Source organism: Muntiacus reevesi, chromosome 19 (assembly GCF_963930625.1).
Source record: "Muntiacus reevesi chromosome 19, mMunRee1.1, whole genome shotgun sequence".
In the NCBI taxonomy this organism is placed as follows: Eukaryota; Metazoa; Chordata; class Mammalia; order Artiodactyla; family Cervidae; genus Muntiacus; species Muntiacus reevesi.
In genome coordinates, this window is record NC_089267.1 from 26,152,852 (window position 1) to 26,718,057 (window position 565,206).

Consider the following 565,206-nt stretch of genomic DNA (forward strand, 5'->3'; position numbering starts at 1 on the left):
CTGAGCTCTGCTTTAGGTGGGGTCAGTATTGGAAGAAAGAGGATGTGTTCAAAGAAATATCACCGAATTCCACATCAGGTGCTGATGGTCAGCAGAGAGCTGGATAAATGGATGTGGAGATTAGAAGAGAGACCTAGAGCAGAGACAGAAATTTGATAATCACTAGTAGTATTAGAATTTATTGATATAAATAAAGTTGCCCACAGAATGCAAAGTCAGAGAATCAAGAAGGAAACCGATAGAGAATGGCCAAGAAAAGAAAAATGAATGTCAGTGAACTGCCATGAAAGAGCAGAAAGTAAAGAGTTTAATCATGGAGTGGTCAGTAGTGTCAGTCACTGGTGAAGTAAAGGGTGGACCTGAAGTGACTCAGTGGATTTCCTAAACCCAGACAAGAGAGGCCACGGAGAACAAAGCCCCAGAAGGCATGTTAGATGCTGTGCTGTCCACACTCACTCAGTCATGTCTGACTGTCTGCAACCCCATGGACTGGAGCCTGCCAGGCTCACCTGTCCATGGAATTCTCCAGGCAGGAATACTGGAGTGGGTTCCCGTGCCTCCTCCAAGGGATCGTCCCCACCCAGGGATCAAATCCAGGCCTCCCACATTGCGGGTGGATTCTTTACCATCTAAACCACCAGGGAAGCCCACTAGACACATGAAGGAATTCAAAACAAATACTTTTCGCATGAACACTTGGCCTGCTCCTCCCATATAGTTGACACCTGAAGCAAAAATGTTATGCCTGAAAGAATAAAAGTCATATGTGGTAATGGTATGTTTCTTCATTTTTTATTTTCTTTTCCTACATTTTTAGTATGATGATTTTTACAAAGTCACCAAACTATAACTTATATATCACAATTTATTCAGCTGTTTGATGCATTATCAAATTTTGTGTTTTATTACATTTCATTCTGTTACAAATACTCTCTTTCCAAAATGTCAGACTGTGAATATGGGGCTGCAGGATGGTGAGGAACAGAAAAATAACAGCTTTTAATAGATGGCAAAGGGGTGAGTGTCTGTGTGTCTGTGTGACTGTGTTTGCACACACTACTGTTTCACTGCATTAAAGAGTGTAATTAATTTAGAATTAAAAGTTCTATTCTAGGAGAGTCATCTCAAATTGACTTGTTCAGAAGAGTTGATTTTTCAGAATTGCAGAGTCAATATTTGTCTTCAGTGTCCTCTGTTATGAGCAGATTTAAAATTAGTCGTCTTGCCTTCCTGCATAAAGCAAAATAATTTGGTTTTTCTGGATTCATGGGTTTTCCTAATTGCATTTTTTTCCCAAGAATGAGATCTGCTTGTCTGTTTTTTTTTGAATTTCAGACAATATGTGTCCTTTCTCCATTTTTCATACTTAATAACGTTCACCAATTTAGAAATATCTTTATTGTTGAAACAAAGGATATTTGCGTAGTGTCCTTTCTTCATGTCCTTCCAAAACAGTACTCTCTAATCTCCCAGTACCTTGGCAATGCAGACCTTTCTCTTCATTTTCTCCTTTTGTTTTGTTTCTGATTATGTTTAATGTAAACCTTCTATGACCTTTTCTAGAGGCCTCTCAGGCTTAATACTGTTGGCAGTGATTTTTCTTACCCTTAATTGTGCTCCTGACTTTGGTTTAGTTTGTCCCTCTCTGCTCCAAGCCTCAAGGTTTATTATTGCAAAATATTTGTCCACCTGCCAATCACTTGCCTCCACTCTTTGCATAGGCATTCATAAAAACATCTCTAGTTACGCTCTGACTTTTGCTCTTAGTCTCTTCTTTCTTGGTCTTAGTCTGGAAGGAGAAATAGACTTTAATCTTCCCATTATTTTTGGAGTGGGAAGCAATAAATGTTCCTTTTACCTCTTCTGTAAGCCATCTAAAATACTTATCCTCAATTGCACTTTAACTCTCCTTATTTTTTAGCAAGTACTAAGGAAAGACTGCTCATTTTCATTGATTTATTTTGCTCTTTGCCCTGACAATCCTTCTTTCTCTCTCCTTTCCCTTCCATCAGTTATATATAATTATCACTTTCTCTTCCTTCTTTTCATTAAAGTGTCTTTCTCCCTCTATTGTTTTTCAGTCTCGAAGGTATATCCTTCCTTGTCATTACCTTTGCATAGGCTTCCTCTGAGCTTAATTTGGAAGTTCTCAACTCTTCTTGCATACTGGAATTACCTAGGAATTTAAAAGGCCACACCAATGGTACCATACCCAACCAAATAAGTCTGAATCTCTGAGGCCACACCAATGGTACCATACCCAACCAAATAAAAGCTTCTCCAATGATTTTAATGTGCAACTAGAAATGAGAGCCTTTGATCCTACTATTCTTAGTCAGTTTGTTCTCACTTGCTTTCCTGTTTCAAGTAAGGGAAATCATTGAGGATATCCTTGTATTGCTTTTTATTTTGCTGGTGATAAAACCATACAGCCTGTGCAAACCGTACTGATAATCTGCATCCAAAGAGATATGATGCTTAGGAATTACATCATAGTTCCTGTCACTTATTTAGAACTAAACAAGGCAGGAAAAGCAGAGGAGAAAACAAGGTGAAAAAATAAGTGGTAGGAGGAGTAGGCTGGGAGAGACAGAGAAAGTAAGAGGAGGCTGTAAAGTGTACCTGAAAGTGATAACATCACCTAAGGTTGCTTGTTGCCTATAGGGATTCCTGTTGTCCTTTCCTGACAGACTGGATTGGAGTCTTTCTGAGGGTGTGGGCATCTCTACTTTAATCACTTTGAGATGATTCTATGCCTCCTGAAGTTTGAGAACAGTGATACTTATCAACAAAAGAATTGCCAAGTCCCACTAGAAGTTAACACTCCTACTTTTTAAACACTTTATATCATTAATAAACTGCAGACTTGAAAAAATTCATTGAAGAACAGTTTCTATAAAGCAGAAATGCTGTGTATAGGTATGTGAGGGCAGGTGAATGGGTTTGTTTGTGGTTGTATGTAGTACCAAACTTTGCGATATTTCCCAAATTTGTAAGATCACAGGATTACCTGGGTCACTTATTTAAAATTTAGATTTTTGAACCCCTCAATGGGCTCAAAATGAAGATTTTTGACTTAGTAAGTTGGGAATGGGCTCTAGGATTGTGTGTGTGTTTGTGTTCCTACAAGTTCCATAGGTGATTACTATGATAAGGGAAATCTAGAAAACATTGATCTTGGGCAGTTTTAGAAGAATTAGCAAGATCCCTCTGAACATTAAATTTAAACCTGTTTTTTAATGCCAGAAATCCTATAAAAAGTCATTCATTCAGTAGTTAGATATAAAGTATAGATAGTTGGTATCATTATTTTTGGAATGATTTACTTATTGTTAAGATGTTATATTTTTAAAGATTTGTTTATTTTTCTGTTTCTTTTTGGCCATGGTGTGTCTTCATTGCAGCACACAGGCTTTCTTTAGTTGCAGCAAGTGCAGGCTACTCTTTGTTGCAGCATGTGGGCCTCTCAGTGCAGTAGGTTCTCTTGTTGCAGAGCACAGGCTCTAGGTGCAGGGACTTCTGTAGTTGCAGCACTTCAGTAGTTGCTGTAGTGTGACTCATGCCTTAGTAGTTTGCAGTCCATGTGGTTAATTGCTCCTCAGCATGTGGGATCTTCCCAGACCAGGGATCAAACCCATGTCCCTTGCATTGCAAGCTGGATTCTTAACCACTGGACCACGAGGGAAGCCCTTGGAATGATGTAGTTTAAGGCAAATGATGGAGTAAAACATACAGACACTACAGAGACATATTATGCTTTCTTTGGTCTTGAGCTTTGGCAGAATGGATTAGCTTAAACAGCCAGATGGATGTTCTGGGTGAGATGAAGAACTGACTATAGGCTTTGGGTACTGGATGGAGAATATGACAGTCCAGTTTCACTTTCAAAGGACTGCGTGGAGGAAGTGGGAACGCTATCTCTCTGCCATGCTTTCAACCTGAGTATGTGAAGTATTTCCCTCTGTGGAGCCCAACATTCTGCCAGCCTCTCCTCTGCTCCTCTCCCAGCTCCCAGTGCCTAAGAAGCCCCTCCAGACAGGGAGTCCCCTTTCTTTAAACTGTGAGTCTGATTGTTCAGAGTGGGGATGAATGCAACCCTTAACAGCTAGTGTCTCAAATATGAGAAAGGAGAGAGAATTCTGCTTGGCCTACCAGTTTTTACTGTGGGTAATGCAGCTATTAATTGCTCAAGTGTTTATACTCAGAAAGCAGTTCTCTTTCCAGTTATACTGTCAGCTATGAACATCTTTGAATTTGCTCTAACTGTGAATGTTTCTAATGGTTTCTTCCTTTTAAGCTTTTGGGTTCTTTAAGCTTATGTGTTCTTCTATTTGTATCAACCAATGCCATTTATTTTTCTCTCTTCTAAGCATATATCCGAATTTATTTGATGTTAGTTATATCCTTTATTGATTGTGAATACTTTCTGTAATTTTAAGGGATTAGGATGAGAGAAAGAGTGGAAAAAAATAAAACCAAAATTGATCAGCTGTTGTGTTAGTCAATAAGAAAAAGGAAACAAAACCACAAACCTCTGATTAATTTAAGCTGAAGTGAAGCTTACCGAGAAGATACCAGGAAACCTACAGAATTACCCTAAATCCTGCAGAACCAGTTTCAGAAATCTCATTTCATCTTGTACTCTAGAATCCAAAGAGGCTTAGAAAATGAAAATAGGATCTTTTGACCTTTGATGGTGGGAGGATGGCAGTCAAACTTCTTCAAACTCTATCATCACCTTGTAGATTTACCTTCCTCTATGCAAACATAGACTAACTTTCCAGGGATGCACTCATTCCCACCTTAAAAAAAAAAAAAAAAAACCTTGTGTATTTAACCTTGGTTTGTGGCAACTTGCTGATCGTCAGCAGTGAATGACTTCATTATCTGTTTTTCAGATTTTATTCCCAGGTTGCCAGACTTTGCTGGATAAACTCTCAAAATTATGCTGACTGAAAATTCATGCTGACTTAATTCTGAATCATGAATTTGTCCATTTTTTCCTCCTTGACCTTCCTTTCTTTTTCTGCATTCTTTGTCCCCATCAACTGTAGTATAAATGAAGGAGCAGGAAACTGGAATGGGAAAGCCTGATTTCAACTCTAGGTGCTACTAGTTATTAGTTGTGTGATTTAAGGAAGAACTCTTCCTTTTACTTTGTCCCAGTTTTGTCTGTGACATGGGGCTAAGACTTAAATTATGGGCTCCTGATGATTAAAAGAGGTATTGGCATTAGCTACCCTGTGCTCACATATGGTAGCTCTGATATGCTTAATATGCAAAGCAATCAAAAAATCTATTAAAACTATTTGCTTGCTGATTTTGTCCTGTGGATGTTCCTTTCCAACTCTTTCTGGACAAACAGGTTGCAATCTCCACTGATACCTCAAAACTAAAATTATCTATAATAAACCACCTCATTACTTCTTTCCTTCTCAGCTTAGGGCAATACTGGTTAGTTAAAAGAGATTCTTCGGTATTACATCACCTTACTGTTTCATTCCCAATAAAATTGTATCATGGCATTTTTAAACATCTTTCCTTCTACTTCACTTTGATTAAGGGCATAATGTTCTGTCCTATCTGAATGGTGCTATCAAGCAGAAGCTTGTTCTGTACACTAATTCATCACTCAGGATATGATACATTCCCTGGAATAAGTAGGCAAATCTAAGTAATCCAGGCTATCTAACCACTTTATTCATTTATTTTTAATTTCCATAAATCCTACAATTTAACTCATGAGTCCATTAGATTGTATCTGCAGAACAAATATTACAATTATACTTCAAAGCATATGATAAGTCATTTTACTTGCATTTTCTTCATATCATTATTGGACTCCATCTTCTATTGCTTTAGTCTAATAAATGTTTCTAAAATTCTGGGATCTTTATTACTGAAGGCACTTTGCCCTCTGGTGCTGACATTATTGTATACTTTCAGAAGACCCCATCCACCCTTTGAGATCCTTGCTTCAGTAGGCTAAATTGTATTAAATGTCTGATTCTTCCTTCCTCAAACCCTCTCATTAAAATCAGAAAGAATGATTCTTACAAACCAACTGCAGAAGCAGGATTTGCTTTTCTTGTGCTCATAATTGAGAAGTAAAAAAATCTGCTGGAATGTAGTGTTTAGAGTTTTCTCTTGTGAGAGTGCAGATGGAAGATGCATCTGCTTTACTTCAAATCAATTTCCTCCCATCGGTCCTCTGTTATCCTTTTTCCCAGAGAAATTTCTTGTTTTCCAAAAGTGTATTTTCCCACACAATGTAAATTATTTTTGTACAATTGATTCTTGAGATTTAATGTTAACACATAATTGTCATACCTTTGACACAAACCTGTAGCCAAGAATGGAGACCCCTTGTCAGGCAAGGGACACAGGATCATTGAGGTCCATCCAGTTTGTGTTACAGACTTCTGAGTAACACTTAAGAGGATGTACAGTATTTTCACTTCTCTTACTAAAAGAGACATCACATACATTTTTAAAGTAATCATGGTTTAAAAAGTAAGTGTAAGATCAGAAGAGGTGTTAAAGAGCAGAAGGATCCCAGGTTTAAGTGATATAATAGCACCAGTAGTGAGGGGCAACCAGTCTTAGGCTTTTGGTACCTGGAGTAGACCAGTTAGTCCACAAATATGTATTTTTTCTAGGTTTTGGAGATACAGAAATAGAACAGACTGAGGTCTCTGTCCAAGTTGCTTCACTAATTGAAGGAAACAGATAGTGAACCTGAAAATAAAGAAGCTGATTTCAGTACCCAAAAGTGTTACAAAAAAGAGAAATCATAATAGGGAATGACACTTTAGGTAAGATGATTAGGAATAGTTAGTTAGTTAGTTCATTTGCTCAGTTGTGTCTGACTGTTTGCGACCCCATGGACTGCAGCATGCCAGGCCTCCCTGTCCGTCACCAACTCCCGGAGCCTACTCAAACTCATGTCCATCACATAGGTAATGCCATCCAATCATCTCATCCTCTGTCATCCCCTTCTCCATCCACCTTCAATCTTTCCCAGGATTATGGTCTTTTCCATGAGTCAGTTCTTCATGTCAGGTGACCAAACTGTTGGAGCTTCAGCTTCAGCATCAGTCCTTCTAGTGAATATTCAGGACAGATTTCTTTAAGATTGAATACTTGGATCTCCTTGCAGTCCAAGGGACTCTCAAGAGTCTTCCCCAACACCACAGTTCAAAAGCATCAATTCTTCAGCACTCAGCCTTCTTTATAGTCCAACTCTCACATCCATACATGACTACTGGAAAAACCAAAGCTTTGACTAGATGGACCTTTGTTGGCAAAGTAATGTCTCTGCTTTTTAATATGCTCCAGGTTGGTCATAACTTTTCTTCCAAGGAGCAAGCATCTTTTAATTACGTGGCTGCAGTCACCATCTGCCTGCTCACAGAACAAAGAACAACAAAGCTAGCCGTCTGCGAACTGGCCCATCCCTTGCCAGAGAGAGGCAGGCAAGGGCAGCCAGCGCCAGAAGGTGCAGTCATGACCCCAGAGAGGCATCTTCTACCAAACTGCAAGCAGGCTCTGTTGTTAACAAATACTTCTTGGAATTCTGGATAGTTGACATCTGCTGGGAGGGTCGCAGCCAGAGATCAGCTCCCCAGAAGAGACACACGGCACACCTGAGAAGGTGTGCCCATTGTACACCCAGAAAACCGAGTGACTGGGATGGGGGAGGCGTTAAGACACACCCTCCACCTGGGGGTGACCGTGCTTATCCAGTCCCAAATGGAATAAACCCAAGGCGAAACACCCTAGACACATGTTAATCAAATTTACATCGATTAAACACAAAGAACAAATATTAAAAGCAGCAAGGGAAAAACAGCAAATAACACAGAAGGAGGTTCCCATAAGGATAACAGCTGATCTTTCAGTAGAAACTCTTCAGGCCAGAAGGGAATGGCAGGGCATACTTAAATTGATGAAAGAGAAAAACCTACAGCCCAGATTACTGTACCCAGCAAGGATCCCATTCAAATATGAAGGAGAAATCAAAAGCTTTACAGACAAGCAAAAGCTGAGAGAATTCAACACCACCAAACCAGCTCTCCAACAAATGCTAAAGGATCTTCTCTAGACAGGAAACACAGAAAGGGTGTATAAACTCGAACCCAAAACAACAAAGTAAATGGCAATGGGATCATACTTATCAATAATTACCTTAAATGTAAATGGGTTGAATGCCCCAACCAAAAGACAAAGACTGGCTGAATGGATACAAAAACAAGACCCCTATGTATGTTGTCTACAAGAGACCCACCTCAAAACAAGGGATACATACAGACTGAAGGTGAAGGGCTGGAAAAAGATATTCCACACAAATAGAGACCAAAAGAAAGCAGGAGTAGCAGTACTCATATCAGATAAAATAGACTTTAAAATAAAGACTATGAAAAGAGAAAGAAGGACATGACATAATGATCAAAGAATTAATCCAAGAAGAAGATACAACAATTATAAGTATATATGCACTCAATATAGGAGCACTGCAATATATCAGGTTAATGCTAACAAGCATGAAAGGAGAAATTAACAATAACACAATAATAGTGGGAGACTTTAATACCCCATTCACACCTATGGATAGATCAACTAAACAGAAAATTAACAAGGAAACACAAACTTTAAATGAAAAACCTCGAAGAGCCAAATCATCTTGAGAAAGAAGAATGGAACTAGAGGAATCAACTTGCCTGACTTCAGGCTCTACTACAAAGCCACATTCATCAAGACAGTATGGTACTGGCACAAAGAAATAAATATAGATCAATGGAACAAAATAGAAAGCCCAAAGATAAATCCACGAACCTACAGACACCTTATCTTTGACAAAGGAGGCAAGACTATATACAATGGAAAAAAGACAACCTCTTTAACAAGTGGTGCTGGGAAAACTGGTCAACCACTTGTAAAAGAATGAAACTAGAACACTTTCTAACACCATATACAAAAATAAACTCAAAATGGATTAAAGATCTAAATGTAACACCAGAAACTATAAAACTCCTAGAGGAGAACATAGGCAAAACACTCTCCGACATCAATCACAGCAAGATCCTCTATGACCCACCTCCCAGAATATTGGAAATAAAAGCAAAAATAAACAAATGGGACCTAATGAAACTTAAAAGCTTTTGCACAACAAAGGAAACTATAAGCAAGGTGAAAAGACAGCCTTCAGAATGGGAGAAAATAATAGCAAATGAAGAAGCAGACAAAGGATTAATCTAAAAAATATACAACCAACTCCTGCAGCTCAATACCAGAAAAATAAATGACCCAATCAAAAAATGGGTCAAAGATCTAAACAGACATTTCTCCAAAGAAGACATATAGATGGCTAACAAACACATGAAAAGATGCTCAACATCACTCATTATCAGAGAAATGCAAATCAAAACCACAATGAGGTACCATTACACGCCAGTCAGGATGGCTCCTATCCAAAAGTCTACAAGCAATAAATGCTGGAGAGGGTGTGGAGAAAAGGGAACCCTCTTACACTGTTGGTGGGAATGCAAATTAGTATAGCCACTATGGAGAACAGTGTGGAGATTCCTTAAAAAACTGGAAATAGAACTGCCATATGACCCAGCAATCCCACTCCTGGGCATACACACCAAGGAAACCGGATCTGAAAGAGCCACGTGTACCCCCGTGTTCATTGCAGCACTGTTTATAATAGCCAGGACATGGAAGCAACCTAGATGCCCATCAGCAGATGAATGGATAAGGAAGCTGTGGTACATATACACCATGGAATATTACTCAGCCATTAAAAAGAATTCATTTGAATCAGTTCTAATGAGATGGATGAAACTGGAGCCCATTAAACAGAGTGAAGTAAGCCAGAAAGATAAAGACCAATGCAGTATACTAATGCATATATATGGAATTTGAAAAGATGGTAACAATAACCCTATATGCAAAACAGCAAAAGAGACACAGATGTACAGAACAGACTTTTAGACTCTGTGGGAGAAGGCGAGGGTGGGATGTTCTGAAAGAACAGCATTGAAGCAAGTATATTATCAAGGGTGAAACAGATCACCAACCCAGGTTGGATGCATGAGACAAGTGCTCAGGACTGGTGCACTGGGAAGACCCAGAGGGATGGGATGGAGAGGGAGGTGGGAGGGGAGATCAGGACAGGGAACACATGTAAATCCATGGCTGATTCATGTCAATGTATGGCAAAAACCACTACAATATTGTAAAGTAATGAGCCTCCAACTAATAAAAATAAATAGAAAAAAATAAATAAATGATACAATAGACCAGTCAGACCTAATTGATATCTATAGGACATTTCATCCCAGAACAATGAATTTCAACTTTTTCTCAAGTGCACATGGAACCTTCTCCAGGATAGATCACATCCCGGGCCATAAATCTAGCCTTGGCAAATTAAAAAACATTGACATCATTTCAAGCATCTTTTCTGACCGCAATGCAGTAAGGTTAGATCTCAATTACAGGAGAAAAGCTACTAAAAATTCCAGTATATGGAGGCTGAACAACACACTGCTGAATAACCAACAAATCACAAAAGAAATCAGAAAAGAAATAAAAATATGCATAGAAATGAATGAAAATGAAAACAACCCAAAACTTATGGGACACTGTAAAAGAAGTGCTAAGGGGAAGAGTCAGAGCAATACAGGCTTACCTCAAGAAATAAGAAAAAAGTCAAATAAATAACCTAACTCTACACCTAAAGCAACTCGAAAATGAAGAAATGAAGAACCCCAGGGTTAGTAGAAGGAAAGAAATCTTAAAAATTAGGGCAAAAATAAATGCAAAAGAAGCAAAAGAGACCATAGCAAAAATCAGCAAAGCCAAAAGCTAGTTCTTTGAGAAAATAAATAAAATAGACAAACCATTTGCCAGACTCATCATGACAAAGGGAGAAGAATCAAATCAATAAAATTAGAAATGAAAATGGAGTGATCACAACAGACAACACAGAAATACAAAGGATCATAAGAGACTACTATCAGCAACTATATGCCAATAAAGTGGACAACTTGGAAGAAATGGACAAATTCTTAGAAAAGTACAACTTTGCAAAACTGAACCAGGAAGAAATAGAAAATCTTAACAGATCCATCACAAGCACAGAAATTGAAACTGTAATCAGAAATCTTCCAGCAAACAAAAGCCCAGGACCAGACGGCTTCACAGCTGGGTTCTACCAAAAATTTAGAGAAGAGCTAACACCTATCCTACTCAAACTCTTCCAGAAAATTGCAGAGGAAGGTAAACTTCCAAATTCATTCTATGAGGCCACCATCACCCTAATACCAAAACCAAAAAAGATGCCACAAAAAAAGAAAACTACAGGCCAATATCACTGATGAACATAGATGCAAAATTCCTTAACAAAATTCTAGCAAACAGAATCCAACGGCATATTAAGAAGATCATACATCATGACCAAGTGGGCTTTATTCCAGGGATGCAAGGATTCTTCAATATCCACAAATCAATCAATGTGATACACCACATTAACAAATTGAAAGATAAAAACCATATGATTATCTCAATAGATGCAGAGAAAGCCTTTGACAAAATTCATTATCCATTTATGATGAAAAACCCTCCAGAAAGCAGGAATAGAAGGGACATATCTCAACCTAATAAAAGCTATATGTGACAAACCCACAGCAAGCATTACCCTCAATGGTGAAAAATTGAAAGCATTTCCCCTAAAGTCAGGAACAAGACAAGGGTGCCCACTCTCACAACTACTATTCAACATAGTTTTGGAAGTTTTGGCCACAGCAATCAGAGCAGAAAAAGAAATAAAAGGAATCCAGGTTGGAAAAGAAGAAGTAAAACTCTCACTCTTTGCAGATGACATGATCCTCTACATAGAAAACCCTAAAGACACCACCAGAAAATTACTAGAGCTAATCAGTGAATATAGTAAAGTTGCATGTTATAAAATTAACACACAGAAATCCCTTGCATTCCTATACACTAACAATGAGAACACAGAAAGAGAAATTAAGGAAACAATTCCATTCGCCATTGCAACAAAAAGAATCAAATACTTAGGAATATATCTACTTAAAGAAACGAAAGACCTGTATATAGAAAACTATAAAACACTGGTGAAAGAAATCAAAGAGGACACAAATAGATAGAGACATAGAGCATGTTCATGGAAAGAATCAATATAGTAAAAATGAGTATACTACCCAAAGCAATCTATAGATTCAATGCAATCCCTATCTAGCTACCAATGGTATTTTTCATAGAACTAGAACAAATAATTTCACAATTTGTATGGAAATACAAAAAAATCTTGAATAGCCAAAGCAATCTTGAGAAAGAAGAATGGAACTGGAGGAATCAACCTGCATGACTTCAGACTATCCTACAAAGCTACAATCATCAATCATCAAGTATGGTATTGGCACAAAGACAGAAGTATAGATCAGTGGAACAAAATAGAAAGCCCAGAGAAAAATCCACACACCTATGGACACCTTATCTTCGACAAAGGAGGCAAGAATATTCAGTGGAGAAAAGACAATCTCTTTAACAAGTGGTGTTGGGAAAACTGGTCAGCCACTTGTAAAAGAATGAAACTAGAACACTTTCTAACACCATATACAAAAATAAACTCAAAATGGATTAAAGATCTAAATGTAAGACCAGAAACTATAAAACTCCTAGATGAGAACATAGGCAAAACACTCTCTGACATCAATCACAGCAGGATCCTCTATGACCCACCCCCAGAATATTGGAAATAAAAGCAAAAATACACAAATGGGACCTAATTAAACATAAAATCTTTACACCATGAAGGAAACTATAAGCAAGGTGAAAAGACAGCCTTCAGAATGGGAGAAAATAATAGTAATTGAAGCAACTGATAAAGAATTAATCTGAAAATTATACAAACAGTTCCTGCAGCTCAATTCCAGAAAAATAAATGACCCAATCAAAAAATGGGCCAAGGAACTAAACAGACATTTCTCCAAAGAAGACATATAGATGGCTAAGAAACACATGAAAAGATGCTCAACATCACTCTATCAGAGAAATGCAAATCAAAACCACAATGAGGTACCATTTCACACCAGTCAGAATGGCTGCTATCCAGAAGTCTACAAACAATAAATGCTGGAGAGGGTGTGGAGAAAATTGAACCCTCTTACACTGTTGGTGGGAATGCAAACTAGTATAGCCACTATGGAGAACAGTGTGGAGATTCCTTAAAAACCTGGAAATAGAACTGCTATATGACACATCAATCCCACTGCTCAGCATACACACCAAGGAAACCAGAATTGAAAGAGACACATGTACTCCAATGTTTATCATAGCACTGTTTATAATAGCCAGGACATGGAAGCAACCTAGATGTGCATCTGCAGATGAATGGATACGAAAGCTGTGGTACATATACACAATGAAATATTACTCAGCCATTAAAAAGAATGCATTTGAATCAGTTCTAATGAGGTGGATGAAACTGGAGCCTGTTTTACAGAATGAAGTAAGCCAGAAAGAAAAACACCAATACAGTATACTAATGCATATATATGGAATTTAGAAAGATGGTAATGATAACTCTATATCCAAGACAGCAAAAGAGACACAGATGTATAGAACAGTCTTTTGGACTCTGTGGGAGAGAGTGAGGGTGGGAAGATTTGGGAGAATGGCATTGAAACATATGTATTTTCTTATGTGAAATCAATCACCAGTCCAGGTTCGATGCATGAGACAGGGTGCTCGAGGCTGGTGTCCTGGGATGACCCAGAGGAAAGGGATGGGGAGAGAGGTGGGATGGGGGTTCAGGAAGGGGAACACATGTACACCTGTGGAAGATTCATGTCAATGTATGGCAAAACCACTTTAGTAATGTAAAGCAATTAGGCTCCAATTAAAATAAATAAATTTATATTAAAGAAAAAAGGAATTCATGATCTGAGCCACAGTCAACTCTGTTCTTGTTTTTGCTGACTGTATAGAGCTTCTCCATCTCTGCCTGCAAAAAATATAATCAATATGATTTTGGTATTGATCATCTGGTGATGTCCACATGTAGAGTTTTCTCTTATGTTGTTGTAAGAGGGTGTTTGCCATGACTGTGTGTTCTCTTTGCAAAACTCTGTTAGCCTTTGACTTGCTTCATTTTGTACTCCAAGGTCAAATTTGCCTATTACTCCAGGTATCTCTTGACTTCATGATTTTACATTCCAGTCCCCTATAATGAAAAGGACATCTTTTTTGGGTGTTAATTCTAGAAGGTCTTGTAGGTCTTTATAGAACAGTTCGACTTCAGCTTCTTCAGCATTGTTGGTCGGGGCATAGTTTTGGATTACTGTGATATTGAGTGGTTTGCGTTGGAAATGAACAGAGATCATTTTGTTGTTTTTGAGATTGCATCCAAGTACTGATTAGGTGTTGCCTGTCCAAAAATGTACATTTCAACTAAGAGTTGAATAATGGGAAATAGGCAGCCATATGAAGATCTGGGGGAGAGAATTTCAGTTAGGAAGTACAGCAAATGTGAAAACCTTGATCCAAGGAACAGCCTTATGTGTTACAAAGATGAGGAAAAGGGCCAATGGCTGGAGAGAAGTGGATGAGAAATAGTGTGGAAGGGCATGAAACCAGAAAAATGGCAACGAGAAGATCATAGAGGGCCTGGTAGGACATGACACAGGGTTCAGATTTTTATTTAATAGTAACCCATAGCCACTGCAGTTTTTAAAAAGGTAGTGAAATGATTTGATTTCCCCTTCAGAAAATCATCCAGACCACTGTGTGGCAGATATACCCTGGAGGCAAGGATAGTCAGGTAGATCAGATAAGTGGTGCTGCTGAAATCTAGGGAGAAAGGATGAAAGCTAGGAGCAAAGAAACAGTAACTAAGATAGTGGGAAACTGCATGTGTGGAATTTATTCAGAGGAAGGGCTGACAGTACCTACTGATGGGTAGAAAATAGAGTGTATAAGAAAAGAATCACGACTATTCACCTTATTCTTTCCTCTTTTTTTTTCTTTCCCAGAAATATTACATTATTATAAGTACAGAAAAGTAGCTTTTCCTTCCTTCCTCCCCACTTTTCAGTTCTTCTCTAACTGGTTCCGTGACCTGTTTTCTTAGCTTTGTTTTTGGACATCATAGTACAATTCAAATTAAAAACAAAACAAAGCAAATTAAAAACTATGCTTTTTCTCCTGTAATAGCAAAGAGAACCATTTGTGTTGTATCAACATGTTTTCTCTTTGAAAGCTTATTTTGGCTCTATTCTTCCACAATGAATGAATAATGAAACTTGAGGACAGAACAGTTGCATGCTTAGCATCTCCTATCTGCATTGACATTTCTAATATCAAGATTGGAGATGGGATATTACATTCCTTTTTCAAGTGAAAGCTAATTGTTGGCTTAAGGCAAAGAAAACTACAAGAGAAACAATAACAGCGATTATAGTTTGTGTGCTTGCTTTGTGCCAGGCATGGCTCTTCATACTTTATTGTATGTTAACCAATTTAACCCCACACAACCCCATGATGTATTTTAGAGATGAGAAACTAAGGCACTGAGGTGGAGAAACTTGCCCAAGGTCATGGAGTTAACATGTAATAGAACTGGTAATCAGTTCCAGGCAGCCAGCTCTAGAGGCTGTGCACTTTACCACTCTGTACCAATATTCCTTCTCATCTTGGTGCAGTTTTAGAAATCATGGAAGGATGACTGCTATTTCTGCACCCTCTCTAATGTTAAGACAAGCGAACACAGCCTATTAATCTCTGAGAAGATAAAGAAAGCTCAAATTGCTCATGAACTTCTCGTGATGGATAACATAGGTAACTGGACATGCTGGCCCTCCTAGGGTCTCCAAAATGAGTTTATGCTAATTCTCTAGCATGGAAAACTCCTCAATAAATATTCTAAAAGCATAAATGTGAGGTCTGAGTGTAGGAAGTGACACTGGTAGGCTTTGGGCATGTTATCACCTTGAAATTTTACAACAAATCTCATAATAATCTAAGTATTATATTATCATGGGATCATGAATGGGATTCAAAAATTATGAACTTGCCTTGAGTCATCATACAATGAACTTCAGAGTCAGTGTCAGTACTTTGTATACATCTAAATCCCCACGCACTTTCCAAAACAATGTGCTATATTAGTAGTTAATTATGAGCCAAAACACTTTCATCCAGTTTCAAATATTGTACTTAAATGATACTCTATTTAACAGCTGTAAAATAATACTTCAGTAATACTTTGAAACCAATGACTTCGATGTAAAAGCATCTATGAGAATAGAGTTATTACTTTGTTTTCCCATTTATATTAACTCATAATAAGAAACATGAATGGTTCTTTAAAAATAAAACCATAGTCACATAAAATAATATAAAAGCATGAAATCTTTGTTCTAAAGAGGGAAAACCACAGAAACAATACATGTTCTACCTTCTTTCATGATTCATTAGTCAAGAGTTCTTTCATTTTTACCTTTCCATCCACTCTGATGTGTGTGTTTTCTTTCCACATGGCTGATTTTTCTGTTTTTCGTTCCATAATTTTGTTCTATGGAATTTTCTTTGAGTAGCTTTTGTTTTGTGTATGTGTGTTTTCATTACAAAGATAGAACCTTGCAGTAATAGTAAACTTATCAATCTAGTTTCATCCTGCTGAAAATGGAGTTTTCCAAAGACTTGGAAAATAACTTTCACTCAAAAGAGTGAGTGCCCTGTAGCTGAAAATGAAGAAAAATCATTTAGCGGTGAAATATGAAGCTGAAACAGAACTGGACAAGAGGAAGTCAGCCTCAGATAGGACTCTGTAAGGTGTACTGCTTATCTGATCTCACTGTTTTGACCATTAGGTTCTTAATTTCAGTTGGGTTAAGTCTATCATATCCAGTCATCAACATATGTCAGCATTTTATAAAATAAAATAGCAATTAGAAATAAAATAACACTTTAGATAGAAAAACTATATATATTCTATATATAATTTGTTTTAAACATTAATTTTATGTAAGACCCCTTGTTTCAAGTTTGGAATGCTCTAGCTTATCCCAGTTTGGTCCTAATATAGAGATTATTTCAACTTTTCTCTGCCACCATTCTGGTAAGTGCTGGTGAATGGTAAACACATTCTCACAGTATTTCTAGGCATCCTAGCATGTCATTAAAAGATAATAACATCCTAGACCCAGAGAACCAAGCAGAAGATTATCTACTCGCATTGTAGCCGGATGAAGTTTCTAGGCTGGAGTAGCTCCCTGGTTCCTCTGGTGACAGGCAGCTGTATCAGACCTGTGTTTCATGTTTTGGGACTTAAGTGGTTTCTCTATGTGCACATAGCTCCTGGGAACTTGAACACCGACTCCTCATAGGATTCTCCTGGTCTATGATCTCTGATACTTTTCTGGCCACAGACTGAATTTAGGATGACTTTCAGAAAGTGGGCCAAACTATCAAAATTCTACAGTTTTTCCTGTCCCCTTTAACCAGATCTCTTCTGGATTACTTCTCTGCCAGGTCTTCAGACAGAAAATGTGTCCCAACCTCCCATGTGGAAATGTAGTTCTAACGTTTTCTCAAAAGAGCCATTTTAAATCACATTACTCTCTCAATTTTGCTCCAACCTTTCAACCTCTAAACAGCTTTTCCAGAAACCCTTTTTATGCCTTCAAGAAGTAAGCAAAAAATTTCTATAAGGTTTTCTATTTCAGATACATGAACTATATATTTTAGTAGATTTAGTCTTAATTTTTAATTCATCATTAGAAGGAGATAATAAAGCATGGGCCAGGTTTTCCTAAAAACATTTTTTTTGGTACATTTACCTGGTAGCTCTTGTGGAATTGTCAAACAATTGTCATATACCATGAATTTTATTGTATAATTGTCATATAATAATTGACAGGACTGGAAAAGGTCAGTTTTCATTCCAATCCCAAAGAAAGGCAATGCCAAAAATGCTCAAACTACCAAACAATTGCACTCATCTCAAAGACTAGTAAAGTAATGCTCAAAATTCTCCAAGCCAGGCTTCAGCAATAAGTGAACCATGAACTTCCAGATGTTCAAGCTGGTTTTAGCAAAGGCAGAGGAACCAGAGATCAAATTGCCAGCATCCGCTGGATCATCACAAAACCTAGAGAGTTCCAGAAAAACATCTATTTCTGCTTTATTGACTATGCCAAAGCCTTTGACTGTGTGGATCACAATAATCTGTGGAAAATTCGGAAAGAGATGGGCACACCAGACCAGCTGACCTGCCTCTTGAGAAACCTATATGCAGGCCAGGAAGCAACAGTTAGAACTGGACATGGAACAACAGACTGGTTCCAAATAGGAAAAGGAGTATGTCAAGGCTGCGTATTGTCACCCTGCTTATTTAACTTATATGCAGAGTACATCATGAGAATCCCTGGGCTGGAGGGAGCACAAGCTGGAATCAAGATTGCTGGAAGAAATACCAATAACCTCAGATATGCAGATGACACCACCCTTATGGCAGAAAGTGAAGAAGAACTAAAGAGCCTCTTGATGAAAATGAAAGAGGAGAGTGAAAAAGTTAGCTTAAAGCTCAATATTCAGAAAACTAAGATCATGGCATCTGGTCCCATCACTTCATGGCAAATAGATGGGGAAACAGTGGAAACAGTGAGAGACTTTTTTTTTTCTTTTTTTTGGCTCCAAAATCACTGCAGATGGTGACTGCAACCATGAAATTAAAAGACGCTTATTCCTTGGAAGGGAAGTTCTGACCAACCTAGACAGCATATTAAAAAGCAGAGACATTACTTTGCCAACAAAGGTCCGTCTAGTCAAGGCTATGGTTTTTCCAGTAGTCATGTATGGATGTGAGAGTTGGACTATAAAGAAAGCTGAGCACTGAAGAATTGAGGCTTTTGAACTGTGGTGTTGGAGAAGACCCTTGAGAGTCCCTTGGCCTGCAACAGGATCCAACAAGTTCATCCTAAAGGAGATCAGTCCTAGGTGTTCATTGGAAGGGCTGATGCTGAAGCTGAAACTCCAGTACTTTGGCCATGTGATGCAAAGAGCTGACTCATTTGAAAAGACCCTGATGCTGGGAAAGATTGAGGGCAGGAGCAGAAGGGGACAACAGAGGATGAAATGGTTGGATGGTATCACCGCCTCAATGGACATGAATTTGGGTAGGCTCCGGGAGTTGGTGTTGGACAAGGAGGCCTGGTGTGCTGTGGTTCATGGTGTTGCAAAGAGTCGGACACGACTGAGCGACTGAACTGAACTGAACTGTCATATAATAAAGTGCACATATTTAAGTTATATAATTGCATGAGTTTTGACAAATAGAGTCACCATAGAATTCATTACCACAATCAAATGAACATTTTTGTCACCCTCTCCAATCTTTGCTCTACTTCTTCCCCAGGAAACTGCTGATCTAATTTGTCACTATACGTAGTTTACATTTTCTAGTATCTTATGAAATTTAGTTGTGCAGTATATGCTGTTTCATTCAGCATGACTTTGAGATTCATTGTTGCATGTATCAATATAGTTATTTCTTTCATTTCTAAGTAGTATTCCATTGAATGAATAGATCACAATTTGTTTATCCACTTACCTATTGATAAATATCTGGGTCATTTCCAGTTTGGTACTATTTCAAAGAAAGCTTCTATGAACATCGATGCCTAAGTCTTAGTATAAACCTATATTTATACAGTAGGTTTATTTTTAACTCCTCAAGAAACTGACAAATTTGTTTCCAAAGTGCCTGTAACAGTTTTCATTCTAACCACAAGTGTGTAAGAGTTTCAGTCTTCATGTGCTTGTCAGTACTTGGTATATCAGTTCTTTCAATTTCTGTCATTCTAAAGGTAGGTTAGTAGTATTTTGTTGTGGTTTTAACTTGAATTTCTGACTAAGAATCTTGAAGTTGTTTTATATCCTTATTGTATATCTTCTGTTGTAAAAATCTATTCTCAAATCTTTTGCCCATTTTCTAATGTATTTTTGTTATTCATTGATCTATAAGTTCTTTGTATATTTTGCATGTAAGTAATTTGTGTGATATGTGTTTTGTGAATATTTTCTTGCAGTGTACATTACTGTTGTTTTCTTGATGGTTTCTTTTGAAGAACAGAAGCTTTTAATGTTGATAAAATCAAATATATGTATTAACATTTTTCTTGCATGGCTCAAGTCTCCTTTGTTCTATCCAAAGCATTTTTCCTATCCCCTACTGCTGTGCTCACTTGCTTCAGTCATGTCCAACTCTGTGAGACGCCGTGGATTGTAGTCCACCAGGTCCCTCTGTCCATGGGATTCTCTAGGCAAAAATACTGGAGTGGGTTGTCATTTCCCTTTCCAGTTTCCATTCCTATGTCACAACAATTTTCTTTTATATTTTCTTTGAGAAGATTTTTTTAGGTCTGAATATTATTTGAAGTTGGATTGATGTTCCTTTTTTTTTTTCCTTTCTGTACAGACGTCCAGTTGAGCAAACACTGTTCATTGAAAAGACTTTCCTTTCCCCCCATTAAATTGCCCTGACACTTATTGCCATGATCTAATTGATTACTGTGTGTGGCTCTATTTATGCATTCTCTCTTCTGTTCAATTGATTAACACATCTATCTTTTTGCCAATGGAAAATTGCCTTGATTATGGTGGCTTTATACTGTCTCAGAATCAAGAATGATAAGTCCTCCAACTTTTTTCTTCTTTGGGCATATATTTTGTATTAATCCTTTTTATGCTTTAAGGTTTGTGTTCTATGTTCTCATTACTAGGAGGTAGTGTGTTTTAGAGTGGCCATTATTCATAATCACAGAGCTCAAAATATTTGAACTGTAGATCTAAGGAGATTTTCCTTTCTTACAACGTGATCTGCACTTGGGAAAGGAACATTTTTTTTTTTCTCTTTTTCAGATACCTTTAAATTGAGCTTTTCTAGTAAGAGACCTTCATAGTTCTTGGACTTTTCCCAATGAGAGGCACATTAAAGTTCTCCTGGTTAGAGAATGCGAGTTCAGTTGATGGACAGAGACTTGATAAGAGTTAGGAAATCTTGGATATTATCTTGTGGTCTGTGCCCAGAATTCCTTTTAAAAAAAAAAAAAAAAAAAAAAAACCTTCTGAGAAAACCAGGATTGGACAAAAGTTACAACTAGAGTAGTTGGAAGCCAAGAATAGGAGGTAAATATTTCATCAGAGAAGATGGAAGTGGGATATAGGCCTTGGGAACCAAGAAGCAAGATTAGTAAGACATCACAGAGAGAGAATAAGCCGAGAAGCATCTAAAGCAAGTACCTGATCATGGAACTGCTTCTTGTTTTTAGGGTAGTACATGGAAGGAACAGTACATTTAAAGTAACAAGATAAACATTATAACTTACAGTTACTGGGTGCTTGCTACAGATCTAGACACTGCCCTAAGCTCGTAGATTTCAAGATAAGCTTCAAGCTGTCTGTTACAAGTATCACAAACTGTGTGAAACCACCCATGCTTTGTGAATCTCACTGTTTTCTTTCTAAGAGGTCTCAAATTTTATAAGCACATGTTTACCTTTGGCTGTTTTGACAATATTGAAGCTTGGGAAAGCCAAATTGTATATTGGATTTGACCTGGGTAAGATGTCTCTTGTTACACAACAGCCACCATATATATTCTTACACTTTCTCTGCATTGCTCCTGAGCTGGAGACGTCTTAAAGTTTTACTGTTTTAAAAATATTTTATGCTAGCTTTCTAAGAAAGCTTATTTAGAACTGAAGTGATCTTTCTTAATGGAAAAATGATGGGAAAGAAGTACCCTGGACCTCACTGAAATTTATGAATAAATAGACCTTCAAGAAAACCTCTTCAGTAGCAGTGCAGTATCTGAATTTTCACTTAGCATGTCTACAGTCATATTTTCTCAGTATTTACAGTTGCTTTGGTTCATGAATTTGGAATGCAGATTGGCAATATCTTCTCTAGGGTTTAGTTCTTTGAAACTGTTTACAAAGCAGAGTGCTAAAAGGCCATGCTTTTTTGGTTCTTCTGTGAAGTTTTAGGAATTTTCAGAAGATCTACTTCCACTCTGAGTTCCAAAGAGAATATCGTATTATGGATAAGAGCATGGAATTTGCAGTCAAATTTAGGAGTGCATCTGCTTTTACTTTTTTTTTAGCTTTGCAATTATTTTAATTGCAATACATTTCTAAAATTTGTAAACTAAATTATCAAATTTCCTGCTTATAAGTAAAATGATAAAAACTATTAATAATAACAGTCATAATGAGTAAGCTTACTTATTGATTACTATATATGTTACTGTATATATATGTTTTATATATATACACACACACACACACGCACACACATATATATATATATATAAATTTATTTTTAACTTCACTACAACACAGTTACCTGGGCATCACTGTGAAAGAAAGAAATTAGGCTCAAGAGGAAAAGAAAAGAAAGAAACTTCCCCAGATTGATAGTACTCATGGATGGAACCAGGATATGGACTGAGGCTGTTTGTTTTCACGTGCTGTGCTGTGTTTAGTCACTCAGTTATGTACAACTCTTTGCAACCCCATGGACTATAGCCTGCCAGGCTCCTACATCTATGGGGATTCTCCAGGCAAGAATACTGGAGTGGGTTTCCATGCCCTTCTCCAGGGTATTTTCCTAATCCAGAGATCAAACCCAGGTCTCCCGCATTGCAGGTGGATCCTTTACTTTCTGAGCCAACAGATTTCATATCATTTGTTATAGGATCTTCATTGAGTTGGGCATATAGTAAGCAGGCAGAAGTGGGTTTTCCAAGAAACGAAGAAAGCTAAGCTTCAAGACCCCTTAATCGCATGGACTCCTTTCAAAGCTCTGTTCCTAAACCTATATTTACATTTTTTCATTTATATTCTTACAAATCACCCCATAAACCATGCAAGTTTTTGGCCCCACTAACCCTGGATCCTCAGTGATCAATGCAAATAAATAGAGGAAAACAATAGAATGGGAAAGACTAGAGATCTCCTGGAAATTAGAGATACCAAGGGAACATTTCATGCAAAGATAGGCACAATAAAGGACAGAAACAGTGTGGACCTAACAGGGGCAGAAGATATTAAGAAGAGGTGGCAAGAATACACAGAAGAACTATGCAAAACAGATCTTAATGACCCAGTTAATCACAATGTTGTGATTACTCACCTAGAGCCAGATATCCTGGAGTGTGAAGTCAAGTGGGCCTTATGAAGCATCTCTGCGAACAAAGCTAGTGGAGGTGATGGAATCCCAGTTGAGCTATTTCAGATCCTGAAAGATGATGCTGTGAAAGTGCTGCATTCAGTATACCAGCAAATTTGGAAAACTCAGCAGTGGACGCAGGACTGGAAAAGGTGTTTTCATTCCAATCCCAAAGTAAGGCAATGCCAAAGAATGTGCAAACTACTGCACAGTTGCACTCATGTCACACGCTAGCAAAGTAATGCTTCAAATTCTTCAAGCTAGGCTTCAATAGTACATTAACCAGGAGCTTCCAGATGTTCAAGCTGGAATTAGAAAACGCAGAGAAACCAGCGATCAAATTGCCAACATCCATTGGATCACAGGAAAAGCAAGATAATTCCAGAAAAGCATCTACTGCTGCTTAATTGACTACTTCAAAGCCTTTGACTATGTGGATTACAACAAACTGTGGAAAATTCTTCAAGAGCTGGGAATACCAGACCACCTTATCTGCCTCCTGCAAAATCTGTATGCAGGTCAAGAAGCAACAGTTAGAACCAGATATGGAACAATAGACTGGTTCCAAATTGGGAAAGGAGTACATCAAGGCTGTATATTGTCACCTTGCTTATTTAACTTATATTCAGAGCATATCATGCAAAATGCTGGGCTGGATGAAGCACAAACTGGAATCAAGTTTGCTGGGAGAAATAGCACTAACCTCAGATATGCAGATGACACCATCCTTATGGTAGAAAGTTAAGAGGAACTAAAGAGCCTCTTGATAAAGGGGTAAGAAGATAGTGAAAAAGCTGGCTTAAAACTCAACATTCAAAAAACTAAGATCATGGCATCTGCTCCCATCACTTCATGGCAAATAGATGGGGAAACAATGGAAACAGTGACAGACTCCATTTTCTTGGGCTTCAAAATCATTACAGATAGTGACTGCTGCCATGAAATTAAAAGACACTTGCTCCTTGGAAGAAAAGCTGTGACCAATGTAGACAGCATGTTAAGAAGCAGAGGCATTACTTTGCCGACAAAGGTCCATCTAGTCAAAGCTATGGTTTTTCCAGTAGTCATGTATGGATGTGAGAGTTGGACCATAAAGAAGGCTGAGTGCCAAAGAATTGATGCTTTTAAACTGTGGTGTTGGAAAAGACTCTTGAGAGTGTCTTGGACTGCAAGGAGATCAAACCAGTCAATCTTAAAGGAAATCTGTCCTGAATATTCACTAGAAGGACTGATGCTGAAGCTGAAGCTCCAATACTTTTGTCACCTGATGCTTAGAGCTGATTAGTTAGCAAAGTTCCTGATTCTGGGTAAGATTGAAGGCAGCAGGAGAAGGGGATGACAGAGGATGAGATGGTTGGATGGTATCACCAATTCGATGGATATGAGTTTGAGCAAGCTCTGGGAGATTATGAAGGACAGGGCTGCCTGGAGTGCTGCAGTCCATGGCGTCACAGAGTCACACATGACTTAGTGACTCAACCACAACAGCAAACTTCGATCTACCTCAGGTAGAAGTTCACTAAATGTTAGTTCTTATAAACACTTACTATTATAATAATCTCACTTGCTACTTATTATAATATTCATGGAGCTTTTTGTGCTGACATTGCAACTTCCCAGTTACTCATCTCTTTTCTGTTTCTTGTTTGCTGGTTCCATGTAGCTTTTTTTTACCCAGTATCTCTGTAAGCCTCTGGTGGATGTATGCTAATTTAAAACATAAAAGCTTTTGTCAAAAGTGAATTGCAAAACATGTATGAATTTTTACCCCTGCTCTCAGTATGCACATGCTTTTGAGAAGCGAGCAGAGATTCTGGAGAAATGTGTCCTCTAGTTGCCTTTCTTATTCACTCCTCACTGCTTCAGTCTACCATTTGTGAATCTGAATAAAATACTTAGTGTTCTATGAGTTTTTTAGCACAGCCTTGAAATTTATATAGTTTCCATGATAAAACATTGGACATCATTATCATGATAATAATTATACCAGAGACAAATTATTGCTGCAGTCATAGGCTAAGTGTATAACCTACATTAATTATGTCATTTGATAATTATAAAAACCTTCTGAGTTTGGAATTTCATTACTAGTTTATAGGTAAGGAAACAATGTCTTGAAAGATTAAGTGACTTGTCCAAAGTCACAAAGCACGTAGTAGAATCAAGATTGGGACTCAGATCTGTGACCCCAAAACCCTTAATCTAACCTCTATTCTTTCTGGGTTCCCTCTACCCAGCATTGCTTAGACCACTAGCACCTTGGTTCAGCTACATTAAGTATGGGTATAAATAGTAAATTGATTCATGGCGGGGGGAAAAAAACCTCGAAAAGCTGAACTCTTTATGTCTGAAGTATTCAGACAAATCATGGAGTTAATTATATATTCTAAAATTATGCAAATGATCTTTAAAGTTGTGAATTAATCAATGTTAATCACTTGAAAAATAGCTTTTAAGTTGTTTTTTTTTTTCTTCTTAGAAATATGTCAGAGTAGTTGAAATTCTCTTAGTAAGCTTCCTTTTAAAAAATTCCTCTTTTTTTTCCTGGTAGATGAAGACTACTTGAGTTATTTTGGTGTTGAGCAACAGTCACAGTAGGTGATTAAATTAGAGGCAGGTGTAAAACCCCCAAGAGTTCCTAGGGTTCTGTTTCTGTTCACTGGGGTTATGAATCAGGAATACATTTCTGACACTCAAATGCCTTCCTTTTGTGTAAGGTCAAAAGATACTAATGTAAGCTGCTATTTTGAAAGAGGAGTCAATAAAGGAATAGAATGAATATTGGCTGAGGAAGATATGGTTCATCCTCTTATTTGAATCCAAAAGCAACACCTTCTCAGCTGTGGATATTTCAAGTGCACCAGTTAAGAAAAATGCAAATAGAGCAAATGGCAATCCTCTTTTTCTTATCGGCAAACAGGAAACCTGCAACTCTCTGTTCTTTTTCAAAAGACATTAATCTACTGATATTAAGTAAGGTTTTTGAAGGTCCTCTAGTGAATTAACATTCCAATTTGTTATTTACATTTGTAATTTTCTGAAAGCAACAGAACTACAGGAATTCCATTATAACATGGGAGAAATGCTTGCAGCCCATCATGAAAGGGATATTTGAACTAAGAACCATCTCACGTTGTTTTTTGTTTATTTTCAGGTGTGGTTAGAGATGTATTTTCAATCTGTATTTTGTGCCATGGATATATATTTTTCTTCCTAAATAGTATATCAAAGTACTAGTTTTAATCTAAGATTTCTTAAAATGTATTGCTCTTAGGCATCTGGGTTTTGGCATGTCTTGATTTTTTTCTTCTCCACTTCCAAATACTGCATTTTTTTTTTTTTTTTTTTGTAAAAAATGTCTTTAAATGTAAATCTTTGGTTTTGCATTCTGTGATTCTTAATCTCAGCAGTTTTATATGGTTTAAAAGGCAGATTAATTTTTCATCAGATATGGTTTCATTTCTCCACTGAGAAAAGGCTATGTGATGGCTTACTTAAGTCGCCTGGTTTCACCGTACTTTCTTAACCTCCTGTAGGGAGAGAGCAAATCAGCCAAGATGGCGTGATCAGGCTCTCTCACCCCATGTCCTCGCACTCTTGCCCACGTTTTGTAAATAACTTATGTAACAGCTGAGATCACTTATAGCACTGCACGCACAATACGAGCACCACCTGAAAGACTCTTGCCGTTGAGTTGCGTTACGGCTGTGTCCACTGGGTCAACCATGAGAGAATATGGCATGTCTACTGCTGTTGCCTTGCCATTCAAGAGAGAATAAGCATGTTTGTAGCTCCTACAGCTCCTCACAGCTTCTTCCTACTTGTGTCTTATCTAACCTGGGTTCTGCAAACAGCGAGACACCTCCCAAGTATCTCCATCCCTGAGTTCAAATAGGCTGACTAGACCTGCCTCCTGCTGAACTTAGCAGAAGATGTCTCAAGCGCATTGTGATTTTTGAGGTTTCATAGAATATTTGCAAGAAATGATAGCAAGTAGATCTTGTGGACTGAAAATTTTAAAATATGTATGATTTTGGCTAATGAATATGTGTAGTCAAGTATACATCTTGGTAGAAAGATACTGCCAGTCACACGGACAGGTGTATTGGTTTATGATTTTAGTACTTTTCTATGTGTGAGAAGATACATGAAATCTGGGTTCATTAATTTTTTTTTCCTGAAATATATTTAACTATCTTAGGAGTCTTTTCTGCCTGTTTTCCTAAAGCACAGAGTACCTCATCCTGTTCTTTGTCCTGAATTTCTTTCAGGGTGAACTTCTTTCAGGGTTTCTTTCAGGGTCAGAGGCTACAGTGGATAATGACCTAATCGTTGTAGGACCAACCAGATGATAGGAAATATTCTTTGTTTTATAGCATTTTACAAGCTGTGTTGATTCCTTTTTCCCATTGACTTTAACTTTGCTCCCTCTATCTGTTGTGGTAGGTCTCCTCTTCATGGTTTAAATAGTTTCATAACCATTCAGAAGCCCCACTTATAATAAGGAACACTCCTTGGTAGGTAAATAACTCCAGAATTTGTAGCCAGGCTATGCACTGCAGTTGATTTCACCTAGAGACAGCTTGGCAGCCAGAAGGATTTTTCAAATGTCCACATTTTTCACTCATCCCCAGGGAATTCTAGTGAGTAAACTTTTCTCCTTCTCTTCACAAAATACATAACCATCAACCATATCATCTTAGAAAAGTCAAAATGACTTCCAGTATTTTGAATAGGCCTTATACATTGTAGATACCCAATGATAAGGAAACAGTGAACTGGAGGCCCATGATGTGGTGTGATTTAAAATTTTAGTGTATTTTTTTTTAAATTACATCAAAATACATTGCGTGTCAAAAGACCAGTTTCTGGATTGTGTTACTTTTATCATGATAAAAAATGCCATTAGACGTGTCATTGAAAATTAAGTAATGAAATGATTTGACATATTAAAGAAAATCTTAAAACAGTAGTTTTTCTTCTAGCTGTCATAACTCATTTAGATACCAATTGTCTGCAATTGCAAATCTCTGAGTTGAAATGTCAGCGAATGGCTGCCTGTGGTGGGGAAAATGTCTCTTAAGCTGAATATGAATATTAATTGCCAAAGCTGTATCAAGAAAGACTTAGGATTTTTTTTTTTTAATTAGGATTAAAACTATGCACAGACATTGGAGGATTCGGAAGAAATAAAGTCCCAAATCACCAAGAATATTTTAAATGTGATACTACGCTGAAAAATTTTTCCATTTACAGGAATTACATCATGTATGCTCCATGAAGTTTCCCACTACATTCCTTAAGACATCAGTATAACAGGAAGAAGGGGGAAATGCTAGAAGAGAAATCCTCAGTTTTTCAAATTGTCCTGCCTTTGTCAGTATGTCAGAAAACTAAGATCATGGCATCCGGTCCTATCACTTCATGTCAAATAGATGGGGAAACAGGGGAAACAGTAACTGACTTTATTTTTGGGTAGCCCCAAAATCACTGCAGATGGTGACTGCAACCATGGAATTAAAAGACGCTTACTCCTTGGAAGGAAAGTTATGACCAACCTAGACAGCATATTAAAAAGCAGAGACATTACTTTGCCAACATAGGTCCGTCTAGTCAAGGCTATGGTTTTTCCAGTAGTCATGTATGGATGTGAAAGTTGGACTATAAAGAAAGCTGAACGCTGAAGAACTGATGCTTTTGAACTGTGGTGTTGGAGAAGACTCTTGAGAGTCCCTTGGACTGCAAGGAGATCCAACCAGTCCATCCTAAAGGAGATCAGTCCTGGGTGTCCATTGGAAGGACTGATGCTGAAGCTGAAACTCCAATACTTTGGTCACCTGATGTGAAGAGCTGATTCATTTGAAAAGACCCTGATGCTGGGACAGATTGAGCGCAGGAGGAGAAGGGGGTGACAGAGGATGAGATGGATGGATGGCATCACCAACTCAATGGACATGAGTTTGAGTAAACTCCGGGAGTTGGTGATGGACAGGGAGGCCTGGCATGCTGCGGTTCATGGGGTCGCAAAGAGTCAGACACGACTGAGTGACTGAACTGAACTGTCATTATGTCATGATCTTATTACCTCAGACACATGCAATTATGTGTTTCAAACAGCATTTTGAGGGCATAGTTCTGTAGAAGAAAACTACTGTAGTGTTTGAGAATGTGGTCTTGATGTATTTTGACAAGCTCCTTTGTAACTGTTGTTTTTATGGGCTACTGAGATACTCAAAGGATAGGCCTTTGGGACAGAGATATTTGAATCTCTTATAATAAAAAAGCATTACAGCTCTGTGAGTTAAATAAAGATATGGAAATGTACTATACATATGTGCAAAAAAGGATAAATGTTCCTTCATAAACTTTTTAAAAATAATAAAGAAAATATGAGATTATAGAAATGGAGCCTGAACTAGTTTTAGAAGTTTACATATTTTATGACATAAAGTAATTGAATACCCAAATGGACGTAGTTTGCTTTTATTTCAAGCATAGGAAAGCATTTTGAGATAATCATACTAATTTTTTATTTGGAAATGAATGATTAATGTGTGTAAACTACATAATGTTGGATTTTTCCAGTATTCATTTAAATCTTTTGTCAGATGATTACAATTCCAAGCCTGCTGTTGAGGGCATTATTTCACATCGGAAGAAATTTTCTCTTTTCAGAAACAAACATTTCACATTTACATGGGAAATATAATATTCTATAGTGCTAATATTTCCTCCTCCCTATGTTATCCTAACTCTAGAAAGCAGTGAATTTATCAGGTACCAGTAGTTCAAGAAAAAAGAAAACTGTCTTTGCTCCTTTGTCACTTTTTCTGTGTAGCACGCAGGGCTCTAACACTAGACCTACGTGCCAAAACACAAGACCCTTAGAAAGCATCTCCTAAATCTTTTCTTCCTTAACACACGATGATTGGAGATTTGAAACTAGTGAAAAGCTGGTTGGGATATGGTTGAACTGGGTTGAAAGTTGGCCCCCCTATAGGTATCAGATTCTAATCCCTGGAACCTGTGACTGTTTTCCTTCTATGGTAACAGGCTTTTGCCAGAATGAATAAGGATTTTGAGATAAGTAATTATGGATTATCCAGGTGGGCCCTAAATGCAATCACACGTTTTGTAAAAGGAGATTGATACATACATGGAAGGAAAAGGTGATATGAAAATGGAGGCAGTGAATGGAGTGATGCAACTATAAGTGAAAGATTGTGGGCTTCCACCAGTGGCTGGAAGAGCCTCCAGAAGAAGCCTGCCCTCCCAACATTTGTTTTAATCTAGTGGAACTGGTCTGGGACTTGTATTCTCCAGGACGGTGAAAGAAGAAATTTTCATTGTTTCAAGTCATCGAATTTGTGGCAATTTGTTATTACAGTTTCAGGAAACTTAATATACTTGTCTATCAAAATATGGTGTAATAAATATACCATAATCTCATTTTTACTAATAAAATTTCTTTTTTTTAAAATTTTATTTTATTAGTTGGAGGCTAATTACTTCACAACATTTCAGTGGGTTTTGTCATACATTGACATGAATCAACCATAGAGTTACACGTATTCCCCATCCCGATCCCCCCTTCCACCTCCCTCTCCACCCGACTCCTCTGGGTCCTCCCAGTGCACCAGGCCTGAGCACTTGTCTCATGCATCTTACCTGGGCTAGTGATCTGTTTCACCATAGATAATATACATGCTATTCTTTCGAAACATCCCACCCTCACCTTCTCCCACAGAGTCCAGAAGTCTGTTCTGTACTTCTGTGTCTCTTTTTCTGTTTTGCATATAGGGTTATCATTACCATCTTTCTAAATTCCATATATATGTGTTAGTATGCTGTAATGTACCAGATCTGAAAGAGACATGTGCACCCCCATGTTCATTGCAGCACTGTTTATAATAGCCAGGACATGGAAGCAACCTAGATGCCCATCAGCAGATGAATGGATAAGGAAGCTGTGGTACATATACACCATGGAATATTACTCAGCCGTTAAAAAGAATTCATTTGAATCAGTTCTAATGAGATGGATGAAACTGGAGCCCATTATACAGAGTGAAGTAAACTAATCAAATTTCTAAAAGCAATCTGTTATTTAGAATTTTTTTGAAATTCTCTTTGCCAGTGTAAAGCGGAGCAGGACCTTGTGGTCTGTACCACCCACCCCCACCCCATCTTCAGCCTTCCCTTTGTCTGAGAATAAGTTCAATCAGAGAAATGAGAAAAATGCAAAAACAAAGGAAACCAAAAGAAAACAGTCAGTGGAAACCAAATAATAATGATGTACTCATTCAGCACAGTCAGAAGGACCTTTAGTTCCTTCACAAGGGCTATAGGTAAAATTCTAAGCCATATCCTATGAGCTGTCTGAGAGATACTGAAACATCACGTGGAGAAGTTAACCACGTGGTGACGAGACTGCAGCCGTGACATAAGCTGCCACGATTCTGCGAATTGACCTCAAAGAAATGGAAACACGCCGACCTTGGCACTGAAGGTTAACTGTACCTAAAACAATCAGGATGATGCTGGTCAGACCGCCAATGACCAATTTGAAGCTGACTGTCAGAGCTGACTGTGCTGTTTCTGCACATTGCCTCCTGTTTCAGCCTATGAAAGCTCTTGCCCCTCTGGTTGTCAGTGGTGGGGAAGTCAGCCTTTGGACAGACATCTGCCCTCCCTGCCAGTTGCCAGCATCTGAAGTAAAAGAAACTCCTTTTCAGCAAGGTGGCCTGTTTATTGGTTTTTGAGCAGCAAGCAGCTGGACCCCACCTTTCAGTAACAAGTAGATAGAGAAATGAACAAGAAAATAGAATATCACGTGATTAAAATGTAACAAACTGTGATTCCTTTAGAATATTACATTAGCAATATAGAAATAGCCATCTCAAAATTGTCAGGATGCTACTATAAAATTATATAAATATCATATCAGCCAGATTAATTATTTAACTTATTAATGAGTTCTTAGATTACTTAGGAAAAATGTTTATCCTTTTATAACATAAAGTATATATATTCAAGGTTGTAATTTTAGACATAATCTTCAAAACAAAAATAGTATAGTTTATCTCTTTCAATATAAATTCTCAAAAATTATCAGAAATCAGGTTTCCAAATAATTTTAAAATATAACTTTATAGTTTCTTTAGAAGAGATTAGGCAGAAAGAAAATAAAAATTTTATTTATAAATGTACAAAATTTAAAAACTTTTATAGAGAATATATCACTTTTTGAAAGATGTGAAAGATGTTACACAAAATAATATTTGTGGAGTAAGGTGGTAATAATTATTAAGCAATTTAAATAAAAGTTATCAATTAGAGTAAAATCGTGAAGCTGAGTAAATCAGTTCAGTTCAGTTGCTCAGTCGTATCCTACTCTTTGTGACCCCATGGACTGCAACAGGCCAGGCAGCCCTGTCCATCACCAACTCCCAGAGCTTGCTCAAACTCATGTCCATTGAGTTGGGGATACCATCCAACTATCTCATCCTCTGTCATCCCCTTCTCCTCCTGCCTTCAGTCTTTCCCAGCATCAGGTTCTTTTTCAGTGAGTCAGTTCTTCACACCAGATGACCAAAGTATTGGGTTTCAGCTTCAGTATCAGTCCTTCCAATGAATATTCAGGACTGATTTCCTTGCGGATTGACTGGTTTGATCTCCTTGGAGTCCAAGGGACTAACAAGAGTCTTCTCCAACACCACAATTCAAAAGCATCAATTCTTCAATACTCAGTTTTCTTTATGATCCAACTCTCACATCCATAAAAAACCATAGCTTTGACTAGACAGACCTTTGCTGCCAAAGTAATGTCTCTGCTTTTTGGTATGCCATCTAGGTTGGTCATAGCTTTTCTTCCAAGGAGCAAGCATCTTTTAATTGCATGGCTGCAGTCACTATCTGCAGTGACTGCAGATAGTGGAGCCCAAGAAAATGGAGTCTGTCACTGTTTCCATTGTTTCCCCATCTATTTACCATGAAGCGATGGGACCAGATGCCATGATCTTAGTTTTTTGAATGTTGAGTTTTAAGCCAACTTTTTCACTATCTTCTTTCACTTTCATCAAGAGGCTCTTTAGTTCCTCTTTGCTTTCTGCCATAGGGTGGTGTCATCTGCATATCTGAGGGTTATTGATATTTCTCCCGGCAATCTTGATTCCAGCTTGTGCTTCATCCAGCCTGGCATTTTGCATGATGTGCTCTGAATATAAGTTAAATAAGCAGGTGACAACATACAGCCTTGACAGGCTCCTTTCCCAACTTGAAACAAGTCTGTTGTGTTTCCATGTCTGGTTCTAACTGTTGCTTCCTGACCTACATACAGGTTTCTCAGAAGGCAGGTCAGGTGCTCTGGTATTCCCAGGTCTGGAAGAATTTTCCAGTTTGTTGTGATCCACACAATCAAAGGCTTTGGTGTAATCACTAAAGCATAAGTAGATGCTTTTCTGGAACTCTCTTGCTTTTTTGATGATCCGATGGATGTTAGCAATTTGATCTCTGGTTCCTCTGCCTTTTCTAAATCCAGCTTGAACATCTGGAAGTTCACGGTTCACATACTATTGAAGCCTGGCTTGGAGAATTTTGAGCTGAATAAATAACACTAGAATAAAATTCTATTCAACTTTTATCAAACCTAACCTTCCATAGTCTTAAGAATTTTGGATATAAATGTTTGTTTTGCTTTGACTCAGGCCATGTTTTAATATGGTCTGATTATGAAATGAATGGAATGAGAAAAGAAACACAAAAATTCAATGTCATATCAGAATATTTCCTGCATTCACAAACATAGAAACTTCAATGTAAAGTACTACTAAATAGGGTTAATTGGTTTATTATAAGAATAATTATGCTAGAACAGAGTATTTTTCTTGGAATTCTCAGATGATATTATTCTAAATGAGAAAAAAATGTTAGGAAATCAATAATAGTTAAAACACCATAAATATATAACTTGAGGAAATAAAACAGTTAAAAATGAAAGGAATAATCACCATTATTATTCTTCATGAAAATATCAACTCAAGAAACATCTCTTCTAATTTATCCTAGCATGTTAGCTATAATTTTTGCCTTTTAATTACAAAGACTCAGTGACAGCAAGTGTGTCATGAGATAAGCTCTCTTTTACTCTACTTATGGGAATATCATTTAGAACAACATATTTGGAAAGTTATTTGGCAATAGTTCTTAAGAGTAGTAAAATATTTATATCCTTTGACCCAATAATTCTACTTCTAGAAATCTCTCCTAAGAGAATAATTTAAAATGCAGATGCTTTTTGCTCAAAGACATTCATCACTGCAGTCATCGCAAGTAATAATTTGGATTATTTGAACTCTGGAAATACCTTCATGTGTTCCAAAACAGAGAGATATAGTTAGGTATGGTGTAAGACATTTTTCTTTTCTTTTTTTGGTAGTTATTGGGCGTGGTGTACAAATTAAATTTTTTGTTTGGCAGAACAAAATGAATAACTGTGGTAAAGATATAGATGTTACTAAAAAAGAAATCAATCTACTCATATCAGAAAGAGTCCATAAATGTACCCTAGGGATTAGCTAAGAGAATAAGTCACTAAACATGTGTGATTGGTTAAATAAAGGTCCCCTCTCTAGTAGGTTCACTTTCTAATTTCCAAAATCTGTGAAAGTTACCTTTATGGCACAATGTGCCTTGCAGATGTGATTAAGGATCTTGAGATGGGGGATTATCTTTGATTATGCAGTAGGCCCAATCTAATCACAGAGGTGGTTATAAGAGGGATGTGAAAGGAGTCAGTCAGATAAGAAGATATGGGATAACAGAAACAATGATTAGAAAGATGTGCTTTGGAGATGGAATACAGTCCAAGAATACAGGCAGCCACTAAAAACTGAAAAAGGCAAGGAAACAAATTCTTTCCAAATTTCTGGAAGGAATCAGACCTACTGTCTTCTTTAACTTCTGAGAACTGATTTTGGAATTCTCTTCCCCAGAACTGTAGAAAAATAGTTTTTGTTGTTTTAAGCCTCCAAGTTTATAGTAATTTGTTATAGTAATTATAGGAAACTATTGCAACATATACAAAGCATGTCAGTGAAGTCTTGAATGTAAAGATTTCTACTTTTCTAATCAACTCTCCTCTCACACAGGAATATCCTGGGATTACTGAGTATGTGTAAAGTTAATTTTTGTGTAGGAATTCATTGGAGGCAATAATCAGTGTTCTATTTATAAAATATGTATAGTAATGTCTTAGAAAGTCAGAAAGCAGTAGGAAAGGTGAGAGATATTTTGTACAGAAACCCTTGGGAAGCTCTGAGAATGTCAGTAAACTGAATCTGGTAGCATAAAGCACTCTTATAGGTTCTCTGGATTAGGTATTGACTAAAGAACTATTTTAAATGTATAGTTATCTTCATTACTTTCATGAACACTCAAACAGCCTAGAAAGTACCTAGATATTAAACAATTCATAGATTGGACTATTTACAAATCTATGGAATATATGATTATAAAGTAATTACGTAAATAATTATTTTATTAAGTCATTATTAATATTAAATGAAAATGCAAGTGATAACATTATATGTATAAATGATCTCAACTAAATTATAAATATGTATCATTGAAAAACTAAACAGAAAATGTAACAATAATTCTTTCTGATGATTGAGATTATCAGTGACCTACTTTGCTTCCTAATTACTGTTTCTCAAATTATTCAAAATTAATGAGTTTGAGAGTCAGAAATTATTAGTCAGTAAAGCTTTTAACTAAAAATTTATATTTCTGTTGTAAATTTCTATAAATGTACTTGCTTTATGGTTAATTTTTATTTTGAGACTGACAAAAATTACATAATTTATTTTATTAAACAGTTTCCACGCAATCAACTTTATAGCCACAAACAATGGATATTCTACTAGTCCGTGTCTAAAAATGTTGAAATCTCAGGCATCTGAAAAGAAAGTGTTAGGTTGTTAGAATAGGAAAATGGTGTCCAAAATGGCGGTGGCTAAAAGACAAAGAAAGGAAAAAGCCTGTGAAAATGGAACAGAAGAAAATCTGAGGACTGGAGTGAGAACCTCAGGTGAAACAAACAGGCCTCCTGACTAGCCCAGTTTACATAGGGCAGGCTCCGGGAGAGGAGACAAAACATATAAAGTGAGGAGCCAAGATTGAGTCCTCTTCTTTTTTTGGGTCAGCCTGCCCTCACGCCTCCAGGATCCTTTGCTTAATAAAACTGAGGTGTAACCTGCTGGTCCACCATTTCAAATCTTTACTGTGGGGAGAAAGAACCGAGGAAATTACACACTCCCCCAACAGAAGTATACAAGAAAATTTGAATCATTAAAATGCACTAAATTTCTATGTGCCAGATGGGAGAGTCTTAAGTATTTAATACAGTCACTTTTTTAATCTTTAGTACAATCCTATGATTATCATTACCCTCATTTAGTGATGAGGAAATTGAAGGGAAGAGAGATTAAGTAATTTATTGAAAGTTTATATACCACATTAATGGTAAAGTCAGAATTCAAAGTCTGGTAGTGTGAGTCTAGAGAAGCATTTTAACTGTCTGTCCTTCTTAACTCTAAAATCTTTGCAAGTACAATTTTAGAGTAAAAATTTAGAAAACTAATTTTTTTCAATTGTGAAATTTTAAGATGTGTATTAATTTTTGGTGCTTTTGCTTGCATGTAAGGTATAGAAGAATTATACACGAGCTGGTTTTGTTCTTCTCAATAATAAATTATATATATATATATATATATTTTATATGTACATACATGCAAGCATACATGATACATTTATTATATCTGCTTTTGCCTATTGGTTATCATTGCATAGCAAATGTCATAAAATATTCTGCAGAGATAGAAATATCCTGCAAGGTCCACCAGTTTTGTGAAGAACTAATTTTGCACATGAGTGTGTCCTCAGCTCAGTGTTACCCATGCAGTGCAAATCAGTTTCAAGCCCCAAGAATTTGAGAGTGGAACTCAGTATACATGAGAATTTAAAATCTAAGAACACATTGGACACTTTGAGACTGCTGTACTTAGAATACCAGATACCACCAATCTGCTGATAGAGGAAGAATCAAAAGGTAAATGTGCAGAGAGAACTGGAGATTAAAGGCTTTCAGGAAGCAAATGGGCTGAGTCCTATACTCCCAACACCTCCCAACTTGCCCTCTCCACTCACCTTAAACAGAGCTCTACTTTCTACTCTAGATTCTCAGAAAGTGGCTTAAAATCTTTCAAATAAAAACTGCTCTTTCAAGCTGTTGTGGGATACTTACTACTTTCATCTAAATGATCCCAGATTGAAATAATTATATTTTGGAGAAGAAATATTTATTTTAAGGAACTATAAAAAGAATTTGATATAATTCTTTCTTGCCAGCAATATTGAGAATTCTACATTCTGTTTTAAAATCTTAACAAAAAATTAAATAATATGCTTAAAGATACCTTTGGAGAAGGAAATGGCGATCCACTCCAAGAAATCCCATGGAAAGAGGAGTATGGTAGGCTACAGTCCACGGGGTCACAGAAGAGTCAGACATGACTTGTGGCTCAGCTGGTAAAGAATCCACCTGCAATGTGGGAGACCTGGGTTTGATTCCTGGGTTGGGAAGATCCCCTGAAGAAGGGAAAGGCTACCTACTCCAGTATTCTGGCCTGGAGAATTTCATGGACTGTATAAGCCATGGGGTCGCAAAGAGTCGGACAGGACTGAGCGACTTTCACTTTCATTAAATAATATGCTTAAAGATACCTTTGGAGAAGGAAATGACAATCCATTCCAGGAAATCCCATGGAAGGAGAAGCCTGGTAGGCTACAGTCTAGGGTGTCACAGAAGAGTTGGACACGACTTAGCAACCAAACAACTAAGATATCTTAGAGGACTTTTCTGTTGGCTCGGTCTTATTAAGGAAAGTCATAGGTATAGGTTTTGTTTTTTAGTACATTTTAACATATGTAAAGCAGATAATGAGTGTATTCTCCCCCAATTTCTTGAGAGAGGGTAGATTTAGAAGCTCTTACATTGATGGCTATTTTTGAGTGTAATGAAAGGTTTTGTGACATAAAACTGATTAAAATAGATGTTTTTTTAAACCCAAGTTTATTTGAAAAGTAATTCTAATACACTTCATTGTACTATGTGTAAACCTTACTATCCAGTGGCTATCTCCCTTCTTTCAGGAGCCACATCTCCATATAATTTTGGGAACTTTATTGTGAGCAGTCTGTTTCCTATTCTTTTTGAGCATTGTGGACAACTAACCAAAACCTGGACAATTGGTACTTGTGTTCTATGACTTCAGCTATTGATTGGAGAGACAGAAGCATATGTAAAAGTCAGATCACATTCATTCTAACCATACTCAGCGTTCAGGAAGCTGACTTTCAATAGCACTGGCATAAAAATGTTAGGAATTTACTGTCAGAATTATAGATTTTATATCACTCTAATACTAAGCATGTATTCAGTGCTTGACCATTAATTAGATGGCCTTCAGGAAAATGAACTGCTCAAAGAAGAAAATAGTAACAACACAGAAAAATGGAGACATAATTAACACATCCCTAGTTTCAAGGCATTTAAAAATGTTAAATGTTTCCTGCCAATTGACATTTTAGTTCAAGAACACTGGAAAGACCCATTATGCAAACAGATGTTCTGAGGTAGTAACTTTGTAAAAAGTTAATAGGTAAGAAGAGGAAGTTTTATTCACTCAAATTACTTGTTAACATTAATGGACAGATTCAAATAATTTCAGTATGATTCTTATGACTTTAAGTGCCCCTTTTCTCTTCTAAAATAATTCCCCATCTTATCTATCATGTTAGCTAGCTATTTGTGGTGTCTTTAATATTTTGAAAACAATTTTATGCCTGTTGTGAACTGTAAACAACAAAATGGAGGCATTTAGGTCAAAGGGAGCAAAACTGAAGCCAGGGCACCCTTCAGTTCAGTTCAGTCACTCAGTCGTGTCCGACTCTTTGCGACCCCGTGAATCTCAGCACGCCAGGCCTCCCTGTCCATCACCAACTCCCGGAGTTCACTCAAACTCATGTCCATCGAGTGAGTCGGTGATGCCCTCCAGCCATCTCATCCTCTGTCATCCCCTCTCCTCCTGCCCCCAATCCCTCCCAGCATCAGGGTCTTTTCCAATGAGTCAACTCTTTGCATGAGGTGGCCAAAGTATTGGAGTACCATTAGAGAGATGGAATTTGCACATGTCTGTGAATGGATGCAATATAAACTTTTGGCCTGGTCATCTTCAGGCTAATCTAGAGCTCATTTTCTTTAAGAAATCACAGCTTAGCAACCAATCTGCTACTAATAAGTGACAGTAGGCCTGCCAGCACTAATTGTAGTTCTGTAAATGTACCCTCCTATCTAGTTTCTTTGAAATGTTTTTGTCTGTTGTCCTTTTAAACCTCTGCCATTTTCTACTCCCCTCAGAGGAAATTTGAGTTGCTTTTTAAATGGTCCCTTCCAAATTGCAATTCTTAAGAACCCAAATAAATCCTTTATTCTTATTAGCAGTTTTCTATATTTTTTTTTAGTTGACAGTACATGGTGTCAGAAGTGGGATACAAGGCAACCTATATAGTCTCTGCTTGCTCACCACTGACCCCCCAACCTCTGGCACCTCCATGGATTCCAGTAAGGTATTTGCAATAATCCATTGTTCTTTATCATTTCCTGGTGATCCCAGGACATGGAATGAACCCTTTTTCTTGGTAGAGAGTCTGATTTATTTGGGTATCGTCTGTACTGGCTTCTGTTTTAGGAACTTTGTTTCCCATTTTGGTCTGGTGATTAATTGCTCTTAGAAAAAGGGAAGTTCACTCTCTAAGGATAAGGCTATGGAGCAGCCTTCTTCTGGAACTCCTAATTGTTTTATGTATAAAAAATTCGGGCCCTTCTCCTATGAGTATCAGCCTCACTGGACTATGGTTAGCCAGAATGATTTACAATTAAATTGGCTAGATTCGGCCTCCTTGAAATCCTTAATTAGTTTATCTATACAGATGATTAGAAAAAACATGTAAGATGAAGTGGCCTGAATGGGAAGCTTATTTAAATCGGCATTTTGAGCCCTCAAAACAACTAGCAATTCCAAAATTGCTTCGCTCTAGGATATTGATTCCAAATTATCTAAGGCTAATTCTGAATTGTCTCAGTGATTGACTGAACTAAAAGAAACTTCTAAATGTTCTCCCACTGCTCCCCTGCTGCTACTTTCTACTCCTGCCAGTGCTGCACCTGCCTCGCTCCTTTCAGCCTCTCCCCCATAACCTTTTCTTGCCAAACTTCCCTTTTGTATTACTCCTATCCAGATGATTCTGAAGCTACTGTAGACCCTCCTGTTCTAACCAAGCCAGCCCTAACCAGAATCACCAACTTCTATCTTACATTGCCTGTACTAAAGCTGAGCTCCATGCAATTGCTGAGGACTTCCCAAACCCCAGTGCTTTTGATTCAGATGTTTTTCTCCTATAGGCACAATCATATTCTAATTTTTAAAAATGAATCTAAGTTAAATTGTGGACAGTTGTTCTTGTTCAGTACTTTAAAAACTATAACTATAACTTTGGAACTTACATGAATGGCCCATCAACCAAACCTTAAATGACTCTGTGCATCAGTATTTATTTTCTCTTAAGGTTACTAAGGTCCAACCTCAGGAAGCAACTAAACCAGAATTGGAAAATATCACGTTTTATATTTTAAGGATATCATTCCCCAATATAAGGCAAATTTCTATGGTTAACCCTGGGTTATGGACATCTGAATACCAAAGCCATACAAAATTTTGAGAACAGTTTAGCCATTCAAAAATTAACTTATCAACTTACACTTGACATCATGGATGGGCACCACTTATTTCTTAGTATATGTTGCTGGAAAGACCAATATTATATGATGATCATTTGGATATTAGACCTGAGAAAAAGAGAGTATTCAAAGATAACATGCTAAGTTTTTAGCGTGAGCAGCTTATTAATTGATGTGTCATTTATTAAATCAGAAAAACTGAAGGAGGAATGGGTTTTGAGGTTAGGATTGAGAATTTCTTTTACATAGCTTAAGTCTGAGATTCTTTTTGAACATCTCAGTAGGTTCAAGTGTTGGGAGAGTGAGAACAAAATAAATTGGTGCTAACGATGTAATTTTGGGAGCTATCAGAAAATAGGTAGTATCTAAAGGCTTAAGATTTGATGACATCACTTAAGGAGTAGGAAAAGATAAAGCTTAATGATTTAGCTCTGGATGCTTCCAGAAATTCTCATTCAAATAAAGGTGATAGATGGGAAATTGGTATGAGGAGTAACTGATAAGGCAGGAGCAGATCTAAAGATGTGTGCAGTTCTGGAATGCAAGTAAAAAGAGAATTTTCAGAAAGAGAATGATCAACGTGTCAAATGCTTCTGAGAAATCAAGGGAAGTGAGGACTGAGAATTATTCATTGATACTTGGCAAGATGTAAATCATGAGTGCTTTCACAGGGAAAATTATTTTATGGAGTGGTAAGGATGAAACTTTATTGGAAGGAATTAAAAACAGAATGAGAAGTAAGATAAGTCAGAATATTCAGCTTTTTGGAATTTTGCCAGCCTGTTAACTGCCTTATACTTTACATTAACATTTATTTTATTCCTTACTTTACTTTCAGTCCATCATATGATCACAGTCTCTAACCAGTTTTAATTAGCTTGCTATCTTGCCTTTTCATCTGAATATCCAAAACCCCCCAAATCTTGTCCAATTTAACTACCATCTTTTTATTTCTGTATTTCAGACAGATGAGTCCCACTGAAGGGAAATCACAGACTTACATAGGCTGGTGCTTTGAAAAATTTATATCATCAATACCATCTGTCATTTTCCCTGTGTTCTTCTAGTTATTTGTCTCTGCTATTCCACACATGTATAATTTACTTGGTGTACACATATTCTTTCCTTTTATAACCCTCTCATAAGAAAGAAGTGTCCCTTCTTACAATTTAATCTATTTCAGTCTTTCATAGCCATTCCTTCCACCTCCTCAGTAATCTTACCCAGTTAATTATCTTTTTCCTATATCTTCAAAACCACTCTCCTCACTGGCTCTTTTCCATCATCATTTAAATATTCTAAGTTACTTTCCATCATAAACATGATATTTCACCATCTCTCTTTCCACTCCAGTTTTTCATTTGGCTCGCAACAATGACCAAATTTCTCTAAAGTATTTTCTCTACTCATTATGGCCATATTTTGTTCCCATTTCCTAGTCAGGTTTCTGGAGCCATTTCCTGGAACCCACTTTCATGTTCAACACACCATTAAAACTTTCTCGTGATTGTAATCAGCAACTTCACTAAATCCCATGAACACTTTGGAAACCTAATCCAATTTGAGATTTTCCCTATCACTTGACATCATTGAATAGTTATTGAAATGTTCTCCTTCACTGGCTTTTATGACTTACACAGTTTGTTTTCTACCAGTCTTTCTGGTTGCTCTAAGTAAACATCGTAGCCAGCTCTTTTACCTTTTTTTTTAAAGAAAAAAATGTTACATGCCCGTGTTTTATAGGGTTCCACATTTGTTTGCATTCCTTTATCCCTTTGTAAACTATTGATCTATGATCTCATTAGCTCCCTGACTTTAATTATCATTTCTAGGCTAACTCACAAATCATCTTTCCAGACATGTACATCAAGTAGCTTCCTAGATATCTCCACTTGACTATTTCTCTGACAAATTAAGCTCAGCAAGAACACTGTCTTGTCCACCGAAACCCATCTCCCCTTCAAGGTCCTCTACATCAGTTATTACAGGCAGGATGCTTCCAGTTCTGCTTACTAAGGTAAATTGGATAAAAGTATATATATATATATTCCCTTTGTTCATTCTCACACCAAATCAACCAAGTCCTATTGAATTTATTAATACAGCACCTTTAAATCTCTTGGTTTATCCAGTTCTACCCACACCCTGTGAATCTACCCCAGCTGAAGAATGCTATTCTCTCTCCCCTGGGTTTCTTCAACAGCTCTCTAACATGCTTCCCTGCTTTCAGTATCAACCTTTCCATTTATTTGTCATGCCAGTATGATGCCATTACTCTCTGTTTCCCTGTCTTTCACTTTTTCCTTGGTAAATGTCAAACCTATTTGGGCTTTATATATGCATTTGGGGGAGTGGGGGTGGAGGGTGGAGGTGGAGGGTAGGAATTGGCCTCTCCCCTTCATCTCTTATTCTTCCAGAATCTGTCCATATCTTACTTATCTTTGAAATTTGAGCTGAGATGTTATTATTCCCTGGGTATTTCTCACCTCTCAAAATCTGAGTTTATTCCCTTCTTAGCACATATCATTTTGAACTGCATATAACTCATATATGATGAGTTTCTTCAGTCTGCTTGCAGTGACGTTATAGTGACATTAGTATACATTTCTTGTTTCTGCCAAATGCTGGTACCCATAGAAACTCTCCTGCTCATTCTTCTATCATAAAGGAGTCAGTGCATCAATCAGCATAAATTTTTTGGAAGGACCACTTAGAGGACAGGCAATACATGAAGCCCTAGAAAGAGAAGTGAAGACGATGGAATGACTACAGGATTATGAGACACTCAATAAACACACAAACATATACATAATTTCAGGTACAGCTGAATGCTAAAAGCAAACAAAGAAAGTCAAACAAGAAAATGTGGCAGATTAACTGGATTCTAAGGAGAAGAGAGGGTGTTATTTTAGTTTAGAAAATTGTGAATTGAGACCTGAATGGTGAGGAAAATGCAGCCATGCAATGACCTGGAGGAAGAGAATTCCAAGCCAAAAATAACACACTAGTATCTTGACGTGGGAACAGGTAGACATATTCAAAGGTTGAAATGAGGCTCTCATGACAGCAGCATTAGTCAGAGGGAAGAGGAGGGCAGAGAGGTGTTCGGGCCGAGTCATGCAGAACCATGTAGGCAGGGAAGCCTTATTCCAGTTGTGGTGAGAAACCATCGAGTTTGGGCTGGACAATAATCTAATTTGATCTAGTTCATTAGCTCCTGGGGGGTAAGGGGACTCCCATGTTCTCCCACACTAATCTCTCCCGTATAGTCAATGTGTGGGTAAAGCGCTAAGTCTTTCCCAGACTTCAAAATGAAACAGCTGAAAGACTAAACTTCTTGGAATTTCTGATTGCTTCTCAAAAACAGGTTCTTTTTTTTGTTATGTGTTAATAGGCTCCTGACTTCCCAGGTGGTGCTAGTGGTAAAGAACCCCCCTGCCAGTACAGGAGACATTAGAGATGTGGGTTCCATCCCTGGGTTGGTAACATCCCCTGGAGGAGGAAATGGCAACCCACTCCAGTATCTTGCCTGGAGAATCCCATGGACAGAGCCCTTTGGGAGTGAATGCAGGGTAATGGCCCAGAGAGCTGCACGGTTTTCACCAGTGTTAGTCTAATGCTTCTTCAGAGGCCTTCATCTCTCTGTAGCTAAAACTGTAACTTGTTCACCATTTTATCCCCAGGCCTATTCAGCATCTGAATAGGCCTCAACTACTGTTTGTTGAAGGAAGGAGAATCTATGGAGACAGAATGGAAAATTTTAACATCAGTCCAGAGGATGGGTGGATCATCATGGTGGCTCATATTTGTATACCCCAGTGACCATCACCCGTTTCCTGGAAAGAGTGGTCCACAGCTCAGCACAGTTTCCCAGCATTCAGCACAAATTATCTCCTTGAAAGAGCTGAGCTTTCATTTTGTGAAACACAGCTAGGTGAGTACTCCCTTTTGCTTGTATGTATTTAGATCTCAGTGCTGGGAGGAAAGAAAAAGAAACCACAAACCCAGAACTAATTAAAATGAACTTGAAGATTGGATTGAAATGACATATGTTTTTTCATTTGCATTTGGAAAAGCAAGTGACAGGATCTAGCATTCTAGGATAGGAAGGTGATTGACAGTAATGAGTAACAATTTGGAAAAGAGAAACATATTGCTAGAGTCACAAAACCTCTTATGCCCCAAACATTTTCCCTCTTTTAAAAATTGGCCCTCTTTGTATTATCTTTTTTTTCATCAGAAGAGTTGTAGCTGCCATTCTTAGCTCAGTTTCTTTTGCATTCATGCTCATGAAAAAACAAAACTGCAAAGCACAAAAGCTCTACATTTATATGTTCAGATGGATGAAGGGCTGAAATCCCAAACACAGAAAGATATTGACAGCTCTGACAGATCCATCTCTGGCTTTAACAGTCAAAGATGGTTGCATGGAAACACTCAGAGTCAAAAATAACTCCTTTTGTTACAAAAAAAAATAATGAGGAGGAGATGAATTGAAAGGCTTTGGGGCCCAACTGAGTATCACAAAGATTTTTCTAAAGTCTTGGACCTGACATTTTGTCTATTAATTTTCATTCTAAAATAATTCAAAATGAGCCTGAGAGAAATTTGCTTCTCAGGTTTCTAATTTTAAGTTTAGAATAGAAAACTGTGACTTCCTTACACTTTAAAGCATTTATTTCTGATTTTTCTTACTGTGATTGATACCCTGGGTCTTGCCTTAACTCTATCACCACCTCTTTATATGGAGGGCTGAGTGTTTCATCTCCACTTTTCAGTGCCACTTTCTCAACTCCACGCTCATCATTGTCATGTAGGGAGTATTTCTGCAGTAGAACTCTCATTTTTTTTTTTACAGTGATTATTTATGCCACAGTTAGATTAAAACAGAAAGCAGAATGACTAAAGACTTGATGGTAATTCTTAAAATTCTGAATGTAGGCTCAGGGTTATAGTTCTGTGAAGCCATCAAACCGACTATTTAGAAAAGATATTTTAAAAGTAGTTGTTTAATGGAATTTTTTATGTTCTAGGGAGATATATTGGCAGCCTATAGCAAACTTTATTTCTCAAAAAGTTTGATGTGTTTGAAAAAATGGACATTGTCATAGCTTAAGAAGGATTGAAATTCAGCAGAACTCATTTCCCCATATCTATAAATAACTGTTTATTGAAACTTACTCTCTTACAAATTCTATTTCCTTTCTACATACGAAGCTTTGCCTGAAATGTACCCATCTTTCATTAATATTCATTGGAATTACTTAGTTCCCTAATTTTTTTTCTGTTCTTTCTTTCTTTTTTTTTTTTTTGTTTTTCCAAAGCATACTATTGCACCTTGAGGGAACCAGGACTCATTAATTTTTTAGCTACCTTTGAAATTTAAGCTGTTTTGTGCACTTTTCCCAAAATGATACTGTGAATTCTTTTTGTCTGGCTTAAACTGAACTTACTTCAACAGAAGACAACTGTCTAAATGATGACATTTGGTTAAAAATAAGTTAGCACTGCAGAAGGTAAATAAAACCTGAGACCATATACATCTCACCCTAGCCCTCATCCTTACACACAAGAAAAGAGATGAAAAGTTATATAGTTCTAAGTTGCTTTTAAAGTGTAGCAATGTGCTGTGGTATAATTTTCAAATTAATTAATATAAATCTGTCTTTTTTTAATTCAACGATGTTTAGCAGATACTACATTTACTCTAACCCTCACAGGAGTCCTAGAGCAGTGTGAATTACAGTCGTCAAACAGAATCATTTGATAGGGAGAATTCTAGGAGAGTTTATTGGCTGACTGACATGCCCCACACCACAGGAATCATGCTTAAGGAAAGAGCGGTTTCGTGACAATTTTGTAAGGTCCCAGTTAAATTGATTTCCCTAATCTTCCTTTTAATTACATCTGTCCTCTGAACACAGTAATCCCAAACATATGATGTGGAGGGCATGTGCTCAGTAGGAGTCAGAACCAGTATCACCCAGGAAAGACAGACGGCTGTCGGATTCTGACTGCCTTCACTACTATTGCGAAAGGGCAGGTGGAGTGTAGTTCTGTCTCTAAGAGTTTGGCTTCTTTGTCTGAACTGGGTTTGAACTCAGGCCCTGCCATGGATTGGCTGGATGACCTTGGGAAAATAAATACTTTCCTCTGTGCCAGAGGTTCCTTCTTAGTGAAATAAGGGATAATTATAGAGTCTACCTCATAGAGTTCTATATGGATTAAATCAGTTATAAGTAAAAGCTCAAAACAGTGCCTGGTCTGTATTGATCCTGTCTTTATTTGTTCTTTGTTATCGATCCTTTTGATATTTTCATTCATCTTGAATTTTCGCATTAAGTTTTTAATACATTAAAGGGAATTCCCTTGTGGCTAAGTGGAAAGGAATCTGCCAGCAATGCAGGAGACATGGGCTTGATCCTGGGTCAGGAAGATCTCCTGCAGAAGGAAATGGAAACCCACTTCAGTGTTCTTGCCTAGGAAATCCCACTGACCGAGGAGCCTGGTGGACTACAGTCCATGGGGTCGCAAAAGAGTCAGAAAGGAATGAGTGACTGAACAACAATAGCCATACATTAAAAGAGTAGTTATTTATGGTTAGTGAGTTTTAAAGTTTGCACCCAAAGTGAGTGCCTTGCTCATCTCATCCTATTCCTGGCCCTGTCCTTAAATCATTACCATTGCTATCTTTCCAGTTTTGAAATTTATTTTTAATTGGAGGACAATTGTTTTGCCTTGTTGTGTTGGTTTCTGCCATACGGCAACATGAACCAGCCATAAGTATACACATGTCCCCTCCCTCGTGAACCTCCTTCCTCCCTCCCACACCATCCCGCCCTGCTGAGTTGTCACAGAGCACCAGGCTGAGCTCCCTGCCTCATGCAGCAAATTTCCACTGGTTATCTCTGTTACACATGGTAATAGATACATTTCAGTGCTACTGTCTCGATTCCTCTCCTCCCCCCACTCCATGTCCGCCAGTTCATTCTCTACATCTGCATCTCTACTGCCCTGCAGATAGGTTCATCAGTACCATTTTCCTAGAGTCCACATATATGCATTAATATACTATATATGTTTTTCTCTTTCTGACTTAACTTTACTCTGTATAGCAAGCTCTAGGTTCGTCCACCTCAGTTCAACTGACTCAGATTCCTTCCTTTTCATGACTAATATTCCACTGTATACATGTACCACACCTTCTTTGTTCATTCATCCCTCAGTAGACATCTAGGCAGCTTCCATGTACTGGCTATTGTAAACAGTGCTGCAATGAACACTGGGGTACATGTGTCTTTTTCAAGTATGGTTTTCTCAGGGTATATGCCCAGTAGTGGTATTCCTGGGTCATATGGTGGTTTTATTCCTGGGTTTTAAAGACATCTCCTTATAGTTCTCCATAGTGGCTATATTAGTTTACATTCCAGCAACAGTGCAAGACCATTGCTATCTTTCTTGTTGCCCCTGGTTTAACTTGAAAACTTCTCCTTTATTTTATTTTAAATATTGCAATTATGAAATCTATAGTACATGTAGAAAAATATTTTTAAAATATGCATGTGATTCAACACAAAGCAAATAAATACTCATGCAGTGATCACGCAGGTCAAAAAATAGAACATTGCCAGCATCTCATACCCCGGCCCTCCACTGTCCATAGCTGCACTTTTCTCTTTCTATAAGATTGACTCTTCTAAATGGTAATTGCTGCCTTACTTTATTTGACAGATGTCTATCTAAACATGCATTCTCAAGTGTTACAATTTATACTTGTCTATTTTTTAAAAAAAAATTATACAAACAGAATGATGTCCATAGGCTGTATCGTCTTTTCTGTCTGGCTTGTTTTACTCGACATAAGCCTGTGAAATTCATCTATGATGTCACACTCAGTTGTAGTTCAGTTTCCTTATTGAATTGTAATGCATTGTATAAATATACCATAATGTTTCCATTCTACGGTTCATGAGTATTCGGTTTGTTTTCAGTATTTGGCTGTTATTAACAATACCGTAAGACCACTTTTATAGAAATCTCTTGTGGCACATATGGTATATGTGCTTGTATTTATATTGGATATGTGCTTCAGATTAGAATTAGTTACTTTCCAAAAGTTACTTTACCAATTTTTACCTATTAAACTAACTTATTATTTCTTATTATTTTTGGAGGTTATTTTGTGTTTTCTATGTGCACAATCATGTCAACGATGATTAATGATATCTGTATTTCTCCTTTCAAATCTTTTAACAGTTTACTTTTTGTTCCTTATTATTTATTATAAGCTCCAATACAATACTAAATAGAAATATCTGTGTTTTATTCCCACTTTTACAAGGAAAAGTTTCAACATTTCACAATTAGATAAGTTGGTTGTGCTAGGTTTTGTGTAATGGCCATTTATTCGATTAGAGAAGATTCCTTTATGATTGCTGAGGGGGGAGGATGGAAGGGAAGGGATAGTTAGGGAGTTTGGGGTTGACATGTACACACTGCTATATTTAAAATGGAAAATCAACAATATCCTACTGTATAGGACAGGGAACTTTGCTCAATGTTGTATGTCAACCTGGATGATAGGGGAGTTGGGGGGAGAAGGGATACTTGTACATATATGACTGAGTCCCTTTGCTGTCCATCTGAAACTATTACAACATTGTTAATTGGTTATGTTCCAATATAAAATTAAAACTCTAAAAAAGTTAAAAACAATAAAGAAGATCTTTAATACTGTAAACACCCATACATACACCAAAGAATATTGTATTATATAAAATATTTTTTCTATATTTATGTATATGGTCATATACTTTTTCTCCTTTATTATTGATTTTTTAATGTTAAGTCAAATTTATATTCCTGGAACCAATCTAAATTGGATATGGATGGATGTATTATCCTTTTATATGTTGCTGGGATGGTTTACTAATTTTTGTTTAGAATTTTCACATCTGTATTTATAAAGAAATTGGCTAACTTTTAATTTCTTTTTCCTGTTATGTTCATGTCTGGTTTGATATCATGGTTATCGTGAACTTTTTCTGTGTAAAAGTCACCTGTTAGTTTCTGCTGATGCATTTTTTAAGGTGAAATTCCTAGTTTTCTATTGCTATATGTAAAACATTTTCCCCTTTTTATCTCTGGCTTTACTGATGTGCCTGAGAGTGGTTTATTTATTTTTTCAGGAAATAACTTTTTGTTTTATATTGAACTATAATTGACTAACAATGTGTTAGTTTCAGGTGTAAAGCAAAGGGATACAGGTACACATATATCAATTCTTTTTCAAATTCTTTCCCCTTTTGGGTTGTTACATAATAATAAGCAGAGATCCCTGTGTTATGCAGTGGGTTCTGTTACTCAGTCATTAAAGAGAGTGGTTTATTTGCATTCATTCTGCCTGAGGTTCTCCAGGCTTCTTGACTTTATGTCTTGATGACTTTCTTCTTAAAATCTGAGAAGTTATCAATTAGTCTCTCATAATATTACCTGTCTTTTGAGAACTCTAATTATACACGTAATAGACATTCTCTCAATCATCTTTGTCTTGTACACCATCATTTCTGTTTTCTCCAGACTTCAGTCTGCTTGATCTGCTCTAAAACCTGTTAAGCGAGTCTTTAATTTCAGTTGTTGTATTTTTTCAGTTCTACGATTTCCATTTTTCTACAGTTATTTGTTCTTCAGATTTCTCCCTCTTGTCTTTTGTGACCAGGAACATAGTAAGAACAATTATCTTAAAGTCACTATCTGATATTTCTAATATCAGAGGATTTTGGAATCTTTTACAAATGCCTGTTGTTTCTGCTTTTGCTGGTTCATGTTGTCTTCTGTCTTTTTGCCTGGGTATTTTTAACTGTGTCTTTAAACCATCTTTGCAAACAATTGGTAGAAATAATCTCTGCCCTAGGATATTACTTTCCTCCACAGAGATTTTATTATTATTATTATTACTATTATTACTTTGGTCAAATGTCTTGGGGAAATAGCTTTTCAGAATTACCTTAATATAATTTTAGATTCAATATTGTATGAGGCTGAGCTATAGTTCCTTTGGAAGCCTATTTTGGATTCAGTCTTTGCTAAGTTTTGGATTCACAGGTAGCGCCTGTCAGTGAGGGGTGTTCATCAAGTCTGCCTTCTTTTGTGAGAGCTCATGCTCCAAACCTCTGTTCTCCTAGTGTGTGAAGACTGTCAAAAGTAGAGCTCAGCCTAACCTTCAGTTGCCCCTTCTGAAATAACAAATAATCCCAAGGAAAGAGAAGCTCATCAGCTGAGCCTCTGTCCTCAATGGATCATATCAATCTTCATTGTTTTATTAATTCTAAAATATAAGTTTTTAAAAATATTTTGTCCAGCTTTTCTTGTTGTCTTGGTGGGAGAATTGGTACAAATTATCCCATTTGACATTTCTAGAAGTGGAATTGCTTTTCATATAAAAACCCATTATACCAAATAAGGGAAAAAAAGACACTGAAACTGAATCCAATTTCACGAGGCATGTTTGTTTAACAGTAATATTCCAATTCAATTAGGAAAGCCTTTTGACAAACACAAAGCCATTCAAAATAATCCAGTCTTAAAAGGTTCAAGTAAATATTGGGAAAGAGATGTTATTTTATATTTTTAACCCAAGCTCATTTTCAGTTCTATCTCCATATTTATATTATTTTCATTATGACTCATCAATGCCCTGATACTATGCTAGGTGTTAGAGATACAGTATTACTATGTGAGCAGGATAGACAGAGTCCTTGCTCGAATGAACCTTAGAGAAAAGTGGAGAAGACAGCTAGGATTATATGAGGTAATCTGTGAAGCATGGTTCTTGCTATGTAATACACATTTAAATACTATTGCTACTAATACACACAATCATTTCCCAACAGCCTGCAGTTCCTAGGCCTCTTGGGCCTGCATCTCCTAGTGGGTCGATTTATGAGGGTAGGCAGTATGTGCAAATAGATAAAGCAGCAGGAGCTTTGTAGGTAGCTGTGTTTTTCGAGGAAACTTATTGGGACATACAATGATGGTGCTGACAAGGAGAGGGACAGTAAAAGGATGCATTTTGGAGAAGAGGAAGAGAAACCTTTTCAGAAAAAAGTAATGAGAAGCAAGAACAACACCTAGAACTCCTCCAGGCATTGAGGTCCAAGACAAAATACTATCCCTACTTGACAAACTGAGGGAGAAAATGTCTTTTCAAAAGAAAATCAGACCTCAGGAAAACACAAAGTTAAATAGAATACAGACAAGAGGCTGAGGATTTTGCTGAGGAGAGACTGCAGTTTTAAGATGGCATGATGCAACCTTTGGTGTGTTATTTTTTGAGGCAAATGGAAACAATTAATTAGTCCTTGTTCCCTTCCAAACTGTGCAAGACATTCTGGACCAGGGACAAACTATATGTTATTTCTTTTTTCATTTTAAGGAGGTTATCCTCTTCTCATCATTGTATGTTGAGTATGGATCATCTACATTTATTTTTAACTTTAGATTCATAATTACTGAAATACATATGTCAACCAAGTCAAGAGTATTTCTCATCACTCGGAGATAAATCAAGTGACATGATTTTTGTTTAGAGGAAGAGGTTGGTGTGTTTTTAATTGTACGTGGGATAGTTGTATTGGTATACATATCTGGGAAGAGGTATGTATGACTCTGTGTGTGTGTGTGTGTGTGTGTGTGTGTGTAGTGAGACTCATGATCAAGGAGACATCTGTTTTGGTCAGCTTAATATTCCTCACTGTCTTCCGACAATAGCATCATCCTCCCTGGGCAACTGCGCCTCTCTGCCCTCCCCTCTCCCTTATCCTGGAGCTTTCTGATGAGGCTGCCAATTACTGTACTGAGCCACTCCCCAGCCACGAAAGATTGGCTTGCAGCAATCAAAGTGTCCCACTATCCTGGTCACAGAGATTAACTGAGGATGTGATTAGGCCAAACCAGTAAGAGTTTTTCCCAGCAATATTTGTATATACATATTGGGAAAAGGCAGCTGTCTCTTTCTTCTGGAGTCATAACCTTAATTGACCTGAGTGAAGCAGGGGCTATTTATATAGCCATGCCCGCATGGAAAATGCCCATTTGATCACACAGAAAATGTCTTTACAAAGTGAGAGATAATTAAGTAAATATATAGCAAATAACAGAACTGAAAAATAAAGTACCAGTCATACTGTCACATCCCTGGATTCAAAGATATTTAAAACCATCTACCTCTTTTTAGGATTCAGGGGCTGTGCTGTGCTTAGCCACTCAGTCGTGTCTGGCCCTTTGCAACCCCATGAATTGTAGCCCGCCAGGCTATAAGTTAGTCTTTCCAACACTCAGTTCTTTCCTCTGTAAAATAACCAAATTAGCTTCATCTGTTTCTAAGATCCTTAAAACTATAAACTTACATGTCCCAGACACCACTAAACTAATCACCACGAAACTAATAAGTGCCCCACCAGTGAATAAGTGCTTAATAATTTTTTTTCTTGTAATAACATTTTTCTTTTCCATTCCTTTGCTTTTAAGCTTTCTGTTAAAAATAAAAAGTATGATGCTACCAGATTAATCTAGTGGAATGTAAATGCAATCAGTGACTAAATCAAATGTGTCTGTAGTCCACGACGTTTCCAAAGCAAAAACAAAATTATATATCCTTCTAATTCGAACCAGCTGAAGTAGCTGCTGATTTTTATAGTTCCAATGAGATAGTGAATTGTCAGAATTGATTGTCTCTGCAGATTATAATTCTGAGCACTTATGTACAGCAGCCCCTAAATTTAGAGGTCCTTGAGGTTTGGCATTGGAAATGCCCCTATTAGTCTTTCCAGTGGGGTCTCAACCCTCTGAACCCATCCTTCTGAATCCCTTCCCAGACTCATGGCATGGCTATTAAGTTCATACTTCTTGCTTGTGCTCAGTTGCATCCGACTCTTTTGCTGCCCCATGAACTGTAGCCCACCAGGCTCCTCTGTCCATGGGATTTCTCAGGCAAGAATACACAGTGGATTTCCCAACCCAGGAAGTGAATCCACATCTCTTGCATCTCCTGCATTGGCAGGTAGATTCTTTACCACTGCGCCCCCTGCCACCTGGGAAGACATCTAAGTTCATAGTCAGAGCCAACTAGGATAAACTGTAGTGGCTGCATGGAACACTTCATTGGAGAAGGTTGCTTGTAGAAAAAGATGCTCTGATAAATAAGTAAAGTGTACAAAATGGCACAGTTGTCGAAAAGTGTGGCTTTTCTGACTCTGATGGGTATGTGCCTTCCAATTTCTAACTTAATTTTGTATTCCAAATGTTATTTTCCTTTTAATAGAAAAGTTTCAAATTCAATTTTAAATGATAGGACGGAACCTTTGATTTGTATATAACAGGCTTTCCTACTGGGTGATACATTTTGGGACCAGGATACTCTCTACATTATTCTTCATATCCAACCATATATTCAAGGCAGCATGAATTTATATACCTAGTGTCTTTCACAACTCCAATTTGTGCCCAGCATGAAATACCACTTATATTGGTTTGAAATTCTGTTCTAAACTTAGAGCCCACGATTTCTGTGTGGGATGTAAAGTTGACAAAACACGTACTTTTTTCCTAATGCAAATCCTATACGCGATGGCTTTCAGGTAGTCAGGCTGACACTGTTGGGGGCGTGTAAGACAGAAAATAACTCCTGTTAAATGAAAGGGTACGGAGTAAAGAAGGAGGAATGGATCTATTTTGTTAAATGGAATTTTTAGAGACCCAGAGCAAATGGTTCTGTTTTGGTTTGAAGGAGATTAGGAATAAAAATAAACTATTTAAAATGAGAACAAATGCATACACGTTAGGAGGTCAAGGAAAGCTGACAATCTGCTATTTGTGACAACATTTAATAATATTCAAATTAATTATAATATTGAAAATGGGAAACTCTGACTTCAAATGAATAATGAATAGCAAAACCAGACACGGCTCTGAGGTGAAATGTGATTTTCATGAGGATGGGAACATTTAACATTTATATAGCAGTTCATATTCTCAAAGTCATATATCACTGACAACTGTAAAATACATCTTTAATTTGAATTGATGAAATAGTCTGCAGGGGCACATTTGGATGGTAGTACTCTCCCTTGGTCAAGTAGAGAGAGAGAGAAAGAGAAGAGATTTGGATAAACAAATCTAAAAGAAAACCAAAAACCTGCTTATAAAAATGGAAGTCAAATGTCCTGATATCAAGTCATTTGAAATGATTTAATTCTTGGTAGGTATGTCTTTGTAATTCATCCACATGCATATTCATGGTGTGTTACAACTCTCCCTGTGTTTAGCAGTTAAGGGTAATCCACATCCTGAATGCAAAAAGATTGATTTATAAGTATGTATGGTAATCCGTACACACTACTTAAAATAAAGGCCTTTTCAATCATATATTTTCTCCCAAACTGTCATCTCTGTATTGCTCTCTCCTTGGCTTAACTTTAGCCCAAATTTTTCTTGAAGGCTACACTTGCCCAGAGATTTCAGACCAGCTACCTATGTCTTCGCTCCAGTGCTCAGTCTATTAACATGTCTGTGGAGGCCTCAAGAATAGGCCTGTGGCAGAGATCCAGTCCTTGTAAAAGGACTGGAGGCCTAGTCGAGGCCAGCCCCATCCTCTCCCCCTGGCAGATAGGTAGGACCAAGAATTACACCCTCGCCGTGGGGTCGAAGCAGCAGAGCGCCTTGCTGCTCGCGGGCCTGACCCATGTGGCCTTGTGAAGCTCCCTGTCTTTGCCCACTGGAGGCGTGTAAGTCACTCAGTCGTGTCTGACTCTCTGTGACCCCACAGACTGTAGCCCACCAGGCTCCTCCGTCATGGAATTCTCCGAGCAAGAATACTGCAGTGTGTTGTCATTCCCTTCTCCAGCCAGCTGGAGGGAAGCCACATAAAGATGATAGAGCTGCCGTCACCCTGAATCTGTAAATGACCCCATGGGAATGAATAACTGCCCACTCACCTGTTAACCTGAGAGGGATGTGTTTTTATTTGTATGTTGGGGGAGGTGTATTTGGAGTTCTTTTGTTTTTGCCCTTTGGTTATACTAAGTAGTGTAAGTGGGTCTGATACTGCAGACTCATGGTCTCTGGCCTCACTGGCCTCTCAGGGGAACTCTGCACTTGCTTAAGAAGCTGCCTCTGTCTTTACTTCTGCTGGTTTGTGAAACCTTCAGAACTTTCTTCAAGATGTCATTCTAACCTCTAACCCTTCATTTCTCAGCAGATGACACTGGCTCACAGAAAATGATGTCATCAGGCATGAATTCCTTTCCTTTTCCCCTTTCACAAGTCAAAATTATCCACATTCGTCCCATCTTAGTTCTTTTTCCTAAGAATTTTTTATTTCTCTTCAGAAATTCTCTCCACATGAACTCTATCTTTACCCTTTCATTTGCTTGATGCTTTCTCTAAATTCCTTCCCTTTCCTCTCTCCTAGGTCATTAATCTCTCCCTCATTCCTATATTCCTTCTTATAAAGGAAAACATGGTCAAGGTTTTCTTAATCTTAAAAAATCTGCTGTACCCAATGTGTGCTAAAGTCGCTTCAGTTATGTCCAAATTTTTGCCACCCTATGGGCAGTAGCCTAATTCTTAATCCATCTCACTCCTTAGCTTTTCACATAAGCTTCCTTGAAGTATATTCCAAGTTCTCTCTTCCATTTTATGATCTCTCATTTGCCTCATATTCTTTAATCCGGCTTCTATTTCTAAGGCTCTCTTGAAATTGTCTTAAGGAAACTGCAGTCATCACTGTTGTTGAATCCAGTATTTCTAGAAGATAAATTTGATTATTTCCTGTTTTTGCATGAAATACTTCAGTGTCATCCTAAATTGGAGTTAAATCCAAAAATCTTAGTATGACTTATAAGGCACTTAAGTTTCGGGTTCTTTTTTTTCTATTGTTTCTTCTTATGGAGCTCTCTTCCAAGTACCCTGTGACCAAATCTTACTGAACTATTTAAAGTTCATTATGTTTAAACCTTTATAATTCTTTGATAGTCATTTCCTCTATTTGGCAAGTGTGTCCTCAATCGATCATTTATTAAGTAATTTCTTACACTTTAAGACCCTATTCTAGTATTTCTTACCCTTAAAGCCTTTCCTGTTGCATTAAAACTCCTTTCCTGTCATTCAATGCCTAGTGTTTCTGTACTTAGGACTAACCAGGCTGCATTATAACTTTTGGTATAACTTTTTTTACTTTCCTACTAGACTATGAGTTCCTTGAAAACAAAATCTTGTACTATTTATCTTGATATCACTAAAACCTAACCTAGTGCTGAGGGCAGAGTAAAGAGTGTGTATGTGAGAGAGACAGAGAGAGAGACACGCACACAGAAAACATAATGGAATGAATATGTTATTTCCTTACTTACAGGCAGGCTTCCAAAGTTAGTCCTCTAGTTGGTATTCATTTGTGATAAACAGGTATAACAGATTATATCATTGATAAAGCAAAGCATCAAAATGTAAAACACAAAATGATTATATTGTGAGTTTTTTGAAAATTAGCAAATAGAAATATCCATTTATATTAATCTTAGAGAAAAATTTGTGTCTAAGAACTAGGCAGCAAATAATTTATCTTTTATAAGAAAACTATTTATGCCTTTATAAGAAAACCGAAAAGCACAAGCCATAAATTCCCGTTGAGTAGTAACCAGAACCATAGAGTGAAGATCGTGTGTGATAGACTTCAGAGCAGTGAGCAAAAATCCAAATTATGGACTCCACAGGGGCACCTACTACTGGATATTGCCAATCTTCATGAAGAGGACAGTGGCAGTAGACAGAAGTTGGCTCTTCAGATAAAGGGATCTTTAAGAAGAAAGGGCATCCGCTGCCTTTCTTAATTGAAGGCTAGATTGACGTGGGCAGGCTTCTGAGGGAAATGTTTGACAATGTCAAATGTGTGTGAAGCCTGATACTGGAGACTCAGCTACTCATGAGTCAGAGTTAAACGGAGGAAAGTTTTTAATTGCACTGGAATGCTTTCTGTCATTTGAAACGAGCTGGATTGCACCATTTCTAAATAATCAGTTGGTAAGCCAAACCTATGGAGTGACTTTCAACCTTTGGTTAAAGAAATGAGCACAGGCCATTTAGAGAAAGTAAGGAGGACAGAATGAGATTTTTCCATGACACAAATAGAACACAAACAATTTAAAATAAAGTGAACAGCAGTGCTGAGATGAAGTAAGATTAATGAACTATAATAGTTCAATTGAGGCTTTTCCTGTGATTCTGAAGACTAAGTTTATCAAGTGAGCTTCATTTCTAGGTTATGTGATGGGATTACAAAGTCAGATGAAAGCAAATGCAATCAAATAGTCCCCAAGTTCACTTTCAGTGTTCCTCGTTCCTTCTGTATTTTTTCATTCTAAAGTTTAATAAGCCAATTCTTTACACACCTAGTTTGTTTTGCCATATTTCTTCACCCGTGAAGCTAAAAGTAAAGGATTTCTATTTACCCCCTAAGCTACTTCAACCAAGGCAGAGTTTGCAGTTTGTTAGCTAATATATAAAGCTGTCTTATATTATGACATTCTGTCCCCCACCTTCCCTACTTTTTTCCCCCAAACAATCTAGTTGGTTATTTTTGCCTTCTATTAAAATTAATCTGAAAACTTATAAAAGTTACACCTATCATTATTTTAAGGTCAAGTAATGAGTACTTTCTATCCTAATTAAATACCTATAAATTTACTCCCACTCTGTATGAACATATAATATCATTTTAATTATTTTTCTTCTGTTTAACACCAATTTAGGTATCGACTTTTCAAGTGTAAGCTGTTCACATATCTGTAAATTAAGAAACAGAAGATGTGATTCTAACTTTACTTTCTCTCAAATATCCCTAGTCCTTAAGAAATAGGTGACGGATGATAACTGGCTACTTACTTCCATTTATATCTCTATTCACTACTCTATAAAAAGTGGCACTGAGCAAGGCAATGTAGTATGATCTTTAAGTAAGTAATTTTTTAAAATGAAATTGTTTTTTTGATTTTTTTTTTTTTTGGTGGAAACCAAAAGTCATAAAAAAGCTCTCCTTGCCTTCTGAATCTTTTTTATATTATAAAATTCAGCGTAGATGACAATATCTTGCTCAGAGTCAACTACAGAGTATGTCTTAACGATTGTTAGTTTATGATAACAGCTGGATTTTTTTTTAATGCTCTAAGAATGAATATTTTTGGCTGCTAACTTGAATATTTAGAATATCTAGTGAAAGTCACAAGGGGTAATGATCAGTATAATCAGGTTGGAGATGCAGCTTGTACTAAATGAAGCATTTTCTAGAGGAAAAAACTTGTCATGGTTTTTCATCAACTTATTTTAGACCAAATCAGTTAATAATGCATATAGGAACAAGTGTCTTTGTATGAAAAACCAAAATAAGTTTATTTGTGCTGATCCTACAGTAATGAAAAGTATGAAAGTACATCAGAAGCTGTCACTGAAAGAAGCGAGAATCATCACTTTTAGGTCATCTCGAAAGATCCCAATAAATTGGTGAGATCCTGTTAAAGCGAATACATGTTAAAATGAGAAAACCAAAAAAAAAAAAAAAAAAGAAGAAGAAGAAAAGCAAATGTATTGTTTGTAATATTTTGTCCTTTGTGTACCTTTAGAAGAATGTCAGTTGCTTTGTTTTGGAAAGCTTCTCTGAGTTCCACTTGAAACTCAAAGACGTATTTTATGAATTGGGTTTCAAATAAGTCGAAAAAGTTCTAGTAACTTTTCAAAATGAGAAATATACTGAGTTCTTAATGTCTAAGAAAATTCATCAACTCTTCCAATAAATGGATTAAAAAACTTATTGCCCCGTAAACATGTTTAGCTAGAGTATTTTTACTCTTCTTTTTGTTTCTAGTATGACATGAAATTAGTGATGGGGAATTTAAGAGTAACATCAATCACTAATCTTGCACTGTAGTCTTGTTTGAACATTTTAATGTGAGTTCTTAATGAGTTACACAAGGTATTACTATTTTATCAGTTAACTGCAGTGAAAGACTACAAAATTGATTGACAAAAGGAAATTCAAAGCACAATGCTTTCTTCAAGTTAGAAGCAGTATGGCGATACTGAATGGAGATGGCTTTGGGGGCAAAGTGAGGAGGGCTCTGCTTTTAGGCTACCTCCTCCCCGCTGTAAAAAATAGACACCAACCCAGTGTTCTAGGGAAGTGCTGGGAGGAGCTCACAACTTCTCATCAATTTTTGTTGTTGTTGTTTAGTAGCTAAGTCTTGTCCAACTTTTTTGTGACCCCTTGGACTGTAGCCTGCCAGACTCCTCTGTCCATGGGATTTCCCAGGCAAAAATACTGGAGTGGGTTGCCATTTCCTCCTCCAGGATATCTTCCCAACCCAGGGATCAAACCCATGTCTCCTGCAACATCAGGTGGATGCATCACTGAGCCACCAGCAAAGCCTTTCCATCTACTGGTGGACCTAATTTGTTGTGGTTCCCTTTACCTGCAAATGGCACTGGAAGCCGTAAGTCTTGCCTCTTCAGAAAGATCAGACTTGAAGTCAAAAGCCTCAACCCTAACCCTCGGTGTAGAATTTTGTATAAATCATGAGTGTTACCTAGAATTATTTCCTCTTTTGTGGATTAAGATTGCTTACTTCCTAACCCATCTATTCGGCTGGTACATGAACACTTTCTTTTGTAGGAATTGGGCAGCAAATACAGAACTGCCAACATGCAAAGAATACAGCTATTGTAGACTCTTCTGATGTTAAAGCAACATGTGTGACTCTGCTTTCTGATCTCTGAAGTACCATGCAAATTCAAGAGGTTCTGGCAACCAAAGGCAGCAAGTTAAGGCTAAAAGTTTAAACCGCAAGCACCCGTTAGGTTGAATGTGAGAATAAAATAAAAGATAAGTGTAGCCAATCTCTGATTATTCACAGATTGGCTAGAGTGTGTGATTATCAATGCCCTTTGATTCTCCTTCTCCTTCTAACTGCCAACTATTGAATATTTCTCTGCTCATTAACACCTGTCTAGTAGTGGGAAGGTGAAATGCTAATCAGCCAATTTGGCTAATTGTTGGCTGCTATGATCCTTTTTATTTTATTTTTTTGAAGTTGAGGTAGAGAAAAGTTGAAATCTTATATTAAAATATGAGCTATGGACTTCTAAACTTTATACCACCTTTCCTTTCTTTTATTGCATAGATAAATTCAGGTATTTTGTTTTCATGAAAGTATTGAAAAGAATGAAAAATCTAGTAATTCATCAGTTCTCAAGTGTCAATACAACTTTTCATTACATATTTCTTATTGGCCAGTGTTTGGAAAATCTTAATCTCCTATAAGAAAGCTTCAGAATTTAATAGTTGCAACTTCAAGTGTAGCCCTATATAAATAACTGCTTTTGCTAAGTGAATTTAGACCAATAGGGAAACAACTTGGAGAAAATGACAAGACTACCCTCCCCTTTGCTCTTGGTAGACATTACAGGACCCTCCCCACACCAAATAAGGGGATGAGGAATGTTCTGAGCATTAAGGGCACTAAGAATAAATCTGAACTATTATGGATAAGATTACTTCCAACTCTTTATTTTATGTTTTCTGACACAGATCCCCAAATCTGTAATTATCTAGGGAAACTGCGGGGGCTTAGGCAGTACTTTTGGTTTCTTTGCTTTTTTTTTTTTTGGCCTGTCTCTCTTTGGGACTAGTGAACTGGTGTGTGTGTGTGTGTATGTGTGTGTGTGTGTGTGTGTTCCTCTAGAGTGCCAAAAAAAAAAAAAGTGCTGAAGAGTCCTAGGGAGATGAAGCTATTTTTATTCGAAGCTGATACTTCTGCCTGAGCCACAAGTGCTGCCTGGAAAGGGCTCAGGTTGTTTCCAGGGGGAGAACTCCGCAGAGAAGAGAACAAGTTCAACAGGACAACAAAAGAGCAGCAGGAACAGCCAGGAAAAGGAAGCGACCTCCCGCTTGCACACAGAGCCCCCATCAGAGTTCTCCAGTCCTAAAGTATCCTTCAGAGTGCCACTTGACCGGAATTCTTGCCTGCCTTTGCCTTTCTCCAACCACCATGACTGAGATCACGGCTGAAGGTATTGCTAGCATTTTCCAATAGTATCGACTAGGGGGTAAAAAGAGGTAGAAATTGACAGTCCCATTGATGGTCAATGTGTCCCCTTAGAATGTTGCTTTCAGAGAGTTATCTTGATCATTGATTCTACATGGGATCAGAGAAGTAGGTTTGAGAGCTGAGAAGTCTCCCAAACTGGCAGGTCTCTGTGTTGGGGAGTGAGAAGAGGTTCCTCTGAAATTTTGCATGTGGAAACTGTTCTTTGTGATGCCAAAGTTCCCACTAGTTAACAGTTATCACCCACAGCTCTATAAATAGCTATGGTCATACAATGTTAGGGCCAATATCTTACCTAGCAAAAATGACAAGGTTTGGGTACAAGGCTAGAGACCACAATGAACTTAAAATGTTGCACTTAATGTTTAAACTTAGAGAATTGATTCTGACCATTTTCACTTTATGATATGTCATCTTGGAGATCTTAAATTTGTTTATACTTTTTAACTCAAGTATATAAATATGCACACACACATATATAAAATTTATATACCTAAAAAATGTGTATATGTGTAGGTGGGTATTCAGAGAAAAGGTTTGGAATTGCACAAAATCACTGTAGATCAGTATGATTCTAAAAATAAAGTAATTAAGCTTTTGCTTTTGATTCTTTTCACACACTCATGTCTTTTACCTCTACATGATAAATTCTATATGAAAGTCAATATTTTCTGTTTCAATGCTTATTCTGAAAAGGTATAAGTCACAGCTTAATTTTTACCTCTTTATTTTTAGACCATGATAGCAATCATTTCATTCAAATAGAATGTATGCAAAATATATGTACATATGTATATGTGTGTGTGTATATATGTGTGTGTGTGTGTGTGTGTGTGTGTGTAGATTCTTTAAAACAACCTGAAACAGTTTGAATACAGACACAATCCAGTTCTAGTTGGGGTAAAAATTTGGGAGGTGGATCTAAAATTTGCTTCTGACAGCTGTAAGTAAATCAGACAGGTGGTGCTCTTCACAGCTTCCACGTCTAATGCTGAGTTGATTTGTTTTCAATCAGACAACTGAAAAAGAGAATGTGTGGTTTTGGATCTTTGGTCAGACATTAGAATGGGCACACAGTGATTTCAGAGTTTAAGACTTCCAGTCAATGTTTATAAGGAGAATTGTCTTACTTTCACCTTCCACTAACAAATTTAGTCTAGCACCCAAATTAATAGAAATAACTACTGAGAGATTGCTATGTATCAGGCATTTTGTTCCAGACTTTATGTACTTATTTATACCTCACACAACTCAATTAAGTTGGCATTATTATCTCCATTTTTCAGACAGAGAAACTGTAACTCAAATGTTTGGAGACTTGCTGAAAACCACAGCATTGCTAAGATTAGAAGTCAGCTCCCTTAAATCTAGTTTGTGTTTTTTCATTTCTCTACGAAGATATCAAATTTACTCTTTACCAATTTTAGTTCAGAATTTGCTAGCTCAATATAAATAGCATTTTTCCGTATTCCTTAGATATTCTGCATCATGTGGCCTTTAGATTGTCTTCAAGAAGTCCATCTATAGAAGTCTCTCACTTCGTCTTGCACAAGTGTTAAATACCTGTGAATATGTTTCCCTTCCTCTGTGTGGGTTGTGAACTGCCAACTGATTCAGGGTCACTTGGCTGAAACGTTTCTTTGCTGCCTGTGGATTATGCTCCGTAGGCCTTTTGCTCTTGATTAATAAACATTTTTATAGGAAAATTCCTGATTATAAAATAGAACTTATGTTTCTGTTTTCCCCCTGTGGAGAATTTAAGGGATTCTTAGAAGACCTCTTGTCACCTGTAAAAATCATTGAATTAATAATAAATTAAAAATATAAAAATACCATCTAGATCCTAGATGATGAGCATTTCCTGTAGTCTGGCTTTAACTGTTCATAGGATCTTTGTCATTTGAGTTTCACGGATTAGTTATACCCTTTTTTCCTTTTCTGGGATGCCTTATTAATCATATTTCTCAAATGATTATTAGACTGACAACTCAGATGAGCTTACCTTTTAGGGTTAGTAGCAGAGTCATTCTCTGTGGCCATCCAAGGCGTCTTGCCTGCTGCTCTGCTACACTCCTTTCATTTTGTCTTCACGATTCTCACTTTTTGTGCCCCAGCTACAACAGCCTTCCTTCAGTCTTCTATAAAAGGTGTACTTTTGTGCCGGGACCTTGGCACAAGGAACAAGCTGTTCCGTCAACCTGGAATATTCTTTCCTCTCATCTGTTACAGTTCTTATGCCACCACTTTGGACGCATTATTGAAATGTAAGCACTGCATTGGTAGTCTTGGACATCTACTGATTGATTATTGTTCTCATCCACTGATCACAAAGGAAACAAACAGCTTGTGGCACTTAAGACAGAGCTGGATCAGCTCCTCAGGAAGCTTAAGGCCACTGTCCTCACCTGTTTTTGTAAAACTGAAGGTCACGGATATTATATGGCTCTCTTGTGGTCATCGATGATTGGGGGAGGTCTGAGAATAGTGTTCATGGTTTTTGTGGTACTTACTCAGCTATGATGCATGACTTACCTGTTTACCTTACTGAGTTCCTCACATAAATCATCACTACATGTCCTAAGCTGGATTATTTCATCTGACAGAAGAAAGGAAGTAATGGAATTGTATTTCAGGTACAGAGCAATAGATTAGAACTAAAATTAGAACATATTTGAACCCCAAAGGGCATTAGGGAAACAGTATATTTGATTCTAGCTATGATAAATTAATACAAATAATGATAATGATAATAACATCTCACTTATTCAGAAGACATTATATGTCAGATGTTAAGCTTCTAATAATGACCATTTAAACCTCAGGACAGCAAAATGAGATAGATACTTTTATCACTGCTATTTATAGAATAGGAAGCTGAGACTTAGGTTAGAAATTTGGCTAAATTCACACAGCTATATACAGTGTAGCTAGGATTCACACCCCAATCTCTGACTCCAGAGTCATGTTGAATACTTCCTTTTGTTATGTGAGACTAATACTTAGCCTGATGTTAATTCAGAGGTTAAGAGGGACCTGTACTAGACCCCTGTTCTGATTTGGACCCTGCTACATTGGTTAGGTTAGGTATAGCTCCAGACTCCAAACAGCCCTAAAACTTAGAATTATAAATAGCCTTGTACCTTCTTTCCAGAGGCCCAGTTATTCCTAGACCAGTGCCAGAGTTAGCTCTGCCTCCTGAGGTTCATATGAACTTTCAACTAGTAATTTCAGCATCTCTATGACAGTATGTATCACTCAAAAGGTAAAAAGAATTTTTGAGTAGTTTTGATAACAAAGTAAATTTAATTAATTCTTAATGACTTTGTTGAAATGATGAAGACTTTTTAAAAAGTAAAGTATGTAATGTTTTCAATTTGCCAGTTAACTAATACACGTCATATTGTGTTTTATGATAATATTCATATAATTGAATCTCTGGGTCCAAGAACCCTCAGAATATAGGAAAATATAAATTTTGTGCAATAGATTCAACTTGGTAGACATCCTATATGCAATTAAATTAGCATTTGCTAGAAGAGTTAGGAAATTCTTTTTTTTCCAAGATTTTTTCAGACTTTCAACTTCTGAACTATTATACAACTTCAGGGTTCAGAAGGGTTTTTGTACTATGTATGGAATTCTTCTCTTACTATTAGTTGAACCACATTTTACTGTTCTGTAACAGACATTTGAGACGATTTGATGATCCAAATTTAGAGCAAAAATGGCCATTTATTTTATGTGCTGCACTGATTTAACACAAAAGTACCCATTGATGAGCTCAAGAGAAAAGAATTAAAAATTCACAGCCAGAATGTTCAACAACTACGCACCCAAGTTATATTATCCAGAGTAACAGATGGTGGAATTAAGAGGAGAAGATGCAACCTACATCATGTCTATGTTTATCTCACCAAACCCAGGAGTGGAGATGACTCCTGGGCGGGAAAGGAGACCTAAGTGGAGATGACTTGGGTGTGGGAAAGGAGGAAGAGGAAGCACTAGGTTCACAGCTTAATCTGTTCTGGGTTATGTTCTCCTGATCAAGAAAAGCAATGTGCCACCTACAGAATATCATTTTTAGCTCCAGGAACACATTTTAAAATTGTCATTGACAAGCCAGTACACTCAGAAGAGGAGGACTGTGATGGTAAGAGGTACAGTGAAATAAAAAGAACTGTTCTCAGTCAGATCCTTTAATTGAAGGTTAGATTTTTTTTTTTTTTTTTTTTTTTTTTCATTTTGTAGCACTAGAGGGCACTGCAAAGACCCATGGATAAAGAAGTCTGGAAGCCACAAAAAGGGAAATTGTTGGTGAAATATAAGGCAAAGCATAACCAACCATTAAAACAATATCTAGAACTGGCTCTTCTGACTAAAAACAGGGGAAAAAAGCAAAAGCAAAAGCAAACCAATGAGAGAAAAATAATACAACCTTGAATTTTCAAGAAATAGAAGAATGCTGCTGCTAAGTCACTTCAGTCGTGTCCGACTCTGTGCGACCCCATAGACGGCAGCCCACCAGGCTCCCCCGTCCCTCGGATTCTCCAGGCAAGAACACTGGAGTGGGTTGCCATTTCCCTCTCCAATGCATGAAAGTGAAAAGTGAAAGTGAAGTCGCTCAGTCGTGTCCGACTCTTAGCGACCCCATGGACTGCAGCCCACCAGGCTCCTCCGTCCATGGGATTTTCCAGGCAGAAGTACTGGAGTGGGGTGCCGTTGCCTTCTCCGATAGAAGAGTGAGGAATACGTTACAAACAGCATCATATTATGCAGTCAGCACAACCCAGGCTATGGTAACCTCTACACCACAAATAACCTTCAAGTTAAGTTGCTAGGAACGTAAAGAGATACCAAGGAAGCCTATAGATTGAAAAAAATACAAAAACAGCAACACACTACAATGTGTAAAATTATTAGATCATGATTCAAACAAACTTAAAAATATCTATGAAATAATTGGAAATTTGATAGATGCTGGATTTTAGATGATACGAATAAAGCATCACATTTATGGTGGAATAATAATATTGTGGTTATGCTTTGAAACTACATATTATTTGGAGATTGTTGTTGTTGTTATTCAGTCGCCAAGTCATGTTTGACTCCCTGCAAGATACATGTACTCAAATATGGATGAGACGACATAATATTTCAAATTTGTTTCTACATAATATGCCAGAGAAGAAAATAGATGAGTTGTTAGTGTGGTTGGGATTGGCCATGAATTAATTACATTGGGACTGATGAAAGAGTACATAAGGTTTCATTAGAATATTCTGTCTACTTTTGTAAATATTCGAGCTTCTCCATAACAAAGAGTTAGAAACAAAAGAGCAGAGCTGATGTTTTTAGTAAATAAATTTAAGAAAACAAATGTTTGTAGTAAATACAAGGTCAGTGACTCTCTTGGTCACCAAGTTTATTCATACGTGCACATCACTCTCTAATTGAACAGTCTGTAGGTATTGAAATGGAAACCAAAACTGCTTATATTAGAGGGAAGTGTCCAGAGATCTCCTTTATATTTGTAACAACATACCAGGAAATAATGATTTTCAGATATGTTTATTATAATATGGAAATCTGTTGCTTAGTTTCATAACATTTTTTGGTATTATTAGTGACATTAATGAGAGGCTTTAATTAGCAACAGATCAATCTTGAGATGGTCCATGTGAAAACCTGAGAAGAGATTAAAAACCGGATCAATATGATGCAAGAAAAAATAGCCCTAAAAATGCTACGGTCAGGAACATCATATTTACTGTCAGGGAATGTCAAAGCCTTGTGTGACTATGTCTTTTAAATATTACAGAAATTCTGAAAGGCAGATATCACAAAGACCTCATTAGTCTGACTAAATATCTCTATCTACTCTTTAAATTGAATTTAGAAAAGAGAAGAAACACAGAGTGTGAAAAACAGTGGCCTATATATTAAGAGTTCACTAAAAAATCAGAGAGAAAAGCAGTACAGAGCTGAGGGAGGGCATCATCAAACATTAAAGGCAGTGTGATACAGTAGGAAGTGTGTGGAGTTTCAAGTCAGAAATCCTATTTAAGCCCTAGGTCCACTACTTAACCTTAGGTGGTCTGGGAGGATGGGGGAGGGGCCATACCCTGGTTAGTTAACCTTGGTTAGTAGTGACTAGTATGACCAGAGGAAATTTTCCAACTTTTTACAAGATTGTGCTCATTGGAGAATTATACTTTTTTTAGTTGTTCAAACCATCCGTGATACAAGAATCTGTGAAATTGGTAGTGAAAGTAGACAGAAAATACATCTTTGTAATGTCAGCCCTAGTTGGGTTTCATTAAGAAGCTTTTCCTTGTGGCTTGTGTTATTATTTACGGTACTGACTCTTCTCCCCTGCCCCAAGCACACAGTACTCATAGAAAAATGTTCTCTTTTTCAGTTTAAATGCTTCTTAATTTTTCCTATTTATTTTTGCTCATCATTGTGACTATAATTTAAAAAGCATGCTACTTTTACAATGCAAAAGTGAATTGAGGCTATTCTAGCTATTATTCTAAAAGCTTAGGAATCCTTAGAGAGTTAAAGTCTCCAATGCTGTTTACATTAATTTTTAATCAGTTAACAATATTTAATATGAAAGAAACTTAAAGCAGTGCAACTAAGCAATTTTAAAATCATCTGCATTGACTTTTGGGTTGAATATATCAATATGAAAGAGAATGCATAGATGGTTTAGACATACCAGCCAAGCTTTTAGTTTTATAGTTACAGAGTTTAAAGTTTTATTATTTTCTTTTCTCCCTTCAGATAAAAAAAAAAAACCTTTGGGGACATGCTTAATATATTTTTTAAAATGCATATTATTTAAAGTAACATTTAGAAAGAGCAAATTAGGGGGGAAAGCTTCATCTGGTAACTATGCATTAACATTATACGATATAAGTTTATGGAGTGTGGGTTCTGTTCAACTTAAAGTTCTTAGAAGATCTGTCAAAGTTTTTGCTCTCCTTATTTCCCATTTTCTTTCGATAATATGAGTACCATGCATAATGTCTGATAGGAAGTGCTTACTTGAATGTCACATAAACATTTATTGCCCCAAGTGAGGGTTATGCAGAGATAGATGAACTTCCTGGTCCAAAAAGATAGTATTTTCTATCTTCAAAGGAAGTTAAAAAGAATTATCCTTGGCAAATGTGTAATGAATGAAGTCCTGCTTCTCTCTGTACAAGTTATGCTCTCTAAACATCAAACATCTCCACATCTCCATGCCCCAAGTCAAGCTGTCAAAGGCGCAAGGAATTTACGATTTTGAGAGTTCCTTTGGTATGTAAATGAGCTGTTTCCTCGTAAACCTCAGAGTGTGTCTCACAAAGTATTTAAATATTGCATTTAAATATATATCATTCAAATATTTTCTAAGTTAGTTTCTGTGGCAGGGGCTGGGGCACATGGTTTTTCCTTAAACAAGTTAAGGATACAGTCTTGTAACCTAGGAGAAGGCAATGGCACCCCACTCCAGTGCTCTTGCCTGGAAAATCCCACGGATGGAGGAGCCTGGTAGGCTGCAGTCCATGGGGTCGCTAAGAGTCGGACACGACTGAGCGACTTCACTTTCACTTTTCACTTTCATGCATTGGAGAAGGAAATGGCAGCCCACTCCAGTGTTCTTGCCTGGAGAATCCCAGGGACGGGGGAGCCTGGTGGGCTGCCGTCTATGGGGTCGCACAGAGTCGGACACGACTGAAGCGATTTAGCAGCAGCAGCGGTAGCAGCTTGTAACCTAAAGGGGAAATTTTTTTTAGATGGCATGAGGCTCAACTGTCTATGGTAGACTCACTGTGGTAGACCGGTTTTATCCTTGCTACTCATTTATTACATCATTCTCCTCTCCGTGACACAGGTTCCTGAAATGTTGAGGAAAACTAAACAAGGAAGAGCTCTTAATATTTAAAACTTTGTTCAAGGTCATTGGTGAGCTAGTGGATGGGAATGAATCAGTTTCCACTTATTTATATAACTTTCAAAGTACATTTTTAGCTAGCTTTCCCTGGAAAATTTATTTTTGCTTTTTAAAATAAAATCATCATGTGATTAAAAGAATTTTCTGTTTGTGGTAGACATTTGATACAAATGTCAAGACAAAAATGGCAAATATTATATGATACTCTTTGACATTCAGTGCTGGAGTATTATTTTTTTCTGTGGTTATTCTTTTCTTTTTTCCCCCCTGTGGTTATTCTTATTTAACTTAGTGTAATTGCCTGGGGAAAAGCAGTGTACTATAAAATCTGTAAGTTACCATTAAGATGGTAAAACATCAAGCTTGTGAATTTAAATCTGCAGAAGTATTAGGTGTTGCATTTAGAGAAAAACAAAGTACATTTATTAAAAATATAGTAAAAATCTACAATCTATGGTATTATCAGCCTACAAGTTTATTTATAAAGCAGCAGGTCAAGTCAAAAGTTCAGTTGTAGTTGATATTTTAGCACATATTACACGTCAGGCTGAATGCCAGACAATGGGGATGTGAAGAAGAATAACACAGGGTCCCTGGCTCTAATGTAGTAGATTTAAAAACAAGCAGGAAAGAGAAAAACTAATTTGGACAGATTTAAAAACATATGACTTCAGTTGGAATTTATGAATGATGAGTGTTTAGTTTGCTTGAACCAAGTCATGCTGCTGTTCATGTATCTTATGATTAGTGAGCACAGATCGAAATTTGCTGAAAATAACTTCAGAATGAGTCTTCTGTTCTTGACTGATCAGTTGCATTGCATGCACTGTTGTGAAGGTGGCAGCCTTGTGGCTGGCCAAGGGGCAAGGGGATCAAGAGTGGGTTTGATCAATGCAGAGATGAAGAAAAAAGAAATGGCTGGTAGGTGAGACTTAGTGGTCTGTGGGAAGAAACCCTAGGATAAGGTACAGAGTTACCTGGCTTAGAAAGTTGGTAAAACCCTGTATTTTTGTTAAGGTATCCTATAATATTGAAAAGGTTGGATGTCTCATGTGCCTGATTTATTTTAAACTGTTTTGATCCCTGGTTTTTCCCTCCTATTTAAGTGTTCTCACACCATATCTCCACTCCTGCTTTTGATCCTAAAGCACTCTACTTTGAGCTAGTTTGTATTTATGGAGCACTATTTCCAGTTCATGAAGAAATAATGAGATAATACTAACTGTCAAACAGGTACTCACTGAATAGGTTTCTTCAGACTAATAGTGAAAAATAAGCTATAAAAATTAATTATATGGTCAGTGTTGTGCTAAGTACCGTGAGAACTATTGTTGTATGCCAGTGGTCTTCTCAAGGTGTCCTTTGAAGGTAATAAATTAAACAGTGAAGCAAGGCAAGAAAGTTTTCAAGGTGCTAGGGAAAGACCTTTTTCAAGAAAAAGATAAAGGGACATGATCTTTAGTCTAAGGTTCAGAATATGTGAACAGGAATCTTTAATCTAGCTATGACTAGATTAAAGCAATAAGTTAACAGAACCCTCTGGAGACTTTGTTCATAGTAATTGGAAGAGTTATATTACAAAAAAATAGTTTTTGAAAGTTGCCAGATCATTTCAGTTATCTCTTGAATTAAGTAGATAGATTTAACTATTGAGTTTCTGTCCAGACTCTCTAGATTTGAAATGTCTTGTAGGCCTTGCTTAGAATGAGTCTAGAATGGGTCCCTATCTTTGAGTGACACAGGCTGGCAGTACCCAGGTGTTTTGGAACAGAACATTTTATCTTTGTTCCATCGGTCTGTAATTCACCTGTGGATACAGAGGGGCAATACTTCTGACATACCAAAGATATTCATTTTCTTAGTAAGTACTTACTTGTTTATATTTTGAGTATTTGCTTTTTCCAGTAACTATTCAGCTTGAGGATGAGATGTGAAATATTTATTAATCTAGCATTCAAGGAAAGATGAGATAGTTGTATAGTTAACCATATGATACAAGTTTAGAAATTCTAAGGTACCTAAAGTAAAAGTACAGCTAAAATAGAAATTAAAAAAAAATTGTGAGATAGATGTTTTGGTTTCTTGTCACTCAAATTTAAGACAAAGTTTACATATATGAAAGAACTAGAGAATAAATTAATATATAACAAATAAACAAATTAGGGTTATAAGATATGATTATCAGGGAAAACTGAGACACAGGGGAATAGATGGACTTGGTTGACCAGGGACTTTTCAAAAGGAGTAGAATTTAACTTAAAACTTGAAATGTCTTTCTAATAAAAAGATAGCAACATAAAAGAAAAGCAAGTAACTAAGTTTTTCACCAACATCACTTGATGCTAAAAGTTTCAAGTTAATTTATTTAACAAACAATTATTCAATATATTTTCTTTAAGTTAATATCTTGTCTTCATGTTCTGAGTTGGGGAATCAAAGCTGGAAAAGACATACTCTACTGACATTGGGGGCAGAAGAGTCGTTCCCAGACATTGCAGAACAATTAGCATATTTGTCCTTACTGTGATTTTGACTGCACATACAATCCCAAACATTTTCCAATGGCGGTGCTAAATCACAACTCAGTTAACAACCAAGAATCTAAGACAAAAATGCACGAAGGTCCAAATAATTGTGAAGGAGCTAGCTTCAAAGTACTCAATTATGAGAAATCCCTGGCTTAGTTATCTTCCAATTTTATACAGAGGATTCTTTAGGTCAACATAGAGGATTTGGATTGGTAGGAAGGTTTTGTCAATAGTCTTTAGTTAGTTACCAACTAAGACTTATTATAGCCATCTAGTTCAATGATTAGAAAGTTATTTGGAAAAGACCCTGATGCTAGCAAAGATTGAAGGCAGGAGGAGAAGGGGACAACAGAGGTTGAGATGGTTGGACGACATCACTGACTCAATGGACATGAGTTTGAGGAAGCTCCAGGAGTTGGTAATGGACAGGGAAGCCTGGAGTGCTGCAGACCGTGGGGTTGCAAGGAGTCGGACACAGCTGAGCAACTGAACTGGACTGGGTTGAACTGGGATAGAATGAAATTCTTACTGAAAAAAATCTATGTCTGGTTGTCTTGATTTGCTATTTTTAATTCTATAGTAGAAAGAGAAAAAGCACAATAATTTTTAGGAAGTGTTAATTCCTTAAAACATGGTAATTTTAAGGGTCAAAGAGATTCACAAGCTAAATGTGAGAACACAATTCCCCCTTGAGAAAAATCAGTGAAAGGTGAAGGCTTGTTTTCTGTGTCCTTGAGCTAATGAATTGAGAAGTGACAGCATAATTTGAGGAAAGGCACAGGTGGAAGCAGCTCTGATGGGTAAACTGAAAGTCAGTACTTTGCAAAATTGCCTCATATAGTTTTACAAGTTAAATTATAAACTTGAGGGTGGATTAAATTTCTTTACCTGATAGTCACCCTACATTATGGCATATTAAATTCTGAGTCGACTTAGAGACTTCCAGTGTGTGTGTGTGTGTTTTTAACTCATTTGCTACACTACCAAAAGGTCAAGTGTGTTTTCTAATCATGTAGAGACTCACTTAAAATTATGTTGTTATATAAGACTTATCTGGAAGCCAAAATGCACAAGAACAGTATCTACAGGTGACCTGCTAATTAGATAGCGGTGGCAGTTTTTGAATGATACTGTCCAATTGATTTTCAAAAGATCAGCCATCGCATCATTTCAGTGTTAAAAGAAATAACATGAAACATTATAGATTTTAAAAAGTTTTAAATTTTTTCTTTAAAATGCTTTTAAAAAATATAGACACAGAAAACTGCATACATCATGTATACATTTACATAACATTTACTAAACATTAGTGGAGTTGAGCCACAAAACATACATCCAGATCAGAAAACAACACTTCCATGACCTCTGAAACATATTCCTATCTGCCCAAGAATAGACTGTTTCTCACTGACTTTGCTTCCCAATCAAGACTTCTGTTCTCCATCTCTTCCCCCATAAGGAACAACTATCCTTAACGGTTCTTGCTACATCTTTCAGCATCATATAGTTTACTTCTGCCATGTTTGTTCTTTGCATAAATGAAACCACACAGCATATATTTTCCTATTTCCTGCTGAGTTAGTTAGCACTGTTTTTATTACTCTTCTGTTTGGTTGTATGTAGATGTGCATGCGTGTGTGCTAAGTCACTTCAGTTATGTTCGAGTCTTTGCGACCCTATGGACGATAGCCCACCAGGCTCCTCTGTCCATGGGGATTCTTCAGGCAAGAATATTGGAGTGGGTTGCTGTGCCCTCCTCTTGGGGAATCTTCCTGACCCAGGGATCGAACCCGTATCTTTTGAAGTTCCCTGCACTGGCAGGCTGTTCTTTACCATTAGTGCTACCTGGGAAGCCTGTATGTAGCTGCACTTTATGTTATTCTACTTGCTACCCAGTATTTCATTGTATGAATGTTATAATTTGTTTATCATGTGGACTTTCTAAAAATTGAGGGCTATTATGTGCCATATTGCTGTAATCATTTATCTTTTTTTAGTTTTATTATTCTGTGGTTTTACTCTCAATACATATCATTCCATGGCATTATACTATGTGATAAAAAGGTGTATTAGGCATGAAGGAGACACCTTTTTCACTCAGACTGAATACTGTATAGATTATCATTTAGCTTATTAAATTCAGTTATTAGCTACTTGAAAAATATGGAGAAAGATGACCTCAATGGACTTCTACTAGAAGTGTCCCAGCTTGCTTTTCAGAAGAGATCAACCTAGCCTAAGATGGGTATATAGAGGAGCAGGGAGAGAATAAATAGAATATAAGGACTTCTCAGATATATAGAAGTAATCTCCCAAAGATGTGGTATACCTATATACTGGAATACTACTCAGTCATGAAAAATAATGAAATAGTGCCATTTGCAGCAACATGGATGCCACTACAAATGATCATACTCAGTAAAGTAAATCAGAAAGAGAAAGATAAATATCATATCCTATCACTTATATGTAGAATCAAAAAGATGACACAAAGGAATCTATCTTTGAAATAGAAACAGAATCATGTACGTAGAGAATAGACTGGTGGTTGCCAGTGGGGCAGTGCTGGGAGAGAGTTGAGAATTGGGAGTTTGGGATTAGCAGATGCAAACTGGTATATGTAGAATGGATAAAGAGCAAGATCCTACTGTTTAGCATAGGAAACTATATTTAATATGCTGTGATAAGCCATAAAGGAATATGAAAAATAATACATACATATTTGTATAACTGAGTCACTTTGCTGCACAGTGGTAATTAACCCAACATTATAACTCAACTATTCTTCAATAAAATTAAAAAAAAGAAAATCACCAATGTATCTGAGACTATATAAGCAGCATCTCAAGAACTGACATTTAGACCTGACATAAAAATATATTATGTAATAAATATTTATTAAATATCATGACTCCTTATTGCCAATCACTGTGCTTGGAGTTGGGCTAGTAACAACAAAAAAGAGTTCCCGTTTTCTTTTATGCTGGTGTAGAAAACATCTATTTAATGACCACTCACCCTCACCAAGTTCTACATGTTGATCTCTCTGGCACTGCCAAGTATGACTAAATTCTTGGTGGTCAGGCTCCTTTTTTTCTAGGATACCTAGTACATTTCTATTCAATGGACATGAGGTTTAATCAGTCTTCAGTGACATTTATTCAGATATTGCTGTTGTTCACATTCAGGTGTAACTTAAGTTTCTAGTCTGCTCTCCCTGCTTTTAGATTAAGACCTCATGTCTTTAAAAGAAATCCACTTCAGAAATTTAGTATTATCCATTTCGTGTTCATTTTGTCAACTGAAACCCTAAAAAAAAGATCCTATTCCATGGAAGTAAATTTTGTTGGTGTAGAAAGTCAAACTCTGCCTCAGTGAGTGAGAAAAGAAGAATTAGGAGACACCCTCATTTTATACCCTCATAACTAATATTTTGTTGTTGTTCAGCCATCCAGTCATGTCCAACTCTTTACGACCCCATGGACTGCAGCATGCCAGGCTTCCCTGTCCTTCACTATCTTCCGAAGTTTGCTCAAACTCATGTCCATTGAGTCGGTGATGCCATCCAACCATCTCATCCTCTTTCACTCCCTTCTCCTCCTTCCCTCAGTCTTTTCTAGCATCAGAATCTTTTCCAATGAGCCAGCTCTTCGCATCAGATGGCCAAAGTATTGGAGCTTCAGCATCAGTCCTTCCAATGAGCATTCAGGGTTGATTTCCTATAGAATTGACTTGTTTGATCTCCTTGCTGTCCAAGGGACTCTCAAGAGTCTTCTTCAGCACCACAGTTTGAAAGCATCATTTCTTCAGAGCTCAGCCTTCTTTATGGTCCAGCTTTCACATCTGTACATGACTACTGGAAAACTAACATTTTACTACCTCTAAAAATGAATGTGAAAAATTTCTATTTGTGAAAATTATGAAAGTCATGATTATGATGGGCAATTCTTTATTGTTTTTCAACTCAATTTTTAATTTAAGTTTATTTTGAATCAAAATGTAAGAATGCATATAAGCTTTGTGGATATAACTGGAAAAATTCCAAATAGGTTGCAGTATCTTAAATCAATGTCTTTCAAAGTGTGGTCACCAGACCAACAGCCAGAGGCATCAGCATCATCAAAGAACTCATTAGAAAGATCTACCTTTCTAATTAAGTTAGTAATAGGTATATACCCCATATTTTCTGAATCATAAACTTGAGAGCAGAGAATTGCAATCTATGTTTTAATAAACCTTTCAGATGATTCTGACACATGCTAAAGCTTGAGAACTACCTTCCTAGTTAATTAAATACAGACTTCTAAGCAAGTTCCTCTCTATTTCCGGTTATGTTAGAAATAAATATATAAATCATAAATCATGCATATAGTGTAGAGGCTTAAAATTAATACTCTAGAGTTGAGGATTCTTATGATCAATTTGTGTTCATGTGCCATGTATGTGAGCTCAGTTGTGTCCACTCTTTGAGACTCCACGGACTGTAGCCCGCCAGGCTCCTCTGTCCATGGAATTTTCCAGGCAAGAATACTGGATCCAGTATTCCTGGATCTACCTGACCCAGAGGTCGAACCCACATCTCCTTCGTCTCCCACATTGGCAGGCGAATTCTTTACCATTGTGTCACTTGGGAAGCCCTTTATGCGCAATGTCTATTGTCACTCAGTCGTGTCTGACTCTTTGTGACCCTGTGGACTGTAGCCCATCAGGCTCCTTTGTCCATTTGCATTTTCCAGCTAGAATACTGGAGCGGGTTGCCACTTCCTCCTCCAGGGGATCTTCCTGACCCCGGGATGGAACCAGTGTCTCCTGCTCCTCTTGCATTGCAGTCAGATTCTTCACCTCTGAGCCACTGGGGAAGCCTTATGTGCAATAATAAGGTTCTTCTCATTGATTATGAAATCTAAAGAATAGAGATGGGGAAAAAAAGAAAGTGAGAGCTATTTGTCTGGATAACAGTGAAGGTGTATGGAGCTCAATAGTCCAATATATGCCTACTGAAACTTACTTTTGGTCAATCAGCTTTTCCTCTGACCATATAGAATTTTGTTTTTTTTCCCCCCCATATGCTCAGTCTCTAACCTTTGCATTCTTCATTTCTTTATTCCATCTTTTCCTCTTTATCCCCATTTTTCTTGCTTTAAGCTCCCATCATTTCATACTTGGAACCCTATATGTGTCCCATTTTATTTTTCACAAGTGGCAGGAGCAGTATGTGTGGTATACCACCACATATACGTTTTTTATAATGAAATTTTGATATCTTGATTCTTCTTCCACTGAAAAGTTAGATCTACTTTCCCTCCTCTTGAACCTAAACAAACCTTTGTGACGGCCTCAGCAAGTAAAATACAAGGAAATTGATGCTATATGATTTTCGAGGATAGATCCTAAAAGTGCCAGGCATATCCATCTTGCTTTCTTGGGATATTTACTTTTGAAGTCATGTTATAAAAAAATTCAAGCATTCAGGGTGAGTCACATAATGAGAGGAACAAGGCCTTTGGCCAATAAACCCAGCTGAGCTTCCAGACAAACAGCCTGCACTAATTTTTCCAGCCATGTAAGTGTGGTATCTTCAAAATGGATCCTCCAGTGTCAAGATGAGCCAACCTCATCTGAACACTTGTGGAACAGAGGCATTATTTTGCAGATTTCAGAGCAAATTAAATAAATTATAATTGTTTTAGGCCACTTGGGATATTTTGTTATGCAGGAACAGATAACAGATATACTGTATAATCTTCTGTGTAATCTGATCTCTAATGCATCTCTGATACATGACTACAAAATTAAATCCATACTGTATTATCTTTTGAATAAAGGTAACACATTCAGTGTATAGTTGTTTCATCCAGGTTCAACATGATATTCAGCAATTGTACAATTGTTATACCTCAGGTTTATTATTCATTTATCCACATATTCATTCATTTTTTCAAAAATATTAAAGAAATGTTAACTATTATAACATGTTTTAGTCACTGGAGGTATGCTTATGGAAAAAAGGAAGAAGAAGAATGCAAAGGAGGAGAAGAAGTTCCTGCTGTTAATGTATTCTGAACAAGTTCTCAATTATGACCCTATTTGGAGATTTTGCAAATGGGAATGAACATTTTTTTTGTTTTGGTTATAGTGCTTAAAGGATGTCCTGGTTGTGGGGAAGGGAATTTAAGCAAATTTCCATGTTTAAGATCCTCAACAATACTTTGTTCTACTGAGCAGTCCTAAGCACTTTATGTTGAGAAGTGCTCACAAAATGTCTGTGGATGCAGAGAGAATATTAGTTATGGTATGCAAAGTAACTGTCCTCAAAAATATCCATTCCCTTATCCCCAGAACCTGTGAACATGTTATTCTACCTGGCAAAAGAATTTGCAGATGTGAGTAAATTACACCTAGAGATGAAGAGATTATCCTATACGAACTGGGTGGGTCTAATCTAATCACATGAGTCCTTAAAAGTGGAGAGTCTTTCCAGGTTGTGGTTAGAGGAATATGTGACATCAGGACTTGACCAGCCACCATTGGCTTTCAAGATGGAGGAAGAGGCCATGAGCCAAGGGGTGTGGTAACCTGCAGAAGTCAGAAAATTTGCGGAGATGAATTCTTTCCCCTAGAGTCTCCAGAAAGGAGCATAGCCCTGGAAATGCCTAGATTTTAGTCCCTGGAGACTCACTGTGGGCTTTTATACCACAGAACCCTAACATAATAAATTTGTATTATTTTAAGCCACTGAGTTTGTGGTAATTTGTTATGGCAGCAGTAGAAACTTAATATCGGAGAAGGCAATGGCAGCCCGCTCCAGTACTCTTGCCTGGAAAATCCCATGGACAGAGGAGCCTGGTAGGCTGCAGTCCTTGGGGTCGCTAAGAGTCAGACACGACTGAGCGACTTCACTTTCACTTTTCACCTTCATGCATTGGAGAGGGAAATGGCAACCCACTCCAGTGTTCTTGCCTGCAGAATCCGAGGGATGAGGGAGCCTGATGGGCTGCAGTCTATGGGGTTGCACAGAGTCGGACACGAGTGAAACAACTTGGCAGCAGCAGAAACTTAGTATGCCAATGCTTGTCTGATACCTGCAACTCTTTCTTGGGCACTAAAAGACAAATTTCCAGAATCCTCATAAAAACTTGACATAGAATAACTGCAAAATTTTTCCACCAAAATTTTTTGCAAAGGCACATTTTTAAATAAATAGATCTCCCCTTTGTATAAGAAACATTAGACTAAAAAGAAATCATCCTCTCAAGGTGACAATTGGTACAATTAACATAGATTAATGACTAACTAGGTTGGTCTTTCTGTAGAAATGTTTGCTGACTTTTCTTCTAATAAATGGAGTTTCCTAGTCAATAATAACTTTCTCTCTAATAATCAGCAAATTTAGAGAGGCACTTCATTTTGGTTCATGTTTTTCAGAAATAGATAATTGAAAATCATAGGAAAGAGGAGCAATATTTATTTCTTCTTGAAAGCTCTACAGTTGGTCTGCTTCCGTTCAATTCTATGCTATTTCTGACACACAAACTGATTTTTTTCTATAATCAATAGCATTTGCATATATGTGTTTAGTTGCCTACACAGAAAATATAATACATATTGTCCACAGTGCCTTGAAAATTATAAAGTAAACTTCTTTAAAATGTTTCCTTAGCTCTTAAGTCAGGACACTTTGCCCTTCTTTGGAATGGGTATCCTTCACCTTTCCAGGTTTGCACACACCAGGAAGCTATGTACATTTTCCACTGGATAAAAGCCTATTAATAGAAAGCTGACACTGCTGCAGTTAAAAAAAAAAATTCAGGTCAGAGATTAATTTCATGGAACCTACAGTCGTGTCAGCTAAACATGATCTGTTTGCGGTAGGTAAAAGATGTGAGGTTACTCTGCTAACTGTTCAAAGTAAAATAAATATGTCTTTCTTTTATACTCAGATTTTGAAACTTTCCTTCTTTTGTTTGAGACTTTTAACATACTCTTGCATAAAGTTTCTGCCGATTTTAAACTGCTGACACAATCTTTGTGCTGAAACATCTTCCAAATAAAACCCATCAAAGAAAAGAGGTGGTGATCACATCATGGGATTCAAGATGTGAAAAAAGAGGAAATTAAAATTCTTGAAATAATAAAAGTTAGAAAAGTAAAACGTGGAACTATGTAAACAAAATTAGATTTGCAGGAAAGCAAAGTTTCCTTAGTTTGACCTGAAGAAATTGGATGTCCATTAAAGGGCAGAATGCTGGTGGTTATATCTTTGTTGATAAATATTAAAGGACAATTTTTAGAAAGGAAAGGAAGCAACTTCAAAGTCAAATTGTAAGCGATAAGAAACCATAAATGTGTAATATTTATACAGAATTTATGCAGTATAAATTCATGTGAAAAAATATTAACTATACATGTATTTGGGCTTCCCTAGTGGCTCAGCGGTAAAGAAATCTGTCTGCTATGTAGGAGGTGCAGGAGGTGTGGGTTCAATCTCTAGGTCGGGAAGATCCCCTGGAGTGAGGATGGGAACCCACTCCAGTATTCTTGCCTGGAAAATTCCATGAACAGAGGAATCTGGCAGGCTACAGCCCATAGAGTCTCAAAGAGTTGTATGTGATTGAAGCAATTTAGCACGTGAGCATGCGCCCATGCATACATGTATGTATCTTGTGATACAGAGAATGAAATGTGAATTTAAAGTTTTAATTAATATGGAGTTCCTAGACCATACGACACTATGAATAAAGCACTAAGAGAAAGTATTTGGTAACTGTATCATAAAAAGTTATGATTTCATGATTGATATTCTTTGATAAATGTATTTTAAACATGTATTTAAAATATAATAGTAGCTTAAGGTCAGCAGAAAATAATATTTTTATTTTAGAATAATTTTGTAAGTACACCTTATTTTCTAAATTTTTCATTCATCTTTGCATTCATATTAAAAGGATCAACCTGAGGTTATTTTAAAAGATAACTAAGTATTGTTCCATGGTAATATTAGTATGTTCTTTGAATTGTGGAGAGTTTGAAGTGATTTATACACACCTAAGCCATTGCTTCCCAAACTTTGATATGTGTATGAGTCACTTGAGGCGCTCATTAAAAGGCTGATTCTGATTCTGATTCTGTAAGGATGAGATGAGGCCTGAGGAGCTGCGTTTCTAACATGCTCCAGTTGACGGGGATTCTGCTTGTACCTGGATCTCATTTTGCATAAAAAGATCTAGAGCATTTCAAGGGATGATTGGGGAAAAACTCTGCTTTTGGTCTTAATAACTAAGATGAAGTGAGTAAACCAATGGGTATCCTGGGAGAGAGGACTAGAATGAGGAAGAACATTTTTTAAAACTTGTTTTTCATTTGATTGTTTAAAGGATATGTAGGAGTCTTTATAACAAGAAATGTTCGTAATTCTACCTTACTTGTATGCCATCCAACTCATGTTTATTATCTGTTTGTAATGGTAAGTAGTTTAATTTCTGACAAACCTTAAGAAGAGTTTTTTTACCCTTAAATGATATTTCTCTGTTGCTTATGATGACTTAGATTTTGCAAAGGGATGCAAATTGCATGAACTTTTATTTAAATGCTTTTGAACACTTAAAAATTAATAATTATTATCAATTTATAGTCATTGAATATCATTCGGTATTTGGTTTTAGGCTTCACACTTTCAAAATGATCGAACACATATCTCTATATAATGCACTGTAGACTATCTCTATGCTTACTTTTTTAAAGTTTCAATCTGAATAAATGAGGTGTTAAGCAGATAACATAGCTGATTAATAATGTTGATGACATTAATTGATTAATGCTGAAGGAGATTATGTTTTCTCTTTAAGATGATAGGTTTTGAATTCCTTATAATAATTAAGAAACATCAAACTTGCAGAAATATATTTAAATACATTTACTCATTAAACTGCTAGGAATCTCTAAGTTTATTTCAATTGGAATTAAAAATGATTCCTGGTATAAATATAGATTGAGACTTTCTTCATGTTAGTTCTGGCATCACTTGACCATCCCTAAATCATGAGTGTTTTTTCTAGCACACATGTGTTTGAACTGTGTGAGTCTTAGATTTGTTCACTGTCTAACATTTTCTAATATCTCCTGAAGTGAAGGATGATGCAGTTGCCTTTCATACTTATTTTAGGTCACTATTCACCAAATGTATCACTTTTCCTTGTTATTTAGTGCATCTAATTTTATCCTTATGCTGAATTCAGTTATTGATTGTGTTTCTGTGACGAGAAAGTATATTATAATGATAAAATAGTGAGAATTGTGAGAAAGTAGAGTTGAAACAGTTTTCAGGGTCATTTCAAACAATTTCATGTTGAACTACAAGAGTTATTCATGTTATAAAATTATGTGCCTGGAAACTACTTCTAGTCTTTCTCCTGTCCCTAAACAGAAATATACTTATACTATAAGAAATGTCAAAGAAAATGAATATCCATCTTATGGTTAAATATTTCCATTCAAGTGTACTCAACATTTTTCCTTAGAAAGCTATTTTTATAATATACTCATGTCAAGATGTCCTCACCTAAATCTCCTCTGTTAAGATTTAACACAATTTCCTCTTCTATTTTTGAACTTGAAAATAGCAGGTCACCATTCTCTTTATAGTGACCCTTTGTCTTTTAGAACACTAATTTTACATTGTTCTAGGCTTTTTACTTAACAATTTGAAAGTGCCAAGAAGAAAAGATATTTCTCCATATGCTGTACATTGTTTTTCAGTCATTTAGTCATATTAATTTCTAACCTATAAATTTCATATAATGCTATTTTTTGAGAATGTATAGATGTGATATTTCAAACATTTATTTATAGATAAAGCAAAGATGCTGACATAAAAAAAGAACCCCCCCCAAACCAATCAAAAAGAATGTCAGCCTTGATGCTGTTTGTGCTTACTAGCTACCAACTTTGTGAATTGAGAATGTTTGATGAAAAAATTGTGTGAGATCAAACAGTCATAGATTTTAAACTCTTGCCTTCCCTTGTACTCACAATGTGATTCATGTTAGCTTTCTGAAATGCAGTTTTCTTATCTACATTAGAAAGGTTATAATGACACTTCATAGGGCATATATAAGCATACCTCATTTTATTGAGCTTCACTTTATTGCTCTTTCTATCTAATTTTTTTTTTTTCACAAATTGAAGGTTTCTGGCAACTTTGCATCAAATAAGTCTACCAGCATCAGATTAGTCTACCAGCACTTGCTTATGTTTTGTCCCTGTGTCACATTTTGGTAATTCTCACAATATTTCAGATTTTTTTTACTATTATTCTATTTGTGATGGTGATTTGTCATCAGTGATCATTGATGTTGCTATTGTAATTATTTGGGGGCAACACAAAGAGCACCCATTTAAGACAGCAAACTTAATTGATAAATATCTGTGCTCTGACTGTTCCACTGATCAGCTGTTCCCCAGTCTCTTTCCTTCACCTCAGCCTTCCCTATTCCCTGAGACTTAACAATATTGAAATTAGGTCAATTAATAACACAGTGGCCTCTAAGTGTTCAAGTGTAAGGAAGAGTTGCATTTCTCTCACTTTAAATCAAAAGCTAGGAATGATTAAACTTGATGAGAAGCACACATTAAAGACCAAGATAGGTGGAAAGCTAGGATTCTTGTACCAGTTACCCAAGTTGTGAATGCAATAGAAAAGTTCTGAAAAGAAATTAAAAGTGCTACTCTAATGAGTATATGAATGGTTGGAAAGCAAAACAGCCTTATTGCTGATATGAAAAAAGTTGGTGTGCATAGGATATCAAACTAGCCACAACATTCCTTTAAGCCAAAGCTAGTCCATAGCAAGGATCCAACTTTTTCAATCCTATGAAGGCTAAGAGAGGTAAGGAAGCTGCAAAAGTCTGAAACTAGCAGAGATTATTCATCAGGTTAAGGGAAGAAGCCATCTCCATAAGACAAAAGTGCAAGGTGGAGCAGCGGTGCTGCTTAGAAGCTGCAGGAAGTTATAATATCAAGATCTGGCTAAGATAAATTCATGAAGGTGGCTACACTAAACAACAGATTTTCAGTGTAGACTAAATAGCCTTCTGTTGGAAAAAGATGCCATCTAGCACTTTCCTAGCTAGAGAGGGTAAATTAATGCCTGGCTTCAAATCTTCAGCGGACTGGCTGACTCCCTTATTCGGGGCTACTGCAGCTCTGGTGTGTGCTTAATGCTGTCCTTAGTCACTCAGTCTTGTCTGGCATTTTGCAGCCCTGTGGACTATAGCTTGCCAGGCTTATCTGTCCATGGGGATTCTCCAGGTAAGAATACTGGAGTGGGTTGTCATGCCCTCCTCCAGGGCATCTTCCCAACCTAGGGATCAAACCCAGGTTTCCCACATTGAAGGTGGATTCTGTACCCTCTGAACCACCAGAGAAACCCATAAATACTGGAGTGGGTAGCCTATCCCTTCTCCAGGGGATCCTGGAGTTCAAATCCTGACCCAGGAATTGAACCAGGGTCATCTGCATTGCAGGTAGATTCTTTGCCAGCTGAGCTACAGAGAAGAATAATAATGCAGTTGGTAACTTTAAATTGAAGTCAATGGTTATTTACTACTTTGAAAACCCTAGGTCCCTTAATAATTATGTTAAACCTAATCTACCTGTGCTCTATAAATTGAACAATAAAAACTGGATGATAGCACATCTGTTACAACATGGTTTATTGGATATTTTAAGCCCACTGTTAAAACCTACTGCTCAGAAGAAAAAAAATTCCTTTCAAATATTACTGTTCATTGACAATGCACCTGGGCACTCAAGAGCACTGATAGAGACATAGAAGGAGATTATGTTGTTTTCATCCCTGCTGAGAAAACATCCATCCTGAAGCCTATGGATCAAGGAGTCATTTTGAATTTCAAATCTTATGATTTAAGAAATATATTTTGTAAGGCTAGAGTTACCAAAGATAGTTATTCCTCTGATGGATCTGCTGCTGCTGCTAAGTCAGCGTCAGTCGTGTCCAACCTTGTGCGACCCCATAGAGACCCCATAGGAGCCCACCAGGCTCTTCCATCCCTGCGATTCTCCAGGCAAGAACACTGGAGTGGGTTGCCGTTTCCTTCTCCAATGCATGAAAGTGAAAAGTGAAAGTGAAGCCGCTCAGTCGTGTCCGACTCCTAGCGACCCCATGGACTGCAGCCTACCAGGCTCCTCCGTCCATGGGATTTTCCAGGCAAGAGTACTGGAGTGGGTCGCCAGTGCCTTCTCTGTCTGATGGATCTGGGCAAACTAAATTGAAAACATTTTGGAAAGGATTCACCATTCTAAATGCCATTGAGAATATTTGTGATTCATGGAAAGAAGTCAAAATATCGACATTAACAGGAGTTTGGAAGACTTGAGTCTAGCCTCAGTTTGGATGGCTTTGAGGGCTTCAAGAATGAGTGTAGAAAGTAACTACAGTTGCAGTGGAGGTAGCAAAAGAACTGGGATTAGAAGCAGAGCCTGGAGATGGGACTGAGTTGCAATCTCATGATAAAACTTGAATGAAATAAGTTTCTTCTTATAGATGAGCAAAGAAGGTGGTCTTTTGGGATAGAATCTGTTCCTGGTGAAAAAGATGGGAAGATAGATTCTTGAAATGACAACACAGGATTTAGAATATTACATACACTTAGTTTATAATGCAGTGCAGGGTTTGAGAAAATTAACTCCACTTTTGAAAGGAGTTCTACTCTGGGTAAATTTATCAAATAGTATTGCAAGTTATAGAGCAATCATTTGTGAAAGATAGTGCTAATAGATTGGGTAAATTTCAGTGTTGTGTATTTTACAAAATTGTCACAGTGACTCCAATCTTTATCAACTACCACTCTGATCAATGAACAGCCATCAACACTGAGTCAAAACCCTCCACCATTAAAAAGACGATGACTCGCTGAAGGCTCAGGTGATGATTAACATTTTTTAGCAGTAAAGTATTTCTAAATTAAGGTGTGTATATGGTTTTCTGGACATGATGTGTGTTCAATCACTCAGTTGTGTCCTACTCTCTGTGACCCTATGGACTGTAGCCCACCAGACTTCTCTGTCTATGGGATTTTCCAGGCAAGAATACTGGAATGGGTTGCCATTTCTTTCTCCAGGGAACCTTCCTGACCCAGGGATTGAACTCACGCCTCCTGCATCTGCTGCATTGCAGATGGATTCTTAAAGCCACCACACATGTAATAGACTTAGTGTAAACATAACCTTTATGTACACTGGGAAAGCAAAAAAAAAAAAAAAAAATCACATGGCTAGCTTTATTACAGTGAACTGGAACCGAACCTGCAATATCTCTGACATATGCCTGTATATGAAAGTGCCCAGTACTGCATGACACATACTAGGACAATATAAACATTAGTTTATTTATTTTCTCTTATATTGATCAAACATCTTTATGGGAGCTTTGAAGAATCATGCATCTGTGTTGGTGTATGTATAAATCATACACACATGCAATCAATAATACGTAAACATTATTTTACCTCTGTCTACTCAGATAATAAAGATTATGATATTCCTCTAATTTACAAAAGTTACAAAAGGGTCAGTTATTTCATTGTTCTTTTTTTAATTCCTCCTCACATCTTGTGAATATAGTGTAACTTTTGTTCTTCTCAGTCTGATTTTCTTGACTATTCTAAAATTATTAGCATTTTTTTCAGATTTAAAATTTATAGTAAAACCTCTAATTATGTATAAAGTTTTTGCATTTGAATTTTCTTCCACATACTAATCTCATTTTACTATTTCACAAGAATTATGAAATTCCTGAAACAATTTAATTCTTCCAGTTCTAAGAACTTGTACAAATAACTAACATAAATTGCTTGTTTCCAGGCATAATTCAGCTTGGCAGGCCCTTGTATAACTTTTCTATTGCTGTGTAACAGTATTACCACAATCGAAGTGACTTAAATCACCATATATTTATTTTCTCACAGTCTCTGTGTTAGGAATCTAATCTGGGTATAACATAGTCGGATCTTCTACTTCAAGGTCTCTCAAACATGCAGTAAAAGTATCAACAAAACTTGAAGTCTCATTTGAGGGTTAAATGGGGGAAGGATCTACTTCCAAACTCACAAGGTTATTGGCAGAATTCATTTTTATGACCACAGGACTGGGCTAAATTTCTCGCTGGTTCCTGGAAGACCCTGTTGGCTAGATGTTGCTATCAATCCCTAGGGGCTGTTTTTAATTTCTTGCCACATAGGACTCCCAACATGACCACCAGAAAAAAAAAAAAAAAGCAAAGTCTTCTAGGAAAATCAGGTGTTACGGTATTTTGTAAGGTAACACTTGATCTTGGAAGAAAAGCTATGGCAAAGCTAGACAGCATATTCAAAAGCAGAGACATAACTTCACTGCCAAAGTCCATATAATCAAAACTATGACTTTTCCAGTAGACATGTATGGATGTGAGAGTTGGACCATAAGGAAGGCTGAGTACTGAAAAATTGATGCTTTGAAACTATGGTGCTGGAGAAGACTCTTGAGAGTCCCTTGGACAGCAAGATCAAACCAGTCAATCCTAAAGGAAATCAACCTGAATATTCATTAGAAGGACTGATGCTGAAGCTCCAGTAGCTTAGCCACCTGATGTGAAAAGCCAACTCATTGGAAAAGACCCTGATGCTGGGAAAGATTGAAGGCCAGAAGAGAAGGATGTGTCAGAGGATGAGATGGTTGGATGACATCATCAACTCAATGGACATGAGTTTGAGCAAACTCTTGGAGATAGTGAAGGACAGGAAAACCTGGCGTGCTGCAATTCATGGGGTCACAAAGAGTTGGTCACAACTGAGCAACTGAACAACAACAACAATAGTGTACACATTCCTTCATTTTGTTGCATCCTATTGGTTAGAAGTTAGTCCCCGGTCATGTCTACAATCCATAGGAGATTATGTAAGGACATAACTATCTGAAGATGGATGTTACAGAGGCCATCTTAGAACTTGTCTGCTACAGCCTCTAGAATTTGGGATCTGATCTTCAGTTGAAAAAGTCAGAAAGCTGTTTATTAATCAGACTTAGTTGAAAAATTAAATCTTATGAGACTGAGTTAAGACATGAAATATGCTTTTATTTAATTATTTATAAATGGTTTTGCTTTCCCAGGGACCATAATATTTGGGTTCAGTTTATTTTAGTCTCTTCCTGCATTTGGGCACATGGATAATTTAATTAAAAGAAACTTTACTGCTAGAAATAGGACAAAGGAATTTTCACAGTCCTGAGGGATGTGTCTGAAAATGGGAGATTCTCATGGATTAGGGCTTGTACCACTAGAATACAGCTTCTACAGTGACCTAATTGTGACGACTGGCCAGTTTGGTACTGTTAGGTGGGGTTGAATGAAATAGAAAAATTTTTTTCTTGCTCTAGTTTTTTCTGGTTATCACATCAGATCTTTCATGGATCATTTCATCAAAAGTTTTGCTTCAGCATATCTTCAAGATAAAATCTGATGTCCTAGGTGTATTTGAATCTAAGAATCCCACTTGGGTGCTCAGGGGAACTTAATAGTGTTTACCTTTCGTTAAGCACTATGAAAAGTCTTAGGGACTAGACTTTTAACCTTGTTCCCGGAAAGGCCCTACACTTGTATAAAAAGAAAAAGTAGGGTTTTGTGTTCTTGTTATGAATTAACTTCTACTCATTCCTCAAATTTTATCTTGGTTGTCGGTGCCTGTGTTTAAGTCTCCATTATAGGATCTTATCATGCTTCCCTGTTAGCTCAGATAGTAAAGGATCCGCCTGAAGTGAGGAGACCTGAGTTTGATCCCTCGATCGGGAAGATCTGCTGGAGGAGGGAATAGCAACCCTTTCAAGTATTCTTGGCTGGAGAATTCTGTGGAGAGAGGAGCCTGGCGGGCTCCAGTCCATAGGATATTATAGCACTCATGTCTTCTCTGTAGCTTTTATTATGATGCAAATGTCCATTTGAATGATTATTTCATAGATGCCTATGTTACTTACTAGTCTTGGCCCAGTGAAGGCAGAGACCATAAGGAAATTTGCTCACCTTTTGATCCCAAGTACCTAGCAAAATGCCTGGTGCATGCGTGTGTGTGTGTGTGTGTGTGTGTGTGTGTGTGTGTGTGTGTGTGTGTGTGAGCACATGCTCAGTTCGGTCTGACTCTTTGCAGCCCCATGGACTGTAGCCTGCCAGGCTCTTCTGTCCATGGAATTTTCCAGGTAGTCATCTGGAGTGGGTTGCCATTTTTTTTTTTTTCCAGGTGATCCTTCCTAGCCAGGGATTGAACCTGAGTCTCTTGGGCTTACTGCTTTGGCAGGCAGTTCTTTACCAACTGAGCCACCAGAGAAGGGCTTTGACACATAGTTGCTGAGTGAATGCATATGTGAGCATCTGGAACGAGAGTTTTCAGGCTCAAACCTCTCCCTTTGCCATATAAGTGATGTTATCAAACCACAGGAAGCAACAGAATAGCCCTGGTTTGATGCTGAAACCTGTGTTAAGGAGTAAAAGAATTCATATTGAGAATGGCTCTTGACTAGGGCTTAGCTATGGTGCTTTTTGATGTAATCATTTTCAACTTTTTCTTATTTAATATTTTTAATACCTGGCCATTTACCAAGATGCTATTAAAAATAGCACTTGTTAAACTTCAGTATATTTTTGGATACCTTTAATAATTATTACATAGTCTGTTAGACAAAATCAACTAGACAAATAAAAATTAAAGCTGTATGTAAAACATTTAAATTTATCACTTAACACTTTCTTCTCTGGATTGCAACATTAATTAAATTGACTAAAATTGATCTTTCAATTTTAATTTATTGAAGTAAGTTATTTTCATAATTTCTAGTTTGAACTTTGTTCTTTTCTTGAAACTTTATATTTCGTCCATCCTTTGAACAATCATGTACTGAGCACTTCTTTTAAAGCCAGATATTGTAGAATATGATAATGATAGAGATTAATGGGGAGAACAAGCAGGAATTTTAATGTAGCATAATGAGAACTATAAACTTTATATGAGAACAGTTAAGATTTATGTATATAATACCATGATAGCGTATACATGAAATGCCAGCCCATGGCAGTAGTGAGACCAAAGTAACAACATTCCCAGGAAAGGATTCCATTAGAAGAGATACTTTGAGGAGAATCTTGAACCAGTTACAATCAGCTAGGAGAATACCAAAAGGAGGACTGATTGATTTCCCAGTTTTGCTTCATCTATGTCTTAACAGTTTTTAAGTCCTCTAATGTATTTAATAATTTAAATCATTCAAACAATTACTTTGAAATTGACAGGATAAATTTATTCTTTTTTAAATATCAATTAATATAATTTTAGGTATAAAAGTAAGAAAATACAGATAATATCTTGAGTAATGTCTATAATTTGATTTCTTTCATAAAAATTTACTGAGCATCTGTTTATTTCAGTAAATATAAATTTTCATTAGTATTTGGTTGGCTGTATTGTGTTTCATTATATTGTTTATTTAGTCAGTTCTTCTATTTTGGGCATTTAAATTGCTCAAATTGTTTGTTATTATCAACAATATGGAAATAGTCATGTCTTTGCTTAGCATAATTCATGATTAATTACTTTGTAAGAATTTAAAGTATGATTTGAAGGTGTGTGATTTTTTTTAAGCTTTTGGTAATATGTTAGCATTTTCCTCAAAAAATCTAACATCATTTTACTTTAATTTTTTTAGATAAAATATTGTTTTATAGATTTATTTTCTTATCCCATTTTATCAGTTCTAATGTTTTTCCAGGTTTTTTAATTGAAGTACAGTTGATTTATAATATTCTATTAGATTCAGGTGTATAACACAATGATTCTGTATTTTTACTGATCATACTCTGTTAGGAATTATTACAAGAAAGTGGCTATAATTCCCTGTGGTGTAAAATATACCTTTGTTGCTTATCTATCTTAAACATAGTAATTTGTATCTCTTAATTCCATACCCCTAAGTTGCATCCCCTTCCCTCTCTTCTTTGGTAACTACTAGTTTATTTTCTGTATATGTGAATCCATTTCTGGTTTTTTATAATCTTTTTTTTTTTTTTTTTTAGATTTCACATATGAATGAAATAACACACTAACCCTGAAATAACACCTGATAACACACAGTATCTGTCTTTCTCTGTCTGACTTTTGTCACTAAGCATAATACTCTTCAGATCCATCCTTATTGATGGACATGGCAGAATTTCATTTTCATGGCTGAGTAATATTCCACATGTGTAAATATATGTGTGTATATGTGTGTGTGTATATATATGCACTTGGGTTGTTTCCATGTGTCAGCAATTCTAAATGGTGCTGCTATGAACATTAGGGTTGTGTATCTTTTTGAATTAATGTTTTCATTTTTCTCCAGGTATATACCTGGGAGTAGAATTGCTGGATCATGTGGTAGTGTTATTTTTTGTTTATTGAAGAACTTCCATATTTTTTTTCTGTAGTGATTGTACCAGTTTGCATTCCCACATCCTCTCCAAAGTTTGTTATTTGAGACTTTTTGATAATATCCATTCTGACAAGTGTGAGGAGATATATCATTGTTGTTTTGATTTGCATCTTATCATATATATGTTAGCTATCTGTACATCTTCTTTGAAAAAATGTCTATTCTAGTCTTTTGCCCATTCTTTGATTTGAGTTGCATGGTTTTTGATATTGAGTTATATGAGCTGTTTATATATTTTGGATATTAATTCCTTGTTGGTCATATCACTTGCAAATATTGTCTTCCATTTTGTAGGTTGTCTTTTTGTTTTGTCAGTGTTTTCTTCTGGCATGCAAGATTTTAAGTTTGATTAGGTCCCATTTGTTTATTTTTGCTTATATGTCTTTTGCCTTAGGAGACAAATCCAAGAAAATATTGCTACAATTTATGTCAGAGTGTTCTATGTTCTCTTCTAGGCATTTTATGGTTTTGGTTCTTATATTTATGTCTTTAAAAGAACACTTTTTAAGACATATTTTTTCCTCTAAGCTTGCTGCCTTGGAGCTTTTTCTGAGAATTTTTCTAAAGCTGTTGAAATTTTCATGTTTTACAATCATACTCTGATTCTTCATTATTCTGTGACTATCAAGTACACTAAATATAAGTTGTGTTAAGGAGGCAGAATATAAGAAATAACTCTTCACATATTTTTGAACACCAGTCCATAGATAATGTGTGCACTTAGAATTGGGAAAATACAAGTATAGGGAAGTGACTATTCACTATCAATGCTTGAAACACGAAGGCAATGAAGACTTGAAGGCCTGATCAAGTGGCCCACCACTGGGCGATGCTCTCCAGTGAATTCATTGGTATTGAGTGATGATAATCTAATAGTGAATGTATTTATATGTCACTATTGGGCTTTCCCTGACATTTTCATATAAGGCTCTTTTTGGTAGTACTTGCAATGAACAAGTAAGATAGAATGGGTATTTTTATCTTGCCATTTTTTACAGACAAGAAAACTGAAGCTCAGATTAGTTCCTGACTCAGTGAATAATGATGATAATGATAACACTTATATTTTGAACATTTATAATGTACCTAATGCTGTGCTAACAACTTGCTAGATATTGTCTCATTTAATCCTTATGACAACTCCATAAGACTATTATTATCATCATTTACACATAAGAAGCATGAACACTGCAGAGCTATAATGACTTGCTTAAGAGGTAAAAGCATTTAAATACTGCATTTATCTCAGGCTTCTAAGTTCAACCTCGTGTTTTCACTTGCAGTCAGTAAATTTGGGGGTATATTTTGGCATCTTATTGACACTTCCCTCTTTTTAGTAAAAGTTATTTTGAAACCGTGAACCCAATATATGTGCCTGATGGGTTAGGTGTTTAGAATAGAACAGGCTATTAAGTTGTGGAGCAACTTATCAGTAAACAAGAAAGAAGGTTCCATATTTTCTTAAAAAATAAAAATATTTTCAGGATACAAGCCAGAACTTATAATATTGGCAAGTAAACATTTTTTATTGTAATAAAATTTTAGTAAAATATAAGATGTGGATCGAGTTTGGTCAGAAAGACAAAATCAAGTTTTATATTTTTGCTAATGGCCTCACAGATAAGATTAAGTCAGAATGTTCATTCCTAGTTTCAATTGTGTGTCTCTGATCTTAGTTTAGAGTATGTTCACGATTCATGAAAAAAATCAAACTTTGACAGAAATGCAAGCATGTGTTTTTCTATAATGTCTTTCAAATTTCTTTTGTGCTGATTATATTTAAAAACCACTATGCAGGAAAAAAAAGTCACAATGAATAGGATTATGGTTGTAATTAGATTTCAATAGACCCATGATCTAACCATTTTGTTATACATTAGCCTCTGGAATAAAAAAGATCTGAGTTCTAGATACTTGAAATTTAAATAAGAGCTGATATTAAATTGAATAATACATCATAAAGTCAAAATTTAATTTTGTATTAAAATTTTATAAATCTAAATTGCATGCTTATTTTAAATATTATCACTGTCCTTTGGCTAAAGTAATAGTATGAAGTCATTATTATGGAAGAAATAACATAATGGCTAAATTGTGCCTTTGTTGTTGTTTTTGAGGTTTTATCCTGGACTGGACTGTTGTTACCAGTCCATAGGGCATAAGGAAATTATGAGAGTCTTATTGTGAAAACAGCAGTTTCCAAAGTCTGTCTTCATAAGTGCGGGGTGAGGGAAGTTTATGGTAAGTATTATGAATTTATGGAGCTCAGTTCCTCTTTGTGCCAGCAGCATCTTCATTCTTTTCCCTTCATTTGGCGATAGATTGAGATAGGGTAACTCCTGGAGTTAGCTGAGTTGGGGGAGGCAATAGATTTAGTTAAACTTGAACCTTTTCTTTTTATTCAAACTCACCTTGAAAACACATTAGAATGTACATTTATTTCATTAGAATATAGACAGCTTTAGAATAGGGACTATATTTCTAGATCTTAGAACCAGTGTCTGACATATAGTTGCCTCACTATTATTCTTAATGTTCTAGTTCAAGCTGATATAACTAAGTCTTAACTATCTGGGTTCTGGTCTTGACACCACTGTTTTCCAGTTGTTGTTGTCGTTTAGTCACTAAGGCAAGTCCGACTCTTTGCAACCCCTGAACTGCAACACATCAGGCTTTCCTGTCCTTCACTATCTTCTGAAGTTTGCTCAACTCATGTCCATTGAGTCAGTGATGCCATCCAACCATCTCATCCTCTTTTGCCCCCTTTTCCTCCTGGTCTCAATCTTTCCCAGTGTCAGGGTTGCTCCCAATGAGTTGGCTCTTTGCATCAGGTGGCCAAAGTACTGGAGCTTCAGCATCAGTCTTTGCAATGAATATTCAGGGTTGAGTTCCTTTCAGATTGACTCGTTTGATCTTGCTGTCCAAGGGACTCTCAAGAGTCTTCTCCAACACCAAGTTCAAAAGTATCAATTCTTTGGCACTCAGCCTTCTTTATGGTCCAACTCTCACATCCATACATAACTTCTGGAAAAACCATAGTTTTGACTGTATAGACCTTTATCGACAAAGCAATGTCTGCTTTTTAATATGCTGTCTAGGTTTGTCATAGCTTTTCTTCCAAGGAGCAAGAGTCTTTTAAGTTCATGGCTGCAGTCATCATCAGCAGTGATTTGGGAGCTCCAGAAAATAAAATCTGTCATTGTTGCCATTGTTTCCCCATCTATTTGCCGTGAAGTGATAGAACCGGATGCCGTGATCTTCATTTTTTGAATGTTGAGTTTTAAACCAGCTTTTTCAATCTCCTCTTTCACCCTCTTTAGTTCCTCTTTGTTTTTACCATGAGAGTGGTATCATCTGCATATATGAGGTTGTTGATATTTCTCCCCGCAATCTTGATTCCAGCTTGTGAGTCATCCAGCCTGTCATTTCACATGATGTACTCTGTGTCTAAGTTAAATAAGCAGGGTAACAATATACGGCCTTAAAGTACTCCTTTCCCAATTTTGAACCAGTCCATTGTTTCATGTACAGTTCTAGCTGTTGCCTCTTGGCCTGCATACAGCTTTCTTAGGAGTCATGTAAGGTGGTCTGGTAGTCGCATCTCTTTAAGAATTTTCCAAAGTTTGTGGTGATCCACACAGTCAAAGGCTTTAGCAGATGTGTTTTTGGAATTCCCTTGCTTTTTCTATGATTCAATGAATGTTGATAATTTAATCTCTGGTTCCTCTGCCTTTTCTCAATTCAGCTTATACATCTGGAAGTTCTCCAGTAATTTTCTCAAAATCTCTCTGAGCATCAGTTTCTCTTCTCTCAAGTGAGAGTGGGATTAGCTTCCCAGTCTTCCTCAGGAAGATCAGTTGATATGATTCATATGAATTTGGCTTTATAAATTCTGAAATGTTGCACAAAATATGATATTGCTAGCCCAACAAACAAATTAAAACTTTCTTAATGGTTATTTATTACCTACTGACCTACAGTTTCTCTGTCCATATTGGCCAAGATGGGGACTGCCACAGGTTGTGGCCTGCAGAAGAATACCTGGTCAAAGAAGCAAGAAAGAGTATTGTCAACTAAGAAACACAGAAGGCTGCACAGAAGAAAAGATTTATTTGGGGGTCTTAGGAATCGCAATTTGGAAGACATAGATCAGATAAAACGAAGAGTATTCTGGAGAAGAGAAAGAGTCAAAGGTTTATAAAGACAAAAATTACAAGGTTGTTAAAATTGTCTTATAAGAATTATGACTGACTCTGATGCAAGAAGGGAAATATTTGTCCTTAAGGGACAGATTGTCATGAGTGGTTTAGGGTAAATGTCCATGAGCATCTGGAACACTGGGCAGATGTTCTAGGTGCCTACTTTAAGACTGTAAGTGGACAATGTTTAGATTCCATCTAGGCTGAGATGTACGTAAGTCACACCCTTTCTCAACAGCCTCCTGGCTCATTTCTAGGGAGCTCTCTTACCAGTACCAACTCCATTTTGATTTTCCTTTCACAGTATAAATCTAGCATGTTCTCTCTTCAGCATGTCCTGAGCTCTGAAGTTGTGAAGGCTTAGAAAGGACGGTTCTTTTGTTTAGTATAAATGAGTCATTTAGAGTATCTGGAGCCCTGACCAAGACCACCATTGGATTCTCTTACACTTGATTTAGTGTTGAAGAGACATAGTGCCTACCATGATGAAACCTGCTTTCTAAGGTACAGAAAGGACTGCAACCTTACTCTTAAATCCCGGTGGTATGTATCACGCTTGGGTGAGCAAAAGGTGTCAATGGTGATATAACAAAGCATTATGTCGTTCTTAAAGAGCTAATCAGTTTTGGTCCTTAGAAGTCAGAGTTGCCAATGGCATTTTTTCTTATTTATAAAATGAGAATTCTGTCTCCACTATACATCTAGGAAATATATAATTTTTGCACTAAGATCTTTATTAAAAATCTATATGCAAGTACTTAATATGCATCACCTCAAATTTGGTTATGCTATACTTCAAATAGTCTTTCTTGGCCTGTCTTGTATCCTAATGCAAATAAACTTGTCAAGTATGGTTAGTAAGAGAGACTAAAGAAAGGGTAAGGAATCAAGTGGATATAGCACAGTTTTTAAAAAAATATTTTCACATTTGGAAAGTTTCAGCTGTGTTGAGTTATTCGACTGGTAAGTTGAATTTCAGTAAGTAGTATCCAATAGATACCACTAAAAAGTCTGCTCTCCAGAGTTTATGTTTAGAAAGCAAAAAAAGAGGGGGGAGCAGTAGAGTTAGTTCTGTACTTAGGAACACTTCCCAACAACACTTGTAATTATCTGTGAATGTGATGGTAGTTGCTGTCTTTTCCTCAGCCATCTTCTTCACTGTGAGTTGGTAATATTTTTAACACAAAGCTCTGAATTTTCTTCCCATCTCTGCGTGTATATCTCCACCTAACCAAAAGTAGACAGATGAGGGTGAGAAGCTTCAGGGAGCTTACGTTCTAGCTGGAGACCCACAGGCACCTGCAGGATAACATGGCGCATATGTGCTCTGTCGTGTCCAGCTCTTTGTGACCCAAGGTAGCCTGCCAGGCTCCTCTGTCCTTGGAATTTTTCAGGCAGGAATGCTAGAGCAGGTTGCCATTTCATGCTCCAGGGGATCTTCTCAACCCAGGGGTTGAACCCACATCTCCTGAGTCTCCCGCATTGGCATGCAGATTCTTTTCCACAGAGCCACCTGGATAATCCTCTAGGTCTTAGATAAATGTATGGAGAAGGTGGTCTGAAAGCATCAAAGAGAGACATTTTTAAGTCACCCTGGAGGTTTATATATAAGACTTTAGAAAGATCTGAGGCTTAAGCTGACTAAGACTTGCGCCCATTCCTCATGTAGATAATATACAAACATATTAAAAAGCATGAGGATGTCTACGGTTTTATTTGTATAACAATTCAGCTGCATAATATTAGAAAGGTTTTGATGGGCATATTGAGACCATAACCAAACTTCATAACATGCTTTAATTAAAATGGGGAAATACATTTGTGCTCCAAATAACCACCTTATGAAAAAATCCTTTGGGACCTAATGCCTGTTTAGAATAAAGAATAGCACCAAATTGTGGCAGAGATTATCAAAAACTGCAGTACTGTGCTTTTTGTAATTGGCAGCGAATGCATTAAAAACATTATGAGTTTTTCATATGAATGAAAATGCATGATTTTACCCATTATGCATTCTGAACACTGGTTGGAGAAATACATTCTGAGTTGTTTACATCTGTTGGCCTTATTTTAATGGTAGTTATGAATGAGTTGAACATCAGTTGTATACTTTGCAATGTAAAGTCTCTTTAAAGAGATGAACCTCTGAGCCTCCAGGGCTTACATTCTCAGTTATATAACCCCAATTATTATATACATGAAAAAGCAGTTTAATCTTTGTACTTCAGAATACCATGTACAGAGCTAAAAGAATGAATGGATGGAGCTAAAGTAATTTTCCTCCTAAGATGTTTTAAGAAGCCATATTTTTATGGAAGCATGTTTATCACTATTATCAGCAATACATTAAGGTAGGGGAGGTTAGTAATAGAGGGAAAGGAGAAAGCTATTGTGCCTGACACTGTGCTAAAAAATTTATTCTTCTTGATAGTCTTCTGAGGATTTTGATGATCTCGGTTTTATACGTGGACACTAGGGTACAGTTAGTAGTAAAGAGAAAAGCCACGATTCAAACTTCAAACCCAGTACTAAACCCAGTTTTTATGTCACTGTGTCCTACGCCTCCCCTATACCTAATTAGTCTTTTTAAATGTTAGCTTAAAGTATTTCCTGATTTTAAAACAACTTAATATATATGCACACACAAATATTTTAAATTTTATTTATTTATTTTTGGCTCTGCCGGTTCTTTGTTGCTGCATGCAGTCTTTCTTTAATTTTGGCAAGTGGAGACTACTCTCGAGGTACGGTGCAGTGCCTTCTCTTGTTGCGGAGCATAGACCCAAGAGTCTGCCACTTCAGTAGTTGTAGTACATGGACTTGGTTGCCCTGAGGCATGTGGCATCTCCCCAGATCAGGGATCGAACCTGTGTCCCCCGCATTGGCAGGTGGATTCTTAACCATTGGACCACCAGGGAAGTAACCACTTAGCATATATTTTTAAGTTCTTACTTTATCTGTTACTCTCCTCCAAGAGCAGGGATTGGCAAACTTTTTCTATAAAGGGCCAAACGGTAAGAATTTTAGATGCGGTGGGACAAATGATCTAGGTTGCAACTACTCCATTCTGCTACCTTAGCAGGAAATCATAGAAATAGACAAAAGACAGGTCATAAACAAATGAGTGTGTGTGTTTTCCAGTAAAACTGAGTCGTGAAGAGAGAGTAAGAGGTAAGACGGACAACTGGATGAGGTCATTTCGGTCTTAGGCTGCAGACGACTTATGCACAGAAAAGAAGGAGGACACAGTGTATCCCAGGAATCACAGAAATTTGGAGTTGGCCAGAGTATATAAAGGGCTTCCCAGGTGGCGCTAGTGGTAAAAAGCCCACCTGCCAATGCAGGAGACATAAGAGACACAGGTTCAATCCCTGGATTGGAAAGATCCCCTGGAGGAGAGCATGACAACCCACTCCAGTATTCTTGCCTGGAGAATCCCATGGACAGAGGAGCCTGGCGGGCTACAGTCCACGACTGAAGTGACTTAGCACGCACACACAGAGCATATAGACGGAAGGGCTGGCTGAGTGATGGGAGCCAGGGTTGCCTGAGACTCGGTGTGTGCAATTCTTTGTACTCATGCCTTTTGTCAATGTTAGGGTTAGGTCTTGGTAGATAACAGAGCCTCAAGGGTAGAGATAACAGTAATATGACCTGTTGGTTTTCTGTCATTTGCTTGAAAACCCTTTTAATGCACTTAGGACTTTGCTGTTGGTCACATTCCTTCCATGGCACTTGCTGAGCACTATGGTTTTCCATAGTATCCCTTTTTCACCCTCAGCTGGTCTTGATCATTGTAGGGGTGGGACTTGACTTACATTTTCAGAGACTGGTAGCCTTGTAGGTAGGTGCAGTGACGCCCACGAGGTCCCTTAGTCACTGCTCCATCCCAGTCTTCTGCTATTGACCTATGGCATGTTCTTTGTCTTTTTAAAAAATATGACCCGACTAGTCCTTTCTAATTTCTCTCTCCTGTCAGAAGAACCAAAGCCATCTTTAAAAGAAGACTAAAAGAATATCTGAGTGCTTTTTAGTTTCTCATTTAGGTTTGTAAATCTATTTATGGAAAATCCACTTAACAGCTATTCAGGCTTTCATGTGGATCCATTGAAGAACCTATTGATTTTGTCCCATTCACCAGTGGCTTGCTTTATAGATCATAGAATCTGAGGCATGCATGACTATAGAAAGGGCCATATGAGAAATAATAAAATTCTGTTTCTTAAGTGTCACCTGAATAATGAGTATTTTTAAAGAAAAAAAGTCTATTCATAAGGTCTGTGAGAAGTACAAATGAACAGTAGAATAAATTAATAAATGATTTCATTAAAATGTTCTGCATTACATAATCAAGACAAATTTTATAGATTATTTTCAATTTCAATTTCATGAGAATCAATTTGTAGGACACCAGGGAATGTTTCTATTCTGCTCTAAACATTTTTGTAGTACTGTGGAGGCAATGGATTAAAAAATTGTCTTTTTTATGAATGAGGAATTACGGTTCTCACAGACTGTGTACCTTAACATTGTTTCTATATTACAGAGGCATATTTTGGGCTGGTATCATATTCTAGACTTATTTTTCTAGCTTGTTTGTTTTAGGCTTCGCAATTATTAGTCCGTCTTGTTAGAGAATGAAATTTGATCATTTGGCAACTGAGAATTCCTTAGGATTGACGGATAAATTGAAAAACTTGTTTCTTTTTTAAATATGAAAGATATGTTATCTAAATAACTAAAAAAAGTTCAGATTGACTTTTTGACATTTCACATTATGAATTTTAAGTTGTTTCTTAACCTAAAAGGATTTTCTGTAGTATAAGTATTGAGGCTAGTATTGAGTTGGCCAAAAAGTTAGTTTGTTATTTTTCTTTTCAATCTTATGAAAACCTCAAATAAACTTTTTGGCCAATCCAATGGATTTTGCTGAGTAAATTTTCTTAGGATCAATCAGCAAATATTATAGTCAGGATTTTACTCTGCATAATTGTGTTTATGCTTTAGGCATTTTTTAATTATTAAAATTTTTTTCTTTTTCTTGGATTAGTGAAAGAAGCATTCTTTGAAGAAACATTTTTACTGTTATTATTTTAGCTTAGCTACAATTAAGCTTTTTATGACATGTTATAATTAAATTAAACAAAGGCTATAATCTATAATAAATTTTTATCTGAAACACCCATAAATGTTGATTCCTTTGGCAAAAAGTAAAATGTGTTATCGTTATTTGCATTAAAGTTTGTGGATAAAGGAAAAAGAATAGAATTATTTAACTGCTAAATATCTAGTTAAAGTGATTCACTCAAAATGCCTGCAAATTTGGAAAGCTCAGCAGTGGCCATATCACTGGAAAAGGTCAATTTTCACTCCAATCTAAAAGAAAGGCAATGCCAAAGAATGTTCAAACTACCATACAATTGTACTCATTTCACATGTTAGCAAAGTAGTGCTCAAAATCCTTCAAGCTAGGCTTCAACTTAAAGTAGGCTTAAAACTCAACATTCAAAAACTAAGATCATGGCATCTGGTCCCATCATTTCATGGCAATTAGATGGGGAAAGTGGCAGATTTTATTTTCATTTTCTTGGACTCCAAAATCACTGTAGTTGGTGACGGCAGTCACAAAATTAAAAGATGCTCCTTGGAAGAAAAGATATCACAAACCTAGACAGCATGTTTAAAAGCAGAGACATCACTTTGCCAACAAAGTTCTGCATAGTCAGGGCTATGGTCTTTCCAGTAATTATGTACAGATTTGAGATTGGACCATAAAGAAGGCTGAGTGCTGAAGAAATGATGATTTTGAACTGTGGTGCCTGGAGAAGACTCTTGAGAATCCATTGGACAGCAAGGAGATCAAACCAGTCATTCCTAAGGGAAATCATCCCTGAGTATTTACTGGAAGGACTGATGCTGAAGCTGAAGCTCCAATACTTTGGCTACTTGATGTGAAGAGCCGACTCACTGAAAAAGACTCTGATGCTGGGAAGGATTTAAGGCAGGAGGAGAAGGGGGCAACAGAGGATGAGATGGTTGGATGGCATCACTGACTCCATGGACCTGTTTGAGCAAACTCTGGGAGACAGTGATGGACAGAGAAACCTTGCTTACTGTGGTTCATGGGATCACAAAGAGTCGGATATGACTTGGCAACTGAATGGCAAAGACATTTGGTTCAAAGGATCTAGTATTTCAATTTAGTGAAAAATGAATAATTTGGACAAGTAGTGGCCTTATTGTAATTACCTTGGGTTTTGATAGTCTATCATTTCATTAAAATATGTTGATGGCATATGTCTGCCTAACCTACTATGTTTGTGTTTAGCTGTGCATACAAATGTTTAAATACACACACATACATATATATATTTTTTTTTTAATTTAACATTTCTCTAACAGAGAGAAAGTAATCAAGAGCATTATTTCCAGAAGGCATTACTTGAATAATTTCAGTTACCTTTGGAAGCCAAATGCTCTTTATGAGTCTTTATGTGGCTTCTGAAATTACTGAGTTTTATTTCAGGAAATAACACACACACACACACACACGCACACACACCACCACCCCCCCACCCCCCCCCCCCCAGAAAAATCTGGCTTGTGTGGTTGTCTTTCACTTCCCTGGAGCAGAGATGCTTTATAAGCCTAAAGCAACATAATTATGATCAGTTTTAGAACTAGAGTGTTAACAGTTACGATTTTCTTATGAAAATTGCCTTAGCAAAATTTTTTTTATGATCTGATTCTTTTTACAATCTCTGGAGTCTTTTATAGGAGGCACATTTCTGCAGAACTAAGATGCAGAAAAGATTTGATGCCATCTTTGAAGAACCTCCTCTAATACTGAATCAAAGGGCTTAATATTCATATTTGAATATTTAATGCATTTCCCCTTTTGTTAAAACATTACAAGGGAAAGTGATTTTTATGCAAGAAAAATGATCCCTAAATTGTTTCTCATTTCTCTTCTCCTCTAAGATGGAGAGAGACATTGGATGGCAAGAATCTTGTAGAGCACAACGGTGGAGCTGCGTTCCTCCAGCTACAGCTGCTTAGTAGTTTCTAAAAACACATGCTATGGGGCAACCACAATTTTACAAAGCTTATTTTACCGAATTTGCTATGCCTTGGTAATACTAATGCAGCTGCAATGGCTGGATAAGCTTAGTCAAATAAAGCCTATAAAAATGCTCAATCCATAGAAAGAACTGCTCTGAGAGATCTAATGTCAGAAATATGGGTCTGTCAATAGTAAAATCCTATTCAGATAAGCTTTTCAAATGATAGGTTAGGGAATTTCACCGTTCTGTATAATACTGACAGACCCAACACATTGTGGTAACCCTGGATTAACTCTGAGGAAAGTGGCCCTTCTCTCCCAGTCCTTAACATGAATACCAAAGTCAAGTCTGTGTGTGCATGCTAAGCTGCTTCAGTCGTGTCCAAGTCTTTGTTACCCTATGGACTGTAGCCTTCCAGGCTCCTCTGTCCATGGGATTCTCTAATCAAGAGTACTGGAGTGTGTTACCATGGCCTCCTCCAGGGGATCTTCCTGACCCAGGGATCAAACCTGCATCTCTTAATCCCCTACAATGGCAGGCAGATTCTTTACCACTAGTACCACCTGGGAAGCCCACCCAACAGTAAATACCAAGTAGATTCTTAGAGAATAATGGCCTAGTTCTCCATTTATTTCTTACTCCTTGAGGTGCTGAGGATATAATTTTATCTTCAGAATGCACAGTAAAATGACTGCTCTTCTGCTCGATAAAAACTGAAATGTTGATAGGTGTGAAGGGGCTAAAAGGAAAAAGTTAAACCATTGATCATTTTGTTTATCTCTTTGCTTTCTCACATTTTTTGTATCAGAATTTTAATTGCCGAGAGAAAAAGCCTTTTTATTAGTTGCCAATGAGTGGCATCCTCCTTACATACAATTAAAGATCAATTTTAAGTCTATTTGGACAAATGATTCAGACAGTGAAATGTTAGCGACTAAGCGATACATAATACCCGAAAGCTCTGATAATGAGTAGTCTTCAGAAAAGACTCTAAAGAGTCTTTAACTCTTCAACTGGTTCTCTTTAACGCCTCTGCTTCCGTTTCCTTTCATATCATATGTGCAGCTTAATCAGCTGTTTCTAAAACCCTATAAGTTCCTTAGAAGATCTGTATAAAGTATTGTTTGTGTTTACCTAATTGCTTGCATTTTTCAAATATGGGCATGGATACCTTAATGTTTCTTTCAGAAATACATAAAAGAGCTTCAGGCTCATTTGAAAGTCCTTTGAAAAGCACAGGAAGCTGATTTTTTCCATATAGAGTGGATGACTTTTTTAAAAATCCACAGCAAATCTTCACTCTCTAAGAAATTTTTCAGACTGTATTTTATTCATGCAATATGTGTTTTTCTTCATGGGGTCTATGGACTCAGCTCAGAAAGATGACGGTTTGGGCTAGGTTATTCTGATTGGTTCTAAACCTATCAAATAACTTAATGAAGATTTGGGTTCAAGTTAAACAAAATACAATATCGTATTATAATGTGCCCAATTCTAAGCATACATTTTTTTCTCACAAAATTTAAGTATTTTACTTCACTCAATATTAAAAAATTCTAAACAGAGGAAATGAATAAAGAAAATGGTACATGTATACAGTGGGCTATTAGTCAACCATAAAGAAGGAAATAAGATAATTTGTAGCAATGTGAATGGACCTAGAGATTGTCATGCTGAATAAAGTAAGTCAAACGTGATATCACTTATATATAGAATCTAAAGAAATGGTACAAGTGAACTTATTTACTTGGTTTCCATAGTGTAGTGGTTATGACATTCCCCTAACATGAAAGTTTCCCCCATTTGAAACCATGCAGATACAGAAGGGTATTTTTGGGATTCTCTAGTGGTTCAAATGGTAAAGAACCTGCCTGCAATGCAGGAGACCCAGGTTCGATCCCTGGGTTGGGAAGATCCCCTGGAGAAGGAAATGGCAACCTACTCCAGTATTCTTGCCTGGAGAATTCTGTGAATAGAGGAACCTGGTGAGGAACTTATTTACAAAACAGAAATAGAGTCACAGGTGTAAAAGACACACTTATGGTTACCAGGGGGGAAAGAACAAGGAGGAGGGAGAGATAAATTGGGAGATTGGGATTGATCAACATACACTACAATATATAAAATCAATTGCTAAGAATGACCTATTGTACAGCATAGGAAACGCTTCTCAGTACTTAGTAATGACTGGTATGGAAAAAGAATCTAAAAAAGAATGGATATATGTATAGGTATAACTGATTCAGTTCACTGTAAAGCAGAAACTAATGCATTTTAAATCAATTGTACTCCAATAAAAACTTTAAAAAAAATCTGTGTCTGCTTTTAATCCAAATATGGCAATAGCATTAATTCTGGAGTGACCATAGACAGTGTCAGTTTATATTACCAATAATTACAGATGCATGAAAACAATGGTACATCATTGTAGTTTTTATTTATTTTAAAAGCTCCTGAGGTACTCAATAAAATCAGTTATGTCCCTACTTAATGATTATATACTCTAAAATGTCCTTATCCATGTACATGCACATATGAAAATTTTATGCTATTGAATTATCACTACTTTTCCAACCAGTGGATACAAATTTCCTTATAAATAGAAAACACAGGTTTACTTTTATTTATATTTGTGTGGTGTGTGCCTAGTTGCTTCAGCTGTGTCTGACTCTTTGTGATCCTATGGTCTGTAGCCTACCAGGCTCTTCTGTCTGGGGGATTCTCCAGGCAAAAATACTGGAGTGAGTTGCCATGTCCTCCTCCAGGGGATCTTCCCCACCCAGGGATGGAACCTGTGTCTTTTATATGTCCTGCATTAGCAGGCAGGTTCTTTACTGCTAGTGCCACCTGGGAAGCCCTTATTTATATATAAGTATGTCAAAAATGTGGACTTCCCTTGTAGCTCAGTCAGTAAAGAACCTGCCTGCAATGCAGGAGACCTGGGTTCAATCCCTGGGTCGGGAAGATCCTTTGGAGAAGGAAATGGCAACCCACTCCAGTATTCTTGCCTGGAGAATCCCATGGACAGAGAAGCCTGGCGGGCTACAGTCCATGGAGTCAAAAGAGTTAGTCACAACTTAGAGACTAAAGCAACACCATGTCAAAAATACGGCTTCCCTGGTGGCTCAGATGATAAAGAATTCACCCACAATGCAGGAGACCTGAGTTTGATCTCTGGGTCAAGACAATCCTCTGGAGAAGGGAATGGCTACCTACTTCAGTGTTCTTCCCTGGAGGAATCCATGGATAGAGGAGCCAGACGACAGGTCACAAAGAGTCGGACATGACTGTGGCTAACATTAACTATGTCAAAAATAAACCAGCTTGATTCATGAAATAATTGCCTAAAAATTCACTCAGAGAAGTAAACTTGAAAGAAGTATTGCATTTCTTGAAAGAACTTGAAAGTTCTTGCATTTCCTTAAGTTTCCTGAAAGTAGATGATGCAGTGTGAGAAACCAATCATTTTTTTTTTTTTAGAATAACAAAAAATATTTTACTAAAACATAAGATTTACAGAAGTTTCCAGACAAGCCAGACAAAATGGTCACAAGCTTTTTCTTGAAGGGAGAATTCTACACTTGACAGCAAGGTCACAATGTTATTAGTGAGGGCTGTGATGTCTGTTTAATGTTCCCATTTTGGCTCAAACAATCAAGCTTGTCCATCTACAGCATCTAAATAAAGTTAGACTTGGCTAGAGAGCATATTCTAAAGAACTGGTTAGCTGCTTTTAACCAATGCAATTAGATCACCATAAAAAGGGGGGAAGGAGCCCATAAAATTAAAATAAAACTACCTTCCCCCCACCAGAAAAAAAAAATAATAATAAAATAAAGAAAAACACCCACACCCCTGCAACTAACCCTGACAACTACCTTCATTCACAGTGCTTTATACTTAAACCATGATGGGGGAAATGAATAAAAGCAGAGAGGCGCCACTGCTTTTAAACGTTTCGCAACAATCCAGATGGTACTTCTAGCCTCTGCTCATGCTTTACAACAGTGAATCAGGACAAGACATAGATTTGCTAATGTGCATTTAATCACCAAAGGGTTGAAGATGTCTGGGTTTTTCTTCTGTAATGTTTCAAAGACTGTGTCCATTAAATGCAAACAAAAAAGGAAGAAGTCTTGGCAGAAGAGGAGAAGTGATGCACACTTGAGGGTCGAAGCGATTTAAATATTATTCATGGCATGTAGCCTAGTCCATGCTCTAGCTGTTTCTGTGGCTTGGGCTTCGTTGGTCTTCCACTGGTCCGCTACGTCATTTGCTAACGGATCATCTGGATTGGGAGCACTTAAAGCCTGGATCGATAGCAGAACTGTGCGGATCTGCAGTGCTGGGGACCACTTATCTTTCAAAATATCTGAACATATTCTTCCCAACTTGTCTACATTAGGATGATAAATTTTGGTCATGAAACGTACTTTAGGGGCTGCCATTGGGTATTCCTCTGGAAGGAATAGTTCAAGTCTAAAAGTCCCTCCCTCAAATGGGGAATCCTGAGGGCCGGCAATGACCACATGAAAAGAACGGGCGTTGCTCTCATCTGGGTCTGCTTTAATGCCAGGAACTGGTTCTGCCAGCAAACGCTGGGTTTCCTTGATAATCCTGCGGGGCAGCCGGCCATCTTGTCAGATCCCGAGCTCGGCCTCTGGTCTCCTCTCCGGCTCCGCTCTCCTCACGCCGAGAAACCAATCATTTTTATATGACTATAGTTTTAAGCAGTAGCATTCCTTGAAGTCATTATTATTATTACAGAGTACCTTCAAATGAAAAAAGTCTAAATATGCTGTGTGCTCTTTCGGGGCAGGGAGGACCGTTACACTCTCTTAATGGAAAGAAAGTTAAAGCTATTGTGACACCACATTGCTAGGATTCGGACTCCTCTGAGGTAAAAGCAGCTGGAGATAATTAATTCTTATAGAAGAGTTGATTTCCATGAAAATTTAATAAAAATAAAGTAAAAAACACACATTTGAGCAAAAAAGTTGTGGAAAGTTAGTGATGTTGAAGCATTGAATTTAGGATTTTTTCCCAAATCGAAATAGCAGATTCATTACTCAGTCCTTTTCTCTTTCAAGGGGTTTGTAATTCAATGACAGTGGGGCTCTTTAGCAGGAAAATTTCCAGAGCTAGGTAAAGCATTTCAATTATATATATTTGGCACAGGAAGAAAACATGTCAACCCAAACATAAAATACTAGAAGATTAATTTCTAAAAAGAACTAAATATAGCTCATGGATCTTATATCTATTCTATTTAAATCATATTTGCTAGGAACCAGGGTCTAACATTTCTTTGCCTAAAATTGAATCCACAGAATTTGGGAGATTTTCTGTCAATCTCGTATTCAAACTTCAAACTGAGAAAATCAGACACCAAAATGACTTATCTTCTTGCATGAGAATTTCTGGGCTCATGAAGTCAGGATGAGTTATTTTCCTGAAATGAATCTGATTGACTCTCTCAAAATCATTGCCATGAAAAAGTCACATCATGGCTCTTGTTGATTAATTTCCATCACTAAGCTTTTCCACTGACATTTTGATTTGGGTTACTTGGGCATGTACTGGTAGTATGGGGCCATGGCCATGATTTCCTTTAATTTAGTATGAAAGATATAGCTCTATTAAAATAGCTTTGTCTATTAAGCTTAATTATATTAACATTTGTTTCAGTAATTTTTAAATAATCAAACAGAAACTTGCAGGCTATGGACTGAATTTTGTCCCCCACGTTCACATGTTGAAGCCCTGTTTATTCCTCCGTGTGATGATACTTGGAGATAAGGTGTTTGGAGGTAATTAGGTTTAGGTTAAGTCATAGAGGTAGAGCCCTTATAATGAAATTAGTTCCCTTATATAGTGAGACAGTGTAGAGCTTGCAGAGCTCTCTCTGCCATGTGAGCACCCAGTGAGAAGGCCGTAATCTGCAAGCCAGCAAGAGAGTCCTCCCCAGAAACGAACCAGGCTGGCATCCTGATCTAAGACTCCCAGCCTTCAAAACTGTGAGAAAATCAATTTCTGTTGTTTAAGGCACCCCGCCTGTGGTATTGTGTGATGATCCCTAACTGACTAGGAAAATGCACCGGCACATATTTGTAACTTGATCTTCAGCACTTTTAGTCATCTGCACACTTATTCTGCCTAATCTGCTTGTAGAAACCTCTCCCAGATGTTTTACCTTTTGGAGATTTAACAACCTTAATAATGTTTTAATTGCCTCATTGGAAAGGAGTGTCTCTTCTTAATTATTGTCATTATTTAGTAAATAAATGCTTTTTTAGTCAAGGAAATTGAACATCTTTTTCTCTGCACCACTCACGTGTCCTCCTCTGTGGAAGGCTTAATTAATTATTTTGACCAACTAAACCTTCCACTTCTTTTGAAATGCACCCTGAAAAATTTTTTTAACTTTAATTTTTTTTTGTTCTATACAATTTTACTTTCCATTTACAACCCTCACAAAATATTGGCTATTTTCCTTGCATTGTACAAAACAACTTGGAGCCTATCTTACACCCAGTAGAGTGCTTCCCACCCTTTTATTTCCTCTCCCCCTCTCCCCACTAGTAACCACTAGTTTGTTATCTATATCTTTAAATCTTCTTTTATGTTATATTCACTAGTTTGTTGTATTTTTAGATTTTGTGTATCAGTTACATCATACAGTATTTATCTTTCTCTGTATGAATTATTTCACTTAGAATAATACTCTTCAAGCCCACCTATGTTGCTGCATATGGCAAAATTTCTGAATAGACATGCTTTTACTTCTATCAGTAAACATATATCTTAATTCAACATTGTCTCATGTCATAAAAATATATTTTGGTTTATATTTATTTCTGGATCAAAATTGTCAGAAATAAAACCCACTGGCCCAAACCCAGAGAATGGACTTGAAGACACTAGGTGCAGTAGGAAGCAAGGCTTTAATGATGGTCTTGCGAGATCGGGTGTCTGGTGAGCAGGCACAACCAGTGTCATTACAACAAGCACTTTTGTCTCCTAGAGTGCAATTGCCTCCCCCAGTTCCTCATTGGCTGAGTACAGTGGAGTGAACAGTCTTCCAGGATGTTGCCTAGGTTTATTCCCTCCCTCCTCCTGGGAGGGCCCTTCCCTGACATCATGTTTCCTCCTTTCCTGTGCACCTATCCATTCTTAGGTTTTGCATTCATCCATAGAATGAGTTTGCGTGAAACCCTATACCTGTTCTTCTGTTTTGAACTCACCAATAGAATGAGCCCGCATGAAAATCCTAGGCATCCCACCGTCCCTTTGTTTGCCCAGACTTTACAGTTTTCTAATCCTTACAAACACTACATACATCAGTAAGCTGTTAGGCAAGTTTAGCTGGTAGTAATTTTTCCACTCAAAGCCAAAAACCCTTGAAAATGGACCACTTTAAGTTTTTTTTATTTCTTATAAATTCATTGCATCCTGCAGATCGTTCTAGCTGTAGAAATAGATACTATTTATCATGACATTTTCTTTAGTTGATTTTCTTTAGCAAAATTTATGAATTTTTTCATACTAAATAAGTATTTATTGCAGCCACACTGTGTAAAATAAGTGCTGTGCTAAGGTCTATGAAAGGGTAAATGACTTGCTTCCAACCTGGAACTTTGCTGAAAACAGAAGAAAAACTATAGAAGAGTTGGGATAATTTCATCCATGTATTGTGTTAATAAAAAATGTCATAGAATTGTAAATAAGAACAGTAGTGTTCACTTAATAAGATCAGGGGAATATCATTATGGAGTTGAGATTTGAGGCAATTTTTGAAAGAGAATTTGGCTTTGAAGAGTGGAATTTCACCAGAATTGAAAGAGACACATGTACCCCAATGTCCATTGCAGCATTGGTTACAATAACTAGGATGTGGGAGCAATCTAGATGTCCATCAGCAGACGAATGGATAAGAAAGCTGTGGTACATATACACAATGGAATATTAGTCAGTTATTAAAAAGAATGAATTTGAATCAGTTCTAATGAGGTGGATGAAACTGGAGCCTATTAGACAGAGTGAAGTAAGTCAGAAAGAGAAACACCAATACAGTATACTAATGCATATATATTGAATTTAGAAAGACGGTAACAAAGACCCTATATGCAAGACAGCAAAAGAGACACAAATGTAAAGAACAGACTCAGACTCTGTGGGATAAGGCAAAGGTAGGATGATTTGAGAGAATAGCAGTGAAACATGTATATTACCATATGTAAAATAGATGGCCACTGCAAGTTGGATGCATGAAGCAGAGCACTCAAAGCTGGTGCCTCTCAGACAACCCAGTGGGATGGGGTGGGGAGGGAGGTGGGAGGGCTTTCAGAATAGGGGGGACACATGTGCACCCATAGACAATTCGTGTCGATTTATGGCAAAAACTGCCTCAATATTATAAAGTAATTAGCTTCCAATTAAAATAAATGAATTTGAAAGAAAAAGAGTGGAGTTTCTATTTTTTTTAAAAAAAATAGAAATAAAAAAGGAATTCATCAGAAACCCTTACCCACTCTAGATCGGTAAAACAATGTATTTTAAGTTCAATACATTTTCAGAAAGTGAATTCTAGTTATGGACTTATCATTGCTTTTCACCTTTAAATTCAACTGAATGGAGAGGAACTGCTGTGTCGAAAAAGAAAAGTTCAAAACGTAGGGAAAAAATAGGCTTACTGGTGCCAATACAAGAAGAGACATCTATTACCTGGCAGTAAAGAGTATGGGGAGGTGAGCTAGCAGGTCACAGTGAGAGGTCACTTCTCAGGGAGGGAGATCCTGCCTCTCACCCAGAACACAAGGGAGTTCTTCCTAGAAAGAGCACTTTAATATGAAAATTTGACCTTGACCAGAACACCTCATTTCTTTAGGACAGTAATAGCACAACCACTTAAAAAATAAGAGTGAGATTTGAGGTTTTCTTTCAGAAATGATTTAAGAAAAAAAGAAAAGCTACATATTTAGATCATTCTGACTGATCATCACTCCTTATGACACAAACAAATGAAGGAAAATAATTATTTACATTCCTAGCAGAAGCAAAACCATCAATCAGAATTCCTGATGACTGGTAATGTGGACTCAACCAAATTAAAAAAGAGTTTATATATTCTCATATAACTGGAAAGTCCAGTGATCAATCTGGCTCTAAACATAGCTGGCACCATGAACCCACATGGCGGTGTCTGGACTCTGCCTGTTTCCATCTAGCAGCAGATTTCAACTGGTGGGCTAGAGAGCGACTGGCAGATCCTACCAACTTGGCAACCCCAGCAGAGAGTGTCCTCCATCAGTTCCATGAAAACTGAGGTTTTTGATTGCCTCATCCCTTCACAGTCCTGGGCAAGATGAAATACCCTGATGGCCAGGCTTGTCTTAAAGGCCCATTGCTATGGCTGAGGGAGGGTTCATTTTCTAATCTCAGCCCTGGAAAAATAAATTCACTTGCAGGAAGAGTGGAGGCAGTGGGTAGGTAGGAAGGGGTGGTAGATAATATAAAATAGAGGTGTGTATCTCTCCATCTCCCAGGTGGTGTAGGTAGCCAAATCATCCTCTGAAATATTATAATAATCACGTGCCCAGATCTGGGGGAAAAGATGGCAATTTAGGACTTCCATTGAAATTGGCAGGGGGTCAGTTTCTGGTTTAAGACAAAAGCAGTTTTTACCTTGAAAGAATATATAGTTTCTTTTAAAGTGCTTAGAATATACATTCTTCTAAAAATTATGTTAAATTACTACTCATGGCTTACTGATATTACACACACACACATATATATATATATATATCAATGAGAATATCTAGAATTATTTTGATAAAGATTGTTTTTGTGAATTGTCATGATTTTTCTTGCCCTCAAAAATCCATTTTCATTCAGTTTATATATACAAGAAGAAGCATGATTTAGTTGTTACAGATCTCTATGCATATGATACATAGACATTTTCATTGTAGTATAGTTGATTTATTAATACAATGTTGTGTTAATTTCAGGTGTACAACAAAGTGATTCAGTTATACATATAAATATATAATTTCTTTTTTAGATTATTTTCTCATATAGGTCATCACAGAATATTGAGTGGAGTACCCAGTGCTATATAATAGGCTCTTATTCATTATCTATTTTATATATATAGTGTGTGTTCATCCCAGGCTTCTGATTTATCACTCCCTGCCACATTTCCCCTTTGATAACCATGTTTGTTATCAAGATTGGATTTATACATATAGACATTCTTCAAACACTAGGATTAATAAAATATAAAAGTTAAAAAATGTATAAATCTTCACTCTTCAACTTTATTTGCTTAAGGATCTTTTCAATAGAGTTTCTCCAAAATTGTTACTTACGTGCATGTTTTCTGGAACACTCAAAAATATAGTAAAGGTCATTCTTGTAATTGGGAATTACATTCTTAATATAATTTTGAAATAACATTTTTTTTTCTTGGATAGTATATACTCCCCCTCTCTTCTTTGCTCTCTAATTTTTGAAGAAAAAATTTAGTGTTAGAATTTTCCATAAACCGCATCTCACAATTAAATGTGAATTCATAATTAATGCTTTTATGAAGTGGATATGCAATATTTTATTTACACCATTCTAGAGTATGGGTGTCTTTCTCGAGCATCCTGGAAGACTGCATTGCTACTGTCCCAGAGGAATAATAATGGTCAAATGTGCATGGCGGTTTCCTCATCTGATTAACAAGGCATGAGGAGGTTAAGCGAGTTCTTTCAGAAGGCTTGTGATTTATTCTTCAATGCATAACCTGTCTGCGAAGCTGGTCTTTGGAACCACTACATAGACAGCCCCTAATTTTATTTTATAGAGCAGAGCCTCTTGGCCCTCCAGTCAGAGCCCCACTTCCTTTGAAGCTGATTCTGGCTATCTGGCAATCAAAGTAATTTGTATGAAATAAAAAGGAAAGCAATGAAAAAGTAGTCATGGAAAATAGTCATATACCCTTACTGCTCTGCTTCAGTTGTGAGACACCAACTTTCAAGAAGCATCACCCATGTCAAATTACTCAGTAATATTTACCTCTCATTTTTTTCTGCCATATCAATAACTAGCTCTTGTCATCTTCAAAGTGCTTCTCAAACATTAAATAATCTCAGATTACACACTCTGTTCTTTTCATTTATCTTGACCAGCTGTCAGAGAAGGCAATTTATTTCCCCTCAATTTTATTCCTCTTGGCTGTACATGTGTGTGACTTCTGTAAATAAATGTGAATGGAAATTGAAAGGTACAAGCTAGTGTGTTTCCATAACAAAGGCAACACATAATTTTCCTTAAACAAAATAACCTTCAGATTACTTTCAAATTGCTTATGGTTTTGTTGTTGGATACTCAGAATATATTTTCATCACTTTTTAATCTTAATTCTTAAGTAGAACTTATGAAGATGTGAAGATAAAAGAAATCAAAAAGATTTTAAAAATTGCTTAGTGTTAACTTTATTTTTTATTTTTTTAAAGTATCGTACCATAATTGTTTAGGCAGTACTGTAAGGTGAAATAAAATTTAGAATATATATTAAAAGCAGTTCTTAAAGCATTTAAAAGTCCTATTTTAACTCTAAACTTGCATTACTTCCTGAATTTATAGTTTCTCATTTTTTTCTGATAAAAAGGAGAAAATGTATAAATTCTTACTATATTAAAATATTCTGTCTTTTAAAACTGTGACCAGGGTTCAACTAATTTTGTATCAAATTTCAGTAAGTTTATTCATTCAGTTTCAAGATACCAAGCAGCTGTGTACTACAATGTCTGCAGAAATACTCTCTAATACACAGTTCACTGAAGTGAATCTGAAGAGCAAAAGCAATTCTTCCCATGTTCTCTATGTAGTTGTAGTAGAAAGCCTTCTGAGGTTAGAAATCGGGAGATTAGCAACATATCAGCTTTCAGGTGGGCCTCTCCTAAACACTTACAATTCACTTATTCTGCTGAAAATCATTATTCCAAAGATTTGATTCACTTGTAGCCCCACTTGAGTCTTAAATTGCATTTCAAAGCACTTCTACCATTCATCCATTTTCAGAACTGCCATTTAAAAGTGATGGGAATTTGGCACCAAAATCAATGAGAGGATATGATATGAGCTCTTTCTAATTTTTTCTTCTTTGAACACCATCTCAAGTACAGTCTGTGAAATCTGTTTTTTAAAGTTATTTTTCCATCTTGGTATCATTTCAACTAAATTGAGTTCTGGAGTTTGAGATTTGTATTCACATAGTTTTTCAGAGAAGGCGATTCATTGTTACTATTGTTAATTTATACCTAAAGTTGTTTTAAATTTTTAATTAAATGTTTTTACTGCTGATGTTTCTCATCAGCTTTTTACTCTTAAAAATGTATACCTAGATTTACCAGTGTCATCTCTAAATAGTTGCGCTAGTTATGTCTGTTTATTATTTTTATTTAGTCACTAAGTCATGTCCTACTATTTGTAACCCCATGAACTGGAGCCCACCAGGCTCCTCTGTCCATGGGATTTCCCAGGCAAGAATCCTGGATTGCCCTTTCTTTCTCCAAGTGTTTGCTATTAATGCCTACTAATATATGTATGGGCTTCCCTGGTGGCTCAGAGGTTAAAGCATCTGACTGCAATGCAGGAGACCTGGGGTCGATCCCTGGGTTGGGAAGATCCCCTGGAGAAAGAAATGGCAACCCACTCCAGTATTCTTAAGCCTGGTGGGCTACAGTCCACTGGGTCACAAAGAGTCGGACATGACTGAGCGACTTCACTTTCACTTTGAATGTGTTTGATTTTCTTTCCCCTAGTCACTCTAGATTTTATGTCATTTATTTTATTTTTTTTTAATATATAGGGGAGGTAATTACCATTTTATGGGTAAAGAAACAAAAGGGTAAAACTTTATTAACTAGAATACTTAATTTTGCATGTGGTTTTTTCATTTCTTCTATCAACTAATTGTCTTATGAACTGGATTTATACTTTAAGTATCTGGTGTACACATCTGTTTGAGGGTTCAAACTTTATTTTTGTACTTTTATTAAAGAATTCAGTTACACTGATAATTTTTGTACTATAACAAAAGTGACTATTTTTATTGATCATCTCTCTTAATTTTGTTAATGGGGTAAAACAGCATCCATTAATATGAATCAATTAAAGCACATGTTGCTTTTTTCCTATATTAAAAAAATATATTGATTAGAAAAGACAATGAGGGAATTATAACATTTTTTTTTTTCTGGTTCGTTGAAAGTGTCTTAGCCTAATGTATATGCTTATGAAGTGGAAATAAATGTCTGCATTTATTTAAGAGTTAGGCCCTCAACCTTTGCTTCCAAGGTTAATCTTGCACTTTTAGGCCTTCCTTTTAAGGACAGTGGTGGTTATAATCCTACCTGTGGAAATGGTGGTCAGTGTAATGATGATAATAATGAAGATTATTCTAAGAGTAATTCTGTTTAGGTGAAATTTATTTTGTGAAAAATGTCAAAAAGGTTTCTGGTTAGGAATGGAAAAAAATTTTTAAAAATTTTAATGTCAAAGAAGTTTGAAAATATGCTTTTTAAAAAAAGAAATTGGGAATATAAGTTAGAGATAAAATTGAAAATATTTTCTTATGTATATTAAAATATGATTAGTCAAAATTTTCAATTTCCTGATATGTAGTTCTTTAATTGTTACAGACAATGTAGCTCATATTTAAAGTATATGAAATATGTTGTTAAGCTGTGATGTTGGCAAAAATATTTGGATTGTTAGAAGTGTTTTTTCTCCTTAGTACTTAGGCATTTACTTCACATTTGTGTAATTTCTGGTTGGTCTTCAATTGTTCTTAAATAAAACATGATATATTTATTTCAAATTATCTCTGTGTTTCCTCTTGAGATAACTTTCTATGAGTAAAGTTTATCGATATAATCATATATGCCTGCTCTCCCTGAGGGGCAACTTTCTGGGCATGCAAAGGCAGCAACTTTAGAGGAGAAACATGAGTTACAAAATTTTTAAATGTTTATACATAAAATATCATTAAAAAGAAAAGGTAAACAGTTGAAGGAAAAAAATTATAACGTAATTTTAAAGGTTTAAAGTAGTACTATCCTATAAGTGTGTATTTATTTTTAAACATGCATGTGTACATGCCTGCATACATGTGAGTACATATAAGTATAGACACATGCATATATGTATATGTACATTTGTTGTTGCTTTAATCATGAAGTCGTGTCCCACTCTTTTGCGACCCTATGGACTAAAGCCAGTCAGGCTCCTCTGTCCATCGGATCGTCCAGGGGATCTTCCTGACCCAGGGGTTGAATCCATGTCTCCTGCATTGAATTATTTACCACTGAGTCACCAGGGAAACCTATATATGTACATATACATATATATTAAACAAAATGCTTACATATACATTATATATATGTACATATGAACACAATTTAATAAACTGCCAAAATGAGCTTTCTAGAAAAATGAACAAAAAACGTCACAAGATAAAAATATAAATGAAGAATAAACATATAAAAAGCTTATCTCTAATAATCAAAGAATTGCCAATGAAGTTGAATTATCCTACTATGTGATTACACATATTTTGAACACTGGTAATACCCAGGGTTGTCAAGAATAAGGAAACAGACCACTGGTATATACAATTTTCTAAAATAAACTTTCAAATATATGCATATATTTTCAAAAGATATAAAAGTAATTATTTTATTTGCCCGGAAATTCTATGTTCAGAAAATTCTCCTAACAGAAAAATCATTAATAAGTGCTGAGAAAACTTCTGCCATGTTCCAGGGTAGAATGCTGTTTGACCAAATTATACATAGCCACAAGAATGACACAGCATGTAGCCACTTACGTGGTGTTTCATGGAATACATGCAGCAAGAAAACATGTTTATTATATATCGCCTAGTAAAAAAATAATGGAGAGTATGATGATGACTTGTCAGGAACAAATAAAACATGTTTATGTATTTGTTTGCATGTGCCAAAAAGTAGGTATAATTAGAACTATGTCAACAGTTGTTTTGAGGTGTTGAGAACACAAATCAACTATTGTTTAATAAAGAATCCACATAGTTATCTATTTATTTTGCTGTTTTTTATATTTTTGAATTTTCAGTCATAAATGTGTAGACTTTTAAGAGCAAGTATAAAAAGGTTTTGGATATAATAAGATTTTCCAACATTAATCTCTTAGATCTTCTGTGCCTCTTTCACAAATAAAAATGAATGACATCAATAGAGGGTCAATTATGCTGTTAAACCAGGATATCCAAAAGGACTTTCATCCATTTGAACTATTTTATCCCTGATTTTGTTTTTCTCCCAGAGGAGATATTTTGCTTGCATTTAGACCTGACATGTGAACCTAAAGAAATGAAAAAGGTATTAAAAAGCAACTTGACCAAAAAAGCCATTGCCCTTGATGGGAGTGGATAAAGGCGGTGGTAAGGGAGATGTAAAAATGATTGAAGGTGATGACAAAGTTTGTGGCCTGGATGGCAGTATTTATGGAACTTAGGAGACTAGGAATGCCGATTATGAGGGCCTATGGGTATCAGAGTGGAGGGTAAATGCTGAGGAAGTAAAAATGTGGTAATGGACAGGGAGTTTGCCCCTACCACCAAGGAGGTGTATTCTGCCATAGAAAGTGCAGTAAAAGAGCTATGTATACTTATATGGTCTGTGTTTTGTGAGGGTTTTTTGTCATCAATATTTGATGTGAAATTCTAAACTGCAATTCTCCTTTCTCAAATGTTTGATTAGGAAATGCATCTACAACCACAACTGTGATAGACAGCAAGAATGGATCTGTGCCCAAGTCACCTGGAAAAGTGCTGAAGAGGACAGTCACAGAGGACATAGTGACAACGTTCAGCTCCCCAGCAGCCTGGCTTCTGGTCATCGCTCTCATCATCACGTGGTCAGCTGTGGCCGTTGTTATGTTTGACTTAGTGGATTACAAAAACTTATCAGGTAAGGTCCGTGAAGTTTGGCTCTTACATGAAAAGAAGCAGTGTTTTCTCCAGCTCGAGTTTTGTTTCTCTTCACCCCACAAATAAAGCATCCTACTGCAAACATGCTTGAAGGCCACTGAGGGCCAGTTCCCATCTTCACCTTTCCTTCTTTTTCTTGTCTATTTTCCTCATAGATCTCAAATGCAGTCTTATTTGAAGAGCTGATCAAAGGCTGAATACTGTAGTCCCATGAGGATAATGATTCTGAAGCATGGTGATGATGGATATTTGGTTTCGGAATAGGGATTTTATCAACCAATAATAAAGGATAATTTGTAGATCTTATACTTGGTTAGTACTCCTTTATAAAGGAGTAAAGTGTAAGGAGTAACATAAAACTAAACCAAACCAAATAAAGCACTTTTGGATAAATGGAAAATTGCGTAAGTCCCCTCACCATCTGGTTCCAAGCTCCCTTCGCAGGTATTCTCTTTGCTCCTCCCATTGCATGCACACCCAGTCACTCGGTCACTCAGCATACTCAGTCCACCCCATGGACAAGCAAAAGTAGTGGAGTGGGTTGCCATGCCCTCCTCCAGGGGATCTTCCCAACCTGGGATTGAACCCACATCTCCTATGTCTTCTGCATTGGCAGGTGAATTCTTTACTACTGAGCCACCCGAGAAGCCCTTGCTCCTCCCACTAAAATACCCTATTTTGAGTTTTCTAATTTGTAATGAGATACTATGACCAACCATGTGTTTTTATAATTTGAAGTGAAATAGGTATAGCACAGAGCTTCCCAGGTGGTGCTAATAGTAAACAACCCACCTGCCAATGTAGGAGACATGGGTTCAATCCCTGGGTTGGGAAGATCCTCTGGAGGAGTGCGTGGCAACCTACTCCAGTACTCTTGCCTGGAGAATCCCATGGACAGAGGTACCTGGCTGGCTACAGTCAGAGGATCGCATAGAGTCAGACACGACTAAAGTGACTGAGCACATACGCATGCAAGAATATCACAAGTAACGAAATTTAGATTTTCACTGTGGCCTATTCAATGTCTGAGTATGTTGTTCATCTCTTTGTTCAAGATCTTTTTGTATTTTTCAAATTATATTTGTTTATTTCCACATCTGCTATGCTCTATTGACTGAGTTCCTTGAGGGAAGGAGTCAGTCAGGTGCTCTGTAAGTATTAAATGAATTGATGAATGAGTTTATGCTGATGCCTTTGTATCACAAGCAAAACCATTTCATCAACCTCTTAATGTGCTCGTTCATATTTGCACTGAGCACCCCCCAACCCACCTGTTCTTTCTTTAGTAGGAGTGGAATCAGTAGAACGCAGAAACTGTTAAGTTGCATTCTATACACTAAGTGATCCTCTATTTCTCATTATGGTATTTTGCTTATTCAACAGTTATTATCATCAAGTATCTACTATATGTGCCAGAAAATGACTAAGTAAAATGACTTAGTCATTTAACTAAGTAAAATGTAACTAAGTAAAATTTAACTAAGTAAAATGACTAAGTAAAAAAAAAAAATTAACTAAGTAAAATGACTAAGCTAGTAGGAGTAAGGGGAAATCATAAAAATATATGCTTGGATTTATTGACATGGAGGTGTGAATGAGTTGACTCTGCCCCCATAGCAGAGTAGCTGGGCTAAAGTGAGCATGTGCATCATACAACAGAGAAACAAGTCCCATGATGTCAACCAAAGCAAAAGGGCTGTTTATATAGAGCCATCAGCATCTGCTTTAAATAGGCCATTGTTTTGATACTTTGTGTAAGGCAGGCTCTTAAGAGAATATACTGTTAAAATGTGAATAATATAAAGTATGACCTAGAATTTTAAATGAAAATCAGTTGGTTACATTCAGGAGATTTCATTTCCCTTGAGCCTAATTGACTGTGATATTTCATCCCTTCTTCTTTAGAATTTCATTCATTCAAATTTTAGAACCAAATATGGTCATAAAATACAGTTCTTCAATTTTTACAGTAGATATATTTTAGAATTGCATGTAAATCTAATATTTGTAAAGTTAATATTTTAATAAGTGTACTAAAGAAATTACTGTTGAATTTGTCCTTAATTACTTGATAAAATGAGCAGCTACATGTAATTAGACTTTCAGGTTAGATTATTTGAATGCAAGATACACTTATAGTCCACAGTAGAGCTTCCTTGGACTATTGCAATGAGGAACTATGGATAATGCCTCTGTTACTGGTATTACATTTGATTGGCAAAAAATAACCTCTTTCTTCTTTCGAGAAGTGCTTATTAAGTACATCTTCTTTGCAAAGACTCTTCCTCCAGTTCTCTGTGTTTATTAATGACTTAACCATCTCTCCATTCCCTGCAAAAAGAAACCTGCAAGTCATCTTTTCAATCTGCTGGGCACCTGATCAATCACCATACTGTATGCCAGCCAACCTTCATACCCCTCATAAATTTGCTTCCTCCTCACATGGCCACGGTCTCCATCACTATACTTTAGACCTTGATTGTCTTTCAAGGGTGCTAGTGCACTTTCTTCTTGCCTGCCTCATCCAGTCTCTCCCGTTTAACATTACCCTTAAGGTATCTTCATAAAACACACATTTCATCATGTATTTTTGCCAAGTACAGATTCCCTGGCATGAAATTCAAGTCCTTGGCTTAGCCCTTTATTTTCATCTTGTGATTCTGCTCATGTGCCCCATTTTACCTCCCACTGCTCTCACCTGTTTTCTTTCCCTAGGAAAACATGCTCTCTCACTCCTCCCCGCCTCCACTCATGCTGCCCTTTCCCCATTCCATGATCCAGTATAGCAGAAAGTGTACGAAAGAGGCTGAGAATGTTTACTCTGGTACTGGATTTCCTCACTGTTATTAATAAAGCCTGATCTTGAAACTTTCTGGCTGTTGTGATGTGAGAAAAGTTGCTTAGAATTTCTTTGCTTCTGTTTCATCATCTGAACAGTGGGGATAATATTAGTACCTAGACAATAAGATTATTAAGGAAATCATTATAAATGAATTTATTTGTGGAGTGTTTAGAACAGAACCTGGTTTATCACAAAGTACTGTATGCATTTTAATATCACTAGGAAGAGATTCACTCCTCTTTTCTTGAAGGATGGATTCATCCCTTTTTTGCTAAACGTTTCCAGATTTCCTAGGAAAAATTCGCTGTGCCATGCTTTTCTTTTCTTAGTCCCTTATGGGCACTTGCATTATCAGCAGCTAACACACTGTATTATTAGTATCTGTTTACTTGTCCATCTCATTCAGAAACTTAAACTTATTCAAGGAAGAAACTCTCTTATTCATCTCTGTACATGAGTGTCTGTCACATAGCATATTTTCTGCTGTATATTGCTTAAAGGAATGAATAATGCTGATATTTTGATTTTGAAATAATTCCTTAATTATGAAGAAATAAACATTTATAATAAAAATTTTATTAAAGCTGGATGGCTTTTGAGCAACTTTAAAAATTGATAAGTAATTTAATTTTTAAGTAGTTTTAATTTGACAAAATTTTGTGTGTGTTAGTCGTTCAGTTGCATTGTACTCTTTGCTACCGCATGGACAATAGCCCACCAGAGTCCTCTGTCCGTAGAATTTTCTAGGCAAGGGTACTGAAGTGGATTGCCATTTTCTTCTTCTTCAGATTTTGGGACTTCCCTAGAGCTCAGTTGGTAAAGAATCTGCCTGCAATGCAGGAGACCAGAATTCGATCCCTGGGTCAGGAAGATAACATGGAGAAGGAAATGGCAACCTAATCTAGTATTCTTGCCAGGAGAACGCATGGACAGAGGAGCCTGGTGGGCTACAAATTGAACAAAATTAGAATAAGAAAATTAAATATGTTTATAAGATGAAATGATACTTGTCATATTTTGTAATAGTCATCTATGGCTGCATGGTAAAGTAAGAGGTTTAAAGAATAATAAATAACTCACCTTACACAGTTTCTGTAGGTCAGGAATTTGGGGATGGCTTAGGTGGGTGGTTCTGATGTAGGGTATATCTGAGGTTGCTATGAAAATGTTGGCTGTGATTGCAGACATCTGAAAATTTTTCTGGGATTGAGGATCCGTTGGCAAGATGTCTCACTCATTCAGCTGTCAAGTTAATGTCGGTTTGTCCTCAAACATCTGGCACCTGGTGCCTCCAGACTGAGTGATCCAAGAAAGAGCAAGACAGAAGTCACAATGCCCTTTATAACCTACACTTGCAAATCACACACTGCCATTTCTGCAAAATCCTTTTGGTCACACAGTTCATCCCTACTCAGTGTTGGAAGAGACTGCACAATGGCATGAGTGCCCACAGGCAAAAATCATTGGGGCCAATGTGGTGGTTGGCTACCACATAGTATATTGTCAGGAAGTTATATTGCCAAGTTATGTATCTTAGGATAAATGCTTATATCTAAAGAAGCAGCGTTTGATTCTCTTACTTGACAAAGAGAGACAGGTGAACAGAGAAGGATGGTGTATTGGAATGGCTGGTATAATGGGACCATATCTAGGAAAATAAATATTCTTCAATGGATTTGAAGTCTTAAAAATCTCAAAACTGAAATTCTCAAGGATATATATATATATATATATATATATATATATATTCTTCAAATAAGAAATTCAAATACTTTTTGCTATGAAATTTGAATAATTAATTCTAGAACCCAAGAAGTATAAGTTCAAGGACACTGTATAATTACAGCATAAAACTTCTAACTCATATTAACCACTGGTTGGATAGGATACATATACTTACATTAAAAATTCTGATTTCTTTTCTCCATTTATTATGTCTTTAACCTCCCTTTTTAATGTTGTTTTTACAACAACAACATTTTTACAGAAAAAAAAAATCATTCACTTCATTGAGAGTTTCAAAATGTAAATGATTCTGTTTTTAATGGTATTTTTAATTGGTACCTTTCAAATATTATTACTATGATGAGGCTTCTGTGCTGCATAATAGTCTTTGAAGTATGTATTGTTAATGTTTAAAAACAAGGTTGGTGGTAGAAGAAAGCATATCAGAAATAGTTCTGAAGGCCAGGCAGGTTTACTATCCTTGGGCTCTGAATTACTCTCTGGCACTGGAGAAAAGTAGATAAACAACTCTAAGATATTAAAAAATGTTTACAGAGAAATAAAAATCTGTTTTCATAAGCAAGTACTGGATTGGGAAGAATGATTCTCATCTGGGCAAAATTTTCTCAATTCCTTATTTTCTGAATTTGATTTGGTTGATCTGTGTATAATCTACTTGTGAAGTACTAGTAGAAGTGGCTTTTAATGTGTGCTTAATTCAAAAGACTGGGTTCACTTATATCTCTATAGCCTACAAGTTAGCATTACTAGGTGGTTACATTTTCTTGTCTGTAAACTAGAGATGGCACCTTGATTCCTGGTCTGCAAAATTTGTGACTTTGCTTCATCTTTTCAAATAGGACAAATTTTAGGACACCAAAATCAGATACTAGATAAGAGATTTCACCTACCGGTCACTTCTTACTAAATGTAATGTTGAAACACTATGCCAATAATACTATTGTCTACTTTGATCAGAGTAGAGTCGCTATAAGTAATGTAAAATAGGGAATTTATTTTATGTGACTTGCATATAAAGACTGCTGATTAAGCAGTCTAGATGAGGCTGTTGTAATTTATCTGGTACAGGGTCAGAAGTCAGCAGAGTTGAAGATAGGGTAAAAGAGAAACATATCTTTTTCTTCTCTCTTTCTAAATTCTTGGCTAAGGCCCCTCTAGCAAAAGACAAATTAACAAGAGAAAGGCATTCAGATTTATTTAATATAAGTTTTATGTGACATAGGAGCCCTTCATAAGGAAATGAAGACCTTAAGAGGCAGTTAGACCTGAGCATTTTAGTGCTTGCTTTGATGAAAAGTGGTAAAAAAATGTGACAGGACCAAAAAGGGTCTGAGCTAACTGTAGTGAGCTGGAGGACACAGTGAGGGCTGTTCATTCAGATTCCTCTGGACTTCTGGGGACAAGGACGTTGCTTTCCTCTGGGCATAGTGGGTGCCGTCTCACAGGAGGGTTTATGACCTGCTTCAGAGGAAGATCAGAAAATTCTTCTTGCACATGCTCTTTGTTTAATTCTTCCAACTCAGTATGCTATGGAGCCACAGATTGGGGTAGCATATCCTAAACTCCTTCACTGAAAAGGACAGATGGAAATAGAGTAGGGGAGACTAAGGACGAATGGAACCCTCGTTTGACTCTTACCGCCTCTAATTACGATGATGTGGGTGAGCTTCAGTATAAGCTGGTGCCTTCCACCTTGGGAACACACAAGCCTTAGAGCAGGGTTTCGAGATGCTGAAGGAGGAAATCCAGTGGGAACTCAGAGAAGCAGTCCACTGCTGTCACCGGTCAAGATCAGCCTGTATGTTTATCGTAATGTGCATCGCATGAGAGGTGACAAAGCTGCTCTGCACCAACCTTCAGAGAATAAACAGTGGCTATGACTTCTATTTTGTCTTCCACAGCTCCTATAAATTTCTTTCACACCCAGCGGTTACCTGGAACATTTATATAAGGGAATCCTGGGAACAGTTCCAATTAGAGATTGGACAGCACCCGAAGCCACACGAAGCCACACCATAGGATGACTGTATCATCCAAAACAGGACACCTGCAAGAGTGGAATGGAGATCACAAGGCTGCTAGAGGCCTTGCCCCCAAGCTTCTGTAGACTCAGCCAGAGGTCCTTCCAGAAAACAGAGGGGTGTCCTGATAATTTAATGACTCAGGATTAGAATTTGTGGTCTTTGTTGGTACTCCTTATAGACTTCTTTTTCTTGTTTACAGATACAAATTTCTCTCTAAACAATAAATGCAAGCAAATAGGATTGCTAAAGAACTGACTACAAACTTAGAGGTCTTTGTGGATGTTAATGATTTTCCTCCAGGTCAGAATGTACAGGAATAAATTGTAGTGATTTGTGGCTTTTCTTAACTTAAGAACAAGGGTCATAATTTTTTAGCATCTTCATCCATAAGAAGGGAAAATCATTATATGGCTATATCCAAGGGGTCTCAAAGCACATAAAGTGATTTTTTGCAAGCATTCCACAAAATATTTCAAAACAATTTTCAAAAAATAGAGAAGATAATCTATGTAAAACATACCTGCTTGGCACATAGGAAGCACTCATTAAATGTAACTTGAATTTGAATCTTATTACCAGGAAGTAAGATCAGTAATCTGAGAAGAGAGCCCGCAAGAATATGATGGTAAGAAGCATCAATTTCTTATGAAAGTCTTGCAGACATCTCCTGATGTGCCTTTTAAATAGATTTTCTAATGAGGTGTGCCATTTATCTACTGCTCTTGAAAATTAATTTCCCTGATTTTTCTTCCCCTGGCACTTAGCCCAGTAAAACAGGTGCACTGTTGTCAGGGTATGAGTTTAGATGAGCAGAATGACTTAGGGAAGACCCAAAGTCAATCAGAATGTTTAAATTTAACATTTAATAGTTATGTACATATGTATATGTGTGTCTCTGTGTGTGTGTGTATAGAAATGACTGTGTGACTGTATATATATGAATATATTATTGCATTTCAGGAGACTTGGAAAACTGGAACACTAAATGCAACATTTTAGACTTTATCAGTTCTCCTGTGTACTGAGTTTTCAAGAATAGTTGACATTTTGTGTGCTTCTTATTCTGATTCAAGTCTTATCTCCAACCCCACATTTTCTGTTCAGTGTCCCAGGCTTATTTAGTCCTCTTGGTCACCATATCTAAAAGGATACATTTCATTACTTAATTCCAATCTGCCCTTAAACACCTTAAGGAGATAGCAGTTTTTGTAGTCCAATGGTTCCCAGATCCTAATCAAATTTTGTTGATTCTTCATGAAATGAAGAAAAAGATAAAGAAGAATTTATCCACTTTAAAGATGTGTCCTTATTTCTATTATTTATATATTTTTGATCTTAAAATTCTCTTTTGAAATGATGATAATGGCAGGTTTTTTAAATGACATTTTCTTACAAAATAAAAAGTTAACAATTCGATGTTGGGCTCCAGGTTTTTGCTGGTGGCAGTTTTCAAGGTCAGAAAAACCCAAATTTGATACCAATGCTCTATTCCATTCATTTGAACCTTGGCAAATGATACTGTATATTTATAAATGCATCTAGTTGGATACAATTATAAATCATATCAAATGTTAATACCCACTTTTCAATTGTCCAAGTATTAAATATCTTTTTGTGCTGTGCTTGGATTCACTTCCTTAGCGAAACCTTTTCTGAACTTTCAATCTAAATCAAGGTACTCTATCCTAATTCCCCATTATATCATGTACTCTTTACTCACAGCACTTATTACAAGTTGTATATCTTTGATTGTATGTGATTATTTATTTAATATCTCTCTTCTCCACTGATCTGTTAGTTTTGCAAGGAAAGTGACTGTTTTATCTGCTTGATTTTTCTAGTACTTAGAAGTATTTAGCACTGTGAGCTCAATAAACATCTGAATGAATGCTAAGATGAAAGAATGAATATATAAGTAAATAAATAAAGGAAAATGTGATAGCATTTTTTACACTCTGAATGCTGAGTAATGAGCATAGCTGTTCTTCTTGATGACTTTGAAAGTGTTAGGATTCACTTTGTAAACTTCTGTTTCCCTGATTGAAACTTAAGCATCTCACAGTAAAGATTGTCTCATTTATCTTACTATTCTTGTTAGCCTGCTGACTGCCTGCCACACATTGTTCAGTACAATTTGTATGAGCTTAACAGGAGTTATTTGCTAAGCATATATAGCCAGCAAACAAGCAAAACCACAAGACAGCAATAATAAAAGAACATATGGCCTTCAAGACCCAAGTGAAGTGGTGGAGTACAGGCTCCGGACCAAAGCCCTCACTGCAGTTAGTAGCTCTGTAGCCATAGAAGCATGACTTGTCTGTGCCTCAGTTTCATTCTCTGTAGGCAATGATAGTATCTGCTTCATGTGGTTCTGTGAACACTGAATGAGGTAATATATACCAGACACTTGGAATTTTGAATGGCACATAGTAATTGTTAGATAAATTGTAGTTAGTATTATTTTAATTTATTCTTCATGACTTTAAGCATATTCAGTGTTTCAGAAAGATGAATAGGCATATTTCAAAAAGATGGATTGACTACATGCTTTCCAATTTTAAATATCATTTGAATATACATAGATTTTCCCAGTTATACAATAGAAATACAATGATTAAAGTATTCAATTTTATTTTTACACTGAGGGAATGTTCTAGCCTTTCTGAAATAGTTTGTTATTTTTGTATGATATGTAGTAAGTACATAATTCATGACCCTACATGCTACGTTTTAATGTGGTGAAAATAACTTTAAAATTATTTCTTTGGCTAACATAGTGATAGAATAGCTAAAGAGAATGTATAATCAAGAGTTTCTCAAACTAAACCTTGACTTGATGAAATACATGTTTATTAAATCATTAGTCAGAATATGCTAATTGCTGTATTAACCTCAAATTTAATTTCTTTCTTCTTCACTGGTCTGCCAAGTTTATAACATACTGATCCAAGTAAGTCATATAACTGGAGTACTATGGTATTTTAACTCTTCTTCTGCTACCAGAAAATTAACTCTGTAGCTTGGAAAAAAATCTGTAGAAATTTACTAATATAAATCTACAGAAAACTTGCTTTCTCATTCCTTATTAATTCATGTAGCAATCGGATTGTATTTATATTTCAAATATACTTTTCTAAGAGGAAGAAAGTTAATTTTTTCAATTCATATAATAGCATCCACACCATGCTTATTAATAAAAGTATAATAAGGCTCTTAAATTTTTCTATAGATGCTTGATAAGAAAAAAAAGCAACAGCCAAAAGTTGTTTGTGATTTTTATTTCAGAATAAAAAATGCCCTTGGATATAAAATGACATGGATGTAGCTCCAGCTAGCTGGAAATATTCCAGGCTTAAACATCTGCAACGCAATTTTGCCAGCAAAAAAATTGGTTGATTGGGGTCATATTGAGAAAGAAAGGTGAAGTGTACATTTATTTGCATTAATGCTTCTTACTACCTCAAAAAGTAACAGTTGAGATACAGTAAAGGACAACTTAGAATCATACTGTGAAACTGTTTAATACTGATATAATCACACGATTTAAACTAAAGTTGCTTGTGTTTAATTTTATTAAGTTTCCACACAAGTGCATATTTCTAAAATATTTAACTTAGTTAATAGTGAAGATGAGTGTGGGAAAATTTCAGTTGCAAAAATGTTAAAAATCAGAAGGAAAATACCTCAGATGTTGAATGGCAAGAATTCGAGCTATACTCTGACTATTCAGATGTAGATTAGAAAAAGTCATGGTCATTTCCTCAGGCAGTCAATAAGACAATGAACTCACTAAGTCAGTCAGTTCAGTCACTCAGTCATGTCTGACTCTTTGCGACCCCATGAATCGCAGCATGCCAGGCTTCGCTGTCTATCACCAACTGCTGGAGTTTACTCAAACTCATGTCCATCGAGTTGGTGATGCCATCCAACAATCTCATCCTCTGTCGTCCCCTTCTCCTCCTGCCTTCAGTCTTTCCCCGCATCAGGGTCTTTTCTGATGAGTCAGTTCTTTGCATCAGGTGTCCAAAATTATTGGAGTTTCAGCTTCAGCGTCAGTCCTTCCAATGAATATTCATGGACTGGTTGGATCTCCTCGAAGTCTAAGGGACTCTCAGGAGTCTTCTTCAACACCACAGTTCAAAGGAATCATTTCTTCGGCACTCAGCTTTCTTTGTAATCCAATTCTCACATCCATACGCGACTACTGGGAAAAAACATAGCTTTTACTAGATGAACCTTTTTCAGCAAAGTAATGTCTCTGCTTTCTAATATGCTGTCTAAGTTGGTCATAGCTTTTCTTCCAAGGAGCAAGCGTCTTTTAATTTCATGGCTGCAATCACCATCTGCAATGATTTTGGAGCCCAAGAAAATAAAGTCTGTCACTGTTTACATTGTTTCCCCATCTATTTGCTATGAAGTGATGGGACTGGAAGTCTTGATCTTAGTTTTCTGAATGTTGAGTTTTAAGGCAACTTTTTCACTCTCCTCTTTCACTTTCATCAAGAGGCTCTTCAGTTCTTCACTTTCTGCCATAGGTCAGTGTCATCTACGTATCTGAGGTTATTGATATTTCTCCTGGCAATCTTGATTCCAGCTTGTGCTTCCTCCAGCCCAGCGTTTCTCATGATGTACTCTGCATATAAGTTAAACAAGCAGGGTGACAATATACAGCCTTGACGTACTCCTTACGAACTCACTAAAATTGCTTGAAAATCAGGCTCCTAGTTTTTCTTTGCTTTAAATGCATTTAAGTATCTACATCTGCAAGTATTTTGTTTTTTTTTTTTCCAAATTATAACTCAAATGGGTTTTGTTTTTTAGTATCTGATGCACTTCACGGGCTTTGTGTTCACCCTTTATCTTTTGCATCATTTTTACTAACAGATGGAGCAGTCTGACCTTGCAATCTAATACGGGCAGTATCCAGAGCACAGAGGGAGGAGAGAGAGACAGGAAGAGGATGATGAGAGAGGTGGAGAGAAAGGGAGAGAAAATGATTTGGAGATATGTGTTTATCAGCGATGTTAAAAGATATACTAAGCCAAATTCAAAATATTAAGAATATGAGCAAAAGCTGATTCATATCAGACTGCACCAAACCACAAGTGATTAGCAGTGCTCTGGTGACAAGACCTTGGAAAAAACTTATATAGAGAAGTGTGCTGTATGTTGTCATATCTGACTTTTGTGACCCCATGGACTGTAGCTAGAAAGGCTCTTTTGTCCATGGGATTTCCCCAGCAAGAATATTGGAACAGGTTACCATTTCTGTAGGGTATAGTTGGGGCCGAGGCAGAAAAGGAAAGACGACCTCAACAGAAGTAGGTTACCTTTACTCAGGCAAGGAGGGGCGACAGTCGGCCTAACAACCAGGCTGAGCGCTGAGAGGGAACAGGGAGGCTCCATATTTATAAGGAGGTTTGTGGAAGCGATAAGGGAAACGTTAATCAGGCGGATATTTTGAGTATTCTTTTCTTGAGATGACATTCGTAGTTGGGCAGAGGGTGATAAGTCTTCTGGGCAGGTGTAGGGGGTGGAAGGTTTCTGGACAGGGGTTGATAAGTCCCAGATAGATGCAACCAGCCTGGAGCATGAGGGTGGAACTAAAATTCTGTTTTGTTTTCTCCAAAGTTAGATGATTCAGCAAGGGGCCTTTGAGACTGTTGTTCTCTTTTCTAGGCCCAAAAGACTCCTTCAATTTCCTACTCCAGGGGATCTTCCTAACCCAGGAATGGAACCCAGATTTCCTGCATTTCCTGCATTGTCAGACTGATTCTTGACCAGTGTACAACCTAGGAGAAATTGTAAAGAATCTGCCTGCAGTGCAGGAGACCAGGGTTTGATCCCTGGGTTGGGAAGATCACCTGGAGAAGGGAAGGGCTACCCGCGCCAGTATTATTGCCTGGAGAATTCCGTGGACAGAGGAGTCTGGCAGGCTATAGTCCTTGGGATCACAAAAAGTTGGTCAGGACTGAGTGACTAACACTTCCACACCTAGAAGCAGGGGCAGAAGCAAAGGAAGGGAGTCATTTGGTTGGCTGCAGCCGAAGCCTTGCCTTATTTGGGAAGTGCTAGCTGACTCTTTGCAACTTGTTGTCCTTAGATCTGATTTCTTAACCTTGAGGCATTTAAAGGCTTTAGTTTTTGTTTGCTTACAAAGGCTGCTATGGTCTTAGAACCACCTGTCCAATGGCTTTCTAACAGAGAAGTACAAGTTACTGCTTCAGGAAGTTCTTGCTTTTTAAAAGGGATTATTACTCTTAAAGAAATATGTGTGGGGGTGGGTGTGGTATGATAGGAGAAGGCCTCATGAAGGTGTGTTTTCAATGTTGCTACATCTAAATATTTCTAGGTTTAAATGACATCTCATTCCTGTATCTTCAGTCTTTGCTGTATTCCCCCTTTCCGTTCTACATATGTTTATGTGTTTTCTAACTTGAAAAAACCGACAAATTTCCCTCACTTCCCTATATCCCTATTTAGCTCTTTATGCAAACCTTTTGTTTCTGTCCCTGTAGCCAAGCCCCTTTAAGAGATAATCTGACACTATTCTATCACTCTGCGGAAATGTTTCAAATATACACTTGATTTCTAAATAAAGAAATGGAACAGATGAACAAAAGAACAAGTTGCATAGTTATCTTCATCTCAGTTAAATCTTGCAGTACTAGAACTGTTGACTGACACTTGCTTATCAAAAACATGAACTCTTATGATTTTTATTCTTTTCCAATTGTTTTTATTTTATTTTTATTTAAATGTTTTATTTCTTGTTGTATAGCCTGTTAACAATGTTGCAATTGTTCAGGTTCAACAAGAAAGAGTTGGGGGGAGACTGGACACATATATATGGATGACTGGGTAGCTTTTTTGTGCACCTCTTATGACTTATAAACTTCTTTAGCACCGTTAGCTTCTTTCCCCTGTTAGACAATACCACCTTATTCCATTGCTGTGGTGACTTTGTGTTTCCCATACAAGTGATGAGGAAGTTGCCATCATATTTAGTCTGCTTATCTTCAGTATATGGCTTTCAGTCTAATAACAGGGTCAGCCCTTCCTTAAAATGGTCAGATAGTTAGATTAAAGGCCAAAAGCAGTGATACAGTTCTAAACAATTAAACCATCCAAGATAAGTTTTAAGAAATGCATTATTCCCACCATGGGAGTCAGTAAGTGATTTTTATTTTGAAAAAAAAAAAAAAAATGAGCTCATCAGTGTTTTTATTTTCCTCTTAATTGACCTACTTGCTCAGAAGTTTGCTTATAACTGACCTTCACACATAATAACTTCCCAGTTCACATCTTTGTCCCTAATCGCTCCCCAGTTTTAGAAAGATAATCAGATGGAGCATCAAACTCAAAATTCCTCACTGGGCTGATTGTATTTCTTTCTAGGCCTGCCTCCTAGATTCCAAATCCAGTTTCCTGTTTCTTCAATTAGAAACTCGAGACTCCTCACACTCTTTCCCCACTACTCATGAACATTCAGTGATCAAAAAGAACTGATTCAACTTTCTAAATGTCTCTTGATTCTGCTTGTACTCTGACCTTGTCTCTATAACTCCTGCCTTAGTTTCCCCCAAATTGTTAGAGTGGCTTCATATTTTCTCTTTGCCTCTAATCTTACTTCTGCCTCCTTGCTCATTCTTCGGTCAGACTACTGCAAATTGCAAATCTCATTTTATTATTCCCCTGTTTAAAATTTTAGATGTATTCCTTTACATATAAGTATGTATATGAAAGAAATACATGAAATAATGAAAGGATAAGTCAATATTAACAAAATTAGGTAGTTGTCAAAGGAAGAGGACACTACAGCAAAAGATCAGAATAGCAACACAATTTTCTCTCTTTCTTTCTTTTAAAAATATTTATTTATTTCTTTGTCTACGACACTGGGTCTGAGTGCAGCACTCAAGATCTTCAATCTTAGTTGCGGCATGTGGGATTTAATTCCCTGACCAGGGGTTGAATATGGGGCCCTGCATTGGGAGCACAGAGTCTTGGCCACTGGATCAGCAGGGAAGTCCCACAATTTTCTTAAGATGTGCTCTTAAATGATTTTTGACTTAGAACTCATAAACAGTTTTTTATATTTTAAATAATTTAAGCCCTAAAATCTGAAAACACACTGAAGCAAATGAATCTTAACTATATATGAAGTTATTGGCATAACCAGAGAAAATAATTACTTCAAGTAACTTTAAAACATACAATTCAGACTCTCTGTCCTTATTGTGGTATAGTTCAAGTACAAAAAGAAATGAAAAGATATCTGAAGCTCCCTTTGCTGCTTTTATTGTTATTAGTAGTATTGATGTCATTTTATTTGAAATTCTTATTGGTATACGGTAGAAAAAATGAAGTAATTAATTCAATCGATATTATTAAGAAATGAGATTTTCAACAGAAGAGAAGTGTATCATAGCTGAAAAGGTGGGCGAAAATTCCAGATTTTATTTGGAAATATCACTGTAAACACATGCCTTTTTTTGAAATTTAATATTTCTTGCCACAACAATCCAACTCAATGAGCACTGCTGCTAATCAAATTTTAGTCTCAAAATACCATTTCCCAATAAAAAGAACCATGACTCCTTCAAGAAGTAGCTGATTCCAGACTTTGACAAAAGAAAGATAAAAACAAACTTTGGACATTTTTTGACCTCAAACAAAAAACTATCAGACAAATGATGGAAAAGACATGTTGTTATGCCCGATGTCCGAATCCCCGAGCGGGAAGAAAAAAAGGCTTTTAAGACAATGCAACTCGCAAAAAAGGGAAGTTTATTACTGACTCGAGCCAGGGCTTTTTGCCTCACCCATCACAGTGGTGCAGGGTCAGAAGAAGCCCCGAGCCCAAGCTGTTAGCAAATTTATAAGATATGCATAAGCAATTAGTAGCTGGCTTAAGCGGATTGGTTACATGTTTGTAAAGCAATTTTATTGGTACAGACTTTCGCGGGCTTTTTTAAACCTGGGCGTTCGCGGGCTTTTTAGTTTTTCCTTTGTCTCTTACTGGGCGCATATTGATTGGCTGGCTCCAGGTTACCTGATGCGGGTAGGGAATCTTACCATTTCGGGGGAAGCTAAAACTTAATCCAGGCTGCCTGTCATGGTATTAACCCTGGCAGCCTCACATTCCCCCCTGTCTTCTTGTTTCTGTGGAAGGCCCAATCATGGGTCATTTATCTGTGGGGGCAGTTGAATATTGAGATCTGAGTAACATTAGGTGGACAGACAGGCAGTGTGTTTTTCCTAACAACTTTCCCTTGAGAGAGACTTCATACTCAAGATGCTTTTTGGGAATTGGGGCAGAGGTCTCTTTCTTCTGTAACTTCTTCTTGCTGTGCCTGGGCGTAGGCCTGCCTGGCAGAGCAGAAGTCTCTCTATACCTGACCTAAGTTGGGGTGTCTTATATCTGAAACCAGCTTTTATTTTTGTAATAACAGCAACTTAGTTTGAAACTGTTGGCGCCTCTCAGAGATAAAATAGACAGTTGCCAAACAGGAGACTTAACAGGATGGTCATCACTGGTCTCCAGAAACAGGAGGCAACATTTGGGGTGATTTGCTGGTGGTCAAGCAACAGAGCTGTGTTCCAGGAATTTTGTGTTTAGTCTGAAGTTACCATATTTTACCTGGGTGGGGGCTCTAGTTCTGTAGAAGAACTCAAAAGACATTGTTATGCATATATTTTTTTTTTTTTTTTTAGTAGGAACCAGGACCTGTCTCAAGGCTGTACCACCATTTGATTGTTTCCCCTCTGTTTTTATATTTTTTTCTTTCTCTGATTGGCAATTGTTTGAATCTACCCGTTGGAACTCAGGGAAGGTCAAGGAGGCTGAATAAAGCCTATATTTTACAGTACAGCAGATCTGTACTCCAGAGTCGCCACCCCGCAGAGTCCTGTTTAGTTTTATTTAGGGAACAGGGCAACTATGACTGTGATAACTTTTTGTCAAAATGGGGCATAGGATCGCCTCAGCTTGGAGAAGAGACATTGAATTGGAAGTATTCTTGAGTTTTAAGTCTTAGATCTGAGTCTTGTATGATTAAAATCTCAATCTCTTGGTCTGCCATTTTGTTGTAACATACCCAGTTAGTAGTAGCTGGAGAAGGGATAACTGGAGTTTTAATAGACAAAGTAAATCTCTTTCTTTTAGAAGAATAGGCCTGAAATCCAGTCCGGACCTGGCACTTCAGGGAGACTTGTAGCCAGGTGGCCAGTTGCCTAGTTTTATAAAAAGTAAGATAGAAGTTACTAGCTTTCAGCAGACACTTTTGAGAATGGTAGCATCTAAGCCTGACACGACTCAGAAAACTCAAGTGTCTAGCAATACAATGTCTAATCTGAAATTATACACATAGTAACACCTGGTTATTTTCCAGGATGTCTGAACCATAGCTGAGTACTCTATTTTGACTTTTAATTGTAAAATTTTTCTTTAATAGCCAAAGCAGATGGCACCATTAATGATGTCAGTGTTTCTCTAGGTATGAGAAGATGCAAGAATTGGGACTCATAAAAATCTCTTGAAAAGATCTAACTATCTGAAGGCCTGTTCTGCCAGTTTTTTCCAGAGCACGGAGCGCCTCATTCCTTATCTTCACCCTGAACTCCTTTCAGGGCCGTTGAAAGTCGGCAGTTGCAGTGGCCATGATATAATCACTGTAGATGTAGATGGCAAGTGTCAATCTTCAATTGGCAAAGCCCCTTTTTGCTCACAAACTTGACGACGACTTTGAGGGGGGCATTTCATGACCATTTTATCCCATGGTGCTGAGAATGTCCATTCTCAGGTTTGGCAAAGATTTTGTCGACCGGCTTCTCAATGTGCTGTTACTGGATTAGGCCATAAAACAGTATCTAAAATTCTCTGGACCACCTGTCTTACTAGCCTCTTGGTCCAGGAAAACATTTCCTCTTGTTGCTTTTTCTCATATCTAGAGTTACACTGTCATATCATCGATTTTATAAGGAACTATATATTATTTTATCAGAGGCCTCAGTCACACATTTGGCAGTGTAAGAAACAGCAATTTTGTAAAACAGGTGAAATACAAAGAACATAGCCAGCAGTATTAGTAAAGTCACGAGTAAGACTTAAGAGCTTCCATTAGATGTAGCCCAGTATATCCCAGGTCGTCTGACTTAGTCTACTCTGTACGAATCTTTATTTTTCAGGGAAATTATACATTGGCACCACCATCTATAACGCACATAGCCCAGTTTTTTTAGTGTTACTAGACTGATTATCCTTAGTATGATTTAATTGTTTTTAACACAGAGGAGACTTTAAACCTAAATTACCATAGCTTAGTGTTATTTATATAAATTTATCTCATAATTGTGGGAGACTTTTTTTTTTTTCTTTGCTAAAACTTTTTTGTTGCTCTGATTTAGCTTGAGGAATAGAAAAAGGCTCAAATTTATGGCCAGAGTCAGAGTAGGCATTATTAATTGGCCCAGTGAGGGGATCTCGTCTAGTAGTATCACAGTGACCTGAATATGACTATAATTTTCTTTTTTTAAGTAAATTTCCTCAGGGCCAACCAGTTAGAGTCTTGTAGTAGAGAAATTTACCAAGGTAACCCAGAACTAGATACAGGTAATTGGCCACAAACCCACCAATTGGATTGATTTTTAAAACTAGCATAGGATCAGGCCTATGATAGAAAAGCATTTGATTTGTATGCAAAGGTCTAAGAAGTCAAGAAAACATTATAAATGATCATACAAAGCAGATCCAGCATCTTGGGCAAGCTGTCTATCTCTGATGTCGTTGTCGTCTCATCCTGGTGTACTGTAGTTTCTCTTCAGTTTTATTGTGCATGATGAGCTAGTTAAGAGTACCTGATAAAAAGTCTTTCCATCCAGGTTGGAGACAGTCTCTTAAATTATGTCTTTTTCCAGTCCTGGTTGCAGGCCACGAGGCATCTGATCTTTATCCAAAGATAGATTACTGAGATAAGCTTTAGAAACAAACTTTTACATTAATATCACATAACAGCAAAGAACTATCTGAGAAATGAGTCTTACTACATGCAGACTTCTATCAACAAACTGGGATTTAACATTTATGTACCTGTTAGTGAGATAACCTTCTTAGCTCATTTGTTAAACTTACTGGAAACCTAAGAGACCAAATTATTTTTATAACTAGTTTGAGAGGAAGGTTTTTTTTTATTTCCGGAAAACACACGATTTAAACCTGTAATTTTTAGATAGAAACCATAAAAGTTATAAGCATATTTGCTGGTTCATTTAGTCTTTTGTTAACTTTTGTAAAGTCATCAGGTTTTTTATTAGAATACCAAGACGTATCAGAATGTTAAGAACTCCATACACTTTTTAGGATATCTGTATTATAAATTTTTCATACATTATAACATGAGCAGATTTATTACTCATTTGATAATCTTTTTCATGTAATTTAACCAACTAAATAAACAGTTTAATATCTCTCTTTGGGGTGTTTTAGGGGCCCACTGAAACACCCCAAAGTTAGCTAGATGTCAAAGGAACTTCAAAAGAATTTAATTTAGGAAGTTTTATCGAAAAGATCAATTAAAAGCTTTAGAACATTTGGTCAGATTTAGTCAATGCTGATGGGTGTATCATTTAGCTTGTTGATATGTCACAATGGGTGTAAATACCAAGGCTCAAGGTCTAGTGAAAGTCAGCTCAGCCACTTGGACCTAATTGGTTCTAAGCAGTTTTCTTACAACCAGGTCATTTTTAACAAAATCTACTTATCTAATTAATTGTAATTTAATTTTAGAAAATCTTGATCATGCATAACTCTTTTTACTATTTTTTTATACTTTACTGAAAGCACACTTCTTGCTTTCTTTTAGCAATCAAGAGCTAACTTTTATTAGCATTTTATAGATTGGTGAGCATAAATACCAGTGATAATTTTTAAAACTCTTGCTTTTTTAAAAACATTTTAGGATGGCATGGAACATTATTTATTTATAGTCTCAAATCTCTTTTGTTTTTCTGTAAAAAGAAATTAGTGTTTAGTAGTAAATGTTTTAAAATCTTATTTCATTTGGAAATGACCTAATTATTTAGACACACACACATATAAACCTGGCAGTCCTCATCAGACACTCTCTTAAATACAAGAATGCAGTCTCTCAGAAAACCTTTTATAGAGACACAAAACTTCAGATGTCTTCAAAGATTTTAAAAGGAGGAAGGGAAGCCAGGTTGAAAGAAGGAGGAGGAGGCGGGAGAGGGGGCAAAGGGGTGGACTTACAGACGTCTCCTGCCACCTGCAGACACCCAGGCGTTACAGGAATTTTCCTGGGCTTTTAGAAAAGGGAGACCAGAGACAATGCCGGCACACACACAAACACGGAGAGCCGAAGACAAACACACAGACAGACAGACGTCGGCCGACGACACAGCGCTGGGTTTTCGGGCCCCCCGTATTTTTTTTTTTTTTTTTTTTTGCCTCCCGGTAGCCGATTTACTTTACCGAATGGCGTCCGCTGTTCACCAGACTCGGGGTCGGGAGAGGAACTTTTTTTCCCGCGGAGTCGGCTGCCTCCCAGCGCGTCTGCTGGCCTTGGCCTTACGCCGCCTGGCCCCCCCCTTTCTAGAAAGCCTTCCTGCAGAGTCGGCTGCCTCCCAGCGCGTCCGCTGGCCTTGGCCTTACGCCGCCTGGCCCCCCCCTTTCTAGAAAGCCTTCTTGCAGAGTCGGCTGCCTCCCAGCGCGTCCGCTGGCCTTGGCCTTACGCCAACTAGTCCCCCTTTATAGAAAGCTTTCCTTCTGCACCAGATACGTACCCTTCTGCTCCCCAGCAGGGCCTTGAATTTACTCTGGTCCTTCCTGAGCACCGGTGTTATTTTTTTATCCTTCCCCTTTGTCCTGTAAGCGTTTTTTTCTCCCAGTCAAGGCATCCCGGACGAGCCCCCAAATGTTATGCCCGATGTCCGAATCCCCGAGCGGGAAGAAAAAAAGGCTTTTAAGACAATGCAACTCGCAAAAAAGGGAAGTTTATTACTGACTCGAGCCAGGGCTTTTTGCCTCACCCATCACAGTGGTGCAGGGTCAGAAGAAGCCCCGAGCCCAAGCTGTTAGCAAATTTATAAGATATGCATAAGCAATTAGTAGCTGGCTTAAGCGGATTGGTTACATGTTTGTAAAGCAATTTTATTGGTACAGACTTTCGCGGGCTTTTTTAAACCTGGGCGTTCGCGGGCTTTTTAGTTTTTCCTTTGTCTCTTACTGGGCGCATATTGATTGGCTGGCTCCAGGTTACCTGATGCGGGTAGGGAATCTTACCATTTCGGGGGAAGCTAAAACTTAATCCAGGCTGCCTGTCATGGTATTAACCCTGGCAGCCTCACAATGTTTATTGAAGTATTTATGGATCTTGGATTAAGAATTTAAGCATCTAAGATTTGCTTTAAAATATTTAGTAAGCCAGAAAAAAGAAAAGGGGTGGAAGAGAAGAAATATATAACTGTGAAAATGTTGATAATTAATGAAGCTAAGTGTGGTGAATTTGTGTTGTGTCCCTTTGGCTAAGATAAGACTGTGTCTTCCAGAATTCCCTCGTCTGCATAGTTGTGGGTTTGTGTGAGCCCAAAGATTCATTGTGTGGGACACTTGAGAGGCAGAGGCAAGCAGGACCACGAAGGTCACTGCAGCGGACCAGGCGCGTTTGCACATGTCTGTTGTCACTGATCCCTCGGCTCACCTTGCCGGCCTGGTGACAAACAGCTCCTCCTGCCGCAGCCCCAGCTCCTGCCAGAGCCTCCTTTTGGCTTTGTAAGTCCTGGCCGAGGTGCACAGTTAGCTCCAAGAGAAGCGTTACAGCTTCTCCTCTTTGCAGAGGGAGGCTTGGAGGTCATACGACCGATGCAGTTTCTGTTGTGTTATCAGCCTTCCCAGGCCCCATGTTCCACCACCCCCTTCACTTTTCACCCGGTTTTGGTTCCCAAGTGCCTCTTGTTCCCTGTTCAGACCCCAGCACCACAGGCATTAGTTAAAATCATTCATAATGTGGTGACTATTAGAAGTACCGTAGGAATTTTATGAATCCAGCTTTTTATATCACCATATTTTGAGGGTTATTCATTGAGGGTAAGGATAAAAGATTATAAGGAATTTCAACCTCTCTACGCTATCTGTGTAAAAATCTAGTGGAAGGAAAATCTATACAAGAGACACTTGATTTTGAAGTTAAATTATTTATGTAATTCAGGGCAGGAGATTACATACAACTTTTCACAATGTTTTTATACTTTTAAAATATAACGTCTGTTATTGAGTATGGCATTGTCATGGTACTCATTTGTAAAAGATGTCATTTAAACACATCAAAATGAGATTTCGTCAAACACTTTTCTCTGCAAAAACATCTGAAAGATGCTATATAGGAGCATCTCACAAATTATTCATGACTTAATTGTGTTCCTGCGTGATAAATTACTTTAGTCATGTCCGACTCTGTGTGACCCTGTGGACTGTAGCCCAGAAGGCTGCTCTGTCCACGGGATTCTCCAGGCAAGAATACTGGAGTGGGTTGCCATGTCCTCCTCCAGGGGCTCTTCCCCACCCAGGGATCGAACCCAGGTCTCTTACATCTGTTAGTGGTAGGTGGGTTCCCTCCCAGCAGTGCCAACCCAGAGTTCCTTCTCAGAAAGGAACAAATCTAATATTTATATTTCTTGCTAAATGACAAAATGTAAATTAATACAAAACTCATTTTAACCTATATATTCAATTTCAAAGAAATATTGCAACATAGATTAAAGTTCATATTTTTGTCCATGTGAGAATCTGTTACTTAATGCAAAGCATGTACTACGGTAGTTGAATTTAATTTTCTTTGGCCTCTACTCCATTTTATTATTATTTTTACCTTTGCTTCTTCCAAACCCATATCAGTCATATCCACTTCTATTAACTCTTCACTGTAAATCATTTTGAAGTGCTACTATAAGTGGTTTTAAGGAGAGGATATTAAAAAATGGGCTCTCAAAATACTTCTTGGATAGAAAAGCTATTTTTAGAAAAGCTATTTTAGGGCCACAATTTTTCACTATGTTGGTTACAACAAAAGTGGCTTACTGGATACCAAAATATCAGGTGTTCTCTCTAGAACTGAAGCAGTCATACAAATATATAGTTATTTGCTGAATTTTTCAAGAGGAAGTAATGGGAATATTTTATAATTCCAATTAGTGCAAGTTTTACAAACTTCATTTGGAAGGATGTAAATACAGTTTAGAGGTTAAATATGAAGGAATAATGTTGCTAAATATCAAATATTTCTTGAATTTTTGACCTCCTTGGATGTGTTACTTCTCATTTCTCGTATTGGCATTATCTTCAATTTGAAATGAAATAGAGAATTTGAAAACAATAAACTTGCAAGAGAGAAAAGGAATGCAAAAGACTGTCAGAGCTTGAATGGGTCTCCATTGTGATGATAACAGCTAAAGATGACAGTTCTGACATCATTGAGTTTAGCCAGATAAGTTCAAGGCTGTTGGTCTGTCTAACTTGTGAGAAATTTGGAAGTTACTTCATGCTGGACCTAGAACACTTACAATATAATATCTTGAGTAATCATGACTTTGATGAAGACAGTGACCTTTCTGCTGCTGTTTAGTCACTCATTTTCAGTCATGTCCGATTCTTTGCGACCCTGTGGACCATGGCCCACCAGGCTCTTCTGTCCATGGAATTCTCCAGGCAAGAATACTGGAGTGGGTTGCTATTCCCTTCTCCAGGGGATCTTCCCGAACCAGGGATCCAACCCAGTTCTCCTGCATTGCAGGCAGATTCTTTACCACTGAGACCCCAGGGAAGCCCAATAACCTTTCTAGTAGATGTGAAAGCACATGTTTTTGTTCATTATTTCTTAAATGCCTGTGCCTAGTATCAGCAATGCTGGAGACTCTGGGGCCCAAAAGAGCCAGAGGGCAAGTAAATTCACTGAGTGCTTTTTGTTTCTAATGTGTCCTGGTTAAAAATAAGCTGAATCAGTATTTTGACTTTATATCCTTAGGAAATTGTTGAATATTCTGAATGATGTGAAATCTCAAGATTTCTTGTTTAACAAGAATTTGTGTTTTCTCAGTTACATTTCTGCATAATAAGAAGCCTGATAACATAGTGGAGACAACCATTATTTTCTGACAGCAATCAGATCATTTTATCTTTTTGTCTTGTTTTTCTTCCCTGTGTTTCGCTTCCTTTACTGCTGATGGGTGACTTGGGAATGGGAAATCACATCGATAGCTCTGTTTTCCACTGGTAAAGTTCTAGGGAATTCTGTTTACCCTGAACAAAAACAGTAATATCCCAGGACATCAAACAAAAATTATTGTGTAACTCAGAGCATATTAAATGATGCATAATTTGCTAATATTTTTCTTAACTTGATCAAAATTTCACCAACAGAGATGAAGTGTTCAAACACTTAATGGCAGAAAAGGAGAAGCTAGACATTTCAAATGTAATGATTTCTTTAGGTCTGGAATCACCACTATATATTATGAAATAACACCCCTCACAGATCAAAACTAGATAGCAAGCCCATAAATGACAGCACTGTGTTAATTATTGGGCTTCCCTGGTGCCTCAGCAATAAACAATCTGCATGCCAATGCAGGAGACACAGATTTGATCCTTGGGTTGGGAAGAATCCCTAGGGAAGGAAATGGCAACCCACTATAGTATTCTTGCCTGGGAAATTCCATGGAGAGAGGAACCTGTAGCCTAGAGTCCACGGGGTTGCAAAGAGCTGGATGCCACTTTGTGACTAAACAACAACGTTAATTATATTATGTTTAAGATATTTCATATAATAAATGCAAAATAATTTGTGTTAAAAGAATTTTATATTTTAGCCAACTTTATATTGAGTACTAATATCTGTAAGATATACACATCTGCATATTAACAAAATTAGGTAGTGGAATTTTTTTCTAACTTAGGTAGAGTTTATGACACTTAAAACATCCTTAGCTCAGGTTGGATCCCAATATTTGGATGTGAATGTTTTCGGGGAGATAAGAGGCAGCACTAGTTGTTCCCTGAGTCCTGAGGAAAGCGGTGTTTGGATTTGGCAGACTCTGACATGTTGCCTGTGAGGACGTGGGGAGTAAGTGATCACAGGGTGACATTTATCGCAGTGCGCACTTAGGGAGCACGGCCACGCCGCGCTGCGCTGTGTGTGTGTGCTCCGCCGCTTCCGACTCTGTGGCCCCATGGACTGTAGCCCACCAGGCTCCTCTGTCCTTGGAATTTTCCAGTCGAGAACAGTGGAATGGGTTGCCATTTCCTACTCCAGGGGATCTTCGAAAGTCAGCAATTGAACCTGTGTCTCCTGCATTTCCTGCATTGGCAGACAGATTCTTTACCACTGAGCCACCTGGGAAGCCCAGACTACCGTATGTGTGAGTTAGATGATTCTGAAAATTCAGACAGTTCAGTTCAGTTCAGTTCAGTTGCTCAGTCGTGTCCGACTCTTTGCGACCCCATGAACTGCAGCATGCCAGGCCTCCTAGTCCATCACCAACTCCCGGAGTTCACCCAGACCCAGATCCATCGAGTCGGTGATGCCACCCAACCATCTCATCCTCTGTCATCCCCTTCTCCTCCTGCCCTCAATCTTTCCCAGCATCAAGGTCTTTTCCAGTGAGTCAGCTCTTCTTATCAGGTGGCCAAAGTATTGGAATTTCAGCTTCAACATCAGTCCTTCCAAGGCATACCCAAGGACTGATCTCCTTTAGGAAGGACTGGTGGGATCTCCTTGAAATTGAATTAACAATTATCTAACATTTGCTACATGTTTTGCTGTATTGTAGGCACTTTACACCTAAGAGTTTATGTACAGTAAAGTTGAGTGAAGCTCGATAAATAGCATCTGGCAGAGACTTATGGGCAGAGGGTCAGAAGATGCCTACAAGCTTGGTTGTAGGATGGTTCTCTGGCCATCCTGTGGAGTGACTCAGAGAGACACTGTTGCTCTTTCCTTCTTTAAGGAATGCAAGAGGTCAGCCTTATAGTTGGAGGGATCACTTCTTTGGTAATGGATACCATGCAGTCAGAACTAAGGTCCCAAACATCCCAGGGGCTACTGGAAATGACAGTTGTACAACATTTGAAGAACTTGAGAAAGATGAGATCATACACAGTGCCTGCTGCTGAGGGGAGGAGAAGCCACTAACCCCAGATAGCAAACTGGAAAGAGCCCTTGGGTCATTCAAAATTCAAAGGCAATCTTGCTTCTCCCACAATGACATTGATTAATTACCAGGCACTTTCCAGTGTGCTTTGAATGTATTATCTCATGTAATACTGATGTCAGACTTGTGAAGTATTGGTACTCTTATTGTCATTTTTCATTCTAGCAAACTGAAGCACAGAGTACTTTGGTTTTGTATCATACTGTATAATACTGTTGGCCAGAACTGGACATATTATAAATTGAGGTATGAGAAGTCTGAATATAGAGACAACAGGCATAAGGGGTTGAGGTCTTAGCTTAGACCAGTGACTTCAGAAAAGGAGACATATCAATGAATTTTATAGATATGGCAACAGTTAATTTTCTCAACACCACACAGCATGCAGGTGGCATAAACACTAGGACTAAGTCAGATGAATAAAGCACTCACTCTAGTTGCCAAATTTAAGAAGCTCCAAACAACAGTAGTTAAGATGCCAGTATTTTAATACCATCTCTAATATTTAAAAACTAATACAAGAATTTGGGATGAACAAAATTGTAAATAAAGACAGAAGCATTATTACTGATTTTTCCTTTTGTCTCTGTCTTCATTATTGCACAGTTCAGCATTAGATAGGAGAGCTGAATTTGAACACTGTCATTCTGAACTCAGAGCCCGTGCCTGTAAATGTCATTTGCTGATGCTTCTCAGGATTTGAAAGATAGAGAAGAGCCAATTATATGTAAGACTGATGGTCAAAGATAATGATGAAATCATAAACTTTGTTCTTTAGGAGTAAGGCAGAGAAAATGACTAATTTAATTTCCTGTGTATGTTCTCATTTAGAAATGAAGAATCTATATAGTTTGGCTTCAAAGACACTGGATGAATAAAAATCTTATTTAACTTAAAACCTTTCCTTGACTCTCTTGCATCTCTTGGCAGTCTTTTATCAGTGCCAAGAATCCAATTACTGATTATAAGGAGCCTTGCATTCAGTGGTATATTTTTCTGTAAGAAACATAAGAGACAATTAAAAGTGAGTTGAATATTGAGAAACAATTCTTATCTCATATAACAGAAGCTCAGGAAGTAGGGAGATTATTCCAGGATCTCAGTGCCTCAGCAATATCTTGCTGAGATGTTGGATGAAAATACATCATACTCTAGAACCTATTTTGAATTCATGTTTTTGTTTGTTTGGTAGCAGTATTGTATAGTAGTTGAGTCGTAATCTGAAGAGAGCAAAATCTGGTTCCCTTACTAGCTATGTAGCCTTAGGCATCTTATTTACATTCCCTCTGTCTCAATTTTGTCTTTAAAATAGAGATGCCTACCTCACTGGATTTTTGAAAAGAATAAGTGAGTTAATGTACATTTAAGTTCTTAGAATGGTATCTGACAGTTAATATACACCCTAAAAGTGTTAGCTACTACCATTTTTATGATTATATTTTTTATAGTGTATGTAATTTAACTCATGGAAACATGAGAGGTAGGAAAGTATGATTAAAAAAGAAGGCATCTATAAAAGGTTTAGTTGCATTGTATAATATTATTCCCACTGATATAATTTGGATGTGATGTTTGAGAGAGGGAATCAGAATTAACATGAGGACTGCTATTTTTTTGAGATATATCTATCCCTATATGTTTTTAAAGTTGTTGTTCATTTGACTGAAAATCAGAGGCTGGTCTCAAGCCAGCATTTTTTTCATAAAAATAACGCAGTTTGACAATTTTAGAACCCTACAATATGCATGTCTGCAAAGTGTATGTGTGTATGTGTGTGTGTATATATATATATATATATATATATAGTGCATTTAAGCATAAGGATAATTAAACTATCTATTTTGTTGGATTTTATTGTTAAGTTCCTCAGTGAACACTTAGAAAGAAGAGGAATGGGGAAATGGTCTCAATCTATTCAAATCATAAAAATCCCATTTGCAATATTCTTCCATTAGATATAAAATATACTACTTCTAAAAATGCCTTTAATGGTGCCAGGACAATCCAGTTTCTTACATATAGTTCTTTTAAAATTCTCAATTGCAATTATAAAATTCCATTTCATTTCCTTTCTCTAAGGTTTAATCTCACCTTTCAGAGTATCATGTCTTATTCACATGAAACAGTGAAATAAGGTCCAAAGAGTAAAGTTATGCTGCCATTGATTCATGGAAGTACATTTCCCTGGGACTAGTTGTAACTTGGCATCCCTGTGATGGACTGTGAATCCTCTGAAACAGAACATAAAATTAAAATTTTGCTCAGAAGTCTCCTCATATTATTTTCCCTCTCTATGGGATCTTACCCATCAGCATAAAAATAGAATATTCTTCCCTCTTGAACAATACTAACAATGAAAACCCCACTATGGTTCCAGTTCTTCAACTATTGCCCAATCTCTGTCATTTACTTTACAGTAAAATATATTTATTATCTGTAAGTTCTTCCTATTTGGTCTTGAATGTATTTCACTGAAATTGCCCTTTGAAGGTTACTAGTGACATCCTCATCATTAATAAAGTCTTAAGTTCTATTCTAAGTCTTTGTCTTTCTTGACTTATCAGCAACATTTGCCAACTGCTCACTTTATCCTCACTGAAACAATTTCTTGACTTGATCTCTAGTACATTATACTCTCTTTTTTTCTTTCCTCTCAATTAATCTGTCTCTGTGTGTCTCTTTGTCTCTGTCTGTCTCTCATCCCTCCTCAGAATTCATTGATGATTTTTCCTCATCTCTCTGATTTGCCTATCTTCTTACTGGTGGATTGTTCCTAGTTCCACTTCCTTAGTGATCACATAGCTTTGAGTTCTTTCTATTCTCTGTTGAACTTCCAAATTTCTATCTTCAACTAGAACTTCATTTTTGTAGATCATATTAAGCTATACAGATGTCTACATCTCCACTTAAAGGTCTAGTTGACAACTCAAATTTAACACGTTTAAAAATTAGCTACTTAAATACTCTGCCCAACAGACCCTGTTTCTCTCTAGTTCTCCCCATTTTGGTAAACAGTAGTTTCATTCTTCCAGTTTCTCAATCCAAAAGCCTTGAAGTTACTCCATACCTCTCTCTTTCTGTCACATCCAGCAGCCCATACTGTCAGTCTCTGCCATCAATTCTGTCTTAAGTACATTCAGAATCCAATCACACCTCATCACACACAGTTACCACCTTCTGTATGGGTGATACAGAGATCACCATCTTCTTCCTCTTGGGTTATAGATTGTTTCACTTGGCTCTTTATTTTCCTGTTTCCAACCTGGCATTCTTTCAATCCTCAACGTGGCAAATGAAGTTATATAAATCAAATCACTTTTTCCTCTGCTCAAACCTTCCAGTGATTTCCTATCTTAATCAGAGTAAAAGCTTCATTTTGGCATACTTAACCTCTAGATAGTATAATATGTTGATATAATTCTAGTCTCTTAAGATATCAAAGGAAGAGAATCCCTGAAAATCTTAAGTAGTTTTTAAAATTAAGAAAGACATAAATCTAAAAGTTAATTATAGATTGTTGAAAAATCAGATGCAACTCAGACCATATTTCTGGCTAGATCACATTTTCAATCAGATCTTAAAGGCTACCCTTATTCCTTCAGAGCAATTTTCATGTAGCTAGAATGAGAATAACAACATGTTGGAAACCCATAATATGTCTATTTACTTGCTTGCATTTTTATTATTTAATCTTTCATTTTACAAACAGTTTATATCCCTTAGGATATAAGAAAGGGAAGATTTACAGACTTCAATTTTTTCCTAATACCACCCACTGAAGTTACTAGAAGTTCAAATGCTTTTTTTTTATTTTTAGGTACTGGGATGTCTAACAAAAATAAAACAATTGAATCTAACCGAAACTTGATATGATTACTACCTTGACAATTCTAGATATTTCCTGATGTATCATAAATCATAATAAATGAACCTATCAATTTTACTTTAGTCACAGCTATCTTAGTCAACTCAGAACTTACTGTTTGTCTAAAAATTTACAGAGCCATTTTTCCATGATGCTTTCCAGTACAATATAGACCAAGAATGATTTCTTCTGTTCCAGAACATCTGTAACTCAGGATTGCTACAATGTGGATAACATAATACACATTTCTTTAATTCATTCTTAATTTTTCCCTGTGCTGAATGCTTACTTGGATTGTAAACTTCTCAAGGGTAACCCTATAGTGTTTGGTACCAGATGTACCCAATAACGTCTCTTTTTAATTGAACACACCTGTATACTATGACAAAAATTAATTTCTTTTTATGAGCAAAAGAACTATTTCCAAGCAATATTTAAATTAACAAAATCGACATATTTATTGTGTTAAAAGAATAAATCAGGAAAATCACCTTTTTTTGGTTTCTTTGGGAATAATTGCAAAACTTTTCTTTGTTTTTAATTACTTTTAGCAAGCTCTATTTCCAAGATTGGCTCAGATCCTCTAAAACTTGTACATGATGCTGTGGAGGAAACCACCGACTGGGTCTATGGCTTCTTTTCTTTGCTGTCTGACATCATCTCATCTGAGGGTGATGAAGAAGATGATGATGATGGAGAGGAGGACACTGATAAAGGTACAAAGAGCACAGAGGCATCCAACTGCTGAGTCTGCTATTTGATATGTATAATAGTAGTTTCCTGGTGGCTCAGACGGTAAAGTGTCTGTCTGCAATGCTGGAGACCCAGGTTCAATCCCTGGGTCAGGAAGATCCCCTGGAGAAGGAAATGGCAACCCACTCCAGTATTCTTGTCTGGAAAATCACATGAACAGAGGAGCCTGGTAGGCTATAGTCCATGGGGTCGCAAAGAGTCAGACACGACTGAGCAACTTTACTTTACTTACTTACTTAAATTTCTGCACAAATGTGCACTTGGGTCAAGCTAAACCAAAATGAATACATTTCTGAGTGCAAATCGCCTATCAACAGGTTGCCAAACTCAGTAAATTGGTCTTTATGTGGCTTTCAACTTATAGATTATCTGCCATTATGGCAAAGATGTCAAAATTAAATGCTGTATTAGAGTAGTACAGAGAGACTTATTAGGCAAACCTACAAAACCACAGTAGAAACACATTTATATGCTTTTTCAAGAAAGAAATAGTTACTATTTCCCAAGTTTGAAATAACAGTAGTAAGACTAAATATGCATATATATATGTTATACATAAAATTTGTATTCATAAATAGCTGAAAGCAATCCTACTAAAATCATGATGAAAGTAAACTGATTGAAACAAATGGAGGTAAATGTCACAGAAATTATGCAACTAACCTATTTACTCTCTGTTATATATAAATGAACAAAAGGAAATAACAAACTTAAACCACATGTAAACTTCTATTAAGTGGATGTGAAAAGAACAAGTACTGTGATTCTGCCTTTTCGATGACATTTTTAAGATCAGCTTTACTCATCAGAACTTACGTATCCAGCCTTGACTACCAGGAAAGCTCTTATTATCTTAGCCCTTTCTATGACTTTGTCTAAATTTGTATTTGTTTGGCCTCTGTCAGAAGTTGAGATGAACAGCAGAGAACTGAAATGAGCATGATATACAAACCGTAATGTATAATTTGGATAACTGCCACAATTTTATTGAACTCATAAAAGTGAAACTATCTTAAATACATGTACATAGGCAAAGTTTATATTAAAGCTTGGAATTTGGAATGCAAAGTAATATATAGACTACTATTATCAAAATTAATAGATGTTTTATAAAAGAATGAACAAAAGCAAATGGGAAAATTGAGAGGCAATTTTATGCTCCGCTGAAAATTTTTCTAATTTACTGTTTTTGTCTTCATTTAGGAGAAATAGAGGAGCCTCCCTTGAAAAAAAAAGGTTAGTTGTTTCACCTCTGCAAAAAAAAAGTATTTTTTATGGTAATGTTGATTTTCATCATGACTCAAATAGATTTTACTTTGTTGTGGACTTAGTTTGGTTTTTTAAATTTTTCTTCAGTTATTATCAGTATTTTATTCAATTTTAGATGATAGCTATAGGACAATGTGGCTGATATAATGTGGAGGAGAATAATCTTGGAGGCGGTATATATTATATGTCCTCATAAAGCAATTGAATCATCTGAGTGTGGTTGGTTGTGGTTCACAGCGATCCCTTGAAGGAATAATCAAGGTCTTCAGTCACTGAATGAAATGGGCACAAATCCAAAAGATAGGCGCAATATAACTGGGAAAGGGAGTTAGAACCGTGAAGAAAGAAAAAGACTCAGAGATTTTACAGGAAGGGGTAGGAATTATGTCTAGAAGGAATAATAGAAAGCAAAGTATAGTATCCTGAGGTTTATTTTGTAGGAGAAAGATACATAGAAATCACTCTTAATGCAATTAGTTATTGTTCCACATAACTAATTGGAGAAGGAAATGGCAACGCACTCCAGTATTCTTGCCTGGGAAATCCCATGGAGAGAGGAGCCTGGCAGGCTACAGTCCATGGGGTGGCTAGAGTTGGACATGACTTAGCACCTAAACCACTATTGTTCCACTATTGTTCCACATGCTGAGCAGTAGCTCTTGGGTGTATTTGTTACAGAGGGAAACTTGCTGGCTCCTATTGCTATCTCCCTAGACCTATTGTGGATGCAAACAGTAGGATCCGAATTTGGAGCTTTGGCCTTGCCTAACAGATGATGATCACCTCACTGTTTGGAATAAAATCTGCTTAGTATATGTATGTTAATTTGGAAAATTTGAATTTATAACTTGTCCAATAAATGATAAATTAAGTAGTGAAACTCAAATGTGGGAATGCCATCTAGAAATGAAAGTGTTTATGAAGCTATTGAGAAGAGAAATATTACTCACAAATCCATGATGAGAACCCAAGAACTCAGACTTTGTCATCAAATCCGGGTTTCGAGACTCTAGATTAGTTTATAAACTTCTTGGGGTAAAAAGTTAAGTCTTTTTATAGTGGATCTCCAATGGATAGTGCACAGAACATAATCAAAATTTAATATAATGGGTTACTAGTCATAGTCTGGAAATTACAATTTATGTATATATTTAGTCGGTTTAGATGTGGGAAAGAGGAGGACAAATGTTTTCTTACTTATAAATTAAATTCTATGAGAATATCATATAAGATCACATTCTTCATAAATCAATATCTAGTATTTAATGTAGAATCTGTTCATTACTTTTGATTTGAATTTCCTGGTGGGATTATTTTAAAATTAAATTTTATGAAATGTTTACCATAAATGTCAAATGCACATAAAGCTGTTCGTTGTTTCTTAAATTATTGCCTTACTTTACCAGATCAACAGAGAAACTATTAAATAATTGTTTAGGATTTTTTTTTAAATGTCAGTAATGATTATTAGTTCAAACAGTCTAAGAGATATGTATGTTTAAAACCATGTACACTAATGCCTTCAAGGATTACTAGAAAGAGAATTGACTAAAATCACCTGAATATATTTTCTTAATATTATTGTTCACAGAGTTACATGAGAAAATGGACATTTAGAGAAACATGTTATACACCCTACCTTGTTACAGAACCTGTATAATAACAACCCTTAGTTGAAGTGAACCAAAGGAAATATATTTCACTACAATTAACATATTTTATTTAAAACCTTTTCTTTTGTAGAATCGTCATAGAAACAAGTTTTTAATCACCATGTAATATTTTGCAAAACATTTGTAATACATATTCTGCTTTTAAAAGCATATTTTCATATTATTATTTGGGGAAAGATTCTATGAGCTTATCTCTACCTTATGGATTATTTTATGAATTTCACATTTTGAAATTGTGTTTTAAGAATTTTTTAATTGTTTTTATATAATCTAGAATTATATTCTCTAAAAATATTTGATTTTCACCTGTCTAAATGAGTATTAATCTTTTCAGTAGTACTCTTTCCCATTCAGATAAATTGAATAATATTTAGCCATTTTATACTACCTAAATTATCAGGTTGTGACATTGTTTATTTAACTGTCCTGTGTCTATATGAAACATTTTGTTTATATGTGCTAAAAATGTTGGTTTCATTTGTCCAGTTCTAGCTATTTTTACCAAAATGAAAATTCAGCCACCTTGTTACTTATGAGTGGAGTTTGCATTTCTAATTTAATAAGGAATAATTGTCCAGTCACATAATCTCAGGTTTATAGGATTGATTATTAAACAGGTTATTAATATGGATGATGCTTTAGAATCTGCTCCTCTGTGGTTTATGTTGTTATATATAAATATAGCCTTAGGATATTAAATGTAGTACCTCAGTTCAGTTCAGTTCAGTCACTCAGTCATGTCTGACTCTTTGTGACCCCATGGACTGCAGCACGCCAGGCTTCCCTGTTCATCAACTACTCCTGAAGCCTACTCAAACTCATGTCCATTGCGTCAGTGATGCCATCCAACCATCTCATCCTCTGTCATCCCCTTCTCCTCCTGCCTTCAACCTAGTGTCTTTATATTCTTTACTCATATTTATTTTTCAGCTTGTCAAAATTTAAATATTAAGTTCTATTACCAAACACTGGTGATGCCATCCAACCATCTCATCCTCTGTCATCCCCTTCTCCTCCTGCCTTCAACTTAGTGTCTTTATATTCTTTACTCATATTTATTTTTCAGCTTGTCAAAATTTAAATATTAAGTTCTATTACCAAACACTCCAGGATGAGGATCAAAGACACCGAATCATTATAAAATATGTATTTTTATCATTTGATTACTTAAAACTTCTAATTACAAAACCCAATACAATTGTAAATCACATATTCTAGAACAATTCCACGCTATGTATGGTGGGTGTGCTTTGTTTACCTGGAATCACCCTGTTCAGTAGCATTCTTCACAGCAGGGTAAACATGGACCTGTTATCACCCCATCTTCTAAGGGATAAATGAGTGCCAGTAGCATTAAGGGAATCAAATTAATTGATGCTTTCCTAAAACTGATCTGCCTGAGAACATCTCCAGAGTTATCAAATACTTATTCTATGTTACAAAATAAAGAAGTGTCTTTCACCCATCAGCAAATTGCTATAATGCCAACCAAAGAAGCCAGTAGGCTGTCTTGCATATATCTGCTAAAGGAGAGTGGTGGTGCTGACACTTAGTTGTCCTGTGTCATGATGGGATGGTGTGAAGTCAAAAATAAGGTAGGGTCAGATACAGGCGCAATGACAAATTTCATTTCATGATTTTGCCTTTTATTTAGCTGAATAATGTGAAAGAATGCATTGCTCTTGAGGGAGAGTCCCTTGAGAACAAAACAAAAAGAATATCCATAGGAAATAAACACTGAAAGCTAAAAATGACTTTTAAAAATTTAAAGGTGAGCAGTTCTTTTCAGTTCTTTTCAATATTTGTTCCTAGGAAGTATGACTGCTTTGAAAAAAACAAGTACTTTGAAACAACCAAATCCGTTTAACACTGATTCTTTTAAATATAACTGGATATTTTCTAAGGCAACCAAACTGTTAAAGACGTGTTGAATAAACCCATGGATGTCAAATTTCTGTGATTCATTTCAGACTAATTCTGAATAATTCAAAAAGAAATTTAAAACCTAATTTATATAATTATATTATGAAATATTTAATCTAATTGAAGTCAGACCTTATCATATTTTATTTAATATAAAATGCTTAATATTTTGTGAAGGGCATGGCAACCCACTTCAGTGTTCTTGCCTGGAGAATCCCATGGACAGAGGAGCCTGGCAGGCTACAGTTAGTGGGGTTGCAAGAGTCGGACACAACTGAGCCACTAACACTTTCATTGACAAAAAATTAAATTATATACTATTTGCAGGACCAATTCACTATGTGTATGTGTGTGTGTGTGTGTTCATATATATGAATGTATGTGTATATATATGTGGGCTTCCCTGTTGGCACAGTGGTAAAAAATCCACCTGCCAGTGCAGGAGATACAGGGGATACAAGAGACATGGGGTCAATCCCTGGGTCAAGAAGATCCTCTGGCGTAGGAAAAGGCAACCCATACCAGTATTCTTGCCTGGGAAATTCCATGGACAGAGGAGCCTGACTGGCTACAGTCCAGGAGGTCACAGAGAGTCGGACATGACTAAGCGACTGAGCACACACACATACACACACGTGTATATATATACACATAATACATTATGTAACATTTATTTATTATATGTATTTTCTACCTCCTATTAACAAAAAACTCACTATATGCTAGTTGCTCAATAAATATATGTAAATGTATGAATTTAATATATATTCTCTTTTGCCTATAAATTTTTTTCATGATATCTAACAAAATTATTGGAGTTAATTTCCTTTATATTTAAAACTTTAAAAATTATTCCCTAAAGTGAAGTATCAGAATTTAGTATCCGTCTCACATAAATATTTCAGGAATATAAAACTTTCAAAAAGACTCTTAGCTTTATAAACAATTCAAAATTTTACCTCACATTAATTCAAATAAAATAATGTGCAGTAGAATAATGATTTGTCTTGTTTTATAATTTGTTGTAAAGTGAACTTATAGTAAATCTAAATAATTTAAACATTTTCATCTATTTATAATAATTTATCTTCCGAGTATGTTACAAAATTTATTACTTCATAATAATTTCCTAAAAATACCTGCTAAAATTGTTTTTGAACTGAAAAGTATAATTATATATTTTTTTGACAAGGAGTTAGTTTGATTTGTTCCATGTTCCGTTCTAACTGTTGCTTCCTGACCTGCGTACAGTTAGAACTGGACATGGAACAAATCAAAGTAACTCCTTGTCAAAAAAACAAAAACAAAAACAGACCGGTTCCAAATAGGAAAAGGAGTATGTCAAAGCTGTATATTGTCACCCTGCTTATTTAATTTATATGCAGAGTGCATCATGAGAAATGCTGGGCTGGATGAAACACAAGCTGGAATCAAGATTGCCAGGAAAAATATCAATAACCTCATGACACCATCCTTATGGCAGAAAGTGAAGAAGAACTAAAAAGCCTCTTGGTCAAAAACTAAATAAATAAATAAATAAAGAGCCTCTTGGTGAAAGTGAAAGAGGAGAATGAAAAAGTTGCCTTAAAGCTCAACATTCAGAAAACTAAGATCATGGCATCTCGTCCCATCACTTCATGGCAAATAGATGGGGAAACAGTGGGAACAGTGGCTGACTTTATTTTTGGAGAGTCTCCAAAAATCACTGCAGATGGTGATTGCAGTCATGATATTAAAAGACGCTTACTCCTTGGAAGGAAAATTATGACAAACCTAGACAGCATATTAAAAAACAGAGACATTACTTTGTCAACAAAGGTCCATCTAGTCAAGGCTATGATTTTTCCAGTGGTCATGTATGGATGTGAGAGTTGGACTATAAAGAAAGCTGAGCACCGAAGAATTGATGCTTTTGAGATGTGGTATTGAAGAAGACTCTTGAGAATCCCTTGGACTTCAAGGAGATCCAACCAGTCCATCCTGAAGGAGATCAGTCCTGAGTGTTCATTGGAAGGACTGATGTTGAAGCTGAAACTCCAGTACTTTGGCCACCTGATGTGAAGAGCTGACTCATTTGAAAAGACCCTGATGCTGGGAAAGACTGAGAGGAGGAGGAGAAGGGGACAGCAGAGGATGAGATGGTTGGATGGCATCACCGACTCAATGAATGTGGGTTTGGGTGGACTCCAGGAGTTGGTGATGGACAGGGCGGCCTGCCGTGCTGTGGTTCATGGGGTCGCAAAGAGTCGGACACGACTGAGCAACTGAACTGAACTGAACTGAACTGAAGTTTCATTTGAGTAAGAAATTTGAAAACAAAGGCTGACTTTGCCCATTAGATAACATAGCAAACATTTTCCATTAGTTAACATAGGAAACATTTTCCATAAATTAAGTGAGCAGCAGCATCAAAGTTTAGATGAAATATACCTACAACAAGAATTACATCTGAAACATAAAGCAATATCACTTTTTCAAAAATTATTACAGTTTGCAAATTTTATTGAGTTATAATTAACATACAACATTATGTTAATGCAACTTAGTGATTCATTGTTTTTAGGCATTATGAAATGATCACTGAAGTAAAACCAGTTATTATTCACTGCTGTACAAAGTCATAACAATATTGACTATATTCCCTATGTGTACACTATATTCCTATGATCATTTATTTTACATTAGAGGATTGTACCTCTTAATCTCTTTCATCTATTCCAATTGGCCCTCGCCGCCCGCCTCCCACTTGTAGTCTCAACTTTGTTCTGTCTGTTGGAATCTAAAACAGAAACAAAACATAGTAGAAACAACAAAAACCAAGCAATCCAATTTAAAAAATGGGCAGAGGAGTTAAATAAACAATATTTTTAAAACAAAGTTTAAAATATGTGTCTATTTAGCATAGGCATCTTAGCATTTTTCTGTTTCTTTTTTCAAAAGTAAAATACTGGTTTCTCTCAAATCTAATTGATTTTTCTTTCATATTCCTATATTAGCATTCATGTGATACTGACTTTTGAGATTGCACAAGCATTCATAAAAAGTATAATTTTTGTTGAATATAAAGCTTTTTAACTTTTTTGTACTAACATGTCTAAGTACAACATAATGGATTATACTTATCTCTTTTTACAGTTAATTTTTACTTAAACCTTTGTCTGTGATAAGTCTGTATATAATAATAATCATTACAGCATTTATGTTCCTTGAAATACGTGATATTAGGAGACAATAATTGTCTCTTAACAAGAAACTACATCTTATAATGTCATTTCTTGACATTCAGCTTTAAAGTTAAGGCTGCATACTTTTAGTCCTTCAGAACCATATATACTCATTTTAGGGGGAAGGAAAAATTGGTCTTCAATTTTAGGGACATAGAGACTGTATGAGATAAATCATCACCTGCCTTTAAAGAAAGAACCCAAATCCCCTCTATATTATGTTTAAATTTCCTTTTTTCCCAACTGTTTGCTCTGTGAACCAAGGAGCGTCTTGAAGTTTGAACAGGACTCAAATATGAAGGCTGATATTCTGTGAGATTGTTCCTGATGCATGCCAATGGCAGAGAAAGAGGTTCTTCTTAGAGCAAAACAAATTACATCTCCTTATAATTGTGTTTTAAAATTTCCCTAAAGCTCCTGGGGTTGAAAGAGTCCAGTAAATTTAAACTCAGTTCTTTCATTGTGTATTTTTCTCACTTTATTGAAATCTGCAATAGCTCTTTGCAGTCAGGGTGAATAAGAGAGAGCCAGGAAATTTGAGCATCATAAATATTCAAGACTCTAGGATTAGGCCATTCAGAAGGTTGTATCACGTCATCAGGAGTAAGATAGATGGACACGTTTCTGTGCCAGAGATTTCAATGCATCAATCTTTGCTGGCAGCTTCGGTGCCTTACACCAGGCTGAACATAAAGTGTCTGAAAAATACTGTGCATGAAAAAAGGAGGGAGAATGGAAAGGTGACTAAACTTGTTAAAATTCATAGCCCCAGAATATTGGTTACCAGGTTGGCCCTAGTAACACTGTTAAGTATATACATTTATCTTTGGACTGCTTATCTAAATAAGTCTAGATCAAAACTCAGCTCCCTTACTGCACTACTGCATATTCCCCTTAGGCTGCAGAAGGAACTCAATGCTTTATCTTCTGCTTGTCTTTCCCAATATTGATCAGGCTTGTGAGGACAGGAAGCAAAACCCGGAGAACAGACAGTGGGCCTGGAGATGGAATTAGAATGAAAAAGACTGAGGAGGTTGAGTTAAAGTGAGATCTGATGAATGATCCAGAGATTCACTTTGCTAGGGAGTTGCAGCTGTAGCGAATTGTGGATCCAAAAGAGCTCATTTCTACCAAGGCAAGCAAACTGGAACTAGAATGGTGGATATAATGATAGTAACACTGGAGCTTAAAGGAGCAAGCCTGTTAAAGCAAAGGATTAAATTTTGGTGACAACATCACAGAGAATAAAAAGGCTGAGGCAGCTCAGCTGTGGTCTAACCATTTTAATTAGTTCCTTTTGGAAATAAGGTTGGATAAGTAATTTAAGAGTCTGTGAGTGAATTCAAGATGCCAAGGGAATATTTCACGCAAAGATGGGCACAATAAAGGACAGAAATCGTAGGGACTTAGAAGCAGAAGATATTAAGAAGAGGTGGCAAGAATACAAAGAAGAACTGCACAAAAAAGGTCTTCATGACCCAGATAACCATGATGGTGGGATCACCCACCTAAACCAAACATCCTGGAATGTGAAGTCAAGTGGGCCTTAGGAAGCATCACTAAAACACAGCTAGTGGAGGTGATGGAATTCCAGTTGAGCTATTTCAAATCCTAAAAGATGATGCTGTGAAAGTGCTGCACTCAATATGCCAGCAAATTTGGAAAACTCAGCAGTGGCCACAGGACTGGAAAAGGTCAGTTTTCATACCAATCCCAAAGAAAAGCAATGCCAAAGAATGTTCAAACTACCACACAATTGCACTCATCTCACATGCTAGCAAAGTAATGCTCAAAATTCTCCAAATCAGGATTCAATAGTACGTGAAATGTGAACTTCCAGGTGTTCAAGCTGGATTTAGAAAAGGCAGAGGAACCAGGGATCAAATTGCCAACATCCTTTGGATCGTCGAGAAAGCAAGAGAGTTCCAGAAAAACAACTACTTCTGCTTTATTGACTATGCCAAAGCCTTCAACTGTGTGGATCACAATAAACTGTGGAAAATTCTGAAAGAGATGGGAATTCCAGACCACCTGACCTGCCTCCTAAGAAATCTATGTGCAGGTCAAGGAGCAACAGTTAAAACTGGACATGGAACAACAGATTGGTTCCAAATCAGGAAGGGAGTCCATCAAGGCTGTATATGGTCACCCTGCTTATTTAACTTATATGCAGAGTACATCATGCGAAATGCCGGGCTGGATGAAACACAAGCTGGAATCAAGATTGCCAGGAGAAATATCAATAACCTCAGATATGCAGATGACACTACCCTTATGGCAAAAAGTGGAGAAGAATTAAAGAGCCTCTTTATGAAAGTGAAAGAGTAAGAGTGAAAAAGTTGGTTTAAAACTCAACATTCAGAAAACTAAGATCATGGCATTTGGTCCCATCACTTCGTGGCAAATAAATGGGGAAATAATGGAAACAGTGAGAGACTTTGTTTTTTTGGGTTCTAAAATCTCTGCAGATGGTGACTGCAGCCATGAATTTAAAATATGCTTACTCCTTGGAAGAAAAGCTGTGACCAACCTAGACAACGTATTAGAAAGCAGAGATATACTTTGCCGAAAAAGGTTCATGTAGTCAAAGCTATGGTTTTTCCAGTAGTCATGTATGGATATGAGAGTTGGAATACAAAGAAAGCTGAGCCCTGAAGAATTGATGCTTTTGAAGTGTGGTTTTGGAGTCCCTTGGACTGCAAGGAGATCAAACCAGTGGATCCTAAAGGAAATCAGTCCTGAATATTCATTGGAAGGACAGATGCTGAGCTTGAAACCCCAATACTTTGGCCATGTGTTGTAAAGAACAGACTCATTGGAAAAGACTCTGTTGTTCAGAAAGATTGAAGGGGATGACAGAGGATGAGATGGTTGGATGGCATTACTGACTTCATGGACATGAGTTTGAGCAAGCTCCCGGAGTTTGTGAAAGACAGGGAAGCCTGTCATGCTGCAGCCCGTGAGGTTGCAAAGAGTCAGACACAGCTGAGCAACTTAACTGAGTGAGAGCGTCTTAGGTTTATACGTTTTCTAGAGTCTTCTCTCTTCGATTCTGCATGTTCCCTCTTTCAACATCATGAGACACTAAGGTGCTGCACTGAATTGCCAGCAGTTTGCTAAAAGTTTTACCTATTCCAGGTTATGTTTTTCCTTTTAGAAAGGTTTGTAGAAAAATGCAGCAAATGATTTAAGAAAAGCAAAGCAGAAAAACCATCAGGGATTCTGAACTCTGCATCAGATTCAAATGTTGTCCTAATTAAACTTATTTTTTCCACAAAAGACTAAAGCCCATTTCAGACTGGCTTACTGGAAAAGGTTATTGGTTCAAGTGACTAAAATTTACAAAAGTAGAACTGGCTTTAGGGATGTCTAGATACGGCTTTTTCTATGGTGTTATTAGTAACTCTTTTCTTCTCATTTACTGATTCTGCTTTCCCTTGTCTGCTTTGTTTGCTTGATTCTCTGGCAACCTTTCCTGTCCTGGTTGCAATTATGGTTACCAGAAACTTGAGGCGAAAATTACTTACTTTAACAACTCTGGAGAGGAGCTTGTGCTATTTCCCATCTGTTTCAGCCAAAGCAATGTAGTTGACTCATTGATCCATATTGAGTAACATACTCTTATTACAAACAATCAGGGGGTCAGGGATGTGCAACAAGCACTTTGTCAAGACCTAGGGAATAGACCCACTCTTAAAACTAAAAATTAGGTTTGTGTGTTTAGTTACCCAGTTGTGTTCGACTCTGTGAAAATTAGGTTTAGTATCACCCAAATACTTGTATTGATATTGGAAAAGGATTAGTTCCTAAGACTAAAAGAGGGTCACTGTTATAAAAATTGATTCCATTAGGAAAGTTACAAATATCCAAAATACCTAATTTTTACTTTTATTTTTATTTTTAATTTGAAATCCCAGATCACTTCCCACCTCAGAATTTCCAGAGTTTGAGTTGTATTTTTTAAATCTCCACAGTGTACTTCTAATGCACACTTAGGGTGAGAACCATTGCAACCCAATGATTAATTCTAAAAATAAGAGTTTTGGGGGATTCCCTGGTGATTGAGTGGTTAGAGCTTGCTGCTTTCACTGTCAGGGCCTGGGTTCGATCCCTGCTTGGAGAACTAAGATCCTTCAAGCCCTGAGGCAAAGCCAAAAAAAAAAAACAACTAAAAATTAAGAGGTTTTGGTGGCTTAGATGGTGAAGAATTTGCATGCAATGCAGGAGACCCAGGTTTGATCCTTGGGTCTGGAAGATCCCCTGGAGAAGCGAATGGCTATCCACTCCAATATTCTTGCCTAGAAAATTCCATGGACAGAGGGGTCTGGCGGGCTACAGTCTATGGAGTTGCAAAGATTTGGACATGAATGAGCGACTAACATGCGTTGTGATACCAGTAAGGGAAACAGTTGAGGGTTAAGTGCATAACTGCATATTTTGTTTACACATAGTGACTGTTTTTGTATATGAATTTGCTGTTAAGAAAATACTAAATTGTGAAGGATAAAATAAAAACTAATTCTATATCATTGTTGCATTGACCTAGATCATTGAAATAACTGTTGATAATTGATGCCCATCAGCTGAACACATCAACATTTTTAACATGACTGAGATAGCCTCAAATAAACACAACAAAGAGATGTTTGTGTTAGTTCCCTTTCTGCTATTAACCTACTATGGTTAAATTACTTAACCTCAGTGGTTCTCACATCTGTAAAACAAAGATGCTAGATTTACAGATGCCCAGGTCCTTTCCACTTATGATTTTTTTTATTCTATAGTTGAATTGTGCAGCCATATGTTAATAATTTTTCTAAGGATTTCAACTGGACTAGGACCTTGTGACCCAAAATGTGCTTAATGGGACAGTAGTTTTAGCATCACCTGGGATTTAGGAACACAGAACCAGGCTCCATCTAGACCAAATGATTCAGAATCTATATTTTAGGAAAATTCCCCAGGCAAGTCATATTACCATTAAAATTTAAGGAATATTGGTTTAGACAGTAGGTTCTACTTCTGACTGTGGTTCTGAAACTACTTCAGAGTTAATTTAAATTGGAGGTTCCTAAAAGGTTTCTCACCATGAAAAACACATTACATTTGTGCTACAGCTAGGAATATGTTTTAAAATTTCTCCAGATGATTTTGACGTATAGCCACATTGACCTTGTCTAGTATATCATCAAATATGAAACACACATATGAACCAAGCCAAAACTTATCCGAATCTGTAAACTCCACCAGTAATTATCTTAAGAAAGGTATTATTTAATCATTTCCACCTCTGTCTGGTTTATGAACACATGGGAAACAGTTTCTCATTTTATTTTGTGTTCAGTCGTAAAGTCCTATCTAACTCTGTGACCCCATTGCCTGCAGCACACCAGGCTTTTCTGTCCTCCACTCTGTCTTAGAGTTTGCTCAAATTCATGTCTATTGAGTTGGTGATAATATCTAACTATCTCATCTTCTGCCATCCCTTCTGCTTTTGCCTCTAGTCTACCCAGCATCAAGGTCTTTTCCAATGAGTAGGTACTTCACATCAGGTGGCCAAAGTATTAGAGCTTCAGCATTGGAGCAACAGTCCTTCCAGTGAATATTCAGAGTTGATTTCCTTTAGAATTGACTGGTTTGATCTCCTTGCAGTACAAGAGACTCTAGAGAGTCTTCTCCAGCACCACAATTCAGAAACATCCATTTTCTGATGCTCAGTCTTCTTAATGATCCAATTTTCACAATCATACCTGACTACTGGAAAAACCATAGTTCTGACTATAAGGACATGTGTCAGCAAAGTGATGTCTCTGCTTTTCAATACACTGTCTAGGATTGTCACAGCTTTCCTTCCAAGGAGCAAGCATCTTTTAAATTCATAGTCACAGTCACTGTCCAGAGTGATCTTGGAGCCCAAGAAAATAAAATTTGTCATTGATTCCACTTATTCCCCTTCTATTTTCCATGAAGTGATGGTATTGGATGCATGATCTTAACTTTTTGAATGTTGAGTTTTAAGCCAGCTTTTTCACTCTCTTCTTTCACGCTCATCAGCAGGCTCTTTAGTTCCTCTTCACTTTTTGCCATAAGAGTGGTATCAGCTGCATATCTAAGGTTGTTATTTCTCTCAGCAATCTTGATTCCAGTTTGTGATTCATCTAGCCCTTTATTTCACATGATGTACTCTGCATATGAGTTAAATAAGCAAATTAACAATAGATAGCCTTGTCATACTCCTTTCCCAATTTGGAACCAGTCAGTTTTCCCATGTCCAGGTCTAGCTGTTGCTTCTTCACCCGCATACAGGGTTTTCAAGAGACAGGTGATGTGGTCTGGTACTCCTGTCTCTTTAAGAATTTTCCTCAGTTTCCCTTTGACTGATCCACAAAGTCAAAGGCTTTTGCATTGTTAATGAAACAAAATTTTTTTTTTAATTCCCTTTCTTTCTCTATGATCCAACAAACGTTGGCAACTTCATCTTTGGTTCCTCTGCCTTTTCTAAACCCAGCTTATACATCCGGATGTTCTCAGTTGACATACTGCTAAAGCCTTGCTTGAAGGATTTTGAGTATTACCTTGCTAGCATGTAAAAGAGCACAATGGTTTGCTAGTTTGAACATTCTTTGGCATTGCCTTTCTTTGGGATTGAAATGAAAACTGACCTTTTCCAGCCCTGTGAGCACTGCTGAATTTTCCAAATTTGCTGACTTTTTGAGTCCAGTACTTTAATAGCATTGTCTTTTAGGATTTTAAATAGCTCAACTGAAATTCCATCAGCTCCACTAATTTTGCTCATAGTAATGCTTCCTAAGGCCCACTTGATTTCACATTCCAGGATGTCTGGCTCTAGGTGAATGAACACACCATCGTGGTTACCCAGGTCATTAAGACCTTTTTTGTATAGCTGTGTATTCTTGCCACTTCTTCTTAATATCTTCTGCTTCTGTTAAGCCCTTACCAATTCTGTTCTTTATTGTGCCCATCCTTACATGAAATATTCCCTTGATATCTCCAGTTTTCATGAAGAGATCTCTATTCTTTCCCATTCTATTGTTTTGCTCAATTTCTTTGCATTTTTTCATTTAAGAAGGGCTTCTTATGTCTCCTTGCTATTCTCTGGAACTCTGAATTCAGTTGAGGATATCTTTCTCTTACCTTCTGCTTCTCTTCTCTTTCTTTCCTATTTGTAAAGCCTCTTCAAATAACTTTGCTTGGTTGAATTTTGTTTGGTTGAATTTCTTTTTCTTGGAGATGGCTTTGGTCACTGCCTCCTGTACAGTGTTACCGACCTTGTTCTTAGTTCTTTAGGTACTCTGTCTAGCAGATCTAATCTCCTAAATCCATTAATCACTTTCACTGCATAATCATAAGGGGTTTGATTTAGGTCATACCTGAATGGCCTAGGGATTTTCCCTACTTTTTTTCAATTTAATCCTGAATTTTGCAATGAGAACCTCATGATCTGAGCCACAGTCAGCTACAGGTTTTGTTTTTGCTGACTATATACAGCTTCTCTGTCTTCGGCTGTGAAGAATATAATCAATCTGATTTAAGTATTGACCATTTGGTGATGTCCATGTGTAGAGTCATCTCTTGTGTTGTTGGAGAAGGGTGTTTGCTACGACCAGCGTGTTCTCTTGACAAAACTGTGAGCCTTTGCCCTGCTTCATTTTGTATTCCAAGGCAAACTTGCCTGTTACTCCAGGTATCTCTTGACTTCCTAGTTTTGCATTCCAATCTCCTGAGATGAAAAAGACATCTTTTTTTGGTGTTACTTCTAGAAGGTCTTGTAGGTCTGCATGTGTGCCTGTGTGCTAAGTCATTTCTGTCATGTCCAACTCTGCAACCCGATGGACTGTAGTCACCAGGCTCCTCTGTCCATGGGATTCTCCAGGCAAGAATGCTGGAGTGGGTTACCATTCCCTTCTCCAGGGGATCTTCCTAACCCAGGGATTGAACCTGAGTCTCCTGCAGCTCCTGCATTGCAGGCAGATTCTTTACCACTGTGCCACTGGGGAAGCCTCATAGGTCTTCATAAACTTTCAGGTTCTTCGGCATCAGTGGTTGCAGCATAGACTTGGATTACTGTAATGTTGAATGGTTTGCCTTGGAAACGAAGTGAGGTCATTCTGTTTCTTTTCAGATTGCACCCAAGTACTGCGTTTTGGACTATGAGGGCTGCTCCATTTCTTCTAAGGGATTCTCATCCACAATAGTGTATATAATGATCAGCTGAATTAAATTCACCCATTCCTGTCCATTTTCATTCACTGATTCTTAAGATGTTCAATCTTTCCATCTCCTCCTTGACCACATCTAATTTACCTTAATTCATGGACCTAACATTCCAGGTTCCTATGCAGTATTGTTCTTTACAGCATCAGACTACTTTCACCACCAGACACATGCACAGCTGAGCATCATTTCTGCTTTGGCCCAACTGCTTCATCCTTTCTGGAGCTATTAGTAATTGCTCTTCACTCTTCCCCAGGAGCATTTTGGACACGTTCTTACTTAGGAGTGCTCATCTTCTGATGTCCTGTCTTTTTGTCTTTTTATATTGTTCATGGGGTTCTCCAGGCAAGAATACTAGAGTGGGTTGCCATTTCCTGCTCGAGTCGACCATGTTTTGTCAGAATCCGTCACTACGATCCATCCATCTTGGCTGGTCCTGTATGGCATGGCTCATAGCTTCATTGAGTTGTATAAGCTCTTTCATCATGACAAGGCTGTGATCCATGAAGGTGTTCTCATTTTATAAATGGGGAAAATAAAATTTGCAGAGAAAAATAGGGAAAATACAAATCAGAGAGGAAAAATGAATTAACCAGAAATTACTGGGTTTTTGTGGAAAAGGAAATGGCAACCCACTCCAGTGTTCTTGCCTGGAGAATTCCATGGACAGAGAAGCCTGGCAAGCTACAGTCCATGGGGTCGGGAAGAGTCAGACATGACTGAGCGACTAACACACACACACACACACACACACACACACACAATGGGTTTATGGAAAAAATGAGATTGCACACACATATATATATGTTTTGCAATTTTTATAGGGGCCAATACTATGCAGTGCTGAGATTATTCGTTTTCTTGAAAAAGTTTTGCTTATTTTAGAAAATTTTGCCAAGTAATCAAACATTCAAACATATTAAAATAGGGATATATATGCTTATACATATGTATAACCCTGAAGGAAACTGTCCTCAATATTTGCCTATCACTATACCTGGAATGTTTCCTCACTTATTCAAAAACACTAGATGCATTAAGTAGGAGAAAGTATTCTTTTTCACCCTTAATTAATGGTTAGTAGTGCACTTTCCTCAAAATTTTTGTTTATCAGTGCACTGGAAAATTATAAGAATCATTAAAATACAAACAGCTACACATCATTTGGTATATTTATATAAAATGCTGAGAATTCAGCAAAATATTCTCCTTCAGCATTTCTTAACTAGCCACTAAAGAGATAACTAAATTTGTTCAGTTATTTATCTGAACTTTTGTGTCCTAATAACAATTGGCAAAATCTTACAAGTGTAGATTCCATGTTCAAGTGAATAAATAATTTGAATTTTTAATATTAGAATAAAAATTATAAAAAGATATTTTATATTGTCTAGCATTTGTGAGATATATTGAGAAAACATCTTGACAAAAGGCATTATTTAAAATCCACAACCCTCAGAACAATTTAATAAACTGGGTTGTCATCTTAAAGAATTAGGATGGTTGCCTTGGTGACAGAGATTGTCCTTTCAGTTTCTTGAGTCTGTCATTTTAAAATCTTGAATAGATAATATTTTTAATTTATTAGCAGTGTGTCATATAGAGAAAAAAATTGTGAGCTTTAAACTATCCATGTAAGACTTAAACAAATTTATAAACTGCTCAACAATAAACTGTGTTATGATTTTAAGTAGAATAACAATTTATAATAAGTAAAATACATGTAATATAACAAAATAATTCAGAAAGTCTTTACTGGAGTAAACTCATTCTTTGGACTTATTTAGGACAATCTATTTTACTAATTCTGGTCCCATTGGTTGCTGCTGCTGTCAACCTTCCTATTTGTTTTTTGTACATATGGCCTCTCTTCCTAAGTTAAATGTGAGCGTCAAGCTCAGAGAGTCTTGGGAAAATTGGTTAGTCTATGATTAACACTGCACCCTGGGAGATGTAGAGCTTAGATAAATACATTTTGATAGAATTAAACAGTCTGAAGATGAAAGAGGATAACCAAACCAATGAAACAAAGTTTCATTTCCCATTGGGAGTTTTAAAGATTTTGGCTATTATGCACTGCATGTTCCTGAGGAGAACCAGAACATTCACCATTATACATAGAAGTTCCACTTTGGGCCACCAGGAAGATGACTAAAATTTATATCTGTCCTCTCAGGTATCCAACAGAAATATATACAACAAATGCCAACATGTCACTATTCTACATATACAATATCATAAATATATAAGCAGTGTTATTACACAAAATAATGCAGGTTATCACTTAAATGCCATAATCAGAAATAGGAAAAACTGAAATGAAATATTCCTTAATATGTAGACCAAAAGAGATAGAAATTTCTACCCCCTTTGGGATAGCATATCCCACTTTAAAACCTGTTTCAACTTCTTTTTTCTGTTAAAATGAACATGGTTTTAATTGTCAATATTTTATTATAGGTATAATTGTCAATTATATATGTCAGTTCATAGTTGATATCCTGTGTATGAACATCTATACGTAAGGCAAAGTATTAAAAACGCTCAGTGCCTTTAATTTGATTATTATTTAGCTTTTCAGTGTTCCAGGAAAACAATATTAAAAACCCTGACTTTTTGACACCCATGTTGATGACTGTGGGAAAAAATGCTTTAAAAATATATTGGTAATATGCTTTTAATTTTCTTCCATATCTTTTTATGGCTTGATGATGTATTTTTATTTCATATTAGTCTTGAATGATATTCCATGTCTGGAGGTACAAGAGTGTATTTTTTCACTTACCTGCTGAAATATACCTCAGTTGCTTCCAAGTTTTGACAATTATAAATAAAGCTCCTGTAAACAAATAAGAATAAACCCTACCTTTTGTGCAAGTGTTGCAATTTACAATATCTTTCATATACATTTAAAAATTTTCACCAGTAGTAAAATTCTGCAACTTTCTCCAGCATTTCTAATAGAAAGTAAAAAGGTTGAAAAATGCAACATTTTACTGTCTCAAAATTTTCAACCACACGTGTTTTAGTATTTAAGTCGTTTGAGCATTGTGTCATAAAGAACAGGTGAAATACTATCCACCACAACTTTCTTTGTTGTGTAGGAGTTAATAGTTTATAATTTTACTCAAATATTTATTTTTTAACTTAGTATATATTTATCAAGTAGTATGTGCCAATTATTACTGAAAATTTACTGTGAAACAAAATAGACATAATTTTTGCCCTCAGAAAATTTAGAATTTAGTAAGGGAGACAATAATAATAATACTAGCCAATATTTACATAATGTTTGTCAGATGTCAGTTGCTGCTCTAAATCCTTTACATTTTAACTTATTTTATTCCTCATGTAAGTCTATGTGTTGTGATGGTTTAGTCACTAAGTCATGTCCAACTCTTTTGTGACCCCATGGACTATATAGTCTGCCAGGCTTCTCTGTCATTGGAATTTCCCAAACAACAGTACTGGAATGGGTTGCCATTTCCTCTCCAAGGGGTTTTCCCTATCTGGGAACTGAATCCAGGACTCATGCATTGCAGGTGGTCCCCTGCATTGCAGGCAGATTCTTTGCTGAGCCATCAGAGAAGCCTAAATTTATGTAGTAGGTACTATTATAAACCTCATTTTCCAGATGAGGAAATGAAGTTTTCACAGCTAGTAGGTATGAGAATTATATTTGAAGGGAGCAGATTGACTCAAGCATTAATTATCTTCAACACTAAACTGCATTTTAATACATGCCAGCAATGATACTATTTTTGTGTAGATCTTTTAATAGTTTATGTGTCCAGTGTTTTCTAACAAAATGCATTTTAATTATGCCAGAATTTTATTAATTTATGTCATTTTAGTATGACAGTTATTTAGTATGACAGTTATTCAAATAATTGTTTAATGACTACTGCAATCCAGAAATAATGAATACTCTAAATAATATTAATGTTTATTTTTTTCTCAGCAACATAATAAGTTATTACATCTACCTTCTCTTGTTTCTGAGCACTTCACAAGTCTGATGCTGAGACTAATACTTCTTCAGAGACGTTGAACTGTAATCCAATTACTTATTTGGCATTGGACTTCAGAAAAACAGCCTGACCTAGGAGGGTATATTTTTTATTATCTCCATTGAGTTATAACACATGAAAGCCAGAGTTTAAATTTTCTGGATTCGTTTAATAAGAAAAATGTCTAAATGCCTTTAAAGCCTAACAAAGTGAGATGAATAACAATAAGAATCTGAAAGAAGACTTATACTTTTTTCTCCACTTCTCATATTTACACATACTTCCCTACAGATAATGAGAAATGTGATTGAGAAAGTCAGGACTAACGAAAGTAGTTGGAATACACTTCCCATTTCTGTGGAAGTAACCTGCCCTTCTCTTAAGTACCCCTTGTATCATTACAAACACAGTAAACACTAGTGGAGAACTGATTCATATCAGTTAAGGTTACCAATAATTCAGTAAAGCCAAGGGTTTCCTTACATTGCTTTCTGACGCACTGAGATAACTGTCACTCTTTCCCATTTGTTTTTCCCTTCTCCAATTATCAAAATTTTAAATTGACCTCTGTACCTTTAAGGACCTATGGATAGTCTGACACCTGGGACTGAAATACTTTGACTTCCTGCTTTTTAAGACACAAAGCAATTTCTCAGGTTTACTGTTACCAAAATGGTTTATCTTTCCAACTAGAATCTGATCCTGAGACTTACCACGTTCTCAGAGACACTGGACTGTAACCTAAAGTAAAGCACATACATTTGGAGGTAAATAATGACTGCTTTAATAAAAATAAATGAAAAAAAAAATAATGACTGCTTTGACCTTTTTCTTTGTCCCTTGTATCCAGAATTGGCTCAAGTTTAGTGAACTATTTTTAGGGAGTGTCAAAGTTAAATGAAACTTTATGCTACTATGCATTACTGCTGTGTCGCGTAAGTAGAGGCATTCCCCTGTCTATAGACATTATAGAATAACTAGAAGCTAGTATTAATATATGAAATTTTATTTTTCTTTGAGGTTTGCTGGAAGACATAGGGTAATAAATTTCTACTTTACTGACTTGAATCTTTAAATTTAATTTTCTGTTCTCACACGAATGGCCCTTAGCTGGCAAGAGCAGTTGGGAGTAAGAAATTAGGCATTATCTGTTTATGAGAAAAAAGATCTTTCTGAAGTCTAAATTGGTAGCATGCTGTTACTCAGTTGGGCAGGAGCCTGAATGGTCATCATTTCCTGGCTGAATTATAAGGAGATAGAACTGGCAGGCTACATTGGCTTCTTTGGACATTTGATAGCCATGGATAGTGACAATAGTGATGTAATACAATCCCCAAAGAAAATGTAATGTTGCAATAAAACATGCAGAGACATTTAACTTATCCTTAAGTTTGAAAAGTAGGGGCAGAAAAATTTTCCTTTTTCTCTTCTAGGTTTTTTGCTGGTCTAGTAATTAAATAGATGTAAGACAGACTAAAAGGAGAAAAGTAAAGTTCATACATATGGGAGCCCCATTAAAAATATGAAACCCGAAGGGCAGCCAAGTATTTAAGACTTACATAATTAGCATCCTGAGCTCAGGAAAGGGAGAGTGGTCTGAGAATACAAAGAGAAGGAAGGTCTTTCAGAAGAAGGGACAATAGATGTTTGGAAAACAAAGATTGTTCTGTTATACAGCTAATTTTCTTGTATCTCTGGTTATAGCTGTCTCTTTGGTACAGGCCATCTTTCCATGTATATTTAGGCAGTTGAGGGGAAGGTAAAGAGCTTTTTCTGAATCTACTGGGCTTTGATTGCCTTATGCCAAAAGAGATGTGTTTCACAGTAGCAAAATCAGTTCCAATTCATAATCATCAGAAATAAATTTCTTTTGTCATCTATAAGCAAAGAAATGTATGTATGTATGCCTTTACAAAGTTGGTTGTACCTGTCTGCACTTGCATGTACAGAAATACTAAGTCTTCAAGAGATCATCAAAGAAATTGTTGATAATGTTTTTGCAGAACATTGTCTATGTAAGTCATTATATTTCACTGTTAGCTGTAGAGATTTGTATGTTCACACACTGTATGTGTGTGTGTGTGAGAGTTTTAATCTGGGAGTCCCACTTTCAAAAAATCTGAATGTATCTTTCCAGATCAGTGGAGCTGTCGTAGTTTATTGAAAGCTGAAGTTCAGAATCAGAAATAGAAAATGTTAGGACTTTGTCCTTGAGACTGTAATGAGCAGGACCCTCAGAGGCTCCCTGGACTGAAAGCCTCTCTGTATCACCCATTTCTTGTTTGTAGGGGAAAAAAGAAGCTTTAGTCTCTGAGGCCTTCTCTGAGTTCCAAATTGCAGACTCAAGCAATTACTAATTAAGGAAGTGAGGAGACGCAGAAAAGTAGTCAATCTAGAAAAGTAATGATAGCTTCAACAATAGTTCAGTCACAGAAGATGCAACATTTCATATAAATTTTTAATTTAGAATGTTTCATCCCATTTCTGTATTCAAATTAATCCCCTTTGAGAATAAGAAATTATTTCTTAAGGATGATTCCCTTGGTGCTTGCAAAGACCACTCTAAATCTTTGACCACTCTGAGTCATTTTACTTAATCGGACTGAGCTATACAAGGCACCAGTCTTCTTCATTGCTTCTGATGGTTTAAATAGGAGGGAGGAAGGAGAATGGTATGGGCAAGGGAGCATTTTCAGTTTGGTTTTATAATTCATTTATAGAAGATTTAACCCTGTAGATGACCTGAAAAGGTAATTTGCCCTCCTCAGTACCAGACCAGTACTGTCCAAAACTAATATAGTGTGAGCCACACGTATATTTAAATTTTTTTGAGTAGCCACATTATAAAATTGTAAAAAGAAAAAAAAAAAAAAAAGAACTTCCCTGGTAGCTCAGTTGGTAAAGAATCTACCTCTAATGTAGGAGACCCTGGTTCCATTCCTGGGTCAGGAAGATCTGCTGGAGAAGGAATAGGCTACCCACTCCAGTATTCTTGGGCTTCCCTTGTGGCTCAGCTGGTAAAGAATCTGCCTGCAATGCAGGAGACCTGGGTTAGGAAAAACTCCTGGAGAAGGGAAAGGCTTACTCACTCCAGTATTCTTTCCTGGAGAATTCCATGGACTACAAAGTCCATGGGGTCACAAAGAGGTGGATACAACTGAGCGACTTTCACTTTCAACTTCTAGATGAGTGTCCATTTGAATGATTTGGGATCATAGCCTAGCCAAGTTGACACAGAAATAAAACCACCACAATATGTCCAAAATAATATCATTCCAATATGTAATTAATACAAAAATTATGATATATTTTATTCTTTTTAGTATTAAGTCTTCATAAACCATTATGTACTTAGATTTATAGTGCACACCAATTCAGATTAATCACATGTCATATCCTTAACATGTACACATGTCTAGTGGCCACTGTATTGGGCAATACGGGTCTAGACAGTGACAAAGAGTGATTAGGCTATTGCTCTAAAGATATAACTTGTCAATAAAGGTCATTTGACAGTATCTATAATGACATTCTTTGTGGTCGTGACTAGGGGTGGTGTAGCATCTAGAATCATTTAATAGGTGCTGTGCTGCTCAGCACTCCACAGTGCTCACAATAGCCCTGCCCACCTCCAAATAATGACTTTTCCCAATCCAAAAATCAGTAATGCTAGGATGAGAAACCATGCTTTGGAGTAAGATCTGGGGACATAAGGTAGAGATTAAAAATAATAATAATGAGAGATGCTAGAAGGTAAATGTTTCCTATGCTCTTTGGAAATCATTCCACGCACCTTGAAGACTTTTTGTTTTTTTTTCCAGAAATATAGCTGGAAATCTTAACTTCTCTGTATCTCCATTGCCATTTTCAAAGTCATGAAGGGGATAAGAGTAGAAGAGTGGCTTTATAGATCGTATAACTGATTAATGAGGAAAATGAGGGGAGGAGATCTTCACAATGTGATGATTTCTTTAACTGGTGAATGAAAGAAGCTGTCTTCTCTGAAGATTTTAGGATTTTCCTCTAGTTGATCTTGATTTTAGACATCCATAAAATTTATAAAAATGCAAATTCAAACCTACAAATGGAGAATTTAGAATATGTACAATAATTAGCACATTTCAGACCGTCTGTGGAATAAAGTTGTGATAAATAAGTAAAACTCATTAGCATTTTTCTAAGAAACACCATGGTATTTAAGACCATGTCTCTTTTCAGAGGTAGCAATCATATTTGCAAACTCTAATCTCAAATTTGCTTCTGTCTAAGTTAACTACAAATTCAGAATTAACTATATTTTCTGAGCCTTGGCAATGTATATATACTGAACTAGCAGCAAATTGAATATATTTCTTAAAACCTGATATTTAGAAAAAATGTAACAGCTAACTAATTCTATGAAATGTGTCTATCTGCAGGCAGTAATTATTGGTTAAATGCAATGCCAAATTTTGATTCTAAACATGGCTTACAGTCAATACTTCTGATATATATTTCTTATTAGATAGTTACAGTTCATTTAACAAATTCTTAATTCAATATGTAAAAACTAAATCTTTCTAAATCTAAATGACATTTTTACTAAGGAGTCTTAATTTGTATTGAGAGTAATTGAAATAAAATGTAATTATAATTTGTGATCAGATTTAGCACTGAAAACAGTGGCAACACTTATTGATGTAAGTTTTAAGCTTTTTCAATAACTCTAATTTTTAGGTAGCTTCAAGTTTTTCCTTGTAAGTCCTAAAACTTATATCAATAAATGAGGGATTTATGTGGCAATATGTTTCAATGATTCTTTCCTTTTAGATACCTATAAATTTGTTGAATAAAATAATTTATTATTCATGGTAATATTATGACATTTAGTCATAGTTGTGATTTATATTTTGTATGTTCTCAAAAAGAGTTTTTAAAAGCAAATCATAATATTTCCTAGAAATACACAAAGAAAAGACTGAAAAACTGGAGAAACCTGAAAGGAAAATACAAACTAAAGGTAAGAGTTGAATTTTGTGTTTAATCTTGTTTTTATTCAGGGTATATATTTTGTACATTTACATGAGGGAATGGAAAATTTTTATATTTAGTGCCCTTTTGTCTTAATTTTTCATAGTGTTTAAGTAAATTTGCTTCTAGGGAAACTCTCTAGAAATATATAATGGTTAATTATTGGCTCAAAATAACTTCAAAATGGGTAACAGTCTTTCAGTTATTTGTAGTCAGCTTTTGTTTATTAAGCTAGGACCACAAGCATATATTTTGACCTATTAGCAAGCAATTTTCCATCTTTAATCAGTTAATATAATAAATCAGAGTTCGGTTCTTTTTAACTTCAATGTTTTTATGCCATGCAATACCTTTGAAATCGTCAGCATAGAAATACAAGTTTTATCCTATCTCACTGATGACTGCTGTGGTCTCAGAGCTTGCTTATACAGTCTTAAGGGGTAGATGGACAATAACAGCGTGATAATTAATATCCTTTTCAACTCAACTGAATCTAGTGACTGAAATCTTGCGTTTGAGGCATATTAATAGTGGCCAGCATTGTCTTGCTCATCTTACAAGAATCACTTTTCTAGCAGTGACCTATGTAGTCCAACTGCTTAAAAAAAAAAAAAAAAAAACACTTATAGGAAGCAAAAACATTCAAAAGGACATGTTTATTAATATGCCCAAGTTTCCCCAATGGTCAATCTCATGTGATACTGGGTGAGCCAGAGCAAAAATAAAAACCTCATTGTTACTGAATTTGTGTGATACAGACTGAAAATGAAAGAATTTTCCTGGATAAAAATTGAATGTTGTCTAATATTTATTATGTCAAAAACTGACTAGTACAAAATGATCTGCACAAATATCAAAGTTGCAAGTAGTATTTCATATAAGCTCTAATTAAGCTGAAATTATACCAGTATGTGACTCTACATTAAAATACCATGTTTTCTTTTTTAATATACTTCATGTACTTCCTTTTTGTGAAGAGTTCAAGTCATTCTGCAAATATTATGTCTTTAATCCTAATGTTTGAATTAGTTCCAGATTGGTCAGCTAATCTTTATACAGTCAGGGACAATGAAGGTTGTTACTCAATTGAAACCTATTTATATTTGGACTTAGGGAACTAATGTCTTCTTTCTGCTCCCTTTCCCTTTTTGGTTCTTAATTCCTTCAGTCAGGGAAATTGGACACAGCTCTTGGCTATGGATTGACTAAGCTAGCCATTACTGAACTGGTTATGTGTTTCTATCGGCTGGAGGTTAAACAGAAACTCAACTGGTTCCACATGATTGGGGTGTCTGCTGTTTTATCTTGCAGACTATACTACTAATCTAATAGCAATGCTGCTGGAATGGATGTGGTGATGCAGATGGTACCATTTGCATTTTGGACCTGGCTCTATTAGAATCCTGCTGTTAAAGACTTTGAGCAGCGGGCTGTAGAGTGGGTTTATTAAACGAGTGAGTTTTGCATAATTAAAACAGTGAATCTGGCTGAAGTTTAAAATAAATTTCTGAAAGGCTGGCCTAGAGATTAGTACCTGAATATATTTCCTGAATAGATGAAATATATTTTGGGAAAGTGAACATTTCTCAAGAAAGAGAAAATAGAGCTTCAGTTGTTCAACAGTGAAATAGGCTTCAGAGATACTTTTTGTACAATTTTTTTTTTCGTGCAAGTATGAACAAAAGATTTCATTTTACTGCTTAGTTTCCTCATCCAGGTAGAATAGGATAAAACCTGCTTTCTATTCCCAAGTAATTTAGTGAAAATAAATGTGATTTTATAACTGCTCATATGTATAGATAAATATTTTCTCTATGCCACATTCCATATAAGTTATGGTTATATATGATAGATAGTTAGGAATTTGTTATCAAAGCACTTTGAATTCTTATAAGGAAAGGTAGAGTATATCCAAGGTAATAGTAACCTGCAATGATTATAGACAAGCCAGCAACTAGCTGAATCTAAAGAGATATGTTATGCAAAAGCTGGTGTATTAACTTCTGTTGCACAATATGTCTTCATTCCTCTGTATTCTTTGTCCTACAAATTAACATCACCATTCACCCATCTTATTCAAGCTAAGTTAGGAGTCATTTTGACCTGAAGTGGTACCCACCCCTGACTGAACCTTAGAATCACTGGATATGTTCTAAAGTATATATATCCAGGCCTTCCCTGGTGGCTCAGTGGTAAAGAGCCCACCTGGGAATGTGGGGGACATGGGATGATCCCTGTTCCAGGAGGATCCTACGTGATGTGGGGCAACTAAGCCTGTGCGCCACAACTACTCAGCCTGTGCTCTAGAGCCTGGGAACTACTGAGCCCATGTGCCACAGCTACTGGAGTCCACGTGTCCTAGAGCTCATGCCCAGCAAGAAGAGAAACCTCCACAATGCAAAGCCCACACGCTGAAACTAGAGAAAATTCTGTTCATCAGTGAAGACCCAGCACAGCCCAAAATAAAATCTATAAAATTAGAAAGAAAAGAGGTTGTCATTAAAAAAAAAATCCAATAAATAAATAAATAATCCAATAAATAAATAAGTATATATGTGTGTGTGTATATATATATATATATGTCCATGCAGATTCCATCCTGGTTCCTTTAATGTTTGGTTTGGGAGGTAAGGCTGGAATTCAAGTCAACCACTTCAGATGACAAGTCATGGTTAGAATGTAGTCAGTTAAACTCCTGGCCTAGAGTTCAAGTATATCCCACAGAAGTTCTCTTTGACCAGCTAGTATGTTAACATCACTTACACCTGAATATCATTAGGTAGAATGTGCACCCACTATTTACCAGTCTCCTCCATCCTCCCAATACTACTGGAGTAGACGTTTATCTGCTTTATCTCTGAGGGCGTTTGAGTTGCAGTCCCTGACATGTTGGTGTCTTTCAACACCGAAGCCCAGTCCTGCTTGGCCCCTTGTCACTCCCTTTTCACTCTAATTTAGTCCCTTCTCACGTCTCCTCTCCCATTACTATCCCTTCTACAATCATCTACCAATTAGGTTGTGACAGTCACTTCTTAAGTGACTTCTGCATTAACCTCTCAGGCCTCCCCTGCATTAGCCCACTAGGCTTCTCTGTTCATGGGATTCTCCAGGCAAGAATACTGCAGTGGGTTGCTATTTCCTTCTCCAGGGGATCTTCCTGACCCAGGGATCGAACCCAGGTCTCCCTCATTGCAGGCAGATTCTTTACTGTCTGAGTCAGTGGAATGTGTGGAAGCCCACATTAACCTCTCAAATCCATACTAACCATACTCAGGGGCTTAGAGCCATCTGTTGTCACCACCATGCTATATAGAGAGTTAACAGCCACACTGTCTGTCATGAGACAAAAGGCCCTCATTATGATTACTAATAGATAGCCCTACACATTTCCAGCTTTGTCCACTTCACCAGTTACCTTCCTTACTCTGCAACCTCCTCATCAATCCCTTCCATTCCCACCTCTCTCCTTGCTCTGCACCAGCACCGCAATCCGGACCCCACCAACACCCCCAGCCCCATGCCACAGACTGAACTGTCGGGCAGTCCCTAAGCAAGCCCTGCTGCTGTCTCATAACTCTGTGCTTTTATTTGCCTGTCCTCTTAACCATCGGTCACAGGGCAGGCTTCTGATCACTTCTTTGATTCTCAGATGGAAAGTCAAATCCTTCAGTAGGCTTCCTTTGCTGTTGCTCACTCTGTGGGCATTTAGTTACTGCCTCCATGCTACTTTACATCCATGCCTTCAGCATTTTGACACCAAATTGTACATGTGGGTATATGGATCTAACTCACTGAGAGAAGAAACAGTTTGTCTTCTTATATATTCTAAGTCCCTGTTGACATTTGCTCATATGATTCTGTGTTTCCTTATCAGTGAACAAAGAGATTCAGACTCAGTAGTCTCTCAGGATGAGATCAGCTCTGAATTTGTGTGCTTTTATTAGATAAAAAAATCATTCTAATATCCTCTGTCCCAAACAGTTGCCTGATGTGGGGACTGGACCCCTGCTTCATTTCCCACACTCGCCAAGGGCAGGTCCAGTCCTGCTAACTCTCCTGTTTTTCCCCCTACTTCCTTCATCCTACCGAGTTTTGTGTGGTCCTATATATTCTTTTTCAGTGGTCAGGTATTCCTGCCCACTCTCAGCTGGTGTTCTGCAAGATCTCCTGTGTCTGAAGGTGTATTCCTGACGTATGTGTGGAGACAAATGTACTCCACTTCCACCTACTCCTCCGCCATCTTCTGTCTCCTCAAAAATCATTCTAATATCTCTAAAGTCTAAAAATCATTCTAATATCTCTAATATCGCTAAACATCCAAAACACACTCAACATATGTTGAAACATCAATGAGTTAATTAATAAAGCATTCAATTTCCCTATTTTGTTAATATTGACTTGATTCTGATGGAGAGTTATTTCATATGCCATTTCTGTGTTTATTTTCAAATGTATATAATTATACAACTTTAAGTGGGCCATTGTAATGTCAAATTTGTTTGGTCAGAGGAAAATGAAGAATTTAACAATTCCATATTAAAACAAAAACTATCTGTAACATGTAATCAGAAAAACCCACAATAAGTGTATAATATAATAATATAGGTTAAAGTAATACAGATTAATTTGGACACTTTGGAAAGTACAAAAAAAGAAAGAAACTAGCAAAATTCAATTATCCAGTGAAAAATAGTAATTCATTTTTTGCTTCTCCCCATTTTTTTCCTCCATGTGTTTACTCTTTTGTGTATTATCTTATTTCTTTTCAGTTGCAAATTGTTGGTTTCAGATAACAGTTAGGCTTCTACTTAACTATTAAACATGTCAATATATTCATAGAACAAAGTAAACCAGAGAAGACTAGAACTTGATGATAAACATATAACTAGGTGAGAGAATTGTGTCTCTCTAGAATGACTCCTAGACAATAGGAGGGCCTTTTAAGCATTCAGAGCAATAGGTGTCTGCTTCATCCACTTGGGTTGTGAAGTGTTCATGTGGAGGACTGACCTTCAGGAGTAGGGAGGTAATTTACAAGGCAGAGTGTGTGCTGAGGAACAGCATGTAATTCACATCTGAGTAGGCCAATTGGTGGGAATGGAGGAGTGACCTGGCAGACAGATGGTGTAAATAGAAACACTGACTATAGCCATTAGGCAATAACACATATTAATTTATTTATTGCATTGACTTTGTGCTAAACACTGTACTGAGCACTAAGAGTTCAAAGAATAGGACTCAGTCCAATGAGAGACCTAAACTACCAAGTCACAGCCGCACCGTCATGTGGCGAGTGCTCCAAAAAGAGACGTCCTGGAGGACAGTGAAAGTGTTAGCTGCTCAGTCGTGTCCGACTCTTTGCGACCCCACGGACTGTAGCCCACCAGGCTCCTCTGTCCATGGGATTTCCCCGGCAAGAGGACTAGACTGGGTTGCCATTTCCTTCTCCAGGGGATCCTCCCGACCCAGGGATCAAACCGCGGGTCTCCTGCATTACAGGAAGATTCTTTTACAGTCTGAGCCACTAGGAAATATCCTGGAGGAGAAACGCTATTTGAGGAGACAGCTTGTTGCCTCAGTTTCTGAGTAGGTTTTCTGGCAAGGCCTTAATTTGAGATTTAGGTGTGCACTCTAGAACCTTAAACAGAAGATGTAACAGCTAGTTCAGGGTGTCAGTCCTCAAGGAACCCGGTATGCACTCTTAAGGGAGCACAAGAGGAGTCCAGGGATTAGTGTTAGTATTAGTTTACTAGGGCTGTCGTGACAAAGTACCAAAAACTGGGTGGTTTAAAATAACAGAAGTTTCTTGTCTCCCAGTCATAAGGCTAGAAGTCCACAGTCAAGGTTTCAGCAGGGTTGGTTCTTCACAGGACTGTGAGGGAGGATCTGCAGGCTTTTCCCAGCTTCGGTGGATTGGGGTCGGTGGGTGAGAGAACTGGAAAGGTGTGCTGGCTTTCATTGGCTTGTAGACAAATCATTCGTTTCTGCCTTCAGATTCAAATGGTGTTTCTTCCTGGGTTTCTGTCGCTTCTTGCTGTGTTCTTTCTTTTTTTTTTTCATTTATTTTTATTAGTTGGAGGCTAGTTACTTTAAAATATTGTAGTGGGTTTTGTCATACATTGACATGAATCAGCCATGATATGTGTATTCCCCATCCTGTTTCCAAATTTCCCCTTTTCATCACAACACTAGTCATATTGGATTAGGACCCGCCCTCCTGACCTCATTTTAACTTGATTACCTCTGTAAAGACTCTATTTCCAAATAAGGTTACATATCTTTTCTCCATAACATAATTAAACCCTAACAGTACCACATGCATAAAGTCAGCAGACCTTTTTAAAAAAGGGTTAATAGAGAACAATCATCCTGATTGACTGGTTTAGGATTGTTTCTGAGAAACAATTATAGGACTGGAATCATAGGCTGGCAAGGGATTTGGCTGAAGCTGAGACTCAAATGCCAGAGAGGACAGGGCATTAAAATGTATCTAAATATCCTGGAGCCCTTTATGAAAGAGCTCTCAAGTCCACAGATTAATTTAGTCAGCCCATGTTGTGTAAACTTACTTTTGCCTTCTCTCAGCTGGACTTAATTGACTCTTTCAAGTGCAAAATATATTTTATTTTCTTTCTGGCTGCTGTGTATGATAAACCTGGAAAATGAGAACAGAAGGCTCTTATACAAAGCTATACTTCTCCTCCTCCATAGTGATTATTCTTTTATGAGGGAACAATTATGGTTCTGACTGAGGCTATGTAGCCCCAGGTGAAGGAGAAATTACTCCTACAATTAAATCAGATTTGGGAGTAACACCAGTCCTTTCGAATTAAAAGATCTATTTTGTGATTGAAAGCATATGTATCAGTTGAGCTTTGTAACTTTAGATAATTTGCCTAATCTTCACTTTAATACATAAATAAGTGTAATTTTACTATGAAAAAGAAGTGTCTGCATTATTGTAGGCTAAACTGTCGATAACATGCTCAGGAAATTTAATCTGCACACTTTGGCAGATAAGAACAAGTCTGCGCAGGACCCGGGATGGACAAGACAGCATGATCTTGTGGGGAGAGTACTAGTTTAGTAACAGAATAACTATGTTTTTATTCTGCTCTACCGTGGACACTTAGGCGGCTGTGTTTTCTTATTCATGGACAAAGAAATTCAGGCTAATTGATCTCTTAGGTTCTCCCAGCTCTGAAATTGTGTGCTTATGTTAAAAATGATAAATTCTTCCTTTAAGAAGAATGAAAAATACAATCATAAAGAACTGTTTCTCCACTCAAGAATGCTTTTCTACTGAGTTCATTACCATCATTTAAAGTGTGTAGATCATTTTGTCTTAGCACAAAATGAAGATTCAACACATTAAAATTACAAAGAAGAAGCACACAGAGATATACACGATCCAAGAGTACATCTGGCATTTTTATCTGGTGGTGGCTAAAGCAAAATTTTTTAAAATGGGTTTAAAATGAATGTGTATCTTGCTCTTTCATAAAAAATGATGAATGGAAACGTGAATATATATGAATTTTATGAAGCTGTTTAAAATGTTGACCTATTTAAAATTTATAAACCACTTCAGTGCTAATACCTCCCACAACAGAAGTGCCAGAAATCTGAGAAATAGATCAGTTAATTAAAAGAAAACTCGGTGAGGGGAACTTCCCTAGTGGTCACTGATCTGGGAACTAAGATCCCAAATTCCAGACCAGGGAATTAAAATCCCAAATGCAGTGCAGCATGCCAAAAAATAAATAAAAGTAGCGATAAGAATAATAAGATATTTTTAAAAAAGAAATAAAAATCAGCGAAATCTGTTACAGGTAATTGTGCTCCCCAAATGAAAGTGAAGTGTGAGTCCATCAGTTGTGTCCAACTCTTGGTGACCCCACAGACTGTAGCCCACCAGGCTCCTGTGTGCATGGGATTTTCCAGGCAAGGATTCTAGAGTGGGCTGCCATTTCCTCTTCCAGAGGATTTTCCTGACTCAGAGATGGAACTCAGGTTTTACACTTTGCAGGCAGATTCTTTACCATCTGAGCCACCAAGGTGCTCCCCAGATTCTTTTACAGTTCAAAGATAATGGGCTATCTGATTCCTTTTGCTTTAGATACACAAGATTAATCCTGTCCAGTAGCTCTGAAATCAAGTATGAGTTCCAGAGTTTTGTTGAATTAAATTTTCTCGCATCAATTAAAGAATAGAGTAGCCTATATAAATCAGTAGTTTAAAACATTGGATGCCACAACTTTTGAGTTTGAACTAAGAGCAGAGAGAACTGCAAAGGATTCTGACATCCTGGCCCTCGATGCCTGCTGCTTGGCCCCTTGGGAGTGTAGTGCCCATTAAAAGAACCCAGGGTCAGCTCACTGGGAGCCGATACACTTCAGAGAAGGACACAGAGTCCGCCTGGCAGGTTGCCAGGGCCGAGAGCTGTCAGAACACAGCTGGCAGAGAGAGCCGGAGAGGGGACACACGGGGAGGACGAGAGGCGCACTCCGGAGTTGAGCTGAGCTGAATGTTCTGGTCAGGGAAAGGTCAGAGTCTGGGCAAGCGCAGGAACGGCGGGGCCATGCCAACTCAGATGCCAAGCATCAGGTCCGCTCCAACTGGTGTATTCCGTTTGTTTTTAATTATCAGCATGCCGAAGGGACTTTTGTTTCTTGTAAATAAGGATGACAAATAAATTAAGCTCTAGCAGGTGCAGCAAGCTTATTCTGCTCTGAGTTGAAACTGTCCTAGCTAAGATGTAACTTGCCAACAGAGCTGGTGACGGGAAAGGTACCTTTTTCTTCCTCCATATGAAAACTTCTGTGAGTTCTAAGCAAAGAGACGCAGGACCTAATGTAACTGTTGTGGCAGATTGCTTTTATTTTAGAGGTAGTATTAAGGCAGTTATTGATGGTGCCACCGTTTTGATCAAAGCAATATCAAACTTTAGTGTCTGAGCTGAGTCTTGCCAAAGTTTGAAGTTTTCATCCAAGGAATTTCTGTGGCTGTCTACTGCGGTGAACAGCTCCCTAGAGCATGTGGTTCCAGCTGCTTCCCTGAGCAGTATTATGGTACCATTTCTGAGGAGGATAATGAAATTTCAGCATACAGGACTGTGTCTGTAAATCAAAACTTAGACTGCGAGGAACTGGATTTTTCCCCAGGGTAATAGGAATAATGCATTAATATGCTAATTTGAGCTGAATTCAGCCCCCTTGCTCTTTTGATTTCACATTAATTCTTCCATTAATGCCCATGTACACGTCAATCGGAAAATCCTTTAGTGGAATGGACAACCAGCTGTCCAAGGTGGCTGAGGTCTGGTCCTTCACAGAAGCAGAGACACAGATTAGGTTGTCTCATGGGGCTCTAGCTAACCAGGGTTCCAAAAGCAAAGCTTATCTCATGCAAACTTCCTTTCCCCTAGAGAAACTTTGAAAGAGGCTTTGTTCTTGCCAGGACTTTGTTTTGGTTTTCAGCTTAATTAATAGTGATCCAAAGGAACCATAGCTATCTCTGGTCATGTGTGAGTGCTGAGGTCCTCTCTTATTTTACGAGGTTTTTATATTGAACTTAGAAAACCCAAAAGAATCATTGAAAGTAAAAACAATGTCTAGATGATCTTTTGTTTCTTCTGTTTCTCACTGACATTTAATTATTTAAGAATTTTTTTACTGCAAAAAATGTTAATGATTGGAAGCAAGCAGTGCATATTATATTATATCTATACAACATCACCAGTAAATAGAATTGTACTATACTACATGATGAAAATAGTTCTTCCTGTAATATTTTAGAAATTTGCTCATTCAGGAATATCTAATGAGTCTACCATGTGACTGATACCATGTGATGACTAGGATAAAAAATAAAATAGTAGGGCATAGCCTCTAAAAAGAGTTTACCTTCTTGGGATAAGTGGAGATGAAAGAACACTCTGCAGAGAAAGAGGCATCTGAGTCAGGCTGAAAGGGTGTATGAACAGAGGAAATGTGGGTGTGAGAAATCTAGAGAAATGTAGGTGATGGCACAGCAGGCAGAAATGCAAAATTCCATTAGTTTATGGAACTCCAAGCATTTGTTATAGGTGGAATGTAAAGTTCATGGGTAAATTCCTCATACGTAAGACTGGTTTGATAAGCAAATGTCAAATTACTGGAATAATAAGATATTTTTATATTTGATATAGTACCTACCATGTGACAGATTATCATGCTAGGCAAGGAGGGAGATACTAACACTTTATCAGATCAACATATGATCAGATTTTCATGTTAGGGAGGCTACTCTGAGACTCAGAAAAATAAAAATCTAAGTGTTCAAGACACTATTCAGGATATTATTGTAATGATATTTATAATAATAATATACCCAAGAAGGATATCATAGTCCATCTTTTGAAATGGTCTCTTCCCCTTTCTCCTTCTCACTCCCCCACTAGGTTAATTTCTTCTCATCATTCACATTCTTAAATCTCATTTCTACCAGCGGACCTTTCCCAAGCACACAGACTAGATTAGGTCTCATTTTATACATTGATATGCTTCCCTGAATATTTTCTTCACAGCAATTATTCTAACTGCAGTTAACTACCTTTGTAATTACTTGTTTAGCATCCATCATCCATTGTTGAGAAGGATGAAGTCTGTCTTGACTAGCCAAGTCTTTAACACATAGCCAGTGCTCTTTCTGTGAAATTGAAAGTCGCTCAATCATGTCTGACTCTTTGCGACCCCGTAGACTGTATAGTCCATGGAATTCTCCAGGACAGAATACCGGAGTGGGTAGCCTTTCTCTTCTCCAGGGGATCTTCCCAACCCAGGGATCGAACTCAGATCTCCCACATTGCAGGAGGATTCTTTACCAGCTGAGCTACCAGGGAATCTCTAGCGCTATCCCTAGCCCTAACCCAATTTCTATGTTTTAGTGTAAATAAATGGTAGGTTGGGAATGTAATATTGGATAGAAGATAAGTAAGAGGAATATTTAAAGGTAGAATTGAAGAAACTTGGCAAATGAACAAAAATGAGAAAGAAAAGATGAATTCTGGATGAGTCCCAAGTTGCTAGGTTGGATAATTGGAGGTGCCATTAATAAGAGTTACGACTAAATTATAGGGAAAGACTATGACTTAAATTTGAGCCCTACTATATTAATTAAGTGAATCATAGCTCATATTGAATTACAGTTTGTTTTCTTTGTAACAGTTTGGAGTCATTCTAGTCTCACCTCAGTATAATTTCAAAAACTTTTAGTGTGGAAATTTTCTGAAGAAGATTAACATATATTGCATATACTAGATTGAGTGTTCTTTGCTTCAGATTCATCTTATCTCTGTATTTTTGTCTTTATATTTTTAGTATTTCTCCAGTATTGAGTTGTCCTTCTTTGGCATATAGCATAATACATTTTGGGGCTTCCCTTGTGGCTCAGCTGCAGGTAAAGAATCCACCTGCAATGTGGGAGGCCTGGGTTCAATCCCTGGGTTGGGAAGATCCCCTGGAGAAGGGAAAGGCTACCCACTTCAGTATTCTGACCTGGAGAATTCCATGAACTATACAGTCTATGGGGTCGCAAAGAGTCGGACATGACTGAGCGACTTTCACATTTAAAAAAATTTTCCAATTCATCAAACTGAAGTTAAACATTTGGAAAAGTTTAGGGATACTCTGCGGTCAAACTAGTTTCAGTGTGAATTTGACCTTAGTTATGAAATAAAAATAGAAATGTAAAATATCTATAATTATCTTAACATTTAAACCTATGTAAAGCTTCATACTAGTTGAAGAAAAATATCCAAAGGCAGTAGATAATTTTTGACATCAAGGACTGCCATGCATCTCATCTTTTATTCCCTTTATTTAAATGAAAAATATTGTCTTTCTTTTCAGTCACACATAAAGAAAAAGACAAGGTAAAAGAAAAAGAAAAACCTGAAAAGAAAGGTATGGATTTATTCTTACTGCTGTTTTACTCATTGGCCTGTCACTGTTTACCTTTTCTTCCTTATGTTAGATTTTAGATGACCATGAATTTATTTTTTGAAATTATATTATGATAATTTTCCTTAGAATCAAATGTAAAAAGAAGAGTTTCTGGGTTAAAGGAAATAAAATACTTAAGACTCTCTTGAAATCCATTTCCAGTTTATTTTCTAGAAATCTATCAGTTTTTCCCCTGGCAGTTCTGAGGCTGCTTTTAACCAATGAGGATATAATTTCAAAAAATAATTGCTAATTTGATAGGTTAAATAGTATAGTTTATTACTTTAACTTGCATTCTGTGATTACATATTATACTAGACTTAAAAAGTTTTTTTTAGCTTTTATTTGTTTAGAATAAGCAATGTGCACTCACTGTTTAACATGTAAAGATACTTTATGAAAGCTTGCTCCTGCCTTGCTCCCACCCTCTGATCCCATTTCTCATCTACCCACACAAACACACGGTAAGCTACTTTTATGAGCATCTTTTCAAAACTTCATTTTGCATTTATAAGACAATATATATTATTGTCTCTCCCTATTTTTATATATAATTTAGCATGTCCTATATCCTAGCTTTATAATTTAATAATACATCCTAGATGTCTTTTCATATCAGTAAAAAGATATTTCCTTCATTCTTTTAAAAATGCTGCATAGTATTTAAATGGAGATATTTAAATATATATCTTAAGCTATATTAACTCTATCTTTTGATTACTTATTTTTGTAGATTGAAAGATTTAGATATGATTTTTAGTGATACAGATTTATGTAACTCTTCACACTTACTTCCTGTTTCTCCTGATGATATGTGTGTGTGTTAATTGGCTATATGTTACTGGCCTATTACATTTACAAATGCATTTCTCAGTTTCATAGTTAATGTAAGGGTTTCTGTCTGTGTGAATAGACATGTGTGAGTACATATGTGTGATAAGCATGTGTGTATTTATATTCTTGAATTTTTATGTGGCTAGATATGTTGATATTTTCTTTTGGTATTTCTATTCTTGAGTCTTCATATAAGGATTAATTCAATAATTAGTAATATCTCTCAAGTTTTAAAAATTAAGTTCATATTTAACTTTAATTCATCAAAATCCATTTTAACGTGATATAAAATTTTCATTTAATTTTTTTTGCTTTTGTTTTAAAGTGGATCATGTCTAGGATATTTAGGCTAGATATCAGCTGATTTTTGTATCTACAATACACATAGACTACTGAAGAATTCTATTTTGTAAAGCATTCTACTTAGCTAGAATTTGCAATGATTAGGAATCACATCAGTTGAAACATGCTTCATTCTTCTCTATTCTAAACTCACATTTGAATATTTGAACTAAATAGTTGTTCTTTTATTAAGGTTTACTTTGTGATAATATCCATGAATTTCAATACAGTCTGTCTTCTCTGTTCTAGAAACAGGTGTCCATTTCCTACCAGCTATTGACTTACACAGAGTTATTGGCATCAGATTCTGTGTACTCTGACTGAAGGAAACAATCTCATATTTCTTGCTTTTTTTTCAATCTTTACAATGGCTAGATACTTTTCATTAAAGTTAACTGAGAATTTGTTGCCACTAAATCATACATTTGAAGGAGACTTACCCAAACTGAGACACTGAAACAGAACTGTTGTGTCCTTTTGTTTACTGTATACCAATTAAAGGAGTTTTCTTTTTATGAGACAGTTATTATGCTGTAGCCCAATAACCTCGAATGTTATTCTTCCTTCAGCTAATATTTTCTAAACTGTTACCCATAACCCCAAGTGGTAGTGGAGATGACCACGGGGCAGGCATAGGGGTGGAAAGGCTGAAACCCTGGAGGTGAAGGCGCCTGCTCTCTTGGTAACTCGATAGCTGCCACTGTCTCATGGACTTTGTTCTCTAAGCTTTCTATGAGGCTTGCATCATCCCTCAAAAATTCTGGGGATACTGTTCATAGACTGTATTTTAAGAGAATAATTATTTAAATATATGTTTTAAGCATATCATTTTCCTTTTATAATACAAGTAAAGCTGATGGATATTAATATTCATAGGATATAGTTAGAAAAATGAAAATAATTAGGGCTCCAGAGTTTTACCCTAATAATTTGACTCTTTCCTTAACCTGGATGTTTTAATTAAAATCTACTATTTTATCTTTAATTTTCTTTAATTTCTTTAACTTTAATAAATAGTATATACATGTTGAAAAATGTGTAGTGATTTGGATAACTATTAAACTGCACTGTTTAATACATTTGAAATATAGGAATAACCTTTACATGCTATAGTACTTCTCTGAACTCATTTATTTAAACCATTAAGAGACACAAGATTTTACTAGTCTGTGTAAGGAAAATAAGAAATCAATACAATAAATTCATATTATCATACTACTTTATTTTTTTTTTAATGTGGGCCATTTTTGAACTGTTTATTGAATTTGTTACAGTATTGCTTCTACTTGATGTTTTGGTTTTTTGACCATGTGGCATGTGAGATTTTCACTCCCTGACCAGAGATTGAACCCTCGCCCCCACATTGGAAGGCAAAGTCTTAACCACTGGACCTCTTAACCACTGGACCGCCAGGGAAGTCCTAAGACACATTATTCTTAATCAAAGCTCTAATATTGATTTAATTATTTCTTTTAATTGTAAAGACAGAGCTTCCTCCTGATAAAATGATACATCTTTCCACAAATTCTTATACAATTATTTTTTCTGTTTGTCTCTCCTAAAGACAATTCCAAAATATTGTTTAGAATGGTAACTTTAAACAGAAGGATGAGACTAGCTTTCAAATGCTTTCTAAGTCTTAATGCCAAGTCTTTGAAATTAACTTTTTTTATAGTTTTTATTAAATTGGTGATTTTTTAAAAATTCCTGAATTAGGTTCATTAATGTCATCAAACTAGCTTATGATTTTGGTGGCTGTAAAAATGAGGCAAACAAAAAGCTTAGTCTTGAAATCTATTAAAAGTGTGTACTAATATAAAATTTTCTGCTTAAGCAACTCACAAGGAAAAAATTCAGAAAAAAGAAAAACCAGAAACAAAGACAGTGGCAAAAGGTAAGTTATACTTTCTGTTTTAAAAGCAATATATTTTGGGTAGCAGCTGGATGATTGTAAGCATTTAGCATTTCCTTCACAAAAAAATTTAATTTGACCTTACATTTGAAATTTAATATCTAAAAGAATAATAAAAGTGAATACTTAAAATAACAGAGCATTTCCAAACATGAGAAGAGATTGGAGAGCTTTCCTGTATGTGGCAGGCAGATGGCCCCATGGCCTTCACCCCATGGTGTCATGCCCCTGGCTGTGTTACATTATATGGCAAAAAGCAGTCTGCAAAAATAGTTAAAGATAGATCTACAATATGGAGGTTTTCCTGAATTATCCAGATGGGCTCAGTGTAATCCCCGTGAACCTTCAGAAACATAGAGAAGTGACAGAAAAGAAAGATTTTGAAGTGTGAAAAAGGACTCGGCCCCATTACTGGCTTGAAAATTGAGGGAAACACATGTAAAGTGTAAGAAGGGAATGAATCCTGCCAACATGTTGAAGTGTGGAAGCCAGCCCTTCTTCAGAGCATGTAGCAATGCAGCCCAGTTGACAAGCTGATTTTAGCATTGTGGACCCTAAGCAGAAAACCTGTTTGAGTGACATTGTAACAAGACTTTTGAACTATGGAAACCAGGAGATAATAGATCCTGGTTGTTGGGTTAAGTCGCTAAATTTGCAGTAGTTGCTAGAACAATGGCAAAATAGTACAAACATATCTGATTTACAGTTTAATCAATATTACACCTTAATTTTAATTTTAGGACACTAAAATTAAGGATTTCTTTTTTCAAGAAGGACAATGCATCATCTTGATCAATATTTTAAGCCAGTAAGGGCCTAAACTCTCTTGATAATATACCAAAGTAAAAAACAGAATATGAATGTAATGTTATAAACTTTGGAAGATTACAATAACTATTTTTTTTTCTAACTTTGTCAATTGTTTGTTTGATGTTAGAAAAACATAGATTCTGTATATTCAATCTTATCTACTAAATTATAGAAAGAAAGAAAGTGAAGTCACTCAGTCGTGTCTGACTCTGCGACCCCATGGACTGTAGCCTACCAGGCTCCTCCGTCCATGGAATTTTCCAGGCAAGAGTACTGGAGTGGGTTGCCATTTCCTTCTCCAGGGGATCCTCCCAACCCAGGGATCAAACCTGGGTCTCCCACATTGCAGGCAGACGCTTTACCATCTGAGCCACCAGGGAAGTCCACTAAATTATAGATTATCTACAAAACATAGTTTCTAAATATTCAGTCCTATCTACTAAATTCAATTTTCTTTCTCATATTTTATTTATATATATGTTAAAGTATAGTTGGTTTACAATATTGTGTTAGTTTCAGATACATACCAAAGCAATTTGGGTATGTGTATATGAATACTTTTCAAATTCTTTTCCATCATAGGTTATTATAAGATACTGAATATAGTTTCCTGTGCTATACTGTAAATCCTTGTTGATTATCTAGTTTTTACATAGGGGTATATATCCATTAAACCCATACTCCTAATTTATCCCACCCTACCTTCTCCTTTAGAAACCATAGGGTTGTTTTCTGTGTCTGTGATTCTGTTCTGTTTTGTAAATGAGTTCATTTGTATTATTTTTTAGATTCTTTATATAAATGATATCATATATGTGTCTTTTTATAATTTTATTTTTAATACATTTGTATTTGTATTGAAGTATAATCGATTGACAATGTTAAATTGATTTACAATATATTATAATTTACAATATTATATTGTATTCAGGTATACAACGTAATGATTCAGAATTTTAATAGGTTATATTCCATTTAAAGTTTTGATAAAATATTGACTGTATTCCCCTGTTGTACTATATAGCCATGTAGCTTATTTACTTCATATTTACCTAGTCAGCTCTTAATTTCTTCTGGTATGTTTTTCATTTCAGTTATTGTATTCTTTAGTTCTGTCTGTTTCTTTTTTATATTTTGTAGTTCCTTGTTCAAATTATCATGATGTTCATCTATTCTTTTCATTAATTCAATTAGCATTCTTATTACTAGTGCCTTGAACTCTTTATCTGGTACCATTTATCTCTGATTCATGTTGTTTTTTCAGAGTTTTTATTTTTTATTTTTTGTTCTTTCACTTAAATTCCTCTGTCTTCTCAGTTTTCTTAGCTATCTGTATGAAATTATGTGATGCGGTGACCCATCCCAGTCTGGAGGGCTGTCCTTGTGTGGAGTGCCTCTGTGGTCTGCGGGTGCCGAGTGGCTTTGGTGGGAGGGGTGGATCTGATGTGAGCATGGGGGTCACTCTCCCATGGTGTTCCGGCTGCTCTCACCATGGTAGGATGTGGGGTTGGACATGGAGGGTCTAGGGCCAAAGCCAGGCACGAGCATGGGCTTCTTCTCTATTCTGAGGCTCACACCTCCTGTTGAGGACTGGATCCGGTCCCCAGTTGCTGCAGGAGAAGCCCTGATCATTGAAACGGAGCCGGTTCTGTTCCCGCTGAGTGTGTGCTCTCCCGACTCCGGGCATTGGCACCTCCAGTGCAGCGCAGAGCCGTGTTAGAGCCAGAGGAGCTGGAGCGTGTGGTTCAGGGTGCAGGCTGGGGTGGTCCCAGCACCAGCCGAGTTCTGGTCCGCTTCCTGTCTGCTGTAAGCACAGGAATGACGGCTCTCGCCCCATTCAGATGAGCCAGCCCTGTCCTTCACAACCACGTGTTCTCAGCTGGGGCCGCCTTTGCCCTAGGGTGGAGCCGCACCTCAGAGCAAGCGGCTGCAGGGGTGTTCTGCTCAGGCTGGGGCACGAGCTGGGCGGTCACTGGAAACTGTCTAGAATCGCAGGCAGTTCAATTTTTTTCCTCTGCCTTGTTTCAGGAAAAAGTGAGCATGTGTGTGCTCTTCCCCAGCATATTCTATTTCCTACAGCCCTGCTGTCAGTCCCACTGCTTTTCAGATCAGCTGAGGGGACTCATACTCCTGATGCTGGACCCAGGACTGGGGTGGCCTGTATGTCTTTCAAACTGCTCACTCCCCAGAAGGGAATCTCCAAGTCTGTGTAATCCTGTTCCTCTCCTGTGTCCTCTCGTAAAGATGCAGGTCCAACCTAATTGCTTCTCTTCCCTCCCTACCTGGTTTTGTGTGTATTTTTTTCAGTTTTGTTTATAAAAAGAGTCTTTTTGCCAGTCTTCAGTTTGTTTTCAGTGAGCATTGCTCCACATATAAATGTATTTTTGATGTGTTCATGGGGGCAGGTGAGCTCTGTGTCCTCCTACTTAGCCATTTTATCTTCATATCTGTCCTTGTATTTTAAAATATAGGTCTTATGTGATTAATACATTTCAGAAATTTTAATCTAGTATCTTCAAGAGACTAAACATGTATGTAGATAAAAATTGGAATCTATTTTCAAAATTGAATGTTTATCTACAAAATGTAAAATAACTAGATATTTGAGGAAGATGTATTTTTTACTAAATTTTTCCATGAGAGAACCAAACATCATTTTTTGAAGATAACATGGATGAATTGAAACTTTAAGATAGTAAGGATGTTAGAGATTATCCCAATTAATTACCTAACTTAACAGATGAAGAAATTTACCTCTGGGAAGAGAAAACAATTTGGCCAGATTGAAAACTAGTATGTAATTGAACTAAGATAAAACCCCATGTGAACTGAATATAGATCAAGTATTCTTTCCAAAGCTAATTAAATAAAGTTCTTCAGCATCAATTATTTCTTCAACAAATATTTATTTAGTACTGTACTAATTGTTTCTTGGTGTATAAAAATCATCACACAGAGAGTCTGGACATGGCTTAGCTCAGTCTTTTGACTTACAGTGTCTCACAAGACTGTGATCAGTGTGTTAGACAGGGCTGTGGTCCCATCTGAAGGCTCAGCTGGGGAAGAATTATTTCCAAGTTCATTTAAATGACTGTTGGCAAGATTCAGTTCCTCAAGGCCTATTGAATTGAGAGAGTCTCAGTTTTTGGAGGGGTGGCTATTGGCAGGAGCCATCCTCAGTTCTTGCCACATGAGTCTCACCAGTATTGCTGGAGTCATCAAATTCAGCAAGAGAAAGAGTCAGCTAGTAAGACAGAAATAGCAATCTTATGTAGACCAACCATGGAAACGACATAATATTGGTTAGCATCAAATTCCTTGGCCAGTCCATATTCAAAGGATGAAGATTGTACAAGTAAGCAAGTAGGAGCCTTTGGGAGCCATGGTAAGTCAACTTGGCCTACCAAAAACCCAAAATAATAAGAATATAAGAAACTGAGAGAAAGTTAAAAGTTGGCATTTCCTTAATGAGTGAGACTTGATATAGGTTATTTCCTAACTCCAAAAAGGTATAGTTTGTTAGTATGTTTATTGCATAGTATGATTTCCCTTCTTTGATTAAGATATTTTGATTCTGGTACAGATTGCTAATGGATATTCCAAAATTGGATCAAATATGCTGATGTCATTCTTTTGATTAGGCTATTTTGTTTTCCATTTGACAAAAGTCATAAATTAAATGTCTTCCTAAATTGAGCTGGGTGATTTGAACATGACAATACTTTTTGCTTCATTGTTCATTAATAAACTCCTAAATGCAGTTGTCAGTTAAATTATCTTTGAGAATGATCAGGAAAAGTATTTTGGCACAAAATTTAACAATAACTATCTAATTTGATAAAAATAAATATATATTGGGTGTTGCTTTACTTTTATGGCATTTTCCACATTATATTCACATCATTGTTGCATTCTCATCCATTTTTTATTTTTAATGTGAGGAAACATTACCTGTTTCAAACATGAAGATCAATGAAAATGTCTAAAATAGAGAAAATTTTGTTATTTTTATACTTTAGAAACCACTGATAAATGAATTTGCTTTAGGTGTAGTCTTATGTTTAAGAAAATGACCTGTGTTCATTTGTAAATTATAATGGCACTAAAAGTAAATCTTAATTCCATGTGTCTAATTTCATAGCACAAAGCTAAGGTTAAATCAGTTGCTACCTACAAGAAGTGATCAGGTGTCATTTAAGGTAACCACAATAATAATTTCACACATATGAAAGTACAAACAAAAAACTAGTTGGCAGATTTTCCAGGTTGTGGTCAAGTCCATTTCTAAACACATATTTACATATGTAACCCATATGTCACTATGTTGTATACATGATCTGAAGATAATTTACTGTTTTCTAAAACAAAATTGTTCATTTATAACATTTATTTTTCATTTGCTCTGAAAAAAGTACTGTGCTAGACATTATGTTGCTTCAAGATGAATAGTATATATATAATTCCGATTCTCAAATTTCTCTTAGTCTGGTAGGGAAGACAGATATGTAAAAGCTATCTGTAATATAAGATAAATAGTAGGGTATAGCATGTGTGTTTAAATAAAAGTTGAGACAAATCTAAGCTCGGGTGAATAAATGATTAATTCCAAAGGCAGAGTCACTTGTTGCATATGAATTGAGCACAAAGGGATTTATATATGTGTAAGGCAATTGGCTTTGAACCCAGGCCATGATAGGCTCTCTGAAAGTGTTTGTTAGGTGATCATAGGTGAATTATATGACTTACAGGTGCTGTTGGCCCTCTCAAAGGAACTTCTTCTCCAGGTAGAAACTAATAAATATTTTCGTGTGGGGTCCTGAAACAATGTTGACTTAAAGTCATCTGGACAGAGGTGTTGGTTTCAGTCACAGCAATGTATGTGTCTGCTATAGGAAGCAGCAGAAAGCAGTAAAGGAGGCTTAGAAGTTTAAAGGGAATAGAAGAAAGTCCCCAGTTGATTGTAGTCACAAAAGCCACAAAGATATTGGAAGTTTGTGAAGTAATTGGGTGATTCTTCTATTAGAGTTTTATGGTCAGTAGCTTTGGGAAATAGGAGAAGGCAATGGCACCCCACTCCAGTACTCTTGCCTGGAAAATCCCATGGACGGAGGAGCCTAGTGGGCTGCAGTCCATGGGGTCGCTAAGAGTCGGACACGACTGAGCGACTTCACTTTCTCTTTTCACTTTCATGCATTAGAGAAGTAAATGGCAGCCCACTCCAGTGTTCTTGCCTGGAGAATCCCAGGGACGGGGGAGCCTGGTGGGCTGCCGTCTATGGGGTCGCACAGAGTCAGACACGACTGCTGCAGCAGCAGCAGCAGAGGCAGCAGCTTTGGGAAACAGTGGATAGCATAATCGACCTCCTTGAAGACTCTTAATACATGTTAGCTTTGAGAAATTCCATAGAAAACAAAGCAGTTTAGCTTAATGTTTCCTAATTTATTTGATCATAGAAGTATCCCTCTACCCCTAACCACAACATCAATATCTCCCTGCAAAGTTCTGAGGAAACTTTGGGAGGTGGTAGCCCATTCAATTAAATGTAGAACCGCAGATTATTTTGGTTTCATGAGCATTATCATGTTTATTCTTCTCCTTGCAGGACTTCATAATATTATCTTGTCTTAGTCTCAAATTATTGCTTACTGTACAAAGTCAAGAAACTTTATTATAATATTTTCATCAAATTCTTCAAAATGAATGACAGTAAAGTCTACTTATTACATAGGCAAATGACAGAGTCCAGCACTATAGTAGACTTACCATGAAGTCAAGGATTATGTGTGATCCTAAAGAGTAAATAATGTCCTATATTATAAACAGCATCTATTATATAAGCAGCATCTGTTATAAACACTTTACACAAATGTACTATACTATTGTTGCTTTTTTAAAAAAATTGAAAGATTCACAGACTCATTTGTTCACATTTCCAGTCGTCTTCCTCCAAATACATGTACTAATATAAAATTAAGAATATGAATATATATAATATAAATCAAAATTCATATATATTGTAATTTATAGTCATTTCTGTTTACTAGGAGAACCTGCCTGCCAATGCAGGAGACATGAGACATGTTTGTTTGATCACTGGGTTGAGATGATCCCTGGAGGAAGAAATGGCAACCCACTCCAGTATTCTTGCCTGGAATATCCCATGGGCAGAGGAGCCTGGTGGGCTACAGTCCATAGCCTAGCACAGAGTCGGACACAACTGAAGTGACTTAACCCACACACAAAGGCTTTAAAAGACAATTGAATTATTTTTGACACAGGATAAGCAGGAGCTGACATCTTAATTTCTGCTCTTTTTCCATTACTTTAAAGTCAAACCATTAAAGACTGAATGTCTCTTGAGTTATCTTTTAATGGATTTTATTCTTTTGTTTCTAATATTCATTACCAGTACAAATCATTTTACATTTACATTCACAATAGTTATCTTTAAAAACTATTGTGTTGAAAATTTAGTTTCTTGAATGACTTTGAAGATATTTCATTTGTAGAACAAAATGATCATATCCATTTAAAAGGTCTCTTTCATTGGGCTTTTTGGTACAGACATGGGTTTTCACTAAGCATGTCTATATATACCTGCCCTGCAGAATCCAAATGCCTCCTTTTTTATATACTCAGTTCCTGACCACCTAAAAAATAATGTTTTTGTGTACAAATTAAGTAAATGTCCAACTTTCAAGTTAACATTTTTTTAGAACTCTAACATGCCACTTCAATAAGCTGTATAAAAGTCAAGTAATATTCACAATTTATTCAGTGACACAGTTTTTTAATTTGTTTTTCTTTTCTTCTTCTTTTATAATTGTTCTTAATAACTAATGAAAGATAAAATGCTGCATTGGTTTAAAAACATGTATATATATATTTTTATTTATATAATTAAACTTTTATTTAACTCCATACAGAAGAGAAGAAAGCTAAGACTAGAGAAAAGACTGAAGAAAAGATTAGAAAGGAAATGAAAAGTGTGAAACAGGAGAAGGTGAAGCAAACAGCTACGAAAGTAAAAGAAGTACAGAAAACATCACCCAAACCTAAGAAGGATGAGAAAGATGCTGCGGCTGTGTCCAGGCATGAACAGAAAGGTAAACATTCAGAGGAGGCGGCCAGAGGTTCTAAGAGAGTGTTGGGCAAGAAACAGATGCAGTGAAATTAAAAACTGAAAAAGATGAAGATCAGACTTCAGAAAGGAGTGAAAAATGTGTATAAGTGAATATGCATGAAAGGAAATACAATAATTGGGGAATTAAAATTTATCTATAGAAATGCTAAACTGTGTTCACATATCTAAAGATGCGTGTTGAAGCATTTTTAAAAGAGAATTTGTGTTAGTATCTGAAATTATTTAAAGGAAACATACTCTTTGTCCTCTGTGTACTCTTTGAAGAACAACCATCCAGGAAAATGACAGCAAATTTATTAAAAGGTATATCTTCAAATCATATAAATAAGTATCAGAAAAAGTATCCATACATCTCTGTAGCTCTGCAAGGGCACATAATTCAGAAGATACATTGAATTATTAAATCCATTTTGTCCAGTGACTAAATTTATGACCTTAGAAAGCTTTGTATCTTACATGTAGTGCTGCTTTTCAGTAAGACTGATGTCAAACTTACATCCAGACTTCACAGAAACAGAGCAATTAAGTGGAGGTAGAATGTAAACTTGACATTCTTTAAAGAAAGGTGTTTGTAAACATAGAAGGGTGGAGTTTTAAGAGGTTCCCTGAGGACCTTATCTCAAACATCTCCAGCCCTTGGTGACTGTTTCCTTGCCTGAATCCACTCCTGGTTGAAAGTTGGTACAGTTTTCAGCTTCCCCACACAGATTGTGGGATCTTCTCTGTGCAGACTATTCCTATCAATGTTTTTTAAACATTAAAATGTTTTCCTTATTCTGAAGTTTCAATAATTTTAGTTGAGGGCTAAAGTTAAGGCTTGTTTCTATAAGATTTGCATTTAAAAAGTTAAACATGTCGTTACTGAGTAAGCTATTTGGACTATGAAACTGAAAATAAATTTTCCTACTATAAGGTACAAGATATGGAATTTGAGAACCATGCTCTTTTTGTTTTAGATTCTACATAAAGATGAAATTATATTGTATTTGTCTTTGTAATCCACTCTCATATTTTACCTTTGAATCACTTTTTTCCCTGAATGCAGAAGTAATATTTGGATATGTTTGTTTATATGAAGGAAAAGGTATATTTTTTCAAAGTACATTTTGAAAGGGAAAAAAAAGAAAGGAAAAGTTTGTGTGTTTTTTTGTAACCCACCAATTTTTATAATTAAGTAATTTTATTTCAAAGTAATATTTAAAGAGGCTTCCCTGATAGCTCAATTGATAAAGAATCTGCCTGCAATGCAGGAGACCCCAGTTCAATTCCTGGGTTAGGAAGATTCTCTGGAGAAGGGATAGGTTACCCACTCCAGTATTCTTAGGCTTCCCTTGCAGCTCAGCTATTAAAGAATCCACCTATAATGCAGGAGACATGAGCGAAATTAAATCTTTGAAGCCCAAAAACCTTTCTTCAATTTTAAAGATGATTATATTGCCTTGAATCAATTGAAAAATTAATTATCATCTCTAGCAAAGCTGTATGTTTTTTATGCAATATTTTGGGTAGGAAAAATGTAGTAAATAAAGAAAAAATATTTTGAATGGACTATTTTATTGTGCTAGACAGGAAAATTAATCTTCTGATTCACTGACATACTTATTTAAAATTATTATAAAGATCCTAAAATACTTTGCATTTTAGATTGTCTTTTCAAAAAGAAAACAATCACATACAAAAAGAAAAGAATCACATGAAACCAGATTAAATGTACCAAGCATATTTTTATTTTTTGCCCATAAATACAGCATGTAAAAATTCATTCCATTTATATATGGGAGTACCAAAATACTCATCTAGCAACTAAGAATATGAATTCACTTTTCAATGTTCATTTTTAGTACCTTAGTTATTTGGGGTACATATTTTATTGATAGGGACTCATCACTAAAATATTTCCAAATGATATCTATTTTCTGGGTCACATATATTGTATTTTATTCCTATCAGTAACCAGAATTATTAAAGATAACATTATATTACCTTTCCATTTTCAATTTACTAATTTCATTTTCACATCACAGAGCTATTTATCTATTAAAAGGATGTTCAACTATCACTTAAGAGTTGGAAATAAAAGCACAAATGTGATTTTATCAGCTAAACAAATGCCTTTACTAAATTCAGGCTCTATTTTGAGAAGAGCTGCCATCTCAATTAGATAAATGTATTATTAGGTAAATAATGGAAACTTTACCTCTAATAGCTTATCAGATATATAAATGTATCATTTAAGAAATTAAGTTATGATTTCAGAGCATTTGTTTTTAAAATAATTGCATTATAGTTTTAACTCAACCATGATAAAGACATAGTGCTTTCTAAATTATCTACTTGTGAGGTGGCTTTGATTTTGAGACTTGTATTGATTTTGATTTAGCAAAATAGTTATTTCTCCTTTAGGTAAAGGAGTATTTATTTGCTTAGCTTGAATTAGACCTAATGAATTTGCTTTATTCTTGCATATAGATCTCTAATAGTGCTTTTTAAATAAATAGGCTCTATAGGTCTTTTATTCACTGGACACAGATTTTTATGTGTAGCAAATTATTTAATTATATAGTATACATGCATATATATTCATACATGGTTATTTTTAAAACTGTATATATAAGCACTATATTTTTCTAAAGCATCAGGAATAAGATTTATATATATATATGTACATGCCTATTCTAAATCTAAAACACACTCTTATGTGCTACATAATCTGTTTTTTATGGACCAATCTGTTCTGTTTAGAGTAGGATAAGAAGGGTCCGCGTGATCAAGCATTGTTCTCTGATTTTCTCACAGGCTATGGCAAATTTGTGGGGAAGGAAAAATCAAATCTCCCCACCGCTATGCTCTCTCTTTCTTTTCTTCCTTTTTCTTACTTTTTTAAACAACTATTCACGGCAGGCAGAGAAACTGTAGCTAATGTGAATCTGCCGTAGAGCGCCAGGCCACATATGCCCCACTCTCATTAGAGGTTTTCTAAAATCTCTTTTCTGTTAACATTCTGCACCCTGAATGCATTTTCTCTCAGCTGCCACTCCACAGGGAACAACCAAGAAGGCAGCAGCTGAATGACATCTATCACGCTCCCTGAGGATCGGAAAGGGGAGAGATGGACAGCATGTGGCATTCCTAGAAAGATGTTCATTTGGAGAAAAAAAAAATACTAAGAAGTGATGAGGAGATATAAAATTACCTTATGTGAATCACTGTCACATAGCAATGAAAGAATGGTAGAACAGTTCAGATTTTCTTTAGGAAAAAATGACCTGTTTTAACATTTGAGTTGGATTTAAAGAAGCATTTCTGTAAAATGAAGTTTCCAAATTCAGGATGGCCTGGTTTTGCTTTATCCTTAGACAGGTGAAGCAAACACACTGGGGACTGCCCAACATATTCCTGTCTAGAATTCTCACACGCTGTGTAGGTCAACACACAGGACAGGTGGAAAGGAGCATCTTAATTTAAAATATTTAAAATGTCTTAACTTTGGGAATTCCCTGGTGGTTCAGTGACTAGGACTTCATGCTTCCATTGCAGGGAGCACAGGCTCTTTTCCTAGTGGGAGCACTAAAACCCTGCATGCCACAAAGTGTGGCCGAAAAAATTCTCAACTTTAAATATTGTAAAAATACTTTCATCTTCTTGATATGCTGGTGCCGTTAAAATGCAACATCACAGCATCATTTAAGTATAATAGAATCCTCCTATGTGGTATAACCAAAATAATTTTCTAGATTAAAAAAATTAACCTTCTTGAATTCATAAGAGATTTTCTTTTTCAAATTGGAAGCTTGTAGGACTACTGGTGCATTAATTAAAGAAATGACTTTTGGATCCAGAAAATAGTGGCATAAGAAATACAAACTTTTTACATAGGTAATAATATGATATATAGCTTCATTACACTGTCAGCATTCAGTTAAAGAAGACTTTCTGAAGCATGAAGATTTTAGTTAATTCAATAAACTAGTCTACCTGTTACGTATACAAAACAATCTATCACAGTTTGGGGCCGAGCGACATATTTCATTTGCGGGGGGGGGGGGGGGGGTGTCCAAACCCTTCAAATTGCAAGAAGTCCATGCATTCTAAACTTCCAGGATACATACTTTTTCCATTGTTGTTGCTGAGGGCTTTAGAGACACTAGAAACGATTGTCAAAAAAGAAATTTTGAGTGATTTTAGATTAGTTATTCCAAAAGTGGTGGTCTAATCTGATTCCTGTGGGATATTGGAATGCATAACCCTAGGGTCCAGACCCCATCGAATTGTAGGGTTTTTGTTTTTTTGGGTTTTTTTCCTTGGCCTGACTGTGCCAGGAAATCTGCATTTTAACAAAGTCCTCATCTTTTTGTACTTAAATTACCCTTTGAGAACCACTTCTTGAGATGTAGAAAGGACACATCTAAAATGATCAGTCATTAGCGACTGAAAGAGGAAAGCCTGCCAATGTTAGGAAATCCTCACTTCTCAAACTCAAACTTGCAATTTAAGGGAAATGTACTTTTCATCTTAGAGTCAAATGGCTCACTCTACAATTTCACTAAGGAAAAGGGTTATACCCAGAAAAAGGAAAATACCCTCTACCTTAATCTTCTCTGCTGTATCATAGGATTACCTGGTCCTGGGATGAGAATCCCCTGTTATTACTGTTAGTACATCCATAAACAAATAGATTCTTGGACTGATCTGAGAGCTAGCTCCTTCCCACTACCCACCTCACTGGTGATTGTTGATGGATTTCAACAGTCAAAATCCATGCAAATTTTGGAAACTTTATGAGTTTTGGCCTACCAATTTAGGTACTAATGGAAAGAATTATGCTTTTGCATCTTCTGCAATAGGTGCATTTATTTTTTTCAAATACCTAGCAGAGTTTCATAATAAAATGGATTACTCTAAAAATACTGTAAAACTCTAAAAACAATGAGTTTTACAAAAATCCTTTTGTGGGGTATTTATATAGTAATGTTTCATTATTTCATAGGTCTGATTATATCAATACATAATTTAAAGCTCCTAAGGGTATGTCATGTTGTATAAATTTAATAAACTCTCTTGATACTAAAGCTGCCTTTGGATTTATTGACTTAGTAAGATGCCTATTTAAAAACATTAAAATGTAAATTATTTTGAACAAGATTCATTTAATAATCTGCAAGCTTTAAAGAAGATACAGTAAGGCTTAGGCAGTGATTTATCAACGGAAATTTGGATTGGAATGACTTCAGCATAACCTAAAGTTATGTGAAAATTTAAAGTTGGGTGGAATGTCTTTAATTTAGAAGGAAACAAAAAAGAACTTCTGAAATTCTTTTTGATGAAGTCTGCCCTAAAAGCTCAAATCTGTGCTTTTCTTGACTTTTCCCAGGGACCATAGACTGATCAAGATTATAAGATGATCCTCTAGTAAAGATTACCCAATCAGTTACCTTAAGAATGGTGCTATTTGATGCTGTTAAGTTTGTTTTTCTGAATTTACTCTTCTATTTGAAGAGAATCTCTATGTAGAAGACCTGACAGGTTGCAAAGGGGTTAACTCTCATGCTTCCTTTTCAAGAAACATTCTGCAGCTTCATTTAGACAATCAGGTGAAGGGTTGGGAATTAGTATTTGATAAAACAGTCCAAGTTTCTTGTGAAACTTCTGTTTATTTGGGAGTATATATGCAAACAATGAGAAAAATTGCTTAAATATGATGACATAATAAATTTGATGAAAGAGGTTTTGATTTGTAAAAACAACCACTATAATATCACTATGAACGAGTCTGTTTCAATTTTTAAAGGTATTTTTTTGTATGGAATAAATGAAAACATGTTTATTATTTCTTTGTGTTCATATGTGTGCAAATTATTCCTTCACATAAAATATTGTAGTAACTAAAATAGAATTATACTACTTTGTTTTGTTAAGGCATTTCTCTCTAGAAAAAAAGAAAGGTATTGATGACATTTTTCATTGTTTTTTTTTTTCTTTCTACTTTTGTCAGATCAGTATGCATTCTGTCGATATATGATTGACATATTTGTCCATGGGGACTTAAAACCAGGTATTCCAAATAATCTTTGTGTTTGTCTGTTTTAACAGTCTTTGCTTTCAAGATTGTTTGTTTTATATGTACTAAACTGTTATTTTAATTTTTTTAAAAAAACTGCATAATGCATGTGTAGATTTAGAGTAAACCAATAAAAACCAGAAGTAATAACTGGCATTAGGGCCTTTAATTTTACTTGCTATGACTGCATGGCCTATTGCAAATGAAGTCAGTTTAAAGCAAAAAAAAAAGTGCTAATATCTTTATGTACAAAAAATGCTAATATCTTTAATAATATCTTCAAGTGAAGGGTTGAATCATCTTAGTCTCGGTAAACTTAGAATAAAAGACCTGTGACAATGAAAGCATTCTTTTTTTTAAAGAAGTGAACAGAATACATATTAAAATCCATCATATTTCAAATATTGAATCTTTTTTTCAAACCTTTTTGATTTTCTCACTTGCAAATGACCTTGGTTAACCACTCCAGAGAACTACTATTGATGGAGACAGTCAACCTTGTTAACAGTCAGCAAATGGGGAAGTCTTTTTACCTAAAGGAATGTATCTATCATCTCTCCTGTCTTTAAATGTTGCCCAGAGTATACAAAGGAACTCTTTGTTGTTGTTGGTTAGTCGCTCTGTTGTGTCTGACTCTTTTGCGACCTTGTAGACTATAGCCTGCCAGGCTCCTCTGTCCATATTTTCCACATTAAGAATACTGGGGTGGGTTGCCATTTCTTTATCCAAGGGATCTTCCTGACCCACGGATCGAGCCCACATCTTCTACACTGCAGATGGATTCTTCATCACTGAGCCACCAGGGAAGCCCCATAGCAAATCCTACAATGGTATTAAAGTATTAGTCACTCAGTCCTGTCAGAATCTTTGCTACCTCATGGACTATAGGCCACCAGGCTCCTCTATGCATGGGATTCTCCAGGCAAGAATACTGGAGTAGGTAGCTATTCTCTTCTCCAGGGGATCTTCCCAGTCCAGGAATTGAACCCCCAGTTCCTGCATTGGCAGGCGGATTCTTTACCACTGAGCCACCTGGGAAGCCCCAAGGGATTCTTTACTAACATCTTAATTAATAATTAGTAACTTAATTGGTTGTACTCTGTCTTTTCAGATTTAAAAACTGACAGTACTATGTTCATGTTTGGGGAAACATTTCTAGGAAGATGGCATTGTTAAGGAAGGAACTAATTTACATTAGACTAATTGAGGCTGATTGTTTAAAGCAAACTGCATTTTGTTTTCTTCACTATTTTTATAGAAATCTTTCTAAAATGTACAATTATAATTCATGCATATAAGGACAAACAGGCATGTTATATCTGAAATATAAATATTTGAAACATCTAGGTCCTTGAAAATTAGAAGATCATGAGAACTTAAGCCCTCAGGAAAACTTAGTAAATTTTAGTACCTTATTCAAGTAAATTTCCACTTCCTTTTCTATTTTCTTATCCTTTTTTAACTTTCTTATTGGATTAGAAACTGGAATAAGGAGAAAAATACTGAAAAATACAATTACTCATTTTGTAAAAATGAGTAGTGTTAACATATGTGATAGTATCGTAATAAAATTAAATGGAAACATTGAGGAAGGTAGTTTAATATAGTGAAAAGAGAGAGCTTTTGGACACAAGTAGAGATATCATTCTTGACTCCATTCCTTTTTAGCACTGGACCTTCAGCAAATCATTGAACTTCATTTGATCTTCAGGGCTCATACATTTAAAATTGGGATTATGTAACAAACTTACAAAGTTGCTGATAGAACATCTAATAGATGCACAACAAAGTACTTTTTTCTGTAATACATTTATTTCAACCCAGCCTGTCTGGGCAAGCATTCCACTTAAAGGGAACGTTTCAACATTGACAAGTCTCTGTCTCTATACACCATTAACTCAATCTTTAAGTAGCAGACTGTTGCCCATTTTATTCAGCTGTGATAGTTTAAGAAACTTTTACTCTACTCTACTTTGCTTTTTTAAGAGACCGAATCTTGAAGATATCAGTTAGCTATTTACTTACACACAAAATGAATCTACACTGTTGATGAGTGTGAGTTTTTAAATACCATCATCTGAAGAAAATGTGTTCTTTATTCCATTTAAATTATTCGTAGGAGCTACTAATTGATTATAAAATACAATTTCTAAGAAGATCACAAGAAGCAGATAACTGTGGGGTATCCAGTCAGTGACAGATGTTAACAATTTTGTAATCACAATGCCATTTGTGTCTTTCTGAAAATTCAACAATGTGTTAAGATCAGAAGGAGCAGTTAAACCATCTCTTCATGAGTTAAGGAGAATTTTGTTGTTGTTGTTGGGGAGGAAGGAAACTTTCCTTTACCTTCCTAGGCTCTTCTAGCTGCTATAACAATTGAATTGACATGAGAGAGCTCAAAAGGAGAAAATCAAATTTAATTTCATAAACATAGGAAGCCTACATACACGAGAGGGTCAGAGACAGAAAGGCACAATGAAGTATATATTGCTATCTTGAACTAAGACATGAAATAGGCACCCAAGGCTCTGAAGGACAGGAGAGTAATTCACAAGACAGTATAAAAAAGAGTAGATATTGGGCAGTTCGATGTTTGCCCTGAGATACAGACGGGGACACCTAGATAAAATTCTGGTAATAACTTTTTTTTTCCCCTGTGAAAACCCCCCAGTTTAATTCCTTGTAGATAGTTACGGGAGGGGAAGTAATTTCTCTTGAGGTTGTAGGATCTCTGTTGTCCTTGCTCAAAATAATCCACAAGCCAGAGTGGTACATCTTGAGGAGGTCTGTTCTGAATCCCCAGGGTTCCCTTCTTTGGAACTTCCCCAGGAAGTTTCCCAGTTCAGAATTTGAGTTGCTAGATTGCTGTATCTCTCTGAACCAGTCTCTTAGTATTGAAAATAGGTCATCTCGGTTAAAGTATCCCTTTCCATGAGGCACAGGTGGGCTCCCAAAGTTAGGCTTATGGTGCAAGCAGTCAGATATTTAATAAGAGACATTTATATGGAAACAAAAGAAAAATAATGGTTAGTAATTGGAGTAGACTGCAGACCCAGTTTCTGAACTCCAACTCCAGTTGAGAAAGTTTCTAGATGCCCAACTTGAAGCATTTTAAGAGGGAGCAGGGACAGGCAGTGACAATCTGATAGATTTTTCAGGTTTGCAGTTTGAACGTAGCTAGTGATCTTTCTGATTGGCCCTAGCAATAGGCATGAGGATTATCTACATATGAGCTGTTATGGTGATTTCTCTGAAGTTTATATCAAGTTGTCCAACTTTAGTGTGCATGTCTTTGGAAAATGGGCAGTTTTTGTTCTCAATGATTTCAAGTCAAAAGAGTGGAAGAAAAGTTGGAAAACTTAGTTTGGAGAATTGTTGCCAAATATTTGGTGAAAACTGGAAGAATTCAGGAGGAGTCAAGTTTATAGTTATAGTCAAAAGACAATGGACAGTAGTAGAATCTAATACCCACAAAAGTATATTACTGAAACATAATTTTTCTCTGTAAAATCATTCTCATATCTATAAAATATAGTCAAATTAAGACTAATCTCTTTGCAAAATAAGTCATTTCAATAAATTTGGGCCAATTATGTATATAAGTACAGTAAGAACAGTGATCATATAGATCAATCATCATCTTACATTGTTTTTGTTGTTGTTTTTCTGACAAATTTAGTATAATAGTATAACAAATGTATAATATGGTACTTAATGCTGATAACTCTAAAGACATGTCTGTATTAATTAAATTACAAACTTAAACTTTTATTTACCAAAAATTATAGTAGCTCCTGTGAAACTGAAAAACATTTGAGTTAGTTTCTACTGTATCTTTGAAAACATGCTTAATTTGTATAGTTCTTGTTCATTTTAATTTTTATTTTTAATTAGAAAGTAATTGCATTACAACGTTGTGCTGATTTTTGCTATGCTTGTTTGTTTTTAAGCCAGTTAAATTGAACTCTTTTATAATTAATTTTAGTAATACCACTCAGAAGTAGAAAAATACCATGTCTATAATGTACATACATATAGATAGACATAAAAAAGAAACCTTATGATTTTCATTAAAAATTTTTTTTGAACAATAATTTTGGGCAAGGGTGCTTATATAGCAATTCATATTTTAAAAGCCCATTCTATTTTTTAAATAGTTGAGTATTAAGATTTGGAGATGGTCTAGATACAAGTTCCTACAGAGATTACAGGACTTTTGCAAGGGAGGTTAGGAGATCTATGAAAAGAAATGGGTGGAATGTGAACTTCCTCTAGAAGTGAATTTCCAATTTTGCAAAGATTTGTAAGACCAAAGGCTGATCAACCATCGAACTACATCATCCTCAATTTGCTTCTTTATGTCAGGGAGACTTCTACGTATGTCTTAAATAAAAATATTTATATGTTCTGCTCAGGCAGTTTTGTTGGCATGTCCAATTAATATTGCTTGAAGGGCAGATTCATGTGCTTTTTGTTTTACAAAACTAGTTAAAGGAAACATCTCCCAGTGAGATACAGTGTCCATCCCCATAATACAGTCAGAAGAAAGAGATACAATAATGGTATATAAAGCCTGTTCAGATTTATCGGTTCTCTTATAAACTTTTATCTTAATTCCATTAACTCTTATGTTACTAATTATAGCCTCCATTAGGATTTCATGAATAAATTTTAGTTTTACAGTATTGAGTAGGGGAAGTTTTCCCAGCCAGACATAATATCTATTCCCATAAAACATTCAGGTAAGTTGCCATTACTTCTTTACATAAAGCTTGTTTAAACATTCTCATTTTTATAATCTTATCAACTCTTACATTTCTATATTCTTTCAATCTAATTATAGCCTGAGTCATAGGCTGTACCAGTGGATATTGGTACCAGTTCATGGGGTTCCCATATCAAGGGTTTCCTGGAAACTTCTATTTTCTATCCCCAGACCATTTGAGTCATTTTTCTGCAGAAGGCGTTGGGCCCCCAGTGAGGGGTTAAGCCAAGGAATCCTGGTTCCTTTGTCAATCTTTAATTTGATTAACTGGCTGGTTGCCCCTAGTGATTGTTGATCAGATTTCTCACAGTAATCTCTGCCTTTCAGCTTTTCAAATTTCTCCAAACTGGGATAAACAGATGAACTTGTCTGGATTTCTTTAAATCCAGTTGCTGGATGAAAGGGGGGACATTCAGGCCCACCCAGCCTTTGGTAGCTATATGAAAACCTTTATAATAACCATATCAATGTCTGTTTAATTCATCCTGATGCTGGATGGCTTTATTAAAGGTTCAGGATATTGTTCTACCTGTCCAAAAATAATTTTGGACAAGGAATGCAAAGGAAAACACAGAGAGAGAGAGAGGCACAAAGAGAAACAAGAAAACTATTTATTAAAAAGCTAAAATATGCGCTCAGAAAAGGATGTGGGTGTGCTTCCAAGTGAAGAGTGCCCCTCAGGTCTTCTGATTACCCTTTTTATTTCATCTTAACCTTTGAATAGTCATGAGTTTTTTTGTATTAGGTGCAGAATATTCATTGATGGGGCTTCCCTGGTGGCACAGATGGTAAGGAATCCGCCTGCAGTGTGGGAAACCTAGGTTCAATCCCCAGGTTGGGAAGTTCCCCTGGATGAGGACATGGCAACCCACTCCAGTATTCTTGTCTGGAGAATCCCCATGGATAGAGGAGCCTGGCGGGCTACAGTCCATGGGGTCACAAAGCGTCAGACAGGACTGAGCAACTAAGCACAGCACACATTCATTGATGAGAAAGTGGAAGCCAGGTGATTGTCTCATTTACTTACATCAGTTTTGGTTCTTGTGCACTGGACTCCTGAAGCCAACACACACGCATGCTGAGAGCTATTTTCCCTTCAGTTTCCCCTTACCAGTTGAATACTACACCTGGAATGTTGTATGGTGGTCATATGAAGCCTGGACATGTTTATTGAGCACGCTCAGACATGCTCTGTGGGTTCCCTATTCAGACATCACAAAACTTAATCAGAGTCTGCTTTATGTTCTTGTTGCTGATGCCATTCCCCAGTGGCTTTGCCTTTTTGCCTAATGACTACACATAAGTGTTGCTAGAAGGTTGGTTCTTGTTTCATTGCAGAAAGAATTCAGAGATGAGACAGGGAGGTCAAGAAAGCAAAGTGAGGATTTATCTAAGGGATACTATACTCTTAAAGAGAGAAGTGGGAGGGGGGATAGGGATGGGGAATACATGTAAATTCATGGCTGATTCATGTCAATGTATGACAAAAACCACTATAATATTGTAAAGTAATTAGCCTCCAACTAATAAAAATAAATGAAAAATAAAAAAAGAGAGAGAACAGACAGTATAAGTTGAGCAGCTGCGCTGTTCACGAGATGTATGGTTTTCTGCCCTTTGGCCCATGTACCCCGTTCTCTGTTCGTACCTAGCTTTCTGCCTGCTCTAACATTCCCCCTTCAAGGAGTCTGGACCCTTGAAATCTTTTGAGGAGCAAAGGGTCAATAGTCCATCTTCTGTAACTGCTTCAAGCTGAGTGTGGGCACTGTCTCTACCTTTGGGTGCAGATCCCCTTGGTATCTGTCAGAAATAGGGGCGTTGGTGATGTTTACAGTGTTGGAGATGGAAAGTGGGGAACAGAAGGAGGCAGCAACCTTGTGCAGTGTATGTGAACAGTTCTCACCTTTAGGTAGGATAGGTTGAAATTCCTACATCATCATTTGAAATTGGAATTTTCTGAAGTCATGGGGTTTCTGAAGCACCTCAGGTTTCAATACAGCAGCTATTAATAGGGAGAAATGGGACTATATCTGAGTATAGTTATTAGTTATATTAAACATTTTATTGTTGTTCAGCCACTAAGCCACGTCCAACTCTTTGTGATCCCATGGACAACAGCACACCAGACTCACCTGTCCTCTGCTATTTCTCAGAGTTTGCTCAAATTTATGCCCATTGAGTTGATGATGCTATCTAACCATCTCATCTTCTGCCATCCATTCTCCTTTTGCCTTCAGTCTTATCCAGCATCAGGGTCTTTTCCAGTGAGTTGACTGCATCATGTGGCCAAAGTATTGGAGCTTCAGCTTCAGCATCAGTCCTTTCAATGAATATTAAGTGTTGATTTCCTTTAGGATTAACTGGTTTGATCACCTTGCTGTCCAAGGGACTCTCAAGAGTCTTCTCCAGCACCACAATCTAAAAGCATCAATTCTTTGGTTCTCACCCTACTTTATAATCCAATTCTCACATATATACATGAATACCGGAAAAACAATGGCTTTGACTATACAGACCTTTGTTTGCAAAGTGACATCTCTACTTTTTAATACAGTGTAGGTTTGTCATAGCTTTCCTTCCAAGGACTGGTTCCAGGCTTCCCTGTCCATCTAGTGAATCGACCCTAGCCAATATGGGGGTTAGCTACCCTCTCCCCCAACCATGGCAGTCCCACTGGCCCCAGCATCCTGGGGCCCCGTGTCCTTCCTGGAATCTGTGGTACCTAGGATGAGCAACTTTCCTGAGGGCTCCTCTACAGATTCTAAGTTCAATGATTAATCCTTCTGTTCCAGGGTATGTTCCCCTGGAATGGACATCCTTATCGTTCTAGGCCCTGTATAGTTAGGGAACCATCTTTTATCCAAAAGGGTGTTGAAAGTCTTGGTTGCTCAGTCCTGTCTGACTCTTTGAGACCCCATGGACTGTAACCCTCCAGGCTCCTCTCTCCATGGGATTTCCCAGGCAAGAATACGGCAGTGGGTTGCTACTTCCTTCTCCAGGGATCTTCCTGACCCAGGGCCTGCACCTCCTGTGTCTCCTGAATTGACAGGTGGATTCTACAGCGCCTGAGCCACAAGTTCCTAAAAATAGACACTGGCCATTAAGGGAGGTGGTGTAAAGCTTTCTCTTTTCCGTTCCTTTTTGTGGGCAGTGCCACTGGGCCTCAATTCCGCCCCCCACCCCCCGCCCAAGCTCTTTCCAGCAAGCTATGCCAGGTGGCCCAGGACGGGGTAGGGCAGCAGAAGGCACTGTATCTGTCCTTACAGTTACAGAGGTCCCGGGGGCCCTGTGAGGAGCCTCCCAGTCCATCGACCCTGAGGAGGCAAGCGCAGTGGGGGCATGGGTTAGCACTGGGGCTTGTATCCCCTGGGCACGGCCATCTCCCATCTCCGCTACCCATCCCTGCCCAGGCCACCTTACCCCGAAGGGCGGGATGGGGCGGGGGAGGGAGGGGTGGGGGGTGGGGGGTGGCAGGGAGGCTACGGGGACGGGCGGACCACCGCGAGGCGCGCTGTGGACGCACATGACGACTGCCTAGCCGCAGCCCCCCACGATGCGCCCCACTGCTCAGTGCACCGACCGGATACCTCCGCTGCTTGTGGCCCGAGGCAGCTCCCGAAGGGATGGCGGCAGGGCCTCTGGGCGGATTCTCTTACAGGGTAGGTAAGGCCTGGCTTTAGATTTCCACACAATTGAACAGAAGGACAGTTAATCAAATGGTGGATAAGGCAAACCCAGAGGGCAAGGCTCCTGTGGTTCCCGGCGCCAGATGCCAGTGAGACAGGCCGGAGAAACTTCCTGACGTGCCAGGCACAGGAAAAGCAAGACCTAGCGATGAGGCTGCAAAATGCCTGGAAGGTTTGTTTCTTTTTCGCCATTCCCAGCTGAGTAAGGCACAGAGGCAAGAATGGAGTGAGGCAAGGAGGCAGAGAAGATAGTCAGGCATGGGTGGACCAATAATAATAAGGGCAGTCGCGGGAAGGGGGCGGTTTTCTGGCTTTGTGTTTTACCTGTGTGCCAGAAACTCCGTGGAAATTGCCTTGAGGTCGGCGGACAGGCCTCTCTCTATTCACGACTGACACATCCTCTTGCGGCAGATTTCTCGCGGTGAGGGTCCTGTGGCTTCTGTGGCTCAGCGCAATACCGCTCTTGCCGCAGTAGGTCTGAAAATGCCGCCGACAGTAAGAAAGCGGAGAGAAAGATGGCGGAAATCAGGCAGCCCCTCTGGCGCTCAAGGGAGGCGGAAGCTTAACCAAATTCTGCGCCTGTTCTCACCAAAGATGTTCCCAGAAGGTAGGCTTTCTCTCATTACAGAAAGAATTCAGAGATGACAGGGAAGTCAAAAAAGCAAAGTGAGGATTTTTTTTGATAGAATGCTGTCAAAGGGAAAGCAGACAGTTATTAGGTGAGGAGCTGTCTTGAGCTTTGCCTAGCTGGTTATGTGGAGGGTAGAAATGAAGGGGCGGAATATTCACCAGGGAGGGAGGATTTTGTGGTCTTATTCCCAGATTTTCGTTCTAGCCCCACCTTCCTGAGGGAAGGAAGGATTTTTATCTTTATTTAGTCTTGATCAGGAGTGTCTTGGCATCAGCGCATGATGGGAACTTATCTGTAAGGATAAATTTTGTAATGAGAGCGTAATGAGCAAAAGGTTACATTGGGATGCTAGAGACTCTCCTGCCTTTTCCCACCTTTCTTTGTCTGCCTCCGGGTCACTTATCACCCCCCAAATGTGGTTTCCTGCCATTCTGGAGGTTCCTGCTTTTCTTTGTCTGCCCAAGGACCCCAGTTGATTACTGTTAATATGTATGACTTCTTGCCTTTTGGTACATGGTGGCCCCTTTTCTCTATTCTTATCTAGAAACTGCCTTCTCCAAAATGAGGAGCTGTCCTTGGGTCCAGTCCTATCTCTCCTACCTCAATCCCTTTTTTTAATAACCATCTAAAGATTCCACCCTGCAGGGATGAGTCTGGAGACTCTTTCTTTCTGAGTTCTCTTTGTTCCATCTCTTTCAATACTTGCTTTATTTACCTTACTTCTTAATAACCCTTTAAAAAAATTTCACCTTGTTGGGAAGAGTCCCTTGACTTTCCCCCGAAAGCCTCTTTTCATTATCTTGTTAATTAACCTAATGTTTTTATTAGCATCGGTGAGACCCATAAGGGAAATCTGAGACTGCTTCTTGAAACTTTTTTTTTATAATTAGGGGAGTTAAAGCTAGCCATTATATTGCTTTGTATCCACTTTTTAATTTGGTCTTTCCACAGGTACCAATAAAACATGTTTGACAGCTCTCTAAAAATTTAACAATTTAGAAGTTTTTCCAATTCAGAAAATAGGATCTTAATAGTGACTCAAACCAATTGGACTTTCTGTGGCTTAATCATAGGTGCAAGAGGTGTCCCCAAAGGAGAATAAAAAGAGATGCAGCCCTTGAAAGACACAAAAAAGTTCACTTCCCAAAATAGTCTAAGAAAGTAGAGACCTTTGTTGCACAAGCAGTAAGGATGACATAGTGCCTGCACTAACAGAGCTACAAAGGTGCTATGAAAAAGCTTTTCACAAGGTGTTATGAAAAAGGCTTCTTATAGACTGGGACCCTTATGATAAACTCCCCTGACAACGCGCATGCCTGGACAAAGAGATGCTAGTCAAAGTCACGGTTGATATCTGCACTTAGGACCAACTGGCTACAGCTGCTCTAAATCCCAGTCTGTTTGACTGACTTAGCAAGTGCAGATAGTTACATCAACCTTCTAGATGGCAAATACCAAAGAGACTATTCTCACAGGTCATAAAGTCAAACAAGCGCTCAGGACAGAATAAGACAAAAGAGACAGATAACAACAACAACAAAAAACCAGCGACCATCTCTGGGAAAAATATGGATCAGTGGAACCAAGAGTACTCTGCCAGATTTTCCAGTCACTAAGTCTAATGAACTGGCTCTACAAAAGTTTCTCCTGCTAATTAAATTTTTTATTAAGGGAAAAAGACCAAGAAACACTTACCACTTGTCTGATGTCCTAGGATCTCTCAGCTGCAGCAGCCTTGGAGTGAGCAGAGTCCAGCCAGGAAAGTTTATCTCACTAAGACAGCTGTTTGGGAGGACAAAAACTTTCCTCTACTCTCCTAGGCTGTAAAAATTACATTGACATGAGACAGATTAACAGGGAAAAATCAAATTTAATTTCATACTTATACAGGAATCACCCCCAGCTATACATAAACACAGACACACACACCCCTACATACAGGAATCACCCCCAGCTACACAGATACATACACATATACATACATATAAATACAGGAATCACCTCCAGCTACACAGATATACATACACATATACATACATATAAATACAGGAATCATCCCCAGCTAGACACATACACACACACACACACACAGAGAAATCGCCTCCAACTACACACATGGCTCAGAGATCCCACATACCAAAGAGGTTCACAGACAGAAAGGTAAAATGAGTATATATTTCCATCCTGAGCTGTGGAATAGGGCCGGGGCCTGGGGGTCTCAAGGACAGGAGGATAGTTCATAGGACAATACAAAAAAAGCAGGTTTTAGGTACTTAAATGATTATCCTGTCATATAGATGAAGACACTTAGATAAAAATTATCTCCTGTAATAACTCTTTTTCTGGGAAAAATCCTCAATTTAAATACCTGTATTTATTTAAGGGAAGGGCAGTAATTTCTCTTGAGCCTGTAGGATCTTGATTGCCTTTAGCTCAAAATAATCCACATGCCAAAGTGGTATATCTTGAGAGATCTGTTTTGAGTCCCCATACTATTAGCCATACAGAGGAGCCCTTTTAAAGTCATATGTAAACTTTCTCTAAATAGCCATGAGTTCAAATCTCTAGCACTGTGTAATAATCAAACTCTTGAAAAAAAAAATCCCCAAGTGCCATAGAATTAGATTTCTTAATACCATTCATTGACTTTCTAGTTGCCTTCATAATTTATTTCATCTGCCTGCATTCATGACTTTGGAAGTTCATTGCTATAATGTATAAGAAATTAAAGAATATGTAAATCACTGTTTCTTGTCTGGAAATGGAAGAAGTTGGAGAATGGAAACATGTATGGTATGCTCATTGTTTCATATAAAGATTATATAAAGCTTCATAAGTGTACAGAAAGAAAATTAATAATACTATCTTTTTTGGTGAGATGGTACATAAGATGAAGTGAGAAATCACTAAATATGGCTCACATTTTCAGAAATAAGGAATGAGAAACAAGATTTAATATGGGCATATTAATTTAGAGAAAATGCAAGTGATAAGATTTTGACTCTGACTGACAATTACAGAATAAAACAATTCCTGCCAAGTTTATTGCTCTGCATGTATCCAGTATTTATAAAACATTTGTGCTTCCATCTGTTTCTGTTTGGGATTAGTGAAACACCTGTTATTGTTTAGTTAGAGTTTGTTATTAATTATTGGTAATGAGTTTTTAAAACTACAACTTGATTTTTCCCTGTGGGATAAAGTTTTTGTTTTTGTGTTTGTATAATATTGTCCAGCCCTCCAAAGTAGCCCAAATTACAGCTCAGATTTGAAAAATCTTGTTAAATGTGCTAATGCCTTGGTGGAAGTCTCAGGTTTTGCCTTTTTATTCCATCAAATAAAATCCTTTAACTAATATAGTCTTAAAATTTTTTAGCTATCTAAAGATAAACAGAATTGCTCTTTCTCTGCAGTGAATATGCACTATCGTATAGTCAGAAACAATCCCCACCTCAATTACAGGGACCATCTTAATTGGGGAGGATGAACTGTAAAGATCAGATCATTTTGTTGTTTTAGATGAAATTCTTTTATGCTAACTCACTCTATGAAGTGAAGTTGCAAATGTTAGTTGCTCAGTCATGTCTTTGAAACATGTCATGACTCTCTGCAACATCATAGATTATACTGTCCGTGGAATTCTCCAGGTAAGAATATTGGCGTGGGTTGCCATTTTCTGCTACAGGGGATCTTCCTGACCCAGGGATAAAACTCTGGTCTCCCACATCGCAGGCAGATTATTTACCATCTGCATCAGCTGAGAAGCAAAAAGTTGAAAAATTAAGAAAATTGAAAGCAAAAAGTTGAAAAATTAAAAAAATTTACACCTAGAAAGTTAGTATTTTCTATTAAGGCTGAAACTAAGCAACTTTAGAAGACAAATGTCTATAATGTATAAGTTTAGGATATTCTAGACATTGAAGAGTTCCTTTCTTTAAGAAATATCTTCGCCATTTCCCTGTTGTTGGATATCTGGGTTATTTCCAGTTTGGAGTTACTGGTGAATAAAACTGCTGTCAAATATAAATAAATAACTTTGCTGCTGCCTTTCAGTGATCTGATAACCCCACATAATATCTCCTGAATGTGTAGATGTTCATTGTGACAAGATACATTTTGAATAGTCCCTAACCTTCTTTAGGGAGGAAGGAGGGGAAGAGGAAGAGAGAAAGAGAGAGGTCCCATCCTTCCATGGGGACTGTCCCGAAGCCGATGACCTCTACTTTTCTTGTAGAGCTGGAGAGTCTAGTCGTCATTTTCTTTTTTCAATTTATTTTGTATTTTAAAATTTTTATTCAGTTATAATTAATGTAGAGTATTATTATATTAGTTTCAGGTTTACAGCATAGTGATTTGATATTTTTATGAAATATTATTATGAAATGATAACCACAATAAATCCAGTTACCATCCATCACCATACAAAGTTTTTGCAAAACTATTGACTATATTCCCTATGTGCACATTACATCCCCATGATTTATTTATTATATAGCTGTGAGTTTCTGCCTCTTAATCCCTTTCAACTATTTTGTGCATTGCCTGACCTGCTCCTCTCTGGCACCCACCAGTTTTTTCTCTATATCTAAGCATTTGTTTCTGTTTTATTTTGTTTGTCCATTTGTTTTATTTTTTATAGTCTACATATATGTGAAATCATGTGATATTTGTTTTTTTCTTTCTGATTTATTTTGCTTAATTATAATAACTTCCAGGACCATCCTTCTTGCCTCAAATGGAAAGATTTCATATTTTTTTATGGCTGGACAATATTCCATAAATATATATATACATACATATATATCTACCACATCTTCTTTATCCATTCATCTATTGATGGACACTTAGGTTGCTCTCATGTCTTGGCTATTGTAAATAGTGCTGCAGTGAACATAGGAGTACCCATATGTTTACAAATTAATAATCTTATAAGAGAACTATTAAAACTGGTCAAGGCAGACATTGGTTGCCAGACTGAGACTCAATTTACAGTGTCCTTTGTCTTTTTGCTTCTGTTGTTTTTAGAAATCCATAGTACAGATGTTCAAGGTAGAAGCCTTTAGATTTATTAACCTTTATCAACTTTCCAGTAACTCCAATTTCCTTTTCCATATTTTGTGGCTAAGCATATTTTTCTTAAGTGACAGCCTACTGGTAGTTTCATTTATTTAGGCAGACTCTTTAAAAGAAGTATCATGATCTTGTTAGGCATTTTCATTCTCCCCCTTAATCAACTTCCACTTGGGCCAAATAAATTGCATGCATTGCTGGACAGAGTCAACTGAGTTAAACAAGAGACACATTTCTATGGGTAAGAAATCACGTGGCTTACAGAGTCTTTTATACTCAGTATAGATAAAGAAATCAATTTAAATGTCCTGTACAAGGACCAGGGTTAACATGCTTTCACTTAGTAACTTTAACACTTTTTTTCCGACTTTTCATCTCTGTAGCCATTATGATTAAAGTTCAATACAAGTTAAAGTTTATCCCTTAGAAGTTATCCCACCATTGAAATTCCAGCTGCTGTCTGACTTTTGCTTGAGTCAAGAATTTATGTCAAGGTAATTTATTCTACTTTCAGTGTCATTTATTCTCTTAAAATTGAAGGTATTCACCTACCAAAATCTTTTCTGACTATAATAAGGTATTCTTTGGCAGCCCATATTCCAATTCTGTGGGTTTTAAAACCATAGCTAGAAAGAGCCTCAAGGAATAAGTTAGTATGCTCATTTTATTAAGATCTTTTTCTTCAACTTCAGTGGTGCTTAACTGCATTTTTGGTTTGATCCTGCTGAGAAGAGGTCAAATGTAATTGCATTATAGTCACTGTTATTTAATGGTTTAATCTAATGTATTTCAGAGCTCAATTGGCTGTATTGGAGAAGACTAGGTAAAATTTAGCCTTGCTGTACTCTTCTCTAAAAAAATCCTGCTTCTAAAAAATATACTCACTTTAGTTCCAAACATCTAATTATTTCTGCAAAGCAAAAGCTTTGGGAGTTTTGATGTTTACTCAAAAAGCAATTGTTGAATCTGCTCTCTAAGCTGATAATCCAGAAAAGAGATAAGACACTACAAGTAATTTTATAACTGAGGATAACTAGATAGACATGCAATAGATGTTCAGAAAATGTAAATGTTAATCTCAGGATACTAGGAGTAAACAGTTATCTTCACTTATCATCTGGACCTCTTAATGTTTTTTAATAGTTTAAATCATTTAAAAATTGTTTGCAGAAGTAAGATTAAAGGAATGGTGAAAATTGTGATTAAAAACTTAAACATATCAAAGCTAAATGTTTATTTCATTAATTCTCTGGTTTTGAAGATGTACACACATCAAATGGGAAACATCTTTCAAAAGGAACCGAACTGCTCATCAACTATCATGCATAAACTTACAATGAATCCACCTTGTAGATACCAGTTCCACATTTCAGACTTCTTTAATAGACCCTGGGATATTATTACTTCAAATTCTTTCAGAACGTGCATCATCAGAATGCAGCAATTGAATTTTTGAAATTTTTGATGGCTCATAATTTTGTTGGAAAGATGTCATCTTGATTCCATAATTGAAAAACATTTTTATTTTTAGATTTATAAGCATTAATTAGAATGATAAATCCAATAATCTTTAAATTTATACATTATTAATCCTTTTGACTTCCTCGACATTTGTATGGTTTAAAAAAGCATAAATTTTGGCACACAGATTTTATGAAAACACAAAAGAGTACTATGACATAGTGTTTCAATGAAATGAGATATTTTATATTCTAGTCGCAAACTATTGCATGATAAAGTCCAAGCTGAAGAACTAATTGGATGAGGGTACCACATTCCCTTTTTGAATGTGTTGTTCCCTCATTGATTCTTGAATTTGAGAAAATTCATTTTCATGTGAAGATACATAGTCTTAAATTTCACTTGAATGGTCAATTTCAATTTCATCCTAAACATTAAGGTTTAGTGTACTACAAACTGTCTTTTGCATTCATCTTTTGATCCACCCAGTAACTTAAATATCTTCCTTTGCCAATATTATTCTCTTTGCAGTAATGGGTGGGAAATAAAAACTCTAAATTCTAAACTGTATTAAATGAAAAAAAGAAAATAGACTGTATTAAATGAAGCTAAAAATTATAGATCATAACAATTTCTCCAGACTTTTGTACCTTCTTTAATAATTATACAAAACTTTAGTCAAGACAGTGAAAAAAAAACAAATGATGAAATAATGATTTATTTTACAATTACATCATCCTTCTAGGCAATCTCATCATTAGTCTATCTTCTTAATTTTTTTTCTTTTTACAAAAATTGTTGGGAATAATTAATGATTAATGATGAAGTAATTCCCAAGTTTAAGAAATAGAAATTGTTCAAGATATAAGAAAAATAAGATCGGGAATATCCCATAATGTGTCCTGAATTTTTAAAACTGACCAGTAGTGCCACATGATAATTACAAGATAGAGTGAGTTTTATTGTTTAAAAATAATTCATTTTTCTTTGTTGCTTGGAAGATCTATAAAAATAAGACATGGAATATTAGTCTTTGTGAATAGTGAGAATAGCTCCAAAAAAGAAACATAAAAACCAATAATGGCTTCAGTGGACCCAGATAATACACTGGGAACCAATGGGGAGAATAGAAAGGTGAGGACCAGCTTTCTATTAAAATAGGATTTAAACACTTTGCTTGTGGGTTTTTTTGTTTGTTTTTAGCTTTTTGTCTTAAGAATTTTTTTTACAAAATTCATTTCTTAAGATTCTTAAAATGATAAGGTAATAAGTACACATGTCCTTGTCCAAGCTTTTTGGCTTTCTCTTTTACTATGGAAGTTTACTGCCAAAGGATAGTGCTTCTAGTATGAACATTCAGAGAAAATCTTGTGGAAGAGGTAAAAGTTGAAATGCACCTTGAAAAATGTGTAGAATATGCCTATGTCAACTTAAGGCTAAACACATTTAAGGCTGAAGGGATACTAATTAAAGCACAGAATCACAATATCTTGAAATGTTCTTTTGTGAGTTTCAATTACTGAGTATTTCATTTTGCCAGGTTCTTAAAATGGACTTCCCTGATGGCTCAGTGGTAAAGAATCTCCCTGCAGTGCAGAGACACAGGAAATGCCTGGGTCAGGAAGATCCCCTGGAGAAAGAAATGGCAACCCACTCCAATATTCTTGTCTTGAAAAATCCCATGGACAGAGGAGCCTGGCAGACTATAGTCCAAAGTGTCACAAAGAATCAGACTTAACTGAGCGACTCAGCACACAGGCTCTTAAAATAATCTTATTTAATCCTTATAGAACTTTGAGTGTAGTGTTTTATTATCCCTGTTTTATATAAATAGATGAGAGAGCTGAGGCACAGAGAGTTCAAGTGTTTTGTGCAGATCACACACTGCACGGACAGAGAATTTAAACTCAGGTCTGCCTAATCCTCAAGCCCTCAGGAGTAAGACCAGATCTCTCAGCTTCCCAGACATAGACAAGGAACTGCCAGTGGTTCACTTTGATTGTCATGAAAGGACCTAGAAAGAGAAACAGAATTGGAAATGTTATGCAAGATGGTTCAGACAGAATGAAATTGGAAGGACAAGTATGTCCAAAGAGAGGAAGTAAAGCTTGACCTCAGGTGGTATGACAATAACTAAGTTGATTTTAGAAATATCACAAAGGTAAACTCATAGGATTTATCAATACTGATAGCATAGGAGAAGAAAGAGAAAGCTTATTCAGAGATTGTTGACCTGAAAACCCCAAAAGATGCTCTAAATAGGAAGTAAAGGAAGAGAGTGCCCACTGGTAGGGGCAGAGCTGGAGAAGAGAACTTTGAATTCACTTATTCTTAAAGCCATAAATAGTATTCAGTTGCAAAAGGGGAATATGTGAAAATTCCAATCCAAATGCCATTTGATAATCATCCATATGCTGAATACTAAAGTTCATTCTGGGTACTTTCACATACTCATTTAACTCTTACAGAAAATAACTCTGAACTAGGCTGTTAGAGGATTAATTGTGGCCTTCCGGGGAGAGGTCAGTTGTGGAGATAGAGTTGCCGAGACAGTGAGTGAAATAAGTCAGAATAGAAACACTCAGTATCTTCTGCATGCTCAGTGGCTCAAAAGTGAGCACAATAAAGGACATAAGAATACTTAAAGATGATCTCTCTTTTAACAAGTATGGCATATGATTATTTGAAAGAGTGAATGGGAACTAATAAAGAGAAAGTTTAAACTTGAGAAATTTCATAAAACAGACACTAAATATTACAAGTTTCAGAGGAGGTAATATGCATCTAGAACTTGAGAGATGGATAAATTTGACTCACTGTTGAAGAATACATAGGGCTTGCTTTGTGTATGAATGAAAGAGAAAGTGAATGAGGACATTAGCAGTGTGTGTGACTTCAATGTGTTTGTATGATGATGATGATACCAGACTGGAAAGAAGATAAATTAACATTAGAAAACATTAGGGCATAAGAAGTGATGTTTGTGGTGATAGATTACAGACACTTGGTCAATCAGGCACAGCTGATTTCTGTCATGGAAGAGAACCTTGGAAAGATTTAAAGCAGGATAGTGACGTGAAACCAGCATTTCAGAGATGTGATCAGGCAGTCCTCTGCTTAAGGTATTAGAAGACAGTTTGTGGAATATTGCTAAAGCTGTTGAGTTTAAAATATAGTTTGGAAGGAGAGTCACTATTCACAAGCCATTTCCCACAGGTGATGGCAACTGTGCATAAATGACTTAGGAAATTAATATTGCAACTCAAAATGCTACAAACTATCTGACAATTTAAGTTCACAGGAGAGGTAGAAACTTAAATGAGGTATCAGTATAAATAAGAAAAGTGAAATATGTGTGACTGTGGACCAAACCCAGTAGTAAGTAAAGTGCTAGAACCAGACCTGTTCATAACCTAAAAGAGAGCAATTAGCTCCCTTTTTTTCCTTTGACTGATTTCTGTTGTTTTGCATCATTTTATTTCTATTCTTCAGAAGTAGCCATGTAATGCATGGACGTGACAGGGAGTGAGAACGCGTGGCTCAGCACACAGACTCCGGAGCCAGTCTGCTTGGTTTCAAATCCAGGCTCTGCCACTTGCTTGAAATGATAACTTTAGTCCAGTTACTCAATCTCTTTAAGTCTCTGTTTCCTCTTCTGTCAAATGAGGCTAATAATGGAATTGTTGCAGAACACACGAGCAGATGGTCAAAGCACACCAAGAATCCAATGCTTTCCAATTGTTGGCTCTTCTTTACTAACTGAACACATATCCAGGGTTGCTTGGTAGGGAAGGGGAAATATTTTTTAGAACCACATCAACAGATAGCATACTAGACCAATTTTGCCTCTTCTAGTCATCCTGTCTTCTATCCTTGATTCTGCTACCTATATAATATGGGCACAATAATATGTAATTTATAGTGTTAAATTGAGGTCCATATAAAAATCCTGCATTATATGCATTAATGAGTTTGGTTTAAATGTCTTCTAGATGAGCTCTATGAACATCCATTTATCCAGATTCTATGGATAGAACAGTAAACAAAAATATGCATGATGCCTCTTTCTCCTTTAAAATAGGAAAATTGATATTATTTTACTGCGTTAAGGTATAGAATAGTTTATGCATAGACACATATGCTTAGAACACTACCTAACCATAATATGTACTATTTAAGTGTGTAATGGTAGCAGTGGTGCCCAAATATAGCAAAATTATGATTTTCTGCTCACCACTTCTTATTATCTTTCTGATTTAATTATCACATATTATTATCATTCATTCCCTAGCAAGTCTCCCTTTACTGCCTTATATACACCTTCAATAAAAATTTGCCTTTAAATCCCTGTTGCCTCATACCTTGCCAGATACATGCTGTGTTTACTGAATTGAATTCATGATGTATAATATTTATCTCGCTGAAAAAAATTATTGATGATCATCCCAAAGCAGCCGTTTTAATTCATTCCTGGAAATAATCCCGTTATTTAGAAAGATGACAGGTTTCTAAGCTTTGCAAATAGGCCTTGTATAAAGATTCTTAAAGGAGTTATTGGTAGTACTTCTAGAGACAGAGGCTCAGAATTAACAAAGCTGGGTTTGCTGTGTGTGTCAGTAAACCACAGACAGCCTATAGAATTAGTCAGAAGTGAGAAAAAAGAGAGAGAGAGGGCCTACACCTCATCACTGGTGAGCATAGTTCCTGGACTTGGCCCCATGAGAGTTGTTTTGTGACTATTTGAAGTATGGGGAATCAGTTTAAAATAAGTGTATCCAATTTTCACAGTTGTCTCAATCAACCCATGAAACATTCGAGTCCTTATAAATAACTAGAATGTGCAGAAATAGACCCGGGCACTTCTGAGTGGCCACGATTCCTCTGACACTGCTTGCTGCCCCTAGTCAGTGTCGTTGTGATTAAGGGCGTTAGGTTTGGGGAGAAGGCAGGTAAGTAAGTAAATGTTCTCCCCACGATATAATGTGCATATTACTTTCTCTTTGCACTGAAGCCCTAACATTTCATTTTCTCACGTTCTCAGAATTTTGTCTCCCCTTTTGAAAGGTGTCAGATTCTAGAGGAATGTCTTTGCTGTGTGGGAACTTTCATTACAGTGTCGGTTTTGGTCTCACCTTGTCACTATTAATGGCGTGGACCTGCTGTCAAATAAGAATAAATTCCTGCTCAGGTAGCCTACTGGGACTATTCAAAGCATGTTCTAAAATAGTCTGAAAAGGAACAAATAATACAGAGTAACTTGAATTGCTGCATGAGAAGCGAGGAAAATTAGGGCTTAATCAAAGAATTATCAAACTAATTAGGTGTTATTTATTAATGTGTCATGTCTTGTAATAATCTTATCTGTCGTTTATATGCAAGAGCGCAGATTAAAAAAGCATTCTAGTGATTATGTGAATATATTCTCCTAGTGCTTTTCCAAGGTTCAATTGGGTGGCCCAGTAGATAAAGAACAGGGAATCTAGGATTTTCTAACCATTCAAATAAATGCATAGTTCTTAACCCTTTTCTTAAGCAGGTCTTATTTTATTTTATTATTTTAAAAGAAGCCCTTATTTTATTCATAGACAGGAATAAATATATCCCATACCTATTTTGATATAAGTAATTATAAACTAAGTAGCTTGATATAGCTACTTTCAGAGAGACCTAATTTGGCAACCAAATATTCCTTGTCCATAGCTTTATTCCTGCATAGAATGTTTGTGCACGATGAAGACAATAATGAATTTTTCAATATTAATATTAACTGTACAGGTTGTAGATTGTTGAACCAGTTGCTCTGGTTTTTTGATCAGTTCTGTGACTCACTGTTCACACGTGACTGCTGGTCAAGCCTGATGTATTTTGCATTTTGGTTCTCTAAAATATTCTCTGTTGAGTCAATGATACTGTTATTCCCACATGGTAGTAATAATTATCCCACATTTGAAGATAATACATTTTGTCTATCTCCTTCTCAATATCTAGGTTGACATGTTTAAAGTCATCCTATCAGTCTCCCAGCAGTTACTGGACCCTTGTATGTGCTTAATTGCTCAGTCATGTCCAACTCTTTGCAACCCCATGGACGGTAGCCCATTAGGCGCCTCTGTCCATGGGAATTCTCCAGTCTAGAATACTGGAGGGTTTGCCATTCCTTTCTCCAAGGGATCTTCCCAACGCAGAGACAGAACCCAGGTCTCCTGCATTGGAGGCGGATTCTTTACTGTCTGAGGCACCAAGAAAGGCCAAGAGTACTGGAGTGGGTAGCCTATTCCTTCTCCAGGGGATCTTCCCAACCCAGGAATTAAACTGGTATCTTTTGCTTGGCAGGCAGATTCTTTACTAGCTGAGCTGACAGGGGAGCCTAGTACAGACCTCTAGTATGCATTCAATGCTAGTGGTGGTAACATGATTTTCAAAGCAAAGGAAGCAACAATCTTCTCAGAAATTATTACAAATTAAACAATGACGAGTATTAAGAAAGCTTAGGGAGAAAATGTAAGAAGGTACTACTAATGACTAAACCATGGGATGCAGATTACACTCACTATGAACACCTAGAGAAGAAAGAGCCACAGAACCTCAGACAGGCTTGATAATGGTGAAGTCCTAGTGTTTTGCCAGTGTTTATCTTCAGCTTTATTCTGATTGTTATTATTAATTGCTTACAATGAGTTTAGTATTTATCCTTATATCCAACTATCTGCAACCCTTTGGACCATAGCCCACCAGGCTCTTCTATCCATGGGATTCTCCAGACAAGAATATTGGGTTGGGTTCCATTTCCTTTTCCAGGGGATCTTCCCAACCCAGGGATCCAACTCAGATCTCCTGCACTGCAGGCAGATTCTTCACTGAGTCACCGGGGAAGCCTGATTCTTATTCAGGTGATCCATTTTTTTCAATCCAAGTTGGGGAAATGTAGTGGTATAATTAGATGAACTTTTAAAATTCACAATACCAAATGAGAAGTCAATGCAGGAGAAAAACTGAACAAACATAGTTACTATCTATACAAGTGTGTCCTTCCAAATTAGACCTGACATTGGAAAAGACCCTGATGCTGGGAAAGATTTGAGGGCAAGAGTTCTCCTTGACACAGAGGATGAAATAAATGATTAAATAACATCACTGACTCAGTGGACATGAGTTTGAGCAGACACTGGGAGATAGTGAAGGACAGGGAAGCCTGCTGTGCTGCAGTCCATGGGGTCGAAAAGATTTGGATGTAACTTAGTGACTGAACGACAATAATACTTTAGTGTCTGTCCTTTGTCATTCACACTTAATTATTTATGTTGCATTTCTTAAACTCCCACTACTCTATTTTTTTCAATATTATGGTTATGTGGTTGATATGTGCCCTCCTGAAGAAAAAACTGTCATCTATAAATCACCGCTTTTGCAGCTACTCACACTGTTTATGTAACAGACACATGTTTAGTAGACAGGGTTTGTAATAATTGAGATCTCTTATACAAAGTGAGGAAAATAGACATAGAAAAAGCACCAACATTGTCATATTGAAACATCCAGTGAGAAACAAACTGATGATTTAATCTTCTTTTAGATAGAGGTTACATAAGATGTAAACCTTTTCCATTTTCTATTATTCATGACAATGATTACATTAATAATGATTTTTTTCCCCAGAGGGATATTTTTTGTGTAAATTATAAATAGCCTCCTGGCAGACAATGGATAAGCAGTGTGCATTGTTTTAAATGACACAATATCAATTATACACAATTTAAAACAGGAAGAAAAATTGGATGATTTCCAAATGTGTCATTCAAGTGAGAATATGTTTGTGAATTTAATTGTGCTTTCATTCTATTACTTAATAATTATTAACATGTTCCCATTTTACGTTTATCTATTAAGCACAAGCATTGAAATATTTAAATTTGTGTTATGTGCTTGTAGTTGAAAAGATAAGGAGTTTTATAATGTTTATTAAAGTAACCAGTAGAAAACTCTTTACTAAAACAAAATGCTAACCCCTTCTTTTCTCTTCCTAAGGTAAATTCCAAAACCAGGATATTTTTTATTAATTGGTTCTATGGTTCTTCCTTAGGCTTTTCATATTTCTTTGAAATGCTTTTAAACATGGAATGGTTTCATGTGTCAGAGAAAATACAGGGGGACAGGAAAGAAATTTTCCTACAGATGTATATAAAGGATAGAATAATGGCAGTATCCCGTCCCTTTGCCAAGTCCTGTGTGGTGTGGCCTTGGGGGTGGTTGAAAGATATCAGATTGATTCTATTCTGTTTGAATGAGGTCTCTGTATAAAAGAGAATCTATGCTGTCTTTCAAATTCAATATAATAGCTTAAAAACGTACCTCCCTGTATTTGAGGATAAGGATAAAGGAAAGATACAGTGAAGTTTGAAAACAATGGCTTGCTTAGAGCTGGAGAAAAACTCAGGAAGTCATACAGACGTCATTCTGTGTCTACCCTTAAAAGATTTTGGAGGGCTGTTAGAGATGGTCATGACAACATTGATGATGGAAAACATTCACCACTTTACCGAGAGCTAGTAGTGTACCAGGCATTGTGCCGAGTTGCTGCACATGGATCATCTCGCTGAATTCACACTAAACCCTAGGAGGTGGGTTATAAGTTTCCCACCTCATAGATTAGGAAATTGAAGCTAGAGGAAGTTACAGAATTTGCTCAGATAGATAGATATTGTCTCCAGCCATGTAGGGAGAATTATGTTTTCTGGAAAGGGGGTCACTGTATCTTAGGTTTTCTTTTTCCCTTCCTTTTCTTCACTCTGATTTGAGTGGTATAATTTAAAACAAACTCACAATCTCTATTTCCATTATAGTTTACACTTGACACATACTCCTAAATCTTGCCAGTACAACTGCCAAAGAAAGCAAGCAATTTGCTGATAACTCTTAGCTGCCCTTGTTCGTTTTGTCAGTGAGAGGAATCTGGTATGCAAAGTCCAAGCAGAGTGATCTGTGATTCTACACTCAAAGGCATAAATGACTTCTCACCAAAATTACTGGAGGAATATTAGAATATGGTTTACTTTTAAATTTCCTGGGTTTCTATTAAGCTGCCCATAAGTCCTGATAAAAGATCACCCAGTTCCATCGTTAGATTTTTAGGCGAATTTTATTCTTAGTAGTGAGAGTGACAGCAAATTGAGATAGAAGAGAACATAGAGTAGATTTATCTCTAAGGTTGTTGGTAGGTCCTGAAGTTATTGAGAATGAAAATAACAGATTCTAGTAGTTTAGGAATTGATTTGGCAATTGACTATGCCAGCTGTTCTCTGTCAATAACCTCTTTGGTAGAATCCTCAGGTCAAGCAGTCAGAAAAGATTTGAGACAGAAGGAGACATTATTTATTCTCCAATTTCAGATAGTTTACAAAAATGTTTAGTCTCTTACCTCTTAAGAAGGGAATTTGTTATTCTGCTTGAAAGCTGTTTTAATGCATTTTGCTAATGTATTTTTGCAAATATTTTGGGAGCCCTCTTTTTTTCTCTCAATTTCTCAACTTGCTACTCACATTTCTAATTATCAATAATTTATTGTGACTTGATTTTCAGTCTTTGAATAGATCAGTAAATTGTGTTGGATCTCTGAAAAGTAAACCTGAATATAAAACCTCAAGTATTAAATTTAAAGTATTAAATTTCGAGAGTTATGATATATTCAGTCAGTAAGTTCAGTCACTCAGTTGTGTCCGAATTTTGCAACCCAGCAGACTGTAGCATGCCAGGCTTCCCTGTCCATCACCAACTCCCAGAGCTTGCTCAAATTCATGCCCATTGAGAAGGTAGTGCCTTCCCACCATTTCATCCTCTGTCGTCCCCTTCTCCTCCCACCTTCAATCTTTTCCAGCATCAGGATCTTTTCCAATGAGTCCGTTCTTCACATCAGGTGGCCAAAGTATTGGAGTTTCAGCTTCAGCATCAGTCCTTCTAATGAATATTCAGGACTGATTTCCTTTATGATGGACTGATTTGATCTCCCTGCAGTCCAAGGGACTCTTAAGAGTCTTCTCCAATACCACAATTCAAAGCATCAATTCTTCAACACTCAGCTTTCTTTGTAGTCCACTATTTACATCCATCCATGACTACTAGAAAACCATAGCTTTGACTAGAGTGACCTTGTTGGCAAAGTAATGTCTCTGCTTTTTAATAAGCTGTCTAGGTTGATCATACATTTTCTTCCAAGGAGTAAGTGTCTTTTAATTTCATGGCTGCAGTTACCATCTGCAGTGATTCTGGAACCCCCCAAAATAAAGTCTCTTACTGTTTCCCCATCTATTTGTCATGAAGTGATGGGACCGGATGCCATGATCTTTGTTTTTTGGATGTTGAGTTTTAAGCCAGCTTTTCCACTCTCCTCTTTCACTTTCATCAAGAGGTTCTTTAATTCCTCTTCACTTTCTGCCATAAGAGTGGTATCATCTGTGTATCTGAGATTATTGATACTTTTCCCAGCAATTTTGATCCCAGCTTGTGCTTCATTCAGCCTGGCATTTTGCATGACGACTCTGCATATAAGTTAAATAACAGGGTGACAATATAAACTCCTTTCCCAATTTGGAACCAGTCTGTGTTCCATGTCTGGTTCTAACTGTTGCTTCTTGACCTGCATACAGATTTCTCAGGAGGCACGTAAAATGGTCTGGTATTCCCATCTCTTGAAGAAATTTCCACAGTTTGCTGTGATCCACACAGTGAAAGGCTTTGGCATAGTCAATAAAGCAGAAGTAGATGTTTTTCTGGAACTCACTTGTTTTTTCAGTGATCCAACAGCTGTTGGCAATTTGATCTCTGGTTTCTCTGCCTTTTCTAAATCCAGCTTGAACATCTGGAAGTCTATGATTCATGTACTGTTGAAGCCTGGCTTGGAGAATTTTTAGCATTACTTTGCTAACATGTGAGATGAGTGCAATTGTGCAGTAGTTTGAACATTCTTTGGTGTTGCTTTTCTTTGGGATTGGAATGAAAACTGCCCTTTTCCCGTCCTGTGGCTGCTGCTGAGTTTTCTAAATTTGCTGGCATGTTGAGTGCAGCACTTTAACTGCACTTTCACATTTCACTACAACTTGCTGCTGAACTGTCAGCTGCAGAATGTTGGATCCCACCAAAAAAAGGTACCCCACATCCAAGGGCAAAGAAGAAGCCCCAGCAAGACTGTAGCATGGGTGAAATTGCATTTACAATCAAGCTAGATGTTCCAATGGTTCAAACAAACCGTGTGCGCACCAGGACCCAGAGACCCCACAGAGACTGAACCAGAACTGTGTCTGGGTGTCTCCTGTGGGATACGGGTCAGCAGTGGACTGCTGCAGGGACAGGGGCTCTGGGTGCAGCAGACCTGGCTGTGGCATAAGCCCTCTTGGAGGAGGTCGCCATTAACCTCACCATAGAGCTGCCAGGACTCACACAGGCCTGGGGAAACAGACTCTTGGAGGGCACAAACAGAGCCTTGTGTGCACCAGGACCCAGGGGAAAGGAGTGGTGACCCCACACGAGACTGACCCAGACTTGCCTGTGACTGTCCAGAGTCTCTGGTGGAGGTGTGTGTCGGCGGTGGCCTGCTGCAGGGTTGGGGGAACTGAGTGCAGCAGTGTGTGCCTGGGATCTATTGAAGGAGGTCCCCATTATCTTCATAACCTCCACCTCAGGTCAAACAATAGGGAGGGAACACAGCCCCGCTGGTCAACAGAAAATTGGATTAAAGATTTACTGAGCATGGCCCTGCCTATCACAATAAGACCTTTCTCCCCCAGTCAGTCTCTCCCACGAGGAAGCTTCCATAAGCCTCTTATACTTATTCATAAGTGGGCAGAGAGAATGAAAACCACAGTCATAGAAAACCAAACTGATCACATGGACCACAACCTTGTCTAACTCAGTAACTATGAGCCTTGCCATGTAGGGCCACCCAAGTTGGACGGGTCATGGTAGAGAGTTCTGACAAAATGTGATTCACGTGATTCAAGGGAATGGCAAACCACTTCAGTATTCTTGCCTTGAGAACCCCATAAACAGCATGAAAATGTTCCCTTGATATCTAATATTCTTGAAGAGATTGCTAGTCTTTCCCATTCTATTGTTTTCCTCTATTTCTTTGCATTGATCACTGAGGAAGGCTTTCTTATCTCTCCTTGCTGTTCTTTGGAACTCTGCATCCAGATGGGTATATCTTTCCTTTCCTCCTTTGCCTTTAGCTTCTCTTCTTTTCCCAGCTATTTGTAAGGCCTCCTCAGACAACCATTTTGCCTTTTTGCATTTCTTTTTCTTGGGGATGATCTGTGATATATCAAATGTACTCATATTTAGGGGGGTTTCCCTGATGGCTCAGTGGTAAGGAATCTGCCTGCAACTCAGGATTACTTGCAGGAGATGTGGGTTTGATCCGTGGGTTGTGAAGATTCTCTAGAGTGAGAAATGGCAGCCTACTCCAGGATTCTTGTCAGGGAAATCACGTGGACAGAGGAGCATGACTCCAGTCTATGGGGTGGCCAAAGAGTCAGAAACAACTGAGCAACTAAACAACAACAACGTATTTCGGGATATGCCATGTTATAATGACCAGGTTGGTACACAATAGCCTTATTAGAACTGATACTTCTATTTTAGTAGCAATGATCAGTTAAACTAAATGAATAATAGCTCATCACTTATTAGTCAGTAAGTTAGCATGTGCCAGGAGGAGGGCCATGCCTAGGGATGTAAATAAAACGAGATTTTTAACTCAAAATTTTATTGAAATTTTATGTTTTCTTAAAAGTTATCCCTTTTTAGTTCTATTGAATTATACCCTAAAGTTTTAAACATAAATATTTTAAGCATTTGTCATGTTTGAAAAACTTGATTTCTGATGAAATAAGGCACTGTTATATTTCTATCACTCAACTCCTTAGAGAATAGGCAACTCCATTTTGATAAAGTATGTTTGACATTGGAGAGCAGCATTTCAGAGACCTAATTTGAATTAATTATTACTTTGAAAATTGAATTGACATAACTGATGGTCAAAAGCATGCACTATTTATATTCAAATCATCTTCAAATGAAACAAGAATTAAAATGTCCATTACAAATATCATTATGCCGTAATATAGGATACTGCACTTAAGATCTATTTTTTTAGTTATTATGAGTATCATTGGCTATAGAATTCTAAAGCCTAACAAAGCAGTATTTGCACTGAGTTGAGATTGTTTACCATTATTCTAGATTTCATCATTTATTTTATTTGTTCCTGTGCCTCATTGTTATCTCTAAAATAAATGCAGACAGACAACATGCTGTTGTGAGGAGCGCTGAATTGAGAATCTGCATTCACGTATCCTACTTATGTGCCACTTGGGTCAATGTAGCAAGTTGTTCAGTTTCTTTGAATTTCAGGGTTCTCAGTAAATTCTTAAGTTTCTTATGGTACTGATATTCTTTTTGAGTTACATGTGTAGGTGTGTAATTCTTTAGGCTTGAAGCATACTACAATGGGTAATTTACATAGTCTTTGCACTTGAGGGTAACTGTGGATTCAGAGTATATTGTATATATTGTATCTTGATTGGGCTGTTTAACTAATGAAGCTACTTTTCTTTATCTTTGAACTTTCAGCTCAATTTTTCCCACTAATAGATAAAACTATTAAAGTTTCACTTTCATGGAATGGTACTCATAAACAAATTGGTAAAAGTTCTGACAGAAAGAAAATGAATACTTTGGCCTGGAACTGTGAATAATTGAAAAATAGAAAGAAAAAAATAAATTTTATCATGTGTTTTGTTGGAGGTATTCTGTACTCTACTGAGATCTAAACATATTGTAATTTGGTTTGTTCATATTCAAACACTCTAGATAAACAGCGTAACAGAATAGCATGTAGTAACATTCATTTATTCACTTATTCATGTAATCATTTTCTTTTAGGTATTCATTTCCCTTAACTAAATATGTATGGATATTCCAGACTCTGTTCTCAAGATGCTCATAGTCAAATGATGATTAAAAACAGAAACAATAGCAATAACAAAAAATCCCAGCACAGACTTGTAAATAAACAAATGTATTGAGAATCAGGAGATAAGTGTACACTGGTTATTCTGGGAACATGAGAGTTGTGAAGAGTGTGGGTAGAAGGGAATCAAGGAAGAGATTAAAGACATTTCATTAGATGACTCCAAGGCGAGTAGGATTCTTGTATCCTAAGTACATGAGGTAGTTTTTATTTTTGTAAATTGAGACTGCACTCTATCTAATATGCCTCATAATCTCTTTTCATATCAGCTCTGACCTTTGTACTAAAAGAAAAATTTACAATTCAGATTACCTATTTGCCTATTTTTTCCATCTGTGTTGTCTGCCTATTGCCTCATCTTATGTATAAATATGATTTGCTCTGGGGTTGACAGAGATATACTTTGGATAGCTAGAAGGAAATATTTAAGAAAAATGAAGAAATAGTAATTCTGCAAGTTTTGAAAACCTCCCAGTTGACAGTCTATCTGGAATTGTCAAAATGAAATCAGGGACATAGATGGGTACTTGAGGTCAATTAAATATCTAGTTAATGTTACGTAGAATATGACCAGTTTTCTTCACAGTAAACTATGAGACTTAAGCTTAGGAAATGGATATTTAAAGATCTTCTAAGAGTTATCAGTCATTTATGACAATGGGTAAAATAATTGGCATTTATCTTGACCTTCCAAATAAATATTCAATAAATAGAAAAATAAAATGAAGTGAAAAATGTTTATCTTAAATGCTTTGGACGTATAACCTTAGTTAGGTCACTTTTCCTTCTAGAGACTATTTTTGTCCACCTGAAACATTAGGGTTTTGAAATAACTGATTCCAAAGATCTCTTTCATACCCTAAAACTCTATGATTGTGATTCCATGCATCTGTTTTTATTAATTCCCAGATATCAGGTATTCTGTCATAACCAAGGTATAATAATAAATGAAACAATGATATGATCTTGAATCAATCTCATTTCCTTTTTTAGTTGGCTTTTCCATGGTATAATTATTTCTAACTTATAAATTGGAGATGAAGATGAAAACACACTAATATTACCTTTATCATTTTTAATCAAAGGAATTATGAAATATGTATTTGACTTCTATTTCTTGCTTTCCATCAAAGCAAATATGCAAATATGTAATAGTACATGGAAATATTAGGGAAACTTTTTATCTGGATGCAAAGAAACCTTTCCAGTAGAAACATTTTGGCCTGGAGGATGCTCTTTGATCTAAGTAGTTGAAGCTTTTGGTGTTTTAAACACCCTTATAGTAGGGTTGCATTACCAAATTATACTAAATAATCCATTTGCTTAAACGTTTTCTAAAATCATGAAAAAAAAATCTTGAAAATTAATTACCAATGTGCTATACTTTTAGAATAATCCAGCAAAGCAACTATGACTTGTACTTCAATGTCTTCTATATAAATCCTTTGGCAAAATGGAAACTATGTAATTCAAGTGACAACAATGACTAAGCAATTAGTTCATAAATAGCATCTAGCTGAGTAAACAGGAAATTTCCTGCCCTTATCTGAATATTTCTCATTTGTTCCCAGATGCTCAAGCCAAATTGTCAGTCATCTTTGATTTCTTTCCTGCACTTACCATATCAAATTCATTTTAAAAAAATCCTACTGTTTGTGTGAAAATGCACTCTGAATCCATCCATTTATCTACAGTTTCTAAGTTTTTCATTGACCTTATCTTTAAAAGTGCCATCTATTACTCTAAATAGCACTCCTTATTACTCTTCCTTGAAACATTTTTAACAAAATGCTTATTTTCATTTTACTTATGTAGTTGGTATTTTTTCTCTCTGCACGGTAGAATCTCAGCTCTGTGAAACAGGTGATTTTGTTTGTATTGGTATGGCTATAACTCCATATCCTAAGAAAGTGCCTAGAATTAAATAGGCACTCAGGTACATTTTTTGCAGGAACAACTACATCTCTACTGCAACACCTAGACCAAGCTCATGTCATCTCTCACCTGGGTTATTTCAACAGTTTCCAACTGATATTCTGCTGCTTCTCATGTCTTTTCCTCTGCAAGCATTATTTTTGTTCACACAGCAGCCAGTGAGTTTTTAAAAACCTATATGTCATACTAAAACACTTCAAAAGTTTACCATTACCCGTAGAACAAACCCAAACACAGGAACAGCCCAGAGTGCTCTGATATGAGCCTGTCACTGCACTAGTGACCTTTAAGCAATCCAGGCTGTTCCTAGCATAGGCATTTTAACTTGCCTTTCCCTGCCAGGAATCCTTTCATCCACCCTCTTCTGAGGTTTACTCTTTTGTATTCAAGTCAGAACTTGTGTCTCCCCTTTGGAGACAGAGACCCTTGATACATTGTGCAGTTGCCCTGCAGTTTGTGTACTTACACAAAGGCCCCGTGCTCTTCTTTCATCTCAAGATTTGGACTGGAACTGCAAGTGACCCGACCAGTTGGGAAGAGCTGCCTCTTAACTTTGCACTAAGCAAGCCCTCCTCCTCAACCCTTGCCACCATGGACAGCACACACACAGAAAGGAGACAATTTGAGCAAAGCTTCATAGGTTAGTGGAGTTCTGCTCAATGCTAACCCAATTCAATTCTTCCTTTTCTAACCAATTTAGTGTCCTCTCTTTCTCACAGTCTTTGTCTGCCTCACCACTCTGTTTTGATGCCCCTCCATTTCTGAGATGTGAAATTAGCAGTCTTGCTTGTTTGTTACCTAGCTCCCTTCATCTTTAATGTAAACTTTATAACAACACGGCCCTTCCCTGTCTTCGCTGTGGTCCCTCACAGATTTCATTTGTACTGTTATGCCCAGGAACCCTCCCAACAGCCCAGCTGGAAGAGACATTCCTGTTCTTGTTTCACCTTGAAACATCTGAGTCCTCAGTTAAGTGATAATTCCTGTTTAAGTGTATCCTTCACAAGATCAAGTACAAGGGCTGCAAAGCTATATATGTAGAATTTAGCAATACACAAGTGGGAGTTATAAAGATGCCTATGACTGAAGTAAAAACCTTGGATCTGTCCACCTCATACAAACTCGTGAGCCTCAGATTCCTTATTCTTCATTTCATAGGCAAATTTACCAAGTCTGGGATTATTGTATGAGTGATATCTTAATTTTTTAATAAGTAGGGTGGAAAAGGGAAGAGTGACTGACACTCTAACCACCTCTGCTCCATTCCCTCCAAAAGGACAAGGCAGAGAAAGGAACCCTCAGTAAAGAAACTTGAAGGTCAACTTGTCCCTATTTTAATGAAGACACTAGCACAATTACTACATGTCTCAGCCTTAAATGTAAACCATATTTTCATTTAATTGTAATATTTGTTCAATTCTAAACTTTGAAAATATTATTCTATATGTTACAAAAATAGTCTAGGAACCTTGTGCCAACAAATAAAAGCAATACTATTGCTTTAACATACTTGACAATCGTTTTCTTACCAGTTTCAAATCTTCCCATTTTATGTTCATCATAGATTCCCTAGGTGGCTAGTGGTAAAGAATCCACCTGTCAATGCAGGAGACACAAGTTTGATCCCTGGGTCGGAAAGATCTCCTGAAGAAGGCAGGAGACGGCAACATCCTGCAGTTTTCTTGCCCGGGAAATCCCATAAACAGAGGAGCCCAGCAGGCTCCAGGGTTGCCAAAGGGTCGGACACGACTTAGCAACCTAGCGAACAACAATAGATACACAAATCCTTTAAATACTATTGACAGAATGAATTGGGATAGGTGTTTGTAATTAATCACATTTTGTACTTTTTCAAGATGTAAATGAATTTTAACTCAGTGGTCATTTAGAAGAGTGACACTCTCTCTGTCATGAGAGCTGTCACTTCATTGTTTGCAGCACAGGAGGCCTTTTAGAGTTTGGAGTCTCCTGGATGTACTGGGTACCTCCTTGAAAATGCAGCGGGGGCCCAAGGGAAAAAAAAATAGCTATCAAATATGAGGGTAAAAATTATCCTCAAAATTCGTTTCAAGATTCAGGAAGTAGACTTTAGTTATCTAGAGATGGTTTAGAACTAGGAAATCTCCTTTGATTAAAAAACTAGGTAAATCAAGCTTCAATATTGTGAATTGCTTTTTCCTTCACATTACCTGAATTCTGCTCATAGCCTCCTTCTTGATTTGAGATTCTGAGTAATTCCATTCATTATTTCTAGCAAAGTAAAGAAAACATCAGTAACTTAGATCATTAGGAGGAATGCTCACTGTATGTCATCCCCAGTGGAATTTGACTAAACCGAAAGCAATCATATTGACTTGAATGAGAAAAAACTCAGAACAATAAAATATTGGCAGATTACAAACATGAGATTCAGGTATTATGGAAATAAGCCAGTCAAAATCACTCATGGAACAAAAATAAAGCCAATTCACTGTGTTTGAATGTCAGAGGGATTTTCAGGTAATAGCTTGTAAAATGAAGGGCACCTTTAGAGATCCAATGTAAATTTCAACAAGGTAAATTCTTCGTTTAGAGAGTAACAATCCTCAGAAATTCCAAAGAAGTATATTCCTAATAAAATGATAAGCCTCTTTCCTGTAAATGAGTTCTGCTATTTCTGTCATGTTTAATTTTATCTGTTATTATGTCTTTGTTGTCTTACTTCAAAAGTCTGTTTCAAGTCCTCTTGTGTAATTAGGTGGAATATAAATTGTAAATACATTGTAGGAGAAAGAATATTTTGAGTATTTACCATATGTCAGATGTTTCATTTCTTAATCCTCACAACAGCCGACAAAAACTCTCCTCATTTTATAAAGGCCATGAAGCTTGGATACTTCATGACATTTTCAAATTCACACAGATTATAGACAGTGGAGCTGAAACTCTCATATTTGTTTGATTCCAACTATGTAGTCTTTATAATAAACAGCTTGCTTTCATTATAAAATTATATTATTAATATATTATATCCATAAATTATTATATTTATATAGAAAAATAGTCTCTAATTTCAATAGCATTTTCTGACATTATTTGAACATAAAAAAGGCCTTTTCCTGTAAGTCAGTACCAAAAAGTCAGGTGTTATTCTCAAGTATGACATTCCTGATTTGTTTTGGTGACCCTTAAAACAAAAACTTGCCCTGAGCTAATGATTCCCCTGTCAGAGCTACCTAGCTCTGTCACTCTAGAGGCAAAAAAAAAAAAACCTGTTCTTTTTTTCTTTTTCTCTTAGTGCTACTTCCCTACTGAATCCACTGCCTCACCATTGTGCAGTTGTTCATTTTAGAGAGTATGATATCGTTTATTACAGTTGTAGAGAATTTCTGATATAAACTGCACTTTGTACTTTATGTTGCAGAAGTACCTGCTGATTGTTTTAATAGTTCTATGTATCTTGGCATCCAGGCTTTTTTTTTTTCTCACTAGATAATCGCTGTGTGCTATCCCTCCCTCTCCTCCTCCTTTCTTTATTTGGGAAACTCTTTTCAGGCTTCTAAATGCAAGAATCTTTCTGTGACATCTCCTCTTTTTATATTATTTCCTATCATCACACTGTGTTATAATAATCTGTCTGTAAATATGTTTTAGCCATGATATTGGGAACTTCTTACAGGCAGACTTGGAGATTAATGGTTTTTCTGTGCTGAGATATAATAAGTGCTCACTAAGTTAAAAAAATAAAATAATGACTTCAGAGTTCCTCCAGGAAAATATAAGAAGATTTTGTAGTCTAAATTATGAACTATTCTCTGTGGAAAGAATTGAATACATTCAAAATTAATTCCTAAATGGCTGATCAAACTATAATCATACGTTACTGCTGTTCAAGGAAGTGTTTGACAGCAGAGAAATCAGTTTAGTTTAAACAAGCAGGATCCCTTGAAGATATTTTTGAAAGCCTTATTATTTAGAAATAATTGATTTATGGATGTTCGTGGTCACTTGTCTTTAAGCTTTAGTTATTTAATTGACTCCTTCCTCAGTCTAGATACTCTGTAGATTTTAAAAGCTACAAAATACCATCCTATTTTAGAAACATTTTTTCAAGAACAGGCCTCAAGCAAGATTTGGGAGAGAATACTCCCTTGTGTGCATCCCTTTGGCTTACAAAGATGGTGGAAAGTCAGGGTGGAAGCTCCACTCCTCTGTCTCTCTTCATCCTTACATGTGATGGCCCTTTGCATGTGACTGTCTTTACCTGCCTTAGGTAGTCTGAGAGGAAGTTTCAGCACCTCAAGTCCACTTCTTAGGAGCTGAGCCCCTGAATCCCTGTTCACTTCAGTTTAAATTGCAAAATGAAAATTATACCTGCATTCTAAGCGTCTTATGAAGATTAAATGACTTCATACGTCAAAACTGTTTGGGATCATTCTAGGCATACATATAGTACGCACTGTATAAATATTAGCTAGGGAAAAATCAATGTGGTACAAACTCCTTTGTTAATGTGCCCACCCATCCTTAGCTTTTCCTTGCTTACTGAAAAATGAAATTCCATGTTACATTGTGTTTCCATCTTTGCTTTCATTAGGAAGATAATCAGTACTAATATGGATGTATACTTTACTAGATATATGGCATGGCCTGCATGAAAATATGCTTTGCTTTTGTGCATATGGGCATGTTCAATAATCCATCTGGATGGGTCTAACAGCTAAAAGTAAATCCTTCAATGAGTAGCGACTAACCTCATCTACTCATCTTGAGGGCCTGGAGTTCCTCCCTTTTTGCCACCACAGAAGGTGCTCTGTGTGCAGCTCTGGCTGTTAATCCACAATTCACCAGAGCAAACTAATTTTGACAAATTCTAAAAAAGGAAGACTTCCAGTAAGCAGGCAGATCTGCTAGCATTCAATGATATCTAGTTGTCAGTGAGATTTTAGAAAGTGCATATATATGCCCATGTTGATTCTTAGATTTAAAAGAGACACACAGCAGGAGTTTATGAAATGAAAATGAATGATAAAAGATTTTGCAGGCATTTCATATGGGATCATATGTTAGTTAATGTTTACAGTTCATGGCCCGGATGGTTTTGTTTAATTAAAGAAATCACTTGGGATAAGGAAGTACTCAGAACAATTGTGAGATTTTATGGTTCATAATAAGCCCAGAGGTGAGGGAGGCTTTTAAGTTTCTATAAAACTGAATATATTTTCCCTTTGGCCCATTATTTACTTAACTGCGGGTCATTTATTTTGGCAGGAGAAAATGTACCTGTTCAATATCAAAAGGCCTATGAATTTTAATTTTCCTTTATTTCCTTAGTAAATCACTTGAGAATTTTTAGTTAAAAGAAGAAAATGGTGATTTTTCTATGTATTAGGGTTCCTCTTAGCTTCTGTGATTTCAGTTTCCATAATTTGAAGTGCATATTGAAAATAAAATGCTTTATTTGATTACATGTAGGTTTTCCATTAATATAGTCCAGTAGATATATTTGACATTATATATATATCTAAGAAAAGAAATATTTTCAGAAATGACTCTGAAGATAACTGAATCTTTGTATGTATCTACTTAAAGATCTCACCTAATATCAAGTGTCTTATTGCATAATAATATGAATTTATACTTTGGATTATGAATTATACACGTTGGGGACAGATCTAGCTATTTTATTTGTGTATATTAAATTTATTAATACTTTTTTTTCAATGCCTATTCCTGCACTGCATGCACAGGACAGAGTCCAGCCATGCCACCTCCATTACCAACAGAACAAGCTTCCAGACCCACTCTGGCATCACCTACTCTTGAAGGTCCCACTCTGGCATCACCTACTCTTGAAGGCAAGTATTTTATTTTTCCAAAAATCATCTCTATTGTAGATAGAATGTAGAGAAACTAAGCAAAATAGTTGTTGCAGCAACAAAATCCATCTTTTCTCATAGTTTTAGTATGTCTAAGCTACAGTTTACTCTTCCTAAAAGTACAATTTGCTCCTACTTAGAACACGAAAAATTTCTTCCTAAGATTATACATTGGTGGCCATCAGCTTCCAGAAGGACAACCAGCTTCATACTCTGGAGATCAAGCCAGGAAGTATAGGGTCAAAGGGACAGATAATACCTTGTAATTCCTGAATAGGAAACTCAAGAAAACTTTATATGCTCATTATCAGGAATTATTCACTCATGTTAACCTATTCTCTCCTCTATATCTTATATATATTCTGTCCCCTAAGTCCACTCCCAAATAAATTTCCAATAATTAGGAGAAAATGTTGGATATTTTCAGCTCATCTCATGCATCCTCCAAGCCCCTCCTACAAAGATGACCCAGGCCCTATTGATAACCTCTTGTTATTTAGAAAGATGGTAGTAACTTTGTGCCTTAGGAAATAATATATGATTAACAGCCTGTGTCCTACAATCACACAGATCTGGGTCCAGACTCTGGTTCTGCCCTTTTCTCCCTGGATGACCTTAAATGTGATACCTAAACTTTCAGACTTTTTATTAGTAAAATACCGATGCTCATAATAGTAATACTACCACAGACAGGTGTTGTAAAGGTAGAATAAAACTAACAATTGCAAAAATTTTATTGTTGTGTTTGATAGTGATGAAATTAGGAGTTTCTTTAACTTCATTTTATTGGCTTTCTACAACTGTCCACAAAAAATAGTTTGTAGATCACCAGCATCAAGATCAATTGTAAAGCTCATTAAAAAATACATATTCCTACCACATCCTCGATCTAGTGAATCAGATTCTCTGGCAATTCAGAGAGGAAAATTTGTATTTTTAACAAACTCCTCAGTTGAGTCTTACATACATTAAATTTTAAGACTTTTAGCTTATGTTTATGTGTAAAAATTACTACACATCCAAGCAACTATTTTACACCAAACATATAAAGTTGGTAGCCTGCTTCAAATAGTTTTTAAATTTATTTTTATTTTTTAATAAAATATGAATGCTTTGGTGAGCAATACATTGTCTAATTGACCACAGATCCAGAAGTCATTTGGCTGTACATTTATATTTCAGTGAATACATTTATTTATGTTACAGTCAGTAGTCAGGGAAGGATTTGAGTAGCTGAGCAGGTGAAGTTTTCCTAAGTTTAGATTGAAATACCAGTGTGTTCTATGTACTTTTCTGGCAAGATTCTGACCAAATTATGCCTGTGACTATGCTGTATTCAACTCACATTTATTTAGAATATTTTTATGTTGGCTATGGGTATACGCATTTCTCATTCGATGTCTCAAAACCCTGTAGATATTATTATCAATGATTAACAAATTTAGAGTTGGAGTTTTTTTTTTTTTTAATTAGTAAACAGCAGGACTTGGATGCTAGCCCTGACTTTCTAGATCTATACCCAGGAATTTTTCTGTCACATTACTATGCAGACTTTGGAGTTTGAGGATTAGAACTCAATGTTTTCTGAGACATCAGCTTTAGTAACATGAAAGCGTAACATTTTGTGCTTCAGATTTCAGGTAGTTCTGTGATAGACGTATCATCTTCTGATGTCAATCAAGAGTACCCTAGCAATGTGTATCAATATTTAAATGTACACAGAGATCACCTGGGGATCTTTGACAGTGAAAATTCTGATTTGGTAGGTCACGGGTAAGGCCTGAGATTCTGCATTTTCACCAAGCTCCCAAATATTGCTGCTGATTCTGGTTCAGTACCTCATCTGAGTAGTAAAGTCCTACCTGATGTAGGAGGCAGGTAAAGAGCAATTGAATATTCCTAAAAATGCTTTCAACTTAGTAGTAATCACTTAAATGACCTACTAGTGGCCAAATGTCCTTCAGAATAACTGGAATGGCACACATGGAAAAATTTTGATTGCTAGTTGTGTGGGAAAAAAGCAAAAGGTTTCAAGCCACATACCTAAGCATTGTAGAAAGGCAAGAGCGCTAGAGAAATGCCCTTGGGATTGAGGGAAAGGTTACATTATACTTGTAAATTATAACAACCTTATTATATATTATATGCAAGATATTTTGAGTTGGTCAGCTACAAGTTGAATGAATTAGCAGTTGCAAATTTCAAATAAAAATTCCATACAATCTGTAAGTCAGTACTGTATCAGTACCAATCTGAAGAAAAGAATTTGTTTAGTTATTAGAGACCATGATTTAATGAAAAGTTCATGAAAGACATTACTTTTGAGTCCAAATAAGCAATACTTCTTGACTATTTAGAGAACGGTCCAGGTAGAGTCCAAGGTTTGAAACTTTTGTCTCCCATCCATCTAAGCTAAAGACGCATTTATTTGGCCCACATAGGTCTTTGATTTACTGATTTTTAAATGTGATCATTTTGATAGGGTGATGGTCTCACTGTCTCCCTTGACTTTCACACCTCCTTCTCCCACCACTCACTTGGGTCCAGACTTCCTTTGCATGTGAGACAATTATGTGAAGACAGCTTCTTCTTGATATGATAATTTCTTAAATTCCCTATCAGTTTTAGTGTCTTAGTCTGCAAGGGCTGCCATAGCAAAATACTGCAGACTGAATGGCTTAAACAACAGAAATGTATTTTCTCACAGTTCTGGAAACTGGGAGTCTCAGGTCAGGGTACCTGCGACTGGATTCTAGTGAGAGCCTGTTTCCTGACTTGTATGTGGTCTCCTTCTTGCTGTGTTGTGACACGGCAGAGAGCACACGCTGGTGTCTCTTCCTCTTCTTAGCAAAGAAACTTCTGTTGGATCAGGATTCCACCCTTGTGATCTCATTTAAGTTTCATTACCTGCTAAAGGCCCTGTCTCCAATCCAGTCATATGGAGGGTTAGGGCTTCAGCATATGAGCTTTGGAAGGACTCAATTCAGTCCATAGCACTTGATAATCTTTAAGTTTAGTTAATGTAAAGCAACTTGAATGCTTACCTCATATAATTTGTTTAGTTTAATAAGTTGTTTAAGTATTTCTTTTTTAGTAATCAATGATTTTCCCTTTTTCATTTCTATCCTGTATGACTTCCCAACACCATAAATCCCTAACTTGCATCATCTTCTATACATGCTTATAACTGATAGGAGTTAAATATTTTCAAAAATTTTTCTTAACTGAACTCAGATATAACTGAGTTTATGCTGAAGGTAATAAAACAACAAAAAAACACTCTTATTATCGGTTATTGATGTATATCAGTTTACCTAGCTAGTAAGTAACTGACTTAGAAGAAATTTATAGTCCAAAAGCAAGAAGGGATGGAGATCAGAGTTATATTTCTTCTGACATTTGGACTATAATAGCTTATGTGACTTGAGATAATTAGACAAAAAACAGACAAGTAACCATCTTACTGTCCAAATGTTCACAGAGCAAGAGATAACCTATAAATAATACTGTCACTTTTATGTTTCATCAGATTCTAATTCTACTGTTGTGAGATGGACATAAATCTGGGGACTCTCAATTCCCCAATCTAAGGCAAATTCTGATAGGCAGATTATTCAAATGTTTGACTCCACCTTAGCTCCTGGAAGAGGCTCATACACCATCATGTAGCAAATGTTTTGCCTATCAGTCTGTCACTTGGAAAGGAATGTGTCATTTGTTAAGTGGGACACTTAGGTTCTGCTGTTATATTTAAAGAGAAATATTATTTGACATTTTATCCTGGAGCCCAATACAGTTTAAGTGAATAATCTAGCAATATTGCAGGATTACAAGGCTTTTGTTAGTAGTACCCACTTTTTGTCTGCAGAAGGCACAGTCTTTGCCCTGAGCATGCTGGCACTGAGCCGCTTCCCAAGGAGCCCACATTATCAGGCAACACTGAGATCATGGGCTTTGTCAGCGCTTGCAGATGTGCTGCCTGGGACTTCATTAACATAATTGATTAGGAGCTAGGACATATTTAGTATTAATCAAGCTGTTTTTAGTGAGGCTGATTATGCACAGTCCTTGATGCACTATTTTAGTCTGGAACTTCCTTAGGACCAAGTTGCAAGAAAATGCTATTATGTAAAAAGGAACTTACATGTGGCACTAACGTATGCTCTTCGATTTGAGGAATACAGTTAAAACAGGTCAAAATGTAGGAGCTTAAACATGTTTTTCATTTTAATGTTTAAAAGAGGAGGGGTTATATATAGACTAGCTTATTAAGTTTGCTCACAGGAGATTGGAAACAACTTAGGGTTTTATCAGTCAAAATCTAAAAAAAATATCATCTAAAAATAAATTTTAAAAAACAGACCTTGTTATGGGCGAAAGCATTCTGCACATCCATGAAGCCTTTAAATGCTTCCCTTGTGCTTTAATAGTGCTTAAAGCAATAAGCTCGCAACACTTTCTTCTCATTCTGTGAAGAATCTATGAACTTCTTATCTTGGGTTACTTCTCTAAGGCCTGAAGGTGTCTCTGGTCTTCCTATAATTTCACTCCTCTCCCCAAACCACACACTTTGTAGACCATAATGAAATTATTGTGCTTTGAATCTTCAGAAGTAAAAACTAACTATATATTAAATCAGTTGTTTGCTTTGACTCCTACTACCATGGGATTCTCCAGGCAAGAATATTTGAGTGGGTCACCATTCCCTTCTCCAGGGGATTTTCCTGAGCCAGATATCAAACCAAGGTCTCCTGCATTGCAGGCAGATTCTTTACCTTCTGAACTACCGGGAAAGCCCTTAACACTATATGTTTTAGAATACAGTTGGCCTTTGTCCAGGGAAATTGACTATAGCATCATTGAAAAGATCTTGTATAATGATGATTTCATGCAATCGTTTTGGTCATTGTTGTCAATTCGCATTTAATTATGGACATAACTTACCTGGAACTAACTTAAATAGAGAACCACGTTCAATATAGTATTAATTCTTATGATCTTTCAAACAGTGTTAAATTTTGCAATGAATTAGTTTTTCTATCTTTTGTGAGCTCTCATTGGTGCTGAAAGACTTGCAAGTTCAAGTCACTGTAGTTACCTGTACATTCCACAAGTGGGACAGGTCTATGTGAGTACCTCGCCTGCTTCAACAAAAGGTTCCTTATTATATTAACATCACAGGTGGTTTTAACCCTTAACATGACAGCCTGTTTATCATGTTTGTCAGAGCTGGTTTTCTTAGGAGATATTAGTCTGACTGCTCTAGGAGAGAGTCCTCAGTGACGAAACAGAAGAGCTTCAGGCAACATTTTCCATCCACTTCTAAGCATCCAAAAAATCTGCTTCATTAAATCTTTGTATTAGTACAATTGCTGGATATGATCCTGTTATCCTTTAATCACTGTTTCCACTGTGGAAGCAGTGACAGACTATATTTTTGGGCTCCAAAATCACTGCAGATGGTGACTGCAGCCATGAAATAAAAAGACACTTGTTGTTTGGAAGAAAAGTTCTGACCAACCTAGACAGCATATTAAAAAGCAGAGACATTACTTCGCCAAAAAAGGTCGGTGTAGTCAAAGCTATGGTTTTTCTAGTAGTCATGTATGGATGTGAGAGTTGGACTATAAAGAAAGCTGAGCGCTGAAAAATTGATGCTTTTGAACTGTGGTGTTGGAGGACTCTTGAGAGTCCCTTGGACTGCAAGGAGATCCAACCAGTCCACCCTAAAGGAAATTAGTCCTGATTATCCATTAGAAGGACTGATGCTAAAGCTAAAACTCCAATACTTTGGCCACCTGATGTGAAGAGTTGACTTGTTTGAAAAGACCCTGATGCTGGGAAAGATTGAAGGCTGGAGGAGAAGGGGACAATAGAGGATGAGATAGTTGAATGGTGTCACCAACTCAATGGACATGAGTTTGAGTAAACTATGGGAGTTGGCTATGGACAGGGAGGCTTGGCATGTTGCAGTCCATGGGGTCGCAAAGAGTCGGACACAACTGAGTGACTGAACTGAACTGATTGTTTAATCAGCATTGCTGGAAATTTTTTTCTCTCCTCCTATTCAGCACAACCCCCTCCACCACTACCAAAAGTCATGTTTTATGCTCTCAGTGATCCCTGAAGAATTAAAGACTTTTGTCCACATGTGATTGATTACTGGACATTTAATGTAAAATGGCCACACTGTATCTACTCTGGCAAAGATGTGGAAAGACGATGTTAGGTGATCTTTTATTGGATATATATCTTATACTTAAATTACTTTTATTATTCCGTTACAAACATAATTTGCAGTAACAGAACCAAATAAAGTAAGGTGAACTACTACTATATACCCTATCTTCTTCTTGAATAAAGATATAACTGGTATTTAGTTCTACAGTTGTGAATATTATAAATGAAGTTACACAAAAGTGGGCAAGAGGACTGTTGAGAGAAGATTAAAGTCCCAGCTTCCAATTGCAGCTTTGACACTAATCAGTTATTTTATCTTTGACAAATGGATTGACTTTTTAGAGCCTCCATTTCTTCTGTCAACTGTGGAGACTGAACTTAAATAATCTCAGAGATAATTTTCTGCTTTCACACCCAGAGATCTCAAACTTATTTTTTTCAAGCTGGTGGATTGGTAGTAAGCTGAATTAAGAGCAGAGTGAAGACTCTATGGCTTGGCGCAGTGTTTAAATGGCTCTTGTAGATGTGTAAGGTTGTGACCATGGTCTGGATACAGATGTCAAATGGGGCAACCAGGCATGTCCCCATGAAATGGATAATACTGTGAAGCATTATTTTCTGAAGTTCAAAAGTGAGTTGTACAGGTCATAAAGGCTGTGAAAGTTAAGAGGAAGATGAAATATGATTGAGGCAAGGCTATGTGGTCAAATTACAAGACTTGCATTGGGCCATAAAGAGTAAGTTGGTAGTATTTGTATAGAGGAGAAAGGAGCAATATAAGAAACTTATTATGAGATAATTTCTTACCGTAGGATGCATTCGAGGACAATGTTCTACAGGAGCTAGTAACGTTTTATTTACAGTTCTATTAAAGTAGGAACTTTATCATCTTTGCTCTTCATTGAGATATATCCTGAGAAGCAAAAAGCATAAAATAATAAAATAGAAATTTGGCTCAGGTTCTCATTCCATTAACTCTATGACACAGTAAATCTTGTTGAACTTTTGGGCAATACAGTATTTTCCTTTGTTTTGAGGTGAACTTAACTCATATCTTTGTGCAGTTTTTAATGGAATTGACCTCCAGTTGTAAATTTTGATAACATAGGTAAACCATACTACTTTTAGGGCCTCTTTTACTTAGAAAGTTGCTATGAGGACTGCCTGAAATAATGTACATAGCAACTTAGCACAATTAGGTACTGAGCTATTAGTTACTGTTATCATTATCATTTTTTTAATCAGCAAATTTGTACATATAGTAAATAATTAATTTTCATGGTAAATTTTTATTGATATCTGGAGAGGTTAATATGGTAATCACATTAATGTCATTAGTCAACAATTGTGAAACTCTATAAAATTTCTTAATATAGGACTCTGGTCATATCCTAAAGAATTTTGTACACAAAACTGAATCATTTACCCCTCCTCATAGACTGCATGAGCCTTTTAAAACAACGGAGCAGAGGAGTAGTACAATTAGATTTGCATTTTAGATCATGAGTCAGCAATAAGTAAGGTGATGAGTCAGTGATAGTAAGGGTGGATGATGAAGGGTAGAGCTTGGAGGTTTAGAGGTAAGAAAAACTTAGGAGGCTACTGTTTATGAGGAAAAATCATGCTACTTTTGTTGTGAACAATCACATTTAGCCCTCAAAATAATTTCAAGCAGTGAATATGATTTATATCATTTCAAGAGACGATCAGAGGAATCAAGTAAATTGCCTAAGATAACACCATCATAACAATGGTATAATTGGAATTGGAATTCAAATGTCTCATGCTCAGGATCAGTCTATTCCATTATCGAGAGCTAGCAATTAAAAGTTAGGGCTGAGCATAATTGCTAAAGTCTTATCTGACCTGGGTAAATGAATGGCACTTAAGAATAAGAACTGGTTTGGGGAGATGATAATGAGTTCAGTTTCAGACTTGCTTAGTGTATCAGGGTCCCTCGAACATTCAAAATGGATGATTAAGAGTGTTTAATGAATGTAGTGTTTATAAAGGTTTGAGCAGAGTTATGGTGAAGCTCCCCAAGCTTGACCAACTCAGGACGGCTTTATCCGTCCTAGGCCTGAGGAGTCAAGGAAATGGAGAGGTTTACAAATCCCCAAACATGGTAACTCTAAGAGAGATATGCCCAGCCAGAACTATATCCTTTAGTAGAAGAACATAGCATCAACAATTTGTAAAATTATGTATATAATATTCTCAGGAAGGGAGTTGGATAATATCCAACTATCTCTTTTTTTTCCCCTGCTCTATTATCTCTTGATATTGTTCCTATTGACCAAACTAACCTGAATCCAGAGGTTGTATTAATCCTTGGTTAACACAATCCATGAAGGCGAGGGTGGATATTGGACCTGGAGAGAAAATGAAGATTCTGCCATGTGTTGAGCAGCATGTTAAGTGGGATTCACATAAGTGGTCATTTCTAGCAGACAACTGAAGCTAGGAATCTGGAGTTCAAAAATGAGAGGGCTACAGACACTGAAGTCATAAACTTGATCTGAGCATAGCATTTCCTGAAGCATGTAGTGGGGAATTCTAGTTCTCTGTTATTCTTGGTGAAAAAGAATTCGTAGTGTAATACATTGGGTCTGCATAATATGTAGTATTTCCTTTTTGGACAGTCTTAACTGATCCAATTATATTAAAAAAATTACAAAATTATGAAATTAAAAAATTATGAAATTCTTATTAGAAAGCTATTTAATTCTTTAACCTCAGTGATGCTCACAATTTGTGATCAGAGAAGCATTACTGTTCCCAGTAATACTTACTGAGCTCCCAAGGAATAGGAGATCTTAAAAATATCCTGTGTCATACAAATTTTAGTTTTGAATATAACTAAATGGCAGGCCAGTCATGAGTTTGAGTGAGGCTTAGGGCATCCAAGAAGGAAAATGTGGGAATAACATTGTCTTGGAGTTCTCCAGAGAAATAGAGCCAATACAATACATGTGCACACACACAACTGCCCCCCTACACACACACACACAAGCACACACACCCAGTGGGGCAGGGAGAGGGGAGAAATAGACAGTGATTCTAATGAATTGATTCATGTGATCATGTGATTTGGGGTGTTGGTAAGTCTGAAGTCCATCAGGCATGCCCGGGAAGAGTTAATATTATTTTCTCAAGTTCAAAGGCAGACTAGAGGCAGAACTCCTTCTTCCTTAGAAAATGTCAGTCTTTTTCTCTTTATGCCTTCAACTGGTTGGCGATCTACTTTACTCAAAGTCTACTGATTTAAATATTAATCACATCTAAAAAATGGTTTTGACCAAGTAACTGTTCCTATGGCCTAGTCAAAATGAACCATACAAATGTCATCACATAAAATTTACCATCAAAAACTTCAGCAGAAGACAGACTAGAAAGTCAAATATGAAAAAAATAATGAGAAAGGAAATGGTACAACAAAGCGAAGAGCCCCAGAGGGATGGATATGACAAAATAAAATAAAATAAAATTAAAAAATAATTGGCCAGGGTTCTTTAGATTTGTTGATTAGAAGATCATGGTGACCTACTGCTATACCCTACCCATAAATGAGGGTATAGCAATCAGGAGTCTGAACTAAAGATCCACTAGTTCATATTAAGTTTCTTAAACTCTCTAAGATGACTCAGCTTCCTCATCTAAAAAGTTTTATTTTCAACATAATGATCTCAAAATTCTGTTTCATCTCCACAATTTTATCATGCTTGAGGCTTTTATTTCATTCATTTTCCTCCCTACACATTTATTAGAAGTAGAGTTACTCCCTACTTCTGAGGGGAAAATGAATCATCTATTTCAGTCTTAATATTTTTCCAACATTTTGTTGTTTTTGAACTCTTTATTTTCAGATGATTTTAGATTAACAGAACAATTGTAAAGATAATACATAGATTTCTAATATATTTTTCCTCTAATGTTTTCATTTTACATAACCACGATTCACCTACCAAGACTAAGAAATCAACTTTGGTACACTAGTCACTGAGTTACAGACTGAATTCAACTTTCACCTTTTAGTTATTTGTAAAAAAATTTTAAAATTATTCTTACATACATGTGTGATGAGGACACAAATATTATTAACATAAGTATTCATAGCTTTTCCCCACCACCTTAATGCCAAAGGAATATTCTAGATATGCCTGGTCAGCTCCTGAATGTTTTTATTATACTTAGGACTCAGGATATGCTGGCTGAGCAAAAAAAATTTGGAAGAAGCTCAAATAATTAAATTAATTCATGTTTGAACATGGGATAGTCCCCAGAAGAAAACATAAGATTTGGACAGTGAGAAAAGAGCTCAAGAAGAGAGTCAGCATGGGCTGGAGTAAGTTTTTAGTTTGCTTTCCAGAAAGAGAGGCTTCCCTGGTGGTTCAGATGGTAAGGAGTCTCCCCTCAATGCAGGAGGCCTGAGTTCGATCCCTGAGTTGGGAAGATCCCCTAGAGAAGAAAATGGCAACCCACTCCAGTATCCTTGCCTGGGAAATCCCATAGACAGAGAAGCCTGGTGGGCTGCGGTCCATGGGGTCCCAAAGAGTCAAACACGACTGAGCGACTAACACTTCCACTTCCAGACAGAGAAGGTTTTTGGAAGAGCTGCTATGATGAGAGAGGATTGGGGAGTCCAATAAGGAGAGAACCTTTAGAACGTTTTGCTTTGGGTCATACAACATTAGCAATTTTGAGAGACCTCAGGAAAGGTTTAAATGTGTCTTCAACTCTTCCTTGAATTTTAAACTGCCACTTCTTTTGATTGCAGCACTCTACAGGGCCAGGCATGAGGTAACACAGTTATGTGGAGTTAATATGCTGGAACAAGTATAATTCAGTTTAACAACTGACTTGACTAAATTAAGGGAAAAAAAAGAAACACAAAAAACAAATAGGTGGACGAGTGTCAAGAGAAAGGAAATGTAAGGACATATCCCATATATGAAATATAATAGCCTAGTGGTTCAGATGGTAAGGAGACTGCCTGCAATGCAGGAGACCCAGATTCAATCCCTGGGGTGGAACGGAAGAGTCTGGCAGGCTATAGTGTATGGGGTCGCAAAGAGTCGGACAGGACTGAGCGATTTCACTATCACTTTCATGAAATACAAATCTGCATTTTTTGTTGTTGTTCGATCTCTCAGTTGCCCGACTCTTTGCAGCCCCATGGACTGCAGCTTGCCAGGCTTCCCCGTCATTCTCTGTCTCCTGAAATTTGCTCAAACTCATGTCCATTGAGTGGCTGATGCTATCCAACCATTTTGTCCTCTGCCACCCCGCTTCTCTTCCTGCTCTGTCTTTCCCAGTATCAGGGTCTTTTCCAATGAGTCAGCTCTTCACCATTAGGTGGCCAAAGTATTGGAGCTTCAGCTTTAGCATCAGTCCTTCCGGTAAGTATTCAGAGTCTATTTCCTTTAGAATTGACTAGTTTGAATTCCTTGCTGTCCAAGGGATTCTCAAGAGTCTTCTCCAGCACCAGTTTGAAAACATCAATTCTTTGGCACTCAGCCTTCTATATGGTCCAACTCTCACATCCATACATGGAAAAACCATAGCGTTGACTATATGGACCTTTGTAGGCAAAGTGATGTCTCTGCCATTTAACATGCTCCTTAGGTTTGTCTTTTAGTAGACATTAAATATTCTAAAGAAACTTGCATCTCCAGAGTTAAAACTTTTCTATCTTGTTATAGTAGTCTTGATTTCCCATTATTAATTAAAAATGCTTTTTGTGAAAATCATTAACTTTACCCATAAGATAAAGAAGTTATGTTTTTCTTCCCCTATACATCTGACAGTATAGCACGGAATGTCATCTGATTTGACAGTCCAGTAGCAATATTTTTATTCTGGAGATCCCCAGAATAAAAAATTTAAAAAATCAAGAGGTGACAACCAAGAGTCAGGGAAGAGTAAGGGGCTTTCTGTTGAAGGCCAGCTTTTTAGCTCAGAGATCTTTCATAACTTTCATACTGATATTAAGAATTAGATTTTTTCCCCTATATTTTGACCAAAGAGAAAATTAGGGATGAGAAGTTTTGTGAATAAGAGTGAATGTGATTTTTATAGCTTCCTTATTATGAAATTTTAATTGGAACCTTCTTGTGGCAGCAACTTTCTCTCAGAAAGCATTTTACAAGAAAGAGCCAGGTCCCTCCAAAGCTCTAGTTTATAAGTACCGTTTTTTCATCATCAAACATTTATTTGCTATTTGTGTCAGCTTAACCTAAATGTTTCTTTCTGTTTTATAAACTTCTTAGAATCCCCATTGAGATTCTTCATCCTCTTTAGTACTGATGGAAAAAGTGGCTGCACTGTTAAAGCCAAGTCTGTTTTACCCAAATGGAGTAAGGAGTCTTGGCAATTGTTCATATGATAAATGGTGACAGATACTTGCTTAAATTATGTAAGAATTTTGTATAAAAAATTTGATCTACTAGACTAGACCATCCTTATATTAGGAAGAAGACAAAAATTACATTAATGGTTTGGTATAATTTATGAAACAATGAAACTTATGTAGTCTATCATTTGAAATAAAGTTGAAATCCATATATCAAAACAATTACAACTGGAAAAGTTGTATTCTTTGAAGGAGCACTTATTTACCTTATAAATATTGATAAGCATTAAGCTTGGGCTTCCCTGGTAGCTCAGTTGGTAAAGAACCCACCTGTAATGCAAGAGATTCCGGTTCAATTCCTGGGTCAGGAAGATCTGCTGGAGAAGGGATAGGCTACCTGCTCCAGTGTTCTTGGGCTTCCATTGTGGCTCAGCTGGTAAAGAATCCACCTGCAATGTGGCAGATCTGGGTTCGATCCCTGGGTTGGGAAAATCCACGGGGGAAGGGAAAGGCTATCCACTCCAGTATTCTGACCTAGAGAATTCCGTGGACATCCATGGGGCCTCAAAGAGTCAGACACGATTGATCGACTTTCATGCGTTAAGCTTAGTTTCAAGGCTTTAAATGCTTCAATTAAGAATCTGACTTATAAATATGCCCAATATACCAGTAACTTTTGGTAATTTTAAAGTCAAATTTTATTTCAAAATAACTATTGAGTCTTCCTAATTTATTTAGTAACTGAAACCCTAAATTCTCAAGGATCTGTTACAAAATAGCCATATCTTTGAAATGATACTTTAATATATGCTTTGATTTTAAATGATAACCAACTTTTTTCTTAAATATCAATAACTTAGTCACATATAGGGAAAACTCAATTCTCTGATGTTTCTAGGTATTCTTGACATTTGAAATGCAACAAAGTACTTTTGCAATTCATTTCCTGCTACAGACAAATGTAGGAAACGTATATAGATAAAAATATAGAAAAGGTAATTATATGTAAATAATATGACTTTGAAAATTGACGTTTACTAGAAATGAATCTTATATTTTCCTTACCCTTGTAGAAAGATGCATTAGAAAATTTATACTAAAATATCTTCAGCAAACAATGATTGTGCATAAAAACTACTTATAAAAGGGTTAAAAAGTTTTTAGATACACTCCAAATGATTATAGCACCAAAAAAAAAAAATTCGAGAATAACAAAAAAGAAAATGCAAAATACTCTCTTTGAAGCTATTCAGAGATGAGTGTGTGGATGGAGAGGTTCTCACTTGAGTGTAAAACTCAATAAACTTTAATTGAGCATTTGCTTCCCAGAATGTAAAAGCATTGAGAGGAAAAATAAATACCAGAAGGAAAAAGAACAGATGTGGCAATCTTTATCTATGTAAACATAATCCATTCAAAAATAATGCAATCATTTTATTGTTTCTAAAGTTTTTTTTTTCATTTTTGAAAGATTTAGGCACAATCTACTTTATCCATTTCAAATGTGAATTTTAATTAACAAACTTTGTTTGCAATTTGAAATATATCAAATAATCTTTCCCTTTGCATTCCTTTTTGCGTACTAAATTCAGAAACAAAAAAATTTTCATTATGTCAGAGAACTTTGGCTGTGAGAGACCCAAAAGACAAGTTTCACAAAGATAGGTTAAAAGCTGGCACTTCTTTTCTGCCCACGCCTCAGTTCATTTGTAAGTTTTTGTTAGAATAAGTCTACTGCAAACTTCATATTCCATATTGTAGGGGAAAGAACAGAGTTTTCAGTGATCCTTAGTTTTAAATCCTTGTTATGTCACTTACGTGATTGGTGAATTTGGGCAAGTTACTCAACTTTCCTGAGCCCATTTTATCACAGAAAGGATATGTAGACATTCATCTGAGAACTAAGTATATATTCTAATACATATAAGGTCATGTGCTGTATTCTATTATAGTATTCTACTATAGTCTAATTTTCTATCACCTTAATATCAGTTTGATTAAACCAAACTAACACAATTTTTTGGCCTTGTTCTGATCATATAAAATAACTATTCATGTTACCGAGTCCAAGCACACTCCGCTCACTGCACAACAAGCCAATATACCTGAGAGACAAGATACTGAGGCAAGGAATATAACTTTATTTGGAAAGCCAGCTGATTGAGAAGATGGCGTACTAATGTCTCAAAATAACCATCTTGTCAGGGTCTGGATGCCAGGTTCTTTTATAGAACAGAGAGTGAGAGAAGTTGAGAAAGTGAAGTAAAAGGCCATTATCTTGCAAATATCTCCTGGACTGGCCAACCTCAGGGAGGGCATGTGCTAACCTCTTTACTCTTGGAGCCATTCACAGGCGGGCAGGGTCAGACAGTGTATTAAAAAGCAGAGACATCACTTTGCCAACAGAGATCCATATAGTCAAAGCTATGGTTTTTCCAGTAGTCATGTATGGATGTGAGAGTTCGATTATAAAGAAGACTAAGCGCCTAAGAACTGATGCTTTTGAACTGTGGAGTTGGAGAAGACTCTTGAGAGTCCCTTGGACAGCAAAGAGATCCAACCTGTCCATCCTAAAAGAGATCAGTCCTGGGTGTTCATTGGAAGGACTGATGTTGAAGCTGAAACTCCAATACTTTGGCCACCTGATGCAAAGAGCTGACTCTTTTGAAAAGACCCTGATGCTGGGAAAGATTGAAGGCTGGAGGAGAAGGGGATGACAGAGGGTGAGATGGTTGGATGGCATCACCGATTCAATGGACATGAGTTTGAGTAAACTCCGGGAGTTGGTGATGGACAGGGAGGCCTAGCATGCTGCAGTGCATGGGGTCGCAAAGAGTCGGATACGACTGAGCGACTGAACTGAACTGAACTGGACTGAACTGAACTGGACTGAACTACCTCCCTTAATCAAAATGAAGTGTTAGTCTCTCAGTCATGTCCAACTCTTTGCAACCCCATGGACTATAGCCCACCCACCAGGATCTTCTGTCCATGGAATTTTCCAGGCAAGAATACTGGAGTGGCTAGCCATTCCCTTCTCCAGGGTGTCTTCCCGACCCAGGGATTGAACCCAGGTCTCCCACATTGCAGGCAGATTTTTTACAATCTTAGCCACCCTGACTCCACCTATAACGTCCCTAAATCCTTGTAACTGTAAACTTTATCCCTTGTTAGTCTCACAACCCAAATTCCTGGAAGGAATAGTTTAAAATTCAAACCCTGGCAAAGGGTTTGACCTAAGGTTACATAATCATTTGTTGATTAAGTGAACCAACTGTTTATGTAAGGCTCAGGGTAGTCACTGGAAGATGCTGTAGAATTTCTGGTTGTGACTTGTTGTTACTAGCTGGTAATGAAAAAAACTGGGTTCTAAGAAAAGTTCAGCATTCACTAAAGGAAAAGTCAAGGCAAAGACTAGATTCAGGTTCTGAAAAGCCAGTTTACTTTACTCCGTATAACTCAAGTAAAGAGCTTTGCTGTTACAGTAACTTAATTACAGTGTAAAGAGCGGTATGCCCACCATGTGTCTATAATGTTGCATTCCTTCAAGAGCCCCAGATAAAATTTGGAGGCGATTTTTGGGGAGAAAAAGGAAAACATTAAGAAGAGTATTTTTACTGAGTCCTTTTTCTTTCTTAGTCTTCATTGCAGTATGGTCTCACAATCCATTGGGGCACTTGACACCCACCACTCAGCAGCAGCCAAAATTCCTCTTAAAACATAACTCATCACAATACAATTACTCTGCTTGAAACCTCTCAGTGACTTCCTACCTTACTCACAATAAAATGGAAAATTCTTGTTATGAACAAGATTCAATGTGATTGTCCAAGCTACATCTCTGGCCATTTCTCTTCCCACTCTCCTCCTAAATCCGCCGCTCCAGCCACTCTGGTCTCCATGCCCTTCTTTGAATATAGCTAGACTGCTCCCCTTTCAAGATCTTGGCACATATTTTTCCTCTGCAGAAAAATTCTTCTCCCTAGTAGCCTACTTTTGTTCAAGCATCTTTTCAAATGGTGCTCATTCAAAAAGGTATACCCCTGTTCCTCTTAAAAAAAAAAAAAAAGAAGCCACCTCCCATTCCCAAAGTCACCTCCCATTCCCTCATACTCTAATCCTCTAGACCTAGCTTTGTATTTTTTTCTGACTCCTATTATCATCTGACTTTATATACACATATATATGTATTCTATATAATGTGTACATATAAATATAAACATATTCGTTAAAACTAAAAAATGGACTTTTCTCTAGCCTTAAACAATTTTAAGTCATAGCAATCAGAGAACATAAGCAGCTATTTACAAATTGAAAGCTTTTTAAGTTAACTGTTCTCAGAAAAATTAAGAAATAGATACAAGATGAGACATACTTCCTTTGGAGAAATAAAGGAATAGACAAGTGAAGAGAGACTTGAGTATATTCTACTCATTCCCCCTGCCTTTTGTGGTTGAAGACAGAAGATTTGCTTACAGTTACATTATGCAGAAACTACTAGTTACAGAATAACTGGAATCTACTTCTTCATTCCAACACATTGCCCCTTCGTAACCTGTTAATTCCTACCTATTTTTTTCTTAAAGTTTCACAATATGTAATATTCCTGATACAGCCTCCCTCAACACAGAAAAATAAGAATTAATGTGCATTTACTCAGATCAACAAATATCGCACTTAGAAAAACTGAAGATTTTATATGGTCAGATTTTGATTGTTTCAAAAATATAGTAATATATGCTATCATTATTTTTTCGAACGCCCACTCTTGTCCAAGCACTTTGGCTCAGGTTCTTCACAGTAAGTCGGCAGGGTAGATTGTACTAGTTCCATTTTTCAAATGAGGCAAATGAAACTCAGTGTCACAGCACGTTGCAATGTCACAACCAGAAGGGGTCAGAGCCAGAGTTCAGACCAAAGTCACACATGCTAGCACCCTTCCATTGTCTCCTGTTTCATTCCTCTCTGTAGATAACAGTGGGAAACTGATAGTCGTTAGTATAATTGAACGTATCTGTTTATGTGAAGTTTTCTATGATGTGCTGTGACTGGGGCTCCAGGTCCACCTCTGCCACTCTAAAGTGACAGTGAAGAGGTGTGTTGGAATGCGTTGTTATGAAAGAGACACGTCCTTATTTACTTAACTGGGACCAAGAATACTTCAGTCCTGGCCACAGAGAGTTAGAAAAGCATGTAAATTTTGGATAATCCCTACACAAGAAAGGCATGAGGGGGAAGAACAAAACATAAGATGAAAATGAAGCATTTGCATTTGTTTGCTCGTTTTGCTAGGAACAGGCATCTTCAAAAGCTTTACAATTATAATTAACTATTGTGCATTCTCTGGCTTTGAGATGGCATGAAAACATTTAAAAGCAAGAGAAAAGCCCATTGTAAGGGCTTAGGAAGTAAAAAGTAAGTCATTTAATTTTTCTTTCATCTGATGTTAATTTATGCAGAAGCTAATAACATATTTGTGACTCAGAGCTGCTTATTGTGGAGAGGATTTCTCTCTCAGCCAGTCTTTCCTGTGATCCCTACCAGATAGAGCCATCATTTCCCGGCCTATGACACTTTTTCAGAGAAAGGCAGTATACTGGTAAATTCACACTCTATGGACATACTTAATTGCGAACCCTCTGAGAACCAATGATATAAAATGTCCTAACTCTTCTCTAGCTGTTACTGATAAAACAGCAGACAACTGGAGGAGAGCAATGAGGAGGAAACTGGATATGTGGGTGCATAGTCAGGTGGAAAGAAAGGAGTATTGTTGACTACTGAAGGAGAAAAATGTCAAGGGAAGGAGAGTCTTCATATAAAAAACATGGGTTACTTTTATACCCAAGAAGGATATAATTAAATTGTTGTACCTTTTATAAATGAAAAGCTTAATTTCTCTGCTGCCAGATCACCTAGAGAATAGATGGTAGTACTTGAAGAAATGCAGGGATCTTCAGAAGTTGATATTTTAAATAAATTAACCATGAATAAAAGTAAGTCCCATAATGACAGCTTAAAGGTCTAATTCATAAAAATGTTATTAAAGTACATTATTTATACCTGCTTTTTGTGGATTTCTGTTCTTACTCATGACTCTTTCAGTGTATGGCCATAATCACAGGAAGAGTGTATAATGGAAGCGTTAATCAATCTGAACTAAGGCAAGGATACTGTATCACCACAATAAAATCCCAGCTATATTAATATAAAGGGTAGAATTTATTACACCAAGTAATTCTCTTTAAAAAAAAATGAAAAGAATGTCTTCCATCTTATGGTCTCAAATACCTACTTTCATTCCCAAGTTTAATATAAGATGAACTAATTGGCATGAACTTTTTAATAAAATATTTATTCATCTACATTATGAAACTTAGAGACTCAGATACTAAGTTGGATACTAAATTGTGATCTTATCATGACTATGGCATTGATTTTTAAGATAGGCTAAGAAGTATTTACAGTTAGTCTGTGTGTTAATTAACTCCTTTTCTGGCACATGGCATCTGATGGTGATGTTTATTAGCAAATGCCAACTTAATCGTCTGGCATATATATCTATTTAGATAAGATGGAAAATTTCCTGCAACATAAAATTTCGCCCAGAGAAGCTGAAAGTACTGATACTTAAATCAAAAGTATCTTTATTCAGAATTTTAAACATGATTTACATATTTAATATGGATAAACCTTTAGGAAAAAGCAAAGTAGAATTCACTTGGTTTATTTCTGACTCTAGAACTATCAAAATGTGACTTCTTGACTTCCTACTTCTGATTAGATGAGCTGTAATTGTACACTATAGATACATTTAGACAGAGTGTGAATATATTTCTCCCTACCACACTAACTTATCTCTAGGAGTCATGAAAAGAGGTTCTTTATAAATTATACTTCTGACACTGAAAGAAAGTGTTGTCTTTGATCTTGTAGGTAAAAAATCTCTATACCTAAGGGAATGAATTAATTCCTGTACTTAATAAGATGCAGTCATTAGTAGGCAACTTAAGCATTCATACTAGAACTACACATTGAATTTCTTCAGCATAGTAACAATCTCATAATAGTTCTGGGTAATGAAAATCTTTGAATGCTTGGCATTTATACTTGAGTTGAAGAGACAAATGACAAACAGAAAGGTATTTCAAATACAAGGTAAATCGCACTACTAACTGAAAGTAAAAATCAGCCAGTTTCTGACATTAACTGTGCTTATAACTGCCTCAAACCTAAAAGTATCGAATATTCCATTTTAATAACTGTGTACTTCTACATGATTTTGTTATTTGAAATGAGAGCACTTACCAGAAAAATGTCCAGGGATGTCTAGTTGTTACATGGCTATTACTGGCCACCATTTGAGTTTCCTTCTGCCCCTCAGACCAAGGCTTTCTTAGATCTCTGAGAGAGAAATCTTCCATGAAGAAGTCTAGAGGCCCCACAAACTGTCAAACCATTCTACGTGTCAGTCAGATTTACTGCAACTCTGGGTGAAAAGATAGACTGAGCACACGGATTGATATAGCCACTCAGAAAGGGCAGTGGGAGTTACGTCCCCAGTACAGTGCCAGACAGATGTCACCAGGCTCCACGTGTCTGTTGACAAGAGGCAGATTTGAAAAATGGTAAAATCAAGATAGATATCATCACTACTGCGGGCTTCCCTTGTGACTCAGGCAGTAAAGAACTTGCCCACGATGCGGGAGGCCTGGGTTTGATCCCTGGGTTGTAAAGATCCCCTGGGGAAGGGAATAGCTACCTACCCCAGTATTCTTGCCTGGAGAATTCCATGGACAGAAGAGCCTGGTGAGCTACAGTCCATGGGGTCGCAAAGAGTCAGATACAGCTGAGCCACTAACACACACACAATGGCCTAATGTATTATCTCTAAGGAGACTGAACATATGAAAACAAAAAGTAATTCTTTTAGCTTACCTGCAGAACTGTTCCTCAGAAATTATACTTTAATTTCCAGTATTAATATCTTACTTTAGGCACTAGACAAACAATTGTTTGGTTCAGAAAGCTTGAACTATCTTTTTCATTTTTTGTAAAGAATATTAGCAGCCTACCATTGCATGCACTTGCTGTGAGCCAGCCACTGTGCAGAATGTTTTGTAAACGTTATCTAACTTTAAAAGAAGTACTATTATTTTACAAAAGAGGAAAATAAGGCTTAGTGAGATTAAATCACTTGCTCAAAGTCACAAAACTATCTGGAGGCAGAATTAACTTTTAACAGTAATCCTTCTTTCAAAACTTGATTTTCCTTTTGTACTAAATTTTCCTAAAGGAAATATTTTAAATTTCTTCTCTAGAAAAGCAAGAAGAAAAGAAGAAAGCTGAGAAGAAAGTGACTTCTGAAACAAAAAAGAAAGGTAAGCAATTTTAAAGCTAACATATCTTAATTAGTATTCATTTGTAATGTTACTGTTAAAGCTGTTGTTTTCTAAGAAAGAAATTCCCTTTTTCTGTCCTGCGTATAGGGTTATCGTTACCATGCTTTAAAATTCCATATATATGTGTTAGTATACTGTATTGGTGTTTATCTTTCTGGCTTATTTCACTCTGTATTTTTGACTCTGGGGGAGAAGGCGAGGGTGGGATGATCTGAGAGAATAGCATTGAAACATGTATATTATCAAGTGTGAAACAGATCGCCAGCCCAGGTTGGATGCATGAGACAAGTGCTCAGGGCTGGTGCACTGGGAAGACGCAGAGGGGTGGGATGGGGAGGGAGGTGGGAGGGGGGGATCAGGATGAGGAACACATGTAAATCCATGGCTGATTCATGTCAATGTATTGCAGAAACCACTACAATATTGTAAAGTAATTATTCTCCAACTAATAAAAATAAATGAAAAAAAAAAAAGAAATTCCCTTAACAATTTTATTGTTATTGTTTTTAACAAACAAATATAAATATTCCAAATAAAGTTGAGATTGATAAATCTTTAAAAGCAAATTCAAGCCTAAACACTCTTAAAATGTGTTGCTGATTACTTTTTTCCTTCCTTAGTAGTGATGCTCAATTCTACTTCATTACTTTTCTTGATTATATAATATATGAATATTACTATTCAATTTAGTTTAATATAATTATCTATCAAAAGAGCCTATTTTTGTATATGTGGGAAAGAAACTAGTTGATTGGTTTGCTATTTTGTTCTTTTTGAGTGATGTTTTTCAAATAGTGCATCTGAAGTCCCAAGTGATCTCAAGACTTTTCTGAGCTTTTGACATGCTTGTGGTAACCTGATAACCCAGAGAACACTCAATATACCCCTTTTAAAATCCTTTAGAAAAACTGCTGGATTATATCATAATTAACAATGCTATCTAATGTGTGTACAATCATGAGAGATTATTTTTTTGACTTAACAAAAACTTGTTCCTTCCCTGAAGGGAGGGCACACCAAAACCACTGTTCTGTTACAGAGGTGCTAGTTCACTCATATTTGATGTGACTATGACTCTAATTTAGAATTACTCTATACAAGATGAATTGGATGTTAATGGCAGTAAAATGTGCCCTGAAATAGATGATAATTAAACAGATGTTTATAATTTTCTCATTTTACTGCCAGAAAAAGAAGATGTCAAAATGAAAACTGAGAAGGAAACTGCCATGGATGTGAAAAAAAAAGGTATTGTACTTTTCTTTGCTTCCTTGGATTATGTTCAGGATACTCGTTAATGAAGGAATCTTGGGTCAGTGTAAACAGATTTAATATAGGTACTTAAGTCTGTCCATGTACAGGATGTCAAAGCAAAAAATGCTCAGGACAAGGTTAAACAGATAAAGACTTTATTCAAGGTTATTGCAATAGGAGAGAGAGACCAGTACTCATTCTGATCTCCGTTTCTCTGAAACCAAAGAAGAGAGTTTTTAAGAGCTAGAAAGGGGTAGAGATATTGTAAGCCATCTGTGTTTGCTGATTGAGCTTACTCAGAAGCAGACTGAACTTTCTCTTATTTTCAAGTCAAGAGAGTAGTTCTGCAACTTGGAGCAAGGCACCCAAGGGATTAGGTTCCTACCCTCCTTCGGAACCTGGAGATGGATGTACTGTCTTTCTTGATGATTATATTTCAAGGAAGTGGCTTCCACATCTCTGAAAAAAGCACTCTGGGTTGTAAAATTGGAAGAAGGCTTTTAAGAAGATTTATGTCTTGAAAGAGCAGAGAAAAAATTTACAAGTACAAGTTTTCTAAAGTAAATGCTACGAGAAAAGAAAGTTCAGGAGCCTAAGGACCAAAAGGTGCCTTTCTAAGCTTAGTGAAGCTGAGGAGAACTTTAAGGCCATCTTTGTCAAGACATAATGAAGCTGAGAAGAGCTACATAGTATGACTTGACTTTACAAAGATGAGAGGTGAAGAACACAAAGATAATCATGCATTCCATGAAGAAGTATTGTTGTTCAACAGTGTAGATTTTTGCTTTACATTTAGTTCTGCTTTTACTCTTGTTCAAACATGAATATCTGCTTGTATTCAAGTTAAGCTTAAATCTAGGTGAAAAAGATAGTTGTCTCAAGTATTATCGTTTGGTGTATTTTCACCCCAATATTTCCTCCACTACTGTCAGTGATGCTTGAAATTCCACCATTAGAGAAACCCCATTTCTTTGAATTATGAAAGAATTGTCCTCTATTAAAATGCAAATCTCTTAGGACCTTTGTGCCTGGGGTAACAAATGAATTCCTCTGAGCTATATTAACACAAAGCAAATGAGGTTTCCTGATCTTCCCTGTGTGATAATAAGCTGAAAACAATGCCATTGAAAATGAGTCAGTAGGTAAGCTTAAATGAAGGTGAAATTGAAGAGGGCTCCAAGGTAGGACATGGTGTGGGGAGAGCAGACTGGGCTGGATGCCATTAGTGAAGACTTCTCTTAAGTAGTCATAGCATTGGTTGGGGAAAAAATGTGGTAAGGGACTCTGAAAAAGGAGATCGTAGGATGACAAACTAGACATTGATTACTCTTAGTAAGTAGTAAATAGAAATTACAGAAAACCTCTACATCGTGCTATAAGTAGGGTAAAAATTTTGTAAAATACATGACTGCCTGGCTCATGAAATAATCCAGGAAGAGACAGTCATGTGTTCTCTGATTTGGGGACTTCACTGCCAATTACTTTGAACTTGAATTATTATTATTATGTTAATTTTATTATTGAACATTCAGTTGTTTTATTTAAAGCATTCTTTATTCTCCTGGTGAAATATGTATCTTATCATAAGAAAGGGAAAACATTGTTCTGACCACGTGATGATACTGAGTTGATTGCTTGTCACTGTATCTGTGACAGCTATATGATTGAGTGCTAAAGAGAAACAAGGTTTTACCTGGGCAGTCAGTTTTACTGAAGTGTTTGCAGAGGAAAGTTTTGAATTAGAATTGTCAAAGTCTTTATCACAGGTGTGAAAATGCAAAATCCTGAAAAATGCTTTCCGCAAAACGCAATGGTGTGTATGTGGTGGTAGTTTTGATTTGAATTTTGTTTTTGAAGGTAGAGGCACCACACTTTTCTGTTCAGAGTGATGGGAAAATCCGATACTTCTTTGCTACTGGGAGACCTGTGTTATTAGCACAGATGTCGTGTCAGAGCGAGATTGTACACCACTGGCAAGAGAACTAATTATGCCAGTATCCTTACCTGCAAGGCCAGTGCTCATCCACTGAAGCAAGGACTGAACTGGGTGCCTGCACAGCATATCTGGGGAGGGCTGCTCAGCAAGGGTGGAAAAAGCAAGCTTGTCCCTGGAATCAGTTTTCAGTTTGTTTATATGTAATTTTTACATTTAATTACATGAAATCCTACTGGCTTTTACCAATCAGTTCAAATTCCTGATTAAAATATGCACAAGTTATTTGCTTGCAAGATCTTAACTTCCAAATGGCCTTCCAGGTGCTTAGTGGGAAAGAATCCTCCTGCCAGTGCAGAAGACCCAGGAGACCCAGGTTCAATCCCTGGGTTGAGAAGATGCCCTGTATGAGGAAATGGCAACCCACTCCAGTATTCTTGCCTAAAAAATTCCACGGACAGAGGAGCTGGTGGGCTACAGTCATGGGATGACAAACAGTCAGACATGACTGAGCAACTGAGCGTTAACACAACTTCTACATACTCAAAATTGTGTGTGTATGTGTGAGAGAGACAGACAGACAGACAGAGATATTCAATTAGTGTTGATCTCCAACTCATGTTTCTCCTTGTGCTGTGCTGTTCTTAGTCACTCAGTCGTGTCTGACTCTTTGCGACCGCATGGACTATAGCCTGCCAGGCTCCTCTGTCCATGGGAGTCTCCAGGCAAGAATACTGGAGTGGGTTGCCACGCCCTCCTCCAGGGGATCTTCCCAACCCAGGTCTCCCACATTTCAGGTGGATTCTTTACTGTCTAAGCCACCAGGGAAGCCCATGTTTCTTTTCAGAGTTTAATAATTCTCCAACTACATTTTCATGTGAGAGAAATATGCTTTAAAAACAGCCAGTTTGAAACTAATTATGAAAATAGTAAAAATTTCTAGAGATAACAAGAGAAATTGAGAATAACCTAAAATCTTAAAAAGCTGCAATTGGTATGTTATTTCTTCCTAAAATAGTTAGAAGAACATGACAGAACATCTGATAGCATTATTCTAGTCCCAAATAGTAGCAAATCTGCAAGATGTAAAATATGCCTAGATGCTTATTTAATATATGGGTTTTATCACAGTATTTTTTATATTTCTATTAACATTCATATTAATATGATTATATAGCATATTTATATGTTATATTATTATTTTATTTTATTACACTTATATTTTACTATTATATAGATGCAAATGAATTTAAGGCTTAAGTTCTACTGTTTGATAAAAGAGCTTCTAATTCATGAAACTGGTAAATCACACTTTGTTAGTGATCTATTAGGGAAAAGATAGATGGGATTTTATAGGCTATAAAGTTGCCAGTCCATGAATTGAAACTGGATAACTGATACATTGGGATTTAGTATAATAATTTCTTGTTTGTATATATTTGAAATTGTCCATGGTGAAAAAACCCAAATACATCATTCTAAAAATATCGATTGAAATGAAAAAAAAAAATCACCAAGATATTTTTACAATGTTATGAGATATGTTTCACCCTGAAGAAATACTATTTTTAAAAAAGCAAAGAAGAAAGGAAATAAAAACTTAAAATCTTCCTTATGTTTGTATCAGGCTTAAGTGCTAGATATACATACCACTCTAGATAATACAAACAAGTGGTAGGGGTTATGTAAAGGGAACTGGATGCACAAAAAATTGTAAGGACAGGAAAAATTGGTATCAAGAGACTACATTGGATTATGGAGCAACAAGGATTATCAGTTGTCCTGGAAACGGCTTTGTTCTCCAAAGTTGCCTCCAGGCCTGTCTTTTCACACCCACAGACTAGATGCTGAAAGTGTTGAAGCCAGACTCAGCCACTTACTCACATCAGAGTGACCTTGTTTGCCGAAGCAGTCCTGCCTTTTTTCAGTCTCCTATAGGAGCATCTAAATAATAAAATTTAATATGCTGCAAGGGAGTCCAGAAGGCAGGTTTTGTTTTGTTTTGTTTTTTTTTTTTTTGCATTCCAATTTTTCCAATTGGAAGGAGGGAAGAATGGAAGTTGAAAGAGACTATCCAATGTGTCTGTAATAAAGATTCTTTCAGAAATGTTGTAGAAGATAAAATTCATATATGAAATGGTTTTAAAGACCTGAATTGTACAATGACTAAACCTACCTTTGAGTTCCCCTAAAAGCTACAAACGATGGCTCATCAAACAGCATAATAAAATTGGGCAATTTAAGGTGCTCACCAGACACACAAATGTAGTTTGTTCTTTTCCTAAACTGTAGCAACGTGATTTTTTTCCCTAGAATTATCTGAATAAAAGTATGAATGATAAAAAGGATCCTAAAAAACCAGACTAACTTTTCTGAAATAAGCTACTAGAAAAGGAATAATTCACTCATTTATTCTTGCATGCATTCCTACAGGAAATAGTCATTAAATGCCTATTATATTGTACCAAGGGCTTAGTATACCTAAAGGTGGATAAACCAATTAAGTCCTGGCCTAATGGAGCTTACAGTTTGATATGGGAGGCATACATTGGCTAAGAAAACATAATGTCCACAGGTACAACACGGGGTAAGAAACTTGGAGGAAACAAATCTGGGGCAATAACAATGGGAACAATGGGTTCATCGGCCTCTCTCAGAGACATTTATTTGTAATCCAGTGTACTGGAAGGATCCAGCCATTAATGAGGACATCTTTGTTTGATGTGTGAATGTGGTGTGTATATGATAGTGTGTATATGTATGATTTGTGTGAGAGGACGTACAAGGGATCAGGATATGCAGGGACATGTGTACGTGTTTGCTCAGTCATGTCTGACTCTTTGCTAGCCCATGGAGTGTAGCCTGCCAGGCTCCTCTGTTCATGGAATTTTCCAGGCAAGAAATACTGGAATGGATTGCCATTTCCTTCTCCAGGGCATCTTCCTGACCCAGGGATCGAACCCATGTATCTTGAGTCTCCTGCACTGGAAGGCGGATTCTAAACTACTTGCACTACCTGGGACATGCGTAGGTGTTTGAATTTATTAAAAGTTGTAATGGGAAACTCTTGAAGGGTATTTACAGTGAAGAGAAATATTTTGATTTGTGTTTAATACAGGTACTTTCCCATTTAGATAATAGGGTTAGAGGGAGAAAAGAGAAGAGGTGTACCAATGAAAAGATGGTGTCATTTATTGAAATGGGGAAGCCTATATGAAAACAGCTGTGATGGAAAAAACCTAGAATTCAAGTGTGTTGTTTGGGTATATGTGACACAGCATCATTCATTTTTTAAAATTTTATTAATTTATTTTTGGCCACACTGTGCAGCATGAAGGATCTTACTTCCCTGACCAGGGATTGAACTGGTCATGGCATTGAAGGTGCTGAGCCCTAGCCACTGGACCACCAGGAAATCCCCCCAAATTCCTTTCATTTTCTCAACTTTTGTATCAGAAACTATTTTAAGTACTTTATACATACTAACTCTGGAGAAGGAAATGGTATTCTTGCCTAGAGAATCCCGTGGACAGAGGAGCCTGGTGGACTGCTGTCCGTGGGGTCACACAGAGTCGGACACGACTGAAGCGACTTAGCATGCATGCATGCATTGGAGAAGGAAATGGCAACCCACCCCAGTGTTCTTGCCTGGAGAATCCCAGGGACGGAGGAGCCTGGTGGGCTGCCGTCTATGGGGTTGCACAGAGTCACGACTGAAGCGACTTAGCAGCAGCAGCAGCATACATACTAACTCATTCAATCTTTATGGGACATAAATAAGCTCTTATAATAATCCTTATAAAATTGAGGCATTGAAGACACAGAGGGGCTTTCCAGGTGGTGCAGTGTTAAGAATCTACCTGTCAGTGAAGGAGGTTCAAGAGACATGGGTTTGATCCTTAGGACAGGCAGATCCCCTGAAGTAGGAAATGGCAACCTGCTCCAGTACTTTTGCCTGGAACATTCTTTGGATAGAGGAGTCTGGTGGGCTACCATTCATGGGGGTTGCAAAGAGTTGGAATTGACTGAGCTACTGAGTCCAGCACAGCAAGACACAGAGAGGCTAAGTAACTTGCTTCAGATCACACAGTTAGTAAATGTCAGGACCAGAACATTAACCCCCAGTGTGGCTCCACAGCCCTTATGCTCCAAACAGCCAGAGAGGCGGGTCTGGAATTCAGAGCAGATACTGTAGTGAAACCATAAAAACAGCAATCCATATAGATCACAGTTATTGTCCTGGGAACGCATGAGATCACCTGGAGAGATTGTGTCAAAAGAAGAAGAGAACAGAATACAGAATCAAGACCTGGGGAGTTCCCAACATCTAGACATTAGAAAATGGAAAATAAAATAATAGGGACTGGAAGGAATTGCTGGAGAGGTTAAAAGAAAAGCCAAAGGGTTTGGTAATAGAGACATCTCAGAGATGGATGTTTCAAGAAGTTAAAAATTATCAACTTGGCGAATGTAACTTAGAAGTTGTGATGTGATGACAGAAAAGACAAGAGCAGTGAAAGGATAAATCCAGATTGGAATGGAGATCCAAAAATGAGAAGAAAGTAGTGAGTTTCTTTCTTTTATATGCATGTGTGTGGCTGTAAAAGGAGTAAAGAGTCTTCAATTTTGCTTTGGGAGGTGAATTTAGTGTCTGATAAACAGATTTGTGAGAAACTGATGTTTAAAGGGATGAGGTATAACTGAAAACATAAGAGATAGATAATTTAGAACTAATTGTTTGATAAGCTCATAGGTAAGAAAAAATCTGCCTTTTTTAGAGATAGAACCACAGACACGCCAGTAGTAAAAAGTTGATATTTTCAAATTATGAAGAAGCATTCATCTAGATTGCCTTAGGAAGGAAGGTATACATTTGCAAGATATACAATATAAGATTAGGAGGCTGTTGTGGTAAAACTAAAACTCCAGTAGTAATACATTCTGAATTGAAAGTCTCAGTTTTAGAAAATATGTGTTTGTGTCCTTGTTGCTTATTGAATGGCAAAAGGTAAGTTTGTGAAATACAGCAATGTATTTAAAGAATCATTCATTTCAAGTGGGAGGGGACATGGGTAGACATATGGCTGATTGATGTTGATGTTTGGTAGAAACCAACATAATACTATAAAGCAATTATCCTTCAATTAAAAATAAATACATTTAAAAAAATCAATTATATTACTCCATTAGAACTTACATTAAAATACCTTTGTGGTAATAAGTTAGCTAGATCTGATTAATTCAGCTCGTGCTGTTTAAATTAAAAATCATATCTATTTCCATAGAATATTTTCAGTTACTGTATAAGAAGGAATAAAGAAAGTGAAGTTGCTCAGTTGTGTCCGACTCTTTGCTTCTCCATGGCTATAGGCTCTCCACCCATGGAATTTCCCAGGCAAGACTACTGAAGTGGGTTGACATTTCCTTCTTCAGGGGATCTTCCTGACCGAGGGATTGAACCCAGGTCTCCCATATTGCAGGCAGACGCTTTACCATATGAGCCACCAGGGAAGCCCCATAAGGCAGATGCTATTAAATTCTGAACAAACTAAAACCTTTAGCTATTTGATTTATCCATAGAGGATCTTTCTTTGTCATTGAGAAACTGCAGAAAATACTTTATAGAGCCTTATAACTTTGAACATAGCATTAAAAACTATGCCTACCAAATATAGGCTATCATCTTTTACTTTAAGAAAGTTTTTAAATATGTTTTTCTACCTACAAGAGCTCAAAGTAATTTACAGACTGTGACAATAAATTTATTTGTAATTAAAAATAATTTTTGAAAAATTTTTGTGTGTAGATACAGTTGGCAAGATAATATATAGTATCTTTCATATGTGTTCACTGTTAAGTTTCAGTTTAAAAGAGCAACCTTCTATTTTCCAAACTTGTATTTTGAGAAGATTATAGCTTTTATATTCACTCCATCTTTTTTTTTATTTGAAAAGCACTTGAATGTAGAAAGTTATCTTGTGTTTGAATTTTGTATGTTATACATACCCACTTGGGCAAGATTTGACAAATGCATCAGCTTGTCATTATTTGTTAGACAATTTGAAATCTAGAATAGTTTTTTTTAGAGTTCTGTGTATTCTGTGCAATTTACCAGTTAATATCAATTATACAGATGCTTCACACACTTATGAGTGATATTGGAACAATTATATTAAACTTCAAGGAGATTCAACCAGTCCATCCTAAAGGAGATCAGTCCTGGGTGTTCACTGGAAGGACTGATGTTGAAGCTGAAACTCCAATACTTTGGCCACCTCATGCGAAGAGTTGACTCATTGGAAAAGACCCTGATGCTGGGAAAGATTGAGAGCAGGAGGAGAAGGGGACGACAGAGAATGAGATGGTTGGATGGCTTCACCGACTCAACGGACATGGGTTTGGGTGGCCTCCAGGAGTTGGTGATTGACAGGGAGGCCTGGCGTGCTGCGGTTCATGGGGTTGCAAAGAGTCGGACATGACTGAGCGACTGAACTGAACTGAATGCTCTAGATGAACTTATTTTAAAAACTGTTCAAATGAGTAAATAATTGGGACTCTGGCATAAATAGGACCTAATCTAATTAGTAAGTCCAAGCCTTGATTTCAGGTTGCTCCAAAATTATAGGGCAACAGTAGATTACTTTAAATAAGCTTTTCATTCCCAAATAGATTAGGGTGCAAGTCTGAGTTCAGGTGATGGCAGCTTGACTATATTAAAAACATTTACAATGCTTGAATTGCTTTGAAGTCAAGAGAATCTATTTTCCAGTGTTTTGTAATCACAGAAATCATGTAAGACAATAGTTGCTCATTCTTTTGAGGATGAGTTTTGTACTGAAAAGTCAAAACTGAAAAGTTTTGTACTGAAAAGTCAGCTGACTTGTTACCTCTGATGATCCTAGATTGCCTCTTATATCACATCTGGATTAGCCGGATAGAAGCTAAAATACTTCAGAGGGATTTAACGTCATGACATGCTGTGGGATCTCTGAGATAATCCCCCATGTTCTAGCTTTCATTTGAACAGTACAAAAGTGTGCCTGGGCTCAAAGCAGAAAGGACATAAAGGAGTTTCAGTTTAAAAAAAAGAATTTTAAAATAATTTTTTATAACTCAGAAAGGGAAAAGGTTGATATTAAAAATTATTCAGGAGAAATTTTATTCAGGCCTAGGAAAAGTAAACTAGTATACAAAAAGACTATTTTAAAATCTTTTTAATGTTTCTTATGAAGAATCCAGACTACCCTCTCAGTGAAGACAGAAATAAAATCAACCCTAAACTTGAGTATGAGGGAGTTGTGTTCTGATCTGTGAAGTTTTTTCAACAAGAAGGATTGAAATACATAGGAAAAAGAATGAATAAGTAGACTATTTCTTCCCTGTATGCATCCACATCATGATATTTAAGTATTTCCTGTACCCATATTAGGTAAATTATTTTGATTGCAGTTTATATTCAGAATGAAGTATTTTCTGAAGAAACAAAAAACAAACAAAAAAATTTAAAACATTTTCTCTTCCAAGCACCATAAATTAAATTTTAGTGAGATTATACAGAGTGGGACAGGAAGTGAAATGTTAGAGTTTTTTTTTAATATAGTACGATTTGACCAGTTTATTGGAAAGTTATATAGCCTGAGTTTCCCTTGTGATTTTAGCGTATAGATGCAAAATGCCCAGTAATTTTTTTTGTATCATGCATCCTAAAAATCTGTAAGATTTTTCTTTCAGTAAATGTAAAGCTTAAAACATTTCAAAATGATATCTCACTCAATTCCATCTCTCTTGGAATTCCAAAAGCAGATATTCAAAATAATTTAGTAAGCTGTGCCAACATGAGGGCTTTCCAGGTATCTCAGTGGTAAAGAATTCATCTCCAATGCTGGAGCCACAGGAGATGTGGGTTCCATCCTTGGGTGGGGAAGATCCCCTAGAGTAGGAAATGGCAACCCACTCCAGTAATCTTGCTGGGACAATCCCATAGACAGAGGAACCTGCGGGCTACAGTCCATGGTATCACAACTGAGCAACTAAACATGCATGCATGTGCCATATAACATAACCATGGTAGGAAATTTACCATATTACCAAGTGAGGGACTCTGCAAGGCCTGAACACCAAGGAAGCGGGGAATCTTGGAGACCCTCTTCGGATCTTGCCCATCACAAGTGTTCTCATGAATGATCAGGTCACGTTAATGAAAGAAGCAATGGAAGACAGAGTACTCTGAATAATAATCCTGGAAGGAATAAATTGGGAGTTTGGGGTTAACAGATACATACTGTATATAAAGGCTTCCCAGATGGTGCTAGTGGTAAAGAACCCACCTGCCGATACAGATGTAAGAAATTCGGGTTTGATCCCTGGGTCGGAAAGATCCCCTGGAGGAGGGCATGGCAACCCACTCCAATCTTCTTGTCTGGAGAATTCCACAGATAGAGGAGCCTGGCTGGCTAATGTCCATAGGATCGCAGAGTTGGACATGACTGAAGTGACTGAGCACAGCCAATATGAATTATTTTTATCAAGACACTTTAAAATGGTAGTAATGACAGTTAAATTTATTCACTGTGCTCTCATTTAACCCTTACAACTCTTGAGGTAGGTATTATAAAACCTGTTTTATAGAAAGGGGAACTCAAGGTTGGAGCAGTTGAGTGTCTTGGCTGGGCTTACTAGCTAGTAATGAAAAGGCACTAAGAAGTTCACCAGATAAAGCTCACTGTCTTTAACCACTTGACATCTTTTCCAGCTCTAGGAAATGCTGATTGTAGATTGCCTTAGTGTATTTTACTTTTCTTTCTTTCTTCTTCCTCTTCTTTTTTTTTTTTTATCCTAATTCTCTTGAGATCATATTGCAGATAGGCATTAAGAAAGGAGGAAATAAAGAAGATGTAAGTCTGATTCCTTTTTCTTGTAGAAATTATGTCTTCTTTCCTTCTTTCATTAAACAAATATTTAATCAGTGCATAACATCTGCAAGGGAAATTTGCTAAATATTGGAGACATAGCAATATAAAAGATGTGGTATGTGCGTGCTCAGTCATATTTGACTCTTTGTGACCCTGTGGACTGTAGCCCATCAGGTTTCTCTGACCAGGAGACTTCCCAGGCAAGAATATTGAAGTAGGTTGCCATTGCCTCCTCCAGGGGGTCTTCCTGACCCAGGGATAGAACCCATGCATCCTGCATTGGCAAGCAATTTCTTTACCACTGAGCCACCCAGGAAGTCCCAAAAGACATGGTACTTGTTCTTAAAGACCATAGAAAAGAGGCAGATGGACATTTATAAGGGTTTGTGAGCAGTATCACAGTAGGGCAAATATAAGAGCTCATACTGTGTGTAAGTATAGAAATTGTGTCTCTTTTAATATGTTGGTAGCTGTTAGAGATTTAGAACAGGGATGTCACAGGCTTATGCAATAAGGCATTTGACCTAGATGCATTTATCATATTTTTAAACAGTCAGGAGAGTGGAACTCATAAAATTTTAACAGTGGCTTATCACTAGAGATACTTACTTTCACAAATGGCAGACCCTCTGAAATAGAGAATTTACTGGTTTTTGCAAATACAGTTTCAGAGTGAAGTGTCTTTGAGTTCATCTTGACCTAGGGGTCAAATGATATCATTAGGATGAGGTTTATCTCTCTTCATTTTTAGACTGTTTCCTTGACATTGGCCCCCGTGGTTGCAAGTTGGCCATATCAGATATGGCCTGCCCTGCATCCTCTTCTATTCATGTCCTATGAGAAAAATAGTAGATTGGCCTCCTGAGTGCTCAAATAGAAAACCTGAATTGAGTCATATTGGTCCTTATGGATTTGTTCCTGAGCTAACCCTTGTGATGAGAGTGAAGGAATAATCTGATTATTTTAGCTTAGACCATAGGTCCTATCCCTTAATCAGAACAATTAAATAACTTGTCCAAGATATTTGGACTGAGAGTGGAAGGATGAAGTTGATTCCGTCAAAGCTAAATTAGGATAATAACACCACAATGAAATGGAATAGTTACTATGTGAGGAAAAAACCCAATGACGTAAGAATTCCCTTCAAGAAGCTATTTCTAGCTAGTGGAAAGATGGATCATTTTATTTTATTTTTTAATTTATTTACAGAATAGTATAAAGAAATTTTTTAGCTACCATCCATGAAGAAAATACTTAAGTGTTTTACAAAGCAAATCAAAACAGACTAATGTAATATAATGTAGTCCCCCAAAAGCAAATGAAATGGCAGATTTCATCAATCAGAATATTATGGTCTAGAGTAAAGAGTGAATTCTTTCCACTGTACCTTGTAGTATTAGAACTTTCCTTGGATAAGGTCTTTAACTTTAGAAAAGATTAAAAAAAAAAATAAACCAGATTATATTCTGAATGGACTACTTTGGTAATGTAGGCATTTAATATGGAAACAAGAAACCAGAGTGGGTGTCACCATGTTTATAACTTTAATATGCTCTCCTATTTAGGTGTACTTACTCTTTACTACCCCTGAGGGTTGGGACTCAATGGTTGAAATTAAAAAAGATGCTATGGGATGTTCAAGATAATATAGGAAGTCTTTTCAGTCAATGAAGTCTAACATTCCAAGTTTTCAAGCAAGAGAATGGGTATGTCTCCATGATTTGTGGAGGTTAATCTTACAAGAAGAATAATTATGGTAAATTTAAGGAGACTCATAAGATTGTATTGTTTCAAAATTAAATATCAGGCTAAATTAAACTCATGTCTGAATTAACTGTTGAAATGAAGTATTTTTTTAAACAATGATTTTAATTTGGCCATTTGTCAAACTCCTAGCTGATTATTATTATTTTTTCTTAAATACTGGCCAAGAGTTGATTCTAGGAAATGAGGTCATAGTAAATGTTCACTGTGTGTAACCTAAATTCAGACTCTTTCTCCTGTCTGTCTACTATAGCATAAAACATTATTCTGAATCTAATCAGAGTATGTTTTATTAATGTCTGCATAAACCTAGGACACTATGAAAAAAGAAAGTAAAATATGCAACATATATGGAAAAATGATCAATTGCCCTCAGGGTAAAGAAATATCTTGAAACATCTCAGAAGGAAAACTCCAGTGACAATGAACTTAAAGTAGAAAAGATAGTATAACAATCATGATGCAAAAAACAGGGGAAATAAAGCTTTCAGACAACAAGAGTTTTCAAGCTGGAAAATATGAATTGTGATTATGTTTTAGGAAGTTTGCCTGTTACTTATGCAGAAGACATGGCGGAGCATATATAATACTTCTGTAATCAAAAGAAATATTTTTCCCCTTGAAGCAATTTCAGTTTTAGGAGAAAAAAGTAGCAATTATGTAAGTCAATCATAGTCCTGTTAGCTATGTTATCATAGAACAAAAAGTCAAAAAGATGAACAAATGAAAAGGCCATTGCTAAAATACCTCAGAATCAGAAGCAGATAAAAATAATTATCCTGAATGACACTGTACCGATGTAGAGTTGGGTACACACTCAAGTTACACAAATCAAAGGGCTGAGAAAACAAAAAAACACCAAAGGGCATTGAGCATGTGAAATATGTCTATTAAAAGAATAGATGAAATACTTGGGCCCTCCTCTTCCTAAAAATAGGTATATTCACTATATTTATATTATTAGAAATTTATATTACCTATTATTGCTCTATTATGCCTCACATCCAGTGGTTCAGTGGACATTTTTCAAGTAAATACTGAATCTTTTGAAATGGTGCTGCCAAGTGGTTCTGTTATCTTTTTAGGAATGGAAGCCTAAGAGTTCGCTCTCTCCTTTCTGAGACTACTATTTCCAAGTTTTTGTCCCCTTTTCAATCATTCTTCACCCTTTCACCCTTTTTTCTATCAGCTGAACATCTTGTTTCCTAGTTCCCTTAGAAAATAAAAATTAGAAGAGAGATTCCATGAACTCTGGTCATGGAATCCACTAACGTACTTCATCCATCTCCTTAACGGCTCCTGCCTTCTTGGCTGAATACAATGCAATGCATCACAATACAATACAATACAGTAAAATGTTCATACAAGAACAACTTTTGCACTTGTGCACAATAAGCTATTTTGGTCTGCTAGCTCAGGAATGTTTCTCCAGCAATTCTTTGCTCTGCAAATTCATTTTGACTTCTACTGGTCGTTCCCAGCAGCCTTTAATGTGCTATAACATCTCTTATACATTAAAATGCACATCCTGTTGTTGACAGCAATTTGTCTCAGATTATTGTCCCATTTCTCAAATCCCCTTTAGAAACTAAACTTGTTATGGGTTGTCCACACTCTTCTTCCAGTCTCGCATGTACTCACTGTATGTAGGCTTTTGAACTCACACAATTCTCATTAAGGGCACTGCTGACCTCCACATTACCACATCCAAATGTGAATCCTCAGTTCTCAAGAGCATTTAATGGCTGATCCCTCTTTCTTCACTCAGCCTCTTAAAAGGAGACAGTATTTTCTCCTTTTAACATTCTGGTCACTCCTTCTAGGTTTATTTTTGCTGGTTTCCTTCCTTTCTTTCTGGCATCGAAAAGTGGAAGCAACCCAGGGCTCATTCCTGTGTCTCTTTCTCTGTACTCACTTCTCATGTGACCTCATACAATTCCATGGTTTTAATACTATCTTTAGGATAATAAGTCTCAAATGTATGTCTCCAGCTCTTATATCTCCCTCAGTTCCACACTCACCTATCCACTTTCCTATTACATATCTCCATTTAAATATTTATTGCACATGCCCAAATTAATATGGTTTGTAAAAATTAAATGTTCATGTACATATACCCTAGTGTTCCCTACACTCTCTTTTCCTCTTGTCAGGAAATTATTGTGACATTTTTTTCTGCTTCAGCCCAAATCTCTCTAGTCACCAGTGACTCCTTTATTTCTCTTACTCAATCCATTGTTAAATCCTGTAAATTTTACCTTTGACATAGAAGACCTTTCTCACTGTCTTTAAGAACTATCCTCATTCAGGTACTATCATCTATTTCTGTAGGCAAAGTCATACTGTAACAACATAACAACAGAAAACCTAAACATTTCAGCAATTTTGACAAAATTTATTTCTTGTTCATGCTACATGTCAAAAAGAAACTCCACTCATTATAGTTATGGAGACTCCAGGCCAATGGAGACCTATCTCCATCTACTTCTACCTCTATTGAGACTTCCATCTCACTCAGAGTAAAATCTAGTTTCCACAGCGCTGTAAAAGGCTTCATGAACTGAGGGCTCCAGATAACTCCAGAGTAGCACTTATGTATGCCAAGGTCATTAACTTGAACTTCTAACCATATGTTCCTACCATTTCTAAGCACTTGTTTTTTTTTTTTTTAATAAATTTATTTTATTTCCAATAGTTTCAGCATTTGGGATTCACAACTATATGCAAATATGAATTTGCTCTTTCAGATTAACTTTAGCTTCACTCAAGTTTTTATCAAAAAGAGAGCTACAGTCAAAGTGAGATCTTTTAGCTAGCAAGTGGTTTTAATAAAATCACAGACAGAAAGCTAATTAATGTATGAGTTATTCTTCCTTACTTATAGCGAGCCCGTAAAAATATAATGCAGATGAAAAAAGCCAACATTTCAACCTTATTATAAAATGGTCGCTGTGAAAGATTTAGTCTTAGTAAGAAAGCGTGAATGTGTGAAAGTCAGTGTGAAAGAAGTAGGCCAGAATAACCAATTAGGAATGGGAAGGGGAGGTAAGGCAGGAAGGAGTTAAAGACTGTGAGCTGAGAGACAGATTTCATTCAGTTTGATGCTTTGGTCAGCTCAGTTTAGTCACTCAATCATGTCTGACTCTTTGTGACACCATGGACTGCAGCACGCAAGACTTCCCTGTCCATCACCAACTCCTAGAGCTTGCTTAAACTCATGTCCATCAAGTCAGTGATGCCATCCAACCATCTCATCTTCTGTCATCCCCTTCTCCTCCTGCCTTCAATCTTTCCCAGCATAAGGGTCTTTTCTAATGAGTCAGTTCTTTGAATCAGGTGGCCAAAGTATTGGAGTTTCAGCTTCAGCATCAGTCTTTCCAATGAATATTCAGGACTGATTTCCTTTAGGATTGACTGATTGGATGTTCTTACAGTCCAAGGGACTCTAAAGAATCTTCTCCAACACCACAGTTCAAAAGCATCAATTCTTCAGTGCTCAGCTTTGTTTATAATCTGACTCTCACATCCATACATGACTACTGGAAAAACCATAGGTTTGACTAGACAGACCTTTGTTGGCAAAGTAATGTCTCTACTTTTTAATATGCTGTTGCATTTAAATGATGCATTGGTAACCCTAGGCATAAAGTAAACTTAGATGTCATGGAATCCAGTCATGGAGGGTTTATAAATAAGATGAATTAAAAGCATGCCAGTCTTCCCTGTCCTTCACTATCTCCCAGAGTTTGCTCAAACTCATGTCCATAGAGGTGGTGATGCTATCCAATCATCTCATTCTCTGTTGCCCTCTTCTCCACCTGTCCTCAATCTTTCACAGTATCATGGGTTTGCAAAGAGTTAAACATGACTTAGCAACTGAACAATGACAAAAAAAAAAAAAAAAGACTCTTAGTATTCTTGCCTGGTGAAATATTATATCAACAAAATCTGGCAGTAGGCAGTTAGTTTTTCCCTCTGATACTTCTCTTCTCTTGTCATCATGCTCTTTTGGTGAATGGCTGTCCTCTTTGTCTCTGACCATGTAGCTCAAATGAGAGCTCAAATTATCATCACCAGTGTACCTACCATACTACCCAAGGGTGTGGATGCATGGCCCAAGGTGGTCCAGAGTCTTGTCTATGGATATTTTACAAAGGACAAAAGAAAGATGATCTCTTCCTTTAAGGTGGTGAAACTAGGTAATGTGAGTCCAGGGAATGTCATTGGTTACATTTACACTCTTGTTGTGACAGACAGTCTTGAAAATAATGCTGACACACAAAGAATGAAGATATAATTTTAAAGATATTTCAAACCTATGGTCCTGGTGTCCTTGGAAACTACCATTTCCTGACCTCCTGCCATTAGGTTACATCATTTTGTTAGTTCTTCCATTTGTTCAAGTTAGTTTATGCTGGGATTCTGTCAGTTCCAACCTAAATATTCATTACCAAATGATATTTCCATGCAGGTTTAGAATAGTTATAGCATTCTAAAAACTCAAATTATGCAGGTTGATAAATTATATCAAGAATTTTATGTTTGATGAATCTTGTGTTACTGCATGAATCCTTAAAATAGGAAAGAATTCTTCCCTGATATTTGTTCATAGGTGCTTGTTACATGTTAGTCTGCTTTAGAGAGTGGAAAAAATATGTATATATTTAAGTAGACCTAGAAAGGAAACTATATTCATCAATAAAGCACTTGCTTGCCAGAAAACATTTGTGTTAATATAGTAAAAAATTTTTGTTATTAAAAATAGGGGTGACTCATATGTATTATTTTATAAAGAATAGTAGAAAATAAAACCCAAATGACTCTTTTAATTTTATTCTGAGTTTAAACCTGCCTTTCTTTTTGACTTTTAATTTGAAAAGATGTCATTTTATAACTGGAGTATAAAATTAACAACATGTTTATCTCTCCAAGCTATTAATAAACACTGTGAGTCAGCTGAAGACAAATTAGAGATAATACAACATCCCATAATACTGTTATATTTATTAGCTTCTCTAGTAACTGTAGTTACTATCCTTTCTGTTGCAAATGTACTTTATTCCTATTATGACTTTTTTGCCATTTTTGTCCTAACAGCCCCTTAAAAACATATATCCTCTCTATTATAATCTTCAGTATCTATTATGGATCCAGGAAGTTTTAAAAACCTATGATAATTGTCACTATTGAGATAAGCAGAGGAAATTAGAAGGGTTTGTAATCTAGAATTTAGCTTTACGTAGTAAGTACTGAAAATACCAAATGCTTCTTTTGTTAGGCATAACTTTTGCTATATAAGCTTGTACAATTTTATTCAACTATTATATCTTAAGTTGCTCCTTGTGTAAACTGTGAGCAGCAATGATTTGCCATTACAATCTTCATGTGAAGCTCATGGGGACTTCATCAATTATTTAAAAAATATTTAGAGTGCCCACTATTTTGTGGGGAGCATTTGAATTCTGATTCATCATGATGAGTTCTGTTCAAACTAATTTACACAAAAAGATTCATTGGATTACTTTCCTTGGGAGTCCAAAGGGAGGAATAAATGGTATTATCATGGCTTTCCATCTTGATTTCTTTCCGCTCCCCCCTCATCTCTCATCAGTTTATTCCTTATCTGTAGTCTCATGTAATCTCTCTACACCTTGTTGCAAAATGATTTTTGTAAGCTTCAGGCTTACATTTCCTTTAAATACTAAATCCCAAGGAAAATCCTGTAACTCAAAATTCCCAAGAAATACACTGATTAGCAAAACTTTGGTCACATGCTTGATGTGTGGGCAGAGCTGGGTTATGGGTTTTCCCTCCCATGGCTGAGGTCCCACGAGAGGGATTAAGTGGAAAGAAGACAGAGAAGAGTCCGTGTAGAGCATAGACAAAGAGCAGAAGGGGAAAGAGTGGGAGGTGAAACTGGGAAACCAGGTACTGATTAAAAAAGAAACTGATCATTAGCTTTGAGTGTATGCCTAACTAATTTACACTTCGTTTGGCCGATAGTGGAGAGCCGCTGGAAGTATAAAAGCAAGGGATTGGGGTGATCATATGTGTGTTTATAAATATGTGTATACATAACATAAATATTAACCTGCTAATATTTTGTCAGGGGGAAAGACCAAGAGAAATACTAGTTGGAAAGCAGTCTTAATAAATACTATAGAGTTATAGAGTTCAAGTCTATTAAAATAGTGCTGGTGAGAGATAAAGGGGGTTTGACCTAACATGATGTATTCAGACAAGATAGACATTCAGAACTTTATAAAGGGAAATGACATACTGTGTGGCAACCAAGGTTCAAAGCAAGACAAAAAACCCATATCTGCTAACATACTCTCTTTAGCAGATAGTGTTCCCTGGAGAATTTCAAGGTCTTTGTTATTTCCTGTCTTTTAACTGGAAGAAGAATGTTGTAGTAAATGAATATAAAAGAAGTATAGGGAAATGGGTTTCATCTTGTTATAATGACTTTAAATAACACCCTTGTTTTCATGTCAATATTTAAGTTAGTTGGTTAAGTCAATTTTGTTAAATAATGTTTTGGGGAACCAAAGAATATTTCCTTTTTCCCATTGTTAACAATTAAAATATCTTTCCATTAATTTTTTACGTGACTTCTCTGTTAGGTTGCCTCTAATCTAAAAATAATAAAAAGAGAGAGAGACCATATCTGTTTTGTTCAGCACTGAATATACAGCACCTAGAATAATGTGAGTATAAAGCAGATGCTGAATACATTCACTGAATAAATAAAAGAAGCGTCTTCTGTCAAAGGAGAAGTATTTTTAGTTTTATTTCCTTTAAAAAGTATTTGCCTCCTGCCAGTGAAGTTTCTACATCCACTTTGTCTTTTTGTCTTCACTTATGCTCACTGTGGTCATGTCGAGAAAAGCTAAATATTGTATTCCCAGTCTCCTCTGCTGTATGTGGAGCCTTAATTAGCTTTTCAAACACATTGCAGATAAAACCTATTAATCCTCTGACCTTCACTGAATTCAAAAGTTTTTGTGTTAATTGTTTTGAGAGAATAATAGACAGTTTTGCTGTTAGAAAAGTCATGGCGTCTCCTCTAGAAAGACAGTAGAACCAGAAAGAAGACTTGAAAGGATGCTTATATCTGAGCTGCCATCCTTTGCCACCATTACACAACAAAAGGAGAGTCACTTCTAAACTTTATGGAAACCATTTATTTACTTACGACTATAAAACCGCCTTTAAAAATGATTTCTTTCCGAAAGCAGCACATCAGAAATTAGGTTGCTTGAAAGAGATATATTTAAGCTATAAGAGAAAAAAAGCTAAATTTATCTCTACCCATTATTATTACTTGCATTATTGCCTTAAAACTTCAGGATTCCCCCACAAGAGATTGGCCCAGTCATGTCAAGATTCATGTCTAATACTTTTAATGTTTTAACCATTCAGATACTAAAGACAAACCACATTTCGCAGATGAGCAAAGAGGATCACATATTCATTTTTTTTTTTAAGAGTAAAAGATCCTACGGCTCATGTAAGAAGGGATCAGCACTTGAACTCTGTCCTCTCTGATTCCAGAACCAGGGTCAAAGCCTCAGTGATCATCAGCAACTGGGAGGCAGGGGGTGCTTTAGGATCACTCAAGATAAAGGGGACATACATGCTAGTTTGCATCTGTGGTACTGGTATAATTATCACACTCCCTTTCATTCTCAGAAGTATCTGGAATAGACAATTGCACCCGTATCTAGATAGCTTTTTAAATCATACTTTTCCAGAGATTTAGATGGGTCAGGCACCAGGCTCTATCACCCACTCAGAGATTATGATTCAGAAGATTGGTGTGGGGCCTACTGGTGATCCTCAGGTGATTCTGTGCTGCCTAGAGTGATCTGGTAGTCTGCTTGGACTACCATAACAAAGCACCATGGACTGGGTGGTTTTAACATTAGAAATTTATTTCTCTCAGTTCTAGAGATGATGAGGTCTAAGATCAAAGGGCCAGCAATGTTGATTTCATTCTGAGTCTTCTCCTGCTTGCAGACAGCTGCCATCTTACTGTGTGAGCACAAGCCTTTCCTTGTTGCATATACATGGAGAGAGAAAGGTCTCTGGTGTTTCTTCTCATAAGGGCACTAATCTCTTCAGACCAGGGCCCTAACCTCATGACCTCATCTAACCCCCACTGACCTCCCAAAGGCCCCATTTCCAAATATCAACATACTGGGGGATCAGAGCTTCAGCACGTGAATTCAGGGATGGCCGGGGGACATAAGCATCAGTTAATTACACCAAATAAAGAAAACATTCATTTAGGCCCATAAAGGAAGTGGCCATTAGCAATGAAATAGAATACTCTGCTGGGAGTCAGAAGCCTGAATGTGAGGTCTACTCCTGCTACTGACTGTGTGACCTTGAGCAAGTCCCTCATTATTCCAGGCTTCTGCTTTTTCTTTTCAAACTAAGGAGTCTGAATAGTATCAGTGGCTCTCTGTTGAGGTTGGGGGTCAGGCCAGGGGAAATGAGTATCTTGGGAGAGGACACTTTCTTTACATGAGATTCCAGAAGGCACCTCCGTGGGAGTTGGGCATGTGTGAAGAGGTGTTCTCTTTGACCATCACTGCTTTTAGAGTACCAGTGTTGGTGTTGGAAGAATGTCATCATCATCACTTACCTTGGAGCAGGAAAAAGGAAAAGTTAAAACTTTTCTAAACCTAAACACTTTTTTAAAACTTTATGATTGGATTTAGCAACATCTTGATTAAATAACTTGTCCGTCAGGTTTGGTTTGACCACCCACACACAAACAGCACACACAATATGTGGAACAACAGCTGAAGACGTATTTGATGATGTGAACAGAAACTGATTTTTTTAGTCTCTTTCCTCCTGAGTTGTTGGAGGACAATAGTGTGAATATCCACCCTTCCTTGCCAGCTGGCTCATGTTCCTAATCCAGGGATATAACTGTCACACTTACGCTACCCATTATGACAAGTTGCCTCTGATCGAAATTATTACAGCATGTCCTTATTAGTGTCTGAATTCTACTTGCATTTGTGCATTACACCTACCCAGTTCTGGATGAGTAATTTTACTTGTGAGAGCCAAATAAGCAAAATGTAGAAATAGCCTTGGACAAAAATAGCTGCTGTTACAAACGTGATTTAAGGGCTGAAATGGTTCAGATCATCATCCCTGGTGTCTTTGCTTAACAGAGGCGGCCAGGAGGGGTTATTGGTCTCGGAAGTGGAATATAGCTGTTGCTCCGTTGGAAAAAAAGTCACTCCTCTGGCAGCTACTTCTTTTTCCACAGGGCAAATACTGTAATATGAGAAACTGGAGAGGTGCTATGTGCAATAGGCAGTTCAGCTTGGAGAGTCGTTGGCAGTATTTTTCTTTCTGCCCCTTGCCGGCTGTCCTTTAGCATAGGTTGAAGGCAAGTGCTTTGCCTTTGACATTGTGCATTTAAATGCCATCCTATGCAATTTACAGTACAAAAGGGCAAAGATACATGGGGGAATGAGGGGAAAAAATCTTCTCTCTTCCCATTGGTTGACCTTTTGGTTCTGCTTTATATAGACGTTAAGAGAGCCCCTATGACCATATTTCCGATCTTCAAAACAATCACAAAAATAACTCCTCATACAATGCTATTTATATACACTGCTCCTCCTGGCCTTCATGGATTAGAATATAAAGAATAATTTTCATCCCTAAAGATAGCCATTCCTGTCTCAGCTGAAAATAAAATCAAATTGCATTCTGTGGTGCTGGTGATGGTAATTAATGGTAATTAATCAAAATGGTAATTAAAATTAATGGTAATTAATCAAAAAATTAATATCTGAAAAATGTGTAAAAATAAAACCACAATTTCACATATAGAAGTTTAGGACAATAATACTATCATCTGAAATGTATATTTAGCATGCTTACCACAGGTTAATTTAGAAACTTTCAAATTTTAAGAGATCATGATGTAATAATCTTACAAAACAAGTATCAAAGGAAATGTCAACCTGTGAATGGCATTGGTGCAAGGCAAATCTCTACTCTTGACAGACGATTTGTGTTGATTTAGTAATTTTCTAATTCTTCCTAGATGTTCATTCATTCATTCTTTCGTTTATCTTTTCACTTATTGAGTCTTACCATGAGAGTCAGTCTTCTAGGTGCTGGGAAATAATGGCGAAAAGACCAACCTCTGGCCCTTATAGAACTTTCCAGTCTAGTAAAGGAAGCAGACAATAAATGTCTGTTTATAATGTCTGGTATGTAACATCATGTTCAGTTGATAAGTGCTAGGAAGAAGTATAGGGCTAAGGGCATAGAGAGTGAGGAAGGTGCTGTTTCCTGCAGGGTCATCTGGGAAGGGCTGCTATGAGAAGAGAGATTTGAATGATGTGAGAGTGTGAGCTGAGTACAAGGCAGTGGAAAACATTCCATGTGAAAGAAAGAGTAAATGAAAATGTCCCAGAGAACAAGGGACAGTAAAAGATGCAGTGTAGCCAGAATGGTGTGAGCAAGGAGGGAGTGCTAAGAGGTAAGATCATCAAGTTGTGGAGATCTGGATCTAAAGATTTTTAATCCCCAGTCAAATGAAAAGTGAGAGTGAAAGTTGCTCAGTCATGTCCGACGCTTTGCGACCCCATGGCCTATAGAGTCCATGGAATTCTCTAGGCCAGAATACTGCAGTGGGTAGCCTTTCCCTTCTTCTAGGGATCTTCCCAACCCAGGAATTGAACCGGGATCTCCTGCACTGCATGCAGATTCTTTACCAACTGAACTATCAGGGAAGCCCTTCCAGTCAAATGGGGAGCTTTCAAAAGGTCTGAGTACATATCAGTTTAAACAATTAAAAAGTGAAAATTTAAAAAGTAGGAATGATAAACACATTCCTCAAGTCCTCTGTTGGCAGGAAATGTTTTTTTTTTTTCCTTTTAATTTGCCTCCTGCTCTGTTCCCTTGCCTCTAGCGACCGTTAGTCACTGAATTTTGCAGACAAAATTCTTCTTTCAGAAAAGGAAAAGTAGTGCCATCTGATGGACACACTTATGAACATCAGTCTTGTTTTTTGTTTTTTTTAAGCATCAGTCTTTATCTTAGAGTATCTGCAGAAATGAAAGCATTCAGGCCTAAAGGTAACTAATGAAGCTTTCAATAATAGTCATCACCCTAGGTAAATGTATCTATTGAGTACATGTACAACTAAAATGAATTTAGAAACTGCTAATGCTATTTAGAAACTGGCTGATGCTATTCTGTTCTACACGCACTCTTTTAGTTTAGTCTGACACTTATTTTTGTCTATATATGTAATTCCATTCACACAGGGGTATTAGGCAAACTCTTACTCAGTTGAAATGAGTCTAATGTATAGTCATTAGTGACGTACCATCTATCTTTCATATGTATATGATTATAATTCTCTTGAATCCCGAGAGAGACTATGTCATATTCTATTTGGTATAGTAGCTATTGTTGGAGTGTGTTTATTTGGCTAGCACACAGACTTCTTTTACATAGTGTTCACCTAACACGACTGAAGTGACTTAGCAGCAGCAGCAGCACCTAATAAATGTAAATAAATTTATAGGAAAGAAATAGCTATGTTTTAGTGTTACATATGTTTATGTCAAGGACTGTGGACTCAAGTTTCCTGGGTTTGAGTCACCTATGATCTTGTGGATAAAACTTAGTTTCCTCATCTGTAAAGACAATAACAGTTGTCACATCATGAGAGTTTTCTGAAGATTAAATGAGAAAACCTAGGTCAGATACCTAGTGCAGTATCTGGCATATTATAAGCAGTCAATACATATTAATAGTTCCTATATTTATCACTATTATGAGTTTTATTTATTCTGCTTAATATTCTGAAGGTCAAATTATATCTTATGGAAAAGTTTGTATGAAAAACATTAGTAACTCCTAAAGATGTGGATCACAATAAACTGTGGAAAATTCTGAAGGAGAAGGGAATACCAGACCACCTGACCTGCCTCTTGAGACACCTGTATGCAGGTCAGGAAGCAACAGCTAGAACTGGACATGGAACAACAGACTGGTTCCAAATAGGAAAAGGAGTACGTCAAGGCTATATATTGTCACCCTGCTTATTTAACTTATATGCAGAGTACATCACGAGAAATGCTGGGCTGGAAGAAGCACAAGCTGTAATTAAGATTGCCGGGAGAAATATCAGTAACCTCAGATATGCAGATGACACCACCCTTATGGCAGAAAGTGAAGAGGAACTAAAAAGCTTCTTTATGAAACTGAAAGAGGAGAGTGAAAAATTTGGCTTAAAGCTCAACATTCAGAAAACTAAGATCGTGGCATCTGGTCCCATCACTTCATGGGGAATAGATGGGGACACAGTGGAAACAGTGTCAGATTTTATTTTGGGGGGGCTCCAAAATCACTGCAGATGGTGATTGCAGCTATGAAATTAAAAGACGCTTACTCCTTGGAAGGAAAGTTATGACCAACCTAGATAGCATATTAAAAAGCAGAGACATTACTTTGCCAACAAAGGTTCATCTGGTCAAGGCTATAGTTTTTTCAGTGGTCATGTATGGATGTGAGAGTTGGACTGTGAAGAAAGCTGAGTGCCGAAAAATTGATGCTTTTGAACTATGGCGTTGGAAAAGACTCTTGAGAGTCCCTTGGACTGCAAGCAGATCCAACTAGTCCATCCTGAATCAGTCGTGGGTATTCATTGGAAGGACTGATGCTGAAGCTGAAACTCCAATACTTTGAGCACCTCATGTGAAGAATTGACTCATTGGAAAAGACCCTGATGCTGGGAGGGATTGGGGGCAGGAGAAGAAGGGGACAACAGAGGATAAGATGACTGGATGGCATCACCGACTCGATGGGCATGAGTTTGAGTAAACTCTGGGAGTTTGTGATGGACAGGGAGGCCTGGCGTGCTGCAATTCCTGGGGTTGCATAGAGTCGGACGCGACTGAGCGACTGAGCTGAACTGAACTGAAAGATGGTTTAGTCTGATTAATCAATAAGCATTTGAGTAAGCATCTTCTTTGTAGCAAGCACTGTTCTGGTATGCCCAACAAATATGTACTTTACTGAGAAGAATTGTAAACTCCAAAAGGGCAAGTTTCTGGGGGTTTAATCAATGTGTTTCCAGAGCCTATAATGGCATCCGGCACAGAGTACACACTCAGTAGATATTTGCTAAGTGAATGAATGAAAAAGAACTCCATAAATATTAAAATTCTCCAGTTTTACTTCTTAGTCATGTAACTACTGAAAAAAGGAACTTCATATAAGTTTGTTTCATGTATGTGGGTAGTTTAGTTGCTAAGTCGTGTCCAACTCTTGTGACCCTATGGACTGTAGCCCACCAAGCTCCTCTGACCATGTGATTTCCCAGACAAGAATCCTGGAGTGAATTTCCATTTCCTTCTCCAGGGGGTCTTCCCAAACCAGGGATCAAACCCAAGTCTCCTGCATTGCAGACAGATTCTTCTCTGACTAAGCTACCATGTAGACATATGTAAAACTGGCATGATGTTTAAAATTATATTTCTGTTAATTATAGTTTCCCTAGAAAAATGTTATCAGTATTAATGATATCCTGAGCTACTGATTTTTCAACAATAATCAAAAGATTCTTGCATTATTAGTTGGAAACAGGATCTTTAAAGGGAGAAATTTTGGCACAACTATTACACAGATTACTGAATTTGTTTATATTGGCTTTTTCCCTAATATATACATGTTTAGTAAAATGGAACTTACATGTATACTTTCTTATTTCCTATTTGGCCAGAACTCATCTTTACAATATATGGGCTCAAGGATTCATTTTTCTGAGACTTAAGAAAAGCTGATATTTGCATATACATTCACTAACTGTTAAATAATCTCAGCACATCATCAACTACTTGCTAATATTCAATATATGTCCATGGAAAACCCCCCTTAAACAATGAACTTCAGAGTACCAGAGCACTGTGAACATTTTTATTCTCTAACTCACATATTTTTCAGGTACGCCTGCAGATCCTGTAGAGTGATTTCTTATATAGTACTTACTCTGCATTTTAATCATGCTTCAGTGGTCTCTAGAATTTTTAAAAACTCTGAATAAAAAGGATCTTGTAACCTTAATGTTAACCTTGATCAATATTTCAGAAAGTATTAGGAAAGGATTATTTATTGGGACCTAGGGGAAGTGCTAATCGCAAAGACCCAGCATGAGTTCACCAAAATCAAATAAGGATGTAAAATGAACCTTAATTCTTTATCTGAAAGTGAACTGGAAGATTAGAGAGATTATGTACACTTGGTGAATGTGTTGCAAAGCTTTTGAAAGGGTGCCTTGTGATATGTGATTAAAAGGGAGAGAATGGACTGAATACAAGGGAGAGCTAGTAATCCTTTGGACTTCTACTTACCAACTTGATAATAAACTACTCTCAACCTGGCAGAGACCTCTAGTGATGTGTAGAGACCTGCACCATTTCTTGAAAGTATCTAGATTTAGTTATCTTTGATAATAAGCTTGAATCGTGGCACTATTAAGTATTTATTGGTAGGAGGCTCATTCATGACTCATCAGTGGTTTATGAAACATTTGCTATCGTAATAGGCCAGCACATCTTCAAAGTCAATAACATTTATAACAATTTTATGTGAAAGAATGCTTACTGGGACCTATATTCACTTACCAGCAGGCTATATCAAACACCACTCTGTTTTTGAGTGCTTTCTGTACAATGCCCTAATTATTCTTGCAGAATTTGCTTTCTTATCAAGGCTGTGAAGTCATCAATTCAATCTCACCAGAAAAAAATTAATGCTTCTGAAAGCTTTAATTGTGTGTGCTAAGTTGCTTCAGTTGTGTCCAACATTTTGCGCCCCTATGGACTGTAGCCTGCCAGGCTCTTCTGTCCATGGGATTCTCCAGGCAGGAATACTGGAGCGGGTTGTCATGCCCTCCTCCAGGGGATCTTCCCAACTCAGGGATTGAACACTTGTCTTTTATGTCTCCTGCACTGGCAGGTGGGTTCATTACCACTAATGCCACCCTGGAAGCCCTCAAGTCACAGCATTGCTTTTTTTTTTTTTTTTTAATTAGTTGGAGGCTAATTACTTCACAACATTTCAGTGTGTTTTGTCATACATTGATATGAATCAGTCATAGAGTTGCGCGTATTCCCCATCCCGATCCCCCCTCCCACCTCCCTCTCCACCCGATTCCTCTGGGTCCTCCCAGTGCACCAGGCCCGAGCACTTGTCTCATGCATCCCACCTGGGCTGGTGATCTGTTTCACCATAGATAATATACACACAGCATTGCTTTTTTTAAAAAGAGTCCTCTTAATTTTTTTTTTCTTGTCATCAATATTGTCTGGCACTTCACCAAGTTGTTATTTCAGATATAGTCCCAATTAGAGTGATGCTCATAATTTGATGGTTTTTATCAGAAAATACAAGTATATATAGGTCTCTTGCCTTGAAGCATTTCTATTTTAAAAAAAAACTCGTTGGAATATAATTGATTTACAATGTTGTGTTGGTTTCAGATGTACAACAAAGTGAATCAGTTATACGTATGCATATCCAGTCTTTTTTAGGTTCTTTACCAATATAGGCCATTACACAGTATTGAGTAGAATTCCCTGTGCTATACAAGAAGTCCTTATTAGTTATCTATTTTATATCAAAATATAGTAATATGTATATGTCAGTCCTAGGAACAAATACAGAAGGATGTGTCCAAGCTTCAGCTCAGCACTTCCCTCAGTTCTTACTCCGAGACACCTGATTTAAAAGCCTGAGGTGCTTATATGATTGTCATTACTACCACTGAGAGCTTGTTGAACGCTATGTGATGAAACCATTAAAATGATGTTTTCAAAGTCTCATTGCATAGGTTCTAAACTTTCGAAAGATTTTTATCTTTAAAATCACATTTCTCCATGCATTGCTGTTTATTAGGTCTTGATTTCTTATTTCTATTACTTTTTTTTTTTTAACTGTGCTACTTTCTTTGTTTTTTAAAAAATACTCATTTTTAATTGATTGATGACTGCTTTACAATATGTGTTTGATTTTTGTCATACGTCAACATAAATTAACCATAGGTGTACGTATGTCCCCTCCCTGTGAATAGCCTTCCCATCTCCCATCCATTCCCACCCCTCTAAGTTACTACAGAGCCCCAGTTTGAGTTCCCTGAATCATATAGCAAATTCCCATTGGCTATCTGTTTACCTAGGTCAATGTATATACTTCCATGCTACTCTCCCCATTCATCTCACCATCTCCCTCTTCTCCCCCATCCTTGTCTATAAGTCTGTTCTCTGTGCCTCCATCTCCATTGTTGCTCTGCAAACAGGTTCGTCAGTACCATCCTTCTAGATTCCATATATATGTGTTAATATATGATATTTGTTTTTCCCTTTCTGACTTACTTCACTCTGTATAATAACCTCTCGGTTCATGCACCTCATTAGAACAGACTCATTCCTTTTTATGGCTGAGTAGCTATGGTACATGCATTTTATGTATGTACCATAGCTATTTTATACATCCATCTGTTCATGGACATCTAGGTTGCTTCCATGTCCTGGCTATTGTAAATAGTGCTGCAATGAGCATTGGGGTACATGTGTCTTTTTCAGTTTTGATTTCTTCATGATATTTGCCTAGAAGTGTATTGCTGGGTCATATGAGGGTTTTTATTCCTAGTTTGTTAAGTAATCTCCATCCTGTCTTCCATAGTGGCTGTATCAATTTACATTCCCACCAGAAGTGCAAGAGGGTTCCCTTTTTCCACACCCTCTCCAGCACTTGTTTTTTGTGGAATTTTTGATTATGTCCATTCTGACCAGTGTGAGGTGATAGCTCATTGTAGTTTTGATTTGCATTTCTCTAATAATGAGTGATGTTGAGCATCTATTTATGTGTTTATTAGCTCTCCATATGTCTTTGGAGAAATGTCTGTTTAGGTCTTTTGCTCACTTTTTGACTGGGTTGTTTGTTTTTCTGATATTGAGTTGTATGAGTTGCTTGTATATTTTAGAATTTAATCCTTTGTCAGTTGTTTCATTTGCTATTATTTTCTCCCATTCTGAGGGTTGTATTTTCACTTAGATTATAGTTTCCTTTGCTGTGCAGAAACTTTTAAGTTTATCTGGGTCCCATTTATTTATTTTTGTTTTTATTTTCATTTTTCTAGGAAGTGGGTCATAAAGGATCTTGCTGTGTTTTATGTTATACAGTGTTCTGCCCATGTTTTCTTCTAAGAGTTTCCAGTCTTATATTTAGGTCTTTAATCTATTTCAAGTTTGTCTTTGTGCATGGTGTTAGGAAGTGTTCTAATTTCATTTTCTTACATGTAATTGTCCAGTTCTTCCAGTACCACTTATTGAAGAGATTATCTTTTTCCCATTGTATATCTTTGACTCTTTTGTCAAAGATAAGGTGTCCATGTGTGCAAGGGTTTTTCTGTGGTCTTTCTATCTTGTTCCATTGGTCTATACTTCTGTTTTTGTGCCAGTGTTATACTGTCATGATGATTGTAGCTTTGCAGTATAGTCTGAAATCAGGTAAGTTGATTCCTCCAGCTCTATTCTTCTTTCTCAAGATTGCTTTGGCTATTTGAGGTCTTTTGTGTTTCCATACAAATTGTGAAATTTTTTGTTCTAGTTCTGTGAAAAAGGCCATTGGTAATTTGATAGGGATTGCATTGAATCTGTGGATCATTTGTGGTAGTATAATCATTTTCACAATATTGATTCTTCCAACCCAGGAGCATGGAATATCACTCCATCTGTTTATGTCATCTTTGATTTCTTTCATCAGTGTCTTATAGTTTTCTGCATATAGCTCTTTTGTCTCCTTAGGTAGGTTTATTCCTAGATATTTTATTTTTAGTTGCAATGGTAAATGGGATTGAGTTATTAATTTCTCTTTCTGATCTTTCATTGTTAGCATATTGGAATATAAGTGATTTCTGTGTACTGATTTTGTATCCCCAGACTTTACTGAATTCTCTGATTAGTTTTAGTAATTTCCTGATAGTATCTTTAGGGTTCTCTATGCATAGTATCATGTCATCTGCAAATAATGGGTTTTACTTCTTCCTTTCCAATCTGTATTCCTTTTATGTCTTTCTCTTCTCTGATTGCCATAGCTAGGACTTCCAAACTGTGTTGAATAATAGTGGTGAAAGTGGGCACCCTTGTCTTCTACATGATCTTAGAGGGACTGCTTTCTGTTTCTCACTATTGAGAATAATGTTTGCTGTCTGTTTGTTGTATATGGCCCTTATTATATTAAGATAGGTTCTTTCTATGCCCATTTTTGGAAGAGTCTCTATCACAAATGGGAGCTCAATTTTGTCAAAAGCTTTTTCTGCTTCTATTCAAATTATCATATGTTTATTATCTTTCAGTTTGTTAATGTGATATATCACATATATTGATTTGGATATGTTGAATAATCCTTGCATCTCTGGGATAAACCTGACTTGATCATGGTGTATGATCTTTTTAATATGCTGTTGAATTCTGTTTGCTAGAATTTTGTTGAGGGTATTTGCATCTATGTTCATCAGTGATATTGGCCTTTTTCTTTTTTTGTGATATCTTTGTTTGATTTTGGTATCAGGATGATTGTGGCCTCATAGAATGAGGTAAAGAGTTTGCCTGCCGTGTGGGAGACCTAGGTTCCATCCCTGGGTTGAGAAGATCCCCTGGAGAAGGGAATGGCAACCCACTCCAGTATTCTTGCATGGGACAATCCCATGGATGGAGAAGCCTGGCGGGCCCCAATTCATGGGGTCACAAAGAGTCAGACATGACTGAGTGACTAACACACACACACAGAAGAATAGGAATTAGCTCTTCTCTAAAATGTTTGACAGAATTCACCTGTGAAGCCGTCGGGCCCTGGGCTTTTGTTTTTTTGGAGATTTTTTATCATAGTTTCAATTTCAGTGTTTGTAATTGGCTTGCTTTTAATTTCTATTTCTTCCTGATTCAGTCTTGGAAGGTTGAACTTTTCTCAGAATCTGTCCATTTCCTCTAGGTTGTCCATTTTATTTGCGCTACTTTCTATGTAATGTGATTTTTTTCATTCCCCAAGCTCATCCCCCATCAAGTAAAGATATGTAATGATATGTTTGATCAGAGAATTATAAAACATTTTAGACTTTTTTTTAATATTCTAACCTACTAGAAGCAGCCGCATTTTAAGGTTACTATTTATTAATATCACAATTATTTTTTCTTTATTCCTGAGTTTTTTTATATTATATAAACTTTAAATTTTTTTCTGATTTATAGTGATAATTTAATTTAAAAATGATATTATTTTGCTTAAATTGCTATTCCTAACATTTTTACTAAAAACTTTCCATTCTTGGCCATTATTAAAGCTTTATATTAGACTTCTGTTAGTTTTGGCTGAACCCTTTTAAAAACTGCATACAATCTATTGGTAAAGATATGTGATCAATATTGATCAGATATTTTGCTTAAACAATATTAGGAGAGGAATAAAGATGTTTACAACTCACCAGGAAGCCATACCACAATGACTGGGGGATTTTGAAACCTAGAAAGAAAAATGTGACATTTATCAGAAGTTAGATAGTCTATGAGCACCATTCAGCTAAACATTTTGTATTAATAGAAGTGTTCCGTATTGGCATTGTTGAAAATAATAGCTTTTCACCACATGTGTTTTTTAACTCTTGAAGTATGACTGGTGCTATTAAGAAGCTGAATTTTAAATTTTATTTAGTTTTATATTTGAAAAAACAAATGTGACTGTCAGTGGTACCCTATTGACCAGCATAGCCTACTCTTTACATTTACTAGGTCCTTCCTTTGCTCCCTCCCCACTCTGGTATTTATCTGAGAACACAGATAATAAGTCCTAGTTTATTTAACATGGAGATTGGTTAAGATTCTTGTGCTTCCTAAGAGCTGGGTAAGTTTCCTTGGTGTTCTGGTAATCTCGCTCTTGGGGAGAAAAATATAGCACTGAGTTATCATTTGCTCATTTCCATGGTGTAAACAACCCCACCATGGCCATTTTGAAGCAATCAATGTGAAATCAACCAAGTTTGAAATCAACCAAACTCTCCTAAGTTTGTATGAACTGGCTCTAATGTACCCATGCCCCGTGAAAGTTCACAGCCCTCCCACATTTGCTCTAAAATTCCCCAGTTTTGTATGATCAACACCACTCCTGGCTGCAAACCCTGTTCTTACTTCATCGGTTCAGTTGCTGCGAGTTCCTGTGTGCTCAGTTGCTTGGCTGTGTCCCACTCCTTGTGACCCCATGGACTATATAGCCTGCCAGGGTCCTCTAGTCCATAGGATATTCCAGGCAAGAATACTGGAGTGGGTTGCCATTTCCTCCTCCAGGGGATCTTCCTGATCCAGGTGTCAAACCTGCATCTCCTGCAACTCTCGGATTGGCAGCCAGATTCTTTTCTCACTGAGCCACAGCAACCCACTCCAGTATTCTTGCCTAGGAAATCTCATAGATGGAGGACCCTAGCAGGCTACAGTCCATAGAGTTGCAAAGAATCAGTTAGTAGGCTGGCTTGTTAATCCTCTTGATTCTGTCCTTGTTTCTTACTAGCATTTTAATTTCCACAAAACCCATTCATGCAGACTATGTGAAGAGTTGATTTTTTTTTTTTTTAGAAGTTTCTGGATGGTAGAGTATGTGTGAGTGTGTGTGCCTGTGACCACTCCAAGCAATGGTAACAAATACAGATTAAATATTGGATGTCTCCGCTATGTAATGCCCTCCGGATATTGTTTGTTGGCCTTTCCCTGGTAATCTCCAGACTTGGGTAATCTCTGACTCCTCTCCAACTTTCATTTTTTCTCATTTGTCCTCATCCCCTCATTTTTGGATCACACTCAGGAATTCTAAACTTGACATTAAATCATTAAAGTAATCTACCCATTTCCACTCTCTACTCCTAGACTCTTCCTTTAGTATCCAAACTCATCACTTTGCTTAAAAGGCCTTTTATTTACCAAGATCAACCTTCCTTATAATGTAGTTATTCATAAATTCAACAATATTTATTGAATACTGATTATATGCCAGATACTCTTCTGATTGAAAATATCAAAGCTGGCCATCTATTACATTTGCAGGGAGTATAATAATTGTCAAAATGCTGAATAGGCTGCTAATATATGTTGGCATTCAATAGATGTCATTTAAGCAAAATTTGGGCTTCCCAGGTGGCGCTAGTGGTAAAGAACCCACCTACCAATGCAGGAGATATAAGAGACAAGGGTTTGATCCCTGGGTCGGGAAGATCCCCTGGAGGCAGACATGGCAACCCACTCCAGCAGTCTTCTTTGGAGAATCCTATGGACAGAAGAGCCTGGTGGGCTGCAGTCATCGGGTCACAAAGAGTTGGACATGATTGAAACGATTTTGCACACAGTACAGAATCATTTAGAAACATTAAGAGAAAGAAATAAATGATGTGATCCTCAGAAATCTTAAGCTTTTCATTTATTTATTTCATAATGAATAAGTTTATCTGTTCCTTCTAATTGAAATCCTATTTCACTCCCAAAGTCTTTTCAATCATGATATTTATGACTCTCAAGTATACAGACAATGATGTAACCCATTATCATTTTAACAAAGTTGTTCATTTTTAATTAATACAAGCATACTTTTCCATTGACCTGTGTTTGTTGTTGTTGCTTCTGCTATAAATTCCCTAACTGTACATTGTGGGTTCACAGTAAATATGCATTGAAGTCACTTTTGGATTCAATGAAAGAGAAAATAAAATAAATGAAAAGTACAGTGTTATAGTTAAGCTTAATCATATATTTTGGATTATTTTGCTTTTTTGATGATTGTTTTTACTGTACTATTATTTGGTGATTTTTACAAGTACATTGGGCAATATTTTATTGCCCTAATGCTAGGTGCTTGTAGCAGAAGAGGGGAGATGCAGAGGTCTGTGTGACTTCCTACTCTTGGGCAGAGACATGGCTCAGTCTGTCTCTCACACCTTCCTACTTACTGCTCTAGGTCTCCACAACCTCAGTTCTAGTCCAGAACACTGTTACCTTTAGTCTGGAGCATTGTTTTATCCTTCTTGGCTGATTCTGAACAGCCCATAATCTACACCACATAATTTGCAGTGCAGGAATTCATATCGTGCACAGTTGCTTATTTTACTCTCCACTTAATTTGCTGAAGCTTTCCTTTGTCCTTAGGATGAAGTACAAATTTAAGGGTTTTGATGTCTCTCCCTCTCTGTCTCTAGTTTTATCTCTTGGTAACTGTTGCCCTACACAAAATTCTCTCCAGTCATTTAGTCATCTAGTTCTCTCTTACATTCTCATTTCTTTCAGAGGCTCCTTCCTTTAGAAAGGTTTTATAAGATAAAAACCATATCTTCACCTTATGTTGACCCCTTATCTTCACCTCTCCATCTCTTCTGTTTTGAACACATGTTGAAGTATCCAGTTATTATTTCCATAAAATATCATCCCTTCCTGCCCCTCTGGGTAGATTGGTGTTCTGTTCCTACAGTGGAACATAATGCACAGTGCTAGACATTTAATTGTCTCACTGGATCTCAGTCTTGTTTTTTGAAATCAGTTTCTTGGTTTTAACTGACAGAGCTGAGTACAATGTAAAACGTATATCATGCTTCTGTTCAAAATAAAGGAGGATTAATGAGTGCTGCCCATAATTAGGAAACTTTGTTCCTCTGCTAGCGTTGCACAGTGACTTGGTGGAAGGCATACATCTGCAAGTGTCTATTATGCTCAAAGTATTGTGCTCAGTACTTTACATATGTCACCTCATTTAAGCCTCAGAGCAATTTGAGCCTTTGAAAACCTAAGCATGCTCAAGGATATAAAATACTACAGTGGTAAGGCTGGGATTCTAAGCTTAACTTTTTGAATACAATATATGTGTTCTTTTCACCAATCCACATTGTTCAGAAAGCTGAATTGCTGACTACTATCTGTCTTGTTGGCTGAACTGAAGAATATGTATATTAAAGAGCTGTGTATACTGTGAATTTTCTACACAGATAGAGGGATCTATGGGTAGTCAATAAGCATCTATTGAATAAATGACTGTATAGTATTAATAACATCATTAGTGTTAGCGAGGAGCAAAAAGTATTTATTCCTCATTCTGTCATCAAATATGTTTAGAAAACAATGAGTTAGCTTAAATTGGTTTCTGCACTGTAAGATTTCAGTGTGGAATATATCATGTTAAAGTCCTGAAAGGTAACATCTTGTCTACATGTTTAAAGGTAACGTCTTTGACCTTGAATTCTTTGTGGAGAAGAGCATCTGTCAGAACAAGGATTCTATGGACCACTTACAAATTAGCTATAAAATTTCTCATCAGAGAATATTACTCTTAAAAATGTGTTCTGCCATGTAAATTGAAACAAGGAGTGTAGATGACTACTTCAGAGGTTGTAAGGTTGGAAATTAATTTATACATGTGGGTTGCAAAATAGCTCATTAAGTTACTCCTCTCAGAAATAGATATGACAAGAGAAAAATGAAGCATCTGGAAAGTCTGTTCTCATTTCATGTGTAGATTAGGGAGAGAGAGAGAAACATATGTGAACAATGAAATCACACACAGAAGGTATAGATATGTTAAGAAAAGTCCTGACGAGGTACAATGCAGGCTCAAAGGAATGAGAGAGAACTTGCTCTGTGGGGATCAAAGAGGTTTCCAAGAATGACAGTGTATGAGGCTGGGTGAAAAAGAGTAGTTGGATGTGAAGATAAAAATAGAGGAAAACAAGCGCAAATAAGAGTATGGAGGAGAGCCCCCATACTGTTTTTATGTCTGCAGTTCCTAAAACATGCTCTATTCAGTTGGGTGTAAGCAGTAAGCACCTTTGTTCTTTCAGTGACTACCACTGCAAACCCCTCTCTCTAGACTTGCTTTCCTCTACCCCATTGGGTGAAATCTGAAAAAGACCTCATATTTTTTCCTGATCCTGCTCAGAATAAAAACAATGGTATTTTCCTACAAGCATTTAAGTCTTCCAAATCCAGTCTAATAGGAAAGCTCCCAACATCCACCCCAGGTAAGAAGTTTCCCGTTGGTCAGCTTGAACTTGCCCTGAGCTTGGAAGCCTGCAAGTGTGGGTGGGGTGCCCCGGGCTTCTTGTCCCTCACTCTGCGCCCTGGCAGCTGATTGCCACAACACCCAGTCTTCCTCTCCTCCAGGGTCCGAGCAAAGGGGAGGTAGCAGGGATGACGGACACAACTGTACTTCACTGCCTCAAGTGTTATATCCGACTTGGTGCCTTCTATCCTAGTGTCAGATGTCTAAAACCAACTGATTCCTTCTCTCATGAGGTACTACTTTGGATTCTTTGAAATCTCTCCACTGGAGCAACCTGACTGTTGTCCCATCGTTGTGACTGGCCTCTGGTAGCTGGCTGCTTAAGAACCTTCAGTTTCCTCAGCCTGCTGTTCTTACCTCATCCATCTCTGCTTTGCTGCTGTGGACACTCAAGAGGCAGTGTCTCATCTTAGACTTTTCCAGGTGCCAGACAGGTGCAAGTGCATGAATCTCTGTCCCCTCAGTCCCCATTTTAGAAGACATATACCAAGATTTCCATAGCTCTCCAACATGATTTAAGGTAAAGGAGAAATATCGTCATTCTCTCTCTCTCTCTCTTTTTTCTCTCTCTCTTTCTAAGTATGCAGAGAATATAGCCTAATGATCACTCCACACAAATGTTTTCATCTTTCCAGTGAAGGATTCACTTATAATAGTGAACAGGTCTTTTTTTGGTTAATGTTTGTTTAATGGAAAATAGGACTTTTTAAAACCTTGAATACAATGGCCAGAAGTTTCTTAAATCCAATCGATAATACTCTATGTGTCATAAGTGCCTTTTCAGACTGTTAAATACAGTATCTGCTTTGATTCGATGATCCACTTTTGAAGATTAACCTGTCTGCCGTGACTATCTAATGTTCATGTTTAGTTTCTCATGTAAACCTGTTTTTAAAAATGTATCTCTGGTATTTCGTTCATTAAGACATACAAATGCAAATTATACATTATTTATGCAAAGTTTGATCCTATTTATGGAGCATGTTATAATGCAAATTCATCAAGGAAACGAATAAGGTCTGAATATTGACTAAAATAATAGCTGTCACCATAATTAATGACTAAAATCTATAAATTCATAAATCTATATATCACCTATTCTACACTAGAAAAAGTGAAAATCTATTGAGAATCTTATATCAATTTTGATGTTATTAGACTCTCTTATTTAACTAAAAATATATTTTTGTGTGATTTAACTTATTATTTAGTAGCATGGGGCTTCCCTCATGGCTCAGATAGTAAAGAATCTGCCTGCAATGTGGGAGACCCGGGTTTGAACCCTGAATCAGGAAGATCCCCTGGAGAAGGAAATGACAATTCACTCCTGTATTGTTGCCTAGAGAATTCCAGGGACAGAGAAGTCTGGCGGGCTACCGTCCATGGTGTCACAAGGAGTCAGACACAACTGAGCAACTTTCACACACACACACACACACACACACACAAGTAAAAAGTTACATGCCATTAATTTAAAATTTATTTCTGTAGTGTAATAACCCTTCTCTCTATATATGATGCATATAATAATTCAAATATGGTTGTCCAGGAGATATTTGCTTCCCAGGTGGTGCTAATGATAAAGAACCCACCTGCCAGTGCGGGAGACCCAGGAGACCCGAGGTTGATCCTGGGTTGGGAAGATCCCCTGGAGGAGGAAATGGCAATGTATTCCAGTATTCTTGTCTGGAAAATTCCATGGACAGAGAAGCCTGGCAGGTTTTAAAAAGTCCTATTTTCCACTAAACAAACATTAACCAAAAAAAAACCTGTTCACTATTGTATGTGAATCCTTCATTGGAAAAATGAAAACATTTGTGTGGACCCCACTGGGTTGCAAAAGAGTCAGACATAGTTTAGCAACTAATTAACAACAACAATAGCATGTAGGATATTTAAATATTAGATTTGCACCCCAAATACATGCTATACCATTGGGCTTCCCTGATAGCTCAGTTGGTAAAGAATCTGCCTTCAGTGCAGGAGACCCCATTTCAATTCCTGGGTCAGAAAGATCGGCTGGAAAAGGGATAGGCTGCCCACTGTAGTAACCTTGGACTTCCCTTGTGGCTCACCTGGTAAATAATTCGCCTGCACTGTGAGAGACCTGGGCTCGATCCCTGGGTTGGGAAGCTCCCTTGGAGAAGGGCAAGGCTACCCACTCCAGTATTCTGGCCTGGAGAACTCCATGACTACAGTCCATGGGGTTGCAAAGAGTCGGACACAGCTGAGTGATTTCACTTTCATTGAGAAGTTGTCAAGTTAACTAAATAACTTTAAGATTCTTAGTATAAAATTTTCATGTAATTGAAACAAATTCATGTTATTTTTAGGACTGTGTCTTTTTCATTTTTTCTTTTTTAGTGTAAAGGGGTATACAGATTTTGACTTTAGGAATAATCAGGAACAGAGGGGTTAACTGCCATCTGAAACCATCATAATTTAACTTTTTAAAAAGTATGCCAATGCCTGCTTGAATGGAATTAGGAATGCCACAGTTTAGATTTTTCAAACATCAAATATATGTATTACTACCTTCAGATCTATTTCATATCTGAACCGCTTCTTTAAGACTTTAATTTAAAATCAACTATATGGTCCCATTTGTAGGATAACTTTGAACATTTGTGTGCATAGCATGCTGTGTTCTTCATGCATTTCTTTATTTGGCATTTATTGAATTCAAAGATACCATTGTTCTTATCAATACACAAGAGAAACTCATGCTCTGTTTTCAGATATTCCTTAAGTGTTAGATCTCAGGAGAGACTCTCAAAGATTATCTTCCTTTTTTAAAGCCCAGCAAGCTCCTTTTAACTGAGACAGTGGTTTATAACACTGAATGTAAATCATATGAAATGATTTTTCTTAGACCAAATTAATTTGTTTCACTATTTCGACAGTCCTCTAACATATAAAAAAATCTAGATTAAGAAATTTTTTTCTTTAAATGATCTGACTTCAAAATTATTAAAATATATTATAGACTTTAAATGATTAAAAAGACAAATTTTGAGAACAATGCAAAGATTAAATTCATCTGAAGCCAACCAAACTCGATAGAAGTAAATAAATTACAAATCCAAAGTTAACTAAAAAGTAGTAGAACTAGATCTTATTCTTCTATTTTTGGTCAATACAATTGCTCCCATTATTTGGATATTTTTATAAGGATTATTTTAAATATAAAGAATTTAGAGATAAACATATTTATCCTCTATCAAGATCATTGTTTTATTTATAATTAATATTCTTTTTTCCACTTTTTAAAATTAGTTTTTACTAGAGTATAGTTGCTTTATAGTGTTGTGTTAGTTTCCACTGTACAGCAAAGGGAATCATCTATAAGCATATATATATTCCCTCTTTTTTTTATTTCCTTCCCATTTAGGTTACCACAGAGTAATGAGTAGAGCTCCCTATGCTATTCTGTCAGTTTTAATTAGTTATCTGCTTTATACAGTGATGTATATATGTCAGTCCCAATCTCTCCATTCATCCCACCATGCCCTTCTCCCTTTAGTATCCACATGTTTGTTCTCTATGTCTGTGTCTCTATTTCAGCTTTGCAAACAAGTTCATCTGTATCATTTTTCTAAATTCTGCATAATATTATATGATATTTGCTCTTCTCTTTCTGACTTATTTCAGTCTATATGACTGTTTCTAGGTCCATCTAGGTCTCTATAAATGACCCAATTTCATTCCTTTTTATGGCTGAGTAATATTCCATTGTATAAATGTACCACATCATCTTTATCCATTCCTCTGTTGATGGACATTTAGTTTGCTTCCATGACCTGGATATTGTAAATAGTGCTACAGTGAACACTGGGGCACATGTATAATTAATATTCTTGTAATAACAATACACTAATTTAGCATGATACTACAATATTGACACTATTTTATGCCCCAAAAGATAAGTAATTAAAGGGCAGCCTTCTATTTTGTTTTTCTTGTTACATTAAATCATGCATTTCTTTCTTGTTTAAGTCAAATAATACAGGATTTTCTATAAATTACTGTCTGGGTTTCCTGGCAACTCAATGGTAAAGAACCCACCTGCCAAGGCAGGAAATGTGGGTTCTATCCCTGGGTTGGGAAGATCCCCTGGAGAAGGAAATGGCAACCCACTCCAGTATTCTTGCCTGGAAAATCCCATGGACAGAAAGAGCTTGGTGGGCTACAGTCCATGGGGGTCACAAAAGAGTCAGACATGGCTTAGCAACTAAACAACAGCAATTAAGTACTATAGAAATTAGTTGTTAGTATTCCCATTGTTATTTTTTTAAGGCCAGAACTGTTTGTATTAAAAGATTTGCCTATGTTTATATATGGCTATCAAAATGATTTATAGCAGGATAAATGAGAAATTATCTTCTGTTCATTATATATGTACAATATAAAATAAAATATATAATAAATATGCTATACCATTTTAAACTTTATATTAATTTTTATAGTTTAAAACTCCAAGAAACAATGACATTAAATGAAAAGAGTTGATAAGACTTTCTATGTTGAAAACATGCTGGATTAGGAATCAGAATGTTTATGACTTAGCATAGGATATGTGACATAGGATTATGGTAGGATTGTGACATAAATCAAGTGAAATAATTTATGCAAAGGATTTGGGAAATTCTATTGATGCACAAAAATTTGAAACTTTATTCAAATACAGAAGTAAGCTTTACAATATTTTGGTGAGCACTTTGTAGAACTTAATGTGTCATACAGTATTGATGCCTGTGAAAGACACTTTTGTTGATTATAGTATGCAGAATATTCATAGGTTTTGATTTTTTTGCTTTCTGTTATTCTACTTTGGCTTTTTGCTTTAAGAAATATCTGATTATGATTTTAATCTGTATATTTCTGTTTATCTGATCTTCTAGAAAATTCAATAACTGATGGATGAGGAATCTATAAAATTTTTAGAAATTTGAGTAGACATAGATTCCCAGGACTGATATAGAGAGTCAAGTATGGGCAAAGATAAATCAATATTTTGAACATTTCAGCACAAAGTTCTGAGGTACCACCACTAAGTTTCTGCCCACTATTCAAGAGATAGAACATCCTTCTTGGTATTAATCTTCTCTTGAGTGTTCTCTGGTTCTAGAGCTTGAAATTTGGGGTTAGATATATGTGCTATGCAGTGCTTAGTCACTCAGTCGTGTCTGACTCTTTGAGATCCCATGGACTGCAGCCCACCAGGCTCCTCTGTCTGTGGGGATTCTCCAGGCAAGAATACTGAAGTGGATTGCCATGCTTTCCTCCAGGGGATCTTCCCAACCCAGGGATGGAACCCTGGTCTCCTGCATTGCATACATATGAGGATTGCCATTAATGTGGGACCATTGGTGGAATGTTCAACCCTCCTGTGATAGCATTTTCCAGTAATTTGTCTGACATGTTATCAGGGGTTTTTTTGAAACTAAGTTGACTTCTAAAATTTCCAATCACTACCTAAGCTTGTTTCACAGATATTTGAATATTTACTGAATCTCTGCTCTGAGGATTTAACATGTTAGCTTCTACTGCATCCTTAATTTTTACCTTCTCCTTCCAGTCCCAGCATATAATACAGGAACTTATTCTGCTTGCTTCTTAGATTTCTCATCAGTGTTAAAGTCCTCAAAATATTTCATGCTCCACAAACAGTCAATTGTAATTTCATTTTTAACATAGGTTTTTGAACTCTTCTTTAACTTCTGAGCTCAGATGTATATAGTAGTTCATGTTTATAAAATTTCTCCTGCCATCAAATGGGTCATGTGGAATCCTGTCCATCTGCGGGGTGTTGGAGATGGGCTTCTTGGAAGCCTTACAGCTGCAAGAGTGGGTTTCAGTTTAATCATTTGTTAGAAGATTAATACCCTGCCTTTTACCAAAGTATGTGGGAAGGTGTTTTCACTGACTTGCTCTCAAATGTCTCTGTGCCTCTTGCTCCAGTAATTGAATATTAACTCCCTTATTTGTGCATATGAGCGTGGATTTTGAATATTCGAAGGTAGACACCGGCTGCTAAAGTAACCCATTATGCTTCATTGGCTGGTCCCCAGGGAAAGCAGTACATTTGCTGCAATATGTGAAAATGTGGGCTTCAGAGCAATGTCAATCCTCAGTAACTTCAGCTTGTCATTTTACTGTTAAGAGAACCTGTAGGCTTCCTTTTAAGTATCAATTTAAGTTTAAATCTGCATCCTTGACATTGGGAATTACTGTTCCCAAGAGGTGTACATAATTCCCTTCAACATTGATGGAAAGGAGAGCACACAGTGGTGAAATATCCTTCCAGGGAGGACAACAATGTGAAGCCCATTTATTCCTCTGGATTGATCATGTGTGAACTGCTAGTTATAGCATTTGAGCTCTTAGAGCTCTGACACAAATGTGCGCTAAAGAACAGATCAGCACGAATCACAATAAATCCTCAATCTCTAAAAAAATGTTTAGGAATAAAATATATTTAGGAATAAATATAGACGATTATCTATGACTCTTGCAGTGACATTTCATCCTAAATGTGTAGTGCATATTTTCCCAAGCATCCCAGAGATAACAAAAAGCAAATAAAAACACCAATGTTTAAACAAATAATTAATCGCATACTTTACATAACAGATTAGAGGAAAAACCTCAAACATGTGGCATCTATCATAATACATAGCTTCAAAAATTAGGTGTCACTTCTTCGAAGTATTTTGCTCTTTATCAGTGTTAGGAAAGGCCCAAGGATAAGATTAAAATCTTTATATCAGATAGAAGAAAATAATCAAATATTACTTTCTGTCTTAATTAGACCTGTTAACTATTTGCCAAATAGTCCTCTTTAGTTTTAGAGAAAAACAGATTGCCCTATAATCTTGATATATCAGAATACTTACATACAGTGTTTAATAATGAAATTTTATGCATTAGAAAATCTGAGTCATTTGAATAATAAATTGAATCTCAAATATTTTTCCCATTTTTTTCTCTCAACTGTCATCTTTTATATCACTATTTGCTACTTGTTTTTACATTTTTTTCAATTATTCCCTTTAGTAGTTTTTTCTTTTTATCCTTTTATCTCAAATTTTTTCTTTATTTAATAAAATTCAATTTTCAGTTAAATTGAATGTATTTTGAATTTGGATGTCTTCCTTGTACTCATAATTGATCACAATATTGCCCTTGCAGGAAATAGTTGGGCTTGATTCACATTTCAGTAGGGTAATTTTGATTTCCAGAGGAAGAGATGCCTTTCTGTCCACCTGTGCATTTTACTATGCCCTCTCTCACATTGTGGGATCTTTGCCACCTAAATAGCTTTCCCACTTCCAAGACTTTTTTTAAAATTCATTTTTTGGTTGCATCATGGCATGTGGGATCTTTGTTCCCTGACCAGGTATGGAACCTGTGCCTTCTGCAGTGGGAGGGTGGGGTCCTAACCACTGGACTTCCAGGAAATTCCCCCAGATGTTTTAATATTTTTATCTCCATCAAGTTTTTCTCTGCTCTCTTCAAATAAAATAGGAGTCCCTTATTTTGAAAACAGTACTTGCTTGATTTCCCTGCTACCTTCAAGCCACTTTTTCCCCCCTGTGGTTTTTTGCCACGTTTGTCAAATAAATGACTTACTCGCTTCACCTTGATTTGGCCACTGCCCACCTTACGCCCTTAAAGTATAAACCGTGACAGTTGACTTTTCCTTTTTTTAACTCAAGTGCCTGACTTAAGTTTTTATTTCAGAATCATCCTCTTCAAATAAGCGAACACTTTCTAGACAACTATCTCAGAGAGGTACCTTGCTCTGGGCTCACACCCCACTTCCACACTCCAGGCTTCTTTATTTGTTTATTTATTTTAAGAGATCTTGGTTTAGTTCAATAACCGACCAGTTGGGCCGCTTGGTTTTCTCTCTTCCCAGCCTTCAAATTCCTGCTCTTACGTTTTATTTTCATCAATAGTGAGCCCAGAAAAACCTTGACCCCAACAAAGGCAGAGCTCCAGGCTTGCTAAACCTCTCTCTCTCCTTCTCTTTCTCCTCAAGAACTTGTTTTGTGACCCTCAGATTGTGTCATGTAATTTCCGGGATTGATAAATAATGTTTCCGACCCCTCACCAGTTTCCTGGTAATTATTGCTGAAGGTGTCTTGCACTCATGCTAAGAATATCAGGGCCTGTCCTGACACAGCATAGGTTATCGATAGGCCATGACCAGCAGAAAACAATAGTCTTCCTGCTATTTGCATCCCAATTCCAAAATCATGTTCTAGATACAAAAATGAACTCTCTTTTTATTTATCCTGAGGTTTATTTCCTCATGTTTTTAATATCCTCTTTCATTGATCTTGTTGAAATCAACCTCTGCTTTGTTCTTATACCTTATTAACCAGCATTTTTCTCAGGGTGACTGGAGGCCTTCTGTCTGTCCGTTGGAGAAACCGTTCCCTCTCACTCTCACGACATTCGTTTACCCTCATGCAGATGGTGTGAGAATCTCAGTCTGTCTTCAAAGGCCACATTTTCTCCCAGTGTCTACCCTGTGTTTTCACTTGAAGTTACACTGTTGTCTCAAACGCAACGTGTATTTGTGTTATGAGCTTCAACTAAATTATATTAAAGCCAGTTCTGTTTATCAGGCCCCAAACCTGTCATATTTTAATAAACAGCCTCCTTTTTCCTCCTCAGTACATGTCAGGCACATCTAGAGAAGGAGAAAAAGAAGGCTGTTAAATGTCTGACTTGTTAGTTTCTTTCCTTTCCACGAGCACTCGCTTAGTCTTAGTCAGTATCCTCTTGCAACTAGAATATTTTGGTGACAATTTACCTGGCCCCTGTGCTTCCTTTCTCCTGACAATCTCAGAAAGTCTTATCTCCTCAAAACATTGCTGTGTAACCCCCTCACCCAAAAATGTAATGGCTCTTAATGTTCTAAGAAAAAAGCACATCTCATTTACTGAGATTTCAAGGTTATTATTTTGACCATAATTTACGTTTAGAGAATTGACAACTTTTATTTTTACTTCTCATGAACACAAAGGAGACTCTTCTGTCCCAGCCAGATGGATCCATAATCCACGGGAATACTGAATCAGTCACTCAATTTGTAACTTTCTTTCCCTTACCCCTGTGACTCTGTACTTCCCTTCAGCTCAGTTCAGTTCAGCTCAGGCGCTCAGTCGTGTCCGACTCTTTGCGACCCCATGAATCGCAGCACGCCAAGCCTCCCTGTCCATCACCAACTCCCAGAGTTTACTCAAACTCATGTCCATCGAGTCAGTGATGCCATCCAGCCATCTCATCCTCTGTCGTCCCCTTCTCCTCCTGCCCACAGTCCCTCCCAGCATCAGGGTCTTTTCCAATGAGTCAACTTTCCTTCAAGCCTTACCTATTTCCTGCCTCCTTAAAAATTACCCATATCCAGAACTCAGATTACTATATTTTTCATTTAGCATTTTTCATGTAGTATCCCTAACCAGACCATGGGTGGAACTAGTCCTTACACTGAGGATTATGGTCCCTCTCCCCAGTAAGCATGAGTGCAATAAATACTGAAGCAAGAATGAGTAATGGAACTCAGTAATTATTTGGAGAAGGGTTTTCTCATTTAATAGCAATTGGGAGTTGTTCAACTTTAAACTGTCTGTTAAACCTGAGGACAAAGTTCAACTGAAAGTGTTTCTTTAAAAATATAACTTAATTCTTCTTTAGATTGCTTGATTTAGGACTCTCTGTTAAGGATTCTGCTTTTTGGAAATCATGCTAATTTTCAGTGTAATAGATCTGCATTTTATAAAATTTGCCATTTTTATAAGAACATAGATTCTCTTTGAAGCGGATTATAATATCTTCAGATTTTGACATCTGCAGTATTGTAGAGGAAAAAGGACTCAGTGAGTGTGAGCAGTATTATTAGGATATTTGCTACCATTTCACTTAGAATTTCAGGCGTATAACAATGCCTTTTATAAACAACTTGTCTCCTACAACATGTATCCATACAAAATCATTAACTAGATGCCTTCTAGTGCCAAGAACTGTGTTAAAGACTTAAAAATAAATCAGTCTTTGCTCTCAGTTTTTGCTTCCATTATCCATACACACACACACACACACACACACATATATATTTTTCATATGGATACATTTGCATTTAACAATTCTTTTTATTTATAGCGTTCCCTGATTGGGTAATGAGATAAAAGAGATATGTGTGTATTTCTTATTTTCTAGAAAATGAAAAACAGGATAGTAATATTCACAAACACTGCTTACTAATATTAGAACAATATGGGCTAGTGATTTTTTATTATTAAACATGTATTTCTTTATTTTTCCAACAAAAATGGTTTTGGCAGGTTGAAACATGACATGTTGAACAATATTATCAATGAATAAATTTAATTTTTTATTTTTAATTGGTGGATAATTGGTTTACAGTGTTGCATTGGTTTCTGCACACCACAGCATGTGTGAATAAGTATACATATGTCCCCTCCTTCTTGAACTGCTATCCCGCCCCCTCACCCCAACCCACCCCTCTAAGTGGTCACAGAGTACTGGATTTAACTACCTGTGTTATAAGAGACTGGTGGTTTTAAGGGCTGAATTTAGATCATGATGCTCTGTGAAATCACTTACTGAGGAAATCACTCTCCATTCTATGTACAAGTTATGAGTTGGAGAATCTATCAACAGCATATCTTAATTTTTAAGACAAACTTTACCTGAAAAATATGACTGAACAGTCACAAATTTTGTTTTCTTGATATGTTTATGTAATAACATATATAGAATAAAATAGTTTATTTGCTAGAATAAATTATTGACACTTTAAAATTTTTGTTTTATTTTGCTTAAAGAGCCAAAATCAATTTTGGGTGAGAGCATAACTCACTCATAGTGGGAGTAGAATAATTTTTCCAAATCATAACATTTATTTCAATAAAAGAATCAAGTTTATACTTGACTCCTAATTGTTCTAAGAGAATTAGTCCAAAGTGCTTGGTCAAAATATTTGCTTTTATGATTTGATCAAAGAAAAGAGGATATTATTTGATTGTAAGGGAGGACTACCAAGGTAAGCCTCAATAATAAAAATAAATAAGAGATTTGCCATCAGAACATAACATAGGTAAATTTTTCAAATACTCTTGACTTTGTTCATAGTCATCGATTTTAGAAAGGTGTGTAGAAATAGAAAGGGACCTAGAGTGGTCATCTGGGACTGCCTTTTTGCTTTAAGCAGATACATTGAGGACCTCTCTAAAACAGATATGTGTCTGGCATCCCCAGGAATGGGACCTCACAACTTCCCATGGTATCACATTCATTGTTTTACTAGCTGTATGGCAGGAGGCTTTATCTTGATCTAAATGGAATCAGCCAGACTTGCCCCAACATGCCAAATATTTTTTAAAGTTCTGAAAGGTTAAATGATCTGTGTCTCATTCATATCTTCTCTTTCTATTAAAACAGGTTTCTTTCTTTTAATTGTTTAAATAAATTTATACCTTGATCTTCAACTCTAAATTGTTAAAATATTTAAGAAACCTGCCATTCTTACACATTCAGAGATGCCTTGAGAGGAACTGCCTGATTCTCTAATTTTAAATATTCTCACTGATATTTTCCAGTTTCTTTTCTCCTTAAGCTTGCTTCTCTTCAAATAATAAGGAAAAATCTGACCTCATGTGTATGTAGAAACTGTAGGTAGATTTTGACTTAAATTTAATTAAACATCAAAATTATTTTTTTTTCAAATTAAGAAATACTTAATGGTTTTTATGGAAAACATAGTCTGTATTCTTAAAGATTAAAAAAAATCAAGACTATATTTTAGCAAACCTTGAAGAATCTTTTCTTCCTCTGAATTAAACTCAATAATGCTATGCTACTAAATTAAAGGCTATTTAGAGTCTAAGGCAAATACAACATACAAAACACATTGTTTAATCAGGTAAGATTTTCTGGAAAAAAAATAGTCTAGCTAAATTATGCTCCCTATTGTAGTGATGCTGCCAGTTTATTCAGATTTTTAACCTCTAGCAGTAACAGATTATTTTGATAAATTATTCATATTTCTGCATTGTGCACCTTTTGCAATTTGCATATCTGGCAGCAAATAGGCCCACCTTTCAGGCTTCAGTCCCCGTGGTCAGACAGGATGGCCGAAGGCTGCTTCATGATTAATTTCATCTCGGTGGGGTTATTATCATACTGAAATGAGCAATGCCCCTGAAGTATGCTTTCCTGGAGCTACAAGCACAAGAAGTTTAGTTAGCTTAAGAGTTCTTAAGTGTATAGTAACTTTTAGCTTAATTGCCAACCTTTTTCTACTTGGGGAGTATCTACACCTGAAAATAATACTGGATCTTATAAGACTCAAAAACAATAATTTAGAGATTGATTTAGCAGCTCATTGGATTGCAAGATAATTTGTCATTAGTTTCTGGTATATTACTTGAAAAGGATGTTTATTTTTGAAGGATCAAGGAGGTTTTTATATTGCTGTTTCACTTCTGAACTAATAAATATTAATTTTTCTTCTGGTTTGTGGAAAAGTCATTTGACTTTTCTATATTTAGTTTTCTCACCTAACAGTCTAAATGCCTTGTACTATTGCATAATTAGTGACAGACAGGTTTTAAAACATGTTTCTAGTCCTTTTTAGAAAATTAATAAAAGTTTAAGTCTTAATTTGAACGCTAGGGAAATTTTTACTCCCTTAAATGTTTTCAGTTCATACCCTTAAAAAGAATTTCCTAATCCATGAAAATTAAAAAGAAATTTGTTTGAAATAGTGAATTCTGCAACTTCCCAAATGTAATCAGGGCCACAGTATGTGCTAGTGAAAATAAAATTCTGAAATTTAAAATTAAAACACTTTCTGCATAATAGAGGATCAGTGAAAAGAGAGAAAGGGAGTTCAGATTAATTTTGTGTTATCTTTAAAATGAAATGATTTCTTAAATATAATGTCCCATTTAAAATCAGTCAACTTTCATAATTAGATTTTAAAAATCCTACATGTGAGTCCTACAGTTTTCAACTGTATTTTTAAAACTTTTAAAAAGGTGTCTGTCACTGAATTTACAAAACTACACTTACTGTTAAAGTTACATTTGAATCCTACATTTTTAAGCTCGTTGGATTCACACTTCACATTAAAAGAGGTCAGAGTATAAACAGAGCCCTGTAGATGAAAAGTTCATGATATTAAACTAATATTTAAACTTATATGCAAAATTGATTTCTTAACAAAATATTTGCAGGCTCAGTATTTTTTCAGTTTGTTAGATGATTGTTTCAAGCATAAGTAATCAGAAGACACTAAAATATTTGGCTAATCTGATTCATAACAATTTGTTTGTATAAATACAACATGTTTCAGGAAGCTAGGAATACTATCAAAATACAATAACTATTTTGATAATTCCCTGTTAAAATATTCCCAGGAGACTTACACTGACACTTAAATCTAGGTCCATCCTGCCTCTGATTTTGAACTACAAAATATTATTTGTGGATTTCAGAATTATTATAAACTTCAGTTAAATTTTCTTATTGTTCTGGGTTTTTGTTTAAATCACTAGTTTATTTCCTAAGTATAAAAATTATTGAATAAAAACAAAAAAATATAATAAAATTTTCATTTGGGATGTGTATAGTGGAGGTAGTGAGTAATACAGAGGAAATAAGACTGGCTATCACTTAATTTTTGAATGAATGTTGAGAATACCAATGAGACTGGAGCTTACTATACCTTCTTTATTTTGTATATATCTGAAATTTTGACTAGTAAAAGGCTAGTGTCATGGACAGTAATCAAAAGGAGACTGAAAAATTATGTGTAATGAAAACTTGTCTGTAAGGATTTAGTGTGTTTTTACTGTTACAGGATTTTAAGAAGTCTGGTCTTCTTAATGTACATTTATGGTCTCAGAGTTACTCTGTTCCTAAAGCCTTGGTTTTGAAAATTGAAATGCTCTACACAAGCAAATGTCAAATCTTAGCACCTCTGTATGTGTCCTTAATAGATTTGAGGCTGAGAGATGAACTGAATGGTTAATGAGAAAAGTTATTAATAAGGCCCTAAGAAAAGCTATCTATAATTCACAACTGGGTATACTAGGTGCTCTAACAGAATCTTAGACATGGAGAAATCCTTTAGGATCTGTGATCTAAGAATACAGTTAAAAAATAAAGAAAAGACAGGTAGAAATTTGACTATAAAATGCTAAGGTACTTTACTGACAGTGGTTTTTTAAATAGTTGGTTTTTTTTTTTTAATTAAGTACTACTCCACAATTCTGACATGTTGAGATCTTTAAGTGGTAAAACACCTGGGCAGTCTGGATGATGATCTTTTTTTTTTATGCTCTTTCTTATGTATTATTTTATCCTTTCATCTCCCTTTTCATTCACCAATTATTTATTAAGTCACCACTAATGCTAGTTATAAGGTTGAGTAATTAGAAATATACTAATTAGGAATTCACTGTTGTTGTGTTAGTCACTCAGTCATGCCGACTCGCTGTAGCCCACCAGGCCCCTCTGTCTGTGGGATTCTCCAGGCAAGAATACTGGAGTAGGTTGCCATTTCCTTCTCCAGGGGATCTTCCCGACCCAGGTCTCCTTCCTGACCCTGGTCTCCTGATTTGCAGGCAGATTCTTTACCATCTGAGTCACTGGGGAAGCCCCACTATCTAAATGTAAATCTTAATTCTGATTTGAGATCATCTAATGTAGATGTGATAAAGATAGCACTAACATGATAGCTGCATGGAGTTTTCTTCCTGGTAAAAACAAATTAATAATAAAGACATCATAGGTAGAATGGACTATGAATTTAATTTTGGCAAAATATATTTTGTCTAAAGAAATAAATTTAGTTATAATGTAAACCGTACATGTGGATCAAAAATATTTATTTTATATAAAAACAGAATGAAAATTTACCATTTTCATAACTATGATTACAATACAGATAAGTAATTATCTTACCAACAAGAGGTAAAGCATGAATTAAAATTAAGTCTCTTCAATTTTGGCCAAAGAAACATGGATTGTTTGCTTGATTCTTGGCCAGGTCAAATGAAGTCTTTTTATTTTATAACTCTAACCAGAATTGTAATATTAAACAATCTATAATCAGCATTTAATGACAATTAAATGAAAGGCTGAATATGTTTATATATCAATTACTACATTTATACCTATCTTAGTACATAAAAATAATGGATCCTAAATAAATATGTGGTAAATGAACATATAAAGATTAATATCTGAAACAAATGACTAAATCTTCCTTCCCATGTTGTTAAATGAGAATTCAAGTATTGAAAGTATAGTAAAGACAATCATGAACAATTACTTAGTGAAGTGTGCAATGATCCATTCTTTTTAAAATCTTTATTTCTCCTTAATTTTTATGCTAATTAGTCAAATAATGTATTCAATTATTTACAAGTGAAGGGGTTTTTTGATACTCTTTTTCTTTCCAGAGAACATTCTGAACAAATGGAAAAAACAAACAAACGAACAAAAGCAACCAAATCCCCTAAGACAAGGAGGAGGAAAAAGTCAAAATGAAACTTGCTGATTCTCTCACAACACATATTGTTGCCCAGGGCCTTTTGGTTTGTTGATGGGCACCACAGTTGTATAAGGAATGACATTTTAAGTCAAAGGCTGGTGCTAGAATTTGGTTTTCCTGGGCTTTAGTCAGGCTTCCCTGGTGGCTCTGAGGTTAAAGCATCTGCCTGGAATGTGGGAGACCCCGGTTCGATCCCTGAGTTGGGAAGATCCCCTGGAGAAGGACATGGCAAACCACTCCAGTACTGTTGCCTGGAGAGTCCCATGGACGGAGGAGCCTGGTAGGCTCACAGGTCCATGGGGTCACAAAGAGTCAGACACGAAGTCAGTCACACAGTGACCTTCAATGAGCCACTTTATTTATGTCTAAGTGCTCCATGCATTTCAAAGGGCTAATCATACAGAAACAATATGGAAAGAATTCTGAGAGTTTCAAAATCAGGTGCTAAGCAAGTGCAAAGTATCCTATGGTCAGTTAGAAATGAAGTCACTCAGTCGTGTCCGACTCTTTGCGACCCCATGGACTGTAGCCCACCATGCTCCTCCGTCCATGGGATTTACCAGTTGAGAGTACTGGAGTGGGTTGCCATTTCCTTCTCCAATGGTCAGTTAACAGTGAAGCAAAACAGTTTCAGGAATCTTTATTTTCTTCTTTTATTTGGTATAATTATTTTTGTCTTAGTAAGCCTAACTCTCAGCACTTCTCCTAATAATTGTGTTCATTTCTTAACAAAAATTCTGAATGCCAAGGACAGTGTATTTATGTTTGTTTTTATAATTTTCCTTTTTTGTTGTTACTTACCTTTTTCAAATAGTATTTCATGATAATTTATTTCTCTTTTTATTCATAAGAGCCTAGCAAAGCCCCAGAAAGCAAACAAGGGACAATAAAAGTTGCAGCACAAGGTAAGCAATAAAACACTTTTAAAATTCTTTAAAAAAAAAGGTCTTAGCACTTTATTGACAAAATCCAAGCTGTTTATTGCAGAATAGCACCATCTGCTGGGTCATTATAGAAAAAAATCTTTTGTTGCATGAAGATACACATTTCAAGTACATATTTAGTAAATGGAAAAAGTGTAATTGAGATTAATGCCGCATTTGCAGAGGAGACAATTAACAACCCAAGAATTCATATCTTGACTCCAAATATGTCACTGAGGTTTTCCTTTTACTACCAAAAATAAACGATAGATTACTTGATAGTTGGAACATGATGATGATAATGCAGAGATACACAAATATATATATTTTCCAGTGTTTTCAGTTACATATTGTAATTACTGTCATCCTAGAAAATTCAGTCAGAATATTATTAAATTAGTATTACTTTATCTGTATACTAAGACTGTAAAAATCAGGTTTGACTACAAAGTAATTACTGTCATCCTAGAAAATTCAGTCAGAATATTATTAAATTAGTATTACTTTATCTGTATACTAAGACTGTAAAAATCAGGTTTGACTACAAAGTAATCATCCTATTTTTTTATGAGTCATTTGTGAAAACTTGCCCTAACATTGTTAGGGCATCAAAAGTGGTTTTCTTCAAGAGATCTTTAGAAAATATAATGATTTTTAAGTCATCAATTTGGGAAAATTATTTAATTTTTCTATAATGTTGTTTTTTAACTATCACCTGAAATCGCATCCTTTGAGAAAGCTATTCTAACTCCAGTGTCCACTTTATACAACACTCTTAAAAAAGAAAAAGTAAAATATTTGCTGGAGAAAATCTTTCTCTCCTATACCATATTATGAGGGTTCCCAGGTGGCTCAGTGTAAAGAATCCGTCTGCCAAGCAGAAAACCCGGGTTTCATCCCTGGGTCAGGAAGATCCCCTGGAGGAAGAAATGGCAACTCACTCCAGTATTCTTGCCTGGGAAATCCCATGGACAGAGGAGCCTGGCGTGCTACAGTCCATGGGGTTGCAAAGAGTCGGACATGACTTAGTGATTAAACCACCACCATGCCACATTATACAGTACTGACCAGTAACAGAGATGCATTTAGGTGGTGGTACTTTTGTTTCTCGGCAGAAGGCCCTTGTAGCGGACTTCTTAGCTCATGCCATGAATACATTTGATCCAAAAATTTCCGTTACATTTAATCCTGAATCCAACTACATGTTAAATCAATTTAGTGAACATTGATAAAATGGGTTGACGAGCCATCAGACCAACGAGGCTGTATATAATATATATATGCTAGAATGGTTAAGAATTATGATACAAAATTTTAGTTTTCATTTGATCATTAAGCTGCTCAACAAAACTGATTCTTCTTTAGAAGAGTTCTGATAAGGAATGTAATTAATATTATGGGGAAACCAGGGCAAACGTCATCATCTCTTTTCTGTTTTCTATTCATGAATAAATTCCTTAAGCGAATGTCTACTGGTTCAAGAATCACTGCAGTTAAAACACATAGGTTCTTATGAAAGAAAGCACAATCACCCAGCACAATCTACCTTAACAGAGGTTTCTGAAGATCATGGTGGATGTGGAACTATGACCTGAGGCTGGGATTTAGTGTTAGTTCAACCTTATTTTAGAGGGCACAGGGGAGGGAATTGAAGGCATATCTGGAAATCTACTTCAAACTTGAGCTTGGGGCCATGGACTCTTCACTTTTCCATTCCAAGTACATTGGATGAGGCAGCCTCAGAACTTATTCTTTCAGAATAAAGGATTTATTGTCGAGTGAATCATAATGTAGAGTTTTGAAGGTTTGTTGGAACTATCCTTTTAGGGAGATTAGATGAAAGTGTTGATTGAACACTGTGTACAAGGCAAGAGTCAGGAGATATATGTACATGTTCCCTGAATTGTAATGACACATCAAATCAGGGACACACCAAATAGGGGTAAAGGTCACTTGTGCTGCGCACATTCGCAGTAGACCTTTTGTAGACAGGTTTTATAACACCACAGCTGCCCAATTAAATTATGCATAGAACTAATTAATATTTGCAAGTGCTCCGGGTGAAGGCAGCTAAAAAACAGTGGCAATATTGCTATAGCAAAGACATATCTTTGTTGGATAAAGTGGTAAAATTAACACTGATGTTTGTAGTGGGGTAGAAAGTAGAGTTTATCTGTTTATTTTTTAATTTTTATAACTAAATAGTTTAAACCTAGTTTTATATAAATTCTGTATATGTATGTACATATTTAATTATAATTAAGATTTGGCATGCTTTTTTTTTTGGAAGTACATTTAGCATTTTTTTTTTAACAAAGTCTTTTGAGGCACTGAGAAGTCTATGAAATGAAGGTCTCAATGCTACACGAGATTGCAATTTGGAGACAGGGAAAATTTAAGTAATAATACAAATTGACTACCTAGTAGTACTAAATTGAATTGTAAAGATAATAAATGCCAAAGAATCAAGACAAAGTGATTTTCAGTAAGTGGGATTTCTCATGAAGGAGAAGTGACTTAAGTTGGATTTGTAGCATGACAAAAATAAACTGGAGGAAAAAGTGCATTGTTGGTAAGTGGGTGACTTAAGTAAAGATAAAGAGTTAGTGGTAATTATAAAAGATTGTCATTATCAAGACATGACAGAGACATGTGTTGTTTTAAGTTATTATTTTTTTAAGAACCCTCTACCTGCACTGTTTGACCTGTCTTGAGAGAGGTTACAACTTAAATTTGGGAGACATTTTGGAGATAATTGTTAGAGAAAAACAGCAAAATCCTGTTTGCAGTATCTAAAAGGATAACACCATTCAATTCTTGTCCTTATTGTACAAGCTCCAGGTAAAATATGAACATTTAAGTGAATTAGAGAATCAAATGCATACATGGTGGGTGATTTTATAAAATTATGCCATTTCTTGAAGTAAATTCTTATTTGTTAAGTAAAGAACTAACTACAAATAAGTCTATTGAGTCAATTCCAAAGAATTTTTTGAAATAATGCCTCATGGCTTTGAAATCTATTAGGCAGTGTTGATATCCTACAATGCATCTTAGTATCTTTATTATTCTACATATTTTATCATTGGAATAGGCGAATTTCTTAACTTAAAAATATTATAGGTATAGATCCTCTTTACATTTCTTGTGTTATTAATTAAAACTCCTTTAAAAGAAACAAATGTGAATCAAGTAGAATTAATTTACTTGTGAAATTTACTTTTTTACTACAAAAATAATGGCATGTTAATAACATTTAGAAAATAGATAAAAATGACCTGTAATACACTAAAATAATTAATTTAAGTATATTCCTTTCCAGTCTCTTGTTCCTGATTTTTATACCCAGTTCTGCTACTTGCTCACAGTCGACTACACTGTGTGAACATGTGTAAATCATCTGATGGCTCTAAGGCTTAGTTCTTGCTCTGGCCTGCCTTTCTTATAAGACTATTCTGAAGGCCAAAGAGAGAATGTGCACAAAAGTGTTTTGGCAATTGTAGCACAAAGTATAGATCCAACGTAGTCCTGGATATTGGTTGAAAGTGGTCCCCCCAGTTCCAGTCCACTCAGAAGTAATTGCTTTAAGGGATGCGCACAATCTCTGTTTCAATTAATGTGGCTTAAGGCATCATAAATTTGGCCCCAGAATGATCTTTACACAGAACCAAGGGTCACGTCCCTTGGAATAACTCCCAGCATAACTCCCTTGGAATGCCTCCCTCAAATGCTTCTAGTAACATTTATAAACTATAACTTGGATCTTGTTTAGACTTGTGATCTAGGATTAGGTGAATTCTACCACAGAGAAAGTCAAGATTCAAAGGTAATTAAAAGTGCTGTGCCTTTTCTGTTCGTAAATGATGGTATACATTAGCTAAAAGAAGGGTGGAATTTTATTAACTCTTTCAGAAATGATACATTTTATACAGTTATAACTATGTATAATAAATTGGTATGTAATTCTTCAGTAACTAGGCACAGATAGTTTATGTATTCCATTACTTTTTGCATAGATCTAGTCCTTTTACTTTAGAAGTGATTGTGATTTGCTCAGATATAATTTCAAGCCTAAAATGAAATTATGCTAAAGATATTATTTTAACTACTTGTCTGTGTAACAGCATATTTTTCTTCTCTTTTTGTTCTGTGTTTATATCTGAATTTAAAAAAACTTCATATGAATATTATTTTCAACTTACTTTCTTATTTCAAACTTGGATGGGTTAGTTTGTTCATTGATAAACACTAATTTATGAATATATGCGCTACATTCACATGTTCCCAGTTTTCTGAAAAATAGTTATTTAATATGTTCTAACACTATTTTCTTTCCCTTTTTTCAGCACCTACTAAAAAAGAGGAAAAGAAGGAAGGTATGTTTTATGCAGAGTTCCATTATGCTTTTTGTGTGGACAAGTTACCAAAAGTCACAATGGAAGTTTGACTGCTGGCTTGTCTGTATTTACTTTGGATCTATTATGTGCATATATTTTGTGTGACTGTGTTTTTTCTACATCTCCTCACACTAAAGGGTGAACCACTTTTTTAAACAGTAATTTTAATCTAATCTTTCTCAATGTGTAGGAGGTGAAACACCATCTCTCAAAATCTTGGGCCTTCTATTTCATTAGAAATCTTATTAAATGTCAAAAATATGTAAAATATAGACCAATTTTCTCATAGCAACTACTTATATCTGTGACACTGACAAGTGACTGATGTTACTATGTTCTATTAAGTTGCAAATAAGTCATAATCCATCCCTTGCACTCCACCTCTCTTTGTCAGGATGTCTTGATATGGAGTCATTTATTCCCTGTTGCCAAAGAGAGACTTCACCTGATGAACTTAAATGGGCAAGGAAGACTTTATTCAAGACTGCTGCAAAGCGGTCAAGTGTGTTTACAGTAGGAGAAATTGAACTCTCAACTTTAACTCTCAACTCCTACTTGGGGTAGGAGCTAGTCAATGTGATGAGGTCATCTAGATTTCCTAATTGCTGCCTGGGAAATTAGGCTCCTGCCCTTCCTCAGAGACTGGCATACAGGACTGTGCATCTCCTTTGATGATTATATTTCAAAGTGATATCTTACAGATCTTGAGAAAGGTATTTCTGGTTGTAAAAGATTTATGTTTCAAAAGGACAGAGTAAGAATTTACAATTTTCTAAAGTAAATGCTCTGATAGAAGGGAGGTCAGGGGCCTGTAGTCAAGAAGGACACTGTCTAAACTTTATTCAAGCTGAGGAGAGTATTAAGGCCCTCTAAATCTCTGTGATTCTATTTAGAGATATTTCTAATGCACATCCTGACTACTCTTAGACAGGGTTTCTAGATATCACCCCTGTTCATTAATCTAGGCTTATTTTCTCAGTGAAAAATCACGTGTAGAGAGAAGCAATCACTTCTGACTTTGAAAATGGCAGTTATATTCTAATTAGTGTTCATCTGATCTGAGAAAAATAAGAAAAGTGTTATATTTTAAATTTAGTATCATCAGAATTTTACATAGTCATAATAACTTGGGGGTCACATTCTACTTCTGTTAAACCAGAATCTAAGAGTCAATAGATCTGAGAAGGAGAAACTGTTTTAGTTGGTTATTACTATTACAAAGTATCATAATAAAATCAACTAATACATATTAATGTACTTATTTTCAAGGCATATACATCAGTATACATATACACAGGAAATATTTCAGTGCATTTGGGAAATTATATCATTTATATGATCAATGTTGTGGCGTGTATACAGAGATCTTACCAGAAAAAAGAGTAAACTCCTGACACAGCTTTTGACAGACATTAGAACAGAGAGGTACAAGGAAGATGGTCTCATAGCAAGTCCTCAGAGGCTCATCCCCTTACATTCTAGAAGGACACAAGGCATCCTGCCAGACTTAGAATTAGCTGTGGCTCAAACCTTTGCCTGAATGGCATGTATACTTAGAACAAAAGTTGCCAGAGCACCGTAATGGAGCCTATGTCCTATACTCTCCCCCACTTTCTTCCTTTAAGTATTTTGTATTTTATCTATGGTAAACCACTTTCAGTGTTACAGATACAATGTACTGCTATTGTTCCTGCTATTATCATAATAGATCTTGCCCTTGCCTTTTCCTTCTGTGAATGCTCAGTGTTTTTAGGGCTCAAGATAAATTCTCTTTCCTCTGGAATGTTTGATCCTCCCAATTAAATAGTTTTTCTCTTTCATTTATAGTCTCCCTTCAGAGTTTATGTGCACCTCCTTACTATTATTTACCTTATGCTCCTTGTACTTCCTATTATTTGCATCATTATCATTCTATTATAATTGACTTTAAGTCTTTGACTAAAGGGACCATGTCTAATTCACTTTTATCCCCCACAGGGACTAACACATTTCCTTAGTTTTTACATTACTCAACAAATATTTATTATGTGAATGAATCAGTAATATCTAGGAATCTTAAGATAAATATTGTAGCCACAAGAAATATGAGCAGGCACTTAAATTTTCACGACGCAGACAAGGAAGGATTTTTTTTTTTTTCAGTTGGGAGTTATAAGAAAAAGATCAAGTATCAGATTGAGGAACAAAGTTTCCGTTTCAGTTCAGTCACTCAGTCGTGTCCAACTCTTTGCGACCCCATGGACTGCAGCACACCAGGCTTCCCTGGCCATCTCCAACTCTTGGAGATTGCTCAAACTCATGCACATTGAGTTGGTGATGCCATCTAACCATCATCCTCTGTCGTCCCCTTCTCTTCCCACCTTCAATCTTTCCCAGCATCAGGGTCTTTTCCAATGAGTCAGCTCTTCACATCAGGTGGCCTAAGTATTGGAGTTTCAGTTTCAGCATCAGTCCTTCCAATGAATATTCAGGAGTGATTTCCCTTAGGATGGACTGGTTTGATTTCCTTGAAGTCCAAGAGACTCTCAAGAGTCTTCTCCAACACCACAGTTCAAAAACATCAATTCTTCAGCACTAAGCTTTCATTATAGTCTAACTCTTACATCCATACATGACTACTGGAAAAACCACAGCATTGACTACATGGACCTTTGTAGCCAAAGTAATGTCTCTGCTTTTTAATATGCTGTCTAGATTTGTCATAGCTTTTTTTCAAAGGAGCAAGCATCTTTTAATTTCATGGCTGTAGTCACCATCTGCAATGATTTTGGAGCCCCCAAAAATAAAGTCAGTTACTGTTTCCATTGTTTCCCCATCTATTTGCCATGAAGTGATGGGACCAGATGCCATGATCTTAGCTTTTTGAATGTGGGACTTATATTACACTGAGCTTTTTAGGTCTAGGAATTTACTAGTCAATTTTTAACAATTTGGGGCTTCCCAAATGATGCAGTGGTAAAGAATCCACCTGCCAATGCAGGAGATACAAGAGATGTGAGTCTGATTCCTGGGTCAGAAAGATCCCCTTGAGTAGGAAATGGTAACGTGTTACAGTATTCTTGCCAGGAAAATTCCTTGGACAGAGGAGCCTGGTGGGCTACAGTCCGTGGGATCACAGAGTTGGACATGACTGATCACACACACACAACACACACATTAACAATTTTATCTTAAGCGTATATTGTCCTAGCTGCTACTTGAGTTGCACTAGCAGATCTAGATAGATCTCATTCATCTATAATCAACTTCACTGATGAAATTCTAGGGGCTGGAAAACCTGTTTCAACACAGGTTATGTTCTGAAGGATACAGCTCCATTGAGAACTAGCCAGATAAGATTTATTATTTACTGTAATTAGGGCAAGACTGAATAGAGTTGAATGCATGTGAGAATTAGTCCTAAGTTCTAGGACTACATCATTGAAATTTGAAGAAGAGCCATGCTTAAAAACAATGCAAAGTCCCTGATATTGTAATTGAATAAGGATGTCAATTGGCAAGTTCCATACACACACACCCACAAATGGTATACTTCATTACCTGGTTTATTAGCCTATCAGAGAGTTAGTTTTTCCCTTCAATCCCAATTGGAATTTCATTTTTCTCTGGCATCATTATGAACATAATAGAGCATACCTGTTACACGGCTAAAGTTGAGTGAGTGATGAACAGATTGCAAATACATCAGTGCTTTTAAATCACAGCTGCTGTGGGCCTTCATGTTCTTACTAGAAGATTGTTGTTCAGATTATTGGGCAGATGGTCTATAGGGAGATATATTCAGCAAGTAAGTCTTTATAATATTTTAAGCCATCTCAGCAGGATGCTGAGACAGCATAATGAAGTTTAATAACATGAGTATTGAGGCCTGGTACTAATGGCTCTTCAGGGTCAATATGTGATCTTCCAGTTTCAAGCTTTGTATTTTTGGTTTCTCGCGTATTTACCTATATACTGCTCTGTTGACTCCTAACCAAAAGACTTGTAATTATGATGACATTTTAAGTACATTTTACTGTAGCTCCCAGTTCTCACAGCAAATATATTGAATTTTTTAAAGACCAACTTGATTAGATCAATCAATCAGATTGATCCAATTAGATAAAAAATAACATGACTTGTTATTTTTTACATTTCTACTTCATGAAATATTTTTCTCTGTTTCAGTAAGTGATATACTTTACCTGACCCTGGAGTTCATATTATTTTCTTTATTTTGTTACAGAACAATTGATATCTAATACAATATTTTATTTTGGCTTCCCAGGTGACGCTAGTGGTAAATATCCTGCCAATGCAGTAGACCTAAGACATGTGGGTTAGATTCCTTGGTTGGGAAGATCCCCTGGAGGAGGGCATGGCAACTCACTCCTGTATTCTTGCTTGGAGAAGCCCATGGACAGAGGAGGCTGGCAGGCTACACAGTCCATAGGGTTGAAAGAGTTGGACAGTGTAAGTGAAGTGACTTAGCACACACAATATTTTATCCATTCTTACTACCAGAGAAAAGGAAAACAGATTACAAACAACGGGAATTCTAGACTTACCCACATTGTATTAAGCTTTTCAACCCACCCCATGCCAGCATCTAGTTTAAAAACAGAGGGACTGAAAATAATCTAGTTCTAATAAGCCCATTTTATCCTCTATCTGTTCTACCTTTCTTCCCCAGCTTTATCTTCAATTGCAGTTCTGAATGACATGTGCCCACCATAATCTTTCTGTGACTTGCTTTAGGATGCACTCTGGGCTCAAAAGATTGTTCGATGAGGATCACAGGACCTCTCAGGGAGGAATCCTATTCCAGTATAGAGGAGCCAAACTATTTAATAATTCATTTTGACCATTGAACTATTCACACTTTCAGCTCGTGTAATATAAGAACATATGTCTCCAAGTAGAACTGACATTATAGCTAAATATACAAGTAAAATGACAAACGGCATTTATTGCATTCTTGTATGGAGTCGTTTATGTAGTATTTTTCTAGTATTTGAATTACCTACTTACCTAATTAGGGTATTTACTCATGAAGGAAATGAATAAGAAATTGCTTGCAGAGCACATTTGTTTTAGGTCACAAATTTCACCCACTTCATTATACTTCCTGGTGAGAAACTGAATAACAAGAAAAAGATTGTTTTTTGAGGGTGAAGTGGCAGGTATTAAGAAAAATTTAGTCAAAAATTCTTTTTACTAACGATGCTAAGCACAGTGGTGTTTAATAAATATTTACTGAATAAGTAAGTATAGAGTTTCAAGGATATATTGCTTAAAAATAAGGTTTGTTTTTCTCTTATACATGAAATATAACCCTCTTACAGAAAAAAACAGAAATTCAGAAAGAAGTTGCAAAACATCATTTTAATGACTGCAGTTTTCAATTATGTGTATATACTATGAATCCCCTGAACCATTCTCCTACTCTATGGAGGGTACTGATTAATATTCTCATTATTTAGAGGTATAAAACAGTGTCAGAAACAAAGCATCTTTCTATGAGATAGCTTTGCATTTTTCTCCTTGGAAATCTATAAGTGAAATTATTGCTTCAGAAAGCATGCTCAATTTAATCACTTTCTAGATTTTTTTTTCCCAAGTTGCTCTACTAAAATGTGTTTTCATCTTTCTACTTTTATGGAATTAGATTATTATTTTCACCACACTGTTTCTGTTGTTGATTATCATTTTCTCATAAAACAATTCAGTTGACCATCTAACTGCCTTTTGTGAACAGTCTCCTACTCACTGTCATTTTCAAACATTTTAGGTCCATTTGTAAATACAATCATAATCTGTCTATATCACCAAAAAGCACACAAATCCATTAGCTAGCCAAAATGTTAGTAAATATCTGTTGCTGTAGCTTCTAAGCCAAATAATTGTCAGCCAGAGAACAGTTTACTTATCTTTTGCAAGTGCCAATTCATTGTTCATTATTATTATTCTATTTTCAGTAATATTCAGAACATTCCAAAACTAAGTTACAGAAAAGGTAAAAGAAAGAAAACATTACAGTATACTAACACATATATACGGAATTTAGATAGATGGTAGCGATAACCCTATATGCAAAACAGAAAAAGAGACACAGAAGTACAGAACAGACTATTGAACTCTGGGGGAGAACGTGAGGGTGGGATGTTTTGAAAGAACAGCATGTATATTATCTATGGTGAAACAGACCACCAGCCCAGGTGGGATGCATGAGTCAAGTGCTCGGGCCTGGTGCACTGGGAGGACCCTGAGGAGTCTGGTGGAGAGGGAGGTGGGAGGGGGGATCGGGATGGGGAATACGTGTAACTCTATGGCTGATTCATGTCAATGTATGACAAAACCCACTGAAATGTTGTGAAGTGATTGGCCTCCAACTAATAAAATAATATTAAATAAATAAATAAATAAATAAATAAAGGTAGCCAGAAACAAACAAAAAAAAAATCATGTGTGTCTGGAGCCCATTATACAGAGTGAAGTAAGCCAGAAAGATAAAGAACATTACAGTATGCTAACACATATATATGGAATTTAGATAGATGGTAGTGATAACCCTATATGCAAAACAGAAAAAGAGACACAGAAGTACAGAACAGACTTTTGAACTCTGGGGGAGAACGTGAGGGTGGGATGTTTTGAAAGAACAGCATGTATATTATCTATGGTGAAACAGACCACCAGCCCAGGTGGGATGCATGAGTCAAGTGCTCGGGCCTGGTGCACTGGTAGGACCCAGAGGAGTCGGGTGGAGAGGGAGGTGGGAGGGGGGATCGGGATGGGGAATACGTGTAACTCTATGGCTGATTCATGTCAATGTATGACAAAACCCACTGAAATGTTGTGAAGTGATTGGCCTCCAACTAATAAAATAATATTTAAAAAAATAAATAAATAAATAACAGAATTGCCTTAAAAAAAAAAAAGAAAGAAAGAAAATAGAACAAAATATTCTAAACAAAAATTTAAGTTAAGGTGCCTCTATCCCCCCAAAAAAGAAAGAAAGATGCCTCCATCCTAAAATATAGAGAAGGAATTGGTCACCCACTCCAGTATTCTTTTCTGGAGAACCCCATGGATAGAAGAGCCTGATGGGCTAGGACCATGGTGTCGCAAGAGCTGGAAATGACTTAGGGACTGAACAACAATCCTAAGATAAACATGTTTTTAAAAACTTGTTTTTAATTTCAAGTGATAGGAACAGATAGTTTCATGGTATAAATACTGGAAATAGTAAATTTCTCAGATATAGGCTGAATACCCAAAAGACTAAAAACTAAAGAGATGACTTTTGATCACTGAATGCACATTACTACATAGCAATTACTAAGTCGATTTTGTGTTCTTCAGTAACCCATGAGCCATCATCTCCTGTTTCTTTTCATTATAATGGGAGTCATTTCATGTTTGTATTGGAGATACATCAGTTGAAGGAGAGTACTGTGCATTTCACCTGGATTGCTGTAGATTGAACAAATGAAGAAATTGCCAACTAAATTCAGGGATTCCAAACCATCTCTACTGAAATAGTATATCTACTCAATTTGACTATTTATTAAAAGGTCATCAGCTTTGATAGATACAATGTACTTCTTTGTAAGTTACATATGAATATCTTCCTTCATATTTTTCTATATTTTATACATCTGAAGTTTCTAGTTTCTCAGTTCCTACCTTATCCTAATAATCCTCCTCTCGAAAATACAATAATTTCTCTTTAAACCCCATGTTCTAGAAATACATCATGCAATCAATCCATTTCATTGAAAATGATTTCAGAGTATATGAACATTTTGATGTGCACTTATCAGTTGTTGGTTTTTCTTGTCTGCTTTATCAATAATTTATATTTGTGTTTTCAGATTCCAAGAAAACAAAAACACCTACAGAAGGTACTGGGAATATTTCCTTTTTCTGTCTTGTGTTTAATGAACTCCAAGCAGAATTCCTTTTTAAAGGATTCCCGTGAAAGAAAAAAATATATATGAGATTAAAAAGAGAGAGAGAGAAATATTGAGAAAGAAAGAGAAAGAGTTGAGTCTTTTTATTGTCTTTACTGACAATAATTCTATGAAAAATAATTGGCAGTAATAAAAATAAATACTGCATATGCTTGCTTTTCATATTAATTATTTTCAAAGATGTTTGCTGGACAAGAAATTGAGCAATGTTCACTATCAAGCATTTATTTTGCTAGAAAGCATAAATTTAATTAATCTTGGATATACCATCATCAATGAAACTGAATCATTTAAGTCTTGAAGAGAATGGTAAACTATTGGCAAGTATACATGTGTCCTCTATTTGTATGTGTTTATGTGTACAGAATATTTATATGTTCACATGTATTTAAAAAGACTACAATACATAATTCTTTTAAATGATTAAACAGTATCATCTTAGATCCATTGTCAAATAATGCTTTACAGTCAACTTATGGAAGCACCTATAATAGTCAGCAATACCTCAGGTCAACACTTAACTGTGACATTTAAGGGGAGAGAATGGGGGGAGGGATTGAAAAAATTAAAATCAAATCAGTGTGTTGGGGGAGTATATTTTATCTTTGACAATTTCATGAGCAATGGTTTTCTATTTATATTTCTTTCAACAGAACTACCCAAGGGAAAAAGTAAGGAAATGCATGCAAAGTACATACTTTTTTCTATTTACTTACAATTATTGGCTTGCTGTTATCCTTAAACTTGTGGTTTTGGATCTTCCTTTTCTATGTTTTGTGCATGGGGACTTTCTATTTTTGTCAGAATGAAAGAGTGTACAACCCGGGGAGAGGCTGGTCAGAGTGAACTGAAAAGCATGGCACTCTAATTTCTTTGAGTCCTGTTCAAATCCATGCAGTCATCTAATAATATCCGAGTCATCACCAAAAAATATAACTTTGTTCCATTAACCGAAAGGGTATTATGTTAGTGTAAACGTACTCTCTGTAATCTGGTTAGTTCTGTAGTTAGAAAATAGAAGGGAAATTCTTTTTCAGGCTAGATTTACAGTCTCTTTCCTGCTTGCTTTCTTCTTGTAATCCATAAATATTTTGGTATGTTAACATGATATATGACGTTTTGTCCATAAAATGATTCTTTTTCCCTATAAGCACTATGAGCTCTGTGAGACTGCATTGTTTAGGATGCATGACTTAGGCTGCACCCAGTGTTGCTTTAACACATATTATTAAAGCTTGCTTGCCGACAGTTCAGTAAAGTTTGGTGCTTTGAGGTTGTATCTTTTGCAGATGTATACTCTTCTCTGAAGATATGGGGTATGTTGAACAAACAGAAACAAAAATTACCAATTTAACCCTATTCAATTAGCCATTAAAAGCCATCAATTTCCCAGGATGTAGCACTTTAAAAATTCTAGGAGAAATTAAAAATATATTTAAAAATATATACCAAGTAGAAAAAAAAGATTTATGTGCACTTTGGTCTGGCAAAATTTAGTACATTGAGACTCCTTAAGTCATAACAGTGCTCTAGAAAGTCCTGTGAAGAGAATCATGAAATGGTACCGCAGCTCAGCCAGGGGGAGCAATCTGTCTACAGAGGAGTTTGTGGTCCTTCGGTCCTAGATTTCTCTGTGGGCACAGCAGCTGCCGGGCAGCGGCACAGTGATGTGGAAAACACTCTGTACACCACTTCTCCAGCAGGGAAATGCGGGACACCTGGAGATCTGAAAAATGGTATTAAGTGACATATTTATGTGACCTTAAGGCACGCACTTTATTACAATCTGTATGATTTAAAAGTTCCCACAGACACTGCAACTTCTTGATAATCTTCAGAGTATTGATATATTTGATAAATAAACATGCCTTCCCAGACATCTGTTAAGCATCCCAACTGTCTCTCTCCTTGGGAAGTTCTGTGGGTTGTGACTTGGACAGTAATAAGGACAGGAAAAAAGAGTTTTCCTCCATATAAATTAACTTATTTGCTCTAGTTTATCACCTGGACCTGCTTTTGTTGTTCTTATTGTCACATTTATTTATTGGATTTAGTGACTTTTTTTACTTCAAGCTTACTTTATTCAGTTATACTTCTCCAATCCTATATTCTTATTTTGCTATAACCACAACTTGTTGGTTATTTATTTTGTTTTGTTTTTCAGTTTAATACAAATCATGGTAGAGGAAATGGGGAAAGTATACATGGAACCTTCCTGTGTATAATTTTGTCAATTCTAATGATCTATATTTTTTCAAAATGAAAAGTAAAAACAATTAAAAATCAATTTTAAATATGATTTCACAGTCCCTGTAGATATAATGGTAAATTAATTTGTATTTATTAAGACAATTCCATAATTACATCTTGATTATCCCATATAATAAATGCTCAACAGCCTTTTCCTCCATATCATCCCGAATTAACACAGGTGTTTTTCTGCTTGCAGAATAATATTCTGATGTGATTGGAAGACCCTTATTTTAACTTTGAAATCTCACAGATAGTTCGTAATCGATTTTGATGCATACCCAAATCTACTTCCAGGATTTTTTGATTGTTATCACTTTAGAAATTTCTTAGAAATATTTTTGTAGTTGGTGGTTCAGCTCAGCAATAAATTAAGCAATGTATTTAATTACTCCATGTTTTCCAGACAATTTTTGGTAATGTTCTTATTGTATTGTTAACTAAGTCACCTGTGCTTCTTCCTATTGACTTGTAACATTTGGTCAAGCCATCCATTGTATTTGTTTTATTGTCTGCCTGCTATCTTGGGAGTGGCTAAATCAATCACTATACCGTCACAACTACAAGCCTGGTAAACAAAACTGTATACTTGAGAGATTGATGTGATGACCTTAGGAAATTTGATGACACTCTATGTTTCTAAAATAAAGTTCTAAGAACTCTTTCAGCATAAACATCTTCTAGTCTCAAACATATATGCACTAAATAAAACTTAAAGAAATCTCATTCTTTTTCTTTAAAAAATCAGATATTAATGTGTCTATGTTAAAGCACTTGACAATCATTTAAATTAACTTGACAAGCTCGTCAAGGCAAAATAAGTAAGAATAAAAGTGTAGATAATAGCACTTCATATAAAATTAGCACCTGCACTTCATATAAAATTAGTGCTTAGTTTAATATAAATGTCAGCTTAATCGTGAGGCCAGAATAATGCTTTGTCTCATATAATACTGGCAAAAGTGTGTTCTTAAAAAGAAACACTGTCTGAAAAGGACTCTGTAAGAAGCATTTGTCCTGAAAACAAGGGAATTGTGTTGTGCTTCTTCCTGAAAATTCTTAGTCTATTTTTAGTGCTTTAAATCTGCCTCAGCAAAGCCTTTGTCTTAGCTAAACAAATATCTTTTCAATACAAGAAAATTTCACCTTATAATAAAAAGTCCAGAGGAAATCTGTTCATCCTTATCTGAGGATTATTTTAAAGCAACTGCAATAATTATCCTTATTGCTTACTTTTTATCCCAAGTTTGTTTCATATTGATCTAGTCAGTAAGAAAATTTAAGCTTTTTCCATCCTTTATAGACCTTATGATAACTTTCTAGATTCTTATCCATGAAAAATTTTAATTCCTCTCATATTCAGAATATCTTTATTGCTGTTCTATGAGGAAAAACTGAGAAGAAATGGAAAAGCTTATTTTAAATATATGTCAATATTAATCTTCATGGCAGTTATTATTGGTGCAATACTACGCTAGTACATGTATGTGTCTTTGTCTTAGAACAATTAAGTTGGAAAATAAAATTGGAGTAATAATAATAAAGCACAAATAATGTATTTCAGAACAGGAAAAGAAAGAAAAACACATGGAACCAGGTAACGGTTTTTAAATTCCTCCATCCTCTTAATTTTGAGATATTAATTTGCAATTGAATGCTGAAATGCCATCAAATAGCATGGAATGTTAATTTTTTTCTTTTCTTGTTTGATTCAGCAAAGTCACCAAAGAAGGAACAGTCAGGTGAGTCAGACTGGGGCTGCAGGGTTCTTTCTAGCTGATGTCCAGGCTTTATTAATGCTGCAGCCTCAGACAGGGGGTAAGGGCCAAGACAGGGGGAACGGGCAGGAAATCCTTCCATCTTATGAGATGTCATTTTTCCTTGCTCTGGACATAGAGTTAATGTCAAGACCATGTAAGAAAATGGAAGTAATATGTTACATTCTTGCTACTCAATGTGTGTTCTGTGAACCAGCAGTGTAAGGGTCTCCTGAGAGATTGTTAGAGATGCAGAATCTCTGGTCCCACGCCAGACCCACTGAATCAGAATCTGCAACTCCCTAACATCCCCAGTGGATTTGTCAATGCAGTGTGTGAGAAGCCCTGTTATAGTCTAGTGTAAAAAACAAAAATAAAACCAAAACCCTTCCTGTAAATGCATCTGATATTGCTTTGTTTTTAAATATGAAATATTTAATTCTAGCAGATATTCTCAAAAATGTCCTTTATTGACACATCTTGAGTACTCAGGGTAGTTGCAGTGAGAGAAATAGATTATGTCTTCAATCTATTTACATTTGAATGAGGGGGAAAAAAACGAATTGAGAATCAGACAAGCAGAAAAACACACATACAAACAAACAAAAACTAAGAATTCAGTACCTGTAGATATCAAATGATTTTCTTAAAGTTTCTGGGCATTTAACTTGCCCTATCTGTTGTTTCAAATGAGTATAAATGTATTTCCTGATGAAGGAACTTTAATGATCTGTGTGTGTATATGTGTAGGTAATCATAGCCTCATATAATGTCCATTAGTCACTCCTCCCGTCATAATATATTTAAATGGAAATAGCATTTACATTAGCGATACATTAAAATAAAAATTGGGTTTCCCAGGTGGCACTAGTGGTAAAGAACCTGCCTGCCAATGCAGGAGATGTAAGAGACTCAGGTTTGATCCTTGGGCTGGGAAAAAACCCTGGAGGAAGGTACGGCAACCCACTCCAGTATTCTTACCTGGAAAATTCTATGGACAGAGGAGCCTAGCTGGCTGTGGCCCATAGGGTTGCAGAGTTGGACCCGAATGAAGTGACTTAGCACACATGCACAAAATAAAAACTGCAATATTATGTAAACAACCAGGCAAATCTACTAAATTACTTCTACCCCTATCACAAACCACAGCAAGTCAGATTCGAAACCACATTTCTTATTCTTCTTTCAGGTTTGTAAAACATCCTCAGCAAACCCAAATCATTTAGGTGATTCTCCAACTAGTTCCCATGGCATCATTTTATTTTTCATATAAAAACACTTAACATACTTTTATGATCATATTACCTTTTCTATTTCCCAGTTTAAATAGAAATTAGAAGATGAGGATCGTTTTTTATATCTTTATCCCCACAGTGCCTATTATAATGTCAGGAACATTTTGGATACTTGATAATGTTTGATTGGATGAAAAAAATATCAAATATGATAATATTTTTTGAAAAAACATAAACATGAATAACTCTTAAATAATTTAGAATATGTAATAATCTCACTTTCACCACATTAGGTATTCCAGGGTAACGTTCCCACCATTTGACCATAACATATATTCTTACTTGTGTACATATGCAGAAAGTTAAATTAGAGCATACATCAGAGAGATATAAACATGGAGAGACGTGAAGAATGATGATGGGTATAATCAGTTTTAAGAATTTTAATAACTAAACATTACTATCTAATATTTGACAAAATGCAGTAATCTAAATTTCTTGAAATTTTTTCTTGCAACTATTGGGTAATTTATTGATTCGTTTTCTTCTTTTCATACCATTTTGTAGACTTTAAGGAAACTGCACTGGCTTATATATAAAATCAGTCTGATTCTTATATAATTTAAAATGGAAAACAAAATGAATGAGTCATGAATGAGCATTCTGTGTTGGGAGAAGGTATATGAGTATCAGAAATCTGTGGTTCATGAAAGTAAAAATGACAGTTGCTCAGTCCTGTCCAACTCTATGACCCCACGGACTATACAGTCCATGGAATTCTCCAGGACAGAATACTAGAGTGCATTGCCTTTCCCTTCTCCAGGGGATCTTCCCAACCCAGGGATCGAACCCAGGTCTTCCTCATTGCAGGCAGATTTGCCAGGTGAGCCACAAGGGAATCCCAGGAATATCAGAACTGGTAGCCTATCCCTTCTCCAGCAGATCTTCCGGACCCAGAAATCAAACCAGGGTCTCCTGCATTGCAGGCAATTTCTTTACCAACTAAGCTATCAAGGAAGACTTAATATATTCAAAATTTATAAAAGAAAATAGCACAACATTGTATGTTCTTTTTCTCAGATATACTTTTTTCTTTAGTTTACAAGGCTATAATATAGTCTTTTTAAAAATGAAAATAGCTATAAAACTATTTGAGAGAGACCCAAGGAGACTTACTGATTTAGACCTTATTATTTTTTCTGTCCTTAACAGCTCCAAGTGAAAAACACATTAAAGCAAGTATGTTGACTAAAACTTGAAAAAACAAAAAGCATATTTCAGCAGCTTACTCATTTAACTTTCTGCTTAGATAATGCTAATGCTAATTTTTAAGGCTGACTTACCAAATGTTCCTTGCTCTGATTATGTGTTGTGTTAAACAAATATGCATACTTACTCAACCTTGTATGTTTTGTGAATCAGTTCTTAAGATTTACCTACAGAACTTTCATTTGTAAATGTTAATTTGTCTAGGTCATAACATCTTTTAGAATTGTTTGTATTTTTGTTTCCCATTGTACAGAATGATAAGTGATCTTTTCAGTGTTTTTAAACATAATAGGTAATTTTCCTAATGGTTAATCACTTGATCAAACCAGGAGGCAACATAATTTGTCTACCAGTGAAAGTTATTGTGTCTTTAATGAAATAAAACTCCCTACAATTTTATTATTTATTTATTACTCTTACAATATCATAATTTTTAAGGTGCTTATCCTCAAAATTTTTAAAATTTATATGTTTTTAATTGAAGGATGATTGCTTTACAATATTGTTTGTTTCTGCCATACATCAACATATATCAGTCATAAGTATACATGTGTCCCCTCCCTTTTGAACCTTAGATTTTTAATAACTATCAACTGGTAGCTGTAACATACTGTGACATTTGCATCTATGAAATTTTGACAATACACTAAAGAATAAATGCTTTTTTCTTTGTTGGCTTTTATCAATTAGATGAAGTATCTAACAGATTGTGAAAAATGGTGTGTAAGCTTAGAAAAAAATATTCTTTCAGCTTCTCTAAACTTTGTCTTAAGATCAAACCACGTTTTTATGCATGGTGTAAATATGTTTATATTTTTCTTTGATTTAGAGTTATATAAGTATTATTGATAGTACTAGTACAAAAAGAGAATACATGTTTTATTTACTGCCAGGTTTTTGAGAGCTTGTTTGGAGGTTCTAGCAGGGGAGCGCAGCTACTCGTATACCCTTGACCGAAGACCGGTCCTACTGCCAGGTTTTTGAGACAGAGTATGTCATTGGTGAATATATCAGAGAAAAATGGAAGATATAACGTTGTGTAGCTTGGTGTCTTTTTAAAAATTACAGTTGAAAGTGTTTACATAGACATTTTAGACCTTAAGGAAAGGTGTAACATGAATCTAAAATTCCACTTATGTTTTCATGAAAATTTTTACTTGAATATAAGCTGATTAGAACTTTGTATTACTGAGTATTTAGTATGCTAATACTCAGTCTGTAGAAATGCATAATCAAGAAAATATATAAAACAAAATTGATAATTTTGCTGCAGTGATTCAGAACTTTAGATTGGAGATTACTCTGAAAATGAACATTTTCTTCCTAGGAAAATGTGACATTTAGATAAAAATACTCATTTGCGATGAAAAAAAATTCTGTAAGTTCTGCTATCTATGAAACACTATCCAATCAAGTTTTGAAGAGATCAGCATCTTTTGCAGGAAATTAGCAAATTTAGCTTGCCAAATCATCTTAGACTCAATATAAAAGTCTCAAAAGAATTGATATCCATTTCCTTGTATAGTTGAATCATTTGAACTTGACATAGGCATTATCTCCCAGTATAGAAGTTAATTAAAAACAATTCATAAATTATTTAAAATCTCTGCTAGCAATGTGACGGTCCATTTCCCCAACTAAGAACTTGGTTTTTGTTTGTTTGTTTGTTTGTTTTGGGTTTTTTTTTTTTTTTGGCCTTGAAACCACACAACAGAAGAATATTTCCATAGCTTCCATATATGGTGAGCTATTTATAAAATTAATGCCTAAGTCATCTCATTACAAATACTATTGAAAATTCCTTCTGTTACTCACAAAGTATGGGCCACATAGTATTATGTATATAACCATTCAGGATATGATTTTACATTATCTTAAATTATGAGAGCAAGTGAGAAAGTGAGATGTATAGTTTACTATAAATTAAGTATTTATGGGATAAGTGAATTAACAAGGGAAGGTGAGATTGGCAGGACTAATGCAAATCTATGGAAAAAGTAAAAGGTAATTTGTCTTCAGCACTCAATTAAAGGAAATAACTAGAATGTGAATTGAATTTGTGGTGTAGAATTATTTGTTCTAGGTCCTAAGGAAATCAAGATTAGTATAAGAAAAACACTGGAGGACGTAGACTAGTTTGGAGCTATATCACTACAGGGTGGATGTTCTCATGGTGTCATGAGCTTGAAGAAAAGAGAAATCATTCTGGTTCAGTGATGTAGCATGCACTACGGAAGGGCACTTAATGCCTCCACGTGTAAAGTTATGCATCAGTGATTATGTGGATGGAGGAGGAGTGCCTTTTACCAACAGAGATGCCAAACCTAGATTTACAATTTCTGCAGGTCGATAAAGACTCCATTATAATTGTTATTGTTAAATCACTATGTTGAGTCCGATTTTTTGTGACCCCATGAACTGCAGCACACCAGGCTTCCCTGTCCTTCACTATCTCCCGGAGTTTGCTCAGACTCATTTCCATTGAGTTGTTGATGCCATCCAACTATCTCATTCTCTGTTGTTCTCTTCTCCTCCTGCCCTCAATCTTTCCCAGCATCAGGGTCCTTTCCAGTGAGTCAGATCTTCACATCTGGTGGCCAAAATATTGGAGCTTCACCTTTAGCATCAGTCCTTTCAGTGAATATTCAGGACTGATTTTCTTTAGGATGGACTGGTTGGATCTCCTTACAGTCCAAGGGACTCTCAAGAGTCTTCTCCAACACCACAATTCAAAAGCATCAATTCTCCAGCACTCAGTCTTTATGGTCCAACTCTCACACCCGTACATGACCACTGGAAAAGCCATAGCTTTGACTAGACGGACCTTTGTTGACAAAGTAATGTCTCTGATTTTTAATATGCTGTCTAGGTTTGTCATAGCTTTTCTTCCAGGGAGCAATAGCTTTTTAATTTCATCATTGCTATTGCCATCTGCAGTGATTTTTGGAACCCAAGAAAAAAAGTCTGTCACTGTTTCCATTGTTTCCCCATCTATTTTTGCCATGAGTGATATGCCATGATCTTTGTTTTTTGAATATTGAGTTCTAAACATTTTTAAACAGCTTTTTCACTCTCCTCTTTCTCCTTCATCAAGGGACTCTAGTTCCTCTTCACTTTCTGCTATAGGGTCATATCCTCTGCATATCTGAGGTTATTGATATTTCTCATGGCAATCTTGATTCCTGCTTGTGCTTTATCTAGCCCGGCATTTCACATGATGTACTCTGCATATAAGTTAAATAAACAGGGGGACAATATACAGCCTTGATGTGCTCCTTTCCCAATTTTGAACCAGTCCATTGTTCCATGTCTGGTTCTAACCATTGCCTTCTGACCTGCATACAGATTTCTCAGAAAACAGGTAAGTTAGTTTAGTATTTCCATCTCTTCAAGAATTTTCCACAGTTACTTGTGATCCACACAGTCAAAGGCTTTAGCATAGTCAATGTAGCAGAAGTAGATGTTTTTCTTCAAATTCTATTTTTTTTCTACAATGCAAAATGTTGGCAGTTTGATCTCTGGTTCCTCTGCCTTCTCTAAATCCAGTTGTACAACTGGAAGTTCTCAGTTCATGTGCTATTTAAGCCTAGCTTGAAGGATTTTGATCTTTAGCTTGCTGGCATGTGAAATTAGTACAATTGTGCAGTAGTTTGAACATTCTTTGGCATTGCCTTTCTTTGGGATTGGAATGAAAATTGACCTTTTCCATTTTCATACTGCATTAAAAAAATGCCTCAACACACCCAATTCTCCTTCTTGCAGTCCACTGCACATCCCCCCCAACTCCTTACCACCACATTGGATAATGATATAGGGGTTGATGATATGACTACTTATTTTCATGAAGGAAGGGGGTAAAACAAGTAGATTTTTAGATGCAGATTTTTTATACTACTCTTGGTGATCAAGAGGGAATATAGTTCACGGTGCTTAGCAAATACATTAGACATCACTCTCTTTTTCCAAAAGAACACTTCAAGGACGAGTATTCTTCAAACCTTTGTAAAGTACTGCCATACATTGATTTATTCCTCTTATCAAGGACAGCAGGGCTTTGATAATATTTTCTTGTGCATATTTGACCACCCTGTGGTCAGTTTGAATTATGAGTAAAAAAGATACCAAAGACCCATATCAGAGCCAAAGTCTAGTTATTTTTAATTGTGGGTCTAAATTTGAATTAAATAACAACAATCAGGAATTTTTCATTTCTTGGTTTTAGCACCACACTGGATTTTTGTGTTATGCTCAACCACCAAGCCCGACTCTGCTTATCACCTTAACTACATTTCAATGCCTACATGTGTGAGTCACACAACTGCACACATCTGTCTCTTGATCTACCAATATATGTCATGATCTTCCAGGAATATCCAGTATGCAGAATTTAAAACCTAAGTACCTTTGAATTTATTCAAATATATGACTCTAGAAGACTATTTGGGAACAGCTGATATTACTTAGAAAGTGACATGGCTTTTTTACTCAGTTTAAATATTCTGTCATGGAAATTGCTGGGGAAAAAGATCTATAGGCATGAACTAGTAGATCTGATATCAGTGAGATGTGTCTAGACCACAGGTTGCATGTCCTATGTGACACTGTATCTCAGTCATTTAGGGCAGACTGGGTTTATTTGTATTATTCCAGTATAATAATTTCTAGCAACTCTTTGCACCTGCTTAGTTTGGATGATAAATTATATGATCACTACCCAAATCACATATGATGCTGCCTGATTGAACTTAAAATAGCACTGATACAATGCCAGGTGCTGGTTTGGGAATTTAAGTACCATAAAAACTAGACTGTGATAGACCTGGGACTGATTTAGAGTGTAGGGCAAGATGTGCTTCTTGTTTAATCCTACTTATAAAGCCACAGTTGGTGTCCTGGGTGCCATCCTGAAACTGGAAAATGTCATGGTTCGGAGCTTAAGAATATTCATCAAGTTTGGTTCAAAGAAAACCAAGCTAGATAAAGGAGTACTAGCAGAAATAGAATCTGAGTTCAGTTTAGAACAAGGAAGCAGGGAGGAAGAGGAAAGAGTTTCAAAAGAGAAAATCAGAAATAAACTTTATGGAAGTATGAGCACAGCAAAATAACACTAAAATGTTTGACTATTGAGACAAGTGCAATGTGACTTGAGTCTTATTAATAAAGCAATCTCTTGATATTGTGTTTTAAACGGTAGTATGGTATTGGAGCAGATCTAAAGTTTTCCAGTAGAACAGGAACAAAAGAGATCTAAAACAATTCCACTTGATCAAAATCTGATGTAAGAAAGAACAGCCATTTCAATAGAGAATGGAGAGATTATTTTTGAGTATTGCTGATGCAGTTGGTATTTATTGCAAAGAAATAATTTATTCCTACTTTGTACAACTTCAAAATATCAATTCTGGATGGTTTAGAAATTGAACAAAACAAGGCATTAAATAAGTATAGGAAGATATATTTTTATATTATTTTGAAATACAGTTGAATCTCAAAAATTACATGCAAATTCAAGTCATAAAAAGTTTAATATATTTTATCATATTAAAATTAAAACCAGTCAATAGATACCATAAAGAGATAAAAGACAAGCTACCTATTTGGAAAAGATGTTTGTAGCCTGTATTAGTAACTAGAGATTAGTAGTGAAAAAAAACTCTAAAAAAGGACAAAGAACTTGATAGAATAATGGGTAGAAAAAATGAATAAAAGATATAAGCAAGTACCAAAAATAGAACAAGAAAGACACAAAATGGCCTAAAAATATATCAAAATAGATTTAGTGTGTTAATAATAATGAAAATTTTCTTAAAATCACAGTAATACTATTTTACACATATCAAATTGACCCCATTACAAAAATGGAGGAAAATGTTCATTCTGGTGATGGTTATGCTATGAAACAATAGAAACTCTTACATATACTGTTGGTATGAATGTAAAACTTTGGAAAAATATGGCATTTATTTAAACAAGAGCCAATGCTATGACCTAGCACTTTCACTTCTAAGAAAATTTTTGCACATTGCACCAGGATTCATATGCAGGAATATTCATAGCAGCATTATTTATAATAATACAAAATTGGACAGGGCCCAGTGTTCATTGGCAGGGGAATGGATAATATGTAGAATATGTATACAGTGCGGTACTACACAACAGTGAAAGCAGTCAACTACAGCTACTCATATCAGCATGACTTGTGTAAAAAGTTTAAGTGAACAGTGAATCAAATAGGAGAGTGACAAAAACACGAGGGGAACTCTGCTAGTAGGGTCTATGGCAGAGGTTTTGTAGAGACTACCTGGAAGCAAAGCGAAAAAAATATTAATTGGCTGTGATGTATATTGCCTTATTTGGGAAAACTTAGTTATTTGACTCTTAACGATAATTGCTCTTGAGTACCATTTTCTTGATTCAAGAAAAATCTTGTTGACTCTGCCTTTGGTTTCTTTCAGACCAGTAAAGGCACTAAAGCTGTTAAAATCTAGTAGACCATCTTGTTAAACTATTTTAACACTGCATCTCAGCACATTTTGAAGGAAGCCAATTACAAGAATTAAAAATATATAATTCAATTTATATATCACTAAACAATAAAACTCAACCTGTGTATATTGGTCTTACCTTTGTTTGGAGATAAATTCATGTAATAAAAAACTACAGAAAAATAAAGAAATGATTTATACAGAAATTAGGGCAGTGATATTCTGAGATGAAGAGAGAGGTATGCAATGAGTAGTAAGACAAATGAGAGGTTTCAAAGGCTTTGGTGATATTTTATTACTTAAGCTTACAGGCGGTTGGAAAGGTATGCATTTTTCACAAGGATTGTATCTTGGAAGAGAACTTCTGTATTACTTCACAATTGGTTACAAAAAAATTCAAGCACATTAAAGCTACATTTTCTCTGCTGCTTGCTCTGCTCTTAGGTACCACATACATTTTATCCTTTAGGTAGTTTTAGTCTTGTCTGACTTCAAATACCCTAAGGTATTGACCTGGCATGTCTAATATCCATTTCTTGTTCTTTAATATCTGAATTTACAGAGACTGAACGAACCAAAGAAGAGGTTGGTTCTGCCTCATCAAAAAAAGGTCAGTGCAGCTTAAAGAAAAAGATGTCATGACTATAACTTCTTTATGCTAAAGTTTCTAACTTAATGTATTGTTTAATGCTTATCAGTTTAGTTTAGTCGCTCAGTCGTGTCCGACTCTTTGCAACCCCATGAATCACAGCACACCAGGCCTCCCTGTCCATCACCAACTCCCGGAATTTACTCAAACTCATGTCCAATGAGTCAGTGATGCCATCCAGCCATCTCATCCTCTGTCGTCCCCTTCTCCTCCTGCCCCCAATCCCTCCCAGCATCAGGGTCTTTTCCAATGAGTCAACTCTTTGCATGAGGTGGCCAAAGTATTGGAGTTTCAGCTTCAGCATCAGTCCTTCCAATGAACACCCAGGACTGATCTCCTTTAGGATGGACTGGTTGGATCTCCTTGCAGTTCAAGGGACTCCCAAGAGTCTTCTCCAACACCACAGTTCAAAAGCATTAATTTTTTGGTGCTCAGCTTTCTTCACAGTTCAACTTTCACATCCATACATGACCACTGGAAAAACCATAGCCTTGACTAGACGGACCTTTGTTGGCAAAGTAATGCCTCTGCTTTTTAATATGCTATTTAGGTTGTAAGCATCTTTTAATTTCATGACTGCAATCACCATCTGCAGTGATTTTGGAGCCCCGAAAAATAAAGTCAGCCACTGTTTCTACTATTTCTCCATCTATTTGCCTTGAAGTGATGGGACTGGATGCCATGATCTTAGTTTTCTGAATGTTGAGCTTTAAGCCAACTTTTTCACTCTCCTCTTTCACTTTCATCAAGAGGCTTTTTAGTTCCTCTTCACTTTCTGCCATAAGGGTGGTGTCATCTGCATATCTGAGGTTATTGATATTTCTCCCGGCAATCTTGATTCCACCTTGTGCTTATTCTAGTCCAGCGTTTCTCATGATGTACTCTGCATATAAGTTAAATAAGCAGGGTGACAGTATACAGCCTTGATGTATTACTTTTCCTATTTGGAACCAGTCTGTTGTTCCACGTCCAGTTCTAACTGTTGCTTCCTGACCTGTGTATAGGTTTCTCAAGAAGCGGGTCAAGTGGTCTGGTATTCCCATCTCTTTCAGAGATGCTTATAGAAGAGCCTTATTTATTGATTTTACTATTTCACTGATACGGAACAAAGTCACTTTGCACAAGATTTGTAGTACCTATGTTAACAAGGCTTTGTCTTCAATACTCTGATGCCAAAATTTTTTATTCTTTTAGGGTCATAATCTAAAGATAGTAATTATAGTCCAATTGTAAGTTCGTTTTTGAAAATAAATTGAAGAAATGCAACTGTGTAAACTCCACAGAATCCAATCATCTAGAGAGCATTCAAACTCATTACAGTGATTTGTAAGTTTAGGGTTTGAACAAACAGAACTTTGACTAGTAGAACTTCCATGAACAATGTTCACTTTATGTAAGAATAGTGTAAAATTAGAAAATACATTCCTTGGGATGCTTGCCTGGAAAGAAACACATTAGGAAGTTTGGAATTTAAGTTTTTAAATCTATTTTTCTTGTTATATCTAATCAGAAGCAACCATTTTGTGAATATTAACTCCTCTTAGTTGATACTCTAAAGAATATCTTTAAGAACATTAATATATGTTAATAATATTCAGTATGATGAGAAATTTATATATTCTCCATTCAAAATAAACTGGGATAATATTGAAATTTGTGATTTTGTTTTACAAATAGATATGAAATCAGTAATATATCCAGTATCTTTGGAAGAATCTCAAGACACAGTTTAGCAACCCTGTCTTCCACACACACATATACAAACACTACACACATACCCTTTTCCATGTATGCCACTAAAATGACTTAACATTTTTCTTCTTAAAAGCTCTTTATTGCGTATGCTCTTTAGGAAAATATGTATCAAGGCTATAGGGAAATATAAAATATATATGATACATATCCACATTCCCAAGCTTTATATATATATATATATATATAAATGAAATATATATATATAAATGTATACACAGACATATTGATAAATGTATATATTAGTTAATCAAGTAAACTATAAATTTCTATGTTAGTTATATAAATTAGTGTATAAGTTACTATACACATGTATATACTGATGAAAGACAAAAAATTAAAGGATACTTAAAGGATATATAAACTGTACTGTAAGATAATACTTAATTAGAACCAGTTGAATTATTTAATGGGTTTGCTTTTTCAAATATAACTCTTCTTATTATTCTGAATTTATAGTAGATAGAAATAAAATCTGTTTCTCAGACAGCTTTTTTCTTAGTAACCTAGTATTTGTGATGTCATTTTTGAGATAAGTGACCATGATACCTGTTTCATTAACATGTTTTACTAGGTATCGATTTGCCATAAGTGGCAGAGCCTTGAATTTATTGAAAGCCCTTATTAATATATGTCATTCTTTTATGAGGTCTTATTCTGAAATCACTTTCGCTTGTCTGCATTAAGTGTAATGTGTGAGTAAAATCTGGGTGCTTCAGAATGGATAATTCCATGGTGTCAATAACAAGGCTAAGGGTCTAAATACAGTTTCAGAGAAAGTCATAATCTAGGCATGGATTCAGGGTACATGGATCTAGTAAGTAACTATAAGGTAAGGACATCTATATATGTTAAAGCAAGAACAAAAGGAAGGCAGAATTGTGTTCAAAATCTTCAGCTGTGAATGAGACCAGTGGGATGTCCAAGTAGCAGTTATATGGATTTTATCTGGAATTAGATTTCACATATTGAGCCTCAAGAAATCTTTGATTGTCAAGACAGTCTGGAGACACAGTTAAGAAGGAAAGATTTGAAAACTAGTAGCTGACCCATGCACACAGACTCTTGAATCACTTGGAGCCTAGATATTTAGAGTAGAAATATGAGCACACGTAATATGGAGTTCCATAATAAGGCTTCCCTGGTGGCTCGGAAGTTGAAGCGTCTGCCTCCAATGCAGGAGACCCGGGTTCGATCCCTGCGTTGGGAATATCCCCTGGAGAAGGAAATGGCAACCCACACCAGTATTCTTGCCTGGAAAATCCCATGGTCGGAGGAGCCTGGTAGGCTACAGTCCACGGGGTCGCAAAGAGCCGGACACGACTGAGCAACTTCACTTTCACTTTCAATATGGAGTTAGTCAAGTCCTATTATAGTAAACAGACATACTGAATTAATATTGAATCTTAATTTATTGAATTCACTGAAATATTCAACCAAGAATGATCTCTGAGTTTAAAGTAAGGCCAAGCATTTTGGTTGGGATTAATTAGAACTGATTGCTAGGCTCAGAATGAAATGCAAGGAGGTAAATAACCTGTTTATGAAAATAGAGTGTTGGCATTAGTTACTTTGCCTCTAGTTAATCTTAGATCTCATACCTCAATCATTAATTTAAATATGACTTTACATATTAGATTTCCTTGCAGCTATAGAAAATGAACAGAAACAAGTGTTCCTTCCAAAGCCGCCATAAATATTTTGAAACTCAGGTAGGACTTAACCAGTTTGGCAGGTGACAAATAACATTTAAAGGAGACTCTTCTCATTTGTCAGGTAGTTTCATTTCTCCTTATCAGTGACAATTAATCACACATGAAATATATATTGTTTCATCATACATATAATAACCAACCTCCAAGATTGCCTTTGGGCTTTCTTTGTTTTTAAGATACTGGACTTTATTATTCTACATTGAGGCTTGAACTAGGAACTGTGTTACAATGTTTAGTGGAAGTTACTGATTTTACAATTGTTTTAAATGTTCAAAGTTAGAAAAATAATTAAATATTTTAAATTAATCATAGTATGCCAGTTTATCTGGTATAAATTGTTTAATCTTAAGCTTGCTTTTAAGTCAAATTTTATTTGGAGATGTATTAAATCATCAATATGATAATTATCTTACTGTTTTATATTTGTTTTGAAGTTTTCAAATACTTTTCACTTTCATTCAACATGTACTTGTGGATCATAACCTATGGGAAAACTGAAGGAATATTCTGATATTACTTGAGCAATTAAAATCATGAATATATGAACCTTAATTGGCTCCATGAGTTATTTAGGCCTCATTTTTTTTTTTTTTTGCTTTCAGCTAAATGTTTTCCATATGATCATAGTTTATGTTTGAAAACCAACAGGTTAAATAGATAAATAGAGATAAAGTGCCATAGGAGTTTAAAAATTATTCTTACCTGAGGAAAAGCAAAAGATTTGCTGTAAAAGGTGACTTTAAATTTAAGCCCTAAGTAACAGATAGACTTTTGTTACATAATAATTAGTTGAAAGAGTATCTTGGGCCTATGTAACAGAGGAAGGCAAAGCAGAGGGAAACTGCATGGTGTCTATGAAGTAATAAGAGTCTCAAGAATACAATATGAATTAATACAACTTGTGCTAATAATGCTGTAAGGGGGCCTGATTTTAAAATTCAGCTCTATCTTACGAGCCCTAGGGAGTCAATGAAGAATTGTAAGTATAGGAATGATACTCAGACTTTTCATTTAGAAAATTAATAGACGCTTGCTTCTTGGGAGAAAAGTTATGACCAACCTAGACAGCATATTAAAAAGCAGAGACATTACTTTGCTAACAAAGGTCTGTCTAGTCAAAGCTAATGTTTTTTCAGTAGTCATGTATGGATGTGAGAGTTGGACTATAAAGAAAGCTGAGCACCCAAGAATTGATGCTTTTGAACTGTGGTGTTGGAGAAGACTCTTTAGAGTCCCTTGGACTGCAAGGAGATCCAACCAGTCCATCCTAAAGGAGATCAGTCCTGGGTGTTCATTGGAAGGACTGATGCTGAAGCTGAAACTCCAATACTTTGGCCCCCTGATACGAAGAACTGACTCATTTGAAAAGACCATGATGCTGGGAAAGATTGAAGGTGGGAGGAAAAGGGCATAACAGAGGATGAGATGGTTGGATGGCATCACTGACTCAATGGACATAAGTTTGAGTAAACTCTGGGAGTTGGCGATGGACAGGGAGGCCTGGCGTGCTGCAGTCCATGGGGTTGCAAAAAGTTGCACACAACCGAGTGATTGAACTGACTGACTGAACTGAGGCTCGTTAGGAAGTTTGGCCATGATGTAGGCAATGTCCATTAGGATCTGATATTAGTCATGAAATTGGAGAGAGGGGATATTATATGAGCACTATTATAAAATAGATTCTATGGAACTTGACAAGATTGTCCAACTTTGCAAGGGAAAAGTTCAGAAATTATCTAATAAAAAGTTTTGAAGCTGAGTACTAGAAGAATATTGGAGGAGGAAAGGGCCACCCACCCCAGTACTCTTGCCTGGGAAGTACCATGGAAAGAGGAGCCTGGTGAGCTACAGTCCATGGGGTCACAAAAGAGTCAGACACACTTAACTAGTAAACAACAACAACTAGAAGAATATTATTTAATATAAATATGAAATGATAAAAATGAAAATGAGTAATAAAATGGGTAATAAAAATGAAAAAGAAAGATAAAAATAAACTATTTTGTGAGAGAAGACAAGATTAATTTTAGACATTTGAAGTAAAGTGCTGTGGCACATTCAAGTAACGTCAAGTGAATTAAGTCAGACAAAGGCATGTGTCATCTAATTTTACTCATGAGTAGAATATAAAAAACAAACAGAAAACTAAAATAAATCAATAAAGAAAATAAAACCTAACATGTAGATATAGAGATCAGAGTGGTGGGGAAGGTTCAGGGGGGATGAATGTATAAATATGATAGTAAAGATTGGAAACTAAATTTTTTGTGGTGAGCATTCTGTAATGTATTCAAAAGTAGAAATATAATCTTGTACACATGAAAGTTACATAACATTATTAATCAATGTTACCTCAATAGTATTATATAGTAAGATATAAATACTAAAGCCACTAGCTTTAATTTGAGAAAGCATCTTTTGATATCTTTGTAATAAAAGTGAGAATGAGGTTTGCTATAAGCTGGAACTTTGCAGGTAATTAAACAGTGATAAAGTAAATAAAAAGAAACCTGAAACTATAGAAAACCAACTTCTCCACCTCACAGTTCCTTTCAGGACTGTCTGTCCATAATTAAGGCATTACTGTATAAAAATGATAGCTACTTTGTTTCTTTAGTAGCTGGAATCTCTGAAGGTGTGCAGCACAAATCTACTTTTTCCCCTAAAATAGACCCCTCCAAATGTTGATCAATATGAATGGTGTGATCCAAATGGTGTGATCACTCATCTAGAGCCAGACATCCTGGAATGAGAAGTCACATGGGCCTTAGGAAGTATCACTATAAACAATGCTAATGGAAGTGATGGAATTCCAGCTGAGCTATTATCAAATCCTAAAAGATGATGCTTTGAAAGTGTTGCACTCAATATGCCAGCAAATTTGCAAAACTCAGGAGTGGCCACCAAACTGGAAAAGGTCAGTTTTCATTCCAATCCCAAAGAAAAGCAATGCCAAAGGGTGTTCAAGCTACTACACAATTGCACTCATTTGACACACTAGCAAAGTAATGCTCAAAATTCTACAAGGTAGGCTTCAACAATATGTGAACCGTGAACTTCAGGATGTTCAAACTGGATTTAGAAAAGACAGAGGAACCAAAGGTCAAATTGCCAACATCTGATGATGGATCATAGAAAAAGCAAGAGTTTTCCAGAAAAACATCTACTTCTGCTTTATTTACTACTCTAAAGCATGTGACTGTGTGGATCACAACAAACTGTAGGAAATTCTTCAAGAGATGAGAATACCAGACCACCTTATCTGCCTCCTGAGAAACCTGTATTCTGGTCAATAAGCAACAGTTAGAACCGGACATGGAAAAACGGACTGGTTCCAAATTGGGAAAGGAGTTATGTCCAAGCTATATATTGTCACTCTGCTTGTTTAACTTATGTGCAGAGTACGTCATGCAAAATGCTGGACTGGATGAAGTTCAAGCCCAATCAAGATTGCCAGTACAATGTCAATAACCTCAGATATGCAGAGGACACCACCCTTATGGCAGAAAGCGAAAAGGGACTAAAGAGCCTCTTGATGAAAGGGAAAGAGGAGAGTGAAAAAGCTGGCTTAAAACTCAGCATTCAAAAAACTAAGATCATGGCATCCAGCCCCATCCCTTTATGACAAATAGGTTGGGGAACGATGGAAGCTGTGACAGAGTTTATTTTCCTGGGCTCCAAAATCACTGTAGATAACGACTGCAACCGTGAAATTAAAAGACCCTTACTCCTTGGAAGAAAAGCTATGATAAACTTAGATCACATATTAAAAAGCAGAGACATTACTTTGCTTTTATGGACCAACAAAGGTCCATATGATCAAAGCTATGGTTTTTCCAGTAGTCAAGTATGAATGTAGGAGTTGGACCATTAAGAAGGCTGAGCACTGAAGAATTGATGCTTTTGAACTGTGGTGTTGGAGAAGACACTTGAGAGTCCCTTGGACTGCAAGATCAAACCAGTCAATTCTAAAGAAAATCACTCTTGAATATTCATTGGAAGAACTGATGCTGATGCTGAAGTTGAAGCTCCGATACTTTGACCACCCGATGCAAAGAGCTGGCTCATTAGAAAAGACTCCGATGCTGGGAAAGATTGAAGGCAGGAGGTGAAGGGGGTGACAGATGATGAGATGGTTGGATGGCATCACTGATTCAATGGACATGAGTTTGAGCAAGCTCCAGGAGATGGTGAAGGACAAGGAAGCCTGTATTCTGCATTCCATGGAGTCACAAAGAATTGTATAGGATTTAGCAACTGTACAACAATAAAAAGTCTGATATTACATGCAGAAGACAACATGCAACCAAGTTGGTTTTATTTCTGGAATGCAATTTCAAAAATTAACATAATTAACCATAATAATATAAAGGGAAATTAAACTTTTCATAAATGATGCATTTGATGTATTTCATATTAAAGTAGAAAGCAACTTCCCTATTCTGAGACTATATATACAAAAACTATTAACAAATATTATACTAAATGGAGAAAATGGTAAGATTTCTCACTGAGAATTGGAAAAGACAAGGATGTCTGTTATCAGTACTTGTATTAAATATTATACTGGGTATTCCAACCCTTGCAATAAAATGAGAAAAAGAAGTAATTTTTATAGAAATAAAAAAATTAAAAATAAAACTTTATTCACAGGTGAAATTGTCTATTTGAAAAATTTTTTTGAAAATTTCTAAAGAATCTACAGATCAACTATTACAACTGAGTGAACTTAGGAAGTTTTATATAAAACTCTTCCCTTTTTTTGCTCTAGTTAATATCATTAACTTTTTGAAAAGATCATGGTCATTTACACTGGAGACATTTTAGGTTTTCTATAATAGTTTCTTCAGAATATTTCCTAATGTGTTCTTTATATCTATGTTTGATTAAACTAAATCTTGGCTTAACTTGATTCCGTTTGAATGCTTCGGCAAGGATACTTCAGAGGTGATACTGTTGTATATCACACTGCCTGTCATTAGAAGCACAGAATGTCTGGATGTCCCATTATGAATGACTCATTCTACATTTCACAGTGTGTTAAGTTGGTGACAACCACATTTTTGCTTCAAAATTGCAGCTCTTGAGGGTGAACTCAGTATGATGGCAATATTCAGTTGCCCATTCATCCTTCTTCTAATAGTTGCCAATGTCCTCTGAAGATCCTTGCTTTAATCAGTTATTTCAGTACATTGACTTTGTCTGAACTCTATTTCTTGGATATATAAACAGGTAAACAGATAATTTTACTGCTCCACCAACAACAGTAAAATCTCGGTAGTTCTTCAGAAATAGCACCAAAGTAATACTTTTTTTTTTTTTTTTGGTTACTTGTAATTTGGGATGACTTCATTTAGTATTTAAGCAAATCTCAAGCATGACGACACTGTCCTTTGAGCTAATTAAGCGATATTAAGCATGAATTTAAAAGAGCACCTTGTTGACATTTTCAAGATGCTAAGTGGTTCCAGCAATAACCTGGAATGTAAGTCGATTAATCATAATCCTATCAAGCAGAACTCTTCACAGAGCTTGTTTATCAAAGCAACATGTAAAAGAATAAGGTGGGAAAGAGTATGTAAAAACTAGTAAGAAGAGGGCAAGGGATTATTTTTATTTCTCTAATTCTTTAAGGTAGACTTATAATAGTAGGTTTCTGTTGAATTATAGAGAAATGAGAGGTATTGAAAAAGCTTTAAAATAGCCTGTTTAGAAGAAATCTTTGACATTTAATGAGTTACAAAATGCCTTTTTCTGCAGAAGCAGCATTTCCATTGGAACTTTTATTTAAACCTTATCTCTGCCTTGCAGCTGTACCTGGAAAGAAGGAAGAGAAAACAACCAAGACGGTGGAGCAAGGTAAAAAAAAATGAAGGAGGTTGACATTATCTTCTTTAGAAAGACAACAACATGAGGAGGAAAGCACTGGATTCAGACAGGCGGACGACAATAACCTTTAAATCGATTGCTCTCTATCACTGTCCTTGCATGTTTCTCTGTGCCAGGGAGAATGTGAGGTGGCAATCTGGGTTTTTGTTCTTTTGTATAACTAAACTCTGAGTGTAAGCTCAGAACAGGAAAGCTCCACAAACTGCTTAATTACACCAAGAACAATGCTGAAGATTGTTGGGAATAAGGAAAACTTTCAGGCCAATTGGTAGACATTGTTTCCTGTGTGATTTGTGGTTTTAACACCACCTGATTGATCATACTTTAAAGAACAGAAATGACACAGTTCTGTTTATGCAAGAACAATTTCTACTGCTTGAAAAATAATATGTTAAAACAAAGTGAAAAACCAGCAATACAAGTAAATTACTTGAGTCTGTGTTACGACTTCAGCAATTGATTCTCCCAAGAGGTCTAAAATTTCAGTGTTATAAATCACAATGCTATAAATAATGCATTTTATTTTTACTTATGCAGCTATATAATAAACATATCACTCTAGAATATGCTTGAGGAAAATACTACAGCATAGTGGAGTAAAAGCATTTGAGGTGATGTTGTGCATTCTGTTAGAGCTCACATTGCTAATGATTTTAATTGTTGTCCCCTCAATCCTTTGGCTTTTAATATATTATAATATTATAATATTCACTATTATAATCAGTAGGTGAGGTTAGAACTAGCATAGTTTTGTCAAGAATAAAATGAAAATAATTTCTCCTCTTAGAGACAAATTCCTAATATCAGAAATTTAGATATTTTTACATAAATATATTAAGAAAATCATTCAAACCCTCACATTTCAGATAAGTAAACTAAGTCAAGGATTGACTAATTTAAAATATTAGTCAAGGATTGACTTCCTTGGGCTTATCAAAATAAAAATCACATTGAAAAAGTTTTCAAATTCATTTTGGTTTCTGCAGAGTACCTGGACTTTTAGAGTTCAGTTGAATGTTTCTGTCAGCCTCTTTTTGAGGTGGATATGTTCATCTCTGAAATATAAAGTTGAGGTATAGGAGCATGGATCCCAGTCTCAACTTGTTGACCTTGATAATGTTCTGAGCCTAAATTTCTTCTCTAAAAAATAGGGTTAATTATACTTGACCTGCCTATCTGACAAGATGTGGAGTTCAAAATATATGTGAAAGGATATGAAAAAATGTAAACTCCTAGTTAAGTATTTAGTATCTACTAGACCTTTTTCCTTATGAAATCAGCTTCAGTATAAGTGAGAATCAAATCACTTTGCTTTCATTAAGCTTCATAGTTTTACTCTTCTCTAGTATAATGGTGTTGACTGCTCATCTTACGGCATTTGCAAATTGTTTTTATAACCACAGCAAATTAAGAGAAGACTTACTAGAATATAAAATGCCCACACTAATAATAGTACCTAACATATAACTGATTTAAGCACAGATTGTTTTATTTCTTTTTACCTTCATGTTCATGTCAGTTTATTAATTATATAATGTTGCCTCAGAAAGTTCAGAGACTGGAAATGGCTCTTAGAGATGTGAATTTACTCCTTCGGATGATTTTATAGTTCATTCTTTTACTAAACTCATTTTATTTTATAAACACTTAGGCACTTGGCTTATATAAAAATGAGTCTTTCAATGATTTTAATATTGATTTAGTAAATCATTTCAGTTTTAAATAGTATAAAGCAATGGCTTCATATTTTTAAACTACATAAATCATAAAAAATAGGGTATTTGGATTACTTGAATATTTTTGTGATGATATATCTATAACAAATAATTTATATGAAAAATATATTTTGTGATTTTAATAAATTAAGGAATTTATGTGAGAATAAATCACTTACATTCTATAGATTTCATCATAATATTCTAATATTTATTCCTGAGATGATGTTTGACTATTGTGTAGTTCTCTTATATAGATTTTATATTTAGAAGTATAAATAAACTAGTTCATAATGCATTGAAGTACAATTAAATGGTTTATAAAGAGTTATTTTCATTATTTTAAATTTGAACTTACAAACTCTTTTAGGGACAAACTTTTACTCGTATTTCTTAATAGGTTTCAAATACACTTTCTGATCTATGTAAAATTGAGTTATTGAACCTCTGGACCTATTCTGCATTATGATTGCTAGGGAAGCATTGATTAAGCTAAACTTTATGCTATGGAAAATTAATATAGAAATAGGTGAAAAAATGTTATGTTAATGTAATTTAGTAAACTGGACCTCGTATCATGTAAGAATTAGAAATTTAGCTAATTTAACTTTTGCAAAAGTCTAAAAGTATACCTCTAATTTTAAGCTGTAATTCATTGAGGAATCATGTGGTTTTCAGTTGTTCTCATAAAGATCGCACACTGGCTAGACCAGAATTTTGAGTGTTAAGAAAATCTTTATAAATATCCCCACTTTAGTGATACACCCACATATACACACACCACAAACACCATTAGCAATTTCTCTTTGTTTAGAAAGAAATTACCTAGAAGCATCAGGAGACACAAATATATTCCACAGTACATGTTGCTGTCCTTATAGTGAGAGCCAAGGAATGCCAAAGATAAAACATCACAACACACTCTACTGTGTGAGGATTTGTCTTTATATTTATTGTATATTATATTTAGAAAGAACACATCACATTTCATTGGTGGTTTAGTCACTAAGTCATGTCCGACTCTGTGACCCCATGGATTGCAGTCGGCCTAGCTCCTTTATCCATGGGACTTTCCAGGCAAGAATACTGGTGTGGGTTGCCATTTCTTACTCCAGCAGAACTTTGTGACCCAAGGATTGAACCTATGGCTCCTGCAACTCCTGCATTGCAGGCGGATTCTTTACCACTGAGCCACCAGGGAAACCACTTCAGTGTAATTTCATTTCATTAAGCTTGGTTAATTCACATTTCATTAAGCTTGGTTTATTTATTGATATTTAATTTCTCATATTTAGTGTACTTTTTTCTCCTCGCTATTAACTTTTCAAAATTGACCTGTCCCCCTAAGTCCAATTTCCCTCTCTTTTTTAATCTTGCTTTCTCTCAGAAGAAAATCTTTGGTAATATTTGCTTGTTACTAGCCAGAAGATCAAAGCAGTCACTCTCAGGAAGCATTCAGTGAAGTCTTACTTACCTGGGCAGGGCAGGAGACCAGTCAAGACAATTAACTTTAATGATCTGAGTTGTAGATTAGAGTCCCAGCATCTCCTTATTTCTAATTTTCTTCCTTCAGTGTAATTTCAATCTAACTTTTGGTGAAGAAAATAGTAATAAATCAAATCACTCACATATCATCTTTCTTTTTCTTTCATTCATACCTGTGCATGATGTCACTTAAAGCTTTCTTTAAGAATTTATTTTAAGGGACTCTAACAGTGCTGGCATGTAGGAAGTATTCAATAAGTACTTGTGGGTGGAATAAAAACATAGAGGAATTGTTGAAGAAAGGAATATTAGGTGATGCAGATTGCAATAATCTGTTTCTCTAATACTGTACAATTATGATATTTTAGTAAATCACATGTGATTTCTGATAGCAAAAGTTGTCAAATATTTCGGAAACCAGAGGATAACTGATTAAATCATCCAACTGCCCTTATTTTAAAGTAAAAACACTAGATGAAATTAATAGTTAAATCTTCTGCTGCTGTGTGCTATGCTGTCTTGTCTGACTCTTTGCAGTCCCACGGACTGTAGCCCACCAGGCTCCTCTGTCCATGGAATTTTCCAGGTAGGAATACTAGAGTGGGGTGCCATTCTCCTCTCCAGGAGATCTTCCTGACCCAGGGATTGAGCCCTCTTCTCTTGCATCACCTGCATTGGTAGGGAGATTCTTTACCACTAGCACCACCTGGGAAGCCCAACTAAATATTAATTGATAATTAGTTACACCATTATTAGGATCTTTGTAGAAGGTATTCTTACATAACAAAACCTTGTGGTGAACCATCATATGGATAAAAATTTTGAGTAAATTACATTTTAGCAATTGTACCTTCAAATTGTGAGTTTTTAAAAAACTTAAAATGAAAGATAAAATTTAATAATTGCCCAGTGAGGTCAATGTATAAATGTGAATATAGAAACATTAGGCCTTATCATTATTTTTAGTGGTTTTACAATTATAAAGTTGAATTAGCTGATCTTCCACTCCTTTAAATTATTCAAAAACTTATATTTACTGAAGTTTTCAAATAGTGTGTCCCTTATATCAGAATATAAATGTCTATCAGAAGGCTGGTCTAGAAAGACTTATTTCTAAGATTCTAAGTCTCAAATGTTAAGGGAAAATGTACTTTATAAACTTGGAAAATTTAGTATCCCAAAATTAAGCTGCAAATTTCATTACAGGAATAGTCAGTATAGTTTTCCATCCTCTTAACAATTAAAAATCACTTCAAAATCTACTTAAGTACAAATATGACAAAAATATTCATGAAAAATGATTAAATAGAATTTAAGTGCCTATTAACAACTAAAAATAAATTTGAACACAGTAATTTTATTAAGAGTAAAATTGTGGATCATAAATGTATCAAATACAGTTCATTTCCTGTAATAAAAATTGTATTTTGCTTAAAATGAAGAAATATTTCTAAATTTGTAAGTACAGTAATTTGTGTCCACTTGAGCTTTTGTCTTTCTTTGGCTTTTTGCTATTTTGTAAACAGTGGTATCCCACATCATTGTATTAGTGTTTTAAATTGTCACAGAGGCAAGTGAAACCCAATACTATTTACATGCTTTGTGTATTTGTCACTGTCCTCAGACACTTTTCAGATTTTCTTCTATTCTTTGTAAATGAACTGATCTATTTAGAACCTGTGATATGTGTTTGTTGTAGATTAATCCCATACTTTCAAGTGAATGTTAATAATATCTAACAGTAGTGATTTCTCTGAGAGAAACTTATTTATTTAAATAATAAATGTTTATAATTCATGATGTGTCAACCCTATAAAAAAAATAGAAGCAATTTTATATTTAAGATCAATGGAGTAAAACTGAAAGTGTAGTTGATACATACTGTATTTAATTATTTGCTTAATGTGTGTTATAAAATAACCTATTTTCACATGTGGACTAAGTCATGCTGTTGACCCTCAATAAATGTTAAATATTAATAATAACACTATTGATTCCTGTGAATTCCAAATTTTTGACATTAGTTTGTGCTGCGGTTGTTTAATATTTATTGAGCGCCCACAACAGGCTAGGCGCTGGGAATGGGTGTGAGGAGTATGGAGTGGGCTTCGGAGAAAAGATGGTCTATACACATAGCTCATGAATCATCTGTAAAAGTGAGCGTACTCTGCTTGCTTACATATTTTGTATATTTTCAACAGAACTTTTTGCAATTTTCCACTATCTCATTTGCTCACATAACATATTTCACCATTTCTTACTCTTGTTTTAATACTTTTAGAATGTTCTCACAGTCGCTTGATTTCATGAATGGCAATTTCCTTCTCATCCCTTCTCTCTCACCATTTTTGTTGTTGTTTAATTGCTAAGTCATGTCTGAGTCTTTGCACCCACCCCCCCCGCCCCCGCCCCGACCCATGGACTGTAGCCTGCTAGACTCTTCTGTCCATGGCATTTTCTCAGGCAAGAATACTGAAGTGGGTTACCATTTCCTACTCCAGGGAATCTTCCCAACCCTGGGACTGAACCCACGTCTCCTACATTGGCAGGCAGAGTCTTTATCACTGAGCCACCAGGGAAGTCTTAGGGTATTCTATAGTCAAGTTATTAAGTCACACAGAGAGATGTAGTGTCCACATTCCAGTTTTCATTTTGCAATATTCTGCTTTTTGGCTGTGAAAATGAACCACTCCTCTGCCTGTGACCTAGGTGCCTATCTTTTTCGTTCCTTTGCTTAGAGCCTGGGCATTTCATAGAGAGGCACACTAAAACTGTAAGATTATCCCAAGAACCTGTCGATACACTTTGTACTAGGATCACCGCTATTACCACCAGGTTACCTTTCTAACTCTGGAAAAGAGGAGCTAGCTGTTAGATAAGCCAGATTAAGTCACCTGACCTTACCAGAACAGACAGTGTATCCAGGGATAATGTGTCCCACTCTGTCTATGGTGGCGTCCCTGGTGTCTCAGATGGTAAAGCGTCTGCCTGCAATATGGGAGACCAGGGTTTGACCCCTGGGTCTGGAAGACTCTGTCTATACTTTACACCTTCCATGAGTCATCAAAGTACTTTCTTAACAGAAATTGTATCCATCTTTTAGGCTCCTAAAAACAACAACAAACTTTTTACATCAAGCATATACTCTTGCTACATCTATCTTATAATTATGGAACTTTGTCTTGATTCAATGTCCAACAATCTTTAAGTACACTAATGGAATGTAGTTATATACCATTTCTAAAGCCCAGTCAAATCAAATTGGAATGTGAAGAAAAGTTGTCATATGCTTTCTGAATTTAATGGCAATGCACTTCAGATTTCTTTTGGCAATACTTAATGTAATTTAATAATTTTAAAGCAACTTAAATTGCATATTTATTATCATCATCTACATCTTAATATTAAGTTTATGGTTCTTTAGGAAATCCCTAAATCTGTAAAAGACCATTCTCATCCTCTTTATAATAAAAATTCTCTTACAAATCTTATTTTTACTCATGGAGAATTTTGATCACTAGCCTGAGGATTTGGTCAGTAAAAACTATTTTTAATTATTTAGTATAGATATTTGAAGATTACAGTTTTGTTCTCCAGAGAGAAAAATTGACTTTTGTTTGCTCCTTTGCTATTCTGCACTAGAGTGCATAAAAAACTGAGGAAATGCTTTGTAGTGTTTACCTTACAAGATACCAAGAAAATACCTCCTTACAATCTCAAGAATTATTAAGCTGCTAATTTTATATCTCTTTTCTACTGATATTTGCTTTCACTCCACTTTTATCCTGAAACAACCTATGGGTTTGTTCTCTTTTTTTTTTAGGGATTTTTAATGGAAAGTATATTATAAGCTGCTATGTTACAAACCTAAGTAGCCAGAACAGAGATTGGGGAGAAATTTTTTTAATCCCTTCTTTATTGAATTTTTTCTTTTGTGTATAAATTCATTTTCTACCAAAAACCTATTCAGGAAAAAAAAAAAAAGTAGGCATATACTATACACTGTCTTGAATAAAATTACTTAAAATCAATTGCTATGTCATACCCTGTAACAAATTAATGGAGTTTAAGCTAAAAAGTTAATTTAAGCTAAAATACTCTAAAAATCAAGTTGCAGATATTATCTGAAATCATCTGCTCTGCACAAAAATGCATTGTTACTTTCTTCTAATTGTAAAGTACACGTTATAGATCAACTAATTTCAGGAATAAACATGAAAATTTTTCATCATTCTACATAAAATTTTGTTGCACTTTATTGACTGTATTACTGTCCCAGTTTTTTGTAGAATGATGGTACATTATATGTTAAAGAAAAAGCAGTTTTTAAAACCTGAAAATTCAGTGCAGATACTCCTTTGGAACTATGAAATGGTAAAATATAACTCAAAATTTTTTTTATCATTTTGACTTGCAAATTTGGGGTTGCATTTCATTTGATTTTGTATCAGAAAAAGCTACTAGGTCAGGTAACTAAAAAAACATCTATAGTCTCGTTAAAAGTCTTGGCAATAAAAATCATGGTCATCAATTATTAGCTGAAGTTAGCACTTGTATTGTTGGTCCTTGAAAAGAAATAGCTGTTAAAACCTAATAATGATTAGAAATACTAATAATTGCCTTAATAATAGAATATACAGTTATCTCAAAATAAAACTTAAGGCTTGGTCTATCCCTTATAAAACACCAAAAAAATTTATTCTGTGACATTAGGCTGGTTACTTGCTTGAAAGCGTCCTTTACAAGCTGAGATTATTTTACTAAGCATTCTGTACAGACTTTTCTAGTCTTAATATTGTCTAATTCTCATTTGTAAGAAATGTCTCCCATGCACAAAACATTTCCACTTTGTCCCAAATGCTGAAGAATAAACTTATTTTTCTGATTGTAAGTACAATCTGTGCAAATATACAAACAGGAAAATCAGATTCAGATTCTAACATGAAAATATTTCTGAATATTATATAAATCTGCTAAATAGAATCCTAGTATTTGAAATATTTAGTTCACTTGAATTTCAAAATGTACACTTAAATTTTACTTAAGTTTCAAAAAGTACATCTCTGGAGCAAAGCATGCCATTGAATGTCCAGTGAAATGACATAAAGATTCTCTAAATATTAATTTGGCCTTAAGAATCAGTGATAATGATGCAGAGGATGCAGAAATTCTTCCCATAACGCACTCACACACAAAAGAATCTATAAAAAAAAATGAAACAGAAGAAGATATTGTCTCAAGAGAGAAGAGAATGTGGATAGCACAACTGTCAGTGAATTATGGTTTCACTATTGGTTTGGACTATTTCCAGACAAAGTAACAATGACTTTCAAAGTATTGTCAGTCAGTTCGGTATGTGTCATATTCTCTCATGAGCAAAACTTTATTTGTATTGATACAATAACAGAAAAAAAAATGTTTCGACTTAAGATCTTTAAAGACTCCTCGTCACTCAGTTCAGTTCAGTTCAGTTCAAGTCACTCAGTAGTGTCCAACTCTTTGTGACCCCAAGAACCACAGCATGCCAGGCCCCTGTCCATCACCAACTCTCAGAGTTTACCCAAACTTATGTCCATCGAGTCGGTGATGCCACCCAACCATCTCATCCTCTGTGGCCCCCTTCTCCTCCTGCCCTCTATCTTTCCCAGTATCAGAGACTTTTCAAATGAGTCAGCTCTTCGCATCAGGTGGCCAAAGTATTGGTGTTTCAGCTTCAACATCAGTTCTTCCAATGAACACCCAGGACTGATCTCCTTTAGGATGGACTGGTTGGATCTCCTTGCAGTTCAAGGGAGTCTTAAGAGTCTTCTCCAACACCACAGTTCAAAAGCATCAATTCTTCGGTGCTCAGCTTTCTTTATGGACCAACTCTCACATCCATACATCCTCATCACTGGAAGGATATAAATTCAAATTCTCCACCAACCCTCAGTGTGACTTCTAGCCTTGGCTCATATGCTTCTCACTCATTTTGTATACCCACTGATCACGCTGCCTAAATTTTCACACTACATTGTTTTCTCATGTTGTTCCTTGTATTGAAAATGTCTTTCCAACTCTTCTTTGATAGCAGATTTTATATGCAGTTTCACAGTTGACCATAGATGCCAATACTTTTGTGAAGTCTTTTCTTATTGGATCAGATAGAGTTTGTCAGTCCTGCTGTGAGTTCAGAACTCTGTATGTATGTGTCTCCATCATTCTACTTAATCTGTCTACATGAAGTTCTCCCAGCATGAACTGAACTCCAGGCAACCATCTTGTTTTCCTAGCTCAGAATCCAAAAGAGACATTGAATAAATATTCATTGACTAGATCAAGTTTACCTTTTTAAAATACCAAAATGAATTCTGTTGTTCCAAAGTGAAGAAACTTATACTTGGATTTCTTGATCTGCAGAGTTTCTTGATGTTTGTTACTCAAACCAAAGCCTTTTTGAAAGTCTAAGACCTCAAATTTCTTTTACATGCATACATACAATACAAAGTTTCAAGTACTATTAAAGATTTCTAAAAGATTTCATAGAAGTCAAAAACATTACCAAGTCAAATTAACAGTGCATAAAAAGAATTATACACCATGGCCAAGTGGGATTCATTCTAGGTAGGCAAAACTGGTTTAACATTTGAAGATAGATTGATATCATTCATCACATCAATAAGATAAACAAGAAAAAAACTCAATAGATAACAGAAAATCATTTGACAGAATCCAACCATTTATGGTAAAATCTCTCAGCAAACTAGGAATAAAGAGGAACTTCCTCAGTTTGATAAAGAATATCTACAATTAAACCTGCTCATAACCTCATATTTAATGTGGAGTCACAAAAATCTTACCCGTTAAGATAATGAAACAAGGCAAGGATGTCCCCTCAGCACACATGTTTGACATTGTACTGGAAGTATTAGTTAATGCAGTAAGACAAGAAAAGGAAGAAAAGACATACCCATTGGCAAGAAAGAAATAAAACTGTCTTTGTACCTGATATGGTCATCTATTTAGAAAATTATAAAGAATCAAGAAAAACCTCCTAGAACTAATCAGTGATTATAGCAAGGTTGCAGGACACTAGGTTAATATGTAAAAGTCAACTGCTCTATGTTCCAGCAATGAGAAATTAGAATGAATAAAATAAAAAATTCAAGAATATTTACATTAGCACCAAAAAAGGAAAGACTTAGATATAAATCTTAAGATATAATCTAGTCTATGTTCATGAGCAGGCAGGCTCCAAATTGTTAGCATGTCGCTTCTTCCCAACTTTATCTATAGATTCTATGCAATCATGATAAAATCTCACTGGTATTCAACAAACTGATCCTCAAGTTTATGCAGAAAAAAAAGACCCAGAATAGCCAAGACAACATCAAAGGAGAAGAACAAAATCTTAGGACTACCGGACTTCAAGACTTATTATAAAGCTACAGTAATCAACAGTGTGATATTGGTGAAAGAATCAACAAACAGATTGATGGAACCAAATGGAGAGCCCAGAAATAGGCTCACAAAAAATACAGTCAACTGGTCTTTGGCAAAGAAGCAAAAACAATTCAATGGAGAAAGGATAGTCTTCTCAGCAAGCCATACTAGAATAAGTGAACACTCACAAGCAAAAAGAAAAAGAAAGAATCTAGGTAAGAATTCTACATCCTTATCAAAATATTAGCTCAAAGTGGATCATAGACCTAAATGTAAAGCATAAAACTATGAACTCCTAGAAGATAATGTAAGAGAGAATCTAGGTTATCTTGGGTTTGGAGATTACTTTTTAGATACAACACAAAAGATGCAACCCATAAATGAAAAGTTGATATGTTGGACATTATTAAAATTAAATATACTCTGCAAAGTATGCTGTCAAGAATATTTAAAGAAGAAAACGCAGAATAAGAGGAAATACTGGTTAAATACATATCTGGTGAAGGACTGTTATCCAAAATACACAAAGAACTCTTAAAACTCAACAACAAGAAAATGAGCAACCCATTCTAAAAACTGAGAAAGGGTATGAACAGATACCTCATCAGAGAAGATATCCAGATGGAAAATCTGAATGGAAAAGATGCTCAACGTCACACGTCATTAGAAAATTGCAAATTAAAACAATGAGATACCACTATATACCTATTAGAATGGCTAAAATCCACAACATTGAAACATCAAATATTGGAGAGATGTGGAGCAGCAGGAGCTCTCATGCTTTGCTGGAGGAAATGCAAAATGGTACAAACACGTTGGAAGACAGTTTGGTGTTTTTTTTAATGACTAAATATACACTTGTCACATGATCCAGCAGTCATGCTCTTAGTATTTAACCAAATAAGTTCAAAACATATGTACACAAATATTCCAGCTTTAGCCTGGTTGTACACTAGGAACCAACAAATGTATTTTTCAATAGGTGAGTGGATAAATAAATTCTGTTATGTCCATACAAAAGAATTTTCTCCAGTGTTAAAAATGTGTGAACTATCAGGCCATTGAGGGATGTTAAATTCTAAGTGAAGGAAGCCAATCTGAAAAGTCTGCATATTATAAAACTCCAACTACACAACTTTCTGGAAAAGGCAAAACTATGGAGATAGAAAAAAGTTCAGTGGTCACCAAGAGTTAAAGAAGAGTGAGGGATGACTAGGTAGTGCAGAAGGGATTTTTAGGCAGTAAAGCTATTTTATAACATACAGTTATGGTATAAGTATGTCATACATTTTTCAAAATCCATATAATTAACAAAGCCAAGAATGAACCCTAATGTAAGCTGTGGACTTCGGTTGATAATGATGTATCTGTATTAATAATGATGTATCAGTGGTAACAAGTGTACAGCATTAGTTAGGGATTTGATGAAGGAGAAGGTCATTTATATTGGGAGGATATATGTGGGAACTCTCTGAACTTTTATTCAATTTATTGTAAACATTAATCTGCTCTAAAAATGATTATAGTTCATTAATTTAAAAAATTGTATGGAGGAACTTCCCTGGTGACCCAGCAGTTGAGGGTCTGCCTGCTAATCCAGGGGACGTGGGTTCAATCCCTCATGTGGGAACTAAGATCCCACATGCCACGGGTCAGCTGGGCCCATTCTCCAGTTACTGATCCTGCGTGCCTAGAGCTTGTGCACTACAACAAAAGAAGCCACCACAATAAGAAGCCTGTGCTCTGCAACCAAGGAGGAGCCCCTCCCTGGCAAATAGAGAGAATTGCATACAGCAATGAAGAGGCCATGCATCGCAATGAAGACCCAGCACAGCCAAAAATTAATAAATAAATAAATTAAAGACCAGGAATGCTATTAAAAAATGTATGGAAATCTCAAAGAATGTGTCCACTAAGTGAATTTCATAGTACTATATTTTTACATTTCATACTGAATAGCAGAAGGATTTATTTCAAAATCCTATTCATTTTATTATATTAGTAATTTTAAGTTAATATTTTTCTTATAGTCAATTATATTTCTTCAAATTATATATATATATATATGTATATCCTCATGAAACAAGTCTCATATTTGAACACAGTCGACCTGGAGACATTTCTCATGTCACACATAAATGTGTTTGTAGAAGATTTCTAATTGAGAAAGAATTTCAAAGACAGTGTAGAATATATACAATATTATAATTGCCGTAGAGAGTATAAAAATATGTTACATTTGAAATGAAGAGATGATTAGTGATTTTTGCAACAAATTAATTGAAATTATGTATATAAATATAGGTGTGTGAGGTTATTAAACACTGGAAATTCACCATTTGAAATTTCTTAGGCTAAAAAAAGAAGCAAATTGCTACATGAAGTAGAGTTGAAATATATATATATATTTTTTTATTTTTATCCATGAATATTGTTAAGTGCTCGTGATTTCCTTTTACTTTGATAACTTAGCCAACTTGGGACTGCAAAGCTGGGAAATGGCTAACCATAAAAGGTGATTATATGATTATTAGGCTTTTGTGTAGAGATTCAAGAGTAAATTTTCTGATAAAATGTGATCAGCATAAATTTGGCTAATTTATTCAACAAATAGTTACCGACTTCCTAGTATGTGCCGGATGACATGGCCTCTGCTTTAGGAAAAGAATTTGGAAAGCTATGACAGACTGGCAGTTGTGAAGAACATTGCAGTGAGGTGGTGATGCAAGTGCTCGCTCACTCTTCACTCTAGGAGCCATCTGTGGCGCTATCAAATTTATAGTCCACTGTGCTCCCAGCAATTACTGTAGTAGTTTAGCTGTAATTTTTATTCTGATGGTCTGGATTCAAATTTCCCACTGCCATTTAGTAGTTGTGATATTGAACAAGTTATTTACCTCTCTTAGATCCTACTACCGTATCTATAAAATCTAGACAATGTCTACCTCCCTGGAATGGGTGAGGAGTTACAGATCTGTCTCAGTCAACTCTGGCTGCTATTACAAAATATTATAGACTAGGTGGTTTAAACAGCAGAAATTTATTTCTCACATTTCTGGAGGCTAGACTGTCCAAGGTCAGGTGCCAGCCAATTTGGTTCCTGATAAAGTGGCTCCTCCTGGTTTGCAAACAAATGTCTTACTATATCCTGCTATAGTGCAGAGAGAGAAAGAGAGAGGGAGAGCGAGAGATTGAAGACAGGTCATCCTTTTCATGTCTCTTCTTATAAGTAAGGGCACTAATCCCTTTCATGAGGGCTGCACTCTCATGACATAATCACCTCCCAAAGGCCCCACCTCCAAATGCTGTTGCATCGAGTATTAGGCCTCAGTATATCAATTTCAGAATGAAACAAACATTCCAATCATAGCAAGATTTTATGTAAAAGTGTCTAAACATAGGAAACAATACTTTATCATTATATGTGAATACAGGAATGACCAAGACCCAACTTTGTCTGCCCTTAAGGAAATTAATCTTTTAACAAAGATTTTCTTCGTGATAGAATCATGAGAAATTTGACATCTTAAGTTGAACATGATTACATGAGAAAAATTCATGACTAATAAAGTTTTCTTTGAAAGACAAATTCTTTAGTGCTCAGAGAGTTATATTCCTAAGGTGTCCCAGTTTACCTCAGCTCCCAAAATATAAAGGAGTGCTTATTTTATTTTTTTAAGTAATTGCATATTACTATTCTTCCTAAAAGAGCTGATCATAGATAAAGTAAAACGTACCCCACTGAGATACATTCCAGAATTCTGGTTAGTAGTCTCCTCTTAGAGCCAAGCTACACAGCCTAAAACCATCATTATTGTAAAGCTGGATCAGAATTCAGTCAAAGGAAGATAATAGTTAGATCGCTTTAAGAAGTCCCTCAGCTAAGGTAATTTGAAGAACTATATTACTATAGGAAAGAGTTTGTCAAAAGTACTAGAATACTTAGTCCATTGGGCAAGACTTCTATGTCCATGGTGATCACAAGGTACACATTAAATATGTTCTGTATCTGTTGTTTTGAATTCCTACGCCATGCTTCATGTGACAGTTTTAACATGGTGACACAGCCTAGCTTGCCTAGAACCACACAACGCTTGAGTAATTGAAGGACGCTCTTTAGAGATGCATGTACAGAATTACTGTTTAGTCATTCTGCCATGTCTGAATCTTTGGGACCCCATGGACTATAGCGCACCAGGCTCCTCTGTCCATGGGATTCTCCAGGCAAGAATACTGGAGTGGGTAGCCCTTTCCTCCTCCAGGGGGTCTTCCTGACCCAGGGATCCAGCCCTTGTCTCTTGTGTCTCCTGCATTGACAGACAGATTGTTTACCACTGAGTCCCCTAGGAAGCTAGCCTATAGAATAAGGTAAATAATTAGATATATCATTAAGACAAAGACAAATTAAAAATGGCTTCCTAATCAAGTTATACTTAATTAAAAGTTAATGAACAATGTCCTAAGCAAAATTAAACACTGACAGCATCTTTTCGGGAACATTCAAAGTTAGTATTGCATAAAACATCAAAATATATTTTTCTTCTTGGGAATTGTAAGCATAGAATGCTAAACCATTTAGACAACTTGAAAATTCTTTTCTCTTTATTTATTTATAAAATATATTTTGGAGTTTGAAAAGGATATAAAATGCTGTAAAATACCTTTTCTAAAATATCCCCCATTGTCACTTTTATGTCCAGATGAACAAAAAACAATGACAGACGCATGTAGGGCTTTTGCATATTAAATATTTAAAAATCATACAATTGATCACAATTGAATCACTCTAGAAACAAGGTAGGATCACCTTAAGAAGCAATAGAAATGTTATGCAACAATTTAACATCATTTTGGTGTGATGTACATTAATAGTCATGATCTGAGGAATTACCTTTCATTGAGCATAAGGATAGAGTGCTTCAGATGGTTCTTTAAAACCATTCTTTCCATCAGAAGGAAAAAAAAAAGGATACTTAATCTTATTCATGATGCTCATGAAACAGTATCTCAAATCAGCAGACAAATTATATATTTTCAAAAGAGGAAAGAAACACAATTTTTGAAGTGATATTATTGAGCCCTTTAGTAGTGCTATCTGGGAAAGAAAGGTTAAGAATTTTGAGTTTGATTCCTCACATAGCCAGGAAGTCTGAACTGCCTGACAGTTCTGTTAGGATCTTTTACACCTTCCATTTTTAGTTTCTTTTTTGCATTTTAGCTACACTTGACATTGAAATCAAGCCACAGCACTTCTACATATATATTTTTGTCAATATCCTAACGTCACTAATAGAAAATTGGTATTGATCATTTGGAACAGTGAATAAAGGCTAATAGCCAAATCAAAATGGTGCTAGTGGTAAAGAACCTGCCAGCCAATGCAGGAGATCTAAGAGACATAAGTTCAGTCCCTGAGTTGGGAAGATCCCCTGGAGAAGGAAATGGCAACCCTCTCCAGTATTCTTGTCTAGAGAATCCCATGGACAGAGGTGTCTGGGTGCTACAGTCCTTGAGGTCCCAAAAGACTGAAGCAACTGAGCATAAATGAAAGATATTATTAATTATTGCCATCTCCTTTATACACATTATTTGATGTTCAAAACATTTATGTGCTGAGGAGTAACTCTAGTGCTGATTTCTTTTCTTACATGATTGTCCATTATTTCAGTTTTTCGTTTTGCCTGTTTCACAGGCCTTTTAAAAAAATCTTGCAGAGAGAAACAGTATTGTTATATATACATTTTATCTTTTAGAAGATAATGTTAAAAGAAAAAGTAAATGCTATTTTCTATTTATTTGTCTTGGTAGATATATTCAGGTACCTAAATTAAAAAGAAAAATTCCTGAATTTTTGAAATTGAATATTTTTCTCTTTAATAGTTTAATCTAGTAGATTATAATATTTAAAATTTAGCTTGCTATTTATAGCTATTTTGATCACACTTTGTGTGTGGTATTCATTTTTAAACATCTGGCAGTAGTATAACTGGTAAAATTAAGTTTATTATTACCAATATATGAATTGATGTCAATACTGGCCAATTATGTGAGATTGCTTTAAAACATGCAGGTAAAAAGTAACATAGGACATCAGTTTTTCTTTTAATTGCATATGATTAAGAAAACAGTTTTTAACTTTCTGGTTTATTTTGCTCTTATATACCTAGTTTTTCACTAAGTCAAGTTTATCTATTTGACAAAAGCAAATAAGATTTGTTTGGAGCCTTTAAAACAATCTTTTTACTAATTGTATCAATAGTTTCCACTTAGGAATGAGACCAAGCTGCTCTGCTTCTGCATTACTGGCATGAGATATGCACTTCATTTGTATTTTCAGCTGCTTGCAAGACATGTCTGTTACCGAGTCCAAGCTTGCTCTGCTCACCCACAACAGTCCAATAAATTGGAGAGATGCGGTGTTGAGGCAAAGAATACAACTTTATTGGTGAAGTCGACAGACGGAGAAGATGAGAGACTAATGTCTCAAAATTACCCTTTGTCAGGGTCTGGATGCCAGGTTCTTTTATAGAACAAATGTAGGGGAAGGTGAGGAAACAAAGTAAAAAGGATATTAATCTTGCAAACATCTCCTAGAATGGCAAGCCTCAGGCAAGGGATGTGTTCATTTCTTCCTCCCTGCCATCCACAGGTAGACAGGGTCCTAAACAAAGGCACTTTTAGTCAGGCAAAAGGGCAGAATTCTCTGAAGCAGGCCATTATGTATGTTTATAAAAGCAAGTCAAAAACACAGTTCCAACATGGAGTCAAAATTGGCTTTTCCCTGCAACATGTCATTTTTGGGTATCTTCTTGACACATGAAATAAAATATATTCAAAACAAAGATAATGTCTTCCTCCAAAGAACTCTGTTCCCTATGTTCCATATCACAATTGATGGTAGATTATCCTTCTATGAATCAAGATTTCCTGGAGTCCTTTTTTTATATGATCCTCAGCTTTTAAAAAATCTGACTTATATCCTGCACCCTGATAAACTGTTGTTATTTCCTGACCAGTGAAATTTTAGTCAACTGAGGAACCTAAACTCAAATGGCATCTTTTCAGTAAAAACCTTCCCATTTTAATAGTAGAACTAATCTTTTTTCTGTTATCTATTTGGCTCTACTGGAGAACTTGTAATGTGCATGGTGTAATATTTTGCTATTTGTTAGCCGTTTCACATACTATTTGTATATACAGACCACTTCAAAATGTAGTGATATAAGACAGCTGATTTTACTTTCCTCATGATTTAGAGGATCAAGAAGTTCAGGAGGGATCACCTGAGCAGTTTTTCACTTGGATATCCTGTGATTACAGTCAGTTATAAGCTTGGACTGTGGATATCTAAGTAACTTGACTTCTGGATGTCTAAGATGGCCTGCTTAGCTGGCTGGCAGTTGATGCTAGCTCGTGGCTGGGAGCTCAGCTGGGGCTGTTGAACTGGATTGCTTGTATGTAGTCTTGCCAGCCTGGCGGTGTCGGCTGGAGTATTTACATGGCAGCCAGCTTCCCCCAGAGCTAGTGCCCCTGGAGAAGCAGAAGCAGATAGAAGCCACATGGTTTATCCTGATTTAGCTTAGGAATTCACACAGTAACACTTCCACTATATTCTGTTGATTACAAGTGACTCAGCCAAACTGGCAGACTGTCCAGCCCACGCCTCCCCGTTCTCTCTTCTGTCCTAAAATGTCCTTTCAGCTCTGTTGCTCTTGGTCTAATTCCTTTCCGTCTCTCGAGCTCTTATTCAGTGCCACCTGCCAGAGCCTTTCCAGATTCCACCATTGAGCTACCAGAGCCAATACCTTTTTGAGTTCAAAGAGACATTTAGTTCAAATCTCATATTTCCATTTACTAACGAGAGCTACATGACCTTGGGAACATTGCTTAATCCCTTTATGTGAAAACAGGGGTAATAACTGAACCTACATAACTTTTAGGGTTATTGTGAACACTGTGTGACTAAATAGTAGCAAGCATTCCCTGTGATACATAGTAAGTAGACAATATTAGCTATTATTCTTATCATATCTTCTTTCCCCAAAGCCCATAGAATTGTATTTGTATATTTTTCTATCTACCATAATCTGCCCCTTATAAAAATTTGTGGGCTTATTTTCTATCTTAAGCATACTTAGTTCGATAGTTACAGGCAATTTATCCCAGTAGAAACCTTTATCTTGAATATCAATGCAGAGCCCCTAGGTTCTTTATGCCTCAGTAAACATAATGTAAAGAACTTGCCATTTTTCTCTGTTATTCCTTGTAACCTTTTCTCCTCATGATTCTTCTTGCAGAAATTAGAAAAGAAAAATCTGGGAAGACTTCTTCAGTTCTGAAGGATAAAGGTAATAGAGTCAATTTAATATAACACTAGAAACTTATTAACAAAAGTATCTGAATGTGTCCACAGTACGTCAGTCATCTCCTTGTAAATTTGTGGATCAGAATTGCATATGACACTCGTGTATTTGAAAACTTTTGTTTATTTACATGTCTCTTAAATACTTTCTGTTCACCATGATCTAAAAATGCTTTTGTTATAATTTCTGAAAGAAAGGAAAAAAGATTTTAAAAATTTAAGAATGAAAGGGTAAAAGAAAAATGTTAAAATGAAAGTAAAGGATATAAGAAGGACTTGCTTCCATGCCCTCTGGTTCTCTTTTTTCTATCCATTCATTAAATATGTATTTACTACATAATCTTCCCAAGCACTTGCTAATCATTGGTGAAACAAAGATGGCAAAACTAAGAATAGGGAGGAAGACTTGGGAATTGAAATTCTGAATTCTGCTGTTTTCAGACTCCTAGTCATGTCCTATCTGCTTTAGTCTTGTCAGGTTCCTTATTGCTATGAAAGAGCATAATATTCTTTTTTACATTTTCGACTTCAGTCTCTTGAATGGATTGACTTTTCCCTCCCGTCCAAATTCCAGGACTCTTTCTAAGAATAATGTCACATAAAACTTCAGGTCTTTTCGATTGAGGTCATAATCAAGTCTGAGGAGTTAGAGAAGGCTTTCCTAAAGAAGTTATATTAAATTCAAGTACGAAGGGCGAGGAGTTATCCAGACGAAGGTGTGACGATTATTTGGGAGAAGTAGAGAAGGAAGGCATCTGCTCTTTGCCAGGCACGTTGAATTCTACTTTATATATTTTGTTTCTGCAAATTGTGCTTGATATCTGCATTTCAGTAAACAAGGAAGGAAGCTGAGGTATATGTAATTTAAATTACTCAATGTCACACTGGGTGAGAAGCAAAGGCAAGAATCAGAATCCAGTCTGCTGGGTTTAATACCCCTTTATTCCATTTTAACACAGATATTGTCTAATCCTTAAACAAAGGCTCTTTATTAAAAAAAATTTTTAATATTCTTTAAAGCATCTTTCCTTAGAGTGTAGAACTCACTACCTATTCTTGAAAATCTATTTGACGTAGACAAATGTCAATGCAATGTGGAAAAATATACTCGTAGTCCTTTCACTATTGGGTGACTCCGCTTAATTCCCACAGAGGAGCTCAGTCCATTTTTCACCTGTGATTATTTGTTCTCTGAGAGAGACTCCTCACCTCTCCTCTCATTGTATCTGGCAATTTACAAAAACATTGTCCTTGTTTGTGTGGAAACTAAAAATATTATTGAAACACACTACCAGGAAAATCCATATATAGATGCAAAATCTAAACCTTCCTCCTTCCAATATAGTATGAAATAGACTTATTTTGTTGAGCATATGTGTCACAGGAATACTTACACCATATATTACCATTTGCTATGAAAACAACTCAACAGAAAAGTTGGCTCTTACCTCTAAAACTATCTTTCAATCAACGATGATTATAAAAAATTTCAATTATTACTTTAAAGACTTGTGCTGCAGCCTAAACTACTTGGAAATGGTAGTTGTAAACATCTGTTCCGGAAAACATTATCTGGGACAATTTAAATCCACACTGACCACTTCACAAAGTAGGCTTTTGTAATTTCTTTTACTGTTGTTGTTGTTACTAACATACAATTGCAGACAATTTCCTAGGGAACACTTTTTACTCAGTGTTAAATTCTCTACTATTTGTAAGGTGTCTCCATGGTCACTATAAAATCATGTGTATAAAAGTCTATTACATATGATTATTGATTTAGAACTATTTTAAATGAACCTCTTTTTAAATTCAAGCTGTGTTAATGCCCTCGATTATCTTTGTTATATACAAGCTGGGTGCTATTTTAGAAGAATTTCATTGTCACTTTTCCTTTAGTTTCTGAATATAATTTTCTTTACATAGAAAAATCAGAGAAAATGGCATGTTATCCGTACAATTTCGGTGACTTTAACCTCTGCAGTGTTATTGTTTCTGGAATCAGTTTTTGAAACCTGCTGCTGAGCTGTGGCAGAGTCAGAATTCAGCAATTCTACTTGCTACATAGCCACTTATTTCATGGAGCAGCCCAAAGGTTGCCTACGTTTGCTGGTCTCCTATAGTTTCCACTTGTATGTACATATTAGGAAACCCATACTGAAACATTGCTGCATTTCTAAAACCAGAGTTATTGCACAGAAATCATTTAGGGCCACATTTACTGGGGATATGACAACCGTGAATAAATTAGGCATTTAGAGAAACATCAATGTGTTAGTCACTCAGTCGTGTCCAACTCTTTGCTGTCCCATGGACTGCATTCCACCAGGCTCCTCTGTCCATGGGATTCTTCAGGCAAGAATACTGAAGTGGGTTGCCAGGCCCTCCTCCAGGGAATCTTCCCGACCCAGGGATCAATCCTGGGACCCCTGCATTGTAGGCAGGTTCTTTACCATCTGAGCCTTCAGGAAAGCCTAGAGAACATCATCAGGCTTGTGTATTTAAGGATATAGAGAGAGAGCTGGAAGATGATCATTAAAAAAAAAAAGAGCCAGAGAAAGAAACATCTTGTTGACTTTTGCTGCTGATTCAGCTACTGACTCTCTGAGATAGTAAGCCTTCTCTACATACTCAAGTGGGCAGAACCCTGCTTAAGTGGCCCTGACCACCCAGAAATCAGACGCCCCTGTTATTGGCTATAGTCCTTTTGACATTCACCCTATCTTCTTGCAACTTGCTTCTTACAACTGGTCTGATTTATCTGAGGTTGCAGGATTCACCGATGGTCCAAGGAACTACAAACCAAACTGTAACCAGGCAACAAGGAGATTAATTATTTGTCTTCTAATGAGAATGCAATAATAGCACCCACAGATGCCCCTGGTATTGGTGTAATATGATGGACATTAGAACTATTGACTAGTTTTGTGACTCAGGCTTGTGTATGTTTGGATCTAATGCCAGGGAATTCTCAGCAGAGCTTATGTTCTTTCATATTCTGATACCCAGCACGATGCACTTGAAGTTTTCCCCAAATTCTATTTGTCTTCTTCACCATACTTTTTCTTGGCCGTTCCCACTCACCAAACAAAAACTACCGCTAAGGACATGGTAAGTTTTCTGATGACTTTGCAACTGATCCCTAGTGATTTATTCATTGTGAATTCTCACCCAAGTTCCTTATTGCCTTTGACTCTGGTAGCAGTGTAGGTGAATGGAAAACCTGGAATGATCTTCCTGTTTCTGTGTGAACTTTTCTACATCACCACCTCCCTGCCAGATTATTTTGAGAGTTCCAAGTTATATCCCAGCACCTTTAAATATGTTCTAGGTCCAGATAATGAAGATTCCTAAGACTTCCTATAAGCTCTTGGTTAAATGTAAAGAAGCTACCATATTTATACAAACAACACACATGCAAAAATGTGCTCTCCAATGCTTTGCTCCTGACAAGCAAGACAGTTAAGTTGAAAAAAATGTGTAAATAGCTGACCCAAACCAATGACATATTTATTCTTCCTAACACAGAGGTGAAGAGTTCCCATATATCCCTGTCTCCCATTTTTGGTCAACTTTGGCATCCTTGGGTAGTTAGGGACTGCTCAGACTGCCCTACAGTCTTCTTAAATCAGGTCAAAGTCCCTTGAAGTCAAAAAGGACACTCAGAAGAAATGAGATGCAGGAAAGTCAGTGCAGATGACCCAGCATGGCGGCAAAGGCATCTTCCTGTTAGCAACTTGGAAATAAAAATGATTTCTATTTTCTGAGGACTTTCCCCAATTTACAGTGATAGGTTTATGGCCTTCAGATACCTTAAAAAAATCTCTCTGTTTTCTTTCTCCTTCAAAATCAAAGCAGTCCATGGGCCCTCTTCTTAGGTCTTGTACTTTACAGCTACTTTAATCTCACACAATTGTATACAGCTATCCATTTAAATCAACATGCTGGATTTTGAATTTTGAAATTCCAGGCATTACATTTTCTCACCCCACCTAGAATCTGTCCCGATCACCACTTCTCATTTCACAATACATTAATTCTTTTGGTTTAGCCAGGAAATGCAAAGCAGTAAATTACCACCATCATCCAGAAAGAAAAAGTTAATGAAGCTTCTCAGTGTGTTTATTCAATTCATGGCTCTTGATTTCATTTTCACATGCTGAAATGTAGGAAAAAATTTGATACTATTTATTCTTAGCACAATAAATAGCAACAGGGACACTTCTTTGCCACCAAAGCCATTTTAAAAAATTCAACAAGCCTATGGATATTTAAGGCTGTAGTTTATATACTGAGAAAATCTTGCTTTGAGGGACACAACCTTTTCAATGGAACCCCAAAATCCATTCTTGAAATGATCCAAACTCACCTTAACTGAGTGAATTCTGAGTTTCTTGGGTGGCATGTCCATTTACAAGTACCACCACCATATTTTTTGCATTCCTCCCCACACCATAGAAGGGAATAGAAAAAAAGGGCTGGAAGGACTGATTTCTTTCTTTCCTTCCTTTCTCACTGTATTATAAGTCATTTTTGTCAGTAAAATAGATACTGAGACTTAGTGTTGTAGAAAAGGCAGAGAACTGGTTTTATCTTCTATTTTTAATAAGTTATTGAGGGAGCATAATGTTGTTCAAGGCATTGCCCATAGATCTCCTTGGAACCCATGATATGATCAGAATCATTTTGTGTTTGAAACTGGTAGAATAAATGGAGTTATACTTGATTTGCTTTAACTAAGGATCACATGTTTAAGATTTTGGGAGTTCATAGATGAAACTGTCTCAGTATTTATTTTAGTCTTATTCTTGAAATCTGTTTAACTTGAGTCTGATGACTAAAACACCACATTTACATGATATATGCAGAGTTTTATGTTTGATTGTTTATTTTTTGAAGAAACATAGCCTGAGAGAAGTAAACTACGTTAGTGCTGATTATAACAGTTTTGGAAGACTTCTAGATGCTGAAGTCATGTGTTTTTTTCAAAATCATAGACAAAGCAAGTTCCTAGCCATCCAAAAACTCCTCTTAAATGAATACATAGATTGTACATCATTCAACAATTTACATTTATTTAAAAAAATAGGACTAGAAAATGGCTTGTTGTGCTCTATACTGTTCTTTATGATTAAAATTATTTTTGAAAGAAAACATCATATCATTTCCACCTTGGTTCACCTTACTGATAGCTTATTGACTCCACTGTGTGTGTGTTAGCATTGTGATCTTGGTTTCAAACACATGTTTAATGTTTCTTTCCAGAGCCTATTAAGGAAAAAGAAGTAAAGGTTCCAGCTTCCCTAAAGGAAAAAGGTATTACTCTATAATGAAATGTGAAAACACATTGATCCACCTATTGCATATTCAGTTACTTGCAATAAAGTGATATATTATTCATTTATTTTTTATACTTTCAGGGGTATAACTTTCATATGTACTTCTATGTTTTGATGCAAAGGGAAAAGAAGTATTCTCTATTGTAAAATTTTAAATTGTCCTATGAAACAACACACGAAAGAGTAGCCATGTCAGAGATACTGAGAAAGCTTAGAATGTATAAAAAACAAGTTCCTACTGTGTAGCACAGGGAACTATATCCAATCTCCTGAGATAAACCATGATGGAAAAGTATATTAAAAAAGAATGTACATATGTGTAAAACTGAGTCACTTTGCCGTATAGCCGAGATTGGCACAACATTGTAAATCAGCTTTACTTCAATAAAAAATACATATGCTATTCTGTTTTTATGAGTCTGTAGTAGAAAATCTGCACTTTATAAATATCCTAAGGTGAATCCTATTAGGAATGGCCATGGAAACCAAAGGTGTAAGATACAAAAAGTACTTAAAATTTCTCAGTGATAGCTTGCCATGCTTTCAGTTCAGATACAGTAAAATCCTAACAAATTTTATAGCTGGGAGACAGAGGTAAACTCTAAGGATTTTTGGATGAGGTCCAAGATCCTCATCCTATAGATAGGTAAAACTGAAATAGTCTAGAAATTTTCCAAAGTTGTTATAATTTGCAGCAGAACCTGCATGAGAGCTCTGATCTCCCAATCAAGCACTGTGATCTAAGGGGTCTTGTTGGCCCTCTGGCCTTCCTATTACACTAGGTTCATAGGTTTGTGGGTTCTGATATGCCATGCATCAAGTTATGTTCCCCAAAGTGTAAGTAAACATGTTAAGTCCAATGTAATACATTTAGTTTCTAATTATCCCAGTAAATTCTATGGGCCTGGTATCATTCTCCAAATTGTCTATTATTTCTTATCATTAAAATGAACATATTAGTGAACCAGTAAAGCCATGAAATATACATGCTTTATTGAATGTTCAAATAGAGCCCGTTTCTACTTTACCCTGAAGAGGAATCTGTGTGAACTGTTGACCAATATGCAAGGGCTTAGAGGTAAAAATCCCAAATTATTGGAATTTTATTAAAAGAAAACGCTTTTCATGAACTTGTATAAACATGTGTTGGAGCTTAGGGCGATGTGGAAGTGCAGTGGGAGGGGAAGCTGACAGGAGACTGAGTGAGATACATGAAGGATGGAGGAGAGACTCCGTCAGTCAGTGTAGCAATGTATAAAAAACATACCCTCAAGTCATATTTTTTTTTGTTTTTCAATTAAATTTAAATTAAACAAAATTGTTATTTAATGAAACAAGAAAGCACAACATAATTTTTTCCTCAGCCCACATAACATACTTAATTTTTTTTAAGTATTTAAAAGAATAAGGATTTCAAACCTATTAAGGCATTTATGTTTCACTTTAGAAAAATATCATCATATCCAAAACTTTATTTTTATTGTCCCCTATGTAGTAGTTATTTTGGTGCTACATACACTTTCAAGTTATTCTGGCATAATATGCAAATTCAAACATTTTTCTTGTAGGAGAATTCTTACATGGTATGTTAAATGTTCAATAGGCAGCAAAATGCTGTTACACTGTATTATTTGAAGAATGAATTAATTATGAAGACTAAATACATTCCTTTGTATTTAGATAATTTATTTCTTTAAAATAACTCTGGATTTCTTTATCATGATCTGACTGTCAATTTCAATAAACATTTATGTAAATATCTAAATTGAAAGGTCTTATTCCATCAAGTAATTTAATCATTCACTGATGTTATAATTTTTTCCAAACTAAGATATAAGTATTAAAAATGAGGAACAGACAGGAGTATTATAAATTTCCACAGTTTTATTAAGAAAGCAAAATGCAAAATTTTTCCCCACTAGAAATGTGTGTGGAGTATATAAATATATAAATGAAAAACAATTTAGGAGAGTCAGGCACAACTTAGCGAATAAACTACAAAAACACATGGTGCTAATCTGAGTTTTTGAACATTGGAAATATCTGTTTAAGAGTTTCCTGTCTTCTTTCATCGTTCTGGGAATAGTTTTTTCATCATCCTATCCCAGGTGGTCAGTGCAGCTCCACCCAGCGCATGATCACAGACAATGATGGTGGGGAAGGCAGAATTTTGGAAAAGATGCATTTTTTTTAAAGTTATATTCTCATTTCATTAATGTTGAACTCTCTGCATTACTGTATGTTTCAAATAACTGCTTGAGAATATTTAATATCTTTTTTATTTTACCATTTAAAGCACGAATGCTCTCTTATAGTAATACACTGAGATATTATTGGTGCTTTGAAATTTTATGCATTTAGTGTCATAATTTGTTTACTACTAAACAACCAAGTTTCAGGCCTGTGGTGCTGAATGTGAATGACAGTCCTTGGACATTTTGACAGAAAGAATAATGTTATATGCAAAGACTTTAACTTTTACCTGTGAGAGGTGGTGTCACCTTAGACTTTCTTTGCTTGGAGGGGGTCAGTAAATTCTCACATATATTAGAACAGCTACAATTTTTAAAATTCTTACTAAAAAATAAATTAATTTTAAAAGAAATCTTGTTAGATTGAAAGCTTACCACATCTTCTTTAGTAAGTAATAAAAGTGAAAGTGTGAATGTGTTAGTTACTCAGTCATGTCTAACTCTTTGAGACCCGTGGACTGTAGTCTGCCAGGGATACTTGAAAGCCTTCATTTAATGTCCAATCAAAAAGCATGAAACATAACAATAATATCATGCACACTTAAATGATAAAATTCACAGATACATGGAAATTAAGCAACATATTCTTGAAAATCCAATAGGTCAAAGAAGAAATTAAAAAGGAGATTAGAAAATATCTTCAGAAAAGTGAAAATGAAAACACAACATACCAAAACTTACAGAATGCATCAAAAGCAGTTCTAAGAGAGAAGTTCATAGCAATAAATATCTACATTAAAAAAATAGAAAGATTTCAAATCAACAACCTAACTGCATACTTTAAGGTATTAGAGAAAAAAAGAACAAACTAAGTCCAAAGTTAGCAGAAGGAAGGAAATGAAAAAGATTAGAGCCGACAAACAAAATAGAGAGTAGAAAGATCAACGAAACCAAGAGTTGTCTTTTGAAAAGATCAATAAAAATGACAAACCTTTGGCTAGATTTAAAAAAAAAAAAAGTGAAGAGCCAAGTAAAATAAAATGAGTAAAAGAGGAGATGTTATAACTCTTGCTACAAAAAATTTTAAAAGGATCATAAAAGACTACTATGAATGCTTATATGCCAACAACTTGGATAACCTAGAAGATATGAGTAAATATCTAGAAGCATGCAATGGCCAAGATTGAATAAAAAATTTGAATGGAGTAATAACAAGTGAGAACATAATCAAAAGCTTCCTAATGAAGAAAAGTCCAGGACCAGAAGGCTTCATGGTGAATTCTGCCAAACATGTGAACAAAAATTATTTACAGTTCCTTTCCTGAAGATAAGAATGGTACCAATAACAGTAGCACCTTTATTCTAAGCATAAATTAACAGTCTAACACTTTTCCAGTTAAGCCCATCAGGCCAAACTGCCAAGTTGATAGAATGAATGGAAAGTGGTTATGTGTTGGTAAGCGAAGTAGTGGAGACTGCCAGAATTTTCTCTGTAATCACTGACTTTCCAAATTAATGTATCTAAATAGTGTGAATTTTATTTCCTTCATCCAAAAAATTAATGTACATAATATATGTCCAACTATATGTATGTGAAATATATGAGCAATTATAAATGTAAAGCTTCAATGTTCCTTCTTTGATATTCTTTCCATTTAAGTCCTCAAAAGAGTGATTCACTTTCACTCTCTGTGTTCATTTTTCTTGTCACTCTAAACCACGTTATACAAATATTCTAATATGCTTCTGTCCTTGAAGGAAAACTTTTTTAAATATCATAGTTTTTTATTTATTAACTTATTTTTATTTTTCTTGTCTACTTTTTTAGAAAAGCTTTAAATGTATTGTTTTTCACATCAGGTCATCTATTATTTTTATGTATTTAACCAGATGGAGGATGAGCCATACCTATGACCTTTGATCTTTTATTAATGTAACTGATTATTCTCACTTAAGTCAAAGAAAATGCATGCCAGTGCTCATAGACATAAGTAAGAAAAAGTGACTCTCTTTTGTTAGGGAAAAAAGAAAAGAATTTCTGATATTTACCTTGGCAAGTGATTTTTGCACCTTTTTCTGAACCATTTGAATGATTTAAAGTCACCTGGCTCATTACCTGAAATAAATCAAACCACCTCTCCTGCCACCTTCAGATAACATCGCAGGACCTTGCTCATACTGACTATTCTCTGTGCGACCTACAATATATTCAGTCTCCTCACATTATTTCTTACTTATTTCAGTACAGAGTCTTCATGTTGGGATGTTTCAGGGAAAGGTAGAATAATGAGGCCCATAGAACATAGCAAGGCATACAAAAAAGATTGGATAGAGACAGAGTGACATTATCAGGAACATGGTACATCGTACTTAGCATATACAAAAGACAAAGGATCACAAAAATGATGACAGAATGAGGCAGGGAAAATGTATGCATTTATTCTGTGCTGCAAAGAGAGAATGCCCTCTGGCTCATTTTGTGTTTTTAGTGTCCACTCAGCAAACTTACTTTGTGAGCATCCAGGTCCTGTGGGAATCTTGCCAAAGAAGTGTTGCCGAATCAGGACTTAGGCATAAAGCATTGAGTCATGCATTCAGTGTTTGTGTTGCAAACGAGAGCTATTTTAGAACTATACCTATAGACGCTTTATAAAGCATAATTGCTGTTCCTGTTAACCTAAGGGGAACGAGAGGTGAGAGAGAGACAGACAGGGACAGAGAGAGAACGGGTGTTGGGGGGGCTGTGTCTGTGTCTGTGTGCATACGTGTTATGGACAGAGCGCTGTGCCCAGGAGCTTGAAATCACCAGATTATTATCTGAAGATAATGTCCCCCCAGTGTTGTGTGTCTGCTGGGTCCATTCTAACAGTCTTTTCCACCCGTGTAAATTGTTACTTAATTGGACAAGGATTCTACTTTAAATTTCGGTCTAAACCGTCTAAAAATGAAACTTACAAATTTTACTTTCTTGGCATTTTCAAACCATGTCTTAAATTGTTTTGCTTCATAACAACTTTGGAGTGATCGTATAGTATTCTGGAGATATCTTAGTCATGAGACTCCACTAATGAAGAAGGCACAATCCTTGCCCTCCAAGAGCTCAGGATAGTTGGTAAAGAGAGCTAGAAGAGAGTGAAGGTGAAGTGGCCTCCAGTGGTGCCTTCGATGAGACATACCAAAGTTTTCATCCAATCAGTGAATATCTATGAGTTATATGTTCATACATGAATGCTCAGGAAATATTTGTTAAATTATTCAGTCTAATTTCAGTCACAGATACATCAGCTAATTATCATTGTTCCCATTTCAGAAGGTTGGGAATTTAAAATTTAGAGTGTTTCAGATGCCTTGCATTAGATCATTTGGTTAATAAACAGGGAAACAAGTTTTAAACTGAGGGACTTTTTTGTTTGGTTGGTTGGTTTTTCTCCAACTGCAGTGTAACAAATGATATCTTGCTTTGGATGAGATTGGGCAATTACCTGAGAACACCATCACCTTGCCCCTTTATTATGCATGAAACGATTCCTCAGTTTACAACCAAAGATAACACTGATTTAAAAATTCGAGCAAGAAAAATAGGAGCATAGAAGATGCATGAGATTTCAAAAACATAGGAACGTGGTTAAATAAGAGGAAAAATATTAAACAGACCATGTAGTATTGAAGTAAAGAAATGCAGGCAGAGATAAGATGAAAAGTGGAGTAGAAGTTGTCAGGGGTTGGTTCTCTGTGTGACTACCCAAATTCAGGGCAGTTTTGTCTTTTTGGAAGTCTATGAACTAAAGATGATCCCAGTCAAACTGATTGGTAATCAGAGCTTGTCTTTCCCACAGTCGTATTTACCTGGATTACAAAATCATGCATCCACAGCATATGAAATCAAATGCTACCTACTAAAATACATCTCTTATTTTCAGCAGTTTCTCTTCATAATTAAGAAGAAACATGGATTCACTGGAGTTTGTTCCAAATCCCAAATCCTGTAGTGAAGCTGATTAGAATGCTGTATCTCCCACGCAGAAAAGAAAATGTGAAAGTGTGTGTGTGTGTTTTACAAAACATTCATTGTTAAATAATACAATGAGGACCACATGCGTGTGCACGCTAGGTCGCTTCAGTCGTGTCCGACTCTTTGCGACCCCAAGGACTGAAGCCCGCCAGGCTCCTCTGTCCATGGGATTCTCCAGACACAAATACTAGAGTGAATTGCCATTTCTTCCTCCAGATCTTCCTGACCCAGGGATCAAAACTGCATTGCCTGCGGCTCCTGAATTGCAGGCAGATTCTTTACCACTTGAATGACAAGGGAAGCCCAATGAGGAACACAGTGAAATGTAAATGTGTATGTGTGTATAATTGTAATAGTAGCAGATATGCATCGAAAAGTGCAAATGACTACTGAAAAGATACAAAATCATGGATTAAGATTAAATTTATGAATGTAACTTCATTTAATCTAACTTATTTTATTTAAATATATTTATATTTAAATACGCTTTATTTAACATTATGGTGGAAAAATATAAGAAAAATCCTTTCAAATACCAGTAAAGAGACTAACATACACTGTTTGCTTTGTTCTAAGTGCTTCACAAGTAGTGTTCAGTCTAATTTTCACAACAATCCTTTTTTTCATTAATGTGAAAACTGAAGCACTAGGAATGAATTGCCCGGGTCACACAGTCACCTGAGGTACATTTGGAACTCATGCCTGGCAGCATGACCTCCCTCCTTTGCTACCAGGCTTTCCAGACTCCCTCAGACCAAAACTGACCTACAGTTTGACTAAGGAAAACAATGCTGAAGCTCCTTTATATATTTCATATAAATGGATTTGGTGACCTGATTTTAAAGGTAAAGTCTCTCCATGTCACTAAATACTGAATACTACTCTGGCAGTGAGTGAGGCAGCTATCAATATTCTATCAATTGTCGGTCTATTTATCTAGTTTAACCAGCTTAATTTAAGAAACTGTTTATGTGATTCATTATTTAATGACTGGCTGAAAAAGATAGAAATCTCAATGGCTTTACTGTTAATGCCAATTACGATCTTAGTGACTCTGTTAGTAATGTGTACCTACAGGATGTAGTACATGGCTTTCTTTGTAGTTTTTTGTGTGTGAAATATTTAAAAACATTCATTCTATCTGTATCAATGGTAGTTATAGAAATGTGCTTGTATTTGTTAGTCCCTCAGTTGTGTCAAAATTTTTGTGACCCCATAGACTGTAGCCCACCAGGCTCTTCTGCCTGTGGTTTTCTCCAGACAAAAATACTGGAAGCCATTCCCTTCTTCAGGGGATCTTCCTGACCCAGGGATTGAACCCAGGTCTCCTTCATTGCAGGCAGATTCTTTAACATCTGAGCCACCAGGGGAACCCATAGCAGTGTTCTTACAAATGCTTCACATTTTGGAGTTGGAAAAAATCAGTATTCAGAGACCAGTTTTTCCACGTACTAGGGAGTACATACATAGACAAGCATTAAGCCTCAATGTTATTATCTGTAAGTCTCAATATTATTATCTGTAAAGTGGGTGTAATATTAGGTTTATATAAGATAATTTTTCATTCATGCAGCAAATATATATTGATCCCTAATCTGTGCAAAGCACTGACCGAGGCACTATTATATAGCAGATAAAACGAAAACTCACCCCAGGACTCAGGAAGTTTGTATTCTACTGTGGTTAGAGAGCTAATAAATATTTATGAATATTTGCATGAATATTTAACATTATTTAAATAAATTTTAGATAATGCATATAATACACTTACTGAGTGCCATGTAGAATATATGAAACATCATTGGTTGCAAAACCAAGAATTATTATTATTATATTTATTGCACATATAAAGCTCCTATGTGCTGAAGAAGCAAATAATTGTGCGATAATGATAAATTGTTTTATTGTGATAATGATAAAAAAAGATTGGGAAAAGAAAGAGTAGTGGCATCCAGCTTCTAACTTGCAAAGTATTTTAAGTGGAGACATTTGAAATAGAATGCACATTCTTGGGATTTATACTTTGATTGTGAAGACAAAGCTGAGACTCCTAAACAAAGTGGTTTTCCGCTGCTACCCTTTTTTTTTTTGCTTTGTTTTTAAAAGAAGTTTTTATTTTCACCTGTAAAATAGAAAGTTATGCACGAAATTTGAAAATTTATTATTGCTTGTAATAATTATATATTTATTATTTATGCTACCCTTTTTTAAACTCAAGCATATTTATGTTTAATTTGGTTGGCCTGCTTCACTTGAGAATGTAGTGTTGATGACATTGAAAAATCATTAATGAAGCTCCCCTCCCCAGGCCCACCAGCAATTTACATTTCATAAATGAAATCAGCAGCCTGGAAAACTCAGTGCTACATACGAATTGGCAGGCTATCTGCTTCAACCATTAAGCTTGGGGATTGTTTGATTCTGTGTTTCTGCAGTGCTTATGTATGAAGCCCGAAAGAAGGGCTCATGTGAAAAAAGTTTATGGAAACCAGATATTTTTCTTATATAACAATAATGGTAAAAATGTTGTAGCAGTCTAGATGGGGTGAAAATAAAAGTTCCTGTTCTCTCTTTCTAACTTCCAGACTGCTATCTTCAGCATCAATCACTGCCCTTAGTTTCCTGAAACTTCAGTGAAACCTTTTGACTAAACTTAAAAAAAAAAGTATATACATATATAGGGCTTCTCCATTGGCTCAGTGGTAAGGAATCTGCCATTAATGCAGGAGACATGGGTAGACTTGAGTCTGATCCCTGTGTTGGGACGATTCCGTGCAGGAGTAAATGGCAACCCATTCCAGTATTCTTGCTGGGAAAATTACACTGACATCAGAGCCTGGTGGTCTCAGTCCATAGGGTCGCAAATAGTCAGACATGACTGAATACACATTATTATAGACATATATATATTGTTTTTATCAAACCAGTCAATCCTAAAGGAAATCAACCCTGAATTTTCATTGGAAGGAGTGATGCTGAAACTGAAGCTCCATTACTTTGGCCACATGAAGAGAAGAGCCAACTCATTGGAAAAGACCCTGATGCTGGGAAATACTGAAGGCAGGAGGAAAAGGGGATGACAGAGGATGAATTGGTTGGATGACATCACCGACTCAATGGACATGAGTTTGAGCAAGCTCCGGGAATTGGTAAAGGACAGGGAAGCCTGGTGGTCCATGTGGTCGCAAACAGTTGGACCCAACTGAGTGACTGAACAGTGTATACATAGAGCCGACTCACTGGAAAAGACCCTGATCCTGGGCAAGATGGAAGACAGATGGAAAAGAGGGCGGCAGAGGGTGAAATGGTTAGATAGCTTCACTGACTTTACGGATATGAGTTTGAGTAGACTCTAGGAGATAGTGAAGGACAGGGAAGCCTGGTGTGCTGCAATCCATGGGTTTGCAGAGTCAGACACAACTTAGTGACTGAACAACAACAATAACATGTATACATAAAATATATCTATGTATATAAGCCATATATACCTAGTTATCACTTTGATATGACTAAGAACAGGTATTTATATATGACTCAAAGACAAGCTTCAGTAAAAATGCCATCTACAAAACAGACACTGAGTTCATGGTGACCAAGTAGCCGAATAAAAGAGATGTTCACCTTAGAAATACTCACCTATCAATTCCTGCTTTGCATATTCAAGGGTAAAATCCCAGTTGTGTAAGAACAAAAGAAAATTACCTTGGGAGGTGCTGCGATTTCAGTTCATGAGCATAATTTTAAAATAAGTAAGCGTTTTCTACATGTTACTCTTAATTCTCTGATCAGTTTCACATTATTTTCTCCATTTCAGCAATGACAAAATTGAGACGAGGTGTTAAGTTATGCCCAAGGTAACAAAACTAAATAAATGAGCTTGCTATTAAAGCTAGATTATACATCCAAGAGCCTTCTTTCCACACTTGCCAAGAATTCCTAAGTTGTACGTTTATCTTGTTAGTGTTTACATAACACCAAAAGTCAGAAGTTCCAGCATCATGAGAGGGTCCATTGCCTCGCACATATTGAATGATGATAAGGCATTTATATAATTATAAAATTATAAAATTTCATGGACAAGGTAGAAGTTGGTTCTGACTGTACTGTTCACATAGCTGATAAAAATATTCCCCACAACTTTTATTTTTTTTAGAAGGCCTTTTGACAAGCATCAAGGCTAAAATGATTCCATTTCAAGATTATAGTGGCAATGTGATTGACAGGGGAGAAAAACAGGTGTACAGTGAGAAGCAAAACTTTCAAACAGACAGCTCTACATGATGAACAAAATGCCTATGGACCTCATCCTAGGACACTGAATTTTTCTTCAACTCTACAACCATGAGATTAATCAATTTCTTCTATGACTACAGAAACACAGGAGGGAGCATTTCATCTTTTTACATATTTTTTTGCTCTATATTTCTTTGCCTGTATTTGTTTTGTTCAGCCGTTCATTCAACAATATTTATTGATCATAGCACCACCTGTTAGATATTTGACCAAATGCTGATATTTGAGTAATAAATAAGACACAGCTCTTGCCCTTATGAAACTTAAAATCTAACGGCAGTATACAGACAATAAACAAAAATTAAATTTAAAAAAATGTATAACCAAACTTTACATAACATTAAGGAACATAGGAAACATTAAAATAGTGTATGGGATTTCCTGGTGGCTTATAGGGTAAAGCGTCTGCCTGTAGTTTGGGAGACCCAGGTTCCATCCGTGGGTCGGGAAGATCCGCTGGAGAAGGGAGTGGCAACCCACTCCAGTATTCTTGCCTGGAAAATTCCATGGACAGTGGGGCCTGGTAAGCTACAGTCCATGGAATTTCAGAGTCATACACAACTGAACAACTCCACTTCTTCCCCAGCTAATGAATGTATTAACTAAAAAAGAGAAATACGTGCCAGGGACTGTGGACGTACAATAACAGTACTGATAATCACTTTTCACAGGATGTGCATTCAAGTGTTACAGGATGTAGGGTGTCAATGGCTATGTAATAATTCTCTATTATAGACAAAGCAAATGAGCTTTTAAAAAAAAAATTGTAACTTTAGAAAATAGACCCTATTAGGCTAAACCCTAAATAAAGCCAGTTAGCACTATACCTGACACAAAATTTATACCCAGTAATAGCCCAACCACGAGCTCAGTTTTTCTGCTGTTTGAAAGGAGGAAAAATTGTAATGTACCAGGACCCTTCCCTTAATCAAAACAAGAATTTATGCCAACAAAGGAGAGCTCTGAGACCGAGGCAAAATTGTTTAAATAAGGAAAAGGATGGGGAATATGAAAATATACAGTCATTACAGTGGTTGGGAAAGTGTCATGAAGATAGCTCAGAACACTATGTATTTATCCTATACTTATATTAAGTTAAAATGCAGAGTTTCTAGACAAATGCCATTGTCCTAGGAAGTAAGAAAGGGCAATACTTTATTTTAATGTGTTTATATTATTATACCAAGTTAAGCCCATTTTTTATTTTATAAAATTAATAACAAATACTAGTAAAAATAATTATACCAGTTTGAAATGATTAAATTAACCACCAGGTGGAGCTCCATGAATTCAATGTATGTTTTCAAAAATAGGAAATTGCTTAAATTGGTCAAATTAGGAAAAATTGCAACATATTTTTTTCCTGAACAATTTTGGCTAAGTTCCTTATCTGCAATGCTTTGAGAATTTATGAATCATAATAGATGGTTCTTATTGAAGACGAATGCCAAATTTCTTGATTAGTATACTAAAACTTTTCAGTTTTAATAGAAATTTAAATCAAAGTACTTTTGCTTATGTTACTTTATAGTTTATTTCAAATGCATATTCCATTGTATATTGTTTAAAGTATGAAACTATAATTGAAACTGAGAACAAATGAGAAAAATCTATTAAAGTCTGCCTATTATTCCATTTAGTACTGATTTTTTTTAAATGCTTATTTTTTTTCCAATTTGTTTGTTTTACCCCAGAACCTGAAATTAAAAAAGATGAAAAGATGTCCAAAGCAGGTAAGGAAACCTTGTAAGATTTACCTTTTAATGTATATTCTATTTATCATGAACAAGGCTGATGTTATGATCAGGCTGTCCAAGGATGAAAACATTGAAAAATACTTGTGTATTTCATATATTTTCATTGTCATAAGTAATAAACAGATGTATGCTAAAATTAATATGGGTTCTGTTTTCTGGTAGCAGATTTTAGTTGTTTGTCAAAGTATTGGATCTGTTAACATATGCTGTTCCTTATTTATCTAGTGGGCAACTGAATACTGTTTTCAAAGTGCTAAGGGGACAATCTGAATTTCAGAGGATGCAGCCAGATTGTGACAAATGCCTAAATCTTGCAATTGGTTGAACCTTATGGAATCGCCTACACTTGAACGTATTTTACCTAAAAAACAGTAGCTTCATATGGTTTAACATGAAAGTTCAATCATTTTCTCCCTTACTATTCGAATATGCACATATTTTAGGAGAGGTAATCCATTGCATTACTAACCTTTAATTTGAAAATAGGAATACTTTTAAAAGAGACTTCCTGAAAATTTTTGTGAGAAAAGAAGACAAGAGATTAACTGGTCATTTTTAAGATTGGTGTTAAAAGTTAGAAGAAGGAACATTATATAATAAAGGACAGGAAGAAAACACTAAAATTCCTGATGAAAACTTCTTTTAATTACAATCTTTCTAGGGCTAACCCCATTCTAAATATTTTACATACTACATGAAGATAAAGATATAAAATATCTATATGAAGATGTTTATGAAGACATTTACACACCTATATCTACATATGCAAAAGAAAGTTATATCTATATCTCTCCTTACAGTGAAAGTGATACAGTGTACATGCAGACATTCGTATCAGTTCAGTTCAGTCGCTCAGTTGTGTCCAACTCTTTGTGACCCCATGAAATGCAGCATGCCAGGCTTCCCTGCCCGTCACCAACTCCTGGAGCTTGCTTAAACTCATGTCCATCAAGTCGCTGATGCCATCAAACCATCTCATCCTCTGTTGTCCCCTTCTCCTCCTGCAGTCAATCTTCCCCAACATCAGGGTCTTTTCCAATGAGTCAGTTCTTCACATCAGGTGGCCAAAGTATTGGAGCTTCAGCTTCAGTATCAGTCCTTCCAATGAATATTCAGGAGTGATTTCCTTTAGGATTGACTGGTTTGATCTTTCAGTCCAAGGGACTCTCAAGAGTCTTTTCCAATACCACAGTTCAAAAGCATCAATTCCTTGGCACTCAGCTTTATGGTCCAACTCTCACATCTGTACGTGACTATTGGAAAAACCATAGCCTTGACTAGATGGACCTTTGTTGGCAAGGTAATTTCTCTGCTTTTTAATATGCTGTCTAGGTTGGTCATAGCTTTTCTTCCAAGGAGTATGCATCTTTTAACCTCACGGCTGCAGTCACCATCTGCAGTGATTTTGGAGCCCAGGAAAATAAACTCTGTCACTGTTTTCATTGTTTCCCCATCTATTTGCCATGAAGTGATGGGACCAGACCATGATCTTAATTTCTTGAATGCTGAGTTTTAAGCCAGCTTTTTCACTCTCCTTTTTCACTTTCATCAAAACGCTGTTCTCTTTCTGCCAAAGGGTGGTAGTCATCTGCATATCTCAGGATATTGACATTTCTTCCTGCAGTCTTGATTCAACTTGTGCTTCATCCAGTCCAGAAATTCGTATAATTGGTTTTAAAATATTTGCATATACTCAAGCACATTTTTACACATTTTAACATGCATTTAAGTAATTCTTGTTTCACCATTCCACGTATAGGGTAAATGTTAACCTGAATTATTTTCGTTAGTATGAAAAGTGCTGCCAACATATCAAAAGGAATTGTTTAAGTGTTTTTGTATTTTTAATGAATGAACATAATCACTTGGGTAACTTTATAAAATCTGAAGGGCTTCCCAGGTGGCACAAGTGGTAAAGAATCCACCTGCCAAAAGACACAGGAGACACGGTTTGATCCTTGCGTCAGTAAGATCCCCCGGAGAGGGAAATGGCAACCCACTCCAGTATTCTTGCCTGAAGAATCCCATGGATGGAGAAGTCTGATGGGCCATAGTCCTTGGGGTCACAGACTATGAGTGACAAAGCTGCAGCATAAGATCTGAAAGTATGCGTTCTCTGGATGATAAATGAAAAATGAGCAATTTTAAACAGTGGGAAAAAAGTGCATGATAGGGACAAAATCATACATTGAATCTTAACATCAAAAGTTATAATTGAGCTTTAGATATATCTACAAAAAAGGAAAAGCTATGTATAAAAGTTGTTCTTCTGTTGTTAGCATGCTTACTGGTATCAGAGAAAAAATTCTAGTCAGTTAAAAGTTGCATCATATCACCCATTCCTATAAAGAATACTGTATTTTATGACTTATTTTACTTTTGGTATATAATGGGAAAAGTAACATATGCACTATAAATGCCCTATTATTCAGTCAGTCAGTCAATCAGTCGTGTCCGACTCTTTACATCCCAATGGACTACAGCACGCCAGGCTTCCCTGTCCATCACCAACTCCTGGTCTTGCTCAAACTCACATCCATCGAGTTGGTGATGCCACCCAACCATCTCATCCTCTGTCATCCCCTTCTCCTCCTGCCTTCAGTCTTTCCCAGCATCAGGGTCTTTTCCAAGGAGTCAGTTCTTTGCATCAGGTACTTTAAATTAAATATTTTTGTCTTTCTTTATGTTACATTTATTTTCATCTTCCTAAAAGGAAAGAAAAATCAGAACTAATGACACATTTTATTATAAAACATGACCAATTAACAATTTATTAACAACATATATTATGCTGATATCACTGCCATATGTTAAGAACTGTGCTTGGTGAAACACAGTTTAGAAACAAGTGATGTTTTCCATCCCAAGAGAGTCTGACCAAGGACATAGATGTGAACTATGGAAAGATGGCTCTCAGATAATTAGTTACATTAGTGAAGAGTCTCTAGGAATTTAGAGAGAGGGGGCATTCCTACAGTCTGTGCTAATCATTGAAACTTCAGGGAGATGATGGATTAAGCTGGGATTTTAGGAGTATGCAAGAGCATCTGAGGCAGGAAGGTGACTATAAAGCACGGTGGAAGATACCTTTATAGCAGAAAAACATGAGTTTTACTCTCTTGCCATTTGCTAGGGATGTGACTTAAATTACTTCATGTTTCTGAGTTTCAATATTTTATCTATTGAGTAAAGGTCATTACACTCACCTGGTAGAGTTGTTATAAGAAATTGAGTTGATGTTTTCCATTTGGTTCAGATTCAATAAATGGGAGTTATATTCAGGAGTTAGTCAGAGGCAGGGATGAGCGTGACGTGACAAGAGACAGTGAGGAGAAGTCCAAGAACCGAAGGAGATCCCAGGGGCCACAGAGGAACAGAGGATCCCAAGACTGCAGCAGTGACGTGTAGACGTGCGAGCATGGTTCTGGAAATCTAGAAAACTGGACTTAGGAAACCAGGGTGAAAAGTCTGGATGATTAGAAGGTGAATGAGAAGAGAGTCGCATCCTAAGTCCTATAATGCCATGCAGGGTGAAATTCTACATGAAGAATTTTGAACCATAAATTCAACTCAAGAGCTTTGATAGTAATCTAGTATTGTAAAGGCAAGTGAAATTGATAGGGAGAGAGAGGCATCAATAAGGAGGTGAATTGTTTACTTTAAATATTTTTTTATGGCCATGACTAATATTCTGTGTGGAGTTATTAGAAATTAACTTTTTTAAAATCACAGGACCTAGCACCTCATTGAAAAATACTAATAACATCTTGTTATACACCCTTTCAATTATTTGAGTATATACAATCACAACCACACTCTAGTGTAATTAATATCACTACTTTTGTAAGTGTCAACCTATTTCACAGGAAAAGGCTAGAAATTGATGACATTAGGTGTGTGTGTGTGTATATATATATATATATATATATATATACATACATACATGCATATATATATACACACACACACATATATATATATGTGTGTGTGTGTATATATATATATAAACTCCAAGATCTCAACCTTGAAAGGATGGGGAAGATGATCAAAGGTAGAAGTTGCAGAGGAAATCAGGTTGGGGGGAGAAAGATGTGCTAACAACACTGGGCAATAGGGAACTTTCACTTTGATTCCTCACACTATATATCCATAAGTTTAGAGGTTTGGAGTTAGAAGCCAAAGCTGATAAGGATTTCTTCAAGAAACCAGAACTTGGAGAGAAAAGAGAAGAGAATGAAGGGCAGCTTCTTGGAAAAGAAAAAGAACAGGTCAAAAAGGAGAGTGTGTTACCTGGAAGATGGGGATACAGTGTATCAGCATCCTAAAGGCCAGACACTTTCAAGAAAAAGCATCAATAGAAAAATCAATAGTCTTAATGTCACAGGAAAGTCAAGGGGCATGATAACTGAGAAAAGCCCTTATATTTAACAAAAACCTGTCATTTTATGACCACTTGAAGAGCATTTTTATTTTTTTATCGACGTATAATTGCTTTATAATGTTGTGTTAGCTTCTGCTGTACAATGAAATGAATCAGCTGTGCTTCCCGGGGTGCTCAGTCAGTAAAAAATCTGCCTGCAATGCAGGAGACCCAGGTTCAAACGCAGGGAATCAGGAAGATTCCCGGGAGAAGGAAATGGCAACCTACTCCAGTATTCTTGCCTGGGAAATCTCATGAACTCCTGGCAGGCTACAGTCCATGTGGTCGCAAGAGTCAGACATAACTTAGTGACTCAACCTACACCATACATACACATCCCTCCCTCATGGACCTCCCTTCTACCCTGCCCCCATCCCACCCATCTGGATCCTGACTAGAGAGCATTTTAGTAAAGTGGTGGAAGTAGCAAGCAGCTTAGAGGAATTAATAAGAGAATTTATCAGTAATAAGTGGAAGTAGAACACCCCAACTACTTTTTTCAGGAGTTTGCTGTTAAAAGGAGGCAAAATACTATATTCCAGCAGGTGGAATCAATGAGCTGTGTTTGTCATTTTCATATTTGTGATAAGGTGGAGCATTCTAGGGAAAGGAGGAGCATGAAATCCAGAGGGAGGTATTAATTCCAAGTGAGCTGTCCCAGATCAAGGGCTGAGATACACAATAGAGGTGGAGGGCATTAACTTAATGGTGAAGAAGAAAATAGACCCCGCCTCCCAGCTTTGAGAAAACATTGAAAGAATAGATTCAATTAAAGCTGAGTGTCCACGAGGATGCTTCTGCTGAGTACTCTTTTGTCCTAAAATCTCTTCTGAAAGGTGACCACTAATGTGTTCACTGCCAAACACAGGGCATAGTTTCCTTTCTTCATATTACACTGACCTTTAGATAATATCTGACCATGTTCATCATCTCTTATTCCTCAAAAGAAAAAAAAATCTTTTTATTTGGCAGAAACTACATTTAACCAACAGAGTTAAAAATAAAACATCAACAAAAGATGGTAACATTTTTAAAAACTGAATCAACATTTTAGCAATTGTTTATTTTTGACATGGCATATGGGGCTTCCCTCATGACTCAGATGGTAAGGATTCTGCCTGCAATGCAGGAGACCTGGGTTTCATCCTAGGGTCAGGAAGATCCCATATGATTAGGCACTAAATTCTTTGGTTCTACCCCCCCAGTGAAAATGGTGGCAAATAGGACATCCATTTTATTAGGTAAGTGGAGAATAGCTAAATATTCTTTTCAGGAAGAAATAGGCATTAATTATAAGTAGTAATGTAATTAAAAACAAAAAATCTTTACATAAGTAATGATTTTGTATTTATCAGGAAAATTAATATTCATGAACAAAATCTTCAGAGTTCTATTACTGCATTTCTAACTGCCTCATCAACATTTTCACATGCTTAATTTGCTTGCATGTCATTTTGTTTAAAAATTGAATTTAATATCCTTTACATTCTCTTTTTTTTTTTTTTTTGTCTCAAAAAATGGAACTCATCAACTTAGAATTCAGTTACACTGACTTAAACATTTACAGCTAGCTTCTCCTTTTTCAGAACCCAACAAACAGGTAAATACTAAGTTGTATGTCTCCCAAATTTAGTCTCTCCTTTTTTCCCCTCCTAGTAAGATCCTAGTTCTAGTTCTTATCATCTCTCGCCTGAGTAAATATACAAACCGTGATTTAATCATCGTGTTTCCATCTTAGCCTCAAAGATCTACCACAAGCCCACGCTAGTTACATTTTCTAAGTGCTATCTGGAGGGGCACAGTGTTAGGTTCACTGCCACTGCATTATTCTGCCCCCAGCGTATTTCTTCGTGGGGCTTCCATTCATTTGTCCAATCTACCACCACAGCCCCACCACAAAGACATTTTAAAAAGATCACCAGTTCTATGAATTTTCATCTATTCAGTGATTTTTTAATATTCTACTCCCACTTCAGCTCCATATCAAAAGCATCTTACCTGTTTACCTTGCCTCCAATTTTGGCAACTTACTTTTTCCCCCTTTTCTCTATCTGTAGACACACACCATCCAGCTCTCCAGCTTTGGTCTTGTACATGTTTTGCTCTAGCATATCGTGTGATAGCCATGTTTGTTGAATGGATTTCTTCTAACTTTGTGTCTCAGCTCCTGTATTATCTTCGCCGTGAGCTATGCAGTCTTCTCCTTCTCAGGGGAGAGGGGAGACAGAAAGTCACTCAAAAGCCACCACAGCTACAACAAGTCACCAAAATTATCCTCATGAAAAGGGAGGCATTAGTTAATATTTTTTTAAAATCTATTTTTGACATATGTCTAGGCTTCGTGGTATAGCACATGCAGAGAAAGTTTTTTAAATGTGAAAGACCAACAGAGGCAGGATGATATAGAGAAAGGAGCTCTGGGCCAAGAGATATGGAGTGATTCACAGCAAATCACAAGCTCCGAGTCTTTCATTCTTGCTGTTGTTCAGTCGCTCAGTCGTGTCCAGCTCTTTGCGACCCCATGAACTGCAGCACGCGAGGCTCCTCTGTCCTTCACTGTCTTCAGGAGTTTGCCCACACTTATGTCCATTGAGTCGATCCTACCATCTCATCCTGTGTTGTCCCCTTCTCCACTTGCCCTCAGTCTTTCCTAGCATCAGGGTCTTTTACCATGAGTTGGCTCTTTACATCAGGTGGCCTAAGTATTGGAGTTTCAGCTTCAGCCTCAGTCCTTACAGTGAATATTCAGGACTGATTTCCTTTAGGATTAACTGGTTGGATCTCCTTGCAGTCCAAGGGACTCTCAAGAGTCTTCTCCAGCACCACAATTCGAAAGCATCAACTCTTCAGTGCTCAGCCTTTTTTATGGTACAACTCTCACATCTGTACGTGACTTCCAGAAAAAAAGCATAGATTATTAAATAGAGCTCTCATCAACAATATATTCCTTGCTAATCTAACAGACTTATTGTTAAAATCATGTGATACAATGTATGTGAAAGTGCCTTCAATAGCTATGAAAGCAGAAAAAACCATGATTATCATCTATACCCTTGATATTCAAAGTGAAAAGTGAAAGTGAAGTCGCTCAGTCATGTCCGACTCTTTGCGACCACATGGACTGTCGCCAACCAGGCTCCTCCATCCATGGGACTTCCCAGGCAAGAATACTGGAATAGATTTCCATTTCCTTCTTCAGGGGATCTTCCCAATGGGTGGTTCACAAAACAGCATCAGCATCACCTGGTTGCTTGTTAGAATGTAGAATCTTAGGTTCCATCAATAACTGCTGGATAAGAATTTGGATTTTTAGCAAGTCCCAGAAGTTATTAGTATGCACATTAAAATTTAGGAAAGACTGTTACAGAATTCATAGGCATCTATGATTGCCCTTATCTCCAAGAAAGAAATACATCAATCTTCTCTCCATAAACTTAGCTTATACAAAGTGCATATGTGTTTTTGAATGGTTGCTTTCTAACTAGCAACGAGGGCCTCACACTTTCTGAGCACTGGTTGACTTAGGTCATCCAGGAAGTGACTAAACAGTCAATCATTCCTTTCTCCCAACACCGCACAAGCAAATGGGCACTGCTTATACATACACATTCATTTGAGCTTAAAATAAATAAATAAACTTAATAATTAATAATAATAATTAATAAACTTAATAAATAAACAAACTTATTAATAATAATAAGTAAATAAACTTTAATTTTGCTTGAAGGACATGAATGTCAAGGTAAGCAGTCTTCTTATTTTACCAGCTGGCTAAGATATTGATACAGTGGTTGAATGACTCAGTTAAAGAAAACAGGATATCGCTGTATCTATCAGTTATCAAAGTATCTCTGGCCTATATCTTTTAAAGAACTTAGTTACAATTGGTTACTGTATTAATTTATGTCTATCATAATGTTATATAAATATATTTCAGTATCTTTTTAAATTTATCATAGTGCAGTAGATAAAAGCTAATACAATTTTTTTAAAGTAGTAACAACATTGATTTTTAAAAACAAGAAAAACTAAATGAGAAAGACTAGAAACAATGTGTTACAGTCAGGACAATGAAGATATGCTAACACAAATAATAAATTTATACCCAGGCATTGCTATCTCAAAATGTCCTTTTATTTTTTCCCACATCAAGAAGACAAAAAATTCTACTATAAATTCTTGTGGGAGGAGGCAATCATTGTCTTTCAGGTTAAAAAAAAAGTATTAAAATTATGCTGACATGGAAACTTAACTAATCACTGATAAATGGCATTAGTGATAAATACTTCTTAAATATCCCTACAGACAAGCATGCAAATGCAGTAGATCAACCATTGTTCCTACTGTAAACTAATATTTTTTGAGTTGTCAGTAGGTATGTGTCATTATAATATTCTGAAAGGGATTATTACAACAAAGAAATAATAAATCAAGAAAGTTGAAATAATTTTTACCATGTAAGTTCAAGGACGTTTATTGAATGCCAACTAATCCAAATCCTAGAAAATGAAAAAATAGCCAATATTGGTGGAGCACTTAATCAATGAATCAAGAGGATTTAATCATATACATGCATAATACAATCAGTTCTATAAAATCTTGTGACTTAGGTTTCATTATTTTGCTCAGGTTACAGGCAATCTACTGGAAATAAAAATGAAGTGAACTCCCAGGTTACAAAATTCACAGGTGGGGTGACCTAACTTCTTTCAACATATTAATGATGACCACATTCATATACTCAACTTGATTTCTACGGCAGTGAGCAGATTGCTTACAATTTCACAAGTTGTCCTATTTGACTTCAAAGTAACATAAAATATAGTTTACCTTCCTTTTGCTAACACATCACAGATAAATTAGGTTGACCAAACCTGAACAAACTTTTTGGTCAATTCAACATAATCGTTTTCTGCCAAATTTCGAGCCTCAAATACAGCATTATCATTCTATTCTCAGTAAAACATAAATAGAGATGATGGGGCAGTGGTGGAAAAAAAAGAGTGATGGTACACCTATTTTTAATTGAAAGCCTAAAGCAATTGTTAGATAAATGTGGATGATACTAACTGGTAACAAATTGGGGTAGTAGACTCTGTTCCTTAGGGCAGGAATTTGTTGGTTTATTTCATTTGTACATGTGTCTGAAATAGCTCCTAGCACATAGTAAGAATTCAGTAAATGTTTTTGAATGAACAAATGTAGTAAGAGTTTAGTTGTTCAGTCACATGGACCTGGAAACCTGTCTCCTAATTTGTTAAAATGATAAAGTGAGTTCATGAGGGTTACTAAAAATGTTACAGTATTTTATTGAAAATGCTTAGCCTGAGTCTGGGCACCTATAAACATTTAGTGTGTTAGCTATAAATTATGCTAATAAATACATGAGACAATTTTCCAGAATTAAAATTTGATAGCCTTTTAAAAATCTTTCAGATAAGCAATTTTTATTTTGTGGAAAAAAGATATAACCATTTTCCTGTTTGACTGTTGGATGTTGTCCACTTCTGTATTAAAATCTTCTCTTTTTCTTTTATAATAATGACTTGAGTATTGTAGTCTTAAGTTTTCCTGGTGAAATGTATTTTCTAGAGATTGGGAGATGAAATATGTCTTGACCAATTCAATCAATCAAGCACAGTCCCATTAGTCACTTTGAATCAATCTGTGACAGGTACGATTTTTCTCAGCTGGTTGAAAGATTCATGCTCCATGAATCCTAGGAAAGACCTCTCTATCAAGACAAAAAAGAAGAATAATGATGGCTTCATTTAAAATTACTAACCTCTACTTATGTGTTAGTGTAAACAAAGCACCACTAATTAGATATTTCATTTTCTTTCGAGATATTTCTTCAATGGTATGTATTTTAGACTCCTTAAAAAGACATAATTTTTAGTTTTTATGTTTTCTTCAGAAAGATTTTCTTCCTTCGGTAATTTATGGTAATAAAGAAGTGCTCTTTTTGCCCTTTATGTAAAATTTTCACTGAAAATTCTCCTTCCCAATTTCAACCCATTCCAAAAACTAATTGGGAAAGGTGATAGTAATGAGATTTGAATTGAGAGCTTTAAGGGTGGCAAAAGCAATTCACTAATGAAGACTTTATTACTTGCCCCAGAGGAAGCTGATGATCTGTTTTTCTAAATTAAAAAAAAAAAAAAAAGACTCGAGAGCTTTTTAGACACTTGCCTGTTAAGAAGTCAACTCTATTAGAAAGATTTCTAACTCCAGGCTAACTTGTGAGTTACTCTGATAGAATATTACAAAATTTACAAAAAAAGAAAATCAGTTTTCCCCCATGCTAATATATTGCTTAGCTTATATCTTCTTTGCTATTCTAAAGTATCCTAATTTTATTAATTAATTGAGCTTATCCTCAATCTCTTTTTGACCCAAAACATCTTAAGAAAGGAAAACGAGACTATTTATGTGGGTATAGTCAAAATGAAATATTAACTACTGTCTCTTCTGGGCTTCCCTGGTGGCTCAGAGGTTAAAGCGTCTGCCTGCAATGTGGGAGACCTGGGTTTGATCCCTGGGTTGGGAAGATCCCCTAGAGAAGGAAGTGGTAACCCACTCCAGTATTCTTGCCTGCAGAATCCCATGGATGGAAGAGCCTGGTAGGCTGTAGTTCACGGGATTGCAAAGAGTCGGACACGACTGAGCGACTTCACTTCCTTTCTTTCTTTCTTACTTTTGCTGTCTTTTCTAGTCTCACATCCCTGGTTTCAGAATATAATATTCTAGAGCTCTGGAACTGAAACTGATACGACCAATAACTAACATGGCAAAAGTAATGGTTCCTTTGAGGCCATGCCTGCCAACTTCAAACAGGCCTGTCCAAATTCAGACATTTTACTGTGTTCTCCTCACAAACCCTCCACCCCTAAACCGTGCCCCAATCAAAGCCCTGATCTTTAAACTAAGGATTGAATCTCACTGACCTTACATCATAATGGGGGCTCATTTCTTACTGTCTTATTTTTTCTCCTAAGACCCACTTAAAGTATCAGGATGTAATGAAAGGGTGTTTAGGGTGAATTAGTTTCAGTTCAGTTCAGTTCCGTCACTCAGTCGTGTCTGACTCTTTGTGACCCCATGGACCGCAGCACACCAGGCCTCCCTGTCCATCACCAACTCACAGAGCTTACTCATGTCTATTTAAACTGGTGATGCCATCCAACCATCTCATCCTCTGTCGCCCCCTTCTCCTCCCGCCTTCAATCACTCCAAGCATCAGGGTCTTTTCAAATGAGTCAGCTCTTCTCATCAGGTATCCAAAGCATTAGAGTTTCAGCTTCAGCATCAGTCCTTCCAATGAACATTCAGGACTGATGTCATTTAGGAAGGACTGGTTGGATCTCTTTGCAGTCCAAGGGACTCTCAAGAGTCTTCTTCAACACCACAGTTCAAAAGCATCAATTCTTTGATGCTCAGCTTTCCTTATAGTCCAACTCTCACATCTGTACATGACTACTGAAAAAACCATAGCTTTGACTAGATGGACCCTTGTTGGCAAAGTAATATAGTTCAGTAAATAATGATTAAAACATGCTTGTGCCAAGTGGTGTTAATCAATCTAAGGTGCTCTTCAGTGCATTGTATATTCCAGGCCCAAAGTACACAACAGTCACACCTAAACATAGTTTAATTTTTTTCTTTTCTTAGATGAAATAATCACATTAATAAGAAATCCCTTTCACAGAGTTTCACATGTTTTTTCATGTATCCCAAAGCAAGGTGATCACAGTACAATTTGAAAAATATCCTAGGTAGAGAAAAAAATGGAAGATTTCTGTTTTGATAATATGTTTTATTGCAGGGTCACAGAGTTAAAGAATCCATTTTTTGTAACCCCTTCCCAAATATTTTAGCAGCATCTTCAGTGGGTCATCAGTGGGAATGTGTTTAGTGTGTGTATTACTCAAGAGAGCAACCCTCCACTGAAACAGAATTTAATGATCCCTTGTTCATTAAACACAATTATTGTGGACTATATGTGAGATAATAAACAAGTGTAAGGACACTAAGGTGAGAGTTTCAGTCCTTGCCTAGCAAATCTCATAGTTTATTTGGGAAAGACAAATGAATAAATAATTACTATTACAAATAATGAGACCTGGGTTCGATCCCTGGGTAGGGAAGATCCCCTAAAGGAGAGCATGGCGACACTCTCCAGTACTCTTGCCTGGAGAATCCTGTGGACAGAGAAGCCTGGAGGCTACAGTCCATGGGGTCGCAGAGTCGGACACGAGTGAAGTGACATCACACATATCACGCGCAAGTATTGCAAGTAATTACAGCACACAGGAATGATGGTTCACCCTGGATATGTAGAGTACAGACTAGGAGCATTAACCCACCCTGAAAAGAGGTCAAGAAAGGTTTTGTGAGGGAGACGAGAGCTGAGCTGTCTTAATAAATGAGCATGGTATGGTGAAAGGTGGCAAGAAGGGGGGGAAGGACCTCAGATTAAAAGAAAACTGGAAGATGAAAAGGATATATTTGAGGCTATAACAGAGGCACAAACTGAGGAGGAAATAAACAAGTGGAAGTATATTCAAGATATGTTTAGTGACTGGAAGGAACAGGACTCTGAACAAATGAATAGGGATGGCAGAGCATGGAGAAGAATACTGGGTGACTTCTATCTTCCTGGTTGGGATTGTTGGTGGAATGTGGTCCCATTTACAAAGATAAGGAACTTGGTTACAGGAGAGAATAATAGATCATGATTCATTTTTGAATTTAAGTTTGAATTTCCTATTGATATATACATTTTTCTTCAGAAGGTTAGCTAGGTGGCTCAGTAGAGGAATAAGTCCACTTATCTCTTTATATTTTTCTCCAACCTTAAAGGATAGGTGTCACATCTGGAATTGTTACAATTTTGTATGCCCTTTGAATGAGATGAACCTAGCATGGCATTTCAACCAAATCTAATTTCTATGACTTTCACCAGAATTAAACCCTTTTGTAATAATTCTGTTTCAATTAATAGGTAAGTTCTATAGGCTAAGTATTCTTGGGAGACTGAAGTGCTTCAGTTCAGTTCAGTTCAGTCACTCTGTCATGTCCGACTCTTTGCGACCCCATGAATCTCAGCACACCAGGCCTCCCTGTCCATCACAAACTCCCAGAGTTTACTAAAACTCATGCCCATTGAGTCAGTGATGCCATCCAGCCATCTCATCCTCTACTGTCCCCTTCTCCTCCTGCCCCCAATCCCTCCCAGCATCAGGGTCTTTTCCAATGAGTCAACTCTTTGCATGAGGTGGCCGAAGTATTGGAGTTTCAGCTTTAGCATCAGTCCTTCCAACGAACACCCAGGACTGATCTCCTTCAGGATGGACTGGTTGGATCTCCTTGCAGTCCAAGGGACTCTCAAGAGTCTTCTCCAACACCACAGTTCAAAAACATCAATTTTTCGGCGCTCAGCTTTCTTCACAGTCCAACTCTCACATCCATACATGACCACTGGAAAAACCATAGCCTTGACCAGACGGACCTTTGTTGGCAAAGTAATGCCTCTGCTTTTTAATATGCTATCTAGGTTGGTCATAAATTTCCTTCCAAGGAGTAAGCGTCTTTTAATTGCATGGCTGCAGTCACCATCTGCAGTGATTTTGGAGCCCCCCAAAATAAAGTCTGACACTGTTTCCACCTTAACATGTACTAAATGCTGGGTCAACACTTGCTGAATGAATGATTGAATAGTTGAATAATTATGGTGTAATATTTATGGTGTGATATCATTGCTATATTAACTTCTACATTAAAAAAGACTTCAAAAGTGATTCTATTACTTCTCTTGACTTTCTTTATATTGCTTTTCCCTTAACTTCCTCTAATCTCTCATACCTGGTCTTGGTGCAAACAAAACATTTGCTGCTGAATAGTTTCACCAACATCACTTTAATCTCTTTTGAACATTGAGAAGTAGGACTCAATGGGTCCCTCACCACACATTTGAAGCAAAATATAAACTATTTAGCAGGCATTGTGAGAACAGAATTGTCAGAGATAGGATGCTTGAATAACTGAAAAGATTCCATAGAAATTTATTGTTAGTACAGCTTCAAGAAGTTTAACGAATTAATTGGTGCCTAGAAGACTTAGAACAATGCAAAGCCAATGAAGCTGGGGGGAAAAGTGTTTCCGTATATAAATTTCTCTGGATTCATGTATCCATAAAAGTACATAACCACAGTAGTCCTTAAAGAACTTTCCAACACCATATCAATATACTACTTTTAAATTTAAAGGATGCCATGAACAATATTTTACTTCTTGTCTTCCATAATGCATTTCTCTCTATTATAAAATAAAATTATTCTGGAAATTTAGTTTCAAGTGTTAAAGGCAATTCTTGCTTACCAAATGGTTTCTAGAAGACTAAAAGCTTTTTTTAAAAGCCTTAATTGTATTTTGTTTTCCTGATTTCTGGCACTACATAAATAATGCTAACTCCCTGTTTTCATTAAATCTCTAAAAATATATTTGTGAACATTAGATAAATAATACTGTATTTTTGTTTCAACAAAGTAACTATACATAGTACATTTGATAAGTTGCCTCTGTAGGAATAAGTTCATATACAAATCAGAGAAGATTTCCTTTTAGGGTTTTGCAGTGTATTTTATATATTTAACATTTATACTTTTCCATTTTAATTTTGATAATTAGAAGTTTAAAAATTTATTGAAACATGTAGCAAAATAGTGACTTCTAGTAAAATGTAATAGGATCTTTGAACTGATTCAGGCATATATAAAAGTCCTAATAACATTTCCTTGCCTCCTCCAAATGGCTTGTTTATTCAATATATATAGCATAAAGTTTAGATATTAATCTCCAAGTCAATTTAAAAGGCAAAGTGCCTGTTAAGTAGTTCTTTTGGGCTAAGATATATATCTACAACAGAACCATTTTCTGCTCTGTACTAAATAGCTATGTAAGAGATATATCTGAAACAAAATCACTGGTCTTAAAAACAGGGTTTGTTAATCTGCCTTATACTTACAAATGTGCTTTCACAGCAGAAGATCTATCAGGAATTGAGTAAAGACTTACTAAAGAGCAATAAACCTAAGAGGAGTTACTGCTGCAACATTTCAGGTTGACCATCTAAACTATGTCACCTAGTAAAAGTGATCTACTATTTAGATTTAAATTAATATTTAATGTAAATATATTATTTAAAACCTGGATGGTATCTTAGAAATCATCTAATCTAACTTTCTACATTTATTTTCTTTTTGGAAAAGGATAACCAAGCAAATTAAATCGCCATGTCAAGGTTCCACAGTAAATGAGTGTCTGAATGAGAATTAGACCCAGCACTTAAGATATCTTATCACTGCCTGTTCCAGTGTCCTACAAAATATATAGTTTCTGATTGTACTAGGTCAAAATTTTACTAATTTTGTCAGATGTTACTTTCAAAATTCCTTTATGTATAGGTATAGATATGCTATTTTTTCTTTTATGTATATAATTTTTAAATGCTGTGATTTTTATCATTCAAGTGTCTAATATTTTAGAATATGTTGGCTCTTTGTTTCCTTTTACTTTCTTCTTTTTTATTTGTTGAAATATAACCAATTATTCTTTTAAATATATGCATTGTAAGGGTAGAAATAGGAAATACTGCACTGACATATTGTTTTTAATACAATTCAGTATATTTAGAAAATATAGAAAATATAAAAGCTACATAGAAACAAAAAAAACTAAAATCTCCATAGTGAGCAGATATATTTATGTCTGTATATACTTATTATATTGCTGCTTACTGTTTGAAATGTATTCTGTGAATGTGAAGTCAATTACTACTTCCATGAGAACATCAAAGTTACAATGATTTGGCTTCCTTTGTAAAAATAAAATATTCTTGTTTTATATGAATTTGATTTCACATCACACTTTCCAGATCTCAATCACAAACATTGGGAATATTGCTGTCATCTACATTGAAAAGTTGACATACTATAATCAACATAAGCATGTTCTTTTTTTAGCTTATCCATTTATGTCTCAGTCGATGGAAGGCTTTCTCTGATTTTAATTAAACTATGTTTGCTGAAATATAACATACACCACTAGCTGGAAATCAGAATTGTTAAAAAAAAAATAGCCCTAGTTTTCTTGTTAAAGGAATGCTATTAACAAATGTAGTCATGATTATCAAACAATGGTTCTCAAACTTCAACATGTGTCAGATACACCTGATGGGCTGGCCAACCCCTAGAGCTTATGATTCTGAAGGTCAGGGATGGGACTGAGAATTTACATTTTTAAATTCCCAGGTGGTGTTGCTGTTTGAAAACCGCTGCCTTAACAGAATTCTCCTCCAAAAATCATTCTACACTTGTCCTTATGTTTATTGCAGCCTAAATATGGACCTTAGGAAATATATAGGCTTAGACCATGTATAAACAAACATTTACATGCATTTTATTCATTCATATATCTGCAAGTGTGTTTGCCTGTGAAATATCATCAGACCTTAAACTGGTATTATATACTGTTATAGCTGAATGTATAAGATCAAGAAAGCAGGAATGTAAAAGAGCTAAAGAATATTTAGGACTGACATTAGCAAGGTGGTGATACAGGAATTTCTAATGTTCGTTTCCTCTCAAGAAACTTCAAATCGAACAACTATCTGTGAGTGATAATAACTTCACAAGAGCCAAGGATTCTGGGTGAGGGATTAAAACACCTGAGTGAAGCAAAGAAATAAGTAAAGATACATTGAGGAGTATGGGAAAAATAGAACCACCTTCCCTGCACTCCCCTTCCCCAAGCCTGGGCAGCCCATCCTCATAGGAGGAGAGTGTGATGAGTGGCCAGTCTCACCACAGACCCCAGAGTTGGTCTGAATAATCAATAGGATTTAGGCAGATGAAGAAGGAAGTTGAATGTCCTAGACAGTAGATTGTGCTTAACAATGATCATGATATCCTAAACATAACGTTGGCACATAAAGGGTAAAAGTTGTGCAACCATATCAGATAATGCTTTCTGAGGAAGAGATAGCTGAACCCTAATTTAAAAAAAAAAAAAAGAGGGAAGAAAACTCTGATAGAAAAAAAATCAAGAAATGGAAATATTTCCATAAATTGTGAGATATTCCCTTTATAAAATGTAAAGTGGATGATTCAGTATCAAGATGTCAGTTCTTCCCAACTTGATCTATAGATTCAGTGCAATTTCCATTAAAATCTTGGCAAGTTATTTTGTGCATGTTGACTAAGTAATTCTAAAGTTTACATAAAGTGAAAGTGAAGTCGCTCAGACGCGTTCAACCCTGCGACCCCATGGACTGTTGCTTACCAGGCTCCTCTGTCCATGGGATTTTCCAGGCAAGAGTACTGAAGTGGGTTGCGTTTACATGGATCAGAATAAAATCCAGAATTGCCAAAACAAAATTGAAAAAAAATGAACAAAGCTGATGGGCTGACACTACCCAACTTCAATACTTCCTATAGACCTCAGTAGTAATATTTATATTTCTTTCTCTACCTTAAGTAGTTTCTTTATGTGCATATGCTGGTCAGTGGTTGCTGAAGACTTGAGGGAACCGTCCACAAATTCCCGACTTTATCTCTTCTATCTCTTTCTAGTATCTTTAGCTTCCTACTTTACATTATTCTGGTGCTCCCCTGGTAGCTCAGACAGCAAAGAAACTGCCTGTAACACAGGAGACCTGGGTCAGGAAGATCCCCTGGAGAAGGGCATGGCTACCCACTCTAGGATTCTTGCTTGGACAGTTCTATGGGCAGAAACCATGGTGGGCTACAGTCCAAGGGGTCACAAAGAGTCAGACATGACGCAGCAACTAACACTTTACATTATTCTGACCACTGATCTCTCATTGTTTTTGTTTCTCAAGATTCCCAGCTAGATGTCACCAAATCCGCTCCATGACTGTACTAACTGGCTGCAACTCTTTCACGGCATTAAGCTGGGATAATCATAGAGCACACCTCATTTGTTTTCATCACTTAAGAGTCACTGCCCTCTATTGTCTGTTGTCCAACCTTATTGTATATAATTTTCTTCTGTTTCCTATAATTTCAAGTACGAAAACAAATCAAGTCCCTTTATTTTATCTTAGCTAGAAGGGAAAGTCACTAGGACACTTTGGAGAATGAAGAGAATGGTATAAATGTTTATCTTATTATAGTAGAAAATGTTATATTCCTCCTTCCCAGAAGACAAGTGTTCAGAAATTTAGAAAGAAGAAAGTGATCCACATAATTACATATGTTCATTGATACTGGAAAGTAAGGAGAATTGGTGACCACAGATGTCTAATAAATATAACATTGGGAATAGATGCTAGATGATAGTGAATTAATAATTAAATGGGAGTCAACAAATGGAAAAAGCAAGTAAAGATGGCATTCTTTAGAAGTTTAGTTGAGCAGTGATTGAAAGGTATTCAGTGCTATTTACACGGGAATTCATAATCAAAGGTGCTTTGCTTGCTGTTAAAATCTTTGTTGAGACAAGAGAGAAGGTTAAAATTGACTATAGATAGGGCAGAGGTTGGCAAACAATGTCCTGCAGACTGGCTACCAGCTTGTGTAAGTAAAGTTTTATTGGGACATAGCCAGTCTATTCATTTACATAGTGTTTGTAGCTGCTTCAGTGTTGCAACAGCAGAGTTAAATAGTGGCTCCAAAAAAATCTCCATAGATCTCCAACAGAGATCATATGGCTCCAAAGTAAAAAAAACAAATATATATATATATGAACTTTCACAGAAAATTTGAGAACCCTTACACTAAGAATCCAATATGCAATAAATTCATATAGTATACTTTAGATCATTAAGAATTGCATATTCAGCAGCAGTCACTTCATAATATATCATACTGGAACAAATAACATATTTATAATGTTAATGGAAATGAAAACAGTAGTCTTGAACTTTTTATTTTGGGTAATGAAAGGCTAAAAGTAATTTCTCAAAATAAAATGATATCTTCTACCTTAACATTAGATTAAACAGTTAACATTATATGTAAGAGTTTGTGAAATTAGTATCTTTTGATGGTGCCATGAAACTAAACTGCTGTTATTTTAAATGATTTTTCAATTAGTAACTTGGCTTGGACATTAAAGTACTTACCCTATAAAAATTTCAATAAATATAGTTGGGATCTACAGTGTTTGATTTTCAAATATTTAATTTTCTATCATACACAATGTTGATCCAATAACAATGAAATGACTCTGTTTTTAATAATTTTTAAACTTTTTCTAGGCAAAGAAGTTAAGCCCAAGTCTCCACGTATGTTATGCGCATGCCAAATATTAAAAAATCTTAAATGCATGCTTTACTCATCCTCTGATTCTATTGTTGAGTGTTTTACATAAAGTCAAAGGTTTAACTATTTTGTGTAGATAACGTGCTGGTTATCTTGTATTTCTGAGGATTTGCTATGCTGAAATTTCCCTTCATCCTCCATTCCTTGCATGAACAAGTTAATACCTTTCATTAATTTCTCATTAAAACCCTTAGCACACATTTCCAATGTTTTCTCAAAATAATTCTTATTGTGGTTGATAATGAGGAATCTTTACTTGTGTGTGTCTTAGTCTGCTGCACTAAGAAGAGGAAAATTAAATATACTGATGATTAGAAAATAATAATACATAAAAGAAATATGCATGAGCATAGGAAATAGCTACTTTTATACAATCATAATTACTAATGTTTACTCATTTTTAGAGCCACAAGTGAAAAAACAAGAGAAGCCAGGTATGTACATTTAACGTGTAGATTGATACTTGCACTCCATGTTTCTAATGATAGCGTGTGCTGTGTCACTCAGTCATGTCCGACTCTTTGCAACCCCATGGACTGTAGCCCACCAGGTTCCTCTGTCCATGGAGATTCTCCAGGCAAGGATACTGGAATGTATTGCCATGCCCTCCTCCAGGGGATCTTCCCAACCTAGGGATTGAAGCCAAGTCTCCGCGCGTTCAATTCTTTACCATCTGAGCCTCCAGAGAAGCCCAAGAATGCTGCAGTAGGTGGCCTATCCCTTCTCCAGGGGAACTTCCAGACCCAGGAATCAAACCAGAGTCTCCTGTATTGCAAGCAGATTCTCGACCAGTTGAGCCTCCCAGAAAACCCCATGAATAGCATATCTTTTTGCAAATATTCTGAGTGCAAATATTATAGTAAAATTTTATTCTTGAACAACTTTTTAAAATAAGACAAGCATATACTACCTTTTCCTAGAAAAAGTCCTATTTACAAAGATGAAATCACTGATAAATTTATAGTTCAGAAGAAACAAATGACTAAAGACTATTTTTTGCTGATTGCTATAGAACACAGACATCCTGTCAGAGAAACAGCTGCTCTTACTCTTCTAATTTTGGGGGGCTCCTGAGTCAGATGAACATTTTTTAGGGCAATAGCAGGCAGCAGGCACTATTTAAAAGAAAACACAGCAATGATTTTCAAAACAGTTAACTTTTGACTCATGTCTCCCAACCATATTAGCATTATGTTATTGTTTAGTTACAAGTCATATCCGACTCTGTAATCCCACGGACTGCAGCATACCAGGCTTTCTTGTCCTTCACTATCTCCTGGAGTTTGCTCAAACTCATGTCTATTGAGTCAATGATGCCATCCAACCATCTCATCCTCTGTCGCCCCCTTCTCCTCCTACCCTCAATCTCTCCCAGCACCAGGGTCTTTTCCAATGAGTTGGCCTTTTGCATCAGGTGGCTAAAGTATTGAAGTTTCAGCTTCAGCATCAGTTCTTCCAATAATATTCACAGTTTATTTCCTTTAGGAATGACTAGTTTGATCTCCTTGCAGTCCAAGGGACTCTCAAGAGTCTTCTCCAGCACCACAATTCAAAAGTATCAATTCTCTAGCACTCAGCCTTCTTTATGGTCCAACTCTTTCATCTGTATATGACTACTGGAAAAAACCTAGTTTTGACATTCAGACCTTTGTTGCCAAAGTGATATCTTTGCTTTTTAATATACTGTCTAGATTTGTCATTGCTTTTCTTCCAAGGAGCAAGCATCTTTTAATTTCATGGCTGCAGTCACCATCTGCCGTGATTTTGGAGCCCAAGAAAATAAAGTCCATCACTGTTTCCATTGCTTCTCATCTACTTGTCATGAAATGATGGGACCAGATGCCATGATCTTAGATTTTTGAATGTTGAGTTTTAAGCCAGCTTTTTCCACTCTCCTCTTTCACCTTCGTCAAGAGGCTTTTTAGTTCTTTGCTTTCTGCCGTCAGTGTGATATTATCTGCATATCTGAGGTTATTGATATTTCTCCCAGCAATCTTGATTCCAGCTTCTGATTCATCCAGCCTGGTATTTCTCATGATGTGTCTGCATATAAGTTATATAAGCAGGGTGATGATATACAGCCTTAACATGCTTCTTTCCCAATTTTGAACCAGTCCATTGTTATGAGGTTGCTGTAATAAAATACCACAAGCTAGGTGGTTAAAAACAACAGAAATGTATTCTCTTACAGTTCTGGATGTTGGATGTTTGAAATCAAGATGTCAGAGGGTATGAGGCAATGTCTACCCACTCCAGTATTCTTGCTTGAGAAACCCCATGGACAGAGAAACCTGATGGGCTACAGTCCATTGGGTCACAGAGAGTCGGACACAATTGAGCAATTAACACTTTCACTTATTGTTTATTTCTGAGGCACTGGGGATTAGGACTGCAGAACATCTTTTAGGGTGATGCAAGTCAACTTACAAAGGTCTACCCTGTGACCCCTCCAAAGCTCATGTCCTTCACATGTAGCAAAATACATTCACCCCATTTCAACATTCCTAAGAGTCCTAATAATTTAGCATCACTTAAGTCCACAACTTTATCAATTCAAAGTCTCATATCTCATTATCTAAATCAGTACGGGCAAAACTCAGGGTATGATTCTCCCTTCATAAAATTCCTCTCCACTTGTGAAATCACAAAAATATCATCTGTTTCCAAAAAGAAAAAACAAAAATGTGAAACTGGTTAGAATGTATATTCCCATTCCAAAGGGGAAAAATTGGAAGGAAGAAAAGGGGTCACAGGTCCCAGGTAAATCCAAAACATAGCGGGGAAGATTCCATTAGGTATCAAAGCCTGAAAATGTCCTCTTTGATTCAGTGCTGTGTTCTCTGGACCTAGGGGGAGGGGATGATGGCCCTGGCCTCTCGGCCCACTGGGATGGCAGTCCTGCCCTCTCTACCCATCCCAGCTGTTGCATCACAGCTTAGCCATTAGAGTTGATATTCTTTCATTTCATCCTGTTTCTGTCCACGTCTGTCCAGGCCAGCATTATTTTTGCTTGCATAAAATTTTCAAAAACATGACTCGTCTCGAGTTCAGTTCCTGAAGATCTAAGTCTTTGGACAAGAGGGTCCCCCACAGATCTCCCTGGGTCACCACATCTCTCTTTCTGCCTTCTGCTGAGGTGGAGGATTGGATCCATGATTCTGTCCAGCCACACCCTTGGTCCTGTCTCCAGGGTGCACTATCTAGTCAGGGTGAGCATTTTCTCAATCACCAAGTACTGGTTCCTCTTGCATAGCAGTTTACTCCTCAATTTATCTTCACTTTCTCATTTTATTATAAGCAGTGAAGAGAATCCACGCTGTATTTTCCACACTCTACTCAGAGTTTTCTAAACTAAAGCTCCATGTCCTTCACTTACAAACTCCACTTTCTACCCAACAGACAGGAGTTAAACATATTTGTGTGTGTGTGTGTAGCATATAGTTTAAGCAAACTCCAGGAGATGGTGAAGGACAGGGAAACCTGGCATGCAGCAGTCCATGAGGTTGCAGAGTCAGACATGACTGAGAGTCTGAGCAACAACAAGGATATAATTCAAGTCATAGCATTGTCTACATTTCTGAATCACAACTAGATATATTTCAAAAAATATTCTTCCAAATCCTATCATCAAGTCATTTATCTTATGTGGACCCTGGGGCTATTCTCTACAATAATCTTCAGAAAACAGAAAATTGAGGTTGAAATCCATTAGCAGTAGCAACAACTTAATGACAGACAAGTATGTGGCATGATTTTAACTACTGTGTGTTTAATAGTCCAGTACCGGTAGGCCAGTAGGAAACTAAGATAAGTTTTGCTAAAATTCTGCTTTTTCAAATTATGGTAAATGATATAAAATAGTGTCCGAAAATGAATTTGTGCTCTAGTTTATTTTTTTCAGATTTTAAAATTTCTGTCTTTTGTTTTCCCTTCAGATTCACAAGTTAAAAAAGAAGCAAAACCAGGTAACAATATTTTATTCTTAAATAGATACAGAGCTAACATTGCTGTTATTTTAGAACTAAAATAACACCAGTGGAGATTTACACAGTGTCTTCCACATCCTCACTGTTTTCCCTACCCCATTATTCCATATGTTTTTACAACACTGGATTAGGTGAGAATGGGGATATTCCATAGGTAAAATATCTGGAACATGGCTTTAAATGAATCTCAGCAGAGACTCCAGGTTTCAAGAGACATTTCTTAGAGTTCTTCAAAGTCTAGTGTTAGTCATATTTAATTTGTGAGTTTATTTCTGATAACACACCAGAGTCACAAAATCATAGACTACTGGGACTTGAAAGGAAAGAGAACAAGAATTTATCAAGCATCTGCTATGAGCTAAGGGGTAGTGTAAGATTCAATTTTCATCATTTCACTGTGAGGGGCATGTACCATAACAGTTATTACCCATATCTAGTATCTGTGGAAACAGTTCAATAGACAAAATTTTCAAGTTAATAAATGTTGAAGCTAGAATTGTGCCCATGTTTGATCTACTCAAAACCCTGGGTAATCTCACTAAGAGACTAACAATGATTTTATTAAGAGGCACCATTGACCTAAATCAGAATGATCTTTCTAAGTTTACATTGCTATTTAGTGTGTGTAAGTCCTAGCTATGGTACCAACTAGCTACTCACCTGAGGCAAGTCAAAAAAAAAACCCTCAGGCTCTATGGATGCTATTTCTTCATTATAAAAAATTATGTAGCCAGATTCTTAAATAACAACAAACTCAAAAATCCAAGTCTAGATGTATATATACAATACTATATTATTCCTTTAATTCTCACCAGAGCTTACTTGACAACTCATCATTAACTGGAGTCTAGTTTCTCTTATAAAAAAATATGTTTTTTTAATGTACCAAGGTTTAAAAGTGCTAAACTACTGTCTTATGATTTATTTTCCTGAGTATATTTATTGGCTGCAGATGAGTATGTGTTACCTGATATAAACATTTTGCATTTTGCCTCCTTTTTATTTTTTAATCAGAAGACCAATACCATTTAAAACTTCTGTTTAGGTGTAGTACTATTTAGAACCTCATTTATTATTATAAATACTACAATTTTGCAGGCAAAATAAATTGATTTTTTATATTATAAATGTTTATGTTCTAGTTTCATCTGAAAAATCTCAAATACACAGTATGTATCTTTATTTTACCTTTAGAGCTAATATAGAATTTAACAAAAAATTAAGTATTTTAATAAGATATGTGTAATATATGCCTCAGTATTTGTGCTTTATTATGGCCTATGTTTTGGAAATTATAGGTGCTTAAATTTAAATAAGATATCTTGGTATATTGTTTTCATACAACCAAAACCTTAAAGTTTTTTTTATCTAAACTAGGATGACATGAAAATTAAGGAACAGTTCTTCTCCATAGACATGTTTGTTCAAATCTGTCAATTATTTTCTGCTTAACAAATCACTGGACCATGTCACAGAGAAAATTCACCATATGTTAATTTATAAAACTTCTAAATATCCAAAGGACTTCGCTGGTATCTCGAGTGGTAAAGAATCCTTCTGCAATGCAGGAGACTCCAGTTGGATTCCTGGGTCAGGAAGTTCCCCTGGAGAAAGGATAGGCTACCTACTCCAATATTCTTGGACTCCCCTTATGGCTCAGCTGGAAACGAATCCGCCTGCATGTGGGAGACCTGGGTTCGAGCCTTAGGTCAGGAAGATCCTCTGGAGAAGGGAATGGCAACCCAGTATTCCTGCCTGGAAAATTCCATGGACAGGGGACAGGTGGAATGGTGGGTGGGCTGCAGTCCATGGGGTTGCAAAGAGTACAACTGTTAGTCACGACTGAGTGACTAACACACACATCCAAAAATATTTTCTTTTTATTATTTTCAGAACAAGACACAGTGAAATCAGAAAAGGCTATTTCTCATGGTAAACCAGGTATTTTGCAGGTGGTATTTATAGTATCAAATTGTCTCTCAGTGTTCTAATTTTAGCAGGATGATGAGCTTAGAGTCAGATCTAAAGTTATTAGGAAAGATTCATGTGTTAAGTCACTCAGCTTCTAATTTTAGTCATCTTCCCAGTGTTTTGTTTTGGTTTCTTTTTTGTGCTGAGAACTTGGCCTGCCAGATATAACTAGATAGCTCATGATCTTTTCCTATCGGAAACTTAGCTTAGCGCAAAGACCATTTTTGCCAGCATTCACTTGAATGCTCAATGCCCATTCAGTTGAATGGGCTCTATATTTTGTTTTGCTTTGTTCTGTTTGGGGCAAGACATCCCTAGAAAACTTGTAATTCAGAATGACCCATTCAAATGTGATCATCTTCAATTCCAAAAATCTCAAGAAAAGGAAATAAAAAAGAAAGCAATTTCCTCCTGCTTCTAATCCTTCTTCGTTCTTTCCTTCATTTTTGCCTCCCTTCCTTTCTTCTTATCCTAGTTTTATACTTTACAGAAAGTGGAGGTAAGCTGATAGGTTCTGCTCAGAAAGAGAAATAGAAAAATTACCAAGACTAGTTTAATCATTAGTTTTTATTTAAGAATAGAAAATTTATTTAAATTTCAATTTAACCCAATTAAATATGAATTTAATTTTGAGGTTGTACCAATTCCCAGTTGTTCTGTAGAACATGGTCCTTTATTTTAGGCTGAATTGTCTATCTGACATTGTGAATATGGTTAGGTCAGAATCTTTAAAAAGGTAAAAACACCTTCTCCAAACATATCTTAGGAAACTGCTGCTTATATTTTTAAGATTTTACTTTAGAAAATCTGTTTTCAGTCGATTTGAGTCGATAGAAATAAGGAAAGCAGAGCCTGATGTGGGGAGGTAAGAAAAGCAGTCTGTACTGACATAAGCAAAACTTTAGAAACAACTTTTAGAACCTTCTAATATCATGAATAATAAACCCTGTTTCTTTATTGTCCCAAATGACACCCATGTTTGAGATGAAATCCTGAGAACAGGAGAGAGTTTCATCTCTGAGTGTCTAACAAAGGCCACATCTTTTATTTCAGTGATCATGTTCATACTCTAAATTCTGTTTCCAAGTGAAACTTTCCAATTAGGATATTTCACCGATTCATTCCCACTGCTGAATACTTGCAAAGCTTGATTTTATATAGAATCTTTATTCTAATCCCTTTACTTTGATCCAGATCTCTTTAACTATATTTACAAAAATCTACAGCACAGAAAACATGCCATAAATATACCACCTTTGCCCTTCCCCATCTTTGTGACATAAAAACTTGGGGTTTGGGGCTAGTCCTGGCTTCTCAGGGAGGTGTCTTGCTCATGAAAGGTAAAAAATTGTTTCTGCCTATTCTTATTCAATAATGAAAAGGGCTTATGTGTTTTATGTGTACTCCTGTATAGATAAATACAGTGAAGGCAAAGAATGAAGTGTACTTTGATTAGGGGTTAGGGGACATTTGAATTAGAAAAAGTTTTGTGGCAAGAAACATGCAAAGGACATCTGTAGCTAGACAGATTTTCTTTGTGCTCCCATCCAATTTGAATAAAAGATATCACTTGTTCAATTGAGAAAACAGCTAAGGTTGTCTTAGTATTGATGTTATTTCAAAGAGAATACAAAATATCAAGGTTGAAATGTGTCACTGTTTTGAACTGATGCATTTAAAATGTCCACCCGTGTTAACTTTTTCCCTGTCATAGATGAAAAAGTTGTCAAGCATGTAAAAGCTACCACAATAGAAAAAACAGGTAAATAAGCTGCTTCAAATTTTTCTTCTATGTATCAGTTTTGTGTTATGTTGGTGTGCACACACACACATCTTTACTGGAGTGTGAGCACTTTGTGTCATAAATTCTAAGATTCTAGATTCTTGTAAATAACTGAAAGATATACTCAATAAAAATTAACAGTGAAAAACTAGAGTGACATAACTTTATTTTTTTTAAGTGTGATTGACCTAAGCGTACATATAATTTGTAAGGAAAGCTATGCATGCATTGATTATCCTGTTTTATTAGGTGTTTACCCTCACTTTCAAACCACACTTTCTCCAATTTTAAAATCACAAAAATCTGGAACTGTTTGCTGTTCATGTATGAGATGGAATAATTTTCATTCATGAGAACTTCATAAAGACTGTATGTGATTATATGTTTTAAAATCTGCCTTGAAAAATGATCAACAGAATATATAATATCAAGTCATCATTTAATGTGAGAGAAAAAAAATGAAATGTACACACTCTTTCATTTCTGGAGTTCTGTCCTAAAAGGGTGAACAGAAGTAAGTTTTCATCTCAGCTGACATCCTGAAAGACTGACTCGCCTCCATTTGATCCCAAAGTGAAAACCCTGCTACCTTGGCCATGAATCGAGTCCTATTTCTTACTAAAAATCTTTCCAAAGGAAAATGACTGTGAAGTAATTTCTTTCTTTTAACAGATAATCATGATAATCAGGGTTTAAGTATAGTTCTCAGAGGAAAATGTAATAGAATTCAGGAGAGAACTAATTATTTATAGAAATTGTGAACTATTATTTCTTCAGAAAGAAATCTCATAAGGCTATTTTCACATTACCTCATATGACCATTGTACTGTATCCCAACCATTGCCTAAGCTCATAATTTTGGTTAACATTCATTTAATTTTCACCCTAATGTGTTAATATGACCCCTTGAGTATCTCATTTAGTTTTGTGGGTATTTGGAGATTATGAAGAAACTAGCCCAATGTATTTGTATCTCAAATATATAGATTGGTTCAAATTTTACCCAAAAGTTTGTGCATCTTAGTTTTTAATAAGCAGTGTGATTAACATATTTGCTGACAGTGAAATAACAGTGTTCAGAGAGAGTGAATTAATCTTAAGGAGAACTTAAAATGAAGAAGTAACAAATACAGATGCCAAAGCATTATTTTTTCCATAGTTTGTATTCATCATATGTCATTTGTTTTCTTTCATTTTCCACAGTCAAACCCAAACCAACAAGTAAGAGATGAAAATAAACTCTGAAAACTATTACTTGGCAATTTCAGCTTTTACAATATGCTTATTCTTTCCCAATTATTATTTTTAGTTTTGCCTAAAGCTAAAGTACTTCTGTAGGTGATAAATTACTGTTATTGCTCTGGCTTTGATTTAACATCTTTGTCTTTCACTACTAATTAATAATTCACTATAATTGTATGGAAGAAATCTATGGAAATTGTATTACTAATACTAAAAGAGTAAAACTATACAAGCTATAAATAACACTAAGAAGCTAGAATAAATGGGCAATCTTTTAAACATATGTAATGAATAACAAAAGAAAATTAAATAATATACACTTTTTGGTGTTATAAACCACATACTATTTTTAACTTGTTTGCTTTAAGCAGCATTAATTATGTTAGCTAATCTTTGGTATTATTGTTTTTCATAATTTTTTGAATTATTAAACTTTGCAACTTGTTTATTAAAACCATGGAATTTTCTTATGAGCATAGATTTTAAAGATCATCCATTTCATTGCTCAGGAGTGATACATATGTTACAGGTGTAGAGAGTTAAAAAAGTGACCAGTGGTCTCAGAAAAGCGTGAACATTTGCCCATTGTCACAGTAGTAAATATATCCAAAGTTGTGTCAGAATTGTGATATTGGCTCTTGAATGATGTGTATTTGTGAAACAGAGGCTTAGATGAAGGTATGAGTGAATATTTGTCAAATGTTCTCTGGATCAAGTATGAAAAATGAATTGACAAGATCCAAAGATAGATTTGGTGAGGGCAGTTAAGAGGTCATATTAGTGATTCGGGAGATATAGTGAAATATAGGGAGCCTCAATAGCATGTATTTACCTCCTAGAGCTTATTGCATGTATTTTGAATGCAATATAAAATATATATAGTTTATATTATTTTTACTTTAATTTATTGTACTTTTGAAGTACTATTATTATTATCACAGTTTTATTAACTTGAATATCGGCTTATTTTATTGTGCATGCTTATGTAACATTAACAGTTATACAATCTTAAGATCACGGAAGTTCATTCTTGAATGCTCTCAATCCTTACTTTATAAATGTCCAATTAAATCTTATGAAACATAGATCCCACAGTTCCCCACCTACTTCACTGTTGGTGCAAGGTGATGGGGAGAAAATAATATTGTTTTGGAGAATCTCCAAATTCAGGCTGAGGGAAGGAAAGGACAGGTAAACCAGAACAGCTCGGGGGTAATAAACCTGGGGGTGATTAGTAAGAGCTAGCACTTGGCAGTGATCTATTCTATTTCCACATAATCCTAACTCCATTCAAAATATCCTACTCTAAACAGCTTTATTTGAAATTCTACTTCTGATGAAAGAAAGATATCTCCTAAAATTTACTTTAATTCAAATATTTTTCAAAGATCCGAGAAGAATATTAAGTACATGTTGTGATTCCAGTTGTCATGTGCTAGATTTAGTTGAGATTCATCTGTGAGAATTCTAACTGAACCTAAAATGAGAGGGTAGTTCAGGAAAATGAAAATACAAAGCATGATACTTTCTGAAATGAGGCAAGTCTAGGTTAAATTTTCAACAAGAAATGAATGACCAGCACCAAATTGTTTTTCTCCTGCCCAGAAAGGACCTGGAAGAAGTCAGAGAGGTAAAACAGAAGCTTATAAAATGCCAAGACAAATATCATCTGCTTTAAAATATCTCCAAAGAATGACTCAAGCTTCAGCAAAGAAAGAAAAATCCTCCTACAATTATTCTCCTTTTTGTCATTTTCTCTCCTCTTCTTATACCAAGAGGGCTAGCATCTTCAAAGTATCTTACAGGATGCCCTGAGAATGAACCTGATCTTGTTTATAACATGTTTCCATGGCAATATGCTTTCTGTGTTCCAAGTACCATGCAAATGACTTTGGGAGCATGCTTCCCATACAAACTGAGGATTACCTCCAAATATATAGATAAGAAATGCTTGCTACACAAACAATCTACAGATTATGAGTTAATTCTTATTTCTCTCTCTAGAAAAAGCTGAACATCAAGGAAAAGAAATTCCGTCTATAAAAACAGGTGTTTTTGCCTTTTTGGTTTGCATTCTATTCCAATTCACTGTTTTTATTACCTTTGAAAATTAAAGCAAAGCATATAAGCACTTTTCATTTTCTTTCCTGGTAATGTTTAGTCTTGTGATTTTGTAATAGGATCTAGTTTATCTGACATAAGGGCTATGGTAGTGTTGATAAGTAGTTTGCTAAATATTATAACCAGTATATATGGAATGCTAATCATTCTATTATAATACAGCTGTGTTAGCATAACAGTATTTGCTTTCATGGTTCACAAGATCCTTGCAAAATATTCAGTGTTTTACTGATGCCAGTATTGATATCATTTATCATACTGGTAATGTTGACTCGGGGCTCCCCAGGTGGCGCACTGGTAAAGAATCTGCCTGCCAATGCAGGAGACACAAGAGACATGGGTTCGATCCCTTGGTCCGAAAGATCCCCTGGAGTAGGAAATGGCAACCCACTCCAATATTCTTGCCTGGAGAATCGCATGGACAGAGGAGCCTGGTGGGCTACAGTTCATGGGGTCACAAAGAGTCAGACACAGCTGAGCATGAGCATGAATGTTGAGTCACTGTTGATAATTGTAAAATATCATATCTAATTTGTACATATTATATTTCACTGAAAATTAATCATGGATTTCAACTTGGTATAATTTCTTAAAATAGAAATCATCCAATTCTGTAATAGCTTAATACTTTTAAAACTGTAATTCAATTAATTTTTTAAATATATAATGCTTGGCATGGTTCAACAATAAGGCATACAGGAGGTTCACTGCAAAAATAAGCTTCCTTCCTCCTCTTCTTTTCCTGTTTTACCAGCTCGCATTTCCCAAATATCCAATAATGTCTGATAGGTATTCATTGTTATTTTTTAATGTATCCATCTAGCAATATATGTAAAAGACATATACATATAAATATGTGCTTAGTCACTCAGTCATGCCTAACTCTTTGTGACCCCATGGACTGCATCCCGCCCAGCTCCTCTGTTCCTGGGGATTCTCTAGGGAAGAATACTGGAGTGGTTTACCATGCCCTTCTCCAGGGGATCTCCCCAACCCAGAGATCAAACCCAGGCCTCCCACATTGCAGCTGGATTCTTTACCAGCTGAACCACCAGGGAAGCCCACATATATACACATACCTGCATACAAATTTGCTTCCCTGGGAGCTCAACTGTGTAAAGAATTTGCTTGCAGTGCAGGAGACCCAGGTTCTATTCCTGAGTCTGGAGGATCCCCTGGAGAAGAGATAGTCTACAAATTTTATATATGTGTATATATATATACACACACTCACCTTTTTTACACAAGTCATGATATCCTATAAATAGCTCTTTCCTTAGGTTTTCCTGTTTAAGAGTGTATTTGAAGATTTTTCTGTATCAGTAGACAAAGCATTTCTTCATTAAGTATTCTATTGTATTGTTATACACAGTTTACTTAACTAGTCTCTGATTGACCTATATTGAAGTTATCTGACAAGCTTTCTTAAACAATATACAATTATAAATATAATTATCTGCCTAGTTTTGTAAATTTATCTTTAGGAATAAAATTCCTTAAATATTTTAGTGAAATGTTACATTCAATGTAATTTTTATTGTTTCTCTAATTGTTCTCTAAAAATTGTATTAACTTATATTTCCTCTGTTAATGAATTAATCTAATTTTAGATAATTCAAATTCTTCACAATCATCAAGAAATATTTAGTTCTTTATTAATAAATAGATATTTACATGTAAGACTGCATAATTAATACTTGTAGTTAATTTCAGAAGACAAAGTATATTTAAGAAACAAATCATGTATTTGGATGGCATAGTTTTGTGTTTTTCACCAACAATTCGCTCATTTTTCTTGAGATTTTATAAAGTCAGCTTCTTCATTCCAAAGACTGGATTGGATAAGTTTAAATAGTTAATATTAATTAGTATTAATAAGTTCTGAAAGGACAATAGCAGAATGTGTCTTTTATGCCATTCAGGAATAGTAAGGAGTTCAGATTATCTTAAGCATTCATTTTGCATCAGATGAAATATGAGGCTTTACAAAAAAAGAGACCAAGAAGATCCTATACTTTGAAGTTTTATTGGAATATGGAATTCATTAGAACATGATTTAAAAATTGCTCAAATTGCATTGTCTATTTCTCATTTTAATATAAGGTTAGCCTTTTCCTATTTTAACTCAAACAGAATTAGGGAATATAAAAGTCTGATATTTTACCTATAGCCAGAAAATGACCTTTCCTTTTCTTTCTTTTTATTTATTTATTTTTTTTACTTTTTAGACAAACCAAAACCAACTCCAAGTAAGTATACCACCTGTGGTGGATTCATGTCAATGTATGGCAAAACCAATACAATATTGTAAAGTAGTTAACTTCCAATTAAAATAAATAAATTTATATTTAAAAAAGAATTTTCTATTTAAGTATTTGAATTTTATAATTTCTTTAAATGGTCCATGAGTAAAAATTATTGTGGTATGTTTATTAATGCAGTAGCTATTACGACATTACCTACATAAATGGTTCCTATTGACAAGTAATAGTATTTTATTCATTAATATTTGGATATATATTTGAGTGCTAATTACACTATTGCAGATTACATGAGGGAATGCCTAAAATGACTTCTGTTGTCAGTATCTGTGTAATTAATGCAATTACCTTCACTAATACTGTCCACAAAATAAAAGTGGTTCCATCTCTCTTTTATGTACTTTCAGGATATATTGAATAATATATAGTATGTGTTAGGATATATTGAATATATAGGATATATATTAGGATATATTGTTAGGATATATTGAATAAATATGGTATGTAGGTTCCTCTCATAACCATTGCTGCATTAAAACAAGCTTAGAACACACAATACCCATCTTCAATTATTTAATCTTAATATATTAGCTTTTTATTTTCATATTTCTTCAAAAGCTAAAGATGAGTTGTTTTAGTGTTTCAGAATCACTGTTTTATTTTGCCATTTCAAGCAATAGTAAAAAGGAATAATTTTTTAAATGCATGAAATTTTATAAAAATTAAAATGTATATTTAGTATTATTAAATTATGACTTTGACATTACCCTGGGGGTAAATATTTACATTTCAATCAAGAGTGTAACTAGAAGTTGTGTCTAAAGATTTTCAATGCCAAGGACTAACCTGGTTCCTTAAAAGTATTATGACAGATTTCTCGTGAATAAATCTATGATTTTCTTCTGAATGGATTCAATGCCAGTGTTCAACTTAAATGTTGCCTTTGGGCTGGCAAAACTATCTAGTATATTTAGTCTGTGTAAATGCTACTAATATGAAAGTTATTACAAAAATTAAGGGCTGAAAGTCAAAACTAGATTACTGATAAGAAATATCACCATAAATATTTGCAAATGCAGTTTTGTTTATAAAACATTATACATTATATATGTTTATTCTTATAAAATATTTTAATTTTCCTTGAACTTCAAAAAAGCTATATTAGGCTGATCATTTAATGTATCAGTTTTATAGAAAATACTATCATTTGAACTATTTGTGTGGATATATTTTTTAAAGCATATTTTTAAAATATAATTGGTCTTCAAATTTACTGAAGGAGCAAAATGAAGGCTTAATTCTACATTATCATAGGTTAAAGACAAATAAAATTTTTATGTTTTGTCTCACTACTCTGACTGTAGTCATTGTGAGTTGAGATTATTTTTGTCATATTTTAAAATCTCGTCTCTCAACCCCACTCATTGAATTAAGTCCTTGTTATGCATGAAGTTGCTTTATAAAAAGTTAATAAATGAATGTGTGCATGCACATGTTCAAATCATGTTAACAGTTTATGTAATGGAGATTTATAATTTGTAATTGAGAAAACCACCCAAAGGTCTTCAAACTGATTCATTCTACCATGTATGAATAGAGTATTTAATATTAATGTGTATAGTGGTTCTATTTCCAGAATAGATACCAGTTATGTTTTCAGAAATATTAGTTACCAATGTAGCTCTTTGTCATTTTGAGTATGTGTCTATTGTCACTACTTTTGTAATTAATATGAAATAACATAAAGATGAAGTTCAGTTGTCTGCTACTAGAAAAACAAAATTATTCTTTCCTTTTATTTTTCTTCCTTTTTTCTATTATTTTTTTCTAAAGAGGAAACACCAGAAGTAACAGAATCAGGTAAATATTTGTTTTCCCAGAGGAGGTAACATAGATCTGTAAGAATAGCATTTAAATTTGAATCTCTATATAGCTGTGTAACATTTGGGAAAATCCATTAAGAGTTCAGATTCCCAGTTTACTCATCTATAGGACAGATGTAATGACTTTCCAAAAGGCTTGTGATAAGTATTAAATAAAATAACATATATAACATTCCCAGTACATGCTTAGTTGTCACTCATTAAATATTGGTGTCCTTCTTACTCTTGTCTGATAAGTACAGTTAAAGAAAAGCATCAGTCAGTCAAAACTCTGGTTTAAAAAGCTTGTGTCCACATTTTCCTCAGAGATATATTGTGAATCTTACTTTGTTTTTACTCAACAGTGAATTTATTGAGTATTCATAGCACTAATCAAATTTTCATTTCCTAAAGGTAACAATAGAAATTTTAAATGGCTTCTCCGTTACTAGTTTAAACTTATTAATAAATGCATGGCTTACTCTAGCTTTACTTGAAAGCATGTACAAAAATAAAGCCAGAAAACAAAAGGAGGGGGTTGTGCTTTATAAAACCAAATAACCAAGGATAACAGAAATATACATGTTCTTACACAAGGGAGGGAGACTTTATCTTCACATCTTTAAAAGTAGAACCTTGATCCTCTATCACTTACGGGATCAAGTTTCATCTGCAAATATTAACTCCAAAACTGAGTAAGAAAATTATGTTTTAAGCCAATGGTTTCTTGTTATTTTTCCTCCCTAGTGAAAAAGAAAATTGAAAAATCTGAAAAGGAAAGTAAAGGTAAATACATTTTAAGGCATGTATATCAAATTAGTGATAAAAGCACAGGAATCAAAAATATGTAATTATACAAATTATGTCACTTAAAAAAGCAGTTCATGAAAATATGGACATTTGTTTTAAAGGGTATATCAGAATTGCAGCTATTTAGGGGCTTATTCATGCGAGGAGTGTAGTAGTGCATTATTATTAGATATCTAAAGGGAACAGGAAGTTAGATCTTAAAGCAAACTCCTTCTGTTATTGCTATATTAACACCATAGAGTTCTTTTCATATAACTCCTGAATTGTAAATATTGACTGCAAAATATGTAATTTCAAACTTAGAAAGACCTATGAATAAATATGTATATGACTCTACCATATTATCTCTATAGAAAAAGCAGAAATGAGACATCTTAAAGAAGAAAAAGGTAATTTTTAAAAGTTTAAAAGTTCCTGAAGTCAAAATATTTTGAATAAATATGTATATGACTCTGTCATTTTATTTCTATAGAGAAAGCAGAAATGAGACATCTTAAAGAAGAAAAAGGTAATTTTTCAGTCTAAAAGTTCCTGAAGTCAGAATATTTTGAGTCAAAATTTATTTATTTCATTTTAAAGAAAACTTTTCTTTGTGTACGTGATGATTGCTGACCTGATTAAAAGAAGAAAAGTGGTAAATAATCATAGCATGTGGTAATGACGGTGTCGAAGAAGCAATCGATGGCGGGCCATGCCTGCAGTGTGCAGTCGTGTGTTGGGTCATTGGTGAGCAACTGGTTAGAAGCTGCATTTGCAACGCTGCTTTTTTATCTTAACTTTAGTTTTATTTATTTAGGAAATTACATAATATAATACAATAATCACTGATCTCCATGTTTACTCATCTAACAACCTTCAGTTCAGTCGCTCAGTTGTGTCCGACTCTGCGACCCCATGAATCACAGCACGCCAGGCCTCCCTGTCCATCACCAACTCCCGGAGTTAATCCAAATTCATGTCCATAGAGTTGGTGATGCCATCCAGCCATCTTATCCTCTGTCGTCCCCTTCTCCTCTTGCTCCCAACCCCTCTCAGGATCAGGGTCTTTTCCAATGAGTCAACTCTTCACATGAGGTGGCCAAAGTATTGGAGTTTCAGCTTCAGCATCAGTCCTTCCAGTGAACACCCAGGACTGATCTTTAGGATGGACTGGTTGGATCTCCTTGCAGTCCAAGGGACTCTCAAGAGTCTTCTCCAACACCACAGTTCAAAAGCATCAATTCTTCAGCACTCAGTTTTCTTCACAGTCCAACTCTCACATCCATAAATGACCTCTGGAAAAACCATAGCCTTGACTAGACAGACCTTTGTTGGCCAAGTAATATCTCTGCTTTTTAATATGCTGTCTAGGTTGGTCATAACTTTCCTTCCAAGGAGTGAGCGTCTTTTAATTTCATGGCTGCAATCACCATCTGCAGTGATTTCGGAGCCGCAAAAAATAAAGTCTGACACTGTTTCCACTGTTTCCCCATCTATTTGCCATGAAGTGATGGGACCAGATTCCATGATCTTAGTTTTCTGAATGTTGAGCTTTAAGCCAACTTTTTCACACTCCTCTTTCACTTTCATCAAGAGGTTTTTTAGTTCCTCTTCACTTTCTGCCATAAGGATGCTGTCATCTGCATATCTGAGGTTATTGATATTTCTCCCGGCAATCTTGATTCCAGCTTGTGCTTCTTCCAGCCCAGCATTTCTCATGATGTACTCTGCATATAAGTTAAATAAGCAGGGTGACAATATACAGCCTTGACGTACTCCTTTTCCTATTTGGAACCAGTCTGTTGTTCCATGTCCAGTTCTAACTGTTGCTTCCTGATCTGCGTACAGGTTTCTCAAGAGGCAGGTCAGGTGTTCTGGTATTCCCATCTCTTGAAGAATCTTCCACAGTTTATTGTGATCCACACAGTCAAAGGCTTTGGCATAGTCAATAAAGCAGAAATAGATGTTTTTCTGGAACTCTCTTGCTTTTTCGATGATCCAACGGATGTTGGCAATTTGATCTCTGGTTCCTCTGCCTTTCCTAAAACCTGCTTGAACATCTGATAGTTCATGGTTCACGGTATCGCTGAAGCCTGACTTGGAGAATTTTGAGCATTACTTTACTAGCGTGTGAGATGAGTGCATTTGTGTGATAGTTTGACCATTCTTTGGGATTGCCTTTCTTAGGAATTGGAAAGAAAACTGACCTTTTCCAGTCCTGTGGGCACTACTGAGTTTTCCAAATTTGCTGGCATATTGAGTGTAGCACTTGCATAGCATCATCTTTCAGGATTTGAAATAGTTCAACTGGGATTCCATCACCTCCACTAGCTTTGTTCATAGTGTTGCTTCCTAAGGCCCACTTGACTTCACATTCCAGGATGTCTGCCTCTATCTAGGTGAGTGATCACACCATCGTGATTATCTGGATCATGAAGATCTTTTTTGTATAGTTCTGTGTATTGCCACCTCTTCTCAATATCTTCTGCTTCTGTTAGGTCCATACCATTTCTGTACTTTATCGAAGCCATCTTTACATGAAATGTTCCCTTGGTATCTCTAATTTTCTTGAAGAGATCTCTTGTCTTTCCCATTCTGTTGTTTTCCTCTATTTCTTTGCATTGCTTGCTGAAGAAGTCTTTTTTATCTCTCCTTGCTATTCTTTGGAACTCTGCATTCAAATGGGCATATCTTCCCTTTTCTCCTTTGCTTTTCACTTCTCTTCTTTTCACAGCTATTTGTAAGACCTCCTCAGAGAGCCATTTTGCTCTTTTACATTTCTTTTCCATGGGGATGGTCTTGATCCCTGTTTCCTGTACAATGTCATGAACCTCTGTCCATGGTTCATCAGGCACTCTATCTATCAGATCTAGTCCCTTAAATCTATTTCTCACTTCCACTGTATAATCATAAGGGATTTGATTTAGGTCATACCTGAATGGTCTAGTGGTTTTCCCTACTTTCTTCAATTTAGGTCTGAATTTGGCAATAAGGAGTTCATGATCTGAGCCACAGTCTGCTCCCAGTCTTGTTTGGCCTTAACCATCAGAGAAATAGTCTGTCGAGTCAGGAGGAAAGCATTCTTAGAGATACCAAAAAGATTGTTAATAACGAAAGAAGACACTTTTCTGGTTTATACCAAATTCATTTAATCAGCATTACTCATTGTCCATGGACTCAGATTCATTTAAATACTCTGTAATCACTGAGTTCATGTCATATCTCTATTTATGCAGATACAACAGTCTCTTCAGCTAACATTTATTTTTCTTAGGTGTTAGCAGAAGAGAAAATTTAAAAAACACTTTTAGAAAATATTTACAAAGTTTAAATTATTCTCATGTTGCTAAAGCTTAGAGTTGAAGTGAGCCAAATTTTTTATAAAGATTTGCTTTAAAAGTTCATATTTTAATTTACATTTTCTTTTTTATACAGTACCAGCAAGAAAAGAAAGTCTTCAATTACACAATGTGACAAAAGGTAATCTTGATGTTTGTAATTCCTCAAATGCTGTGTTGATGTGGAGATGCCTGAATTATGTTGGTACTTAATATTAACATTAAATTTTCTAAAGCAAGAAAGTCTAGCTGTTTATATAATTCTAACAGCAGAGGAAGTGGACAGGTAGGAAATTGAACAGAATGCTTACATTTCAGTGGAAAACTAGGTAATGTGAATAAATAGAAACTATTAACAACATAAACATTCATTAGATATCCCAGTGCCTATCGGAAGGAAAAATTTATTTTTGCAAGGAGGCTTTCCCAGCATTACTACCTTCAAGGATGATAGAGTAGTAAAAAAGAAGGAGCCGAGAGTCCATTTATCTGCAACTACATCAAATATAGATAATATCATGAATATATTTTTATTATTTATAAATTGATCTTTGAAATTAATTCAACATAGATACAAAGTAGATAGTAGAGGGCAATTGCTAGCATGCACATGGCAGGCAGATGTTCTTCACCCAAAATGAGAATGATCTACTTTGGTGATATCATCATAAAACTGTAAGAGTATAACTGAATTATTTAGTCTGAGTCATAAAATTTTAGGTGAATCTAATTAATTCAAAATGTAACAAAACATAAATGCTTTATATTTTAAAATGCTAGGTAAACATGCCATAATTAAACAAGAATTTTCATTCAGAGTAAATATAGATCTCTAGTCTGTGTGTATACTGGGAGTGTGGAGCGGGAGGAATCTAGTTTTTCACTTACTATAGTGTGTATACCTATTCACAGTCTAAAGTTGAGTTAATGTTAGGGTGAAGGAAGTCTAACCTCTAGGAGTGTTTACCTGATAGAGACAGGAGTTGGCTCCAAGGGGGTGTGGAAGACTTAAGCCCATTCAATCACATTTTAATATCCTACCACACTGTGGTGGGCAAATATAAGGGAAAGCTTTCTACCAACCAGAGCAGCCCAAAGATGAAATGTGCTTCCGTGGTGGCTCAGTCAGTGAAGAATCTGCCTACAGTGTGGGAGACCTGGGTTTAACCCCTGGGTTGGGAAGGTCCCCTGGAGTTAAACATGGCAACCCACTCCTGTATTCTTGCCTGGAGAATCCCCATGGACAGAGGAGCCTGTCCAGCTACAGTTTCACTTTCAAAGACAAAAGGCACCCCACTTTGTCCCCAAGGAAGTGATCTATTAGTGCTGACCAAAGGATACTAGAGATTTGGACACTGGATGGATGCTCCTTTCTTACTGTATTCTCTGAGTCCATTTCTAAGATCTTCATATTATGAATACACGGCAGGAAAAAATTGTTACATGTAAAGCATAAGTCTAACCTAAAACTAGTTGAGAATATAAGCACATTCTATTCATTCCTTCACTCAAGAAATGGTTCATTGCATCTAAATTCCTGTCTCTTTAGCCAATCCTATTTAGAAAGGAAAGATTATAACATTAGCTTTTCTAAAGTATTTTTCTGAATTGCATTAGCCTAACTTTTGTAACTTTGTAATTATTAGGTTTATATCAGAAACTCTACAAGTCTCAAAGTAAAACATGTTATACAAATTCCTTAAAAATTATATTTTCAAACCTTGCCCTTTATATTAGACATTAATGGAATATGAATGTTACCCATTGTTTCAGGAAGTTAGAAAGTCTGCTATATATAAGACTGTCATTTCACTTTATATCTTCGTCCTGAATACATACAGTTTAATGGAAAAATATATTTGAAGAATTATAGTCTCTCATTGAAACTAATAAATAAATGATTATGAAAAATTAGTTGATTTTGCATGTTACTTTTTAAGATTTATAACTTACAACCTAATGTGTATTTGTTTTTATTCATGTCTAAGAGGAAAAGAATTCTCAATAATGTATTTTATGGAATTTGGAAAGTTTAAAGCAAATATTTAGATTAATTATATCATGCAAAGTAATTTCACTGGTGTTAGGTATAATTATAGTTTAACCAAAACAATGTAACAAAGATCTTGATGATTTTAGTAAGAGTGTTTAAAAGCATGTTGTGACACCTGCAATGATTAATAACTTTTTTGATGTCTCGCATAATAGCAATTAAGATATTCAAAGATCCATGTTATCAGACAATAGAGAGCTCCACTTATTCACTAACTCATGAAAAATAAGGAAGAAAGTTAAAAGATATTAGATACTTTTATGCAGTCTATTGATGTATAATATCTTTGTATTTTACCTGAGTTAAACAAGACTTGTTTTCTTTATTTTTAGTAGAAAAACCCACAAGAGTATCAAGTAAGTACTGCTTGTATTGATAATAAAATCTCTTTGGCATGCAGTATGAATTTCAAGCTGAAATTCATGAAATATTTATTTTTTTAATGTGTTCAGAAATTGAGTCATTTCATATTAAACCTTCTGACAGGATTTTGATGACTTTTCATCTTATTTATGTTGAAACTTAAAAAACAAAGCTGCATTATTGAAATAACTTGTAACAAATACCTTATCATGTTTTTGAGCCTGAAGATTAAAGTGACTTGCATTCAATACATAAGTCTTTTCAGTGATTGAGGTTGAATGGAATAAAATAATTCTACTTTGGTCTTCAACCCTAAATTCCAACATTTGGAATAGAGCACATCTGGTTAAACAATAATGCTTGCTTTGCTGTTGTTTTCTAATGTTTATTATCTTAATTATATATCTGAAAAGAATACATAGTTAGAAATGGATCTAATCTTACATATAACATACACTGACCAAACTCTCAGAAAATACTCTCTGAAATACCAAGATGTAGGTATAGATAGCAGCTCAAATGATACATGATACAGCTATGAATTTTCCTATAAATCTTAAAATTCTGGGAAATAGCAAATTTCCTTCTTAAGTTTCCAGATTTAAGAAGACAAATCATTTTAAATCAGTGCTATCTAAGGCAGTGTTACTAGAGTCACATCTGTAGTTTTAAATTTTCAAGTAGACACATTAAAGGGCTTCCCTGGTAAAGAATCCACCTGCAATGCAGGAGACCCTGGTTTGATTCCTGGGTCGGGAAGATCCCCTGGAGACGGGATAGGCTACCCATTCCAGTATTCTTGGGCTTCCCTGGGGGCCCAGACTGTAAAGAAACCTCCTGCAATGCAGGAGACCTCGGTTCGATCCCTGGGTCGGGCAGATGCCCTGGAGAAGGGCATGGGAACCCCCTCCAGTATTCTTCCCTGGAGAATCCACATGAACAGAGGAGCCTGGCGGGCTACAGTCCATGGGGCGGCAAAGAGCTGGACACGTCTGAGCGACCAAGCGCAGCACAGACACATTAAAAGGGTAAAAACAAATAGAGGAGAACAATTTTAATATTTGTATCTGTTTCTGTTTTCAAATATTTTTTTCAAAATGTAATCTATATAGAAGTATTTGGATAGTTTATATAAATTTTTATTGAACTTTTGAAATTGTGAGTGTATTTTACACTTATGACACATTTTGATTTGCACTAGCTGTTCTTTCCTGGAAAATCCGATGGATGGAGGAGACTGGTGGGCTATAGTTCGTGGGGTCGCTAAGAGTCGGACACGACTAAGCGACTTCACTTTCACTTTTCACTTTCATGCATTGGAGAAGGAAATGGCAACCCACTCCAGTGTTCTTGCCTGGAGAATCCCAGGGGCGGGGGAGCCTGGTGGGCTGCCGTCTATGGGGTCACACAGAGTCGGACACGACTGAAGCGACTTAGCAGCAATTGTATTTCAATTCCCTAACAGCCCAGGTGGTCAGTGGCTACTGCATTGGGTGGAGCAGTTCTCAGGGTTTATGAGTGCTTCTGCTGTGTTCAATTGAGTGTTGAGAGAGATATAAGACAGTCAGTAAAGGTGGTACTTACCATATATCTCATTCAAAGTTCCTTGACTGCAAGTAATAGAGCTCCATATGGACTTGCTTCAGATATTTTTAAAAAAGGAAAATAATTAGAAGGTTACAGCACTGTCTCTCTGATGCACAGGCAGAGCTAATATTTGATCTTCAGAAAATCTTCTGAAACTATCTCACTCCACACCCTTCCCCTATGGCCAAAGATAGTCAGGACAGATTTCATCTAGGAGGTAATTCTAGATGCAAATTGTAGAATTTGTATTTGGAAAGTGGTTAGGGTTGGATAATTGGCAAAAGAAGGTGTAAAGAAAAAGCTCACTTCTGTGTATTTCTCCTTTACTCTCATGCTACTACCACACTCCTAAAACTTCTGACACCAGGCAAGTAGGATTGTTTTCATACCAAGCATTTCTCTGTGACACCAGCTGTCCTACAATTTAATTCAATTCTTATACTAACTAGACTTAGCGCATCGTAAGTTGCCAATCAAAAATTTATCTGTGAGCTGTTTGTATACTTTGGAGATTAATCCCTTGTTAGTTGCATCATTTGCAAATATTTTCTCCCATTCTGTAGATTGTCTTTTTGTCTTGTTTATAATTTTCTTTGTTGTGCAAAAACTTTTAAGTTTAATTAGGTTCCATTTGTTTATTTTTGTTTTTCTTTCCACTGCTGTAGGAAAAGGATTAAAAAAGATACAGATACAATTTATATCAAAAAGCGTTCTGCCTATATTTTTCTCTAGGAGTTTTATAGTATCTAATCTTAAATTTAGGTCTTCAGTCCATTTGGAGTTTATTTTTGTGTATGGTGTTAGACAATGTTCTAATTTCATTCTTTAACATGTAGCTGTTCAGTTTTCCCAGCATCATTTATTGAAAAGACTGCTTTTTCTTCATTATATATTCTTGCTTCCTTTGTCGTAGGTTAATTGATCGTGTATGTGGGGGTTTATTTCTGGGCTTTTTATCCTGTTCCATTGATCTCAATTTCTGTTTTTGTGCCAGTGATGTGCTGTTTTGATTACTCTAGCTTTGCAGTATCATCTGAAGTCAGGGAGCCTAATTCCTCCAGCTCAGTTTTTCTTTCTTAAGCTTGTTTTGGCTTGTGTTAGAGAGCAGTGAGAAGTAGGAACATATAGGTTGAAACTATGAGGTAGAAAACCTGCCCGTCAAGGAACTTTAGACTTATTGCCACAGAGGGCTATGGTTTATTTTATGTAAAGGAGTGAAACGTGGAGGAATTGTTGGAAAGTCTAACCTCAAAAGAACAGTAATAGAAGTAGTAAGAATGAGTAGTAACTGAAAAGAGAAATGTGTGAGGAAGAAAGTATATTGATTTTGGTGGATCATAAGATATAAATGTCCAAGACAGCATGGAATAATCCTTTTTAATATGCTTGTTTTGTGTGTATATGAAAATTATGTTTTTGTAGCACATACTTTTCATCCTGCCTCTTTAGAGGTAATTAGCAATAACTGCCTCAGATACATATCAAGTAGAACATACTAAAGATAATTTAAACTAAAGAACCAGTGTTCTTTTTTCTGAATTCTCTTTTCAACCTTACATAATTTTTCTTTTGTCAGACTTCTGATTTATTTCTTAGCTATTTGTCTAAAGGAAGTTGACGAAATAGTTCATTTGTGCCCTTTGCTCCCTTCCAACCATTCCCTCCACCCGTGCTGCCTGTATCTCTTGTCTTCTGAACAGAACCAGGTCTTCCACCTCTGCTCTATCTGCTTTGGTGCTGAAGGCACATAGACCATAATTCATTCCCAGATTTTTTTGGTGGGAATGGGGGAGACTGTTAATATGTGGGAAAAGACTGATGTAAAAGAGAGTAGTAGTATCTCTTTCTGAAATCCCAAGGCTTACTCTGATTGAGATTCTTGAAATAATCCCGGTGGACTAGATTCTCAGCTACCTGAGGGTTTGTTTTAGGAATAAAAATAATCAGCAATATAATAGCATTTCTTTATTACATCAGTGAAAGTAAATTGCAAAATCAGAATTTCCATGATTCACAGACTATTATGGTTTAATTGATGTTTGTTCTGTGGGTTTACTTTTTCAAAGGATGTAGATTTCTCATTTCTAAACGTCATTTAATTTTCATTCTGTATTTTTTACTTTGTTTGTATGGTAAATACATAATGAAATTACCTTTCCACAGAGTTTTGAGGAAGACATCAAGAGGCATGAAACTGTACTACATTTAAGATATAATTACTGATACTTTAAAAATTAAAAGCAAAACAAATATTCACATTCTTGAATTTTAAAGTGTAATTATTTCTTGCTGATATTAATATTTTAAGGCTTTGGAAAACTTTTTCTTCGAGAAAAAAATTGTGTACAATAAAATTGTTAATACTTCATTCCCAGGAACTTGCCTGTAGGCAAAACATGAAGCAAAGCAAGGGAATGAGGAACTACAGTCTTTAAAAGCAAATGGGCCAAGGAAAGTCTTGCACCTAGAAGAGTATCAAGGTTCCTGACAGAGCTGAGACACTGACAGTATATTTATATTATATTTATAATTAAGGAAAATGGTTTTATAAGAATCCATCATTTTTTGTTCTAAGTATCTACTAGTCAACATTTAGGTAAAGCTAGGTTGGCTTGCCCCTCAAAATGAATACTTTAAAAGAACTTTAATACTTTAAAAGATGTATTAAGAACACTTCTTGAAATTATTCTATGTAGAAATTTAACTTTGACACCTTTTTCTGTAACATTTTTCTTTGATCATAAATAATGAGGATTTTACTGTTAGCACCTCACCAAAATTATCTGTGTAGACAGGTTTGAATCATTGTAAAGACTCTGAGATCAAATACAAATATTTATATTAAAATAATGAATTTAACTTTTTAATACAATACTGATAAATTTTAATCTTTTACAGAAGTTAATTACTTTTTAATAAAACTTCAAGCAAACCCAGCAGAGGACTAGCCAGGGTTTCCATTTTATATATAGCTTCCTTGCTTGCTTTCATTTGTAATTTGCTTTCTAATGCTTTCTAACTTTTAAAATGCTCATTCATCTTTTGGTTCTGCATTTTTTTGTGTATAAATTTGGTAAACTAATAAGTAATTTGCATCAATATTAAAGTATAGTGGATAATTTTAGATATCAAATTCAGCTACTTTTTGATTTTGTCTGAAAATTTAAATAAGCACGGATATAATTAAAGTTTCTATGGATGTAAAGGCTAATAGTCTTTTTCCTCATTTACATGTTTGATATATCTTAGGTTAAACAATCCTTTTAAAAGATTACAATTACACATAACTGAAGTATATCATCTGTCATTAATAAAAGCATAGCCTGTTTTTATTGATTATATATGCCTGGATTGAAAATTTTCAAGAATTTCAGAAAGCCAGAATTTCCTAATAAACATGTTACTGCTATTTGAAAGAAAGTTTGACTTTGTCAGACAATCATGAATTCAGACAATCATGAAACTATTAGTGAGTCAGTGAACTATAAAATGTTACTATAGTGGCAAAAGGAACTAATTCTCTTAAACCCTTAAACGCAGAGTATGCTTTGGTTTATATTAATATTATATGTAATTCCCTTTTATAAACAATTAAAATAATGATCTTTTTTAAAGAGATCAGATACAACCTAAAGTCCTGTAAGAGTTAATTCATGACTAAATCAAATCATTTATGTTATCTCAGACTAATTGATTTGCTAATAAAAATGTTAGTAGTATGCCATTAACTAATGGTGGCATATCAACACTTTAACTTTCAAAGAAGTGAATCAATTTTGTTATTACACAACATATGCCAGTCACATTTCTAGTGCTGCACAGAAAGCTTAATAATCTGATTCGATGCTGTTACAGAAAATGTCTTGAAACATTGCTTGCTTACTTTTACAGAGTAAGTTTGAATGGTGTTATTAATGCCAGTTGTATCTTGAATTCATTTGCCTAATGTTGACCAAAATATTCCTCCCAAACTAAACTAAATTGCAGGCACTTTAAATGACTATTAAATCACTCTGTGGTCTATTAAAATAGTTTGACCATTTTTTAAAAAGAGTATCTCCCTTGATTTAAATAATTATTTTATAATTACCTTATTTGTTGTTGAAACCAGTGAGATTGATTAAATACTTAGAAACAGGAAAAAGGATCATCCCATTTCTAAATTAATTCCTCAGGAAATGAAGATTTAACAAGAGAGATGATTATCCTTTTCTATAATTCATCTTTGCATGCAAATTAATGTTAAAATTTAAATTTACTTTTCTTCTCCACAAGTTCAAATTATTTAAAAGTATTTTATTATTTGATATCTTACATAAACAAAATAACTTGTAAGTAAGTGTATATTTAAAAACTAGATACTATGATGTGACTTTACCTTTAAACTCTGTCCATCCTATCTCTTGATTCCTGGTAGAAGTAACTAATACACTGAATTTTTTTCTTTAATTATCTTGATTTTTTTTCTAATTTTATCACTTGTTTTTTTCTAATTTTATCTCACATTGTAAGATATGTTCTGAGATTTTTTTTTTTACTTAATGCTATGCTTCTCAAATTCATAAGTGTTTTGTGTAGTTATAGTTCATTTTCACTGCTGTATGTATAGTATAACACTTTGTGAATAAACACATTTTAATCTGTTCTACTATTGATGTATATTTGCTTTGATTCTGATTTAAGATTTTTGTGTTCCTTTTTTTTTTTTTTTTTAAATATTATTTTATTAGTTGGAGGCCAATCACTTTACAACATTTCAGTGGGTTTTGTCATACATTGATATGAATCAGCCATATAGTTACACGTATTCCCCATCCCGATCCCCCCTCCCACCTCCCTCCCCACCCGACTCCTCAGGGTCCTCCCAGTGCACCAGGCCCGAGCACCTGACTCATGTATCCCACCTGGGCTGGTGGTCCGTTTCACCATAGATAATATACATGCTGTTCTTTCAAAACATCCCACCCTCACGTTCTCCCCCAGAGTTCAAAAGTCTGTTCTGTACTTCTGTGTCTCTTTTTCTGTTTTGCATATTGGGTTATCGCCACCATCTATCTAAATTCCGTATATATGTGTTAGTATACTGTAATGTTCTTTATCTTTCTGGCTTACTTCACTCTGTATAATGGGCTCCAGTTTCATCCATCTCATTAGAACTGATTCAAATGAATTCTTTTTAACGGCTGAGTAATATTCCATGGTGTATATGTACCACAGCTTCCTTATCCATTCATCTGCTGATGGGCATCTGGGTTGCTTTCATGTCCTGGCTATTATAAACAGTGCTGCGATGAACATTGGGGTGCACGTGTCTCTTTCAGATCTGGATTCCTCAGTGTGTATGCCTAGAAGTGGTATTGCTGGGTCATATGGCAGTTCTATTTCCAGTTTTTTAAGAAATCTCCACACTGTTTTCCATAGTGGCTGTACTAGTTTGCATTCCCACCAACAGTGTAAGAGGGTTCCCTTTTCTCCACACCCTCTCCAGCATTTATTGCTTGTAGACTTTTGGATAGCAGCCATCCTGACTGGCGTGTAATGGTACCTCATTGTGGTTTTGATTTGCATTTCTCTGATGATGAGTGATGTTGAGCATCTTTTCATGTGTTTGTTAGCCATCTGTATGTCTTCTTTGGAGAAATGTCTGTTTAGTTCTTTGGCCCATTTTTTGATTGGGTCGTTTATTTTTCTGGAATTGAGCTTCAGGAGTTGCTTGTATATTTTTGAGATTAATCCTTTGTCTGTTTCCTCATTTGTTATTATTTTCTCCCAATCTGAGGGCTGTCTTTTCACCTTACTTACAGTTTCCTTTGTTGTGCAAAAGCTTTTAATTTTCATTAGGTCCCATTTGTTTATTTTTGCTTTTATTTCCAATATTCTGGGAGGTGGGTCATAGAAGATCTTGCTGTGATTTATGTCGGAGAGTGTTTTGCCTATGTTCTCCTCTAGGAGTTTTATAGTTTCTGGTCTTACATTTAGATCTTTAATCCATTTTGAGTTTATTTTTGTGTATGGTGTTAGAAAGTGTTCTAGTTTCATTCTTTTACAAGTGGGAGAGGAGCAAGCGACCAAAGGAACCATAACTGATTTAATGAGCCATTCGCAGTTTCACTGTACCGGCCGTGCGTACTTAGACATGCATGGCTTAATCTTTGAGACAAGCATATGCTACTGGCAGGATCAACCAGGTATTGTGTTCCTTTTTAAACATCTTATTATGTATGTTTATTTTATTACTCTTTACCCTTTCTATACATATTGCAAGTAATAAATTTTCCTTTAAGTACTACTTCAACAGCCTCTCCCAAGCTTCCTTATATGTAGTATTTTCATTATCATTCATTTTAAAGTATTTCTTAATTCCATTATAATAGTTTAATTAGTATATTTCAAAGAAGTTTTAGAATTTTAAATACTTTAAAATTTCCAAGCCTATGGGAATTTTAGATTATCCTCTTTTAGTCAACTTTGAACTTAATTGTGTAGTAATTAGAGAAAATGGTCTACTCTTTGAAACGTGTTGACTCATATCTTATGAAATAATATATTATCTGTTTTAATAAATTTCCATATATCATTGAGAATAATATTCATTTTCTAATGGTTAGAAGCAAAATCCTATATACATTAAATTTTTGTTGTTCATTTTCTAAGTTGTGTCCGACTCTGCAATCCCATGGCCATAGTACACCAGGATATCCTTCAGTATCCCCTGGAATTTGTTCAGATTCATGTCCATTGAGTTGATGATGCTATCTAACCATCTCATTCTCTGCTGTCCTCTTCTCCTTTTGCCTTCAATCTTTCCCAGCATCAGGGTCTTTTTCAATGATTCGCTCTTTGCATCAGGTGGTCAAAGTGTTGGAGCTTCAGCTTCAGCGTCAGTCCTTCCAATGAATATTCAAGGTTGATTTCCTTTAGGACTAACTGGTTTGAATTCCTTGCTGTCCAAGGACTCTCAATGGTCTTCTCCAGCACCATAATTCAAAGACATCAGTTTTTCGTGCTCAGCTTTCTTTTTGGTCCAACTCTCACATCCCATACGTGACTACTGAAAAAAACATAGCTTTGATGAGAAAGAAATTTGTTGGCCAAATGATGTCTATGCTTTTTAATATGCTGTCTAAGTTTGTCATAACTTTGCTTCCAAGGAGCAAGCATCTTCTAATTTCATGGCGGCAGTCACCATCCACAGTGATTTTGGAGCCCAAGAAAATAAAATCTATCACTGCTTCCACTTTTTCCCCTTCTGTTTGCCATGAAGTGATGGGACCAGATGCCATGATCTTAGTTTTCTGAATGTTGAGTTTTGAGCCAGCTTTTTCACTCTCCTCTTTCACCCTCATTCAGAAGCTCTTTAGTGCCTCTCCAGTTTCTGCCATTGGAGTGGTATCATGTGCATACCTGAGGTTGTTGATATTTTTCTCAGCAATCTTGATTCCAGTTGTGCTTCATCCAGTCTGGCATTAAGTTAAATAAGCAGCGTGACAATATACAGGCTTGTCATACTCCTTTCCCAGTTTGGAACCAGTTAGTTGTTTAAGATTCTAACTGTTGCTTCTTAACCTGCATACAGGTTTCGCAGGAGACAGGTAAGGAGGTTGGTATTCCCGTCTCTTTAAGAATTTTCCACAGTTTATTGTGATCCACACAGTCAAAAGCTTTAGCGTAGTCTTTGAGGCAGAAGTAGATGTTTCTCTAGAATTTGTAATCCTGATTTACATGCTAATTTTGTTCATTATTTTTAGTTCTAACCTTTAAACTATATAAATGTCAGATTTTATTAGTATTGTTTTTTCAATCAGTATGTGTCTGTCTTTAACTATATGTTTGTCAGTGTCACTATTTACCATTTCATTTACATCTCTGAATTTCTTTTGCTGTCCTACTTCTTTCAAGAGCATCTACTTTAGAAGTGCCTTGAGCAAAACCTATTGGTCGAAAATATACTCTGCTTTTATTTCTCTGACAACGTCTTTAAGTAATCCTCATTCCTGAGAGCCTTCTGCTAGGCACACATCTAGGCTATCACTAGTTATCACTCTTTGAACATTTTCAGTGTTTTAATCCACTGTCTTGTTTTTTCTTTTTCCACTGAGGTGGGAGAATTCTGTTATCAGTTGAATTGTGATCTCTTTTCTTTCTAGCTTCTTTAAATATTTTCTCTTGCATTTTATCTGCTGCAGTTTCAGTCAAGTCTATTGGAATAAGAGCTTCTTTTTATTGTGAAATGCTTCCAACACACATTTTTTTGTTTTACCAATTTGAGGGATTAATAGCCTTTATTCTTCAAACATTGTGTCTTCATTTTTTTTTTCTTCTGCTGATTAGGAATGTGTTGGGTATGTATATTATTTCTTCTCTTTTAACACCTCTTTTAAGTTTTTCATCTTTTTGTGTCTCTATGCCATATGTAGTGTAATTTGATCTGTTCTAACATATATTCACTATTTCTTGAACCCTATGATTTATATGTTTCTTATAATAGTTATCTTTAAATCTTATTTGTTATTTTCACAATCACCTGTTGGTTGTTCTTATTTATAAATTAATATTTTATTTCTTAAAACATTCATATATATAAAATTTTGAATATGAAAATCTCAATATTTGAAGTACTTTGTGATATAACCTTGTTTGTTGTTTCTTTGGACTCTCACTCATGATGGTCTTTTCTGTGGTCTAAGACTTTATGAAATCACATTTTTTTTTTCTTTCCTTCATTTCTATCTGAACTTATCTTTCTTTGTCTCTGTTGTCCCTGTTCTGCTCAAATTTATTCCCCTCCTGGCAATTTCTTACCATCTGAGATGTCCCATCTTGGCAGTCAGCACTAGCTTATCAGTTTCTCAAGGTCATAGCGTACCTGATGGCATGAGCACTCAGACCTCATGGAGAACCCTTTATGCTTACCTGCTGAACACTGGGCAGCACTCTTACTTTGAGCTGATGATGAAAAATTATTCTGTCTCACTTTTCAGAAAATACCTATTGGCTGTCGGAGGGTTCCTTATTTTCAAGTTTCTCAGAATCCCCATTATTTCCTTATGCTTTCTCTTTTGGAAACACTGATCCCTCTGGTTTTTTGACTGTCTGATTGTTCTCATCCACAAATATTTTAGTTAATTTCATTTTGTAGTAAATATTGCCTGTGGTTTTTGCTGTCTGTTCTTATGGTGGAATTTGGAAGAGATTATATACTGTATTGCTGTTATCTTCTCAAAAAGCCCTGGATCAGTTATATTTTCATCCTGCCATCCCTGACATAAAAAAGGATCTTAGCCTCTGCACTCCCACTTTGCTCCTTGCTCACTCAGTTTTTGAGTTTCAGTTTTAATGTTATCACTTGTCCTCAGGGTTGACCTCACCCTTCATGTGTCAGCAGGGTTTCTCCCCTGCTTCTAGGGCAGGAGGAGGGATTCTGTTTGGAGATTTTCTTTATGTCCTCTGCATCCAGTACTGCAACAAAAGATGTGCTTTCATAGTTGTTGTTGTTGTCTACCGTATTATCAGAAGTATGTGTGCCTGATAATATTTTTAATGTCGCCCACAAATCTCATTTTAACCAAGGTTCATGCCTTAATTTTCTCAATTAAAAAGTAAATAATCTGATAGTCTAGTTCTAGACAACTGTACAAAACTAAATCTGTTATTAAAATTGTAGAAAACTTCACTCATAGAAGCCTCAATTTAATCCCCTTTCAAGCAAACCATCCTCATCCTCAGTTAATATATATAGACACAAACCTTTAAAAAAAGAAAACACACTTGCTTGTAGTATATGGATGAAAACTTAATTCAGGATAAAATTATTGACTCCATTTTTTTTGTTGGATGCCCCTTGCTGAAATGGAATATTTTTAGAGATTGCTTGCTGGAATGGACTCTTATGGATACTAATATCAGTGTAGTTTTTCTTAAAAACAATTTAGAAATTAATACATGGTAGAAATATGAAAATCCTCATAGGGTAGTGGCTGATAACAGGGAAACTGGCTTTAGATGGAGTGAGTTCCCATCCTGACTTAAAAGTTTGGGTAAATTGTTTAACATCTTTGTGTTCAGTAGCCTTATTTTTTGAATATCAATAATGATATTAAAATTACCTCCTTGATCTTATCTCTTGATCTTAATTACCTACTTAAGCTTTGGGAAGATTAAGTAAGATAGAGTTCACAAGAGATTTGTGTATAGTAAGTGATCATTAATTGCTGTCTGTGAGGATGATGATAATGATGGTGATAACGGTGATAAAAGGTTACTTCCCTAGTTAGAGACAGGCTTTGCTTATAAGCCTTTTATGTCAAAATGGATAAAAAAAGAGATAAAATAATAATTTTAAAATCTCACTTATTTTGGTGTGTACTTAACACAATCCCTGGAGAAGGGAATGGCAACCCACTCCAGTTTTCTTGCCTGGAGAATTCCATAGACAGAGGAGCCTGCTGGAATACAGTCCATGGGGTGGCAAAGAGTCAGACACGACTGAGTGACTAATACTACTAACGCAATCCCACTTTTTTAGAACACAAGTGATAAACTTCATGGAGATTTTGTTCCAGGAGAAAAAAAAATGGAGCAGTTACTTTTGACAGAAGCCTTCTAAATAGGTACTAGCTGCTGGGCTCAGTCCCTCTGATCACTCCTTCTGCTAGACCCCAAAGAAAGTACCAGGGTTTCCCAAGTGGAGCCAGTGGTAAAGAACCTGCCAGCTAATGCAGTAGACATAAGAGATATGGGTTCCATCTCCTGGCTGAGAAAATCCCCTGGAGGAGGGCACAGCAACCCACTCCACTACTCTTGCCTGTAGAATCCCATGGACAGAGGAACCTGGCAGGCTACAGTCCACGGGATCACAGAGAGTTGGCCACGACTGAAGGGACTTAGCATGGCACAGCAAAGAGAAAGTCAGTGTAGGAGGCGTAGCTGGTAAAATGTCTGTCACTGTCCATTATTAGTCTTCGGGTACCAACAATGTGGCCTCATTCATTTACTGGTGATGTTAAGTTGTTCTGACATTGCCCTCAAGACAGTCATGTCTTGTCCTTAGAGTGACAGAACAGACACTCAGAAAGGATGGCACACATTTATTGAATACCCTTGGCTTCACTGTGCGTAGGGTTCCAAATGTGAACTGTCTCTGCATACTTTATTACTCCCTGCAGTCAGTTCCAGGAATCTGTGGATATTGCTCAGTGTAGCAGTTAATTTTCTTTAAAACTCATGACCATGTAAAATAATAACATGTGTACAAGGAGCTATTCATACCTGATAGCTAAAATAAACTGGCCGTCAACTGTTACCTGGAACTGCTGTAGATTCTTAGGATGTCTGAAAAAATATAAACTCTTCGAATATAATATTTTATCAAGCCCTTTACACAAAATCTAGCAAATCAGTTGAGAAAATAATTTGAAGCTTTCAATAAGTCTGCAGACACAAGGTGATGCTGTCAATAAGGTAAAGTGAGAGGAGTGAAGAAGAATACAAAAAGCCACGCTAAGCTACTTTTGTGTTTGTGCTTCAGGGTGTCAGATGCTTACCTATGAGTATTTCTTGAAACTCTACACAAAGCAGAATAGACTGCCAGTAGAAATAAACAGTAACTGCTGGTACACACATATGCATTATTTAGGTAGTTTTTATTTATTTATCCTGTTTGCTAAGAGTATGCAGAGCAGACTGGGCATTACACAGAAAAATGTTATCTGCAAAAATAACAAAAATACACAACAATATAATGCCATCAATGTGTATCCTTTAACATTTTGCTTCTCTCCAGAGTACAGTCTCTTTTCCTCTTTTCACTTTTTTACCCACCACTACCCTCTCATGCTCAAGTGAAGAAGCTTTGCTTCTCCCAAGATTTATCACTCCATGTTCCTCCTTGACTCTCTCCTTTCTTGTCTCCCCTGATCTTGCTCCCTGAATCCTGCACTTCCATTTCTCACTTTAAAAGATCCTCTTCCTCCTGCTGACAAATATCTTTTGATGATTCCCTTGTATAAAATGTCTCTTACCCTTTCTGTTCCTGAAGCTCTTGTGCTTTTGTTCTGCTTTCATTTACAGCCACACTTCTGGACAAAGCTTCTCCATTGTTTGGAATATGATTAACTTAAAATGGTTAGGCAAACAGAACAAGTATTACCCTTTGCTCATCATTACTGTTTCCAAAGATAGCTAGGTAACTCTTCTATTCATCCTCACCAAAGGAGAATAGATTGTTTTAAGAGCAGAGAAATACACTTACGGAAACACTGCTTCATCTCTCCTCTGCATAAGTGCATGACTCATGTGAATTGACTCTGTCTGAGCCTTCTGGCAGATACTTGTTAAACAATATAATGCTAACAGCAATATAATGTTCTCAAATCAGAGAAGACTGAGTTTAGAAGGCCATTCTTGAGAGGATTGCTAAGTGGTGAACAGCACAGTCTCTGGAACCTAAGGTGGGTTGTTGAAGTCTGAATCCTGATTTCCCCACTTCCTAGCTCTGGAACCTTCTAGACTTTAATGATCCCTTCTGTAAAACAGGAATGATAATAGTACCTTCTCACAGATGTGCTGAGGAGGTGAAATGTGTTAATATTCGTGCTTAGAACAAAGGAGGGCAGGTCACAGTGCATTCTTTGTGAATTATATATAAATCTTCATTCAAACAGCTCTGACCCAGGCAGATTGGAGTTCATGTCCTAGCCCTGCCAGTCATTCATTTTATGCCCTTTGGCAGTGCTTAACCCCTCTCTGCTCTGTCTATATAGGAGATTTAAAATAAGAGAACCTATGCAGAGAAGTGCTGTAGGGATTAAATATGCCAGTACTTGTGAAATTACTTAATAGGACCCAGGAGATGGTTTAAGCGTTAGGAAATATTAACTCTTACTGCCGTCATTAAAAGTGATATCTCAACCCTCCCAGTTTTGTCCATTAACACAATGCATATCTCTTCTAAACTTTTCCAGATATCTTGCCCTCCTTGTCTTGCTTCATTCTAGATATTGAAATTTCACGACTGGCCAACACCACAACTGAACTCATAGAAAAATTAACTTTTCATGATTCCCAGTTAATGAGTGCTTCTTAGGTTTTCCTCATTGCTGGGAATGGCACCACCATCTTTCTTCGATCTGAATAAAAACGGTGTTTCCGCTTTTTGTATTCATCTCTTGCACTCACAGTATTGAATTCCATTTAACTCTACATACAAAGCCTCATTTACTCTCAACTACTTCAGTGACTCCTAGTTGCAGAAATCACTGGTTTCTGGGTTGACTATGAAAATGCGTTCCCTATTTTTTTCTTTGAATCCGTTCTCACATATTCTAGTTTTGTCATTTTTACTAAACACATCTAAGGTATTATTTTTCTCTTGAACAACTTTCACTTGCTGTGACATTATGTAGAGACAGCTCAGTCTGACCTATAAAAACTTTGCACATGACAATCCCATCCAGCTTTTCCAGAAGTGGTTCTCCTACCCTCTTCAGTGTTCCCTATGCTCCTTGAATAGCCTCTTTCTCTTTTTGGATCTAGTCTTTCTTCATCTGATAGCCTTCACTTTAAGCTTACTATCTCTTTTAGTCAAAATCTCCTCTGTATGAAAGAGCTTGTTTCAAGTTAGACTTTCTTTATAAAATAATTTTCTGATTACCCCTCCCGTTAAAACAAGTCATTCCCTAAAATTTGCCTGGCACATTTTGATACTTCTTTTATAATAATGACGCAAGTATTGAATATTTTATCCAAACCATCACTTGCCCAATGAGGGCACAAGTTATAAGATAAATGGGCTGTAGTGCCTTTCTCGTTTTTTTTTTTTTTTTTTTTTATTCTGAGCAATGAAAATCACATGAATTGATCCTCCTTCAGTAAATTCTGGTTACTCTTAAGTTACTTACAAAGAGATTGTGTCTCTAGGGCAACTGCCCTAGGGCTTGCTGCTTATCTTGTCTCTGTTCTCCATCTGGTTAGCCTGAGCAGTTGACTTGTGACTCAGTTCTTGCCACTTTCGATCACTTGTAGTTAGTTTACTCTGGGTCAGAATACCGATTTTTGGAAAGAGAATAAGATAAGGTTTTTATTCTATCCACATTTATTTCCCCAGGGATAACAAATAGATCCAGAGAATAAGTGCTTTGGTTTTGTGTGTGCTACTATCTAAAAAAATAATATATGTTTTTCTTGTACAAGGACCTTGCAACATTTTAATTTTGTAAACATCTTCGATAGAAATTAGCAGATTTTTACTGCACAATTAAATATGATCATTATTTGATTCACCTAAGAATTCTGATATTTTTTAAAACATTATGTTACTTTAAAATATAATTTAATCATTTATACCATTATTTTCTTTATAACTGCTAATAGGACAGTTTAAGGCCACTTAATCCAATATTTAACTGGGTTAAACCCCTATTTAAATATTTTTAAAAACTAATTAGGTTGAAACTTCAATAATTCATCATAAAAAATGCTAGTAGTTTTGTTTTCCCCCATTTTGTTCTTTTACATAGTAATATCTCTTCCCAAAGGTCACATTTCTGTCCTACTAGAGAAAATTTGCATACTAGCCTGTTTACCCCTTTTCTAACTGTTAATGAATAACTGTTATGCAAAATCTGAATAAATAATATAAAATTGATCCTCTTTCCAATCATTATAAGTGCTAAAAATTTATGTAAATATGTAAAGATTATTTAATTATGTTGTATTAGAGTAATCTCCTACTTAAAATTACTGCCACATTATTCCATCTTTTAAGTAGACTGCACAAAAGACCATGCAATATATGTAATGTACCTGAAGGGTCATTGTTTATGTCTGAGCTTTTGTTCAACTTTTAATGCCATGTCATTATCTTTCCAATCATCAGAAGTCACCTAACAAAAGATGTGGACAGAGCATTTCCTCGTGATCTGCCATATGTGTATAAATTTATTTATCTAAAATTCCTTAAATTCCAAAAGCAGTTGTGGTTTGGGGAGGTAGCTTTAGGAGTCAGAGGAGGACAGGCACGTTTGGGAGGATCACTGCAGGTCCTGCTTGCCACCACCAGACTGCTGGCCTGCTGACCACAGGCCTGGCACAGCATCTGTTTCCTTCCCACTCTCTGTCCCAGTCAGGCAAGTTGCTTTATTTGTTAGGAAGTTCTTGTTCATAGAGATACTTTATAGATTGAGACCTTCTATCTCTTAAAAACCCCTAAATATAGTATATCCTCTTTGGGAAATAGGTCATGAATTAATACATCTTTCTTTACTCTCTAGGAGAAGATTCTGAAGATGTACCAACTTCAAAGAAAGCTAAAGGTAAGATTGTTATCTTCAGTTCACTATGAGTTTTCTCATCTGTAAAATTTTTTCTAACTGTTTTATTTAACTATTCTGGTTCTCAACTTTACCTAAGCAAAGTTCAGATGGTACACTTATCTGTAAACAGCTTTTGTACATTATTTGGAAAACATATAAGTATATATACATGTATGTATATATAACATGCTATACATATATATTATACATCTTATAATTATATATCTCTGTATATCTCTATATTTTAAGACGAATTGGACACTTGATTTCTTTATAAGTAATTATTAAATAATTTGTAGGCCAATCAGATTATAAGAGAAATATTTCAAAATCATCATTTCACAAATGTTGTTTGACAGAAGGAGGACCACATAAATGTTCAAATATGATATTGATATGTGTTTATTAAGAAAAATTGAGATAACTAGCATGTATTAGCAACAATAGCATAAAGAAAAGATGGAAGGAAGGAAGAAGAGAGAGAGGGAGGGAAGACAGACTTCAAACCTCAGAAAAATTTTCTACAACCAGATACATGACCTTAGGCGAGTATTTCCAGGACTAACTTTATTCATCTGTATTGTAAGATTTTTAACTAATTTAATTTAGTGCATTTTTTTCCTGAAGGGTTTCCTGGCTTCCTAGTTTGGCTTGTTATATGATAGATATTTTCTATTCTACTTTCAGACTTGCCTATGGACAATAAGAGTTTGCCTAAGAGGTGCTCTTGTCATCAAAATCAAGTTTTGTGGCAGTGTCTGGAATTAGTTAATAGTGTGGAAAACAGCACTTTAAGAAAAGACACAAGAAAATAGGTTGTTGATTCTTATGAGACAGTTTACACTTAAGATATTTTTGAATACTAAAATTTTGGGGTTTTTATAAAACAATTATTAAGAGCAATAACTTAATTTTTTTTACTTCTTGAACATAACTTCTCAAACAACTTTATATACAAATCATTTGTAAATCTTTTTGAAATGAAATAAATTTATATTGGAGACCAATAACTGTGTTTATATCAGTTTCACAAGTAATGATAGAACTACTGGTTCATGGATCACACTTTGAGAAGGAAGTTTTTTTTTAACTCATTTAGAATTTGATGAAATCTAAAACCTACTTCAGATGAAATACACACACATTCATATCTTAACATTTTATAGGTTTTGTAAGAAAGTTTATCTGTGTACACCAGTTAAGAACTGGTGTACTGGGAAAAGGGGTTCAAATTAATAGTGTCAATTTATCCTTCATTAGATAAACACATAGGAGAAGGCAATGGCACCCCACTCCAGTACTCTAGCCTGGAAAATCCCGTGGGTGGAAGAGCCTGGTGGGCTGCAGTCCATGGGGTCACTAAGAGTTGGACACGACTAAGCGACTTAACTTTCACTTTTCACTTTCACTCATTGGAGAAGGAAATAGCAACCCACTCCAGTGTTCTTGCCTAGAGAATCCCAGGGGCAGCGAAGCCTGGTGGGCTGATGTCTATGGGGTCACACAGAGTCGGACACGACTGAAGTGACTTAGCAGAAGCAGATAAACACATGGTGCATATCACTTCAGCAAAAAAGTCCTTGAGTCACCTGAGAAAAGGAAAGGATACAGGATACCAGCTCGCTGCTATTCTTTCCTGAGAAGGATGACAATTAAAACTCATGTCTCACACAAGTTTAAAATTATTTTGATGAAAACATTTGTTTCATAGCAAGATTCCATCCTTACTATAACTCTGAGCATCAAAAACCTCTTCAGAGAAAGGAATGAGTGTCAAGCCAGCCCTCCATTAACATCCAACACATCAGGACCAGTTTCTGTGAGAACAATTGCCTGTAGCATTTTCCATTCTTTTCTTTCATTGCCTTCTCTTCTATTGCTGGCTCTTAACCTACTAAAGTTTGTAGTTAAAAACTGAACAGAATCTGAATAAGAACCTAGAATTTATTATAAGAAGGGCAAACAGCTCCTGTTTCTTTCATATTGTGCACCTTTTAAGACATTTTTCACTTCCCTACATATTTGTATAATAACTGTGAATGTACAAGGTAATTACTTTCATATTTTTGTATCCACTAGAAGAAGCTGAAGATGTATCTTCCACAAAGAAGCAGAAAAGTAAGTTTAAAAAAAAAACAAAACCGACTAAAACCGCTAAGGAATTCTGTAGCTGGTACATACAAACTGAAAGTTTAGATTCTCTTAAGAAAACCAGCATTAGAAGAAAAAGATTTTTAGCACATACATGAAGAATAACATTAAAGTAGGACACTTATATTTCAAAGAGAAGTTCTGCACTTTTCATGTCAGTCAAGAGGCACATATTTGGAGGAATTACACAGTAATGACTGAAGTGGCATTTATTGCAAACCATTCTACACAGCTCTGATCCTGAACACTCTAACTGAATCTGTGCTTAAATGTGTGTTACTGTCTGCTTTATGAAAAGATATCTGAAGTGATATGCTGAAACTTTTTATCTCAAAAAGAAAAAAATGTAGAAATAGGTCTCAGCAATTCAATTGCTTAGAGACTCACTTCTAAGATTCAAAGTTCCTTTTAATTTTTCTTGATATATGGCAGGCTGTTAATATTCAATCTTTGGGATCATTGATTTTATGATGCAATCAATATTCATATGCAGTTATAAAATTCAATGTCCTATTTTCTTATTATTCCAGCACTTCCAAATTAGACATATTTTCTTCAGGTGGTAAAGCAATACATCTTGAATTCACATATGCATAAAAGTCATTGCTGCACAGACTAAAGGAAGCAATTTTTTAAATTAGTATAAGCAAAGTTTGCTTCACATAAGACTTTTGAAATAAAAGTAGACATTTATCTGAGGAAATAATGTCAATAATGTTCTCTGAGTTCTATAATCTTTCTTAAATGTATTTCTGAAGGAAATTACAAAAATGACCTCTATAATCACAAACACTTCCTGTTTTATTAATATATGTGAATCACTGAAAAAATATCAAGAGCCTTCTATGTTTTAAGCACTATTTAGATGTGGCTACTGCAACAGATGAGAGATAACAAATTATAATCCTTCATATAATCAGGTTGTATGAAATAAGAAATAAATAAGTAGTCTTTAATACTTTCAGATATGGTTGCAAAATCCATAAAGTCAATCTAAGCATGTTTTTTATTTATATAGCTACGCTTTCCCACTTGTTCACCTACTTGTAACAATTTGTGGCTATATCACATAATACTCAAAATCTCTTATTTCATAAATAGATATTAATAAGATGGTGTATTATATTGATGTCAGTTTCCTGGTTGGGATATTATAGTATCATTCATTTTGCAAAGATGTTGCCATTGGTGAGCGCTAGGTGACAGATACATGGGCTGTCTGCATCATTTCTTACAACTTCATATGACTCTTCAGTGATCTCAAAATAAAAATTTTAATTAAAAAGAGGTAAAGAAAATAATTTTATTTTTTTAGTAAAAAACAAAAGTGTCAAATATTTTCAGTTCACTTGGGGGATTTACCGTAGCAAAACAATATTTTCATCTTTCCATGAAGCAGTTCTATAGTTTGACATTCATGAGCCATTTATATAACATCTAGAATGTGCAGCTACAATGATATTTTCACTCACAACCATTTGGCATCAATAAAATAAATGTCAGAAGAGTGCCTGTAAACGAGAAGGCTCAGCTGGAAGGTGGGCTGCTGGTCGCTCCCCCTTTGAGGACTTGTGCTGCTGTTGCTCCTTCATGCAGGCCCAGCTTTACTGCCTTCCTTCTCTGTAGCCTGTCCAACCCCTCACCCTAGACTCTTACAACCTTGGCGAGGGTGCAGGGGCGAGGGTTGTGTTACTGCCCTTCTTTGAGGCTAAAACAAAATAGAAAACAATTCTGGATAAGGTAAAGAGGAAAGAAAAACGAAATTCAAGATTTCTCCAAAGCATTTTCATGAGTGAAAAAACTCAGTGATTTAAAGTCAGCTGACATCATGGGTGATGAAATCAGAATAATCCCTTGTCATCTCCCTTAGCTTCTTTCTACCCACGCTTTGCTCTATTCTACTTCCTAAGCCCTTAGACTCATGTAGATTTAACTAGCTTCCCCCGCCCTATATTCCACATACTGCAAGCTGCAATTATCATTCTTTTTCCTAGCCAGCTGCAGGAAGTCTGTGGTTGGTTGACAGAATGCTGGCTGTTGCCAAGACTGTCTGTCTGTGGAACCCATGCCCATATGCATTGAATTAGACTACCTCGCAATGCTTTACCTCTGCTCCTAATCACATTCTAGTTGTTTTAATAAATCATCATGCTCTCTTTCTCAGCCCCCATCAGCTTCTTCCAGTGTGTCTACTTGGATGGATACAATGGCTATGGATTTCAGTTTCCCGTCACTCCTGTGCACCACCCCGGAGAGAGCTCAGGCCAACCAAATTCTCCAGGACAGAAGCAACAACGACAATAAGACCCATATGCACAGCCCTTGCAAATCGCTTTAGAACTTTGAAAATAGGATCTTTTGTTTGTCTATAGTGACACAGGCAATTGAAATCATGTAGTCCAGGGGATTTGTTTGAAAATAGTTTACTCTTCTGCCTGGTGTAGAAAGGGTGAGCAAAGGGACTGAATGATAAGCAGGCAAGTTGGAGAGTCTGGGGCTCAAGAATCTGTCATTTGTTTGTTGCTGGGTGTGGGTGCTTATATTTTTCTATTTCCAGTCACTTTAAGGTTGTTCACAAGCTAATTTAAATTTTGCTTAATAATGATCTTTTAAACATAATTGGCACAATTACAAAATGAAATTTCTGGCTTCAGTTAGATATTTACTTTTAAGTGAAAACACAGACTATACTTTAAGTTTAAAGGCTTTAGTAGCTTATACAAAAGCTGCTCTTTTGCATCATGTAGGTATCTAAACTCAATTTACCCAATATGTTGATATTCAATAGTTTAATTTTATCTCTGTATATATATATATATATATCTATTTTAGTTGTGACTCTTCTCTAAAAATGGGTAACAGTTTCACCAAAGAATGTTATAAGTTCCTTGTGATGCTCTTTTGGAGCTCAAAATATCTCCAAACTTTAGACATAATAAGATGGAGTGGAAAGGCTTGATGAATCTTATCCCTAAGATTTGTCTTGAATTACAATTAGGAAATTCACTCCAGTGGAAATAGGCCATCCAATTAGGCAAGTCTGGTGAATCATTTGCTTAAATATAAGCAAATGAGATGTAGACTAGCCAGATTTCTCCAGACTGTGCCCTAGTAAAATGTCACCTGGGTGAAATTTTAAATCCATCACCAAATTTGGGTGACAGATGCAAGAGGATTTTCATTTCACTTTAATAGGATCATTCTATGGAGTTAAATAGGTTTATTGCTCAAAACAAAAAAATATGAATGTCATCGAAGTTGAAGGAACACATTTTAACCATTAAGTTCGCCGTGAGATATCTTGTTTTTTAGGTAATTAGTTACCAGTGCTAATGAAATGAATAACAATCTTTAACGTATTTGATGATGCATCACTGGGGAAAACAACTCTACTTTTGCCATCCTTTGTCTCTGAGTGATAAAAACACTTATGCTTTATAACTACATTTTTCTATCAACAATAAAAGTCATGCCAGGGAGTTCCCTGGCAGTTACAGTGGTTAGGATTCCACACTTCCACTGCTGGGAGCACAGATTTGGTCCCTGGTTAGGGAACTAAGATCCTGCATGTCACGTGGTACAGTCTAAATAAATAAATGAATAAATGTCATGCCACTGTGACCTTTATTATGTTTACAGTAGCAATTTAACTTATGACACATTAACTCAGGAAGTAAACTGAATTACTCTTTCTGGCTTTTTAATCATCTTCAGCAAAGTCTGAAGGAGCCAGAGCCAATACTAGCCAAGTGATTTATTTTTAAGGACTGCAAATAAGTTCTTTAAGTCCAAGATGTAGAACACTGTTTCGTTGGAATATCATTAGGCTAGGGCATCAGTAACACGTTAATTACTAATAACGAATTTTCAGTGACTTTTGTGAAAAGTTAGCCTTGGCCACAGGCTGGTGGACCTAACTTACACCACAAAAGCCAATGATATGATGAACCAAGATTAATGCCACTCCATATGGAGGGCTGCCTGGAAGTGTGTAACTTCAGTACCAATCAGATGGTACCATCTTATAAAGCCTCTTCTTCTAACAGTGAAAACTTGTGGGTAGGACAGTGGATGAAGTTTATTGCTCAGTTACTCCTCCAGCTTGTCCAATTTAATGACTAAAGGAATAGAGAGAAAGTATGATGGTTTTCTCAATTTCATAGAAAAGAATGGTTTATCTTTTCATTCAATGACTGTTGAGCATTTACGCTTTCTAAAGGCACTGTGTTAGGCACTGGGCCGTATAAGAAAAATACCAGAGATAATTCTGTTCCCAGTGCTATCCTGACACAATATGTGGCCTTGGAAAATTTGCTAAACATACTGGGCTTATTTTTCCCGTGTGTAAAATAGGGATTTCTGGACAAACAACCTTATACCTCACAGATGTACCGTGGAAACTGACAAAATATCTTCATATGGACATGATAAAAAAAATGTCTAATTAAAATGACGCTTTTGAATGTGGTACTACTTGTTCCTCTGAGGGCTTTTCTACGTTATATCATGGTCTCTTTCATTCTCATCATGAAAACTATTTGATGAAAAATAAAATATGACAGCTCCTTGTAATTAGACAAATCAATTATGCTGTAAACAATATTAACAGTGTTGTTATGGTGTATCTGCTTGAAGTTACAATGAAATAGCACATGAAAATTGTTAACTAAACTCTCATCTCTTCATACAGTTCCATCAAATAAAGTATTTCTTGTCCTTTCATGTTTGTGCTTTACATTTAAAATGAAAAGATAAATGGTTGGTTTAAAAGTCGTTGTCTTTAGTAGTTCACTCCTAGTTCATGTCATGTTGGTTATGAATGTGTAAATAATTAATAATTGTTTTGGTTCTTCATTTTGTCTAATTGGTATGGGCTATTCATTCCAATTCTTTACTCTCACCTACACTTTACCTTCTCTTAATAGATGAAGATCTATAGAAGATCAATAATTATTTAAGGTTTTAAATTTATGTTTAGTTTTCATAAAGCCTGACAGTGGGGCCAGACTTTTTTGAAATAATTCACATGAAAAGCACTGGTGTATTATTTCCTTCTGGTACAACCCTGTCAAAACTTTTCATGGGAATATTTTGGAAATGAGAACTGTATGTTATGTTGAGGGACTCAGATTATTTCTTTGAGTTATTTTGCTGGAAAAAGCAAAGAGAATAATCAATATTATTGCTGATAGAAAATTCAAGGACAACCTAGCCCAGTTGGCAATACAGAAAAAGAACCTAATCCTTATATAAATGAGTAAATTTGCCCAAAGTAGCCAATTGCATCAAAGCCAGGCCTAGAACATTAGTCAGCTAGCTCCCAAATGCCTTTAACTTTGTCCTCAGGATACAGTTACAAATCTTAGCTAGTTTAATCCAGCATCTCAAAATTTATTTTTTAATTATAACCAGTGTTAGAAATGTAATCCTATGTGGAAAGACTTGCTTTTTTTCTACATGAGAAACTAAAGGGACTTTAAGAGTTTCATTCATTTGCTTTAGAGATAAAGGAACTGAATCTCAGAGATGTTAGGTGACATGGCAAAGGGTCGCATTGCTAACTAGTAATAGAAGTAGCCTGAGAACTGGGACCTTCTGTTTTCTAACCCGCCGCATATAACCCACCCTGTGTGACGACATGTTGAGGTCTCCACCAGCAAAAACTACCTCTGTCATTTACACACTCATTAAGAGGTAGAAACTCAGCCCAACTTTGTAGAAACGGGCTTCCTGACAACACTCTTTGCCCTACTCCTTTCAGGCCAATACTACAGCCGACTTGTACCTGCTCCCCTCATTGATTATGAGGTGAAGTGAGCTCAGTTGTGTCCAACTCGTTGCAATCCCATGGAATTCTCCAGGCCAGAATACTGGAGTGGGTAGCCTATCCTTTCTCCAGGAGATCTTCCCAACCCAAGAATCGAACCGGGGTCTCCTGCATTGCAGGCAGATTCTTTACCAACTGAGCTATGAGGGAAGCCCTCATTAATCATACGTGTCGACAAAACATTTAGAAATTACTGTGGATGCTTTCCTTTGTGTATAAAATTAGTTTTATCTTTCCACACTATTTAACTGTAAAAAAGTTATAAGTCACTGAAATACCCCAAATCTTTGCTCCAAATAAGAAAAAAAAAAAAAAAAAAAACCTCTCTTTAATCTCAACACAACCAAAGATGTAGGTTAACAAAATAAGTAAGGAAAACAGATGCTTACAAAAACACATTTAGACTGTAAAGAAAAGCTCAAATTAAGTGATGAATTAGTGCATATTAATAAGTCATACAAATTTCAGAAGAAGTGCATGTTAATAAAGTAATAATAGCAATATATATAGGTTTATATATTTAATATTATATATATTATATATCCCAAACACCTTCAGTTCAGTTCAGTTCAGTTGCTCAGTCGTGTCCACTCTTTGTGACCCCATGAACTGCAGCACGCCAGGCCTCCTTCTCCATCACCAACTCCCGGGGTCCACCCAAACCCATGTCCTTTGAGTCTGTGATGCCATCCAACCATCTTATCCTCTGTCATCCCTTCTCCTCCTGCCCTCAATCTTTCCCAGCATCAGGGTCTTTTCCAATGAGTCAGCTCTTCACATCAGGTGGCCAAAGTATTGGAGTTTCAGCTTCAGCATCAGTCCTTCCAATGAACACCCAGGACTGATCTCCTTAAGGTGGACTGGTTGGATCTCCTTGCAGTCCAAGGGACTCTCAAGAGTCTTTTCCAACACCACAGCTCAAAAGCATCAATTCTTCGGCTCTCAGCTTTCTTTATAGCCCATAATATTCTAAATAAGTGACAAACAAATATCCTTCAAATCACTGAATCAGAACCCATAGAGCTTGTAAGATATCTGTGGAAAAGTAGTGCCTTGAATAGAAAGCCGAGATAGAACACCAGTTGACCCATGGACCCCAGACACTGCTGCAGCATCAAACATTTGTTAGACTATCTGAAGGTGTTACAGCAATGTAACTTAGTGAAGACAGTGTCAAAGTAAATATTACTGCATCTTAAAACAATTGACATATGTCTATGCTTAGGAAAAACTCTCTCTCCCTCCCGTATTCAGAATTCAATGACAAATTATTTGTATATATTTGATGCCATCATGGACAGAGTTGGGATGATTTGAATAGAGTTGTAGTCTTTAAAAAGGAGGCAATGTTTCATAGAAAAACAAGACAACTCTCAATTCTACCAATTTTAAGAACAAATATAGTAAATAATTAATTCAAGTATTTTCATCTTTGGAACACCTACACATGAAAAACTGTTTTTCAAACTGGGAATATATTAACGTCGTTCAAATTCAAAATGACACTTTATAAAGGTGTACATAGAAAGTGTCCTCTCATCCCATTCTTCTTGCTTCAGTTTCCCATCCACTTCTTTACTTCCCATAGCTAATTACATTGATGGATTCTTGTGTGTCCTTCCTATGAAAATACAAATGTAAACTAATCTATGTTCTCATTTTGATACTTTTCTTACATAAACATTACATATCATAAACATTGTTTCATACTTTCATTTATTTATCACATGTATCTTGAATTATTTGTTTAAACAAATGCATACAGAGCTTCCTTATTAGTATAGACAGAGATAGACAGGTAAATGTGTCTTATGCACACATCTCGAGTGGAGAGCTAGAAGCCTCTATAAAACTACATTAGGTCAAGATACAGAATATTAATAGCACTAAGAAACCTCTTTCATATTTCATCTAGTTAATATCTCCCTGTGCTTGGTTGTGTACAACTCTTGTGATCCCATGGAATGTAGCCACCAGGCTCCTTTGTCCGTGGAATTTTGCAGGCAAGAATACTGGAGTGGAGCGCCATTTCCTTCTCCAGAGGATCTTCCCAGAACAGGGATCAAACCCACATCTCTTGTGCCTCCTGCATTGGCAGATGGGTTCTTAGTCACTAGTGCCACCTGGGAAGCAAATATCCCCCGGATAACCACTAGTCTGACTTAATCATCAAAGAAATGTCTTCACTGTTGTGACATTCATATAAATGAAATCATAAATTAGGTATCTTTATGTCATTATGTAGGTAAGACACACTCAAATTGTTATTGTTTACATTCTAAAGAAGTAGTTTACCCTTTTTCATTGTCTTATAGCATTCATGTATGTATGCATTCTATTGTGGGTGGTAATTTGGACATCTCTAGTTTTTATCTATAAAAAGCAGCACTTCTGTAAATATTGTTAGTTTCTTATACTGCATAAATGTATGCATGGATGGGTGGGGGGTTTATAACTAAGAGGTGAATTGTTGGCTTATACAGAAGGCTTCCCTGGTGGCTCAGATGGGAAAGAATCTGCCTGCAATGCAGGAGACCTGGGTTCAATCCCTGAGTCGTGCAATGCAGGAGACCTGGGTTCAATCCCTGAGTCGGGAAGATCCCCTGGAGGGCATGACAACCCACTCCAGTATTCTTGCCTGGAGAATCCCGTGGACAGAAGAGCCTGGGGAGCTATAGTCCATGGGGTCACAAAGAGTCGGACACAAGTGAGCGACTATCACACACACAGTAGGTGAATCTACATTTTTGGTAGATAATTCCAAACAGTTTTCTAACTGGTAACAATTTGCCCTCCAGCAACAGAGTACAAAAGTTCTAGCTTCTCGAAATCCTTGCTTATACTTGCTATTGTCATTTTGTTAATTTTAACTTCTAGGGGCTATGTTGTCATACATCGTTTATACTTTGGATTTCTCTGATGACCAGTGAAGTTGAGAACTTATATTTACTGATATATTTATTTATATTTATATATATATATATTTATTTGTATATTATCAGTATATTTATATTTACTGATATATTTATCAGTAAATATATATGATATATTTACTGATCATTTGGAAATCCTCTTTTATGTAAAACTTGCTTAAACTTTGTGGACTTTTGTAAAAGAGATTTTCTGTCTTTTTTTTTAAGGAATACCTTTGGCTTCACATAGATGTATTTTTGTATTTCATATTTTCTTTGTTTCCAAGTTTTGCTGAGCATACAAGAGTTTGGATCTTTTCAGTTTGTTCATTTGTGTTGTCCTCTTTGTTGTTCCATGTCATTTACAAGAAGTGTCTGACTCTTTGTGACCCCATGGAGTGTACAGTCCATGGAATTCTCCAGGCCAGAATACTGGAGTGGGAAGCCTTTCCCTTTTTCAGGGGATCTTTCCAATCCAGGGATCGAACCCAGGTCTCCCGCATTGCAGGTGGATTCTTTACCAGCTGAGCCACAAGAGAAGCCCAAGAACACTGGAGTGGGTAGCCTGTCCCTTCTCCTGCCGATCTTCCCAAACCAGGAATGGAACTGGGATCTCCTGGATTGCAGGCCTATTCTTTACCAACTGAGCTATCAGGGAAGCCCTGATACAATGCATAGACTATTGTAATTATAATCATTTGTTTCTTTTCAAGCTAAGTTTCTTTTGGCATGGATGAGGAAGTTATGCAAACCGTTTTGAGAGATGAAGAAATTTTCATTTATAACTTATTTTCTATAATTCTGAGGATGGTTAAACAAAGGTTTTCCAGTTGGTCATTTTGGATGAAAGTTTGGTGCCTGCATTTCAGATCTCTGGAAATAATGTTAACTTTTAATCTCATTATGAGTCATAAAAATATTTTAAAGAAATCAAAAAGTCATGATTCATATTATTAACACCCTCAGCTTTACAACTGTACCTTTGATGTAAAGCAGTCTTTACTTCTTAGTTCAAAGGAGTCTTTGCTTGAAATCGATGATAAATCCCATTCACATTCCATTTTATTCAGTTCCTTTAGAACTTATAACCCTTTGTCTACTAAGAAGAAAACTTATCTTATGTATGCCTAAAATGACTTAGTCAGACCACTTACCTCTGTAAAGCTGTTAAAAATGAAATTGCTGAAAATGACTTTAATCCACGTTGATATCAATCCTATTGAAATTTGATATGATAAATCTAGTTACAGCATATCTTTTCATCATTACCTACAAACTTTTAGGCTGTTGAGTGGGAATTGGCAAATGTTGTTTGTTTCATTTGTTATTTCTATTACTTTTTGCTACAACATTATGCTCAAACTGAATAAAAATAAAGCATATTTAGTGTGGTGATTGTTTAGAACAAATTTTAACAAATAATATAGACTACGCTTTACGTTTTGTGTGAACCAGCAGAAATAGCACATTTTACATAAAATGGAATATATCATATAGAAAATAGGACCACAACATAGTTACATTTTCTGTAATTTAATTTCAGTGGTACCACCTTTAGTCAAGTAATGAGCAGCCTTTTGAAATAAAGAAAGCCATCTTGAAACTGACTGAAAGATTTTTATTCTTTGGTTACCAGGCCAATTTTGGGGGACATAAAGATATTTCTCATGTACCTGGTGGAGTAAAACTCTAACTATATTAAAATAAAGAATCACACTCTTTCTGTAGCAGATTGACAATAGAATATATCAGTAGTTATTAATAGTCAAAAGGATCAAGATTATAGCTGATAGTTAATGAGGAGGTAGATTCTTTTATAAATGAAACATTAATTTGATAATGACAGGAATAACTTAATCTTTCAGAAATAATTGGTTATATTAAAGTTTTTAAGTGTATATTTAAGAAACTTGCTTATTATGTATTTCTTACTTTTAAAATAATATTGATTTGAGAAACAGTAAAGTCATTATGAATAGCTTTAAGTACCTAGGGAAAAATTATTGTGATTGCAGAAATTTTGAACTTCAAGAGATAAACCAGTAATTTGACAAGCAGGGTACTAAAGTTAAGAGTAATTTATTGACTTGCCTAAAATCACAAGCTTGTTCCAAGCAGAACTGAAATGTGGGGGAAAAAAAAAAAAGTGATGTGAGTTTTTAATCGTGTAGTTAGCACAATGAAAATCATGGGATCTACCTAACTTTACTTTCCACAATCAGTTCAGTTCAGTTCAGTGGCTCAGTCGTGTCCGACTCTTTACGACCCCATGAACTGCAGCACGCCAGGCCTCCCTGTCCTTCACCAACTCCCGGAGTCCAACCAAACCAATGTCCATTGAGTCAGTGATGCGATCCAACCATCTCAACCTCTGTTGTCCCCTTCTCCTCCTGCCCTCAATCTTTCCAGCATCAGGGCTTTTTCCAATTAGTCAGCTCTTCACATCAGGTGGCCAAAGTATTGGAGCCTCAGCTTCAACATCAGTCCTTCCAGTGAACACCCAGGACTGATCTCATTTAGGATGGACTGGTTGAATCTCCTTGCAGTCCAAGGGACTCTCAAGAGTATTCTCCAACACCACAGTTCAAAAGCATCAATTCTTCTGCGCTCAACTTTCTTTATAGTCCAACTCTCACATCCATACATAACTGCTGGAAAAACCATAGCCTTGACTAGATGGACCTTTTGTTGGCAAAGTAATGTCTCTGCTTTTTAATATTCTGTCTAGGTTGGTCATAACTTTACTTCCAAGGAGCAAGCATCTTTTAATTTCATGGCTGCAATCACCATCTGCATTGATTTTGGAACCTCGAAAAATAAAGTCAGCCACTGTTTCCACTATTTCCCCATCTATTTGCCATGAAGTGATGGGACCAGATGTCATGATCTTAGTTTTCTGAATGTTGAGCTTTAAGCCAACTTTTTCACTCTCTTCTTTCACTTTCATCAAGAAGCTCTTTAGTTCTTCTTACTTTCCGCCATAAGGGTGGTGTCATCTGCATATCTGAGGTTATTGATATTTCTCCCAGCAATCTTGATTCCAGCTTGTGCTTCCTCCAGCCCAGCGTTTCTCATGATGTACTCTGCATATAAGTTAAATAAGCAGGGTGACAATATACAGCCTTGACGTACTCCTTTTCCTATTGCTTCCTGACCTGCATACAGGTTTCTCAAGAGCTTGGAGAATTTTAAGCATTACTTTACTAGCATGTGAGATGAGTGCAATTGTGTGGTAGTTTGAGCATTCTTTCGGATTGCCTTTCTTTGGGATTGGAATGAAAACTGACCTTTTCCAGTCCTGTGGCCATTGCTGAGTTTTCCACATTTGCTGGCATATGGAGTGCAGCACTTTCACAGCACCATCTTTCAGGATTTGAAATAGCTCAACTGGAATTCCATCACGTCCACTAGCTTTGTTCCTAGTGATGCTTTCTAAGGCCCACTTGACTTCGCATTCCAGGATGTCTGGCTCTAGGGGAGTGTTCACACCATCATGATTATCTGGGTCATGAAGATGTTTTTTGTACAGTTCTGTGTATTCTTGCCACCTCTTCTTAATATCTTCTGCTTCTGTTAGGTCCATACCATTTCTGTCCTTTATTGAGCCCATCTTTGCATAAAATGTTCCCTTGGTATCTCTAATTTTCTTGAAAAGATATCTAGTCTTTCCCATTCTATTGTTTTCGTCTATTTCTTTGCATTGATCACTGAGGAAGGCTTTCTTATCTCTCCTTGCTATTCTTTGGAACTCTACATTGAAATGGATATATCTTTCCTTTTCTCCTATGCCTTTCGCTTCCCTTCTTTACACAGGTATTTGTAAGGCCTCCTCAGAGAGCCATTTTGCTTTTTTGCATTTCTTTTTCTTGAGGATGGTCTTGATTCCTGTCTCCTGTACAGTGTCACAAACCTCCATCCATAGTTCCTCAGGCACTCTATCAGATCTAGTCCCTTAAATCTATTTCTCACTTCCACTGTATAATCATAAGGGATTTGATTTAGGTCATACCTGAATGGTCTAGTGGTTTTCTCCAGTTTCTTCCATTTCAGTCTGAATTTGGCAATAAAGAGTTCATGATATTAGCCACAGTCAGCTCCTAGTCTTGGTTTTCTGACTGTATAGAACTTCTCCACCTTTGGCTGCAAAGAATATAATCAATCTGATCTCATAAAATTTGTTATTAAAAACAATTATTTATGCTGTGTTTAAGATGCCCACTGCTGGGAAGTCCCTGGCAGTACACTGTTTAGGACTTAGAACTTTCATTGCCATGGCCCGTTTGATCCCTGCTTGGGGACCTAAGATCATGCAAACCTTATGGAGTGGCCAAAAATAAATAAATAGATAAATAAATAAAACATTAAGATGTCCACTGCTTTCTAAAATTTCTTCAGTTTCTTCTGTTATATGTACTGTTCCCTTCTGTTAATTAAATGATATGTTCTTTATTATACACTTGAAGACAAGGAACCCTGTAGAGTTCTTTATTGGTCACAACTGTGCAATTTTCTTAAACACTATTTCAAATAGAAACCCTCAGTCTAGCAGCATTTTGCAGTAGACAAAGAGTGGGAGGATGATGACCATGCCTATCTAATAATCCACTTGCAATGAAGCTTCATTTCACTGAAACTGTTTCTGAAATCAGGTAAGGTATGTCAACATTAAGAAGATTAAGAATATGTATATTCTTTTATTTTTTAGTTTTTTGCAGCTTTTTTCCCCAATTCTTATTTTATTTTGAAGTATAGTTAATTAACATTGTTGTTAGTTTCATGTGTATAGCAAAGTGATTCAGTTGTACATAAACATTTATCTATTTTTTCAAATTTTTTCCCAGTTAGATTATTACAGAATATTGAGCAGAGTTCCCTGTGCTATACAGTAGGTCCATGTTGGTTACCTATTTTAAATATAATAATGTGTATATGTCATACCCAAACTCATCATTTTTTCCTCCCTCCCATCCTTCTCCTTTGGTAACCATAAGTTTATTTTTTCAGTCTGTGAACCTGTTTCTGTTTTGTAAATAAGTTTATTCGTAACATTTTTTTTAACCACATTTTTCTCTGGATGTATTCTGAGGAGTGGGGTTGCTGGATTACATGGTAGCTCTATGTGTAGTTTTTTAAGGAACTTCCATACTGTTCTCCATAGCAGCCATATCAATTTACATTCCCACCAACAGTGTAGGGGAGGGTTCCCTTTTCTCCATACCCTCTCCAGCATTTCTTGTTTGTAGACTTTTTGATTATGGCCACTCTGACTAATGTGGGGTGATAGCTTATTGTAGTTTTAATTTGCAGTTCTATACTAATTAGCAATGCTGAGAATCTTTTCATGTGCCTCTTGGACATCTGTATGTCTTCTTTGGAGAAATGTCTATTTAGGTCTTCTGCCCATTTTTGATTGGGTTGTTTATCTTCGATATTGAGCTGTATATGTGTGTGTGTGTGTATATATATATATAAATATATTTTGGAGATTAATCCCTCAGTTGGTCGCATCATTTCCAAATATTTTCTCCCATTTTGTAAGTTGTCTTTTCACTTTGTCTATGGTTTCCTTTGTTGTGCAAAAGTTTTGAGTTTAATTAGCTCCCATTTATTGATTTTTGTTTTTATTTCCATTACTCTAGGAGATAGATCCAAAAGGATATTGCTTTGATTTTATCAGAGTGTTCTGCCTATGTGTTCTTCTGGGAGTTTATGGTTTTGATTAATTCTGAAAATTTTAGTCATTAGTTTTTGAAATATTTTACTGCTGTTCATTATTCTAAGACTCAGTTACAGATATGTTAGACCACTTGATTTTGTCTCCAACACCACTGTGGCTCTGCTCATCACTTTTAGTTCTTTTTATTACTATGCTTCCATTTGGAATTTTTCTACTGCTGTGCTTAAAATTCACTAATCTTTTCATCGACAATATGTAATGTGCTGATAAGCACACAGTGATATTTCATTTCACATATTTTAAAATTCTTCTTTAAGTGTTCCTTTTTATTCACATTTTCTTTATCATTATACTAATTTTTTTAACCCTTTAATATATTTAGGATAGCTATTTTAAAGTCCTTTTCTGCTAATTCCATGATTTATGTCATTTCTGGATCTTTATCCATTGACTGATCTTCTAATATGGGACACATTTTTCTGATTCTTTGCATCTAATAAATTTAAATAATGCTGGTTATTTTTTAACCTTGTTGAGTTCTAGAAGTTTTGCCTTCCTTTAAAAGGTGCTCAATTTTTTTGTGGAAATAAATCAATTTATTTATGGTTCAGCTTTTCCCCTTAAAGCTTATTCTTAACTTTCATTATCCATTATTTTAGTCTTCTGCTGTGTGTAGTCCCCACTAAATGTCCTTGATGCTCAGTGAGGAGTCTCCATTCTAGCTGGTCAGAATGCAGTGAGAATGCTCAAGGAACTGCTCAGGTTTACATGGCTCCAGGTGTTATTTACCCTGAATTATGGAAGCCCATTTAGATGGGGAAACAGTGGAAACAGTGGCTGACTTTATTTTGGGGGGCTCCAAAATGACTGCAGATGGTGACTGCAGCCATGAAATTAAAAGACACTTACTCCTTGGAAGGAAAGTTTTGACCAACCTAGACAGCATATTAAAAAGCAAAGACATTACTTTGCCAACAAAGGTCCATCTCGTCAAGGTTATATTTTTTCCAGTAGTCATGTATGGATGTGAGAGTTGGACTATAAAGAAAGCTGAGTGCAGAAGAACTGATGCTTTTGGAGAAGACTCTTGAGAGTCCCTTGGACTGCAAGAAGATCCAACCAGTCTATCCTAAAAGAGTGTTCTGAGTGTCCTGAGTGTTCATCGGAAGGACTGATGTTGAAGCTGAGGCTCCAATACTTTGGCCACCTGATGCGAAGAGCTGACTCATTGGAAAAGACCCTGATGCTGGGAAAGATTGAGGGCAGGAGGAGAAGGGGAAGACAGAGGATGAGATAGTTGGATGGCATCACCGACTCTATAGACATGGGTTTGGGTGGACTCCGGGAGTTGTTGATGGAGAGGGAGGCCTGGTGTGCTGCAGTTCATGGGGTCGCAAAGAGTCAGACATGACTGAGCAACTGAACTGAACTGATTTAGATAAGTATGCATCAGTATTCATCAACTGACTCCATACATATTATTGAAACTCTTTTTCTTTGTACTTCACCTTCTCTGACAGTCTACTCTGCAAAGTCCTGTCATTTCAGTCCAAATTTAACCTGTTCTCTTCTCCTTAGTGCAGCAAGCCTGCCATGTACTTCTTGGGTTCCCCCTCATTCACCATTGTTCACAAAAATTCCTCCAGACAGAATAATGTATTGATCACTGTTCTTATATCATTTGCTTCCTTCCTGTCATGAATCAGTGTTCTGCTAAGCTTGTTCTCCAATTTCCAAAGACAGTTACACCGTATGGTTACTTCAATATGAATGGAAATGGAAATACCAAGACCGCATTCACATTTTTTATAGAATGTCTATTTACACCACCAGCCCAGCCTCTATAGATATAAATTTCTTTCATCATAGTCCTATGAAACCATTTCAGGAGGCAAATGATGTGGTTAATAAGATCATAGGAAGAAAGTGATGTGAGGATTGGGTATAAGAAAATATGAGGACTAGGGGAAATGCCAAGGTACCATGTTTCTCAGGCTGAGCCTATCCAAATCATTAATGTATAAGAGTAAAATAAGAGATAAAAATGGATTCTCATTCATACAACACCCCAAATTTTCCTGTGTGGTAAAACTAGGGCTAGAGATAAAACTCAAGGTAAATATATTAAAATATGCTTTATAAGAAAAAAGAAGAAATTTAGGAATAAAGCCATTTGATAACTATCTGTACCCTGAGATAAATTTATTGTTCATTAAAAATGTATTCAGTTAATATAAATAGCCTAATTAGAAAGTTTGTAGAAATTAGAATGCTGAATAAATATATAATGGCTCTTATTATAGTTTACTGTGTAATAGAAATTAAAAATAGCTGGTTCAAATATGAGATTTTGTGAAAAAACATTCTAAATGGTACAATTTTTTCAATAATTTCACTGCAATTTTAACCCTGAGATAATAAATTAAGTCATAAAGCCCTTTTATGGTTGCACATGAGGCAGGAGGTGCCCGGGGGAGTGGGGGGTGGGGAGGAAATTGTTTGATCAAATATCCAGAAGATTTTGTCAGATCAGAATCTAAAGATGAGGTTTTAGCTGCTCAAGGGTTTCCCAACATCCAGCATCATTTTTTCCTCTTTCTCGGGACCAGGCCAAGGCTCATGCCTGTCCGCTCGTCTGTTCTCACAGCCACGTCTTCATGCTCTCAAACCCCCCTTCCTTTCCTGCCTCTGTTTTCCACAATTATTGTTTCAACTTCAGCAAACTTGAAAGAGGAAAATGGTAAGGACATTTTCTCTCAGAGATAATTCGTATTTTTTTTCCCCAGAGCTAAGGAATTGAGAACTCTGTCAAGAATGAAGCCCAGGAACAAGTTATCTTAACGCAGGCAGCTTATCTCTGTTCCAAAAACAATCTTGCCCTGGCAGCTTGCTCTCAGCATCCTCCTGAAGTGACCTCGTCACAGGGAAGCAGACCAGAGAATCTAGCAACCCTTCCCAATACAGTGCTCAAGAGTGTTTAAGCTTTGGCAGCATATAGAAATTCCAGGTGTGAAAGACCAAAGGAATGTAGAAAGAGAGCAGCAAAAATATACATCCTTATTGGGCTTTACAGGTGGTTCTCCAAAGATTAACTATTCCAAAATGTCTTCCTCCAATGCTGTCCTATTTGGAGCAATGTATAGTAATCAAATGGAAACAGTGACACACTTTATTTTCTTGGGCTCCAAAGTCACTTCAGATGGTGGCTGCAGCCATGAAATTAAAAGATGCTTGCTCCTGAGAAGGAAAGCTGTGACCAACCTAGACAGCGTATTAAAAAGCAGAGACACTACTTTGCCAACAAAGGTTCATCTAGTCAAGGCTATGGTTTTGTCATGTACGGATGTGAGAGTTGAACCATGAAGAAGGCTGAGCGCCGAAGAATTCATGCTTTCGAATTGTGGTCCTGGCGAAGACTCTTGAGAGTTCCTTGGACTGCAAAGAGATCAAACCAGTCAATCCTAAAGGAAATCAACCCTGAATATTCACTAAAAGGACTGATGCTAAAGCTGAAGCTTCAGTACTTTGGCCACCTGATGCAAAGTGCCTACTCAAAAGAAAAGACCCCGATGCTAGGAAAGATGGAGGGCATGAGGAAGAGGGGGCAAAAGAGGATGAGATGGTTGGATGGCATCATGAACTCAATGGATATGAGTTTGAGCAAACTCTGGGAAATGGTAAAGGACAGGGAAGTCTGGCGTGCTTCAGTCCATGGGGTTGCCAAGAGTCAGATACAACTTAGCGACTGAACAACAATAGCACCAATAGTAATCAGCTTTAGCTTTAGGTTAGAGTCGTTGTTCCCATCTCCTCAAGAATTCACATCCATCTGTCATTTTAATCTTGGAGTCTCTGTATCGCTTCTTAAACTTTTTCTCTCAACTTCTGGAGATGCTACATTCTCTTGCCTATGCTGCCCTTTCTAAAGCAGGTACTTTGGTGAAGCGTTTTCCTACTGATTTTTTTTTTAAAGAAAAGATAATTTAATCAGCATGTCTAATTTTCCACTCCTTTGCAATTCATTGCCTCTGATGCCATCCCTGAAAACACCTTTCCCCCCACTTGGTTCAATTTCTGCAGAGCTATGGGGAAACTCTATTTTACTAATGATGAGGCAGATAAGTGGTTTACTTAAATTAGCAAACACATCCAATTACACTGCAACCATTCTGAACTTAAAAAGAATTATCAGCACAGAAGAGATAAGGCCTTTTTCACTCTCTTTCTCTCTCTCTCTCTTTTTTCTTTTTTTGACTTTTACCCTTCTTTGGAGAAAATTTCATCTGTGCCGGAAAGTTCCCATCAAAAGGATTAATGGTTGACTGGTTAAAGTCAATTACTCTAAATAGAAAGCCAGCATAACAAGAGAGCTTGTGATTCAGTCTGTCTCTAAATTGGAAGGTTATAAAGCTGTAACCTAGACCGGTGGCTTCAACTATGAGAATATGTCCCCAAGTAGCTAGCCTATTGCATTCACCTGTAAAAGCCAAGCATTCTCTCTTTTTAAAGATACCATTACACATTTCCCATGTTATTTTTATGTTACCCAGGAAATAAAAATTCAGAGATTATACACTGTAGGTCTTCCAATAAGAATCCTGAGTAACAATCTCACATCAATTCATTTTACAAATGTTTGATGAACATAAATTGTGTGATGGGTGCAAGGCATGGTTGCTGAGGCTGATGATACCCAATGAGGAAGCTGCAGTTCCTACCCTTAAGCATTTGAGGTCAAGGAGGAGAGATAGATCTGTAAATAAACAACAGTGAAAATGGTCACACACACTCTGTTGTAGGAGACTAGCAAGGATGTGCTAAATGCTGTCTTGTGTGGTATCAGTAGAAGGATTGGGAACATTTAAAGGAAGAGCTGGCAGTGGCAAGGTGGAAGACAAGGGAGTAGAAAGCAATTCAATGGAAAACAGAAAGTCTCAGGCTTTGGGTTGAGAAAATATGTAATTTGATGACATGCTTAAGGAATAGCAAGAAACACTGTGTGGAAATTAGGGTGAGTAGTAAGAAACTGAGGCTTATAAAATAGTCAATCAAAAATAACACCAAGATGTCTGCTTTGGTAAATGAGTGTGCAACTCATGATGAAGAAATATTGATTACCAGCTAAATTTCAGAAAAAGACTACAAAATATCATTTGGAATGTTTAATCAAGGAACCTATGATATCTATTGCCTGGTTATTCAAGCTATGAACTTAAATGAGAACTAACATCACACCATAATCTCCTGAAATGAAGACAAATTAGTTGCTTTTGATTCTAAGTGATGGTTCCTTCCATAATTCCTGAACCTTGTAGATAACTTGTCTTCGTTTACTTCTTTCCAATGATATCTCATGGAAATTGTTTCTGAAGATCCAAACATTCACCTATTCCCACAACAAGAGCAGAAATGACTAGAAGAATGAAAATAAAGCAAATTTGCTAAGATGCAATTTATGTAAATTCTAGTTTCTTAAACACATTTCTGGGCCGTACTAATTTGGCAATGCTGCTATCTTACACTAGTGGTTACTATTTTTTAGCTGAATAACTCAAAGCCTTAAATTTTCCATTATCTGGCTTAATAATTTCCAGATAAATCTTCAGAAGAAACTATTTGCAAAGATATTGATTCTCAAGCCAGAAATCTATCTGTGTCCACATGCTGTTTCTTATCACCATCCTTTCTTCCCAAGCTACTACTTCCCACACAGAATGCTAACAATTCTATCTTTCCAGTGTCCATCCACTTCTCTCCACCTCCATGTCTATTTCCTTAGCTCAAATTGCCTACATTCATCATCTGGTAACTATAGAAGTGCTCTACATGCTCTCTCTGCCTCCAGTCTTGTCCCCTCAATCTCTCAATCCATATCCCATACTGTCACCAAAGCTAATTCTTTCACTTGAAAGAATAATTTATCATTCTACTGCTGTTTCCCATTGGTGGCTTCCCATTGCCACTAGAATATAGTCTAAAGTCATCAGAGACCACCCTTCACTGTCTGTGTTCAATCTTTACCTGCAGATTGATCTGTCCCAACTCCCTATAGCCATTCCCTTTTACTCTATATTTTTTTGCAAAGCTGGTATGTGTTTATGCTCCTATTAGCATAGCCTGACACCCAACCTACATACTCCCCACATTCTCCTTTGCTTAACTCCTAATTACCCTTTAAGAATCAGTTTTATGTTAAATGTTCAAAGAAACCTTCTCTTATCCTCAAAAATAAATAACTTGACTCCCTATTATGGTTGGTCCTATATGGTCCTTGGATATGTTTCTCTCATTACAATTTTTTGAGGACTGGGACCATACTTGTTCATAAAAGTGTATTTCCAGTGCCTGCCACAGTGATTGATAATAGTCCCAAAATATAATGAATTTTTTATAGTGACTTTGGACATAGTGTTTATTCATAGTGTATATTCATAGTGTTTATTACACACAGACATATCTGCAAAATTCTTCCTTATGAATCTGTCTCTCACTCAAACTCTGTTGTCCACAAACTTTGATTTTTGAGAAAGAGTTCTGATGGTAGGTATGAGAAAGACTTTGGGATCTCTTAAAAACTAATAAAATACCACATATTGGAAGTTTTCAAAATTGTTTCAGCTCCACATACATAAACCTTTAACAAAATCTCCCATCACAACACTTATCTGTCCTGAATTGCTCCTGTGGCTGTCTCAGAAGAGAGAGTGAGCCCTTCTTTCTTCTCAATTGTAAAAGATTCAGTCTTTGCTTTTTGGAAGTCAAGTTCATCTCTCTAGGCTGACTTGAGTACAAATCTTCACCATTTTCCTGATTACTTTTCTTCCAGTTCTCAGAGGTCCACACTGTAGAAGTTCTCCAGCTAGGCAGAGTACTATGTTCTCTCCTGTGCAGATGGAGAAAAAATAATCAGGTTTCCTTGGGCATTTGTGTAAACCCACAAGTATAGCTCAATTGGTATAGAATCTGCCTGCAATGCAGGAGACCCCAGTTTGATTCCAGGGTCAGGAAGATCCCCTGGAGAAGGGATAGGCTAACCACTCCAATATTCTTGGGCTTCCCTTGTGATTCAGCTGGTAAAGAATCTGCCTGCAGTGTAGAAGACCTGGGTTTGATCTCTGGGTTGGTAAGATGCCCTCAAGAAGGGAAAGGCTACCCACTCCAATATTCTGGCCTGGGGAATTCATGGATGGTATAGTCCATGGGCTTGCAAAGAGTTGGACACAACTGAGCCAGTTTCACTTTCATGAGGACATTCTAGCCCTGCCTAAATTATTAGATAAGATTAGATAAGTTTTAGATAAGATAGGCTTAGATAAGTAGATTAGATAGGTAATATAAGTAGATTAGATAAGTAAGATAAGCTTACTTGAATTTTCTTTTTCTTTTTTTTCTTCATTTATTTTTATTAGTTGGAGGCTAATTACTTCACAACATTGCAGTGGGTTCTGTCATACATTGACATGAATCAGCCATGGATTCATGGATTCATGTGTTCCCTATCCCGATCTCCCCTCCCACCTCCCTCTCCACCCGATTCCTCTGGGTTTTCCCAGTGCACCAGGCCCAAGCACTTGTCTCATGCATCTCACCTGGGCTGGTGATCTGTTTCACTATAGATAATATACATGCTGTTCTCTCAAAATATCCCACCCTCGCCTTCTCCCACAGAGTCCAAAAGTCTGTTCTGTACATCTGCGTCTCTTTTTATGTTTTGTATATAGGGTTATCATTACCATCTTTCTAAATTCCATATATGTGTGTTAGTATGCTGTAATGATCTTTATCTTTCTGGCTTACTTCACTCTGTATAATGGGCTCCAGTTTCATCCATCTCATTAGAACTGATTCAAATGAATTCTTTTTAACGGCTGAGTAATATTCCATGGTGTATATGTACCACAGCTTCCTTATCGATTCATCTGCTGATGGGCATCTAGGTTGCTTCCATGTCCTGGCTATTATAAACAGTGCTGTGATGAACATTGGGGTGCACGTGTCTCTTTCAGATCTGTTTTCCTCAGTGTGTATGCCCAGAAGTGGTATTGCTGGGTCAAACAGAAAATATGCATAGCTATTTCTAAGTCTTATATACCTACAAGTCAATCACTGATTTCTACTGAATTCTAAAAAGTTCTTAAAAACAAGTATCATCTAGAATCTCTGTGCAGTATCTTGCCTTGCATTCTATCACACAGGCATGGACCCAGCCTAACATATTGGGGGATCTCAACTTCCTGAGCTATTTGGGAGTGAGGATAAAATCAAGGCTAGGTAAGGATGGGATACTAAATGTCCACATGTGCTCTGTGCTAAGTCACTTCAGTCGTGTTCAACTCTTTTGTGACCCTGTGGACCATATCCCACCAGGCTCCTCTGTCCATGGGATTCTCCAGGCAAGAATACTGGAGTGGGTTGCCGTGCCCTCCTCCTGGGGATCTTCCTGACCCAGGGATGGAACCCTTGTCTCTTACCTCTCCTGTATTGGCAGGCACATTCTTTACCACTAGCACAACCTGGGAAGCCATTTAAATGCCCATGTCCTTGTCCAAAAACTGTTTCATGATTTGGGGCACTAGTATCTAACACAATCCAGTCTGCTGGGAAGAGAGTAATCAGAAATATTTGTGGCCAGAGGCAAGTAACAGGAAGTCAATAGCAAGACTGGGATCGGAGTTCCTTGACTGTAGGGCATTAGGCCAATTCACTGAGGCAAAAAATGGGATCCAGGTCCCTATGAGAGGAGTTGCTAGGTGCCAGGAGTAGCATCATATTTTATCCTAATTGGGCCCGTTCTCCTGAAGGATTCATATTACCAAAGGTATGTGGAACATGCTAGAAGGATACCACTGTTATAGAGTAGATATTAGAGAAAACTAATTCGTAGGCCTAGGACAATGACAATAGTTCCAACTCTAATCACTACGATGCTGTAATGGGTTACAGTGGGTCCCCTCCAAAATCTATGCTGAAGTCCTAAAACCTCACATTGTGACTTTTTTTTTTCCCATTTATTTTTATTAGTTGGAGGCTAATTGCTTTACAAAAAATCCATGGCTGATTCATGTCAGTGTATGACATTGTGACTTTATTTGGAAAGAAGAACTTTACAGAAGTGATCAAGTTGAAATGAGATCATTAGGTTGGATCCTAATCCGACACATCTGGTGTCCTTATAAAATAAGAAATTGGGAACACAGAGACAGACACGCATAGAGAGAAGACAATGCAGAGTCCTGTGTACACATAGCTGAAGATGGACATCTATGCAACAAGGAGCAAATCTTCTCCTTACAGCCCTCAGAAAGAACCGATCCTGTGAGCAACCTTGATTTTTATTTTTTTTTTATTTATTTATTTTAAAATAAATTGAAGCATATTTACTTTACAGTGTTTTGCTGGTTTCTACCAAACATCAACATGAATCATCCATAGGCTTACCTATGTCCCCTCCCACTTGATCATCCCACTCACTTCCCTCCCCACCCCACCCCGCTAGGGGCTACTCAAGACCTGGTTTGAGTAGCCATCCTGATTTTGGACTTCTAGACTCCAGAACTACAACTCAAGAAGTTTCTGTGGTTTGAGTTGTTAGGAAAGTCCAAGCAAACTAAGGTGCCTAGAATAAGATTCAGAGTAAACCTTCTGTTTCAGTTTGATTTTGAATGATGCAAGCCCTCGTGGAATTGAACTTACACAGAAAAGGCATCTCTCCTTTAAAAAGTTTGGCTTGGACTTCTCTGGTGGTCCAGGGTTTAGGACTCCACCCTTTCACTGCACAGAGTGTGGGTTCTATCCCTGGTCAGGGAATTAAAATCCCACATGCCAGGAGGCCAAAATTAAAAATAAATAAAAAGTTTCTCTTTGTTTTGGATATCATGCCCTGCAAAGTAATAACTTACCTGCCAAATCAATTCTGAGACAGTGTCTATTTATCTAAACATGTGATTATTTTAATGATGACTCTTTGTTGGGCCATGTTTGTTTACATTTGAGGTAATGAGATATTCAGCATTCTTCATTATTCCAGTTTGTTTCATCTTGTTTTTGTTCTTTGTGGAAGTTATCAGCATTCAACTTATGCTTGCTGTTTATTTTCTCTTCACTAGGATATAAGCTTCATGAGACAAGGTATTTATTTTCTTTTCTGTTTCATATGGGCCTAACACATAATAAGTACCCTATAAATGTGTGTTAAATTAATAAATGCATTTATGGCTGCATTATAAACCTTTGAATGTGCTGGCCCATTGATATTAATTCAGAATCACACCAAATCATGTAAATATACCACATCCTTATTTTCCAGTTTCTAGAGATATTATGAGGCACATTGTAGAGACAATAAGTAAATAAATTATTAAAATTCTCTTAGACGAATCATAGCAATGACAATCAAAGTAATAGCAAGGATTGTGAAATGGCTTTTCTTTTTTTTGGTTGTAGATTTTACTAGCATTGCCATTCTCTCAGCTACCCCTTCCTCATCACTTCAACAACTATTTTAAGTGTGTTTAGATCATTATTCAGTGTTTATATTGTTATATCTGTGAAAATGTTATTTATAATTGAATGTTACATTTTACTATACCTACGCAACATTGATTACTTCTATTTCCTGCTGAGTTTTGTTTGTGTCTGTTGCTAATTCTTCTCCTACCTTCCAGCAAACTCTTAGTACAATTTTCAACAATGTCAATCACTTTAGACCACCCATAAGTTACAATGGTTTTTTGCATTCATCCTGCCTGAGGACCTCTTATTTTCTCTGCTGCCTGGTTGCCAGCAAGAAATGTCCTTTGCTTCACCCTTGGCATTCTCTTTGCCTTTCCTCTAAGTTGAATTATCAGGTTTGTAAATCTCTTGTCTTTCTCTTTCTTTATTTGTTCTCTAATTTTGCTGGAGCCTATATCCCAGTTATTTTGTCAGATTGTAAAAATAACAATAACAGCAACGGTATAGTGGTGATAGCCTTCAGCTTGCATGCCCTTTGAGTCATTCCAAATGCACTGGTTGCGTTCCATGTCAGGTACATAAGATAACATCCTGGACTTCCTTTTTTTGTTGTTTTTCTGGAAATTCCATGTGCTAATCTGCTCTGTTGATCTTCTCCTCTGGTGTTTTGTGGCTCTTTCTTTCTTGAGTATGGCCCTATTTTGTTAAAGGATATCTTTAGCTACCTCATAGGCAAACAATACAGGAAGACCTCTTTCTTGAAACTTGAATATCTGAAGATGTTTGTGAGGGAGTGCTTATGGTCAGTATCCTTAATCATTTCCTCTGAAGTTATCAATTATTCTGGAGACTATTCTTTCAACTGGGAGATAAAGTTCTGGCTGCCAGCATTTTGGGAGTTGAAAACAAGGAAGAGAGCCAAGATGCAACATTGAGTATGTGTAAGTGCAATTAATGACCCCATTTTCCATGGGAAACTGATGGCTTTAATCATTTCCATAGTTCCCCAGGACAAAGATTCTATGCCCTTTTCTACTGAGAAAATGACATTCCATTATTTGACTAGCACTGGAAGGGAGCAGTCATCCCAAGGCATGGAGTCTGCTAGGGATCTGAGCTCTAACACTCACTCAGAGCGTCCACTTCCACTCAAGGGTTCACTCAAGTCTTCCTTACCTTCATATCCCTCCTACTCCAATTTCTGGAGTTATTTCAGGTGGGCATTTTCTGTGCCTTTTGAAAATTTTTCAGAAAAAATATTTATGTTCTCTGTTTTCCCCTCCCTTGCTTAGGATTTGTTTTCTCAGTTTTGTTAATTCCTCTTTATTCTTTCATCTGCTTCTAATTTCTAAAACTCTGTGCTGTTTTTCCTCTATTTGTGGCTTAATATATTAAACAACAAAAATTAAAGGATTTATTATAGTTTGATGGGGATTCCAGTCTTTGATGTAGGTAATCAATATGCTTCTAACCTACAGGAATAGCATTATGTTTGTCTTAATATAATTTCTATCTTTTTAACATTTGAACTAATAACACTGACATGTTCCAACTTCGTATGGTAAATATTATTGTGTTAATGACTGTGATTATATAATGACAAATATCTAAAAGAAAAATTAAGTACTCATTATTTTTTCGTAATTCTAAATGACTTGTGTGATTGTGATGTTGACAAACAACCAGACAACTAATTGAACATTTCACTCTTCATCTAGATATGTTGGTCTAAGTTAAAAGCAAGATTTGTTTTTCAAGTTCTTTGACCTTCACAAAAATAAGGGTGACTTATCAACCTTCTGATGCTTCTCTCTTCTCCTCCCCAGGAGCCTGATAATTTCATCCCTTTACTGTTAAACTCAACTCTTTATTTGCAGAAATAAATAATTGATAAAAAAATAAAACTACTTAATAAAAGTGCTAGCCACTTAGATTTGCATTTAAAGGAAACCTATCAAAAAACACTTTAAAATCCAATAAAGATTAAGGATAGGTAGTGTTCTGAATGCAAAATTTTCTCTCCACTTCCGTAATTATGCCACACACATCAGTCTTCATAACCAAATATTTCTCAGCAAATATTATAGGACATTTACATCATAGGAGTACCTATGTGTGCCTTGGAGTGATAATGCTGCTCTTCTACACTTTTGAAAAATGTAGCTGGTTTTGAGTACTTCCCAGTGCAAACTCATGCAAGAAAAGCTTAGGATGGAAACCTGAAGTCAGGGACTAAGGCTTTTCTTCATTTAGTCGGGAAGAGCTGAGTTTAATAGGAGGTTCTACTTTCCACCTGTTTACATAATAAAGATAAACATGTAGACTTGCTTGCTTACAGATGAGTGAGTTTATCTCTTTGAATGGTGTGGGAGACATTACCCAGAAATAACATCTGAATTAATAAACTAATAATTAATGAAGTAATGTGGATATTAAATATGAATTAAAATGGTATGAAACAATTAATGCTATCTTCTGCTTTCATTGGACATGCCAAGGATGTTGAGGGTGTCAGCATACTAACAAGTTCTGCTTTTGTTCCATCAACCATTTATATAGCTCATGTAAGTTCTTATTCTGCTTCTCTAAACTAATGTTGAAAATCTAATCTTAGATTTTATTGATTTGGTCCAGGCTTTACCTTCTGTTTTTAAACATTTTGTCTAATATTCTAATTATAATTGTTTTTGTCCCATATTCCATATTTCAACTGTTAACTCCCTTTGTGTTTATTTAGAACTTACTGAAATATGTTGTTTTTGTATAATCCAGAAAGCTGTATGCCCAAATTTAGTTCATATATAAGCAGATGTAGTGAAAATGAATGAAGTTGTGGGTAGCTTTCAAAATTCAAAGCAAATGTTTCATATTGCCTCTTAATTAGTTAATTATATAATTCCAACCACACTAATGCTGAAAAAGTATTGCTGTTTTTTCCTCTTCTTTCATTAGTTTTTAGAGAAATTATTTTCAATTAACATTGACTTCTGCCCCATCTCTATTGTTAATCCTTTAACTACAAATATATTAAAGGGGTTTGAGGCTTAATAAAAAAGACATAGGGTTCCTTTCATCTCCCAGGAAAAAAGTCATGACCTCAGTACAACAGTAATTTTCACTGTAATTATCACAAAAACTTAATATACACAATGAAAAATAATTTCTGCAAGAAGCTTAAAGGAGAAATGAGTGAAATGCAAATATCTCATTTGAATTCTTTCTTTGCCTTCTCCAAATTTACATTTTTAACGTTTATTTTTTATGTGAGAGAAAATTACCATGAATCTTTAAGATATTAGGATCACCATTCTATAAACAGCATACATGCTGTATGCTAAGTCGTTTCAGTTATTTCTGATTCTAAATTTCAGGTGAAAAATAAACTTATTAGAATATTCAAGAGAGCCCTGGAAGGTGGAGGAGTAAGAGAAATAATAGGGGATAAGACCTATCAGATATTACACACACTATAAAGCCTCAATAATAATCATTATGGTCTTATCCAGAGAGGGAGGGCTTTCTCCAGGCAGGAGGGAGGTTAGATGCCCACATCTTCACTATAACAACATGAGCTTGTTGTTCCGTAATTGAAGTTGGCCCCAGGGCAGACCTACACTAGAAAACAGAGAAAAAATGAACAAGAATTTATCCCATGCTCTCTGGTTCACAGCAGTTTTTTGTCCCCTAGACCTTAGGCCAGAAAGAAAATCTTAAAGTTTGCTATGTGCACATGCTACATAATTCCCCAATTCGGTCTACCCTTGGGTCAAATCCAGGAGATAAAAAAGGGGGAAAATGTACAAACAAAAAACTGTTCACTGTCATACTGGTTATTCTTCAAGCTTTGCCTTCTTGCTCCTATCTACCTGCAATGAATTACTTTCCAAACTCCAGGCTGCATTTTATTTATTCCCCAGAATTTTAAATTGCAATCAGAGAGGGAAATAGCATGCCACAGGATTCATCCATCCTGGTTGGAACCAGAAATCCAGATTTTTTGTTCTTTAACAACAAAGCCGTTCCTCACTAAATAGATAGATCAGTTCTAAAGTAAAAGTGTCATTAGGGGCCCTAGCTTCAACTTCAAATTCTTAGACTTTTTCCCCTAAATTATATATATATATATATACATACATATATATATATAGCCTATCTATCCAAATTACATGAAAAGCCAAACCTTAATTTTACATGAAAATTAAAATGTTAAATAATTGATTTCATATTCTGCTTCTTTGCTCACTAAGGAGAGTTTGGGTGTAACTTATCTTCCCTTGTATAACTCCTTCACCTTTACATCAGGTTTTTAAGGATGTACTTACTTTCAAGAGGTAATTAAGGTTCTAGGGAGGATACAAATTTCTTCAAGTATCTTATAATATAAAAAGTCTAAACTCTACATTTGGTATTTCTTACATAGTTATACTTTACACTAAAAGGAAGTGAATATATTGATTTTTGTCATCATATTGATATTTTAACCTTGTCCAAGAGGGCAACACTGATACACTTTCCAGGTTGAATACTTAAGAAATAAACAATTCTGCCAGAGGATATTGCCTGGCTGGACCATAGAGTTTTACAGTATATTGAAGGTAATAGGTAGTTATAACACATTTCCAGAGAAGCTGAGAACTTCTTAACATAGTTAAATAATTTAACTAAAATGAAATGATACATGTAATATATTTGATAATTTACAAAGTACCATAGCAACCTTAGTTATTATTTTTATCTGCTGGATTTAAAATTAAGCCTCTGCTTTAAAGCCCATGCTCCTTCCATTTCATCGCACTCCTTTTTTATGTTTGCTTGTTATCTGAATTCCCTTCCTCAGACTTGATTCCTCTAATTTACAGCCAGAACAGTGCCCATACCTTGCTTTAAACATTTTAATCACCCTCCATAATCAACAAACCAAGTTTGAAGGTCAGTATTATATAAATGATGCATCATCATTTGCAGTCAAACATATGCCTCGTGGTCTCTAGACAGTGAAAATAATAGCAGTTCCCAGTATATCATGGGCTCGTTCAAACCTCTTGAGTTGTCACATCTTGTTTCTTCTTCTATCTGCTTTTTCTGGTGAGCCATTATTTACCCTTGAAGATGCATCTGTCATGTCTTTCTTGATGATCCCATAAAAAGCTAGGAAATACCACTTTCCGTCCTTTTCACAAGGCATAATTGTGTTTTTAGCTGAAAATACATGATATTCTAATTACATACTTTTCTAAAGACTTTCCTGGCACAAAGTAATCATTCAAATCATGTTAACTGGATGATGTAGGAAGGAGGAAAAGAAGGAAGGGAGAAAGGAAGGTAAGAAGGAAGGAAGAGAGAAAGGAAAGAAAGAAGGAAGGGAGATAGGGAGAGAGAGAAGGAGAAGGAAAGAAAATGACTCATGAGCAACAAGAGTACATGAACCAGGAAGGCTGTATGCTTAAAATGCTCGACAGTCTGCTCCTTTATTTCATTCTACTGTAAAGCAGCAGAGGAGTAAAACTTTCTGTGTTAAAAGAATTCTGTTGCGTTTCTAAATTTGACGCACTAGATTCTGTGAGTGCTGAAGAAGATTAAAAAAAAAAAATGCATTTTTGCCAGCAGTGATTGTCATCATTATGAAATTTTATTTTCATAATAAAATCAAGAACCTGTCTTGGCATTGCAGCAATCATCCCAGAAATCTGACACCTGTCTTAGCTAGGACTTTTAAAGGCCACATGCTTCACAATCACTTTGCATTTACTCTCATGATAAATGCTTTAAGTGACTTCTACTACACTAAGCATCTTTGAAGCAGGCCAAGAAAATACCAGACTTAATATATCAGAATTTTTAAGAGTCACTGTTGGGTGATTGTTTCATTCTAATTTATTTCATTCGGGGAGCAGAAATGATTAATGAGCATATTCTTCATGTATTTTCTTCTAAGACAACCTGCCAGTTTTATTTTTTATATCACTATATAACTATACATTCCTCAATGCAGTGATTGTTAAAATTGTAATGTTGAAAATTTAAATCATCATTGTGTTAATATTACTGCGAAATAGTTAGGTAAAAAATATCTTCTAAGTTAAAGAAGTGACCTCAATCCTTGAGTCCTGCCATGATTTCTATACCTCTAGAAGTGGAAGGGCTTGTCCGTGTTGGTCCCCAGCTCTATCTTCATGGATTGTGTAGCCTGAGGATGGTGGTCACCATCACCTATCAGCAAGTCTCAATCTCTTTAGGTCCCTGGAATATTATTTCTAATGTCCCATGTTGTCCTGTTAAATCAAAGTAACATATACTTATTTTATTGCTGTTGTTCAGTCAGTCAGTTGACTCACAGTGAATTCTAGGTTTTTATATTATTCTGACTTATTTGTGGCATCTAGTTTTTAACTAGATGTCAATATAGCAATGTGGAAAGATAGCAATAATAACTGATGCAGTATTTCTCTTGATCCTTTTTGGATTAAATCTGTTTTTCTTTCTTTTGATAAATAAATAGATATGATACGTAATATATAGATATGATATATATATGTATATATATTATACATTAAGGCATGCTGCATTTCTGTAATCCTTACAGAAGTGTGACATTTGTCTCAGCTGAGAAAATTCAATAACGTGAAGTCACATGTCTTACAATAAATAATCTTATATTTTTATCTAGATAGATGAGATACTGATAAATTTTGAGTAATTTAACCTCTCAAATTGCTTTCTTCCCATGTAAAAACTGCAATCTAATTCAAGATTTTATATCTACATGTTATATATTCAACATTATACTTGCTGTATACTCAACATTTTATGTATAGATATAGACATAGGTGATATAAATATAGGTAGACCAAGACAGAGACAAAAAGACAGAGATCTATTTATATGTACATGTGTTTTCACTTTATTCAAGAGAGGTTTGGGTGTATTGGGATGCTTTGGGAATTATTCGATAGGGAGGAAACAAAGTAATAAGGGGGAATAAAACTGCAAAAGCAATGTATTTAAATTTAGTGAGAAGGGATGGGACCCACAACCAAGTGGAAGGTCAGGTGTAGAAAAGTGCAGGAAGAATTTATCCTTGCAATACTTTGTCCCTTGATATTTCCATTGTCTTTTGAGATAAGGTGAGATCAGCAACTGTACATGAAAAGGGTGAATGAGATATTGGAAGTTAGAGGAGAAAGGGTAAAATTACTCTATCAGAATGCAGCAAAATGAACTAACCAGGAAATCGTAGGATTTTAGTGCCAAGGGCTACCTGAAATCTGAAAGAGATGGGAGTATCAGACCATCTGACCTGCCTCTTAAGAAGTCTGTAAGCAGGTCAGGAAGCAACAGTTAGAACTGGACATGGAACAACAAACAAACTGGTTTCAAATAGGAAAAGGAGTACGTCAAGGCTGTATATTGTTACCCTGCTTATTTAACTTATATTCAGAGTACATCATGAGAAATGCTGGGATGGAAGAAGTACAAGCTGGAATCAAGATTGCTGGGAGAAATATCAACAACCTCAGATATGCAAATGACACCACCCTTATGGCAGAAAGTGAAGAAGAACTAGAGCCTCTTGATGAAAGTGAAAGAAGAGAGTGAAAAAGTTGGCTTAAAGCTCAACATTCAGAAAACTAAGATCATAGCATCTCATCCCATCACTTCATGGAAAATAGATGGGGAAACAGTAAGACACTTTATTTTGGGGGGCTCCAAAATCACTGCAGATGGTGACTGCAGCCATGAAATCAAAAGATACTTACTCCTTGGAAGAAAAGTTATGACCAACCTAGACAGCATATTAAAAAGCAGAGACATTACTTTGTCAACAAAGGTCTGTCGAGTCAAGGCTATGTTTTTTCCAGTGGTCATGTATGAATGTGAGAGTTGGACAATAAAGAAAGCTGAGCACTTAAGAATTGATGCTTTTGAACTGTGGTGTTGGAGGAGACTCTTGAGAGTCCCTTGGACTGCAAGGAGATCCAACCAGTCCATCCTAAAGGAGATCAGTCCTAAGTGCTCACTGGAAGGAGTGATGTTGAAGCTGAAGCTCCAATACTTTGGCCACCTGATGCGAAGAGCTGACTCATTTGAAAAGACCCTGATGCTGGAAAAGATTGAGGGCAGGAGGAGAAGGGGACGACAGAGAATGAGATGATTGGATGGCATCACTGACTCAATGGACATGAGTTTGGATAAATTCAGGGAGTTGATGATGGACAGTGAGGCCTGGCATTCTGCCGTCCATGGGGTCACAGAGTCGGACATGACTGAGTGACTGAACTGAACTGAACTGAACTACCTGAAATCTTTGGTTATACATTTAAATTAGAAGTTGTCAACTAAGTTTGCCTTTTTCAATCATGGAAATTTGACCCAGGAAATAATTGGATAAAAGCATGAATGATATTTTGTCAAAGGAGTGTAAAATGGACAGAGAAAAATAAGTGGAAATAGGAGAATTATTCCAGCAATGGACCATTATCACTAATCATGGGCTTCTGGTGGTCATGGAGTTTACTTAGGCTATTTACTGCTGGGTAGATTTAGACACTTCACATATATTTGTTGAAATCTAAGTGAATAGAATCTAAGATAGAAAGTGTGGGAAAATGATGATAAAAGTGTGGTGATAGAAAATGAGAATTGGTAACAGCAATGAATGAGAGGTCCTGATAGGAGTGAAGCATCAAAGTGGGCATAGAATAAGATAACTGAAAGCAGTGCAAATCTAAGTGAGGGATGTTTGAAATAACAAGTTTGAATGACGTATGTTAGTTGTTGACAATGACCAGGAGAGAAGGATACTGAAATGGAATGCTAGGATATAAGTGCACACACTAACACACACACACGTGTATATATACGTACTTATGTAGTAGTCTATATATCATCTTTAGAATATAATGCTATATAATATATGATATGTCCTCCATGTTTCTTTAAACTTTATTTTTTAAGTTTTGGCTGTGGTGGATGTTTTCGTCACTGTGCAGGCTTTTTCTCCACTTGTGGCCAGTGTTGCTTATTTCAGTGGCTTCTCTTGTTGCAGAGCATCAGCTCGAGGGCCCAGGGGCTTGCGTAGCTTGGCACATGGACTCACTCCTTGGCTCTAGAAGACAGGCTCAGTAGTTGGGGCACCCAGGCTTTGTTGCTCCATGGCGTGTACGATCTTCTCAGATCAGGAATCGAACCCATGTCTCCTGCACTGGCAGGAAGGTTCTTCACCACTGAGCCACCAGGGAAGCCCTCCTCCATGTTTTTTTTTTTTTAATTCACCAAGAATAGTGACAGGAGCTGGGCTTCCCTGGTGGTCCAATGGTTGGGAATCTGCTTTGCAATGCAGGGAACACTGATTCAATCCCTGGTCCAGGAAGATCCCACATGCCACAGGGCGACTGAGCCTGTACACCTCAGCAACCTGAGCCCATGCACCACAATTCCTGAAGCCCGCACACCTAAAGCGCTTGCTCTGCAACAAGAGAAACCATGCAATGAGAAGCCCGCGCCCAGCAAGTAGAGAGTAGCCAGCGCCTACCACAACTAGAGAGAACCCATGCACAGCAATGAAGACCCACAACAGCCATGGGTTTGTTTGTTTGTTTTTAATTTAAAAAATGTTAAGGAAGAATGATGACAGGAGAGATGATGCAGTAACAAGATAGCGACCAGATCCCCAGTTTTTCAGTTAATAAGAAGGCGTGTCAGGAGGAAATGTCTGGGAGGTTGGCAGGTAATCCCTCCTGATGGCCTATACATCAAAATATATGAGGGCTTTGAGGAGCGAAAATTATTCATTCTACTCTTAGGGTCTCTGGTACATAGAACATGGGAGAAAAAATTGACACACTTCAATTGTCCAGAGAGGCTTCTGGACAAGCAGTGTTGTTAGTAGACAGGGAGTTGTGAGTACCAGGGAAAAACCATGAAAAGAAGGTGAATTTATGGAGGAATTCCAGAGAGACACAAATCTCTAGTGTAGGAGATCAGGGGAGAGGAGATCTTAAAATGTACAGGACTTTGTGTGGATAAAAAAATCTGGTGATGATAGATAAAGGTGGTCAGGAGCCACATAAGGCAAGGTGAACTTGTTCCTGATGGTCTTTTAGAGTAAAGCGGATAATCATTCTGTAAAAATTGCATCTTCTGTGTTAAGCCTGGTCTTTTATTTCATTTGGTGTTGGCAGTATTCCTGCCATCTCCATTATTGGAACAAAAGATTCTGCAGGGCTGATCTGTGTCTAGTTCAGCTTTTTACCTTACATTTCAATACACATAATAGGCACTCACTAAAGTTTTGTTTAATGAGAACATGACTGAGTCAGTCATTCTGAACATTTTTCCACAAAGAAACTGTGCTGAATGCTGTTCTCCAGTCACATTAGCTGTAGGAAAGTAAGCATACATTAGGGACAGGATATAAACTGGATTTAAGTTTGATTTTTTAAAATAGTATCTAACATTAAAAATACAATAGGATTAAACATATGTAAGTAAGTTGACTGTCATTTGAGATGGTCAGTATGCTGATATAGCAGTTTTTCTGTGATTAAGCAAAAAGTTCAGGGACTGAGTTACAACCACTTAACCAGCTTGTAAAGAAGAATGAAATGCTTAACTTCACTCTCCATTTCTTTATCTAAACATGTAGACGCTAACAAAAACCATCTTATGAGATTGTTGCCGGGATTAAATTAGAAATACTTATAAAACATTTAGCACAGTGCTAGCACAGATTAAGTCATCAGTAAGGTTTAGATTTACTTTTGTTATGAAGGTCAACACTAACTAATTGGAGTGTAATTCTTCATGTTACTGAGTACACTACCAGTAATACACTTGAGCTGCCATCACCTAAACACCAGGCAAGAATCAGAGCCATCTCCTCAGTATTGTTTGGATCATGGCTCAGTGGGTCAACTATATAATCTCACACAAACATGTAACATGTTACCACATGTGCAGGGATCAAACCCACATCTCTTGAGTCTCCTGCATTGGCAAGTGGGTTCTTTACCACTAGTCCCTCCTGGTAAGCCAATACATTACCATAACATAATACTAAATTACATAGCTTTAGTTCTTATTGCATATTATGGATGTTTCTTGAATAAATTTTTTATTTTGATACTGAACACAAGTAACATTAATAATGTTAGAATGTGAAACAAATATTTCCTTACTCATATTTAAAGTTTCTGGATCACTTTTAGAGAGAAGTATCCTATGGCAGCAAAGTAAATTGGTAAAATGAATTGCTATTCCTTGCTACATATCTTCATGATGCAGGATTTTCTTATTACTAGGAAATAATTTTTCTGCCTAGGACTAACAAGACTACAACTATTATCCATAACCAAATATTTCATAATTTCATATCTGTACAAGCTGCTTCATTCATCCTTCTCCTTCACAATGTAATTTAGAATATACACGCATATAGTAGACATATATACTATGTATATACACATGTACAAGGCATAGCCTTAAGTTTTACTGTGATAGAACCAAGGAACTGAGCTGAATCATAGTTCTGTGGGTTCCGCCCACTAGAACTGAAGTCATGGGGCCTGTGTCATGCACAGAAGACTCACAGAACAGATGGGTTTTGGAATCTTGATAACAATCTCCTTCAGAAGCGCTTCTCCTTGAGTTTGTCTTTGGGACGTTTCACTGACTAGGCATATATCTCTGCCAGGAGCCACTGAGTGCTGACATTTTTTTTTTTCCTTTGGATCTGCCTGTTCAGTTATGTCTGACTCTTTGCAACCTCATGGACTGTAGCCCACTAGGCTCCTCTGTCCATAGGATTTTCCAGGAAATGGAGTGAGTAGCCATTTCCTCCTCCAGGGGATCTTTCTGACCCAGGGATTGAACCCGTTTCCTGCATTTAGGCGGATTCTTTACTGCTGAGCCTCCGGGGAATCTCTTACTGTGATTATTATTATTGCTGATAACAACAGACCCAGGTAGGAGATATGAAGGTGCAGAACTTTGATTTTTATTACTGTTTTACAGACTAAATTTGTAAAGTGATGTATTTCAACATAAAGATTATAAGCTTTTCAATCTGAGGGAAAAGAAAATTACTTATAAAAATGTTAGTGACCATTGATGAAGTCAAACTTTTCAATAATAAAGGAAAACTCTAGGGTCTGTTAGATAGGAAACAGTAAATGTTCTTTGAAAAATGAGAGAACAGCTCCAAGTTTTCATTTAGGCCCTTGTTGGTGATTCATTCTTAGATGTTGTATATGAATTTCTTTGAGATAGGAAAACCAGTTTTCAATATATAGACATAAAAACATATTTTAGAAATGCCATAATATATTTTTAAATTCTCAAAGATTGTGCTTATTAGAACTATAATAAGAATTGTGTTTTAATCCTGCAACAAAACTGATCTTTGGTCATCTGCATCCTCAATACAGAATCCAATGATTATTAGTAAGTTCTAATTAACTTGCAAGAATGAGTAGATTAAAACCTTCTAGTTTTGTCATTAAACTCTATCTTCACAAACTATAATGCACGCAGGTTATTTAATGCAATTTTGCAAAATTTTAAAAGGGAGGGGAAAAAAACTCTTTTAAAGAATAAAGTTTGACTTTCAACTTGTAAATTTAGATACTGGTTGGTCTAGAATCCAACATCCAATTCACACATGTGAAAGGATACTAGAAATAAATTATCATTGCATCATAGACACCCATATTACATATGGTAACAATTCACATGTATGCAGTTATTTACTGCTTTTGTTTCCAAGTACCTTATCTCATTAGTTGATGTGAGTTAGGGAAATTATTATTATTGTACAGATGACCACATGGAGACTCAGGGTGTACATATCACCTCTTCAAGGTCACAAGGCTGGCAGGAAAGAAGAGTTAGATTCAAACCCATGCTGTCCAGGGCTGGATGCCCTGCTTGTTGAAATACCAAGGTGCTCCCACTTTAAAGAGAAGTCTGCTGCTTGTTGTTGCCTATCTGATCTAGCCCTGTCTTAGGGGCTAAATTTATTTTTTTTCCATCTGCATCTGCACTGTGGTCTGCTTTCACCACTGCCAAAAAGCCTAAATGTTAAAAGCAGCTGTTCTGTGGTTTTCTCAATCTGATACCTTCCCCACAAGAAGCTTAGTTACTTTTCCTAAAATAAAGAATTACAACTCTTCCCTTTTCAAAATGCTGTTGTTTTCTCTTCTATTCTTACAATTGGTCAAAACCCAAGCACTCTCTTCAAATAAATGTACTTAACAGTCTTGGCATATCCTTCAGTCCCTATGACAATGCCAAGCAGTGGGATTTATGGTGTCATTCAGCAGATTCTGTTTACCTAAGCATCCATTCAAAATTGCATCTGAGCAGCAGATAGATATTTCAGTAGAGAATGACCAAGGGCTGAAGACTCTAGAAATGACAAATATATTATATATGACTCCTGTGCTTAGCCGCTCAGTCATGTCTGCCTCTTTGTGACCCCATGGACTGTAGCCCACCAGGCTCCTCTGTCCATGGGGATTCTCCAGGCAAGAATACTGAAGTGGGTTGCCATTTCCTTCTCAGGGGGATCTTCCCAACCCAGGGATCAAACCCAGGTCTCCTGCATTGCAGACAGATTCTTTACCAACTGAGCTATGAGACTCCTAGACTTTTAGATAATCTAATAAAAAAGGTTATTTAAAAAAAAAATTTACAAACAGTTTAAGCACCTAGATAATAAAACCAAGAATTAATCCACACAGGAGTTCTCAACTGTAATGCCAGAGAAAATAATAACTGTATAAGTACTTTTTGTCATAATATAACAAAATAGAAATGATCTAGGTTTACATTGTATCTTTCCTCAGGGAGTTCAGACAATTGCTAGCTGTAGCCTTTAAGAGTCCTTTAAGAACTACAGGGTGATTTGTGTTATTTATAAGAGTTACCATTGTTATAGAGGCTAGCTTAAATCCCAAATCTGTGTCTTAAGAGTTTATACCTGTGTAGCAATGGGCAAGTAAATTTATCATTATATATGTTAGTTTCCTCAAGAGTAAATTTCTAGTAATGGGTATGTCATTGCACACGCCTAAGGTTGTAAGCTCAGGAAATAAGAAAATGCTAAGTGCTAAATGCTAAATGCTAATTTCTACTGACTGACTTTGACACTCTGTGCAAGTAGAAAATGGGTTTTGACAGATATATACTCACCTGAAGTCAGCACCACTACAAACAAGATCCAGACCATTTCTATACCTCTCAGAAGTTTCCTCATGTCCCTACAATCTCAGTTTTAAAGTTAATTTCTACCATTTTCCTTGAAATACTTTGGTAAAATCCAGATACTATCTAGTTTCTGATGATTATCTTTGAATGAAGGTTATCTATTGCTAACATTTTTAGGCTATTTACTGCTAAAATTGTGGGTAGGGAAGAATCATGTCAGCTTAGCTGTGGTTATTTTGTCTCAGAAACTCCTTAACAGAATTCATACTTGCAGTTATAACCCATCTCCAGAGTATGAGAAAGTTTACTAAATTCATGCCTGGAGAATCCCATGGAGAGAGGAGTCTGGTGGGCTACAATCAATGGGATAGCAAACAATCAGAAGTGACAGAGCGACTAACACTACTCCTACCATTACTAGATTCATAGGGGCTTCCCTGGTGGCTCAGTGGTAAAGAATCTGCCAGTCAGTGCAGGAGATGTGAATTTGATCCCTGGGTGAGGAAGATTCCCTGGAGAAGGACAGGCAACCTACTCCAGTGTTCTTGCCTGGGAAATCCCATGGACAGAGGGACATGTAGGGTCGCCAAAGAGTTGGACACACTTAGCAACTAAATGAAACAGCAGTTAAACTCATAATAGAGTTCTGCACAAATCAGCATAAACTTCTTTTCTTTTGATAGTGATCAATATCTGCAGAGGTGATTGGCAATTGCATATATCTTTCATGCTGTCAAAAAAAAAAAAGCCCAAGTTTTGCAAAATGCCATATCCATGTCACTATTACCCAACCCTGCCTAACCAGCTAAAGATCTCAGATATACTTTTCACCCTACTTATACCCCAGACCTTGACATTCTTAAGTCAGTCGTCGTTGACCTACCAATCCAAGGCCTGCTATTTGATTTTGGAAACCTCTACTCAATCAGGATATGCAGAGATAGAGGCAAATATATGCAGATTGTAGTGTCCTAAATTTGACCAAAGTCAATTTCTTTTGGGCAGCTATTCTTCAAAGGTTAGAGTTATGGTTACAATAAAAATGGAATTTTTACTCTTTATGTTTCATTTGCTTTCTCCTTTCTGTTAGCATCAAAGTAATAATAGTTTAAAATCTTTTACTCAGCCATCATCTGCTCCCAAGCTATCTCCTGAATTCAATTTGAAATTTGATCCAAGTATCTGAGATAACGTGGAAACTTTCTCCGTCCCCTTTGAAATAATAAATTTCTTGCCTCTTAACTCCCATAACTTTTTGTACATTCAGCAACTGGCACACTTCAGAGATATTTGTATAAATCTCCTTGCTTCTCACGGAACTGTATTTTCAAGATATAGAATGTTTTTATTCAATTTGTATCTGTATACTGGAGTGCAGTGCTTTACATAATACATAGATTTTTCCAAGTTCTCTTTCATAAACTAACTTAATCAATGAATAAATGATTGAATGAAAACCTTTATTGTGAACATGATGGAGATGTACACTTTAAAGGATAGCTTAAGTATGTGAAAGCACACCTGTGTTCAAAGAGTGTGATTGATAGAGTGATGGCAATCTGGAGGAGAGTGCTCAGCGTGTGATACAAGTCACCATATCTGATTCTGTTCCATTTCTTAACTTGAACTTAATAAATTAAGCATGGTTTGTCTAAAGTAAGGGCTCGTTATAACACAACTGGGATGTAGCCATACATAGTACCAAAATATATTTCAAACAGTTAAATTTAAAAGAGAAGATAATAAAATCATGTGACCTATTAAGGCAATCTTGGCTTAAAGAAGGCATACAGGGAAAAATAGAACCTGATACAAGCATAGTATGAGTCAGTGGTGGCTACCACAGTACTAAAAGTGTTGGTAGCTTGGATGGTAAAGCGTCTGCCTACAATGCAGGAGACCCGAGTTCGATCCCTGGGTTGGGAAGATCCTCTGGAGAAGGAAATGGCAACCCACTCCAGTATTCATGCCTGGAAAATCGCATGGACCAAGAAGCCTGGTGGGCTACAGTCCATGGGGTCGTAAAGAGTTGGATACGACTGAGCGACTTCTCTTCAAGCATACTTCCAAAAACAAAACATTAGATGAAGAAAAACAGTAGGATCTATGATCTGTTAATGCTACTTAGAGAGGAACTATTGGTGTTATTTCTCTGTAACATATTTTGAAAACATTTTAACAAACTACAAGGCATTCACAATTAAGGATAGGAAGACCAAACAGTCTGGAAATCAGATCAAATGGCATAGAGAAGAAACATGAGGAAGCATGTTGTTTGTCAGCAAACATAAACATATCATCCTGCTGAAGAAGACCTATAAAAAATAAGCAGATTTATTAATGCCATGATTCTCTGCCATTTGTTCTGGCTCTGTATGAAAGTGTGTTAATTGCTCAGCTGTGTCTGACTCTTTGCAACACCATCGACTGCAGCCCGCCAGGCTTCTCTGTCCATGGGATTCTCCAGGCAAGAATACTGGAGTGGGTTGCCATTCCCTTCTCTAGGGGATCTTCCTGATTCAGGAATTGAACCTGGGTCTCCTGCATTGCAGGCAGATTCTCTACCATCTGAGATACTAGGGAGGCCCTGTGAAAGTATTAGTCATACTGGAGCTATATGACATAGTTCCATCAGTAATGGAGACTTCTGTTGGTAAAGATTATCACCTGAAGGATTAATTTAGTATCTCCCTTTGTGAGAGTGATAGGAGTAGGGGCTAAGCATTTATAATTTGAAAAATACATCTAGATTATACACTGACACACTTCTCAGTAATTATAGTGGTAGTTGAATTTCTACTTCACTCACTGAAATTACCGGTTTTAAAAAGCACTTATTCTATGCCAAGCATCCTGCTAAGTACTTTACATAAATTATCTCATTTAACTCTTGTAAAACCCTATGATATAAATATTGTTTTACTCACTTTACAAACGGTGACATTCAAGCTTAGAACAAAGGTTAAGTATCATATAGCAAATCAATTCTGGGCTTCCCAGGTGGCTCAGTGGTTAAAAAAAAAAAAATCCACTTGTCAATGCAGGAGATGCAAGTTAGATCCTTGCATCAGGAAGATCCCCTGGGGAAGAAAATGGCAACCCACTCCAGTATTCTTGCCTGGGAAACCCCATGGACAGAAGAGCCTGGTGGGTCCCCAGTCCATGGGGTTACAAAGAGTCGGACATGATTTAGCAACTGACCACACACACATGCAGCCAATAAATTCTAGAATTAGCATGAAAACCTGGATCTGAATGTACACAAACTTTATATTTTTGACAGTATGCTATAGATATGGTAAACAGAAGGTACAATTTAGCTGAATATTATGAATTTCCTAAGAAACTAAGCATACATTAGATAGAGGTCTTTTCAAAGTACTCCCAAAAAAATTGCCACACCATATGAATCTAAGTAAGAAGTAGATTAATTCTGTTTCAGTTAGGATGTCTTAACTAAATGTAACAGGACACCTCTTTAAAAATGTTTTTAGAAATAAACACATACAAGTCTCTCACATGAGAGATTACAGAATTGATATACCAATCCTACATGTTCTAAAATGCCTGGTATTAGGCAGTGTATGTGTATATATATTTATTCACTCTGACAGGAAATATGAAAGGCTCTAGAGCAGAGAACACAATACTTCCTCGCATAGCATCTTCCACAGGTTCCTTGTTCCCCAATTCTTCTTAAGGCAACACTAGGAAGCCTGCTGCCTCCTGCGCATACAGTGAGGGTTTGCACCATGGGAGACAAGCCTGGAAATTATATCTCAAAGCCTGTATGGGACAGCTGGTGCATCCGTCCCTTCTCTTCCCTGGAGAGACAGAGGGCCCTTATCTTTTAGCCTTGGACATCATAAAGCCCAGTCTGTGCAGAAAGGTGAAAATATACATGAACAAGACTCCTGGTGGCTCAGATGTTAAAGAGTCTGCCTGCAACACGGGAGACCCGAACTCTATCCCTGGGTTGGGAAGATCCCCTTGAGAAGGAAATGGCAACCCACTCCAGTAATCTTGCCTCGAAAATCTCATGGTTGGAGGAGCCTGGCAGGCTACAGTCCATGGGGTCACAAAGAGTCAGACATGACTGAGCGACTTCACTTTCACTTTCATTTTGTCTTCCCAACTCCCAGCACACTCTGCTTGCTGGGCTGTCATCCTCATAGTATCAGGGAGGTCTTGCCCTTGGGGACAAGGTTTCACATTTTAACCTGTCATTTCCCCAAGTGAAGGAAAGGTCAAGCAGAATAAAGAGCATTCCACTTTTATGGCTATTTCCTTCATTAGAAAAGAAAATTTTTCCCCAGAAAACCCCAGTGGAGTCTCCTTTATAACTTACTGACTGGGACTGGATCATATAGTCATTCCTAGAACCATGTCAATAGGGATATTTATTGCTATATTTGGTTTAGAGTAAGTGCAGAGAAAATTGGCATTCAAATAAAATTAGGTCCCAAAAGCAATATCTATTGTGTAGGAAGATCGTTTGCAACATCTAAGATTCCTTCATTCATTCAACATAATTTTTATGTGGCATTTGCTATGTGCCAAGCATGGTTAGTCAGAAAAAAATGCACAAATGAATAAAGAGTCTCCAACTTCAAGGGGCTCACAGTCTGATGCTAGTGACAGGTATTTATAAATCTTAGAGTACATGATGATCCATAGCACAAAACAAGCATTAAATATTAAACATTGAATGCTGAATTTTATTTTAAAAATTTGAAAGCTGTATTTTATATCAAATTAGTTTCAAATGTGAATCTTTATCAATGACTTGTTGACCTATACCTATTTATAGCACTTTAAATTTGACAACATACTATGTAATTTCGGGCATAAAAATAATACCATATGAAAGTTAATTTTATAATACCTGGAACAAAATCATTGATAATTATGGGAAAAGATAAAGCAAAGTTGATTGCTGTTATACTAGATTACCAATTTGTTAGCTATTGTAATTGAAAATTCAATAAAGAAGACTGAAATAATCAACGTAGGGTGGCACATTTTTAGTGATCTCGGAATATGATTTAAGTTACAGGGGAAGAGTGTGGGATGTACATACCTCTGTGAGAACTCAGAACTTGTTCATATTTTAAGCAAGGAAAAGAAACACTAGTCAGTAAATAAATTATTGTACTTTGAATATATTTGGGCGTTTTCTGCCAGTAAGTAGAGGAGGGGTAGGTGACCTGAAAAAGTCCCTTAATATTAAAGCTAATGTTTTACTGTAAATAAGTAATAAATTCCTCTTGCTTCCTAGATAAGCTTGACCATCAGTTGATAAATCATTCTTTTTTGAGTTCAGAAGAAAATGCATAATACATATTAGAACTATTGATTAGAACTATTTGATTCTACAAAGTTTAGTTGAACCTTATAGCAAGCCTCAATTTTACATATTTAAGCTTTCCTGCCCTCAGGCAAATACATATTTTGGACTTTTAATATTTCATCATTTTTTCCTGCTCTACATTTCCCTTTATATTCATTTTTTATGTTGACTATGTTTGTGAGTTTGCCAAAACAGGAATTGAAAGACTCAGAAAGAGTATTAGGATGAGCCCCAAAAGAACGTGGTATTTGAAAGGCTGGCATCACTTACTAGTTGAAATAGAACTAGACTGTAGCCTGCCTGGTTTCTCTGTCCATGACATTTCCCAGGCAAAAGACTGGAGTGGATTGCCATTTCCTCCTCCAGGGAATCTTCCCCACCCGGGGATCGAATCACGTCTCTTATGTCTCCTGCTTTGGCAGGCGTATTCCTTACCACTAGTGCCACCTGGGAAGCCCTGAAATAGAATATCAGTTTCCAAAGTCTGGAGGCTTGAAAATAATATCGGTAAATTAAAAAAAAAAAAAAAACAAAAAAAAAACAGAACATTTTTTCTTAGTTTACTTTCAACTCCTAATCATAAATATTTGTGTGTGTGCTGTTCTCAGTCGTGTCCAACTCTATGCGACCCTGCAGACTGTAGCCTGCAAGACTCTTCTGTCCATAGGATTCTCCAGGCAAGAATACTGGCGTGAGTTGCCATTCCCTTCTCCAGGGGATCTTCCCGACCCAGGGATCAAACCAGGGTCTCCTGTATTGCAGGCAGATGCTTTACCAGAGTCACTGGAGAAGCCACAAATATTTGGACACATCTAATTCAGGCCTTGCTTGCTTCCTTTCTTTTTGTTCACATATGACAACAACATACCTTTTTATTGTACTTTAGAGTCTTTGAAGTCTTTTCACATTATTTTATTTAGTCTGCAATCAATCTTGCCAGTTCAGCAGGACAAGCATTATTCTGATCCTTTAACGAGGAAAAAACTCAATCACAAGACTTCTGTGGGGGCATATGGTAGGTATGTGACAGAAGTACGGCTGAAATCTGGGACTCTGAGCCTTAGACAAAGGCTTTCTCACTATATTGCATGTTAAGACAGACTCTTAAGGCAAGAAAATGGCAAGCTTTAAGAGAGCCCAAGCACCACTTTCTACTCTAGATGATCCCTGAGCAGATTCTTTATAGTCATGGTGTTTTTCAATGGCCAGTGTGGGTTGTAAGTGATCCAGGTTAGCTACTACCAGAAAAATGTGGGAAGTGAAGTAAGCCAAGAATCCACTAGGATTTTAACCAGGTAATGGTAAGATTTTAGAAGACTGAAAACGACACATAAAACTTTCAAGATTATTCCTTCAGAGGGGACGTCACCTTATTATAATAGAATTATAATGGGAAAATGCACAAGAATAAAGTAAATGTGGCATCACAAAAGGTCTACTTAGCACTATGTTGAGGAAAGACTTGGAGAGGAGTTTGAGAAGAATTTGTACTAAAAGGCAAAAGGTAACAGCATGCGAAAAAGAAATAAAAAAGAACTTATGATGTCTTCTACTGCCTGGTCAAATCTACTTAGAATCAATGTGTAGAAGGACTGTCACATTATCCTATATGTCATTGCTTGAGGCGCACCTTTCAAAAGGCAGACAGGGAAAGGGAATTCTGACACATGCTACAATGTGGATGAATCTTGAGACCATTATGCCAAGTAAACAAGTCAGACAAACACTGTATGATTCTACTGATATGAGACACTAGAACAGTCAAAATCATAGAGATAGAAAGTAAAATGATGGTTGCCAAAGGTTCAGGAGAGGGGGAAAATTGTGTTTAATGGACACATAGTTTCAGTTTTGAAAGATGAAAATAGCTAAGGAGAAGGACGGTGGTGAGGACTGCACCACAATATGGATGCATTAAACACCAGTGACCTGCCCATGCAAAATGTTTATGATACTAAAATTTATGTTATTTATATTTTATCACAATAAAAATAACTTTAAAAAGTGAATAGAAAACAATAGTCAGAGGTGTGAAGGACAAGAGCTTCTTTCATTTCCTTCCTACGTGCAGATATTAATAAATGATATTATTTCTAAGGCAGAAAAGGAAAAGCTCAAATTCTAGGTGTAGGTGCCCTGTGGAGATGGGCTTGAGGTTAGATAACTTGAAGCAGTCTGTTGCTTGGGTCATTCTTTTTCATCCCATTAATGCGTCTGAGAAGAAACTAGGATCCCAGGATGGGAATAGAACACAGAGCCATGTTGAAAAGTGACTATGAGAACATAAAAACGGACATGTAGCCTCATTCTCTAATTCAGTGTGCTTGAGACGCTGAATAGACATGGGGGCTATTTAAAAAGTAAGTTATTTTCACATAATGCCACAATTGATGGGTCAGAGATACGTTCTTTCATATCATTCATGTTTTTATTAATAATCTCATTTCAAGTTTGTCATTTTTAAGGTATTCATCTAAGTTTTTTTTTTTTATTAATTTACGTCTCACCAAATCTGGGAACATTTGGTCCCCCATTTTGAATGAGTTTTACCATCCTAAGTTTACTCTTCACTTTGAAGAATAAATGAATGACGCTCTTGTCAAACTTGTTAAAATCAGAGTATGGACTCCCTGTTCCATTACTTCATCTTCCTTTCATTGCTCAGTCCACCCCAGAAACACTTATAGTGAATTCTTAACTACCAAATCCAATAGACACCTTTTACTCTTATCCATTCTTATAGACACCTTTATACTCTTATCACAATCTCAATGGAGAATTTAAATTTGTTAAACATCCTCTCCTTGAAATCTTTTCTCTATTGATTCCTGCCTCACTTGTCTCTACAAACTTCCATCTAGCTTGTGAACCTTCTTTTGGGCTCCTCATATTAACCCAGCCCCATAATATTAATATTTCCTGAATTTAATCTTCCTTTCTCATTTCACACACTCTACCTAGCTGAGCTCACTCACAGAGATTCAAATTGTAACAAAATATGTTAGTCCAGAAACATTCACCGCTTTCATTCACCACTTTTGACTGAGCTAAGCATGTATGTTTCCACTTAAAAACTGGAAAGTCTGAAGATACACTACTGAGGGACTTCCCCCAGTGGGCCATTGGCTAAGACTTCTTACTCCCAGTGCCTGGGACCTGATTTTGATCCCTGGTCAGGGAACTAGATTCCACATGCTGTAACTAAGAGTTGGAACACCACAGCTAACCAAAAAGAGAGAAAAACCACATGCTGCAATGAAGATCCTAAATGCCAACCAAGACTAAGACCTGGCGCAGCCAAACAAAACAAACAAACAAAATAATAAAGATATGCTGTTGAACTAACCATAGTTCCTTAATACTGCCTCTCTGTTAATATATTCAAATTTAATTAAATATTGCCACCTTTATCCTGGTAAGCCAAAAGATACTGCTCTTCATGTAATCAAAATAAGGCATGTTTTCACTTCTTATTATTTTAGTATTTTTAAAGTTATAGAACACTTTTAAAGTTTTCATAAATAGCTAATTTTATGTTTTCATGTTACATGTGTTCTTGATCCTCAATGTTTAGTTAATATATATCTCATACCTGATAGAATTTATACTGCGACAAGTTAATTATAACTTTATATTGAGGTTTTTATTATTTTTTTTTCTATGTTTCTCTTCCTCCTTGAGTTTTTGTGGTTTTTTTTCATTTATTTTTATTAGTTGGAGGCTAATTACTTTACAAGATTGTAGTGGTTTTTGCCATACATTGACATGAATTAGCCATGGATTTATATGTGCTCCCCATCCTGATCCCCCCTCCCACCTCTCTCCCCATCCCATCCCTCTGGGTCTTCCCAGTGCACCAGGCTTGAGCACTTGTCTCATGCATCCAGCCTGGGCTGGCGATCTGTTTCACACTTGATAATATACATGTTTCAATGCTATTCTCTCAGATCATCCAACCCTCGCCTTCTCCCACAGAGTTCAAAAGTCTGTTCTATACATCGGTGTCTCTTTTTCTGTCCTGCATATAGGGTTATCTTTACCATCATTTTAAATTCCGTAAATATGCATTAGTATACTGTATTGGTGTTTATCTTTCTGGCTTACTTCAGTCTGTATAATGGGCTACAGTTTCATCCATCTCATTAGAACGGATTCATATGTATTCTTTTTAGTGGCTGAGGAATATTCCATGGTGTATATGTACCACAGCTTCCTTATCCATTCGTCTGCTGATGGGCATCTAGGTTGCTTCCATGTCCTGGCAATTATAAACAGTGCTGCGATGAACACTGGGGTGCACTTGTCTCTTTCAGATCTGGTTTCCTCGGTGTATATGCCCAGGAGTGGTATTGCTGGGTCATATGGCAGTTCTATTTCCAGTTTTTTAAGGAATCTCCACACTGTTCTCCATAATGGCTGTACTAGTTTGCATTTCCACCAACAGTGTAAGAGGGTTCGCTTTTCTCCACACCCTCTCCAGCATTTATTGCTTGTAGACTTTTGGATAGCAGCCATCCTGACTGGTGTGTAATGGTACCTCATTGTGGTTTTGATTTGCATTTCTCTGATAATGAGTGATGTTGAGCATCTTTTCATGTGTTCGTTAGCCATCTGTATGTCCTCTTTGGAGAAATGTCTGTTTAGTTCTTTGGCCCATTTTTTGATTGGGTCATTATTTTTCTGGAATTGAGCTTCAGGAGTTGCTTGTATATTTTTGAGATTAATTCTTTGTCTGTTTCTTCAGTATTTTTCACAGAACTAGAACAAATAATTTCACAATTTGTATGGAAATACAAAAAACCTTGAACAGCCAAAGCAATCTTGAGAAAGAAGAATGGAACTGGAGGAATCAACCTGCCAGACTTCAGACTATACTACAAAGCCACAGTCATCAAGACAGTATGGTACTGGCACAAAGACAGAAATATAGATCAATGGGACAGAATAGAAAGCCCAGAGATAAATCCACATACCTATGGACACCTTATCTTTGACAAAGGAGGCAAGGATATAACAATGGAAAAAAGATAACCTCTTTAACAAGTGGTGCTGGGAAAACTGGTCAACCACTTGTAAAAGAATGAAACTAGAACACTTTCTAACACCATACACAAAAATAAACTCAAAATGGATTAAATATCTAAATGTAAGACCAGAAACTATAAAACTCCTATAGGAGAACATAGGCAAAACACTCTCTGACATAAATCACAGCAGGATCCTCTATGACCCACCTCCCAGAATATTAGAAATGAAAGCAAAAATAAACAAATGGGACCTAATGAAACTTAAAAGCTTTTTCACAACAAAGGAAACTATAAGCAAGTTGAAAAGACAGCCTTCAGAATGGGAGAAAATAATAGCATATTGAGATTTTTAAAGAAATAGCTAGTCCTAATCTGTTAAACCCCAAGTAGCTCAGTGGCAAAGAATCTGCCTTCCAATGCAGGAGCCCCAGGAGATAGAAGTTTGAATCCTGGGTCAGGAAGATCCCCTGGAGGAGGAAATGGCAACCCACTCCAGTATTCTTGCCTGAGAAATCCCATGGATAGAGGAGCCTGGTGGGTTACAGTCCACAGGGTCACAGAGTCAGACACAGCTGAGCACAGACTTTATCCACCTAAAATTTTTTCAGTAACTATTGTCATTGGAAGGACTAATGTTGAAACTCCAATACTTTGGCCACCTGATGCAAAGAACTGACTCATTGGAAAAGACCCTGCTGCAGGGAAAGATTAAAGGCAGGAGGAAAAGGGGATGACAGAGGATGAGATGGTTGGATGGCATCACTGACTCAATGGACATGAGTTTGAGCAAGCTCTGGGAGTTGGTGATGGACAGAGAAGTCTGGCATGCTGCAGTCCATGGGGTGGCAAAGAGTTGGACATGACTGAGCGACTGAACTGACTGACCCTTGTCATCTAAAATAAGCAAATAAAAGCAAAGAACAAAAGAGACTTTGGTGTTCTCAAGATTGCGTTGCCTCAGTATAGCTCTTAGCATCATTTAGGCCTCTGAAATGCAAGCAAAAGGGCCTAAACTGTAGCAATTTCCCTGGGCCACCGAGAAATTTTATTTGGACTTTACAGAGCAGAGACTGAAACAAGGATTAGCATGTACGTGATTTATTGAGAAAGTGTGCTTCAGGATGAACCTGAAAAGAGTGAAGGGGAAGAGCATAAATAGGTAGAGGCCCAGCTCTCTTCAACCTGATGGTGGGGAGCAGAGTGACACAAAATGGTTCTGGACTATAAATTGTTCTATAAGTTTGTTCCAATTTAGAGACAGTGTTGTTGGGCTTTTGTACCACCCTATCAGACAATCACCAGCTAGATGAGATGATGGTTAACCTCCAGGTTTCTCCAGCTGAGATTGCACCCATAAGTCAAGAGTGAGTCCAGCAAAGTCACATGTGTCAGACATTAGCCACCATCGTAGGCACTGGACTCAGTGGGTAAGGGGTACTAACGGGTCACATTAGTCAGGATACTAATGGTGTCCACTGCACTTATCTTCCAAGTCAGAATAAAATTCAGAAGTGTGCATTAATTAGTCCATTCATTCAACAAGTATTTACTGAGAGTATTAAACAAATGCAATAATAGTGGTTAGGGAAAATTAAGATGTGATATTCATCTTCAGAGTGACTGTAAATAAGATCTTGCCCACAAAAGATAATCAACAAATCTTGAATTGTGAAAGACAATAAATATAGAAGAAATGAATAAGCACAATCTTTAAAAGAGCAAATCCTGTGTTAGCTTAGTGACTTGAGACACAGATACAAGAGGAAATGCATGAAAATAGCTTCATAACTTTCATCTTAAAGGGTTTGGAAATTTGAATTTGAGAAAGAAATGAATTCTAGGCAGAGGAATTTGCATGAGTAAAAAAATACAGAGCAAGATTTAGGAGCAATGTGTTTGGGTGAAAATTGGCTGTGTCTATTCTTCTGAGGTGAGGTTTAAGTGGCTTATGTTTGGGAATAGTGAGAAATTAATGTGGAAGAAAGACTGGAGCACAATTCAGGCTGTGAATGGCCACAAATTCAGGCTGAAATGCTGAATCTTTATTCATCAGGAGTGGGTAGTAAGAGACATTTCTGAGGAAAGCAGATATAAATGTTGTTTAAAAGAGATTACCTGATCATAGTCATATATGAGCAAGTACTTGAATTATTTAGTTTAATAGTATGAGGCATATCATATCTTTATATACCACCGAGGAATACTCTGAGAAAGTTAGCTTTCTAGAATCTTTAAAAGTATGGAGAATTAGTATAAATAATGTACATTGTTAAAATAAAGTCATCCTAATATAAAAACCAGAAAAACATTAGGATAAATACATCAGTGTCCAAGAACTAAATTAACTTCAATATCTCTTCACCACTTTTTAAATGGAAGCCTCTATTTGCATTTAATGAATGCTCATGGTTGAACAATTTAGGGAATGTGTTTTTCTTTCTGTCACACCCCGTATCCAATCCTACAGCAAATCCTAGGTTTAAAGCTTACCAAAGCTATTTAAAATGAAGATTTAAAAATGTAAAGCTGAATTCTCCTTGCTTCCAAAGCATGCCCAAATGCTAGCCCAATTTGCATAGTTTTTCCATTTTTTTAAATTGTGATACACTACACATAACATAAAATGTACTGTCTTAACCATTTTCAAGTGTACAGTTCAATGGTTTAAATGCATTCATATTTGTTGTGCAACTATTGCTACCATCCATCTCCAGAACTCCTTTCATCTTGCCAAACTAAAATGCTGTAACCATTAAACATAATGTCCCTTCCCTGAGCCCCCGGCATGTACCATTCTACTGTCTCTATGATTTTGACTACTTCTAAAGCACCGCATATAAATAGAATCGCACAGTGCTTGTCACTTTGTAACTGGCTTATTTTACTTAGCATAATGACCTCAAAGTTCATCCATGTTGTAGCATGTGTTTGATTTTTTCTTTTCCTAAGGCTGACTAATATTTCATTAGTATATACCAAATGTGGTCTGTTTATATATATATATATATATATATATAATATATTTGGCTTATCCATTCATTCTTCAATGAACACTTGGGATCTACATTTTAGCTATTGTGAACGATATTGCTATGAACATGAATGTGCAAATACCTCTTCAAGACCCTGCTTTCAATTATTTTGAATATAGTAGTGAACTTGCAGGATCACATGTTAATTCTAGCTTAAATTTTTTGAGGAACTATCATACTGTTTTCCACAACTGCTGTACCGTTTTATATTCCCACCAGCAATGTATTAGAGTTCCAATTTCTCCACATCCTTACAAACACTCATTTTCTGTATTTTTTTGTTGATAGCAGCTGTCTTAATGGAGGTGAGGTGGTAACTCACTGTAGTTTTGATTTATATTTCCCTGATAACTAACAATATATTGAGCATATTTTCACGTGCTTATTGACCATTTGTATAAATTTGTCACTTGGTATCTATGGAAAGAGTGATTCTAAAACCCATCGGAAACCCAAAATCCATGGGTGTTCGAATCCCTTAAATAAAGTGGAGTAGTTATTGAATGTAACCTATGGATATCCTCTTGTGTACTTTAAATCATCTCTAGATTACTTATAATACCTAACAGCATAATGTAAATAGTTCTAAATATAATGTACATACTACATAAAAAGTTGCCAACATGAAGCAAATTCAAGTTTTGCTTTTTGGGACATTCTGGAATTTTTTTCTATCAAATGTTTTTGTTCTGTGGTTGGCTGGTCTTAGATCTGGAACCTGTGGATAACAGAGGGCCTACTATATGTCCCTTAGAGAAATGTCTTTTCCAGTCCTTTGCCCAGCTTTGAAATGGATTGTTTTTCATGTTGAGTTTTAGGATGATACCACCCTTATGGCAGAAAGCAAAGAGGAACTAAAGAGTCTCTTGATGAAAGGGAAAGAGGAGAGTGAAAAAGCTAGCTTAAAACTCAACATTCAACAAACTAAGATCACGGTATCCTGTCCCATCACTTCATGGCAAATAAATGGGGAAAAAGTGGAAATAGTGACAGGCTTTATTTTCTTGGACTCCAAAATCACTTCAGATAGTGATCACAGCCATGAAATTAAAAGACGCTTACTCTTTGGAAGAAAAGCTGTAACCAACCCTAGACAGAATGTTAAAGAGCAGAGACATTACTTTGCCGACAAAGGTTCATCTAGTCAAAACTATTGTTTTTCCAATAGTCATGTATGGATGTGAGAGTTGGCCCATAAAGAAAGCTGAGCACCGAAGAATTGATGTTTTTGAACTATAGTGTTGGAGAAGACTCTTGAGAGTCCCTTGGACTGCAAGTAGATCAAATCAGTCCATCCTAAAGGAAATCAGTCCTGGATATTCATTGGAAAGACTGGTGCTGAAGCTGAAGCTCCAATACTTTGGCCACCTGATGTGAAGAACTGACTCACTGGAAAAGACCCTGATGATGGAGAAGATTGAAAGCAGGAGGAGAAGAGGATGACGGATGATGAGATGGTTGGAGCACGTCACCAACTTGATATACGTGAATTTGAGCAAGCTCCAGGAGTTGGTGATGGACAGGGAAGCCTGGCGTGCTGCAGTCCATAGGTGGCAAAGAGTCGGGCATGACTGAGTGGCTGAACTGAACTGATATATTCTAAATATAAAAGAATGCAAATATTTTTCTCACATTCTGTGCATTGCCTTTTTATTCCAATAATGTCATCTGATGCACAATTTTTAAAAATTTTCATGAAGTTCAATTTATCTATTTTTTCTGTTACCTGTGCCTTTTGTGTGTATCCAAGAAATTATTGCCAAATCCAGTGTCATGAAGTTTCTGCCTTATGCTTTCTTCTAAGAGTTTTATAGTTTAGACGTTACATTTAGGTCATAAATCTACTTTGAATTAATATTTGTATATGGTGTTGGGTAAGTCCAGCTCGATTCTTTTACATATGGAGATACAGATTTCCAAGTAGCATTTTTGAAGATTGTCTTTTTGCTCTTCAACGGTCTTGATTCCCTTTGCAAAATATTTTGACTCATAGATGTGAGAATTTATTTCTTTATCCAGTTTTATCCCGTTGGTCTATATGTTTGTCTTTATGCCAGTATTATACTCTTTTGATTACTGTAGCTTTATTGTAAGTCTTTAAATCAGGAAGTGTGAGTCTTAGAGCTATTGTTTGGCTATTCAGGGTCCTTTGAAATTCCATATGAATTTTAGAATTCTAGAAATTCTATTTCTGCAAAAAAAAAAAATCACTGGAATTTTAGTAGGAATCTCATGAACTTTGTAGATCTCTTGGGATAGTATTAACATGTTAATAATATTAAGTCTTCCCATTCATGAACATGGAATATCATTCTACTTACTTATCTTCTTTAAATTCATTCAGGAATGTTTTGCAGTTTTCACTGTATGACTTTCACCTCTTTGATTAATCTCAAAGTGTTTTATTCTTTTTGATGCTATTATAAAGAAAATTGTTTCTGTTATATTTTCTTTTCAAATTGTTCATTGTTAATGTACAGAAATGCAAATAATTTTTGTGTGTTGATTTTGTATCTTGCTACATTGCTGAATTCCACTATATGCTTTAAATTCCTGATTTGAATAAAATACTTATACCAACACTATTTGCTAGTGTATTTGTTAAAAATTGGATCAGCATCGCTGAACTTGAGTATAAATTGGAAAGGAATCTAAAACAGTAATTTGAGTGTTATTACATTCATGTACTATGTAATTTTATCATTACTCCTCCTATTAGCAGACAATTAACACTCTGTGTAATTGCACTGTTCAATCAAGATGGCAATGGAATGGAATGGCAATGGAATGGAAATGTGAATGCAGAGAACTGCAGTTTCTGTAAAAAGCTCAAACATTAATTCTTCAGTTACGACTGTAGTTAATCTCGTGTCATAATGGAAACCTTGCTCAAAAGTCAGAGTAGATTGGTTTCTGGCTAATGACTCAATTGAGTTTAAAGAATAAGATATTGAGAGAACATTATATACTTGCACTGGATTAAGAACTGGGTACACTGAATATAAGACAAATACAACACCTAACCTCAGGGGTCATGCAACATAATACTATTTATCAAAGTATAGAAAGATGATTTGTGCTACACAAGGCTAAATAGTGGTAATGGGGCTTATAGGAATTGCGTCTGATCTCTCTAGAAGGTAAAAAAACGCTCCCATGAGGAAATGATGTTTATTTAAGATAAGGTTAGATGGCTCAGATGGTAAAGCATCTGCCTGCAATGCAGGAGACCCGGGTTTGATCCCTGAGTCAGAAAGATTCCCTGGAGAAGAAAATGGCAACTGACTCCCATACTCTTGCCTGGAAAATCCTCTGGATGGAGGAGCCTGGTAGGCTACAGTCCATGGAGTCGAAAAGAGTCGGACATGACTGAGTGACCTCACCATTCTACTATTAGGATTAGCACTAGTGCCAAGGGGAAAAAAAAAAGAAAATATACAAACCAGATCATTTAGTAGGAAGTAAAAAGTGAACACAAGATAAACAACATCATGTATATGACTTGAGTCCTCATTGCTTTGACTTTTTCTCTCTGTACACTCATCTCCCAGATCATGCTCTTTCTGGTCCAATAACATTGCTATACTGAATAGACAGGAATTATGTCTCCAGGCAAGATCTTTAAACATTTCACTTCAGTCTCATAGTAAACTTCCTACTCAACATCTTTACTATGATGTCTAATAATCATTTCAGACTTAACCAGAAAATAACCAAACTCCTATTTCCTCAGCACTCACCATCATAATAGGTGCCACCCACATTTATTCAATTGCTCAGGGTGGGGGCATTGGACAGCAGCTACTGAGTGGGAAAAGATATATATATTGGCCAACAATATATTTAATATATATATAAATATATAAAATTTATATATAAATATATATATAATATATAATATATATATTTAATATTTGATAGAGGGTTAATATTTAAAACATGCAAAGCACACATATAACTTAACATCAAAAAGCAAACAACTCAATGAAAACACAGACATGCTCACTCAGTCGTGTCCGATGATTTGCGAACCCGTGGACTCTAGCCTGGGGCCCCTCAGTCCATCAGATTTCCCAGGCAAGAATACTAGAATGGGCAGCCGTTTCCTTCTCCAAGGGATTTTCCCAACCCAGGGATTAACCCGCACCCCTTGTGTCTCCTGAATTGTCAGGCAGGTTCTTTTACCACTGAGCTACCTGGGAAGTCCAAAATCCTATTGGTCTATTCAGGCAGAGGACCTGAATAGACATTTTTCCAAAGAAGATATAAAGATGGCCAAAAGACACATAAAAAGATGTTCAACATCACTAATCATGAGAAATACAAAACAGAGCCACAATGACATACCACCGCACACCTGTCAGACTATCATCCAAAAAACAGCAAGTAAGTGTTGGCAAGATGTGATGTGAAGAAAAGGGAATCCTCTTGCACCATAGGTAGGATTGTAACTTGGTGCAGCCACTATGGAAAACTGTATGACGTTTCCTCAAAAAATCAAAAATAGAACTACCATATGATCCAGGTATTTTACTTTTGGGTATTTAACTGAAAAAGACAAAAACACTACTTCAAAAAGATATATACACTCCAGTGTTTATTGCAGCTTTATTTACAATGGCCAAGAGGAGAGTGAAAAAGTTGGCTTAAAGTTCAACATTCAGAAAACTAAGATCATGGCATCTGGTCCCATCACTTCATGGCAAATAGATGAGGAAACAGTAGAAACAGTGGCAGACTTTATTTTGGGGGGCTCCAAAATCACTGCAGATGGTGACTGCAACCATGAAATTAAAAGACGCTGACTCCTCGGAAGGAAAATTATGACCAACCTAGATAGCATATTAAAAAGTAGAGACATTACTTTGTCAACAAAGGTCCGTTTGGTCAAGGCTATGGTTTTTCCAGTGGTCATGTATGGATGTGAGAGTTGGACTGTGAAGAAAGCTGAGCGCTGAAGAATTGATGCTTTTGAACTGTGGTGTTGGAGAAGACTCTTGAGAGTCCCTTGGACTGCTAGGAGATTAACCAAGTTCATGCTAAAGGAGATCAGTCCTGAATATTCATTGGAATGTTGAAGCTGAAGCTCCAATACTTTGGTCACCTGATGCGAAGAGCTGACTCATTTGAAAAGACCCTGATGCTGGGAGGGATTGGGGGCAGGAGGAGAAGGGGACGACAGAGGATGAGATGGCTGGATGGCATCACCGACTCGATGGGCATGAGTTTGGGTGGACTCTGGGAGTTGGTGATGGACAAGGAGGCCTGGTGTGCTGCGGTTCATGGAGTTGCAAAGAGTCGGACACGACTGAGCGACTGAACTGAACTAACTGAAAACGTGGAAGTAACCTAAGTGTTCATTCATAGATGAGTGGATGAAGATGTCACACACACACATGAATATTACATGTCAAATTTATCTAATAAGAAAGGAAGAAAGAGAGGCTCCCAAATTACAAAATCTTGCAAGACATGCAAAACTGAAAAAAAAAAAAAAAACACAACTGTCACTTCAAGATGAGTTTTAGTTATAAAATAAATATAAAATAAATATATCAATATCTCATATAAAAATATAGCTCATTAAAAAAATAAATGTATCAATAAACTTCCCTTAGCTGAAAGAAGACAAAATGCTTCCTTTTTAAATAGCTATTCAGAATGAAAAAATAGTTTTCTCTCTTTTTCTAGTCAACATATTCTAAGATCCTTAACAGGATCACTCCCTTAAATGACTGAATAAAAAGTGATGGTAACTTGATTGCTCTGGCTTCCTGCTTTCCCATTTCTGTGTGATCTTCCAAAAACTGACCTCTTCTGACAGTTTTGCTGGGTGGCACAGAAACCTAAATAAACAAAGGGGACTAGGAGACTTACAGACATAGGAAACTTTGACATTTTGTAAAGAGGTTGGAAATTTAGCTGCACAGCTTTTTCATGTGACAAAGTTGGTTTACTCTAGTTGGCAATGGACAGCGAATGAGGAAGGACCTTCCCCAGATATCCAGTGAGCTCAGTGTAGTAATGAGTTATGATGTTAGTCTGATCCTTTGTTGCTCTGTTTCTGTGAGTTTCAGCCTCTGCTAGAAAATTAAATTTTGAGTGTTGACATATTGCTTAAGATTTTGTAGGAAGTGACTGTTGGCTATAATGACCTCTGCAGTAATGCACTGTTGTTCAGCATCTAATCTGTGGTATTACTATTATTATAATTGCTCTTGTTAACTATGTAACACTAAGTTTGCTTTCTTGATTACAAAAGAGAGAAGGGAAAAGATCACCTATTTCCTGAACTATTTTTCTTGACTTTCTTCTGCAATATGCCTGTCAGCTATTTATTCTATTAACACCTAATTTCAAAGGGATCAAATTCATGGAAAATTTAAAACTCCTGCTTGTCTTCACTTTTCTTTTGACCTTTTTGCATGTCATTATTTATGACTCCATATAAAGAGTGTGAACTTGATAATAAAAAGAAAAAACCTAACAGGACAAAATTGCTGTTGAAAAAGGGTTTTTTGAAGGGAAATGGTAAAAGTTTTCTTAAGATAGTTCAAGAAATCTAAACATCTAACAGAATAATGATTACCAGAAAATCTTTCCAAAGCACTTCCACAAATACATGTTTACTTTTCCATATATAAAAGAAAATGGGAATTTATTCAAAAGTATGATCTATTCCTTAGGTAGTATTGGTACTAGGACACAGAGCTCTAGCCTCTCACAAAAAAGGCTTTATCTTCCTGACTTATTAGAAGCAGCAAAGTATTTCAGAAAGCCAGCTTGATTATGACAGGTGGGCTGTCTTAGTTTGGCAGCACCTCATATTAACAGCTTATATTCATAAAGTATGTCTAGGCAAGTTCTATAGCTCTCAATTGATACTAATATATAATTGGCAAACTTCCATTTTAAAAGGAAATAAATACCTTTGATCAGTTGACTTTGGGCTTATTATGCTTACATACCAGTGAACCATCTGTTATGAAGTGTTTTTTTTTATGTAAGGATGTTATCACTTAAGCTTTGATGGTTCGGGGCATTCTGTCATCATTAATAAATCTCCCATAGTTTGTTGTAGATGACTTGTTACATTTTTTTTTAAACTTTTTCCATTTGATGGACATTTGGCCTCTAATGTGAGTTAATATAATAGATCAAACTTGATATCTCATCATAAGGCCATAGTAATGTTCTTTATTCCTTGTGACATGGCTCTAATTAGAAATTTTTACAAAGCTTTAATGTCATTTAGAGAGCATATATTTGCTCTAAACCTAGGATGACTTTGTAACATTATTTAACTGGAATATTTTGAAAGTAATAGGAGTCATTATTAATAACTATGCTAGGAAAATAAGTACAAGGCAGGAATTTTTAATGAAAAAAGAAAAAATAGAAGAAAGTAGAAAGCTTTGTCCAATATTGAAATTTACATATATGGCTTACAATCAAAATTAGAGAAAGTACTCAATACTAAAATTTCATTATTTTTCCCTGGAAATATCAGCTACATACTAATGTAGATGTGCTGTTTTGCTTAACATATACCATCATTGATTTCACTTGTAAATAATTTGTTATGACCCTAATCAATGAAGAAAATGACAGACTGAGGATTGCTGAGTTGTTAACTCAGGGTCAAGTCTCTATCGGACTCATCTAGACTTTCATGTATAAGATAAATAAAAGTGGATGGGAGTAGACAATCTCTAAGGACTTCAATATTAGAATTTAATTTTCTATGCAGCACATGGTAACACATCTTTGATCTATACTTTTAGAAATACAGAAATCTCAAACCTTTCTTTTAATAGAGGAAAAGAAGATTCAAATTTTCCAGAAAAGTTTGATTTTGGATATAGCCAGAATGATAAAATATTTCTTTCAAACTGACAGCTTATACCAATGCTACTTATAAAAAGAGCAAACAATTAATTTAATTTAGAAAGTGGAGGGATAAATATTATTTTACTGCTTAGACATTGTGCCTTCAGGGTTCCCTTGAGTTACTTTGAGTTTACTCTGTTTTTAAAATGATAAAATTCTCTGTCATTTTAAATTCTTTTAGAGGCATATTTCACAGAGAATAAAACAAAATGCCATGGTGTTATTATTCAGCTGGTACTGTTATTCCTTGACTGCCTATAATATAATGGAATTAATGAGGCAATTTTTTCTACTGTCTATTATTTTATTTAGCTGTACATCTGGAAGCTTCTTTATTTGAGCATTTTCATTACTTTACATGTTTTTTGTCATTTAATTTCTTTAAAAAGTATGTACTCATTGACCAATTTATGCTAGGTACTCTTCTAGATGTTGGAAAACTATAATAAATACAACAAACCAAAAAAAACTACCCCCATGGAACTTATATTCTAATTAATAAAGGCTCACCTTTTAATAATAATTACCTATATGGTTTTATAAGCCAGAGTTTTACCTTCTCCATAAAATCTTTTTTGAGAAACTCAGATCACTTTTTATTTTTCCTTCTAAATATTTACACATTGTTTGAATAAAAACACAAATATGATGGTTTAACATTTTTCTTACATATGTCTTTCCAGCCAAATAAACTCCATGAGGATGAGACTATCTATTAAAACTTTATACCCTCTCTAGCAGTGAACACCTTTGTATGTGCTTTTTTATGTTCTCATATATTTCTTTGACATCAGTATCCTAAATGTTCAGTTGAAAGATAGGTACATTTCAATTGTAATACTACCAACTGACTTCAAATAAAGCCAAACAATTTCTACCAACCATTTATGTGAGTACCCATTTTTTCTCACCCTAACCATCAGGAAATATTAACAAGTTCTTAGCTATCCTAATATTATGAGAAAAAAATCTTATTTCAATTTTCATTTCCCTGATAACTTTTCATGTTCTATTAGGCATGTTACTTCTTTGCACAAATTTCTATTTTTATCCTCCCTCCTTTTCTATTAGGGTATCTTGTGCTTTACTTGTTTTTTAGGCTACGTTGGGTCTTTTTTTTTCCTTCTGTGCTGGATCTTTGTTGCCGTAAACAGGCTCCTCATTGTGGAGCATGGGTTCAGCAGTTGCATGGCACAAGCTTAGTTGCCCCTCAGCATCTGGGATCTTAGTTCCCAACCAGGGAAGGTCTTCGGGGCATTGACTCTCTAAAATCTGTGTTGTAAATATCATTCACAGTTTGGAACTTGCATGTGCAAATTTAATTTATGGCATCAGAGCAATGATATTTTCAAAAGATCCATTACCCATCCCTTCCCTGAAAACACAGTTCATATTCAAAACATTATAAGGTAGGGCAGCTTATTTTATACATATAGTCAGTCCAAGGGGTTTTCATGATATATTTCTGAGGAGTGTTAATCCCTTTTGGGATATACCTGAAGTCTATTATTTAGGATCAGCATCCCACTTCGCTGAAGCTGAAGCTCCAAGAATTTGGCCACCTGATGTGAAGAGCCGACTCACTGGAAAAGACTCTGATGCTGGGAAAGATTGAAGGCAAAAGGAGAAAGGGGCTGCAGAGGATAAGATGTTTAGATAGCATCACAAACACAATGGACACGAGTTTGGGCAAACTCTGGGAGATAGTGAAGGACAGGGAAGCCCTGCATTCTACCTTCCACAGGGTCGCAAAGAATTGGACAAAACTTAGCAAATGAACAACAACATCCCACTTCACAGGTGAGATAAAGGTAGAATTTCTCCCTAGTCTAAGAAACTTTAATTACTGATATATATCCTCAATAATTGCCCTTCAAACTGAGTGAAGTCCTCAGTCGCATCCGACTCTTTGTGACCCGACGGACTATGGCCTACCAGGCTCCTCCATCATGGGATTTTCCAGGCAAGAATACTGGAGTGGATTACCATTTCCTTCTCCAGGAGATCATCCCCACCCAGGGATTGAACCTGGGTCTCCCGAATTGTAGGCAGACCCTTTACCGTCTGAGCCACCAGGGCTTCCCTCATTGTTCAGTTGTTAAAGAATCTGCCTGCAATACATGAGACCCCGGTTCAATTCCTGGGTTGGGAAGATCCGCTGGAGAAGGGATAGGCTACCCACTCCAGTCTTCTCAGGCTTCCCTTGTGGCTCAGCTGGTAAAGAATCTGCTTGCAATGAGGGAGACCTGGGTTCAATCCCTGGGTTGGGAAGATCCCCTGGAGAAGGGAAAGCTACCCACTCCAGTATTCTAGCATGGAGAATCCCATGGACAGTCCATGGGGTCACAAAGAGTCGGACACAACTGAACCACTTTCATTTTTTGGACTTCCCTGGTGGCTCAGACTGTAAAGCGTCTGCCTACAATGTGGGAGGAGGCCCAGGTTCAACTCCTGGGTCAGGAAGATCCTCAGGAGAAGGAAATGGCAACCCACTCCAGTACTCTTGCCTGGAAAATCCCATGGATGGGAAAGTGTAGCAGGCTACAGTCCATGGGGTCACAAAGAGTTGAACTCGACTGAGCAGCTTCAGTTTCACTTTTCAAACTGAGTAACAGCTTGCCCCATCTCTACATAGGCCCAGTTGTCAGAAAAACATTTTAGGAATTTTATTATGCAATATATTATCAAGGAATTGCTATATTTTAAGAAATCTCAAAACTACTGGGTTATTAGAGGCATTATTTTGGATCAAACTGCTACCCTCTCCAGTTCTAACTGTTGCTTCTTGACCTGCATACAGACTTTTCAAGAGGCAGGTCAGGTGGTCTGGTACTCCCATCTCTCTAAGAATTTTCCAGTTTGTTGTGATCCATACAGTCAAAGGTTTTGGCATAGTCAACAAAGCAGAAGTAGATGTTTTTCTGGAACTTCCTTGTTTTTTCTATGATCCAAAGGATGTTGGCAATTTGTTCTCTGACTCCTCTGCCTTCTCTATATTCAGCTAGAACATCTGGCAGTTCACAGTTCACGTATTGCTGAAGCCTGGTTTGGAGAATTTTGAGCATTACTTTGCTACCATGTGAGATGAGTGCAATTGTGCAGTAGTTTGAACATTCTTTGGCACTGGAATGAAAACTGACCTTTTCCAGTCCTGTGGCCACTGCGGAGTTTCCCAAATTTGCTTTTATGTTGAGTGTAGCACTTTCACAGCATCATCTTTTAGGATTTGAAATAGCTCAATTGGAATTCCATCACCTCCACTAGCTTTGTTCATGGTGAGGCTTCCTAAGTAAGTCCCACTTGACTTCATATTCCAGGATGTCTGGCTCTAGGTGAGTGATCACACCATTGTGGCTATCTGGGTCATGAATAACTGTTTTGTATAGCTCTTCAGTGTATTGTTGCCACATCTTCTTAATATCTTCTGCTTCTGTTAGGTCCATACCATTTCTGTCCTTTATTGTGCCCATCTTTGCATGAAATGTTCCCTTTGTATCTCTAATTCTCTTGAAGAGATCTCTAGTCTTTTCCATTCTATTGTTTCCCTCCATTTCTTTGCATTGATCACTGAGGAAGGCTTTCTTATCTCTCCTGCTATTCTTTGGAGCTCTGCATTCAAATGGGTATATCTTCCTTTTCTTCTTTGCCTTTAGCTTCTCTTCTTTTCTCAGCTATTTGTAAGGACTCCTCAGACAACCATTTTGCCTTTTTGCATTTGTTTCTCTTGGGGATGGTCTTGAACACTGTCTCCTATACAATGTCATGAACCTCCATCCATAGTTTATCAGGCACCCTGTCTATCAGATCTAATCCCTTGAATCTGTTTGCCACTTCCACTGTATAATCATAAAGGATTTGATTTAGGTCATACCTGAATGGTCTTTGGGTTTTCCCTACTTTCTTCAATTTAAGTCTAAGTTTGGCAATAAGGAGTTCATGATCTGAGCCAAAGTCAGCTCCCAGTCTTGTTTTTGCTGACTGTATAGAGCTTTTCCATCTTTGGTTGCAAAGAATGTAATCAATCCGATTTTGGTATTGACCATTTGGTGATGTCCTTTGTAGAGTCTTCTCTTGTTTTGTTGGAAGAGGGTGTTTGCTATGACCAGTGTGTTCTCTTGGCAAAACTCTCTTTGTCTTTGTGCTGTTTCATTCTGTACTGCAAGACCAAATTTGCCTGTTACTTCAGGTGTTTCTTGACTTCCTACTTTTGCATTCCAGTCCCCTATAATGAAAAGGACATCTTTTTTGGGTGTTAGTTCTAGAAGGTCTTGTAGGTCTTCACAGAACCGTTCAACTTCAGATTCTTCAGTATTTCTGCTTGGGGCACAGACTTGGATGACAGTGATATGGAATGGTTTGCCTTGGAAAGAAAAAGAGATCATTCTGTCATTTTTGAGAATGCATCCAAGTACTGCATTTTGGACTCTTTTGTTGACTATGTGGACTACTCCATTTCCTCTAAGGGATTCTTGCCCACAGTAGTAGATATAATGGTCATCTGAGTTAAATTCACCCATTCTAGTCCATCTTGGTTCACTGATTCCTAAAGTGTTGATGTTCACTCTTGGCTATCTCCTGTTTGATCACTTCCAATTTACTTTGATTCATGGAGTTAACATTGCAGATTCTTATGCAATAATGTTCTTTACAGCATTGGACTTTACTTCCATCACCAGTCACATCCACAGCTGGGTGTTGATTTTGCTTTGGCTCCGTCTCTTCGTTCTTTCTGGAGCTATTTCTCCACTGATCTCCAGTAGCATACTGGGCACCTACCGATCTGGGGAGTTCATCTTTCAGTGTCCTATCTTTTTGCCTTTTCATCCAGTTCATAGAGTTTTCAAGGCAAGAATACTGAAGTGGTTTGCCATTCCCTTCTCCAGTGGACCACGTTTTCTCAGAACCCTCCACCATGACCCGTCCATCTCAGGTAGCCCTTCATGGCATGTCTCATAGTTTCATTGAGTTAGACAAGACTGTGGTCTATGTGATCAGTTTGGTTAGTTTTCTGTGATTGTGTTTACACAATCAAGATGGCGGAAGAACATGTGCCCATCTTCTCCTGCAAGAACTCCAAAATTACAACTTGCTGCTGAATAACCATTGACAGGAGAATGTTGGATCCCACCAAAAAAAGATACCCCATGTCCAAGGGCAAAGAAGAAGCCCCAACAAGACAGTAGAGGGGGAAAATCACGTTTAGAATCAAACTCTATACCCACCAGAGACACTCGGAGGGCTCAAACAAAAGCTTGTGCACACCAGGAGAACCACAGAGATGGAGCCAGACCTGCCTGTGAGTATTTGAGTGTCTCCTGCAGAGGTACGGGTCCCAGTGGCCTGCTGCAGGGCCCTGGGTGCAGCAGACCTAGGTATGGTATGAGCCCTCTTGGAAGAGGTTGCCATTAATCCCACCATAGAGTTGCCAGAACTTACACAGGGCTGGGGAAACAGGATCCTTGGAGGGCACAAACAAAACTTTGTGTGCACCAGGACAGGAGAAAGGAGCAGTGCCCCCACAAGAGACTGACCCAGACTTGCCGTGCATGTCCAGGAGTCTCCAGCGGAGGGGTGGGTTAGTGGTGGCCTGCTGAGCACTGAAGAATTGATGCTTTTGAACTGTGGTGTTGGAGAAGACTCTTGAGAGTCCCTTGGACTGCAAGAAGATTCAACCAGTCCATCCTAAAGGAAATCAGTCCTGAATATTCATTGGAAGGACTGATGCTGAAGTTGAAACTCCAATACTTTGGCCACCTGATGCAAAGAACTGACTCATTTGAAAAGACTCTGATGCTGGGAAAGATTGAAGGTGGGAGGAGAAGGGGGCAACAGAGGACGAGGTGGTTGGATGACATCACCGACTTGATGGACATGAGTATGAGTAAGCTCCAGTAGTTAGTGATGGACAGGGAAGCCTGGCGTGCTGCATTCCATGGGATCACAAAGAGTCAGGCATGACTGAGCAACTGAATAGAACTGCTACCCTCTCCTACCCTTCCAAAGCTATCCTGCCCAAGTGATCACGAAAGTATTTATTTCATGGATAATTCTCTGTCCTTCTGAGTTAAATTTCTATTAATTTAATTCTATGCTCCATTACAATTAAAATGCACTTCAGTTTGTGTCCACATCGTCTGGTGCAGCACTTGTATAACCAAGTCTACCCTGCCTGAGATTCCATTTAGGAAATGACAGGAGTAGGCCAAGACAGGCTCTGCATATAGCTGTTGTTGTTATTGTTTAGTCCCTAAATCAAGTCTAACTCTTTGCCCTCCCAGGGGCGGTTGTATATCCATGGAAGTTCCCCAGGCGAGAATACTGAAGTGAGTTGCCATTTCCTTCTCCAGGGGAATCTTCCTGACCTAGGGAAGAAACTGCATCTGTTGTATTGGCAGACAGATTCTTTACTGCTGAACCAGTAGGGAAGTCTTCATATCATACTCCATTGTTAAACACATTGCTCATGTTCAGTTTCCCAGAATTAGTCCAAACTCAGGTAATCTCTTCCCCCCTTTCCCCTCCCATCCCTTCCCTTTCTCCTCTTCTCTTCTTCTCCCCACAATCCTCCTTTTTTTTTTTTTTTTTTCCATTTTATCACTGACAATCCAGTCTTTAACTCATGGCTTCCCACAGAGCACCGACCAAGCAATCAAAATATAAGTTCTACAGCAGCCTACAAATAAGAGCCAAGCTGGGCCACGAGAGCCCCAGTAGAGAAAAAACAGCAAAGCCGGATACATGACACAACATCCCCCTTCCATATTTAAAGATCTTTTTGCTGTACTTAAAAAAAAAAACAAAAAAACCACTTTTCAATCTAATATATCTAGGAAGTTGGCCACAGCTTTACTTTTGGATTCATATAATTTGTGTGAGTCACTTCATGTACTTTTGGAAACAATGTTGGATACTCATGTGGACAAAACTAACTTTTAGCACATACTTACATCTGTGTTTTGCTTCAGCACTGTGCGTGCATGTGTCCAACATTTTGTGACCCTATGGACCATAGTCTTCCAGGCTCCTCTGTCCATGGGATTTTCCTGGCAAGAATACATACTATAGTGGGTTGCTGTACCCACGTCCAGGGCATCTTCCCGACTGAGGGTTTGAAACTGCATCTCTTGTCTCCTGCGTTGGGAGGCAGGCTGTTTACCACTAGCACCACCTGGGAAACACTTCATTACTGTAACTTATCTCATATACTAGAAAGGTTTCAATTGACCTAAATCATTTTTTTCCTCTTAATGTGCTGTCAATATGTGTCCACTAAAAATCATCTTTTCTGGATGGTCAAATTGTCCACTTTAACACTAAATCAGGAATTACTGAGTCTCCTTTCTGAAAACAGTACATTCCAGGATAATCTTTATTTTTTATGTGCCAAGACATGAGACCAATTATTCTCCAAATGGTTGTCAAGGAGCATTAGAGAACCAAATCTAGGCACCAGTGAAGCATAAATCCTGATGTTAAGCAAGTGACTTTAGAAGAGGGAATCACTTTATTAATGAAGTGAGAAACCCCTTTTTATTGTAAAGGTCATAAGTTCATATTAATGTTGCCATCTGACATTTACTTTTTAAAATTCTCTTTTTACTTGATCCAATATGAGTTTTAGATACCATCTTTTTTGTTTAGAACTAACATTTTATAATTTAACAAGCTATATATTATTATACTAAATCATGTTATTGAATTTCAATAACATACTGAGTCATTTCTGAGTCATTTCAATCGTATCCAACTCTATGCAACCCTGTGGACTGTACCTGCCAGGCTTCTATGTCCATAGAATTTTCCAGGCAAGAATACTGGAGTGGGTTGCCATGTCCTCCTTTAGGAGATCTTCCCAATCCAGGGATCGAAACTGAGTCTCTTAATGTCTCCTACATTGGCAGATGAGTTCTTTACAACTAGCATCACCTAGGAAGCCCATTAAGTTTCAATATTGAACCCTAATTTTCACAGTGCAATTTCCATTTCTGTTTTGCTTTGTTTTCCAAGATCAAATGAATTTTGGAATTCATTCAAAACTGTACAAGTTCTGATGATCTTTGTCATCTGTATCACCATAGAACATCCCTAACTGTCTGAGGTAACACACACACACACACACACACACACATATGAAGCCTCTATTCCCATGGACACAACTCTAAGAAATTATAAGGTATGGAATATATAGCACTATTAAAAAGATTCCCCCTACTCTGAACATTAGTAAAAAATACTAATTAAAAGCAGAGAAATGTAGACAAATATTGGATCCTAAAGTTCTCTTTGAAATCCCAAGGTGGCTTGGTCTAATTTATTCCCTCTATTTAAATTTTGTTTTTACCATTAGTTAGCACCATTGTTGTGTTTTGTTGCTTTTTATTTTGAATTATGTTTTTATTCAGTGGGCATACTGGGGACTTCAAGCCCAGGAAGCAGCTCCTCAAGTAACCCTGACAGAACTGCTCTGAGGAGGTGAGGGGGGCAGCTGGGATATACAGGAGTTTTGCAACAAAGCACAGGTAGTAGAAACAAAAGATTGCTGTAAATAAAAGAAAACTAGATTTCTCAATTTAAGAAATTTAGTGCTTTTCTGTGTAAGGGAAGATGTAAGAGTCTGAGCCAATTGAAATCATTCCTTGATATATACCTCATCAACATGTGTGCATGCTAAGTCACCTCAGGTGTGTCCAACTCTTTGTGATCCTGTGGACTGTAGCCCATAAGGCTCCTCTGTCTATGGGATTCTCCAGGCAAGAATACTGAAGTGGATTTCCATGCCCTCTGCCACGGGCTCTTCCCAATCCAGGGATTAAACCAGCATCTCTTAAGCCTCCTGCATTGGTATGCAGAGCCGCCTGGGAAGCCCTGTACCTCATCTAACTGAGGCCAATGGCTATCCTGTGTTTTCACATTCTGAGCATTCTCAGGGCTCACTGTTGGGAGTGGCTGCAGTCTTGATGGCTACTGAAAGTGAAAGTGAAGTCCCTCAGTCGTGTCCGACTCTTTGTGACCAGTGGACTGTAGCTTACAAGGCTCCTCCGTCCATGGGATTCTCCAGGCAAGAATACTGGAGTGGGTTGCCATTTCCTTCTCCAGGGGATCTTCCTGACCCAGGGATCAAACTCTGGTCTCCCACATTCGAGGCAGATGCTTTAACTGCTGAGACCAGGGAAGGCTGACGGCTGCTAGATGGCAGGTATTCTTTGTGTCCTTCCTGAGTTCCCTCAGGGCTCACTGGCTCACCACTCGAGGAATGCAATCACTGCTGACTAGTGACACCCGTTGTTTACTGATATGACAGGCAATATTTTATTTAACAGTTATATTCAATGGAGTTCAGAACCAAATTTTCAACAACAACAAAAAAAGTACCATTGTGTACTTTTTGTGGTTGATAATTTTTGTTCTGAACTCCATTAAATATAAACAATTGTTCCTTTCTTTGTTGTTGCTTGACAGACTCTCAACCTATTCAAGAGTACTATAAAATACACTTAAATTACTATCCAGAATTATAAATATATGCATATATATGGATATTTATATGTATATGCTACATAATATAATTTCAAAATCCTCTACCAAGTAAGTCACACTGATTAAGTTCGATAGATTCATTTATTTCCACCACATTGTCTGTACCTTAAAACCAACTCACATAAGACAAAAGAACAAGTAGGTTAAAGCACATTTTCACATGATTCTGATAACTCTATAGGTACTCAATACAAGTAACTCCCAGGTAACTGTAGCACCTAAGAGGTTAAATAAAATGAACTATGGTTCAACACTTGAAAGTAATAGTCTGTCCCCACTCTTTGTGGTTATATCACAGACTTTGGAAGATAAAGAAAATTTAGAGATAGTCTTAGAGCTGATACCTTACTAGGGTCTTCTGGTTCCCAGTTCAGTGGTTTTGACTACACCAGCTGGTGAAAGTAAAAAGGAAGAGAGATTACCTGAAACTTAATAATCAAAAGTTTGCGTGTAACTCTATGGCTGATTCATGTCAAATGACATGACAAAACCCACAAAAAAAAAAGACTTAGCATTTGCAAAAAAAAAAAAAAAAAGTTTGAGAGGTGAAAAGAAAATGTTTAAAATCAAATGAGTCTGGGTCTACATCTGATTAGTTTCATTCATTAGTTTCATTTTAGTGTCATTATCATGACCTCAGAGGGTAGGTGGTTCTCACATCAGGTTTGTCTCTCATTGCTCTCTGAGCCTGCTCATGTCTCTCTCTTTTTTCCCAAATTGGTTGTATTAATAGTGGGATTTTAGGAATGCTCAGGATTCCAACTGCAATGGAAGTAAATTCTGATATGTAGACTGAAGTGTACCCAGTAAGATGCTTATAGTTTGACAAGATTCTGTAAAAGAGAGATTTATAATTTTTTTTAATTCAGTGGGAGGAGGACATCTTTGCTCTTGCATTAACTAATATTATTGTTGGATTGGGATATGTGTGGACCTCAGGATTTAGTTGTATGTGAAATTCAGTTCATCTCAAAGTAAACATTGTTTGGTGCTTATTATATGCTGGATAAAGGGCAAGAGTTTGAGCTAATCTGAAGTAATGGCATCAACTCTGCTTTCAAAGAATTGTTATCTTTTGCTTTACACAAACTTTGGAGAAAATAACTAAATTGATTTAGCAAAGGAGTTTTTTATTTCTCTAACTCTGATTTAAGAAAAGCTTATATTCCAAAGGATATTTGACTTTGCCATACAGATAAGAAATATGTTTTCATTTGAAGAAAGAACTTTCTTTAACAGCCTCCAAGGTCAGATAAGAATGGTTCCTGCTTCATCTTGATGTTCTCAGGCAGAATAAAGTGACTGCATATTTAGTTCTTGATGTGCCTATTGGGGGATATATTAAAATGTATACCATTTATTCTTTGAGCATACTATTGGAAAATTTATTTATGAGGCCCTGGGGTTTAAGACTTTCAGAATTTACTGTGAAATGCCAGTGCCCTCTGAGTTTCTGAAAGAATGAAGTTCAATTTAGGTGTATGATCAAAACAAACTTCCCCAATCACAGCTCCATTAGACATGGATGACAATCATCTTATGGAAGACAATAAAAAACCACCCCTGGAGGTTTAATGGGTAGCAGTAGATCAACTGCTAGAAAATATAAACTGCAATTTTGGAAGAAGAAAAAATGTGCTAATAAAATCAATGAACTACATGAAAATAGTTGTTAATATTACAAATATATCTTAGTAAAAAGTTAGCATTCACATAAAAATGCAATGTGCTTTTCCAGAATAAATTGAATCTTCACAAATCACATTTCCATACATAATGAAGTGATCCAAAGTTGTTAAAGATTTCTAAGACATATGTACCATAATTCTTTGACCAAAAATAAGTCACAGGCCTTGATAACGAGTTCACATCAAAGAAACATCTGTGTGGTCATAAAGAATTTTTTCTAGAAACTAAAAATTTTAAAGCTCAAATGTGGCTCTTTAAGGACCATTATATGAACATCATTGCTTAGTTAGAGTGTGGCACTTTAAATAGATGATAATATCAAGGTTAGAGTGTTTGGAGAGTGTTTTTTACATGCTTATCATTAAACAAATGCAAGTTGAATTGAACTAAATATTCAGTTCACTATCCTAATATTCTCTTGATGGTACAGTCTCCAAGCTACAAAACTTTCAGTAAGCACTGTTAAACAGCCAAATGTAATTAAATGGTAATTCTATTTTTACTAAATCTCATCAAGATCATCACAAAAATACCAATGTATAGCACTACTGTTACTGATACCTACCGGTGAATAATAAACCACCTCAAGATCAGTAGCATAAAAAGTAGTCATTTTATTAGGCTCATAGGTTTGTGGGTCAAGAATTTAGATGGGATGAAGTAAGGATGGCTGTGTCTACTCTGGACTGACAGGAACTTGACTGGCTTTGGGATAAAAGTTTCTGCATTCTCATTTTTGATATCTGGCAGGGGAGGACTCATATTCTGACTTGCTGAGCAGTACCCAAAGTTGCTACCTCTCCATTGCAACATGGAAGCAGTATTCTGAGAAACTGAGAGTTCTGAGAAAGTACCAGATTAATAAAGGAGATGTTAATCTTTTAAATGGACTTTCCAGGTGGCTCAATGGTAAAGAATCCATCTGCCAATGCAGGAGATGCGAGTTCAGTCCCTGGGTCAGGAAGATCTTCTGGAGAAGGAAATAGCAACCCATTCCAGTATTCTTGCCTGGGAAATCCCATGGACAGAGGAGCTTGGCAGGTTATGGTCTATGGGTTTGCAAAAGAGTCAGACATGACTAAGTGACAATAATCTTTTAAACAATTAAAGTAGGAGAAACCCAAATTATTTTAAGTGCATTATATTGTAGTACAATATTTCCCAATGTGGTAGGGTATGCATACTACAATCAACACGCCCAATTGTTTCACAGGAACATTTTTTTATTTTGTAATTTATTGTGTATTTGAAAATTATATATATTATGTAATGCATATATATATATGTATATATATATATACACACACATAATAAGCTGATCAATTTTATAGAAATCACTTCACTAGGCCTTAACTCTTTGGAAGATTCTGTGTAAATAATTTAAAATAAAATTAGAGATTTCTGATCGGAGAAGGTAGCATCAGCCTGTTTCTCCCTGCTACTCCTCAGTAAGTACAGTTATAATTACTGGAAGTGACATAGCAAGCAACCAATAAGGACTCTGAAAAGTGGGAAGAGGAAGATGAATTAAGTAGGGACTCTAGAACTGGAAGATTATCTCCTATCAACATAGCAGAGAAGGCATTCCGGGTGTTTGGATCTTTTCCCAGATCAAACAGGAATTCCACTATACTCACTAGGCACCAGTCACCAGGAATCAATCAGGGGCCCCACTGACAGTAAGTAGCCAGGAGGCAGTGGTCTCCCTTAGTACCAGTTCTGAGACTCCTTTCACCTCCCCAGCTAAGAATCATTCATTATACCAAGCAGGACCAGCTGTGACCAGAAACATCACAACCTGAATGACATCAAAACTTCAATGACAATCAGCTGATGACAATGCCAAGATATATCAGATGTTGGAATTATCTGACAAAATTATCATCATAAAAATACATCAGCAAACATTCTCTTGAAATAAATTTTTTTTAAAAAATAGAAAATCTCAGCAAAAAATAGATGTTATAAGAAATAGTCAAATAGAAATTATACAACTGAAAAATACAATAACAAAAACAATAAAGTCCCTAACAGGTTTTTCAGTAGAATGGAGATGATAAAGGATAGAGTCAGTAAGCTTGAAAAGAGATAGATAGAATTTACCCAATTTGAACAACAGAAAGGAAACTGATTGACAAAAAAATGTAAACAGAGTCTTAGAAACTTGGGTGAAATAATAAAATATCCAATATGATGTTCATTGAAGTTCCAAAAAGAAAGAAGAGAGTGGGGCTAAAAAAAATATTCCAAGAAATAAGGGCTGAAAACCTTCCAGTTTTCAGGAAAAAAATTGTCAGAAGTCAGAACTGATAGGATCAAGGAGTTAAGTGAATCCAAACAGAATAAAGGTGAACAAATTTACATTGACACACCTTAATTAAACATCAAAATAAATTGGAGGCAAAGAAAAATATCATGAAAACAGAGAGAACATATGACATACACAGGATCACTAATTTGCATAACAACAAATTCTTCATCTAAAGATATGGTGGCAAGACGGCAAGTGTCACATTTTTCAAGTGCTCAAAGACAAGTATTGCTAACCATAATTCTATACCAAACAATAATAATCTTTAAATAAGAAGGGAAAATAAAGGCACTCTCAGACAAAGGAAATTGAAAAATTTGTCACTAACAGATCTACCCTTAAAGAATGGCTAGAGGAGTTTCTTCAAGCAGAAAGGAAATTATTAAAGAAAAAACTTGGAGCAACAGGAAGAAAGAAAGACAAGTGGAAAAAGCATAAATATGAGTAAACACAATAAACTACCATCTGGAAATTTCTAAATCATGTACAACAATATAAATTACAATTCTTTCTAATACTAAAGACTAATATTTAAAAGTGATTAAGGCTATGAGGCAAAAATGTAAGTAAATTTTCTTCAGTTCAGTTGAAGTTGTAGACATTGATACTAGTAGATAAGTTACATACAAATATGATATCCAAAGCAATCACTAAGAAAACTATGCAAAATTATATGATCAAAAACACTATATATATATCATAATGAAATCTTAAAAATGTTCAAGTAACTCACAGGAAGGCAGATGTCCTTTAACAGGTGAAAGATTAAACAATGATATATTTAAACCATAGAACACTATTTAGCAAACAAGAAGAATGACCAATGATACATTCACCAACCTGGATGAGCATCCAAATAATTTAACTGAGTAAATAAAGCCAATCATAAAACATGAATGCTATTGGATTTCATTCATTTAAGGTTTTTAAATAATAGAATTATAGGGATGGAGAAAGATTATAGGTTGTCAGTGTTTAGAGACAGAATGAAGGTCCCAAGGGAACATTTCATGCAAAGATGGACTCAATAAAGGACAGAAATGGTATGGACCTAACAGAAGCAGAAGATATTAAGAAGAGGTGGCAAGAATACACAGAAGAACTGTACAAAAAACATGCTCATGACCCAGATAACCATGATGGTGTGATCACTCACATTCAACTAGAGCCAGACATCCTGGAGAGTGAAGTCAGGTGAGCTTTAGGAAGCATCACTACAAACAAAGCTAGTGAAGGCGATGGAATTCCAGTCGAGCTATTTCAAATCTTAAAAGATGATTCTATGAAAGTGCTGCACTCAATATGTCAGCAAATTTGGAAAACTCAGCAGTGGTCACAGGACTGGAAAAGGTCAGTTTTCATTCCAATCTCAAAGAAAGGCAATGCCAAAGAATGCTCAAACTGCCACACAATTGCACTCATCTCACACGCTAGTAAAGTAATGCTCAAAATTCTCCAAGCCAGGCTTCAGCAATACATGAATCATGAACTTCCAGATGTTCAAGCTGGTTTTAGAAAAGGCAGAGGAACCAGAGATCAAATTGCCAACATTCGCTGCATATTGTAAAAGCAAGAGAGTTTCAGAAAAACATCTATTTCTGCTTTATTGACTATGCCAAAGGCTTTGACTGTGTGGATCACAATAAACTGTGGAAAATTCTGAAAGAGATGGGCATACCAGACTACCTGACCTGCCTCTTGAGAAACCTATATGCAGGTCACGAAGCAACAGTTAGAACTAGACATGGAACAATAGACTTTTCCAAATAGGAAAAGGAGTACGTCAAGGCTATATATTGTCACCCTGCTTATTTAACTTATGTGTAGAGTACATCATGAGAAACGCTGAGCTGGAAGAAGCGCAAGCTGGAATCAAGATTGCCGGGAGAAATATCAATAACCTCAGATATGCAGATGACACCACCCTTATGGCAGAAAGTGGAGAAGAACTAAAGAACCTCTTGATGAAAGTGAAAGAGGAGAGTGAAAAAGTTGGCTTAAAGCTCAACATTCAGAAATCTAAGATAATGGCATCCAGTTCCATCACTTCATGGCAAATAGATCGGGAAACTGTAGAAACAGTGCTGACTTTATTTTTTTGGACTCCAAAATCACTGCAGATGGTGATTGCAGCCATGAAATTAAAAGACGCTCACTCCTTGGAAGGAAAGTTATGACCAACCTAGACAGCATATTAAAAAGCAGAGACATTACTTTGCCAACAAAGGTCCGTCTAGTCAAGGCTATGGTTTTTCCAGTAGTCATGTACGGATGTGTGAGTTGGACTAATAAAGAAAGCTGAACACTGAAGAATTGATGCTTTTGAACTGTGGTGTTGGAGAAGACTCTTTAGAGTCTCTTGGACTGCCAGGAGATCCAACCAGTTCATCCTAAAGGAGATCAGTCCTGGGTGTTCATTGGAAGGACTGATGCTTAAGCTGAAACTCCAATACTTTGGCCACCTCGTGCGAAGAGTTAACTCATTGGAAAAGACCCTAGAGGGATTGGGGGCAGGAGGAGAAGGGGACAACAGAGGATGAGATGGTTGGACGGCATCACCAACTCAATGGACATGAGTTTGTGTATGCTCCAGGAGTTGGTGATGGACAGGGATGCCTGGCGTGCTGCAGTTCATGGGGTCGCAAAAAGTTGGACATGACTGAGCACTGAACTGAACTGAAGGTCCTCTTGATGATGAAAATGTTCTGTCTTTTCATTGTGTCGGTAGATTTACAAACATATGATTTTTTAAGTATTTATTTATTTGTTATTATTTATGTCTGTGCTGGGTTTTCCTTGTCGCAACCTTTCTCTAGTTGCAGTGAGCTGAAGCTACTTTTCCTTGGTATGTGGGCTTCTTATCATGGTGGCTTCTCTTGTTGCAGAACACAAGTTCTAGGTGTGCAGGCTTTAGTAGTTGTTGCATATGGGCTCAGTAATTGCAGCTCTCAGGCTCTAGAGTGTGGGCTCAATTGCTGTGGCACATGGGCTTCATCGCTTCATAGCATGTGAAATCTTCCTGAACCAGGGATCAAGCTCATTTCCTCTGCATCAGCAGGTGAATTCCTATCCACTCTACCACCAGGGCAGTCCTATACATATGATTAAATTGCATGAAGTTAAATATACGTACACATACAAATTAACACAAGTAACAGTGAAGACTCCAAAAAGATGATTAGATTGTATTAGTGTCAGTATGGTTGTGATTTTATACTATAGCTGTGTAATATGTTACCATTGGGGGGAGCTGGCTAAACGGTACATTGGATCTCTGTAATACTTCTTACAAATGCTTGTAAATTTAAAATTATTTCAAAATTTTGAAAGTTCAGTTGATGAAATCAAATCAGAGAAAAATACTAAGTACATTGAAGAACAGTTATTATTTATCCATGGGGTATATTCTCAAAACTATGGCCTTTCAAGTAGTCATGTACAGATGTGAAAGTTGGACAATAAGAAGGCAGAAAACCAAAGAATTGATGTTTTCAAACAGTGGTGCTGGAGAAGACTCTTGAGGGTCCCTTGAACAGCAAGGAGATCAAATTCTAAAGAAAATCAATGCTGAATACTCACTGGAACTGATTCTCCAATACTTTGGTCACCTGATGCGCACAGTTGCCTTACTGGAAAAGCCTTGATGCTGGGAAAGATTGAAGGTGGAAGGAAAAGACGGTGACAGAGGTTGAGATGGGTGGATAGCATCGTCGATGCAATGGACATGAACTTGGGCAAACTCCAGAAGATAGTGACGGACAGGGAGGACTGGCGTGCTGCTGTCCATGGGGTCGCAAAGAGTCAGACATGACTTAGGGACTGAACAACAACATATTCTCAGTGTAGCACATGGCCATCTAAAATCTTGGACCATGAAATGGGCAGTGGTCAAAGATAGGAGCATTGGCATCCTCCAAATATGATATCCTCCAAATGTGGGCTTCAGTGTTTAACACCTATTTTTAAGATATCTATTTTAGATATTTTGGCCTGTGCTGTCAAGAGGAAGAGGTGGGAATGGGAAAAACCTTACCTCACCCAAGTAAATGTCAGGTTGATGTGATACTTACAGAAGAGAAGTTGGTGATGCTGACCATGAAAGAAACACCCAATATCCTCAGCATGGAGAGAATCTCAGGATACGGGAGTATCCCTCCTCCCAGTACCTCATCCCAAAAGAAAGTTGGATATCCATCTCTACTTCCTTCCAACATTGTTTTAGAGGGAATGTTCCTAAACTGTATCACTATAGTCCTCAGTCATGTTTCTAAATGGAAAGAAGAAAACTTTGAAAACTGAACACCATCACAGTGAGAGGGACTTGGGCCAGGGGAGAATTAACCATATTTTAGCTCAGATACTACAGAATGAAGTTGAGATTCCAATAATCTTTAAAATTCTGATTTGGTCGCTATTAATTTCAACCATACTAATGGAATCATTGATAAAAGGCCATGCAGAAGCTCCATCTGAGAGGAAATATTAAATTAGGAAATTAACCTTTGCTTTATATTCCAATATAGTAGCAGATATGCTTATAGTTGTATTTTATGCTATTCCAGCTTGAATACAATGTAGGAATATTTTCAAAATGCCTAAAATAATTTTAGGGTATAAGAACATATGAAAAATAGCCTCATTACACTAAACTCCACACTGATATATCCATTAAATTTCATTTAAAAGTGTTTAGAAAAAGCCATTTTTGAGCCTTAAGTTTGTGTTTGGTGAGTAGAAAATATGTATACTATGACTCAATGACTAGTACATATTATCAAGCAATATAATTGTTTTTAATAGAGAAACTATAGATCATTTCATTAAGTGTCTAATGTTACCTTCTGCTAGGATTGCAATCAGATATTTTAACTAGTTTTAAAGTATATGTTTCAGTTTATAAAGCAAATCAAGCAGGGCACTTGCTCATTAACAGAAAATTATCACCTTGAGGAAGATGTTAGCCATTAATTATAGAGTACTAAACCCAAGAAATTGCTTTTCTCAGTAAAATTAAATAGAAATAAGTGTGTTGAAGAGAGGAAAGACCACCCTTGCTAGTGGAAATATCACTTTACAAAAGCACTCTTTACTACACCTACTTTCATTTTCCTAAGCGAGTTAATGAGACTGTTTGCTAATTGTGTCAAACCAAAAGAAAATTTTTGGTTAAGAAAATATATTTTAATAACTTCTTTCCAACTCTTTATGGTTGTGAAGGAAGACTTTTCATACTGTTTTGAAATTATTCCCTATCTAATGAAAAACAGATACCTTGTGATTGTAAAAAAACAAAGGAATTATTTTGTACTCATTAAGTAATTTAATGGGAAACAGAGTAAACAGCATGAGCCTTGTGTGTGTGTGGGTCTGTGAGTGTGTGTGTATGTGTGGGTGTGGGTGTGTGTGGGTGTGCACGTGCGCGCTTTGTTGCTAAGCTGTTTCCGACTCTCTGTGACCTCATGGACTATCCTCTATCCATGGAATTTTCCAGGCAAAAATACTGGAGTGGATTGCCATTTCCTCCTCCAGGAAATCTCCCTGATTAAACCCATGTCTCCTGTGTTTCCTGTATTGCAGGTGGATTCTTTACCCTTGAATATCGGGGGAACCCCAAATAATATGCAATATGTAGTAATAAATAACATAGTAAAGCATTTAAAGTGTTCAGCACAGTGCCTAGCTCATAGGACTAAACAGAATGTTGGAAAAACTGGTGGTGGAGATTGCTTGTGGAATTTAAATTACTTGGACACACAGCTTCACTGACTACTTGATTTTTAGCTAAATAATCCATAAATGGCAGTCAAAGGCAACACAGCTTTTAAAGAAATTTTTAATCTTCTAAAAGTTTAAAGTGTGAAAAATTTAAAAAAAAATAATAAAGTGTGAAAAATTCAAAATAAATGTATATTGTAGCATCAGATTTGCTGAAGGGCAGTATGGCATATTCTTCATTTTCAAAGGAGATCATTTATCAGTTTACATATTTTAATGTATTTAATTGTTCCTGATTATCTATTATTATATATGGCTTATCACATTAATAATGTTATAGCTATCACTCAGTCCTTAATTCTTAATACTTAGGGTAAGACTACATAATGTAAAGAAATTGAGTCAATTTAAGATAAAATTTAAAAATTAAGCAAATTACAGTACAGGTGATATTTACTGAATTCAAGGAGAGGGTTGACTAACTCAGGTACTTTATTATTTATTCCCTTCCCTTACACAAAATGTAGAGAAATTACAGCACAGTTTTTGGCAGCACACTCCTTTTCCAGGGAATCATGCCTTTTGTGAAAAGCATGAGGAATACAAGATCAGAGACTTGGGGAAGATGTGCTTTAACCCATTACACGATAAAGGACAGGACCTGCTCTCCATCTCTGCTATATGAACAGAGGAGTGATCTTAGATGGATGCTTGTCTTCTCTCTACTGTGTAGTTTAATGTTGAAGAAATATAGGGTGTCAATAACAGATCATTCTTGAGAGCCAGCACTGTTAAATTATGGAATAGACTGAGTACCTATGCTACTTTTCCTCTCCTTCCTAATAATTTTACTCTCTCCCTAAGGCATGTTTCTTCCTAGTGCCTGTAGAGCAGGCTCCCTTAACTGTCATTAATTGAGAAAACAAGATAATTCCCCTTAAAATATCAACTGTTCAATAGTAACATCTCCCAGAAGTATTATAAAGATTATTACTGACCTAAAGATTCTTTAATTCCCAAGAACATCTCTAGAAGTGCAAGTTAGCACTATCAAGAGTGCTTATGTATATTTGCGGCAGGGAAACTTCCTTAGTTTCACTGAAATTCTACAACATAGATACTATATACTGATAAAGTCAAGTCTATATGATTTTTCATATAATTTACTTTCCACCCTGAGCAAATACACACTCACACATACACACACATTTAACTGTGGGGAAAAGGAATCAGATTCAGGTAGAGCTACTGAAAGACTGATATATCAGAAGGCAAGACAATGATTACAAACAAAGAGAAGGATGATTTGAAATGTTAATGAAAAGTCTAGGAAGATGAAGACTAGAATTTGGACTTATAACTATAAAGGTTATTGGTGGCCTTGACAAAATTAACTAGTAGAGAAGTGAAGTGAAGTGAACGCCCTTCAGTAGTGTCCAACTCTTTGCGGCCCTATGGACTGTAGCCTGCCAGGCTCCTCCGTTCAAGATTTTCCAGGCAAGAATACTGGAGTGGGCTGCCATTTCCTTCTCCAGGGGATCTTTCCGACCCAGGGATCGAACACGCTTCTACCACATTGCAGGCAGACTCTTTACCATCTGAACCCCCAGGGAATTCCCTTTAGTAGAGAGGTGGAGACAAAAGACTGGATGAGTTCAGGAGATAATTAAACTGAACAAGTGGAGCCTACCCAAACTCAAATATTTTAAAAGAGATTTATAAAGATTTGCTACAAAGAGCAAAGAATTGGGCAGTATATGAAGGAGATAAGAGATCAAGGGTTTTTTTACTGTTTTCTTAAAGATGGGGAAAACTATAGCATATATGTTTTACTGGTGTGAATGATCCAATAGAGAAAAAGACAATGAGGCAAGAAGTAAAACCTGTGAAGTGTGAGTAGCTCAACAGATGCCAAAATCTAGAGCAGACATGGAAAGATGCTAAGAGTGTGGATGAGCTGATCCAGACACTGGGGAAATGAGTAAGTGCCACATTTTCAAACCACCAAAGCAGAACTAAGTATCAGATAGGCCATACCATAAACATAACTTCAGAAATCCACCAGCTAAGTTTGATTACAAAATAGTGTGTAGTCTAAAGCAGCCAAAGATATTTTCTAAACCTACTGTGTGAAGCAAGAGCCACTATAGATCCATCTTTTTGCATTGATTAAGGAATAAATTTGGATGCTCAGTTGCATCTAATATGGACAAAAATATTCGCCAGCAGTATCATTCACATACCATTTAAACTAACACATGCACAAATCATTTCCTACTTGGTTCACATGCATGTATGGTTTTGGAAACACATTTACTACATAAAATAAGGTCCACCTATGTTAAAACCTGCATCACCTAATTCCAAATCGGCTCCATTTTATGTACTCAAAATTATTCTTCATGGCCTAGTTCTAATGCAGTACTCCCAAGGGGTAAAAACTGAATTGTCCTGACCTTGAGAAAAAGAAAAAGCAGAAATTTGCTTAGCTCTATTTTTCAGCTAGGTTTTTTTCCTTTATCTACACTTAAAACTTCATTTAAAAAAATATACCACATAGCCATGTAACAATTTTAATGACTGTGAAGATAATGTCTTATGAAGTGATTTTTAAAATAATTTCACAAGTTTTGTAATAATGGACATTGGACAACTGTGGAAGTAATTTACTCTCATAGGTTTTGACTTCTGCAGACAGTAGGAGAGATAAAACTTGATGATATTAATACGTTTAGAAAGAAGCTGTTTACAAACGCCAATTGTTAATTTTGTTACATGGTTCAGCTTCATTTGGCTGTATTTCTCTCCTAAGGATAATTTCTTGAAATGATGCCCCAGGGCTAAAAACAATTCAGATTGTAAAATCTTACAATGTACTTGCTTGTAACCACAAAGTTAAAATTTTTGCACCTTTGAACTGTTAGAATACATGCAATGTATAATCTGCCTCTTTAAATCCTACTCTTGAATTCACTTGGTGTATTTTTTACTAAAGGTCAGCAATGTAACACTAATTGCATCAAATTCCCTTAAGCACATTCTCATCTCCTTCTGACATACAACAAATAAAATAGTTTTCACTGTAGATACAATAGCAATTTAAAAATGAAATGAGCCACAACATTGAATATCTATAAATTCTGGAATGTTCTTTCTGCAGGGCTTCTTCTTGTGGCTTTTTTTCTTTGCTACTGTGGGTTTATCAGATCATTTTAACAAATGCATTCATTATTTTAAAGAAAGACATGGGTTTTCTATTTTATACTTCAATTTTATCACCATTTAATAATGAACTATTGAATATAAGCTATCTCTCATAGTCTGCTTATAAATAATGCTTAACTATTCCTGGAAAAGGCTTAATACTAAAATCCAGAATTTAATTCATTCGCCATGAACAATAAAGATCTCCCTTCCTGTTGGCATTTGTGGAATAAGCACTTAGAAACAAATTGGGTTTCGTTTCCTTTTAAAATATTTCTTGATAATAGGGAGAAGCTCCTTTTCCACAGTGTTACGTGGGAGGCAGAGGAGAGGCTCTGTGTATAACATCACTTTGGCTAATTCTCCTTTTGGCAAAATAACTTTCCCTGATCCCTGTTCTTCCTGCCAAGGTGAAAGTGGAAGTTGCTCAGTCGTGTCTGACTCTTTGCGACCCCATGGACTATGCAGTCCTTGGAATTCTTCAGGCCAGAATATGGGAGTGGGTAGCCTTCCCCTTCTCCATGAGATCTTCCCAACCCAGGATTGAACCCAAGTCTCCTGCATTGCAGGCGGATTCTTTATCAGCTGAGCCACAAGGGAAACCCAAGAATATTGGAGTGGGTAGCCTATCCCTTCTCCATCAGATCTTCCCAACCCAGGAATCCAACCGTGGTTTCCTGCATTGCAGGCAGAGTCTTTACCAACTGAGCTATGCGGGAAGCCCATTCTTCCTGCCAAGGACCCATGAAATATACTTTTCAATTTCTCTTCCCTTAACCAAAACACATCAGCCTCTGATACACACACACACATATATACACAAAATGGCAACCCATTCCAGTTGCCATTCTTGCCTGGAAAATCCCATGGACAGAGGAGTCTGGTAGGCTACAGTCCATGGGATTGCAAAGAGTCAGACATGACTGAGCGACTTCACTTTCACTTTGACTATAGACACACATACATTTATACATGTATATGCACATATATATAAGTACACACACACACACACACACATATACATTCATATATACACACATACATTATTCACATTTATATGTCTTCTAGGTATGTATACTAAAATACATGATTTATGTATTTATTTTTTATGTATGAATTTAATCAAATGCATCCACTACTGTAAACAATGAAATTATGCAAACATAAATAGTATTTACATCATGAGCCATCCCTAAGAAAAGGAATCATCATCGTTATGAGCAATCTTTGTGCTAAACAATTTATATTTGTTACTCTAGTTAATAAAACTACTAGATAATAACTACTACTGGTTTTTCTAGTTAAACCACTCACAGCTATAACTACAAACAACTCCATTTTATAAATGATGAAATTAAGGGTCAGAAATATTAATCCATTTGTCAAGGATTAAGTAGTCCAGTTGGTGAATCAAATTATTAATCCAGGTCCACCTTGCTGAGAGCTCAAAATATTCCCATTTGTTAATCCATTCAACAAATATATACTGATCATATATTATGTGTCAAGCACTGTGCTGGGTGCTGAAGTATGTGAATGAATGAGACAGACATGACCCAGGAACTCAAGCACTTATGATCTAGAGGAGTCAAATATATTTAAAACAAAACAAAAAAAACCAGTAGCACAATTAATCACTTAAGATAAAATTTGCAAAGTAATAGCACAAGAACAAATCTTGCTTGTACATATATTTATTTGTTCTGCATGATATAGGCCTAGAGAGTGTTTTTATTATTTTAATTAATTAGTAACATTCAAGATTTCATATTCAGACATACATAGGCACATACAGAAATCAAGATTCTTGGCTTACCTGAAAAAAAGATCAGATATGGCTCACTGGGCCAGATTTCCTGCAAGACAAGGATTGGTTAGAGCTGAGAAGAGTTGGGTTGTTTAGATGACCACAGGCTTTCTGACTCTACCTCTACACATCCTCTACCACTTCCTACCATCACTTTGCTGCTGTTAGTCATGTCTAACTCTTTCGTGACCCCTTGGACTGTAGCCAGGCTCCCCTGTCCATCAAATCTCCCAGACAAGAATACTGGAGTGAGTTGCCATTTCTTCTCCAGGGGACTTCTTGAACCCAGGATCAAACCCGTGTCTCCTACACTGCAAGCTGACCACCTGGGAAGCCCTACTCCTTTGATTAGGTTAGACTATACAGCAAAAGTAAAGGGATTTTGCAGATATAATTAAAATCCTAACTTTAAATTAGTCAACAGGGAGTTTTTCCTGGGTTGGCTTGTACTAATCAGGTCAGCACTTTCAGAGTCCAACATTCAGAAACTCAGAGTAGCAAAAATATTCTCATGCTGGCTTTGAAGAAGCAAACTGCCATCTTTGGATAGGGCCACGTGGCAGGGAGTTGGAGGGTTTCAGTCCTATGGTCACAAGGAACTTAATTCTGCCAACAACTGGTGAGCTTGGAAATGCACCCTAAGCCTTAGATGAAATCATATCCCAGACTTATAATCTCAAAGGAACCTTGTAACAGCCTGAGCAGAGGACTCAGCCAAAGTGTGCCCAGCTTCCTGACCCTTGGAAACTGTGTTGTTTAAAGCTACATTAGGGTAATTTGCTACATAACAAAAGAAAACTCACAGGTAGGTTCTTAGAATATAAATGCAGAGAGCATTAAGGATGAGAGGCCCCAGTTCATGGAAAGCACTATGTCAGAGGGGAGGTAAGGCCATGGTAAAAGTGTGTGTACATGTAAGGGGAGGGTAGATGGGAGCCTCTGGGGCCCAGAACATTGCCTAGGTCCACATAAATCTTTGAATGGCATAGACAGAGCCTGAACTCAAAATATCATCAATCAAAACTTCAAGTGATTTGACATATGCATCCTGATAAAAAAACTACGGATCTTTGATGTTTATGGATTATGATGAGAGGTAGATTAGTCCCCTGGATTACTTAATCAAATAATTACAGTTACCTCAAATTTAGTAGCACGTTAGAGCAATCGTAAAAGTCAATATGAAATAATTTAAGAGAAAGCGATTCAATAAACAAGTTCCTGAAGAAGTCATTTTTTGAGTTTTGAGAAAACAAAGCCTTACTCCACTTCAAAAATAACAAAACTGAAAATTAGTGTATTGTTTACATAGTTCACAAATAGGTATTGAATTATAATTTTATTGTATGATCTGGGATGAAGAATAATAACATTTTTCACATCTAAAGAAAAAGAGTAAATATATATTCAAGCATTTATGTTTCCTGAATGGACATTATTAAATTATACAATCCCCAAAGCAATTAAATTTATATTTATTTCAGAAAATGCTGCTAATTGCTTTTGGATTTAGATTCAAGTTCCCAGTGCCCCAAGTTGACTAATAGAAAAGAAAGAAAATCAACTATTTGACACATATTACCTAGATGGTTTTTCCAGTAGTCATGTACGGATGTGAGAGTGGGACCATAAAAAAGGCTGAGCACCGAAGAATTGATGCTTTCAAATTGTGGAGCTGGAGAAGACTCTGGAGAGTCTTGGACTGCAAGGAGATCAGGCAAGTCAATCCTAAAAGAAATCAACCTTGAATATTCATTGGAAATACAGATGCTGAAGTTGAGACTCTAATACTTTGGGCACCTGTGCAAAGAGCTGACTCGTTGGAAAACGCCCTGATGTTGCAAAAGGCTGAAGGCAAAAGGAGAAGGGGGCGACAAAGGATGAGATGGTTGGATGGTACTAATGGACATGAGTTTGAGCAAACTCCAAGAGATAGTGGAGGACAGAGGAGCCTGGTATGTTATAATCCAAGGGGTCACAAAGAGTCAGACATGAATTAGCAACTGAACAACGACAATGACCTACATAAAGCCCAAGTAGTACATTAGAAAGTCTATATCTATTTGAATTGTCATAACACTGGAAACCAGGAAGCAATATTTAAACTATCGTTACGCTCTCCTTTTCTTTTCCCTTTTCAACCATTTATTCGGTATGTACTATAACCCAGACATGGTGCTAGGTCATGGGAAGAATAAATAAAACATGGTCTGTGACTTTCAGAAGCTTACAGGGTGGTGGATTTATGGTCCAAAAGTCCTGGTTCATTACATCTGAACAAATATTAGTTGATTTATCTCAGGGGAAGCTATCCAGCCTTCTTGCTACTGATTTGGAGGAAAAAAAACAGATTCTATTCCAACAGGAACACATTATTCTTTGAATTATTATAATATATATATATATATATGTATTTACATACAATGTAGTGATGGTGGTTGTGGCACTGGTGATTTTATTTCATACATTTCATGTATGTGTACTTGTATATGTTTGAATCTGAAACGATCTGCAAAACCTATTTTCTTTATGCCCCACCCAAATTTACTGGTTTAGAAACATCCCGACTTGGTTGTGGAGAAGCATTTTATCTTACTTTTACTTTTGTTTGTATCAGAATCAAGTTAAAAGGAAAAAACGAAAACGTGGAGGAAGGAAGGAACAGAAAGAGGAAGGAAGGAAAAAAAGAGAGGTGGGATGAATTGGGAGATTAGGGCTGACATGTGCACACTGCAAAAAGGGCTTCCTTGGTGACTCAGACAGTGAAGAACCTGCCCACAATCCAGGAGAACTGAGTTCAATCCCTGGTTTGGGAAGATCCCCTGGAGAAGAGAATGGCTACCCACTCCAGTATTCTTCCCTGGAGAATTCCATGGATAGAGGAGTCTGGCAGGCTACAATCCATGGAGTCACAAAGATTCAGACAACTCAGTGACTAACACACACACACACACTACAAAGAGCTGACTCATTGGAAAAGACCCTGTTGCTGGGAAAGATTGAGGGCAAGAGAAGAAGGGGGCGATGGAGATGAGATTGTTGGATAGCATCGCTGACTCAATGGACATGAGTTTGAGCAAACTCAGGGAGATAGAGAAGGACAGGAAAGCCTGGTGTGCTGTACCTCATAGGGTTGCAAAGAGTTGGACACAACTTAGTGACTGAACAACAACAATAAACACTACCATGTATAAAATAGATAGTGGGAACTTGCTAAAAGGCACAGAAAGCTCGGCTCAGTCTTCTGTGGTGATCTATAGGGGTGGAGTTGTGCAGGAGAGGTTCAAGATGGAGGGGATATACATATACTTAATGAACTTCCCTGGTGGTTCAGTGGTAAAGAATATGCCTAATGCAGGAAATGCAGAGATGTGGAGACTTAGGTTTGATCCTTGGATCAGGAAGATCCCCTGGAGGAAGAAATTGCAACCCATTCCAGTAATCTTGCCCGAAAAATCATTTCAAAAATTGAAAGACAAACTAAATAGTGGGAACTTAACATTTAAAAAATGGAGAAGAAAATGCTAATTTTAGGGGCTTCCGCAGTGGTTTGCCTATGGAAGAATTCGCCTGCCAACGCAGGAGACAAAAGAGACACAGATTCAATCTCTGGATCGGGAAGATCCTCTGGAGTAGGAAATCACAATCCACTCCAGTGTTCTTGCCTGGGAAATCCTATGGACTTGGTGGACATGGAGCCTGGTGGGCTACAGTCCATGGAGTCACATAGAGTTGGATGCAACTGAGCTCACGTGCAAAAAAAAGAAAAGAAAGTTATGTAATGTCAAAATTATATTGTTGGTAGATTTTATTAAAAACTCAAATTCAATTAATCTATTCACTTCTTCCATCTCATCTTGTTTCATCAGATTTAGCAAGTTTGGGATCTTCTAAGTATATGCCATCGAGAATATAGAGGCAGGACACAGTGCCTGATGACCAAAAGTTTGAGGTTTAAGGTGGGAAAAAGTTAAACAACTTCAATACAATTGAAAGAGTGGTAATACCAAAATATACACAGGATCACCTTGAGGCACATAAGGGAATATCTAACCCAGACTGCAAATGTACAGGGAAGGCCACCCAGAGCAGATTATATTTGAGCTGAATCTTGAAGAATAAATAGGAAATATCCAGTTTTGAAAAAAGCATTGGAGGAAAGACAACTTTAGTGACTGGCATATTAAAAAGCACAGAAGATGAACAGAGAGAGTAGCATGAAATAAATACACTTACCATATTAAAATAGCCAGCGGGAATTTGCAGTATGACTCAGGAAACTCGAACCAGAGCTTTGTGACAACCTAGAGGGGTGGGATGGGGTGGAAGACGGGAGGGAGGTTCAAGGGGGAGGGGACATACGCATGTGTGTGCTGGTGGTTTAGTTGTTTAGTTGTGTCTGACTCTTGTGACCCCCTGGAGTGTAGTCAGCCAGGCTCCGCTATCCATAGGCTTTCCCAGGCAAGAACACTGGAGTGGGTTGCCATTTCCTTCTCTAGGGGATCTTGCCAACCCAGGAATTAAACCCAGGTCTCCTGCACCGCAGGCAGATTCTTTACCGACTAAGTTACGAGGGAATCCCATATGTATGTATACCTAAGGCTGATTCATGTTGGTGTATGACAGAAACCATCACAATATCATAAAGCAATTATCCTTCAATGAAAACTAAGTAATTTTTTTAAAAGGCACAGAAGAAAGGAAGCATAGTGAATTCTAGGTCCTGAAATTCTTTATGAAGGACTGAAGTGAGGGTCCACACTCAAGAGCGCCAAAGGAGGAGACTTGTCTGATGAGCAGTGCAATGAAAGGCATACCGTGCTGTGAACAAATCTCAGTATTATTATCCTTAAGGCTATAAGATATGTCAACTCTGATTCCTGTGTCTAGATTTACTCATCTCAAGAGGCAAAGGGCAGACCATGACCTTGCAATATTCATTTTAATTCCTGGTTATATAAATTCTCTCCCCATTTCCCATTTTCCCATGTTTAGTCTTCTGCTTTGAGTAATGCCAGGTAATTGCTCTCCTGGGTAAAATATAGCCGTATGAAAACCAGGTTTTCTCTAAGAGGAAAATGCAAAAGAATTTAATGAAAGGAAGAATAAACAGATTGAGATTATTTATCTGCATCTGAACTCAGATCCTGTCTGCTTCTAATTTAAATGCCTCTGCTTGGTTTCAACTTTTCAGAGCAGAAAGGGAATCACCACTACTCCCCACCTCCACATTCGCACCCACCACCCACAAGCTCATGACAGTTTGCTTTTCCTATCTTGCTTCCACACTGTCCCCACCAAACCTTACATTATAGCCATTCTTGATGGGTCACTGTTGTCCAGCAAGAAGTATATCACACATAAATATATCACACATAAACCATGGCTCTGTCCATGCTTTCCCCTAGGCGTAGAATGTCTTTCTCCATTAGTCTACCTGGAAAATTATTTTCTCAGGCTTCAAGAACTGGCACAAACATTGCCAAATATTTGCAGGCTTCTATAATTCTCTTTTTACTCCCAACCATTTAATCTTCCCTGGTGGTTCAGATGGTAAACAGTCTGCCTGCAATGTAGAAGACCCAGGTTCAATCCCTGGGTCGGGAAGATCCCCTGGAGCAAGGAATGGCTACCCACTCTGGTTCTAACCTGGAGAATTCCATGGGCATAGGAGCCTGGTGAGCTACAGTCCATGGGGTGGAAAAGAGTTGGACACAACTGAGCTACTAAGTATGCATTCTAATCTTGTTCAGAAAAAATTGCTTCCTCAACAATCCTCCCGTTGCATGACTCTACCAGTTATTATGCTGCATGTCACTTACTGGTGATGGTAAGTCTGTCTCCCTTACTAGGTTACAGGAGACAAAAGATATTTCTTATTCATATTCATATCCTAGGAACTAGATGAGACCCACTAAATATTAGATGCCCAATGTGTATCTTACGAGTTGAATTGAAATGAAAGCTTGTCACAAAAGAAACAGTGAATTCTCCACGCCCCTGGGTTTTATTTATTTAGATAACCTACAGAGCAATCAATCATGCAACAATTTGTAAGAATCACAAAGGATGCCAAAGGAGTCTAGCCCAACAGTAATCTTATTATTTTACAGAAACAAAAGCAAGAGTGGTTATGCAACTTACTTAGATTGATTTTGCTTTTTGTATTTAGTATTGTGATTTTCCCATAATTTGATAAAATAACTTTTTTAAAGGGCACTTACAATTAATGAGCACATTGTTTTTAAATTTAATAAATATTTATTGAATACAGACTCAGGTGAGGCATTCACCTTGATCTCTTAAATTTCTCGTGGACCAAATCATTTAAATCAATGCAATAAATTATTTTAAATAACTTGATAGAGATCAGCAAAGAACCACTTTTATTGCAATGGCACATGCCAAAATTATTTATAATTATTATATATAAGATAAAAATATTTTTAAATCAAAACTTAGAATGGCATCCTAGACTCCAGGAAAAATACTTGCTAAAGTAAGAAGAAACTTAAATTTCCTGTGTTTCAAGGTCAAGGATCATGAACTTGTAAATATTAGTATATAAAAACATAAACAAACATATTCCTGTATAATTTTCCTGAAAAATATCCATTTAACAATGTAAATGAAAATTGTGCTAGAATTAAATAATGTCCTGTATAAATCTCCACAAATTTGTATCAAAATCTGGAGAGGACTCTTTCAAAGTATTCCAGTATTCCAGGGATGAGATATATACATACATGCATACACACACACATACACACAAATATATATATATGTATATATATACATGATATAGATACATGTTATTTCCATACCTCAAAGGCTATGGAGAACCACTTACTAATTCAGTCTAAATCTTAACATTAGATTCCACTTTATAGGTATTTTTCCTTGGATGTAATAGGGTTTAGGAGAGAAGGAAGTACTCAATTAAAAAAAAAAAGTCTAAATTCCTTATGTTAACATATAACATGAATATCAACATAATCCCATAAAATGTGAATATTTGGAAAAAGACTATCATTTTACTCTTTTATCCTTAGTTTAATAACAGAATAGTTTGACAGAAGGGCTTCCATGGTGGCTCAGATGATAAAGAATCTGCCTGTAATGTGGGAAACCTGGGTTCGATCCCTGGATCGGGAAGAACCCCTGGAGAAGGAAATGGCAACACACTCCAGTATTCTTGCCTGGAGAATTCCATGGACGGAGTAACCTGGTGGGCCATAGTCCATGGGGTCACAAAGAGTTGGACATGACCAAGCAACTAACACTTCACTTCAGTTTGACAGAACCAATGTTCAAACACTGACCCACACACCAAAAACAGGTAAGTTGTTATAAACTGAAATAAACATATTTTGAAGAGGGATCTTAAGAAATTAAATGCTACCATCCCCTCAAAATACTGACTTTTCCAAAGAAGACATCAAGAAGCAACTGCGTTAGCTATTAAAGTTGGCTCTCTATCTGTGAATGTGAACCCAGTGGGCCAACCATACTAGCCATTTTTATACAAGGTACTTGAGCATCACTGAATTTTGGTATCCGTGGGTTGTCCTGCAACTAATCCTCTGTGGATATTGATGGATAACTGCCCTTGTTTTGGGCAATTCTAACTTGTTAGTGGAAGGTGAAATACTATTTCTAACCTTATATAGACTAGTTTGTTTAAATACTACAATGAAATGCATATGAAATAATAACCCTAATTTTCAGTAGAGAAATTTGCCTGTTACATGGTCCTTACTAACTCAGTGGGTAAAAGTGAGAAGCTACTTCACTGTGAGAAAAATCACAAGACTGCATGGCCATGATAGAATGGACTGCTGTCCAGCTGCTCTTGCTATTTCAGTGTACTTAGCGTCAGAACCAATACCCATCAGGGCATGCTTCACTGATCTAAAACAAACACACTGCCAACTATTTCTCCAGCAAAAATGGGTTTGTTGCCAGATCAGCAAAGAATTGCAGTGTGGGGTCTGCAACCACTACAGTGATTCACAGGCAAAGCCGGGTCACACCTCCCTCCTCCCGCCACCCCCCAACCCTCCCTGCCCCCCGCATGGCAAGGAAAGCCAGGAAAAGGAAGTTGGGAGGGTTACAGTAAACAGAGAGTTCATTCTTTTCATTGGCTGAGTTGTTGCCAGGAGAGGGGAGGAGTCTTTCTTCTTCCTTTCCTGCTCTGCTATCATCACAGGCTGTGAGATCTATTTCTTCTGGTGTACCAGTACTATTTAATTGAAGTTTCTGTTTATTAATTTTCCACAGCTTTGGTATCACAAACTAGCCAATATGCATTTTCATTGATTAGGCAATCTTTCTTCTCCTGTCTCACTAATTGTTAAATAATCTGATCATCACTTCTGAATAACATACTATTAAAATAAGACATGTTTTTTATAGTTATTATAAACTCTACAAGACTATATATGTATATGTGTGTATATATGCATATGTATTTATATAAATGTGTATGTAAATATACAATATATATAAATATATGATATATATGCACAATATTGATATTTATTTCTTAGATCATTCCTACAGGTTAATTTTTTCTCATTTTAAGATAAAGAATCTGAACATGAGAAAAGAATAGTGTCTCTGGATCATTCTCTAAGTGATGCAACTATATTTCAAACTCAACTTATGCTCTAGGTATGAACAAAACTCTCTCTCCAATTTATGTTCAACGTATAACACAAGTCATGTTTTGCAGTATGTAACTTAAAGGCATATTTTCTCATAGTTATAGTCTATGTTTTCAGAAAACTTCCTCCCACGCTGCTGGAGATTCCAGGAGACAAGCACAGAGGTGGATGTGCTGGGACCCACAGGCTGCCTCAAGGAGTATTTGGTCCTAGTCATTTGAAAGCCAAGGAAAATTCTCATCAGTCCTTTGGGATGTCTACCTAATGCAGAAATTTTAACTGAACTCACTTAGACAAGCTGTCCCCCAGTAAGAATCACTTGGCTCCAGGAAAGCATCATGGACAGCTGTGGCCAGCATTATTCTCCGCACTGCAGGTGACAACACTTGGCCACTGGAACCCTAGTCCTACCCAGCAATTGCTAGGCTGGGCTTCTAGATTGCGGCTGTTTCCACCAGTTCATAGGATCACTTACATCCAAGACACAATCAGAACCAAGGATTTGGTATCTATCTTGCTGTTTATATTGTCACTGCCCAGAGGCCAAGCCTTTCAGATCATTCATCAGCTTTTCCGCTCTCATCCCCTCAAGGCTTTTAACATATTTTCTCTTGAGCCAATGTCTCACTCTAATCTTCTCTCTCAAACCTTCCACAATGACCACTGATATTCTCCTAAATTGTCTGTTATTAAACAATGACCTTAACTGAAACCTAGGGAAAACATAATTTCCCTTTTTCCTACTCAGGCAAGGTGCTTTTATTTTGTGGTCTGTTTATTTTCCCTCCCACACTTCCAGTGCGTAAGCATTGGGCTAAGCAGTGGGATTTGTGTCCTCCTAGTTTCCAGTAGCTGCATTGAAGTCCCCCATGTTCCAGAACTCTGAGACACATATCATCCAGCTTCAGCAATTTCCCCTACTCCAATCTCTGAAGTCTCCCTTGAAGACTTTAGCACAATCTTCATCTTCACTTTCTACTGTAATCATCCAGGTGAATACAATAGCCACATGAACAGACCATCCACCAATCTTTGACTCTGCGTTCACTAAACTTCCTAAAGTTCTCCTCCACCTCACCTAGAAACCTACTCCCTCTGTTACAACCTGAACTCTGCCTTCTTAGAAAACTTAACCACTCCCAAAGCACCCATTTCAAATTTCCCACTCTGACCACAACATCCATTCTTTCAACCACTTGCCCGGAACCCCTCTCTGTCCCCCGAAGCAGTTATTCATATGACCCATTCCCAGGTGGCGCTAGTGGTAAAGAACTCACCTGCAGATATAGGAGACATAAGAGACATGGGTTTGATTTCTGGGTTGGGAAGATTCCTGGAGTAGGGCATGGCAACCCACTCCAGTATTCTTGCCTGGAGAATCTCATGGACAGAGGAGCCTGGTGGGCTGCAGTCCACTGGGTCCCAAGGAGTCTGACACAATTGAAGCAACTTAGCACACACACATTGAGATTGTCAGTCCATGATCCCAATTATCTTTTATTACACCTAAACCCTTCCAGGCTTAAAGTCTTTCTTACACAGGTTTAATTCCATAGATATTCATTTCTATTACCCTGTTTCAGATGCAGCTCATTTCCCTGTCCTTTCCTTTATCATCACAGCCAAATAGGTGTTCCTCACTTTTTCTTGAGTTCATCACTTTCACTTCATTCTTCTATTTACTCCAGTCTGGATTCTGGCTCTCTCACTCTGAAAAAGTTACTCTTGTCAATGAAATCAATGCCACCCAGACAGCTAAATCACAGGAAAACTTGTTTGGTCTTTCAGTTGACTTCAAAAAGTCAACCAACAATTTCCTGTTCTTGAAACACCTCCTTTTCTTTTCTTCTTTAACAGAACATTTTCTTATTTTTCTTCTCATTTCTCAGGCAGTCTTCTCTAGTATCACTTGCCAAGTACTAGACCTTTAAAGACTGGAATTTGGTAGGGCTCAGGTCTAAGCATATTTGAATTTATCTTCATTCTTTAAGTGTTTATATTTCCTCCTATTCCTTTCAGACCATGAATATAAATCAGATATATATTTCTATTACAACCTTTCTTCCAAACCCTAGAACTATAGTCAAATGCCTAAGTAATATACCACTTGGATATTTCACAATTAAATTGTGTATTGGTTTAATTAACTTAATGATTTACCTTCAATCTGCCTGACACTGTTAGATAATAGGCAGTTGTGTGTGGGTGTGTATGTGCTCAGTCATGTTTGACTATTTGCAACCCCATGGACTGTAGCCCACAGGGTCCCTCTGTCCATGGAATTCTCCAGGCAAGAATACTGGAGTGGGTTGCCATTTCTTCCTTCAGGGGATCTTCCTGACCCAGGATTGAACCCATATCTCCTTTATCGCCTGCATTGGCAGGCAGATTCTTTACCATAATTGACAAAAAAACAACTAGCTCATGCATAATCTGTTGAATTTCCTGTCACAAATTCTAAAAGTGAAAAACTCCATGAACAAAATATTTTTAATACTTAAATTTATTTCCCTGAATCACCATTGGGCCCCTTATATAAACTATACTCTCTTCTTCTGAAAGATACACTGCTTTGTCATTCTTTTCAAATGTAACTGAACTCCTTTCAAATGCTCATTACCAGCTTTCCGTTTCAAACAGACTTTGGGAGTTTGTTTACCTGTGAGCACAAGTTCTTTCTCCCTAGTGAATTATAGAGCAAGTCTTGAAAGCCTGGGGGTGGTAGTGGCGATGAACTTAAACGTATTACAAAGAGAACCTGTAAAGTAAACTCGCTGTGTTAATAACAGGTATGGTGGTTCCCTTGTGTCCTTCTTGTAGGTATGTTTCTAATTTCTTTCCACCTGTAGATCCACAGTAAATAATGCCAGACAGATGTTCAAATGCTGAGTTTTGAGTCCTTTTTATTGTCTCCCAGCCTTGAGAAGATATTGGTGACCACACCAGTGAGCCAGTGAGCATTTCTGGGATACCTATTGTCAGTATGAGCCCTGAATATGATGTTGGGTCTGCTTCCTTATGTGAAGTATGAGGAAAGTAAAACTAAAGAGCCACCTCAAACTATGTTATGATAAACTGCTTGAGTTTCCTCTTATCTTCATTTCATTAGAAAAAACTGTGCCCCTAGCACCAATCCATTTCCAAAACTACAGAAGCGTGGGCTGAGTGGCTTCTTTCTAGAAACCTTTCCGTAATGAAGCCCTCCAAGCTGGAAACTGCATCCTGTCTGCCTTTCACTTTGGAAAACATGTTTATCAACTCAGCCATGAATCATTTCTGTCTTTATGCTAAATCAGCAATCCAGGGCCACATGGTTATTTTCCACTGCCACTGCAGGCTTTCTCCTCTTTTTACATCTGAATCTCAGCCCACTCCTGCTGAAGAGAATGCCTGGCTTCCTTCCAGACTTCCCAAATCTGATTATGGAGCCCTCTGAGGATAGGTCTGATTGGTCTACACTACCTGGAGGGTCAGCTTCAGCTCAGAGACAGCCCTGCTGCTCTGTTCTAATTGGTGTGTTATGGAGATGTCAGTCTCCCCGAGTCATCAGCAGACAGGAGTTGGAGAACAAGGTGTCCTGAAGTGATGCAGGGCCAGACAGAGTTAGTCTTGAGTCCCATTCCTTTTTGACCACTGACAATGCACAAGACATTTCGAATATAAAGCTTCATGTTGACTTTTAAAATTCTTTAAAAGCAATGTCTGTCCTTGTATGTTACAGTGGTCGAAGATGTTGGTTAATGAATCAGACAGAACTGGATTCGGATTCTAGCTGTGTGTCCTTGGGCAGCTTAATTGGTGTCCCTAAATCACATTTTTTTCATCTGAAAATTTCGACCACTCTTAGTATCTACCCTCTAGGGTGGTTTTAAGGATTAAATGGAATTTGGTAGATAAAAAGTAGAACACAGAACCAAGTGGGGACATATTATTAAAGGTATTATATTCATTGTCTGTTTCCATAATAATTCAATGTTCTTTTAACTGTCACTACCATGATTTATTTCTTTTTATTATTTAGTGATTCCTTAGCTTAACTCTCCTTAGGCTAATTCTTGATATCATATCTTAACTTAACAATCTAATCATCCAAAAGGAACAAAGATAAAAATCTTCTCATATCTGAGGAAAGATGGGGATTTTTTTATTACTTTAGCATTTATTACTTTGAAAACTCAAATATTGTGTTTGCTTTCATTTGTCTGTCCTTTGCTATTATGTGTGATTTCTAAAAATATGAATAAACTTTAAATCAGGTATTTGGGCACTAAACCATAGAGAATTTACTAATATGCCAGAATCGTAGTGTATTGTGCTATAATTATACAAACACAGTGTACAACTCAAAGTAAAGCGGGCACCCGTTTATACAGTAGCCAAAGCAAACTTTATTCTTCAGATAGTTTACACTTGGGTTTTCAATCAGGTTGGCAATCAGCTGATGTTTGAATAAGGCCATGGTCCACTCTAAGTGGGGCTTCCCTGGTAACTCAAACGGTAAAGAATCTGCCTGCAATGCAGGAGACCAGGCTTTGATCCCTGGATTGGGAAGATCCCCTGGAGAAGGGAATGGCCACCCACTCCAGTAATCTTTCCTGGAGAATTCCATGGACAGAGGAGCCTGGCAAACTCCAGTCCATGGGTCACAAAGAGTCGGTCATGACTGAATGACTATCACTTTCACTTTCTCACCACTCTGAGTGATCTCTATCTTAACTAGTCTAATACTACTAACAGCTTTGCTGGAGTGGCCATTTGCTGTTCTTTTGGCTTCTTTAGTAAAGAGATGAACTAACTTTTCTACCTCTGGTCTTCGATCTAATTCTGGGCTTCTAATCTCATATTGTCCCACAATACAACAGCTGCATTAATTTGCAAGGTCTACCATGACAAAATATCATAGACTGGATGACTTAAAAGGCGGAGTTCTGGAGGCTAGCAGTCAAGATCAAGGTGTTGGTAGGTTTGATTTGTCCTCACACAGCTCTCCTTGGCTTGCAAAACACCTCCTTCTCCTGTGTCCTCACATGCTCTTTTCTCTGGCATCCTTTCATCTTTTGGTAAGGACAGCAGCCTTACAGGATCAGGGCCGAAGATTACGACTTCATTTGTTAACCTTAATTACTTCCTTAACTGCCCTACATTCAAATACTATAATATTGGAGTTTAGGGATTCAATATATGAAATTTCAGGGAACACAATACAGTCCATAGCAACAGCTTTGCAGGTTAATCATTTGATGAGGCTCAATCTCCCTGACCCTGTTGGAACACTGGAATAGTGAAAGAACATTATGCTGTGAGCAGCTTCCAAGAAGAAGGCCCCCACAGGCGGGGCTGGAGACTAATGTAGCCAAATTTTACAGGGCCTGGGAAATATTAAGTCATGTCGGTCATTTAGGCAAGTTAATAAAAATGGCATTTTTCTCATTAAGATTATTTAATTATCAGACCAATAACTCATTTAGTAAATATAAAAAATTTTTCTTTTTTATAGTGAAATATTTCAAATACATAGGAAAATATGAAAAATAGTAAAATGAATACTCAGGTGTTGTCCCAAATTAATCAAAACTAATTCTCTTAAGATAGTTCTTTTAAGAGAAATACTGTTCTTTTAAAAAGAAATGCAATATTAGATACACATTTGAAGCTCCTGTGAATCTTTGCTTGATCATAGTTCCTTCTTTCTATCCCCACAGGTAATTATTATTTTGCTTTATTTTCTCACCACCATGTGTATTTTTATACTTTTGCTTCATATGAATATTGCTGTTCTTATTATGAATATTACTAGTCTTAAAAAGAAAAGACTATTCCTTTTCGTATTATTAAATTTCACACAACTGGCATTATAATATAACTATCAGTCCCAAATTTCCTTTCATACATCTAGCTCCAGATATTTTATTGTAATTGTTATATAGTATACTAGGGTTGACTATATCACAGCATATTCATTCTTCACTTGATGGACATTTAGATTATTTTCAATTTGTCAACTTGTACAAACAACACTGATGGAGGATTTTGTACCTAGCTTATGTGTGAATGCTCAAAATTTCTTTACAAACTGTAGAGGAGGAAAAATTTTCTTTGACCCTCTTAGGGTTCCTGGAAGTATCAACAAATAAACTGATAAAGACAAATTAAAAATAGAAAACGATGCAAATTTGCCAGGAGCCAACACATGAGATCCTACCCATGACAAGGTCATGAGGGAGAAAACCTGATGGGCAAGGCAGATCAGGTTTTCAGGAATTCCGAAAAGCTGCCCCAGGCTCTCACCTTAAAGATGATATCTGTCTTTCTGATGCTTGCTTTGATAGACTACTCCCTAATTTCTGTGACACAGGCAGAAGGCCTTCCCAGATCTCTTCCCAAATAAGAATCAATTTAGAACTTTAATCAATAAGTTTCCCGGGTGGTGGTATTTTATGAGATTATCCAGGGTGAAAGGAGTGTTTTAATTTAAACTCCTTTGCTGGTATTTTAGTTTGTTTAGCAAATGCGTTTATGCCCTTGGTACTAATATGCATGATTGCTTATAATACCCTAATCATAAAACAGCATAAAGAACCTGATCATATAAAGGCCCTAATAGACATAGAGCCTTTTTGGGTGTTGAAGGAGTCCTATTAGAAAAGATAAGAAAAGTTATTCTTAAAGGTGGTTATTGGGTTAACATTTGCTTGCTGTGTTTTTGCCCTTAATGTGCTAAGGTTGTGTTATAGAAACCATTGTTAATATAGTTATAGATCTAGAAAAATAAGAGCTTAGCCCTAGTGTGGTAACAATGAAATGGTTGTTAATTATTAGCCAGGAGTGCTAGGCAGGGGCTGCCTCACCAAAGTCGCAGAATCAGTGTGGGGTAAACTTCTTAGATAAACTCAACTGACAACTTCTGCAGAAGGATTAATTTTTGTGTTTACAAGGTTATACTTCTGTACTGTTGCCCTATGAGACTGCTACCTTTCAGTTAAGGTCACCATAGAAACAGAAAACAGGTTTACATTCACCTGACTTGCATAAAATGTCAATAGGCCCCAAGGCCAGAAGATAATGTACAAGACCCTCATAAACAAAGAAGTATGCAGAAAACACCCTGGTTTCGTGAAGAACAAGCTGATGTAGTGTTAAACTACCTTCCCCTTAGAAATGCACTAACTTAGGGTATAAAAGTTACGGTAAAAAATAAAGCATTGCCAGACCCTGCTGCAAACACCTCCGTCTGGTCTCTCTCTCTCTCTCTCTCTCCCCACCTCTTTCTCTCTCTCTTTCTCGCCATTCATCCTGAGACTTGGCCCTATCAAGGCTGGTCTCACGTGTCTTTTCTCGCCGGCGCCATTCATCCTGAGGGTACCCCCTGGATCCTACCGAGGCTGGACCCCGGCACAAATTTACTTAATATAAGTTGTATGTGACACAGGAGCCTTCATAAGGAAATGGAGGCCCAAAGAAATGTTAAAGCCTGATCATTTTATCCTAGGTTTAATAGAGTAGACAGTTGTGAAGTGATATAATAGGTCAAAGAGGATGAGTTAAGTGTAATAAACTGAGGAAAACTTAGCAAGGACTGTGCTGGGATTTTTCTTGAAACTCCTTTGTCTTCAGAGATAAGAATGCTCCTTTTGTCTGGATGTAGGTAGGATACCTCACACATGCGGGCTTTTTGAGCTGTTCCAGGAGAGAGCAGGGGGACGATAAGAGTAACCTTAGTCTGCTGTTTTCTCAAACTCTTTTAGCTTAAAATAGTCAGTATGCCCAGGTGTCATATTTTGGAGTAGCATGTCTTAAATCCCATTGAGAATATGCCCATAAGAGTGAAGGGATCTCATATCTCCAACTTTATGAAATATTGCCAAGTTGCCCTTTACAATGGTGGAACTTGTCATATCCCCCCAACAATTTCACTGAAATTTGTTATTATAAAATATTTTTGTTTTTTCCCAATCTCTCAGGGTGTGATGTTAGCATCATGTTATTTTAACTCACATTTCCTGCTCTCTGGTGAGCATCTTGTATGTGCTCGTTAGCAACTCAGCTTTCTTTTTCTCTTAAATCTTTTGCTCATTTTTCAATGGCATTATCTACCTTATTAATTTTTAGAAACTACTTATATATTCTCAATTCAGATTCATGGCAAATAGATCTTACTAGACTCTAGCTCATCATAAATAAATTTGTTTACAGTTTATAGTTTAATAAGTTTACCTATTGCTATATAAAGAATTTTAATTTTAATGTAATCAAATATATCACTCTTTTCCTTTACAAGTTTAAAGGGAGGGAGTTCAGAAATTCTTTCCTATCCTGGCATCAAGATATTCATTTATATTTTCTTCTGAAATTTTGAAGTTTCATTTTCACAGCTAAATTCTTAACACATGAGTCCAAAAAAAAAGGTGTTAATCTACTCAGAATACTGAATAAATAAATTGGTAGGCATGCTTACTAATTTTATAATCTTTATCTGATAGTTCTAATATCTGAAATTATGATTCTTGCTCATGGTAAAGTTTTTCCTTATGGGTTTTAAATTTTATATTGTGAATTTATCATCAAGATTCTTTTGAAGTCCTGAGAAGTATGAGTTTGTCTTAGAGTGGTTGTCCTTATGCTTCTGCCAGACACTCTTGGGGTACCCCTTTCTAATATTACTCTTTAAATGTTATTTGTGATTATGGTTTTCTGGACCACTCATATAAATTAGAACCCTAAATCCACATAGTTATGAATTCTCAGGACTCAAACATATTTTCCCACCATGGCCCAGACTACTACCTATAAGTTTCCTTATGAGGGTGGATTTGCTAATGAAGTAGCTAATCTACTCTTTTAATAAGATTATAGCCCTTTAGGAGGGGCTTAGCTTACTGCGGGATCTTATTTCCGATTCACCACCCCTCCCCTGGACCCAAATTCTCATTAAACTTTGACAACCCAAGCAAAATAAAATAGCAGCCACCTCCACATACTTCTCCAGAGAAGGCAATGGCACCCCACTCCAGTACTCTTGCCTGGAAAATCCCATGGACGGAGGAGCCTGGTAGGCTGCAGTCCGTGGGGTCGCTAAGGGTCGGACGCGACTGAGCAACTTCATTTTCACTTTTCACTTTCATGCATTGGAGAAGGAAATGGCAACCCACTCCAGTCTTCTTGCCTGGAGAATCCCAGGGACGGGGGAGCCTGGTGGGCTGCCGTCTATGGGGTCGCACAGGGTCGGACACGACTGAAGCGACTTAGCAACAGTAGCAGTCACATACTTATCATCACCCCAACGTTCCACAAACTCACCACCCAGTATAATTCAAGCACTTCAATACTTTTACTTTCTTATCTTGAGTATTTCCTTAATTTTCTTGCTTGCCCAGCTATGCAATTAAAAGGATTAAAAAAAAAAAAAAATACTGTGATCATTCTAGTTATTTCGTTGCTTATAAGTATTGCTATAAATGGATGACCTGTTTTTCTATTTATAAGTATTGTATATCAAATAGATTCCCTTACTGATTCACTTTAATTGGATAAAGCGGGATTTTTAGTCTTAAAAAATTAATAAATAACTGTTCTATAGTTTCTATTTTCATTTCAGCATTTTTATGCATTTATTTTCTATTTAGAAATCACTTGGGAGGTATAGCAAAGAGTTTAAAATTCAGATTAATTTCCCATAAACAACACTGCATCATGAATTATTTATTTTCAGAATTTAAACTCACTGTGACAACCTGCCAAATTTCTGCTGTCATGTAAATTTCAAACAAAACAAAACAACTACCCAACTGAGATATTGTGCTATAGAGAAATGTTCCCCATCTCTACCACTTGCAAGTGGGAGCAAGGACAATTTAAATTTTTCCAATTTATGTCAAGAATATATTTGGGTCACATATAGAATATATTTCTAGGCAGTTTCCCAACTGATCTACTACTAATATCACTTATCTAGCTATAGACAGAAACAAATGATTCAACGTATGTTAATTTCTCACTTCTTATTCCAAGACTATCCAGGAAAAAATGTAAAAATCAACCAAAATATTTTTTATATATCGCATGTCTTTATTTGTGCTTCTTTTTCTTTTCAAAATCTCTGTTCTCGTTTGCCCTTGGAAAACGGGTAGAGGCCATATGGTTAATACAATCAACCAAGTGAAGGTTGGTTTCAATTGTTAGTGTTCCCAGAAATCTGTTAAATATCTTTTCTTTCTACCATGTCATCTCAATGAATAAGCAACATAATAAGGTTAGATAAATGGAATCAGTTTAAGAGATTTTCCAGAATTAGAGTTAAAAATAAGAATAAGCACTTGATTATGACTTGTTTTTCACTCAACAAACCTGTTATGTTAAAGAGAGCAAGAAACCCACCCCCCACTGTCCCCATTCTCTGCCCTATGAAGATTATATGTATGTTAAGTAAACTTGTTCATGAATAGTAAGTGATGAGAACATTGGTTTCTCACATTTTTCGTTTATAAAATACTTTTGCTTAAAACCCAATCTTCAAACAGCTTTAACACATATAACATGTGCCACATTTCTTCTCAGTTATTAGGTACATTAAAAGACATTTCTTGGTTATCACTTCCAAGTAGCTTGAGATACATAATGTTGAGATAATACACATGAATATGCTTTATGAGAATGTCCATCCTTGTCTTCAATTTCTTTTTTTCACTTAGCTTCACTATAGTACAGAAATAGTGATATACATCCACCAGAACTTTCACATCACCAGTCACTACCTTGAACTAAGAGCATGTCAACATTGCAGATAGTTCTGTTTTATGAGATCTATGTCTTCAATCTTCCTTTTACTAACACATTTTGCAAATGTGTCAATGGTGAAGATCACATTGTACAAAATAAACATAAACAGAGGGATTTTTTTATTACTATAAAATGGCAAAATCAATTTTCAATAACACTTAAGCAATCTAACTGCTTGGATTACATAATACATGTTATACATGACATGACCAATATGTTTCACATTATAACATGCTATGTTAAAACATTTCTATTAATGAGAAATATAAAACATAGAATATCCTGATTAAGTTAATTTGGGGTAATGTCAAGATATCTTCCAATAGCAGAAAGTTACAGTAGAAAAAATTTACATTAGTTATTGCTCATTAATTATGAACATTAGATATCCAATTTTTTCAATCCTACTTTTTCCATTTATTACTCTGAAGTCATCTTTACACAGTCTTTGTTTTCATCAAATTGAAATATAATTTAAAATAGCTTCTTACATTAAAAAAGTACTGCATATAATATATTCTCTCCTTCCATGTTTTGTGTGTGTGTGTGTGTGTGTGTGTGTGTGTGTGTTAGTTGCTAAGTCATGTCTGACTCTTTGTGACCCCATGGACTGTAGCCCGCCAGGTTTCTCTGTCCGTGGAATTCTACAGTCAAGAATACTGGCGTTGGTTATTCCTTTCTCCAGGGGATCTTCCCAACTCAGGGATCAAACCCAGGTCTCCTGTATTGCAGGCAGATTCTTTACCATCTGAACCACCAGGGAAGTCCCTCCATGCTTATTAAGAAATTTAAAAGTAGAATATGCTATCTATTAATAAATAAGGTAAAGCTATATAATCCAATGTCTTTAATGACTATTAATTGATAATATTTCAGTGTCTGTACTGCTGACAATATTGACAGCAGACACAGTGACCAATACTACTTCAACTTTCATCAGTATTTTGAGACTTTTTTGGTCATGATATTCAGCTTTGCTTAATAACAGTCAATGCAAACTGAGAAGATATGGTCTCCCTTGATTTCTAGTTCATTTTCATGACACTTGCCATTTTCCAATTCCCATTTGCCTTGGTGAGCTGCATCCACACCAAGGGTGAGTTGGTAGTGGCAAGAGGACACAGGATGGATGTAGCAGCACGCATTGATCAAGAGCACTGTAGTAGTTTCCTCTCTCTTCAAACCGGGCTCCAAGGCCAGGAAAAGGCTAACACACATATCAATATGATAGGTGAAGGAACTAGAAGCAAAAGAGGCAAAGCATGTTATGGTTTCCAGTTATAGATGTTCTCCTTAACACTCATGTCAGTTTATACTGATAAAAGGGTCAATTCACTGAAGACATACACTGGTATGTAAGTGTAAGACATACACTTGAAGGGATGTAAACCTTCAGGTACACGAGAGTAGAGCCCCAAAACACATGAAGGGAAACCGACAGAACTGAAGGAAGAAACAGACAATTCAACAGTAGTAGCTGGGTTCTTCAGGCTTTCATTTTCAATAACAGATAGGACAACTTGACAGATCAACAAGGAAACAGAATACATGAGCGTTAGGGCTTCCCAGGTGGTGCTAGTGGTAAAGAACTCAGAGACTCAGGGTCCCTGCCAGTGCAGGAGAATTCAGAGACTCAGGTTCAATCCCTGGGTTGGGAAGACCCCACTGGAGAAGAGCAATACCCACTCTGGTATTCTTGCCTGGAAAATTCCATGGTCAGAAGAAACTGGAGAGCTAACGTCCATAGGGTCACAAAGAGTCGGGCATGACTGAAGTGACTTAGCATGCACATACTTACTTGATATCTTCAGAACACTTGGTATTTCATAACTTTTACCATAATGTAAAAATACACATTCTCCATTCCATTATAATGAACACTAGTAATTAACATTTACTATTTACCAGGCATTATCCTGAGTGTTCTGCATGTTTTTTTATTCTTTAATAGTCATAATAATCCTAATAAGTACAAGGAAAATTTAAAAAGACAGACATGTCTCTCGCAGTTGGTGAACAACAAACAAGGATGTTATGATCTGAATTCTATTCTCCCTTGCTCTGCACCATGCCAAATTCATATACTGAGGCCCTAACCCCCAGGACCTAAGAACATGATGGTATTTGTAGATAGGGCTTTTAAATAAGTAATTCAATTAAAATGAGGCTGTTAGGGTAGGTTCAAATCTAGTCTGACTAGTACTCTAATAAGAAGAAATTTGGACATGGAGAAACACCAAGAATGTGGGTGCACAGTGGAAAGACCATGTGAGGTTATATCGAGAAGCCAGATACCCCCAAGTCAAGGAGAGAAGCCTCGGAAGAAACCAAACATGCAGACACCTTGACCTTGGACTTGCAGACTCCATAATGGTGAGAAATAAATTTCTGTTTGTTAAGCCACCTAGTCTGTGGTATTTTGGTAAAGCAACTCTAGCAAACATACACAAAAGAAATAAACTTACATAAAAGACATAAGACCTGAGAGGCTTATGTGCTAACCCTTATTTTGGGGTATCATGGCAGACATGGTTAATTTTGTTTGCCTCTGATTTCCTATCTGTATTATTAATATCCACTTCGAACCTTTTTATCCAAGCAATTGTAGAGAGCTATTTAATAATCTGAAAGTCACTTTAGGTTCTGATTATCTTGTGACAGATTTTTTTGTTTGTCCACAAATGACGAATCTTATAAGGGAGGTGGGTTCAAGATGGGGAACACATGTACACCCATGGTGGATTCATGTCAATGTATGGCAAAACCAATACAATATTGTAAAGTAAAAGTAAATAAATAAATAAAACTGAAAAAAAAATCACCTCTGATTCTGGTACATCCATTCTAAAAGGTATAAAATGATTTTGTTAAGAAACTATTTTAGAAACAATCTGGAGGTTGTGAACAGTAGAAAAATTAGACACAGAAAGAATCCCACTTAAGTATTTTGCTTACTATAACATTACCCCCTACAATCCTGAAAGGATTTCACCTTTTATGTAATTATTTAAACAGACAGAATCCATAGAAAATGACAGATTCCTTACTGAATACTTTCTATATATCCATGACTTCAGAAAGTGCTACCTAAACTTCTGGAAAAGTGCATAGGCAGCAGGTGAAATGTGAGAGCATTTTGCCTAGAACGATACATCAATTACAGGCAAGAGAAAAATAAATGACTGAGCAATTGTGATTCCAAGAAAACTTACCAACAATTCCAACCAATATAGGATACCTAACTTAATGTGTATCTACAATATCTAGAACACCTATTCTTAAATCAGTGAGTATTCAACTTTCTGTGTGTATGCTGACTTGTTTCAATCACGTCCAACTCCGCAACCCCGTGGACTGTAGCCCTCCAGGCTTCTCTGTCCATGGGAATTCTCCAGGCAGGAATACTGCCACAGGTTGTCCTGCCCTCCTCCAGGGGATCTTCCCGACCCAGAGATTGAACTACATCTCTTAACACCTCCTGCATTGGCAGATGGGTTCTTTACCACTGGTGCTACCTGGGAAGCCCCTCCAGCTTCCTACACTAATAATATTTTCTTCTCTGTCTTTTAATGTACAATATTGGAACACATTGCATCAAGGAAAATGTCAAAGGTATTTGTGATAAAAAACATCACAGAGAGAGTAGCAAAGTTCCTAGAGTGTATATTTCTTAAAAACTAAATTACACTCATTATTCCAAAGCTTTTATTCTGCCGTAGTTAAAAGTTCTTAAAAAGACAAATCTTTATACTACTAATATGTAGATATTGTGACAATTTCTCTTTTTACAAAACAAAAAGAAATGCTATATGTTAAAAAAAAATATTTAAACAATGCTAACCTGAGGAGAAAATAAGGGATATTCTCAGATGATAATACAAGACATGTGTGTGAATGTGAAGGATTTCTAAGTCTGATGATGGTCACTAATCTGGAATTTTTTGCCATTCTTGTTTCATTTAAAGTTTCAGTTTAGATAGTTACTGAGAGTACAGGAGATAAAGCAGGGGAAACATAAAAGGGCTGGAACATTTGAAATACACAACAATCAGAGAAGTCAGGACTACCAAAGGCTAAGGTTAGATGCTTGATGGGAGGCAATATTTGATCTCCACCATTCACTGCATACAAACAGTAATTCCACAGAGGTCAAGGATGAAATGTGAGAGGCAATAATGTAAAATACTTTGGAACAAAGAGGAAAACATTTTTTTCTGAAGAAAAAATCATAGCTTTAAAAATTTTTAATGTTAGAAAGTAAGACTCAAAATTAATAGTTCAGAACCCAAGTAAGAATTCATATTTTAAAAAAAGAATATCCACAAAATTTAACACAAAGAAAGAAACAAATGAAAAATAACATAGTGGAGTTAGTGAAATAGGAAGCAAAAGTATAATACAGTTTCAACTAAGCTATATAAAGAAGGCATATGGCAATACAAGCAAAAAAATGTATTATTAATATGAGGAATATGAAGCAGAGATGAACACAAATGCAGCCTATCTATTCAAAAAACAGAGATTAGTATAAAATTTAGGTAAATAAGTTTGAAGAGTTTATTGAAAATGATCAAATTTCTAGAAAAAGAAATACAGACAGGCATGCCTCAGACATATTGTGGGTTGAGTTCCAGACCACTGCAGTAAAGTGAATATAGCCAGTCACACAATTTTTCTACTTTCTCAGTGCATATAAAAGTTATGTTTACATTATACCTAGTCTATGACGTGTGCAACAACATTATGTCTGAAGAACAATGTACATAACCTTAATTAAAATATACTCTATTGTTAAAAAACGCATACCGTCATCTGAGTCTTCGGTGAGTCAGTAGTACCATCAAAGATCACTAATCACAGATCATCATAACACATATAGTGATAATGAAAATGTTTGAAATAGTGCAAGAATTACCAAAATGAGACACAGAGATACAAAGTAAGAAAATGCTGTTGGAAAAATGCAGCCAATAGACTTGCTTGAGGCAGGGTTGACTCAAACATTCAGTTTGGAAAAGAAAACCACAATATCTGCAAAGCATAATAAAGCAAACCACAATAAAATGAGGTATGCCTGTACAATAGCCTAAATAACTCAACTAGAAAATGAAAATTGCAATAGTCCTGAAATCATTGAGGATATGCTATTAAGAATATAAGTATTTACACAAGCAAAATATCAGCCCAGATAATTTTAACTGTGCTTGCCATTCAAAGAAGAGAAAATTTGATCTTGCTCTTTACAAAAGCTATATTTTTCAAAGAACTACTGATAAGTGATGAAACTACAGAGAAAATAAAATTAATAATCAACATAATTTGGGATAGCAATCTAAGTGAAATTGGATGACATCATATAGAGATGTGAAGGGGGACTTAAAACTATTGGTAATGGTCTTAAGCTGAAGTGTAGATAGATATATGGGTACTCCTGTTATTCTGTATATACACTACAAACTTTTAAACTATTATCAATGTTAAAATGGCTTAAGACAATAACAATTTCTTGCTTTTATTTGATTTTTCAATAAACAATACATAGACAAAGTTCAATTTAAAAAATATAGAAATGTGAAAAGTGCAAATTTCCTTCCTACCCTTGCTAAATCTACCCAATTTCCAACCCCCCCCCCAACAGACAACCAATGCTATTAATTTTTTTTTATATTCTTCTGCATCTCCTTAATATACAAGCAAACATGTACATTCATTTTATTCCCTTCCCCACTTTTTTACATTAAATAAACACATTCTGTACAGTAGAAGACTGTAATAAACACATTCTCTATAGGAGAAGACTCTTGAGTCCCTTGGACTGCAAGGAGATCCAGCCAGTCCATCCTAAAGGAAATCAGTCCTGAATATTCATTGGAAGGACTGATGCTGAAGCTGAAACTCCAATACTTTGGCCACCTGAAAGAACTGACTCATTTGAAAAGACCCTGATGCTGGGAAAGATTGAGGGCAGGAGGAGAAGGGAACGACAGAGGATGAGATGGTTGGATGGCATCACTGACTCAATGGACCTGAGTTTGGGTGGACTCTGGAAGTTGGTGATGGACAGGGAAGCCTGATGTGCTGCAGTCCATGGGGTCTCAAAGAGTCAGACAAGACTGAGCAAATGAACTGAACTGAACTGTACAGTTCTGTACCTTGCCATTTTTCTGAAAAATGTATCTTTCTATTTTAGTACAGAAAGTGTTTCCTCATTTTTTTTTTTAGGTTTGTATGGCATTCTGGTTAATTTAAGCATTTTCTATTAGATCTGTATAGTATAGATATAGCATGTATCTTTTTTAATATAGATATATGTGTTTTTAGACATTATTTTCTTCCATATTTTGTTCTTAAAAACAATTATCCTATGAACATCCTTGGAAATATATTTAAATACATCCTATGAAATACTTCTCTTGTGCAAGTATATTTGAAAGATTAAATCTCAAAAGTGAATTGGCTGAGTCTAAGTACCTTTCCTTTTGTAGTTTTTAAAGATACTGCCAAATGGTCATCGATCCTAAAAACAATGTGAGGAAGAACGTATTTCTCCATCACCTCCTCAAGAGAGGATGTGCTATCAGACTATTCCACTGAATTTTTCTTTCTCTCATTTTGAGCATTGGTATAGCATCTTTTTATATTTTTAGAGATACTATATTTTCTTTTCTGTGAACCATAAGTTTAAATCAGCTGCCCATATTTCTACTAGGTTTTTCTTTTTCTCATCAATTTCTAGAAACATTTTTAATATATTAGAGAACTTAGCTCTATGTCTGTGATATGAGTTGAAAAAATTTCCCAATTGTCATTTATTTTTTGTCTTTCAAATGACTTGCATTTGAAATTTACCATAATCTATGATATGATGTGTGAAGCTATGCTGTTTTTCATCATATTTTTGTTTCCCAAAGAGAAACCATATTTAAATTTAATTACTCTCAACTTAGAATACAATTGCATTATGAGTACTATGGTTTTTTAAGTGCATTATTTTAAGATAGCTTTTTTGTGTAACATTTATGTTAATATTTTCAGTATGGGTCTAATAACATATTTTCACACATTATTTTAAAAAACAAAAGGGAGGGATATATGTATATATTAATACATGGCTTATTCATTTTGCTGCACAATACAAACAAATACAACATTGCAAAGCACATATACTCCAATAAAAATTAATTAAAAAAATAAAAGAATGCAGTTAAAAAGTCAACTAATATGATAATGGCCAAGTAACTCCAAAGCCACCATTTTCCAAACTCAACAATAGCAATGCTGAGATAATCTCAGGTAAATTCTGAAACAGAACCTTTTAGTGAACTGAATTAAATATTTCTCTTTACTTAGATTAATCAATTTATTAAGACCCATAGTTCTCTCCAACTTTCTGTCAAGATTTGAGAAAATCCAATCCGTTAAAGATTTTTGGTGTTTAGTCACTAAGTTGTATCCAACTCTTTGACAGCCCATAAAATTCCTGTAGCAAATCCTATGAAAAAAGCACACAATAAGGTAACACATTAGGGAAAATGCGCGTGGGAAGCTCTCTCCCAAACAGTACCACAACTCTCCCACACAACACAAAGTTGATTGGCGGCCACCATGACAGGAAAAGTCACCAACTTCCTGATCTTTGACTTGCCTTCAATCATTGACGAATGTAGAAAAGATGGCCAAGAGTTAAGCTGAGTGATTGTTCTGAGCTGCTCCCCACTCCATTCTCTTCTTGAAGTAAAGAAACACATGCTTCTAAACACAAGATAGTTGGCTTCATAGAGTGACTATTGCTATTTTAGTCATAAACCTGATAAAATTTCATCTTCCTGCAGCTCTGGGATTATGCCACATATACTGATGGCTAAAATCCTTTCAAGGTTTCCCCTTGTGGCTCAGCTGCTAAAGAATCCACCTGCAATGCGGGAAACCTGGGTTGGGAAGATCCCCTGGAGAAGAGAAAGGCTACCCACTCCAGTATTCTGGCCTGGATAATTCCATGGACTGTATAGTCCATGGGATTGCAAAGCATCAGATACGACTAATTAACTTTCACTGAAGATCGTTTCAAAGATTGGGAATAGTGGATATGTACAGTCTGTTTTTAACTTTAACATCCCTGGGTATTGTGCTTTTTGCATTTGTAGATGCTTACCCAATAAAATCTGGTTGAGAATTCCAAGCACATTAAATGGTATGGAAAAAAATGAAATGGAGTCATAGTTTAGTAGAAGAGGCTGGGGAGAACCAGGAAGCAACAACATCGCTTAAAAACAACAACATTATCTCCAAATTGGTTGAATCTTCATTCTAGTACCAGCATTTCACTACCAGCAAGACAAACTTTATGTTATACTATAAATAATAGTATATTTATAGAAACCCTAATAAAAAGAGCAGTCTGGATTACTTAATCTCTAAAGGATCTTCCAGCAGTAGTATCTATTATTCTCAAAGAAAGCAAAAAGAGAGGTGGTTTTGGGTTATGGTGAGGGGTGTGTGATAAGAAAGCTCCATTTTTTTTTGCTTTTATTCCTTGGGAGTTAACAATTCTTTGTCAGTTTTCATTAATCAAATATATTGAATAATTATCAAATATTCTCATAATTGTTCCAAGTTTAAAATTATTTATGCCTACAGATTCTTAGATTTTTTAAAAAGTTTTAAATTATATCAATAATTTGTTTTACTATTTTTGAGAAAAATTTGTTAAGCCATGTTTATAACGCCCATTAAATGACAAAAGAGCAACTGTGGCAAAATAGGTTTAAAATTCTTTCTACAAGAAAAATTGCTTTCAAATGCTTTTTTTGTATGAAAATTGTATAAAAGTCACTATTTTTTTCTAGAGATTGGCTAAAATCTTTAGTATATAGTCAATGAGAGAAATAAATTTACAGAGTTCAGAAACATCAGTTCGCAAAAATAGGCAATACTTTACTGCTTTCAAAGGCAGGATGTTTTACTATAACCATGATAGATCATCTGGGGTTTTCCCATGAATTCAAAGAATCAATTGTCGACCATCTGAAATATCCCTTTATGAAAGTATATGAAAGAAGACTCCATTTTTATTTTAATTAATTAACCTGGCATTCCATCCTGCCCCTAATGTAGATACTTTTATTTAGTGATTTATCTGTATGAACAGAAATAGAGAAGCTCCCTGTTTTTCTAAGACGGAAGTCATTTGCTATTTTTTTTAACCTGTTTCATAAGAAAAACTTTTGTTTGCTCACAGCTCCTCCTGGATGAGTTACAATCAATATTCATGGTATCCTGTACTCTGTCCAAACTTTCAGACTTTCCCATGACAAGATTCTCTGTGAAAACTCACTGTTTCACATACCAAGAGGAAGTAATGCTTTTCATGCTACCTAAATTAACACCTCTGGGTGTTTAACTGTGGTACATAGACAAAATACACCCAAACCCATCCAGGAAAACCATAAATCTGTGGTTTTGCCTGTGGATAAGGAAAAGTAACCTATTAAATGGAAAAATTAAATCGCTCAGTCTATCAGGACTCATTTATCTTTGGTTCCCTAGTCTTTTCTGATGAAAATTCATGCTTATGTTTCACTCATAATAAATTAAAGCAGTACGGAATTTCCCTTAAAAGGGACAAAACTGAGGAGGGGCCGGCACCGCTGGATGATCCTGAAAGGCAGGTTGCAAGATGAATTTTCCGTGAGCATGTGAAACCGTGGCAACCGCCGCCAGTGCTGAGAAGAAAAGAAGGCACTGAAGAATCCTGATCGCCATCCCCAAATAGCATGGATATAGAAAAATTATACTGTATTTTTCCATGAAAAGTAAGGGGCCAGATTAACAAGAGGATATATAGTGAGATCTAGCTCATGTTTTTGGTACAGGTATTGTCCTACTTCACAGCTGAGGAGGCAGAGTGCCAGAAAGTGTTAGCTGCTCAGTCGTGTCTGATTCTTTGTGATCCCATAAACTGTAGCCTGCCGGGCTCCTCTGTCCATGGGATTCTCCAGGCAGGAATACTGGAGTGGGTAACCATTCCCTTCTCTAGGGGATCTTCCCGACCAGAGATCAAACCCGAGTCTCCTGCACCTCGGCAGACTCTTTACCATCTGAGCCTCCAGGGAAGACCAGAGTGCCAGAGATGATGCAAGTTAAACTAATAAGTCTTCACTGTAGTCACACTGCTAACTGGCAATGTATTATTTTGCTTATCTGCCTTTTGTATATTTTCTCCCCTAGAATGAGACTTTCATAAGGGCACAGGCTTGGTTTTGTTACTCCTGTACCTCTGGAGCCTAGGACAGTACCTGGGACAGAATAAGTGCTCAATAAATGTTTGTTAATGTTAAAAATGAAATAAACTGAAATCATCATCCAGTCCATTCCACTGCTTCAGGGGGAGGACTTTATAACTAACACTGGCTTGGAGACATTCTGTCATTCCAGAAGTCACTAAGTTCTTTCTAGTGACTTGTTGTTTACAACAATCTCATAAAATGTATTTGATTGAGTCAACAATAAATTCAAAATAACATCACAATATGCCCACATGTTTAGTCTTTTTAAAAGTATTTTGTACTTTCAAATACTAACACCAGCTTCATGTCTCCATGTTTTAATGACAAATGTATTCATAGCTATTTGATATGATGTGTCTTCTAAATTTACAAAAAGTTAGTTTATGATGAAAAGATTGAAAGGGCATATACGCACATTCACATTTCAGAATCTGAAATTTCATTTAGCGACATTTTATTTAACAGAAGTCCATTTGTCCTCAGCAATCAACAGTGGCATGAAATAATCTAGACATTAAATGAAATAATCTAGACATTAAATGAAACACTGATACTATGGGCTTAAGAATATAATAAAAAGTGACCTACTTTGTAAAATTTCTAGGTGCATTAAACAGTGAATGCAATTGATACATTTATCAAAGAACATATTGTTAGGATTAAACCATAAAAATAATTCATGAAAAAAATAAAATTGAGTAGAAAACAACACAACCTATAGTATATTTCATACTCTATGTGTGCTGAGCTTGAACTCTTTATTTCTGAAGTGGTACTAAACACATTCTAGAAGACTGACAAAAAAGGATGCCACAGAGGCAAATGGCTTCCACTGTACAGACTGTCAAGGATATAAACACGAGAAAATCCTTTCTTGTTTCTGATCAGGAGCCATTTAGTCTCTTCTCTATAGAAGTTTTTCCAAACTATCCATTAACCCTGAATGCCATATTTTTAAGTAATTGACAAGAAACACGATCAACACTAAGTATCAGTGTACACAATATACACCAAAAAGTCACTACAGACT

At 36.4% G+C, this 565,206-nt stretch overlaps 2 protein-coding genes across 26 annotated transcripts; one reads left to right on the plus strand and one right to left on the minus strand.

The window, feature by feature from the left end:
- The first annotated feature begins 61,973 nt into the window (after nt 1–61,973).
- TRDN (triadin) lies at nt 61,974–454,535 on the plus strand. 25 transcript variants are annotated; one of them, XM_065911840.1, is made up of 43 exons: nt 61,974–62,236; nt 119,308–119,517; nt 149,790–149,954; nt 151,195–151,227; nt 175,265–175,324; nt 187,227–187,280; nt 190,330–190,389; nt 198,144–198,323; nt 204,354–204,413; nt 241,720–241,827; nt 262,702–262,761; nt 263,971–264,030; nt 317,230–317,283; nt 321,648–321,677; nt 329,555–329,584; nt 330,307–330,324; nt 333,468–333,500; nt 333,619–333,645; nt 336,108–336,134; nt 343,212–343,259; nt 352,577–352,624; nt 371,574–371,624; nt 376,904–376,954; nt 389,169–389,207; nt 398,281–398,340; nt 408,932–408,958; nt 409,400–409,429; nt 412,931–412,960; nt 414,124–414,150; nt 414,875–414,922; nt 416,667–416,714; nt 417,939–417,956; nt 419,982–420,026; nt 422,327–422,347; nt 424,193–424,219; nt 424,969–425,007; nt 425,385–425,420; nt 425,504–425,539; nt 428,446–428,490; nt 430,734–430,757; nt 447,621–447,662; nt 449,745–449,780; nt 451,978–454,535. In XM_065911840.1, the coding sequence occupies exons 1-43, from the start codon at nt 62,215–62,217 to the stop codon at nt 452,115–452,117; spliced, it is 2,307 nt and encodes a 768-aa protein (XP_065767912.1). In that variant the 5' UTR covers nt 61,974–62,214; the 3' UTR covers nt 452,118–454,535. The 25 variants fall into 25 exon arrangements, 19 of the variants coding, with proteins under 19 accessions (XP_065767912.1, XP_065767913.1, XP_065767914.1 ...); XM_065911841.1 differs by having other exon boundaries at nt 430,737–430,757; nt 449,742–449,780; XM_065911842.1 differs by having other exon boundaries at nt 430,737–430,757.
- Nucleotides 107,695–110,791, minus strand: LOC136150933 (ubiquitin-conjugating enzyme E2 N-like). Its single transcript, XM_065911825.1, has 2 exons — nt 110,758–110,791; nt 107,695–108,149 (listed from the first exon to the last, which is right to left on the minus strand). Exons 1-2 carry the CDS (start codon nt 110,789–110,791, stop codon nt 107,695–107,697), a joined length of 489 nt encoding a protein of 162 aa, XP_065767897.1.
- Nucleotides 454,536–565,206: the final 110,671 nt, after the last annotated feature.

What these genes read in the sequence shown, in the direction of transcription:
- TRDN (XM_065911839.1), top strand. Translation starts at nt 62,215, where the DNA reads ATGACTGAGATCACGGCTGAAG. An exon ending in ACCAAAGAAGGAACAGTCAG is followed by an intron (nt 333,646 to 336,107) that starts GTGAGTCAGACT and finishes TGTCCTTAACAG; the next exon opens with CTCCAAGTGAAAAACACATT. An exon ending in TTCAGTTCTGAAGGATAAAG is followed by an intron (nt 371,625 to 376,903) that starts GTAATAGAGTCA and finishes GTTTCTTTCCAG; the next exon opens with AGCCTATTAAGGAAAAAGAA.
- LOC136150933 (XM_065911825.1), bottom strand. Translation starts at nt 110,791, where the DNA reads ATGCCTAGGATTTTCATGCGGGCTCATTCTATTG. An exon ending in CATGCGGGCTCATTCTATTG is followed by an intron (nt 108,150 to 110,757) that starts GTGAGTTCAAAA and finishes GGATCTGACAAG; the next exon opens with ATGGCCGGCTGCCCCGCAGG.